Source organism: Astyanax mexicanus, chromosome 16 (genome assembly GCF_023375975.1).
Source record: "Astyanax mexicanus isolate ESR-SI-001 chromosome 16, AstMex3_surface, whole genome shotgun sequence".
NCBI classification, from domain to species: domain Eukaryota; kingdom Metazoa; phylum Chordata; class Actinopteri; order Characiformes; family Acestrorhamphidae; genus Astyanax; species Astyanax mexicanus.
The window spans coordinates 9,703,712-10,114,941 of record NC_064423.1 but is presented as its reverse complement, the minus strand read 5'-3'; the positions used below and the strand labels follow the sequence as shown (position 1 = coordinate 10,114,941).

The 411,230-nt window shown below is 38.7% G+C and overlaps 6 protein-coding genes across 13 annotated transcripts; 4 read left to right on the top strand and 2 right to left on the bottom strand.

Annotated features, from left to right (window-relative positions):
* Positions 1-5,737: 5,737 nt before the first annotated feature.
* On the bottom strand, positions 5,738-13,620 carry lins1 (lines homolog 1). Of its 3 annotated transcripts, none has more exons than XM_049465465.1 (7): positions 13,335-13,620; positions 11,463-11,828; positions 10,752-10,841; positions 10,470-10,611; positions 9,204-9,788; positions 7,951-8,137; positions 5,738-6,613 (listed from the first exon to the last, which is right to left on the bottom strand). In XM_049465465.1, the coding sequence occupies exons 2-7, from the start codon at positions 11,772-11,774 to the stop codon at positions 5,968-5,970; spliced, it is 1,962 nt and encodes a 653-aa protein (XP_049321422.1). In that variant the 5' UTR covers positions 11,775-11,828; positions 13,335-13,620; the 3' UTR covers positions 5,738-5,967. The 3 variants fall into 3 exon arrangements, with proteins under 3 accessions (XP_049321422.1, XP_022525247.2, XP_049321423.1); XM_022669526.2 differs by having other exon boundaries at positions 13,357-13,620; XM_049465466.1 differs by lacking the exon at positions 10,752-10,841 and having other exon boundaries at positions 11,463-13,620.
* Positions 13,621-14,835: 1,215 nt separating this feature from the next.
* Positions 14,836-32,300, top strand: asb7 (ankyrin repeat and SOCS box containing 7). Its single transcript, XM_007237234.3, has 5 exons — positions 14,836-15,167; positions 15,935-16,030; positions 17,303-17,550; positions 22,263-22,868; positions 28,127-32,300. Exons 3-5 carry the CDS (start codon positions 17,340-17,342, stop codon positions 28,264-28,266), a joined length of 957 nt encoding a protein of 318 aa, XP_007237296.2. The 5' UTR covers positions 14,836-15,167; positions 15,935-16,030; positions 17,303-17,339; the 3' UTR covers positions 28,267-32,300.
* A 3,824-nt stretch (positions 32,301-36,124) lies between these two features.
* On the top strand, positions 36,125-45,926 carry LOC111194734 (SH2 domain-containing protein 4A-like). Of its 5 annotated transcripts, none has more exons than XM_049465474.1 (5): positions 36,125-36,444; positions 36,682-36,743; positions 42,636-42,726; positions 43,507-43,640; positions 43,765-45,926. In XM_049465474.1, the coding sequence occupies exons 1-4, from the start codon at positions 36,306-36,308 to the stop codon at positions 43,527-43,529; spliced, it is 315 nt and encodes a 104-aa protein (XP_049321431.1). In that variant the 5' UTR covers positions 36,125-36,305; the 3' UTR covers positions 43,530-43,640; positions 43,765-45,926. The 5 variants fall into 5 exon arrangements, 1 of the variants encoding a protein (XP_049321431.1); XR_007424792.1 differs by lacking the exons at positions 36,125-36,444; positions 36,682-36,743 and adding exons at positions 39,789-40,076; positions 41,565-41,634; XR_007424793.1 differs by lacking the exons at positions 36,125-36,444; positions 36,682-36,743 and adding exons at positions 40,122-40,179; positions 41,565-41,634.
* A 38,696-nt stretch (positions 45,927-84,622) lies between these two features.
* aldh1a3 (aldehyde dehydrogenase 1 family, member A3) lies at positions 84,623-121,328 on the top strand. The gene is made up of 13 exons (XM_022669525.2): positions 84,623-84,814; positions 85,091-85,195; positions 87,612-87,752; positions 94,401-94,530; positions 98,633-98,694; positions 104,399-104,527; positions 107,770-107,883; positions 109,810-109,912; positions 112,851-113,035; positions 114,994-115,158; positions 116,326-116,483; positions 118,817-118,891; positions 120,855-121,328. The coding sequence occupies exons 1-13, from the start codon at positions 84,716-84,718 to the stop codon at positions 120,928-120,930; spliced, it is 1,542 nt and encodes a 513-aa protein (XP_022525246.1). The 5' UTR covers positions 84,623-84,715; the 3' UTR covers positions 120,931-121,328.
* Positions 121,329-129,611: 8,283 nt separating this feature from the next.
* lrrk1 (leucine-rich repeat kinase 1) lies at positions 129,612-279,677 on the top strand. Of its 2 annotated transcripts, XM_049465458.1 has the most exons (34): positions 129,612-129,761; positions 136,137-136,314; positions 159,914-160,083; positions 172,995-173,166; positions 179,294-179,473; positions 180,947-181,095; positions 182,246-182,472; positions 183,927-184,054; positions 185,283-185,446; positions 186,808-186,945; positions 193,809-193,921; positions 194,008-194,078; positions 195,926-196,055; positions 197,792-197,904; positions 200,553-200,767; positions 206,464-206,628; positions 207,818-207,990; positions 208,080-208,200; positions 209,263-209,422; positions 210,664-210,940; positions 212,061-212,232; positions 213,195-213,364; positions 216,241-216,380; positions 217,741-217,999; positions 223,793-223,962; positions 233,791-233,988; positions 235,815-236,092; positions 243,677-243,871; positions 246,786-246,937; positions 253,315-253,432; positions 253,973-254,089; positions 258,205-259,127; positions 261,460-261,561; positions 275,789-279,677. In XM_049465458.1, the coding sequence occupies exons 2-34, from the start codon at positions 136,233-136,235 to the stop codon at positions 275,964-275,966; spliced, it is 6,120 nt and encodes a 2,039-aa protein (XP_049321415.1). In that variant the 5' UTR covers positions 129,612-129,761; positions 136,137-136,232; the 3' UTR covers positions 275,967-279,677. The 2 variants fall into 2 exon arrangements, with proteins under 2 accessions (XP_049321415.1, XP_049321416.1); XM_049465459.1 differs by lacking the exons at positions 129,612-129,761; positions 136,137-136,314 and adding an exon at positions 149,920-150,176.
* A 21,017-nt stretch (positions 279,678-300,694) lies between these two features.
* chsy1 (chondroitin sulfate synthase 1) lies at positions 300,695-408,743 on the bottom strand. The gene is made up of 3 exons (XM_007260216.3): positions 407,959-408,743; positions 398,897-399,392; positions 300,695-303,318 (listed from the first exon to the last, which is right to left on the bottom strand). The coding sequence occupies exons 1-3, from the start codon at positions 408,315-408,317 to the stop codon at positions 301,723-301,725; spliced, it is 2,451 nt and encodes an 816-aa protein (XP_007260278.3). The 5' UTR covers positions 408,318-408,743; the 3' UTR covers positions 300,695-301,722.
* Positions 408,744-411,230: the final 2,487 nt, after the last annotated feature.

The window sequence follows — 411,230 nt, the reverse complement described above, 5'->3', positions numbered from 1 at the left end:
AGAATCACCAAGAGATTCTTTTGTGAATCTGAAGATTTGTAACAATAGATACATTTGTTACACTTACAACCACTTACATTTCTTTACAATGGTGTTGAACAGAATCAGGCCAGTACAATGGTCAACATCACCCTACTTTTGGCAGAGTGGGCAGTGTGCCAAGTCCTGCTGGAAAATGAAATTCACATCTCCATAAAAGTTGTCAGCAGAGGGAAGCATGAAGTGCTGTAAGATTTTGTGGGAAAACAAAACTGCACTGACTTTAGACTTGATAGAACACAGTGGATCAACACCAGCAGATGACATGTCTCTCCAAACCATCACTGATTGGTGGAAACTTCACACTAGACCTCAAACAGCTTGGACTGTGTGTCTCTCCACTCTTCCTCCAGACTCTGCTCCCTTGATTTACAAATGAAATGTAAAATTTACTCATGATCAGTGATGGTTTGGAGAGACATGATGCCACTCTTCAGAGGAGATTCAAATAGAAGAACAACTTGCAATTGGCCACCTTAAATATCTTTTCTCATGGTTGGATACACCTGGCTATGAAGTTCAAAGCTCAATGAGGTTACCAAACCAATTTTGTGCTTCAGTAAGTCAGTAAAAAGCAGTTAGGAGTATTCAAATCAATAAAATGATAAGGTGCCCATATTTTGCACGGTCAAATTTTGGTTTAATGCATATTGCACATTTTCTGTTAGTACAATAAACCCACACCCAAATATTTAGAACTACAAATGTTTAAGATTAATAGGGGTGCCCAAACTTTTTCATATGACTGTATATAATATATAAGTTTCACATTTTGAACTGAATTACTAAAATAAAGTCCCCTTTTTTCCAGTGTAATCTCCTGTGTTCATCAAAAGAGCTGGGGAGTGTTTTCCTAAGAGAAGGGCCATGCCATCCCGACTAGATCACTCAGGATTACTGATTAACCCAACACGACCTGAGGCTGTTTACAGTACAAAACACAGCCGTCTGGGCCCCCTAATGCTTTTACAGTAAACACTATGATGTATTGTGTAGGCTAAGCTCTGAAATGCACTCATTTGTATTTATTAGTGTGTTGCCGAGGCCTTAGTAAGGTAAACATGTCTTAAACCACTTCTTAGTCTTATTTACACATGAATTAACCTCTTCCTTAGAGGTGGCATTTAAATGCTGATTAGGTGATATATGAGCTGAGTCTTGCGTGGATAAGCTAACAGAATTTAACGGCTAACTGCAACCCACCATGAGAAATAGTATTTCATATGCTGATACTTATAGTCACTGTAGGTAATGTACAGTGGTGTGAAAAAGTATTTGCCGCCCCTACAGATTTCTTTTGTTTTTGCTTTTTTAATGATAAAATTTATCTGTCCCCTAAATCTAATAACTTGGTTTTGCCTCCCTTGGCGGCAACAACTGCAATCAAGCATTACTGATAACTGACAAAGAGTCTTTCACATCTCTGTGGAGGAATTGTGGTTCACTCTTCTTTACAGAATTGTTTTAATTCATACACATTGGAGGGTTTTTTGAGCATGAACTTCCTGTTTAAGATCATCCACAGCATCTCAATCAGACTTTGACTAGGCCACTCCAAAACCTTCATTGTCCTGCTGCAGAACCCAAGTATTCCTGAGCTTGAGGTCACAAACAGATGGCTAGTCATTCTCCTTCAGGATTTTCTGGTATTACAGCAAGTTGTCCAGACCCTGAAGCAGCAAAGCAGCCCCAGATCATCACACTACCACCACCATGTTTTACATTCAGTATGATGCTCTTTTTCTGAAATTATGTGTTACTTTTAATATCAGATGTAACGGGACACACGCCTTCCAACAAGTTCCACTTTTGTCACATCAGTCCAAAAAATATTTACCCAAAGCTCTGGGGATCGTTAAGATGTTTTTTGTATATTTCCAATTAATTTTTTCATCTGTTTTAAAAAGTAATTAATGCAGTATGCACAGAAACATTACACTATTCCATGCCACACTGTTCATGTTCTTCCTTCTGTAAATTACCCTTGTGTCATCAAATCACAGGTACAGCCTTGAGCCACTTTCTTAAACTTGGTCTGGTGTTCCATCCTCTGTCTCTGGCAAACTTGAAAGCGTTTCCAAAAAGGTCAGGAAACAAGGTCATAGTGTTTATTTTTTCTGCATCTTCGGGGCTGAACAGACCAAGAAAAATCAGTGGAATATTGTCTGAAACATAGAATCATATTAAGATTGTATTTTTTTATAAAACTTACTAGTGCTCATGTAGATTCCGTATAAATCTCAGCAGACCAAGTGTGTCCTCTGTGTAGGCATTTTTCTTCCCATCCAGTTTCTGTACAACCTCAGCAGGAAACTATAAATAAATAAAAACTATAAATAAAACTCGTCATAAACTGTGAACTTTAAGAACTTTATGCACTCATTCACTTTACCAGCCTTAAGCTATTATACCATATTTGCACTACTGTTTTATACGGGTTCTGTTTATACTTGTACTGTCATCCCATCTTAATCATCCCCCATCACAATTGCACTATTGTCTTCAGTCTACCTATGTCTATGTCTATTTGTGTCCTTGTTGTATTGTACATATAGTGTCTCCCATTCTTTTATATTATATATCTATTTCCTGTACTTGCTGTAATTTTTGGGAAAGAGGGTAACATATTTTCAATTCTCTGTATGTCCTGTACATATGCAGTACTGACAACAAAACTACTTGATTTTACTTGACTTGACTAAATGAACACCGGTACAATTATGGCATTTAGCAGATGCTCTTATGAAGTGTGAGTCATTCACTGACTATGTACAAAGTTAGTATCTGTTGACACCACCAGAAATTAGCCACAAAATAAAGGTATGTGAACAAGCATGCAAAAAAAAAAAGAAAAAAAAAAAAAAAAGATGTTTTTTGGCAAATGTTCTTTTTCGATGAGCAGTGTTTTTTGCCTTAAAATTCTCACATGAAGACCATTTTTATCCAGTCTCCTCATTACTATTGAATCATTAACACTGACCTTAACTGAGGCAAGTGAGACCTGAAGTACTTTAAATGTTGTTCTGGCTTCTTTTGTGACCTCCTGGATGAGTTGTCCATGCCCTTTTGGAGTAATTTCGGTCAGCCGGCCACTCCTGGGAAGGATCACCAGTATTTCATGTTTTCTCCATTTGTGAATAATAGCTCTCACTTTGGTCTGCTGGAGTCCCAAATTACTTCTTAATTTCTTTTTCAGACAGGTTCTATTTAAGTGATTTTCTGATTCTACAGGTATGGCATTAATCAGGCCTGGTTGTGGTTAGTAGTGAAATTGAACTCAGCTTTCCAAAAATGTGATTTTTAACTCTGGTTATATTTGATTTTTATTAATGTTTGTTTGATAAACTGAAACTTTTAAATAAAATAAAAGTATGACAAACATGCAAAAACTAGAAAGAGAGCTGTAAATGGGCAAATACTGTTTCACTCCACTGTAGTTTGTAGATCTGTAAACAATTAGAAATCAGTCATTCCAATAAGCAAAAAGTAATTTAAAATTTTTATTACAAACCTGAGAAATGAAAGCATTCTCTAAAGAAAAGGTGTGTTACAGCATTACCTCACACTCAAACGCCAAGACAACATTAACTGACTGAAAGCATAAGCAGGAGCTCCGAATAAATAATGCAAATGAAGCTGTAGAAACTTTGGGGAAGGTTAATGATTAGGCCTACGGCTGAATTCCATCCAGCCACAACGTTTTACTTAGGATGTTTTTCTTCATTGTTCTGTATATTATTGCCACATAGTCCTGGAAGTCCCTGAATACATAAAAGTCTGCCATAGCTGTTGATAGCACACGTACACCATTTAGAGTGTTTCAATTCTCGCTAAACTCCACGCACACACCATTAAAATACACACTAAAACTAAGCAGTAAAGTAAATCAGCTGGTATAAATCCAAGCAGAAAAACATCACAGTCTCTAGTGCAGGGGTGTCCGAACTACGGCCCGCTGGCCATTTGCGGCCCGATTCCTTTTTTGGAGGGGCCCGCGAGGTAGTTTAGAAATAGAATGAAAGTTGGCCCGCTGTTAAGCAGGTTTTTATAATGTGAGATTCAAACTTTGAACGCTAGGTGTCAGAAACGGGCCAAAGAGTCTAAAAGCGGAGGGGGTGCGCAGTTTTAACGCAGAAAAACGGGCCAAAAAGTCTAAAAGCTGAGAGGGTGAAGTTGTAGCGCAGAAAAACAGGCCAAAGAGTCTAAAAGTTGCTGTAATTAAGGAGTTTAATATTAAGAGACATCATGAAATGAAACATCAATTTGAAAAATCTTAGTTTACACAACACTGTCAAAGATAGATAAAGATAGTAAGTCAAGTAAAATGATGTGTAAATAAAAGTAATCAGTAAAAAGTATTATTTAAAGTGGTATATTTCATTATTTGTTTAATTACAGAGTGTGACCCGTTACTTCAAATATATTTCTCCTTCTGGCCCCCAACAAAAAGAGTTTGGACACCCCTGCTCTAGTGCATAGAGACTATTCTATTTCAGATGCCATCGGTCAAGATCATCATCACCCACTGCGCTGTGCACTGGGTGTGGTAATTAGTAATGGCCTAGTTACTTTAAAAAGGAAATCTGATTTAATGATTACAGTATTTTTACACTTAATATTTGCACTTAAAATTCTTTAATTTTCCCAAAAATTATCAGTGCACCTTATGTATGAATTTTAGCAGTCAGGTTGTAAGAAGTAGTAAAGCCACTCCACTCAAGTACAGCGTTATACAGGAGTTTCAGTTTAGTTCTCCAGCAGTACCCGGGCTAGTATTGTTGAAGCTGCATTAGCCGCTAACTACAGCGCTAGATATTTTGCTGTGCATTAAAAAGTCGGACTGTAGCCTGCACGTTTACCATGTTTAAACAAGCTATCTGGGACAAACCACTAGCTAATATCAGAGTTTCTCAGTGTTCCTCTGTTGAGTGTTATTAGCTGCTAACCGCTAGCGGTTAGTCACTAATGCTAAAGCTTTAGCTTTAGTGGAAATCTGGAAATTTAAGCTTACTGTAAATAAACAGAATCACTTTACTCACCCAAATAAACAGTTTTCAGGAGAGAAATCTGTGTAGATTTGTTTGACTTGGCTGAAATATTTTTATTTAGAATTACAGTTTTGTTTACTTCGCTTAACTTTACAGGTCTTGCCATTGCCTGCTGAATTAGAAGGAAAACATGGAAATGTTATTTTGGCGTGGTTGCGGGGACAGTTCCAGCAATAAAGCGGCGACTGTAAATGTCTTTCTCATCTATTCTTTCAACTCGTCCAGCCGAACACTAAAATATCTTTTTACTAAGGAAAAAGACAAAAAATGAACACACAATGACATGGACAAATAACTTTAGTTTGATTACTGGATTGCAAATATTAACACGCTAGATTACTCATTACTGAAAACAATGGTCAATTAGAGTAACGCGTTACTAAGTAATGTCTTCTGTGTCCATGTGACTCTGTGACTGAGGCATGATAAATGTCGGGACAACTTAAAACACTGAATGTCCTGTCAATCTGCCACCAGCTATCAGACCTCACTCCAACTCTGATAACTCATGTTGCCTTGCCATGAGCACACAGACCAATGTTCCTCAACCTCAATCACAAGATAACACCCATTCCCTGAGGTAATAATTAGAAAAATGGTAATGTTAATAATGGTAATGTGATAAAAAAACACAATACAAATGATACAAATCTTTTTTGGCCTTTATAAATTATTGCTTTTAAACAATGTACAGTACCAGTCAAAGGTCCCCCCCCCCCAATATTATAAATGAATATTGAAGTCATCCAGACTTTATCCTTTATAAAACCATAGCTTTCTCAATGCAAAACATTCTGGAGTTTGGAGACCTTTTTTTACTGTTTTTTTTTTTACAGTAATAGTAGTAGTTTTACTGCAGATAAATTGTCTTACTGTTAAATTAGGAGGCTGCTTTAGCCTCAACAGCCTTTATCAGCTTGAGAAGTGAAGTAGGGTTGTATGGGAAAAGGCCTCTGCTGTGAAGTCTGCAGAGAACTGTCTTTAACTCAGTGAGGCACGACATAACGTTACTGACCAGAGAGTCAGAGGAGTCTTTTCTTAATTTCTCCACCAAATAATCTCCTTCTGTTCGGCTCTCTCCATCTTCTAGAGCCAACTTAGGGTTCTCACTCCCTTCTTCCTCCTCAGACTCCTCCGAGCTACCATAATCCACCAATCGGGGAAAAGAACAGAATGTGGCGTCTCCTTTAGATGCATTTTGGTGTTTAGATGTTCTTGATGTTCCTGATGTCCCTTCAAATGAAGCTTCAGAAGCTGAAGTACCAGCCTGAGTGTTTGTCACTTTCTGGAAGCTTTTAAAATTCCCCCCAGAGTTTTTAATACAGCAACAAGAATCACTGAAGTCCCGCCAGTTGTCCCGTAAAAGCTTCAGATAGAGAACGCAGTACTCCAGGAAACAGGTTTCAGTAGAAATTAGGAAATCCAGGAGAACAGTGTGATCAAAGCAGAGACTTTGGAGCAGCAGGATAAAGTGACAGTGTGGGTTACAGCCCCAGCTACACGCATCACAGCCTGAGGAACTCGTGCTGAAGAGAAAAAAAAAAAGGAAAAATTGCATTAAGTGCATTAATATCCAAATTACTGTATACATTCTTATAAAACGTATGTATTTATTTTATTTACTTTCATTTGATAAAGAGTGACTGAATAAAAAATACAGTGGTGTAAGAAAGTATTTGCTTCCTTACAGATTACATTTTTCAGATTATCAAACAAACTTTAATATCAGACAAACATAACCTGAGTACATATAAAAAGCTCTTTTTAAACGAACCAATCTAGCCCTTTGTGAAAATGTGTTGGCCCCCAATAAAGTCAAATTTCACTACTAACCACAACCTGGCCTTATTGCTGCAAGACCAGTAGAATCAAGAAATCACTTAATTATAACCTGTTTGACAACATGAAGCTCTCAAGATCTCAAAAACCAACACATCATGTTGAGAAAACAAAGTCATTTATCATCTATCAGCCTGAAAAAGGTTACAAAGGCATTTCTTTAGCTTTAGGCTTTAGGACTCCAGAGAATCACAGTGAGATCTATTATTCACAAATGGAGAAAACATGGACCACTGGTGAACCTTCCCAGGAGTGACCGGCCAACCAAAATGACTCCAAAAGGGCATGGGCAACTCATCCAAGAGGCCCGAAAAGAACCCAGAACAACATTTAAAGAACTGCAGGTCACACTTGCTTTAGTTAAAGTCAATGTTAATGATTCAATAATAAGAAAGAGACTGGCAGAAAATAGTCTAAAAAAATGCTGACCAAAAAGAACACAATAGGGGTTCTGCAGCAGGACAATGACCCAAAGCACACAAACAAATCCATCTCTGAATGGCTTGAAAAAAAAAATGAAGCTTTTGGAGTGGAAGAGTCAAAGTCTGATTGAGATGCTGTGGTTGATCTTAAACAGGATGATTATGCTGGAAAATCCTCCAATATGGCTGAATTAAAATAATTCTGTAAAGAAGAGTGGAACAAAATTCCTCCTCAGAGATGTAAGAGAGTCATCGTCAGTTATCAGTAAAGCTTGATTGCAGTTGTTGCTGCCAAGAATGGCAGAACCAAGTTATCAGGTTTAGGGGCAAACCCCCTTTTTCACACAAGGATAGATTGGTTTGGATAGTATTAAAGTTTGTTTGATAATCTGAAAAATTTATGTACGACAATAACGCAACAAAAAATGATTCATATGTTGCTTTCTCCATATTTATCTTAAAACACTGAAAGGCTACATACCATACAAAACCAATATTCAGATAACACCTCACAACTTATACAGGTGTTGGCATTCCCAGGCCATCTCCAGGCATAACACTTCAATGTCTATTTCCCTGCTATCAGTGTTTTAATAATGTACCTTCTCTGAAACAAATATAAGGAGGTCAGTGTCTTCAGTGCCTCCATCATGTCATCATCTTGTTCAGCAAACACCATCAGGATCCAGGAGCAGCTGTGAGGTTCTCCTTTAAACTGAGCCACACGCTGCTGAAGAAAAGCCAGAAGCTCCAGCAGATACTCCTGAACATGAAGAGCACGCTCAGATTCTGCAGCAACAGAACAGGAGGAAAGAGAAGATGGTAAGGTAAGTTGAGGTGCTGCCATCTTGTGGTGTAAACAAGACATTGCAAATATAATCAGGTTTAAAATGCATAGTGGAGACTTTTAGTTCCACACAGTCAGAGCGTTTATTTTGGCAAATTCAGATAGTCTTAAAACTATTAATACTTTATTTCAGTAATTCAGTTCAAAATGTGAAACTCATATATTATATAGGTGTATTACACACAGAGTGATCTATTTTAGGAGTTTATTTCTTTTATTGTTGATGATTATGGATTACAGCCAATGGAAACCCAAAAATCAGTGTCTCAGAAAATTAGAATATTATATAAGACCAATTGGTACTTGTGGCAGTGTGCCAAGTCCTGCTGGAAAATGAAATCTGCATCTCCATAAAAGTGGTCAGCAGAGGGAAGCATGAAGTGCTGTAAGATTTTGTGGGAAAACTTTGGGATAAATAAAGTGTCTGTCTGTCTGTCTGTCTGTCTGTGAGTGACTTTAGACTTGATAAAACACAGTGAATCAACACCAGCAGATGACATGTCTCTCCAAACAATCACTGATCATCAGTAAATTTTGCATTTTATTTGGAAAACAAGGGATCAGTGGAGGATGAGTGGAGAGACACAGTTCAAACTGCTTGAGGTCTAGTGTAAAGTGAAGAGACATGTCATCTGCTGGTGTTGGAAAATCTTACATCTGACAACTTTTATGGAGATGCAGATTTCATTTTTCAGCAGGACTTGGCACACTGCCCACACTGCTGCCAAAAATACCAATTGGTCTTATATAATATTCTTATTTTCTGAGACACTGATTTTTGGGTTTTCATTGGCTGTAAGCCATAATCATCATCAACAATAAAATAAATAAGTGCTTAAAATAGATCACTCTGTGTTTAATACATCTATATAATATATGAGTTTCACATTTTGAACTGAATTACTGAAATAAAGTAACTTTTTAATGATTAATGATTAATTACAGTGCTGAGAAATACTAAACTGCAGTAATATTAAGTATATATAAAAATAAACAGATTATGATTACCTTCAGTGCCAGCATGTTGTGTTCTAATCTGCAGACTCTTGATCAGGATGAGGCTAGTAGCTCTCAGCATCACTACATCTTTCCCCTCACCCTCCGGAAACTTCTGCCTGTTCCCACCCAAGAAACTGGGCTGGGGTTTGACCCACATCCGCCTAAACCAACCAGCCGCCACCTCCTGCAGAACAGCATCCGCCAACACAAGCATGTCACCAGCCAGGAACTCGTCCTCCTGCAGCGCAGAGTGACGATCACCTAAAGCCCAGTCTTCTCCAGGCCTCTGAACCACTGTCCTCTTCAGTAACAGCAGCACTCGCTTCTTCACAAAGTACCCCAGGCAGGAGTCCATCAGACGGAGCAGCACTGAGCTGTGGAGGAACATCAGTCTCTGAACTGTGGAGCAAACGCCGTACCTCGGCCTCGCAGCACAGAGAGCTTCCAGGAGGTCCATGAAAGTAGATACAGTGACATCCAGATCAGTGATGTTCTCTGCCACCTGAGAATTTTCAAAGGCGTCATGAAGGAGCATCTTGAAAAACAAGGAAGTGAGAACTTCTTCAAAACCAGCGAGAAGTTTCCTCAAAATCTCTGAGGAGAAAATGATCAAAATTTTGATTGTATTATGTAACAAAGCAGCACAAATTTCTGCCAGATTACCATATTTTTCAGACTACGGCGCACTTAAAATCCTTTAATCTTTCCAAAAATTGAGTGTGCCTTAAAAAAATTAACCAGGTGTGCCTTATGTAAGAATTTTACCAGTCAGGTTGTAAGTACAGCGATATAAGAGTGAGTTTTCAGTCAAGTTTCTCCAGCACTAAGGCTGGGTGCAGCAGCTTTAGCATTAGCCGCTAACCGCAGTGCTAGCTCTTTTATCATTCAAAGGTGAGTATATTAGATTGTAGTCTGCGTGTTAGCTTTGTTAAAACAAGCTATACAATAAATTCAAGTAATTAACCCTTAACATATTCGGCGCAGCTGTTAACTGAAAGCCATTCCAAGTGCTTCTATCTTATAAAGCTGTGCAAATTGCTGTCTAAGCAAGAAATGCCTGCTTTGAAGAAACTAAAATATAAAACATATTCTAGATACAGATAAAGCCTTCAGCCGCTCTTCTGCATCCCTGATCTAATCTTTGTTTTATCTGCAATCATGCCAAATGAGTCTTTAACAGTCAGAGCGAACTTCACACTCACTATTGTAGCTATCTTTAATATAAACTTTTGGGAAGCTGGGTCTGATTGTGTTTCTGTGAGAGCTCTATAGTACCTGGTTTGTTGGCACACTCTCCTCTTAGGATTCCTTTGATCACCTCTGTTAGTGACCACAGGCTTGTGTCCAGTGTGCATCCAGGAGGTGAAGAACCAAATGTTTCAGCACAGGCTGCTGTCCAAACAGCATCCACATCACCCTGCAAAGAACAAGAACACACTTTTATATGTCAAACCAGTGAAGACCTGTTCTGCCTTAACTGTCACAGGAAGTCATTGTAGGAAGATTTGCTTCTGGTTAAAGCTACTGCCAGGTTTTAAGTCGCAACTGACTACTTACATAGGCACAGGTGTCATCGATGACAAAGGATGAGACACACTTTGCGGTCAAATGGGATAAAAGTCTGTCCCCACAATTATAGAGAGACATCTGCAACAAACAGTCAACGGAAAATATTGGATCATAGTCATAACCCAAAACCTGCTTGATCTCACTGTTAAACTTGATGGAGGGGAGCAGTGTGGTCCAGCAGGCTATGCGCTGCCATTATGATTGGTGGTTCGAATCCCGGTCATGCAGCTTGCCATCATCAGTCCTGCTGGAAAATAAAATCCATATCTTCATACAAGTTTTCAGCAGAAGGAAGCATAAAATGCTCTCCACTCTTTCTTCAGACTCTGATCACTTGATTTCTAAATGAAATGCAAAATTTACTAATGATCAGTGATGGTTTGGAGAGACATGTCATCTGCTGGTGTTGGTCCACAGTGTTAAATCAAGTCCAAAGTCAGCGCAATAATTTCCTGGAAAAACTTACAGCACTTTATGCTTACTTCTGCTGAAAACTTGTATGGAGATATGGATTTCATTTGCCAACAGGACTTTGCCCACGCTGCCAAAAGTACCAATAATATTCTCATTTTCTGAGACACTGATTTTTGGGTTTTCATTGGCTATAAGCCATAGTCAAACAATATAAGAAATAAATGCCTAGTAAAGTCACTTTTTAATTATATTCTTTTTTTTCGTAAAACACATAGAATAACTTACAAGCTCCGACATCAGATCTGCAGATGTGAACACTTTCTTCAGGACATCTCTGTAGAAGGTTCTGGCATTCTGTGGCAAACTGTTTCCTGACAGTCCAGCAATCATTTTCCCAATGAGGGTCAGACACAGGCATGCCGAGTCCACGTCTGGACCTTCAGCGCTGAGTGGAGATTGGCTTAAAGGTTGTAAAGTGCGCTTTAGGGCTGAGAAAACTCTGCCTGCCAGCTCTTCACTAGATGTTCCAGGAATGACCCCGGCCTGGAAGATCTGGAACACAGCCTGCAGGTCTGAATAAGGATCATCCATGTCCATGTGGTACCGGTTTCAGATGCAGGCTAGGCTTACTGATCCCATGCTAGTAGTGATCTGTTAACAATAAATGTTCAATGTTTTCCATTGTTCTTTTCTGAACTATGAAATGGGTTGGATACTGTTATATATAATTGTCTGCTTGAACTATTATTGATGACATACTTAAAATCCTTTAATTTTCCCAAAAATTGCCTGTGCACCTTATAATCAAGTGCGCCTTATGTATAAATTATATCACTGAGGTATTAAGGAGCAGTAAAGCCACTCCGCTAAAGTACAGTATTATACAGGAGCCTTAGTTTAGTGCTCAAGCAGTTTTAGCATTAGCCGCTAACTGTGCTAAACGCTAGCCCTTTCGCCATTCAGAGGTGAGTATTATTATCAGCATGTAGCCTGCTGTTAACCCCAGCTAGCACTGCTGGAGCAGCATTAGCATTGGCCACTAACCGCGCTAGCTCTTTTGCCATTCAGAGGCAAATATACAGGCCTGTAGCCTGCTCCTAACCCCGGCTAGCACTGCTGGACAGCATTAGCACAAAATATTCTATTAAATAATTCTAATTAATATGCTTCCACTTGTTAAAAATAAAGTGGTCTGGTGGTTTTTTTTATGACAACATTTTCTGTTTAGCTTAGCAACAGCAGGATAACAACTGCTCATTTACACAACGTTACTTTAAAAAAAAACTGAAAGCTAACGAGAGCTCAACATTCATAACTTTTCTCTGGGATCAATAAAGTTCCTGTCTAACAGATATTTTTGTTGAAAATTCACTCGGAAAAGAAATCTCAGTACAGTATAAGTACTTTTCAACATGCTCAATGGAATTATACACTCACCAAAAACGTACACACTGTTAACATATACACAGTTATATTATGCAGTGTTTTTATACCCTACACTTTAGGGCTGCGAAGATTAGTCAACATAATCAACAATGCTGGTTCTAAAAATTCCAAATTTCAGGGTCAATTAATTGTTAATTTTTAACATCTTCGTACTACACAAAGTGCTTGGGACAGAAACACAATTAGAGAGGGTATATGACTTCCCACATACTCAATTTACACTCAGCTTGGTCCACAAAAGTGACCAAACACGACAGATTACATATTTTATCACTAAATATCAAAACATGTCACGTTTAAAGACAACTAAATCCAACATTTAGCTGTTTCTATTGTGTTAAAGGGATGAGAGAAAGCTAGCAACAGGAGCCATAGGAAGCAGGATGCAAACAAATGAACTAATCTGACTAATCGAAAAAATATGTATATATCAACATATTAATCGAAAAGCAAAACAATCATTAGTTGCAGGCCTACTGCCCTTAGAAAGCTAGATTTGCTTCTCACAGACTTTTGATGTTAAATATAAACTTCAGAAGGGCTTGGTTGGCTCAGTAAGATGTTAGGTAGATAACTATTGTATTGAGAGTTAAATCCTGCAGAAAGAATGCTACCTAATCTAGCTAGATCTCCAGAGAATGATGGTTGGAGACCAAACATCCAGGAGATCCAGGGCTTTCTAAAATGTCAACATTCCCAGTTAAACACTACCAGAATATGATGTGTGGTGAACCTCATCATCCAAGATCTTCAAGATAACCAATGCTAGCTAGAAGAAGCTTCTTCAAGCCATCTGGGCACATCTCAACAAACACACATCCAGCAGCACAGAGTCTATGAAACAGACTGAACTGAAAACACAAAGCAACAACTTTCGGCCGAATCACTTCAGTAATCCTCTGTTTAATTCGGATCTAAACCCCCAAGAGTTATACTCCACTAATCAACACTGCACTGCTCTCCTCTGATACACACGCTGAGTCTTCGAGCAGTGAAATCTGTCGCAAACCAACCATTGGTTTACGGCAGCGGGTCTGTTCCAATTGGTGAACTCGGTCCCTGTACACTCGCTCACTACTGAGTGTCCTATTTGAGGTCTGCTTTTGTTATGGGTTAAGTTTTTTTTTTCAATTAGTACTATTTGTCATGATTTGGAAAATTATTGAATTGCTAGATTATCATGATTGACTCAGTATTTTATAATAATAATAATAATAATAATAATAATAATAATAATAATTTCCATCCTGATCTGTGGAAGAGACTCAAAAAATCTCCAACTAAGCTTCTTTAATATTTACTATTTTTGCATTGTACTAAAATGGCTGAAACAGCACCCAAATGTTTCAACATTAAAATTTTTATATAATGTAATAGTCATTATGGCTTTTAGAAAAATTTGTTTTGGGGAGGTGGAGTAGGGCAATATCGGCTCTTGTAGTGTGGACTAATCTTTTGTCCTTACTGGCATTTCCAGTTGATACTTCAATTTATATAGAAGTATTTTAAACCCTAGAATCTATACTTCTACCTACAGAGTAATTAATGTGAATACGTTTTACACCTTTGGACTTAGTATTTTAAAATAATACCATAGCACCAAGTGCAAAACGAATTTACATTTCAGAAAAACAAAATTACAAAAAATAAATACATTCAAGACCTCTCAAAATAATAACTTAGTCTCTTAACATAACAACTTAGTATCTCAAAATAACAACTTAGTATCTCAACATAACTTAGTGTCTCAAAAAGGACTCAACATCTCAAAATAATGACTTAGACTCTCAACATAACACCTTAGTATCTCAAAATAGCGACTTAGTATCTCAACACAACAACTCGGTATCTCAAAAACGACTCCGCATCTCAAAATAATGACTCAGTCTCTTAACATAACAATTCACTATCTTAAAAAGGACTCAGTATCTCAAAAAATGACTTAGAAATACAGTTTAGTATCTCACAATGTATGTAATATTAAGAAAACTAATTTGTGATGGACTTTTTTAAAGTGTATTCCATATGACACAATAATGTGTCCAAACATTTGACTGGTTCTGTAAAACAGTCCTACTGCATATGACTGACAACTGCCACAGCAGATCTTTCATAGCGCTTTAGTGTCTAGTGCTCTAGTTAGGGCACAAGTGCGCTTATTGGAGCGCACGCGCTGATTTGACAGCTCAAATTCGTCTGTCCTGCGCTGTGATTGGTTAAGGGCGCCAGAGCCGGAGTCTGGAAGTGGGCAGCTACTTAGTTAGCCTGTTAGCTGCGTTTAGTGAACAGTTGCGGCTGTTTAAATGTTTTCCCGGAGCTTGTTTCTTAGGTCTGGAGGTGAGGACCTGCCCGGCAGCGTCCAGTGAGTGCCGGGGCTGCAGTTCGGGGAGTTTCGGCGAGTTGGGACAGAGTGTGACTGCGGGGTTTGGCTACAGGCTAGTGGACAGCCTGCGGCTAAAGGCTAGTTAGCTAAGTTAGCTTAGCTGGCTAACCTGCTAGCCCTGTATAGGAGTAGCAGCTTGAACCGCTGCAGCTGCTGCTGGGGTAAGTTAACGCTAGCTTGCTAGCTTTAGCTAGCATAGCCTATTTGCTTTCTGCTTGGAAATAACTGCGCTTTTTAACACTCAGAGCTTCTGTGCGCCTTTTTAACACACGTGAGAGGTTTAGTATGAAAGTAGTTATGATATTAAAGTGTAAACAAACTAATTTATAAGTTAATATGCTTGTATTTAGCTAGCTTAGCATAAGCTAGATAACAGAGCTGTGCTAACAAAGCTAGCTAGCGTTAACAGTTCATTGTTTGCTCCTGCCAGTGCCAGTTTCGTCCTGTCCAGTTATGTTAGCTAGGTTAGCTATTCAGTCAGTGAGTAAAGCTGACGCTACAGCTTTTAATGCTATTACTGTCTTTATATCTGTATTATAAAGTGTTGTAAAGATTGCTCTTTATATGGGTTAGCTGGCTGGTTTGGTGTTATATCTAAGAGTTAATAGTTTAGCACAGTTAACAGTAATGACTGTAAAAGCTAGCTAGCTAACCCAGATAACAGTAGCTAACAGCAGGCTTGTCGAATGACAAGAACAACAATAACACAGCTCTGTCTGCACCAGACTGTTTTAGCCTTTTCTCCATTTTCCTAAATACACTTCCAGCCCAACAGTCTTAAGAAAATACAGTTTAAATAACGTTGCAGTTACTAGCTAGTTATATTGGCTGTATGTAGAGGTGAAGTGAACTGTGTTGTTATTTCTGTGCTTCTTGTATTGATTAATGTGTTATTGTTCTTCTGGTCTTGGTGCTTCTTTCTCCATAGGTTTCTCTTTCTCTCCAGCTCTCAAGTTCAATGCTGGACTCAATAATGGCCACAAAATACAAAGAGGCTTCCAGGACTGCTAGACTTTAAGCAAGGGTAATCATGTCTTAATCTGGGATTTGTTTCTGTTTTTTTTTTATCTGAAAGTATATATAGCTAACGTTACTTCATATACAACAACTCAATGTACAGTACCATACCTCTTCTCATTCAGTGTGTATTATTTCTTTCTTTTTATGATGTCTTACATTGTAAATTTTATATTGAAAACTATATTAAAGCTGTAGAGTAACACAAACCAGAATATGTTTTATACTTTAGATTTTTCTAAGCAGTGCATTTATCTTTGATTTGCACACTCTTGGTATTTTAATCTCACTGTCTTCATGAGGGAAAGTCACCTATAATAGTTTTCTCGGCATCTTGAAGGAGTTCCTAGAGGTGCTCAATAATATAGTTAATTTAATGCTTTTCATTCCTAATCACCCATCTCAGTTGGGTTTAGGTCAGGGGATTGTATTTACTATGTAATTTCATATGTGCCCTTTAATTGTTTTCATGTCTGTAGTATTAATCTACAACATAGAAAACAATTAAAGAAAGAAAAACAATAAATGGGAAGGTGTGTCCAAACTTTTAACTGGTACTGTATGCACTAAGCTTTAGGTGATGTTTTAAGCATAAATTAGGATCATTTTAAAGCATGATTAAGTTAATATCAACACACATTTATTCGGCATTATTAACACTAGAGCTGGGTGATACAGAAAAAAAAATATATATTATTTATTCTTTTTATATGTCCTTTAGTATTTTGGGGTACTATTTTAATTATAATGTTTAATAGTTTTATTTAATAGTTATTAAATTATTAAATTATCAGCAGCATATTGTGCATAATAGACATTTGTTTTTGTTTAAATTAGGGATAATATACAGTAAGTATACACCAAGCAGTTTTGGGGTTTGGCTAAATAAATAAAGAGAACAAATTATAAGGAAAAGCTCGTAGTCACTGCAATATATATATATATATATATATATATATATATATATATATATATATATATATATATATATATATATATATATATATATATTTATTATTATTATTATTATTTTTTTTTTTTTTCTCTTTTCTCCCCAGTTTTGGTTTTGTCTAAAAATTGTCATGTTGGTGTATCCTTATTTTAAATACAGTTAATGTGTTTACATCATGCAACATGCCCTTTTCATTAATGTTCCTCACTCTAAATCACAGAGCTTGCATACTAGTGTTTCAATGATTATAAAATAATAAATAATGGGTAAAAAAAAATTATTTAAATTTAAAACCTTGACCATTCCATATCATCTCTCTGTTAACAGGCACATGAGAGGCTGAAGATCTGCGAGATGTGACAGGATGCTGAACCATCACTGCAGAAGGAACCCGGAGCTACAGGAGGAGCTGCAGATCCAGGCAGCGGTGGCAGCTGGCGATGTCTACACCGTACGCAAGATGCTGGAGCAGGGCTACTCGCCCAAGATCAGAGACGCCAACGGCTGGACCCTGCTCCACTTCTCCGCCGCTAAGGGCAAGGAACGCTGCGTCCGTGTTTTTCTCGAGCATGGAGGTACGAGGCTTGATATTTCCTTTACAGAAACATTTACCTTAATGATTCATATTGTCACTGTCCAATGAAAAACGTGTGTTTTCAAAACAGCAACTATACAGGAGAGAGAAAAACTATTTCATTTTATTTTAGGTCATTAAAAAAAAAAATATGATCTGTTCATCAGGAAATGTTGGCACAGTGTAAGTTTGTTCAAATTATGCAGTAAACTAAAAATCATCAAAAAATAGAGATGCATGTTATTCATTGGAACAGCAACAACAAATAATTGGACATATTACACATGGCCAACTTGACAGCTTGAATTATGTAGGTCCTACAGTTTCAGTGTTGTACAGATGAGCTCTCAAAATTATCACAGCAATGGTCTCAAATTATCACAGCAAATCTTACAAATTTCACCATTTTATCCAGACCTACTATACATAATATCATGTAATAATGGAATAATTGTCATTTTCAGCTAATAATGATTATAATTAGAACTGTGTCAAGCTAATATCTTATGATGTTTTTGCATCAGTCTGTTAAAACTGACATTAAGGAAGCGTGATGACAGTGAATAAAGCCATCAGGAGTGGTAGCAGAAGGGAGGACAGATTTGTTTTCTGGTAGAAGACTGAGCATCCAAAATAGAACTGCTTGCTTCAGTCACACTGCACAGTCACTTTTCTCTGCTGGAGGCTCTAACAAAAAGAGAGTCGGCAAGTCTGACAGTTGGTCTCTGGGACTTTCAGCCAGGTGGAACCTGTTCCTGTGAACACTTTGCATGGTGCTCATGGACCAGGTCACATTAGAACAGATGCAGCGAAAAACATATATAGTTAAAAGGAACACAAATTTCTCCTTCTGAAGAAACTGGTTGAGATCATATGAGCTAGTCTATACAAGCTATGGATGTGATGATATAACTACTGAATAATTAATACTACATGTATCAATACTGCCACTACTTTCTGTATGAATGTTGCTTGTATTTATTTTAATATTAGTGTTTTAATAGTAAGTAAACAGTCACTGGCCAGAGCTGTAGGGAGCAGGAAGCTTGTTCTTTGTCATTTCAAAGGTGCCTGATGTTTATGCACAGCATCACAAAGACACAAAAAAAGATGTGAAAGGATAAAAATCATGTTTTGACAAATATTGAAACCAACAATGAAAAATAATAAAGCATAGAAGCAAATCTACCACAAGAAAAACACAAAAAGAAACACAACTGTAAAGGAAACTGTGAACTTAACAACTAAATATGCCAGATCAGGTGCTCTTCTTCTATAATTACTTTGGTTCAGGTCATACTTCACGAAAAACCCCCTTAACTAATAAAACAGGAGGAGATGTTTCATTGTGGGTGAACAATGTTGACCCTGTTTGCACCGGGTCACATCATGGATCTGACTATTAGCTGGATCTTATCCATGAAGATTGTATCTTCATGCATTTGCACTTTGTAGTCAAATTTGTTTCCACATTAGTCATACTGAAATCTGGTTGCTGTATGGTACAGAATATGCAAATTCAGTTCCTGTGTGGCAGTTAGTACTGTTAGTTCAGTTAGTACTTTTTAGTTGTTCTTGCAGGGGTTTTGGTTGTTGAACGGTCTTTTCCAGTCAGATGTGTTACTCTGATGGCTCTTGCTCCTCTGATGGCATAGTGTTGTAATTCTGCAGGTAGTCTGGAATTTTTGTTTTTCTTTAATACATGCCTCATATCACACAGTGAATTTAGTGTTTAATGTTTATTTTGATTTTTTCTCTCCACTGTTTTTGCTGTATTATTTACCTAAATTAGAATGGAATTGAAAAGTTACTTTATTTTAGTAATTCGGTTCAAAATGTGAAACTCATACTATATAGATGTATTAAACACAGAGTAATCTATTTAAAACATTTATTTATTTTATTGTTGATGATTATGGCTTACAGCCAATGAAAACCAAAAATCAGTGTCTCAGAAAATTAAAATATTATATAAGACCAACTGGTACTTTTGGCAGTGTGCCAATTACTACTGGAAAATGAAATCCGCATTTCCATAAAAGTTGTCAGCAGAGGGAAGCATGAAGTGCTGTAAGAACGCTTAAAATAGATTACCGGGTACTCTTTTTCTGCGACACTGATTTTCAGTTTTCATTGGCTGTAATCCACAACAATAAAATAAGCACTTAAAATAGATCACTCACATTTTGAATTATGAACAACTGAATTACTGAAATAAAGTAACTTTTCTTTTATATTCATTTTTTGAGAGGCACCTATATGTTCTTACATATCATTTTATATAATATTATAAAATTTCATATATATAATTTTATATACTTATAATTTAATTATAAGTAAATATTATTATTGAATGTATTATTTTATTTTTTGTCAATTATTTATAATTAAACAATTATTTATTGCAACTAATGTCTCTAAATAGTTTATTATATCCACAGCTATTTTACATCTAAATTATTTATTTTTCCTTCGACTCTAGAACCGACTACTATGTGGCAAGTCATCAAATAACCACCAGAAACATAATTTGCCATGTGATTTACTGTATCAATTATTATGTAAACCTAATTTTAACCTACAGTTCATTATTCCACTATAGGTCTTTGCAGTTTTAAAATCACTGTTTGTTTTATAAATACAAAATCAGGGTAAACTCTATATTGCTGGGGCAGAAATGTATGTAAGCAGCTAGATGGCGCTGTCATTCTAGATTACACACAATGAGCTGTAACATCATGCAGTTGATGCAGCTTTATATCATGGGTCACCTGAAAATGTGCTAACTGCTCACAATCCAAACCAGCAGTGCATTAATTAAAAGGTTTTTTATTCATATTAACTTTAAATATGTAATGGCTTTTGGTGTGTGCAGACAAGTCACTGTTTGTGTTCTAAAACTCCTGGGTGTTTTATTAAGAACTCTATAGGGCTGGGCGATATTATATATAATATTATATTTTGTTATTTAAAAAATCTCTATTCTTCAACTATAGGAGCAATCCTGGATTTTTAGTTCTTATATAACAACTTCAGTTTTTTATTTGTAAACAGAGAGCACAATTTTATATATATATATATATATATATATATATATATATATATATATATATATATATATATATATATATATAACCAAAGCTTACTGTAAATAAACAGAAGCGCATTACTCACACAACAATCTGTGTAGGTTAACATCCAGGGCTCGTTTAACTTTGAAAGAAAATGTTTTTTTTTTTTTTTAAGAGTTACAGTTTTGTTTGTCTAGGCGCTTACCCCAGCTTCCGCATAAGAAGGGAAACATGGCAACACTCTTGCTTACTTCGATGTAGGCATCCTTACTCGTGTCACTTAATGCACCTTATGAATGACTGCATCCGCTCCTGCCAGGAAACTGGTCTATGAGCTGCACTGGCTCTAATCTCCCATTACCTAATCTTATATCACAACAAGCTACAGAAGCAGTATTTAGAGTATTTCCACAAGGGGGCGCTAAAGCAACAGACAAGTTGCTTTGAATCTCCCGCAGGCATTTTTCAGTAAGCTGTCAAGGCGAAACCTCTGTGATTTGTCCTCTATCACCCCTCCCTTTATTTTTTTAACAGAACAATAATGTAAAAATGCATATTGAATTTCTACAGCTGGACTGTAGCCAGGCATTGGCTTTTGCATTTGTGTACTTTTGTTGAAAAAACAGAAAAATACAGATATATGAAAAATACAGATATCTAAAATACAGAAAAAAAAGATTTTCCTATGCTGTTAAACATTGGTTCATCTTTAGAACAGTTTGTTCAGTAAAGATACCCGTTACAGCACCTCACATTCATTTTCTGGTTAAAGCAATTCCCCCTTTCAGATCTTTATGAAAAATAATGTTTGGAAGTTAGAAAAGTGTAAAAGTAATGTAAGGAAGCCACTACACTGTTGTTTTCAGGAGCATATGTCCACTGGAAATTAATGCATTTTATTACAATGGAATTATATATAAAAAAAAGCCTAGAGTCTCTGCACAGGTCATCTTCATACTAGACTACATACAACTGCTATGTTTTTGCTGAAGTGTGGGCGTGACATGTGCAGGTGTGATGTATCGTATAAACCAGTAGGTAACCAATGTTATATATTGATATTTCTCATTCAACCACAATCAAATTCACTCTATTCTGGATGGAGAGATTTATATATATATATATATATATATATATATATATATATATATATATATATATATATATATATATATATATAAAATATATAATTTTTTTTTTTTTTTTTTTTTTTTTTTAACTTTGTGAAAATGTAAGGAGTACAATTAAAACATCGGCTGCAAATAATTACTCCAGTAACGAATAGATAACCAAAATTTCTACTTACAGAAGCAAACAAAGTATTTTTAGTTTTTTCTTCGACACTTCTGACATCATTAAGCACTGATTTACCAAACTAGGGGTTAGTTTTCCGGACATGGTTTTAGCCTAGTTGTAAATTATATATTATATTCCTTTTAATGGAAATTCATCATTTGAAATGCTGCGTTGTCCAAGACTAGGCTTTTTAGAGTAATGATCTATTATAGTAAAGGAACCCAATTAGGCAGCACCTCAAATTTCTGATTTAAATCCCCTCTTTTAGAGCATTAAATCTCCCCTTTTAGAGGACACTTTTCACCCCAAAGCTAACGGTCTTTTTGTGTGTGTGTGTATTATGCAGCTGACCCCACGGTAAAAGACTTCATCGGTGGCTTCACAGCGCTGCACTACGCCGCAATGCATGGCCGCGCCCGCATCGCCCGCCTCATGCTGGAGTCTGAGCACCGTGGAGACATCATCAACGCCAAGAGCAACGATGGCTGGACTCCGCTGCACGTGGCCGCCCACTACGGACGGGACTCATTCGTGCGTCTGCTCCTGGAGTTCAAGGCCGAGGTGGACCCTCTGAGCGACAAGGGCACGACCCCCCTGCAGCTCGCCATCATCCGCGAGCGCTCCAGCTGCGTGCGCATCCTACTGGACCACAACGCCAACATCGACATCCAGAACGGCTTCTTACTGCGCTACGCCGTCATTAAAGGCAACCACTCGTACTGCCGCATGTTCCTGCAGCGCGGCGCAGACACCAACCTGGGCAGACTGGAGGACGGCCAGACGCCGCTGCACCTCTCGGCTCTTAGGGACGATGTGATGTGTGCTCAGATGCTGTACACATACGGTGCCGACACAAACACCCGCAACTATGAGGGTCAGACTCCTGTGGCCGTGTCGGTCAGCATGTCCGGCATCAGCCGACCCTGCTTGGACTTTCTACAGGAAGTGACACGTAGGTTAACTTTGGCTTCTTTCCAGTTTTTGTTTGTTTTGTCTTTTTGTATATATCAGCACTATATCAGCATGATTAGCCAACAAGTTCTGATACAAAGAATCAGGTATTTGGAAAAGACCTGTTTTGTTAAACCATAAGTAAAGTGATTTTATAATGTTTATAGCACAGAAAGAAACACCGTCACAGAACCATGCGAGTTGAAACAGCAAAAGAAATTGTGGTTCAACTAGTCAACTGATCAAGTAATGAAACTATAAGATTGTATATGTGACCTTTTGCTTTTGTACCCCTACCGCCTGTTTTCTTGAAACACAGTAACAAAAGGAAGGGGTGAAATCCTCCCCCTAAGAACTGGGACAACCCTTCAAGCACCCGATACAGATGAAGCTATAGCAGTGGAGTTCAGCAACCTAGCTGTTGTTAACTACTAAACTTTAGGGCATTGTATATCTACAGAAAGGGGGCAGGAAGTGCTGCAAATAATTATTATTCTCCATTCCTTAATTCCTCTGTGATAAGGATGAAGATTTTTTTTAATTGATTTTTTACAATACACCTTAAATGCTGCAGTCTTGTCTGTTGCACCATTTATGGGGGAATGGGAAAGTTAGCTAGCTACTGAGACTAACTACTAGAGATTTTTTTGTAATTTTTTTTTATGGTTGCTATAAAGACAATGGCCATAAAACATTAAAACTACACATTAATCTATGGTAATATAGCAGTAAAAACGATTGTGAATTTCTTTGCTCACCTGTGCCACTGCCATCTTGTCAGTGATTTTCAACCCTTCGAAGGGCCTTAACACAAGTCCTAACACTTTCCGCTCCCTTTCCAGCCTAAGAAGAATCGGGACACCCTGCACCTAGGCATGCACACAGTGAAATGGCTGGCATTGGGCCTAAGTCATAAATCATATGTGTGATTTAAAATATTCTGGTTTAACTTGTTGATTCATCAATTGGATACACAATTTTAGATGGTGGTTCAACTGGTCAATTGATCACATGAATTGATTATATAATGTGATTCTAGTAAATTAATCAACTAGACGTGATTATATGTGATGTATGGTGAGCGGTTGGTCCAGCTAGTAGTTTGACTAAGTATAAAAGTGATAGCAACAGTTTTAGGGTTTTAGAGATCTTTCTTTCAAGATTGTGTAATTGGACAGAGCATGAGATTGAGTACTTTTAAAAAGTGCATTGTGGTGTGGTCTCGTTTTAGAGCGGATACATCTGGAGATCATAACAGTAAAATCTATGCTCTTTTAGTTTTTTTTTTTAGCTCTCTTCATTTATAATTTTGTTTTTATAAGGTTTTTTTTTGTGTATTAATGCTTGAATGAACAAACTGAGTTTGCTTTTTGAATATTTCAGTGTTTGCAGTATCTCTTGCTTCAGCATTTTTAACAGTGCTGCATTTGCATAGGTAACAAGTAAAAGCTATCATCTTTATCTTTTACAGTTAATATATTAAGATTTGCAGGGATGGTCACAGAAACATTGATGCCATTAGTTTACTCTCTCTCCACAGTTTACAAGAAAAATAATATTTAAGACTGCAGCTTTAAAATGATTAATAAAATATATACATGCTTGTGTATATTTAGTAGTTTAATGCACAACCTACTGTTTCCTTGACTTGTACTTGTCTAATGTCTATCTACTGAGATTGCCTCTGGCAGCTTCTATATGTAAATATGTACAATTTTTATTTCCAGTTTTATTTCCAGTTAGATTAATCAGTTAATTATTCAGTCAAATTAATTAGATTAACCTCCAAGCCCTTTATTGACTATATTTACAGACATCCTATATCATGGCTCAACTACTTAATTAGTCAAATATTAATGAATTAGACGATTAATCTATTATATGCATGATTTTAAATTGTAGCTCATCTGTTTTATTAATAAAATGATCATTAATTTGATCATTTACAAAGGCAGTTGTTCATTGATTATATACGCCATTTTATAGATTGTAGCTCAACTAGTTAATTCCTCAAATAAAAACATGATTATTCAGTTTAAGATTACAAATTGTGGTTGAACTAGTCAGTAAATTGAATAATAATGATTGTTTGAATACAGGAAAAAATATTAGGGCCTACTTGTCATCAGATGCTGCAAATCTCTGAAATATTAGTCTTTCAGGTCATGAACTTCTGATTTACTGTCATATTTAATTCTATCCATACATTATATCCATAACAATTGTTGTTGAATATTCCTAACCAGCTGCTAGTGCAGTTTAATTTACCCTATGTTATGTTTTTTTTTCCATACGACCATACCACTAGAAGCACTGCATAATGCAGTTTAGAACACCACTGCTAAAGAAGCATGCTGGTAAAGCTCACTAACTAATGCTATCCAGTTAGCGTAACGAGCTAACACACTGGATTGACTGTAGTTTAGATCTGTGGTGTCAAATGCTCGTCTTGCTCTGACCTGTACCTGTAGAAACATTTATGTGATATGAGAACAGAATTTTATCAGAGGAGCTTCTGCTGCTGCTCCTCACTATGTGAATGTTTTTATTTTTAGGTAAAAAGACCAAAGTTTTCACAATTATTCACTCAGAGTAAAAGAGAGGAATGGAATCACACAATCAATTAACAGCTCAGAAAACTTTCTCTCGTCCCCCAGACAAGCCCAGAATCGGCCATGGCACATGTGATAAAACTCCTAAAACTCTGGATTCAAGGTTTAAAAACAAACAAACAAAAAAAAAACTGCAAGAGCAGTAACTATAGCCTTTTATATATATATATATATTAATGTTGTAGTTTTAAAGGATGCTTTTAATGCTTCTTTTATGCTCTAAAGCCTTAATGTTTTATATTAAATAGATACACATGACAGTACAGTAAGTCACAATCCTATATTAAATCCCAGTCTTGCATAAAAACTATAAATAAATAAATTAATAATAATAAAAATACCGTAATATACCCTGAAGCCATCAGAATCTTAAAAAATACAGTGATATACATTTTCGGTCATATCGCCCAGCACTACAAACTGCATTAATCTCTCCAAACACTTAAAAGAGTGTTCCAGTGTTCCAGCAGCCGTTCTTCAGCTGTGTGTAAGCTGAGCAGAGGCACAGCAGTCTTCGCCTGCACCGTCACCTCCCGAGCACACAGCTATAATCAGCTTCGTTCCCTCCGCGAACAATCCAGCGTCTGAGAAAAGCGAGCCGTGTTACCTGAAGCACTAATGATCTAGTAGACAACAATGGCCACATTCCTGCGCTCCGGTTCAACTTTGATATCACCATATCAAAGCGGCCAGCCTCAGCCCCACACGCACTGTAGAGTCTGTTTTCCACCTATTCAGCCCGGACCAGCGGCGCGATCGGGTTTCAGTCCAGTTATCGATTATAAAAAGCATTTCAGCACTTTTTAAAAACATCTCCAAGCCATGTAAAGTCTCAAAGATCATGACTGACACGCGAGATTCTTTCTCCCCGGCCGTATACGGCACAGGGGATGACAGTAGACAGGGTCCGCAGATGGCCCCAGCTAAGCCTTTGTAGTGGTTTTCCCAGCTGGCTTCGTTTGTGCCTGTGCCACATTGTGCGGGGGCAGGACGAGCTCAGCCACAAGAACTGATAAAACTGCGCTCAGCGGATTCCTGGAACTCGTTTTCCAACTTCCTTAACATCTTTAAGACAGCAGATAAAGGAGGGCACCAGGCCAGTGGCCTTGAAGAGCTTCGCTGGATGCGTCAAAGCTTTCTGGCCACGGACCAGAGGCTAAACGAGGCATCTTTTCTTCCTGACATCTTAAACGTCTTCCTAAATTTCCTTCTATCTCTGATTGATCTGCTCTAAAATGTAAACATTTTTTACTGAGTGCTGTAAGCAGAACGATTGCAGAAGGATTTTAGCTAGGGCTGAGCCATATGGTGAATGCCTGCATATCATTAAACTGCCTATTTATAAAGATCTTACATTTATTAAGCTAAAAATTATTCAGAATAGTCTTAAATGGTCTTAAATTCATTTAGATAAAAATGACTAATTAGTATTAAGAAAGTTCATAATTTCATTTGACTAAAAAAGGTCTTAAAGTCATTCAGCAAAAAATGGCCAATTTCGTCTTCAAAAAAATGGTCTTAAATTCATTTGGCTAAACATTAATCTAAATAAATAGTCTTAAAAAGGTCTTAAATTCATTTATTTAAAATTAATCAAAAAAGTTATTTTAGCTAAAAAAAAAAGGTCTTATTTATTCGGGTAAAATTTACTATTTTTTTTTTTTTTAAAAAAAAGGTCTTAAATTCATTTGACTAAAAAAGGTCTTACATTTATTTGGCTATAAATGAGTATAATTAGTCTTAAAGGTGACTTAAATTCATTTGGCTAAAAATGACCAACTCGTAAAAAAAAAAGGTCTTAAATAATTCCTTGTACACCGAGCGTATTGTCAGTGTACAGACAGTTAAATTTTTGTATAACGTCGATAAAAAAAAAAATGAAGAATCACAAGCTTACTGTAAAAAAAAAAAATAATAATAATAATAATAATTTGTGTGCGTTTAACCATGTTGTTATTATTGCGAAATTGGTCATAATATCTGGGTGAAATAAAAAAAAAAGTTCAATAGAATTTCCCCATACCTCCAGAAATTACGATAAATATGACATGATTTCGTGACACATTTTTTTTTATTAAGCAACATACTTGTCCTAGATGTTGCAAATGCTTAACTAACACTGACCAACTGCAACTAGCACTGCATAAAAGAGAGGATATTCTGAAGAGAAATCGCTGTACTCTGTATGGGACAGTATTTAAACAGGGTTGTTATTTTATTATTATTTTTTTTTTCTCAATGAATTTCTTCTGCATGTAAATAAAACAACCTAATTAGGCCTTTTATTACAGTATTTACGTTATTGAGTTATCATAATAATATTTGGACATAACCTCAATCATTTATATAATATTATAAATAATATTACAATTTATAATAATAATTTATATTTCCATTTCTCATATCTGTTTGACCTTAATAATTGAAAAAAGCTTATTGCACTTTATTTTTGACAGAAGGCATTGTCCAAACAATAAATAGCTATCATAAATATTATGTTTGTTATATTTGTAGTATATTGTCCAAAGCTAATTTTAGCAGTACTTTAATTAATTAACAATTTGACATTTTAGGTGGGTCCAACCACAGGAAACATTACCGATTTCATCAAATTAATGCTTTTAATGCTCTCTTTTCCTTTCTTCAGGACAACCCAGGACGTTGCAGGACCTGTGTCGAATAAAGATTCGTCAGTGCATAGGACTTCAAAGCTTAAAGTTTCTGGAGGACTTGCCCATAGCCAAGGTCATGAAGGACTACTTAAAACACAAGTTTGACAACGTCTGACTGAGGCCTTCACACCTCTGGACCGAAGCAGAGGATCTGTCTCTGTGACTCTGGAAAAGACTATGCAAACTCTTAGACCTATTTTCCATTCTGTTCTCGACCTCTGGCTGCAGATTGTTTTATACAACCATGTAGACATGTGTTTCTATGATGAATAATGACTCGTGGCGAATCAGAAATTTAGACAAGTTCTTGATTCAAGTCCTTTTCATATTGATGACCTCCAATTTATTTTAATGATTGACTGATCCTTCAAACTCAGAAGAAAAAAAAATCTGACGTCAATTATATGCATAAATTTGAATGGTTCTTTGATGCTTTTGCAGTGTTTTCATATTAAAACTTTGTGACAAGATTTTTTTGTCATCAGTAAAGGTGCAGAAAGTTTAGAAAGTTCTTCAGAGCTTTAAAACAAGAGTTTGAGAAAGCACCAATGTGAGCTAATGCTATATTGTACTGTACGTTTTACCCAAGAAAAAAAAAAGGCTGTGCTGAATTATTAAAAGTATTGATTTTATAATTGTCTATTAAAAAAATTATAGTCAAACCATAGAAACATTCAGCAGCAGTTTTACCAAGTGGTAGTTTATTTCCCCAGCAGTCATTTTAAAATTGATTACAGACTGCTAGAAATGATTTAATAAAGAATTAAATACGTAGTTTGGGCACCCCTGTTCAAATGACATGTTTTTCATTTTCTAAATAAGATAAATTCAGGTCCTCTACAGAAACACACATAATAAATGTGTATCTGCCTAATTTAACCTATTAAAATTTTTTTCCAGTGTATTAACATTCATTTAATAAATAAAAATTGTGCTTTAAATATGCTTTTTTTTTTTTTCGTTTTCTGTAGAGGATATATATATATATATATATATATATATATATATATATATATATATATATATATATATAAACATAAACAAAAAAATGTGATTTGAACAAGCGTTCTCAAACACATATAAATGTATGTTGCTGCTGTCATGCAAAAACCTTGTTTCTTCAAATTTAAATTTACATTGCAGATTTGCAGGGGAAATGAAAAACCCTAACTAACAATTATATTTTAAGTGTTATATTCCAATTCTAGTGTCTGAGAATTCTTAATAATACTTAATAATAAAAAGGTTGTAATTGCATATGCTATTATGCTATTATATCATTATTATATTAGCATTATGAATGGAATAGTGTTAAATTGACAATTATATCATGTATTGCAATTACATTTTATTTTTGTGCAATACAGTCATCCAAACAAAAATCATTATTGTGACCAGACTTAACTTTAGTGGAAATCTGAGTGATTTTGGAGCATTTCTATTAGTGTATTCTATGTGGTTGAATAAAATCTAAAAATAAATCTAATATCTTAAAGCAAAATTGGAGATTCAAGGTTTTAGCCTGACTTCAACAATACATTATGTAACATATTGCAATGTTAAACAACTTATAGAAATGTCCCCCTTTTTCTTCTTAATCTAATTGCATTTTGCTGTTAATTCAAGGAATCTCAAATCATAATTTGGCGAGTAACAGTGTAATGGTGCTAGTATTGTTCACAGAAAAAAAAAGCAGAAGAAGAGCTTTGCTATTGGAAGTCAGCTTGTGTAAAGAAAGATACATGCATCGATTCAACAAGGACTACACTATGTATATAATTGTGTCATATGTACAGCAAATATTTTTCTAGAATTATTTAAGCAATGAACTGTTGTATTATCAAAGTGTTTAGGGTTTTTTTTTTTTCTTTTGTTCATTTTTGATGGTATTGTGGCTTTTTGTTCTTTTTTGGAATTTTTTTTTTTTTTTTTTTTATCTGTTACTGGAGCCAAGTTAAAACCAGTTAAAATCAGCAAATATTTGAAGGTCATTTTTCCCTCTTTAGATAGATTTAGATGTTCAGTTCAGTTTTCTCAGAGCTTTTGGAGTTCAGTACAGTACAGAACACTTACTTCTGCTTCAGGCCCACAGCATTAAGTTGTGCCTTCATGTCACGTGGTTGGGAGGTTATATATGTAGTATCTGCTCAAAAATGTGCACTTTTTTTGTTTGGTGTGTCACTTTTTTTTATTGCATGTTTTTTTTATTTAACTATAATTCACCATGTTCTCAAAGCTGGATAGGTGTAGTTCTCAGCTGTTAAGCCACAGTGATCTCATGCCTGCAACTTTTTGGGTGTTTTTATTTTTTATTATTATTATTTAATTAGGCCTGTCATGAGAACTATTTTGTACGGGACGATAGCTAAGACTGGAACGTTTATGTGATTATTATTATTATTAGAAGATAGTTGACTAATTCTAAATGAGGAACTTTCTGAAGTTTAGTGAGTAAATATGTAATATATGTATATCTATTGTGTTTGTCCACTTTTGGAGAAACATACCAAGTTTACTGTAAACTACTGGGAGTGAGTCAACACAATTTTATAATCAACATTGTCAGTTATTTAGTCAGGACGATATTTTTTTGTCCTATAAATAATTGCAATAAACTGTATAATGATCATTTTAAGACAGAAAGCATTTCATGCACTGATAAAGATAATGATACAATAATAGCATAATAAATAGATCACCTCTTTTAAAGTTTATATGTATATTTTCTCCTCACCTAAATCTACTGCAAATTCCTCTGTGTGTGTGTGTTTAGAAATGCCATAATTAATGCATTAGTCATTAATGTGACTGGCTACAGTATTAGTGACATTTATTTCTGTTATACAGCTCTCGAAAAAAATAAGAGACCACTTAAAAATGATGAGTTTCTTTGATTTTACCAAATTGAAAACCTCTGGAATATAATCAAGAGGAAGATGGATGATCACAAGCCATCAAACCAAACTGAACTGCTTGAATTTTTGCACCAGGAGTAAAGCAGAACAAAGTTATCCAAAAGCAGTGTGTAAGACTGGTGGAGGAGAGCATGCCAAGACACATGAAAACTGTGATTAAAATCCAGGGTTATTCCACCAAATATTGATTTCTGAACTCTTAAACTTTCTGAATATGAACTCTGAGTCTGAAAGCTCTGCGTCTTTTTTTGTTATTTCAGCCATTTCTCATTTTCTACAAATTAGTGCTCTAAATGACAATATTTTTTATGTGGAATTTAGGAGAAAAGTTGTCCGTAGTTTATAGAATAAAACAGGAAATACAATAAATAAAATATCAAGTTAGCAAATTAGATTAGGGTCATATCAATACTGTACAATAAGCTGATAGCGTAATTATCATGACAGGCCTAATCCAAGTGTTTCAGCAGACCGAGGGATGCTGCTTATTTGTTTTCGTATTATTATAATTTTTATTTACTTTTTGTCCCCCCACCTCGCTATGGAATTCTGACAGATCGATGGACTTCTGATATTAACGACCTCTTGTTTTGTTGAATGTCAGGTGGCATCCACTTTTCCTCTCAGATTTACCCTATTAAAAAAAAAGCGAAATTTCCTCCAACCAGTTTTAAACCCACAACACAACACTAGCTGCCTTTCACTGCCACTGCTGACGCTGAGGCATTAGCGATTCAGCACAGCATGAAAACAATCTGAAGAGTCTCTTCATGGAATTGTATATCCGAGCGTGCATTCAGGGCTTTTATAAACAGGGAGGTCGGCCTCTTTTTTTCTACAGCGTTTCGTCTGCGATTTTGTTTACAGAGTGTGTGTACAGTGTGCGTGCGGGAGCGTGATTGGTAGTACAAATGAACGTGCACATTCTTACCAAAATGTATTTGATTTTATGACTGAGTACCATAGAGAAAGTGTGTGTGTGTGTGTGTTTTTGTTTTCAGAAAACGCTTAAGCTGGATTCCAATCCTCTTAATCTCAAGTCTTCCGCATCGTTGGCCACAACTACTGAATGTACATAAACTGCTGTTTGCCTAGTTGAACAATGTAAACTTGTGTGAATAAATGAACGTCATAATGTATGTGTCTATGTTCAGAGCATTAGTTACTGTGTTCTGTTTGCGTCTCATTTTTTTCTAGAGATTGATGATTTTTTAATAAAATCTGCTCAGACTGATGACGTTTTTTTGGTTATGGTTTATGAATGTCTTAAACAGTGGGCCCTATTTTAGTGATTTATAGCGCACTGGACAATTGCACATCACACAGCTCGATGTAGTGCATGTCGGTGTGTTTTTAGTACCATAGGGCTGCAAAAAAGTGTGCAAAAGGTATGAACTAATTATTTTAATTAATAATGGGTGTGTTTTGGGCATAACGAGAAATAACTCAATCAGTGTCACTTGCCATTCTCTTTAAGCAGCAGGTGAGCTCTGACTTTGGCACGTTTATATCTTAACAGCGTAACATTTTACATGTCTCAGCAGAGGATACTGACCTGAGTGTTCACGCATGCACCTCATTTAAGGCAACAGCATGTTATTTTATTCTGTATTCTGTTTATTGTTAATGTAAAATTTGTTCTTGTTTAGCATGGCTAAAATAGGCTTAGACAGCTGACTGTTGACTGTTGTGAGGGTTTAATAGATCAGTGGAGCACCTGTATTTCCTTCTCCAAGATAGAAACACACCAGATATTTACCTGAACACAGTTGGAAGGGTGCACACAGTTGGAAGTGCGTAGCGTTTCCTGCCGATGAACTTGTTTTGTTATCTGCAATTTTTTGAATTTCTAATATTGTTGCAGATGTGAGCAACCCAGGTAATTTTGTTTTAGGCATTTCCTTTCTGAAAGTCAATTAGTAATGATCTATTTTTCATTAATACATAATGATAAAGTTTTTTCAGTTACTCCAACACATCAGCTGATTGTTCACTTGCTGCTTAATATATCTCTTCTTTGACATTTGTAGTGTTATTAAACTTTATAACACTCCTCTAGATCCCTATTTTCCTGATAATCAAATTCACCCTTTTTCAATCAAGGATCAAAAATGATCTTACAGATTTTGTCCCTGTTTTTCAGCACATTTTCAGACTGTATAAAGTTTAGTATCTAGATATCACATGATGAGGATTTTGATTTCTATTTCTATTCACATCATTGAACTGTGGAGCAGTGGAACTTTGTGTTCTGTCCAGTATGTTTGGGATGAGTTGGACTAAGAGTTGGGAATAAGTGGGGTAATGAGTGATAATCATCCAACTTTACTAACACTTGTTGATGAATGGTATCAAATCCTTACAGTAAAGCTCTGGCAAATTTAGAAAAAAGTCTTCCCTGAAAAGTAGAGACATAGGGTTACTTTTAGTATACTCTTGATGTTAGATAAAATAATGAATAAGCAGGTGTCCCAATATTAGTTTTCCATATAGTGTAAAATTGATAGTGGCCATATGTATCACAGATGTATCACACACAGAGTGATCTATTTTAAGTTTTTATTTCTTTTATTGTTGATGATTATGGTTTACAACCAATGAAAACCCAAACATCAGTTTCTCAGAAATTTCGACTATTATCAGCAGAGTCTGGAGGAAGAGAGGAGAGACACACAGTACAAACTGCTTGAGGTCTAGTGTGAAGTTTCCACCAATCAGTGATGGTTTGGAGAGACATGTCATCTGCTGGTGTTGATCCACTGTGTTTTAGTATCGAGTCCAAAAGCAGTGCAGTGAAGTTTTCCCACAAAATCTTACAGCACTTCATGCTTCCCTCTGCTAACAACTTAGCAGAGGGGAGATGTGGATTTCATTTTCCAGCAGGACTTGGCACACTGCCCACACTGCTGCCAAAAGTAGCAATTGGCCTTATAAAATAGTTTAATTATCTGTATAATTTTTTTTTATTGGCTGTAAGCCATAATCATCAACAATAAAAGAAATAAATCTTTAAAATAGATCACGCTGTGTGTTATATGTGTATATAATATATATGAGTATTACATTTTGAACTGAATTACTGAATTGTTTGAGATGCAATAGTATAGCACATCCACACTAGACGAGATGACCCAAATTCTACGTTGATGACCTGTTGCTGTCTCGGCCTCTTGGGTTTCACATAAGCTCACTGCTTTACTGTCCTCCTCTCTTTCACAGGTAGCCCTCCCCAAAGTCCTGGCACATCTTTAGAAAGACCATCCCCCTCCCTCTCACCCCACCGACACCCCCCCTCCCCCCGCCATACTGATCCCAGTGGCATCATACGTGCTTCTATGTATGGGAAACCTTAAATGACACGACTTGGCACGGCATCAGTGCTTTCCTCCAGGAGGCCGTGTATCACTTTAACATGGGCTGAGTTTCATGCATCTCCTCTCTTTTTTCTCTTTTCTCTCTCTACTTTTCTGTAGTTCCCAGGAATGCTACTCCTAAATGAATGCTACTCCCCCCCCACTTCTCTCTTTTTAAGCCCGTGCGAGCGGGTCGGTTGGCAGGCCCGGGGAAGCCGAGGTGACCTAAGAAGAGGCGCTGATATATTTGTGGATTCCTTTTACAGAAACACGGCGTGCTATCGTTTATCGAATCACAGGTAACGTTACCTGATAAAACAATGGCATCTCTCTGTGGCCCATGTGTTCCTGCAGACACTCTGCACAATGCGCCTATTGTTGCACGGCCCGCACGGCCCCGCCGGAGAGATGTGTCCTCAGCCGCGTTCAAAAACACAGATACAGGTATTCCGTGGGCAGGGAAACCCCCCCCCCCCCCCCCCCACCCCGTCTGCGGCTCGGTATCTGCGCGGAACAGGAAAGATCCCATCAGGCCCGACTCCGCCGAGCTGCAGCGGAAAGAGAGCATGCAAAGCAGGCCGGGCACAGATCTGAATGTTGTGGGCTGGTTTATCGCTCAGGAGGGAAAGTGCAGTGCTGAGCTTGAAGGTCACTAATCACAGCTGTGGGAAAAATGTGTGCCGGGATCCGAAAGTAGCCCTGTCACTGTAATTACGGTATCTGACATTACTGACTTATTGTACAGTACAGAGTATAGACATAACCTTCATCATTTTAGCTGACCTCAATATTGTCCGTTGGGGGGCCCAATAAGATGAATAAGCCAGTTTGTTGATGTACAGCTCTGGGAAAAAAAGAGAAAATGAGAAAATGGTAAGTTTCATTGATTTTACCAAATTGAAAACCTCTGGAATATAATCAAGAGGAAGATGGATGATCACAAGCCATCAAACCAAACTGAACTGCTTGAATTTTTGCACCAGGAGTAAAGGCATAAAGTTAACCAAAAGCAGTGTGCAAGACTGGCGGAGGAGAACATACCAAGATGCATGAAAAAAGACTGTGATTACAAAACCAGGGTTATTCCACCAAATATCGATTTCTGAACTCTTAAAAGCTCTGCATGTTTTTTGTCATTTCAGCGGTTTCATACTCAAAGCAAAAGCATTCTGTCACAGTGCCTAAACTAACAGTTTATTAAGTAAAGGGCTAAACCAATAGGAATGGTCAGGGACAGGCAAGGTCAGTAACAATAGGGCAGCAGAGACAAGTAGGCAAGGCGGTCATACACAAAATATCCAACAAAGAAGAGAAGGGCAAGGCAAAGGTTAAAAATAAACAAAATAGGTCGACAACTAGAAATCGAACAAAACAACAAATGGCAAACGGAAAAAAAAGGAAGGATAAAAGAGCTATGAAAAAAAGGATTTAATACCGGGCAGCTTGGAACTGAAACAGCAGGCTATTCATACTAGGAGGACCAGTGATGTCAGTAACGCGTTACTTAGTAATCTGACTCTTTTTTTCAGTAACGAGTAATCTAACGCGTTACTATTTCCAATGCAGTAATCAGATTAAAGTTACTTATCCAAGTCACTGTGCGTTACTCTCTCTCTCTCTCTCTCTCCACCTCACACACACACACACACATCGCGCAATCCATAAAGTAACTAAGTTTTTTTTAAGGAGTAATCAGTAATCGGATTACTTTTTCAAAGTAACTATACCATCACTGCTCTAGGCTGTGTCATATATGCTTATCAGTTTAACCCTCTATTGTTTCCTGGGCTTGTAGAGCTGATGTCATGTAGGATTTTCTGGTATGAGAGAGGCAGTCAGACAGCTTGTCTTTCTTAAAGCTTTTCTGAATTCGTTTTTTTTCCGTTATGATCAACAGGAAGCCAGGTATGCGCCGGTCGCTGTCGACGTCCAGCAGGGATGAAATTATTCGCTGGTTTAAAGAGGAGCAGACCCTCAGAGTTTGTTTACAGCAAGGCGAGAGTCGAGTTGCCCCCTGGTTTCATGGTGAGTTCAAAGTGTGGGCCATCTGTGAGCTTTAATCCAAGAAAAACCTCTCTCTCTCTGTCTAAGTCTTCTGCTTCTAATTACTGGGTTTGTTATTATTATTATTTCAAAGGATTAATGCTATTTCTTTATATTTGTTTGCAATATTACTAACATAATAAATAATTATCTTACAGTCAATAAATTGAAATACGTGATTAAACGTTTTTGATTTGAGCTCTTTCTCTTTGTACACAGGTATTATTACTCGTGAGGAGGCGGAGGATTTGCTGAAGTCAGGCAGCGCTGGAAGCTTCCTGGTCCGTGTTAGCGAGAGGATCTTTGGATATGTTCTTTCTTACAGAACATAGTCTATGACTCCTGCAAGTTTGGGCAAATTTCACTGTATTGTTTATTTTATATTAATTGTTTTTTTTTTATTCATGTTTAAAATGAAATTTCTCATGATTTTCCCATAATGCCAAAACAGGTCCACTACCATTTGAAAGAATCTGTCCTAGACTATCACCTCTGCAAGTTTGGGCAAATTTCATGCTTAAAATTAAATTTCTCATGATTTTCCTATAATGCCAAAACAGGTCCATGACCATTTGAAAGAGTCTGTCCTAGACTATGACTCCTGTAAGTTTGGGCAAATTTCACTGTATTGTTTATTTTATAATAATTTTTTATTTTTTTTTACTCATGCTTAAAATTAAATTTCTCATGATTTTCCCATAATGCCAAAACAGGTCGATGACCATTTGAAAGAGTACAACATAGGCTATCACCTCTGCAAGTTTGGGCAAATTTTACTGTATTGATTATTTTATAATAATTTAATTTTTTTTTTTATTTATGCTTAAAATATTTTTTTTTCATGATTTTCCCATAATGCCAAAACAGATCCATGACCGTTTGAAAGAGTCTGTCCTAGGCTATGACAAGTTGTACTGTTTTGTTTATTTTATCTTATCTTCATTTTGTTATATTCTATTTTTATTGTATTATTTTATTTTGTTGTCTTACTTTATTTATATATCTATTTTAACAACAGCTCTTGGGTGTAAACTGAATCGTGAGATCACAATTTCGTTCCACCTCATGAACCACATGTGATACGAATGACAGTAAAATCTCCTTGAATCCTTGAAAACAGGTCCAGTACCTGTAAAATAAACAATACAGTGAAATTTGCCCAAACGTGCAGGAGTCATAGCCTTGGACAGACTCTTTCAAATGGTAGTGGAACTGTTTTGGCATTATGGGAAAATCATGAGAAATTTAATTTTAAGCCTGAATAAAAAATTATAAAATTAATATAAAATAAACAATACAGTGAAATTTGCCCAAACTTGCAGGAGTCATAGCCTATGTTTTACTCTTTCAAATTGTAGTGGAACTGTTTTGGCATTATAAGAAAATCATGAGAAATTTAATTTTAAACATGAATAAAAAAAAAATAATAATAATATAAAATAAACAATACAGTGAAATATGCCCAAACTTGCAGGAGTCATAGGCTAGAACATACTCTTTCAAATGGTAGTGAAGCTGTTTTGGCATTATGGGAAAATCATGAGAAAATTTATTTTAAGCATGAATAAAAATGAATATAAAATAAACAATACAGTGACATTTGCCAAAACTTGCAGGAGTCATAGCCTAGGTTGGACTCTTTCAAATGGTCATTGATCTGTTTTGGCATTATAGAAAAATCATGAGAAATTTAATTTTAAACATGCATACATTTTTTTTTATTAATATAAAATAAACAATACAGTGCAATTTACCCAAATTTGCAGAGGTAATAGTCTAGGATGGACTCTTTTAAGAGGTACTGGATCTGTTTTGGCCTTTTGGGAAACTCATGAGAAATTTAATTTGAAGCATGGATTGAAAAAGTAATATTAATATAAAACTCTCTCTCTCTCTCTTAAAAACCGATGGGATTGTTATGGTATTATATCAAATAGATAATGTACTGCACTAAATCTACATTTAGGTGAGTTATTTTAATCCGTTTTCTTCTCGTTTCTGGGCTTAATGTATGTCTGAATTAATATAACCGACTGAAACGTGTCTGTCTCTCTCTGTGTTTTTTAGCGTGCTCTCCTCCTGCGCGTCTGTTTACCGTAAAATCGCGCGTATACGCGCGGATAGCTTGACTCCGGTAAAACACCAGCATAGATATACTCCTTAATAACTGCCCACATCTTCCCCAAGGTACACAATAAGACACTTCAGCAGACACAGCCGGCCCATCGGGAATCCTCACGAATCTCCCGATTAGCCACTCCGGGCCTGGACACACTGACAAAGTTGTAATTAACTGATTTCCAATTTCCAGTATTCATTATTCATCTTTTAATAATGCTTTTTCCGCCCAATTCCTTTGGAGGGGAGTGCAGACATATGTTCTCAGTCTTCAAACTGATTGAGCATAAAAAAGGCCACTGCAAATTTCATATTTCTGTATTTGTGGATTTCATGCATCTGTTTGACAGTATTCATGCCCTTGGCTTGTAGTGTAAAGACAGCCACTGACACTGGTGATTTTTTTTTTTTAGATTTTATATAACATTTTATTATTTTATTGTTTATTCTATTATAATTCTGGTCTAATTGATTCCTAAATGGCCAGTGAGTTTATTTAACTGCGACTGAGTGAATACAGCCCAAACCCAAGGTGTGTTAAAAACAATTTTTTTAGTCCGGTGTTCTGTCGAATTTTGCTACCCATCGATACATGCTTCCCAAAGGTACTGCGCATGCGCCGACCTACACAATTTAATTCTTTCTCGTGTTTTATGTATAATTAATCTGGTTTAGGGGGGGTTATGTGCATTAAACAACCTGGACGCACTATCATTGCACAGAAGTGTAAATGGAAACAAAAAATTACACTTATTATCATAAATAAATACAAAAGCAGTTTGTAAAGAGCTATATTTACTATAACTTTGCCATTGTACAATGAATTATGCACTCCAAATCTAATAACGTACATCTACTGGAATATCACTGGGTACATGCCCTAAAATAGTGCTTCTTTTGTATTTTTACAGTTAAATATACATTGGGGCAGCACGGTTCGACAAGGTAGCAGAATTCGACAGAAGAAACCAAAGTCACTGGAAAAGAGGGGGAGATCTGAGATTTTGAGGCATGATATTTAATATAATTAAAATAATATATTTCACCGTTCCTATTAAATTATGATTATTTGCGTTTATATCTCACGTTTTAATACAATATAACATATAATGAATATATTAAAACACACAAATTAAAAACCTTTCGGGCAACAAAAAACCCCCGAACCTAGTTTTGAATGGTCGTGGCTCCACTCCACTGAATCAGTAGCCACAACAAAGACGTCCTTTTCTCCGGGAGCTGCATGGGGACTGCAGGGGTCCAAAGCCTCGCTGTGTTTTATGGGGAACAGTTATTAATATTGGGTCAAATAATCCAGTATTTCTTCACTCTGGTGCCGAAGGTCCGCTGCGCTGCTCTTTACTGTGTTTTCATTTAAAGCCCCTCAGTCTTAAAACAGCGGCACTAGCGGGCCTCCAGCGGGCCTTCAGCACCGATAGTGATTATTACCCTGCCGGATTAGATTAGAGCAGCGCGGCGGAGCTCTGTAAGTCCCGGTGAGTAATTTAGTTAGCTGACTGTTTCAGCTCTCGGTGAAGCGCGGTCTTATTATGATACCCTAAACGGCGCTGGGTGTTTGTTTTGTTTCTGAACAAGCAGGTGCTGCTGCAGGTAATCGAGCTAACTGTAGCTAATTAGCTTAGCCAGCCATCCTCCACTCGCTAGCTCGCTAACGTTAGCTATCTTACAGCGTTATTCGCCGTTAACACGCTTTAAATAGTCTTACCACTATTTAAAGACTATTTAAAGCGTGTTAATGGCGAATAACGCTGTAAGATAGCTAACGTTAGCGAGCTAGCGAGTGGAGCATGGCTGGCTAAGCTAATTAGCTACAGTTAGCTCAACCGGCTAAGCTACAGTTAGCTCGATTACTTGCAGCAGCACCTGCTTGTTCAGAAACAAAACAAACACCCAGCGCCGTTTAAGAGCTGATTCATGACCTTCTCTCCCAGCACAGGGTGTGTTTTTCTCAATCAGCAGCAGCTTTTAAACCACGCTGTAGTTCAGTAATAAGATCGCGTTTCACCGAGAGCTGAAACAGCCAGTTGGCTAACGGTAGTTAAAATACCTAACAGGCCTGAGAGCTCCTCTCGGTACTCCGGTCTAATTCGGCAGGGTTTTTGTAGATATTTAATTTCTGAATCTTATTAATACTGAATTAAAGTATGGTAATCTGGCTAATGTTAAAAAGTCAACTAGCTTTTTACCAAAACACTTTTAGTTAATTTATACCTAATTTTAGCTGTGTTCCCACAAGACGAATAAAAAAAAAATTAAAAAAAGAAGAGGGCTGTCTGCGCGTGCGCGAAATTTAGCGGCCGTCTGCGCATGCGCCAATATTGGCGGCCGTCTGCGCATGCGCGAAATTTAGCGGCCGTCTGCGCATGCGCCAATATTTCGCGCATGCGCAGACGGCCGCCAATATTGGCGCATGCGCAGACGGCCGCTATATTTCGCGCATGCGCAGACGGCCGCCAATATTGGCGCATGCGCAGACGGCCGCTAAATTTCGCGCATGCGCAGACGGCCGCTATATTTCGCGCATGCGCAGACGGCCGCTATATTTCGCGCATGCGCAGACTGCCGCCTCCTCTTTTTTTTATTTTTTATTCGTCTTGTGGGAACACAGCTAAAATTAGGTATAAATTAACTAAAAGTGTTTTGGTAAAAAGCTAGTTGACTTTTTAACATTAGCCAGATTACCATACTTTAATTCAGTATTGATAAGATTCAGAAATTAAATATCTACAAAAACCCTGCCGAATTAGACCGGAGTACCGAGAGGAGCTCTCAGGCCTGTTAGGTATTTTAACTACCGTTAGCCAACTGGCTGTTTCAGCTCTCGGTGAAACGCCATCTTATTACTGAACTACAGCGTGGTTTAAAAGCTGCTGCTGATTGAGAAAAATACACCCTGTGCTGGGAGAGAAGGTCGTGAATCAGCTCTTAAACAGCGCTGGGTGTTTTTGTTTCTGAACGAGCAGGTGACGCTGCAACTGGATTTTATAAAGATGTGAGAAAAGAATGCTTTCGTCGTGGATTTAACATGAAAAGGTAAGCTGCTGTTATGTTCTTGATCTGTGCAGGCAGTTTATGCACTTAACGTAACTCCGTTAGACAACTAACTTACAGAGCTAGCGTTTGTTGTGTCTCCGGCTTAGTTTTCTGCAGTCCATGATTTATTAGCTAAGGTGTTTAGTTTATTTTGACCCCAAACAGCAGCATTCACTGCATTTTGCATACTATTAACTAACCGCGTGAATCCGTTGCAAGTTAGCGTTAACTTCATCACGAACGAGTAACGGATTAGTAAACACACTCTTGTCTTTTTTTTGAATCCTCAAAGTTTCTGTCAGAAAACACTGAAAGAAAACTTCTCCTCTGTCTCTGTTTATACAGCGATGGTTGGGGTTTAAAGCTGGGTTTGTTGTGCTGGATATTTGGTTAGGAGCAGGAGATTTTATAAGATGTGTGGCTGCATAATTGAGAACTGAGATCGCGGTCTGTGAAGTTACACCCGCAGCTAACCAGTGACTTTAAAAAACAAATAAACACAGCTGTTACTGGACTTTATGGGTTTAAAAAAATGAGTTAATTAATTTTAAAAGACTAGGCTACTAATGTTGGCCCTGCTGAGTCCAGCTGATCATCCTGAAATAAACATTACCTATGCTGGTCAAAAGCTATTTAAAGAGCTAACCTCCCAGGGTGTGTTTGTTTTTTTCTGGTTTTGAGCATTTTTTAAGGAGGGAGTGTACGTCTGTGCTGCAGTAGAAGAGTGTAATTTTAAAAAAGTTGCTGTATTTGTCTCACTGTCTTAGATAGTATAGACTTTAAACATGTTACTAAAAATTAACACTGGACCGTGTTTTTAAATACTTGCCATTCTGGATGCAGGCCTGTGTGAACATTTTCATGCAGGCCTGTGTGTTTTAAAAAATATATTTTTTATGTCGGTTAGTTTTATTTATATAAAGTAAGACCTGTAGATCTACTTTATTGGATAAATTGATACAGCTACCATGAACTGTTTTGTTTCTGTTCTGTAAAATCAGGCCCAGTTCCAAAAGACACAACATCCTCAGTGTCCTGGAGCTCCAGCTGAAGCACTGGCCACTCCACCTTCTCCATCCCCACCCAAAAGAGGTTGATGAATATATGTTAATACATTAATAGCTTAATATTATTACTCTATTTGTTCTTATTACTGACTTACCGGGGGAACTAATTAAGGGACGGAAACACACACAGAGAAATGTGTTGGCAGTGCTGTTGCTAATTGTACTGAGTGTCTGCAGTGTACTGGGAGGATTGTGCTGGGTGCTTATTGTTTCTCAGGTGGTAAATCATGTTTGTTGTTGAATGTGCATTTTTTTTCCTTCCCATCTTGTAAAATCCTGCCTTTGCAGTCCACTTTAAAATATTTCCGAACAGAGAGGTGTAATACGCTCTTTCGATCTTACAGCTGCTGCTCACACTGCTAATAAATAATAAACAAACACAGTTGATTTTATCGGAGCGCCAGTACCCAAACCCGACTGACTAAAACTTTCAATCGTAACCACCTTACACTTAACGATTGAGATGACACGACCGCAACTCAACTGCAGCTCGACTCTAGCCAGACTCTCGTGATTTTATCCTGACTCTGGAAATTTGTCTGCAACTGTGAAATCATTGGAAAATCGTTAGGTACCTGAACACTCTTCTCTCTTCACTCTTAATGTAGCAGCTACCCACTGGATAACTGTTTGCCTGTTCTATAGCGACTGTAATTTCCTTCTGTCTGTTTCTTACACTCTGTAGGTACTTATATATATTTTTTTATTGAACGTGGCAGCGTGCCGACAATCACAGGTATTGCAAATGTTGGGATAAATTTCAGCCAATTTAACTTTACTAGAATGTGCTCTGTGTACTCTGCAGGTACTTCTAAGGCAGCTAGTTGAAGGCGTGATTGAGGTCCATGCCAGAGGGGTTCTGCACTGTGACCTCAAGCCATAGAACATCCTGGTTCAGATGTACAGTTAGGAACCACGCCTTCATCTTCTGTTCTTCTGGTATGGGTTTTCAGTGAACACTACAGGCAGAGAACTGTCTTCGTAGAAGCTACCATTACTGAATAGAGATTCAGGCCAAAAACATTCCTTAACGCTCAGTCACTGTCTCTAATTTACTTTTCAGGACCTTCCTCATGAGTGGTTTACCCATGAGGCCAAATCCTCCACAGTGTTGCAGATAGGAATCATCCTGCTGTGTGTGAGAGGTGACCCTTCAACACCAGCACGGAGATCACCTCAAAGAAGTCTCAGATCATCTCTCCACCATCTGCTCTATGACCCCTGGCTAAGTATACACCACGACACAGCCACCACATCAGGCACACCTCAGTCAAGTACCATATAAAACAATAATAATAATAATTTTAAAAAATCTATATTTTCAATCTCTAGTTTAGAGAGTTCTCTAGTAGAGCTGGGCGATTAATCGATTTTATCGATAAATTCGAATTTATAGTTAAGGACAATGTGTTTTTATGAAAATCGATTTTCTCTGAGTTTTCTTTTTCACCACAGACGCTCCTCTGTGGGCACAGAGTGAGCTTAGCTAGCTCCCTCCATACCTCCCTCCCTCCCGCGCGCACACCCCCCGCCCCTCCCTCACTCCCTCCCTCCCTCCCTCCCTTGCACGCACAAACACACACACACACACACATACACAAAACACATGAAGGCGGAGCTTAAGAGCTACTAGCTCCGTGATCTGGAGTTGGTTCGGTTTTGCGGCGTCGGACGTAGACCAAACAGGTCCTCGCTGTAAGGTGAACCAATTTATCACTATACCTTAAACAGAAGCATGTAGCGGAGTGGGAGAAGTGCTACTACCATAGGAATGAACGCAGCAGCAGCACCAGTTCACCATTCAACGTTAAACAAGGAACTGTCCCTGGCACATCTTCCAACCGTGTACCAGGTTTTGTATGCACTACAAGTTAAGATGTTTTGCATATTCATGAGAAAAGATCTCATTTTATAGAACACTGGCACTTATTTAAAAGCTTTGTTTTGCAATTCTAGCCCAATAGGGAAAAGTATTTACTTAAGAGCATATAAATTGTACTTGTTTTCTATTGTCTACTTTGTAAGTTTGATCAAAAAAGGGCACCATTTCATTTATTTCTATTTGTTTTTAAGGGTGTGTTTATTTATTTTTTAAGTTTGAGGGTGCATTGTGTCAGTACCTAAACTATGTTGGAGAAAGCTTTCTAAAAGTCACTAGATGTTCTCACTGTTTACAATAGTTTTTTTTTGCTTGTTTCTGGTTGCACTTTAACCACAAATGGAACATTTTAAGTGAAAACAAATTAAATAAGAACTAGTTTTTAACCATTTCTTTATCATCTTTAGTTTGATTTTTAGTAGGGGGAAAAATCGATTTAAATCGAAAATTGGATAAAAAAAAAAAATCTAAGATTTTTTTTTTTTTCGGCCATATCGCCCAGCTCTATACTCTAGTTTAGAGGGTTTTTTTATAAAACACACCTAAGGAAAATGGCAGGTATTAATAAAGCTATTGATTCCATACTTTTAAAAAGGTAATGATTTTCTTTAACTATATAAATGTTTTAATTGTTTTGTGTATTGTATGCTTTTAATTGCTTCCTGTTTTGTATTTGTGTTCATGTACTTAAGGCTTTAATCCTTTTATCTTGATATTGTTTATCTTTTGATGTTTATTAATTACTTAACTGTATTTATCTTTATGTAGTATACTGTTAGTGTTTTAATCCATACACTTTTTGTATATATTTCTTTTATTGCTTAGTTACTTGCTTTATTAATGGTTATTGTATTGGTGTTTTAGTCTTATTTTGGGCTTATATTCATTAAAAACATTTTAACGTTTGTCTTTTAGTGCTTTAATCAATTAATATTGTACTTACCTTTTACTATTTTACTATTAATCTTTCTGTACTTAATTCTGATATTTATACATTGTTTTTTATTTAATTTTCTTTCAGCTTTGTATTACATTGTTTATTAATTGTATGTCTTTTATACGGGATTTTATATTTGCATTGTATATATTTTTGTTTCATTTAATGTTTATGCTCTTTGTCTTTTTCAGATTTTTACATTTTTCAATTTGTGTATTGACCCAAGGAGTATGGGTTCCTCTCAAGGTTTCTATCTCTCTTTCTGAGAGAATTTTCTTTGCCGCTGTCTCCTTTGTGCTTACTCAAAAGAGGTTTGGACACTTTTTTTTTTTTTTTTTTTTTTTTTTTAACTGTTCTTAATTTTGTTTGTTTCTTAACTTTGTCAATAAATGTTTTTTTATTGCTATCACTTTTGTCTGTTTATTTGATCACACTATCGCTAAGTTTCTTGAAATGTGTTTATGGAAAAAAAATAATTTAAATATTTTATTAAATGTGGATTTGATGCCCACATTCAACCACTTTTTAACACTTCAACTAAACAATGAAAGAATAAATCAGAAATGATTGATTTATTATTAATGTAATGAACAGAGATGTTCTGAAGTTAAAAGCTGATTATCCCATGTGTCTCATATTCCCAAATATGATAAGGTGGATAAGGTCGTGTCAGCTCCAAGGACAATTTCAGTTTTGTATTTCAGTGAAAGTTATTCCATTAATTGAATTTATATAAATAATGTATCTGGTAATATACAAAGGCTCTCAGTGTTGTTACACCTTTTTGTTATACTTAAAACCAAAGTGTAATTTTCAACAACTCGCCTCTATGTGATGTTTGACCACTTAGGAATTACACTGACATTACTTCTACAAGTCATGGGATAGTAGGTTTGAGGCTGATCATGAAGTGTTACCTCAATGTATTGGCCAGTAATTTATTATTGAAGGTTATTCATTCAAATTTATTGTGACTGGTGGTCTGCCTACAATTGTCTGTGCAACTCTGAGAAATATCTATATACAACTTTTAAAACGATTAAAGCTTTGGGATTTACATGTGCAAAATTAAGCCCTGCATACAGAAATATACTGATAACTTTCTGATGCTTTAAAAAATAAGAATCAAAGGAATCAAATTCCAAAAGATAAGCATTAGCATTTCAGAAGTGCTGTCCGAGGTCAGCATACACACTAGAAAAACAGAGAAAAAAAATCACAGTTCTTACAGTCTGCTTGTCTTACCAGGTTCCATGAGACACTGCAGTATCCCTTTATTCATCCAATAACATAAATCATACATTAATAAAACATCTGTTTTATTAGAAATACTTGTTCAAATTACAAATTAGCACCCACAACTCCACAGAGGTTGGAGGACCATAATTTAATATAATTATATATTTAAATTACATGATTTTGAGCATATTGAGCTTTTTTTTTGTTCCCCCTCTGCATGTGATACATAGAGATCAGTAACATCTTTCAGTAAAAATGGTCTGTAAAAACAATATGAAATTTGAAAAGGAAAAAAATACAAGCTACAAAAAATGTAAGTTTCAAAATAAATTCATGGTGATCACTTGATTATGACAGAAATGGACACCTGCTAAAACCACATACCTATCCTTTTGGTTTGAGGTAAATCTGTCTACCACAAACCAAAATATACAATTACAGTAGAGGAATCCTGCTTTAAGATATTTGGCCTCAGATGCATCAGTAGCACTTTACAATTAATTTACATTGTTTAACCATACTTATGTTAGAATGCCTCAACTAATTATTATTATGACACTAGTTAAGATATTAATTCCTACAAAATGTTAAAACTGATATCGCAATTCATCTTTATTTACAACATTCTTAAGCATTACAATTTAGAAATGTTAAATAATATTTACCACTTAATTACCACTTAATGTTTATTACAGTCGTAAGTACTGTTATTTTTTACCCTGATTGTAAAGAGTCACAGATGCATCAGTAGCTGGGTAGAACAATATGAATATGACTGCTGTCTAAATAAATTAAAAAGGCATTTTTTTTTTACGGCAGCCTCACGCTGACACAGGGTCCCAAGCAGTGATGTTAGTAACGCGTTACTCTAATCTGACTCTTTTTTCAGTAACGAGTAATCTAACGCGTTACTATTTCCAATGCAGTAATCAGATTAAAGTTACTTATCCAAGTCACTGTGCGTTACTCTCTCTCTCTCTCTCTCTCTCTCTCTCTCTCTCCACCTCACACACACACACACACACACACACCGCGTTCCCTTCCCCATCCCCCTCCGCTCTCCCCCAATCACACGCGTCTCGCTTTCTCCCCTGTCTCTCTCTCTCGCGCTCGGCGTGTTTTTAGTTTCCGCCCATTCTCGTTTTTCCGCCAGTTCTCGGGCTCCCTATCTCTTTATAAAGGCGGGTTTTCCCGGCCACGTCCCAATTCACTAGCCAGGGCAGCGGTCTGCACAGATCTGATTGGCAGAGGAGAGCGTTTGAAGATTTTACACCACACGTGATTGGTCTGTGAGTTTCCCATGCCGCAGAGTGCGTATACCGTAAAGACAAGAAAAGTTCTGACGCTTTAAATGAACACTGTCAAAATTAAATCCTTCTCAGTAGTTTATCGGTTTGGGTCCGCACTGGACAACGTCTGGGTCCGGACCCGGACCGCAGTCTGCATATATGTGATCCCTGGCCTCGACCATATACACGGTTCTGTTTTATAATACCACTCCTTGCTGCCCTGCAGAGAACAACAGGTTCAATGTTCAGTTTTACAGTGTTAAATATGTCAGGTCAAGAAAGACTTTCAATATTTAATTTTTTTATAAAAACAAGTATTTATGTTAAGTGAAATCAAGAAAGACCATATTTTATTTTTTATAAAAAAAATTATTTATGTTAAGTTAATTCAAGAGAAATGGTCTTTTAATTTTATAAAAATAAATAGTTCAACTTTAAATGTCTAGAGATACATTGATGCTGTTAAAAATGCTTTTTCCAATAAAGGGAGTATTGGCAAAACTGGTTATAATTTAAGTTAAGGCGGCGGGACGTGGTGTGTGCAGCTGCTTAAAGTAACTAATAAAGTAACTTGTAAAGTAACTTAGTTACTTTTAAAATCAAGTAATCCATAAAGTAACTAAGTTACTTTTTAAAGGAGTAATCAGTAATCGGATTACTTTTTCAAAGTAACTATACCATCACTGAGGAGGACCAAGTGAAAATGATTAGAAGGCCAGTGAGTTAGAATGCCGAAGCATGACAGAGATAATGGGAAGATGGATGAAGCTGAATACAGAGCAATCCTGGAAGAAAACCTGTTGCAAGCTGCAAAAGACTCGATCGAAACTGGGAAGGAGATTCACCTTCCAGCAAGACAATGACCCTAAACATACAGCCAGAGCTACAGTAGAATGGTTTAGATAAGATAATATTCATGTGTTAGACTGGACCACAGTCAAAGTCCTAAAATACCTTAATTTCATTGAGCTTCTGTGGCAAGATGTGAAAATTGCTGTTCACATACGCTCTCCATTTAACTTGGATGAGCTTGAGCTGTTTTATAAAGAAGAATGGGCAAAAGTCTCAGCACAATGCTGGTAGAGGCACACTCTGAAAGACATGCAGATATAATTGCAAAGAAATGTGGCTAAGTATTGATATTGACTTTTGCAACTCGCACTTTTCATATTTTTATTTGATTCAAATTTTGAAAACCGTGTATCATTGTCATTCCACTTTCCACATTCCACAATAATGCCTTACTTGTGTTGGTCTGTTACTTAAAATCTCAATAAAATACATTTAAGTTTGTGGTTGTATAGAGACAAAAATGTGAAAAAGTTCAAGGAGTATGAATAATTTTGCAAGCCATTGTAAATGTAGATTATTTTCCTTAGTAATATTTGCGTGACTGTGCTGCGCCATTGGTTCTAGTAACCAGCTGTATTAATCCAATAAGTGTGTGTGTGTGTGTGTGTGTGTGTGTGTGTGTGTGTGTGTGTGTGATCATGAACAGATTTACCTTTAATTCTCTTATGCATGCAGTTCTGTTTCATCTGGTGCAGGACTGGGCAATGCTAATTGGCTGTACCTGGTTATTAATGAACTTTATTTTGTCTGTAGGTTAATGCAGTTAGGGACCATAATAGACTGGGCTTTATTGGACAAAAATTCCAGAACATTTTTAATATAGAAATTCCGAAATTCTGAATCCTGCTGGCTTTAATGGTTTCATAGTTATTATAGACAGGCCTGTACCTCATCCCAGGAGATGACCTGCTGCAGGTTCTGCTTTAATGTGACTTTCAGTCACTCAGTGCTTCAGAGGATTTTAAAACATTGCTTATTATAATATATATATACAGTATATTGTACTGTGATTAATTAGGCATGTGGTAACTGATGATAGTTATCATCTACTTTAATGCACTCTCGCTCATGAGCAGTTATTAATGACAGAAATATTCCTCTCTGATGAAAAACATGCCAGGGCACCAAAGGCCAGCCTCCCATCATAGACCATCACCAGCCAATGCACAGCGCTACACACACACATATACAGTGGCATGGAAAAGTATTTCCCCCTTACAGATTTCTTTTTTGTTTTGTCATTTTTGTCATACTTACATTTTTCCGATTATCAAACAAACTTTAATATCAGACAAAGACAATCTGAGTAAATATAAAAAGTATTTATTAAGGGAAAAAAACTATCCAAACCAATCTGGCCCTTGATTGATTTCAGAAAAAGAACATCATACTGAATGTAAAGCATGGTGGTGGTAGTGTGATGGTCTGGGGCTGTTTTGCTTCTTCAGGGTCTGGACAACTTGCTGTAACAGATGGAAGCAGGAATTCTGCTTTTTACCAAACAATCCTGAAGGAGAATGTCCAACCATCTGTTCATGACCTCAAGCTCAGGTGTACTTGGGTTCTGCAGCAGGACAATGATCCAAAGCACACAAACAAGTTCAGAGGGACCCATCCTGTGTTGCAGGAACAGTCATGTCTGATGGAGATAGTGGTATAATATAACGGTGTGAGTTTTCTTGGCACATGTTGGGTCCATTAATTCCAATAAATCACAGCTTAAATTACATGAAAAGCCTCTGACCATGTGCATCCCTTCATGAGCACACTTTATACAACTTCTATTGAATGACCTTCTAACAGCATGATGATGCACCATGTCACAAAGTAAAGGTCACAAATGTCAGTTTTCTTCAGATTTGCTTCATCCCAGTCACTTGATCCCCAGATTTCCAGGAAAACACCTTTACAAAGCTTGAAATGAGCTTAATCATGGACCAGAATCTTGGAAATGGAATGGAAAATTAGGCCGTTTTGAGGGCAAACAGACTTTGGTTGATTTGGTTGATTGGTTGAACCTGTTCTTGGATATTTGACCAAATGTCCCTTTCTTTCTCTCTCTCTCTTTTGCTCTCTTGATACTTTTTCCCAGAGCCTAACCCTTTATTTCCTGACCACTCCTCAGGTCAGTATGTGAGCTACCTGCTCAGCCTTGTGGAACGGTCTAGAGGAGGAATAAAGAAAAAAGAAATACAAAAGCGGCCATTCTGACGGCCCCTCGCCTTCCACTGGTGTGCTGGATCAGCCGCTCCGGTACCGTTTTTTAACAGCTCTTCATTTGCTTGGTGAAAGCCGTGGCTGGGGCCGGCCCTCTCTGCCAGATGGAGGTGCGTGCTGGAGCAGAACGGAGTGAAAGGCCAGGGCAGGAATTCCCTCCTGCTGGGCCAGAGAGCCACCACACTGCCCTGGTCCTGGACACTGTCTGCCTTTGTGCTCCCGCTTTGCTGCAATCTATAGACCCCTAATAGCAGCGGGGCTGGACAGGTGCACTGAGAGACACAGCACATGCTTTGACCATTAACTGCAGAGAGAGAGAGAAAGAGTGAAAGAGGAAGAGAGAGAGAAGGCAGATAGGCTAATAATCCTCAAGTGGAGGCGATAATAACGTTAACAATGGTGTGCACCAGCAGGCGCTGTGCATGGAAATTGACTGTGAACAGATTAAATTGATTAGCGGAATGTCTGGGCGGCCCCAGACTAGCCTGGTCATTTCACTTGTCTTCTGCAGACATGTGGTTGTGATATGTTTGCCGCTCGGTCCCACAGGGCCACAGACTAGACTGGCCTTTTAGGACTCGAGCCATTAGCTGAGGTCTTTTGGAATTCAAGAAGATTACAGTAGCAGTGGTAGCCTAAAAGTGCTTACACACTGAAGGCGCTTTTTGGTGCCAAGTTCCCGAACGGTTCTTTGCATTTCCACCGCAAAATCACAGGTTCTGGGCCAGAACAACCCCCCCCCCCCCCACCTTCTGTTTATGCCTACATTGACATACGTAGCGAGTGACTCCCTAAAGCAGTGGCGAGCCGGTTCTTAAAAGGTTTGCAGATTCGCAGGAACCGGCACCAGCACCGGCACTTGGTTGGTGGAAAAGGGTTATGAAAGCTGTAGACGCGCCGCAGTACGCTGACCACCATTCGATTCAGTTATTTCTCCAGTGATAGAGCAGTGTGCCTGTGCGGAAAGCGGTGTGTCTCTCCACCCATAACTACGCCTCCACAGCTCTACCGTATACCGCGGCCAAGCGGTACCGCAGCCGAAAATGCATGACGTGAACCCATGCAACCAGGGAAAAGCTGTAGTCCAACCAACAATGAACACGTCGAGAGAACAATCGCTATTAACGATTAGTCAATCCCCACAGCTGTACATCACTTCCCTACTCTCATACAGAGATAACAGGAGGAAGAGCTTTATTCTGACGGTGAGAGAAAGATACTGATCTACAGGTAGAGTAACAAATCAAAACTACAAAACACGAGTTTTAGAAAACTCCACCAATTATCAACGGGCGATGCTTGGCGTCAGCAGCACCACAACCCAACCACAACTGACCAGCGTCTAGCAGAGCGGCAGCACTGCTTTCTCGGCATTAAATTTTAATTTATATTCTACATGATCTTTCCCACAGAAATCATTCAATCAATGTAACTGAAAATCCCTGTAGATAAGGCTTTAGTCCCATCTCATTCACATATTTTAACACTGGTACTACAATATTAAATGTTAAGGGAGGATGTAGTAATGCATTTAAATAACTTGGCTAATGCCTTTTAAAAAGCTTGGCTATTGTTCATTTTCAAAGTAGTCTAATGAAAAGATAGAAAATAAGTCTAACCTTAAAAAATGTAATACACTACTACTCATCTGAGTAACTAATTCCTCACTAGGTCTACTTACTGCAGCGTATGAAGCTTTCAGTTTCTTGTTCACATTTCCCTTCCGCCTTAAAACACATTTCCATTCCACCTTAAAAGTTTCCCTGCATTAAAACAAGTCTCATTTCTCTACATTAAAACATTTCCTTTTAGACTTTAGTAGATGATAAAGTGTTTTAAGAGTTTTACACATTTCTGCTTACGTTGTGCAGAAATCACACACAGTCCATACAAAACAGAACGTGGATTCCCATTTGAATATTCTGTTCCACCTTAAAAGCGCCAAAAAGAGTATCTACAGCTTGAAGCCTGTGTGCCACCACAGCTACATTTAAGGCGGAATGGTAAATTAGCAGCATTTATTTACAGATACTGCATTGTTTTTGTAGTATTTAACATTATATTTAAGAAGTATATTTAAACGTTTTAACCCCCAAGACTATTGTTTTTTGCCCTTTAGGGGGAAGTTAAAGTCTTAATTGGGGTCTGACTCCCCCAATACCATCGTAATTCGCACCCTGATAGACGTTTATTGATAGTGTGCCTTATAATATGGTGCTCCTTGGCCAAAAACAAAACAAAAAAAAAAGATAAAATAATATAATATATAATGCTCCTTGTAATGCGGAAAAAATATCCGGTACTTAATAAATCTTATTTTATACTGGACAGCTGTACTGGTAATAAAACTTTTTTTATTGCTAACTATAGCTACAGCCTGCAGAGTTTAGCACCTCTTCCATTTAACACATCTAGATCAGATTATCAGACTGGAAAAAGATTAAATGCCTAATCTGCTTCTACAGACACAACTTTCCTAACTCTATACATAGAAGATTATGGAAGACTGAAGACTGAAATATTACATTATCTCTAAAGGGGAAATCCCATGTCATCCTGTCCACTGATCTTCCAGATTGATAGCCGCATTGGGCTAGCGTAGATTAGCTAGCAGATACTTGCAGTTGCTCTTTATTTAGTCTTTTGGGAAACAGTCTGGAGAAACAATCTGAAACACACACACACATCTTCATTCATCATATCTGCTTCACGCTGCAGTGATGATAAGGACGATTTTTGGCTGAACATCATTTGGATAACGCACGTTTTAATGTTTCCAGCACTGCATGACTCATCTTCATCTTTCAGTTGGAGAGGATTATCATTGGGGATAGTTTTTTGGAACACTGAACTGTAGCTTCTAGAATATAACGGTATAATATTTGCCTGCCTGTGCGCAGTTCTTTCTTAGTAGATAAATAGGAATTCCAATGATTTTCTTATCTGATGAGACAAGGCTGGAATTGGGCAGTTTGGTATTTGCAAATTACACGTGAATTAAGATGCATACAAGGTTATCATGGAAGAAAACTTGCTTCCTTCTGCTCTGGCAGTGTTCCCAAACTCTGAAGTTTTTCCAGCAGGAAAATGCTCAATTCCACACAGCTAGATCAATTAAGAAGTGGATTAAGGACCACCAGATCAAGACAGTGACATAACCCTGAACATTAAGGCCCTTCTAACCCTTCAGAGAAGGGGTGACAATAGGTGCATGTAAATCATGACATAATATTTAATCAGGAAATATATTTTATGGTTATTGGAAATTGTAAGCATATAAATTTACTAAAATAAAAAAAAACTCAAAGCATTAGTCTGCATCTTTCAGTTTTTATATGACTGACAGCGGTATTAACCAATCAAAACCGCTTTTTAAAATGCCTTTTAATCAAGACAAAGATGGTCACAAGCCATCAAACAAAGCTGAACTGCTCGAATGTTTGTGCCAGGAGTGGCATAAGGTTATCCAAAAGCAGTGTGAAAGACTGGTGGAGAGACATGCAGAGACACATGAAAGCTGTGATTAGATATCTGGGTTATTCTACCAATTATTGATTCTGAACTCTTCCTTAGATAAAACTTTAGCATTGTTGTTGTTTCTAAATGAATATACAAATATATATGTTTTGCATTATTTGAGCACTGCAACTTTTTGTTAATTTGACCATTTCTTATTTTTTGCTAATAAGTGCTTTAAATAATTATATTAAAACAATAAAACAATATTTATATTTGAAATTTGGGAGAAATTTCAGCAGTAGCTTATAGAATAAAACATAATGTTTATTTTTCTCAAACACATATCTATAAATAGTGAAATCAGAAAAACTGATTATTTTGAAGTTGTCTCTTAATTTTTATCCAGAGCTGTAGGAGTTGGACAGTAGTGTGAGTACAATTGATTGAATGATACACAAATATATACATTATAAATGGTAATAAAATGTATAATACAACTGTTTTTACTGCTGCTGATGTTTTCTACTTAGAACTTGGGATTTTCTAATGTATGAACTCAGTGAAATCAGTGAAATTCCTCTTTCAGATAGCCCAAAGATGCTGCGTTTTGCATAATCTGTGTCACAGATTTCCATATCTGTTAAATTCCCTTTGCATGTAAATAGGTTCACTGTGAACATGGGTGGGAGGGGCTGATGTTAGGTAAGGTGAGGCAGATCATGTTTGAATTGCAAAATGTTCACTTCCGAAGCAGCCGGTGCAATAAGCAGCGCGCTACGTAGCATAATAACCGCGCGATAGTGTTTCAGGTTATTGGAGAATGATCAACATCTCATGGCCCAAGAAACTGAAGCCCCTTATTTTCCTCCAGGCAGCTTTTGACATGCAAACCATTTTGTCTGGCCATTTGCACAACACAGTGTTTGCTTGTCAGAGGAAGTAAACAGAGACATAACCGTGTAACGGTATATGCTGGTACTTGCCCAGACTTCGAAACGAGGCTAGCCAGCTCTGTGGTACAACACACTGGGCCCGATGCCACCTCTCTCCCTCTCTCTCTCTCTCTCTCTCTCTCTAAACCCACCCTGCTTTACGGTAAATGTGTTCGCTTTGCAAATGATCACGATTTCCCATTGGAAAGAGTCCTGTTTTTTTATCCCTCCACCACTTTCCCATGAGCTAGCTTTCCTAAAGCAGCCAAATGATCTCCTGATCTCCATCCAGGCACTTCCAGGCCTTCCTCAACAAGTTTCCCCTACAAGCTGTTGTTGTCTGGCTAGTATATGTAGTCTGGATAGTAGTTATAGGAGTTACAGTGGTGTGAAGAAGTGTTTGCCCCTACAGATTTCTTCAGACATTCTCCTTTATGGTTCCATCAATAACAGCAAGTTGTTGAGGCCATGATGCAGCAAAGGAGCCCCAGACCACCACCATGTTTGACTTAAACTGTTCTTTTTCTGAAATTATCAGTCCACAGAATATTTTCCCAAAGTCCTAGGGATCATCAAGATGTTTTTTTTTTTTTTTGCCAAATGTAAGACTTTTTTTAGCCAAATGTTGTGTTTTTTGGTCAGCAGTGTTTTTTGCCTTGGAACTCAACCAGTGTCTTTCTTATAATTGAATCATTAACACTGACCATAAATGAGGCAAGTGAGACCTTCAGTTCTTTAAATGTTGTTCTGGGTTCTTTTGTGACCTCCTGGATGAGTTGTTCATGCCCTTTTGGAGTATTTTTGGGAGGATGGTCACTCTTGGGAAAGTTCACCAGTGTTCCATGTTTTCTCCATTTGTGAATAAAAGCTCTCACTGTGTTACAGTGAAGTCCTAAAGCCTGAGAAATTACTGTGAAACTTTTTCCAGATGGATAGATGTCTATGACTTTTCTCTTCTTAAATTTCTTTTAAGTGTATTTTAGTTATACATTAAGTTAACTTTGAGCACAAAAGTAGTTTTATTGTAAGTTTAATTTTGTAGTTCAGGTATGCTTTAAACTATAGTAAAAGTGAATTTATAAGTGTACTGTTAGTTTAATACTTATAAACTTCTATTCCACTATTAGCATTACCTGCTAACCATGCTAGGCGCTAGCTCTTTTGCTATTCATAGGTGAGTATTATCGGCAGAATTACAGTGGTAAAACAAGCTACGTGGAACAAACTGCTAGCTAATATCGCCCTGAACTCAGTGTAGCACAGTCGAGTGGCATTAGCCACTAACTGCACCCAGCCTTAGTGGAAATCTGGAAATGTAAGCTTACTGCAAATAAACGGAAGCTCTTTATTCACATAAATAAACATGTTTTCAGGAGAGAAATCTGTGTAGATTAAAAAAAAAATCTACTTAGCTTATCTTTACAGCTCTCGCCATCCAGTGAGACCCGCAAATAGACCAGAAAATAAATAATATAAAGTTTATTGATAGTGCGGCTTAAAATCCAGTGTGCCTTATAGTGCAAAAAATACAGTACAATAATAGTACACTTGAATAAACTTTTGTTTTGTAAGGGAAGTGCTTCTATATGCTCAGTTGGATTAAGGTTTTTTTACTTTTTCCTAAAGTTGAAAAGTTGAAAGTTGAAAAATATGCCACAAATATTTTAACATGTGACAAATATCTGCTGTATTCAAGGGATTCTGCCAGAGTCACTTGTCCGTTCACATGGGCAATTCTAGCCAGATGACACCGGTCACGTTCATCACAGAAGGTAATGCCTTCTACAATGTATTCCTGGTACACACTTCCTGAACAAGCTCCCCCGACTTCTGAAGACCTTCCTTGTCGTCATAGTCGTGTGGTTGGAAGTGCTGACGATATATCAAGTGATATAACAAGTGAAACTATAATTCAGCGACTAATAATAATACAAGCCAAAGGTCAGCAGGGTCATTTGAAAACATGCTCCCTCGGGATGGCAGGCAGCACAGTTCTAATGTTGTGTTGTTACTGAGAGAGAAAGAGTGAGAGACAGAGAGAGAGAGAGATAGAGAGAGGGAGCAAGACCTAAGCCAGGGCAAAAGAAGGGTTGGATGGGTTTCAGAGCTAAGCTTGGGACTGAGAGAAGGACAGAAAGAGAGAAACAGAGAAAGAGAGAAAGAGAGAGAGAGAGGGGGCAGTGTTAGCTTAGCCGGGATAGGCACTCATGCAGAGAGCAGGCAGAACGGTGGAGGGGAACGGACTGGCCATTCTGAATGGAGGTCCAGAGAGCAGGTTCGAGTTTCCGCACACAAGAGTGTAGTGATTCAGAAAAAAAGGCCATCCAAAACGGGTCCAGTGGACTCTGACTTGGACCGCAGCCGCTTTTTCTTTCTGAGGAAAAAGGCTGATTTCATTACGGACTGAGTGGTCAAGAGAGATATAATGTCCTTTGGGTTGCTACTCTTAATAAAGAGCCATGGTAAACTGGACCTGACGATTTCTTATGTAAGATATTTACTGTATGGACCAAAGTATTGAAACACCTGCTCATTCATTGTTTCTTCTGAAATCATGGCTTTTATTGGAGTAACTGTCTCCACTGACCAAGGAAGGCTTTCTTCTAGATTTTGGAGCGATACTGATTTCAGGATGTTGAATGATTACCATCCCACCTCATCGCCAGCTTCTCTCAAATGTACCGGATGGTGCACCATTATTGCAGAGAACACCGTTTCAGTGCTCCACAGCCCAATGCTGGGGGAGCTTTACATCCCTCCACCCTATTCCCGGCATTTTCTACCCTATTCCTGGCATTTTCTCCCCAATTTACAAGGCCAATCACCCAACCCACTCATTAGGACTTTCCCTATTATTAGTGATGCCACAACACCAGGAGGGTAAAGACTAGCACATGCCTCCTCCGATACATGTGAATTTAGCCACGCCTGTTTTCAAATTGCTGCTTATGCAACATTAATGAACAGGATTCGAACCGGCGATCTCTAGATCATAGTGGCAGTGCTTAGCCCGCTGGTCAACTTGAGAGAGCAAGGCCAATTGTGCTCCCTCAGGGCTTCAGCAGCTGATGGCAAGCTATATGAACAGGATTTGAATCGGCGATCTCTAGATCATAGTGGCAGTGCTTAGCCCGCTGGTCAACTTGGAGCCACATTTAACATTGTTAAATGACATTGTTTGACTGTTGGTGTTGGTGTTGGTGTCTGGCAGTAATGACTCTAGTGGAAACCCCAACCACATCACATCAATGCAGGAAACCCCACAAACATATGCCTATGGTCAGTTTAGCCATTATATTGCCATTTATCATATAACCATATACTATATGCCATAACAGGCATCAGTGCTAGCTTTGCAGTTGCAGTGCTAATGCTTAGCCAGTGGCACTCAACAGCTACACTCCCTGAGAATAATAATATCAAATCAAATTCAAAACTCTACTGAAAACACCTCCCTTTATTACTTATTAAGTCATAAATTTAAAACCCTGTCATCCTGTTTGAGCAAGATACATTAGCTAAACCACTAGCAGTCTCCCTTCTCATGTCAGCCTGCCCATCTGCTTTATTAAAAACCCCAAATCTACCAAAGGGAGGCTTGGGTTTCATCAGACATAAAGACGGGCCTCTCTGTTTATTTTCTGCTCTTTAATAACAAGTTTCATCTGTCAGTTACCTTTTCATTATGCTCAGGGGAATAATAAAAGTCAGGCCGATTACAGCAACTATCCTTGTCGTGCTGCTGTAATCATGCAGATGGCGTTTTTTTTTTTTTTTTTGTGCACAGTAAGCAGTTTCGGCAAAGAACAATAGCTAACATTGACGTTGCGGCTAAGGAACACTCACGCTCTCCCGGTGCCCCCCACTTACAAGCTTCTCAGGGCCAAAAGCGAGATGTAAACAGTGTTCAGTCATTCAATCCGCTACATTAGAGCAGTGCTTTTGACAAGGAGCCTTAGCGTCCAGTCACAATAAGGCCTGCTCCCTTAGCTCTCTCAATGGAGCGCCGGTGTACGCTACATCCCCAGCGACACATAATCTCCCGGACCACGTTTCACCCCAACAGTCACCCACTGTGGACGCATGGAGAAGGTAATGGCTTTGGGGTTCGAGGGGGCGACCATGCTGCTTAATGATGGTTCATCACAATGCTGACTCGTGTTCATCAATATTTACCAATACTCATAAGCACAGTTTCTACCAGAGCCAGGGAGGAGCCTGTTTTCCAAATCCCCTTTTGCTAGTATCTTGCTAGTACCTGGTTGGACCCCCTTTTGCCTTCAGAATAGCCTTAATCCTTCGTGGCATACAGGGGTTGGACAATGAAACTGAAACACCTGGTTTTAGACAACAATAATTTATTGTCTTGACGGACAGTTCTGGTGGAAACAGGAGAGTTGAGGTGCACATTGAATTCTGCCATGATTTGAGCAGCCGTGGTTTTATGTTTTTTGGATACAATCCAGGTTAGCACCCAAACATCCCTTTCAGACAGCTTCCTCTTACAGCGTCCACAGTTAATCCTGTTGGATGTGGTTCGTCCTTCTCGGTGGTATGCTGGCATTACCCTGGATACCGAGGCTCTTGATGCATCACAAAGACTTGCTGTCTTGGTCACAGATGCTCCAGCAAGACGTGCACCAACAGTTTGTCCTCTTTTGAACTCTGGTATGTCACCCATAATGTTGTTTGCAGTGCAGTATTTTGAGCAAAACTGTGCTCTTACCCTGCTAATTGAACTTTCACACTCTGCTCTTACTGGTGCAATGTGCAATTAATGAAGATTGGCCACCAGGCTGCTCCAATTTCGCCATGAAACCTCCCACACTAAAATGACAGGTGTTTCAATTTCATTGTCCGACCCCTGTAGATCCAACATGGTACTGGAAACATTCCTCAGAGAGTCTGATCAATATTGACATGATAGCATCACGCAGTTTCTGCAGATTGTGTCAGCTGCACATGCATGATGCGAATCTCCCATTCTATTACATCCCAAAGCTGCTCTATTGGATTGAGATCTGGTGACAGTGGAGGCAATTTCAGTACAGTACAGAAATCATTGTCGTGTTCAAGAAACCAAGAAACAAGGTCATATTCATAAAGTTTTAAGAGTTCAGAAATCAATATTTGGTGGAATAATCCTGGTTTTAATCACATTTTTAAACATTGGCATCATGTTCTCCTCCACCAGTCTTACACACTGCTTTTAGATAACTCTTCTGGTGCAAAAATTCAAGCAGTTCAGTTTGGTTTGATGGTTTGTGATCATCCATCTTCCTCAAATTTGGTAAAATCAAGGAAAAACATCATTATTAAGTGGCCTCGTATTTTTTCCCAGAGATTTATATTTATAATAAATCATGTTTGGAAATGAATGTATGAATGTGTGAATCTTACATTATCATGTTAAAAGGGTTTTCATGCTCACACAAATTTATGTAAATGTTTTTTTCAGTGGAAAGTTTTGTAAAACATGAAAGCTTTAAGCTTTCACAAAGAACTGTTTCCGGCATCTTTGTTTTTAGAAGAGCCGTGTGACTATAGAGGAGGTTTCCACTCTTTACAAACATTCCCTCCCATCACCCACTACATCACTTAGCCCTACGCTGCCTTTTCATTTGGCAAGAGGTAAATCATCCCTGCATATTTCTCAAATTGCTTTTTTAATGATTCATTTTCGTGGAACCTCCACTTTTACCGCATGTGTTACCTCCTCCACTGACAGCGTGCGGAGTTGTTACATCCCATACTGTCCCATATTGTGTAATTTATGAAACACGCAGTGCGTTTCAGGTCTGGACGAGGGCGACGGTTTTGTTTGACTGGACTTTCCTCCTCCTTCAGGGATCATATAGGTCATATTGTTCTCAAACCCCAGGCCTGCAGAGCTGAGGGTGAGTAATAGGAGTGATGTCCACGTGGCTTTGATGCATGTTTATTTTGGAGGAAAGGACAGGTACATATTGTACAGTATGAAGGATGACCACAGAGTCCATTTAAAACATTTTCTGTGAACATTTGGTTTTTATTTGTACATCTTGAAAGGTCTCCATATGTGAGGGGAGAGTGTGAGATTGTACACTCCAGCAATATTTAAAAAATGATGGGTATACAGTGGCGTGAAAAAGATTTCTTTTGTCTTTGCTTTTTTGTCATACTGATATTTTTCCGATTATCAAACAACCTTTAATATCAGAAAAATCTAATCTAATCTGAGTAAACATAAAAAGCACTTTTTAAATGATATGTTTTTTCTTATTAAAGGACCAATCTAGCCCTGTGTGAAAAAATGTTTGCCCCTAAACCTAATACCTTGTTTATGCCACTCTTAGCAGCAACAACTGCAATCAAGCTTTACTGATAACTGACAATGAGTCTTTTACATCTATGTGGAGGAATTTTGTTCCACTTTTCTTTACAGGATTGTTGGTTTAATTCAGACACATTGGAGGTTTTTCCAGCATAAACATCCTGTTTAAGATCATCCACAGCATCTCAATCAGACTTTGACAAGGCCACTACTCCAAAACCTTCATTTTTTGTTTTGGTTTTTAATCCATTCAGAGGTGGATTTGTTTCTGTTTTTGGGTCATTGTCCTGCTGCAGAACCCAAGTACACCTGAGCTTAAGGTCACAAACAGATGGTTGGATATTCTCCTTCAGGATTGTCTGGTAAACAGCAGAATTCCTGGTTCCATCTATTACAGCAAGTTATCCAGCAGCCCCAGACAATCACACACTCTACCACCACCATGTTTTACGTTCAGTATGACGATGTTCTTTTTCTGAAATGATGTACTTATTTTACACCAGATGTAACGGCACACACACCGTCCAAAATAATTCCACTTTTGTCACGCCAGTTCAAACTATATTTATCCAAAGTTCTGGAGATCATCAAGATTGTTTGTTGGTAAATGTGAGATGGGCTGTTGTTCTTTTTGTTCAGCAGTGTTTTTTGCGCTAAAATGTTCTCCCATTGAGACCATTTTTCACCAGTCTCTTTCTTATTATTGAATCATTAACACTGACCTTAACTGAGACGAGTATTATATGTAAATAGGCAAGTATTATATTTAAATATATTTTTTCACAAGGACGACAGTTTTCATACCTGCAGCTCATTAACATGCGCAGTGTCTCGTCTCTTGTGTCTGAGCATAATTCAACCCTGGAGATGAGAGGATAATGAAGAGTTTGATATAGCTCTCCCATTCGAACCTTCAGCAACGCACACAAATCACAAACCCTATTAAAGTCACAGACTTCTTCAAAGTGATTTAGCTCTGCTGGTGTCTTTTTTGGAGTCTGCTTTAACCTCTCAGACTCACAATCTGATGTGAAGCAAATGTGTTGTGTTTAGAGCCCATGCTCAGTGTTCCAACACTCCGTATGATTTATCTGATCATCCCTCTTATACTTATAAAACATGTATGTCCTCATTTGATTCATGAGGTCAAGCTGTAATAAGTCACGATTGTTTTTCCGTGTCACTGTGGAGTGAGACGGGAAGGAAGAGGATAGTTGTTGAAGAAATATTTTATTTATATTGTATTGTAAGGTCACGAAAAATGCAATTATTGAGTTATTAAATAAAGCTGTTTTTGATGTATAAGGTTGATCATATTTTTGAGACAAATAATGCTTTAGAATGTTGTGTTTTGAATCATTTCATCTGATATTTGATTAGTTATGCCTTTGAGAAAAATATTTTCTTACCTAAGGTTTGAAATCCCAATCATTATCAGGCATTTCTTTCTCACTGAAAACTGTTTTGAGTTCAATCCTATCACAGACAAATCTGCCCTTGTCTAATTATGATTTCGAACAATATTCAAGTAAATTCTTGTACAACCTGAATTTGCAAGGAACTTTCCCAGTTTTCGTCTTTATGGTTTTTCGGTGCATGAATGTTAAGATTTTTGTTAGTATTTATTAATATTATTCTGGCTGTCCTGTAAATTTTTACATACAGTTCAAAAACATGTAGCTCATATTTCTGCTTATAATCAAAATCTAAAATAAAAACTGGGTTAAAAGAACGTCAGGGGGCTCTGAATGCTCCAGCGGGCTAAGCACTGCTACTAAGACCAGGAGATCGCTGGTTCGAATCCCGGTCATGCAGCTTGCCGTCAGCTGCCAGAGCCCTGAGAGAGCATAATTGGCCTTGCTCTCTCTGGGTGGGTAGATGGCGCTCTTTTTTTTTCCTTATCACTACAAAGGATGATGTTGAGAAGTGGAGTCTTCACATGTATCGGAGGAGGCATGTGTGTCTTTAATCTCCTTGTGTTGCAGTATCACTAGTGATGGAGGATATACAGCTGACTAGCAGTTAAATTGTGGAGAAACTTAAAAAATATATGAATACAATTTTAAGAATTATATTAGGGTTGAAGGGAAAATCCAGACAATCTTTTATATTTTATACAAAATTATGCAATAATGTTTAGATTTCATTAGTCTTTTATATTATACTTACAGTTCAAAACATATAACTTCATATTTCTTACATCAAAATATGACAAAAAAAAAATATCAAATAATAAAGTGTTAAACTCGTTCAAAATAATAACAGAGTTGACGGGAATATCCAGTGAATTTTTTTTTTCTTATCCCAAATTATGCATTAACATTTTAATCAGCTTTTATTGCAGATTTTTCAATAGTGCCACTTATATTTCCAGACTTTTTTGAGCTTTGGGCCAAGTTTTAAATGAGCTTAAATGAGTTAAATTAATGTCAGACCTGACGCTGTCCGTCTTCCCTGACTCTGCTGATCATGTGATGCTGTAGCGTTTCTGCTCCCCTAGTTACTGATTGTTTTTACCTGGCCATTCTGTTATAAATAAGCCTCTGTTCCCTGCCAAGTTTTGAATCTAGTTAGCTAGCTCTTCTTCACTGTGTTTCCTTTATTTATTGCCTCTGCTGAATTAAATATGTATGACCCTGTTTTACTTGACTACGCTGCGGCATGTTGTTTATATTTGCACAATAGTCACACTGCAGCATTGTTTAATATCGCAATATATATTTCCGAAAAAAGAACTATTTTTATATTTTTAATCGTGCAGCCCTATTTGCTGCCATATTGTTACTGGTAAATGCGAGTATCGGTCTTATGTTCTGCCTGTGTGACAGTTAATCATCTTTCAGCATTTGAAAAGTGGAAATATTATATAAGTCTATGAGATTTGCAAATTATTGCATTCTGTTTTTATTTACTCTTTTTTGTATTATATTCTACAGAATATAAGAGTGAAAACAAGTGCAAGTGTGTATTCATGTCAGTACACTTTAGGTTTAGCTCAATCTCTAGCTCATGTGAATTCAGGCAATACATGAGACAATCGTTTGGATAAACTGTCCACAAGCGACGGGTTTCATCGAGTGGGGAAGGCGATACGCAGCCGGGGAAAGCAGCGCTGACAGATTCTATATCTAAGCTTCTTTTGTTCAACAGTTTTTCTCAATACGCTTGCAAATTGCTCAGATCTTACACACAAAGCGCTCTCTCACTCCGACGAACGAAGCAGCTAAACTGTGTGGAGGTGGGAGCGATCATGATGATGATGATGACGATGATGATGATGGGAACTGGGGTGAAAGGACTGCGCTGAGAGTGGAATCTACTTCAAAGAGAAAGCAAAGAGAAAGCACAGTGAAGAAAGAGAGAGAAAGAAAAAGAGAGATGGAGAGGATCAGACACACGGATACAAAGGAAAACAACACCTTCTATAGCCCACTGGAATGAAGGACCCTTCACAATGACAGCAATACAGATATAAAGCACTGAAGAAAAATATACACCATAAATATTAGCACCTCTAAACCCATACATCACCTAGTGCCCCACTACACCTCCCATTTGTCTGTCTTTTTCAAATTTGAGCTGAGGTTGGAGTCATTGCCGGTTCGAATCCTGTTTATGTAGCTTGCCACCGGCTACCGGAGCCCTCAGAGAGCACAATTGGCTTTGCTCTCTCTAGATGGGTAGATGGTGCTCTTTCTCCTCATCACTCCAAAGGGTGATGTCGATCAGCACAAGGCGTCTGTGAGCTGATGTATCAGAGCCAAGTCGCTGCGCTTTCCTCCGAGTGCGCTGTGATGCTACTCGCCAATGCTGCAAAGTCAAAAAAGAGGCGGAGACTGACTAAACATGTGTCGGAGGAGGTGTGTGCTAGTCTTCACCCTCCTGTTGTGTTGGGGCATCACTCGAGATTGGGGGAGTCCTAATGAGTGGGTTGGGACGAAGAAGAATCAAGACAACTGCAGATTTCTGCTCTATGTCCCTTAACCCTCCTGTTCCAGATCCAATTAACTCGTTTTAATGTTTGAAGATCTAGGAAAAATAGTTAAAAGTACTTTTTTCTGTATGAAACTTTTTCTGTTTGCCTTAATTATTGTAATCAATATATATTTTGAAAATGGTTCATCTTACATATTTGCAACCACCCCCTTCAAAAACTAAAACTAAAACAAAATTGCAATGTTGTTTCAATGTTATGTAAAACTAATGTGTTTTATATGTTGATCTTTCAAAAGTAATAAAGTAATTAATCATTGAAAAAAGGTTGAGCATGTATTTTTTTATTAAAAACGAGTGAATTGTCCTAATTTAACCTTTACCTGTATTGATAGAACAATTAGTCATGGAGTTAGTAATGAAATATTCACACTGCTTGTTAGGGTCTTTTTGGTTTCAGACATTTTTTGGATAATTAAACATTCACCAGGTCAAAATAGCCTGGGAAAACCATTGTTGTTCCTGACAAATGAACAGGAGGGTTAACCAGCACCACTAGTGGAAGATCACCTAATTAAAAGGAGCACTGAATCCCCCTGATTTTTGCTGAATTCACCCTCAGTTCAAATAAAAAAAAAGACAAAACAAATCTGGGAGGAGTAGTTGGGCAAGGCTCTGGGTGATGTATGGGTTTAGAGGCAGGGCAGGAGGGAGCGCTGATTGGCTGAGCTGCAGCAGCAGGAGCAGTGTGCCTCAGATAGCGGTGAGACGTGGATGGCAGGGGGGCGGTATTATTGATTGACTGATCTGCCATATTGTGATGTGTTTGCATACTAAAGTACACAACCTTTTCCCAGTGTTATACGTACACTATAGCCATCATACACAATAATAGCCAGCTCTGAGCCCACTGCCCACAGAACAAAGGCGTTCATTGTGAGCTCAAACATTCATGAACAAGGTCCCTGATTACAGGAGTTTTAAATGGCGTTTTAAAAAGATGCGTCTAGTTTTCTGCTGTGGGCTGTGTTCTCTTAACGCTGGCTGAGCTTTATCACTGAGACCTTGAGCTCGGCCAGCTGCATCCCCATCACTGACCTTCAGCAACAAGGACAGCATACATAAACAGAGGCGTGAAGACCGGCCTCAGCCCACACTCCATCAAACGCACAGTTCAGTAGGAGAATGAAAGCACCAGCTCAAAATACATCAGCTTAGGATCTTCTGAAGCTGCAATGAAAACTGTAAACCCACCGTTTTTTTTTTACTGAATAGAGTGGTATGAAAAAAATGAAATTTATCAGGGCACCCCTAAATCATTGGCTGTTCAGGTCATCAATTTGAGTTAAATATATCATATAGCAGAAGAACACAGTGATATTTGAGAAATAAAATGAACTTCATAGGATTTACAGAAAGTGTCCAATAATTATTTAAACAAAATTAGCAGAAGAAGAGGCAGTATGGGAGAAAAATGCAGAAGAAGTCTTTTCTGCGCCACAAAGGCACTTAAGGTATGCTAAAGCACATTTAGGAATAAGGTGCTGTGGACTAATGAAGCTAAAATTATTAGAGTTATTTGGAGGGCGGTTATTTATGCATGGAGGAAAAAGAACACAGCATTCCAACACAAACACTTTACTGCTCCCCACAGTAAAATTTGACCAAGAAAAATCTCAGATAAGCAGAGAAGAAGGACGGTGAGAATAGTCATAGTCAACCCACAGACCACCTCCAAAGATAGTGACACTGTGCATCGTTCAGCTATTCACTATTCAGCGCATTTTACGCAAGGAGAGGCTGTATGGGAGAGTAATGCAGAAGAAGCCTTTTCTGAGCACACGCCACAAACAGAGTCGTTTGAGGTATGCTAAAGCTAAAGCACATTTAAACAAGTTCAGCTTCATTTTGGAATAAGGTGCTGTGGACTGATGAAACTAAAATTAATTGAGTTATTTGGAGGGCGGTTATTTATGCATGGAGGAAAAAGAAAAACACAGCATTCCAAGACAAACACTTTACTGCTCCCCACAGTAAAATGTGGTGGTGGTTCATCATACAGTGGGGCTGTGTGATCAGTGCAGGTACTGGGAATCTTGTTAAAGTTGAGGGTCTCATGGATTTCAGTCAATATCAGCAGATTCTTGAGAACAATGTTAAAGAATCAGTTAGAAAGTTGAAGTTAAATTTGAAGCACCGGGGCTGGATACTTCAACAAGACAACGACCCTAAACACTAAACACTGCTCAAAATCTACTAAAGCATTCATGCAGAGGAACAAGTACAACATTCTGGAATGATCATCTCAGACCCCAGACCTGAATATTATTAAAAATCTGTGGTGTGATTTAAAGCGGGCTGTTCATGATCAGAAACCTGAATCAAACCTGACTGAACTGGAGATGTTTTATAAAGAATAATAATCCAAAATACCTTCAACCAGAAGCCAGACTCTCATTGGACGCTGTAGGAAGAGTTTAGAGGCTGTTGTTTCTGTAAAAGAAGGATCTATTAAATATTAATGTAATTTTTACAAAATAATTATTGCACACTTTCTGTAAATTCTATAAACTTCATTTCACTTTTCAAATATCACTGTGTTCATCTGCTATATGATATACAGTATTTAACTGAATTTAACTGATTTATAAAGGAAAATCATGAAAATCATCAGGAGTGATCTCTTTGTCAGAGATCTTTGAGATTAATTAACTTATAATAACTGAGTTTAGTCTGTTTTCAAATACAGCTTCTTTTCTATTGGCCTCTGGCATAATCTATTTGAGTATAGGGTGTGTCCCCCCAGTTTCTGACACTCAGTAGACCATCAGTGTGTAGCCATTCCCCCCAGGCTACCTTAAGTACATTTGTAGATTGTATATTAGTAGTTCACTCTGTATAGTAACTGTTCACTCTGTAACATTTGCTTTCTACGTATATTCAATTTATTTGTCTTAGAAATCTACATTTTATGTAAATGCACTCACAAAAAATTGCTAAAGACAAATCTGTTTAAATTACCTGAACAAAAAGTTTAGTCAAAAAAGTTTAAATTAGAATTAGTGTTCAAAAGAATTTATATACAACAAAAAAAAAACATCAATTAATTCAACTTAGAATCAAGAATATTTTAATTACAACAAACATTTCTGTACGGAACAAAAATTAAGCAAACGAATTACAGTACCAGTTAGAGGACTGGACACGCCTTCTCCTTCTATGTTTTTTATTTTTTTTATTTTATGTTTTTTCCTACATTGTAAATTAATACTGAAGTCACTCTATGATGGACTATGATGGAACACATAAGGAATCATGTAGTAATTAAAAGTGTTAAACAAACCAAAATACTCTGTGAAGAAGCATTTAGGTGCTCTTATCTGTGGAGCTCTTATCTGTTAACTTGTAGTTTCTAAGGCTGGTAACTCTGAGGAGCTTATCCTGTGCAACAGAGGCAATCTTGGGGTGGTCCTGATGAGAGCCAGTTTCATCATAAAGTTTCTGACCTTCATTTCTTAAAAATATTTTTTTCTTTTCTTAGTTGAGTAGTTCTTTCCATAATACAGATTAGAATATAACTCAAATAGAGTTATTCACTGTATACCTGTAACTCTAGCTATTCACAACTTTACAACTGATGCTCTCAAACACATTAAAATACTGAAAAAGCACTGAATTTAAGTTGTATCCAACTTTTGACTGGTACTGTAGCTCAAATTATTCAACTTGTACAGGTTTACTGGGATCCTTCAAGCTCAACACAAGTACAGTACATCCTTTAGTTGGTTTACATAGGTTGGAAAGCAAATCACTGAATATATTGAACCAGTGTGAAAATAATAAAAAGCAATAGTTTTTTTTAATAATAGTTAATTAAATATGAGGGCACTAAAAGATCAATAGTTTACATAGTTCTGGACAAAAATATATTTTACTAAAATATATATTTACATTTTGAGAAAAATGCAACTCTATGAAAACATTGTTGAATATTAGTGAATATTGGTGAATATTAGTGAATATTGGTGAACGATACCCAGGAATTTACTGCTGTGTTGTAAGTGTAAACCACATTCAAAAACACATACAAATGATTAAAGTATATTTGTTTATGCCAAAACTTACTCTAAAAAGCTGTAATACTCTGTAATTCATTTTCTGTAAATCACTGTTGTTTTGCAATCCCTTTTAACGTGGCAATTTTTTTTAACGTAAATTTATATTTTAAAATTTACAATAAAAATTTTAGAGTGTAGACAATAAATACATGTTAAAGTAAAAAAAATTGTTTAATCAACAATAAGAGTATTTACTTTAGAAAACTACAGGTTTGTTTTTTATTTTATTATTAAGATTCACCTATCAAAATAAGTGTTTACAAGTAAAAAAACAACAACATTAAAATACACACAATGTACTAAAGCCAAAACATAGATATTAGGATAATACAAGATCAAAATTTCAAAGTGATTAAAGATTGTAATTATAAAAACTCAATTAAAATGCAAAATTAATTAGCAAAATGTCGAAATTAAATAGACTGTAATAATGAATAAAAATAACGTATTACCTATTAATATAATACAGTTATAAAACACTACATAAACGTAAGAATAAATAATTGAAAATATCACAGAGAATTGAAATGTAGATCATCCTTTCTGCAGTTTTAGAATTTTAACATAATTTCATACATCATTCAAGCAGATGCCTTTTACATAGAAACCACAGTTCATTAAGAATGGACCAATAGAAACTCGCAAAAAGGAATTTATAAAAAAAAAAATCCTTTTTTGTTAATTAATGAATATTGTTGTTTTCTTTTCTTTTTCATGATTCTAAATGTAATTGAAATATATGTCTTTTCCAAACACTGTCCTAGATACAGTTTTCACAAACACTCTGTATATAGAACACAGCTCTTCCTAATTCAATGTGTTTTTTTCTTTTTATGATTTTTTTACATTATAAATTTTATATTGAAGACTATTAAAGCTAAACAGGAACACATGCAGAATAATTATTTTGTAAAACAATCCAGAATATGTTTTATACTTTAGATTATTATCACATTTATCTTTAAGAACAGATCTGCACACTCTTGGTGAGATTTTAATATCAGTGTCTTCATGAGGGAGAGTCACCTGGAATAGTTTTCTCAGCGTCTTGAAGGAAGGAGTTCCTGGAGGTGCTGAACAATAGTTGCTGCTTTTCCTTCACACTGTGAAGCTCCAGCTCATCCCAATTAAATCACCTTAAATCACCATCTCAGATCATCAGGTTTAGATCAGGGGATTAATGTGAAGGACAAACACCTTTTTACTGTTTACTGCGTAATTCCATATGTGTCCTTTAATCATTTTTATGTCTTTAATATTAATCTACAATGTAGAAAATACATTAAATACATAAACAAAGAAAAGCACTGAATAAGAAAGTTGTGTCCAAACTTTTGACTGGTACTTTATTTTCAAATAATTAAGCACTTAACTCTAATAATGTATAAATGTTAAAGACCCTGTTGGACCTAATTAGGCATTATAAAGATTTTGATTGAGTTAAATACTTGTATAAAAATCCTGAATTATTATATTATTAGAATTTTATGAAATATCAGCCAGTATCAACTGTTTTATATAAGAGATCAGAAGGGACTAAGAGTGTGAGAGAGAGACAAGGGTGTGTGTGTGTGTGTGTGTGTGTGTGCGCGCGAGTTTAAGGGTCGGTAAAACAGCCATAAATATAAGAGCATGACACCCGAAGGCCTTCCCCTGTTATCTGCCTCTGAAACTCTGGAATTATTATTGTTATTTTATATATTAATTTTAGAACATGACGCAGTCTGCTGCAGATTATCCAGAGACTGAATCAAATCCTGATGCTGAGAAAAATTTAACACACCTCAGTTATGTTACAGAATTAATTATGTGAATAAATTGTATGTTGGTACGACTGAGCTTTGGAAAAAAATAAGAGAGCACCTAAAAATGATGAGTTTCTTTGATTTTACCAAACTGAAAAACTCTGGAACTAATCAAGAGGAAGATGGATGATCACAAACTGCTTAAATTTTTCACCAGGAGTGGTATAAAGTTATTCAAAAGCAGTGTGTAAGACTGGTGGAGGAGAACATGCCAAGATGCATGAAAGCTGCGATTAAAAACCAGGAATATTCCACCAAATATTGATTGATAAATATTGGACTCTTAAAACTTTATGAATATGAACTTGTTTTCTTTGCATTATTTGAGATCTGAAAGCTCTGCATCTTTTTTGATATTTCATCCATTTCTCATTTTCTGCAAATAAATGCTCTAAATGAGAATATTTTTATTTGGAATTTGGGAGAAATATTGTCTGTAGTTTATAGAATAAAACAACAATGTTTATTTTACTCAAACATAAACCTATAAATAGCAAAATCAGAGAAACTCGTTCAGAAATTGAAGTGCTCTCTTATTTTTTTTCTAGAGCTGTATTTAGTCAGGTTATCTTTGTCTGATATTAAAGTTTGTTAGATAAATGATAATAATATCAGTAGGCCTATGACAAAAAATAAAAAACAATAGAAATCTGTAGGGGCCAAATACTTTTTAATCTACACATCAGCTTTCGCAACCGCGGAGCCGCCGTGCCGTAACCCCCATGTTTACGAGGTGGTGACACATTTTCAGGGCCCCGGCACCCCGTGATCTCCGGCGCCCCCATTTTTGTGTGTGTGTGGCTCCTTTAATTAACAGGATTGTTTTTGCCCGCGAGAACGAGGGCCGACTTAATTGAGGCTCGCAGGCCGCTGCACCACTGTAACAGAATATTGCCATCTGCTCCAGTTTTGTTCCCTTTTATCCGGAATATTTTGCACTAAACCCAAGAGTCCTCTTCATTCTCATGCAGCCATTGAAAAGGCTCTTTGTTTGCAGGCCCATGCACACCTGGAGGGGGTTATCTCAGGCTGACTGCTCCTCCGTGCTAACTCGGGCAGAGCGGACAGCGAGCCAGCGCCCGCTCTACACAGGGCAGCCAGCCGCTCGGGCCTGCCAGCCAGGGCACTTCTGCCACTGAGCGCCGCGCTGAGTGCTCAGATTGTGCAAGCGGTCACCCAATAACCCAGACAGTGCAGCGAATATGTCACTTCACTGCTGGCGCTCATGCCTGGCTGGTAGTAAAGCCGCGTCCAAAGAGTCCAAATACTGCACTGCCTCCTAGCTAAGGTTAGGTTACGTTCATACTTTATATAATTTTGTATTGTTTGTATTTATTTACAGCTCAGAAAAAATAAGAGACCACTTAAAAATGATGAGTTTCTTTGATTTTACCAAATTAAAAAACATCTGGAATATAATTAAGAGGAAGATGGATGGTCACAAGCCATCAAACCAAACTGAACTGCTTGAATTTTTGCACCAGGAGTAAAGGCATAGGTAAAGTTATCCAAAAGCAGTGTGTAAGACTGGTGGAGGAGAACATGCCAAGATGAATGGAAACCAGGGTTATTCCAAACAATTGCATTATTTGAGGTCTGAAAGCTCTGCATCTTTTTTTGTTATTTCAGCCATTTCTCATTTTCTGTAAATAAATACTTTAAATTACTGTTTTTGTTTGGATTTGAGAAACTTTATTCTTTATTCTTGTAAATATTCTTTAATCACTGTAATAGGTGAGATATCTATCTATCTATCTATCTATCTATCTATCTATCTATAAAAATGCTATAAAAATGTGTCATAATTTGCACTTGGATAAAATGACATTAAAATTACTTTAACACACTTTTGTTGTTAATTGTTCTTATTTTCCACAATAAATATGTATAAACTAGTGGTGTCAATCAATTAACAATAATTATTGCATTTATCACACTTTCTTTTCTCCTAAGGACTAAGCCATATGTAATGGGAATGTATTTATTTTAGTGGTTAATTTGCTTTAAAAAATAATTGCATTAACCACAACAATATTCTCTGATTCATCATAATTAAAATTATGATTCGCATTTTTAAATGCAAATATTGTATAATTTCTTTTTTTTTTTAATATCTCAAAGGTATTTTAATGTGCTCAGTTTAACAAAGAGCTTTAATGAAGAAAACTTGCATGTTTGTATGTGTGTGTGTGTGTGTGTGTATGTACACATGAGTATTGAAAGAAAGAGCATAAATTTAATCACAAATAGAAACTAATCTACCTCATGAACTCAATGATGTGTTCAAATTCCCAAAATAATAATGATTAAAAATGTCCTGCATTACTGTGTTAACATTGACAGCCATTAAATAAATATATTTAAAAAATATTTATTATCTCTCAAGAACTACTACTGTACACTCTTACGCTATCTGTCCAAACGTTTGTGGACATCCCTTCTAAAAAAGCTACTTTAACCTGCATACATCTTGACCAGTAGAGAAGTATTGCCAGTAGAATAGGACTCTCTCAAGCAGATAAACTTGAATTGACACCATGTCTAATGCCACGCATGTGTTAGAGGTTTATATAGTATATAACACTGAGCTGTGGAACAGAGGAACCATGTTCTCTGAAATGATGGAGCTCCATCCAACATTTTTGGGTTGAGTTGGGTAGTTACCTGTTGAGGAGTTGAATGAATTAAATTCATGCAATTCAATTCTCACAGCAATGCTCCAAAATCTACTATAAATCCTTTCCTGCACTTAATTTTAGAAGAAACAATAAATACTTTTCTACTTATATGGTGTTACTGAACTGATTTACATTATAAACCAGGAAAGAATGCCATTATATTAACCAGGATATATAGTATATTCTGTTATTATTATTTAAAATCACACAGGTTTTGTATGGTAGTGATAATATTTGTATATATTTCCACTAAAAGCCCCTTGAAATGACTGGTGCATTACCTTTCTGCACAAATAAAAGTATCAAATTATTTTTTTTTAAACTGCATACAGAAGATTTAAAGATTCTGAGATTATACTGGAAAAATGAATTCACTTTAAATTAATTTCATATGCAAGTCATTTAAATCAATGGTACCCTGATTAATATATATTTAGGGTTAATGTTTTTAATTGTTTGCATTTTGATGAACGATATACACTTTGGTTTATTACTTTATTACTTTGGTTTATTGATATTTATTTGTTACTTAGTTTATTAATTAATTAAAACAAAGCCTTTTGGTTTCTGTTTAGTTGTTGTTTTATTTTTTTATAAATGTATTTATTTATTTATTCATTATGTGTACATTTATTCTTCCTTTTTCTTTTAAATTAATTCTTGTTATTTTACATTTACTATTATGTCTATAATAAATTAATTAATACATTTTTAATTAGATTTGATATGCAATTATTGTTATTTTATTTATCCCCAATCTCTGTACGGGTTAAGATTAACTGCAAAAATATTCTATAAATTTAAATAAAGATTTGGATGGTTAAAAACAGTAAATAAATAATTAAAAAACTTCACACATCAACAAGCTAAAGCAAGTTTTATATAACAGTACTACTTAAAATAAGTTTATATAGTAATAACAAAATATTTTTTACAGGTTCTCCAACAATGCAAATGAACCATTTAAACTTCGAAACTGAATCATTACCAATCATTACAACTATTATTTTTTACAATGTATTGGAAAATCTAATTTATTTTCAGTAATTTAACATTAATGATTAGGACACCTTCTGATTTATACTATTTTACCATCATAAATATCACATATAAAGGCCAGAAGACATGTACAGATTCAGTGGTGTGTTTGAAAATTCTTAAATAAAGTAGTAAATAAAATATTCTATTTCTCAAACCAAACACTTCACTTTGCATGACTTGTGTCCAAAACATTTGTACAACAGTTGTATGTAATAAACAATTTTCTTTAATTTTACCAAATTGAAAACCTCTTAAATATAATCAAGAGGAAGATGAATGATCACAAGCCATCAAACATTTTGCACCAGGAGTAAAGGCATAAAGTTATCCAAAAGCAGTGTGTAAGACTGGTGGAGGTGAACATGCCAAGATGCATGAAAACTGTGATTAAAGACCAGAATATGAACTTGTTTTCTTTGCATTATTTGAGGTCTGAAAGCTCTGCACATAAATGCTCTAAATTACAGTATTTTTATTTGGAATTTGGGAGAAATGTTGTCTGTAGTTCGAATAAAACAACAATGTTCATTTTACTCAAAAAAATAAGATAAGATAAGATAGCACTCTAAGTTTCCGAAGGAAATTACCTATAAATAGTAAAATCAGAGAAACTTAATTTAACTTAAACTTTTATTTTTTTTCAGAGCTGTATAACAACGTTTTTATATTAGTGACATCTGAATGACTCGATTTGAACTGCTGACCTCTTGTTGGTAAACTCGTCTTTCTCAGTGCTCTGAGTGCTTCAGCGTTGTTAAACATTCTCTATTCACTCTCTACTCTTTGTTGGGATGCTTCAGGACTTTCAGGGCATTTGCTTTAAGGGTGTAGTCATTACAATTAGCTGGCTAATGCTCCTAAGTGGCTCTGAAGCATGGAAAGGGGAAAAAACTTGACCTTCGTTAAAAAGGTGTGGAATGCCAATTACCCGGAGCAGCCAAGCTTAGAGGCCGAGGGCACCTGCCTCCCTTTTCACACGACCAGTTAAATATTCTTTATTTAATCCACTGATCCAATTTAACCGACGTGCTCGTACAGCGGCTTAACACTCTGTTAATGAAAAATAAATAGTGGATGGATATGGTTAGATTTGTGCAGACGCTGTACTGTGAGGAGGTGAGGTTGCCGGAACACGGGTGTGAAAAAAACAACAGCTCTTCCCTTCCTCACCCCTGCCTTCCTGTCTTCCTCCCACTTGATCCCTCCTCACCTCGGCCTCATTAGGAAGTATTAGCAAAGCCAGTGAAGTGAGAAATGGGCTCTGCCAGAGGCCCTAAAAGACCAATCAGTGACCTGGTTGGTAGCGCAGGTGGTGGAATACTACTGGCCATTTATAGAACACGAGTCGGGAAAGTGCTGGCTATGTCCAGCATAGCAGGGGATACACTACAGGCCAATGCTAGACAGTAAAAAACTCATTTATTTAGTTTAGCTTTAGATAAAAGTTACCTCCAGGGTTTTACGGACATTGGGAATTATGGTTATCTGAGAGCTGGAAAACTGTAGCTGTCATCTCAGGTTTGTGGACAGTGGAGTGGACAGATGCCAGTTTTTCAGTGTGCATCCATGTCTACAGCTCTGTAAAAATTAAGAAACAACTTCAGTTTCAGAATCAGTTTCTCTGATTTTGCTATTTATAGGTATATATATATGAGTAAAAAGAACATTGTTGTTTTATTCTATTTTATTCTATTCTATACACTACAGACAACATTCCTTCCAATTGCCAATTTAAAATATTGTCATTCAGAGCATTTATTTGCAGAAAATAAGAAATGGCTGAAATAAAAGGAAAGATGCAAGATCAGATCTCAAATAATGCAAAGAAAACAAGTTCATATTCATAAAGTTTTAAGAGTTCAGAAATCAATATTTGGTGGAATAACCCTGGTTTTTAATCATAGCTTTCATGCATCTTGGCATGTTCTCCTCCACCAGTCTTACACACTGCTTTTGGATAACTTTATGTCACTCCTGGTACAAACATTCAAGCAGTTCAGCTTGGTTTGATGGCTTGTGTTGGTTGAAACTTTGTCTTATCTCCAAACTTCTGTAAAGCTGTGTTGTGACAACATGAATTATAAAAAATACTATATAAATGATTCGATTTTCTTTTGATTTGAACTCAAGAGGGCAGAAAATTATACCACAGAAGATAGGATAGTTTTAATGAAACAAAGATATTGGAATGGTTTGCTTATTTATAGTACACGCATACATTGCAGAAGGTGTAATGGTGCTTGCTAGCTAATTCTGTCAGAGGAGGAAGGATATTACATGAGATTTAAATGCCAATCCCAGTGCAGAAAGCAAAGAATAAACTAACCATATGGTCACAAATTTACTGACCAATCCCAAAGCAGGTATTAAGACACAAATAGCTATTGTTAGCATTGGACTCGGGATACAATTACAATTTAAAATACACAGTGAATGATAATGGGTGGTCACACCCATTATGCAAATACATGATGCCAGGAACCAATAGGAAAAAATACTTTTTGTGTTGTGTACTTTACCTAAATAAAGTGAGTGTATTTTACTTGTGTTTTTCAGAACACAAGGTGTACAATGATTAGTAATATTTAATGGCTTTTCTGAAGTATGTTTTACTGCTAAAAAAAATGGAAACATTTTAACTTGTGTTATATTTACTAACCCCAAACAATTACAATTACGATCGGTTTCAACACTAGCAAAGCCCATAGCTAATGCTAGTGCAGTAGGAGGGAGATTACTAGCCAATCCCAGTGCTGGAGGTAAAAAATAATAATCCCAGAACAAGATGTGGGTTATAATTAGTCAGTTCCAGTACAGGATGGGGGGAACTATTATATAATAGCCAATGCTAGTGCAGTAAGAGGAATACTACTGGTCAATCCCAATGCATGAGATAAGGAATTACCTAACAGTCCAGTCAGGAATAAACTGTACAAGTCAATCCCAGAGAAGGAGAAGGGCAAGAATATCTAGTGTTAGCATAAGAGGCAGGATACAATCACTATGTTTGAATATAAGAAATGCTGAAAGACCACTTTCAGCTGTTTCACTGTGCTAAAATGCTAACAACAACACTCATATCTAGTAGTGAGTTGTCGATACTTCTGCAATGTCTAGAAGCATGGTTCCCTCTGTATCCAGATACATTCAGATACAGTAGCACTACGTGAGGGCAGCAAGGCATCAAGTCAGCATTTATTGCGTTTTAGACACAGCCAGCACTATTAGCTAATAGTTAACGCTAGAACAAAATGGAAGAACTAAAAGCATAGAATTAACAAATCACAGTAGAGGCAAGAAATTACTTTTTTACAATTCAGTCAGGAATATACTTTCTATCTCAGAGCATGTTGAGTAAAAAAACAAGTGTCTAGTACAGAGGTGGGCAAGTAATTGTCCTAGTTTTGGAGGGCCAGACAAACAGACAGATCTCAATCTGGCTTTATGTTAGAATATTTAAGTTAAAAATTATAAGGTTTTAAAAAAGCTTAGTAAGAGCAGATGTTCAAATTAGAAAATGAAAATGTAAAGCAGGCATCATTATTTTATCAACCAGCATGAAATTTACTTAAAGGACTCTTTCCATCTTTTTTAAATTCATTTTAATATGTCTAGTTGTGGTATATCTACGTAGTATGAATAAATGCCATGTGAGCTGTTTCTTGTAAAAAAAAAGTGCTCAGGTGATCCAGTATAACAGTGCTTTAGTCCCTTGAAGGAGTGAAGGGAGGGAGACACGATAGGATTTTGGCTCTTGCTCATGAATATTCATACATGCAAACATATCACCTCTGATTGGCTAACAGCACTGCGACACCAGCGAGACGGACAACAGTTAGAAATGTTTTAAAATAAAGACATTTTTACATTAATAACAGACTTTGCAATGTCATATGTTACTTTACAGCACTTGGAATGCCATGCTAAGTACAGTTCAGCCACTGACCGAATCTTAGAGTCTCTTTAAAATGCAAAATCCACCGGAGATCCTATGTAAACCTATAGTTACACACAGAGGTACTTATCTCATTTTTTACTTCACTGGTGGTGTTCCAAAGACAAATTCTAACTGTTTGTTCGTTAGCTCTGAATTACTGGGCAAAGCATAAAGAACTGATGTGATATTTGCACAAATAACACGGGAACAAACTGCCATGCTGTTCCTAGCGCTGCTAGCTCCTGTCTGACGAGACATACTTGGCTGCCTGGCTTCAGCCAAGGTGGGCGAGGTCATGAATACTAATTCACAGTTTGATTTAGACACGGTGCTTTTCCTGATCGACTCGTTTTTCTGAACATTTATTTTTATTAGCTACTGCAGACAATGGAGGTTGAGGAACAGTTTCATGTGCAGCATCATATACAACTCAGAGAGACCTACTGTATTTTACAAAGAACAAGAAAAAATGGATTTTAGCAGAAGGAGACCTTTAATGCAATGTTCTGTTTCTATTTGGTTTGTAGTCTAATTTTCTGTTTTATTGTACAGTGAGAGAAATCTTGTGTGGTTTGCAAAGGATCGGTTATCAAAAGCTAAAGGGATGTGGAGGATTATGGTCCAATATTAGTATAGAAGGCTGGATAGTCCACTATTATTTAATCCCAGTGTATGAACTGGAAATTGTGAGAATAGGATAAGAAGATTCCAATCTAATTACCATCTAATATCAGTGTGCTAACTTCTTAGCGTTAGCTGACCAACAGCCAACAAGCTACCTTGCAAGACTTGCAAGTATTATCCATCGCACATGCATTCATTAAAAGGGTTGTCCACAAATGTGTGGATATACAGTGTATCCATGCTAACACAGAAGTGCACCCAGAAACTCATACTCATATTACCGTCATGCTAATAAATTACAGATTAGCTTCAGTATTCTAGTTCAGACTAGACTAGATAGAACAAGCGTAATAACTGGTGTACCAGAATAGAAACCACCAGCACACCAATCAAAACACAGCCGAAGTGTCGGCACGGGCCTGAGAGTGACGATGAGCCCTGATAGTCGCGTCTGCAGCCGTGCCGTACTCCCTCGGCCTCATTAGGAAGTGTTAGCAAAGCCGCTGAAGTGAGAAATGGGCCCTGCGAGAGCTTTGCTGTCCCTCATTAAACTTCGACAAGAAGAGTGACAAGAAGCAACGGAGGGGAAACAATGGTGACAGTGTCTGAGAAACGAACCCGGAGCTGGGAAAGGGGCTTTTTGTCCCGCCGAACAAAAGCATTTGTTTGCATGCGTTCAACTCCATTCAGCCTCACCAGGCCCAGGTGCAAAAAACCAACTCGACGATGAACATCAGAAGTGATCCCACCTTTGGCCCACAAGTCGCCTCCAATCCGGCCCTCCGCGTCCAGATCAAAGGAGCTCTGGTACAGTGTAAATATTGGGCTGGAGAATTAATTCACACTTGTTATTTCCATGGCTTGACACCGGGACACGGCCAATAATTTCAGATTGGGGACGAGGGGGATGCTCACTGCCGTTAAATTGCAGCACTTTCTTGGAAGTTTATTGGAAGGAATTCAAGATGCTCAGTCCATGATCTTGATCTGCACTCTGCCTAATTTACAGTAAAATGCCAAGCTGACTGATATCTGATAAATGACAAAATTGGAGATACAAACTTTTTTATGTGTGTTTATATATTTTTTTAAGTTTGGTGACCTCTGATTATTTTCATGATTTTCCATTATAAATCATTTGTTGTTCAGATCAGCAATTTCAGTGAAATATATCATATAGCAGATGAACACTATGATATTTGAGAAGTGAAATGAAGTTTATAGGATTTACAGAAAGTGTGCAATAATTATTTAAACCAAATTAGGCAGGTGCATAAATTTAGGCACCCTTGTCTTTTATTTATTTAAATAAACCATCAAACCTGACTGAACTGGAGATGTTTTATAAAGAAGAATGATCCAAAATACCTCCAACCAGAAGCCAGACTCTCATTGGAAGCATTAGTAAGAGTTTAGAGGCTGTTATTTCTGCATAAGGAGGATCTACAAAATATTGATGTCATTTTTTGTTGGAGTGCACAAATTTATGCGCCTGTCTAATTTTGTTTAAATAATTATTGCACACTTTCTGTAAATCCTATATACTTCATTTCACTTCTCAAATATCACTGTGTTCTTCCGTCACTTCTCAAATACCACTTTTTGTTTCTGATTTCCCCTCATCACTCATATGGTGATGTCGATCAGCACAAGGCATCTGTGAGCTGATGTATCAGAACCAAGTCGCTGCGCTATCCTCCGAGCACACTGTGATGCTACTGGGCAATGTAAAGCAGTAAAAAAAGGGGGTTGCTGACTTCACATGTATCAGAGGAGGCATGTGCTAGTTTTCACCCTACTTGTGTTGTGGCATCACCAGTAATGGGGGATATGCAGCTGATCAGGTGAGACAATTAGCCTAACTAAAAGGACAAGATAAAATGGGAGAAAATGAAAAATAAATCTTAACAAAATAATAAAAATACTGGTCTGCATGTTTGGGCCACAAGCGGATCTTAACATTTAGAGCACATATGAATATGTAGGGGGAAAAAATTAGTGATGACTTAACATCCAAGTCACGCAGTAAAAAAAATAAAAATAAATATATATATAAAAAAATATAGAGCAAAAATATAAAAAGAAATTAATAAAGCTATAAAGCCTACTTTTTTGGTATTAGACATAAACAAACATTATATATACACAACATTAGTTGTTTAAAAAGGTATGTTTTATTTAGTAATTATTTTTACTTACAATCATATATAAATGAATCAAATAGTTCTGTTCACAGTGCATATAATATTATTATTAAAGTACCAGTTTTGTTGGAAAGATAAACTGAGAAAAGAAAAAAAAAATCACCAAAAAGCATTAAAAAGGAGCAGCTGTTGTCCAGGTAAGCTGTATTTATATATGTATATATATATGTGTATATATATATACACATATATATATAGAGAGAGAGAGCATGTTAAATTTGTTAAAGAAACAACACATATGTAGCTAGCTGCACATCTTTTTTTTCACTGGGAAATTGTTAGCTAACTAGTTAGCATAGTTAGCTACATTTCTGAGCTAACACTGAGCAGTTAGTGATAATGCTAACAAACTAGCTAGCCATAGCACAACAACAGCAGTGAAGAGAAAAGAGCACAGAAGAGACACACAGACACATATTTAGAGGAAAACTGTTTGTAATTTACTGTTAAAACAGTTTATTAATCCTCTGTGGCATAGTGTTTACCTCAGGCAGCATATCAAATATTTGGTTATTATACCATGCCATACTGTACCTTATTCATACATAAAATATGCATATATGTGGCAGATATTCTATCATTGTTCTTGTTAACTTATTAAACAGTGTTTTTATGCACTCAAATATATTATTTTAAAGTCGTGATAGGTGCTTTTCCTGATGAAGTCATGTGCTGTTTGTTAAAACTTAAATCTTCTGACAAGCTACAAAATAAAACTTAAATGGATTTGAAGTCTTGTATTTTTGTGTTTATTTTCATGTGTCTAATCAAAATATATACTGTATGTGAAGTGTATTCTGGGTGGTTGTTTGAAGGTTAAAAATAAACAATACAAGGTAAAATGTAATGACATTTAATGTAGAGCGGTGCCACTTCTGGCCCAAATTCAAATCAGATATGCAAAACATATCTGTGCCAGTTTGGACTCATTGTGCAAAAATAAACCAGGCCAAATTTATCTGCCAGATTTGTTACAGATTTTTTTTACAAGTCTGGGCTAGATTAAGACCGGAGTACATCTGATATCAGGGTAGTTTTAGAAGAATTAATAGAATAATATTGTTATATTATAATATTAATGTATTTGGTGTTTATTTTCGGATTAAAAAAAAACACTAATACATGAACAATTAAAATTATATTTTCAGTAGTAAATGACAAGATGACCAGGATGTATCATCACATATTAATTTAATATGCAAAGTTCAAGCACTGTCATCTCTTGTCAGCTCCACTCAAAGTTTGCCAGGTTTAAAAACACAACAGCGGTCACTGATTGTAGAAACTTCACACTAGACCTCAAGCAGCTTGGACTGTGTGTCTCTCCACTCTTCCTCCAGACTCTGCTCCCTTGATTTTCAAATGAAATGTAAAATTTACTGATGATCAGTGATGGTTTGGAGAGACATGTGATCTGCTGGTGTTGAGCCACGGTGTTTTATTATCAAGTCTAAAGTCAGTGCAGTGTTTTTCTGGAAAATCTTACAGCACTTTATGCTTCCCTCTGCTGAAAACTTTCATCAGATTTCATTTTTCAGCAGGACTTGGCACTATGCCAAAAGTACCAATTGGTCTTATATAATATTCCATTTTTTTGAGACGCTGATTTTTGGGATTTCATTGGCTGTAAATAAACACTTAAAATAGATCACTCTGTGTGCAGTACATATAATACTATATAATATATGATTTTCACATTTGAAATAAATTACTGAAATAAACATTTTACATATACAGCTTTGGAAAACAGTAAGAGAGCACTTCATGAATCAGTTTCTGAATCATTTTCTCAGATTTTGCTATTTATAGGTATATGTTTGAGTAAAATGAACATTGTTGTTTTATTTTATAAACTACGCAAAACATTTTTTTCAAATTCCATATAGAAATATGGTCATTTAGAACATTTATTTGTAGAAAATGAGAAATGGCTGAAATAAAAAAAAGATTCAGAGCTTTTTAAACCTCAGATAATGAAAAAAGCAACAACAAAAAAAAACAAGTACATATTCTTAAAATTTAAGAGTTCAAAAATCGATATTTGGTGGAATAATCTTGTTTTTTAATCCCAGTTTTCATGCATCTTGGCATGTTCTCCTCCACCAGTCTTACACACTGCTTTTGGATAACTTTATGCCTTTACTCCTGGTGCAACAATTTAAGCATTCATCTTCCTCTTGATTATATTCCAGAGGTTTTCAATTTGGTAAAATCAAGCTGTATGTTGAGACACGTGCTCACCAGGGGCATTAGCTACATCCTCCTGCTTCTCCTCCTCCTTCCTCGACAAAATGCAAATTCTCGATGGTGGCCACTGCCCGTCTCCTGTTTTGAATGTTTATCGTGCTCACGTGTTTTTGGAGGTGAAGTGGGCGGTTATGGAGGCAGAGGCAGGGCGCGCAGAGGCAGGGGGCGGGTCCTGCGCGTGGCCCTGTGGGGGGAGAGCTTTAAAAGCTGTTATAAACAGCAGCAGCATGCTGACTGAACGCAGCTCTGCACTTTACCTTCTTCCACTAACCCAGAGAGAGAGAGAGAGTAGACCGGCTGCGCTGTGATAATGGCACAGAACGGGACCCCAGAGAACGGAGTGCCCGCAGACCCCGCTGCCCTGCCTTTACCTCAGCCCTGCAGGATCACAGACATCAAGCACACCAAGGTAAGAGCTGAACACACAGCTTCAGAGCTCTGGATTTACCGCACTGTGCGGCTGAGAACCGCGCCGTGCGTAATGGCACCTTTACGCACGGCGAGCTCTGGGTTATGGAGCAGCCTGGGCGGTATGAGCAGGTTACAGCAGGTGTGAGGACTTAAAGAACGCTGGAGTATGTTGTGTTCAGCCGTTGTAGAGTAGATTAGATGCTAATTGAAAGATCTGCAGCTTCTGTTTGTGTTTGTAAGCTTGTTAAATATGACTTTTCTCTCTAATATACAGCTTTTTATCAACAACGAATGGCACAGCTCAGCCAAAGGCAAGACCATCCCCATCTTTAACCCTGCAACAGGAGACAAAATCTGTGAAGTGGAAGAAGCAGATAAAGTAAGCTTTCTATTTTAAACTGTAATAAACTCTACAGCTCTGGAAAAAACAGACCACTTAATAATGATGAGTTTCTTTGATTTTACGTAGTTGAAAACCTCTGGAATATAATCAAGAGGAAGATGGATGATCACAAGCCATTAAACCAAGCTGAACTGCTTGAATTTTTTGCACCAGGAGAGGTGTAAATTTATCCAAAAGCAGTGTGTGAGACTGGTGGAGGAGAACATGCCAAGATGCATGGAAACTGAAAATTGTGATTAAAACCAGGATTATTCCTCCAAATATTGATTTTTGAACTTTTAAAACTTTATCAATATGAACTTGTTTTCTTTTCCTTGTTTGAGGTCTGAAAGCTCTGAATTTTTTGTTAATTCAGCCATTTCTCATTTTCTGCAAATAAATGCTCTAAATGACAATATTTGCAATATATGATATTTGGGAGAAATGTTGTACGTAGTTTTTAGAATAAAACAACAATGTTCATTTTACTAAAAAATATACCTATAAATAGTAAAATCAGAAAAGCTTCAGAAACTGAAGTGGTCTCTTAATTTTTTCCAGAGCTGTATATCATATTAGAATAAACCAAAAGAAATTTGTGTTGTGAAAGTAAAGTAAATTAAAATGTTTATAAGAAGGTCTGTATGGATTAGTTCAGTTTCACTAGAAGCTCATGTAACATATTTTATTGAAGGACTGGTTAGAAAAACTACAGTAGACGTACAGTACATGGTTAACTGGGAATACTTGCTTTTCTCCAGGAGAGCAATAGGAATTTTAATCATATTTTTCAAATCATTCTAGTCATTCTGAGACCATGTAGGTAATCATCATCCTCCATATGCTCAAATATTTCTAAAGCTTTTCATTTATAAAGCTGGTTATTGGCTGGGTAAATATGATCCCAGCGATTTAAATCTCCAGAAAATTATTAGAATTACTGATCATTAAACATGTTATTGTAAGTGTTTTATTAGTAGTATATAAGTATTATAAGTATTGTGTCATTAAGTCAGGGCTTAAAGGGAAAGAATGTAGAGAAAGATTATAAAACTTAATGTCATAGCAACCTCAACATTATTACCACGCAAATGTGTGTAAAATGTTGATATTTCTTATGTTTTATGCCAATAAAATAGCCTTAATAAAACAGGTTTAAACATTTAAACCATTTTATTTTTTGCTTATGGTCTTCAACAAATTTAGAAAAGACAATAAATATGAATCACAAAACAACTAATGTCAACCATTTTTTTAGAGACTTTAAACACTGAATGGAGTCATATTTACCCCAAACATAATAGAAGGGTGCATGCACTCCAATGTACTTCTATGTCCTGTTTACTTCAGTTCTTCATGTTATGTTCCATAACCTACTGTAAGAAGCTGAGATCCATCATATTATGATGCTTTACAGGTAATGCTGAAAAAAAAAGTGATCAAGATTTAAACATGAATTTAATGTTGAATCTCTAAATTGGTAGCTTTACAGGGGATAGAGTGTTTATAAGTGTTTTAATTACTGATTATTTAAACTGTGGCGCATTTCTATTGGTCCAGCTATTGTTATTGGTATCGTGAAATGTTTGCATTGTTTGTGCAGAAAACCAATCTATGTCACGGTTTACACACAAAACCTTGTATCTTTAAAATGGTAACTTTAAAGATAAAATATTCATATAATTTTTGAGCATTTGTATTGGTCTGTACAATGTTAAGAACTTTATAATGTGCGCTCTGCTTAATATACAGCTTTAAGAACTGAGATATATTTAGTCTTATGTGCTTTTATGTACAGAACTTTAAATCACGTACAAAAGAAAAAGTGTAAGAAAACATATTAATTATAAATATACAGTATAAACCGTATCTTAAACAATTCAATTCAGCGTTACAGGAGAAAAGAAGAACTTACTTTGCATTTTGTTGGTTTAGACAGTTTAAAAAGATTAAACTCCAAGGCATTTTTTAGGTGGCCAATTATCTTGAAATTGGTATTGGTACATAATATTAAAACTTAAATTGTGTTGAAATGTTTTTGCTTGAGTGTCACAATAAGATTTACATTTTTAATGAATTGATTTGGAATAAATTGCACTGATATATTGTATATGGTTGAAAATGACATACGCTCACATTTCTATTAAGTTTATTAGTTTGGCTTGTTATAAAATACACTTATTTCATTAGTTTGTATCCGTTAACAGTTTACAAACACATTTATTTAACATTGATTTAAATACAATATTTCTATTTATTTAGTAGTTTTTTTAAAACATGGTATCAGAGGGAGAATTGGAAGTTGTGTATGATTTCTCTGCATGTTGGAGCTGATGTTGCACTCTCTCTCTGAGTGGAGAGTTATAATTTGATGAATGTAAAAGTTTGGAATAAAGTTTGGGCTCTCTCTCAGGCTGATGTGGACGTGGCGGTGGAGGCGGCGAGGGCAGCGATGAAGAGGGGCTCTGCGTGGAGGAGGATGGACGTGTCCGGCCGCGGGCGGCTGCTGCATAAGCTGGCGGAGCTGCTGGAGAGGGACCGGACGCTGCTGGCTGTAAGTGGAAACAGTAGGCTAATCTCCCGGCCCTCTTTACGCCTGTCTGAGTGTGTCCGTCAGACGCTGCTGCAGGTGTTAGTGTTGGCACTGAGCGAGGCTTCTGTCTGAAGCTGAGTCCACAACAACCCGGGGGGAAAGGACAGTCAAGTTTTTTAGTTTTACTGTGATCTCAAAAAGTTCTGAACCCTTTAAACTCTGGGAGTTTTATCATATCCTACAAATTGTTGTTCAGTAATTACATAGAAAACAAAGCAGCCAAGGTTTCGATAACAGTATAATTACTGTATATAATAATGAGGTGTTTTATAACTTTATTTAAGGGGTTAGGAACCCCACACACTTGTTTAACTAGAATACATAAAATACAAAAACTTTAAGTAAAACTATTAGTGTTCTTTAAAGGATTATTTAGGAAAAACTGTGATTTTATGTAGAACCACAATGGAAAATAATTTTAAGTAACATTTTTTGTGTAGAACCAAACCCTTATGGACTTCTGTAGTAAAGGCAACCATTTTTATTAAACCCAAAACCTTACAAATAAAATTCTTTAAAGATTATTTGAGGAAACGCACCCTAAGATAGGAACAGGATTCTTCATTCTTCATTTCTTAGGTACAACAATAAATCTGCGATTAACTGCTCCCTTAAAAAAGGGTTCTTCAACAGTTCTTACAACATTTTTATAAAAGCCAAAAGCTTTTTTATTTTTACTGTGATCTCAAAGGCTATGGGAGTTTTATCATATCCTAAACATAGTTGTTTTACATAGTAATTACATAGAAAACAAAGAAGCCAAGGTTTTATAATATAATGGGGTGTTTTATAGCTTTATTGTAGAGTTTAGGAACCCCACACACTTGTTTAACTAGAATACGTAAAATACAAAAACATATTCTTCAAGGATTATTTAGGAAAAACTGTGATTTAATGTAGAATCACAATAGAAAAAGAGCTTTTTAAAAAGTTTTTTTGCTTCTTAAGTAACGTTTTTTAAGATTTTTTATGTCGTTTTGGAGCATTTATATTGGTCGGTTCATCATAAAATTCTAAAACAATGTAAAGAACTTCATTTAACTTTATTTATTGGAAGTATTTTAAGTCATCCTTCACATCCATGATCTTGATGTGCGCTCTGCTTAACATACAGGTTTTAGAACTGAGATATATTTAGTCTTTATGCTTTTATACACAGACCTTCTACTTGGCCTATTAACTTGATTGTGGATGTAATTTACATACTTAAATTCTGTTATCTAAATGTAAAAAACAGACCTTTTTTTGTTTTATTGTGATCCCAAAGGCTCTGGGAGTTTTATCATATCCTAAACATAGTTGTTTTACAAAGTAATTACATAGAAAACAAAGCAGCTAAAGGTTTAATCCCACTATAATTACTGTATATAATAACGAAGTGTTTTATAGCTTTATTTTAGGGGTCAGGAACCCCAAACACTTGTTAAACTAGAATACGTAAAATACAAAAACGTATTTTTAAGGATTATTTGAGAAAAACTGTGATTTTATGTAGAATCACAATAGAAAAAGGGGTTCTTTAAATGTTTTAGGTTTCTTAAGTAACATTTCTGTGCAGAAACAAACCCTTATGGACTTCTGTAGTAAAGGCAACACTTGTGTAAAACCCAGACCCTTACAAATAAAGTTCTTTAGAAATTATTTGGGGAAACGCACCCTAGGATAAGAATAGGATTCTTCATTGATTTCTTAGGTGCAACAACAAATCTGTGACAAAAGGCTCCCTTAAAATGGGTTCTTTAAGAGTTCTTTAATGACTGGAACTTATAAAAGCCACAACCTTACAAAATAATGTTCTTTTCTTTTAGGATTATTTAGGTAACACCATGTTTTTTTTGTAGGACCCAAACCTGTTAAAGGAATTTTCAAGCCTCTTTTAAGTAAAATTGTACATTATATAAAATCCACATCCATAAAAATATGGCACTTTTAGGATTCTTTAGGTACAACGATAATTCTGTGGAGAAAAACGCATTTAAAGAAGGATTCTTTTCTTTTTTTTTTCAGTAAGCCATAACATTTTATATCGTCGCTGTCCAATGAAAAACAAGTATCTCCAAAACGGTAACTGTACAGGAGAGAGATAAAACCTTCTTATCTTAACTTTAATGGAAGTCAATGTAAAAAGACTTTATTTCAGGTCATTTTGGAGAATTCTATTGGTGCGTTCATTAAGAAATTTTGAAACAATATATAGGACAGTTTGTGTGTTCAAATTATGTAGTAAACTAAAAATACACAAAAACAAATTTACTTGTTTTTAATTGGACAGCGACAATATAAAAATGAAACCTGGTAAATAAGGATTTCTTTTAAGATTCTTTAAGTAGGAAAGTGGGTCTTTAGATAAGCACAACCTAAAATAAACTAAAAGTATTTTTCAAGAGTTCTTTTGTCAAGGCAATAATTAATTCTTAAAATCAACTTAAAATCAAACTGAATTCTTAAAATCAACATTCTTCAAAGTTTCTTTGAGACATATGATCACTGAATGGAGAAACACACCCTTCAAAAGAGCTTTTTTATGAAAGCAAACAATTCACAATACAGTAAAACAGTAAAAAAAAAAAAAGTATTTTTGGGGGTAAGACAATGTTCCTATGGAGAACGACACATTTTTAAAATAATTTTCTTCAATTATTCTTTAGAGAGGACATTGATATCATAGGAAACCACTCCCTTGACAATGATTCTGATGTTTTTTCAAGAGTTATTAGGTAAATGCAACACATAATCTAGATAAGATAATGATTATGTGGAGAGCCACTTCCTTAAAAAGGGATCTTCAAAAGAAATAGTAGTAAAGAAATTAATACAGTGTAGAATTCTTTATAGGATCACTTACTGTACAATGTAGTATTGTAGATGAGCTTTTTCATTTAAAACAATATTTTTCACTCTATAGTTTTGAAACACTTTCTACAATATTGTTATTACAGTGATGACAAGATTTTTTTTGTTTTCTCAAATACTGCACATGTACTACTAATAATAATACCTTTATATTCATTAGTGCGTGTTTCTTAAAATGCTTTAACTATAGTAAAGTATTTGGCAGCTATTGTTTGAGCTGTTGTGCAATTGTTGCTGTAGAAAGCAGCCAACGTTTTTTTTCTTCCTAGCAGTTTTGAAATGGCACTGGCAGGAAAACAAGATGAAATCATGGACCAAATTCCAGAACAAACACACACACACACACACACACTTATACTCACCCGTACAGGCAGTCTCCTATCTGCATGCACTTCTTATAGAGCTATTTATACTGTAACCTATGTGGCATTAGTTATTACCCAATCATTCTGTCAGATTGGATCAGCGCTCGCACTCGTGAATGAAATTTTACAGATGTCGGAGTCGTGCTTCGGCTCTGCTAATTGCAAACATGCCCCATAATTCTGCGGCGGAGTCGAGCTAATCACAATAACTCCAATTATTGTTCAGAAAAAGCAAAATGCAACAAAAACCCCACAGAAAGGTAGAGTAATGTGGATCAGATGTTTCCCGGCTGCGTTCTCCTTATCAACACATCAGCAGTCTGCGTGCAGTCGATCAGGGACTGATGTAGCTGGGATCGGCTCTGTGTTAAGGCGAGGGGGTGGTACGGTGGTCGGGTCTGGTTGGAGGGGAGCTGATTGGCTCTCGCAGGGTTTTGTGAGCTGGTTGAACAGAAATGCTTGCTGCACCGTGCCCAGCCGTCCACTTTGGTTCGGGCAAATTCGGTAGACGCCTTGTTACTGGAGATAATGAGCAGATGGCAGATTGATCGCGTGATGCTGCGGCTCCGTAACCGGGACTGGGCCGTTCTGAAACTCGCTGCAGCTCATAATCAGCATCTTCTCTCTCGGTGTGATGGCTCTCCTGAGGACGAGCTCTGCCAGACATCACAGTGTGCACACCATTCACTTACCTCTCTGACTTGGAGAGACCTCAGTTTATTCTAATTTGTTTCTAATTTATTTCTAGTTTATTTCAAATCTGAGCTCATGTTAATTGTGTGGCATCACTGGATGCACATGAACTAAGCATTGTTTCATAGTGACTCATATTTATTTAAGGTCAACTGATATATCTGTAAATGTCTAAAACTAAGGATTGATTCAAACTGTATTTTTAATAAGTCAGTCGTTGTGATATAAAAAAGCCAATAAGAACCAGGTTTGCAGTGAAATTGAGGTTTATTGTAGAGAAATTGACCAACACAGGTTTATTTACAGTGTTGGTAAATGGCACCAATTTCATTGTAACTACAAATTATTACGTCCAGAGTATTAAAATCTTAGTTTATTTGTGTTGTTTAGGGTTATTATGGGGTTCTGTATTGTTTGTGGGGGTTGTGAGTGGGTGTTTATGTGTTTATATGATTGTTTAAATAAGTGAGGTTTAGTTCCAGTAGTTCCAGTTTGAGGTTTATTGTAGAGAAATTGACCAACACAGGTTTATTTACAGTGTTGGTAAATGGCACCAATTTCATTGTAACTACAAATTATTACGTCCAGAGTATTAAAATCTTAGTTTATTTGTGTTGTTTAGGGTTATTATGGGGTTCTGTATTGTTTGTGGGGGTTGTGAGTGGGTGTTTATGTGTTTATATGATTGTTTAAATAAGTGAGGTTTAGTTCCAGTAGTTCCAGTTTGCTAATCCTCTTTGCTATCTAACACCCCGTCAACAGTACATTTTCACGCCTTGTGCCTGTGCCATTAAAATAGCGTTGGAGTTAAGGAATAAATCTACACTGATGGGCGTGGTGGTCTGTTTCTATTTTTGCGGTGGAAAACACAGGTGCGCCACTGACTGAAATGAACCGAGACAACATTTAATCGTCATTCAAGTCTATTCCTTTTGGTGCACCATTAAGCGCAAACCCGACTTAACAATAAACTTAACAATAAACAGAAAAAAAAAGAATAAAATAACATTACTGTTCCCTTAAATGAGCTGCTGGTGTATCTTCACAGTGTGAACAAGCAGGTCAATATCTTCTGCTGAGACACACAAAAGCGCTGCACTGTTAAGATATGAATGTGCCAAAGTCAGAGCTCATCTGGCTCTTGAAGGGAATGACAGGTGGCACACTGATTGGTTTATTTAATGTTACGCCCAAAACACACCCATGAGTAATTAAGATAATTAGTTTATGCCTTTTTTCAGTGTTAACCATTCTCATTCGGGGTTATTATGCAAAATGACTTACATGTTTCTCTTTTCCTATAAAGCTGCAATTTTGGAGATAAAATGTTTTGTGTGGGTGCAACAATAAGGCTAAATTTTATTTAAAATATAATCATAATAAAGTGCTTTAGATTGTGTTTTCGTAACTTCGTGACCTCACAACCTCTCTCTCTTTAAGAAACGCTATCTTTAAGTAACACTTCCTATGAACCCTGTATTCATAAAGCATTATAAATGCATTCATAATGCATTATATGGCATGCATAATACCTTATAATGACTGCAAAAAGCCTGTATAATTACATAAGTACTTACAGCGACATTAATAACACATTATAAACTACAAGTATAAGGGTTTATAAAGAAACTGCGTATAATGCCTTATAATATCTGTTCATATGAAAATTGTTGTAATTCAATATAACACATATTTGGTGTATTTTGGTATAATACATTATAATATGCAGCTATGATTTCTCAAATTAGACTTTTATAAAAGTCTGTCACACATTATAAAGCCTTATATACAGTCATTACTGACTTTAAGTGAAGTAAAGTTTAAGTTTTCATATGCTTTTTAAACGTGAAGTAAATTTTATTATGCCTCAGTGTAATGTCTTATAGAGCATTATGAGTGCTCTTTACTGGCTTTAAGTGAATTGTGTTTTCAAATGCCTTTTTTTTAAATGCCTACAGTGCAGCATTATATCATTTACTTGCTTAAAAACACGTTTAAAAAAACAATTCACTTAAAGCCAGTAAAGAGCACTCATAATGCTCTATAAGACATTCAAAAATTTACTTCACGTTTAAAAAGCATATAAAAAACAATAATGCATCATACCAAAATTACAAATCTGTGTTATAGTGCATTACAGCACTACATTGTACAATGTTCTTATGAACAGATATTATAAGGCATTATACACCATTTCTTTATAAACCCTTCTTATACTTGTAGTTTATAATATAGTGTTATGAATGTCGCTGTAAGCACTTATGCGCAATTACACAGGCTTATTACAGTCATTATAAGGTATTATGCATGTCGAATAGTGCATTATACGTAAATGCATTCATAAGGCATTATGAATACAGGCTTCATAGGAAGTGTTACCAAAACTCCTAAAGACAGAGCTCTTCAAAGAGCACTTACTCTCCTAACACCTCTAACATACTAACAACTTCTTCCCCTCCTTCCCTCCTCTATCCCACTATTTTCTTTTAACCTCTTTTAGGCCCTGCTTTAAATGTTGTTTACATTGAACTTCTATTCTATTCTAAATGTACATCATTATTGTAAGTTGCTTTGGACAAAAATGTCTGCCAAACGCAATGTAAAGTAATAAACCTACTGTGGATTTGCTAGTTGTTTGATTCCAGTCACCACCACTGTGAACAATTGGGACTCAGTTTTTAAGTGTCTTCATTTCCAGACTATGGAGTCGATGGACAGTGGAAAGCCCTTCCTGCAGTCCTTCTTCATCGATCTGGAGGGCAGTATCAAAACGCTGAGGTACTACGCAGGCTGGGCTGACAAGATCCACGGAAAAACCATGCCAGTGGGTGAGTGAGCAGATCATCATAATATACATACACAGTGGTGCATGTACCATTATTATACGTTATTACATCATAAGCATGTCCTTTTATATCAGATATTCCGGGCATTATGTTGCCTTCAGACATTAGGCTTAATAACTAAAGGGTTCATTTAAACACTGTGAAAACTCAAACTGGGTCAATACGCGGAATTTAAACCGTGTGCTGTTTTATAATCTAAACACGGTAAAAACAAAACAAAACAAAAAAACAGCGAGACCCCAGAGACGAGACGGCGAGCTGCTTGGGGTGGATGAGTGGTTTCCCTTTAGTCCTGGGTGGTATCTCATCCCCCTTCCCTAATTCTTCCTCTCTGCCAGTGTTCCTGTCACTCCAGGAGATCCAATAGACAAAACAAGCTTCCCTCTTTCCTCCTGATTAGATTCAAATAAAGCGTTAAAAGACGAAAGGCCCCGGAGCACAAAGGGAAAAGGAAGAGGCTCTGATCCTAATCACTGAGGTGCAACCGCGAGGGCCACGGCCGGGCAGGAGGAGCGGCCCATCAGCACCTGGCTAAAGCCGCTCGCTTCCGACTCAGACAGAGACGTCTACTGTCAGCTCTGACACAAATAAATGTATCAACTTCATTTACTTACTAAAGTCTGAATTCACAATGGATATATAGTGCATATACAGACTTAATTACCTTAAAATTAAATACAGTTTCAGTTAATGTTGGTGTTTGTTACTGAACGCCAAATTACTCCCTTGGTAATTAATCCTTTGGTCCATTTCTCAGTTCTTTACAATCAAGTATAATTAAGTACTGGTAAGTTATTTTATACTAAGTGCCTTCAAAACTAAAAAATAATAAATACAAATAAAGCACATTTTTATTTACATAAAAGGGTTAACCAGATTTTCCCAAAGCGGCAGATGGTCGATAAATGGTTATTCACTGGAAAGGCTAATTCTGTTATTACAAGAGCTAGTTTAACATGGTTAAAGTCCAATCAGCTTGAAGTATTTATACATTTTTATTGGCCACACCAATTTTGGAGAAATTATTTAACTAATATTTAACTAATATATATAATATATATAATATATATGTATACAGCTCTGTAAAACATAAAGGGACTACTTTAGTTTCTGAATCAGTTTCTCAGATTTTGCTATTTTTAGGTTTATGTTTGAGTAAAATGAACATTGTTGTTTTATTCCATAAACTACGGATAACATTTATCCCAAATTCCAAATAAAAATATTGTCATTTAGATCATTTATTTGCAGAAATTGAGAAATGGCTGAAATAACTAAAAAGATGCAGAGCTTTCAGACCTCAAATAATGCAAAGAAAACAAGTTTATATTCATAAAGTTTTAAGAGTTCAGAAATCAATATCTGGCAGAATAACCCTGGATTTTAATCACAGTTTTCATGCATCTTGGCATGTTCTCCTCCACCGGTCTTACACACTGCTTTTGAATAACTTTATGCCACTCCTGGTGCAAAAATTCAAGCAGTTCAGTTTGGTTTGATGGCTTGTGGTTATCCATCTTTCTCTTGATTATATTCCAGAGGTTTTCAATTTGGTAAAATCAAAGAAAATAATATTTTTTTCCAGAGCTGTATTTGAATTTTTTTATTTAATTTTAATCACTAATTTGTCCAGTATGATTTGGGTATCCAGTGGAATAAGTATTTCTTACACAAATGTTTGTAAGTAAAGTTAGTAAAGGTTTTTCTCTTCAAAACAATCTGAAAAAAAAAGTTTGAAGCTTAAACTTGAACCTGTTAATGTGGATGATGTAGCACTTTAAAAGTACAGTAAATCACTATTTAATGATGTCATTATATTTGTAATGTGCAGTGAATCAGCAGTACTAGCGATAAAATAAGTAAGTAATAAAAACTTGTGAGGGCTAATGAAAAATAAGAACCCGAGAAGCCGTGATCTTTAAACTGGCTCAGCGTTTAAACGCTGCCGCCCCCTCACCCCACCCATCCCCACAGAACCACTCATCCGCCATGTAAATGTAACCTTTGATAAGCAGATCGGGGAGATCAGTAGGAAAGGGCCGGCGGCCGATGCCAGGCAGAGATGAGCATTGTGGGAAGGGAGTCGCCGTGTCTGTAATCCCGCCGACACACTGCCGTGTGCAGAAACTGGAGAAGGTCACGCCGCTGAGAGGGCCGCTCATGTAGATTAAACAGGCGTGGCTGCTTCATATCCGCGCGGGGTGACACCTGAAATGTCATGCATGTGCGCGTGGGATGATCTTGCAGAAGAGAAGACGGTGCAGGTGGACAGTAATGAGGGGGTGAGGGTACAGTTACACTCATCTGAAGAGAACTGCGCTGGCTCTGACTGTAATTCAGTTTATACTCTGGTTAAATTTGATAGCTTTGATTTTACAGTTGAGAGAGAGAAAAAAGAGGTAAAGAAAAGAAAAGAAAAATAATTTTTTATCATGAGCTTTATTTAAGTTTTATTCAATTAAATTAAAGAACAGATTTTTTTAGATCTACCAGCCTACTTACCTATTTATGTGCATTCCAACCATCTATCTACCTGCTAACTCACCTTTATACCAACCTACTTGTCCATCTACCTATCTATCTCTCTGATTACCTACTTTTGTATTTATATACCCTCCTACCATTCTACCCATCAGCCAGCAAACCTATCTAGCTTCACACCTATATAACTATTTATATGTATTCATACACCTACATTCCTTTTTTATAATTTTATTTCAAAATTTTATTCCATTTTCTCCCAATTTACACGGCCAAATACCCAACCCACTCATTAGGACTTCCCCTATTACTATTGGATGCCCTATCATCAGGAGGGTGAAGACTAGCACATGCCTCCTCCGACCTCACCCTTTGGAGTGATGAGGGGAGAGAGCGCCTAAGATCTACCCACGCAGAAAGAGCGAGACCAATTGTGCTCTCTCGGGGCTTCGATAGTCAATGGCAAGCTACATGAACAGGATTCGAATCAGTGATCTCCTGATCATACTACACCTACATTCGTATCTACCAACATATCCATCTATCTACCGGTACTTACCATTGTAAATGATAGTAGTCATACATAACTACCTACCTACGTTCCTATATGCTTACTTGCTTACTATATCTACTTATCAGTGTACCTATCTATCTGTCTGTCTGTGGGTATGTATGTGTATGTACGTGTGCCTACCAACATACCAACAACCTCTCTACCTACCTACCCACCTATCTATCTGCATGCTACCTACCTACCCACCTATCCACCTTGACTCACCTATCTCCCTAGTTGTCTATCTACTAACCTACCATCTGAATGCCTACCTAACTATCTACATACCTACCTACATATATATATATACCTACCTATCAATCTACCCATCAGCCTGCCTACTTACCTACCTACCGTACTGTATAATATTTAAAATTCTGACCTACAGAAAGGGTTCCAAAACTTCTTGGACTAAAATCATGTTACATTAACTCACATTGAAACTTAAGACGTTTTTTCCTTCCCCTGAAAAACTATCTTTCTTGAGATACAAGCTTTTGTTTTCCAACAGCGCCAATATCCTGAGGAGTTTGGCTTCCAAAGTCAGACCTGGGGGCTGGTGTGAGGGTGGGGAGGTGGTGGTGGTAAATCACCCAATCTAGGTGGCATTCAGCGAAGCCTGCAGCAGAACAGAGTTTCTGAGGCTCGGAGGCGATGTGATAAAGCATTACCGCCGGCAGATCAGATACCTGAGAATAAGGGAAAGGGGAGACTGTGGACAGCAAACAAAGATGTGCATGCAAACCAAGAGCTTGAACCCCTGCCCAAAGCTCTCCCACTCCTCGTCATGCTTTGCTTTGACAGCACCTCCGCTACGGGGAGAAAAGTGAAAGCGCTAGAACGTATACCTGCTTCCTGGGCTGAGCTTTGTGTGGCCCATTGAAGAGAAGAACACTGTGAGGGTTTTTCTTTTCATGCTTTTGTCCTTGATCTTCGGTTCTGGTGACCACATCCAAAAGCTGCCCAGAGTAACAATGGCTGCGTATGAAAGGAATGCTCAGTGTGGTTTGCTGTGCTTACTCACTCCTCTTTTTTTTTATTTCCCATCAGATGATAACTTCATGTGCTTTACCAAACACGAGCCTGTCGGAGTGTGTGGAGCAATCATTCCTGTAAGTATAAGTGACTCCCCATGTATTACCATTACACTGCACACACTAGCCTCTCAGATAGAGAACAGACAGTTATAATCGTATCTGTAAACAGTGGACAGGAAATCGGGAAGGGATGTTCAGGACGTGTTTCCAAAGATTATCACAAAAACTTTCACTCAAAATAAACCTTAACAAAAAAAGATAGAATAGCCAACAACAGAACTCAAGTAAAAGTAATGTTATTTCAATCAATCAATCAATCAATTAATTAATCAGTCAGCCTTTATTTAAACTCTGAGTATCATATTTTGTCGCACTATAAGGCTATCATTATTAAACGTCTATTTTCTGCTCTGTTTTCATACATAAGGCTCACTGGATTATAAGGCGCATTATACAACACTAGTAAGGAACAGGGGTGTCGCCATGTTTTCCTTCTAAATCAGCAGGTCTCACTGCTGGGTGGCAAAAACTTTAAAGCTATGCTAAGTTAAGTAAACAAAACTGTAATTCTTAAAATCACATTTTCTTTAAAAGTCAAACAAGCACTGGATGTTAATCTACACAGATTTCTCTCCTGAAAACTGTTGATTTGGGTGAGTAAAGTGCTTCCATTTATTTACAGTAAGCTTAGATTTCCAGATTTGGGTGCAGTAGTGGTTAGCAGCTAATGCTAATGCTGCTCTAGCAGAGCTAGCCAGAATTAGCTGCAGGCTACAGGCCGATAATACTCACCCCTGAATGGCAAAAGAACTAGTGCTTAGTTCGGTTAGTGGCTAATGCTAATACTCCTCCAGCAGTGCTATCCGGAATGAGCAGCAGGCTACAGACCAATATTACTCACCTCTGAACGGTGAAAAAGCTAGGGCTTAGCACGGTTAGCAGCTAAATGCTAATACTGCTCCAGCCTCTGTGCTAGAGAACTAAACTGAAACTCCTGTATAACGCTGTACTTCATTGAAGTGGCTTTACTGCTCCTTAATACCTGACTGGTAGAATTTATACATAAGGCACAGAGGATTAAAAGGTGCACTGACTATTTTTTTTTTTTTAAATTTAAGGATTTTAAGTGCACCTTATAGTGTGAAAAACATTGTTCAATAAGGGGTTGCCCTCATTTACTGTATAGCCAAGCAAACACACAGGGATGGGATTGTCAAAGAAGAATAGAACAACAAAGTTCCTTTTACTCAATTTTATACCTATAAGTAGCAAAATCAGAGAAACTGATTCAGAAACCGAAGTGGTCTCTTAATTTTTTCCAGAGCTGTAGTTAGCGGATACTGATTAATTGATAATATTCAGCAGTCATATGAGTAATATGTTTTATAATGATTGACTAATAACCCTGTGGCTTATTGGGGTCCATAACAGTGTAAAGTGATATCATCCATACATCCATACTTTTGTTTTTCATGTCTATACAGACAGTGAAGTCCATGTGTGTGTGTGTGTGTGTGTGTGTGTGTGATGGTGATGAGGGATGGTGGGTGTATGTGCATGTGTGTGTCTGGGCGTTTCCTAGACTGATCTGTAACTGAATCTAGACAGGCGTTGGCTAAAAAAAGACAATAGCACCGTAGAGACACGCCATCAAAACTAGTTCACTATATTACATAAATTCTTTACATATTATAGACAGTAAATTCAGTTTAACACGTTTACGTACAAACGTGGTAGGATTTTATTAAAAAAAACCCTTTCAGAGGGTAAAAAAATGTAAGAATGCTGTTTTCTGTCTGTAATGCACAGAAAAGAATACTCTAATATAAACTCTAAAATCTATACAGCAAATCAATCAAATCAACTTAAATATTCAATAGTTTTTTTTCTTTATTTTCATTGCATTGGATTTCACAGGAGCCAAACACTGGACTGACAAGCGTGGAAACACAGATAATTTATCAAATAAGGGACAAGGGAAATAAGAATGGTCAGGGAGTGTAAGTAATAAGGTAGCCGCCTAAACAAACAACATACCAGAGTGCACAGGAAATTAGGTCATACACAGAATATCCAAACAAGGTAGAAAAAGGCCAAGGCAAAAAGGGATGGTCCAAATACAAAAATAAGTACAAACCGAAAAAGCTAACAAACAATGGGGCTAAGCAAGGGAGTAGTATGAAGGGCAAAAAAGTCCAGGTGTATGCAATCAGTAGTACGGCGAGCCGGAACGCCGATGCATCACATGATCCGGCATGTCCGGAGGGATGAGCACAGGTGTATCATGGGAAATGGAGTCCGTTAGTGCGTGGCAGGCAGACAGACAGTGATAGGACTGACATTGGAAGCCTGTTTGTAATATTTAATATTTTTATTGACCTTTTCATTTCATAAACCATCCCTAAACAGTACAAAACATAATTAAAAAGTGTTCTAAATCACTAAATGAGTCAAATTTAGCTGTTACATTGCCTCAATGGTTCTAGTACTACTTTTCCCAGTGTTTCATTAGTTTATAAACTTATTTAATGGCTGGTTTATGGTCTATTCTGAAGGACACCAGCTCTCAAATAAAGTTTTGTGCAACAAAACATTTAAAAATAAAGAAAATACATGATGTCCTTTGAAATGGATGAATGGTATGAAAGGGTTAATAAGGTCACATTCATTGTTGAAGCCTGAATTAGACCTTTCTAATAAATCTATTTACTATGCATTAACTGTATTCATTAGGATCTCTACTGACTAACTAAAACTCTGTAATAATCGCATTATTCTAATTAATAATGCGATTATTACAGAGTTTTAGTTAGTCAGTAGAGATCCTAATGAATACAGTTAATGCATAGTAAATAGATTTATTAGAAAGGTCTAATTCAGGCTTCAACAAGAGAGCGTGATCCAGCTATTAAATATAGTCCTTTTAGTTGAGGTAAACTGCTGATAAGGCACAGTTTAATCTGATATATAAAGTGCAACGGAACATCTTTAGTGTTCAGTGGTAAAGCAGCTTCCCACTGCACAGATATACGCGCTGAAACACAGAATCTTCTCACTATATTTACTTTCTTTCAGAGGAGACTCATGTGTGCCCGAGTTTATTGGTGCGCATTTTGGTATGTTTAGGTTTATGCCTGTGTGAAACCAAACCAAACAGATAGAGAAACCACTCCAGGTAAACAAGCTCATCGACTGATTCAGAACCAACTAAAGGTGTGAAAACATATGTAGAAACTGAAAAAAACAAAGACTCAAAATAAGAGATACAAGAACCGACAAGGGACAAGAAAACAGGAAACGCCTGGGAACAGGTAACGAGGGGGCGGAGCTACAGATGAACACGTGACAGAAGAGACACAGAACAGGACAAGAAGGTGACAGAACTGTTGTTTTTTTAATGTCTAATTCAGGCTTTATTGAACACAAAAAATACCTTAATAAACTTATATATTTTTATGTATAAATGTAAAGTTTAATGAACTCATTTAAAAGCCCTTTTTAGGGAAAAATAAGTGTTTTTGTTTTGAGTTAAACAAACAAAGTTGTGCCTGGCTGGATTTTCTGTGAGGATGGAATGAAATGTCGCACATTCACAAGTAATTCAATCTTAATCTCGACCTGTTTTTATTCTTACCTCACCAAAGCTTAATCCTAGCACACATTTCTCTCGTAACAAGGCATTTCTACGGAATGTTTTTGATGAAAGCTGCAGATTTACCACAGCGCTGATCTTTGCTTTTGATAAGAATTAACGAATGCATTGAGGGCAGTGAAGGTTTTTGTTTGGGGATTTTCTCGCGTGGCTCAGATGCTGATCTGCAGGGTATCAGGTTACTGATGTTGATGATGGTGGAGGCAGAAGAAAACCCTTCATATTTGCTTACATTTGGAGCTCTGGAAAGTAAGGTCTGAACAGATGGCATCTCCAGCTGTTGTCTGGCAACAAACACAGCAAAACTGCTGTCAGAAATGGGAGATTATATCATAAAACTGTATTTCATACTGTAGGATTGTGGGTAATTACTGAAAGCTCTGCTGGCGCAGAAAGAGCATGACTCACCGAGAAAGAAAAACAGGAAGCTCACTCGCTCTCGCTCTCTCCCGGCGCAGCAACACTCCAGAAAAGTCACTGAGACTCAATCATTTCACTGATTGCATCCCGAGAGCTGTAAAACTTAACGATACTTTAGCAGTAAACATGTAATTTACATGCATATTTTATGGTCAGTTTTATGGAGCCCAGCAGTTAGATTTGTCCGTTTGCCCTCACACTTTTTTCACCTCCAGGGATCACTGAGTCTGACGTCTTTTCCACAATTTTAAAATTACCTGCATTCAGAATTCCTGCTTTAATTTACTGGTGCACACATTCCTCATTCCTAAAGCTCAATTTAAAAAAAACAACTGCTTTATTATTAATTCATTCACTATTATAGGCTATTATTCTGTCATCTCTGTTTTATGTGTAACATTGGTGAGGATGTAATAAAGCATTTAGATAGTTGTGGGTGTGACATATGGAAAACTGGGGCTTGATTTCCTGGTTAGAAAAGAAAATCACATTACATCAGTAATGAACAAAAACATCAAATGCTACATTCTTGTATCTGTGAAGTATGATTTAATATGATTCAGTCACTCTGCATGAGAGCATCAGCTAAATGTTTAGAATTTAAATGCTGTCATTTTGAATTGTATCATTGAATTAGACTAGAATTTTATATTCAAATATTATATTAAATAATTTCTCATATGAAATTTAATTTGGAGTGAAATTAATTTGCTTAACTAATTAACTAAACCTAAAGTTTATTCAAACTTTTAAACTATTATAATGTTTACATAAACGTTGAAAATAAATCGATTTTTGAACAAAAAGTGAATTAAAAAAAGTTTATTTTTAAATAAAATATACTTTTAAACCAAAGTGACATTTTAAAGTGACATTTTAAACTGTAGTTGAAGTTGAAATGGAAAGGAATTTTTTTATCTGAAATAAATTATAAATATTTTAAATTTTTAATTGAAATGACATTAACCTGAGTTGAATTTGAAAGATTTTTGTACTAATATGGAATTTAGGACTGAAGATACATTTTGCATTGACATTGAAGTTTAATTGTACCTAGAATTGAATTTTGAACTGAAGTTAAATTCAGATCTAGAATTGAATTTTAACCAAAGTTGAAATCAGATGCAGAACTGAATTTAGAACTGGAGTTAATTTTAGATCTGAAGTTGAAATTAGATCTAGAATTGAATTTAGAACTGAAGTTGTAATCAGATCTAGACTTAGGACTGGAGTTGAATTCAGATCTAGAATTTATTTTTACAGCTCTAGAATTAAATTTTGAACTGAGGTTGAATTCAGATCTTCAGCTGAAATGAAATGCCTTGTTTGTTTAAGAAGCATGTAAAATGTAAAATCAGAAATGTAGTCAGGAAAGAGATCAGTGGTTGCAGTGATCACACTTCATCACACTGATTCCAGTTGCAACACTGTAGTTCTATAACTAATTTATTGGAGTATCCTGTTATATATTGCTTACCCTGATATTACCTCAGGGAGACTGGAAATTAAGTGTTATGTTAGTTTAGCTTGAGTTCTCTTTCCTGCACATATACAGAAACTGCAGTTTGGAAAATTTCCTGGTACATTTATACAAATGTGTAATAATGTTCATGTAAGACTGAACTAATTAATGAAAAAGAGAGGAAAGTGAAGCTGCAGTCATACTTAAGGTTGTATGTAATAACACTGTCTTTCTCCTATTTGCAGTGGAATTTTCCCCTGCTGATGTTTACGTGGAAGATAGCACCAGCCCTGTGCTGTGGAAACACAGTGGTCATCAAACCGTCTGAACTGACGCCCCTGACAGCGCTGCATGTTGGAGCACTCATCAAGGAGGTGATCATTTAAAGATTCACTCAAATAACTTAGCAGCATATTTCAGTAGTCAAATGTAGTCAATCTCCCAAGACATAAAGTCAATATGAAGCTAGTTATTCTAAGCTTTAGAATTAAGACTCTCATCAACCTTTATAAAATACAGAAAAAAAAAGAATTAGTGTTGTGCCAAAATCTGAGCTTACATTTGTGACTCCTTTATTAACTGTAACAAGAAAATAATATTTTTTTATCTAAAAGAACTAACAGAACAAAAGGAATCTGAGGGGAAACTGTTATGCTGCATAACAGGCCTTGCTTGACCTGCGATACTTCATGTTGCCTTGCCATGAGCATGCAGGTCAGCATTTAGCCTCACTCGCAAGATAACACCTCACAACTTGTACAGGTGGCCATTCCCAAGCATTTATATATTGATATTCGATGACTGTTGGCATGTCAATGTTAAACTAATACACAGCTTTGGAAAAAATAAGAGACCACTTCAAAATTATGAGTTTCTTTGATTTTACCAAATTGAAAACTTCTGGAATATAATCAAGAGGAAGATAGATGATCACAAGCCATCAAAACAAGCTGGACTGAATGGATTTTTTGCACCAGGAGTAAAGGCATAAAGTTATCCAAAAGCAGTGTGTAAGACTGGTGGAGGAGAACATGATGCCAAGATGCATGAAAACTGTAATTAAAAACCAGGGTTATTCCACCAAATATTGATTTCTGAACTGAATTATTTGAGGTCTGAAAGCTCTGCATCCTTTTTTTGATACAGCCAATTCTTATTTTCTGCAAATAAATGCTCTAAATTACAATATTTTAATTTGGAATTTGGGAGAAATTTTGTATGTAGTTAGTAGTTATAGAATAAAACAATAATGATCATTTTACCTAAACATATACCTATAAACAGCAAAATCAGAGAAAGTGATTCAGAAACTGAAGTGGTCTCTTCATTGTTTCCAAAGCTATACATTAACAATATGTCCAAGGTTTCAACCTTTGCTCAGACAAAATATAATAGAATAAAAAAAATAACTTTGGTAGGCCGGTCACTTCTGGGAACCAGTGTTCCATGTTTTCTCCATCAGTGAATAGTAGCTCTCACTGTGGTCCGCTGGAGTCCCAAACACCTTTTTTACAAAGGGCTAGATTGGCTTGGATATTTTTTCCCTTAATAAAGAGAATCATCATTTAAAAATCATAATTTTTATCTTTGTCTAAGTTTGTTTGATCATCACGTAAAAATGTAAGTATGGCAAAAATGCAAAAACAATAGAAATCGGTAAGGGGCAAATACTTTTTCATGCCATGGTATATGAGCAAGTACAATATCAAAAGGCAGAAATAATTATGCTCCTTTAAATTGAGCAACACAGTTCACACAAGGCCACTTAAGAGTAATTTGATCCACGCAGCTTTTGGTTTGAACTCACAAACAGGAAAAAAATAAAAAAAACAGGTGTCAGACTGATGACTAAGAAATGTTTCAGAAACGGTTTCAGTGTTCTTAATCTTTAGAGGCATGAATAATACATTAATACAGCAGCTGCAGGGAGGCACAATAACAGAGATTGTACATAATTGAAGCTACAAGATTTCTGTGAAGGCCAGGCCTTGTAAACACGCCGTGAGTACAACGTGCTCAGGGAAATATCACACAACTAAAGGTTGGGGAGCTGCCATCGAAGTGTTGTCCTCATTATACTTGGAGGATAGCTGATTTGTTTTCTGGTGAAAAAAAAACATCAGTGGCTGGAGATCCCAGAGTAGACTTTTGACCTCACTAGAGTGATCCAGTCCTGAATTTTAGGCCTGCAATATGTTCCAGAAATGGGATGGGGCCATATATGGCTAGTAATGGGCTAAAAAATTGCTAAAATTAATTTTAATCATGATTTGGAAAAAAGCAATATCATCAAAAATTGTCAATGAGCAAAGATGGACAGAGGATCCCCAGTTTGTCAAAAACAATGTTCATTGTTATCAATCAATAGTTCTATTAAAAAATGCAACGTAAAACTTTATTGTGCAAAACAGAAGCCTTATGCCATATGTTCAGAAGTAATGTCAACTTCTTCTGGCTCAAAGTATTGTGGCCAGATGAATCAAAATTTCAGTTCTATATTGGAAGAATTGGATGCCATAAGCTTCAGACTAAAAGAGAAAAGGGACCATGCAGACAAAAGCCAGGGTCTCTTATGGTATAGGGGTGTATCAGTACAGAAGGAGTAGGAGCGGGTTTGACATTAATTTTTGCTAAAATTAATTAAAGCCCACTCTATAGTGACTTAGAACAACATTTGCGGAATTACAGTTATTCACAAAAAAACAAATTTATTTCTGTAATTCTGTTTATTATTAGTTAAATCCAACTAAAGGTAACTTAACAATCTAAACATGTTACTACACATTACATTTACTGTGGTTAGAAAAAAAACATGCATGAATGACAAATACACATATGACAAAAACAGGAAGTTTGTCAAGACATTAAATGTCAAAGACAAGACATTATCCAAAAGTCGTTCAGCACCCCCGCCAGAAAAAGCACCCTCTCTCGGGAGTGCACAACCACATCTTCTTGGTTTTAACTTTACTTACAAAATGGAAATAACCAAGATACTGTTCTAAGCTATGCTGACTCAAAAGAAATAAAGAAAAAGAAACATTACCTGCAGCCTCTTCTAAGAGGGAGTGATTTTCATTACGGGGTGCAGATTTTGGCGTTTAGTTTATTAAAAAAAAAAAGTCTGCTTTTTCTGCTGTATCATTTTTTTGGGGGGGGACAAATTCACCTATTTTTGATATTGGGTGGGACACATTCCACCCACATCCCCTACCAACGGCCTGTCCTATGGCAGTGGTCAATACATTTCTGTGATGGAAGCATTACTGCAGAATAGTACACTGAGCTCTTAATAGGCTTAATCTTAATAAGTTTTGTTGTATTATTTAGCATGACTGGACTCTCCTATTTTGACATCACCAGTTGAATTTATCAGCTATTTGAATCAGAACTAAACCTGAGGCTCGGAAAGGAAACTGCTCCTCAGTGGGCATTACCTTTTACACTTGTAGGCTATGGCTCATCCTGCGGGCCAGTTTGTTTTGATATATTTACACCGCTTGTAGCCCATTAATCAGTTTACTATTGGACTCCACAGTAAAGCTCTGCTCTTCATTGATTAGTTTTTTCCTAATGTTAACTGTCTTGGTCTCTGGTGTTGTTTTTTGTTTTGCAGGCTGGTTTTCCTCCTGGAGTTGTGAACATTGTGCCTGGATTTGGACCAACCTCAGGAGCAGCCATTGCCAGCCATATGGGCATAGACAAAGTGGCCTTCACCGGCTCTGTAGAAGTAAGGACTGTATAAAAACACATACCTTTTCAAATAAATTAATTCCTTAAAAATCTGCCACCAACATCACATTTGTTCACCCATCTGTCTGTGTGGCTGTTTTTGTAAATGTTGACTAATTTGCCAATAATTTTTCCGATTAGTCACGAATATTTTTTGCCATGCCCTCTATTTGCACTTTCTAGTGGTGAGGCTCCTCATTCAATGCATATTTTACTACTCATTCATTGTTAAATGTTTATGGCCCAAGACCATTTGTGCAGTACATTTGGGATAATTTAAGCCACTCGTGGTGCAAAAATTTGAACAGTTCAGTTTGGTTTGATGGCTTGTGATTATCCATCTTCTTCTTGATTATATTCCAGAGATATTCAAAGAACAAATCAAAAGAAGCTAATCATGTTCTCTTATTTTTTTTCCAGAGCTGTATATTATATAGTTACTATAACAATTTTAATATAGTGTACGGAATACAGTATTTCCCTAACACTTAGCCAGCTACTCTATCTAATGTTAGTAATGTTAATGAAGGAGTTATTCCTGTTTAAACCTACCTTATCAAGCTTTCTGCAGTAGTTTAACCCACCACAAGTAATATAGAAGTCAGTGTTCAAACTGTGCAGCGAGCAGAAATGTCGTTATTTCACCAAATCCAGACTAGAGTATTGCAAAGTCAAATGTAATTTGTTTGTGTTCACTGAATCGCCGTTTTGCACCTTGACAGCAGAAAATAGGTATGGATAATTGACTGTTGTTAGGGTTTAAATCTGTCAGTGGTGCACCTGAATTTTCCACCGCATAAATTTACCTGAACACACCTCATTTCGAGCCCACTACGCCCATCAGTGTAGATTTATTCTTAAACTCCGATGCTGTAAAATAGACTGTTGACAGGGTGTAAGATAGCAATAAGCATCATGACACACCTTGCACAGGGTGTACAATAGGGCCCTAAGTGTCCTATCATCGCCATTGGCTTATATACTGTTACTTTGCCATCGATTAAAACTGTCCTATCGTTACTGTTGAGCTAAATTCCACTAAGATTGCTATTGAAACTGTTATTATTATTTATTTACATTTCCGAACACTGCCTTTGACTTAAAGCGCCCTATTATTGCTATTGATTTAAATTGTCCTATCTTTGCTTCTATCTGTGCTATTAACTTTCAAAATATCCAAACATTGCCATTGATTTAAATGTGTTTTGAACACTACTGACATTACTAACATAACATTCGAACATTACTATTTATCTAACTGTACCATCATTAACACTGGCTTAACCCATTAACAGGCCAACATTTTTGTCAGTTTTCTGCCTGACATTACACACCTAAATCTTGAGGATTTCTATTCAAGCGTTACATAAAACACATTCACGTTTGATAATAAACGTTACTACAGATTCTAATTGTAATAAAAAGTTTAAAAATATATAATGAATAACAATCATAAAATTGCACCTTTCCTAAACTTCATTTTAAAATCTGTATTTCCCTGAATACAAATCAAACATTTCATGTCCTCCAAACCTTGTCTAGTTTTTTTTTGGGCTATTTTCAAACCTGCAGATTTTGGGTTGGATTCCTGTTACTGATCTGGAATTATTAAGTGGAGTAGAGAGAGAACAGGCTGCTTCTCCGACTGTCCTGTAGGAGATTTTAAACCCTCAAATTTTCAGAATGTAAATAAGTTACTTTACTGCAGAGAAAAAAGCATTTGTATCATCTACACTTGTAGCCTGTATATGTTCCAAGGCCTGTAAACGGGTTGGACTGTCCCGTCATTGGTATTAGCATAAAGTTTCTTATTATTGCTACTGACTTAAAACATTGCCATGGATTTTAATGATCGTAACATATACATTGACGTAAAGCACATTCAGCTTCTCTCTCAATTGTCCACCGTTCTTTTTGTGTTCAGGTGGGTCAGCTAATCAAAGAGGCGGCGGCTAAGAGCAATCTGAAAAGAGTGACGCTGGAGCTGGGAGGGAAGAACCCCTGCATTGTGTTTGGTGACTCAGACTGTGAGTGATGTGGGTTTTTTTACATTCCTGCTCTGAAACAAAAAAAAAAACAGCAAATCTATCTGTAGTGTGTGCTTCATGAGTTTCTCATTCAAAAAGATTAATGATTTGTAAGTGATACAATTACAAAATGATACAATTACAGGGGGATAGCCTTCATTACATACTGTAACTTTTTTCCGTGGTATTCTGGAGAGTCTATAAGGTCAAAGTTAGAGGAGCTAAAAAAAACACTATTAGGGTTTTAACCAAGATAGTAATCTGATCTGTTAGACAACAGTAATGAAAAAACAGCATCAAGAAGATCAAGGAACTCACCAGACAGGTTAGGGAAACATTTGTAGAGACGTTTAAAGCAAAATTAGGTTATAAAAAACATACCCCAAGCTTTGAGCATCTCAAGGAGCACTGGTCAACCTATCATGCAAAAATGGAAAAAGTATTCTACTGCAACTACTAACTGTAAACCTAGCAAGACATGACCGTCCACCCAAATAGACAGATCGAGCAAGGAGAGCACTGGTCTGAGAAGCAGGCAAGAGGCCCATGGTCACTCTGGAGGAGCTGCAGAAATCTAAAGCTCAGATAAGAAAATCTGACAAATCTTAACCATTGTTAAAAGAAAGACATGAGTGCCAAGTGCCATTTGCAGTTTTCCATGTAGGAGAAACAGCAAACATGTGGATAAAGGTGCTGTGGTCAGATGAGACCAAAATGTAACATTTTGGCCTGAACACACCATCCACACTGTGAAACATGGTGGTGGCAGCATCATGCTGTGGGGATGGTTTTCTTCTACAAGGACAGGGAAGCTGGTCAGAGTTGATGGGAAGATGGATGAAGCTAAATACAGAAAAATCCTGGAAGAAAACCTTTTGGAAGCTGCAAAAGACTTGAGACTGGGAAGGAGATTTACCTTCCAGCAAGACAATGACCCAGAGCTACAGTAGAATGGTTTAAATCAAAGAATGTTCATGTATTAGAACATGGCTCAGTCAAAATCCTGACCTAAATCCCATTGAGCTTCTGTGGCACGACATTAAAATTGTTGTTCACAGACGCTCTCCATCCAACCTGGCCGAGCTTGAGCTGTTTTATAAAGAAGAGCCCAGTCTCAGATGCAGAATGCTGGTAGAGACAAACCCTAAAAGTCATGCAGCTGTAATTGCAATAAAAGGTGGATCTACTAATATATATCTCAATATAGGGGGGTTAAATACTTTTGCACGTCACACTTTTCAGTTTTTTATTTGATTAAAAATTTGAAAACCATGAGGAATTTTCATTCAACTTGTCAATTATGTGCTTATTTGTGTTGGTCTATCACTTAAAATTTGAATGCAATACATTTAAGTTTGTGGTTGTAAGGTGACAAAATGTGAAACAATTCACAGGGTATGAATACTTTTGCAAGCCACTGTACATGATATAAGTATTAAGACAGTAAGAAGTTACAGATCAATTAAAAAATGTTACACAATCACAGAATCACACTTCTTGCCAAAACTGGTCAATTTATTTATGATTAAAGGGGCTACTATGCTATAAAAACAAAAGTTTTTTTTTTTATTCTTTAGAGCTGTGTTGCAACACATGGTGCTGTCTGTGACAGTCATAGCAAATATTTGTTTATGAAAACATTCTGGTATAAATCAACTGTTTGAATCATAGTGTTCAGCCAACAGCAAACACAGATTTCTTTCAGATGAGTCAGTTTGTTTTTATCTCCGCAAAAAAACATTACACCATCACCGTCTGCTGCTTCACTCAAAGCTGATGGTTTAGTGCTCTATTTAAATGTGTTAAATATATCTAAAATTAAATTAAAAAAGATTAAGAGCCCTGTTTTAGCAATCTGTAGATGAGCTGTCAAGCAGCAGTAAGCTACAGGCCAATAATACTCATCTCACCTGTGAACAGCAAAAGAGTTAGCGCTTAGCACAGTTAGTGGCTAATACTGCTTCAGTTTTGTTGCTGGAGAACTAAACTGAAACACTTGTATAACACTGTACTTCAGCGGAGTGGCTTTACTGCTCGTTACAACCGTAATGGTAAAATTCATATAAAAGGGGCACTGGATTATAAGGCATACTGACATTTTTGGAAAAATTAAAGGATTTTAATTGCGCCTTATGTGCGCAATAAGGTAATTCTCTTAATTAATCATGGGTGTTTTCTGCATGCAACACACTATTCCCTTTAAAAGCCAGGTGCGTTCTGACTTTGCATTGCTATATCTGTGGCGCACACACCTGGACCTGGATAGGGCTTTTACATTTTAAATACACTGACATTTGAAAATCATGGGACAGCAGTATGTAAGCTGATCATGAAGTGTTACCTCAGCTTTGGAATGCCAGCACCTGTAAAAGTTGCAAGGTGTTACATATCTTGCGAGTAATGCTGAACTATGTGCATGAAAGTGTAAACATTGATTAATTACACTAAATACGTAATTTAGTGTAACCATTATACATTTCTTTGTGTGGAGGGATGCTTTAAAATGTATTACTTTGATTCCTTTATATTCACTAGTTTATATAGGCTTATTTGAAGAAGGATTATTACGCAATTAAAATAACTCACTTAAAATAATGTTGGTGCTCCACTGAGACGAAAAAAAAAAAGACCATCATTATGTATTTTGTCATTGTCACTCCAGGCTCAGCATGACAGAAACTGCACAGTGTAACTTTGTAGGCAGGACAGTGCTAACCAAACCAATTTTTTTTACTTCAATTTTTTTTTTTACTTCAGCTTGTCCAGAAATGTGTGTGTGCACAGAGAAAGCTTTTTTAGGGAAAGCTTAAAATTTGAATTACAAATTGTAATTTCAAATAGTTGCTTTCATGTGTAAATGGCTTGTAATTCAAACAGTTGTAGGAACTAAACATAAAAAAACGTATTAACACAATAGAAACTGTGTGTGTGTGTGTAGTGCAGTTAGCAGTGCAGGAGGCTCAGAAGGGAGCGTTCTACAATCAGGGTCAGTGCTGCACGGCTGCGTCCCGTGTATTCGTGGAGGAGCGGGTGTATGACGAGTTTGTGAGACTCAGTGTTGAAAGTGCCAAGAAGATTGTAGCTGGAGACCCCATGGACCCCCGAACTTCACACGGACCTCAGGTAGTAAAACCCACACCAGTTATCGCTGAATCACAGTATCACACACCTACTTTATTTTCATGTATCAATGTCATTCACAATATTCAGATACCCCTCTAATAAGAAATTGTTCAGCTATTGCCATTGCACACTTGTTTAACAGCTTTTTACCAATAGAAAGAGACGCTGCAGCTGCTTTATGTCAAGTTTAAACATCATGCAGCTGGATTTAGGGCTTGTCAGTGTGTCTCTGGTATTATCATGCCAAAAAGCATGCCCTGCACAGCTCGAAACACACAAAAGACATGAACTAATTCTCTTAATTAATCACGGGTGTGTTTTTTCCGTAACATGAAATAAACCAATCAGTGAGCCAGTTGTCATTCCCTTTAAGAGGCATGTGTGCTCTGATGCGCATTTTCGCATCTTAACAGCACACTGCTTTTGCGTGTCTCAGCAGAGTAAACTAACCTGAGTGCTCACGCTGTGAAGATACACCAGCAGGTAATTTAAGGGAACAGCATTATTATTTTATTCTTTTTTCTGTTTATTGTTGATGTAACAGCTGAATTTGCGCACTGCATGGCGCTCCTGCATGGTTAAGATAAGATTGGATAGCTGATTGTTGACTGTTGTCAGGGTTTAAATCAGTCAGTGGCACACCTTTGTTTCCCACCACCAAGATAGAAACACGGCAAGTATTTACCTGAACACACCTCACTTCCAGATCACCACACACATCAGTGTAGATTATTTACTAAACTCCAACGCTATTTTAATGTCGCAAGGCATGAAAAAAGATTGTTGACTGGGTAATTTTGGGGTAATTTTAGTCGGTTGGTCACTCCTGGGAAGGTTCACCACTGTTCCACGTTTTTGCCATTTGTGGACAACGGCTCTCACTGTGGTTTGCTGTAGTAAAAAAAAAACTATAGAAATTGCTTTATAACCTTTTCCAGACTGATAGATCTCAATTACGTTCTTTCTCATTTTTTTCTTAATTTCTTTGTGGATTGGCATGATGTGTAGCTTTTAAATATCTTTTGGTCTATTTTGCTTTTTCAGGCAGGTCCTGTTTAAGTGATTTATTGATTAAGAACAGGTGTGACAATAATCAGGCCTGGGTGTGACAGGAAAAATTGAACTGAATTGAATTGAAATCTTTAGCGTGTTACAAATTTCCTTTACATTTTTTATTTGACATTTAAATGTTATTTAGCACTGTATCCTATAATTTACTTATATTCATATTTCCCTCATTATAATCACAGAGCATTGAAATACATTTTAACTGATATTAATGTTATACTTAAATATATATTTTTTATAAATTATATTTTTTAAATGTTTTTTTAAGTAAATTACCAATGTAGTAAATTATTTTACTTATTAAAAAGTGTACAAAAATGCACAAAAGTATATTTGGAAATAAGTATTTTAGGACTATATAGAATTACATTAAACTAAAATTGTACTTCTACTATTTTTTTTATTCACTATATTGTACTTTTTAAAAAGTATGATCAAAGTTTACTTTTAAACATTTGATGAAAGCATAATATTAATGTACTTTTAATATATTTTAGGTAAGTACATTAATCTGTTAGTATATTTACAGGATATTTAGACATTTCTCAGTATTTTTTAAGTACAATTAAGTATATTTTTATATTTTTCACCAGGGAGGGTCGTGTAGGTTTGGACTTTTTCCCTCAATAATAAAAACCTTCATTTAAAAATATCATTTTATGTTAACTTGTGTTGTCTTTGACTAACATTGAAATATGTTTGATGATATGAAACATCTAAGAGTGACAAATGCAAATTCAGAGATCTAGAACAGTCATCCCAGAAAGGCAACAGACTTCCTATTACTACTCTTGATTTTTCCTGTAATCATCTGCAGATGTGAGATATGAGATACAGGTATTTACATCTGTCCTTACACTTTACTTTTCTTTATCATATCCCTTGTTCAGATTAACCAGCAGCAGTTTGAGAAGATCCTGGATCTGGTGGAGAGTGGAAAGAGAGAGGGAGCTAAGCTGGAGTGTGGGGGTCACGCTCTGCAGGATAAAGGCTTGTTCATTCAGCCCACCATCTTCTCCGATGTCAAAGACCACATGCGGCTTGCTAAAGAGGAGGTAAAATTATCCACACTAGTTTTATAAGCTAATATAGGTGAGAGTGGTGGAGATACAGTACATCTATAGACTTACTGTATTTATACAGTACAGCCACCCTGTTTTTTGTACTGTTCTGCCCTCTAGTGGCAGGAATATGTATGCATGTGAAAAAATTCCCAATTTTTTCCCGCCAGTTTTTAAGGGCAAGGTACAGCAGTTTAACAATTATTTATATAAAAGCCCTCATGTCATTTCAGTCATAGCATATACAGCTCTGGAAAAAAATAAGAGGCCACTTTAGTTTCTGAATCAGCTCATCTGATTTTGCTATTAATAGGTTTATGTTTAAGTAAAATGAACATTGTTGTTTTATTCTATAAACTACAGACAACGTTTCTCCCAAATTCCAAATAAAAATATTGTCATTTAGAGCATTTATTTGCAGAAAATGGGAAATAACTGAATTTTTTGGGAAATAACAATACCTTTCAGACCTCAAACAATGCAAAGAAAACAAGTTCATATTTATAAAGTTTTAAGAGTTCAGAAATCAATATTTGGTGGAATAACACTGGTTTTTAATCACAGTTTTCATGCATCTTGGCATGTTCTCCTCCACCAGTCTTACACACTGCTTTTGGATAACGTTATACCTTTACTCCTGTTGCAAAATTCAAGCAGTTCAGTTTGGTTTGATGGCTTGTGATCATCCATCTTTCTCTTCATTATATTCCAGAGGTTTTTAATTGGTAAAATCAAAGAAACTCCTCAATTTAAGTGGTCTCTTTTTTCAGCGCTGTACAGTCCAATCATATCAATCATTGTAGATTTATTACTAAACTCTGACGCTATATTAATGGCGCGGCCGCAAGGCGTAAGGAAAAATGTTGACAGGGTGCAAGATAGCAAAGAGCATTGCAACGTGCCTTGTGCAGAATGTATGCTAGGAACCCTAGAGTACCAAAGATAAGGTTGAACAGGTTCAGGAACTCTTATCTTAATCCACAGTCAGTTATAATTCTTAATCAAGGGTGTACGTTGATGGATAGAACACATATTGTTGATGTTTAATGTGGGTGTTACTATTCTGATTTTTGGCTTGTTTGTTTGTATAAATGTGATGTGTGGACGCAAGATTGTATTATACATGCTGATTAATACTGTATAACCTGATTACTATTGCAGATCTTTGGGCCGGTTCAGTGCATTATGAAGTTTAAAAGTCAGGAGGAGGTGATAGAGAGGGCCAACAGCACCCACTACGGCCTGGCAGCTGCTGTGTTCACCCGCAGTGTGGACCGGGCGATGAGCGTGTCGTCGGCGCTGGAGGCCGGGACTGTGTGGTGAGGCACTAAATCACTAAACTATTCACACTTAGATGATGATTTACATTGTTAGTGCATCTTAATTTTTTTTTATATAATTGAAAGCATACTTTATTTCAGTAATTCAAGCGTAACAGATTATTTCTTTTATTGTTTATGATTACGGCCAATGAAAACCCCAAAAACACCCTGGTGAATAAAATATATACTTAATTGTACTTAAAACTTACTTAAAAGTACATTAATATTATGCTTTCCTCAAATGTTTGAAAGTAAACTTTGATCATACTTTTAGTATGATATAATATAGTGTATTAAAAAATAGACTGCTATGATGTACACTTTTAGTTTAAAGTAATTCAGTATACTTCTAAAATACTTTTTTTCCAAATATACTTTTGTATATTTTTAACAAAGTGTGTTTAAAACGACTGTTCACTTAAAGTACAATGTATCATGTAACTTTTTAGAAAGAAAATAAATTACTACATTAACACAATTTGCTAAAATTGTAGTACAATATATTAAAATATAATCTTATACTCTAATGTAAATATATTTAGCATCATTCCTAATACACCTGGTGTATAATAGTGACAGTTGTAATACTCATTAAAAGTATTATCATTTTACTGTAAGCATATTTAAAGTAAGGGGTTACATACATGAAGTAGTATGTTTAAATGTTAGTTCCATTTAAGTACAGTTGAGTACACATAGCACAATTTTAAGTAAGACTTTTGTACTACTTTTATACAATTAAAGTATAATATGTGCAAAAAAAGTGGTTTTATTTTGTCACTCTTTAAATATAGTGATTAATAATGTGGCTACAAGAACACTTTAGTGCACTATAACATAATAATGCTTAGTACACTTTAATCTACTTTTTTTCACTAGGGCAGTGTCTCAGAAACTTTTAATATTGTATAAGTACTTTTGGCAGTGTGCAGACTTTGGACTTGATAGAACACAGTGGACCAAAACGAGCAGATGACATGGCTCTCCAAACCATCACTGACCATCAGTATAACCACTTTTATGGAGATACGGATTTCATTTTCCAGCAGGATTTGGCACACTGCCCATACTGCCAAAAGTACCAATTGGTCTTATGTAATATTTTTCTGAGATACTATTTTTTGGCTTTTCATTGGCTGTAAGCCTTAATCATCAACAATAAAAGTAATAAACGCTTAAAATAGATCACTCTGTGTGTAATACATCTATATAATATAGGAGTTTAATATTTCGAACTGAATTACTGAAATAAAGTAACCTTTTTGAATGATGTTCTATTTTTTGTTTAAGTTGCACTAGTATTGTGAGATTAAACATTAAAAAGGAGAGTAAATACTTTACTGTTGCAATTTCTATTAAATATGAAATGCAGGAACTCATATTTATTTAATTGGAATTAAGTCAAATAGACAAAACATGAAATAGCTTGGGTCCCTTTTATCTGCAATCAGATATAATTAAATGTAGGAAACTCTGTGTTTGTGTGAATTTTTTATTTGTATAATTTGTTTTTTTGTTATTGTATGTATTGTAGTATTGCATGAATTATACAGTATGCAGACTATGAAGGAACACATAAGGAATCGTGTAGTAACTTAAAAGTGTTAAAAACCAAAATACTCTACTGTGAAGCAGTTTCTGAGACTGGTTACTCTGATGAACTTTGTGCATTCTGTCCTCTTTTGCTGGGACGGTTCTGATGAGGGCCAGTTTCATCATAAGCAAGAGGAGCCTACTTTGAAGAATCTAAAAAATAAAACATATTCTGATTTTCTTCATAGTTTGGACGACTTTAGTATTAACCTATAATACAATACAATACATTTTAAATTATAAAAAAAAATCACTGATTTTATTGTATATATTATGTTTTATGCTGTCCATGCTTCAGTGGGGTTGTAGTTTAGCTGTGTGTTAACATAAATAATTGGCTTTCCAAAGCTTTCAATTCCAAAAAAAGACAATATGGCCTTTTTTATTTAAGTGAATAAAATGCCCATTAGAGGGAGCCACTCACAGCTGTTTATTTATGATTGATTGGCTTTGATGCTGGATCCACTGTAACAGTAGCACTGTAATCTCTGAGATAAAGTCATCATCATCATAATCCTGAAATAGTTACAGTTTAATCAATACAACACTCACCTCTTTGCTGTTGTGGTTTTATGTGTTATTATGCTTCACAAGTCAGCTGAAATCATCTTGTGACTGTTATATATTGCTTTATACAATTACAGCACTATCGGTTTATCATAGGCTGTAAAACAGAGTAATCATAACTCACTTTCACTTTTTTTAACCCTGTCTTTTTTTATGTCTCCTGTGGTCAGGGTGAACTGCTACAACGCCCTTCATGCCCAAGCTCCTTTTGGGGGATATAAGATGTCAGGAAATGGGCGGGAACTGTGAGTATAGCTTCTTTATCATCTTAATATGTCATAACAACCATTGGATATGTTCAGCTTAATTGATCGTATAGAAGCACATTAAAGTTAAATACAGTGCCGTGAAAAAAGTATTTTCCCGCTAAAGATTTCTTTTGATTTTGCCTTTTTGTCATAGTGATATTTTTTTTCCGATTAAGAAACAAACTTTAATATCAGACAAAACCTGTGTAAAAACATTTAAATGATCATTTTTATTTATTAACAGAAAAAAAAAACGATCCAAACCAATCTAGCCTGTGTAAAAAAGTGTTTGCACCCAAACCTAATAACTTGGTTGTGTCACACTTGGCGGCAACAACTGAAATCTTTTTGTGTGCTTTGGGTCATTGTCCTGCTGCAGAACCCAAGTACACCTGAGCTTGAGGTCACAAACAGATGGCCGGACATTCTCCTTCAGTATGATGTTCTTTTTCTAAAATTATGTGATTGTTTAATGCCAGATGTAACAGGACACACACCTTCCAAAAAGTTCTGCTTTTGTTACATCAGTACAAAGAATATTTACCCAAATTTCTGGGGATCATCAGGATGTTTTTTGGTAAAAGTGAGATGGGCATTTGTGTTCTTTTTGGTCAGCAGTGTTTTTTGTCTTGGAACTCTCTCATATGGAGACCATTTTTACTTAGTCTTTTTATTATTGAATCATTAACACTGATCTTAACTGAAGCAAGTGAGACCTGCAGTTCTTTAAATGGTGTTCTGGATTCTTTTTCTGTGACCTCCTGGATAAGTTGTTCATGCCCTTTTGAAGTAATTTTGGTCGGCTGGACACTCCTGGGAAGGTTCACCAGTGTTCCATGTTTTCTTCATTTGTGAATAATAGCTCTCACTGTGGTTCACTGGAGTCCCAAATACTTATGTGATATAAAGTGTTGCTTTTTGAGATCTTTTATCTGCTTCATGTTGTGAGACAGGTTCTATTTAAGTGATTTCTTGATTCTACGGGTCTGGTAGTAATCAGGCCTGGTTGTGGTTAGTTAAATTAAACTCCAGAAAGTGTGATTAATCACAGTTAATTTATGGGGGGACAAACACGTTCTCACAAAGGGCTAGATTGGTTTGGATATTTATTTCCCTTTACTAAAAATGAAATCATTTTATCATTTAACTGTACTTAAAACATATTGAGAAATGTCTAAGTATGCTGTAATATAAATATATTAACAGATTAATATACTTACTTAAAAATGTTAAAAGTACAATAATATTATGCTGTCATCAAATGTTTGAAAGTAAACTTTGATCATACTTTTAGTATGATACAATATAGTGTTTTAAAAAAATAGACTACTTTGAAGTACACTTTTAGTTTAAAGTAATTCAGTATACTTCTAAAATACTTTTTTTTTACAAATATAATATAATCATTTTAAAAGTGCTTGTTATATTTCTTTAGGTTATATTTAGTTAGTTGTTAGATAATCTGCAAAAATGTATTCTGTATCTATAATTACAGACTGTAGTGCTGTATCTGTTTCTCTGCATACTTCATGATTGCTGTTTCACCCTGTTCTTCAATGGTCAGGACCCCAAAGGATCAGTGAATCTGACATGGTGGTGGTGTATGAGGTATTAGTGTGTGTTGAGCTGCTATATACGAGTGGATCAGATACAGTAGTGCTGCTGGAGTTTTTAAAACACTGTTCACTCACTGTTCTCCACTCTACTGGACACTCCTACACCTTGCTCCTCCACATTGTTGATAAACACTGAGTTGTTTAAAAACTCCAGCAGCGCTGCTGTATCTGACAAACTCATACCATCGCAACATACATTACTAACACACCGCCACCATGTCGGTGTCACTGCAGTGCTGAGAATAATGAACCACCACCCAAGTAATACCTGCTCTGAAGTGGTCCTGTGAATCAGCTCTTAAGACAAAAGAGTTAACACTTGTGATCTTCTGCTCTCTATGCAGGGGGGAGTACGCATTGGCGGAGTACACTGAGGTCAAAGCTGTCACCATCAAACTCAGCGAGCAGCTGACCCTGTGAGGCACATCCCTGATCTTAGTTCAGCCACATCCAACAAGGTCCTCCCCACCCAATCACCAAGTGCTTCAGAATCACAGTGCCTTTGACTCTCAAAAACCCATCAGAGGCCTCTCCACTGAAACGACAATGCCTTCTATTTCCGAGCTCTTTTTCTTATGGTGTGTTTTTTTATTTGATTTAGATTATATGTACAGGTAAAAACTGATTGTATAATTTTTGATTTTGTATTTAATATGGATGTCTTTATATGCAAAAAAGCTGGTCCAGCATGATAAAGTTGATTAGTCTGGTAAAGCAGGTTACATAAGTAAGGTCACCACAGTCAGATTGTTCTTACCTATAAAAGACTGTTAGGTTATACTTATCCTTCCTAAACAGGGGTGCGTTTCCCAAAACGTTCTTAACGCTAAGTACTTCGTAACTTCGTACTTACGAACAATCTTAAAATTACGAGCGTTTCCCGAAAGCCTTCGTAACTAACGTAGTACTTAAACTCGTTCGTAACTTTACGAGTGGTCTGACCCACTCGTAAATAACTAAGTTCTTCTTAACGTGGAATCCACGTGCAGTTCTGACTCAAAAACGAAAGAGGCCGCTTTTGATCCTTAAAAAAATGCATTTAAAGATGCATTCAGCATACGTATTTATAAAAAAATAAACAATAAAAAAAAGACTAAATTCCAGACTATTTAAATTAATTTATTAACCTGCGCATATTTATTCATAGTATTTGGGTTTATTATATGGTTGAAATAATCGTATTCACGTGAAGAAAAAGTTACAATTACCTACAAATATAATTTTTATTCACACATATCACACACATATGGATTAAATTAACGGTTTTCCCCAGTCTGACAGTCGTAGTAGTAAACAAATAAGTAAATATATTTTATTTGGCTTTTTATATCATACAAAATTATACCTTTGTGGCTTAATAATGAAGAACTGTATATAAATCGGTGGTCTAGTTTTCATCTGGCTTTGCCTTAAACCTCACAGACACGGGGGCGGAGCCACCAAAGTGCTACTTAAAGGTCCTTCGTAAGTATGGAGACTTAAGAGTGGCTTCTGGAAACAGTCGGAAAAATGGCGTTCTTAAAGTTAAGTCGTTCTTAAAGTTGTTCTTAAATCCCTAAGAACAATCGCTATTGGGAAACGCACCCCAGATTCATTCTCAGCACTCTGGTGGTTTGCTAAAAACGATGGTAAAAGTGCTGCTTAATTGCATTTAATTACAGTTTTTATACATTTCCAACTGTTTTTTTTTTTTGTGAGAACCCTTTTGCTGCTCAACAACCTGCACATGTCCCTCCACAATGTGCATCTTAAAAAATATTACAATAAATTGAAATCATCTCAAAACTGGTCTGCAAAATAGTACTTTGCTGAGTCATGAAGTGACTGTATGTGTTGCTGTTCACTGCCAGCCCTGGTGTGTTTGCTTCCATTATAATCATTGGCTTCAAATTTTGAAAAGTGCAGCTTAGTGTAGCCGGTGTGCGTTAAGATTTACTCTACATTACGAATGTTGCCATTAGCTAGTTTAATCTGCCGTATTTTACGGACTATAAGGCACACAATATTACAAGGCGCACTAACAATAAATGTCTATTTTCTAGCATATTTTCATACATAAGGCACACCGGATTTTAAGGCACACTTTATGTGACACTAGTAAAGAACGAGGGTGTCGCCATGTTTCCGTTCTAATGGGGAAGCTGGGGAAGGTGCCTAAGTAAATAAAACTGTAATTCTTAAAAAAAGAAACATTTCCTTTCGAAGTCAAATGATCGCTGTTTGTTAATCTACACAGATTTCTCTCCTGGGTGAGTAAAGTGCTTCTGTGTATTTACAGTAAGCTTAGATTTTTTAAATATTTTAAGCAGCATGTGGCGCTAGTAAATGCTGCCCGACAGTGCTACGCTGAGGAACCAGGGCACTATCAGCTAGCGATTTGTCCCAATATACTCGCCTCTGAGTGTCGAAAGAGCTAGTGCTGTGGTTAGCGGCTAATGCTAATACTGCTCCAGTCTCAGTGCTGGAGAAACTTCACTAAAACTCCTGTATAACTCTGTACTTCAGAGGAGTGGCTTTACTGCTCTTTACAACCTGACTGGTAGAATTCATACATCACCGGATATTAAGGTGCACTGTAGATTTTTGGGAAAATTAAAGGATTTTAAATGCGTTTTATAGTGTGAAAAATAAGGTACCTGTTTTCTGCTCTGGTCAAGTTCACAGAGACCAGAAACTAGGTTGGGCATCATTACACATCTCCATTTCCTGTATTCGTCGTTTCAAATTAAAAGCCCTCGGCAGAGTTTTGTTATTGCAATAAAAAAATAGCATGAATATTGTGTCCCATGACTTTTGGCATGTCTTACAAAAACCATATACATATAATTCTGCTCTGACCTGCAGGCTGTGTAAATGGCGCCTTTTGCATTGAATGTGGATGTGATTTCTGCCAGACGGTACCGGTCACAATCATTACCACCCACTGTGCTGTCCACTATGGGTGGTAATGCCTCCTGTGATGTATAACCAGTGCAAGCGATTACATTGTGGATGTAAGTGCCCACACAACATCTTATTCAACTAGCATTCACTATCAGGCCTCAATCGGACTATTCATGACAATTCATGCTGCCTTGCCCTGAGCACGCTGGCTAGTGTTCATCCTCCCTCACAAGAGAGCACCTCACAACTTATACAGGCGTGTGTGTTCCCAAGCCATCTCCTGTGATAAAAACACTTCATGTTCAATTTACACTGCATTACGATCCCATGAACTGTGGCCTACATAGATATACTACAGTATATTAGTGGAACTTCCCTTCCACTTCTGCTTCTCTCCCCAGTTATAAAATAAAAGAGAGAAAAGAGACATATTTATTTCTCAGATTTTAGAATGTACTGTACATGCAGATGCTACAGGAGGTTGTTTGAAAATGTTGAAAATATATATCATGTCTATTTGTCTCTTTAAATGGCTTTTAACTTCTTAAAGGCTATTTATATACATAAACACTTAAATAAAGCCTTTGTTTTGAATTGACTTTTTGTCTTCTACTGTTCTTGTTCTGATTTATATTCATTGAAAATTAAATCAGGGAAAACACTGCACTGACTTTAGACTTGATATATAACACAGTGGATCAACACCAGCAGATGACATGTCTCCAAGATATCCAAACCATCACTGACTGTAGAAACTTCACACTAGACCTCAAGCAGCTATTTTTTTAACTCTTAGAATTTGTCACAAGAGTCAGAAGGGTTTTTAACCTTTTTTCACTCATTTTTAGACGAAAAAAAAAAAGCAGCAAACTAGACAATGTGGTGATGACCACAAACTATTAATTTAAGTCACAATAGAATGTAATTTTAGATCATTAAATTCTGCTTGGTGTGCATTTTTAATTTGTATTAGCTGTTAGGGATTAGTAGGACTTAACACATATAAAAACTAACTTTTTTTTTTTTTTTTTACTTTTTTGCAAAAAGGAATGTCATCATATGGAGACAGAGCTTTTTTAAAAGCATTTAATTTATTAATTACAATTAGCCTTGCCATTTGGGATCAGAAGGACCCAATTAGTCAACAAATACAATTTTAGGCCCATATTTCTCAACTGGCTGTAGAAACTTTTTTTTCCCATTTTCTCCCCAATTTACATCCAATTACCCAACCTACCAATCACTAGTGATGCCCCAACACCAGGAGGGCGAAGACTAGCACATGCCCCTCCGATACATGTGAAGTCTGTGTTAGAGCTTTTAAAGGCAGATAATAAGAGAAAATGAGCTTTGGCTGTTCAGTGATTCAGTTTAGGAGCAGCACTTCCCTGCTGGGTTTAGTATTTAATTACGGTCAGTGGTTAATACTAATTACAACACACCTGATCCAAATAACCAACTAATTAACTAACTAACTAATCAACTAACTATCTGCCCTCACTGAGACCAGGGATGTTTCTTAATACACAAGTACACAAGTCTGTACTCCCGTACTTGGAAAGTACGGAAAGTGCGGACTCCCGAGGACGGGAGGAAGTGGGACGGTTGTTGTGTATTTGGAACAGCTGTGTACTTGATGACGTCACCCTCTTAGAGGAGCGGAAAGCGTTGTTCCGAAAACATGAGCACATTTTCACCTAGCCGCTTTCTTAACAAATAAACCACATATCTGAAGTTTAAACCCCTACATTCTCGCATTCTAAAAATAACTTAAAACATTGTTTTTGCACACAGCAGTACTGTCTTTAAAACGTACAGGTGCTTACAGTTATGTACCTTCTCCTCCTGCATTACGCTGATACTGCTGCGAGGTGCATTCTGGGTTATCAGGCTGTAAGAACACAAGTCCACACAAGTCACCTTCCATGCATCCTCGATAAAGTGGGAGGAGCAAGAACACATCCGGGTATTAGTTGTGTACTTGGCAAACTGCGATCTTCTGAATTGGAACAGTACTTGGGCTGCGACTGATGACGTTTCCCGAGTCCACAAGAACACAAGTACAGACAAAAACGCAGATTGAGAAACGGCCCAGCTGTGTGTTACAGCAGGAAACTAGAAACTCCAGAACCACAAAGCTAATCTAGCTCATCTAAGAACCATAGAGTCTAAAATACTTAACGTAAAAAGGCTTAATGTGGGTTTTAAAGGCGTCACATCAATGTCAAAAGTCGAGGGCCTAAAAATACAAGTCGGGGGCGCAAAAATACCAGGTGAAAAAAAATAACCAACGTTTTTTAACATTTTGCGTGTGTAAATTAACTTCTCGTGAGCACAAATGTGAAACTAGCAAAAAAAAGGGAACCGTGTGCGCGCTGAAGAAAATATTGCTCTCAAGCTTAATTTTTCTCTTCTCGGGTGCTTTTTTTTTCCTTGCGCAATGTGTGAATTACCTGCAGCAGCTCCTGAACTAAATCACTGAACAGCTAAAGCTCACTTTTTCTTATTATCTGCCTTTTAAATCTCTAACACAGAGGCTACACTGCTCAACATCACCATACTGAAAGTGTTTCACCTGTTTAAATGCTTTAATGTTCCTCTCTAAAGAATAATAATCCAAAATGCGATCCGGGCGGAGTTCGCTGGTGTAGTGCAGAATCGAGTCTTCTGCCACTCCCTGCAGCTGTGCTGTGACCTTAGTTAAGCATTAGCTTAAAGTTAGCATTTTTCTAATTACTACCCTTAAACGATCTCGAAATTTAGAGGATCCAGTGATGTTCAGGAGGTAAATGTAAAACATAATAAAATGTACAGGGTTCTGAACATATTTATTTACCACAGAATGTGGTAGAGGCAAGTTTTTACAAAAAAAAAGGATTGGACTTCAGTGGTCTATGAGCTGATTGGTTGAATCAGGTGTGTTTGTAAGAGGTAAAGCAATAAAATGATTAGGGCAGGGTGTGTCTGAACCAGGATTGAAAAACACTGATTTAGCTGGTCTATCAATACGATCAACCTGATTAAACCCCACAAACAAGTATGACCAAGCTTAAACATGCTAGTTAACCAACATGACCCTCCTCCCCACACTGGTAAACCAGCATGTGAAGCAAAGCCACGTTGGTCGTCCAAAATGACCAAGAAACTCAATGGTTAACCAACATAAGGCAGAGTTTTTTTTCAGGTCATTTTTTATTTTATTAGATTTCCTTCTTTAACACACGGACCTTAATAACGAGCTTTTAATTACCTGATCAGTTGGATCTAGTGTGTTGGGAACAGGTAAATCTCTAAAATTGGACCTCCCGGACCAAGAAATACAGGCAGAGGAGGACTCTCATGTCTTTTCTACAAGTTCACACTCCACACATGGCCTTATGCGCTACAGCGAGCTTGAATTAGTGAACAATCGACAAATCAGAAAACAGGATTTTTTGTTACCTGGTAAGATCAGAAACAGGTTTCGGCTGCAGGCACACAGGGACGAGCTGGAGATGGAAAAGAACCTCCAGGATCATCAATTAATATCCTATCATTGTTTTCATTTGTTTTATTTAGGCTCAACCACCGACGACAGATACCAACCCACTCATTAGCTAACGATTTATTAGCTAATAGATATAGGAATAAAAAGACTTAAAATGAATAAAAAATAAGATAGAATAAAAATATTTAAAACATTCTACTGCAGATTTAAAAAAAAATCTAACCACTGTATAATGTGTTGAGGTCTTTTTTATATAAAATAAATACACACTATAAATAAATAATTAAATAATAAAATATAAAATAAATATTTTATATTTTTTATCAGCACTGGACACTTTAAAATAGTCACTTTTGCTATTTTACAAAATTTATTTATTCATTAATTTATTATTAAAGTATGTACGTCTAAACATTAGATGAATTTAGGACTAGTGTTTTAGGACTTTTTAAATGAATAAATGCATATTTATTATTCTTTCATCTGCACTGGGCATTTTTTAAATAGTCATATTTGCTATTTTATTAACTAAATAAACCTATTAATATTTATTTATTCATTTTAAAAAGTCTAAACACCACATTAATATGTTTACACATTTACATACTTTTTAAATAAATGAATACATTAATAAATATTTATTTATTTAATTTTAATATTTAATTTAAATTGTGGACACTTAAAATAATCATGTTTACTATTTTTACTAACTAATATACTACATTAATTTATTTATTATAAAAAGTCTAAAAAAATTTTTAAAGACCTAAATGTAGTGTTTACATCTATTAAACATGGTGTGTGTTGGAGCACTTGCTCTCTGTAAATAGCTCCGTGATTCTGCTCGCTGCTTTTCCAGGTCATAAAGCTCTAAACTGAGCGCAGTCTGAGAGCTGAAGCAGTATAATATGAGTGTGAGTGTGAAGTGAGCTAGTAAAGAGGTGGATTGAATTGCTGAGATTTTAAAAAGAATTAAAAAATAAAATAGAATAAAATATAAAAAAAATGTTCGCTGCAGTTTTTTAAAAATATAACCACAATGTAAATGTGTTTAAGTCTCTTGAAAAATAGTTACAGTAATATATTCTAAAAATAAATAAATCCTTTTTTTTTTATCTGCACTGGACACTTAAAATATACACTTTTTAGACGCTATTTTACTAAATAAATATGCGTATTAATATTTATTTATTTGTTTAAATGTGTTTAGGTCTTTAAAAAAGTAAATATATATATATATATATATATATATATATATATATATATATATATATATATATAATAGATACATATATATATATATATATATATAATAGATACTTTAGCTATTTTACTAAATAAATGTATGTATTAATATATTTTATTTGTTTAAAAATGTTTAGGTCTTTAAAAACGTAAATATATATATTTTAAAAAAATTTAAATAGATAATTTAGCTATTTTACTAAATAAATATACGATAAATATAACATATTTTATTTGTTTAAATATGTTTAGGTCTTTAAAAAAGTATATATATATATATATATATATATATATATATATATATATATATATATATTTTTTTTTTTTTTTATAGAAACTTTTGCTATTTTACTAAATAAATATACGTATTCATATTTTTTATTTGTTTAAATGTGTTTAGATCTTTAAAAAAATATTTTTTAAATATTTTTCAAATAGACACTTTTGCTATTTTATTAATTAATGATTTTATTTATTTTTTAAAGTCTAAACAGTACATAAATGTGTTTTTTTAAGGATTTTTTAATGACTAAATAAATATTTAATATTTTTTCAGGAGGAGTGAGGAGTATGATGGGAGAAGAATCCGTGTATCATTCGTTCATTTGATATTCAATTGAGAATCAAAATCGGAAAATTAAAAAACCAATTCGTTTTTTCGTTTTTTCGTTTTTGAATATAATACCAAAAAACGAATAACGGCTTGTATTTTGTATTCTTATTTGGTTATCCAAACAAAAATTGGAAATTTAAAAAACGGACCAGGAGCCGAATTTGATTTTGATTTTGAACTTGACCCATTTGTGTGCCCTGGAAGTTACTGATTTGTTTATTCTTGGTGGGTTTCTGTTGCGCGGGAGTTCACTGCAGTGTTATCTACACAGTCTGTATTGCTGTAGGCAGCATGGCCGGACTGGAACCACATTCTGGCCTAATTAAAGATCTTTTTGAAGGTATTAACTAAATATGACATTTAGCTACGGAACGTTAGACAAACACCTGAAAGATCCTGCCGATTTTTTCTGTTGTCATATCGTCTTCTTTCACTGCAACGCGTTTAGTTCCTCTGAACAAGATAAAACTCTCCATCCTCAACTCCATCCAAAGCCTACAGCAATACAGACTGTGTAGATAACACTGCAGTGAACTCCCGCGCAACAGAAACCCACCAAGAATAAACAAATCAGTAACTTCCGGGGCACACAAATGGGTCAAGTTCAAAATCAAAATCAAATTCGGCTCCTGGTCCGTTTTTTAAATTTCCAATTTTTGTTTGGATAACCAAATAAAAATACAAAATACAAGCCGTTATTCGTTTTTTGGTATTATATTCAAAAACGAAAAAACGAAAAAACGAATTGGTTTTTTAATTTTCCGATTTTGATTCTCAATTGAATATCAAATGAACGAATGATACACGGATTGAGAAGGGTGGATTATATGGCTGAGATCTGAGTGTAATCCCTCCCTCTGTCTGAGCTCTGCGCTCCTGCTGAACTGCACCAGGAAGTCCTTCAGGCGGCTGGAGGATCAGAGAGCAGCACGCTGGATGTCTCAGACTGGAGCTCAGCGCTTATACACGCTGTTTACTTTCTCCACACCAGCTCAGACTGCGCTTTATGGAGCCGGAATATCGGTGAGTAGCTCTGCTGCTGCTGGACTTTATTAAAGCTGGGAGTTATTTACAGCGTGGCTGAAGCTGACTGAGTGTAATACACGACTTTAAAGCAGGGTTTACGACTAACTACGACTGCTGGACAGAGTGTACTGCTCTATCCAGTTGCTGTATCTTATTGTTTGTCTTGTTTCACTATTTTGTACGGAGCCCGGGAGGGGCCGTGGATAAAAAAAATAATAAAATCGAGTGAACGATGTAGCAGTTCGTGCTCACGTTTTCTTTAATTCGAGTGAACGATTTGCAATTCGTGCTCACGATTTCTTTAATTCGTGCTCACGATTTCTGTAATTCGTGCGCACGATTTCTGTAATTCGAGTGAACGATTTCTGTAATTCGTGCTCACGTTTTTATGCGCAATAAGACAAGAAGCTCGGAGGGAAAGGAGCATTTTCTCTCTTGATCTGTTACAGGGGTGCAGTAATGATAATCAGTTATCTACCTTTATAACCTGCTGTTATTAATGCACTAGTGTTACAGTTAGATGTACAGTACAGTGAGCAGATTTTGCCTGGTGGTGGAATCTCTACAGCGCGTGGGGGAGAGCCGTCCGCGGCATCGGTTCCCCCGCCGCCAGACACCTGCCCTGCGCGCAGGTCTTCACGGAGCTTATTTACCAACAATGTAGACAAATACAGTCAATTCCAGTCATGAATAAAGGAAACAAACATTTTACTGATGCAGGACAACTGTGTGTTATTAAAACCAGATCAAAACAAAGTTATAATGCAATGTGCAAATGTGTTTATTAATTTCTAAATAACATTCAGCCAGCCTCCAAGGAAATGCACACCTTCTTAAATCTGGTTACATCATTATTACTTTTATGATAGATTTAATCTATATTTTAATAATTTGTATAATAAATAAACACATAATTCAGAAAATATACATTTAAGAAGTTTATAATTATTATATTTTTTTTATTTGAAGCTTGTGGCATGTTTCTGGGCAGGACACTGTGATTTGAGAATAAGCAGATATTCAGGACATTTCATCAGATATAGAAACTTAATTATTTTAGGAAACATATTGGAATAAATTATCAAATTGATCCAAATTATTATATGAAATGCCTATTTACTAAATATCTTAATACATTGTATTAATAGTATTTTAGACCAGCTATTTTGATTTTATATAGTGTTACATATTTAAAGCAGCTCTTATATGAGCCATTCATAGACAACTGTCACACCTTGCATTAATTTTGTATTATCTTTATTAACTTTTACAGTGTACATTTGGACCTAAGTCTTATAGCTGTATATTTATATAATTATACTTCTTTACGTTATACTATTGTTGAAAATAAGAAATTATAAACAGTTCCACATTGCATTATAACTTTGTTTTGATCTGGTTTTAATAACACACAGTTATCCTGCATTAGTAATGTTTGTTTCCTTTAATCATGACTGGAATTGACTGTATTTGTCTACATTGTTGGTAAATAAGCTCCGTGAAGACCTGCGCGCGCGGCAGGTGTCTGGCGGCGGGGGAACCGATGCCGCGGACGGCTCTCCCCCACGCGCTGTAGAGATTCCACCACCAGGCAAAATCTGCTCACTGTACTGTACATCTAACTGTAACACTAGTGCATTAATAACAGCAGGTTATAAAGGTAGATAACTGATTATCATTACTGCACCCCTGTAACAGATCAAGAGAGAAAATGCTCCTTTCCCTCCGAGCTTCTTGTCTTATTGCGCATAAAAACGTGAGCACGAATTACAGAAATCGTTCACTCGAATTACAGAAATCGTGCGCACGAATTACAGAAATCGTGAGCACGAATTAAAGAAATCGTGAGCACGAATTGCAAATCGTTCACTCTAATTAAAGAAAACGTGAGCACGAACTGCTACATCGTTCACTCGATTTAATTGTTTTTTTTATCCACGGCCCCTCCCGGGCTCCGTAATTTTGCTGTTGTTTGTGTCTTTTTTCACACCTTTAGATATACACACACTTCACACCTAGCTCTATAGCTATTAAAGCAGAGATTGGTGGCTGCAGTATTTGAAGTACACCAGCCACAACCACACTGGGTTACAGTGAAGCTGTACTGTACTGTAGTACTAGCTAAACCAGTAGGACTGAAAGTGGCCTACGAAAACAACTGGAGGGTAAAAAAAAAAACCCAAAACAAATACTGTTTTTCCACCAAGCTTAATGTTGAACAAACAATTAATGCAGCTACATAGAACGTCCAGCATATACAGTTGTATGAAAAGGTTTGGGCACCCCTGATAATTTTTATGATTTTCCTTTATAAATCATTGGTTGTTCGAATCAGCAATTGCAGTTAAATATATCATATAGCGGGTGAACACAGTGATATTTAAGAAATGAAATGAAGTTTATAGGATTTACAGAAAGTGTGCAACAATCTTGGGCACCCCAACAGAAAAAAATACATCAATATTTAGTAGATTCTCCTTATGCAGAAAATGCAGCCTCTAAACTCTTCCTATAGCTTTTTTCAGTGAGAGTCTGGCTTCTGGTTGAAGGTATTTTGGATTATTCTTCTTTACAAAACATCTCCAGTTCAGTCAGGTTTGATCGTTTCTGATCATAAACAGCCCTCTTAAAAAATAAATCACACCACAGATTTTAATAATATTCAGGTCTGGGGACTGAGATGATTATTCCAGAACGTTGTACTTGTTCCTCTGCATGAATGCTTTAGTCGATTTTAAGCAGTGTTTAGTGTTTAGGGTCGTTGTCTTGTTGAAGTATCCAGCCCCGGCCCAACTTCAACTTTCTCACTGATGCCTGAACATTGAATGTCCTTGAAAAGCTACTTTATTTCAGTTAAAAATGAACTTGTATTATATAGATGTATTACACACAGAGTGATCTATCTAGTGTTTATTTATTTTGTTGTTTCTGATTATGGTTTACAGCCAATGAGAAGCTAAAAATCAGTGTCTCAGAAAATTAGAATATTATGTAAGAACAATCAGTACTTTTGGCAGTGTGGGCAGTGTGCCAAGTCCTGCTGGAAAATGAAATCTGCATCTCCAAAAAAAAAGTCAACAGAGGGAAGCATGAAGTGCTGTAAGATTTTGACTTTAGACTTGATATAACACAGTGGTTCAACACCAGCAGATGACATGGCTCTCAAAACCATCACTGATTGTCGAAACTTCACACTAGACCTCAAGCAGCTTGGACTGTCTCTCTCCACTCTTCCTCCAGAGTTTGATCCCTTGATTTACAAATAAAATGTAAAATTTACTGATGATCAGTGATGGTTTGGAGAGACATGTCATCTGCTGGTGTTGGTCCATTGTGTTTTATTATCAAGTCTAAAGTCAGTGCAGGGTTTTCCCAGAAAATCTTACAGCACTTAATGCTTCACTCTGCTGACAACTTTTATGGAGATGCAGATTTTATTTTTTCATCTTCAGTTTTCAGTTCTTGGCACACTGCCAAAAGTACCAATTGATCTCATATAATATTCTAATTTTTACATTTTGAACTGAACTACTAAAATAAAGTAACATTTCAATGATATCCTATTTTTTTTTAGATGCACTAGTAGTGTTTAGGGAGAATTCCTACAAATCTGGGTGACCTTAATTGTGCCATCATCTCTTTGTGTCCTGTTTAGCATTGCGGCTATCCCACTCCAATCCTGCTGAGCCTCGCTTTTAGCACTGCGGTTATCCAACTCCAACTCTGATATGCCCCCAGTTGTTAGCATTGCAGCTATCCTACTCAATTCCTGCTATGAGCAACTGTTCTCTCATTGGCTTTCCCACTCCTATCCTGCTGAGTCTTGCTTTTAGCATTGCGGCTATCCCACTCCAACCCTGTTATGCCCCTATCTATTAACATTGCATCTATCCCACTCCATCCCTGCTACACCTGGGTGTTAGCTTTGTGGTTATCCCACTCCAACCTTGGTATGTCCCAGGTTTCCTGAAGCGCTTTTAAAATTAGGGCAGTTGCCTGGACAACAAATGTCCCCTACCCCATTGTTGCATAGAATCAAGCTTAATTGGCCAGCATTGTTAACACATACAAGGCATGATTTCTGTAACACAGCAAACAGCAGAGCATGATTTCCCGAAACTGAATAGTTCCGACGTGGTTTAAGAAACAGGGCTGACCTGCAGTAAAGGAAGCTCTTCATCTGTGTTGGCGAAGACCAAATGGCACAAACAGTGTGTGGTAGTGCCACTGGGACAGCCACTGTCACCTCATTCATATTCAGAGTAAATAGCCTACTGTAGAACACAAAATAAGGCCTGGCCTGTTTGTAACAGTGACCAATGACTTCAGTGTTCCAGGCCAAGGGAAAAAAATGAGTCATGTCTGTAAGACAGCATGGTTGCTCCAGCACTGGGAAGGCCTTTGTTGGGGGTGCAGATCGGTGTTGTTTATGGGTGGATGTTGGTTACTGTAGGTTTAAAATAGTCTTATTGGTCTCACGTTGAAACGCACAACTATTAGGCATCTATTCACATTCACATAAAATAATTTCTCTCAGCAATAAAAGTTTTTTACTGTAAAGAACAGAAGCAGATTAACATAAATGTGGTCTGCTAGTCTGAAGACTAAAACTAAAAAAGGTTATTTTAATTTTTACTGGTGCTTAAAACCTTAGAATAGAACTGTATTAATTCACCCAAAATCACACAAAGTTGGGACAGTATGGAAAGTAAATAAAATAAATAAATAAATTAATAAATACAGTGTTCTTTATATTTACTTTTGATTTTATTTGATTGCAGGCAGTATAAACCTAAAATAATTCAGGTTTTGATCCCACTTTTCTCCACAAATTAGCTATGCCAATAATCCCACCCACACTAGGGTGAAGCCTAGCACATGCTTCCTCCGATACATGTGAAGTCAATCACCGCCTCTTTTTAAACTTCTGCTGAGAAGCATCACAGTGCACTCGGAGGAAAATGCAGCGACTCTGTTCTGATACGTCAGCTCACAGACGCCATGTGCTGATCAACATCACCTTAGGAGTAATGTGGGGAGAGAGCACCAACTACCCACCCAAAGAGAGCAAGGCCAATTGTGCTCTCTCAGGGCTCCAGTAGCTGATAGCAAACTGCATGACCAGGATTTAAACTGGTGAACTCCTGATTTTAGTGGCAGCACCTTAGTCTGCTTTACGACCCAGAGCCCCTGACTGTACAACTTTAATTTAATTTATTAATGTACTAATCTGTATTAATCTGTTCCTGCATTTAAGTCCTGCAACATAGTCCTTTTGGTACCAAGGACACCAATCAAATGTCCCATTCTTTCTGCAAACACATCATTCTTGGGGATCATCAAGATGTTTTCTGGAGAATTTAAATGAGTTTTAATGTCCATTTTGCTCAGAAGTGTTTTTTACTCCTGGCACTCTGCCATGTAGGCCATTTTTACCCAGTCTCTTTGCTGTGGTGGAGTCATAAATACTGACCTTAACTGAGGAAAGAGGGCCTGCAGTTGTTTGAATGTTGTTGTGGGGTCTTTTGTGATCTTTTGGAGGAGTCATCGCTGCCCTCTTGGGGTAATTTTGTTCCCCATTTGTGGATTTGTGAGACCCAAAACTTTAGAAGTGGCTATAAATATATATCATTTACTTTCTTTCTCATTTGTTCCTGAATTTCTTTGGATATTGGTATGATATCTAGCTTTTGAGTATCTTTTGGTCTACTTCACTTTGTCAGGCAGGTCCTACCAAGTGATTTCTTGATTGAGAACAGGTGTGGCAGTAATCAGGCCTGGGTGGAGCTAGAGAAATTGAGCACCGGTGTGAACTCTGGTGTGAACTCATGTAGGTTTGGATTTTTCTTCCTTAATTATGAAAACCTTCATTAGAAATTGCATTTTGTGTTTACTTGTGTTGTCTTTGACTAATATTTAAGTTAGTTTGATGATCTGAAAGATTTAAGAGTGACAAACATGCACAAAATTAGAAATCACACACTGTATATTGCATGATTATAGTGTTTTGTGTAGCAGTCTGTTCACAATACTAGTCTTTTGCTTATAATATGCTGTGAGGTACCAAAATCATATAAAAAAGATACAATTAATTGATTATGTTGTATTGATCTGACCAGTGCAGTACAGTAAGTGTTTGTGTTCGTTAGTCAGGCATGGCCGCTGTTAGGCTGACATTTTATTTTCTTGTCTTAAAAGTGAGCAGAACCTTTGGCACTATCTGAAGTGCTGTAGAGATAATGAGATCATGAGGCTTGAGATAAGACTGCCGGCTCTACTGGCTCTGGGTGCTATTTGCTTTACTTTCACATAACCAGCCAATCAGCTTCTATCTTTCCTTACTGTTGTTTTCTTTTCTTTTTTTATATACAGATGAATGAGTAACGTAACGTTAGCAGCGTGGTTGATGTTCCTGGACGACTCTAGGATGATGCAGTCAGTCTGAGATGAGTTCTGGAGTGCAGCAACATGTCGTACTGGAATGTTGGAGACGCTGAAGACTCTGAGGATTCTGAAGCACAGCCAGTCTGCAGCCCTACTGAGCAAGATGGTGAGTCTGCTTTTTTGAATAAATAATTGTTGTTAATGTCTTTTTATTGTTTGGCTTGTATGTATGTGCTTTGGTGCTATATGTGTGAGTCAGTGTGTTCTATATGTTGTCAAACATCACTTCACATCATTTCTATTTTAGTTTGGGTGATTTTTTGTTACATGAAGAACAATAAAAAAAAAAAAAAAAAAAAAAAGTAAATATTATTGTCATTATAAGACATTTTTTTATTTCGCTGATTTAAGGATAAGACTAGAGCTTGACAATGCTGAGGTTATGCTTTTTAAGCATAACGATAATGTATTCAGTGGAAACTTCATTTTTTTAACGCATTAATCATACTACTATTTTTGGAACGAACATCCAGCCCTCTTTTAGCGATTTTACAGAACCTGGTGGCATTTTAGCGTCTTTTAGCATCTTTTAGAGTCTTTTAGCGATGTAAACAGGCATTGCTTCAGCAGGTAGTTCTCTCTCTTGCTCACAGACACACACTCAAATGCCATTTCTTTTGGTACTCAGCACACCAGGCACAGAAGTGTTGTCCCATTCTTTCTGCAAACACATCAGACTTGATATGCATAATCAAGATGTTTTCTGAAAAATTGAAATGAGCTTTAATGTTCTTTTTGCTCTTCTTTGGCACTTGGCATTTTTGCCCAGTCTCTTTCTTATAGTAAAGTCGTGAACACTGACCTTAACTGAGACAAGCGAGGCCTGCAGTTCTTTAGATGTTGTGGAGTTGTTTGTGACCTCTTGTATGAGTTGTTGCTGCCCTCTTGGGGTAAATTTGGTTGGCTGGACACTCCTGGGTAGAGTCACCACTATTACATACTTTTGCTATTTGTGAATAGTGGTTCTCACTGTGGTTCGCCGGAGTCCCAAAACTGAAAAAATGGATTCCAGGCTGATAGAGCTTGATAACATTCTTTCTAATTTGTTTCTGAATTTATTTGGATCTTGGCATGATGTCTAACTTTCAAGTATCTTTTGGTCTACTTTGCTTTATCAGGCTGGTCCTAAATATGTGATTTCTTGATTGAGAATAGATGTGGCACTAAAGAAGCCTGGCTGTGGTCACTACACAAATGACGCAGCACGCTACGCAAATGGCGCAGCACGCTGTAGCCGACTTTCTCCAGAGAATGTGGACATTCTCATCTTCTTAAAGAAAAACTTGAAAATATAAGAATAACAGTTTTTTTGTTTAGCCTCAAATATGTTAATAGTTTTGGTACCTTAAGGAGCATCTTCTATCTCAGATAAAGTTAATATTATATCTTTATTAAAGAAAAAAAATTGTCATACTCAGGGACTGAAAAAGTCTTAGTCTTATTTTTCATGTTTAACTGTTATAGTAGGATAGAGTTCAGTTTGTTAAGGCTCTAAATGTTCTATTATTTTGTACATGACTGTTCCTGTATTTTTTATTATTTTGTTATGTTGCACATTGCTGTTTTAATAGTGCACATTGCTGCTACCAAAAAAAGCCACTAGATGGCATTACATATATATCTTAATTAAATTATTTCAATTTGACAATTAGTGCCTAATGTGGTGTATTACAGATCACTTGTATCACTTTGCATCACTTATATCAAACCCACCTTTTGAAATAAGATATTGTAAATTTGATGAATCAAACCAATGACTGACCATAGACTAATCTAAAACTGGCATAGGCCTCTGCTGTAAAAAATCGAATTTTTTACAGCAGAAAAATTGAATCGAATTGAATCGAATCATGATCCTAAAATCGGAAATAAAATCAAATCGAGGATTTAGAGAATCGTGACACCCCTAATAAACAGTCATTGCTTCAGCAGGTAGTTCTCTCTCTTGCTCACACCCACACCCACACCCACATACACACAAATCACATAAACAGCAAAAAGTGTGTACGTGTGTAACAGTAGAAGTAGTATTTGACAGCCTGTACCCATAACTGTCAAGTAACTGGCTGAGTGTAAAGCTTCTACTAGTAGAATAAACAGAATAGAATAAACTGATATGTGTCAGTGATTATAAGGCACACCGATAATATTTGGGAAAATTGAAGGGGTTCAGGTGCACCTTATAGTCTGAAAAATACGGTACTAAAATAAATTAACATTCACATTTCTCACATTTGCACATTCAATGCAGGAAACCCAGATGCATATCCCACATGTCAGTGTAGCATTCTTTATCTTTCATCTGAGAAGGAAACTAAGAACGGTTGAGTACTGTTTGGTAGTCCTTCACTAAACACATTAAACAAATTGTTCTAAATTCTGCTTTGTTAAGCACCTGCCTGCGCATTTATTGAGCTCATTTAAATTTAGATGTGAATCATCCAGGGTGTGTTATCACCAAAGTTTTGAGTTCAAAAGTTCATGCAATCCCAAAATGAAAATGAAACCATGTGGAAATTCCAGGATCACAACACTAGAAATTAATTCATAAATCAGCAGCAAGTGAACAGTGTGAATGATCACCACGAACATGCTCAGCGTGTTTCTGCGTACTCTCTCCGCTTGTGTGTGCCAGGGCGATGTGCGCACTCTCCACGTTTGGAGTGTTTATGCATGCTTCATGCACAAAGTATCAAAAACAGGCACAAATTTTTTGTCGATTTCCTTGTTACTCGGTAGTACCGAGACGTTTCAGTTGGTGCCTTTTTAGGATCCAATTTCAATACCCAGCACTAGTCCTGACAGTATAATAGGTCATAACCCTATATAAAACCCAGTCATGCAAAAAAAAAAAAAACACACGCACAAAAAAACACTTTGATGTGCTGTGGATCTTTTTAAATTTGGTCATACTGCCCAGCACCACATCATACAAGACATAACCACCTGCAGTGGACATATCAGCAGGTAGCGATGATCGTGACCAGTGGTGTCTGTCCATGAAGAACTGTCCATGAAAATGAGCAAAAAAATTGGCAGAAATCACATCCTCATTCCATGTATGACTGTGTGTCTAGATATGGATTGGCACTCTCTCCTGGGTAAAATGCTGTTGTGTATCCTCCAGTCCTCCAGGTGGACGGTTGTTTTCGGTTAATTTAACTTCACAGTTTACTGTCTGCAGCAGGTCCGCATTGCTGGCCCAGACACTGTAAATCAGGGGTGTCCAAACTTTTTTTGTTGGGGGCCAGAAGGAGAAATATACTTGAAGTCACGGGCCACACTCTATAATAAAACAAATAATGAAATATACCACTTTAAATAATACTTTTTTTTCCTGATTATTTCATGTACACACCATTTTACTTGACTTACTATCTTTATATTTGACAGTGTTGTGTAAACTAAGATTTTTCAAATTGATGTTTCATTTCATGATGTCTCTTAATATTAAACTCCTTAATTACGGCAACTTTTAGAAATGCGCACTCTCTCCGCTTTTAGACTCTTTGGCCCGTTTTTCTGCGCTAGAAATGCACACTCTCTCCGCTTTTAGACTCTCTTGTTAGTTTCGCTTTAGCACGGGCCGCGCTGCTCACACAATGTGTTTTTAATGAAGGGTGTTAAAGGTGCGATATATAATATGTGTGAAATACACGGCTGTGTACTTTATCATGTGTGAGAATCAGCTGTGTACACTGTAGCTGAGGAATGACTGGCTGGTTTTCAAGTAAAATGCTGTTCTGAAAGCAGAGCAAACCATCTGCTGGTGTTTACGGTTTGAGGAACCTCAACGTCTGCAGATTAAATATAGAAAAAAAGAAGTGAAAGGACTCATGCTCTAAATACGTCTTGACAACGGACACAGTCTATTTCTGCTGGGGCTTAAGCTGCATGTAGTATCAGCCCCCTTTACTGTAAGTTACAGTGCTTCCCAAACTTGAACCTGGAGAACCACCTGTCCTCTAACTCTATATTTATCTCAGAATAGAAATTTGATTATTCATTGGTAATTAGTGATTAGTGATTATTAGATGATTAGCTGGATTAGGTGGCTTGGAATCAGTGAGAACACCAAAATGTGCAGAGCATAGGTCACCCAGAACTAGGACCCTAAGGGCCCTGTCTTACACCCTGCGCAAGATACGTCGTGATGCCCCTTCCTGTCTTACACCCAGTCAAAGGTCTATTTTCACGCCTTGTGCCCGCGCCTTTAAAATAGCGGCAGAGTTCGAAACTCGACCTGAAACTTAACAATAATCAGAATAAAGAATAAAATAACACTACTGTTCTCTTAATTGAGCTGCTGGTGTACCTTCACAGTGTGAATGCGCAGGTCACTATCCTCTGCTGAGATGCACAAAGCGTCACACTGTTAAGATACAAACATGCGAAAGTCAGAGCTCACCTGCCTCTTAAAGGGAATAGCAAGTGACACACTGATTGGTTTATTTTAAATTATGCTCAAAACACACCCATGATTACTTAAGAGAATAAGTACATGCCTTTTGCACGTTTTGAGCCGTGAAAGGTGTATTTTTTATTTATTTATTTATTTTTCCTTCTCACGATACCAAAGACTTTTGCAATTGACCAAGGCGCTATAGATCTTAAACTTGAACATCAAAAAGCTTTGATTGAGACCTGATAGATGGTGCAGTTGGGTGAGGGATTTTATTTAACATTCCTTGATCAACAGTGTTGTGTGTGTGTGTGTGTGTATGTGTGTTTGTGTGTGTGTGTATTTGTGTGTGTGTGTGTGTGTGTGTGTGTGTGTGTGTGTGTGTGTGTGTGTGTGTGTGTGTGTGTGTGTGTGTGTACCAGCCAGAATTATATCAGAGAAGGCTTTACCACCCACAGTAGACAGTGCAGTGTATGGGGGTGATTGTGACCGGTGGTGTCTGGCTAGAATTGTCCATGTGCACAAATGAGTGATTCTGGCACAAATCACATCCTCATTCAGTGTGGGAGGCCCTACACTTATATCCTGCAGATCAGTGCAGCATTCTTTAGCTTTCATTGGACATGCCAAAAGTCATGGGACTCTGTATTCATTTTTGCCCCATGGTATGTGGCATGTCATTGTGCATGTTATTTAGGTAATTAGCTAAATCAGGTGTAGGGATGCACCAGTGTGGGAATCTAATATTACACATGTATAAATCTGCGGATGCTGACATACACATTTACTGACAGAGAGACTACACACCCCGTATAACTTGTAATGTATAAAAAATGAATGCAAAACAAGTGTTTGCAATATTGAACATATCGAACGATTCTGATTATTCTAATAAAAATAATTATAATTCGATACAAATATACAGTACCAGTCACACCTTCTTATTTTATGTTTTTATTTATTTTTTATAAAGTACATTTGTAAATGAATACTGAAGTCATCATGGAATCATGTAGTAACTCAAAAGTATTAAACAAACCAAAGTACTCTGTGAAGCATTTAGATGCTTGTGTCTGGAATGCTGTAAACTTGCGTTTTTTTAAGGCTGGTAACTCTGATGAACTCTGTACAACAGAGAAAACTCTTGCTCTTCTTTTCTTGGAGCGGTCCTGATAAGAGCCAGTTTCATCATAACGTTTTAGATGGTCTTCACAACGCACTTGACGATAATTTTAAAGTTCTTGAAATGTTTCGGATTTCTTTACTAAATTGAGTAATTCTTGCCATAATATGGATTAGAATTTTACTCAAATACCAGCTCTACCTCTTCACAATTTTACAACTGATGCTCTCAAACACATTAAGAGACAAGAAAATCAAGTAATTAACTCTTGACGAGTTCAGCACAGCTGTTAACTAAAAGCCTGAATTCCAGGTGACTCTACATCATAAAGCTGACTGAGAAAATCCAGCCAAGGCATGCAAAGCTGTCATCTAAACATCTAAAATATAAAACATATTCTGGTTTGTCCTTTTTTGGTTTACTAAATAATTCCATGTTTTTCTTAAGTTTTAAATGACAACAAAAAGCTCTGAATTTAAGGTGTGTTTAACCTTTGACCTGTACTGTAATTCTGATATCATCATGCATCCCCTAATTAGTAATTAGCAAATGAGTTGGGAGTAGAGGTGTGTCATATTGTATCATACGCAATACATTGTCACTGAGATATGTTGTGAAAAATCTATATGGTCATTGAAGCAGTATTCTGTCTTAAAAGCAGTCTGTTTTGTTTTTTGCTTTGCTAATTACTATTAAGCTTTAAGGAGATTTTCAAATATTTTCTATTATTCTGCATTTGAGTATTTTGGTATTTTTTTGTGGTATATGGTATTATTTTATTGTTTCATTATTTAATTTGCTACTCTATTATTATTTTATGCAATATCTTGTTAAAGACTTTTCTTGTTAAATTAATGCTATTTAATCGCGCTAAGCGCTGGCTCTGTAGCCTGCTGCTAACCCCGGCTAGCTCTGCTCGAGCAGAATTATCAGTAGCGTCTAACCGCAATAATTGTTCATTTTTTCATTGCTCAGAGGCAAGTACTATTAGCCTGTAGCCTGCTGCTAACCCCGGCTAGTACTGCTGGAGCAGCGTTAGCATTAACCGCTAACCACGCTAAGCACTAGCTCTTTCACCATTCAGATGCGAGTATATCGGAGTGTAGCCTACTTCTAACCCCGGCTAGCACTGCTGGAGCAGCGTTAGTATTAACTGCTAACCATGCTAAGCACTAGCTCTTTCACCATACAGATGTGAGTATATCAGAGTGTAGCCTACTTCTAACCCGGGCTAGCACTGCTGGAGCAGCATTAGCATTACCCGCTAAGCGCTAGCTCTTTTGCTCTTCAAAGATGAGTATTATTGGCCTGTAGTCTGCTGCTAAGCCTGGCTAGCACTGCTGGAGCAGCAGAAAGTCTGAAAGTCTAAGATTACTGTAAATAAACGGAATAAACTTAATCACCCAAATAAACAGTTTTTAGGATAGAAATCTGTGTAGATTAACATCCAGTGCTCATTTGACTTTAAAATTTTTTTAAGAATTACAGTTTTGTTTGCTAAGCTTAGCTATGAAAATAGACCAGAAAATAGACGTGTTCAGTGATATTGATTAGAAATAATACAAAAATGGGCATCTGCTACATTCACATCATGCACAGAAAGTCGGTTTTCTGTGGATAAACCTGATGTGAAAAGATTTGAACAAAACAGACAGCATCATTCAATGACACTGTAAAGGTGAAATTTGTGCAATAGCTGTTTTTTTTCCTGCACTCTCAGCATCATTAGTGATGGATTCACTCTCAGCAGGGGTTGGGTAACCTTTCACAGGCCGGAATGTGATAGCACTGCTTGAGTGTTGGTTCAGATTCAAAGCATTTATTTACTGGTATGGGTAAACTGATAAAAACAGAGATTTATACAGAACATTTATAATGTATTTTAAAATAAAAAGCCAAAATAATTAGGTTATACTTCATTTGAAGACTACACACATTGAGGTTTCCTAACGCAACATTCATAGGCATAGAATAATGAATTTATAAAGCAGCATTTGGGTATACAGTGGCGTGAAAAAGTATTTGCCTCCTTACAGATTTCTTTTGTTTTTGCATTTTTGTCATACTTAGATTTTTCAGATTATCAAACAAACAGATTTTAACCTGAGTAAATATAAAAAGCACCTTTTTAATTCTGATGCTTCCACCCCCATGTTTCACAGTTGGGATGGTATTCTCAGGCTTGCAAGCTTTTTCCTTTTTCTTCCAAACGTAACAATGGTCATAATGGCCAAACGGTTCAATTTTAGCTTTGTCAGACCACAGGACATGTCTCCCAAATTAAGGTCTTTGGTCCTGTGTGCATTTACAAACATAAATCTGGCTTTATGTTTTTTTTTTGAGTATTGGCTTCTTCTTGGCCGAGTGCCCTTTCAACCCATGTTGATACAGAACTCATTTTACTGTGGATAATGACACACACTCTTACCAGCTTTAGCAGCATCTTTACAGGGTCTTTGTCTTTTGTTCTTGGGTTGATCCACACATTTCAGATGAAAGTACGTTTATCTCTGGGACACAGAACCCATCTCCTTCCTTATGTGGCATGATGGCAAGGATGAACCAGATTGTGCATATGCACAAATCTCTTCCTGATATCTTGGCTGATTTCTTTAGACTTTTCCATGATGTTACACAAAGAAGCATTATGTTTAAGGTGTTATGTATAAGGTGTTCCTTAAGATATGTCCACAGGTGTGTCTCTAATTAACTCAGATGTTGCCAAATTGTTTAAAGGCATAGTAATGTTAGATAAAAAAAAAAGTGAGCAGCTTCTGTTTACTTGGTGTCCACATCTCTAAGGATCTCAGCTGGTCACTGAACACATCTCACATCATCAGAAAAGCCCAGCAATGCCTCCCATTTTTTATCAGCCTGCCATCTCCTCCAATCCTACCCACCCCAGCCACTTCCTGTTCCAACCCTTGCCTTCCAGGAAAAGGTTCAGGAACATTAGAGGCTGAACAGTACACAGACTGACCAATGACCGCTCCCAGATTTCTGCATGGCCCCTGATTGCTCCAGAACAGAGACTGTATGCACTTTGCACTTTAATCATTTCACTTGTATGCACTCTGCACTTTAATCAACCTGGTCTACCTCTACTTATTATACAAATATGGACTTTAGGGATGGGAAGTGCTGGACGATATGGCCAAAATTTATATCACGATACATTCCTTAATTCCAGTCGATACGATATAATTTATGATACGATGAAACTGCTTGAGGTGGAGGAACAGATTAGATGCATTACCGTTGCGGAGCGCAGCCGAGCTTCATCGCGGGGGATTTTAGGTGCGGACTGGAGCGCACCCGAGATCCGCTCGGTTAAGGTCGGTTTCGGTTGGTTTCGCTTCTTCGCGGGAGATTTTAGGTGCGGAGCGGAGCGCGGCCGAGATCTGCTTGGTCAGGGTCGGTTTCGCTTCATCGCAGGAGATTTTATATGCGGACCGGAGCGCAGCCGAGCTTCATCGCGGGACATTTTAGATGCGATGCAATGCGGAGCAGAGCCGACCCAGGCCTAGCCAGGCCTATCCTAGCCTAGCCTAGCCTAGCCTAGCTGGCTACATGCCTGTATGATTATGTCATTACGCACTGACGTAGCCCGGCTACGGAGGCTGATTGTGTTCAGCTCTGCAGTGAACTGACGCCGCTAAAACGCCTGTCTGTAATGATTCTGTAAATTATACATATCGATATGCCTCAAAAATTATATCACCGTTATTGAAACATTTCTTATCGCAATAAATACCGATATCGAAATATTGTCCAGGCCTAGGGGTGGGGAATATTATATTGTATACAATATATCGTGACACAGAAATATCATGATATTAAAAATCCATATCGTGATAATAGGGATGGTTTGTCTTAAAAGAAGTCCATTATTTACTGTGAAGGTTTAAGTGTATTTATTGTATAATTGTTTTAGTTTATAGTTTTTGTTTGCAGTTTATATGCATGAAAATATTCTGCAATATTATTTGCTGCATTATATTATTTTATGCTATATTATTTATTTTGCCACATTATGATTATACTGTTATACTACTATACTATATTCCTGAAATTAATGAATTATTTTTCTGTTTTCTTATATTGCCCAGTATATCGTTATTGCAAAATATATAATATATAAAATATATATATAATGTTCCGCTGTCACTACTGCACTTTAACCTTACCTTAACAGTACCTCATCACACATAAACACAAACATACTAATATTAATTTTATCCATAATTGTGTCCATACACTGTGTGTTTTGCTTGCACTTGTCCTCTGTACTTATTGTCTGTGCGCTGTATTAGTCTGCACTGGAGATCTAGCCTAATAGTGTTTTGTTTTACTGTACAACCCTGTATCAGTAAAATGACAATACATTGAATTGAATTAAATGTAATAATGTTAATTAAAGTGATACCATTCATACTTGTATATACTGTAAATGAAACACTGACGGCACAGCATTCCAGTTTCCGTTTCTGACCATGTTATTATCAGCACTACCTTTCAAGCCTGAAATTGCAGTTTGTGGATTTGGAAAAAACACATTGCACAGTGCTTCCCATCCTCCTACTGTATGCATTCAAAACAGAACCACTGCCAAGCGTGGGAGTGCTGTGTGAACAGCTTCCAGAGAAAGCTTCTGTGTGATTGTCTGTTTAAACATGCATCATGTTCTGGTTTATACTTTGATGTAGAGAAATAAAGAACTGAAAGTGTCCAATTTCTGCAATAATCTGCATATTCCATTGTCCTGAGGAAATATATTTTAGAAAAATATACTAATAAACTAAACAGCAGATGTAGGCTTGAATTCTAATGCTGTGTTCAGTTCAGTTGTAAAACCTCATTCTCTTCTATTCTGGTTATTTGGTTTCCATGAAATTTAGTGCAAGATGCCGTTGGGGCTTCCATTGCAGTGTGATTATTGATTGATTCTGAGCTCATTATTGTCACCCGCATTAACCCACTGTGCACTATTAGATGATTATGTAGCATTGAGGATATTCTCAGCATACTCCATTTGGCAAACATTTGATTTGTCAGCAAGGCAAGTAGACCAAACTCTGGAATACAGATTTATTTGACCAAAATACATGCTTTCATCCCAGATTCCTTCAAGCTCAGAAAAGTCAACGCTATTTCTGGACATGATTAAAATTAGGCTTCTGTTTTTTTCCAAAGTTAAAGGAGAACTTCAAAGTAGGGGTGTGCCATAATATATCGCCAAAAAAAATTTATATCGTGAACGATATTATACCCTGAAATATCGTGCCATAACACTCACCCCTAATTATCACATCAGGGTACTACTTTTTTGCTGTTTTAGCAAAAAGAAAAATTCACACATTTCTCATTTCCTATTAAATATCTACCAGAGACAGATTATATCTGTCCAGTATCATTTATTTTACTTTAATTCTGAATATATGGAGATATTTGGAGTGCATTATTAGTATCATGACATTCTGGATCATTGATTCTGTTACAAATCTGCAAAAATTCGTGTATAATTTTTAAAAAAATCTTAGTTAGGGGTGTGCTGTATCATATCGTATACAATAATAAAATGTAAGTTTTGTTTTGTTGCAGTAGTGTATTTTTTTATTTCGCGTTATCACGATAATACCATGAAATATCGTGATATTATTTTAGGCCCATATCGCCCACCCTTACTTTAACGTGAAATTGACTTTTGGTGTAGTAAAACATGATATAGAATACTAACCTTTCTTGAATAGCACACCTCCATGACAATGCAACTTCTGTATATGATCAGTACAGTGTATACAGTTGTTTTTAAAAAGCTTCTTGTGCGTTTTTTAAGTTATTAATGCCTTGTTTTAAATATCAGAGCTCTCCAGATTCTACTTATGAGACTTTGGAGCTACTTTGGGCCTGAGTAAAGGTGTAAAAAGCTATTTATCAGGGGAAAATATTCCCTAAAGTGGCCTTTGTAAAGAGTGCTGGTTAAAAAGCACATAATTTCTGGATCTCGGAAAGCTCTGGGAGAGCGGAGGTGTGCTCTTCAACAAAGGTTAGTACTCTTTATTATGTTTTACTACACCAAAAGTCAATTTCACACTGGAGTTCTCCTTTAACATTACGTTTTTGAATGGAATGAATGTATTTCAGAGCTGGTTGCCAAAGGTTTGCCAAAGTAATCCCTTGTTCTTGTGGTTCAGTTAGCTATTGCTAAATAGGGCCGAAACTAATGATTATTTTGGTAGCCAACTAATCTGACAATTTTTTTTTTCGATTAGTCAATGATTATTTCTGCCATGTCCTCCATGTGGGATTTAAATGCTGTTCAAATATTCAGAACTTTGCCCTTTAAATGTAGAAAGTGCTGCTAATTAATGAGGAAATATGTAATCTGCTGTGTTTGGGCACTTTTGACAACACAGGCCAAGGTGAGTGTAAACTGTGTAAGTAAACCCATTACCTTTCACCCCTCTACCCTTATTTTTCTGTCCCCCGTACTTTCTGTAGTGCTATTAATTAACGATTAGTCGGCAATTAACATTTGGAGCGACAAACTTGTATAATTGACATTGCCGATTATATCGACTAATCGTTGCAGCCCTATTGCTAAATTACCTTTTTTGATGAAGTGCCTTCTGAGGGATTGGAGATCAAGTGTTCAGGTAGACACATGCATTTTTGGACAAGCTGAGTGATACAGAAGTTGTATCTGAAGTGAAAGAATGAATTGATTTTTGGACTGAGGCGGTAGAATAATTTTACAGGACTCGAGTTGAGGTAAAGATCTATTTGCTGTTAACTACGCATACATATTTTAAGATTATATTACACTACCTGGTCAAAAAAAAAATTGCCACCAAAAAAAAGGTCTCACACACTAATATTTCATTGCACCGCCTTTATCTTTGATTGCAGCACACATTCATTCTGGCATTGTTTCGTTAAGCTTCTGCAATGTCACAAGATTTATTTCAATCCAGTGTTGCATTAATTTTTCACCAAGATCTTGCAGCAGCATTGATGATGATAGAATCTGCACAAAGCAGCGCTTCTCCAGCACATCCCAAAGCTTCTCAATGAGGTTAAGGTCTGGACTCTGTGGTGAACTCTCAATCCGTGTGTGAAAATGATGATCTCATGCTCCCTGATCCACTCTTTCACAATTCCTGTCAGCTGACATCATTTTTTCAGCACATACTGTTGCTGAACCTAAACCTGCAGACCAACTGCAGCATCAACCCCACATCATTTACATTAAGTTAAATCCAGGTGCCAACTTCAGCGATCTCCTGATCATAGTGGCAGCACCTTAGTCGCTGGACCACTCGGAGCCTCTTCCATTGTATCTATTTCCAGTAGTTTTGGGTTGGTTTGTGGAGTTGGAGATGAGGTGGGGTGGTGATCATTGTCACTGAATGCAATCAGATACGGTCCTCACATCTCCAAAATCCAGTACTAATCACTCTTTCCTGGATAGTAGGAATACCCAATTACTCCCTTGGTTTCCTTGATGAAGTAAAAATAAATATTTGGTGTCCCAAGACTTATGTCCATAAGGCTCAGTTTTCTAGATGCATTATTTAGAGGGTGACTGGGGGGAGAATGGGGGGTTGTCATATTGGCTGGAAAACAAGCAACCTAAGCAAGTCGGTGACACTGTAAAGGGGAGATTTGTGCAAAGGCTATAGTTTCATCATGCTGTCTCAGCATCACTAACAGTGGTGGGTTAGAGAGAGAGTGTGTGTGTGTGTGTTTGTGTGTTAGAGAGAGTGTGTGTATGTACTCTTCTAGGCAGCAATGGCTGGTGATGACTTGTGAGGCAAACATCCTTTCCTATATTCTCAGTCCCGTCACGTCTACACCGTGTCGATTGTGTGTGTGTACGAGTGTGCGTACATCTCTCTCTCTCTCTCTCTCTCTCTCTCTCTCTCTCTCTCTCTCTGTTTGTGTGAGCAGCAGCTGGGTTAACGCGTTCCAGCGCGCTAATCTGGTTGAGCTGCGCTAATCTGGTAGAGCCGGGCTTCAGTAGCGGAGCAGAATGAGGGAATATGCCTGAAGTCGTCCGGGGAGGGACAGGGGCTTGATTTCTGCCGAGCAGCCCACTGGGAGCCGGCCAGGGAGGGTTGGATTTCAGAGCTCTCTGGGTGGGGGTGGAGGCTGGAGGGTGGGAGGATAGCAGTGCTGGTCAGGGAGGAGGAGGAGGAGGCGGCGGCAGCAGAGTCTGGAAACGGAGTGCACTAGCACTGGAAGTGCACTAGCATCCTTCCAACACTAACAGACCTGGATGTGAGGTAGTGTTGAAGCTTGGAACTGGGTTACTGGGAACACCTCAGACAGACTGTGGGAACTGAGCAGTAGGCACGCAATAGGAGGAGAAGGAGGACGACGCTGTCTGGTGGACGTTAAGGATATTAAACAATGATTGGAGGTTCTCCTGAAGCATGAAAAGGTATATCCGATCTGCTGCCTCTACAAGTACAGACAAAAGAGAGGGGTAGACAAAGGAGATCAGCGGGTCAGTTTACATGCGGCACTGGTTGGATATGATCTGGTTATTGGTGGAATTTAGCTTGTGTCGAACTGTAAAGGCAAGTAATCTTCAATGTAATCTCCTATGTAATAGTCTGTTATGAGGATGCTCTTGGAGAATTATGCAGTTAATTAACCTGTTTATTATAGACATGTTCTACTCTTTAATGTCAGTTTTATCAGGAGAATTTGAGACACTTAGAAGTGACTTTGGCTTGTTCTGAGGAATTACATATTTAATACTTATTTTTTACTTCTGAAAACGTTCAAGTTAAAAGGCATTTAGCATGTGTTGCTTTCCACATTGACTTATGAAAGTGCTTAGCTTAACTGTAGATTGCATAGGCTAGAAGCCATAACATACCTCTGAAATACAAAAGTAAGTATGGATTATAAATGCAGTCGTAAGTCGTATTTATGTACTTGAAATATGGCATAGTCTTCAGTCAGCGAATGAGTTTGCCATTGGAACATCAAGAACTTGTTTGAACTTACCTTGTTTAGTTCAGACCTTCAGTCTTTTCAGTTCCAACCAACATTTTTAAGTGGATTTTTCTTTACTGTGGTAATTCTACCATCATAGAAGTGATGGTTATTGGAAAAAACCCCATACTATGCCAAACTTCTGAATGGTACTTTTAATTTGAGTACTGGATATACAGAGTACATTACGTCCATTTATTGCCAAAAAAAAAAAAAAATCAGAAATTTTGACATGTCTAACCATAATACGTCTTTCTACTGTGTGACTGTCAATCCCAGAGGCCTCTGAGCCCAGATATTTTCCAGGTAATGGTAAGAATCGGTTTGTTTGGAACTGTATTGACAAGTGTAATAGTTCATGTTATGAGGATGTTTTTAGATTATATTACAGTTAATCAACCTGTTTATAGACAAGTTAGGGAGAATTTAAGACACCTAAATCCCTATCTGGACGGGATTAGTTTCTCAGGGGGTCCCGGGGTAATTTTCTCTTTTATGGCGGGGTCCTCTGAGAAAATTACAGGCTGAATTACTTACTGTTTTTCGCTGAACTCCGTGGTCCTTTGGTCATTTTATTCCAGTTCGGACTCACATCTCTGAGTTTCGTCACTTTGCGTTTAATAAAATAGCTATTTGTACACTTTGGGCTCACATTTCCACAGGGATCCACGTAAACACAACAGCAAGTGGAACTGGAGGAGCTACTGAACGTGATGTCATGTGACCGAGAAAGCTAAAAAAAAAAAAAAAAGGTTCTCTTGTTTTTTTTAATTGCAGTCCGGATGTAAGAATTTTATCACTGAGTAGAAGTGTGAAATATTTTTCACAGACGTCCCCCTGAGAAACTATTCCCGTCCGTACAGGGCTTAAGATAAAGTTTATCACTAGGGGCCCTATCATACACTTTGCGTAAGGCGCGTTGCAATGCTAGTTGCTATTTTGCGCCATGTCAACAGTTTATTTTTATGCCTTGTGCCCAAAAAAAATCTACACTAATGAGTGTGGTGGTCTGACAGTGAGGAGTGTTTAGCTCAATTTCTGGCATGTTGCTTTTTTGGCGGTGGGAAATACAGGTGCACCACTGACTAATTTAAACCCTGACAACATTCAACAGTCAGCTGGCGTGTTTTTTGTGCCCTCATGATTAGCAGCTAATCTGTGGTGGGTGATGGAGAAGAGCTGACTTCAGAAACTTCCATCAGTCTGGCTGGACAGGGTTCATGCCTGAGTTAGCAACTTAACAATTTAGCAAAGTAGCTAATTGCATTCAAGATATTCAAAATATTAAATATTTAGGCACATAGTTTGTGTCTACCCTACCACCACTGGCTTGAGTGGAGGACGTCTTTTACTGGCAAATACTCATCAGGATCTAAATAAAGAGGGACTTTCTTAGGACTCAAAGTGAAAGTGACTCTAGAGCCAAGACATGCTGAAAATAGAATGATTCCTCATACTGGCACCCCAAGGAAAAGTCAGGGTATCTTTGTAAATCCTTTAATCATTTAATAAAGAGGAGCAAGCAGCTGCCTACATTTTGTCTGTGCCCATTTTATAGAAGGATCAATATAAAAGCTTTAAAAGAAGATTATAAAGCACCACAAATGGTTCTACTATGGAAGTGCCTCTTTTGTATAGTGTTGTGTTAATATTCCAGGAGTAATATCATAGTGTTTGACCCAAGAGGCATATACACTTTAGCTGCTAAAGGAGAAGTCCGGTGTGAAATGGATTTGGGTTGCAGTGAAATAATGTATTATAACAAATACAAATTTTTGTCAAATTGCTCACCTCCTTTCACATCCAGCTTTTCTGACATACAACGCTTTTATCTGATGCTCCAAACAGGCTTACAGTGCTAGATTTCCCAATCCAAATAAAAATATTGTCATTTAGAGCATTTATTTACATAAAATGAGAAATGGCTGAAATGACAAAAAAGATGCAGAGCTTTCAGACCTCAAATAATGCAAAGAAAACAAGTACATTTTTATAAAGTTTTAAGAGTTCAGAAATCAATATTTGGTGGAATAACCCTGGTTTTTAATCACACTTTTCATGCATGTTGGCATGTTCTCCTCCACCAGTTTTACACACTGCTTTTGGATAACTTTATGCCTTTACTCCTGGTGCAAAAATTCAAGCAGTTCAGTTTGGTTTTCAATTTGGTAAAATCAAAGAAACTCATAAATTTTAAGTGGTCTCAGTTTTTTTTTTTCCTGAGCTGAATTATATTATTTTAGACTGATTAGTAGTAGTTGTCCAGATCAGGGTATAAAACAAAAAAAACACCTCTAATTGTGTAAATATGTAAAACCTCACATAGTGACACACAGATATATAAAGTTTTAAATTTTACAAAATGTTTAAAAACAGACAGTCAGCTGTACATAAGTCGACCATGGAGTTCTTTCTCACTTGGGATGGCTCAGGAATGCCTACACCAGAATATGTTGTGAGGTGTTATCTTGTGAGTGAGGTTAAACACCAGCCGTTGTGCTTATGGCAAGATGACACAAATTATTGTTGAAGTTTGAGCGAGTGCTGACAGATAACAATTCTTGAACCACAGTGTCACGTGTGCAATGGGAATACAACATAGAGGGCATAACCACCCACAGTGGACAGTGCTGTGTGTGATAATGATGGTGACCGGCGGTGTCTGGCTAGAATTGTCCGTGTGAACACAATACACCAATTTCAGCGGTCATGGGACACAATACCAGTTCCTGTCCCATGACTTACTGGTCAGTGTAGATTTGTATTGTTTTTTTTTTTGTTTGTTTTTGTTTTGCTGTATCTATTTACACAGTTCACTGTAGTGAAATGTGAACATCCACAGTTTAATAACACCAATTTACTGTACATTTCACTGCACACTTTCTGAGGGACTGGCAACCGAATCCCCTTCATAAATGCGGCTCATACAAGACACTGATCTTTCAGAGACAGACACAAGGAGGTTTAATGAGATTTCAGCTGCTTTAATGTATGACAGGGAACCTGATATTGATGCTAAAAGGTGCAGTGGTTGTAGTGTACACCGGGGCTCCTCTGTATTCAGAAGGACTAAATTACAGAGTTATAAATACTGTATTTAAATAAGTTAATGTCATAAATATACTACACAAACATGCACACAGACATCCAAACAAATAGAAGAAAAGTAATAGAAGTCAGATTTCATTCCAGATCATTCAGGATGTTGAAAGAATTTTGACATAATGTCAAGAACTGTCAGATTCATATTCATATATATGTGTAAAAAGTAAAAATGACAACAATACGAGATACACAGATCAGGCATAACCTATTATATACCGACTGTAGTCCTGTATCTGTTTCTCTGCATATTTTTTTTTATTATTATCTGTCTTTTACCCTGTTCTTCAGTGTTTGGGTCATTATTCTAAGCACTGCAGTGATTCTGACATGGTGGCGGTGTGCAAAGCCCTATCTGGAGCCTAAAAAGAGGATTAGTTTGTCAGGGGGACATCTGTGAAAAATATATCACACTTCTACTCAGTGATAAAACTATTGCATCCAGACTGCAATTGAAAAAACAGGAGGATCAGTGAGTTTTTTTGGCTTTCTCGGTCACATGACATCGCGCTCAGTAACTCCTCCAGTTCCACTCTCTGTTGTGTTTACTTAGTTCTCCATGGAAACCTGTGCCTAAAGTGTAATTATGGTGTGTAGCAGTGGACGAATTGCTATTGTATTAAAAGCGAAGAGACGAACTTACCGGAGGACCACAGAGTTCAGCGAAAACAGTAGTTTGGACGAGAATAAAATCACAGAGGACCCCCATAAAAAAAAAAAAAATACCTCAGAACCCCCTGAGAAAAGAGCGTGTTGTATTGGTATAAGAATATATTAGACACAGCAGTGCTGCTGGAATTTTTTAACATCTCAGTGTCTCTGCTGCACTAAGAATAATCTTATAATTGTGTTTTTATACTATAACAATTTGAAACAATTGCAATATATCATGTTGTTTACAGTGCTGCAATACTGTACTGTACAGTACTGGGATGCATATCATTTTGCTAAGTTTTTGCCAATACACATGCCCTAATGCAGGTGTCAGAAATAAGGCGATGAACATAATGTTATTCTTGGTCAGTGTACAAAGACATACTGTATTTTATGGACTATAAGGTGCACCATATTATAAGACGCACTATCAATGAGCATCTATTTTCTGATGTATTTTTCAGATTATAAGGCCCAATTTAAGCCAATTTTTAGTAAGGATGCTGGTGAAAGTGTTTAAGTAAACAAATATACTAGCCGCAATTAGCAGCACTTAGCGCTAGTAAATGAGCTACACTGAGGAACCCTTAGTGTTTCAGGGAGCTAGTGGTTTGTCCCACGTAGCTTGTTTTAACACAGAAACAAGCAAACTACAGTCCAATATACCCACATCTAAACAGCGAAAGAGCTAGCGCTGCGGTTAGCGGCTAATGCTATAACTGCTCCAGCCTTTGAGCTGGAGAAACTTCACTAAAAATTAACCTTATAATGCTGTACTTCAGCGGAGTGGCTTCTCTACTTTCTTACAACCTAACTGGTCAAATTCATAGATAAGGCGCACTGACGATTTTTGGAAGAAAAAAAGGATTTTAATTTTGTCTTATAGTGTGAAAAATATGTCAATTTTTGTATATAATATTTTTTTTTATTTGTAAGACCATATAAAGGTTTTTTTTAAAGGATAGCACTTAATTCTTTATATGGTACCATTATATGATTATGTGACAGTGACTGTATATGTTGTGCAATACAATTGAGAAAGAATTGCTTCATTGTTTATGGATACACACTAAATATTCTGATAAGTAAACAGACAGTAACAGCAGTCAGTCAGTACTGTGTAGGTTTTCCTAACCTGATCTAAGTGCTTCCTACATCTTCTCGTTTTCCCATGTTCTTCACACCTTCTTTCACAACACGGTCTCACACCCTCTCAGTGGGGTTTAAATATGATGGTTATGTGGATATGACATCACCCAAACTTCCTCACTCCTCGTCCCACTCCATCACTGCGTGAGTGGTGTGTAGTGTCCGTCATCTTGTTTACAGATTGTGTCATCCTCCTCTACTGCAAGAGTTATTCTTTAAGTAAACTTTACCAGTATTTACTGATCTGAAACTTAAAGTTTGGACACTCTCATTCAATGTTTTTATAAAAAAAAAGAAATCCTACATTGTAAATGAATACTGAAGTCATTCAGATTATGAAGGAACACATAAGGAATCATGTAGTAACTTAAATTTGTTAAACAAACCAAAATACCTTGTGAAGCATTTAGGTGCTCTTATCTGGGGTGCTATAATCTTGTAAGTCTGATGAATTCATTCTGTGCAACAGAAGAAACTCCTGCTCTTACTTTCTGGGGCAGTCCTGATGAGTGCCAGTTTCATCATAACGTTTTTTATGGTCTTTGCAACTGCACACTTGAGGATGCTTTTAAAGTTCTCAAAATGTTTTGAGTTGACTGACCTTCATTTTTTAAGTCATTTTTTCTTTACTTATTTGAGTAGTACTTGTCATAATATGAATTAGAACATTAATCAAATAAAGCTTTTCACTGTATACCTGTAACTATACCTCTTTACAACTTTTCAACTGATGCTCTCAAACACATTAAGAGACAAGAAATTCAAGTAATTAACTCTTGACAAGTTCAGCACAGCTGTTAACTGAAAGCTGATCATTCCAGGTGACTCTACCTCATAAAGCTAACTCAGACAATCTAGCCAAGATGTGCAAAGAATCTAAAGTATGAAACATATTCTGGTTTGCTTAACACGTATTAATTACAAAATTTTATATGTTTTTGTTCATAGCTTGGACGACTTTAGTATTAATCTACAATGCAGAATATTTGAAAATAATGAAAAAACATTATATTTAAAGTGTTTCCAATCTGTTGACTGGTATACATCACTTTTCAAGTAATAATTTTGCAAACCAGAACTAGTAGCAAGACAAATAATCGAGCAACAAACAAAACATAAAACCCCCAGTGATCAGACTGAAACAAACAGCAGCAAAGGGAAAACTCTCTAAAAGCTGGAGGAAGAAAGCTTGGGAAGAACCAGGGCTCACAGTGGGGACCCATCCTGGTCCATATCCTGGTCAGAACTGCTTATAAATTGTTGATTAAAAGGCCACTATACAACCATATAGATGTAATAAGGCCTTACGCATTAAAAATGCTTAATACTTAAAATAATCACAGTGGGGAAAAACGCTGTTACTCAAAGCATTCGCATAGTGTTCATTTTTTGTGATTGACATCACTTATATAAAAATAAATGGATTTTGCCAATCTTACACGGATTCTTTTATTTACATTTAATTACCCATTATTAAATACTTAAGAAAACTCTTGACTTACACATACATTCACTGTTTGGTACTTGCATTGGTGATTTTAATGGATTTGTTTGTTCCAAGTAAATAAATAAATTTTCTAAAACATATTGTTTTAGGAACATACGGTAGCTACGGTAGCGTGAAAAAGTTTTTGCCCGCTCAAAGATTTCTTTTGTTCGTGCTTTTTTACATTTTCTTACATTTTTTTTAGATTATCAAATAAACTTTAATATCAGACAGATATTATCTGAGTATAATATAATATAAATATAAAAAGCACATTTTAAAAAATCTATTTAATGATTCAATAAAAAGAAAGAGACTGGGTGAAAAAAAACACTTCTAAACAAAAAGAACACAACGGCCCATCTTACATTCACTTACAGACATCTTGATGATCCCCAGTACTTTGAGTAAATATTCTTTGGACTGATGTGACAAAGGTGGAACATTTTGGAAGTTTTTTGTCCCGTTAAATCTGGCATAAAATGAACACATAATTTCAGAGAAAGAACATCATACTGAATGTAAAACATGGTGGTGGTAGAACGTGGTGATGGTCTGGGGCTGCTTTGCTGCTTCAGGATCTGGACAACTTGCTTTAACAGATGGAAGCAGGAATTCTGCTGTTTAACAAACGATCTTGAAGGAGAATATCCGACCATCTGTTCATGACCTCAAGCTCAGGTGTACTTGGGTTCTGCAGCAGGACAATGATCCAAAGCACACAAACAAGTTCACCTCTGAATAGTTTAAAAATTATCTTAAACATGATGTTTATGCTGGAAATCCTCAAATGTGTAAAAAAAAAAAAAAACTTTTTCACACAGAGATAGATTTGTTTGGATAGTTTTTTTCTCCTTTAATAAATAAAATTATACTTTTTATACTAAAAAGTTATTTTTTATATTTACCCAAGTTATATTTGTCTGATATTAAAGTTTGTTTGATTATCTGAAAAATATCAGTATGACAAAAAGCAAAAACAGAAGAAATCTGTTTTGGGGGGGAAATATATGTCTTTAATTGTATTGTACAATTACTTTTTGTGGAGAACCTAATTGACCTATTTGTGGCTTTACACACATTCTTCTAGCACAAATACATTTAATAAAAATGTGAAGATCACTACTCAATTTGAAATCTTGATCAAATTTTTCTAGCTTAAAAGATCACACTTTAAAAACATTAGTCATGATGACGATTTGACTTCTTATCTAAAGCGTTCATGGTTTATTTATATACCGTCTCATTTGACTTTTTCCTCATTTGACATAATGTTGAGCTTTGAGTCTTTTGAGTGCTTCCAGTTTGTCCCAGCACTGAGGCCTGAAGGCAGCAGACAGTATTGACTCGGGCCTCGCCTGGTCTAATGGTTACTCTCCCTCAGGCTTTCTCCTATCCCTCCTGTTAGAGTGTTCAATTATTCATAGCACCCCCTCTTATATTAAAAGCAGCCAGGAGTCGAGGCTCTCGCCCACAGGCCTCTTGCTCGCTGCACTTTAAGATGCTCTGCTGTTGGAGGAGTGCTGTCAGCCTGTGGGGTTATTCACTGCTGAGATGTTAAAGGCTGAAGACTTTTGGTTATCAGTTTTGCTTTTATTCTTGTTACATTTTCGTTTTGTTACAGATAATAGTCTTGGTTAGCTATTGTTTAACAGATAGACAAACATTTATATATATTTTTTTGTTTCTGCTAAACTGAATTTAATTTGTTGCAGTAGTATACTCTTAAAATGTTTTTATAGCAAGTCGGTGTTCTGTCGTATCGCAATATTGCTCAGTCCTACACTGCACTACTCTGACACAAGCCTTCTAATATTATTGATAATTTCCTCTGCCTTGCCATGAGCACAATTGCAAGTGTTCCTCACAAGAGCCTCGCTTAAAAGATAGCACCTCACAACTTATATGGGCATGAGGCATTGGCATTCCCAAACCATCCCCTGAGGTAACACTTCCTGATCAATTTAAATTTACATACTGCTATCTCATGACTTTTGTCAAGTCAATGTGTAGTTCATTAGGTCTTTATAATGGAAGCCTGTATGGAACAGACTCTGTATAGAAAAGATTTGCTAAGGGTCACAGAGTGGTCCAACAGTCAACAGCACTGCTACTATGATTGGAAGATTGCTGGTTCGAATCAGAGTTATGCAGCTTGCCATCAGCTGCCGGAGCCCCGAGAGAGCACAACTCTTTCCCCTCAGTCAGCACATTTGGATTTGCCACCAATCCAAAGATCTGGAGTTCTTTTATTTCTTACGGTTCTACACAGAAATCTTGACCTTTTCTCTAGAACAGTTGAAAACCTTTTTTTAATGTTAAAGGAATGTAGAATGTGTAGAAATAACTACAATCTTTCATTCGCGAATATCAATCAGGAAACCTTATCAGTGCTTTAAAGAACCATATACATGAGGTGGTACATACTGTAAGTAATAATATGTCTTATACTGTCTTATACTGTTCATTCAAGTAATTTTATGTTATATATATATATTATAGTATGAGTAACATGGTTGCTGTAATTTTCTATGTTTTTTTTTTTTTTTTTTTTTTTTTTACAGAAAAATCTAAACACAAACACACACACACACACACACACCAGTCCAGGGGGAGAGGCGTGTGAATCCTTTATGAGGCTGACCTGATTTTCTTCGCCTCACCCTCTTTGCTGTAACTGGGACTTGTTTCCCCACTGCCGTGTGCTAGCTTTAGCATTAGCATGCAGCACCCACCTCCGTCTGACTGAACCCTGCTGTTTGTTTGCTATGCCCCGATTACAGGCGACGTGGAGATGGGAGCCAAGCAGTCGGCGGTTGGCGGCGCCTCCTTGGGCCAATCGCCCACCCTGGAGAACATCCGGGCTGCCTACGGGGAGGACGAGGGCTGCAGGGCGCAGGAGCTGATCCGCATCGCCTGCTGCCAGGAGAACGGTGCAGGACGGCCAGATGGGGTAGGTCAAGAAACTGAAGTCTTTTTGACTCTTTTACAAAACTTGCTTATGTACTGTTCTATACATGCATTGCCTTATGTTCCAGTGTGGATTGCTGGAACTTAGAACTTCCAGAAATCTGATCTTGATTTATTGATAATGAATAACGAGCTCAGAAGCATGGTAGAGGTTCTGAACTTCAGGTTATCATCCAAGAATCAGCAGGGCAACAAAAACGGGAAGCCCAGGGTTATTCATAGCAAACATGAAACCTCAGCAGAATCTGGAAGTTGGTACCAACAGTGCTATTAATGGCATTTTTACACCTTAAACAGCCTGGACCAGAATCTAGACCATGGTTCCAGTTTGTGTTATATTGTATACATATAATCTAATTCATTTTGGTTTCACACTGCAGTTCACGAAGCGCATTAAAGAACATTTGCATAACAAGTCCTGTCATTATCGTTTACATCAACTACATCGGCTTCATCTTCGTATACTAGACGCTGATTGGTTTCTAAAACAGGGTTCCTGCAGGTCCTTAAAAAAAGTCTAATCCGGGGAGAGAAGGTTAGCGACGAGCTAGATAACATTACCAGGGACAGAACTAAGGTTAGCGGATTGCTACCTAACATTAACGGTGAGTTACATACTAACGTTACCCGAGAGAGAACTAAAGAAATTAAGACAACATTAAACATTAAATTTGACTTTTAAAATGGTACAAGAACCATTTGATGAAAGCATCAGCAAGATGCTTTTCTGGCAGTTCTGTCAAATTCTGCCCAATCTGCAAGATTTGGACTCCCTTTCTCAGGTACACGTGTCATGCAGCAGAATACAGATTGCACCTTCAGATTTCTTTATTTCTGTATAAATAAGGGTCAGGCTACAGTAACAGTAGAAATAGGAATCACTAGCACAATCCTTTGAACTCAACAGCATAAAGTGCAACACAACAGCATGAAGTGCTGTAAGATTTTGTGGAAAAACACTGCACTGACTTTGGACTTGATGATATAACACAGTGGATCAACACCAGCAGGTGACATGTCTCTCCTAACCATCACTGATCATCAGTAGATTTTAGTCTGGAGGAGGAGTGGAGAGACACACAGTCCAAGCTGCTTGAGGTCTAGTGTGAAGTTTCCACCAATCAGTGATGGTTTGGAGAGACATGTCATCTTGCTGGTGTTGATCCACTGTGTTTTATATCAAGTCTAGAACTGCTAGGCTACTCTAATATGCAGGATGCGGCACTGAATTATAAAAGTACCAATATACAATGTAGAACATGTAGCTTTGTCTCAAAATTATCTTTTTGATATTACCTTATGGGATGAAAAAATATCGAGATATATATCGTATATCGCAATTCAGAAAAAAATATCGATCCATATCGCCCAGCCCTAACTGAACTAGACTTTAAGTTCAGACTCATTCAAGCAACAATTTCTCTGAATGGAACCATTCAGGAAGTGTCCAGATTTTTTCTACAGTCATGTGTTCCTACTTGGTTACTAACACATCTGTTCAAACCTTAAAAAGGTAAACAGTAACTACAGCTGTTTTTTTAAAGCCAAGCATGCAGTCGCGGAAGGCTTTTTTTCCTGCTTTATACATCACCGACTGCTCTCCTGTTTGTTTGTTTTTTTTCTTTTTAATATTCCAAAGGCATCCAAAATATGCTTCCTTTGTTTCTGATAAGTCAAAAGATTCAACTGGTTTAACCTTTGAGATCTCCAGTAAGTCACTCACAGTGCTTAATGCACAATGTTGGGAAAAATCCAGAAATTTAATTTATATTTTTTTGTAATGTATCTATTCGGTTCATCTGCCCCAACTGGCGAACTGATCCTCTTACCTTCAGGCCTCAGCTGCCCCAAGCCAATGATCACAAAACAGATCTATAGAGACCACGCAATGGTGCCTGAAGCAAGTGTGTTTTCAGCTTCCTGATCAATCGCTGAAGTTCCTGGGGAAGGATTGTGTGGCGTGTAGATGCATTAAGACTGAACGCACACTGCAAAATCTCTCTGATGCCAGAACACTAGGCGACAAGTTGCTGGCAGGCAGGATGATAAACTGGTACATGTTCTTTTACTCAGAATCTGCTGATGTTTAAAAAAAAAAAAAAAACTAACTTTCCCTTTTTTTTGTCTGGAGGGAAATCATCCTCATAAATTAGGAGCTGAATAATAAAAGTATTTCTGCACTTAGAAGAGATAAAAGAGAGATTGTGTTCTGATTGTTTGTTTGCTTTGCCAGTGGCAAAAAAACTGTTAATGAAAGATACAAAACTTTAATAGTATCCCTATCCCTCATAGCTCTTTTCCGCCAACGTAGAATCAGCACTGTTCTGGTTCACAAACCTAATTTTGAACTGTTCGCCATGTTTTCACCAACTAAAGTAGGTTCCAGAATCAGGAACATTTATTTGCATCAGGAACTGAAGAATACTAGGTTCTTTAGCACGGACCATGATTGCTTATGTTCACCGCTGCCATGCAACACCCTCTGTTCATGATGTATAATGTGACTAGGGGTGGGTATTGTCACTGATTTCCCAGTTCGATTCGATTTCCCCGTTTCGATTCAAAATCGATTATTAAATATAGCTGTTAAATATACTTCCAGTATTTGAGCTAAACTGCTGTTTAGGCACAGTTTAATCTGCTATATTAGCCAGATAATACAAACCACCACAGCTAAGAACAAACACTGTGTCTGCTCCATGCTGTTTACATTCACCGTCTGTGCTGCATTCACTGCTTTCAGTCACGTGACTATGCTTACTTTGTGGTTTTGTGTTTTGTGTTAAGGCAGCTTTACAAAGCACAGATATATGCGCTGGAGCACAGAATCTTCTTGCTGTATTTATTACTTTCTTGCCCCCTCCCCAGACAGCTCTGACCAATCAGAGGAGACGATGTGCTTGCATGGTTTATTGTAGAGCATTTTGGTGAGTTTAGTTTTATGCCTGTGTGAAACCAAACCAAACAGAGGGAGAAATGCTCCAAGTAAACGATCTAATCAACTGATTCAGACCATAGAAAAAAACTACAGATGTGAAAATGCTCTAAGACATCCTGACTAGATGTCTAAGTTAAGGCATCTCTAAAACTTCAGGCAAGCCTTATGGTGTGTTAATGATATGCAGTGGTCCCACCTTACAACTTCCTGGATGTAAAGTATTATTTATGCCTGGTGCCAGATTTTTTTTCCTTGAATATTAAGAACTAGGCAACTTGCACATATTATTAAGGAGGTGTTTTTATTGTAAAGGCTAATGGGTATACTGTGTGCAGTGCTGTATTTACACACACCCTGATAGCTCTTTATTGCTTTCTAATAAAGCGAGACCACAGGGGACTCCAAGGCTAGAGTCCAGCACTTTGGGTTGTGTATAAGGCGATTAGTTACGATCCACGCTGGGAAGAATGCTGTTAGGGGGCGTGTCTACTGCATTAGAACAGTGCTCAGAGAGCCAATCAGCACAGACCGTGAAATTCCACTCGCAGACGGAGAAGTGAAAGGCGAAGCGTAAGACGTGTGTGTTCAGCCACCCACTTCAGATCTGTGGAATGAGGAAGTGTTTATTCTGCTGTTGGAGGAGCACTTCAAACACAGGAGCCACACACACACACACAGACACACACCCTTCAGACTGTGTAGAAACACACACACACATTCACAGCTTGGAAGAGGTTCACTCTATGGACAAAGGTGTTGAGGCACATGTACATTCATTAGTTGTTTCTTCTGAAATCAAATCGATTCAGAGTTTATCCTTTTAGCTTAGTTTAGCTTTTGTTGGAGTAACTGTTTTCTGTTCTTCTCGATTTTGGAGCATTTCTGTGAAGATTCGATTGCATTCAGCAAACACATTCAACCGTAGTGCTAAGGATCTCTGCATGCTGTCTGATGATGATGATGATGATGATGATGATTCTTTATTCAGCCAGTTCGTCATCACATAATACAAAAACAATACACACATTAACAGCAAAATAATGACTGAAAACGCACAGGCAGATACATTATGCTTATAATTATGCCTGTCCAACATAATTAAATTAATAAAAAATAAGCTAACCTTCAGAATTCTTACATTCTAAAATAAAATAGAATGAAAATGGAATAATAAAATAGAATAAAAAAAACATTTAACACTTATAACCATTTTTTGAAAAATCAAAATTGAACTACCGTATTTTTCGGACTATAAGGCGCACCGTATTATAAGACGCACCATCAAAGAACGCCTATTTTCTGGTATTTTTCCATTCATAGGGCGCATCGCATTATAAGGCGCATTAAGTGACACTAGAAAGGGTGCCTATATCAAAGTGAACAGTACACAGATTCCTCTCCTGAAAACTGTTTATTTGGGTGAGTAAAGTGCTTCAGTTTATTTACAGTAAGCTTAGATTTCCAGATTTCCACTAAGGCTTGCTGCACCAGCGTTAGCATAGCTATCCGCTAGCACGCTAGCTAGTCCCCTAAACTAGTAAAGTTAACCCAAACTTAAACGACAGCGTTACACTGAGTAATCCTGCGTGTTCTGGTAAGACAGTGAGATATTAGCTAGCGATTCGTCCCCCGTAGCTTGTTTTAACACGGTAAACAAGCAGATTACAGGCTGATAAAACTCACCTCTGAGAGAGTTAGTGCTTAGCATCTAGCTAATGCTAGCCAGGCAAAGCAGCACAGACTTACAGGCCGATAACTCACCTCTGAACAGGGAACGCTTAGCGATTAGCATCTAACTCTAATAATACTGCTCCAGCAGTATTAAAAGTGCTAAATTTAGATAATACTGATCTCTGAACAGTGAAAAAGTTAGCTAGCTTAGCGATTAGCATCTAGCTAATGCTATTGCTGCTCCAGCCACGGAGCTGCACGGCTCTGCACGGAGTGTGTGTTTACTTTAGATAATTTAGATAATACTGATCTCTGAACAGTGAATAAGCTAGCTAGCTTAGCGGTTAGCATCTAGCTAATGCTATTGCTGCTCCAGCCTCGGAGCTGCACGGCTCTGGACTCTGTATAGCACTGAAACTCTCTATAACGCTGCACGGAGTGTGTGTTTACTGCTCCTTACAACCTGACGAGTAAAATCCATACAAAAGGCGCACCGTATTATAAGACGCACTGTCAATTTTTGTGAAAATTAAAAGTTTTTAAGTGCGCCTTATAGTCCGAAAAATACGGTACACATTCGTAAATCCATGTTAACATTATTCCAAAATTTAACTCCAACAACAGATATACTGTACATCTTCTTTTAATCTCTTTTCTAGATTTTTGGACAACAAATTAACAAACATCTCGCAGTTTATATTTAGACTTAGTGTATTGAGAAAAACCTAATTAACTTTGTACTTTTTACATTATTTGTATTATTTTTAATAGTAAACCAAATCATACAATTTCGTAAAATAGGATTTTTTTATTGGTACGTTCATAGTAACCAGCTTTACATCCCCAGCTCCTTCTTCAAATCATATTAAAAGTATTAGATGAATACTTTGAGTACATACTATAGAGTTCCATTGCTCCATGGCTCAGTGTCGGCACAATACTTCTCTACTTGAGTTAGTCTTCTTGAAGAGTGTTTTCACACCTGTAGTTGGTTTCTATGATGAGGTTGTGTAGTTGGAGCATTTCTCCCTCTGTTTGGTTTGTTTTCACACAGGCATTAAGCTAAATGCACCAAAATGCGTTTACTGGTCTTGATCTGACCCAGATATCAAATATTCTTCTTCTTTTTAATTGAGCTAAACTGCTGGTAAGGCACAGTTCATTCTGATATGTTAGCCAGATAATATACTTCTATAAACAAACCATGTCTCTGCTGCTGATGCTGTTTACACACTAAGAGCGCAGTATGTGCAGTGTTTACTGCTCATAGCTGCGAAACTGCACAGATATATACAACATTTTCTCGCTATATTTACTTTATTTTCTTGCTCCCTCACCAGACAGCTGTGACCAATCAGAGGCAATGATGTGCTTGCGTGGTTTATTGGTGCACATCTTTGTGCGTTTAGGTTTATGCCTGTGTGAAAACAAACCAAACAGAGGGAGAAAACACTACAAGTAAATGAACTCAACAACTGATCCGGACCATAGAAACCAACTACAGGTGTAAAAATGCTCTTCTGTACTCAGTAATCTGTACAACCAAGTATTTGAATTGAAACCACTAATAAAAATAGAATAGTATTTTATATTTCTTACATCCATTTTTTATTTACATTTAAATATCCACTATAAACAGAATATTGTTGTGATCAATTAAATTAAATCTGTCTCTTTGTTCAGGTCTTCTACATTCTGCAGTATGTTGGTAATCTTGCAGCTTCTGCAGTTCCTCACTGGGCCTTTGATCACATGATCACATGCTTTAAAATCTTGGTACCTGTAAAACACCTTACTCATTGTTATGAAATAAGTAAACAGTGGAGCACAAAAAACAAACTGCATACCAGGATGTAAAGCCATAATCAAATTTAGCATTAGATAAGCAGCAGGTTTGCAGCTGAGTTTGTGGTAAAGCGCTTTTATTTTTATTTTTTTTTGTGTATGATGTAGGTTCTGTCATGCGAAACGTAATGGGACAGAAACTACTATTGTGTCCCGTGACTTTTGCCATGCCCCATGAAAGCTACAAAATGCTAAACTGATATGGAAAATATGTGTGTGCTCGTCTGTTGCATGGACGGTTCTAGACAGATTCCACCGGTCACGCTCATAAGAGCTCACTGCACTCGTCTGTCCACTGATTTGATCTTCTATGATTTAAGTGCTGCCACTATGATCGGGAGATCGCTGGTTCAAATCACGGTTATGCGACTTGCCATCAGCTGCCAGAGCCCTGAGAGCACACAATTTTCCTTGCTCTCTCAATGGGCGAGTAGATGGCACTCTTTCCCTTCATCACTCCTAGGGTGATGTTGATCACCCTGATCAGCATCTGTGAGCTGATGTATCAGAACTGAGTCGCTGCACTTTCCTCCGAGCGCACTGTGATGCTCCTCGGCAATGCGGCAGATTGAAAAGTGGCGGTGGCTGACTTCACATGTTAAGTCTTCTCTTTCTTGTGTTGGGATATCATCAGTGATGAAGGATATGCAGCTGAGAAGCAGCTGAGTGGGTGGTACAATGGGCCTAGCTAAAATTGTGTAGAAAAAAAATAAAAAAAATAAGAAAGAATAGAAAGAAAAAAAACTATATGCTTTGAGATCCCATGGATTTTGGCATGTCATTGTAAATTGAGAAATAACTTTTACATTCTTTAATTCTGAATTCTGTTAAGTTTCTGAGCACACAAAACTATTTTAGACATGGTTGTTCTATTGTTCTGGCTGACAGGGAAATTTTATTTTATTGTGCGGGGAGAAGTTATGACCTCAAAATGTATCCGGTGCAGATGATAAGAACATGGTTAGGGAGGTTTTTGGAGGAGCCTGTCTTATTTAAGGTCTACAGTTCTGTGTGTCACTAAACCAGCTGACTATGAAACAAGGTCACTGTGTAATATAATCATTTGTGAGCCATATCAGGTTTATTCCAGTATAACGGGTTTTCACTTTCTAAATCCAGCTCATAAAACCCAAACTGTCCCACTTTCTTCACACATATTGTTCTTCTAGTTACATATTGATTTCTATAAACAGTCATTACACTACCTTCTATTGTGCTCCCGTAAGGATTTGTTTCACTTTAAGGTGATTATAGAGCCGACTGAGTGCTATAACTGTTCTGTAACATTCAGCCTTAATTATATCATGAATTTTTATCATGAACTTTTAAAGCTGTTCGGTAAGAACTTCTTATCAGGCCGTGGAAAATTCCGCACTCTTCTTGAGTATCTGTATCATGGGTCAGATTCCTTATTGTTTTTATAATGAGGGATTATTTCAGTTTTGAATAGTCTAAATAATGTAGTCAGATTTTGTTAGGCAAGAAATGTTTTACTTTGCTTGAAGGTAGATATAAATATAGTGTACAGTGCCTTGCAAAAGTAATAACCCCTTAACGTTGCAGAGTAGCATCACAGTGCACTAGGAGGAAAAGCGCAGCGACTCGGTTCTGATACATCAGCACACAGACGCCTTGTGCTGATTGACATCACCCTAGGAGTGATGAGAAGAGAGAGCGCCATCTACCCACCCAGAGAGAGTTTGCGAGTATTGTGCTCTCTCAGTGCTCCAGCAGCTGATGACAAGCTGCATGACAGGGATTCGAACCAGTGATCTTCTGATAATAGTGGTAGCACTTTAGGCCGCTGGACCACTAGCTGCCCTAAGTTAAAATATATTTATTTAGCCTTCTGGAGTCTCACAAGCTCACAAGCTATCTCAATGGTTCTATTATAGGGTTTCAGTCATGTGAAATTTTTATTGATTTATTTATTTATTTTTTGTGCCTGCCATATTTGGTGCTCAGCAAAACACACTGATGATTAAACTCAAAGAGCATTTGGCTTTAGAAGCTGTAATCTTGCTAAAAGTTTAAGTTACAATACAAATTAAAGTTCTTTACTGGTGAAACTGGCACTAATTTGTTAGTTGGGTAGCTGAGCTACACGACTCTAACTGTCTAGAATGGATTCTAGCCAACCAAGAAGAGCACCCTGCAAATCACACAGCCCCCAAAACACAAGGGCATTTAGGATTAGAAGCTGTAACCTTACTGAAAACTGAAATTGTATGCACATTTAAGTTTAATACTGGTTGAACTCGCACTAATGTTTTAGCTGGGTAGATAAGCTACGCTAAGCTAACCATCTAAAAAGGGTTCTAGCTAACTAAGGAGAGCACCCTGGAAAACCCACAGCCCCTAAAACACAGGGGCATTTTAGATTAGAAGCTGTAGTCTTGCTGAAAACAGAAATTTAATATGTATTTAAGTTTTATACTGGTAGTAATGGCACTAATGTGTTAGCTGGGAAGCTAAACTGTGCTAAGCTAAATAAAAAAGGTATTCTAGCCAACCAGAGAGAATCTTATCATAAGATCATGCGTCACTAATATTTTGATTTACCAATTGAACCCATAAACTAGTAGCCAACCAATCACTCCACCAATTACAAAGTTTTATTGAGTCATTGTGTGCAAGTGGCGAAAGGGTGGCAGGTGGTTTAGTAGTCTGAAGCCCTGCAACTATGAACAGGAGATCGCTGGTTTGAATCCCAGTCATGCAGCTTGCCATCAGCTGCGGCATCCCTGAGAGAATTGCTGAATTAAAAATGCTTAAAATTTTAAGTAGGCTAAATAGTTCAAATTGATTTAGAAATTATATGATGAAAATGATCATGTGTCATGTGACTAAAATTTCATTTAATCTTCAAAAATTCTCAAATCAGTCGGTCTGATAAAGTTCTGATAACAATAAGAACAGTGTAAAAGACACTTAAAAACAGCCATGGATGTCTGAGCCAGACATGTGGACACAGTAACTGTAAAAAAAAAAAAAAAAAAAAAAAAAAAAAAACTTTTAATTGTAGATTTTTAGTTTTATCTCAACATCGTTTTTCAGTTTATTCAATAGAGTATCAAAGGCCACAGTATGTTCCACTTGAAGGGCTACTGCCTTTCTATGTTGGACTATGTAGGGCTGTCAGTGTTAAAGCATAAATGCATGCGAGTAATTTAGAACCAGTAACACGTTATTATTTTTTTCATGCAAATTATTTACGCCACCAAGTTTGACCCTTAACTTCCGCCATAATCTGGCCCACCCCAGTGCAGTTTAAACTGATATATTAGCCAGATAATGTACTGCTATGAACAAATGCTGTTTCTGCTGCTCCATGCTGTTTACATATGCAGTATGTGCAGCGTTCACTGCTCACTTCTGCACTGGATGTCCCATTGAAACACTGTTTAAAAGCACAGCGGCAAATTTGTAGCATTCTGTGTTAAAGCAGCTTCGCACTACACAGCTATACGTGCTGGAACATAGTCTTCTCACTATATTTACATTCTTGCTTCATACCAGACAGCTCTGACCAATCAGAAGAGACAATTTGCTTGAGTGGTTTATTGGTGCACATTTTAGTGCATTTAGCTTTGTGCCTGTTTGAACCCAAACCCAATAGGGGGAGAAAATGCTCCAAGTAATAGAACTCAATCAGAAATCCTTCCAACCAAGATGTTTAAAATAAAGAAAAAAGTTTTATTTATCAAATTTATCATGCATTCTTTATTCCAGCGCCTCATGTAGGCTTTATTTCACCTCAAACATAAAATTATATACTAGTATTTTAATTGACACCACTAATATATAAATATAATTGCATTTTACATTTCTGACATTCATTCTTTTATTTGCATTTAAATATCCACTATAGAAACTTGCATCCTAAGAAGAAAAAGTGCAATTAATTGCAGTTAAATCACAAAATTTTGTTGTGATTAATCTAATTACTTTGTTTAATCAATTGACACCACTAATGTTTTACTCTCACCATTTCTAAACAAACACTATCCCAAAAGTGAAGCATGGTGGTGGTAGCATTGTGGTGTAAGTATGTTTTCCCTCTGCTGAGATCAGCACTGAAACTAGACCCATCTTTTCACCCACAGATTTCAAATTTCACACAAGTGGGAAGTTTCATATCTCTGTAAAATCTTTGCCCTTCACATATATGCCCTGTTTTACATTGATTGTACTGTAAGAATAATTTATGCAAATGTTAAGGGTCTGAAACTCTTTACCTTTAAGGCTGTATCACTGTAGCACAGTACAGAAAGCCTTAAATATGAAGGGAACTGTAAGCAGAGCTTCAGGGTTGGAAACTGTCAGCCTATGTGAGCCAGATTTAAAAAAGAGGGAAGTGGTCACTTCCATTTATGCTCATTGAGACGAACTGACTGTAGCCATGAGAGGCAGAAGAGCTGATTCATCTGAAGGCACAGAGCAGCTGGATGCTGTAGTAGAGCAATATATCCTCAACCTGTACCTGAGTGATTTTCTTAAAAAAAGAACCAATCATAATGAAATAAATATAGTTAACATGCCGCACATTAACAGTTAAGTTTGTCTTTATCTTTCTCCTAGAAACGTTTACTATTAGCCTCAGTGTTTTATTACTGAGAAACGGATACTGCAGTCATAATTAGCCTTGTTACCATATATTACATTATCCACTTATTATTCAGTATATGGATTTGACCCTTAATCATTTTTATTGACCTCAGTATAACCCACTGTATTTTTCATATCAGAAGGAGCCCATTAATGTAAATGAGCTGTTATTTCAGCTTAATTTAAAATCAGTGGTTTTATTTTAGTTCTATTTTATTATTTAGAATATTAAACCTGTTAATATTACAATTTCAATGTCTGTATATCCCTATTAATTAAAAGGTTGTTGTAGTTTTTTTAAAGTTTTAATGCATTATGTAGCTTATACTCATGTTATCAGTGGCATAAAAATCTTTTAATGAAGTGCTGAATAATATCATTTATCACAGTTGTTTTTGGGACATTATATAGCACTACAAATATACAGTAGTTGGGGTGCCGAGTGTCTAAAGCACTGCCACTATGATCAGGAGATTGCTGGTTCGAATCCCAGTCATGCAGCTTGCCATCAGCTGCTGGAGCCCTGAAAGAGCACAATTGGCCTAGGGTGATTTCAGTCAGCACAAGGCGTCTGTGAGCTGATGTATCGGAACCGAGTCGCCGCATTGTCCTCTGAGCATGCTGGCTTCTCGGCAATGCTACACGGTTTTCATGCATCTTGACATGTTTTCCTCCACCAGTCTTACGCACTGCTTTTGGATAACTGAAGCACTTCAGAGTAAAACGCTGGTTCTCTAAAAATAGCAATGACCAATGACATGTGAAAGCTGATATTAAGCTCTTTAGCCTATAAAGTTGTTTCAGTGGCCCATATTAGGCCTACTTACAGCTTAATTTGGATTTTAGGTGAATATTAATTGTTATAACAATATCTTAATATTCCCAAGCTTAATCTTTTTACAGAAAATCTGTACAACAATCTTGTGGCCTAATTACTCATTAAATGTTGAATTAAATAGAGCAGTACCTTTTGTTTATGTTTAGAATGATCCTAAATGAAAAGTGCATGTGTCGCCACCTAGTGGCCGTGTGTGCTCCTAATAATGCAGTTAACCTCAGAATTAGGATCAGGATTTATTATTAGTGGGAACTTTCATCCCAAAGCACTATTCCTACAGTGAAGCATGGTGGTGGTAGCATGTTAATGTTTTTAGGGCTGCTTTTCTTCGTTTTTTTCCTCATATTTACTAAAAACCTTTTTATTTATTTATTTATTTATTTATTTTTAGAAATTAAAAATATACAGCTGTAGAAGGAAGTGGTTATACACATATATTTGATTTTTTTTACACAGAGAGAAGTGTATGCAATAAATATAATAATCCTTTGCTTTGGACGTATCTGTTTTTCTGCATTGATTACCAATTAAATGTGGTCTAATCTTTATTGTAGTCAGAATTATAACACATTTAACTGAACACAAAACACACAAACAGTTGTACTGTACATGTCTTATATTTACTTTTTCTAGTGTGCACTGTAGATGTATAATCACTACAAAAAAAACAATCTGTACAATTAATTGTTTTGTCGTATTTTTGTCGGTAGATTGTCTGGTTGTACTAGTGTAGTGGTAACAAAAATTGCCTTTTAGTGCAAGTTTAGGGGTTTTTAATATAGTCTAGTACACTCTTTAACTATGTCATAACACTGATTTAACTTCGATTTTAATTAGTAACTGCAAGGCAAACATCAATTAAAGCACTGTATGCAGCAAAACAATCATCATACTCGTCACTTGTGGTGTATGATCTCCAGTTATAATTGTTGCTAATGTTATACTGATGTACTGTACATTTAATCTTGTGTATATGTGTGTGTGTTTTCTGTAGTTGGATCTGCTGTGTTTGGCCAGTCAGCACGGAGATATAGAGAGTGTACAGTTTCTGCTGAAGGACGCAAGGGTTCAGTTTCCTCAGGAGCCCGGCGAAGGGAATCCAGCCATCTTGGCTGCGCATTACGGCCGGCACAACGTGGTCCAAGAGCTACTGGACTCCATTCCACGTAAGTTCGGCCATATTGTTTTAGAATTTGTGTTTATTAGCATTTAGACGGTAGGTATGTAAACCAAGTTACCAGCTTCCCTTACTACATAGCACATTGCACTTTGGCACCTTCTGCTCCATTCATTATTTACAGTATTTCTCGGACTAGGCTCACATAAAATCCTGTAATTTTCTCAAAAATCAACAGTGACCCTTTTGTGTGAATTCTAGTTGTGCTTACTGACCTCAAACCAATTTTGTGTGGTACACAGTGATCAAAATTTTCTCTAAATGTTTTAGTACGACAAAACCGCACCTCTTGATTGATTGTCGGAGCATTACGGCTATCATAGTCAGGAGCATCGCAGAGTTATACTTAGTGTGGTGTCCTCTGTCATCGGCCATTGCAGTGAAAACATTTAAAAAGACTTGTTTGACTTTCAAAGAATTTGAAATATATTTTTTTTATTACAGTTTTGGTTACCTAGGCACCCCCAGCAGCAATAGCTGCAGAATTAGTAGCATCCTCTATTTACAGCCACCTTACTTTCTGCTTAAAATACCCATATTAACTCTTTAGATATATAAATTAACTTTTTTTAATAATACCAACTCTTAACATGATATTATGTGATGATATTATATAATGTGTGTAGTAATGCACATATTTGGGCTTATTTGTGTGGATTATAAGGTGCATTATGCAACACTAAGAAGTAAAACATGGCGACACCCTGTTCCTTAGTATTCAGCAGGTCTCTTCACTGGGTGGTGGTGGTGGGGTAACTAAAGTAAAGCTATGCTAAGTAAACAAAACTATTTTTTTTTTAAATGAGCGCTGGTTCTTAATCTACACAGATTTCTCTCCTGAAAACTGTTTATTTGGGTAAGTAAAGTGCTTCTGATTAGATTTCCACTAAGGCTGGGTGCAGAATTAGCATTAGCGGCTAACCGCCAGTGCTAGCCGTGGTTAGCGCTACTAAATGCTGCCTGACAGCACACACTGAGGAACCCCGAGTGTTCCGGTAAGCCAGGGCAATATTAGCTAGCGGTTTGTTCCAGGTAGTTCGTTTTAACACAGTAAACACGCAGACTACAGTCTGATATACTCGCCTCTGAATGTAGAAAGAGCTAGCTCTTAGTGCCGTTAGTGGCTAATGCTAACAGTGCTGCAGCAGTGCTAGCCGGGGTTAGCAGAAGGCTAGAGGCCGATAATACTCACCTCTGAACTGCTAAACAGATAGCGCTTAGTAGGGTTAGCAGCTAATGCTAATACTGCTCCACTCTCGGGGCTGGAGAACTAAACTGAAACTCCTTCACTTTAGTGGAGTGTCTTTACTGCTCCTTAAAACCTGACTGGTAAAATTCATACATAAGATGCACCAGATTATAGGACGCACTGTCAATTTGGGAAAATTAAGGACCTTTAAATGCACCTTAAAAAATACGGTACATTCTCTGTGCCAGCAATGGGGGCAACTTAAACTAGCTGAAGGTTTTCATTTAAAAGGGTGCCCACAGCCATATAGAATTCCCACAAAGAAAACAGTTTTCACTGCTGTGCTAAGAAACTTTCACCAACCAAGTCATATCTGGTCAGCTGAAGTTTTGCTGTGGTGTGTTTTTATTGATGTATGGGGAACTACAGTATTGTGCAACAACAGTTGGCATGTTTACAGTGGTGCTGGAAAGTTTATGAACCCTCTAGAATTTTCTATACAGTGTTTCTGCATACATTTGGCCTAAACCTTCATCAGATTTTCTCACAGTTTAAAGTAGATAAGGGGAACCAAATCAAACCAATGAGACAGTTATATAATATTATAAAATATTAGACTTTATTTATTTAAAAAAAATAATCAAATATTACATGGCCTCCTTTTTTGTTCATAGCACATTGTCTAAAGCATATTAACGTAATTTATTGTCAATTTTTTTATTAGAAGGAGAATTTGCTTGTATAATTCAGAATTAATTGTTCCATCAATGATTGCAAGCTGTCCTGGTCCAGCCGCAGACAAACTGTCCCAAACCTTGATACTACCAGCACTGTGTTTCATAGTTGGGGAAAAAATTTGAATACTTGAATGAAGTGTTTTTCTTTCACCAAGATTCTTTCTGCTTCACGTTAAAAAAAAATAAATATATATTTTTTAATAGCTGTCTGGCTTGTCCTTGTGTGCTTTACAATTTGCAGGTGGATAGCAGTATTATTTTTGTAAAGCAGCATGAACATTAACATTAGCTGATATAAGGCCTTTAGTTGCTTAGAAGTTACTTCGGGTTCCTTTGTGGCCTCGAAGAGGTCACGTCAAATCAAATCAAATCAAAATTTATTTGTGTAGCGCTCTTTTGTACTGAGGAGCATAAACAGCTCTTCATCTGAGCAGATCAAAAATGTCCTTTGTTCGTGTCATGAAAATTAGACTTTGCAAATCTTTAAATAAAACAGACTGATTATCATGCCATTGATTGAAATAGAAGAAAGAGAAAATTCTAACGGGTTTTCAAACTTTTAAGTGCTGCAGTAATGTCCACTGGTGTATAAGAAAGTCTAGGTGAAGGCTTCTCTTTTTAGAAGGCTGTGAAGACATCTGAGGTTTGCTCAGTGTGAAACTTGTGGTTATGCAATGATTGCTGTCTGATTGAACTCTGAGTGTTTCAGAAGAATTCTTGATTTGAGTCAGGCTAGTTTGAGTGAGTTATTAGCTATAATGTACTGTATGTGGACAGATGTTCTCTTCCTTATTGATAATCTTTAGATGTAAGGGTGGGTGATGCCTAAAGGCAGTATTGTGATACTACTGTATGCTACACAGAAATGCTTTAAATTTAGCAAAACTCCACCCGCCTTCCATTTCAGATAAAGCAGCTGTGTTTGTTAGCACTGTGGCTAACCCCCTTCAACCCTGCCAAGCCCAGCTGATGCATATGTTAGCATTGTAAATCCTACAATGTCCGACTGTTAGCATTACGGCTAACCGCTCCAATACTACCATGTCCGACTGTTAACATTGGAGCTAACCCACTCCAACACTGCTGAGCCTTAATGTTAGCATTGCAGCTAACCGCTTCAACCCTGCCATGTCTGACTGTTAGCATTTCAGCTAACCCACTCCAACCCTACTAGGTCCAACTGTCAGCATTACTGCTAACTGCTCCAACCCTGCCATGTCTGACTGTTAGCATTACAGCTAACCCACTCCAACACCGTTGAGCCTCAATGTTAGCATTGTAGCTAACCACTCCAACCCTGCCATGTCTGACTGTTAGCATTGCAGCTAACCCACTCCAACACTGCTAGCACTGAGTTAGCATTAGAATGTTAGCATCATGGTTAAAGAGTCCAAAACTGCTGGGCCTGGCTTTGACTAATGTGGCTGGGATGCTTCTGACCTTGTTGAGACCTTGTTAGGTGATTTATGTCTCCTCCCCTGCTGAGTCCAACTGTTAGCATTGCAGCTAACCTGTCCAACCCTGCCTAACCCAGCTTTTAGCATTGTGGCTAAGCTACTCAAACTCTGCAATGTCAATATCAGTGTTAGCATCCCAAGTAACCCCCTCCTACCCTGACACTGTTAGCATCAAAGCTAACTTTTTCTGCACTAGTATTTGTATATCGTACTGCCCCCTGCCACCTTGCATGCACAGTGCATTGTGGGCGGTGCACAGCTGGAACAGCTATAAACACAATGAGCAGACACACAGACATGTATTTCTCTGTTTAGGACTGCTTTTATTACATTAAATGTGTAGATAGAAATACTAAATCAGATTTAGCACCATTTGATTTATCTCAAAAAACCTGAATATCACTGAAAAAATAGATTATTTCAGTAATTCAGTTAAAATGTGAAACTCATATATTACATAGATTTATTACACACAGAGTGATCCATTTTGATGGTTTATTTCTGGTTTATTGTTGAACATTAGAATATTATAAAAAAAACTGTGGTCCCTTGATTTCCAAATACAATTTAAAATTTACTGATGATCAGTGATGGTTTGGAGAGACATGTCATCTGCTGGTGTTGATCCATGGTGTTTTATTATCAAGTCTAAAGTCAGTGCAGTTTTGTTTTCCAGGAAAATATTACAGCACTTCATGCTTCCCTCTGCTGACTACTTTTATGGAGATGTGGATTTCATTTTCCAGCATGATTTGGCACACTGCCCACACTGCCAAAAGTACCAATTGGTCTTATATAATATTCAGATTTTCTGAGACACGGATTAATTGGTTTTTCATTGGCTGTAAACCATAATCATCAAAAGAAATATATATATATATATATATATATATATATATATATATATATATATATATATATATATATATATATATATAGATTAATATATGAGTTTCACATTTTGAACTGAATTACTGAAATAAAGTAACTTTTCAGTTATGTTCTAATTTAATCACAATAATAATACCATATTTTGCTGTCATCTGTATATAAATATACTGCATTATTGTTCATATTTTACAGTGACTTTTTAAACAATACACTAAGTGTTTATTGTGTTTCTATCCCCTCTCTGCTCCTAAGATTTTTACATCACATCTCATAAAAAAATTATATTGCAGATGTTAAGAGAGCATGTGGACCAGAGTAGCTTACACTGATAAAAGCCAAAGAAGACTGAAGGCAGAAGATCCTGTTGGCGATCATGAAGTGTGTACTTACAGGTCCCTCAAGCCCTGTCTGAGCACAAAACCAGTCACTGGTTACAGAAATGCTGACCAAAGACCTCAACACAAAAGACTGGGAAGTGAAAGCCCAGTTTGATGATGTGTTCCAACAAAGCATCACTACTACTTCCCTTTCCCTCAGCAGCCTGTAATGTTGCACACCTCAAACAGGCCAGAGTGCCTTCAGCACCAGGATTGAGAAACACTGCCTTACACTTAGAAGACTTTCAGAGAGTAAAAGGGTCCTGGAAGCCTGATCTAAGTGAGTTAGAAGTCCAGTAATAATCTCATTACTGTTGCTGGGAAGCCCTGTTCAGCTTGTATGAAATATTGATTATGCCTTTTGTATTAGGAGATGCACCCTAACACATGACGCAGACTCTGAATGTGGTTGTAGACGATTGCAGAGCTGTAGTGAAGTTTCATGATGTTGACAACAACATCAACTTTATTTCACGGAGGTACCCTCCAGTACTTTTACCAGACATGGATATACTTTAAAGTAGTCAGAGGTGGAATGAGTTTTGATGGGAGCCATGATGCTCCTGAACGCATCCCACCTACAATAAAAACTGATTGGCTGACTCACAGACTGTTTGCAGAGAACAGGCCAATCAGAACCCTCTCTGCTTTGCATGCGCTTCCATTCTCTCCCTCCCCTCTCTATCACACATGCAACTGGGGGGGAATAAGTCTGTGTCCCCTTCGTGCGTGTGCTAGATTTCGGGAGATTTTATTTGACTTGCGGGTGTCAGGGAGCCGTTATTGATATGCGGTAAACTCCCGCGACTTCCGGGAGACTTGTGAAGTCTGATTATAGATGCAACGAAATGTACATTTTTAACCGAAACTGAATACCAAATATGATTTTCATAAATGTTGTCACTTTTTTCACCATTTAATGTATTGCATAACCTATCATTTTTGACCGTCAAAGCACAATATGTTTACCTCAGCAGTGTGACTGTGAAAGTGTTTTTTTTAGTCACACATTTAGCTAGACATCTACCGTATTAGTGCAACTTATAAGCTATACATGTACCTCAGCAGGGCGTTTTAGTCATACATTTACCTCAGTATTGCCATTCGAATCGTGCATTTAATCTGTGTGAGTGCAGACTAAATGCAGCCAGAGAAAGCCAGTCAGTCTTTTGGTAAATAAATAAAATCTAAAGAAAAATTACAGCTTAAATGGCTATACTAGCCCTGTGCAGCACATATCTTTCAGATGAAAAACAGCTGTTTTGTTGAAGAGCTTGCTAGTAAAAACAAGCTTGATAAGTAGGGCTGGGTATTGTTTTAACATTTTTGATACCGATAGGATACTTTGAAGGGAGGGACAGTGTGAGAAAGGGAGAGACTTGAAGAGACTGAGCGAGTGAGCGAGAGACGCTATGACTGTGTTTAAGTGTTGTTTGTCTATTTGCTCTCTGTTGCTTTCTTTCAGGTCCTTGTATCCGTAAAGATCTGCTGAACTGGATGCTGGCTACAGCGTGTCAGCAGGGTCATTTGGAGGTGGTGAAGCTGCTGGTCCTCAGTTACCAGGCTGATGCAGAAGACTGTGCCATGCACAGCGACGAGTTCGCAGTGATCACTGGCCTGCCGCTGTACGCTGCTGCCAGAGCAGGTACACACTCCACCAAACTCCACCACACCAGTGCTGTTTTCTTCATTATTTTTCTTCTGAAATAAAGGCTAATAAGAGTTTGTCCTGTTTGAAGTAACTGTCTCTGAGGGTGAAGTAATTGTGCATTATATTTAAAAGCAATCTAAAATACTATAGCTGAATGCATTCACTGGGAGGTGTGTCCAAATATTTGTTTATATATGTTTTACTGCTTGTAGTGCAAAAATGATGGGCCACGCTTTTAACTTATTTATTATAGATGTGGGCCTTCCATTTATATATTTTAACCATTTAAATTGTTGCAGGCTGGGGAAGATTAGTATGAGCAGAATGCTGTGTATGATTGTATGGCTCCTCACCAGTTACTGTCAGGAGATGTCTGTTGTCCTTGATTGGACTGTAGGATCCTAAATCAGATTATATAACTTATATTAACATTTCACTCAAGAGATAAAAAAAAATAATAATAATATTTTTGTATGTAAGCATCATTTCTTAATACTACATGTATTGCTTGTTTATATAATATGATTCTCATAATAAGCCACATTGCTCAAATCCGTTTTTTTGCTTAGATTGGATTTGGCTATCCTAACGGTTCACATTCACAAATGTAAGTGACCTGTATCTGTGTGAACACTTCGCCTTCTTCACCAACAACAAAAAACAGCGTATTTGAGATACGACTCATAGCTTTATAAAGTGAAATGGATGAGTTAGCAGCTCATATGTGGAGCATCATTTGCTGGAGTGGAGTTCATGCTCAGGTCGAGGAGGTGAAAAAAGGCCAGGCGGTTTGCTTTTGCTGTTTTTGCAGTTTTAGCTGCACCGAGAGATGTTTTTGGGTACGAGAGAGAAGCACGTAGCGCTTGAGTAAAAGCAAAAACAAGACTCTGAAAATGATAACTGAAATCAGTCGCTTCCTATAACCATCACACACCTCTCAACTGGACAGGAGCATTACATGCTTTAAACCCATAGTCATTTACCCACAGTTTGGTTTGTAATATTTTTGGAGGTTTACATGAAACTATATACATTTTTTTATATCTTTTTTTTCTGGCTTTTTTGTTGTTCCTGTATAGAGCGAATAAACGTGTATATAAAAAAACATGCATAATTGCAATACTTTTCTGGGACAGAATTTCGGGGGTGCCAAAACTTTTGGCCCTGACTGTGTGCAGATAAACATGGATATAAATAATGGATCAAGTTTGGTTTGCTGATTGAGTGCAGCGTTTGCGGCTTCATTTAAAGTCTCGTCAGCCAGCGAATACTGAAAACAGGGGATTTTCTCACACTACCTACTTTCCCTGTTTAATCCTGACAGAACATGAATTAGTTCCTCTTTAGAGCGAGACAGAGAGAGAGAGCGCGAGTGAGCAGGCGAGAGCGAGAGAGCGCGAGAGAGAATATGGAACATGTAAAACTTCCTGCAGTGAAATGCTCAGCCTCGCTTTTTCTTTTGCTCAGGAAATAAAGAAATAGCCAACTTTCTGCTGGAGAATGGAGCCGGCTTCTCTTCCTACACCTTAATGGACCACAGGGAGTTCAGCCAACAGCTGCTGAGACAGCGCCTCCTGGAGGAACAGGACACGCAGTGCGACGGGAGCACGCAACCAGTGAGTTTTACTTCACTTCACTGCCTTGCTCTGTGGAGGTTCTGCAGTTTTGAGACGCTGTAGGAACCTCTTTTCAGCTAAAACTGAGAGAATATATTCAGTGCTTGTGTAGATATGTTTTTTATGTTTCTAAACGGTCAGAGATGTAAGCAGAGTGTAAGGTTCAGATTACAAGTGTGATATTTAACCTATGAGGAGCACTTCCTTTATGTAAGAGGTGTGTGTGTGTGTGTGTGTGTGTGTTGGAATTCTGTGCAGCCATATTTGTCTCTATGGAACTATATTATTGGGTAGAGATGGGAGACACTAGATTTAGTATATTTAAAAAATATACTAGTGCATTTCAGAAATAAGAATATAATTAAATGTGACTTTATTTCAGTAAGTTCAAAATGTGAAACTCATATATAGTAGGGCTGCAACGATTAGTCGATATATTAGACAATGCCGGTTATTTAAATTTGTCGACTACAAATTTCATTGACGACTAATCGTTAATTTGTAACAGTACCGCATTACACAAAGTGCTGGGTACAGAAGCAAGCAAAAAATAATGATCAGATTAGTTGACTACCAAAATAATGATTAGTTGCAGCCCTATTATATAGATTTATTACACAGAGTGATCTATTTTAAGCGTTTATTTCTTTAATTGTTGATGATTATGGCTTACAGCCAATGAAAACTCAAAAACCACTGTGTCTCTAAAAACCAATTGGTACTTTTGGCAGTGTGGGTAGTGTGCCAAGTCCTGCTGGAAAATGAAATCTGCATCTCCATAAAAGTTGTCAGCAGAGGGAAGTGCAGTAAGATTTTGTGGGAAAACAAAACTGCACTGACTTTAGACTTGATAATAAAACACAGTGGATCAACACCAGCAGGTGACATGTCTCTCCAAAACATCACTGATTGGTGGAAACTTTGGACTGTGTGTCTCTCCACTCTTCCTCCAGACTCTGCTCCCTTGATTTCCAAATGGAATGCAAAATCTACTGATGATCAGTGATGGTTTGGAGAGACATGTCATCTGCTGGTGTTGATCCACTTTGTGACATCAGAGCAATCATATTTAAACTGGTTATATTTGCATCTTAGTATATGCTACACAAGTGAATTGTAGCTGTGTGTGTCTCTGTGTCTCTTTCTCCAGCCTCTGAAAGTGCAGTGGTCAGGACTAAAGCTGCAGTGGTTGGAGCTGGACTGGCTACTAGACGTGTCCTCCAGGATCACAGTGCTGGATCTATCCCATAATAATCTAAACTCTCTGCCCTCTGTGGTGCCGTGGGGCCTTATCCACCTCAACACACTCAACCTGTCCTACAACCAGCTCAAGGAGCTACCAACCCCCCAGTCTTCTCAGGAGATCATCTGCAGCAGGTACAGGAGTGAAGTTCAGTAAAGAAAAGCAGGTTAACTTAACAATTTAACTACTGTTCACATCCAGAGACTCGATGCCTTAATATTTATTTTTCAAATCTTTTTTACAATCAGATCATATAAGGACTTAGTTACATACAACATTATTACTTAGTACAACTCCCCAAAAGTGAAACATAGCTTGAAACAAGTTTCTTGCAGTGATTAACAGGTATCTTCGCCCATTCCTCATGGTCAAAGACCTTTAGTTCTTTGAGATTCTTGCCTTTCTCAAGTCCCACCAGAGATTTTCTATTGGATTTAAGTCAGGCGATTGTGATGGCCACTCCAGAATCTTCCAGCCTTTCTTCTGCAACCAGCCATGCTAGAATTGGAGGTATGCTTGGGGTCATTGTCCTGTTGGAAGTTCCAACATCTCCCAAGCTTCAGCTTTGTCACTGACTGCGTGCTATTTCCACCCAAGATCTCCTGATAGTTAATTGAATTCTTTGTACCTTCCACACGGTGGAGATTCCCTGTAAATATAAAGTTTAATTTCTACTCATTATGGTTCTGTTTAAAAAAAAAAAAACACCTAAAACACCTGATTGAAACTTCTGTTCTTGAGAGTGGTAATCTTTTAGGATTATTTTTTTGTGGTATATTAGAAAATTATTTTGTCTATTTTACAAATCCTTTTTTACAAATCCTTCTTCATGCAGCTCTGGAATTGTTTTATTTATTTATTTGTTTAAAAAAATAGTTTCTTTGAATTCACCAAATTGAAAACCTCTGGTATATAATCAAGAGGAAGATGGATGATCACAAGCCATCCAACCAAGCTGAACTGCTTGGATTTTTGCACCAGGAGTAAAGGCATGAAGTTATCCAAAAGCAGTGTGTAAGACTGGTGGAGGAGAACATGATGCCAAGATGCATGAAAGCTGTGAAGTAAAAACCAGGGTTATTCCACCAAATATTGATTTCTGAACTCTTAAAACTTTATGAATATGAACTTGTTTTCTTTGCATTGTTTAAGGTCTGAAGGTTCTGCATATTTTTTGTTATTTCATCAAATATTTCTCATTTTCTGCAAATAAATGCTCTAAATGACAACATTTGCAATATATGGAATTTGGGAGAAATGTTTTCTGTAGCAAAATCAGATAAACTGATTTAGAAACTACAGTGGTCTCTTATTTTTTTCCAGAGCTGGATATAGAGTGTCTTGTGAGAATCTCAAATCGCATATAGTATACTCTAGTATCACCTATGTTTCGAACACTACAGAATGTTCTTCATCCTAGACGACCGACCGCCTTTGGTTTATTTGTGGCCTTAAGCTTTCTATAAAGTAATGTAATCTCTCTCTTTTTCTCTCTTTGTGTGCCCTGTCTGTCTCTCTCTCTTTCTCTATCTCTCTCCCTCTCCCTTTTCTCCTGCTCTTCTTTGGCTGTCTTTTGTGTCCTCTGAAGACTAAGCCAGGTCAATCTGAGCGAGAATGAGCTGGAGTGTCTCCCGACAGGTCTGCTGCACCTCAGCCAGATCCAGCATCTCTCCGCAGCCAAGAACAAGCTCACCGCCCTCTTCAATATCCCCAACGGTACCCCTGCGCAAACACACACACACACACACACACACACGTATGCATGTGTTTCCACTGAAGCGAGCCGATCCACACAGTCACGGCTAATTGTTGGTAGCAGATTATTTACAGGAACAGATTGAGTGAAGGGTAATTAGATGATTGTTTAAACTCAAGTCGAGAGCCCCTGATGATTAATACGAGTCAGAGCCAGTCTATCTGGATCTGATTTCCATCATAATGCTTTTTAGCTCATGATTATGTAACAGTGTACTCGCCATGGGCTGTAGGTGCCTCATTTACTGTTGATGAACAGCTTGGAAGGCTTGTATTTTCTGTTAAATGTTGGAAATTAGATGTTATTATGATACTGTTTTAATATAATAAATCAGTACACTGGCATGGCCATGGATGATCTTCAGTGCACATGGTAGAAGGAATGCTCACTAATCTTACCTGAATATAATTTAATTGGAAAGTTACTTTATTTCAGTAATTCAGTTAAAAATGTGAAACTCATATATTATACAGATGTATTACACACAGAGAGTGATCTATTTTAAGTGTGTATTTCTTTTATTGTTGATAATTATTAAAACACAATTGAAACCCAACATAATTAAAACCCAAAAATCAGTGTCTCAGAAAATTAGAAGTTTTGTAACTATTCGAATCCACCTACTGCAGACTTTATTCCCAATTTTTGTCCCCAATTTACAAGGCTAATCACCCAACCCACTCATTAGGACTCCCCCTATCTCTATCTCTCTTCCGATACATGGGAAGTCAGCCACTGCTGAGTAGCATCACAGCGCATTTGGAGGAAAGCGCAGCGACTCGGTTCTGATACTTTAGCTCACAGATGCCTTGTGCTGATCAACATCACCCTTCGGGGTGATGAGGGGGGGAGCGCCATCTACCCACCCAGAGAGAGCAAGACCAATTGTGCTCTCTCAGGGCTCTGGTAGCCGATGCATGACCAAGCTGCATGACCAGGATTCGAATCTGCGATCTCCCGAAATAGTGGCATAGTGGCAGCACTTAGCCTGCTGGACCACTCGGAGCCCCCTCCCTACTCCTCTTCTATTGTCGGTATCTTTCTAGGTGAATGCATTTATTAAAGGGGGTGTCTACAAACATTTGGACATGTATACAGTGCATGAAATTTTTGTTTGTTATACTGTTGTAAAAATATGAAGTCTCTCTCTCTCTCTCTCTCTCTCTCTCTCTCTCTCTCTCTGTTTAGGTACTAACTGGATTGGACTGCGCCGGCTGCAGGAGCTGGACGTGTCTGATAACCACCTGGCTGATCTGTCCTCGCCTGTGCTGCACTGCTTTAAAGCCCTGAGCAGCCTCAACATCAGCAAGAACAGACTCAGCCGCTTCCCCGACCCCTGGGCCTGCCCTCTGGTATGCTGCCATCTCCCCTTTCTTCCCACTGTGTGTGTGTGTGTCTGCATCTGTGTGTCATTTCATATTTGAAGGATTTGAGGCTAAAAACAAATAGTTGAAATGCTTCCTCTCCATGCTGTTTCGTTTTCAATTATGTAGGGGAGAAAAACAGCTTAAATATCAGGGGTTAGCACAGTCGTCTCTTTAATTTTGCCACTGTATTTTTGAACTGAAAGAATAATGTACAATGGTCAGCCAAACATTAAAACCAATGGACCAATTAACGCTCGCTTCCACTATGATCGGGAGATCGCTGGTTTGAATCCCGGTCATGCAGCTTGCCCTCAGCTGCCGGAGCCCAGAGAGTGCACAATTGGCCTTGCACTCTCTGGGTGGGTACAGTAGATGGCGCTCTTTCCCCTCATCACTCCTAGGGTGATGTCGATCAGTACAAGGCATCTGTGAGCTGATGTGTCAGAACCGATTCGCTGTGTTTTGCTCCGAGTGCGCTGTGATGCTACTCGGCAGTGATGCATCAGCAGCAGTTTGAAAAGAGGCAGCGGCTGACTTCACATGTATCAGAGGAGGCGTGTGCTAGTCTTCACCCTCCTTATGTTGTGGCATCACCAGTGATAAGGGGATATACAGCTGAGTAGCAGCAGAACCGGTGGACAGCCAAGCTTAATTGGGGAGAAAAAATAAATCTACATAATGTACAATAGGAAGTGCTATAATGTGTAATATTGGCACTGCTGTGCTGCGGTCGTAGGCACAAGGATGCAGGCCAAGTATAGAGTAGATCAGCACAGCAGTGCAAATACTTTGAGTCTATCATTGTAGTTATACCACAGTTCTATTATCACTATTTATTGAAAGATTTTAAGTTAAAGAGGAGGAGAAAATAGGATCTGTTTGGTTATAAAAACTCTGCGAGTTAAAATAGTTCCATTGCTGCTCTGTTTGTAGCTGCACTGTTTGGCTTGTAAGCGCTGCATCGTTGCTAGGTTACCTGTATATGGAGGAGTAATACATGGAGAGATTCGGTTACAGTGCGTTACCGGCTGATAACGGCACACATAAAATATCTCTCAGCCAATCACATTGCTGACGCATATTACTGTATTTCAAGACTATATCTTAGCTTAGCAAGTGGCCTACTGGCCAACCCAGCACTAGAAAAAAGTTACATTTCAGCTTACTTTTTTATGTGGCATTTCAGTCTGTAAGGCTGTTTAGTGTTTTGTGGTAAACAGAATGTTAGCTAGCTAGCTATTATACTGCTAACTGAGCTTATGCTGACAATCTTCTTTGTCCATCTTAGCAACAATATAATCATTAATATAAATTTAAAATAATGCGTTTGCTTTTTTTTTCCACAGAAAATCTGTAAAGCTGCATGCAACCAGATCGAGAGCCTCCCCGACACCATCTCCATCTTCTGGAGAACCCACCTGAAAGAGGTGGACTTCTCTGAAAATGCCCTGAAGGAGCTGCCTTCCTACATATTTGAGCTTGAGGTGAGGAAAGATGTATGCCTTTTTATCTGAAGCTGCTTTGAGTCCAGAACAGCTACAGCTGCAGCACATCTGGATATTAATAACAGTACTGTCCAGTTTTAGGATTAAAAAGCACCGTATCTTTATTTACTGGGAAAAACACTAATATTAAAAATGAATAATATATAATAAATCATGATAGCCTTTATTGGTGGGGGTGGGTAATTGTGAGAAATGATACAGTTTAATAATAAAATGTGATTCTACGCACCAATAATTGAGATTTTCAACAGGTTGCAACAGAAGTCAATAATCCAACGTTTCATGATACTAATAATACACGTTATATATCCAGAATTAAAGTAAAATAAATAATACTGGACAGATGTTATCTGTCTCTAGTAGATATTTTTAGGAAATGAGAACAGTGTGACTTTTTCTTTCCTGCTACCAAAAGCAAAAACTTGTAACCTGATGGCCCATAAAATAATATCTCAATATTTCAGGTTTTTTTTTTTGTGATCATGCTACAATGCTTCAAAATTGTTGGCAATATTATTGTGCACGATACAATATGGCACACCATTGATATACAGTGGCGTGAAAAATATTTGCCCCTACAGATTTTTTTTTTTGTTTTTGCTTTTTTTTGTCATAATGATACTTTAATATTAGATAAGAGATAAGAGTAAATATAAAAAAAGCTATATATATTTTATTTATTAAAGGGAAAAAAAATATCCAAACCAGTCTGACCCTGTGTGAAAAAGTGCTGCCCCCTGTGGTGGAAAATAATGACAGGAAGAAAGAAATTTTCAGAGTCTCTGAGTCTTGATCAGAATGAGTAACAAGATTTATTGAGAAGCCACACGTAATGAATACAGAGTGAACTCCTCCCTTGCAAGAGTGCCATGCTCTCTTTATACCTTTTAGATCCTCCCATCCCTTACTTCCCAATTATGGGCACAGTGCCACCATTGTGACACGTCAACTTCTTCTGACAGGTGGTATGACATAATCCCTTAGTGAGCATATCAGACTGGTTCTCAAAACACCGCAAGCAGAAGGAAAAATGACCCTGGCGCCAGAATTGTAGACAGAACAATCCGTGACGTGCACACATACATAGACACACACTGCTTTCCCCAGATAGAAAAACTCTCACTCAGCATCTTAGATATGCTCCTGAGTACACATTATCATCGCATGGAACAAAAAGTAATATCATTAATAGTCGTCATTGTTTATGAATCATCACACGTCATTGATTATGAATCATTTCAATAAACACCTTCCATCACACCCCTAAATCTAATAGCTTGGTTGTGTCACTCTTGGCAGCAACAACTGCAATCAAGCTTTACTGATAAGTGAAAGTGTGACTTTCACATCTCTGTGGAGGAATTTTGGTTCACTCTTCTTTACAGAATTGTTTTAATTCAGACACATTAAAGAGTTTTTGAGCATGAACGTCATCAATCAGATTTTGACTAGGCGACTCCAAAACGTTCTTTTTTTTCCTTCAGAGGTGAACTTGTTTATCTGCTTTGGATCATTGTACTGCTGCAGAACCCAAGTACGAGCTTGAGGTCATGAACAGATGGTCTGATATTCTCCTTCAGGATTGTCTGATAAACAGCAGAATTCCTGCTTCCATCTATTACAGCAAGTTGTCCAGACCCTGAAGCAGCAAAGCAGCTTTAAAAAATATTTTTTAAATATCCTAAATGAAAATAAAACCTCCAACATACTAGCACATTTATATTGTTGGGCTCTTCTTGCTATGTAAACACAATGGGTGGTAATAGGTCTGAAATACATTTTGAGCTTATGTCCATATATTGTAGAATAAATCAATTAAACTAATTATTGTACAGGACTAGATAAATAAATATAGAAAGCATTTATAGAAAGAATAATAAAAGAGGTTTTACATCACTGTGCTCACCATCTCCAAATGTCTTCTCATGGGAGGCTAGCATAATTTGTAGTCATTATAATATGAACACCTTGTTTTGTAAATCAGAGCTTAATGAAATCAAGTGAGCTGGAGATAGAATTAAATTTAATTGAATAGAATTGGATGAGTGTGTTTAGGAGAAATCTGGAGGCAAATTTTATTTTTTTGAATATTTCTAAGAGAAAATATTTTAAATAATGTAATTACATTCCTAAAACATCTGCACATTTGTATTTCTTCATATTAAAGATGCCTGTATATTAAAAATGTACCTGTAGTTCTCCTTTTGGCCTCATGATGGCATTGCTCTCAAAATTTGTGACCTTCTTTCTGCATGTAATATCTGTAGTTTCTTCGATTTCCATTATGATATATAGTCTATGGATGACTTTTCCACCTTCAGACTCTCTGTATCATCCCGCGCTTGCAGAGTTAAGGCTTAAGTGCTCATTTTTCACTGAAACGAGTTTTAGAATCTCAGTGAGATTAGCCATGATGCATAAATTCATGGAAAAAGTCTGTATAGTTATTTATGACCATCATTTATCACAGTATTAGTTAAAGCTAAAGTGTTTTCACTGCCAGGCATTTTTTCCAAAGCATGTCTGACAAACAATAGTCCAGTTGTCAGCTTCATTATATGGACAAAAGTATTGGGACACCTGCTCATTAATTGTTTATACTTAAATAAAGTAATTCATTAGTTGTTTATAAATCATTGGTTGTTGGGATCAGCAATTTCAGTTAAATATATCATATAGCAGATGAACACAGTGATACTTGAGAAGTAAAATGTAGTTTATAGGATTTACAGAAAGTGTAAAGAAAATTTGGGCACCCTTGTCATTTTATAGATTTGACCTACATACACTGGGGAATCCAATTATGAGAAAGGGTTAAGGCACCAATTGAAGTTTTTCTCCTCTCTGCATCTTCTCTGAGGAGTGGCAACAACATGGGAGCCTCAAAACAAAACTCCCTCAAATGACCTTAAAACAAAGATTGTTCAACATCATGGTTTAGGAGAGGGAAACAAAAAGCTCATAATCTCAGAGATTTCAGATGCAGTTTCCACTGTGAGGAAACATAGTGAGGAAATGAAAGATCACAGACACAGTTCTAGTTAAGACCTGAAGTGTCAGAACAAGAAAAATCTCAGATAATCAGAGGAGAAGAATGGTGAGAACAGTCATAGTACAACCTACAGATCAGCTCCAAAGACCTACATCATCATCTTGCTGCAGATTGAGTCACTGTGCTTCGTTCACACAGAAACCTGAATTAAACCTGACCGAACTGGAGATGTTTCGTAAAGAAGAATAATCCAAAATACCTTCAACCAGAAGCCAGACTCTCATTGGAAGAAGCAACAGGAAAGGTTTAGAGGCTGTTATTTCTGCAAAAGGAGGATCTAATAAATATTGATTGCACCTGCCTAATTTTGTTAGGCAGAATTATTGCACACTTTCTGTAAATCATATAAACTTAATTTCTCGGCTCAATTATCACTGTTCGTCTGCTATATAATATATTTAACTGAAATTGCTAATCCGAACAACCAATGATTTATTAAGAAATCTCAACTAAGGCTTCTTCAGACAATGCTCAGAAGATGCTCAACACCCACATGCTACACAGGACTGGGCCTGAATTCTGAATACTCTTCATGTCCCCAAAGGAAATTAAAAGACAGTCTGTCCCCACTTTAATGCAGTAACAGCTCCTTCTCTTCTGGGAAGGCTTTGTACTTGATTGCATTTAGCTTCAAGAGCATTGGCTGGAAGATTAGTTCGGGATCACAAACACCACTTTAGCTCATTACCCAGAAGGATTGGATGGAGAAACATCATGCCAGAGGACACAGTTCCACAGATCTATAGCTCAAAGTTGGATGCTTTATAGCCCTCTAGCCCTTATCTGACATTAGGCAGGGCAATATGTTGATCTACTCCAGAGAGTCCTAATCTATTGGCAGTGTTTTTTTTTTTTTTTACAGTGAGATGTGGGTGGAGTAATTGATTAAGGAGGTGTGAGATGAGTGATTCAGGAGATTGAGTGGAGCAATTCAGGGTTGAGGAGATGGGTGTGGAATAATGGAGCATTGGTTTAGGACTTGAGCGTGGAGTATTGGGCATTGATTGAGGAGATGGGGTGGGTTAATGGGGCATTGATCACAACTTTTAATGGAAAAAGACATGGTTAAGGTGATTTGGGTGGAGAAATGGGACATTGATTGTGGAGATGTGGGTGGAGTATTGGGGCATTGATTGGGGAAATGGCGGTGGAGTAATGGGACGTTGATCTCAATTATGAATGAAAAAGACATGGTTGAGGTGATTTAGGTGGAGAAATGGAGCATTGATCTTAACTATGATGAAAAATGACATGGTTGAGGTGATGTGGGTGGAGTACGGGGCATTGGTTGAGGAGATGTGGTGGGGTATTGGGCCATTGATCACAACTATGATGGAAAAATAACATGGTTAAGTTGATAAGGGTGGAGAAATGGGGCATTGGTTGAGGAAATGGGGTGGAGTATTGCCGGATTGATCTCAATTATGAGGGAAAATTATATGGTTGAAGTGATGTGGGTGGAGAGATGGGGCTTTTATTGAGGAGATGGGATGGGGAAATGGGGCATTGATCTCAACTATGATGGAAAAAGACATGGTTGACGAAATAGGGTGGAGTATTGGGGCATTGATTGAGGAGATGTGGGTGGAGTATTGCCACATTGATCTAAACTATGATGGAAAAGGACATGGTTGAGGTGATGTGGGTGGAGAAATGGGGCGTTGATTGAGAAGATGAGGGTGGAGTATTGGGGCATTGATCACAACTATGATGGAAAATAACATGGTTAAGTTGATGTAGGTGAAGAAATGGGGCATTGCTTGCGGAGATGTGGGTGGAGAAATGGGGCATTTATTGAGGAGATGGGGTGGAGTTTTGGGGCATTAACCTCAACTGTGATGGAAAAGGACATGGTTGAGTAAATGTGGGTAGAGTATTGGGACATTGGTTTGAAGAGATGGGGTTGAATATTGAGGCATTGATTGTGAAGATGGGGTGGAGTAATAGGGCATTGATTGAGGAGATGTGGGTGAAGAAGTGGGGCATTTATTGAGGAGATGGTGTGGAGTATTGCCGCTTTGATCTACCTATGATGGAAACAGACATGGTTGAGGTGATGTGGGTGGAGAAATGGGGCATTGATTGAGAAGATGTGGGTGGAGTATTGGGACATTGGTTTAGGGAAGTGGAGTTGAATATTGAGACATTGATTGAGAAGATGTGGGTGGAGTATTGAGGGATTGATCTTAACTATGATTAAAAAGGACATAGTTGAGGTAATGTGGGTGGAGTATTGGGGCATTGGTTGTGAAGACAGGGTGTCAGAATTGGTAGATTGAGTTGGCATAGTGAGATGGAAAAGGACATCATTGATATGGTGTGGGTGGAGAAATATGGCTTTGGTAGAGAAAGTGGAGGTAGGGAGCAATATATGTTGGTTGATGAGATGGGTGGAGTAATTGGGAGCTGAGAAGTGTTGAAAATATTTGGCAAATAAGCAACCTAGCTGAAAAAAAAAGGCGAAAACTAAACTTACATAGGGAGTTTGTTCTGTCATCAACCTGCAAGTAATCCAGCTCAGAAAAAAACAGCATCACAGCTAAAGTGCTTCAGTCAAGGTTGCAACCAGCTGCTGTGTCTGTTATCTGTTAGCATCTCAGTTTTAACCTGGCTGTTAGCAACCTGCTAAATATCTATAAACTGTAGCAGAAACAATGTATTGAGCATGTTTGTGTGTGTGCTGGGATCTTAAAAAAGTTCAGGTTTTTATAGTAGTTTAGTAGTTTTTTTTTTTTGGGTTGGACAATGAAACTGAAACACCTGTCATTTTAGTGTGGGAGGTTTCATGGCTAAATTGGAGCAGCCTGGTGGCAAATCTTCATTAATTGCACATTGCACCAGTAAGAGCAGAGTGTGAAGGTTCAGTTAGCAGGGTAAGAGCAAAGTTCTGCTCTAAATATTGCAATGTACACAACATTATGGGTGAAATACCAGAGTTAAAAAGAGGACAAATTGTTGGTGCACGTCTTGCTGGCGCATCTGTGACCAAGACAGCAAGTCTTTGTGATGTATCAAGAGCCACGGTATACAGGGTGAAGTCAGCATACCACCAAGAAGAATCAACCACATCCAACAGGATTAACTGTGGACACTGTAAGAGGAAGCTGTCTGAAAGGGATGTTCGGGTGCTAACCCGGATTGTATCCAAAGAAACATAAAACCACGGCTGCCCAAATTATGGCACAATTCAATGTTTCAGTTTCATTGTACAACCCTGTATATAAAACTCATGTAAAAATGTTTAGTTTTGTTCAGTTTCGATGCGTCCCCACTAGAAGAGTGGAGGTGAATGTTTGCGTATGAGAGAGAGGGAAAGTGGCTGTCGGAGGAAAGCAAAAGATCGAACATCCCAAACACAATTAAACGCTTGAGCAGTTTGAAATGAAGAGGTAAGAACTCTGCTGCTCTGAACGCCAAACATTTACACACTCAGGTTGTGTTTGTTGGGTTTGTTGCTCTCAGCGGAGGCCTGCGTGCACTACTCAATACGTTTGCTCTGCATGTGAAAGGAAGGGTATAATCTGCAGCTGAATATTTGTGCTGCATGCAGTTGTGTGTGTGTGTGTGTGTGTGTGTGGGCCTGTGCTGCAGGCTTCTTCATCTGTGTGGGTGTGTATAGAATAATCTTTACATACCAACACTATAAATGACTCTTATTGGTCTATAACGAGAGACACATCTTTACATCCAGATTTAAGCAGTCCCAGTTCGACTCATTAGAGTGTGTGTCTGTGTGTGTATATTTGTGTGTGTGTGTGTGTGTGTGTGTGTGGGTTTGTCATTCCTCCAGGCCATCGTCTCCCTGAAGCTGTGTGGCAATCAAATCTCAGCTCTCCCTGCTTCCAACAAATGGAAATGCTCTCAACTCCGAACACTAGACCTGTCCAGAAACCAGCTTGGGAAGTAGGTCGCTCATACACACACACACACACACACAGTTTCTAATGATCTGATGCTGCAGTTCTGCTTTTTAACGCTGTTGGTTTCAGGACAGTGGAAAACACCAAGACCAGAAGACTTCCCTTCTTAACCACGTGGACCCGCAGAGACCCAGAGCCAGGTACAGTACAGCCTTCATTCAGAATCAGTACATTTACTACATAGTTACACTCTGAATATATTGGAGACTGTATAATATCTCTGTGGCAAAGCTTGCTAAAAACATTTGGGTTTGATATTAAAAGATTATTATGAGACAAAAGATCAAAGATTTCAGCTTTTATTTCAGGTATTTACATCTGGATCTGACACACAGTTCAGAAGATTAAGCACCTTCTGTCTGAACCCACACATTTTTCGAATGAGCAAAAGTATTGGAACAGATAAAATTAAAGTAAATTAAAGTCAGTCAGAATTAATATTTGGCTTTTGGGTAATTATTATTTTGCTGAATGATTAAGAATTTCAGCGCTAGCTCTTTGGCTGTTCAGAGAGGATTTTATTGGTCTATAGTCTGCCTGTTTGCCGTGTTAAAACAAGCTACGTGGGACGAACCCCTAGCTAAAAGCACCCTGGGTTACTGGAACACTCAAACACTCCCTAGTCTAGTGCTATCTAGTGTTCTCGATAATGTTATTGCTGCTGCACCCAACCTTAGTGCTGGAGAAACTTTACTAAAAACTCACCCTTGGACCAATAGATAGGAAATAGACCAGAAAATAGACATTCATTGATGGTGTGTCTTAGGGGTGGGCAATATGGCTCTAAAATAATATCACGATATTTCAGGGTATTTTTGCGATAACGATATACTTGGCGATATAGGAAAACTAAAATAATTTATTCATTTCAGGAATATAGTATAATAGTATAACAGTATAATTATAATGTGGCAAAATAAATAATATAGCATAAAATAATATAATGCAGCAAATAATGCAGCAGAATATTTAGTGCATGCATATAAACTGCAAACTAAAACAATTATACAATAAATACACCTAAAGCTTCACAGTAAATAATAGACTACTTTTAAGACAGAACAGCCCTATTATCACGATATGGATTTTTAATATCATGATATTTCTGTGTCACAATATATTGTATACGATATAATATTGCCCACCCCTAGTGTGTCTTATAGTCCGGTGCGCCTTTTAGTAAAAAATAAAAATAAAAAATAAATAAATAAAATACAGTAATAAATATATTATTTAATATCACATATGGGCCATCAGAGGACAGCTTTTTTTTGTATGACAAATTTTACTTTAATTCTCTAATTAATATATGGAGTGTGTTATTACTATCATGATATGTTGGATGATTGACTTCTGTTACAGTCTAGTGAAAATCTCAATTAGGGTTGTGCCATATAGTATAATATGCAATACTATCACCAAATAAACTTTATTTTTTATTTTTTTGCAGTAGTTTATTGCTGAATTTTTTTAAAGAATATTGTTGACACAAAAATACCTTGATATGTAATTATATTATTTTAGGGCCATATCACCCACCCCTATTGCATATGATGCAATATGCCACACCCGTGTTCCTAAGGGCCTTTTCTCCACTGGTTGATGGTTGGAATATAGTGCCTTCAGGCTCGCTCTGGTGTTTCTGGTGTACTGTTTTGGCTAAAAGTATGTAATTTTAGAGTCTCTGGTAATCACACATGTTGTTTGATCTCCTAGTTTAGACTGCTGCTATCTCTAATTAAACAAAGCCACGTTTGCCTTGTAAGGTGGCATTAGTGAAAGTCTTCAACACCAATTTAAAATTCCCATCATCTTCACTTCACTTCGCTGCACAGCCGTTAACTTTAGCCAGTTCAGTCACGGGAGAAATATTCCCCTTTTTTCATTCAATACCGCAGCCGCTCTCCATGCCCTTCTATGGCCGGTGATCAGTGTGCTGCTGCAGAGCGTGTGGTTGCACTAACTCTCTCCTGCTCTCTTCTGGCAGCCTGTCCGGTCCAGTTTCCCGAAATCCTGCGGGATTCGCTGGAAGTTCTCTTCCTGAACGACAACCAGCTGGAGTGTGTGCCTCCGTCCGTGTGCTTCCTCAAAAACCTCTCCGAGCTCTATCTGTCCAAGTGAGTCACTGTTGGAGAATGGGATTGTGGGAGGTGTAGTTTTTGGGTGTAGATTGGAGTGGTCAAGAGCTGATTTTATTTGCAATTCATCCCAAAAGTATTGGATGGAGCACCATCATTCCAGAGAACACAGTTTTACTGCTCCACAACTCAACACTGAGGTATTGGGGTACTGGGGTAAGTGTTTTTTTTGTCAGTACTGCATCTGTACAGGGCATACAGAGGATTGAAATTGCGTTACTCTCCTTCCCAAAGTTACAGCAGAAAAAAAAAAAACAAAGACATAGTTGACTAAAGTCCAACACGTATTTTTTGCACTGTAAGGCGCACTTAAAATTCTTTAATTTTGCCAAACATTGTCAGTGCGTCTTATAATCAGGTAAGCCTTATGTTTGAATTTTAGCAGTCAGGTTGTAAGGAGCAGTAAAGCCACTCCACTGAAGTACAGCGTTATACAAGAGTTTCAGTTTAGCCTGAGGAACCGAGACTGGAACGCATTAGCATTAGCCGCTAACCGTGCTAAACTGTAGTCTGCGTGTTTACCGTGTTAAAACACTCTATGTAGGATAAAACACTTGCTAATATCGCCCTGGGAACACTCATTGTTCCTCAGTGTAGCTCTGTTGGACTGCGTTAGCTGCCAACCCTTGTTAGCGCTATCGGTTAGCCGCTAATAATAATACTACTGCTGCACTCATCCTTAGTGGAAATCTGGAAATAGACTGAATTTTTTTTTTTTTTTTTTTTTTTTAAGAGTTACAGTTTCCTTTGCTTAGCTTTACAGGTCTCTCCACTGCTTAATTAGAATAAACCATGGCAGCATCCCTGTTCCTTACAAGTGTTGCTTAATGTGCCTTATAATCCAGTGCACTTTATGTATGAAAATAGACCAGAAAATAGATGTTTATTGACAGTGTGCCTTATTATCCGGTATAATTGTATGAAATTAAAGTGCGAAAAATAAAATAAAAAACTAATAGAAAAAATAATAGACGCTAAACAAGGTCACAGATATAGAGATATGTGAGACAAAAGGAAGTGAGACAATAATGCAATTTTAGAGTGAGTGTGCACCAGTTAGGTATGAGTTAGTTAGGGTTAAAGAGGGAATGGCAGTACTAGTATAAACAGAACCCATATAAATAGTAGTGCAAATATAGTGGTATTAATGTTTAAGACTGGAAAAAGTGAATGAGTGCTAAAGTTATTTTAAGGTTATAGTTGTAGACTCTACAATGTAGAGGGAATTAAAATGGGCATGATTGTACAAGTAAAGGCAGTAGTGCAGGTATGTGTTGTGTAAGTGCATATCAGGCATTTACACAAGTAGCATCCACAAACATTTGGACATATGTGTAATGTAAATTGAGCTGTGTAATATAGGGAACTGTGTTCTGTGGAATAATAATGGTGCTCCTTCCATGTCAATGAGGATGTTGGTAATGGTCATCATTTAGCATCCTGACCTCACTAGCTCTTACTCATCACTGAATGCAATCAAATCCTCACAGCAATACTTTAGCAGAACTAGTAGAAATCCTTTTTAGAACAGTAGAGACAGTTACTTCAACAAAAGCAGGATAAACTGTTGTAATTGCCTTGTTTTTCAAAAGAAATGCAGTTGCACCATTACCTTTGTTCATATAGTGTATTTATCTATATACGTTTAACGTTTAAATACAACTTAAATATGCTTAAAAAAAATCGAATATCTCTGTTTGGTTCACTTTCTCCAGTAATCCTGGCATCCAGGAGCTTCCTTCTGAGCTTGGCCAGCTCTCCAACCTCTGGCAGCTGGATATCGAGGAGCTGAACATCTCCAACGTCCCTGCAGACGTCCGCAAAGATGGTACAGTGTAGACACTAATATTTGTGATTATACACTCATCGTCAACAGTGCAACAGTGTGTTGCTTCAAGAAGTAATCAACTGACAGGAGTGAAATGTGGTGGGTAGTTAGTTGTGCCAGACTGTCATCAATAATGTCAGGTGTAGGCACTGAGCGGTCCAGCGGTCTAAAGCTAAAACTACCACTATGATTGGGAGATTGCTGGTTCAAATCCAGGTTATGCAGCTTGCCAGTTTTCCCCTCATCACTCCTAGGGAGATGTCGATCAGCACAAGGCTTATCAAAACCAAGTCGCTGCTCTTTTCTCAGAGTGCACTGTGATGCTACTCGGCAATGATGCATTGTTTGAAAAGAGGCGGTGGCTGACTTCACATGTGTAGGAAGAGGCATGTGCTAGTCTTCACCCTCCTTGCATCACCAGTGATGGGAGATATCCAAATTGAAAACTTCTGGAATATAATCAAGAGAAAGATAGATGATCACAAGCCATCAAACCAAGCTGAACTGCTTGAATTTTTGTGCCAGGAGTAAAGGCATAGAGTTATAAAAAAGCAGTGTGTAAGACTGGTGGAGGAGAACATGCCAAGATGCATGAAAACTGTGATTAAAAACTAGAGTTATTCCATCAAATATTGATTTCTGAACAATTAAAACTTTATGAATATGAACTTGTTTTCTTTGCATTATTTGAGGTCTGAAAGCTCTGCATCTTTTTTGTTAATTTGAGCGTTTCTCATTTTCTGCAAAGAAATGCTCTTAATGACGATCTTTTTTTGGGGGGGGGGATTTAGGAGAAATGTTGTCTGTAGTTTATAGAATAAAACAACAATGTTCATTTTACTCAAACATAAACCTATAAATAGTGAAATCAGAAAAAACTGATTCAGAAACTGAAGTGCTCTCTTATTTTTTTCCCAGAGCTGTACAGCTGAGTAGAAATTGAATGAGTGGGACAATTAAAAAATAAATGATATAAAAAAAACATATGTATATAATCCAATGTTATTATATTGATGTCCTGCAACCTTTTCCAAAGCAGACAATCCAGTGCACTATTCCAACAGGACAATTCTGGATAATAGATAACTGCAAGACTATTCAAGACAATTAAGATGGATTGTTGCAGCGCACCATTAGGAACCTCTACAACTCCATGCTGAGACATGTTTGGCATATAATGCAAAACACACAACTTTTATATGTGTATCTCAATAAATATGACCAATTGTTGCCCATATCCATCTAGATATTTAATAATTTATTTAATCATTTATTTACTCTTCCTTTTGAATAGCACTGCAGTCCAACACTTCCTTCTGGGTGCAACTGTTGTAGCAAAGCAACCTTTTTGAAGGATGAGTGTACCTCCCTCACGCTGAGTGCAGATATTACATTTTCTTATGTTTCCACTTCGCCCAGAACTTTCATGAGTCAGTCCTCGAGTGGCCGTCCAGCTGGAGCCGGACACCGAATCGAATTGCTCAAATTGAATATCTGTAGTGTTCTACAAACACCTCACAGCAGGCACATACGGTTTCATTCACATTTGTTTCATACACATGCACGCATCTACCACACACATACACACACACACACACACACACAGCATCACACACTCCCAAACACACTCTGACCTACATCTGCTGGATCAGCTTAATCGCAGCACACTCCACAGAGCCGGCAGGGCCGTCAGAGGCAGCGTGTCTGTGGAGATGACACTGATGGGTTCAGTGATGTTCCTGCCACAGTACAGATCAGTGTCAGATCTCTATAATCTGCCTGTGTTCAAATGGTAAGATGAGACGGTGCAAGAAAGTCCAGATTTACTTTAATGTCACATGATGGAGAGGAGAAGATGAGTCCAGGAGATAACAGCACTGTGCCTCTTTTTTTTTTTACTGCATTTATGGTGGTGCTTGAGAATTTGTGAACCCCTTAGAATTTTCTATATTTCTGCACAAATATGACCTAAAACATCATCAGATTTTCCTAAAAGTAGATAAAGAGAATTCTATTAAACAAATGAGACACAGATATTATACCTTATAATTTATTTATTGAGGAAAATTATTCAACATTACATGTTTGTGAGTGGCAAAAGTATGTAAACCTTTTCTTTCAGTATCTGGCATGACCTCTGAACTGTTGATCAGTCCTGCACATCGGCTTGAAGGAATTGTAGCCCATTCCTCTGTATTAAAAAGCTTTAATTCTGGGATGCTGGTGGGTTTTCTCACATTAACTACATGCTTCAGGTCCTTCCACAACATTTCCATTGGATTCCAAAACTCTAACTTTTTCTTCTTTACCATTCTTTGGTAGAGCAACTTGTTTGTTAGGGTCATTGTCTTGCTGCATAACCCTCCTTTTCTTTTTCCTTTAGAATGCTCTGATATAATTCAGAATTCATTGTTCCATCAATGAAGGCAAGCCATCCTAGAACACATGCACCAAAACAGGCCCAAACCATGATACTACCACCACCATGTTTCACTGATGGGATATGGTTCTTAGGCTGTAATGCAGTGTTTTATTTTCTGTACATAACACTTTTCACCTAAACCAAACGTCCACATTCTTCCAATACCCTTCTCTCTTGTTCATTTTTAAGTTTGCTCTTACTGTCTTTTCTACGTTTTTGTTTACAGGACCAGCAGCTGTGTTGGCGTTTCTGCGGGCGGAGCTGCGGCGGGCAGAGCCGTGCAAGCTGCTGAAGCTGATGGTGGTGGGGCCGCCGCGGCAGGGTAAGAGCGCTCTGCTGGAGGGGCTTCAGACCGGAAAATCCACCTCATTCATGTCCTCCGATCGCAGCGTCCGCACGTCCACCTGGGAGCTGGAGCGACCAACCGGAGTCAAAACCGGCGTAAGAAAACACTCACACACACATTTACATAAAAAGTTTGGGTATTTATTCAGACTGACTTACAAGGGTACTTTGTTGTTTACTTTAAAAATATCCAATGCTAGTTTGTAGAAAATAGAATCAGAAAGATTCTTCAAGCTTTGATAAGGTTTGGACACCATAAGAGAAAGATGTTTAGGAAAAGATGAGTCTTCACTCTGTGTTTGAAGACCGTGAGTTACTCTGCTGTTCTGACATCCAGTAGAAGTTCGTTCCACCACCTCGGTGCAGAACAAAAATCATTGCTTGTGCTTCAAATATTTTTCCTACGCATATTGCTTTATGCATTATAGTTCTTTTTAAAGAATATCAGCATTACAATGACAAAATTCAATCAAATTATATTAGTGGTGTCAATCATTTAAACATTAATTATAATAAGGATTCTTTTTTAATGCTGCTGGTTCCCAGTGTATTTGAGAGGGGGCAGTCACAATAGTGTAGTGTGTTTTAGGTCAGGCAGACTAGAGCTTTTTTTACTGTATTATAATATCTCAGGAGAGAGGGGGAGAGAGAGAAAGAGAGAGAGCAAGTGAGAGAAAGACAGCGCGAGTTAGCAACAGAAGGCACGAGTTAGCGAGAAAGAGAGAGAAGGAGAGAGAAAGAGAGAGTGAGAGAGAGAAAGACGGCGCGACTAAGCAAAAGGCAGCGTGAAAAAAAAAAGTGAGAGAGAGCGAGTGAGTGAGAGAGAGACAGCGTGGGTTAGCGAGAGACAGTGCAAGTTAGCAAATGAGTAAGAGAGATAGAAAGACAGCGCGAGTTAGCGAAAGACAGAGCAAGAGAGAGAAAGACAGCAAGAGATAGCAAAAGGCAGTGTGAGAGAGAGACCGAGCGGGTGAGAAAGACACACGAGTTAGCGAGAGAGAAAGAGAGAAAGAAGGCGCAAGTTAGCGAAAAACAGCATTAGACAGATAGAGAGAAAGACACACGAGTTAGCGAGAGAGAAAGAGAGAAAGACGGCGCAAGTTAGTGAGAGAGAAAGAGAGAAAGAAGGCGCAAGTTAGTGAGAGAGAAAGAAGGCGCAAGTTAGCGAAAAACAGCATTAGACAGATAGAGAGAAAGACACACGAGTTAGCGAGAGAGAAAGAGAGAAAGACGGCGCAAGTTAGTGAGAGAGAAAGAGAGAAAGACAGCACGAGTTGGCGAGAGACAGAGAGCGAGTTAGTGAGAGGGAGAGACAGCAGCAGTTAGCAAGAGGCAACGTAAGTGAGCGAGAGACAGCGCAAGTTAGTGAGAGACAGAGCAAGAGAGCGAGAAAGAGCGCAAGTTAGCAAGAGACAGCATAAAAAAGCGAGAGACAGCGCGAGTTAACGAGAGACAATGAAAGAGAGAAAGAAAGACAGTGCGAGTTAGCAAGAGGCAGCATGAGAGAGAGGGAAAGACAGCGCAAGTTGGCGAGAGACAACGCGAGAGAGCGTTTGTTGTGTATTGCTGTGCATTGGGCGCGATTGTGCGCTTTTCACCAAAAACAGTTAGAACTGTTAGAAAAACTTCAGATTTGGTGTTGTAACTACATAGTTAATTATGTAACAATTTACACTAAGTTTGCGCTGTGAAGAGACAGGGCAGTGTAAATCGGTGTTCTCAGCTGGTGCTGTACTCTTACAGCTGAGCTGATCTTCTCCAAAAAATCATTAAAAAGTCTAGAGTTTATGTATGGTTCTGTTTGGAAACTGTTTTCAGTACGAGTCCAGACTGCTTATTCACTCTGTCTGTATTTATAGTGCTTTTTAAAAGCAACACTATTAAAATATATTTCCCCCATAATCCTGTCACTTGTTTGCAAAAGTAAAGCAGTTCAGTCTGCTTTTGAAGACAAGTTGTGTACAGTAAATGAACAGCAGCAGTATGTGCAAATGTTCCAGCTGACCTCTGACCCCGGCACCAGCGGTGGTCTCGTATAGTTTCCCGATATGAGTCTACTCAGCTTCCTCTCTGTCTCCAAAGGCCCTGAGTCACAGACTGACTGGCTTATCCAAATAGTATGAAACAGAACACTTCAGCCTGAGTACAGACCCCTCTTCACTGAGTCCTAACTACACACACACACACACACACACTTATATAAGTACTAATTTGGGATAGTAATATGCCCAATATCTATTATACCATCATCCAGACTATAAAGGAACAGATAAGCATGTAGTAACTTAAAAGTGTTAAACAAACCAAAAAACTCTGTGAAGCATTTAGGTGCTCTTATCTGGAGTGCTGTTAACTTGTGGATTCTGAGGCTGGTAACTCAGAGCAAACTCTTGGTCTTCCTTTCCTGGGGCGGTCCTGATGAGTGCCAGTTTCATCATAACGTTTTAGATGTTCTTTGCGACTACACTCCCATGTTTCAAATTGACTGACCTTCATTGCTTAAAGTATTTTTTTCTGTATTTAGTTGAGTAGTTCTTGCCAACTCTACCTCTTCACAACTGATGCTCTCAAACACACTAACACCTTAAGAGACAAGAAATTGAAGTAACATTTTTTTTTCCACTATAAAGCACACCCGATTATAAGGCGCATTTCACATGACTCTAGTAAACCTGTAAAGCTAAGTTAAGTAAACAAAAAAGTAACAAAAAGTCATAAAAAAAAAAACATTTCAGACGAGTCAGATGAGTCAAACAAGCGCTGGATGTTAATCTACACAGATTTCTCTCCTGAAAACTGTTTATTTGGGTGATTAAAGCACTTCTGTTTATTTACTGTAAGCTTAGATGCTAAAGCTGAAGCATTTGCATTAGCGGCTAAGCACTAGCGTGAATGCTAATGCTGCTTCAGCACTGCTAGCCAGGCTTAGCAGCAGGCTACAGGCCGATAATATTCACCTCTGAGCGGCCAAAGAGCTAGCTAGTGCTTAACCCTGTTAGTGGCTAATGCTAATGCTGCTCCAGCAGTGCTAGCCGGGTATAGCAGCAGGCTACAGGCTGATTATATATTATTTATTTTATTTAAATATATATTTAATATATTAATTTATATTTAACACCCTAATTTTTGGGTTTGTTTCATTATTTTTAAATGTTCCGAATTGTAGCTCAATAGTAAAGTCCTTCAAACTATGAAGAAAAACACATATGGAATTATTTACTTAACAAAAAAAGTGTATTTGTATTTTAGATTTTTGCACATCTTGGCTGGATTTTTTTTAGCAGCAGGTTACAGCCCGATAATACTAACCTCTGAACAACAAAGGAATTAGCGCTTAGCGTGGTTATCGGGTAATGCTAATTACTGCTCCAGCAGTGCTAGCCGGGGTTAGCAGTAGGCTACAGGCTGATTATATTCGCCTCTAGACAGCCAAAGAGCTAGCACGGTTGGCGGCTAATGCTAATACTGCTGGAGAACTAGTAAAACTGGTAAAATTCATACATAAGGTGCTACGGATTATAAGGCGCACTGGCAATTTTAGGGAAAATTTTAAGGATTTTAAGTGTGCCTTATAGTGCGAAAAATTTGCTAATTAACTCTTGTCAAGTTCAGTTCAATGCAAGGTAATTTTTTCGGCTTTGTAGGTTTTTTCCCCAGTTTTTACTACAAATTCTGTCTTGAAAAGCTTCAAATACACACACGCGCACACACACACAAACAGCTCATAAACCCCCAGAGACTACCCTGGTCTCACCGCTCCAGTTGGTCCAGCTGCGATAACTAATCCTGCCCTGCCTATTTGTACCATTAACTCATGGTGTTGGCTTTAATAGTGTCACTTACGTTTAAATAGATTTGGAGATCTTTAACAAGGCCGTCTGCCACTTTCCCACCAAATTGTGGCCATGTGTTCTTCACAGTGACTCGAGTGTTGGGTGAGGGATCACGTCCCCAGCTTTCTCCCCTGGCTTCTAAATTACGTAACATGATGAGCTTTAAAGATAAAATGAGGCTTTGAGCTCAGACTGGCAGCAGTGGCTGAACTCTCTGTTTGCTGTAATACAGAACACTCCTCTTGTAAACGGTCCTAAATATGAGCTCATCTCACTCACGTCTAACCATAAACAAATCTGTTTCATTACCAAAATAAATATATATCTTCATATAGCCTCCAATTTTATTAGTGTGATTCATAAATGTATTAGGTATATCTGTCTAGTATCAAGTAGCTGATTAGATCTTGGTCCATTACGTCTTGCTTATATGGATTCCAAAATGTGATTTAAATATATTTCTTTTATTTAATGTATATTTATAAACATAGAGTCCCAAATCAAAAGTTTTTTTTTTTCATTTATTTTTAAATGTTTTGATTTGTAGATCAATGGTAAAGTCATCCAAACTATGAAGAAAAACATATATGGAATTATTTAGTAAACACATTTTTTTTTTAATAAACCAGAAAATGTTTTGTATTTTAGATTCTTTGCACATCTTGGCTGGATTTTCTCAGTCAGCTTTATGAGGTAGAGTCACTTGGAATGATCAGCTTTCAGTTAACAGCTGTGCTGAACTCATTAAAGTTAGTTACTTGAATTTCTTGTCTCTTAATGTGTTTGAGAGCATCAGTTGTAAAGTTGTGAAGAGGCAGAGTTGGTATACTGTGAATATCTCTTTTTTAAGTATTGTTTTAACTAAGTAAAGAAAGTAGCCTCTTTGATTAACTCATCAACTAAGTAAAGAAAACATGACTTTAAGAAATGAAGGTCATTCAATCTGAAACAACTTCAAGAACTTTAAAAGGATCCTCACGTGCAGTTTCAAATACCATCAAAAACGTATTGATGGAACTGGCACTCATCAGGGCCACCCCAGAAAAGGAAGTCCAAGAGTTACCTCTAGCACCCAGATAAGAGCACCTAAATGCTTCACAGAGTATTTATTTGGTTTGTTTAACCGTTTAACATTTTTTAAGTTACTACATGATTCCTTATGTGTTCCTTCATTGTCTGGATGACTATGAAAAGTCTGGTAATGTAATTACAATTTTAAAATATAATTGTTTTATGAGCATTTTAAATTGCTGTATTCCTACTTTGCTGGTGTAATTTTCCATATGTATTTGTATGTATTTACAAATAAATCTGAATTTGTTAATACGTCTGAATCATGTTATTCATATTGTGTATAATGTCTCATATCTGTATTTCTGATTAAATTTTCTTATTTTAAATAATAGAATATAATTGTTTGTCAAAGTTTTATAAAATGCTTTATTTTCATGAATGTGTATTTTTTTTATTGTAATTTTTGCGGATATATATATAGCTCTGGGAAAAAAATACGAAACCACTTAAAAATACCTTTCTTTGATTTTACCAAATTAAGTTAAATTATCCAAAAGTAGTGTGTAAGACTGGTGGAGGAGAACATGCCAAGACGCATTAAAACTGATTAAAAACCAGTGTTATTCCACCAAATATTGATTTCTGAACTCTTCATAAAACTTTATGAATATGAACTAGTTTTCTTTGCATTTTGTAGTTCATAGAATAAAACAACAATGTTCATTTTACTCAAACGTATACCTATAAATAGCAAAATCAGAGAAACTGATTCATTAACTGAAGTGGTATCTTAATTTTTCCCAGAGCTGTATGTTTTTTTTTGTATAAAGTTAGAATCAAATGATGCATGATGCTTATTGTGTTTAAGAGATTTTGTCTGTATTGTTGATCTTTAAGATGTTTTTCAGCTAATAACCGCACTGTCTCTCTCTGTGGTGTGAACAGGTTGATTCAGTGTGTTTTAATGTGTGGGATATTGGTGGTCCGGCCAGCATGTCGACTGTAAACCAGTGTTTCTTCACGGATAAAGCTCTGTATGTGGTGATCTGGAATCTGGCCCTGGGAGAGGAGGCTGTAGCCAACCTGCAGTCCTGGCTGCTCAACATAGAGGTCAGAAAAGACTAAGCTTGTGTTCTTACTGGCATTTTTCCCCTTTCATTACTTCTACTTTAATACTCTAAGTAGTTTTGGAAGCAGTATTTTTACACTTTTAATTGGGTAAAAAGCTTAAGTTGGTACTTCAACTTCTACCGCAGAATCTATACTTCTACCTTTGTTATGAATGCCAATAATTTTCAAATCTTTATTAGTAATTGTCTTGAAAATATCTTTTTAAATCTAATTAGAATTATTTGATTATTAAAGTGCACTTGCTTTTAACTTGAAGTTTAATGTCACATATAGAGGTTGACAAATAATTATATAAAATGTGTTTTTGGTGCAAAAAGTCAAACAAACATAATTTTTTACTGTAATTGTACTATATAAATTACAGGTTATGAATACAGGTTTCTAAAATGTGCACAATGTCTATTTAAAAATTAGTTTAAAACAGTATCAAGTAAAATCATTTGTTGGTGCTGAGTGGTCCAGCAGTCTAAAGGGCTGCCACTACGATCAGGAGATTGCTGGTTTGAATCCCTGTCATGCAGCTTGCCATCAGCTGCCAGAGCCCTGAGAGAGCACAATAAGCCTTGCTCTCTCTGGGTGGGTAGATGGTGCTTTTTCTCCTTACCCCTCCTAGGGTGATGTCGATTAGCACAAGGCACCTGTGAGCTGATGTATAGATTTTCACCCTCCAGGTGGTGGGGCATCACTAATAATAGCTGAGTGGGTGGGATAATCGGCATAGCTAATTCGGGGGGACAAAACTTGCTTACTAATTTCAGTTTTTAAAAAATTGTGAAGAATGTCAAGAATGAATAATTAGTACAATGTAATAATTATGTAGAAAATCTAGAAAGTGGGTGCATTATCATAATCTGTATCATGATAAATATTTTTAAAAAAATATTAAAGGAAAGTTTCCTGAAACTTGCATACTAATATCAATATATATTTTAGTTTTTTTTTTTTTTTTTTAATGGTTGTGTAAACTAAAATTGTGTTTTTGGTTCCATCCTGTCTCTGCCCCTGAAGCTCAGTCTTTGAAGGGAAAATATTTATTTGAAAAATAGTTTTGAAGACCCGACTCTTCTTTTGGGGAATTTTTCCAGAGTTATGCTAATGTCTATTTGCATAGGATTTATTTATTTATTAATATATTTTATTTATTTTTATTTATTCATGTGCCCGGCAGGCCCGTGCGCCAAACTCGGCCGTGGTGGTGGTTGGAACCCATCTGGACCTCATCGACACAAAGTTCCGAACCGAGCGGATCGCAACGCTCCGGGCCTACATCCTGGCACTCTGCAGGACGCCCTCAGGAGCCAGAGCCAGCGGCTACCCTGACATCACCTGGAAGCACCTGCAGTGAGTATGAGGGTCTCACGGCCGTGACAGACCACAGGCATGTGTTTTGAAGCGAGCTGAAAGCTTTACTGTGCGTTTGCGTCTGACAGTGAGGTGTCGTGTAAGTCGCTGGAAGGAATGGACGGGCTGAAGAGGCTGCTGTATCAGGTCTCCTGCTCCATGAAGGACATCACTAATCCAGCCAGCTGCCACAAACTGGTGGGAAGACTGGTATGTTCTACTCCAAACACTATAAACCTTTAAATAGGAATTTATAATAACAGACTGTGCATTTAAATTAGTGTCCAAATAGCTTTAAAGAAGGTACCTGGACACTAAAATTTAAAATTTTAAATTAGGTATATCTATTCTATAGATAAATGTATAAAATTGTTATAATATATGCGGCTTGTGTGAATTTACATGTTTTAAATCATTTGTAGAAACATAAAAATTGAAAAAATTTCATAACAATCACTAGTCCAAAATAATTCAGCTGCTACTCAGCTGTATATCCCCCATCTCTAGTGATGCCACAACACAAGGAGGTTGAAGACCAGCACATGCCTCCTCCGATACATGTAGAGTCAGCCACCTCCTCTTTTTTAAACTGCTGCTTATGCAGCATTGCTGAGTAGCATCACAGCACATTTGGAGAAAAGCGCAGCTACTCAGTTCTGATACATCAGCTCACAGATGCAGCCTTGTGCTGATCTACATCGCCCTAGGAGTGATAAGGGGAGAGAGTGCCATCTACCCACCCAGAAAGAGCAAGGCCTAATGTGCTCTTTCAGGGCTTCGGCAGTTGATGGCAAGCTGCATGACCGGGATTCGAACCAGCAATCTCCCGATCATAGAGCCAGCGCTTTGCTTTGGTTTTAATTTTAATTTAATCTCTTCCAGTCCAGTCAATAACAGGAAATGGTACAAAATCTAGTGTACAATCTTTTGCAGTAAACTGCCAGGACCTGCCAGAAAAACAAATGAACTAAAGCTAAAAACTGAACTTTATTATAGTAATATAAATAAGTATGTATTGTACTACTAGTATTAATGTAAAAAAAAAAAAAATATATATATATATATATATATATATATATATATATATATATATATATATATATATATATATATATATATATATTTATTTGGGGGAAAATTGGTTAGCAGCTCACAACTGTTTTTTTTTAATGTTCTTTACGCTCCCATATATTATTAATTATCCTGTTACACATCATATAATAAGCCTCTTTATGTTTGTATACTCTGTGTCTGTGGGTGTTCATGTTCCAGATCCCCAAGAGCTATCTGATGCTGCAGGAGACAGTGCTGGCGGAGCGTCTGAGGAGAGACTCAATGGATGAGGTTCAGTATCTGACGGATTTGGAGCTGGACCAGATCATTGAGCAGAGTCCTAGCAGTGATATCAAAGACTATGAGGACCTACAGACTGGTAATGAGTGTTTATTAAAGATGTATTATAGTAGGCGTGCATGATATATGATTTATTATTGGCATTGCATTACTGGGCCTTGCAGTCACACTGCTTTTTACTGGATTAATGTGTCCAATCCCCTGGTTACAGATGAGTTTCCGTCAGTGTGTAGATGTATTAGCTATTTAGAGTTTATGTAATCTAACAAAAGTTGTCCAAATTGTCTTGATCAAATGAACACTCCAGTGATATGTAAGTGTTGTTGATTCACCAGATAATTTTTAAAAAGCCACTAAACCTGACACAATATATTTTATAAAACACTTTTATTGTTGTAATTTGTGCCTCTGCAGCGCCCTCTTATGTTCAGCTGTGCTATAGGGGTGAATGATGTTCCAAAGTACATGGACACTTACAATAGGCAAATGAGTCAATCAATAATACCACCCCCACCCCCAGTGATGTCCAATCATCTGTATCTCACTGTTATCAGAGGCACACTGCTACTGCTGCAGCTCAGCCTAATCAGCTCTCCCTCCTGCCCTGCCCCTAAACCCATACATCACCCAATGTCCCTCCCAATCTACTCCTCCCATGTCCAATCATCTGCATCTCATCACTATTATATGCATACTGCTGCTGCTGCAGCTGCTCTGCGTCTAAACCCATACATCACTCAATGCCCCTCCCAAACTACCCCTCCCAGGTCCAATCATCTGCATCTTACCACTATTATATGCTCACTGCTGCTGCTGCAGCTCAGCCCAATTAGCTCTTCCTCCTGCCCTGCCCCTAAACCCATACATCACCCAATGCCCCTCCCAGTCTACCCCTCCCATGTCAAATCATCTGCATCTCACCACTATTATATGCATACTGCTGCTGCTGCTGAAGCTGCCCCCTCCCAAACTACTCCCCCCATTCTTTTTTCTTTTAACATTTTTTAGTATTTTATTACATTTGAGGTGACAGTAAAAAAAATCAAGGGGTTAGTTACCTTTTAATACAACAATTTTTGCTTTTATTGGATTAATAATCAAACAAAAAAATTGATTGATAGAATAATCAATTATCAAAAGAATCATTATTTGCAGCCTGAGTTTCATGGTTGACTGTGTCTCTCTCTCTTTCTGCTTCTTTCTCTCTCTCTCTCTCTCTCTCTCTCTCTCTCTCTCTCTCTCTCTCTCTCTGTCTGTCTGTCTGTCTCTCTCTGTCTGTCTCTCTGTCACTCTCTCTGTCTCTCTCTCTCTCTCTGACAGCTATCAGTTTTCTGATTGAGACTGGCAGCATGCTGCACTTTCCTGACACCAGTCACGGCCTCTGTAAGCTGTACTTCCTGGACGCTGTGTGGCTGTCTGAGTGCCTGGAGCGCATAATCCACCTGAAGAGCTCTCGCTCCGTGGCGAGGAACGGCGTGATCCGGGCGGAGGACCTGCGCATGCTGCTGGTGGGCACTGGCTTCACCCAGCAGACGGAGGAGCAGTACTTCCAGTTCCTCGCCAAGTTCGAGATCGCTCTTCCTGTGGCCAGCAACAGGTGGATATCTGGCGTGCAGCTGATGTAGACATGCTGTCATCCCCAGCTTACATCTCATAGCCCACAGCACAGCTCATTACTTTAACATTTATTTAGTCTGTGATTAAAGTATTTGGTTCAGTTTGAGCTTGTGGACTGATATTTCACATTTACTTTGACTTTTATATAATTGCAGACAGTATAAATCCAAGATATTTTATGTTTTGTCTGATCAACTTTATTTTATTTGTTAATAAACATCCATTTCTGCATTTCAAATCTTTAGCACAAAAAATGTGCCATGCATTTGTAATGTGTGCAACATGTGCATTTGCGTTGTCCTCTTCAAAAATGCAACATATGTTGCTTTAAGATCTTTATGTTCATTTCTGCATTAATGCTGCACTCACAGAAGTGTACTGAAGCAATCCCATACCAAGACAGACCCTGGCTTTTGTAATCTTTGGGCAAAAAAAAAAAAAAGATCTGGAATATTGACCCTTCAGACCACAGTACACTATTCCACTAAACTTTAATCAGCTCTTTCACAATAAACTCACATTATTCAGTTGTAAGACATAAAATACAAAACAATACTCACATTATTCAGTTTCTAATTTCAGTCATGGGCTCCGACTGCTTCAGCTGACTAAGCAGAATGCAAGCGGCTGGTGGAGCAATGGAGACTTCAGAAGGGGAAACTCAGAGATTAGTAGTTCTAACTATTCACTCATAGTAAAATCAAAGTGTGAACATAAGCTGGAATTAGATTCATACGCTCTGAAAGAAGACCACATCACACCCGCCCAGTTTAAAATGATTCTTTTGCATGCTCTGTGCAATTACCCATTCTCACCAGAGAGGGCCCTAAATCCCAAAACTTACGGATATCAGCTTTAAGACTTTTGTTTTGCACAGTGACATTTTAAGCGGTATTTGTAAATGTAACTCTTGTGTTCATTTGGGAGTCAAAACCAGATAAAAGTAAATGTGGGAAACACTGTAGACTGTAGATTGTGTAATCTGTTTAATTACTCGTAACATTTGCAGAACGTTTAAATAATGAAAAAATGACCTTCTTGTGACCTTTGATTCCTTTGGGTACTTTCTTCATCTCCTGTTTGTCATTTTTTCATTTCAGTTATCTCCTTCCGCACCTGTTGCCTCCCAAACCCGCCATGGATATCCACGGCTTCCGCCAGCAGAGCAGCAACAGCATCCAGCGCCATTTTAAGATGAGTTTCGTGCCGGCAGGTTTCTGGGAGCGCTTCATCGCACGCATGCTGATCAGCCTCAACCAGATGGACCTGCAGGTACACACGCTCCTGCCTTCCAACCTGTTTAAATAGCTGCCAATAAATGTTTACCATATTAATAAACACAGAAATACAGAGTAATAGCTGTAAGAGAAGATTAAACCTTCAAGTTTCAGGTTTCAGAATGTCTCTGTCAGGCAAAAGAATATGTCCAAAACAGTTTACGGTATTTTCCACACTATAGGGCACACCGTATTATACATTCTAAATAAACGTCTATTTTCTGGTCTATTTTAATATATAAGGCGCACTGGATTATAAGGCACATTATGTGACACTGGTAAGGAACAGGGGTGTCGCAGGTCTCACCACTGGGTGGTGGTGAGGTGGTAAGTTAAGTAGAGGTAAGCTAAGTAAAAAAAAAACTGTAATTCTTAAAAAAAAAAATATATATATAGCAAAAAAAGCTAGCGCTTAGCACATTTAGCGGCTAATGCTACTCCAACAGTGCTAGCCAGGTTAACAACAGGCTACAGGCTGATAATACTCACCTCTGAACAGCGAAAGTGCGGATAGCGCGGTTAGCGGCTAATGCTAATAGTGCTCCAGTCTTGAGTCTCAGTGCTTACGAACTAAACTGAAACTCCTATATAAAGCTGTCCTTCAGTGGAGTGGCTTTACTGCTACTTACAACCTTACTTTACTTTACAACCTTAAATTCATACATATGATTTACTGAATTATAAATTGCACTAACGATTTTTGGGTAAGTTGAAGGATTTAAGGTGCGCCCTATAGTATGAAAAATACGGTATATGTTTATAGGAGAATGAAAGAACCTTCAGTATAACAAAAGTATTTAAGATTTCAATAGAATAACATTTTGTTCTAGGCCTTTCTGCAACATTTTTATTTGTCAATTCACAATAAAATGTTCATTCGTTGTAAAGAAACAAGGTTTTTGTGTAACTATATTGGATAAGAGACCAAAATCTTTTTTGATTTCATTGTTGGTTTAGGCTTTTGAGACTAAGCGAGGCTCTCGAAGTCCACGGAGCAGAAACACGGTGATCTACAGCTTTGCAGGAAACCAGCAGAGGAACCGCTGCAGTACGTTCAGAGTGCGCCGGAGTCAGACCATCTACTGGAAAGAGGGGTTACTGGTCACCTTCGATGGGGGATATTTAAGGTAAGAAATGCCTCTCAAAAGACTTGTTTGGCACTGATTTGCAGATCTGGCAACATGTACGCATTTTGATCTCCTAGTACGCTTGTGTGATTCTATGTTTTGAAGTATGCATATCAATTGATCTCTTATTTTGCCATGTCATTCCAAGTTGGTCTGTTCTGAGTGTGTTTGTCGACGCTAATCCAGTAAGCTACCTATTGAGCCATCCACTACTTTCACCCACGCTTCATTTCCCTCCAAATTTTCGACACACAAAAATCAAGGTCATCACTTAGCCCCACCCTGTTAGCCCCATCCTGTTTTGCATCTTCACGCCTAGGAGTAGGGTTTTCTGATTCTTGCTATAGCCTACTGCTAACCCCAGGTAGCACTGCTGGAGAAACATTAGCATTGGCTGCTAACCGCACTAAGCCCTTGCTTTTTCACTGTTCAGAGGTGAGTGTTATCGGCCTGTAGCCTGCTGCTAACCCCGGCTAGCACAGCTGGAGCAGCTTTAGCATTAGCTGGCAACCATGCTAAGCGCTAGCTCTTTCGCCGTTTAGAGGCAAATTCGGCCTGTATCCAGTATGTTTACCGTGTTGAAACAAGCTACATGGGACAAACCACTAGCTAATATTACCCTGGCTTACCGGAACACTCAGGGTTCCTCAGTGTAGAGCTGTCGGGTGGCATTAGCTGCTAATTAGCTGTTCATGCTAACTAGATAATGCATCCAGCCTTTGTGGAAATCTGTAAATCTAAGCTTACTGTAAATAAATGGAAGAGCTTTACTCACTCAAATACAGTTTTCAGGAGAGAAATCTGTTTAGATTGATATCCAGAAAAGTTTTTTTTGTTTAGAATTATAGTTTGGTATACTTAACTTAGCTTTACTTTACTTAGTTACCCCTCACCACCCAGTGGCGAAACCTGCTAAGAAAACATGGCGACACCCCTGTTCCTTACCAGTGTCGCATTATATGCTTTATAATCCGGTGCGCTTTATAAAATAGTATTTTTTTTCCTTTAGATACCTTTATTTAAATTTCTCCATGGAAAATAAATCAAACAAAATTACAGCTTGCTTCTGTTACTATCTGTAATAATGTTCATGTAATAATGTTTCTAAAAAATGTTATTTGGTAATTTTCATCATTGTTTAGTGTTTGTTAGAAACCCAGCGTGGTGTTTGTTTAGGAGCTGTTCCAAATATCTCTCCTGATGGTATATTAACATTAAGCTAGTGAGTGCGGTTAGGCTATTTCTCTGAATAAACAATGATTCCTCTGTTAAATGCTAGATGGTGAGGAACAGATTGAAGGAGAGGGGGGGTCCAGTGCTTTGGTGCCACATGTGAAAGTGATTGGGACGAGTGAAAACAAGCTGGCATGTAAATGCAGCTCCTCGGAGTCGTGCCTGAACATCACATACTGTAGCGCGTACGAGGCAGCGAGCCAAGACCACAAACCCTCACCCAGAATCTACTCTAACTCACTGAAGCTCCATCATCGATCTGTATCTCCTAATAACACCCCCGTTCCTGCGTACGGCCCAGTGCGATGCTTACTGGGAAGTTGTAGTTTGGAAGGGGGGCTTAATTACGCTTGACGTACAGCAAGGTTTAGGCATGATGTCATGCTGTAAGTGGCATTTCTGGTTAGCCACAGAGCTTTAAACCATGGGTGGATTCTCCAGCGTGTGTGTAATCTTCTGATCGAGTGTGTCGACAGTAACACCCCGCCTGTATCAAACTGGTGTTCAATTCCCACGTTCTAAACTTACTATTAAGTTCTTATACAAGACTAGGGCTAAGTATCGATTCAATTCCAAAAAGGTACCGAACGAAATGTCTCTGTACTGCCGATTAGCAAAAGGTCTAAACAAATGTGCTGCCTGTTTTCAATACTTTGCATGAACACACACAAACTTTCTCCCTTACTCACCCTCATTCGCTTTCTCTTGCTCTCTTATGCTGTCTCTCGCTCTCTTACACTGTTTTCCGCTCTCTCACACTCTCTCTTGCTCACTCTCTTACGCTGTCTCTCACACTGTCTTCCTCTCTCGCGCTCTGTCTCTCCCTCTCTTGCTCACTTGCTATGTCTCTCGCTCTCTCATGCTGTCTCTTGTTCTCTCGCTTTGTCTCTCGCTCTCTTATACTGTCTCTCACTCTTGCGCTGTCTCTCACTCTCTGACACTGTCTCGCATGCTCTTGCGCTCTCTCTTGCACTGTCTTTCACTCTCTGACGCTGTCTCTCATGCTCTTTAGCACTGTCTGTCGTTCACTCGCTCTCTCTTCCTCTCTTGCTCACTCGCACTGTCACTCACACAGTCACTCACACTATCTCTCATTCTTGTGCTCTCTCGTTCTGTCTCTCACTCTCTCACCCTGTCTCACTTTCTCACCCTGTCTCTCACTCTCTTGCCCTGTCGCTCATGCTGTCTCTCCCTCTCTCGCCCCGGCCTAGCACTCTCTCACCCTGTCTCTTGGCCTGTCTCTCACTCTCTCGTCCTGTCTCCCACCCTGTCTTTCGCACTGTCTCTTCCACTTTTGCCCTTTCTCTCACTCTCTCACCCTGTCTCTTGGCCTGTCTCTCACTCTCTCGCCCTGTCTCTCACCCTGTCTTTCGCACTGTCTCTTCCTCTTTCGCACTGTCTCTCACTCTCTCGCGGTTTATAACTGAAGTTTAAAAGCTTGTTTGCAGTATTGAATGAGTAGAAAGGGGTTCAACTGACAAATAATAGCAGTTTAGGGAAAAAAAAATAATGAACATAAACTAGTTAATTTTTGGAACTGTGAACTGACAGTGGATAAAAAAAATGGCTAGAATTGTCTACGTAAAAAGACAAGCGACATACTGTAAACACGCTCATATATTTGTACCTGTTGTGTCCTGCAGTGTGGAATCATCAGACCTGAACTGGAAGAAGAAGAAGAGTGGTGGCATTAAGATAATCTGTCAGTCAGTGATGAGAGACTTCTCAGCCATGGCCTTCATCACTGACCATGTCAATGCCCTTATAGAGCAGTGGTTTCCTGGTAAGTCTCTTCTAACATCATTCTATAAATATATACTTCCAGTGTAAAGTGGCACACAGCAGCTATATGTAAAACACTGTGTTCAAGTAGAAATCCTTTTCTTTTCTCCAACAAAAGCAAGATAAACTCATTTTTTAATTAGCAGGGCCAAATACAGTGTATTTGTGTACAACGTCAGTGTTTTAAACAGTAACTTCAGGGGAATATGGTGTGGTGGTTGTGTTGTTGTTGATACTGGAGAGCAGCTCATCATCTCCAGACTTAGAGTTATGGGAATACAGGTTGTTGTAAAAGGAATATAATATAACAGGTGCGTTATTTTAAGATACATACATTCTCTGGCCCATTTAAGGCACTCAAGTCTATAAAAAGAAATGTACAGTAGATGCAACATTCGTTTTAATGCATCTAATGGAGATCGGATGCATCCTGGTCAATATTGCTACACACACCAGTCCAATAGATCACGTCAGTTCACAATGGATTCTACCATTAAGTTCCATAAAGTGCAGTAGCTGCATGTTTTCAGCAGTTGTGGGACCCAGTCTCTCTCTCTCTCTCTCTCTCTCTCTCTCGTTCTCTCGCTCACTTCTCATGCAAAGTGGCTCTCTGCTCAAAAGCAATGCACTTTTCTCCACCTGCAGTTTCTATAGGCCTTTCAGAGCAGCGCAGTGATGTACAATACACTTCCCTGCCAGCAGCGTTCTCCATCAGCCCGAGCCGTGCGACGATGAGTCACAGTCAGCGTATTCAGCTCCAGCGCCTGTTCATTAGACTACAAAAATCCACTGTCTCAGTCTGCATGCCTCAGCACACCTGCTCGGCCTGGGACTGCTTAAGAACCAGTGATTCATTCTGCTCCACTTTCCTTTTAGTGCCATCCTAATATCTCTCAAGTGTGTAAAAACAAATAAACAAACACGCGCACCTGTAAACAGGCTTTCCGCCGTGTTGGACAACTCGCAGGTGTGTGTGTTTGTGTGTGTGTGTGCTGGCATATCCATATCAGTGTTTATTTTTAATATACTACAGTATTTCATACCTGGTAATATTTCATGAGCAATTGATTTGCATGGACCAGCATTCCCACAGTTTCCATCCAACACCTAGTTTATCTAATCATTTATGTATTAATATAAATCAGTAAATCAGTTAAGCTGCTGGTAGAATTAAACAAATCCATACAGTGACAAGAGTTTATTCTAATGTTATATAGAGTTTATTACACTTAGAAAAACTGACTGACCACTGACTTTTTTCTTGTTTATTTGGTTTTAGTATTCTAATTTTATGTAGAGTTTATTACAGGTAGACACTCTCTCTGATCACTGACTGTATGTTTGTGTGTGTATCTCTGCAGCTCTGACGGCGAGTGAAAGTGATGGATCTCTGCTGATTGAGCAGTACGCACCCTGTCCTCACTGCAGTGCTGTCCTCAGGCACTCAGACCCTCTGCCCACCACCCACGCCAACCAGAACACCGTGCACTACTTCAACATGGAGGACTGTGTGCTGGCCGCCATTGAAAAGGAGCACATCACCTGCCCCAATCACCCCAAAGAGCCTGTGGCCCTGCAGGAGCTGGTGCCTGAGCTGTTTATGACGGATTTCCCCTCACGGTAAGCCTGGTCCTCAGCATCCTGTCCTCTCTGCAGTGCAGTGATAAGGCAGGAGAAAAGTGCAAGAGTGGATAAAAGCACCAGATTTATGCTCAGGTCCAGGAACAGCTGGGAGCAGAGGTGGGATTTCTCTGCTGCAGATTTAATTTAAAGTCTATATCACATTTTTATTGGGACACAATATAGTGATTTGTTGGTTCCTCTACTAATCAGATTTGCACAATTTCTACCCTAAATCAAAATGCTGTAGATAAACTAATATTAAAAAGCAGTAGTTTCTCTAAAGCGCAGTCTAAAAAAAGCACTGCCACCATGACCGGGAAATTGCTGATTTGGTTCGAATCCCGGTCGTGCTGCTTGCCAGGAGGAGCCAGCTGCCAGAGCCCTGAGAGAGCACAATTGGCTTTGCTCTCTCTCGGTGGGTAGATCTTAGGTGCTCTCTCTCCTCATCACTCCTAGGGGGATGTGGATCAGCACAAGGCGTCTGTGAGCTGATGTATTGGAACCGAGACGCTGCGCTTTCCTTCGAGCACTCTTTGATGCCGCATCAGCAGCAGTTCGAAAAGAGGTGGAGTCTGACTTCACATGTATCAGAGGAGGCATGTGCTAGTCTTCTCCCTCTTTGTGTTGTGGCATCACCAGGCCTAGCTAAGTTGGGAGAAAATGTTAAAAAAGAAAAAAATCATGAGGTTAATATAAACCATATTGTTTGCACTATAAGGAGCACCTGATTAAAAAGTGCACTGTCAATAAACTTTATTTGTATGAATTTATTTTCATACACTGTGACACTAGTAAGGAACGCGGTGTTGCCATGTTTTCCTTCTAATTCAGCAGCAGCGAGACCTGTAAAGCTAAGCTAAGTAAAAAAAAAAAAACAATAATTCTTAAAAAATATATATTTTTTTAAGTCAAACAAATGCTGAATGTTAATCTACACAGATTTCTCTTCTGAAAACTGTTTATTTGGGTGAGAAAAGGCTTCTGTTTATTTACAGTAAGTTTAGATTTCCAGATTTCCACAAAGGTTAGGTGCAGCAGCTTTAGCATTAGCAGCTAACCGCTAGCGCTAGCCCCTACTAACTGCTAGTTAATTTTCGGCAGTAAAACATCTGAACTTCTTAACATTGTGCTTTATGTTCTAAAAAGAAAGAAGTAAAATATTCTTCATACAGAAGATTCCCAAACTTTCCACTGCAAAAATATTAAATAAGAATTCCTTAAAAAAAAAAAAAAATGTAAAGGGATTCACATAAAAACTGCCAGTAAATTAGACACTGGTGATGGAAAGACGATTTAAAGGAGAAAGATGAGGCGCTAGGCCCGTGGTAGCTTACATTTTAAGATAAATCTGGAAAAATGCCTTCATTCATTTATTTGAAATGGTTTTTCATATTTAATATTTAACATATGTAAAAATTGTGCACAATCTGTAAGTATTTTTTCTCCAAAAAGTAACAAACTTCAAAATACAGTACACCTAATATTTGGCACCTTGTCCATTTTCTTTTGGCTGAGTTGTGGTTGATACTTGGACATTCCTTTCAGACCATGATACTCCCACCACTATGCTTAACAGTCGGTGCATTTTTCTTGTAAAGCAGTGCCTACAATATGGCTTCTTTTTCAGATATTGTATTTTTGAGTGTCGAATGCTCTACTTAAGAATGTAGATCTGATTACTAAATTTTAGAAGTTAATTTAACCCTGTTTTGTCTGGTAACTTCTGAAGTTCAAATCCAGTTGTGAGTTTGAGTGAAAGCTTATGTACTGCAGCTGTTCCTCGAGCATCTGCTGCTGATGCAGGAAGTTGTGTATGTAGGAAAAGCACATTCTCAGGAGGCTTACAGCTGTAACAGGGAAATGGGGTGTGATATAAGAAAACATAAATCAAATTTAAATCCACCGCACACACACACACACACCCTGCACATTCTGCTAGCTGCTAGCAAAGTTTCAATATGAGAACCCAGTCATAGATGCATGAAGCCTGTCTGCGCTGCTGAACTCATCAGCACATATCCACACAACTGTGCCAGTGATACATGCGTTCTGTCTCTTACTGGCGAACGCATCATTTATCCCAATTTGCCCAAAAAATCTTCATATCAACCAACGAAACAGTTCCAGTCTGATGGATTCCCAAACAGTATAGCTCTGCTTTACATGGACCACCAATCAGAATAGGGCTTGATGGTCTTTTAGTTTAGTTTTAGTCTCTTTGACAGTGATGTATCTTATATGTAATTGTGTTTAATTTTTAAAAGTGATTTTGTGCTGGAAACACTGAATAAAATACATTACATTAAATACATTAAACCGCAATAGTATTATTAAGAACATTAATTATTATAAAAAATGATAAATTTTGGACAAAACAGGATGAAAATTAGGTTCAATTCTAATTATGTTGGTAATTAACCTGAAACTTTAGACCTTTAGTTCTACCAGTAAAGTCCAGACTAAACTCTGTAAAAAAAAAAATAATAATAATCAAAGAGCACTTTAAAATGATGAGTGTCTTTGATTTGACCAAATTGGATGATCAGTCATCAAACCAAGCTGAACTGCTTGAATTTTTGTACCAGGAGTGGCAAAAAGGTAACCAAAAGCAGTGTGTGAGACCGGTGGAGGAGAACATGTCAAGATGCATGAAAACTGTTATTAAAACCAGGTTTATTTCACCAAATATTGATTTTTGAACCCTTAAAACTTTATGAATGTGAACTTGTATTGCACTGTCAGTTTTTTTTATTCCAATATCCTGCAGGCCTAATTCCAGTTATACTATACTGTAAAGCACTGTAAACCGCACTCATTATTTCACTCACTGTGAACCAAAAGTTACAGCATTATGTCACACCCTTGTTAAATTCTGTATGTCACATTCCTATGAGATCCACACAGCTGTGGACTTGAACAGATACAGCCCTGGGTTCCTCCTCTGCAGTATTACTCATCCCGTCTGTCAGTGTTTCTCCTCCCTGTGCGAGGAACATTTCCGTAAGTCATATTTACCTTAAAGCAGGGGGTCCAAAACAGCCCCTCGCTCCAAATATTTGTGCAATGCACTCTTTATGCCTGCAGGCTGGTTAAAGACAGCGGTGATTATGTCCTGTTATAACAATCCGCATGCCGGGAGAGGGGATGCTTCTCCTGATAGCTGGTGTCTGATTAAAGGGGCTCTGAATGACATTTCCTCAGCTCTGCTCTCATTCACAGCGCTAATGGAAATGGTGTGTGTAGCAGCTGGTAAAGTGGATACAGTTTGAGTTGGCTGGACGCCAGACTCGAGTTGAAAGCTAATGCAGGGGTGAGAGATTTCCCTTTCTGTGTGAAAGCGTTTGACCCCGGCTCAGTGCTGCATCACTGGACAAGACATGAGGTCAGATTAATGACTGCAGCATGCATGTAGAACACAGTAGTGAAAGGGGATATAGGCCTTAGTGCATGGGAAACGTGTGTGAGAGTGTGTGAGAGTGTGTGAGAGTGTGTGAGAGTGTGTGAGAGTGTGTGAGAGTGTGTGTGAGAGAGCTAGCTAACATACTGATGTTACTGCGGAGAGAATTAAGATTAGCACAGAGGTAACTAACATTAGCGGCAGGCTAGCTAACATACTAATGTTAGCAGCAACTTAGCTAACGTTACTGGGGAGAGAACTAAGATTAGCTAGCTAACATAAGCAGTAAGCTAGCTAACATGCTAACGTTAGCAGGAAGAAAACTAAGATTAGCAGAGAGCTAGCTGACATTAGCTGCGAGCTAACTAACATACTAACATAAAGTGTGTGTGTGTGTGTGTGTGTGTGCGATAGCTAACATACTGACGTTACTGCAGAGAGAATTAAGATTAGCACGGAGCTAACTAACATTAGCGGCAGGCTAGCTAACATACTAATGTTAGCAGCAAGTTAGCTAAAGTTACTGGGGAGAGAACTAAGATTAGCATAGAGCTAGCTAACATTAGCGGTGAGCAAGCTAAGATGCTAATGTTAGCGCTAAGAAAACTAAGATAAGCGGAGAGCTAGCTAACATTAGCTGCGAGCTAACTAACATACTAACATTAGCGGCAAGTTAGATAACGTTACCAGGGAGAACATTAAGATTAGCGGAGAGCTGCATCACTGGAAAAGACATGAGGTCAGATTAATGACTGCAGCATGCATGTAGAACACAGTAGTGAAAGGGCATATAAGCCTTAGTGCGTGGAAAACGTGTGTGCGGGAACTTAGGTTAGCGGCGAGCTAGCTAACATTAGCAGCGGGCTAGCTAACATACTAATGTTACCAGGGAGAGAACTAAAGTTAGCGGCAAGCTCACTAAAATACTGACGTTAGCCTTGAGTTATCTATCGATACCGGGGAAAGAACTAAGATTAACGCGAGCTACCTAACATAGTAACATTAGCGGTGATAAGGATAGGCTTATGTTACCGGGGATAGGACTAAGGTTAGCGGCAAGCTGGCTAACATACTAACGTTAGCAGCAACTTAACTAACATTATCAGAGAGAGAGAACTAAGATTAGCGGAGAACTAGCAAACATTAGTGGTGAGCTATCGAACATACTAACGCTACTGGGGAGAGAACTAAGATTAGCAAAGAACTAGCTTATCTTAGTGGCAGGCTAACTAACATACTAACAATAGTGGCAGGTTCGCTATCTACATTACTGGGGAAAGAACTAAGGTTAGCAGATAGCTAGCTTACATTAGCGGTGAGCTAGCTAACATACTAACGTTCTTTATCATTACCGGGGAGAGAACTAAGATTAGCGGAGAGATAACTAACATTAGCAGTGAGCTAGCAAACATACTAACTGTAGTATTAGGTTAGCTAGGACTAATGTTAGTGCAGAGCTGGCTAAAATGTCTGGGGAGAGAACTAATGGTGGTCATTTTAAATCCAGTGTGAATCAGTTTTTTCATTATAACAGTAATAACTTGTCTAAGAGAAAAAAATGAGTGATTTTAATCCAGTATGAAACTGCTGTGCAGTATAATTTTCATTGTCTAAGAGAAATAATAGAGTGATTGTATTCCAGTAGGAATTTGCAGGGTGTGTAGTCTTTACAATTAAATAGTTCTCACAAGTAATTGTGAAGGGATTTTATTCAATTCCCTTTAGTATTAATCTTTTTTTAAAGTTTTACAAATAAATCTAGATAAATTCTAATCCAGTGTGAATCTACATCTTTTTTCATTTTAATCCATTTTCAATCCACGGCTTTTGTAGTCGGTCCAATTTTTATATCCAGTACGAATTTGCAGTTTATGCTGTTTTTACAGTCTGAGGGTAATAATTGTGGCATGTTTATAATCCAGTATGAATCTGCACTGTAAATATTTTTTACAGTCTGATTGTAATAATTGCGGGGAATTTAAAATCCAGTAAAATCCAATTTTAATGAATCTGCAGTACATGCAGATGTTTCTACCGTCTGACATTAAAACTTGTTAAGTGATTTTGAACCAGTATGAATCTCCAGTGTTCTGCTCTGTACTGTAATCCTAAAATAAACATTGGCTATGATCATCCAATCCAGGTTGCATGGTTTTGGTGACCAAAACTGACCAGTCAATGCCAGGCAAAAGACACATTACTCACACTCATTGTTGAAATACTATTAACCTTCTCAAACAAACCTTTTCTGATAGCAAATCTGAAAGAGAAGAGGCCACAATATGAGATTGTGGGAAGAAGTGTGTGTGGAGAGCAATCTGATAGATCCACCATATCCATAAGTTCACTTGTCTGTAATTGCATGTGGAGTGTTTCACCTCTCTCTCTCTCAGGTTGTTTCTGGAGAAGAGTGATCTGGAGTGCAGTGAGGAGGAGAGGGATATCCTGGGTCAGGGTGGAAGCGGCACCATCATTTACAGAGCCAAGTACAGAGGGCAGTCCGTGGCCATCAAACGCTTCCAATTTAAAAAATGCAGACAGCAGTCCCTCAACAGCAGCACAGGTACGACTGCAGAAACTCCGTCATCCATCATTCTGATGTGATAAGAGTCCTTCACTTACTCATCCCTCACTTCACTAAGACCAGGCCTGTATATCACTGAGGCCCAGTTTAAGGAGTTCAACTCAGGAAGCTTCCTGTTTGGTTAGAGAATATAATCTCAGCTCTTCTTCAAATCAGAGCTTTGTTGATCTCCAGATATCTGTCCTGAGCTCCTAAGTTACTTTTATTGTCTGTGTCAAAAAATGGCAATAACAGTAACAGCTGTGGGCTGTTTGTAATCCAGTATGAATCAGCAGTGTGACAGTAATAATTGTGCAGGTTTTAATTCCAGTATGAATCTCTAGTGTCTGAAGTTTAATACTTAAGAAGTGATTTAAAACCAGCATGAATTTGCAGTGGATACAATTTTTACTGTCTGATAGTAATATTCATGCAGCGTTTAAACTATGAATCTGTAGTTGATGCAGTTGTTTTAGTCTGACAGTAATAATTGTGGATATTTTGAATCCAGTATGAATATGCAGCATGTATAGCTTTACAGTCTTACAGTAATAATTGAGCAGTATTTGTAATGAATCTGCAGTGGATGTAGATTTCACAGTTAGGATTGTAAATCATGCAGTATGTGTAAATTTTATAGTCTGGCAGTAATATCTGTGCAGTGTTTATAATCCAGTGTGAATTTGCAGTGAATGTAGTTTTTTTTTTTTTTGCAGTGGAGGAATTTGTAGTCTGACCGTATGAATTGAGCAGAGTTAATAGTCCAGTATGAATCTGCACTGGATGCAGTTTTCACAATCTTACCAGTAAGAATTGTAAATCTGCAGCATGTGTAGCTTTTACAGTCTGACTGTAATAACTGTGGAGATTTTCAGTCCAGTATGAATCTCAAGTGGATTGGTTTTTTTTTTCCCAATCATTAGTATGTGTTCTGAAATGATTTTATACCGGTATGAATTTGCAGCATGTGTTGTTGTTATGAGTCTGACAGTTATAAATGGGGAGTATTTATAATCCATTATGAATTTGCAATGTGTACAGTTGTTCTACTCTGACAGTATTTATTATTGAGTGGTTTTAATCCAGTATGAATCTGCAGTGTTTGTGATTATTACAGTCTGATGTTAGACCCAGTTTAAGGTGTGCACTCAGGAAGCTCTGTGATTGGTCAGTGAATCTAAGCTCAGCTCTTCTAGTCTAAAGCGTGTCTCCAGCGGCTTTAGTGAAGATCAGAGGTCAGAGCTTTGGTGATCTGCTGAAGTCCTGGTTGAGCTCCTCACAGCGTGACTCCGGATTCAGGAGCTCTGAGGGCAGGAGCAGAGAACGGGGCGCAATCTTAAATATCTCACTCAGACACTGTCTATCACTATCTTTTCTCACTATCTATCGCTCAACTTTTCTTTTTTTCCCCAGCTCCGTTTTCTCTCTCTCTTCTTTTTTTCTCCTTATTTTTCTCTTCAGCTGCTGAATTACAGTAGCCGTGCAGTACAGCAGAAAAGCATGAAAGCCGGTAATTTGGCATGCAGGAAATTAACTTGGCCGTAACCTAAATGTTTCCGACTTCCCACGAGGCGTCACAAGTTCTACACATGTGGAAAACACACTCTCGGCTGTTTTTGTTATGGGTGTGAAAAACTAACCGTGCACATGTGAAGGTGTGACTCTATGGACTAAAGAAGCTTACAGTTCCATTAAAAACCCATTCAATTCATCTCGTCCCCCAGACAAGCCCAAAATCGGTCCTGAGTGTGAAATTGGTTCGTTCGTTCAACACAAGAGATAAAACTCCCTAAAACTCTAGATACGAGGTGCAAAAAAACTTCAAGAGCAGTAACTATAGCCCTTTTAAATATATTCATACTGTAGCTTGAAGGGTCATTTTAATGCACACTGAACTTTTGAAAAGGAAGCAAAAAGTGTTAAAATTGTTGGCGTATCTCTTTTTACAGTCTATTTCAACACAAATTAATAATTTCACAGAGTTTGGCACTGGGTTCCTGCAGTCAGAGCCTGGTGACGTATTAGTAGTTGTATTTAGCGATGTAGTTCTGAAGGTAGTTCTTCAGATGTTGTGCTGGGTTCTTTTGTGACCTCCTGGATGAGTTGTCCATGCCCTTTTGGAATAATTTCGGTCAAGGCTTATCAGTGTCCCATGTTTTCTCCATTTGTAAATAATAGCTCTCACTGTGGTTCTAAAAGCTTTAGAAATGACTAGAATGTATCCTTTCCAGAAAAGCTAGCAATAAATCATATCCATGAATTTAGTTAAGTTTTCCAAATGTAATGTATCCTTTCCAGACTGATGATGATCAATGATTTTGTTTTGTCATCTGTTGTTGAATTTCTTCAGATTATTGCATAATGTATTGCTCTTTGAGATCTTTTATCTGCTTCATGTTGTCAGACAGGTTCTATTTAAGTGATTTCTTGATTCTACAGGTCTCTTAGTAATCAGGCCTGGTTGTGGTTAGTAGTGAAATTCAACTCAGCTTTCCAAGAATTGTGATTAAATTTTATTTTAATAATTTTTTAATAATTTAAATGCTTGTCTGTCAGTTTTACAGCTTTACAGCTTTAAGAGTTGGCCACTCAGCAGCCTCTGTTATTATATCACGTTAGATTTATTAAAGTTTGGACACACCTTCTCTTTTTCAATGCGTTTTCTTTATTTTCATGACTATTTACACTGTAGATTCTCACTGAAGGCATCAAAACTATGAATGAACACGTGGAGTTAAATACTTAACAAAAAAAGGTGACATAACTGAAAACATATTTTATATTCTAGTTTCTTCAGAATAGCCACCCTTTGCTCTGATTACTGCTTTGCACATTCTTGGCATCATTCTCTCAATGAGCTTCAAGAGGTGGCCACCTGAAATGGTTTTCCAGCAGTCTTGAAGGAAGGAGTTGCCAGAGGTGTTTATTAGCACTTGTTGCTCCTTTGCCTTCTTCACTCTGTGCTCCAGCTAGCAACTAGTACTTTAAATGACATGTGATTCCAAATTTCTGAACGTGTGTGTGTGTGTGTGTGTATTCACTAGCCAGCTGGCAATAACCTCCCATGTTACAACACTTATTGGTGACTCATACTCCACTAATTTTTTTGTGCTTGTCTTTTTTCTTGGCTTCCATTTCTCTCCACCTGTTCAAAATTCATATCCACCCATCCTCTTCACCATATCCACTCTGCTCCAGACTGTTTATCAGTAAAGCTTACGCTGGGAGTAAATAAAAAATAATAATTGTATGCGGGACGCAGTGTGGCAGATCCCGAGTAAAAAAAAAAAAAAAAAAAAAAAAAAAAAAAAAAGATACCACAGCCAAAAACACTTGAACTGCTCCAGATGTTGTTCCTCTCCCACAACCCCCCCCCCCCCCCCCACCCACCCACCCCCCTCTGCTCACAATGGGACGGAAAGATTTTTATTTTTGTAATAATTTAAATGCTTGTCGGTCAGCTTTACAGCTTTATGAATTGGCCACTCAGCAGCCTCTGCTATTATATCACGTTAGATTTATTGGTGTTCAATTGCTGTGCCTTTGTTTATCTTAATAGCTAGCAATAAATCATATTCCATGAATTTAGTTTCGTTTTCCATATGACATTTCTGTACAATTCTTTCCTGTATGGCTACATGGAATGGAAGCACTTTCATATCTCATGCGCACAAATCTGTAATAACCGCACAAATCCTCAATTATGTCAGCAGAGCTTTATTAATAATAATAAAAAAAACATCCCTGGTGATTTAATATGATAAGCTTCCCAAACATCATAGTAACGAAACCGAACCCTAAATCAACTCCTGTGAATACCAGCACTGGACTTTATATTAAAAAGCTCCACAAAGCTATTTTAGGATATATGTGTGTGAGAGAGAGAGAGAGAGAGAGAGAGAAAGAGAGAGAGAGAGAGAAAGAGAGAGAAAGAGAGAGAGAGAGAGAGAGAGAGAGAGAGAGAAAGAGAAAGAGAAAGAGAAAGAGAAAGAGAGAGCGCTAAGCCATCTAATCCTAACTGTTGTTCTGTGTTTTTTATGAACATTGGAAACAAAGATCTGCACTTTCATTATAGGCCTCTTTAAATTACTCTTAAAATATTGTGTTTCTTCAGACAGATAAGATTTTAGACAGCAGATGAGTCACAGAAATCCTGGCCTGTGTTCTGCTGGGAAATAGACGGCTTTATCCATATCTGTGTGCAGTAACAGCTGTGGGTGACTGCAGTTAGGGTGACAGAAAGGCTGTATCAGAGGACACGATATGGCGGGAAAAGCCACATCCGATAATGCTGTTTAATATCCCATTCCCACAATTCTAAATATATTATATATATATTATATATTTTTTTCTAGACTTAGAAGTAGTTTGGCATGTAAGTGCACTGTAGACCTCTACCTCAGTCTACCTGATTCTTGCTTGCTCTGGTTTACTCTTTCTTACTGTACTTCACTTTTCTTATTCTACTGGCAGGCACCAGACGACTATTCATTATGCAGTAAACCATTTTTCTAAATTGATTTGAAGAACAATTAGAGAATTATAATTATGGCTCCTATCGCTTAAAACAATTCAGTACTGATACCAATACGATACTTTAATTTCTTACCGATACCCAAGCAATACGTTTTTCAATACATTTTTTTAAACTGTTACCAAAAAATACAGAAAGCAATAATTATTCTCACACTCTCACACAATGTATTTATTTACCAGCCAACACAAGTAATCTCATTCTCATACTTTCACTAGAGAAAGTTCCATGTTTCTGGATCTTGTTGAAATGAAATGATCGATGCATTTTTTTTTTTTTTTTGAGGAGTTCTTTTTAAGTAATAACATTTAGATTGGCAAAATATATAATATAAATCATATTTATATAAGTGGTGTCAACCCCTAAAAATGAATTATAATAACTTTTTTAAATGCTGATATTTTCCCTTATGTTTGAGAGGGGACTGTAATAATAGTGTAGTCTCTCGCGAATGAGCGAGAGACAGTGCAAGTGAGCAAGAGAGAGCACAAGTGAGTTAGAGCCAACAAGAGACGGCACAAGTGAGTTAGAGACAGCAAGAGACGGCACAAGTGAGTTAGAGACAGCAAGAGATTGTGCGAGTCTGCGAGATACAGCATGCGTGAGCCAAAGACAGCGCGAGAGACAGTACGAGACAGCACAAATGAGTTACTGACATCAAGAGATTGCGTGAGTGTGCGAGATACAGCGTGCGTGAGCCAAAAACAGCGCGAGAGACAGTAAGAGACAGCACAAATGAGTTAGAGACAGCAAGAGATTGCGCGAGTGTGCGAGATACAGCATGCGTGAGCCAAAAACAGCGCGAGAGACAGCACAAATGAGTTAGAGACAGCAAGAGCTGCTAGCATGCTAACCGGCCACACCGATGCACACCCATTCACAACAGCGCAAACATTCTCAAACACACCCACAGGACAAACGTGGGGCGACACAAGTGACTTGTCAACAGATCTGGCCTCAAATGTTGCAGCTGGGCCTGTAGATTCTGCGTACTTTAGGTTGCTCAAGCTGACATCCTAGCTGCTCCCTTGACCCGGCAGACCAATAAAGAAGTTCACCCTGGTTGAGATATTCACATATTCACACATGTCGCTGCAGAATGTCTTGAACATATAACTAAACTGTACATAGAGCCTTTATATCACTACTAGGAGTAACTATGAACTGTCGAATGCGATGCCTCCCCTGATCCTCACAGCAGCAGTTGGCGTAATGTGTTTAATCAGTTAAAGGTCTTGTTCCATTGTTTTTTATTCATTTTAAAATGTCTAGTTGTGGTCTCTAGTATGAATGAATGCCATGTGAGCCGTTAAAAAAAAAAAAAAAAAAGTGCTCAGGTGTTTATATTAAGCCCTGCTTTAGATCACTGGATTAGTGGGCTCTGAGGAAAGACAGGAGTTGTGCTGCCTTTCCAAACCGTGCTTCCCTACTGTATATGGACTGTATATGTACATGGGGATCGCAGACAATGTGCTGTCATGGTTCAGATCGTACCTCACTGGGCGCTCGTTCAAGGTGTCGTGGCAAGGACAGCTGTCCTCAGCCCGCTCCTTATCCACTGGGGTTCCCCAAGGTTCGGTACTGGGACCCCTTCTCTTCTCCATATACACCACCTCTCTTGGTCAGGTTATCCGCTCACACGGATTTTCCTACCATTGCTTTGCTGATGACACCCAGCTATACCTGTCGTTCTCACCTGAAGATCACTCAATCTCTGCACGGATATCGCAGTGTCTCTCTGACATATCCTCATGGATGAAGGAGCATCACCTTCAATTAAATCTCTCAAAGACTGAACTTCTGGTTATACCAGCAAAACCATCTTTTCAACACAACTTCTCTATAAGTATCGACTCTCTCTCTCTCAAAGGTTGCTAGGAACCTGGGTGTTCTGGTTGATGACCAACTCTCCTTCATGCACCATGTGGCCTCAGTTGCTCGGTCCTGCCGCTTTGCGCTCTACAACATCCGAAAAATTAGACCGTTCTTGACGCAACAGGCCACCCAACTCCTGGTGCAAGCGGTCGTCATCTCACGCCTCGACTACTGCAATGCCCTGCTAACTGGCCTCCCGGCCTGTGTAGTAAAACCACTCCAGATGATCCAGAACGCAGCAGCACGTCTGGTCTTCAACCAGCCAAAACGGGCACATGTCACCCCGCTGCTCATTGAGCTCCATTGGCTACCAGTTGATGCTCGCATCAAATTCAAAGCTCTTACAATCGCCTACAAGGTGATGACAGAACAGGCTCCTTCCTACCTGCACTCGCTCCTGAAGGCTTACGCTACCTCCCGGCCGCTGCGCTCCTCCAATGAACGTCGCCTCGCTTTGCCAAACATTCACACAAAGCAATCCAGACTGTTCTCATACAGAGTTCCCCAATGGTGGAACAAACTACCCTCCACTACCAGATCAGGAGAATCTCTCGCTATCTTTAAGAGACTCCTGAAGACAGAGCTCTTCAAAGAGCACTTACTCTCTTAACACCTCTAACACACTAACTACTTCTAACCTCATTTCCTTCTTCCCTCCTTCACTCCTCTATCCTATTATTCCCCTTTGACCTCCTTTTATCCCTATCCAAAGTTGTTTTTACCTTTAAACTTATTTTACATTGTACTTGACTATTGTAAGTCGCTTTGGACAAAAGCGTCTGCCAAATGTAATGTAATGTAATGTAATGTAATGTATATTTAAGGTCTCGGTAAAATGTGGAATCAACCGGAGATCCAATTTAAACCTATAGTTACTACTTACACAAGCTTCTTCTTAGCTAACGAGACAGTGTCTACTCTGCTGCAGCCCGGCTTTAGCTCTGCCTGTGGGTGGTCCCGACTCAAGAAAGGTGTGGCCATGAACTCACTGGTTGACATAGACACCTAACGTCTCTCTGATCAACTCGTATTTCTGAGGATTTTCTTTTACTATCTACTGCAGACAGTGGATGTTTGAGGAACAGTTTCATGTGCAGCATCCATATACAATTCAGAGAAACCTATAGTATTTCACAAAAAACAAGAAGAAGTGGATTTTAGCCGAAGGAGACCTTTAAAGGAGGTAACATTGAGGGGAAATGGCACTAAAGGAAACTGCTTTGGGTCACTGAGAGAGCAGACTCCACTCGACACTAGCCGGTCCAGTTCAAAGCCTCGTAACCGCAGGTCAGCTTTAGGAAAATTACTTACTGCTCCTTTTTTCTGCAGCGGACCTTTCTGCAGGCCCTCCTCCGTAATGCTTTTAGTGCAGTTTGGAGCCAATAGGAGGATTTGAGCACAGCTGGAGAGTAACTGTATACCTGCTCATTAAGAGCAGGATACAAAAGCTGACCCCATCAGAGCTACAGTGCAGCACCTGGCTGTAACCAGGTCATTAAGAGCACTTCAGCTACTGTGGGAGTTAGGAGTCCCTCGAGTCACGTCAGGAAACCAGCTGCTGCTGATTTGCTCTTTTGGGGTCACAGGCTGTATATACAAAAAATTAGCAGCTTTGTGGATATACATATATACTATAATACTTTCAAAAAGCTTTAGACCCTTTTAAATTTATTTACATTTTATGTTGTGGCCTTGTGCTAAAATAAAGTTTTTTTGCCCCATCAATCTGTACTCAGTTGCCACATAAAAAAAGTAAAAAGAATATTTTAGTTTTTTTAGTATTTTATTTTGATTTATTTGTTGCAAAATGGCTTTCACTGTCTCTTCCTGTCCTACTGTATTTTTATTTTTATTTCTTTGCAAAATGGCACTGTCTCTTACTGTCTTTAACATTTTTTGTAAAAAGCTTTTGTTGTAAAAAATCTTTCACAGAGAAATCATGTTTTTAAATATGAAAAGTTTGGGCACCCCTATTAATCTTAATCATTTTTAGTTCTAAATATTTGGGTGTTTGCAACAGCCATTTCAGTTTTATATATCTAATAACTGATGGACACAGTAATATTTCAGGATTGAAATGAAATATGGGCACCCTGATCATTTTATTGATTTGAATACTCCTAACTACTTTTTACTAACTTACTGAAGCACAAAATTGGTTTGGTAACCTCATTGAGCTTTGAACTTCATTGCCAGGTGTATCCAATCATGAGAAATGGTATTTCAGGTAGTTAATATTTCAATCCTGAAATATTACTGTGTCCATCAGTTATTAGATATATCAAACTGAAATGGCTGTTGCAAACACCCAAATATTTAGAACAAAAAATGATTAAGATTAATAGGGGTGCCCAAACTTTTTCATATGACTGTATTTATACGTTTCACAAATGTTGAATTCAATTCAAATAAATGCTGCCATGGCAAAAGTATGGAATGTATGTAAGTGTTACTTCAGGACATGTTTAATTGGAAATTATCTGGCGAAGTGGCAGGCCAATGAAGAGGTGCATTCTGGCAGAAATATTTGTGGGGGATTGGCTTTTACAGAAATAAATTATTTTTTAAAAAAAGCTAATATTGAATTATTCTGCCATTATCATGAAGTCAGTGGCATCAAATTATCTTAAAATGTTAAGAATATTGTTTATCGCAATTATTTCTGGGACAAAAATAGTTACCGTTGAACTGAAGTGCTTGAGGCTTTAGCAGTTGGCTGCTGTAATGGCTTTTAGCTGTGAAAATGTGAAAATTAAAAAGCGATTAGGACCCATCAGTGACATGCCAAAATCTTGCATGTTCATTTTTGTTGACATAATATGATAATGTGATGTGAATCTGCATGTGCTCTATGTGATTATTACTGTATTTTAGGAAGATTTGACTAATATACAATATATGCTCCAAAATGACATGAATTTTTTTTTTTTCGTATTGACTGTATTTAAAACTTTAAAAAGAAGGTATTTTTCTACTTGTTTAAAGTTGCTGGGGTTTTTTTTAAGACACAAGATTTTATAGTGATTTTATAGTATTTTTTTTTTTTGTTCTGAGATATGATTTGCTTTGATTTTATTTGTGTCGTAAACAACAAGGGATGTTTAGAGTGTGTTTCAGTAACGGATTGAGTTAAAGAAACAATATTTCTGCAGTTAAACTGGATTTTCTCGTCATGTTGCCCCCAAAGGAACCCAGACTCCCACCTGAACACCTGCAGTTTTATTTTATATTTATGCTTTATTTTGTTTGATGTGGCATTGTGCTCACAAACCAAATTCAATTTGCAATTTGGATGGTTTTGGGAAGCAAGAGTGCTTTAGGCAGGCCAGGTGTGTGTGTGTTTGTGTGTATGTGTGTGATTGAGTGTGTGTGTGTGTGTAATTGTTTGTTTGTGTCCTTATCCCCTCTCATTCTTACAGACACAATGCTGAAGCACCTGCAGTCCATGGACGCTTCCAGAAGCTTCTCGGAGTTCCGGCAGGAGGCCAGCATGCTGCACACACTGCAGCACCCGTGTATCGTGGCCCTGGTGGGCATCAGCATCCACCCCCTCTGCTTCGCCCTGGAGCTGGCACCGCTCGGCAGCCTCAACACTGTTCTGGAGGAGCGCAGCAAAGGTGAGACAAATACATCAAAGAACCTGGGTTACAAACTGTACTGTTCCTATTGGAATGAATAAGCTAGAAATGTTAACATATATATAAAATGCAGTATTAATACACATGAGACAACATGGGGTTTTATAGCACCTGCCTAGCAACCAACTGAGATACCTTTAAACAAAATTAGGCAGAGGCATACATTTGGGCACCCCAACAGAAAAATGACATCAATATTTAATAGATCCTCCTTTTACAGAAATAACAGCCTCTAAACGCTTCCTATAGCTTCCAATGAGAATCTGGCTTCTGGTTGAAGTTATTTTAGATCATTATTCTTTACAAAACATCTCCAGCCCAGTCAGGTTTGATTTAGGTTTCTGATCATAAACAGCCTGCTTTTAATCACACCACAGATTTTCAATAATATTCAGGTCTGGGGTCTGAGATGATCATTCCAGAATGTTGTACTTGTTCCTCTGCATGAATGATTTAGTAGATTTTGAGCAGAGTTTAGTGTTTAGGGTCGTTGTCTTGTTGAAGTATCCAGCCCCGGCGCAACTTTAACTTCAACTTTTTTCACTGATTCTTGAACATTATTCTCAATTTTAATCAATGTTTAATATTGATTAGAATCCATAAGACTCTCAACTTTAATAAGATTCCCAGTACCTGCACTGATCACACAGCCCCACAGCATGATGAACCACCACCAGATTTTACTGTGGGGAGCAGTAAAGTGTTTGTCTTGGAATCCTGTGTTCTTTTTCCTCCATGCATAAATAACTGCCTCCAAATAACTTAATTTTAGTTTCATCAGTCCACAGAACCTTATTTCAAAATGAAGCTGGCTTGTTCAAATGTGCTTTAGCTTTAGCATATCTCAAGCGACTCTGTTTGTGGCGTGCGCTCAGAAAAGGCTTCTTCTGCATTTCTCTCCCATACAGCCTCTCCTTGTGTAAAGTGCACTGAATAGTGAAAAGTTGAACGATGCACAGTGACTCCATCTGCAGCAAGATGATGTTGTAGCTGGTCTTTGGAGCTGATCTGTGGGTTGACTATGACTGTTCTCACCATCCTTCTCCTCTGCTTATCTGTGATTTTTCTTGTTCTGCCACTTCGGGTCTTAACTAGAACTGTGCCTGTGGTACTTCCATTTCCTCACTATGTTCCTCCCAGTGGAAACTGCAGCGGAAATCTCTGAGATCTCTTCAGTTTTTTTATTCTTCCTCTAAACCATGATGTTGAACAGTCTTTGTGTTCAGGTCATTTAAGAGTTCAGAGAATATGCAAAGTGGAGAAAAACAAGCAATTGGTCACCTTAACCCTTTCTCATAATTGGATTCACCTGTGTAAGTGTAGGTCAAGGGTCAATGAGCTTAACAAACTAATTTTTGTTACAATAATTAGTGCTAAAGGTACTCAAATCAATAGAACGACAAGGGTGCCCACATTTATTCATCCAATGATTTGTAAAGTTAAAATCATGAAAATGATCAGGGCTTCCCAAACTTTTTCATATCACTGTATTGTTGAGAATTTCAGGTTAGGTTTGCTTTATAGGGAATTTGAGTTGATGCTCTTGTTGCGTTATTTACTCCATCACTGTATTGAAACAGTAGCTCAGTGTGAACAGAAAAAGACACGCTTTTTACAGTTTTCTCACTGTGTTTTTTTACTCAGTAGAGAGAAACGAGACAATTACTGCAGTCCAAAGACTAGTGTTGACAGTTTCTAAGAAAGGCTGTCGGACAGTGTTTTTAATGGTCATTTTGTGACCATTATCTGTTATTACTGTCATTCACTGAACATTCTGTGCTGTCTGTCTGTCCGTCCGTCCACAGGCTCTCAGTTCCTGCCGCTGGGCCACATGCTGACCTTTAAAGCGGCCTATCAGATAGCGGCCGGACTGGCCTATCTGCACAGGAAGAACATTATCTTCTGTGACCTGAAGTCCGACAACATCCTGGTGTGGTCGCTGGAGGTGGAGGACTCGCTGAACATCAAGCTGTCTGACTACGGCATCTCGCGCCAGTCCTTCCACGAGGGAGCTCTGGGAGTGGAGGGAACGCCGGGATACCAGGCCCCTGAGATCCGCCCAGGCATCGTCTACGATGAGAAGGTACATGTGTCTCATTAAGGCCAGTTCAGATTGGATGATTTTTGTTATGATAATGTTGAAGAGAACTACACAAAATCTTACCATACAGTTCTGCAAAAAAATAAGAGACCTCTGGAATATAATCAAGAAGAAGATGGATGATCACAAGCCATCAAAGCAAGCTGAACTACTTGAAATTGTGCACTAGGAGCGGCATAAAGTTATCCAAAAGCTGTGTGTAAGAATGGTGGAGGAGAACATGCCAAGATGCATGAAAACTATAATTAAAAAACAGGGTTATTCCACCAAATATTGTTTTCTGAACTCTTAAAACTTGTTTTCTTTGCATTATTTGACGTCTGAAAGCTCTGAATATTTTTTGTTATTTTAGCCATTTCTCATTTTCTGCTAATAAATGCTGTAAATGACAATATTTTCACAATATACCACATAACATATATCTATAAATATGAAAATCTGAGAATAGGGCTGATGCTATAACATTCACAGAAGCCGGCACAAGTCTATGAGCCAGCCTCAGCTGACCTGAAGCGGATAAGCTGTGCTGCTAACTGTTTTTCTGAGCTTGATTACTCACTGAGTTGATGACAGAAATAAGTCCATTAATAGGCTCAGTCTTTACACTGCCTTCTTTTGTGTGTTTAGTCTAGTAATTGCAGTCACCGCTGGAAAGAGGTCTAGAGGAAATACTGCAATATGATATATCTATATAAAATATTATTTCTAATAAATTATTTGTTTTTTTACCATTTAAATTAAATATGTTCAGTTCTCTAAGAGCACTGATACACAGTTCTTACAATTCCAAATCTGTTCTATTAGCAGTTCTTTCCCTCTGTACTATACTGAAACAGCTGGGCAGCTGAGGGCTGATCCAGACTCCTAGAGGCTTGACTCATCTGGGCCAAGATTGCACTTCACTATGAAACAGTAGCTGACCTAATTATCTTCATTGCCACGACTCCGCCCACTCAGAATGGGATGATGTTTTTTTTTATATAGGCTCACGTTAGTGTCTGTAATTGAAAACGACGTGGTGGAGAAAGTTACAAGCCTGCAGTGAGTTCTGTAGGGCCTAGTCATTTTTGCCATTTGGGAAGTCTATTTTTTCCTCCCCTCGAGGTTCTTTTAAGGATCCTTTAATACCAGACTGTGGTTCTGTTTATAGTATCATTGCTCATGCTCTAGATTACCAGCTTACATGTCTCACACTCCCTCAAATGTGCCAGTTTAACATCAGATTACTCGGTAATGGCTTCTTTTTAATGATGTTCTAGTTATATTATATCGTGCTATCACAACGTGTTCCCGTTTTCCACTCCTGACAGACTGTTCCGGTAACTGAGACATAGTCTGGGGTTCCTCAGATTTATATGAGTGACCATAAGGAGCAGACTTCATGTCTGCATGCTCCGTTTCCTCTGGCCCACATGCTAAGTGTATACACTTAGAGGACTATTCCTGTTATAAAGTGGGTGTATTTTTCTATACTGTGTGTGTATGTGTGTGTAGGGCTGTGCCTGTGTGTATGAGTAACAAAGTGACAAAGACTACCCCATCAAAATAAATGACGTGTGTACATACTAGGGGCGCCACGATTCTCTAAATACGATTTTATTTCCGATTTTAGGGTCACGATTCGATTCAATTCTCGATTTTCTTTTTCTTTTTCTTTTTTTTTACAGCAAAGAGGTCTATGCCAGTTTTAGATTAGTCTATGGCCATTCATTGGTTTGATTCATCAAATTTACAATATCTTATTTCAAAAGGTGGGCTTGATATAAGTAAAGCAAAGTGATACAAATGATCTGTAATACACCACATTAGGCACTATGGTCAAATTGAAATAATTTAATTAAGATGTAATGCCATCTAGTGGATTTTTTTTTTGGTAGCAGCAGTGTGCACTATTAAAACAGCAATGTGCAACATAACAAAATAAATAATAAAAAAATACAGGAACAGTCATGTACAAAATAATAGAACAGTTAGAGCCTTAACAAACTGAACTCTATCCTACTATAACAGTTAAACATGAAAAATAAGACTTAAAGACTTTTTCGGTCCCTGAGAATGACACGTTTTTTTCTTTAATAAAGATATATTATTAACTTTATCTGAGAGAAAGATGCTCCTTAAGGTACCAAAACTATTAACATATTTGAGACTAAACAAAACAACTGTTATTTTTATTAAAAAAAAAAGACTATTTTTCATGAATTAGTTTTTGTTTACTTAGCTTAGCTTTAGAGCTTAACACTTCTAAATTAGAAGGACATCTTGTCAAAATCCCTGTTTCTTACTAAAATAGACCAAAGAATAGGCATTCTTAGAAAGTGCGCCTTATAATCTGGTGCACCTTATAGTGCAAAAGATATAGTTTTTTAATTCTTCTTTGGAAATGAATACCAAAGTCCTCCAAACTATGAAGTAAAACGTGTGGAATTATTATTATTATTATCACAAAAAAGTGTTAAATAAACCAGAATGTGTTTAATATTTTAGATTTTTCAAAGTCGCACCTCTTGTTTAGATGACGGTTTTGTACAATTTGGCTGGATTTTTTCAGTCAGCTTTATGAGTTCGAGTCACCTGGAATGATCAGCTTTCAGTTAACAGCTGTGCTGAACTCGTCAAGAGTTAATTACTTGAATTTCTTGTCTCTTAATGTGTTTGAGAGCATCAGTTATAAAGTTGTGAAGAGGTAGAGTTACAGGTATACAGTGAATAGTGAATATTTGAGTAACGCTCTAATCCATACTATGACGAGAACTACTTAAGTAAAGAATTAAAGAAAAAAATACTTTAAGTAATGAGTCAGTCAAAAAAAATTCAAGAACTTTAAAAGTGCAGTCGCAAAGATCATCAAAAATGTTATGATGAAACTGGCTCTCATTAGGAGCTCAGAGATGGCAGCCTCAGAAACGGCAAGTTAACAGCACTTCAGATAAGAGCACCTAAATGCTTCTTTACAGAGTATTTTGGTTTGTTTAACACGATTAATTTACTACATGATTCCTTATGTGTTCCTTCATAGTCTGGATCATTTCAGTATTCATTCACAACATAGAAAAATAAAGTGTATTTCTTATTATTTCTTTCTTAATATGGGCTTTTACTAAATTTACAAAAAAAAATTGCATACTTCCTTAAATACCTTTATGAATTTCAAGTTATTATAAAGTTTATTCTCTTTGTTTATCAATTAATCAATCAACCTTTATTTTGACTCTGAATTACATTGAGGGCAACCCTCATTTTCAGGGATTGACATGACAATGAAAATAATAACAAAATTTTATCATTTTAAAATAACAGTAAATAAAAGATGAAATTGAATTAGAAGAAAAAATAAAACTTGGTTTAATTTATTAGAAATTAAGATCAAAAGAAGAAAAGATTAACACAACAGAAAACAGTTACAATTATGCTAAGATTAACATTTACATAATACAGTTAAAAATACAAATAAATAAATTAATAAAAAATACTAAAAAACAATAATAGTAATAATATATAAAAAAATCAAAATAGATTAAAAAGCTATAGTAGTAAACTATTAAAAAAGAAAGAAAGAAAAAAAGAAAATAAAGAACTAAGAGAAGAACTAAAATATAAAATAAAAGTAAAGAATAAATAAGATTTAGTAAAACAGGTACAGGCTGTATTAGCACTGTATTAAAATGCTTTATTCCAGCATGCATGTGTTCTACTGCTGGGTCACTTCAGTGCTGTGCTGTGGCTGCACTGCTCTAATGAATGCAGCTGACAGGGAATCTGATCCCGCCGTTTCCCGAGGGAGCTTTCACAGCCAGCAGCCTTTTTACCCAGGCTTTAAATTTCCCTCAGCCTGTCAGTTCTCTGCTATAGCCCTCAAAGAAAAGTTATAGATCCAGTTAAGCTGCGGTGTCAATAAAGCCAGCTCACCTCTTTTAACTCTGCTCCAGATCACACGCTAGAAAAGCTCTGCTCCGGGGTCAGATGATCCAAATATTTCCACATCAATACAATATCAGTATAATTATATTTTAAATTATTAAATAAATTGAAATTGCATAAAATGTATTTAAGGATATTTAATACAGGTACACATGATGTAGACAATGAAAAAAAGCTATTAATGCATCAGTTCATTGGTTATGAAGTTTATATAAATTATATGAATTTTATTTACAGTTTCACTTTTTTTTTTTCACACAGTTTTACATTGATTTTTTTCACATTTTGTCACCATACAACCACAAACTTGAATGTATTGTGTAAAGATTTTAAGTGATAGACTACCACAAAATAGCACATAATTATAAAATAGAACAAAAATGATGCAATGTTTTCAAAAATGTAATTAATTAAATATCTGAAAAGTGTGACATGCATATGTATTCAGCCCCTTCATATTGATAAGAAGAGTCACCATTTGCTTTATTTACCGCTGCAATTACAGCTTAATTAGGGCTAATAAAGTGTGATATCTTGTCATGCAGTTATGTCTCAGGTGGTAAATGGTATGGTTCAACACTGGCTCTTGCCAACATCTTGCATTCAGCTACTTGTAATTGCACTCCGTGCTGACACAGACTGCATGTCTAGATCCTGTAGAGAAGTGCTGTAAAAATAAGGATTCTCTGGAGCAGATAAACATCAATATATTGGCAACATGATTAATGCAATCCATGGGCTAGAGGGGTATAAAGCCCCCAGCATTGATCTCTGAAGCAGTGGAGAACTGTGTTCTCTGGAATGATATAGTGTATATGTACAGTACAGGGAGGGAGTGTATTTTATGCCTTATATGAGAGTGAACTGGAGGCCCATAGAAGCCTGTGAATCTTCTTCAGCTCTTCCTGAATATTTCACATACTTCCCAAGTGAAGTCACGCTACTGTACCTCTAACAGTGTTCGGAAATGACGGCTCGTTTTTCCCTGTTCCAGAAACAGCTGTTATGTTTAAAAAATAAATGACGCTCGTCTGCAGTCAAAACACTCAGCCTTTAACATCCATTCACACACCTGACCTCACTGTGAGAGCGCTGAGCTGCTCCTCTTCTCTTACACAACACACACCAGCAGTAAAGCTGAGGAATGTGATGCAGAAGAGGCTCCATATCAGCTCTCTCTCTCTCTCTCTCTCTCTCTCTCTCTCCCTTTCTTACTCTTTCTCTCTCCCTCTATCCCTTGCTCTCTCTTGCTCTCCCCTCCCTCTCTCCCCATTTCTTCCCATCACTCTTTCCCTCTCTCGCTCTCTCTCTTTCTCTCTACCGCTATCCCTCACTCTCTCTATTGCCCTCTCTCTCCCTTTTTTCCCCATCTGTCTCCCTCTCTCTCCTTTTCTTTCCATCTCTCTCTCTCCCTCTCTCTCTTTCTCTCTTCCTCTCTACCTCTATCCCTCACTCACTCTATTGCCCTCTCACTCCCTCTCTCCCCCTTTCTTCCCATCACTCTTTCCCTCTCTCTTTTTCTCTCTTTCTCTCTACCGCTATCCCTCACTCTCTTGTCCTCTCTCTCCCTTTCTTCCCATCACTCTTTCCCTCTCTCTCTCTTTCTCTTTTCCTCTCTACCTCTATCCCTCACTCACTCTCTTGTCCTCTCTCTCCCTCTCTCTCCCTTTTCCCCCCTCTCTGTCTCCCTCTCTCTCCCTTTCTTTCCATCTCTCTCTCCCTCTCTCTCTTTCTCTCTACCTCTATCCTTCACTCACTCTCTTGCCCTCTCTCTCCCTCCCTCTCTCACTCTCTTTCTTCCCATCAGTTTCTCCCTCTCTCTCTCTTTCTCTCTTCCTTTCTACCGCTATCCCTCACTCACTCTATTGCTCTCTCTCTCTCTCTCTCTCTCTCTCTCTTTCCCTTTCTTCCATCACTCTTTCCCTCTCTCTCTCTTTCTCTCTTCCTCTCTACCTCTATCCCTCACTCACTCTCTTGCCCTCTCTCTCCTTTTCTTCCCATCTCTGTCTCCCTCTCTCTCTTTATTTCTCTCTTACTCTCTACCTATATCCTTCACTCACTCTCTTGCCCTCTCTCTCCCTTTCTTCCCATCACTCTTTCCCTCTCTCTCTTTTTCTCTTCCTCTCTACCTCTATCCCTCACTCACTCTCTTGCCCTCTCCCTCCCTCTATCTCCCTTTCTTCCCATCTGTCTCTCCCTCTCTCTCTTTCTCTCTGACTCTCTACCGCTATCCCTCACTTACTCTCTTGCCCTGTCTCCCCCTTTCTTCCCATCTCTCTTTCCCTCTCTCTTTCTCTAATCCTCTCTTCCTCTCTACCTCTATCCCTCACTCTTCTCTCTTGCCCTCTCACTCCCTATCTCCTTTTGTTCCCATCTCTCTCTTCCTCTCTACCTCTATCCCTCACTCTCTCTCTTGCCCTCTCCCTCCCTCTCTCCCCGTTTCTTCCCATCACTCTTTCTCCCTCTCTCTCTTTCTCTCTTCCTCTCTACCTCTATCCATCATTCACTCTTTTGCCCTCTCCCTCCCTCTCTCCCCCTTTCTTCTCATCTCTCTTTCCCTCTCTCTTTCTCTAATCCCCTCTTTCTCTCTTCCTCTATCCCTCACTCACTCTTTTGCCCTCTCTCTCCCTTTCTTCCCATCCCTCTTTCCCTCTCTCTCTCTGTATGTCTTCTCTCTTCCCCCTCTCTTATTTGCTCTTGCTCTCTCTCTCACTATCCCTTTTTACTAACTGTCTCTCACTCTCTCCTTCTTTCACCCTTTTAATCTTTTGCCTTCCCTCTCTCTGTCTCTCACTGTCAGTCTGTCTCTTATCTCCCTCTCTCTTTCTCTTCCTTTTTTGTCTCTCTCTCTTACTGTCTCTCTCACCCTTCCTTTTTTACACACTCTCTCTCCCCCTCTATCCCTTGCTCTCTCTTGCCCTGTCCCTCCCTCGCTCCCCTTTTCTTCACTCTTTCTTTCTCTGTCTGATTGTCTGTCTCTCTCTCATTCTCTTCCTTTCTTTCTCTCTTTCTCCCTCTATCCCTCTCTCACTCTTGCCCTGTCCCTCCCTCTCTTCCCCTTTTCTACCCATCACACTCTCTCTCTCTCTCTCTCTCTCTCTCTCTCTCTCTCTCTTCCATTCTTCCCATCACTCTTTCTCTCTTCATCTCTCTTCTCTTTTCCCCCTTTCTCTCTCTCCCTCCCAGTTTTTTCTTACTGTCTCTCTCCCTTTCTCACTCACTTTCCCTCTATCCTTCGCTCTATCTTGCTGACCTCTCTGCCCTTTTCTTCCCCTCTCTCGCTCTCTCTCTCTCTCTCTTTATTGAAACATATGAGCTGCCTAGAAACCACTAAGCAACATCGTGACAGCTGTCAGAAATACCATAACAACCACCTGGGATACCATAGCAGCAAAGACCTATGAACAACATAGCAACCACTTCCCATATTACACCAAGCAACACCATAGCGTTGAGCTGGCAGCAACATAGAAACCACCTGGAATACCGTGGCAACCACCAAGCAATCACTTACGAATACTACAGCAATCACTTATAAATACCCTAGTGACATTATAGTAAACCACCTGCAATATCATAAAACCATTTTACCTGCTGAACCTTTCTGAATTTCTCTCTCTCTCTCTCTCTCTCTCTCTCTCTCAGGTGGACATGTTCTCGTACGGGATGGTCCTGTACGAGCTGTTATCTGGTCGCAGGCCGGTGTTGGGTCATCACCAGCTGCAGATTGCTAAGAAGCTCTCTAAAGGAGTGCGGCCGGTGCTGGGGAGCCCGGAGGACGTGCAGTTCCACTGCCTGCAGGCTCTGATGCAGGAGTGCTGGGACACCAAACCAGAGAAGGTACAGTATATGACTGAGATGGGAGTAGCAATTCGATTTACACACTGACATCTCCTTCACAAGATTGAAAAAACTCAATCATATTTGCTTGTATAAATTGTGAAATTTTAGAAGCTACATGTTCACAGCGTGTAAATTCACTATAAGGTTTGCTACAAATTGACTCAACTAAAGTTCTTCAATTCGTCTTTTGGATTTGATTGTTGTATGTCATACAAAATCTCAGTTTTGCCACAGACTTTAACTAAACTAAAGGCTTCCTCAAACGCTTCTATACCACTGAAAAGCCACAAAAAAATCTTTTTTCATAGAATTGCCTGAATATTCACTAGAGATGAACATTTTATACTCGAACCTTTTTGCAGGTTTATTTTCAAAGAAAGTCATTCGATGTTACATCCTTATCAATGTCCCAACAAACATACTAACCAATCACAATACATTTACCACAGCACTGCAGTTCTAATCATATATTTACTTCAGCAGTGCTATGTTATTCACCTGTTAGCTAGCTAGCTATCTCGGTAGTTAAATTCTTGTCAGAAATTTACCTCAGTAGTGCTAATCATGTTACATGTGAGTGTAGGGCTGAACGATTAATTGCATTTGCGATAATCTCGCGATATTTTAAAACGCGATTCTCTAACCGCACTGGCTGCGATTTGACTGGTCACGTGACTTGGGAGCGAGCCAAGCCGAGGACAAGCGGAGCATACCCGAGCAGAAGGCAGGGAGGTGGAGAAGTGAAGCCAACACAGCGCACTTTAGGGCGTTTTCACACTAGCACTATTTGGTCCGGTTAAAATGAACTCTGGTCCGTTTGTAACTTTTGTGCGGTTCGATTGAGCAGGTGTAAAACAGTAATCGCACTGGGGTGCGGATCAAAAGAACCGGACCGAGACCAGCTAGAGGAGGTGGTCTCGGTCCAGTACCAAACGAACTCTGGAGCGGTTCGCTTTGGTGAGAACGTAATCCGGTCTCGATCGGATCCAGCTATTAAATATAAGCCATTTATTTGAGCTAAACTGCTAAAAAAGCAAGCATAGTTTAAACTAATATATTAGCTAGATAACGCTAATTACCACAGCTGTGAACATCAACACTGTGTCCATGCACGCGCTGCATTCACTGCTCTGTTTATTATGTATAAATCTGCGCTGCATTCTCTGCTCACAGCCGCGTGACTCTGTTTATTATGTATAAATCTGCGCTGTGTTTGAAAGTGCAGCGTTTCAGCGTTCAGTGTTAAAGCACAGATATTTGCGCTGGAACACAAAATCTTCTCGCTGTATTTACTTTTTTCGTATATTTATATTTAATGTACTCCCGTGTCAGACAGCTCTGACCAATCAGAGGACACAGGCTGCACGCGTGGTTTATTGATGCGCATTTTGGTGCGTTTACATTTATGCCTGTGGGAAACCAGACCGAACAGAGCGAGAAAACGCTCCAAGTAAACGAACTCATTAGAAACGAACTACAGGTGTGAACACGCCCTTGTTGCACAATGGCTTCAGGCTCGAAGGAACACATCAGTTGTGTAGAATTACTTTGGCTTTAAAAAAGAAGATGCTGCTCAACGTCAGGTACTGTGCTAAACGTGCCTTGCTACTGTTGCTACGACGCGAGGTAACACTACAAACCTTTTTCAGCATTTAAAAAAACACCACAAAGCCTCGTGTGGTATTTGCAAGGCTAAAATGCCAACGACCAGTGCTGCATCTTCAAATACAGAAAATAACGAGTTGGTTAAAGCAGATTCTCTTTATGTTTTTTGCACTTTAATTTTTCATGATGTTACTAGCTGGAGAGCAGTAAGTTAAATTTTGTTTATCTATTGTTTTTCCTAATAAAAAAAAAATGGTGAAAAGGAAAAGCTATTTATCTATTTATTTTTCTATAAAAAACAAATTATGAAAAGGAAAAGCATAGATTTGTTTGCTTTATTGTTATCTGTGCTTTAAATAAATCTGACATTGTTTATTATTAAACAGATTGATTTATTGCTTCTGTTGTTGAAAAATACTTGAGAAGACAAAAAAAAATCGCATTTTAAATCGCAATTTATAGATAAAAAATTGCAATTAGATTATTTTCCAAAATCGTTCAGCCCTATGTGAGTGAAATATACTCAGAGAAAAGCATTTCGTCTATACATAAACAATCAAATGCTAAGGCCAGGTAAGTTAGGTAACTCTATTTACTATCCAAGCTCTGTACAGCTCGTATTGTTCAGCTGCTAACCAGTATGCCAGACAGTATGCCCTTTTGTTTATGGTAACTTGAGTGAGTATCTGTTGGTAGGACAGCAAACAATGCAATATAAGGCGAATATTCCAGCGGTGTTTCCAGAATGTTTAGAAAGAGTGTCAAAAATGGATTACCAAAACCAATATCGCTTTGGACATGTCCAGAACATGTGTAATCTGTCACATGTAGGGTCCACATTTGGTTTAATTTTAAACAATCTCACTTTACAATATTGAAGACGGTGTACTACCTTAAATTGCACCATAGAGTTTTGTTGACAGATAGAGGACCGATGCGCACTCTGAAGGATTTTCTACCACATTTCTTCCACAAGTCTTCTTCCCAACTTCTTTTCAGAGTATTCAGAGTAGTCCGATTATTTATAGTGAGAAGTTCATTATAGCCCACGAGTATTTTGCTTGGAATCTGTCCCAAATTTGAGAACAGCATCTGGGGTGTGTATAAATGTAGTTCATAAAGGATGAAGCTTGGAGAAACATCTCTACAGCGCAGAGCAGATAAAAGAAGCTGTAGAGGCAGAATTACATGAATTAATGCAGAAATCTGGTGTAGCATTCATGTATTTTAACTGACTATAACTTTTGCACATAAATGCTGTAAGTGACAGTATTTTGGCCGTGTGTGTGTGTGTGTGTGTGCGCAGCGTCCCCTGGCCATGCTGCTCCTGAGGCAGATGCAGAATCCCTCATTCCCGTGTCTGAGATACCTGCTTCCCTGCCAGCAGCAGAGCCAGCTCTTCCTCTCGGCCCTGCAGGGCCACAGCGCCGTCTTCTGGGATGGAGATAAGGATGACAGGTGTGTGAGGGGGAGTGTAAACACAGAGCGGCTCTATGTTCTTTCCTTTTCTTACTCACTTCTTCAGCTGTTTATTTCATCTGCAGGTTTGTGTTTATCTTCCTGTGCGTTTACACAAGCAGCCATTTACTGACTTCTCCTACAGGAGTGCAGGTGCTTCACCTTAACAGCAGTTAATTACTCTCAAACATGCTGACATTTACCAGTCTGCTGTTTACTGTTCTAATCTAAAACTCTCTGAAGCATTTTACTCCCACACAGTCCCTCTCAGCATAACAAAAATTTCATTTACTGAAACTTCTGAGTGTTCTGAGAGTTTTAGTTTAGTAGATTTTTGATTTAGTGCAGTTTCCATTGAGGAAAGTGTGGTTTATTGTAGGTTTAGTTTGGTGGGTTTTGGTTAGAGTTTTATTGGTTTATTGGAGTTTTGGGTAAATTGAGGTTTGGTTATATTGAGTTTTGGTTTAGTTTAGTGGGGTTTTGTTTAATTGAATTTTGGATTAGTGGCGTTTTGGTTGAGAAGTTTTGGTTTAGTGGAGTTTTGGTTTAGTGGAGTTTTGGTTTAGTGGAGTTTTGGTTTAGTGGAGTTTTGGTTTAGTGGAGTTTTGGTTTAGTGGAGTTTTGTTTTATTGATGTTTTGGTTTAGTCTATTTGTGATTTATTGGAGCTTTGGTGTAGTCTAGTTTTGATTTATTGGAGATTTGGTTTAGTAGAGTTTTGATTTATTGGAGTTTTAGTTTAGTCTAGTTTTGATTTATTGGAGATTTGGTTTAGTAGAGTTTTGATTTATTGGAGTTTTGGTTTAGTCTAGTTTTGATTTATTGGAGTTTTGGTTTAGTAGAGTTTTGGTTTAGTCTAGTTTTGATTTATTTAATTTTGGGTTTAGTAGAGTTTTGGTTTAGTCTAGTTTTGATTTATTGGAGTTTTGGTTTAGTAGAGTTTTGGTTTATTGGAGTTTTGGTTTAGTCTAGTTTTGATTTATTTAATTTTGGGTTTAGTAGAGTTTTAGTTTAGTCTAGTTTTGGTTTAGTCTAGTTTTGATTTATTGAATTTTGGGTTTAGTAGAGTTTTGGTTTAGTAGAGTTTTGATTTATTGGAGTTTTGGTTTAGTCTAGTTTTGATTTATTGGAGTTTTGGTTTAGTAGAGTTTTGGTTTAGTCTAGTTTTGATTTATTTAATTTTGGGTTTAGTAGAGTTTTAGTTTAGTCTAGTTTTGGTTTAGTCTAGTTTTGATTTATTGAATTTTGGGTTTAGTAGAGTTTTGGTTTAGTGTAGTTTTGATTTATTGGAGTTTTGGTTTAGTCTAGTTTTGATTTATTGAATTTTGGGTTTAGTAGAGTTTTAGTTTAGTCTAGTTGTGATTTATTGGAGTTATGGTTTAGTGGAGTTATGGTTTAGTGGAGTTATGGTTTAGTGGAGTTATGGTTTAGTGGAGTTATGGTTTAGTGGAGTTATGGTTTAGTGGAGTTATGGTTTAGTCTAGTTTTGGTTTAGTCTAGTTTTGGTTTAGTAGAGTTTTGGTTTAGTAGAGTTTTGGTTTAGTCTAGTTTTGATTTATTGAATTTTGGGTTTAGTAGAGTTTTAGTTTAGTCTAGTTTTGATTTATTGGAGTTTTGGTTTAGTAGAGTTTTGATTTATTGGAGTTTTGGTTTAGTCTAGTTTTGATTTATTGGAGTTTTGGTTTAGTAGAGTTTTAGTTTAGCCTAGTTGTGATTTATTGGAGTTATGGTTTAGTGGAGTTTTGGTTTAGTCTAGTTTTGGTTTAGTCTAGTTTTGGTTTAGTAGAGTTTTGGTTTAGTAGAGTTTTGGTTTAGTAGAGTTTTGGTTTAGTAGAGTTTTGATTTATTGGAGTTTTGTTTTAGTCTAGTTTTGATTTATTGGAGTTTTGGTTTAGTAGAGTTTTAGTTTAGTCTAGTTGTGATTTATATTGGAGTTATGGTTTAGTAGAGTTTTGGTTTAGTCTAGTTTTGATTTATTAGAGTTTTGGTTTAGTAGAGTTTTGGTTTAGTCTAGTTTTGATTTATTGGAGTTTTGGTTTAGTAAAGTTTTGGTTTATTGGAGTTTTAGTTTAGTAGTGTTTCGGTTTGATGGAGCTTTAAGAATTTGGGTTTTGTTTTTTGTTGGGTAGATTTTTGATTAAGAGTTTTTGTGTAAATAGCTGGCTGAATTTAGACTAGAAGTCTGAATCAAAAGATTAATAAATGAATATTAGAGCACTGCTACACTGCTGTCTAGTAGGTTTACAGTGAATGGAAATGTTAGTGTCAACATTTCAGCCTGTAGTAAAATTATATTAATTTTCCCTTTTTCTTTTTTTCTTTTTTTTTTTTTACCTCGTTTTTTCCGGATTGCCTTCCGTCATGTTAACCAACATCCGCCTTTGCACCGTTTCCTCCTCCGCCCTCACAGTAAACACCCTTCAGTTAGAATATTGTGCAGATTTGCTCTCTCTCTCTCTCTCTCTCTCTCTCTCTCTCTCTCTCTCTCTCTCTCTCTCTCTCTCTCTGTGTCTCTCTCTCTCTCGTTATCTCCTCGAGCCGGGTTTACAGAGCACACTCTCCCAAACAAGCCCCCTCATTAACCCGCTTCAGCGTGAATAAATTAGAACATGCACCACACTTGCCCTTGGAAGACTGTTTAATGACACTTTACAAGACCAAAAAAGCAATTGCGACTTTTTAATATTCATGAGCATATACATGAAGTGATTAATATGCATGAGCCGCTTCCTGTAAGATAAATGGCGGTGGCCTGAGGCCCGTCTCCAAAGATGGCTTCCAGGTGAAACGGGGAGCGTGTGCTTTGTTTGCGTTCCCGAGACGCCTACTTCAGGGCTTCTCCCAGAACATTTCAACATAATCCCAGCAGCCGGCTTTTATCTGGCGACCCAGGTGTTGGCAATTACGGCTAATGCCATGTCACCCTGGCAGTCAGAGCTGCCTCCGCCGCGGTGCAGGGTGCTGTAATTCTCAGTCAGAGCCTGGGAACTCAAGCAGCAGAATGAGGGCTTTGTCTTGCTTTAACAGCGAGATGGAGAGAGTGTTTCAGTTTATATCGTGTTCTGTAACTTGTTTCCTACATAGTCCTCTAGTTTCCAACATCTCGGCACATCTGCTCTACAGCAGAGTGTATAATGTATAGAAGAAAAATAGTGGGGCATAAGACTTGTGTGTTTATATAACATATGGTTTAATATTTTTCAGTAATACAGAGTGTGTACCCCTGATAATTTTTTATGGTTTTCCTTTATAAATCTCTGGTTGTTTGCAGTCGCAAACCCCCCACCGTAGCATTAGGTAAACCCAAAAAGAAAGGAAAAAATTTATGCATCTAATCTGAAGAGTGGGATCTTCAAAACAAATATATTAGGAGCAACCTAGTGTCTATAGCAATGCTGCACAATGTGCATACACATTATTATCTGATTTATGCAAATACTTTAATTAGCAACCACCTTGCAACACCTTAGCAACCGCCTAGCATCTGCTTAGCGACATCATAGCAACCACCTTATCTCATCTGATCTCGTTCTTGTGAACCCAATATCGTGACTCATCTCATCTCGTTCTTGCAAACCCAGTATCATGTCTCTTCTCGTTCTCGTGAACTTAATGTTGTTTCTCGTCTCGTTCTCATGAACCCAATTTCATTTCTCCCCTCATTTTCATGAACCTAATATCATGTCTCTTCTTGTGAACTCAATATTGTTTCTCATATCGTTCTTGTGAGCTCAATATCGTGTCTTGTCTCATCTCATTCTCGTGAACCTAATATAGTGTCTTGTCTCGATCTTGTGTCTCATCTCCTGATCTCTCCTCATCTCTCGTCCTTTCATATTTCCTTTTCCCACCCTCTAATGTACAATCTTTAATCACATTTTTTAAATGCATCTTGGCATGTTCTCCTCCACCAGTCTTACACACTGCTTTTGGATAACTTTATGCCACTTCTGGTGCAAAATTTCAAAAGTTCAGCTTGGTTTGATGGCTTGTGATCATCCACCTTCCTGATTATATTTCAGAGGTTTTTAATTTGGTAAAATCAAAGAAATGATTTTTCCAGAGCTGTATATGAGATACAAGAAATGCAAATTTAAGTCCAGCCTGAAAGAAAATAAAATAACAGCCCTTTTCACAGAGCTGACAGAACCTGTGGCCGTTTGAGAGCTGTTAATAAAGAGTTTTACGTTTGTTTTGACGTGCTAATTAGATTAAACAGAATTGATGCATCGTTGCTGAGATAATGCACATTTCATAAAGTAATTAAATTCAGAATTTCACCCGCACAGTAATGAACATTCAAGGTTAGGTTCATAATGGAGCGAATCAGTCAGAGAATGGCCTCATACAGAGAGATCTGCGCACAGCAGGCCGATTAATGACTTCTCAGCTAAAGTCATGAATCAAAATTTCATAAATGAATTAATGAATTGCATAAATCAACAAAATGTATTTGCCTTTCATCACTGTAGAAACAAATAACCTCGCTCACTCATAACAGTATAATCTAAGATAAACGTTCAGGCAGGAAACACATCATTAATCAGCCGCTGGCACTTTCTCCCTGCACTCAGGCTTATTAACACTTTTTACACTAAAACACTGAATGCATTGTTTCCTATCACTTACAGTGGCAGAGACATTGCAGATAAAATCTGATTATTAAATTGTCTTGGTATTTAATTATTTTTCTATTAAAAAGCACCAGCAGCTTTTTGTTAATTGAAAAAAGAAACAATAATAGAAATTAAACAAATAATAATATTAATAATGTTGCAGTTTAATCATTAGTTTTATTTATTTCATTTATCACAAGACAAACAAACTTGAAATAAAGAATACAAAGATAAGCAGTAATGGTTTGGCATTTACCTGCCAAAAGTTATGTAATAGGAACTAGTATTGTATCCCATGACTTTTGCCATTTCCCATGAAGTCTAAAGAATGCTGCATTGACCTGTGGGATATGTATGTGGGGTCTCCTGCATTGTATGTAAATGCAATTCATGTATTTCCAGAGTCGCTTGTCAGTTCACATGGACAATTCTAGCCAGACACCACCAGTCACAATAAATATCACACATTGTACTGTCCACTGTGTGTGGTAATGGATGGAGGAATGTTAAATTCCAGCACAACACCGGCAAAGGAACTCCAAGTCTGATAATTTACATTACCTTGCCATACTTCCACATGAGTATGCTGGCCAGTGTTCAGCCTTAATCAGACGATAACACCTCACAACTTATACAGGTGTGAACATATTCTGTAACCATGATATAATAACAATAGAACACGTAAGGAAGGATGTAGTAAATGTAAAAGTGTTACACAAACCAAGATACTGTGTTTCTGAGGCTGGTAACCCTTTTTGAAATTTAAACTTTTTCAAATTTATTTTCTGGGGTGGGCCTGATGAGAGCCAGTTTCATCCTAACATTTATTTTTTGTTCTTTGCAACTGCACATGAGGATTATTATAACAAAAAATGAGTAAGTAATTACCTCTTGACAAGTTCAGCACAGCTGTTAACTAAAAGTCATTCCAGGTGACTGATCCATTGTAAAATATTGTATTTTTCGCACTATAAAAAAAGAAAACTTTTTTAACAATTTTTCAAAAAATCGTCAGTGCACCTTATGTATGAATTTTACCAGTCAGGTTATTAAGAAGCAGTGAAGCCACTCCTCTGAAGTACAGCATTATACAAAAGTTTCAGTTCAGTCCTTCAGCACAAAGGCTGAAACAACATTAGCAATAGCCGCTAACTGCACCATTAACTCTTTCACCACACAAACACCGTTGTTTACTGTGTTTAAACAACCTACGCTGATAGCACCCTGGCTTACCGGAACACTCAGGGACCTCAGTCTAGCGCTATCGGGTGGCGTTTACTAGCGCTGATGCTAACCGCTGCTAGGGCTGATGCTAATCACGGCTAGCGCGTATGCTAACCGCACTAAAATATTGGAAATCTAAGCTTACTGTACAAAAAAAACGGAAGCACTTTACTCACCCAAATAAACAGTTTTCATGAAAGAAATCTGTGTAGATTAACATCCAGTGCTTGTTAAAAAAAAAAAAAAAAAAATTGTTTTGTTTTTAAGAATTACAGTTTGTTTACTTAGGCACTTCCCCCAGCTTCCCCATTAGAAGGAAACATAGCGACACCCTTGTTGCTTACTATTGTCGCTTAAAATGTGCCTTTTAATCCGGAGAACCTTATAGGCTGATTTTATGGTATTTTAAGCACATGGCACATTTTATTTATTAATTTATTTTTGCATTATGTTAAATGAAAATACTACAATAGTATACTTTACACTGCCTTACGGTCAATTGAACCATGATTGTTTACGTGTGTGTGTTGTGATGTAGAAACTACTCGGTGGTGAATATAGCCAAAGGGCAGATGGAGGTGAAGCGAATGCCGTGTCCGGGATCGAGACTCACCTGCCAGCTGAAGATGGACAACACCTTGTGGACCGCCACTGAGGTGGGTGCTTCTGGGAAATGTAGTCCATATTTCACCATACCTTTTTTTGCTAGTATGCTACATCATGTTGCCATAGATACGCCACTGAGGAGTGTAGGCTGGGATGTGAATTGAAAATTCTGTTACATGGTAGATATTCATATTCATATTTCTATTTGTTTTAATTTCCTGTGATAAAACAACAACGGATTTTCTGCTCTTAGACACAGAATGCCATTGTTTGGATTAAGGAAGGCCTCTGGTTTAGCTGTGGAAACAAACACTGTTAATAGGTTTTTTGTTGTCGCGGTTGTTGTTGTTGTTGTTGAACGTTGAATTGATTTTTTGGCCCTTGCCGCATCACGCAAGCTGCTTACAGCGCGATTAGATTTCCAGGCCGCGTGGGTTTGTATTGTCTCACCGCCAGTTCTTTTCTTTTCTTTAGACAACTTGGCCACGTGTCCGGCCCAGCGCTCCGCAGGGGAGCCGGCCGAGTGAATGGAGATAACTATCTTGATCTTGATACCCCAGTCAATCCTGATTTCATGTGCTTGTTCTCAGGAGCAGGAGGTCTTTATCTACAGCCTGAAAGAGATGTGTCCCCTGAGCCACCCGCAGAAACTGCTCTCCTGTCCGTCGGTGGTCACTTGCCTCACGCTGCTGCCGGCCAGGACGGAGGTCAGTATCAAAGTCTGCTGACATGATCACTGCTCTTCAGCCTGGTGTTTATCCTGGAGCTATGTTATAGTAGTTACAGTGTATCACAAAATTGAGTACACCTCTCACATTTCTGCAGATATATAAATATAAATAAATATATTTTCAGGAGACAACACTGAGAAAATGAAACTTTTTTAACACCATAAAAAAAGTAGTCTGTGTTAGGGCTGCAGCTATCAATTATTTTAGTAATCGAGTACTCCACTGAAAAAAATCGATTCGATTAATCGAATAATTGGATAAAAAAAAAACGTATTCGCTTGCTTAAAGAGCAATTAAAAATACACAAGAGAAAACAAAACATTTCGCTATAATAAATAATAAATAACCAATTGGTTTCCTTTTTTAAATAAGTAATTTTTTTAACTAAATTAAACTGCAAACACAAATAGAAATAAATAAAGGAATATTAATAATTTAATAATTTGTACTTTAATAAATTAAGATAAATTATTTTGAACAAGGATTTCTTGTAAGTATCAAAAATATAGGGCAGTAACCAATAAAAAAAGGCATTAACATTTGCTTTGTGTTGTGAATCTTAGTTTCTGAACAGCAGAGATGTTGCCAATTTGAACCACCAGGTCAGTGGATTCAGGTGTGCATCTGAATTTTGTAGTACATCTCTCTCACACTCTCTCATACTGGTCACTGAAAGTTCCAACATGGCACCTCATGGCAAAGAACTCTCAAGTTCTCAAAGGATCTTAAAAGACGAATTCTTGCGCTACATGAAGATGGCCAAAACCCTAAAACTGAGCTGCAGCACAGTGACCAAGATCATCCAGCGTTTTAAAATGAGAGCTGGATGATCATTTTGTCAGTGTTTTTCCCATGAAAAAATATACTTACATATGCAGAAATGGAGGGAAGTGCTCACTTTTTTTGTGATGCACTGTATAGGAGGACTTAAACAGTCAAGTCACCCTGTTTCTGCACTTAGTCTTTAACATATCATTTCTATTTAGTATATAGGAGCAGTTTGTAGTTGTATTGTCCTTCTTTTTTTTCTTTCTTTTTTTTTTTTTCCCGTACTTTATTATCTTCCTTTCACCGTGTTGACCAGGCAGTCACAGGGCATATGATGATATGTTGCCCATGATAAAGATGATATAACAATATTCTGATTTTGTGATACTCGATATATCGTGAAACAATTCTCTATGATACTTAATGACATCTGTGTTACTGAAGAGGATAAAATACTGCTAAATAAGCAAATACCAGAAATTTAAATGGATATTTTATCTTTTATCTTTTATCGTTTTTGTCATGCTTATATTTCAAATGATCAAACAAACTTTCATATCAAACAAAGATATATAAAAATATAACCTGGGTAAATATAAAAATATAAAAATCACTTTTTAATTTCATTTGTTAAGGGAAAAAAAAAAAAAAAATCAAAACCAATCTAGCCCTATGTGAAAACGTGCTAATCACACTTTTTGAAAAGCTAACTTAAATTTTACTACTAATCACAACCAGGCCTGATTACTGCCAGACCTGTAGAATCAAGAAATTTCTTAAATCGAACCTGTCTGACAACATGAAGCAGATAAAAGATCTCAAAAAAACCAACACATCATGCCACAATCTCAAGAAATAAAAAAAATAAATAAAAAAAAACTGAGAAAACAATGTCATTTATCACCTATCAGATTAGAAAAGGTTAAATTCTAGGTCATTTCTAAAGCTTCGGGACCCCAGTGAACCACAGTGAGAGCTATTATTCACAAATGGAGAAAACATGGAACACTGGTGAACCTTCCCAGGAGTGACCAGCCAACAGAAATTATCCCAAAAGGGTATGGACAAGGGTGACACAACCAAGTTAAACGATTTAGGGAGTAAAACTCTTTTTGCACTACATATTGATAGAATAATTAGCTATGATGGATGGATGGATGGATGGATGGATGGATGGATGCTTTATTTATCCCGAAGGAAATTTAGAAGTTACTAAAAAAAATTATTTATACTGCTTGTAAGGATTTTTTGGGTTTCAGATATCTTTTGGATAATTAAACATGCACCGGCTCAAAATGATGCCAGAAAACCATTGCTGTTTCTGACAAATGAACATAATAGGTGGGTTAAGCTGTCGCATTGATATGTTTCCAAAATTCAGATTCACATTTTTTTTTTCTGCTGGCCCTTCTGGATTATAATGGCAGTATCTCTAATGCAGGGGCTTCAAGGTGCTGCAGGTGACTCATCATTCACATACTAATTGACCTGTTTACCTGAACATCACTCACGCTGCAGTTAGCTTTATTACAGACACTAAAACTGCTTGTCTTCTGTGTGAATTAGCCACCAGCTAGTTCTCGCTCAGGCACTGTGTGTAGGAAGGCCTTGGTTTTTTTTACGATGCCCACCATTTTCCCACCTTTCTCCCCTCCTCTCCCTCCTCCTGTTTGATGTGCGCTGAGTCCAGGTGTTAGCACTCCAGCTCGTGGAGGCAGATGGCCCTCACTTCCGACAACAATGACAGAGCGCTCCTCATCCCTCTCCAAACACACACTTAGACTGCCCATACACACTTTGATGTGGCCTCCTCCCGCGGCTTTGATGCGTTCTCAGTCAAAAGCAAACGCTTTCAGAGCCATTTTAAGGAGGAGAGAAGAATGAATACTTCTTACAGAATAACTCCTACGCTGGAGATGATTGATAACATACTTGTGTGGAGAGGGTTTCTGTGCTGTACTGTTGCATTAAGATCATTTAAAAGCTTACTGATTTTCTAATATGATGTATTGCGGTGACCCCAAATTTCCATTTGGCCATTACAATCAAATCATTGAAAATCTGTGCTTAATGTAAATAAACTAAAGCATAGGGCTGGGCGATAAGAAAAAAAAAATCTTTTCACGATATAGCTTTTCAAATCAGCCGATATCGATATATATCACAATATAAATCAAATCACTTTCTGTTACACTTAAAGTTTTCTTTTTACTCATAAGTGACAGAATAAGGGAGTTATGGCCAAAATCACTAGCAGCTCAGAGCCTTGTGGACAGACACTAGTATGTTCACAACTTGCCAGGTGGGCCCAAGGTGCTCAGACAGCTTTTAAATTAATTTTAAAAAGCCATTATACATCCACACAGGTCCGGAACCCATCCACACAGCCCCCCTAAAACAAGTACAAGGGGACAAATATAAAAACTCTAAATAAAATTCAGACCCTTTACATTATTTGTCTGTTTAATTTAAATTGCAATAGCACTTTTTAATATAATTATATTTAATCAAGGGATTATTTCCCTCCCTGAATGCAGGCAACTACATAAAACAAAATACAAGAGTATATCACAGTGTTCATTTTGAAATGTGGTTTTGATACAGTTTAGTCTTAGTCTTTTGACTAAAATGTAAAACAGACCCAAGAGATGACACTACCACCACCATGCTTAATAGATTTCTACGGTGTTACAGTGCATGCCCACTGACACTTCTTCAACGCATGTCGCCGTGCCGAATCTCTCAGCTCGCCGCGTGTGGGCGTGTCCGTGATGTTTTTGAATTTAAATGAAGCAACAGATGTAGTCAATCATAAGATTTTACATTTTTAGTAAACCTCACTGTGATCTATAGTTGTATAAATCCATATTCCGCCATTTTTAGTCTTTCTTCTGTGTTTGAAAGGCAGCTGTTCTGTGTGTATGAGGCTCCTATGTGTGATTCATTGGAATAAAGTTGAGATCTGCTGAACTTTTGTGCCGGATGGCGGGACTGCGCTCAACGCAACGCAACCCAGCATGCACTGCGGCATGCGGCGGCTCTTTCCGTTGAAATGAATGGGATGCATCGGGGCTTAAGTGCCAGTGGACACGCACCGTTATTGTTTGGATGTGTACTAAATTATTCAAATACTAATAGCGCCCCCTTGTGGAGCAGCTAAAATCTGCTAAATGTGAGTGACTGAGTTACTGACTGAGTTACTGATAAATTTACTTACATAGGACTTATTTACTTACTAACTTGTTTAAAATTCAGAACATTATGAGTGCTTGCTATTAAAACGGCCATGAATTGTCTCTTAAATTGTGTTTTTATCTTCACAGTCGCTTCCCCGTGTTTTTGCCGGCATGTCTGATGGACTGGTGGCGGTGTACACTCTGGTAGACGACATGCCGCTGGAGGGAGAGACCTACGTGTGCTCTCACACTCTGAACAAGACTCTTTTTGGGATAGAGGATTTGGACCCCCGACAGAGGCCTTACCCCGTACGGACGATAATTCCGGTCCGGACCGACTCTGAGATGTGGTATACTAATGGTCCGGGAGTGCTCGTGATCGACAGCCATACCTTACAGCCAGTCCGTCGCCTGGACCCGTACCTCCCACCCTCCTGCGTGGTCTCTATGGTCTCTTCTTCAAGTCTCCGTGGTGATGAAGCCGTGTGGTGTCTGGACGATCACACCAACACCTTGCTGATGTATCACGCTGCTACCTACCAGCTTTGCGCCAGCTACAACTGCAGCGACCTGCACCCGCTACGAGACGTCTTCCCCATCCAGGTTCCGTCGCAGGCCATCACAGACGTGAGCTTGGATGCTGATGTTCCTCCGCAGGAGGAGAAGGAGGAGGAGAAGCAGGAAGAGGAGGAGCCCTTCTCACCTGATCCAGAAAAGGATGTAACAGTGACTATCATCCACAGCAAAGAAGCTGGCACTCAGATCCTCAGGCAGCAGGACTCTTTAGACTACTGCTCCATTAGCTCCTCAGGATTCAGCTCGGAGCAGCTGGACCAGCTGGCCCTCAGCCACTTCGATGCTTCCAGTTCAGGAGCCCTGAGCTCCCTGGCCAGCTCCAGCAGCATGCCCTTCTCCACAGACTGTGAGGACGGAGATAGAGCTCAAGACGAGCAGGTCTCAGCAGAGCCGTCCCCTCCAGCCAGCGTGGAGTCAGCTCCACAAACCCACACTCTGCCCTTCCTCAAGGCCCTCAACGTGGTGCCAGTCAACAGCACAATATGGGTCCCCAGGTACTATCACCATATCATACTAGCGCATTCCTAATGTACAGTGCTGCCGTATCTGATAGTGAAAGCAGTCGACAGTTACGCAAGTCATAAAGCAAGGGTCTGCAATTAGTATTGGCCACGGGCCAGATATTTTCCAAGCCGTTAGGTGGCGGTCCACGAAAAAAAAACAAAAAAAAAAACAGTTTTTGGAAAATTAAGTGTAATGGGGTTGTTGAACCCAATTGCAGAACCATTGATTTTTAAAGCAGGTAAACCCAAGAAGAAAGAAAAAGTAAATAAATAAACACACCGCTCCTCACGCGGGATTAAACTTGTGTCGTCAGGGTCGCGGTCCAGTACACTACCGCTGTCCCAGCTAGTAAATTGGGACACGGCCGGTAAAAAAAAAAAAAAAAAAAACGCTGTTATAAAGAAATGGGGAGTGGAAAACAATGGTCACGACGAGCGCAACAGAGAGACAGAGAAGTGATGTAAACAAAAGCTCACCAGAGAAGCATTTTTTTTTTTTTTTTTTTTTTTTCCCCCCATTATCATTCATTATAGTTCAAACAACCTCACGGATATTTCTTGCATGCAGGCCACATCTGGCCCAGGATCCGCCTATTGCCGACCCCTGTCATAAAGTGTACATTACTTATTGATATGAGAGTACTTCATGCTAATAATTTGATTATTCAGCCTATTTAATAATTAAATAATAATAATAGTATGAAATAAAATGTACTTCCCGAGTCAAATTAGCAGTTTATTAAGATCATTTATCTGGATATTAAAGCTTAAAGTAAAAACATCAAGAATAGAAATTACCTTAAAAAGGCTTATTTCAAATCTGCTGCTTCATAAAGGCTGATTTTGTCAACATTTTTGGGCATTTCACAAATATTATAGCTGAGGATACACAATGATATTAAATTTATATTGTATTAAAGACTAAAATTCCTCCCAATTCTTTAAATCACTCAATGATTTGCCCTTTCAAGGGAGAAATTGGAAAATCTCCAGATCCGCTGCTCCATTTTATACTAAATCATTATTAAAGTCAACGATTTTAAACAGACATCACCTGTTTAGAATTACATCAATATTTAGTTTTATACCTCATTAATAGTTCTAATTTACCTACTTTTTTTGCAGGAATTGCATTGCAGGGATAAATATGCATTAACAAATAAAATGAAGTTGAGCAGATCGAACATGATGTATTGCGTTTATTCAGTTTATGTTCTGTGCAATTTAGTAAGTCTGAAGAAATGTAAGAAAATTGCACATATTTAATTGCATTTTCCATGCTATCCCAACAGTGTATGGACACTGAATACACTGACATCAAGTACATCTAAATGTGTTTAACCTGTTTTTGTTGGAGTTACTGTCTCTGCTGCATAGAGAAGACTGTTTAAATACAATAATTGCATTAGGCATGGTGCTAATTAATTGTGTTTATCTGCTTCAGTCATATTCTATTCTCTTCAACAAGGAATAGACAAGCTGTGTGGATATGTGTATTTGCACATCTGTGTCAGTGGACAATGGGTTCTGCTTAAAGTAGATTAATACAATTATTAGAAGGGGTGATAATTTATATATTTATTACAATAAAGCCATGTAATAATTATTCTATTATCACTATTTAATTTATGTTAAATAATATCAATAACATGCTATTCTTCTTTATGGTTATAACTGAAACTTGTATGTTCCCCTTCTGCTGTAATCATAGGGAGTTTTTACAGTAATCAGGTTAAACAGGTGTTTCTCTAGCACTCAGCGCAATTCAGCTGCCTAAAAAAAGAACTGTGATAAAAAATAAAAAAAAAAACACTTTTTACGCTCCGAAATGGGTTATGCTCAGTACTGAGAGAGTCACCTGGTTGTGTGGATGAGGAAATGTACTGTGCATTGTTAGGAGTGTTTGAGAATCCCCGTACAGAACAATGCATCCCATTCTTCTAAATAACTGTTTGCAGTGATTAACAGAAAGTACTGTTTTGGAACTGATTTCAAAAGCAGTCCAGCGCTGAGGGCTTTTCACTGGTTCTGTGGAATGTTTAAGGGTGTTTAGGGAAATGGTTTTGGGTTACTGGAGAAGTAATGTGATGCTTCCTTCAATAAAAAACAATAAAACAGATTAAAATGATAATAATCACCAGGCTAATATTCTCTATGGAAATAAAACACGAGCATGGGAATATAATTTAATATATTCTCAGTATATTACTTTTCTGTATAGGACGTCTCTGAGGAATGCTGGATGGCTGTATATGTGATTACTCTGTGATTAAAAAATGAATAATTCATGCTTAAAAGCTGCAGTTGTGCTTGTTTATTGCAGGCGTGGGGGGGATGTTATGGTGATTGAGGTGCAGGAGCAGGCAGGGCAGCTAAAAGGCCGGGTGATTGCGGTGCTGACCGTTCCAGGAGTTCAGGAGTATGGGTGAGTTAAACCCAACACACACACACACACACACACACACACACACAAACCCCAATACTTCCTCTGCCAACATTCTCATGTAGGCTTACATGTGTGAGATGGGAGATAGGTGGGTTCCAGGTGGGTTTGTACAGGTATATGTACACATTTTTACTGGGACCCAGTTCGGCTTCCTGTTTCCTGTCATTACAGCCCACCTTAATCTCCCAACGGTCCCATCTAGACCCTATAATGTGTATTTTTACTAACCCAGATGGGGTCCGTGTTTAACCCTTTCTGGTCTCTTTACTGAACACTGACTGTGGGACCAACATGTAGCCCATCAACAACATTAGTGATGCACCAACATGATTTTTTTTTTTTTTTTGCCTGAAACCAAAGGCCAAATACTTAAACTTTTTTGAAAATTAAAATCCTTTAATTTTCCCAAAAATCTTCAGTGCACCTTATAATCCAGTGCTCTTCATGCATGAATTCTACCAGTCAGGTTTTATAGAGCAGTTAAGCCACTTTGCAGACGTACAGCGATATAAGGGTGACTTTTTAGTAAAGTTTCTCCAGCACTAAGGCTGGGTGCAGCAGCATTAGCATTAGCATTAGCCACTAACCGTGCTAAGTGCTAGCTCTTTCCCCGTTCAGAGGTGAGTATATTGAACTGTAGTGTACATGTTAGCTGTGTTAAAACAAGCTATATGGGTTTACCCGCTAGCTGATAGCGCCCTGGGTTGCCAGAACACTCAGGGTGCCACTAGCGCTGCGGATAGCAGCTAATGCTAATGCTGCTACACCCAGCCTTAGTGCTGAAGAAACTTTACAGAAAACTCACCCTTAGACAAAATACTGGAAATCTAAGCTTACTGTAAATAAACAGAATCCCTTTACTCACCCAACTAAGCAGTTTTCAGGAGAGAAATCTGTGCAGTATTGCAGTTTATTACAGTTTATTACAGTTTATTTAGGTGCTTCCCCCCCCTCTTTCCCATTAGAAGAGAAACATGGTGACACCCTTGTTAACTTCAATGTAGGCATCCTTACTGTTGTCCCTTAATGTGCCTTTTAATCTTCCTTATATATGAAAGTAGTACGGACAGTAAACGTTCATTGATAGTGTGCCTTATAATCCGGTGTGCCTTGTAGTCCATAAAATATGGTATATTAATCTTTCTCAGTGGTAATCTCCTGGTACTCAAACTATTATAGTGATTTCACTGCTTCAACATTACTGAAATCCAGTGTGTTGAGAGCAGGGAAAGCCCTAAAATGTGGAAGGTTGAGAAACCCTGCACTGTATCCTCTGTTAATCGTTACTGCAGTATTGATCTCCACAGGGTTTATATAGTCAAGACCTGCAGTATGTAAATAAGCGATCAAATAAATCACTGGTTTACTGTGGGTTTTATTAAACACCCTGATCAATTCTCATGAATCCTAGATGAGTTCTTGGATGTTTTATTGAATCTGGGGTATTCACATCCTTAAACGAGGATACACTGACACTGGAGTCGTGGGAAAGCAGTATCCCAATTAATAAAGAAGTGTTTCCTCAAGGCACGGCCTGGGAATGCGCACACCTGTACATGTTGTGAGGGGTTATCTTGTGAGTGAGGTTGAATACTGGGCAGCATGTTTGTAGCCCGATGGTGTAAATTAGTAGAGTTAGAGCGAGGCCTGATAGTGGGTGAAGATGGATGGTATCGTCTATTTCTGAAGAAGTGTTAGCAGTTAGAACAGAGAAGTGACTCTAGCATAAATCACTTTCACAAACTCAGATTTCATTAATATGTTGTAAATGGAAGCAAGCATTTGCGTAGGAACAGGGGGGGAATATCAAAAATAGGTGGATTTGTCCTCCCCAAAAATGATACTGAAAAAAAAGCAGAAATTGTTTTAAAACAAACTTTTATTTGAATATGCACTGCCGCCATATAAAGAACCCACTTTTGGAAGCATGTTTCTAATTAAAGGTAGCTAAAGCAACTTTCTCCGCTTTTATCAAGAAGAAAAAAAGGAGGTGGTACTTTTCATGACGTGGGTGCAGATTTAGGCTCTACTATGGTGCTGAATTCAGCATCCCCGCCAGGAAAAGCACCTTCTCTCGGAAGAGGCTGCAGGTGATGTTTCTTTTTCCTTATTTCTTACGAGTCATCATATCTTAGAACAGTATCTTGGGTATTTCCATTTTGTAAGTTTAAAGCCAAGAATACGTGAAAAAGCTCCTGAGAAAGTGGGCTTTTCCTGGCGGGGGTGCTGAATTCGGCACAACACCGGCTTTACGCGCGACGTCAGTAATGACAGTAATAAATCGCAACAATTACAATACACTGTAATCAAAGCAACTTTTGGGTAATGTTTTGTTCTGCTAACAGACTAGGAGCATTTATCTAACGTTTATATTAACTGTCAAACCCGCTTTTACACCTTTGGGACCAAGTGTAGGTACCCATGACTACAACACAGATATATGCATTATATATTTTTTAATGCAAATCCACCAATTAACCTTCACATGTGTCCTTCATTTTACATGTAGTGGTGGTGATGTCAGGGCCGTTTCACATATTATGTAAATTTGTACATTTTAATCCCATTTGCTTCCCAGTTCCTGGGAAGTATGTTCATGAATCCCATGTGACTCATTTTTTTCTGTGTTATTCTTCTTCTTTCACATATGAAGCTTTAACCTGAGCTACAGGACTGAATGTTAGTAGTCCCTGCTGTTGGTCAGGAGTCCATATAAAGATTAAAGTGGATTTTGTATCTTTAATTATAAAGCCGCAGAGCAGCCTATAAAGCTGCTGCATATGAGAGGAGGGCAGTTGGGCTTGAACACAGAGCACAGTATCATTTCAGAAAATGGAAACGGTCCAAAAAGAGCAGAGAGCCAAGTGTGAGGCGTTTGACCAGTTGTACCAAAGGCTGTGACCTCAGTGTGTGTGTGTGTGTGTGTGTGTGTGGAATGGCCTTCCCTCATCAGGCTTTAATATGGCAGATCTGTGAGACCTCTTTATGTGTGTGCGAGAGGGAGAGCGCGAGAGACCGAGAGCCAGAGATAGAAAGAGAGAGCACGAGAGAGAGAGCACGAGAGAAAGAGAGAGCACGAGAGAAAGAGAGAGCACGAGAGAGAGAGCACGAGAGAAAGAGAGAGCACGAGAGAAAGAGAGAGCACGAGAGAAAGAGAGAGAGCACGAGAGAGAGAGCACGAGAGAAAGAGAGAGCTAGAGTGAGAGAGAGAGAATCTAGATATTAATTTGCCGATTCAGCTTCAATAAAGCACATACAGATCATTCATCATGTGCTTAAGGGCTCACAGCACTCCTGTAATTATATTTCTAAAATACCCAGCAGCTGCTCAGAGAGAGAGAGACAGAGAGAAAGACAGAAAGACAGAAAAAGAGACAGCGAGAAAGAAAGAAAGAAAGAGATAGACAGACAGACAGACAGACAGGCAGACAGAGAGAGAGAGACAGGCAGGCAGAGAGACAGAGAGAGAGAAACAGGTGCACAGAGATATATATATATATCTCGCCTCCGTTCAATGAAAAACCCTTATCTCCATTTTTGTCGATTTTTAGTTTACTACATAATTTGATCAAACTTAAGCTGTCCCTTACACTGTGCCAAAATTTCTTGATAAACGGACCAATAGAAACTCTTCAAAATGACCTGGATTAAACTCTTTTTACATTGACTTCCCCTAAAATTGTACAAGGTTTTTTCTCTCATCTGTAAAATTGCTGTTTTGGAGATGAGTGTTTTTCATTGGACTATATATATATATATATATATATAGAAAGAGAGACAGACAAAAAGAGAATGTGAGAGAGGGGAAGGGATAGAAAGAAATGAAAAAAAGGGGGAAGGAAGAATGAGAGTTGGAGAAAGAGAGAAAGAGGTGGAGAGAGATAGAAAGCGATGGAGGTAGAGAAAAAGTTGGAAAGAGGAGTGAAAAAGAGAGATAGATGGAGGTGGAGGGAGAGATAAAAGAGTAAGAGACAAAGAGATGGAGGTGGAGAGAGTTAGAAAGAAAAGAAAGAGTGACAGAGAGAGCATGCAAGAGCATGGAAAGAGAGAGAGACAGATAGATAGAATGAGTAGGAGGAAGAGTAAGTGAGATGAACAGAAAGATAAAGAGTTAAAACAGGATGAGGGTGAAAGAGCGAGAGAGATGGAGAGAGCATAAGAGAAAGAGAGCATGAAAGTGGGAATGAGAATGATGGAGAGAGAGAGAGAGAGAGAGAGTGCAAGAGCGCTCAAGGGTTAGACTGAAATAGAAATCGACAAATATTAAAATGGAATTTCTAGAACATCCAGGTGGACAGATTGTGGTCATCTTCATAGCCTTTGGCTCATATGCACACACACAAACACACACACTCTCTCTCTCACACACACACACACACACACACACACAAACACACACACACACACAGAGATCCAGCAGCAGATCATGAGCTGTGTGTGGTGAAATTGGTCTAAACGAGCAACGCCCGAACAAAACTGCTGAGACCACTCATATAAAGTCTTTATAGACCTGCGTCTCTCTCTCTCTCTCTCTCTCTCACACACACTCTCTCACACACACACACACGCACGCTGGTTCTTTAAGACGTTTAACAGGCTCTTAGCAGCGTTAGCGTCTTTAAATAGCTTACACATTTTTACAAAAGCAAATTCTTTCCTAAGCCCATCATATCATCCCTTCAGCCTCTGTTTAACACAGCAGCACAGCAGCTGCTTCAGACAGCCAGAGCCCAGCAGTGGGAACCCCATTAAGTCCCAGTAAATGCCAGCATTAACAAAACACATGACGACATTTTGTATGAATTATTTATCTCCTCATTGTCTGCAGCTGATTGAAATATCTGGAGAAAATGTGGAGACCACATTCTTTGGTCTCATTTTTTATAATAAATACTGTAAAAATTTCAGGATTAAAGCGGCATTATGTAAGTTGTGCAGTGTAATTCACTTATACTCCACTGCAGTAAATACAAATCACACCTTCAGTGCCCCTTTATAGACTGCTGTACACACGCATTTCTGGACAAGCTACAAAAAATAAATACAGAAGCAGATTCTGAAGGAAGGAAAAGAAGCATGTGGGCTGAGGCAGTAGAGTATTATTACAGGATTTTACATAAATATTACTTACACAGTTCCATAAAAAGCTCTTGCGCATCTCCACCAATGCTATTCTCCCTGTTACAGTCAGTGGAGTATCAATATGATTCTAAATCGGATGTTTTTAGGTAAAAAAAAATAATATAGTTTTATGTCATAATGTAATATAATTTAATCCAAATAAATACTGTGTGCATCATAAAGGGCACTCATTGCTATGTTATAGTGGGGAAATTATATATATATATATATATATATATATATATATATATATATATATATATTTTTTTTTTTTTTTTTTTTTTTTTTTTAATCACTACTCACAGTGGACTGAACTGCTTGATTTTTTTGCACTAGGAGTGGCATAAAGTTATCCAAAAGCAGTGTGTAAGACTGGTGGAGGAGAACATGCCAAGATGCATGAAAACTGTGATTAAAAACCAGGGTTATTCCACCAAATATAGATTTTTGAACTCTTAAAACTTTATGAATATGAACTTTTTTTTTTTTTTGCATTATTTGAGATCTGAAATCTCTGCATCTTTTATTTTAGCCATTTCTCATTTTCTGCAAATAAATTCTCTAAATGACAATATTCTTATTTGGAATTTGAGAGAAATGTTGTCAGTAGTTTATAGATTAAAATAATAATGTTCATTGTACTCAAACATATAGCTATAAATATATTGAAATATAGTGGCTATTGTTGCACAACATGCTTAATTTAATTTATTTTAAAATTTAATTGATTTTAATTTAGGCCTGTATCATGTGGAATTATTTCATAATTAAATACATTAATACTGAATAAACTAGGTATTTAAAGGAAAATCTGCTTTTTGCTTCTGGTGCTTAAGGCTGTATTGCAAACTCAATGAAGGCAGTCTGAGACTCTTGTTCTGGGAGTGTTCTCAGTGGCAGGTCTGCCATTGACTAGACATGTCTGGCTCTGCCTCTGGTCTCTGGTGCACAGATAATTATTGCAAATTTGGCAACTTTGTCAAAAAAAAACCTCTGGCTTCATTTCTTTAGAGTGGAAAGGAATGGGACCAGAGTCCATATTTTATACAGCCGTTGAACACTAGGCTTTATTCTACCCTGAAACCGGACATTGTTGAGCTCATGACAGCTGGGGCTCATCGGGACTCCTCTCACCCTTGCCCTATCTAATGGAGCTGCTCTGATGTGGGCTGCAGACAGCCTTCTCCCACAGTTTTTGGCCTTTGACCGAGTTTTCCAGCTAGGCTAATCTCAGATTGTCAAATTCACAGAATGTTGTATGGAGTGTGACTCATGGAGCAGAAACGAAGGCATCCAAAGGCTGTTTTTTTAGAACAATGTTCTAAATACTGATGTGAATTTCTCTGGCTCTGAAGGAATCACCCTCATTCTGTATGCTACTTGGCATGCTAGCTCCTGATTGGCTTATTGTTTAGGTTGCTGTTGTAGCTTGGATTTAGTTTCACCCCACTGAAATCTGTTGTTTTGGTGCCAGATTCACTAGGGTTCCCTCTGCCCTGACCACAACCTTTTAACCATGGTGGAAGGCCTTATGCCCCAAGTGTTTTATTTTATGAAAATCAAAATAAACTGACATGAACAATGCCATAACACATGGTTCTAGTATTGTGTCCCTTTTGTAATGTCTAATGGAAGCTAATGCTTCACATTAAATTATTTTAATTGCAGAGAAATTCTCTACTCGGAGGCCAATCGGGGATCTCTCTGTGCTTAGTCATGTGTGAACTACTGAAGATACTTGCTGAGTCGCAGATGCCCAGCAAATATTTGGCATGCTAGATATCTGATCCAGTCGGAGACTGGGAGTCAGGAGCAGCGGCTACCACCAACCAATGGAATTACAGAGAAAGCACTGGTGTGTTCAGTTCTGGCGTGTTCTCGTGAGGAAAAATAATGCAAGTGTGACCCAGTGTCACCAATCAGTCATGTACTGTGAAAGTCTTAAAATTTTAGGGGCTCGAAACTTCAGCACAAGCAGTCGTGAAGTGTGAACAGCACAACAAGTAACGATTTAAAAATTGATGTAGTGTGAACCTGGCATAAAGGGCTCTGACAATGACTTGAGTCATTTGTCTGTTTGCACAGGCAATTCCAGACTGTATACACAGTATTCAATTGACACTCTGAATTGAGAATTGTTAAATTCACTCACAACTTCAAAAATGGAAATTGATCCATCTGACACCCAACTATTAGGCCTCACTCCATTTTAGATAAGTGATCAGTGTTCAGCCACACTCACAAGATAACACCTCACAACTTATATCTGCCACAAAGTGTCTGACCTCACAAATTTACAAATCTTCCGACTGTCTGAGTGCTGAATAGCATACAGTTGCAAGAAAAAGTATGTGAACTATTTGGGAATACTTAAAATTCTGCATAAATTGGTCATCAGCACCTGGATGTTCCACAGCAGTACTGGCTAAATATACTGTGGAGAGATTTAACCAAAATTGAGTTGTTTAGAAGGAACACACAGCGCTATGTGTGGAGAAAAAAGGCACAGCACACCCTCATCAAAACCTCATCTCAACTGTGAAACACGGTGGAGGGGGCATCATGGTTTGGAGCTGCTTTGCTGCTTCAGGGCCTAAACAGATTGCCGTCATCAACAGAAAAATTAAGTCCCAAAGTAACCAAGACATTTTGCAGGAAAACTTAAGACCATCTGTCCGTCAACTGAAGCTCAACAGAGGATGGATGATGCAACAGAACAACGACCCAAAACATAGAAGTAAATCAACAACCAAACGGCTTTAACACAAAAAAAAAACACATCTTCTGGAGAGTCCTGACCGCAACCCAATTGAGATGCTGTGGCCTCATGACCTCAAGAGAGCGATTCACACCAGATATCCCAAGAATATTACTGAACTGAAACAGTTTTGTGAAGAGGAATGATCCAAAATTCCTCCTGACTGTTGTGCAGGTCTGATCTGCAGCTCACATACATTTTCCACCCCTCGCTGTGGATGTTAACATGTTGTGTTCAATAAAACCATGCAGACATATAATTTTTTGTGTGGTATTAGTTAAAGCAGACTGTGTTTGTCTATTGTTGTGACGTAGATGAAGATCAGAGCACATTATTGACCCTTTTATGCAGAAATTCAAAGTAATCCCAAAGGGTTCACATAGTGAAAAAAATTCTCCAGTGCTTCACTTCTGTTAAAGCAGCAAAGGGGAACTGACTCCACACTAATGTTGATGAAATTCAAACTCCTGTCACTTTTTTAGGGGTCCCAGCTCTCTACTTTTGTCCTAATAGTGTATAAATTCAGGAGGCATGCACAATTAAGGACTTTGTGACTTTCAAAGACCCTCAAGGCGTTCATTTGTATCTTGGATGCAAGGTAAGTCGCCTGTGTTAGATTGTCAATATTGCCGCTGCTGTGGCATAAAACTTCCATGTAATGGAAGCCAATCGGGGCCCAATTTACTTCTCACAGATGGGCATGCATTGATTGTCCATGACTGCCCTTGCTCAGCCGATGGGTAGTTTTTTTGGTTTTCTGTGTTGTGAATGAGAATGGCAGCTGGATAACCTTATATATGAATCTTGCTGATTCAAGAACCTCCAGTCAACCTTTTCCTGAGCTGAAGGAACAGCTTAAACGTGATGTTTTATTAATGAGCACAGGGGCCTCTGTGTTCGGAAAAAGGTCAACCCTGCAAGCCTGTCTAACGTAGATGCTGAAATTCCTGACTAATATCTTGATCATGAACGTTGACAGCGTTTTAGCTAAGACCAGGGCTGGGGAGACTCATCAATATAATCGACAGAAGATGTGGATTTTCATAATGTGCATCAATACAGACACTAAATAGTGTATTAAAAACACTGTAGCACAATTACAAGTGTATTAATTAATGTAATAATTATAGAATTATGTGTCTTGGGACAGAGGCAAGTATCACAGAGAAGATACAGTGTGGACCCCATGCTCAATATAGAGTGGCTTGCAAAAGTATTCATAAACCTTGAACTTTTCCACATTTTGTCACCCTATATCCACAAACCTAAATGTATTTTATTGAGATTTTAAGTGATAGACAAACACAAACCATTGCATAAGTGTGAAGTGGAATGAAAATGATGCATGGTTTTCAATATTTAAATCAAATAAAAATCTGAAAATTGTGATGTGCAAAAGTACTCAGCCCCCCCCCCCCCCCCCCCTATATCAATACTTGGGTGAGCCAGCATTTGCTGCAATTACAACTGTAATTGCTTTGGGGTTTGTCTCTACCAGCTTTGTGCGTCTAGAGAATGAGATTTTTGCAGATTCTTCTTCTGTTGGATGGAGAGCGTCTGTGAACAGCAATTTCCACCACTTGCCACTAAAGCTCAATAAGATTTAAGACTGGATCATTATAATATTCTAACACATGCATGTTCTCTGATCTAAATCATTCCACTGTAGCTCTGGCTTTATGTTTAGGGTCATTGTCTTGCTGGAAGGTGAATCTCCGTCCCAGTCTCTTGTTGAGTCTTTAAGTCTTTTGTTGCCTTTAACAGGTTTTCTTCCAGGATTGCTCATGTATTTATCTCCATTCATCTTCCCATATAAAGGGGGCTAAATACCTTTGCACGTCACACTTTTCAGATTTTTTATTTGATAAAAGTATTGAAAACCATGTATCATTTCCGTTCCACTTCACACTTATGCAGTACTTTGTGTTTGTCTGTCACTTGACATTTCAATAAAGTTTGTGGTTGTAAGATGACAAAATGTGAAAAAATGGATGTACTTTTGCAAGCCCCTGTATTTGCAGTACTGGTGTTACAAGTGCTTAGAAGCCGTTTACCCTTAGCAGTGCTAGAATCAAGTTATGTGAGTTCATCGTTCCATGATAAAATAAAATAAAAATATTAGGGCAAAACAAGATGGCTTTGCGGTTAGCAAAAATGTTTGCCCCCCCCCCTAGGGTGATGTCGATCAGCACATGGTATCTGTGAGCTGATGTATCTGAACCGAGTCGCTGCGCTTTCCTCCAAGCGCACAGTGATGCTACTCTGCAATGATGCATCAGTAACAGTTGGAAAAGAGGTGGTGGCTGACTTCACATGTATCGGAGGAGGCGTGTGCTGATCTTCAGTCTCCAAATGAGAAAAAAAGACAAATTATAAAAAGAAAACGCATACACACAAATACACTTTAGAATAATTGATACATTTGTTGTTAGATTAATTACCTAATTGAGGTAAAGAATCATTAGGTTCAGCCCTAGATATTTCTGAGATTCTGAGATTTCAGTTCATTTTGGCAGTAGTTGATGGCTCTATTTAATTCTGCAACAGGGTCACACCCAGGCACACTCTGGGTGGCACGATTGTGATCCCTGTCAGGAACCTGAGCTACCACTGCAGATCCTCCACAGGAGCCAGACCAAAATAAAATTGTTTTGTGTTCTCTCTCTTCCAAGCTCATAAGCCTTGCCCTACATGTGAACCGAGGCACAGTGGCAGTAGCTGCACGGTGAGCAAGCAGAGACTCGGTCTGGATGCTGCAGAATGATTTATGGAGGTTACAGTTGACTATTTCTCACAAGATTAAATGCTGAAAGGGTACTCTGAGGTCATCTCGGTGGGCTGTATCATCTCAGTGAAGCACAGCCCGAGAAACACTTTAAATTTATCACCCAGGAGCAGTAATAAGAGAGAGTGCATGATGAGTTCTTGCTTTTTGCTTTTCACCTTTAGCTGGGATTGATTCTCGGTTGTGTTATTAGCCCTGTTCGTATGAGAATAATGGTCATGGGGTCTGGGGTAATTTTGTCTTTTACATGTTGCTGCTACTCCTTATCGAGACAATTACAGGCTATATCATCTACTGTCTTTCACTAAACTCAGCACTGCACTTAGTCCCAAATGAATGCACATCTTTTGATTTTCTTCAGGCAAGCAGTGAGGAAAATAAGTATTTGATACCCTGCCAATTCTGCAAGTTTTACTACCTTTAAAGAATGAAGAGGTTTGTATTTTTCAGCTGTGAGACAGAATCTTAGCCCAAAATCTAGAAAATTACATTCATTGCCATGACTTTTAAATAATTAATTTGCATTATGATACAGTAGAAAAACAGAACTTAATATTTGGTAGAGAAACCTTTTTAATGCAATTACAGAGGTGATGTTTCCTGTAGTTCCTTCCCAAGCTTGCACAGACTGCAGCAAAAAAATTGGCCCACTCCTCCATATAGATCTTCTCCAGATCTTTCAGGTTTTAAGGCAACATTGAGTTTTAGCTCCCTTGAAAGATTTTAATAGGGTTCCAGTCTGGAGATTGGCTGTCTAGGCCACTCCAAAACCTTGATATGCTTCTTACTGAGCCACTCCTTAGTTGCCCTGGCTGTTTGTTTTGGGTCATTGTCATGCTGGAAGACCCAGCCATGACCTATCTTCAGTGCTCTGACTGAGGGAAGGAGGTTGTTGGCCAAAATCTCATCATATATGACCCCATTAGTCCTCTTTGGAGAAAAGCATCCCTAAAGTATGATGTTTCCACCCCCATGCTTCACAGTCGGGACAGTGTTCTTGGGCTTGTACTCATCCTTCTTCTCCGTTTTGCTCTAGATTGGTCTTATTTGACCACATGACCTTCTGCTTTGCTTTTTCACATTCAGGCATCTTGTGATAGGGGGATTTCTTACTTGTGGGTGGGAAATGGAAATAATAAAATAAATTGGGGTAAATTTGGAGGTGCGGGCATGGGGATGAATCCAGTCAGAATAGAACTAAATGCCAAACCAGTAAATGAGTGAATCACACAGATAGACTTTTTTCTTTCTCAATGGGCCATTCAAACTTTTGAGAGTATTAAACGGTCTGTGTATCTTCTGCTTTGAGTTTTATGTAGATTTTTATCTTCAGTGCCTGGAGCTCCCCCAGTGTTACTTCCACATTACGGTCCACTGAATAGCCCACATCAACCAAACTCTGCTGACAGAAGCTTTGATTGATGAGTCTCAGCAGATGTCTTGGAGCACATCATCTCCAAAAAAAAAAGACCCGTCAGAGCACCAAGTTTTCATACACAAGTGCCCATTTTAGAGCGATCAACTGACATGTGCCAAACAGGGGCTGAATCAAATATCATTCAGCAAGGGCACGCGTTGTATTACCATCAATCCATCTCTCCCGGAACAAGGTTACCACAAGAAAAGCAATCTCACAGAAGTGTGACTTGATTTTTGGAGCCTTCTTTATTAGACTGCTTCTAAATAATGCATGGGTTTAGAGAGAACTAGATGATGTGTGAGAGAGAGTAAGTTCACCTACTTACTCATGCATTCATCTGATCATCCAATCATGTTGCAGGAGTGCAGTGCATAAAATAAAGCAGATATGAGCCAGTAGGTTCAGGTAATGTTCACATTGTGTGAGTTTGAGCATGTCATGATTGGTCATGTCAGAAGGGCTGGTTTGAGTGTTTCTAGAACTGCTTGTGTTCTGGGATTTGTAGCACAACAGTCTCTGGTGTTTACCAAGAATGAGAGAGGTTAATGGAGGTGAACCAGACTGGATGGAGCTGACAGTACGGCTACAGTAACTCAAATAACCTTTCCGTACAATTGTGTTAAATTGAAACGCATTGCAAAATGCACAACAAGCACATGAAAGGGAAAGCTCCACACATCTCTATAGGTTTCAAATGCCCTATCGTACAGTAATATGAAAAAGTATGGGCACCCCTGGTCATTTTCCTGATTTTCCTTTATAAATCATTGGTTGTTCGGATCAATAATTTTAGTTTAATTTATCATAAAGCAGATGAACACAGTGAAATTTGAGAAGTGAAGTTTTTAGGATTTAGAGAAAGTGTATAATAATTATTTAAACTAAATTTGGCAGGTGCATAAATTTAGGTGGATGGATGGATGGATGGATGGGATAGATAGATAGAGTTGATGGTACCATCTATAGTTAATGATTGTGCTGTGCCTGTACTCGCTTTACTACTGTACCACCTTTATTACTGTTTTGTACTGTTTTGTATAAGACACACTTAAAATACTTCAATTTTCCAAAAAATCGCCAGTGCGCTTTATGTATGAATTTTACCAGTCAGGTTGAAAGGAGCAGAAAGCCACTCTGCTGAAGTACAGTGTTATACAGGAGTTTCAGTTTAGTTCTCCAGCAGTATTAGCATTATCTGCTAACCGTGCTAGCCATTTAGCCTTTCATAGGCCGATTATATCGGACTGTAGCTTGTGCGTTTACTGTATCACCCTAATATCACACTGGTTTACTGGAACAATCAGGGTTCCTTAGTGTTGCGCTGTTGGGCGGCATTAGCAGTTAGCTAATCTGTGTAGATTAATATCCTGCGCTGGTTTGATTTGTCTGACTCGTCTGAAAAATGTTTCCCCCTATTAAATTAGAGGGGAAACATAAAAACATCCCTGTTTCTTACTAGTATCGCATAATGTATGAACATAGACCACAAGTGCCCTTACAGTGAGAAAAAGACAATACGTTCAATCAAGTAATCGCAACAGCCCTGGCTTCTTTCTCCTTAAGTTTACTTCAGGAAATGTTCTGAATTGATGGGTAAGAGTCTTGTCCAGTGTCTTGCGACTGATTCCAGGGGTCAAGTGACCAAACGGTCCATCCTGATACGCCTCCGCTCGGCCTGCCTCCCTGTCAGAGCCGAATATAAACAGTCATTAATCAAACGAGCAGCACTTTTCAGCGGGCTGCCCCCTCTGTCCTTTGTACGAGGGGCACCCAGGCTGGAAACGTTGCTCTCCTGCAGAGCTGGGTCCTAATCGAACACACCTGGATCTGATTCTGAGGCGCTTCTGAGGCCTTTGATTAGCCTGATCAGGTGTGTCCAATTAGAGTTTAGCGCTGGCTCTGCAGGAGGGGACGTCTCTTAGCTCGGGGCGTCTGTGCTTTTCAACAAGTTCCCAGAAGAGAGCTGCTTGTGTTTCTAGAAAGAGTCCACACGGTTTATTTCAAGCGTTTTCAAGAGAAACGCTCATTTACGCACATCTCCCCCGTCCGTCTCTCTCTCTCTCTCCCTCCGTCGCTCACTTGCTCTTTCTCTCTCCCTCTCTTTCCCCTCCCCTGTTCGCAGAGACCTGGTGGAAGCTGCGCTGGTTGCAAAGGACACTGTTGTGTGCGGCTTTCGTAATGAAAACATGGCCTGGTGCCTGGCTGTCTGGAGGGGCTGGGGAGGCCGCGAGCTGGAGCTGTTCTACCGGAGCTACGAGGACCTGGGCCGCTTGGAGACCAGCATGAGGAAAAGAAGGTAGCTGTGTGCCGGTGTGGGTGTGTGTCCGTGTGTGCGCACCCACCGGAGCAGAATCGCAGCACTGTGTGGCTAAGGATGGCTTGAGGGAATACACACACATGCACATATACACACACACAAATACATGCATACACACATACAGGTATGTATGTATAGGTAAGGGCTCAAATCTAGGGAATGTATATATGAGTAGACCTTAGTTTCCAGGTCCAGGTTTCTCTAGATCTCTCTCACTCACTCACTGACGTACGTACACACACTAATACACTCTAACACACACACAAACACACACTCATACACCTAAGCCATGGAATGAAGGGAATATACTCACTGACATGAGGTCGGAGGCCTCAGAATGCAAACAGAAATACACACACACACAGAATGTCACCACATACGTACACTCTCTAGACATTATACACAAACACACACCCCATTATATCAAGCAAACTTGACATCACTGCTGCATTCATGAAGCTTAACTGGAGCTGCCACCTTATCTCCTCCGAGCCCTCCACCTGGAGCTTTGTCAAGTGCATGTGTCTACACTGCGGTTCCACTACACCCCCTACAACTGTACTTACAATATATGTCCGTTTTATCAGAAACGCCTATCCTTCAGGTTTACTTTGTGGGCGTAGGAACAGTTATACATAATAACTGATAATTCTACAGTTTCTGTCCCTGGGTATTTATTAATATTAAAGAACTAATTCTTATTAACCAATAAAAGCCCAGACCCGTTTCTGAATACTGATACCAAATTTAAAATTGAATCAGATCAATTCAGTAAGCAGCTCATTCATGTTGGAGCTCATTTATGTAAGAACAACTTTAATTTCATTTAAACATTAATTTAAAGCAATTGCAAAATTGTAAAACTGGTTGAAACAGGGCAATAGAAGCAGGAAATGCTCTTTTAAAATGACAATGTTTTATCTCAAGCATTAACCCAGTACATGTAGAGGTTATAAGTAGACTTCATAACTTAAAATGACAGACAAAATGCTGTAAGGAAGTTAACAAAGTCACAAACAACTATAGCACATCGTCGCTGTCCAATGAAAAACTGGTATCTCCAAAACAGCAACTTTACAGGAGAAAGATTTTTTTAGTTTTCCTAAATCGACAGTGCACCTTTTAATCCAGTGCAAATTTTGTATGAAATTTACCAGTCAGGTTATAAAGAGCAGTTATACAGGAGTTTCAGTTTAGTTCTCGAGCACCGGGGCTGGAGTAGCATTAGCAATACCCGTTTAATCTCTATTTCCGCTATTATACTGTGAGTATGACCAGCCTAAGGCCTGCTGCTAACCCTGGCTAGCACTGCTGGAGTAGCATTAGCTGCTAACCACGCTCGCTTTTGTCCTGTTCAGAGGTGAGCATTATCGGCATGTAGCCTGCTCCTAACCTTAGATTTGGGAATCTAAGCTTACTGTAAATAAACAGAAGCGCTTTACTCACCCAAATAAACAGTTTTTAGGAGAGAGATCTGTGTAGATTAACATCCAGCCCTCGTTTGGGCTTTATTGCAGTTTTGTTTACTTAGCTTAGCTCATTAATAGCCCCCATCCAAACTTTTTTTAGATTGTTCTGCAGGCTTGAAATGTAGAAATATGTGTTTATTAACAAATGAAAGGAAGATGATCAGAGAAAAGATGACATCCTGGCTTCAATCTCTCTGAAATGAAACAAAAGTCAAAATAACTGTAAAAACACTTATTTAAACTTATTTGTTGCATAACCATGGGTTCAGAAACTGAAAGGGGAGCACATCAGCCGTGAGAGTAGAGAGACATTTTTTTCTGTATGGGAAAATGAGTAAGTAAGCCCAGTTAAACGTACACTACAGTTTATATTTGTGATGATTGGCTCGAACTCTTGTTCAGAGCTCTTAAATGTGGATCATGTTTTTAAAAAAAGTAGGAATAATCTGTGATTTGAGAATAAGAACTTGTTGATGTAGTATCTGACCATAGGGAATTAAACCCTAATCTGGCACAGGGAAGGTGGTGGTGTTATCAACTACACTAACCAACAATATATAGAATAACCTCAAATTTAAGATAGTACCTTGAAATTCGGGGTGAGGAATGCCTGTCGTTTCCTTTTTAAGTGCACTGAAAAGAACAGATAATATGATTTGTAAGCCAACCAGTGCAAGTGCAGCCCTGGTAGAGAGTTACTAATTCATAATTCATGCAGTACAAATGAGGAGCCTTGGTAGAACAGTGATACCAAACTTTGCTAGGCTCTCTAGAGCAGCCTATATCTGCACATGCCCAGTTCCATCAGAATTCCCCTAGCCCTTTATTAATGGCCAGTTTTTGACCAATGAGACACTTTTGGCTGGATATTTTTTGGATTGTGACACTTATTCTCAACCCAGCATGTATTAAAACCCTGGCAACACAGCCGGGTGGTCCATTTGCATTGATGAATGGATTGTGGAGAGGGGGTGAGGTGAGGGAGAGAAGTAAACTGTGCAGCAGCTGTTACAGTCAGCCTATAGTACAGTTAGGAACTGCATATACATATACAGCGCTGGGAAAAAATAAGTGACCACATAAAAAAATTGATGAGTTTCTTTAATTTTACCAAATTGAAAACCTCTGGAATATAATTAAGAGGAAAATAGATGATCATAAGAAATCAAACCAAGCTGAACTGCTTGATTTTTTGCAGCAGGAGTGGCATAAAGTTTATCCAAAAGCAGTGTGTAAGACTGGTGGAGGAGAACATGCCAAGATGCATAAAAACTAGGGTTATTCCACCATTTCTGAACTCTTAAAACTTTATGAATATGAATTTGATTTCTTTGCATTATTTGAGGTCTGAAAGTGCTGCATCTTTTTTTTAAATTCTTTTTATTTTAGCCATTTCTTATTTTCTGCAAATAAATGCTCTAAATAACAAAATATGTTCATTTTGCTCAAACATAAACCTATAAATAGCAAAATCAGAGAAATTCAGAAACTGAAGTGCTCTCTTAATTGTTTCCAGAGCTGTATATACACACATATATGCTAGGTGTTTCTGATAAAACGGCCACTGAATGGGAGAACAATGTAAGTGCGGCTAATAACCTGGCAACTTTCTGTGTGTGTAAGTGTGAGTTACACCAATTTAAGCAGCGAACCAAGAAAAAGAGCCTTACAGACGATTATACTGTGTATCAGCTTTCTCCTGTTCCTGGCTCAGCTATACTGAATAATTGGATATGTCTTTGGATTACAGCCAATACAGTATATGTGGGTGTATGTATGTGTTTGTGTATGTGTGTGCGCATGTGTGTTCCTAAGCCTGAATGTAACCAGCAATAACAGCGAAAAGTAAGCTTCAGAATTAACCTTTAAAAAAGTCTCTTTTATAGGGAGGCCGCAGTGGTAGCAAGGCCAGGCGTTCAGCATTACTAATGGATTATGGGAGTAAAATAACAGTCCACTGTAACAATAACAGAAAGTCATTTGCAGCAGAAAAGGGAAGAGTTAGTTCACAGCCGAATGACCTGAAGACCCACACACTGTCTTGTTTGGATTGTGGCAGATATATACACACACATATATACCAGCCTGTTATCTATTACTGTAAATATGTACCAGATCTCGGTTGTAAAAATGGATTGTACTGTATTTATTATGAGCTATATGACTGCATGTGTAAATAGATTGTCATCACATTGTAAATATAATAAAAATCTTCTGGAACGCTCTGGTGGTGTTCTTGTGTTTTTTAATCAAATGCTTTTCTGCTCATAATTTTTTAAATCTTAAAAGAAAAGAGTGCTAAAGTTCACAGTGAAGATCTGAAGTGTGGGCTGATATACAGGGTGTAACAGGTTAATAAATCCAGTATGAACAGAGATGCACACAAATACACACCCTCATTACTGTCACACATTTACAGCCTCTGTAAAATCTGAGTTTCTGAAGGCACCCACACTCTAGCCCTGTGGTCCTGCCCGCAAATATAGTATGATTGATGAGTTTGGAGAGCTGTTGATATGGTTTATACACACACCTGACAGGAATGCTTCAACACTACACTCCCACACACACACCCACACACACACCTACCCACTTACTAATATTATCACAGTCTTCTTGCACTGACCAAGTGTTCTAATTCTAGAAGATTCTGATGCTCACTGGAAAGGGGGACAACACCTGTAGGTGATAGCTAACATTCAGCAGAATATATGATACATAATACTATCAACAAAAATAACCATATACTTATGATTTTTTTTCTACATTGTAAATGAATAGTGAAGTCGTCCAGACTACAAAGAAACACATGAGCAATCATGTAGTAAATCGTAAAATATATATATATTATTCTGTGAAGCATTTAGGTGATCTTATCTAGGTGCTGTTAACCTGCAGTTTCTGAGGTTGGTAACTCAAGGCAACAAAGGTAACTCTTTGGTCTTCCTTTTTTGGAGCGATCCTGATGAGTGCCAGTTTCATCATAGCGGTCATACAGTCGTTTATGATTGTCTATTTTGTGATTGCACTTGAGGTTCCTTTAAAGTTCTTGAAATGTTTTGGATTCCTTTAACCTTCATTTTTACTTAGTTGAGTATTTTTTGTCATAATATGGAATAAAACATTACTTAAATACAGCTATTCACTGTATACCAACTCTGCCTCTTCACAACTTCACAACTGATGCTCTGAAACACAATACTTAATATGGCAAGAAATTCAAGTAAAAATGTAATTCTTGACGAGTTCAGCACAGCTGTTAACTGAAAGCCTGAATTCCAGGTGACTCTACCCCATAAAGCTGACTGAAAAAATCAAGCCAAAATGTGCACAAACACAAATGCGTGTGACCAAAGCATAACAGCCAAAACAGACCTAAAAATTGTGCAAAGCATGCTGGATTCATGTGGACGGGAGGCTAGAATGCAGACAAAAATCTATATATACAGAAAAATATCCCAGATACCCTCTTTAATAAATAATGTCATGGAAAATAAACCATCCAGCAACTCCACAAATTTGTATATGCACTAATATACCAAAATATATGCTCAATGCAAGGTATGTTTAAAGAATATCACCTCTGTTTTCGTGAATTCATATTGTTATTCCAAGTTCTGTTCTAGCATTTCTATTGGATCATTAATTGTGAGACTATATGCCATATTTTTTTAACTATAAGGTGCACTTAAAATGATTTAATTTTCCCAAAAATCGACAGTATGTATGAATTCTATCAGTCAGGTTATAAGGAGCAGTAAAGTCACTCCACTAAAGTACAGTGTTATACAGGAGTTTCAGTGAAGTTTCTCCAGCACTAAGCATATAATATATAATATTCAAATTTTCTGAGACACTGATGTTTGTTTTTTTACTGGCTATAAAGTAACTTTTAAATGATTTGAATGATCAATATCAATATCACCATCTTGAATATCAGTAAAATTTAACTGTACTCATGAAAACAAACATACCCAGATAAGTGTAACATGACGCAGGTTATCATAAAGTTATACGATTACTCATCATGCATCATCGGATTATCTGTCCCTGTTCTGGCCGTCTCTCTCTCTCTCTCTCTCTCTCTCTCTCTCTCTCTCTCTCTCTCTCTCTCTCTCTCTCTCTCTCTCTGTTTCTAAAAGCAGCTCAGCAGATAATCAGGTTAAAGGACAGTGTACCTGTTGTGAAAAAGCCGTGAGAGTGAAATCACTGAGATTATATTTGACTAATTCATATCATGCAAAAACAAACAGCGGTCGCAGTGCGGTACAGAGGAGCATTCATGAAGCTGCGCTCGCGGGCCACCGTGTCCACTGTAGAGTAAACCTCTGGCATCCGTTCCATCAGCTTGTTTACAGCAAATCGGAGGCCGTGTCCGAGGAAACCGGCCAGCGTTCACAGAAACAGCCTCGCTGGTGGGACATGTGTTCAGTCATTTGTAACACTTTCTCTCTCTCCCTCTCTCTCTTTCTCTCTCTCTCTCTCTTACATTCTCTCTCTCTCTCTCTCTCTCTCTCTCTCGTGTGTGTGATTTGCATGCTCCTGTGGTATTTAGCCTTGTAATTGAGATTTATTCACAGACTGCTGGCAAAATCCATTTCAATACTCTTTAAATGAGACAGAGAGATACAGTGGCTTGTAAAAATATGCATACATCTTGATCTTTTCCATATTTCGTCCCATTACAACCACAAACATAAATATATTTCATTTTGAATTTAATGTGAAATACCAAAAACAAAGTGGAATAAATTTGTGAAGTGTAAAAAAAAAAAATTATGCATGATTCAAAACAACTGTCTTCAGCTTTGGCTCCACCGCCACGAGTTGTGCCAAATTCAGCACCCCGCCATAAAAAGCGCCCTCTCTCTTGGGAGTGCATCTTCTTTCTAAAAGTGAAGAAACTTAGAAATACACACCAAAAATCACGGTTATTTCACTCACGGTTACATACATAGCCCATGCTCCCGAGAGGGGGTGCTTTTCCTGGTGGGGTGCTGAATTTGGCACAACATTGCCATGTCTGTTTACAGAAACGTCACATCACTGACATCTTGTTCTGTGCTCGGGCTCAGATAGTGCTCAAACTACTACATGCAGTCCAAGCAAACCACCTCTTCAAACTTTTTTTGTGGTAGGTAAGTGGGTTGCAAAAGATTTAGATCCCCTGTTCCTTCTATTGCTGCATTGCTTTATTTTTTTATTTTTTTTCTTGAGGTAAGCAAATGTGTTCTTGCTTGTGACATCATTATCATGATTATTTCAATGCTGACTTTTTAAATCCTGGTTTAGGTACACCTAAAACGTATTAAATACAATAAAAATGTCCTTTTCCACTACTCCGGCCTTTAAAAGACACAGGAGGTCAAATAAACTCTCCTCCCTCGAGGATGTAAAAGGTAATCAGGTGAAAGTTCTCCCGTATTCTCCGGCACTGTGATGGATTTGCATCATCATGGCAGGAGCGGCAATGGGAAAACCATTTCTCGGCCTGGTTTGCTCAGCACGTTTCTGGCGAGTGCTTCCTTCTGGGGTATAATTGCAACACGCAGCGCTTTCTCAGCGGCCCAGGCTGTGTTAAGCATTAAAGCAGGAGAGGCCGCTGGAGGGAATGAAGGGAGGGGAGGATGGGCAGGAGAAGGAGGTGGAGGGCATTAATGGGCTCCATGTGGCATGGGGCCTGGAGCTGCCGCAGCAGCAGTGTCCTTGGGGCAAGAGCCAGTCAGCATGTGGGCAAAGCAGGGGAGAGAGAGAAGGAGAGGGAGGGAAATAGAGGAGGAGAGAAAGAGAGAGAGAGAGAGAGCAATAGAGGGCCCTGAGCAGAGAGAGAGCAGGGGGCTGGCAGGGGAGAGGGGGATGCCAGGCATATCTAACACACTTACACATTTATATCCACATACATGTACTACTGTTTAAAAATCTCAAGGGATATCTGAGGGATGTCTCTAAAAACAAGCTGTGTTGCAGATGGAGAGGCTGTACTGTATAAAATACAGATCCATCACAGCTTTCAGTTAGTATATAGTATTAATAATATTTAAATCTTTGTTTAAGTTTATGTTTAATATTTGCAAAAATATTAATTATTAGTGTGGAATAGTATGGGCTACAAAGACGTTCTCAAGAGTAACACAGAGTTCTTGCACCATTTTAAAAGTCGAATTTAATGCTTTTTAAGACCTAAATAAATATAATTGAAGACCCAAAAACGTAGTTATAATTTCTTTGTTAGAAAATAATTTATTGGATCGGAAATCAAAACTTAATGGTTCCCATTTAATGATTGTTTTCTCAAATGTGTTCCATTGTGATGCAGAACAGAGGCAACATAACATATGTAAGTTGCATTACGTTAAATAACACACTGAATTGCAGGTAGGAATCATGAAGAATAATGAAAGAACACTTAAAAGAACAGATTGAGCTCTTTTTTTTAGCTTCCTACACGAAAAAAAGAGGAAATTATCAATTAAATTGTAGTGATACTGTTTATTAGTTTGTTAGCTCACCGCTAATGTTAGCTAGCTCTCTGCTAATGTTAGTTCTCAACCGGGTTACGTCAGCTAACTCTCCACTTCCATTAATATTTTAGCGAGCTCACCGCTAATGTTAGCTAGCTCTCCTCTTACCTTAGCCCTCTCCACAGTAATGTAGCTAACTTGCTGCTAACGTTAGTATGTAAACTAGCTTGTCGCTAACGTTAGTATGTTAGCTAGATCTTCGCTAACATTCATTATCTTACCAGGTAACATTAGCTAACTCGTCACTAACATTAGTATGTTAGCTAGCTTACCGCTAAAGTAAGGATGTTAGCTAGCTCTCTGCTAACCTGTAACAGTTGTGCAGCTCTCTTTGATACTCTGTAGAACCATTCTGATATGTTATTTAAATAAAAGTCCACATAAAAAGGCAAACAATTAAATTGGCTCTTTATACACTCAGATTGCAGCAAATCTGAGATAGGTAAACGACTACAATCGTGATCTGATTAGACAAAATGTTTAAATTACAATGGTTACTGTCGGCCGCAAACACGCCAAAATAACAAAAGGCTAGCAAACTAACCAGCTAACAGGCTAAAACTAGACCTTGGACTGAACACACACACTCACACAGCAAACCCCCCTCTCTCTCTCCACCTCACCTCACACACACAGACATCTGCACTCTCTTGTCTGCCCCCCTACACCCTCCACCAACTGCTGCTGATGCTGTGCTTCCGAGTAGCCGTCGTGCTCAGAGGAAATCGCAGCAACTCGGTTTCGACACATCAGCTCACAGACGCCTTGTGCCTTAGGAGTGATTAGGAGAAAGAGTGCCATCTACCCACCCAGAGAGATCAAGACCAAATGTGCTCTCTCAGGGCTCCGGCAGCTGATGGCAAGCTGCATGACTGGGATTCAAATCAGCGATCTCCTGATCATAGTGGCAGCGATTTAGACCACTGGACCATTCCAGTGCGCCCCTAGCTACATAAATTGCTCTCCCATTACGCCACCCGGTGGTGTTGCCTCTAATGGCACGACTTGGAAATGCCAGTTTTCAGGAGGATAATGCTCGCTCGCAATTAAACAAATGCATTCAATTGTGCCTGGAGTTCACAGAGAAGATCAGAAGATCAGAAACATAACTGTGCTCTTCTAACCCCCACCTAATGTCTTTGCTAAACATGTCTTTGCATTCTAACAACTGATATTTGGGTTTCTTCTTATGTTTTTAGAGTTTATGGCAGGTAAATACACTCTCTTACCACTGATTTTATGTTTACTTGAGTTTATACTGATGTTACATAAAGTTTTATAGCAGTGGGATTTCCCTGTGGGCCAATGAAGATGTGCTTCTCCACAGTAAGTCCAGAGAAATCTCTCTGTTCTGCTTTATACCTGCTGGCCTTTGAGACGCACAGTCATGCTTCACTCAGCTCACTGATTCAGGATCATTCCCACCAAGACCTATTCTGTTCTACTGCCATTCTCACACTCCCATACATTCACACTATACTCACACACACACGTGCAATTTCCCCCTCATCATCTACTGTGTGCACTGCCCCTGTGTGCACATGCTAATGCTTTTTAGCTCTGCTTCTTCTCTCTCTCTCTCACAGTCCTTATCAGGATCTCCCCCACTCTCTCTCTCTCTCTTTCAATTTCACTTCCTCTCTCTTTTTCTGTGACTCTCTCTTTCTCTCTCTTTTTCTCGCTCGCCTTCTCTCACACAAAGACACCATTAACGACCGAAACTGGTAATGCACAACTAAGCACAAACGTGTTTCTTATTATTTCTGCCTTTTTTTCAGTACAAAACTAATGTAAAACTACTCGCCTTTGGGGCTTTTGGGAGCATTTTACATCAATATCATGAAACTAGAGATTATAGAGTTATTTGAGCAGTTGTTCATCTGAATGTTCGCTATTCCCAGCTCATCTCAGAGAACAAAATGATTCTGGCTCAGATCTGGCCCACATCCTCCATTTTTATCCCGTTTTTATCTGCCGTACTTGCTGTAAGGATCAGTGACAACATCACACCAGATTACAGACATGTCAAGTCAAGTTAAGAAGCTTTTATTGTAATTACCTTTGAGCACAGGTGCACAGTGTATTGAAATTATGTTCCTTTGGAACCAACATAATTCATTGTAAAAGAAACAGTACATTAAAGACAGCTTAAAGAGAAAAACGTGCAACAAATTGTGCAAAACAGAACTAAATACACTGGAATAAATACAATAAATACAGCAGACATAAGACAATTTAACAAACAAGTGCAGTACTAATACAGAGAGATGTAACATATAGAACATACAGATCACAGCAGCTACTGAGGTAGAAAATATACAGTACTTAGTAAAATAAAGAATTGGTAGGAATAGAAACGGTCAGCTCCGTCTCTGTGAGTTGAGGAGTCTGACTGTCTGGTAGAAAAAGCTGTTGCAGAGTCTGATAGTGGAGTCTCTGTGTGTCGAGGAGTCTGACTGCCTGGTGGACGAAGCTGTTGCAGAGTCTGGTAGTGGAGACTCTTTGTGTTGAGGAGTCTGACTGCCTGGTGGATGAAGCTGTTACAGAGTCTGGTAGAGGAGGCTCTGTGAGTTGAGGAGTCTGACTGCCTGGTGGAGGAAGCTGTTGGAAAGTCTGGTAGTGGAGGTTCTGTGTATTGAGGAATCAGCTGGTCTGGTGGAAATGAAGAGATCCACAGATCAGGTGTTTTATGGTGGAACTCTTTGGAACTCTTTATGGAAGAGTGGTGAGAAGAAAGCCTTTGTTAAAAGAAAACCATAAAAAGTCTCGTTTGCAGTTTGCCAGAAGCCATGTTGGGGACACAGCAAGGTGCTTTGGTCAGATGAGACCAAAATTGAACTTTATGGCCAAAATGCAACACTGCACATCACTCTGAACACATCATCCCCACTGTCAAATACAGTATGTTTTGGAACATGTAGGTCACATGTATTTTCTCAATATGTAGGCTACTTTTGCCTCACATGCACTTTTCCAGAGGCATTACAGCCATATCCATGACAAAAGTAAACAAGGTATGTTTTGGAACCTGTGGGCCAAATGTACATTTTAATATGCATAGCCAATTTTGTCTCGCATGCTGTTTTTTAGAGGCATCACTGCCATATTTGTACCCGAAATGGACCAGCTATATCTTGGAACATGTGGGTCAAATATGCATTTTGCCAGCACCAATAGTGGGTCAGCAGTGCCATATCTTTGCCAGAAATGGTCCAATTCTGCATGCTTATTTAGAATCCCAGCATATCAGAGACAGCAGACAGCAAGGGCTAAAAAAAAATGGGCATGTAAAGAGCAGTGCAATACGCAGGCCTGTCTGCGCTCATGAAGAAGCCTTCTCTGTCTCATTGCGTCTCTCTGGTGGTATTGAGCACAGGGGAGAGCGCTGTATAGAAGATCAATAAGCAGTAGATAAATGTATCCTTTTACGAGCAAGTGGATGACAGTAGCACGCAATAAAAAGCGACTAAGGCCTGTCTTTAAACGCTCTGGCAAGGACACACATCTCTTGTATAAATTCTTTGTTTTTTTCCCTCCCCTCTGCACATCTGGATCCAGGCAATCCTGCTGCGATTCAGCTTCTTTTTGAACTGGACCGCAGGCTGCCAGATTCAGAGAATTGCTTATCAATACAATACACACTACTAACAGCCTAAAGGTACGCGGGAGAAGAAAACGGAAGGAATATAAACACACAAGCACGGTTATTACATATTACACATATTATATAATACAAGCGGGGGAAAAAAAGGTTTGCCAGCTGTAAACTCTCGAAACCTCGCTAGGCTTTAATTAAATTTTTAGGATACTCAAGGCAGGTCAAGCACTGTCATTAGAAATTGTCCGCAGAGCACAATAAGCTTTCAAACCTTGTGCAATAAGCTTTCAAACACTCAACAACCACAAGCTTCCCACGGTCATAATCTGAAAAATAAAGCTAAACAAAGCTTGTGCCCAAAATATTGTTAAGGGGAATTGTGGAAGTCAAGACCATAGACTGTGTATAGCTGGACAGAGCATCGTCTCTTAAAAGTGAAGCCACCACAGGTCGGGCGCCCCCTGCTGTTCGGCTGCAGAAAGCTGTGTAACTCCACCCATCCCCATAGGTTTCAATGGCAAAACAGAACAACTTTCAATCACGTTTTTTTCCCCCAATATACTGTAATTCTACCTCCATTATTTAAATGCAACAGCTAGTGTAACCTCTGCTTATATTGTCAAATTTTTATATCCTTACAGAATTCAGTTTTTAAAACTTTATTCGGCTCTATTCAAAAAAGGTGTGGTTATGGTAAAAGGGCTTCTTATGGGCGGGACCAATAACAGACCGTCAGCTCCGCTCCGCCCTGCTCTGCAGTCTGTGACCGCGAGGCAGCCCTCAGGGGCGGGGTTATTTAAATGAGTAGGCTGTCTCTCCACAGCCTTTCTCCCTCCTCTGGTCTCTACTGCGCAGACTCTGGTCTCTGAATTGCCAAAATGGCGGAAGATTTTGGCTTCATTTTCATTGAATGAATGGGAACGGCGACACGGCGTCCATCTTTATATACAGTCTATGGTCAAGACAAAGCCTGGAATTCAAAAAAACTTTCAACACTGATCATATGGTGACCAGAAAATGCTGGTTTTAATTTCCCCTCCGCTATACCGAATATGAACGGGTATAACGGGTATACCCAACGCTAAGTCCATAGCAGTCTATATATATATATATATATATATATATATATATATATAAACTTCGTGGTCCTCTGGTAATTTTAGTCCCGTGCAGATTCACATCTTAGTTTTTTCACCTTGCTTTTAATAAAATAGCTATTTGTTCACTGACGCGCACCTCAATTACACTTTGGGCGCACTTTGGAGATCCACATAAACACTACAGCAAGTGAAAATGTAGGAGCTACTGATTGCAATGTCATGTGTCCGAGAAAGGCAAAAACCTCACTGCTCACTAAGTACAAGTGTGAAATATTTTTCACAAACGTTCCCCTGAAAAACTAAGCCTGCCTGGATAGGGCTAAAAGAGTCTTTTGATTTCTCTCTAAGAGGTATACTACCTAAAAGATCCTACCTTGAGAGCCTTTTTATAGGACAGTGGAGGAAAATTTTTACAGCTTTATACTTTATGCCTTTTGATTTTAACAAACTGACAATCTGTGAGTAGATACTGAACATGCTGTTCAGCAAGATGGCCAAAAAAAATACAAAATATATAAATATAATAGAACTAAAAGAGTTTTTCAAACAAAAGTGAGAGAAAATCCCTAGAGCAAGAACAGAGAGACTCCTAGCAGGGTACAAAAGGATTTTGCAAGCTGTGATATTTGCCTAGGGAGGTGCTGCTAAGTACTGGCTAAGCAATCTTTCTAAGAATGGAATACTAATTCAGTTCCTAACTATTTTACAGGCTTTTTAGTTTCTTCTTTATGTATAAATGCGGTATTATGTAAGGCATTACGTAACTTATATATTTGTGCTAGCAGTTTCAGAATAATTATCAACCGAATAATTAGCATTAAACCACTTTTGATTAACCACTGAATAATAAGCCTGCAGTTTAAGTGCACTTAATATTTACGCATTATAAAAGCACGTCCAAGGACAGCACGGAAAAACCAGCTGAGCTTAGTAGTCTGATTCCCAAGAGCTCTGAAAATTATATAAATAACAACGCAGCATTTCCTTGGGGCCAGAACAATGGCGGTGTTGTTCTGGGGTGTATAGTGCTGGGAAAGCTCTTGGCCAGGGTGCAGACGCAGCTTCTTTTGGTCATTAAATGAGCCAGCTCTCCCCAAAGCATAGCTTCTGGCATTCAGCATCACGTCTAATGTCACCAGGGTGTGTGTGTGTGTGTGTGTGTGTGTGTGTGTGTGTGTGTGTGTGAGACAGTGTGTGTGTGTGTGTGTGTGTGTGTGTGTGTATGTATGAGGGAACACCGAGGGAGATGTGTCCTTGGACAGATTTGATTTGATTATCTGTTTTCTTCCAAAACACAAACACGTGTCTTGTTAGTTAATCCTCTTTTTTTTTTTCCTCAGTCAGAAGAGCCATATGCTAAACCTGTTAGCTTGAGGGAAGTTGTTTAGACTGAGGCATTAGCAAACTGTATATATAAATATATATAGAAATATATAATTATATATATATATATATATATATATATATATATATATATATATATATATATATATATATATATATATATATTTACATAGGTTTCATAGCTAAATTGGAGCAGCCTGGTGGCCAATCTTCATTAATTACACATTGCACCAGTAAGAGCAGAGTGTGAAGGTTCAATTAGCAGGGTAAGAGCACAGTTCTGCTCAAAATATTGCAATGCACACAACATTATGGGTGACATACCAGAATTCAAAAGAGTGTTTTTTTTTTTGTGATGTATCAAGAGCCACTGTATCCAGGGTAATGTCAGGATACCACCAAGAAGGACCAACCACATCCAACAGGATTAACTGTGGACGCTGTAAGAGGAAGCTGTCTAAAAGGGATGTTCGGGTGCCAATATGAAATCATCCTTATGATCTGGAAAACAAAAAATAGCATTAACATCAATCACTGGAAAAATCTATTAACATTAGTATTAATAGATTAAATCTAGACACACATTTAGAATCATTCATTTACAAATAAATGTAAACAATAAAGTGTTTATAGTCAGATGAAGAGGGGGGGGTGGTGGAGGGCAAAAAAAAAAAAAAAAAAGAAATATATATATTTTTTTTATCTGGAAGTGAAGTGTGTGTCATTGCAGTTCCCAGACCTTTCTCACGACAGACAATGATGGACAACCATGACTCACTGATACTGCAGGTAGTTTCAGTGTGTTTCATAAGTCGTGGCTCTGAGGCATGAACAGATTTAAAGGATGTGAAATGTGGTGTGAAAGGGACTTGGGATGTAGTGAAACATGATAACGAGTACAAACTTTTGTCAAATATAGCTCCACCATCTTAAAAAATGACCAGACATTTCTATTAAAAGCTGGATTTCTTGCATTTCCATTGCTATTTTTTTTGGAATCTGTTCCCATATCCTACCTATCCTACTGTTAGTGACTTAATATCAAGATGGCCGTGCCAGAGAACTACCTTTTTATTCAAATCAATTAATCAATAATTCCGGCCCCCTTGTGAAGTCCAACCATCTAAATTTCACCACTTTCAGAGGCACACTGCTGCTACTGCAGCTAAGCCAATCAGCTCTCCCTTCTGTCCTGCTGCCTCTAAACCCATACATCACCCAGTTCCTCTGCCAAACTACTCCTCTCTTTTTTTTTTTTAAAGCATATTTCAAATTTGAGCTGAGGGTGGAGTCAGCTAAAAGCAAGGGGTTTATTGCCCTTTTAATAAACTACCTGTGCAGTTTTAAAGTTCCTCATGCCTCATTTTAATGTCATTTCAATGAAGTGTGGAGCTATTTCGAGCTTGCTAATGGTGTAAAAATAGTGAATTCTTTGCATGGGCAACACTATGCCCCTAGCACTAGCATTGTAAATCTGTATTTCAGAATGCTGGATGAGCTATTCAACAAAAGTTTGTACACATTATCATGATTCACTAAAACCTCAAATCCAGGCCCAAGTCGACTGACTCACATTTTAAAGTGGAAGTCATTAATACTGTAATAACAATAATATTCCTGAGAAAGGAGGAGATGTGCTGACGTGCACAGACACATCCTTTCTTTAATGCAGGAGTCGGAGAATAAAGCGAAAAAAAAGCTACATTTATAAAACATAGTAACAATAATAATAAACTGCTGATATTCTGGCCGTATTCAGCAAACTTTTCTCCATATAGTGTACAATTTGTCATTTATGTAATTATCATGACAGGCAATCTAATATAATCTAATATAAAAAAAATCTAATAGAAAAAATATAGCATTTTAAAATAAAAGTTGACATACAGATTCACATTAATAGACTCGATTATTGTAATTTATTTTGTCTTTTAGGTGTTAATGACATAAAACACTGACAGAACTACTAGGCTTCTTCAGTAAACAGGATATAGCACTGAATCACAACACAATAAAATCATAAAAATGACAACGGTCCGGACCTTGGCCTGACAAAAATTTCTTTAACTGAACTAAACTGTTTTCTTATTAAATATCCCTTCTCTAGAGAATTCTGCAGGAATGCTTTGTGCTTATAGGCTCTATTTAAGCTCCACAATCTAACAGTCTGTCACTCACAGATGGGCTAATATGTCTGTCTCCTCGGACACAATGTGTTGAGTAATTTCTAGAGCAGTGCGTCCAGTAGGGAAGAGCAGTACCAGGCCTGGAGAGAAAGAGACAGAGACGCTCCATGTGTTTCCCAGATGACGTGTGTGAACCGAATGCTAACCAAAGCTGACAGTAGTCTAAAAGCAAAGAGGGTTTTTTTTTTGTGAAACCTAGTGTCTGTAATGATGACCAAGCAGTACTGGGGAAAGTGTCTTCAACAGTGGGATAAGGTGCATTTCGTTCCACCCTACCCTGGAAATACACTCCCCTCGTCCCGACAGGAACCCACCACGCCCGTTTCCAGTTTGCCTCCAGGGTCTAGCAGCCATGGCACTTAACAAAAGCAATATGGTGCAAACAAAAAAATAAGCTAGAATGTGGCTCCGCTAAGTGGCCCATGTCCAGTAAGCGTCCCTAAAGCCCAAACGGAATTATCTGTCCTCTTTTTGACAAGTTTTTATTTGAGGCTTTTCTTTTTTATGAAACTGAAAAATGGGCAACGCAGCAACTAAACAGGGACTCCAGCTCTCCAGCTCTCGCATCTGATGGAAACTGGCAGGGCTTCAGCCAGGCATGGCAGGTTTGGCCGTCGTTATGTATTCATCCCCATATAACAGCTGGATATCCTCTGATGGCGGCTGCTGTAGTTTTGCTTTCTGTCCAACGCCGATTTACGAAACTTGCAGCAGTTAGTCGCAGATGTTCAGTGGTTCAAGAAACGTCATGACAGAGTGGATTAATGACAGTTTGACAAGTGACAATGTTATGAAACATAGGGACCAATGAGAAGGAGATTTTTATTCTGGACAAACTTGTAGATCCATTACCCAAAAAGCATAACCTGCTCTTCAGGCGCTTTGCTACCTGAAATAAAATTAAGCTTGAGGTCAGATTTTGCTGGTATCTGATTTAAAAGGGTCTTAGTCAGTCTTTAAGGGTCGAGGTGGTTAAAAAAACTGGTCATCCAGGTAAAAACGAACCCTACACAGGAAAATCTGGAGAGGTGAAATTTAAAGTTAAAAAGTTGAAAAGAGTTTTATATTTTTACAGCAGCTAGCAGCTAGCGTGCTCGGAGGAAAGCACAGTGGCTAGGTTCCGATACATCCGCTCCCAGACACTTTGTGCCGCCCAGCGCCACCTTTGAGCATGATGGTGAGAGAGAGCGCCATCTACCCACCTGGAGGGAGCAAAATTGGCCAATTTGCTCCCTCTGGGCGCTGGCAGCTGATGGCAGAGCTACATGAACGGGATTCGAACCTGCGACCTCCTACTCATAGTGGCAGTGCATTAAACCCCTGGACCACTTGGCGCCCCCGAAAAGTGTCATTTTACCCTGGTGGGCGCAAGGTAAAAAAATAATTCATCAGCATGTTTTTACATTTTGCGTGGGTAAATTAACTAGCAAGCTTAATTTTCCTCCTCTCGAGTGTTTATTTCCCTCTCAAATTATTATAGGAATTACCTGTGGCTGCTGTTTTTGCTTGAGCGAGACTTTTGCGCTCGAGTGTAGAAAGCGGTGGTTTTGACTGTTTGGGGGCGGGGTCAAATGCTATTGGTTGATATCTCCAGGGTTTGTGACGGACCGCCTACCTCCAAGAGCCAGAGGAGGGTGGAGGAGGGTGCTGTTGGCCCGGGTTCAGTGCCCGGAGCGACCGGCTCTTGGAGATAAGAGGTCCAACACAAACTTTGGAGATATCAACCAATAGCAATTGCTGCGGGAGGCGACCCTGACCCCGCCCCCAAACTGTCAAAACCAACCCATTTAACACTCGAGTGCAAAAAACTCACTCAAGCACAAACAGCAGCTGCAGGTAATTTGCATAGCCCGCAAGGAGAACTGTGAATTGAAGAGAAAAAAAAAAAAACGAGAGGAGGAAAATGAAGCTCAAGAGCGATGTTTTGTTCGGTGAGCACACGGTAACTTTTTTTTTTCTCGCAAGCTTCACATTTGCGCTCATGAGAAGTTGACTTGGCAAAATGTAAAAACGCTAGTTTTTTTCGCCTGGTATTTTTGTGGAACGCCATATTAAATGGTGTTCAGTTTTGGAGATACAATATATATAGGCTCCAATAGCTATAGGCTCCATGCAGAGTCCCATATTCATCTGTCATATGCATTAATGTGTGCAATCTTGTGCAATCTTGTGACTGTGGACACGACCCAGGAGAGCATTGGCTGTAGTACTGGGATGCGGAATTACAGGGCCGTGTCGAACCTCAGGCCGCGTTCAGACGGACGGTTCAGTGGATCATTTCCACAAAAAATTACAAAAGGAAGTGCCCTGAGAATTCATTCTCATTTGCAAGCACTCCCTAGGGAGAGAGAAATAGATGGAATTGGATGAGTGAGGTGGGCAGGATCTTGGGTATAATTGCTTAGCTCAAGGGCACAGTGACAATGTTCTCTGGGCAGAACACGGATTCAACCTCCACTAACAAAAAGTCCATTTCTTGCAACACCCACCTGGGATCCATCCTGGAACCCTGGTCGATTGTTAGTCAGCGGTTCTTGGCCACTGAGGAGCCTAAGTAGAGTTTATTAATAGAGGACGTTGGTCAGGAGGGCCTGTTTGTTTAATAGTGGTCACAGAAGGGAAATTTAGTTAGGACAATACAAAATCAATAAAGAAATGTTCTGGTTTCTAAGTGGTGCAGTGGTCAATACAATACCCAGTGTTATTTATTTATTGGTTGTTGACAAATGTCGAAACCCTGAAGGGTTTCCCAACTCCAATTAAATTCCAATTTGAAGGGTTACACTTAAAAACAAGGGTTCAAGGTTCAAAAGAGAAATAGAATTGGGTCTATCTCTACCTTTAGGTCAACATTTGATGCAAAAAGAACGCAAAATACAACTAGTGACAATAAACATCAAAATATCTCAGAATGGGTTTAGAATATTTGAAGCCTGATCCTTAAATTAACCACAGCCCCGCTCAACTACGCAGAGCACAGTGTATAATTTTAGCTCATAGACTGACTTTTTTTTTTTTTTATACTGCACTACAGGAGACACCAAAACAAATCACAGACATAAGATTGCTTCTATTGCAAAGGGGCTGGAAGATCAATCCTGATCTATCCTGCTGTTCCAAAACAAGGAGAAACCAACGTCTCCGGCCTATGGAGCGGTGTCACATTCTGTTTCCTTCCAGTCTCTGGGGATTGCATTAGGACTGAGAGGAAATTGCGCACAGAAAAGTGTGTACTGACTCACGTCAGATCCAGCAACCACAGACATTTCATGTGTTGACAGGCCGCCACCTCAGCATCTGCTCTGATCCAGCCCAGCGCTACCCGCTCTCCCATAGCCAACCTAAAGCTTTGATTTCCATTGTGTTTACATTCTGGATTGGATGAATGAATCTCAAAATGCCAAGTAAAGCAGGAGCTTCCAGTGCTTCCAGTGCTGGCTGTTATGGGACTGAGTCCCTGCTCCTGCATCTGCATTCAAATTAATCAGAAAATAACCAGCAAACCGTGCCAAACAGCTGCCAAATCAGAGCGCTAAGTTGTGTATTGCACAATCACACAGGGCTATTGTGAAACCCACATGCTGTGACCAAAGAAAAACAACACAAAATGCTACAGTGACTAAGGAGAGAATCCAAAGCTAGGAAAAGTTAGCGTCAATAACCCCTGCTCATTTTCAGAATTTTTCTTTATAAATCATTAAATGTTTGGATCAGCGATTTCAGTTAAATATATCATATAACAGATGAACACAGTGATATTTGAGAAGTGAAATGAAGTTTATAAGATTTACAGAAAGTGTGCAATAGTACAATGAGAGTCTGGCTTCTGGTTGAAGGTATTTTGGATCATTCTTCTTTACAAAACATCTCCAGTTCAGTCAGGTTTGATTCAGGTTTCTGATCGTGAACAGCTCGCTTTAAATCACACCACAGATTTTAATAATATTCAGGTCTGGGGACTGAGATGATCATTCCAGAATGTTGTACTTGTTCCTCTGCATGAATGCTTTAGTAGATTTTGAGCAGAGTTTAGTGTTTAGGGTCGTTGTCTTGTTGAAGTATCCAGCCCCGGCGCAACTTGAACTTCAACTTTCTCACTGATTCTTGAACAATGTGTCAAGAATCTGCTGATATTGACTGAAATCCATGTGACCCTCAAGTTTAATAAGATTCCTAGTACCTGCACTGATCACACAGCCTCATAGCATTATGAACCACCACCAAATTTTGCTGTGGGGAGCAGTAAAGTGTTTGTCTTGGAATGCTGTGTTTTTCTATTTTCTCCATGCATAAACAACTGCCCCCAAATAACTCAATTTTAGCTTCATCAGTCCACAGTCCACCTTATTCCAAAATGAAGCTGGCTTATCTAAATGTGCTTTAGCTTTAGCATACCTCATGCGACTCTGTTTGTGGCGTGTGCTCAGAAAAGACTTCTTCTGCATTACTCTCCCATACAGCCTCTCCTTGTGTAAAGTGCACTGGATAGTGAATAGTGAACAATGCACAGTGACTCCATCTGCAGCAAGATGATTATGTAGCTGGTCTTTGGAGCTGATCTGTGATTATGGTGGTTGACTATGACTGTTCTCACCATCCTTCTCCTCTGCTTATCTGAGATTTTTCTTGATGTGCTATTTCGAGTCTTAACTAAAACTGTGCCTGCGATCTTCCATTTCCTTACTCTGTTCCTCACAGTGGAAACTGACATCCGGAATTTTTGAGATTATTGAGCTTTTTGTATCCTTCCTCTAAATCATGATGTTGAACAATCTGTTTTTTTTTTTCAGGTCATTTGATAGTTTTGTTTTGAGGCTCCCATGTTGCCACTTTTTAGAGAAGAAGCTAAACCCTTTCTCATAATTGGATTCACCTGTGTATGTAGGTCAAGGGTCAATGAGCTTACTAAACAAATTTTGTGTTCCAGTAATTAGTGATAGGTGTTCAAATCGATAAAATGACAAAATGCCAATTTTATGCACCTGCCTAATTTTGATTTGTTTAAGTAATTATTTTACACTTTCTGTAAATACAATAAACTTCATTTGCAGATCCAAACCTGCCTCGGTGAGGCAGCAATTTATGCAAAAAGAGCCCCAACTAAGTACTGAGTGCATTTTTTACAATGAATTAATGAAATAAATTAAGTTTTCAATTATATATATATATATATATTTTTTTTTTGATTTGCGCTTGTCCTCAAGGGACCATTTGAAGCACTTTTTTTTTTAAGTGTGACTGCTGACCCAAGAGAACAGAGAGTTTGAGTTCTCCACCAAACATGCTAAGAGAAGCTATTGGTGTTAGCATTAGCATTATGCAGTGTTTTTTTGTGCCTTAACCTCCAAGCCTTAACTTGTTAGCAATGCCCCTTGCAGCTTTGCCTTAGCGAATTAATAGGACATCCACAACTAAACAAATGAAAAAGGACTAATTACTATTATTAAAAAAAAATGGAACTCAGTGAACCCATGATGGCATAATGCTTAAAACAGCCTTGCTTCTTAAGCAGGTTTCCCTTGGTTTCTCCAATCCAGGACTTTGTTGTGCTTCTTAAAACAGTTGCCGTGTACTTGTGACCCTCTTCAGCATTTTTTTTTTTTTTTAACTGTTCTGGGTGAAACCGTGGTCCGTGTGAAAGGTTTAGTGAAGCCGAGGCTCGACACCCTGCTAAATAGCCTCTCTCATTAATTGCTGGCTGGAATCTGAGCCGGGTTCTGCTGCCCACTGAGCGTCTATTGGCAAACACCCCCTTATTGGCCATCCCTTTAAAAAGTTAAGTCTAGTGAAACAATTTAATTAGGCCCCTAATTGTTGTTTAACCTATTGAGAGCCACTCTGTCTCCTTCACTCTGTCTATTTAACAGCCTGCTTACTTGAGCTCTCTTGTTGAGTCCAGGCTTGTAGTGAATTGAGAACCTTGACAGAGTAAAAAAAAAAAAAAAGTGTGATTTTAAAAGTAATTTATTCAGTCCGCCATGTTTTTTTGGGTTTTTTTTGCCATTAAGAATTTATGCTGCATTCACATGTTTGTTGGGCAGTATGTTTCTCCAAGATAAAAGTCATACACCTAACTTAGTTGCGTTCATTTGATTTTTAGAAAACTATATCTTTAAAATATATATATTTTTTATTTTATGCTTAACAACAAACAGCACAAAAATATATATTTTTGTGGTAGATTTTTATTTTGTTGTTGCTACAATGCTTCTTGGCAATAAATCTTATACCCTTTTAAATGGAGCCACATTTGTAAAGAGAAGTAGTGTTCAGTATGTGGGTTGTGCCTATAAAAGAATTGGCCAAATCCTCTCAAGCCAGTGTGCTAAACAGCGTATTTTGCTGTTGCTTCTGACACTTGTTTGTGAGCTTCTGGTAACTCCACCTGTGAGCATGGCCCTTGCTATAGCGCTACAGTGGTCCAGCCTGACCACGCTTGGCTGATCTGGATAGGGACGTGATAGGGCAACTTTAAGCTGGTGAAGCACAAAAAAAAAAAAAACCAAAAAAACAAGTTGCTGCATTATATGGAGTAAGCCCTAATACCAGTGTATCCAAATTGAAAGCCAAGTTCTATATAATGGGGGATGTCAGTAAAAGGCCACAAAGTGGGCGCCCCAAGAAGATCGTCCAACACCAAACAAGTCAATGGTAGATTAAGCTGTTTGACACTGGCAGAGAAGATTTGGAAATTTTTTAATAAGCACAACTCACATACTCAGCTCTGCTGCTGTTCTAAACGTGACAACATTTAAAAGGTAAATTAGCAGGCGTTCCAAGATATATTGCCAAAAAGCATTGTTAAGAAATTTCCTTTCTTTTTGTGCTGTATGTTAATGTTGTTTGTAGACAGCTACAATTTGTGTTACATTCAAAAAGCACATGAAAGTTTTAATTTTTAATTGGTGTTTACATGCTTAGTGATGTTGGAAGGAGTTTACATTACAACAATTTTGATTAAAATAATAATAATAATAAAAACAAGACAGCACAAGAAAGCAGCAATAGAGACACCATAGCTCTTATATGTTTCAACTTTCTGTTTCTCTGCTCATTGTCTACTCTCTTTAATTTCCCTCTTCTACACTAGTGCTTTTGTGCAGGGGAAGTTAGTTTTTTTTTTTTTTTTTTTTGTATATACAGGGGTTGGACAATGAAACTGAAACACCTGTCATTTTAGTGTGGGAGGTTTCATAGCTAAATTGGAGCAGCCTGGTGTTCAATCTTCATTAATTGCACATTGCACCAGTAAGAGCAGAGTGTGAAGGTTCAATTAGCAGGGTAAGAGCACAGTTTTGCGCAAAATATTGCAAAGCACACAACATTATGGGTGACATACCAGAGTACAAAAGAGGACAAATTGTCGGTGCACGTCTTGCTGGAGCATCTGTGACCAAGACAGCAAGTTTCTGTGATATATCAAGAGCCACGGTATCCATGGTAATGTCAGCATACCACCAAGAAGGACCAACAACATCCAACAGGATTAACTGTGGACGCTGTAAGAGGAAGCTGTCTGAAAGGGATGTTCGGGTGCTAACCCGGATTGTATCCAAAAAACATAAAACCACATAATTCAATGTGCACCTCAACTCTCCTGTTTCCACCAGAACTGTCCGTCACCACAATAAATTATTGTGGTCTAAAACCAGATTTCAGTTTCATTGTCCAACCCCTGTATATTTTTTAGTAATCGCAGTATTTTTTAAAACCAGAGAATCGTTAGTTGTCTAATTAGAAAACTTACATCTATGTGAAAATGTTGATTTTAATGATTATATAAGCTTTTGTCTTGTGATCTGAACAAGATGAGCTGTTGATGAGCTGTTCTGCTGCCTCTTGATGCCCATTTGTTTGGTCCACCTCCTTGACAACAGAGCTCTGCTGCTTAACAGAGCTCGACTCTGATTGGTTAGCCCGATTTTAATACACAAAACAATGCAAAAAATCAGTTTTTACAAAACCTTGTGAAAGGGCATCTTAGACTTTGTGTGGGTAAAGATTCTCAATGCAACGCATTCAATCACATGATAAGCAGAACACAATGACGACACTCACAACATTTAACTAATGTTTTTTTTTTTTTTCTATTTATTAATTAAATATATAACCCTTACCCGGTTGGATAAGAGCTAACAGATAACAGAAGTACAAAAAGAGCTCCAGACAGAAATGAGTGTGTGTATATAACACTGTGGGAGAGCGGTCCTAAAGTCCGAAAGGCAAGGCGGCTGGGCATCATTCACCCCGTGACCTATCCAGATCTGTTCTATCCAGATCCTGCATCTCATTCTACAACACCAAAGGACTCAAATCAGGATAGTGATAAATGTTGTGCAGATTTCAGAAGAGGGATAACTGTGTGATTCATTCTACGTGTGTCCAGGTAAAAAGTGTTTCATTTTCCAAAATTTGACTAAAACGTGACACTCAGTACCGCCATCCTAGAGTTCATTTCATGTTCATGACAGCTCTACCGCCTGCATACACACACACAAACACACACATACGTACACGCACACACAGGCACGCACACATTCACACACAAACAATACCTACAGCAACTGTGCAAAAAGTCTTTGGTAACCAAATTAATTTGCGAAAGAGAAAAACGAACCAAAAACAAAAAACAGAACAAAAAAAAGAAATCTCTGACTGAGATTGTTGTATAATCTCTAATATACATAACCTCAGCCTGATATTGTACATATGAGACTGCATTCAATAAATTAAACAGTGGGAATGAGTTGGAAAGATCAAAACCAAGATCCAGCAGTTCTGTTCACATGTCAAAATCATTAAAAGAAAAAAAAAACACAACAAATTAAAATAAAATAAAAAATATATCAAATAAACAAACAAACAACAACAACAACGCAACAGTGTCATAACAGATCAAAAAAAAGAAATAAATCAATAAATCAGAAATGAAGATGTGATCTATGGCCCATAAAACTGCAAAATTAATTAGGTTTGTTGGTTTGTCGGTTTCTCGGTTTGTCGAAAGACGTATCGCTTGTACATGTGGCTTCCTGTAAACATTCACAAGTAAAAATACATTAACCATTTCCCCACCAACACCACATTTGCACATCTGAGACCTGACCCTCATAGAGTATAAAGTCCCTCCTCCTCCACAAACACACTGTGACTGGTGTGCACATCACTGAGGTACACAGTATATACTGTACTTACTTAAAGTACTTAGAGAGTCCTCACACGAGGCGCCATAAACACAACACTCATCATCGTCATTTTTATTACTGGATTTGAGGGGGGAAAAAAATCGGTGTTCCAGCACTTTGGATGCCTTTTTAATCCATTCTCTTAGCATTGGTAGAAAAACGTTCTGAAGATGTTCGTTCTCTGGTGTTTTTATTCTCATACTTTATAAAAGGAGTTCTTCGAAAATATATCCACAGAGTTCTTTTCTATGAAAAAATAAATTAGGTAGTTGAAAACACCATAAAGAGGAAGACAGGTCCAATGCAGGTCCAAGCTCGCAGGTTCTACGCTCGAGCCTATGCTGTCCTCATTGATCCGTTATTAGAGCTAGAGATCCTCCGAAAGCCCTGGTCGTATTTCTCCAGCCACAGCTCGGCGAGCTGCTGCGTGGAACCGTGGGACGAGGCTTTGGAACCCAGGCACATCTTGTACTGTTTGGGATCTAGGTTGGGGTCACATATGACGGGGTGGTGAACGTGCACTATGCCAGTGTCTGTGCTCCTGAACAGCTCCATCCCTGACTGGACAAATTTGTTAAAAAGATCCACGTCTTCCAGCCCCCAACCCTGGATGGAGACGTCAAAGCCGCCAGCTTTGACCAGGTCCCCTTTGTAGACGCAGACGATGCCGAAGCCGTAGTGTCTCCACAAGCCCGTTTTGGACGTGAACACGTAGTGGTTGTTGCTCGGTACCTTTCCGGCGTAGACAACCTTCGGGTCGTACTGGCTAAAGATGATTGGGAAGTACGTCTGTTCCCCCAGTATGGTGTTTCCGCGACATCGCTTGAGGAAATCAGCTGTAAACAATAGGTCCACGTCACAGTAGAAGAGTAAGGAATCATTGGTGAAGTGAGCCGAGCCGACCTCCAGGGCCAGGGCACGGGAGAAGGGGCCGGAAACGGGCTTGATCTCCATGTCAGCTTTGGGATACTTCAAACGATACTCCCTCATCAGCTCGATCTGCTTCACGCGCTCCGTGTTGTTGTCCGTGCTGAAGAGAAGAACCAGCAGCTTAACGTTCTGGCTGGGGATAAGGCAGATCTTCTCAAAGTTGACCATGAAGCGCACGAAGATCTCGTACCGCCCCGCCAACGGCACAAGGATGTTGATCTTCTTCTCTTTGGGTTCGTGCTGCTCTGAGCCGGAGCTGCTGAGCTTGAACGGCACAAACATCTTAAGGGAGCTGGAGAGGAAAGACAGGGAGTCCGAGTCCTGGTTGATCCTAGCTGCCAGCGCCCGTGCGTCCATTTCTTCTTCCTCCAGGAACTGGATCTTGCTGAAGGTCTGTTGAAGGTAGGCATGCCTTCTCACCGGTACAGTCATGGTCTTCCCTTTGTGCTTCTTGTAAAGCAGCAGCAGGTCGAGCACATATTCTGCTCCATACATAGGGTTGACCCTGCGGTAGCCATATTGAATCTCTTTGAAATCAATAACCCTGCCTCGGGTCTTGGCGTTGGCGTTAATCATCTCCATTACCTGCATGATGATGTCGTCCAGCGCCATCTTCTGCGAGGAGTCGATGCCACGGCGCGGAGGCTGCCCGTCCAGGGCGGAGAAAATGTACTTCCCCGTGAGGAACTCCCACTCCAGCACCTCCTCCCGCTGGTGAGGATGGAACCGCATAAAGGAAGGAGGCATTCCAAGCTGCAAGTCCTCTTTGTGCACCTCCGTGTTGCCGTAGCGACTCATCTGCACGATCTCCCGGTGAAGCTGAATGGTGCGGTGCCGGAGCTCAGCGATTTTGCGGCTCAGCATGTAGCTGTGCAGTCTGTACTGGTAGGGCGGGTTCTTGTTGGGATGGAGCGTGATGGCCCGGTGGATCTTGCTGTTGTGAAGGTCTCGGATGTAGCCCTTCTTGTTCGGCTCGTAGTTCTCGTAAAACAGCTGCTGCATCTGAGAGAGAGAGAGAAAAAAAAGAAAAATATAAGTTTAATTGAGCAATACCCACTTAAAACAAGTCAGGCAACCCCCTTTTTTATTGCTCTTAATTTTTACTGTACACGGACTATGGACAATTTGTCTTTAGTTGGATAAACTGCCTTTACTTGTACATTTGATTGCATTAACATTAATGAAGTCAGGATGTTAAATGACAAATCATGCAAAAGAACCCAGTTTCTCAGTTCCATACTGGGGGATTTATACACCTGTAGTCCACACCTGGCACTAGTCATGATGCCTATAGGCTTAAATTCATTATTGTCAATACACAATACATTTCTGCAAGTCCTATATAAGCAGTATATCAGCAATAGGTGCAACTTAAACTAATCCATAAAGATTTGAACAGATAGGGCACATTCCCAACAATTAAAATAATCATAGTGGGATGCATCGTGTCAATGTTGACTAAATTAACCACATGATGTTCCAGATAATACAAAATATAATGATGCAACAATGCAAGAGGCATTTCAAATCCAATAACTAGATATTACACATTACAGGGGGCACATTTATCATCTCCAGACTGATTTAAATGTGATGATGATGATGTGATGGTTTGGAACATGGTCATGAGATCAATTATGGAGGAAAATTAATATTCCACCCATTACAGCTGAAGACCATAACACGCTGTAGGAACGGAGTCTGGAATGAACATAAATCTTTAAGAGCAAAAGGTCAGCAGAACCACATGCATGAACTGCCAATTTCCTTGTTAAAAATGAGCTGAGAGCTAATGAATTTAAATCACTACAACAAATTAAACACCAACCTCAAGATTTTCTCACAGTATACTAGTCACAATTAATTTTTGTTCTTGAAATAATTCAGATAAATATTACTACTCCCATATTAGGACCACCTTTATATCCCTGATATTATGATACACTGGCATGATAATGGACACTCGACTTAAAGCAGCTGTCATTACGATTTTTTCGTTCTGAAAGACTGTGTACTTGTTATATGTATTAAATAAAACTTTATATTACTGCAACAAAATAAATGTTAATAGAATGCTAATAGAATGTTTTTTAAGATTTTATATATTGCCAGTAATCATTATCGCAAAAATCCCTTGAAATATCATATTTTGTTTGGCCCATAACCCTCAAATTGAGGTCAACAAAAAATAATTGAGGTCATGTTCATATATTGTTTGATACATAAGCCGAATAACGCGATTATCGTGACGGGCCCATCTCAAACTGAACACTCATTTCCAGTTGCCTTTTTTCCATTAAAGAAAGTAACCCAGCTCAATCAGCTAAAGAAGGTGAAAATAGGACTCCAGCAGCGTTCCTAAATCCATCGCCTCGGTCAAGAGGGATAAAGCAGATAGAGGAACGGGGAGCCAGAACGCAAGGTCATAGTGACCTGAGAAAAGCTCTCCACACCAGCTGGAGGCTGCAGAAGTCTGGATGCTCCTACCTCCACCTACTGTTCCTCTCATCATTAGCAAAGCCTCTAATTAGCCAACTGCTGGTTCCTTTCCTTAATCAGTACTTCATGATTCATTATACCAATTCCCTTACGGACAATGACCTGGTCAGTTTGTTCATTACAGCTCTGAGGTAATGAATGCTGAGTGGCAGGTCTGGAAATGAACACCTGATTTAAAGGTGTTGGCAGATGTGCAGGTAAAACAGCAGGCCGGTCACCTGAAGGCTAATCCAAGGTTTGGATCAACATACAGCACAAACGCACACATGATAACAGGGTTTTTGCACCAATTTTAAAAGTTAAATTCAATGCTTTTTAAGACCTCAATAAATATCATTTAAGACTCAAAAATATTAGTTGTACTTTTTTTAATTCTCTCCCCGGTAACGTTAGCTAACTTGCCGCTAATGTTAGCTAGCTCTCTGTTAACCTTAGTTCTATCACTGGTTATATAAGCTAGCTAGTTTAAGCTAGCTAGCTTAAATAACCAGTGATAGAACTAATGTTAACAGAGAGCTAGCTAACATTAGCGGCAAGTTAGCTAACGTTACCGCTTGTTTAAGCTAGCTAAAGTTAGTATATTACCTAGATTGCTGCTACTGTTAGTTAGCTAGCTGCTAACATTAGTATGTTAGCTAAATGTTAATCTTAGTTCTATCCCTGGTAATGTTAGCTAGCTCATTTAGCTAGCTAAAGTTAGTATGTTAGGTAGCTCGCCACTAAATTAAATATGTTAGCTAACTCGCCGCTAATGTTAGAAAGCTTTCCACTAACATTAGTTCTACCCCTGGTAATGTTAGCTAGCTCACTTTAGCTAGCTAAAGTTAGTATGTTAGCTAGTTTGCTGATAACATTAGTACCTTGCTGCTAACGTTAGTATGTTAGCTAACTCGCCACTATGTTGGATTGCTTTCCGCTATCCTTAGTTCTATCCTTGGTAATGTTAGCTTGCTCAGTTTAGCTAGCTAAAGTGAATATGTTAGCAAGCTCGCTGCTAAGTTAGTATGTTAGCTAGCTTGCCACTCAATTTTATGATAGCTAGCTCACCGCTAATGTTACATAGCTTTTCGCTACCCTTAGTTCTATCCCTGGTAATGTTGGCTAGCTTACTTTAGCTAGCTAAAGTTAGTATGTTAGCTAGCTTGCCACGAAAATGAATGTTAGCTAACTCGCCACTAATGTTAGCTAGCTCTCTGTTAATCTTTATTGTCTCCATGGATTAGATGTTTACGACTGGCCACTGTGTAAAAAAGTAATACCTACAGCAAATTTACAGTAAATTTAAGACAATTTCAGACCTTAATTAGCCAGATTTTAATTTAAGACATTTAAAGACCCGCAGGAACCCTGGAAAACCTCAGACAACTCGACAGAAGCCATTTCTAGAAAGTTCTTTATTTCACATATAAAAGCTAATATACATACATAAAAAGACTCAGTCACTCTCAGATGTTTACCTCTCCCCTCTCCAGTTCTTAAGCACCGTTCTCACTCTCAAACGCAACATCCAGAAGTCGACACGCAACCGTTATGCTATGAAAACATTTACACTGTGACCTCCGCATAGCAGACGCGTGTCCTTGTAACGGAAAATGCCAGAAGAATGAACTAAAGGTGCCCATGAATAAAAGGCTGAAGCAAATTCACAGTCAGTCACTGTGATAATAGCGTCCTCCCAGCGTCCCCGAGACCGAACAAATACATTAGCACAGGACAAAAGCACTTAATGCCTACAGATAAGACACTGAAATCCACTTGAGGCAAAGAACAGCTTTACAGTGTTTTTTTTGTGTCGTCAGGCGACTTTGCATTTCTATTACAGGCCTTTTTTAATCCGGCGAGACAAAAGCCAAAAACACAGCAGCCAAAATAATCACAGAAAAGTAAAAAAAAAAAAAAAATTCTATGTTTTCTTAAAACCTTAAAATATTCTCAGAAAACAGTCTCAAACCAGATTTTGTCGTTTTTGTAATTTTCTAAAAATAAACCTTACTTTCCAAGACAACAAGCAGAAGGCCATAGTGTTAGAACTTTCAGTGTGATAGGAGATCCACTTATTACACACACTACAGAACCACAAAATAAGAGAAGCTGCGTCTATGGTTGAAGGAGCTGAATTTAAAACATCCACCCAAACATACCATTTTGTGGGGGGTAAATCAACAACAGAACTGATAGAAATGTTTTGGTTATAAAGTTCCATTAAAGCAAAGGTGTCAGGTTTTTTTTTTTTTAACTTCTAGGTTTGGGTGGATGTTTTAAATTCTGCCCTTTATTCACAGCTGCAGCTTCTCTTCTTTAAAAGGGGGTTGATTTATTTTATTTTATTTTCTGGTGGAATGTTGGGTTAGCATACCTACCTACTTCCTGTGTGTATCTTTACTGTCAATACATACAACCATAAATCATTTGATATGAACTATCACAAGACAAAAGCTTAATAAACTAACCAATCTAAGTGAGTGTAGCAGAATAAGGTACACGTCAACACTGTTAATGGACACAGATTAATATTAAAGACCAGGACATTTCACAGGCCTGTGTACTAGCTGGAAACCTTGCTTGGCATTGTGGGAATTGTAGTGAATTTAGATGCATGGTAACTAGGGGTGGGCGATATGGCCCTAAACTTATATTGCATAAAATTATATATATTCAGATATTGCAAATACAGTAGATATATAATGGATAATGAGAACAGTGTGAATTTTTCTTTTGCTAAAAACAGTAAAAAAGTAGTACCCTGATGTGATAATTATGGGTGGGTGATAAAGCATGATATTTTAGAGTATAATATCATTCACGATATTCAAAAATGTTGAATTGCACACCCCTAATGTAACTAGTTTTGCTGACGATTAATGCCTTAGTAAAGAATATACACCCTCATCCCATCCTCCTGAATGAAGCTGAAAGTGGTAAAAAGTAGATATTAACAGAATCAAAGCACTATGCACAGGCTATGCTTATTTGCTTTTTCCTCTGTTACTGAAAAATTTCAAAACGAGCCCCAACTTCCCAAATCATTAGCTACAATTCTTTATTTCTGAGTATTAATTTCAACTGTTTTAATATGTAGCTCATAACTTTCTATGCCTTTTTTATGTGCTGTATTTTTAATGTGTGTGTGTGTGTGTTTGTGTGTGATAAATGCTGCGTTTAGGACACGCGTGTACAAATTCACACAGTGAATAACCGCCCTGTGGCAGGCTGTGCCACTGAGTCAACGACGGACTGCAGTGCCCCTGCACTGCTGTACATCAGCCTAAAGGCAGAGCTCAGAGGAAGAGTCAGACCCCGGGACAAGCGACACTTATCTACTACACAGAACTCCCCGCCACTGACCTGCCAGTCATGCAAATCTAATTTAAAAATGCTATTAGAGTCTTTTAATTGGCTCCACTGCAGCGTAATGGGCCTCATGTCGAGTGTGCCCCTTTATGCTGCTCTAAGACCAGCTTTGCCTGCTAAGATGCTGACCGCAAACATAATGAGAGAGAAAAAAGACTCGCTCCTCTGATGGAAGCAGCCAGAGGCAAGTTTTATGAAACAAAAACACTGAAGTGTCACCACAGGAGGCCTGCAGCTCTGAGCATGCTTGGCTAACTTTACAAAAAGAACGGTTGATGAGTAATCTGAGGCCAATCAAAAAGGAGAGGGAAACTTTTACCAAGTTTTTAAATAAAATGATTGATTTAATAGTGAGTGCCAAGGTTTCCATCTGTACATATAAAAAAAATCTCTATTTAAATTTACTGTAGCTTCAATACAGCAACTTTACAGGAGAAGGAAAAGAATAAACTTTCACTGGAAGTATAAAGGGTTGCACAATATCCTGGTTAAGTATCGTTATTGTAGCGTGCATATGCGTAATAGTCCCGTCACAGGACAAGCATCGTCTTGTGCAGTGGCTTTTTTTGCTGCCTAATAAAAAGAGAAAATTCACACTGTTCTCATTTTGCCACAGCATATTTATCATTAATATATACATATACATATATATATAATTAATATATTTTTACAAAAAAAATGATGAGTTTCTTTGATTTTATCAAATTGAAAACCTCTGGAATATAATCAAACCAAGCCATCAAACCAAGCTCAACTGCTTGAATTTTTGCACCAGGAGTAAAGGCATAAAGTTATCCAAAAGCAGTGTGTAAGACTGGTGGAGGAGAACATGACAAGATGCATGAAAACTGAATAAAAAACAGGGTTATTCCACCAAATATTAATTTCTGAACAATTAAAACTTTATGAATATGAACTTGTTTTCTTTGCATTATTTGAGGTCTGAAAGCTCTGCATCTTTTTTTGTTATTTCAGTCATTTCTCATTTTCTGCAAATAAATGCTCTAAATGACAATATTTTTATTTGGAATTTGGAGGAAATGTTGTCTGTAGTTTAAAGAATAAAACAACAATGTTCATTTTACTCAAACTTATACCTATAAATAGCAAAATCAGAGAAACTGATTTAGAAACTGAAGTGGTCTTTTTTTTCCCCCACAGCTGTGTATATATATTGAAAAGAGTGAAAACTGCATGATATCTATCTTTACTGACTTTGTCCAAAAGCTTAAATAAGAAATCATGATCCGTCATGTTGCTTTCAAAAACTGGACCACCTGTGATGCGACGTATCCTCAAACTGAAAAATATAAAAAATATTCATGTCATCTATTGCACAGTGCTTTCCAGTGGCTACACAATTACTACTGTACAACACACCTGGAAATGGAAGCTGATTTGGCAGTGCTGTGTCTATTTGTGGAATTATTCTCCCTCCCAATTTCTCCAAATTACACATTTATCAGATTCTGCCAAAAAAAAAGTGTTACCAAGTGTGTAATCTCGCAGCTGATAGTCCTGCAGCATTGCCAAGCAATTTATCACATCCTGAAAACGCAACCCCCCACAGTGAGAGAGCTGTAAGTGTGGGAAAATGGGACATAAATATAATTTAAGATTTTTCACAATATTTCTTTCTATTGTTCTATCCAAAATAACGTATATAAAAGTCCTAAAGGTTCAATTTTTCTTTTCTGTCTGTTTAACTTTTTATTGATCTAGCTCTTTTTGCACAAAACAGGGGTTCTTCACTGGCATCAAGCACCAAATTTGTGGAAGAACTAAGTATGTATTTAGATAGATTTTGGTGGTCTGAACAGCCAGAAACCACATGAAATCCCAAATCTCATATGGAGGTGGTTTAAAATATAATTTCAATCAATCATCACTTCAACAATTCCAGAGATTCAGAGGTGAGGGGGTCTAAGAAAAGGGCAATAAGTTAGAGTGAGTTAGTTAGTTCACTGATGTCAAATGCTATCACACTAACCCATGCAGATACGATTGTGATGTCCAGACATGCAAATCCGATCTGATCACTTACAATCAAACAGTGCAAACAATCACACTATTGGATTTAGGAAACCCATTCAATTTGCCTGCAATCTGAACATAGTCTTAGTTTTAAAAGCCACAAACAATGAAACAGCAATTCAGTAGAATCAATAAAGCTACTGAGTGAAAAGTCTGGCCTGAGAAATGACAACCTCCCTCATCTAAATCAAATTCACATGAAGAGTGACTGAAGTCTTAGTCAGGATATTACACAGGCAAAGTGCAGGATATTAAAACAGTGCAGACTTCACAGACCCAGCGCTTCACGGTCAGCACTCTAATCTCTGCTTAGAGAAAAAAAAATAAGAGTAAAAAATAAACCCATTACAAGAAATTTAGCCTAAATATTAGAAACAATCACAACTGGGGCTGCACGATATATTGTTTAAACATAGTCATCGGGATGTACGCAAGAGCAGTAGAAACATTGAGGCGTGCAATGTAACCTAGGTTAATAAAAGCAAACACGTCATGTTGCAATATTTTGATTCTTGATGCAAGAAGTAGATACACAGCGCTGTCTCTGTGTCTGTGTAAGTGACCGGCTGCTGCTGCCTGAGAAATGCAAGAGCAGTTACAGCTGAATTCATGTTTTTAATCCCAGAAAAAATGCTCTTATTTACCTTTTAAAAGGCCATTTAAATGCCTAATTATTATTGTTTTGCTGTTTTCCTCGGGTTTTGAGTGCTTGGCTGACTCTAAGGGCGTTTTCACACCAGCACTGTTTGGTTCGGTTAAAACGGACCCTGGTTCGTTTGTACCTTTATTGTGGTTCGATTGAGCAGGTGTGAAAACAGTAATTGCACTCGGGTTTAGATCAAAAGAACTGTTCCAAACGAACTCTGGAGCGGTTCGCTTGTGGTGAGAACGTAACTCGGTCTTGATCAGACCCAGCTATTTAATATACTGCTTTTATTTGAGCTAAACTGCTGATAAGGCGCAGTTTAAACTGATATATTAGCCATGTAACACTAATTACCACAGCAATGAACAAATGCTGTGTTCATGCATGCGCATTCTGTGCTGCGTTCAGTGTTAAAGCACACAGATATACGCACTGGAACTCAGAACCTTTTAGCTATTTGTACTTTTTCCGTATATTTATATTTATTCTTACGCCAGACAGCTCTGACCAACCAGAGGACACAGCCTGCTCATGTGGTTTTATTTGTATGCATTTTGGTGCATTTAGGTTTATGCCTGTGTGAAACCAAACCAAACCAAACAGAGGGAGAAAACGCTTCAAGTAAATGAACTCATCAACTGATCTGAACCACAGAAACCAACTACAGGTGTGAAAACGCCCTAAAGCGCTGACTCAGTGGTCCAGATGTGGTCGCTGGTGACGGTGCGGGTCATGTATTGTTTAATATCGCGATATATATTGCAACAAAAAAAACAATTCAATGTCAAATTGTTCCAATATCGTGCAGCCCTAGTCACAGCCACAGGTGACAAGCCTGCTCAGGTTTTTAACCAACACCTTTTAGTTCCTCCATTTCCTCCTCACCAAACTGCACACCAGAAGCTGTTTCTGCTTCAGAAGAACTGCTGCAGTTTGCGTTTGAATAGCTGTGAGGCATTATGACTATCCTCCGTTTCTGACAGACAGGTCTGGAAGATCTCTTTCCTGTTCCAAATCAATTAAAGGGGATTTTCCAATAACAAGGAAAAGTCGTTAGCAGCAGTGCTCTGACAGATCCCGTCACTGCTGCACCACACCGGCTGAAGGATGCCTTAGCGTGTGCGGACACGCATCAGTCAGTTCCTTCTCGAAACCCAACGTGAAAATGCACCAGCCTGCCACGTTCCAACTAACCCTGCGCAGCGCCGCCAGCAGCTGAGCGCCCCCGCCATGACGCAGACATGATGAATCAAGCCATCTTTATGATGTGAAAGCGGATGTTGACACAAGACGTGAAATTAATCTGCTAAAGAGGCACCGCAGCTTCTATCGTGAGCGCCATTAGTCATGTCAGGATTTGCATGACCGAGAGCGTGTGTTCACAGATGCACTGGCGGGTGTGTGCGTGTGTGTGTGTGTGTGAGAAAGAGATGTTTGTGTTTGCTGAAAGTAAAAAGATGCCTGAAGAGCTGGACATGAAGAGATTGTGAACAAGTGTCTCAGTATTGTGTAACTGAGCTACAGTACCTTCTGCCTGATGCTGGGATGCTTATAAGCAACATTTGAGCGGCCTATTCAACCAGAGCGAACCAGAGAATACTTAACACTCAACAGTAAATTACAATAAGTAATAGGAGTTACAGCTTAGATTCTCTGCCCGAATCAAACCCGACCCGAGATTTCCCACAAGAAAATAGTCTGATAATAATTAGTTTTATTATATGTGTTAATGTTAATTCTGACTGATTAACAAAAAAAAAACAAATCAGGATCAGACTTCTGTTGTAACTACTTATTAGTGATCTATAAATTAATTACAACCTATTTAATAACCATTAATAACCCTCATGTCGTAGACTATTTATAAACCCTTTTAAAGTGGTACCTCTTTTATTCGTTAACACAGCTCACACTGTGAATGAATTTTGATTCAGACGCATTAAAGATGAAGATAAATATAACAAAAAGCACGTCCTTGACCTTTATCTGTACTTGTATTGTTCTGTAGTACAACTATTGTACAGCTCACAAAGAGCCAATGAACAATCAGAACATAAGCATCGCTCTCCAGCAGGGCAAGGACGTTCAGTCACCCAGCAGAGCTAGCGAAAGCAGACAATGATGACACTGAGGGGAAATGAGTGACTGATGAAATTGGTGGCACATAATGCAGTAAAACTAATTAGTAACTTTTTTTTTTGTTACTGTCAGACGAATGTGAAGAAGTAAAACTTCCATAATTGGGCTCTGCTGTGGAGCGTGTGTTAAGATACTGTGGACTATTTGAGTTTCTACACTGACAGAATTACCATTATTATTGACTATATACCAACTTTTTTCAATGGCTGGTATTACAATCGTACATGAAGGGTCATTTTATATGGACGATTGTCTTCTTTTGTCACCATAATGCAAAAACATTGCTTAACATTATCATGTATTATCATGTCCTTTTTACTTTTTGATGTAAAATTCAGTATCTCAGAAAATTTTATACTATATGAAAATGAAATCCACATCTCCATAAACGTTGTGAGCAGAGGGAAGCATGAAGTGCTGTAAGATTTTCTGGGAAAACATTTCACTGCACTGACTTTAGACTTGATATAACACACAGTGGATCAACACCAGCAGATGACATGTCTCAAACCATCAATGATCATCAGTAAATGTTGCATTTCTTTTGTAAATCAACTCACCAGAGTCTGGAGGAAGAGTGGAGAGAAACACAGTCCAAGCTGCTTGAGGTCTAGTGTGAAGTTTCTACAATCAGTGATGGTTTGGAGAGACAGGTCATCTGCTGGTGTTGATCCACTGTAAAATCCACAGTATCTTAACACACACTCCATAGCAGAGCCCAATTATGGAAGTTTTACTGCAATGTGTGCCGCAAATGTAATCAGTCACACATTTTGGTTCAACAAAGATTTTTTATTTCAGTGCCTCCCTACAGTTAAGTCATACAGAGCTTCAACCTTTAAACATACAGGGGTTAGAAAATGAAACTGAAACACCGGTCTTATAATGTGTGGGAGGTTTCATGGCTAAATTGGAGCAGCCTGGTGACCAATCTTCATCAAATGCACATTCCACCAGTAAGAGCAGAGTGTGAAGGTTTAATTAGCAGGGTAAGAGCGCAGTTTTGCTTAAAATATTGCAATGTAAACAACATTATGGGTGACATAGCAGAGTTCAAAAGAGGACCAATTGTTGGTGCCCGTCTTGCTGGCACATCTGTAACCAAAACAGCAAGTTTCTGTGATATATCAAGAGCCACGGTATCCAGGGTAATGTCAGCATACCACCAAGAAGGACGAACCACATCCAACAGGATTAACTGTGGACTCTGTAAGAGGAAGCTGTCTGAAAGGGATGTTCGGGTGCTCACCCGGATTGTATTCAAAAAACATAAAACCATGGCTGCTCAAATCATGGCAGAATTCAATGTGCACATAAACTCTCCTGTTTCCACCAGAACTGTCAGTTGGGACAATTAATTATTGCGGTCTAAAACCAGGTGTTTCAGTTTCATTGTCCAACCCAAAAGTGGGCGTTTTTGAAGCCTTGGTCCAAGACCTATGGATACCCCTCATTGTTTCTGTAAAGAACTCCTTAATCTTTTCCTGCCCCAGAGGTTCAGCTAATCAAACCTCGTGGACAGAGACGGCCTTTTAATGAAAACCCAGTGATTTAGCCATCAGCACTTGTACACCGGATCATTCCGGCAAATAATCAGACCTCGAGGTCACTCTGCGGAGGACATTCTGCCTAAGAGCAAGGGCAAGACCCTCGCAAAGAGACCATCTCTCTCATCGCAGCACTTATTGAAAAATTTCATAGCCAATGACATCCGAGGCTAGAGCGCCGGAGGGGCTGGAAATTGATGGCTTCATCCAGCAGCACCTGATTACCCAAGGCCCTCACTTACACCAGGGATAAGGAACGCTCCAGAGTAGCATATCAACACTCACAGATTGGCAGTGAGGCACATTCGCACTAGCAGCCTGGTCAACGCTGGCTGTGGTACAAGAATAAAGAAAAAAAAAGTAAAGAAATGCAATCAGGCAGTGATTGTGGGTCAGGTTCTTATTATAGACGTGTGGGTAAAGCACAGTACAGCAGGCTGTATAAGCAGGCTGGACTGTGTGGTCAGATAAAATTAACAGCCACACAAGAATACGTTCAGCATAGAGACACAAACGCAGAGCCTGAGATCATTCTCGAGCCAGAGACTCTGGACACTGTCCGCCCTGATGACTAATAAGGTTCCCTTAAGTGCTCTGTGAACAGAGGAGGAGATGTTTGGTGTAGTCCTTAACTTTAAATGATGTATTAGTTGATGTCACAGCAGATATAGTCATAGATAATATTCCTCTGCTTCAGTGAATGGATGGATTTGGTCTAAAAAAAAATGAAACTGGAGGAAGATGGAACCAATCCAATAAAAGTTTGTAATTAATTCAAGTAAGCCACCATTAGCATCCACTAGCATTCAATGCAGGAGGATCTCTCAATGCAGCATTTCTAAGATTTCATGAGACATGATACTAGTTATTATTTTTTTATTTTAAATAAATAAAAATTATAAAAAGTTTGTGTCTGCCACAAAGAGTTTTTCAATTTGCCGTTTCACTGAATTCTTCCATTTCAATGCACCCAATGGGAATTCAGCTCAACCGTTTTTACTTATTCTGTCTCTCTTTTTTATATCATTCTCACTCCTCCTTAGTTTGTAGCAGAGTTAAAGAGAACTGGAACTGGTTTACAAATTGAGCAGTACCCGTTAGACCTGACCGGATCATATCTCAGATTCTGGTCTGGTCAGGTCAGGGTTTTCACAGCTTTCATGCCTGTGCAAACATCTACCCTCAAGCCATCAAGCACTAAAGTACAACCAAGCGCTCTAATCGCCTGCTGCTTTTACCAAATTCTTCCATGTCGATTCACTCAGTGGTTCAGGGGAATCCAGCCCCTCCGTTTGGATGGAGAGAGCTCGTCAGTCAACGCTCATCAAATGAAAGTGGCTCGAATTATGCTGGTGTGATGAGCGCAGTGATGAGAAGCATCCGAGAGATTGCTTTTTGCTTCTAAATACTGCAGCCACGCTTAGACAGGGCTACACAAGCATGCCCGCCTGAGCCCCCCAGCTGCTTCTTATAATGGGATTTGCAACATAGTGGCAGCAAGAAAAAAAAGGAACACCGTGAAAATGAGAGTAACGCTTTTCATCAGTGCCATCCTGTTCCCGCCAGTGTAGCGCTGGAGTCCTGACGGGGTAATTTTCCTGCTGTCGGGAGTGAAATCCGCAATCCGCTTGAGAGAAGTGAAGGAGAGAAGCTTCTCGTTTGTCAGAATTGCAGGCCAAAGGGCAGGAATCAAGGTTTGCCGTTTCACTGAAGCCTTCGCCTCGAACCGCCCAATGACTAGGAAAGGTTAAGAAAAGGGCAGGTTAGGAAAAGGGAAAGAGCAGGTTGGAGGAGGTGGGAGTGGTGACTAATTGGCCGTGTGGCCGGTGCAGACCACAAACTCATAGGGAGGAGAAGGAAAAAAGAAGAAGAAGAAAAAAAAAAAGGCTGCAGCAATGACCTCAATGGCCTCAGTAGCATGAGGTGAGTCTGTAGGCCCGACCACACCCTACTGGACACAGGATGCAATCGTGCAGAAAGGAAGGAAAGTAGGGAAAAAAAAACAAAAAAAAAACAGCGTCTGGAGATGCTGAGTGAACCCGGGGCAGTCTGACCTACTTCTGCCACTGGTGAAGATCTGGTGAAGGAGCAGACACCAGACTTTCTGGCAAATACCAGACTGTAGCTTCATACAATATTTAAATAATGTCATAAATAAAGAATCCTGAGATGAATAGTTACACTTGGACCATGCTGAATATACATCACAATAAATGTGTTACAATGCAATATATTGTCATAGCTTATATAATAATGCTGTTAGCATGATGATCAACTGTTGTTACTACATATTGTCCTTTTTTTTTTTTTTTTTAGCTCGAATGCACATATAGGAGCACTCTGTAGTTCTATAATAATTACAGATTGTAGTCCTTTATCGGTTTCTCTGCATATTTTATTATTATCGGCCAATTGTCCCACCCATTCAGCTGCTAGTCAGCTGTATATATCCCCCATCACTAGTAATGACACAACACCAGGAGTATGAAGACTAGCACATGCCTCCTCCAACACGTGAAGTCAGCTTCCACCTCTTTCTTAACTGCAGCTCGGAGTGACTCAGATCCAATACATCAGCTCACAGACGCCTTGTGCTGATCGACATCACCCTTGGAGTGATGAGGGGAAAGAGTGCCTAAGATCTACCCACACAGATTCAGAGCTCCTGCCTCTGTCTTTACATCTACAAGGTAGAGCAGCTGTAGGTAGAAGTGTTTAATATAAAGGACAATAAGTTGACAGGTTTGAATCCTGTTCATGTAGCTTGCCATCAGCTACCGGAGCCCTGAGAGAGCACAACTGGCCTTGTTCTCTCTGGGAGGGTAGATAGCGCTCTTTCCCCACATCACTCCAAAGGATGATGCTGATCAGCACAAGGCATCTGTGAGCTGATGTATCAGAACCGAGTCGCTGCACTTTCCTCCGAGTGCGATGTGATGCTACTCGGCAATGATGCATCAGCAGTAGTTCGAAAAGAGAGAGGTTGTAGTTGACTTCACATGTGTTGGAAGAGGGATGTGCTAGTCTTCACCCTCCTGGTGTTGGGGCATCACTAGTGATAGGGTAGGGGGAGTGCTAATGAGTGGGTTGTGGGTAATTGGCCGTGTAAACTGAGGAGAAAATAGGGAAACATTTTAAAATAAAATAATTTCTACAGTATCGCAAAACACAATATTACAATACTTAGATATATCAATGTATTCTTATAGCCTTAATACCAGAGTACCATACCAGAGAATTCTAAGACTTAAGACTTTTATACTTCATTCAGACACAACACAGGTTTCTACAACACAGACTACTGCCCAAAGAACCCTCTCCAGCACCTCACCTCCCTTTTTCAATAGGTAGTCAAGAGCAAACTGGGTCAGTGCCGTCTGGATGATGCAATAAGCGAAAAATAAATGAATACAGCCTTCAACATGTTTTATGGCCTTTATCTCTACAAGTGTATGAGGTAAACAAACAGAATGAGCCAGTTATCTGTGGAGATAAGATGGCACCTAGAAGAGCCTCCTGGTTCTGCTCAAGAGCTTTGGCATTTGCACACAAATCAATGACACAACCCACAATAACAGACACACAAAAAAAAGAAAAAGTCAGGAGGCTCCGCGCTCTCCGCTGCGGAGTCAGGCCGGCCCATTCCTGAGGGCAGACCAGTGTGATAACTCTGGGTGACACGCACCGTCCAGATAACGATGCCAAACAGGGTGGCATAATGCCCAAACACACAGCGCAGTCAAAATAAGCTTGCTATCTCAATCCACACTCTAGCGAACGGAAAGTCTGCTATATTCAGCTACATATCTGCTATTGCTCTCTAGGGTGTAGCAAGACAACTTTACTGGCTTAGGCTGACAAGCAGTGATGGGATGATTTTTTTTTTACTTTTTTCAGCTCCGATCCGATTCCGATATGAAACTGCTGATACCGATACAAATACAGATACAATGGCTCTTTCAGTTTATTATTAGTACTATTATTAAGGTTAAATAATGAGGCTGAAACAGACCACACAGCTCTTTGAAGATTATAGACAAATGCAAGTCATTTATTTCAACACATTTTATATACAAACACATAATAGTTTTCTTTGAAAGTTTTTAATTTTTATTAATTATTAAAAAAAGAAGTTTATATTGGCTCTAGACTATTTTTTTTGCACTGGTTGCACAGGAGACTTTTATTTTGACATGTAGCTTAGTGGATTAGCTGCAATGGCTAACGGCTAACCGGCAACGCTAACTGTATTTCAGAGCTGAATTAATCAATCACTGTTTTTTTTAAATAACAGATTGATTTCTAAGTGCTTAAGTGCTTGTTTGATATTTAATGTGGATTATGGCTGTAGTTCTCTTGATATCGAGTTAATCGAATTATTACATTCACAATACCGGAATGCAGGCGGCTGCCCGATGCTAGCTAGGCTAACAGCCTGCAGATGTTAATGGAGACGGCTAACGGCTAACTGGCGATGCTAACTGTATTTCCGAACTAAAGTAATCGCTGTTTTTAACAGCAGATGGTGTGTTTTGCTGGTTAGTGTTCATAGATCCTGTGGGTTTATAGGATGTGTGGATTTTGACTATAGTTTACTCCAGTCTGTAATTAAATACAGTTGTGGTCAAAAGTTTACATACACTTGTAAAAAAACATAATGTTATGGCTGTCTTGAGTTTTCAATAAGTTCTACAACTCTTATTTTTCTGTGATAGAGTGATCGGAACACATACATGTTTGTCACAAAAAACAGTCATAAAATTTGGTTCTTTCATAAATTTATTATGGGTCTGCTGAAAATGTCACCAAATCTGCTGGGTCAAAAATATACATACAGCAACATTAGTATTTGGTTACATGTCCCTTGGCCATTTTCACGGCAACTAGGCGCTTTTGGTAGCCATCCACAAGCTCCTGGCAAGCTTCAGGTCGAATGTTTGACCACTCTTCTTGACAGAATTGGTGCAGTTCAGCTAAATGTGATGGTTTTCTTGCATGAACCCGTTTCTTTAGCACTGTCCACATGTTCTCAATGGGGTTTAAGTCAGGACTTTGGGAAGGCCATTCTAAAACCTTAATTCTAGCCTGGTTTAGCCATTCCTTTACCACTTTTGATGTGTGTTTTGGGTCATTGTCTTGTTGGAACACCCAACTGCGCCCAAGACCCAACCTTCGGGCTGATGGTTTTAAGTTTTCCTGCAGAATTTGGAGGTAATCCTCCTTCTTCATTATCCCATTTACTTTCTGCAAAGAACCAGTTCCACTGGCAGCAAAACATCCCCAGAGCATAATACTACCACCACCATGCTTGACAGTAGGCATGGTGTTCCTGGGATTAAAGGCCTCACATTTTCTCCTCCAAACATATTGCTGGGTGTTGTGGCCAAACAGCTCAATTTTTGTTTCGTCTGACCAGAGAACTTTCCTCCAGAAGGTTTTATCTTTGTCCATGTGATCAGCAGCAAACTTCAGCCGAGTCTTAAGGTGCCTTTTCTGGAGCAAGGGCTTCTTTCTTGCACGGCAGCCTCTCAGTCCATGGCGATGTAAAACACGCTTGACTGTGGAGACTGACACCTGTGTTCCATCAGCTTCCAAATCCTTGCAGACCTGCTTCTTGGTGATTCTTGGTTGACTCTTGACCATCCTGACCAATCTCCTCTCGGCAGCATGTGATAGCTTGCGTTTTCTTCCTGATCGTGGCAGTGACACAACTGTTCCATGCACTTTATACTTGCGTATAATTGTCTGCACAGTTGCTCTTGGGACCTGTAGCTGCTTTGAAATGGCTCCAAGTGACTTCCCTGACTTGTTCAAGTCAATAATTCGCTTTTTCAGATCCACACTGAGTTCCTTTGACTTTCCCATTGTAGCTTTTGTAGCTGAGTCTAATCACTGGGTCAAATGAGCCCTATTTAAATGGGCTCATGAGAAGTCAACAGCTGTAGTCAATCAGAATCACTTACAAGAAGTGAAGAGGCCATGACATGAAGCTAATTTGATTGACACAACTCGCTACATCACCAAAATTGACAAATTTTGTTGCTGTATGTATATTTTTGACCCAGCAGATTTGGTGACATTTTCAGCAGACCCATAATAAATTTATGAAAGAACCAAATTTTATGACTGTTTTTTGTGACAAACATGTATGTGTTCCGATCACTCTATCACAGAAAAATAAGAGTTGTAGAACTTATTGAAAACTCAAGACAGCCATAACATTATGTTTTTTTACAAGTGTATGTAAACTTTTGACCACAACTGTACCTTTAATGCAACACCAGAATGCAGCTGCTGGGGGTTCAGTGCTAGCTAGGCTAACAGACTGCTGGTGTTGATCTGTTCACCCCTCAGACGCTGACTTTACTAATATTACATGTAGCCGTTCTGTTGTTCGGCGTTTCCAAAGTGAAAAAAACTCTCCAGATTATTGACTTTTTTTGTAGACAAACAGCTAAAGTTACTCAGTCAGCCGCAGACTGAAGCTGCTGGAGGTTCAGGGTAAAGTGTGGAACTGGAATCCGGATCAGTGATGAGTTTTGTATTAATGTTACAGCAGGTTTACTGTCCAGCTCATCGGCCGTGCTTGTCTGATATCCGATTCTCTAAATTATGTCAATATCGGCCCCGATACAGATATTGTATTGGATCGGTTCCATCTCTGCTGACAAGCCATCAAAAAATAAAGAGTATTTTTAAGTGTTGAATTTTTAGATTTGCCTAATTCTGGCCATTTATAGGCCCCGGCCACAGTCCGGCCCTTTCAGACGTTTCTATTTGCACTGAGTGGACTGACGGAAGCTCATCATCCTTTGCTGCAGTGTACACAGATCCTCTTGGCCTCCAGAACATCTCTGAGACAAAGAAAACACTGTCAGTCAATAGTCTAATACACTGCAGCCAGCGCTGCTTTGGTCTTCGGGAAATCGAGATACAAAGCTCTTCAATATAAATACCAGAAAAGTCTGTCTTGGTTGGATGGTGCTGAAAGCTTCCCCCTGCTAAAAGCTTAGAGTTAGATTTCGAGCCCTGGCAAACACCACCGTTACACTGGGAACAGTAAATCTAGTAGGGTTTGTGGAGGGGGGGCGGTCAGAGAAAAGCTCCGACCTAAGAAAGAAAAAGAGAAGGAAATTCCAGATTGAAGTGGGGCTGGAGCGAGGCCGGGAGCTTAACAGGAAGTTGGGAGAACAGGAGCTGCTCGCTGTGTGGTGGGCAGACACAGGTCAGGGGATTCCAGACTGAGCAGCCAAGGTCCAGAACAGGAGGAAACCTCAGTCTCCACCGGCCCTACGCTGTTCCAGGGCGCTGGTTGACATCTGATGAAAATTAGCATTTCAACTTCTACTAAAACCTACAGCTGCAGCGTTCAAAAGGTGTCGATCCACAGCTACTGCTGACAGGCTTACCGTCGGCCCAGAACACATTGGACTGGTTAGAGGAGCGAGGAATAAACCAGAAGCACCTGTAGTCACGGAGGCTTCAAAGCACAGGTTATAGAGGAGGTTCTACATGAGGTTCTCTGGTGGCGAGAAAAGAGCATAATGTGATTGAGAGCAAACCCAAATAACAAGGTACTGAATCAAAGGGAAGCAATGGTAAACAAAAATTTATTGAGAAAGCTTGGAACCGGAGTATTTGGACTAAGAGCATCTGCAAAGCATCTGTAATCCTTCATGTCCAGATCTGCAGCATGTGCAAACACAGCAACACTGTCCAGCAGACATCACTGATCAGCCTTTTAGGAAATGACTGTACAAGATATTCAAACAATACAATCTGTCCAACTGCGGCCCAATTACACAAATCAAGAAGCAAGAAGTTTACGATCTTAAGAGGAAATGGGTTATGGATAACTATAATAACTGATCCAGAATAAGAGATAATAGGTACCACAAAGGTTCCTTTGATGGATACCACCCAAGTAGCAGTTTATTGCAATAACCAACAACAAAACTTCAACTCGAAATCAGAAAAAGTAGCTGATAGTGTCCTGAGATTACCGGAACACCCAGGATTCCTCAGTGTAGCACTAGGGGGCCCTTGCGTCCCGCAAACACAGCAGCTAGCGGCTAATGCTAATGCTGCTGCACCCAGCCTTAGTGCTGGAGAAACTTTATTTTACTAAAAACTCACCCTTAGACAAAATATTGAAAATCCAAGCTTACTGTAAATACACAGAAGCGCTTTACTCATTCAAATAAAGAGTTTTCAGGAGATAAATCTTTGTAGATTAACATTCAGCATTTGTTTCGCTTAAAAAAAAATCAATAATTACAGTTTTGTTAACTTCCCCCAGCTTCCCCATTAGAAGGGAAACATGGCGACACTCTTGCTCACTTCTAAGGACGTAGGCATCCTTACTAGTGCCACTTAATGCACCTTATAATCCAGTGCACCTTATAATTTTTTTTGCGATAATAATATTCTTTTTATTAATGTTTTTTTTTAACCTTGATGGGTTTTTTTACCTTGAGTTAAATACACTCAGTAGAAACACACATTTAGAACATTTGTCTATTTTTTTTAACAGTAACTTAACCAAGACTCGAACTCTGTAAAAAAAAAAAGATGGTATAAGAAAATAAAAAATGTTACAAAAATACAGTAATGTAACAACAAAAAGCTACCACAAATCTAATGAGCAGCATATTTAGCGCAGGCATATAAACAACTGTAAAGATAAACTAATTAAAAAGTAAATACATTAAATAGCTAAATAAATACTTAGTAGACTGTTTTTAAGAAAATCACAATATACCAATATGGATTTTTTTTTTATTGCGTCAGAATTGTTGGTGATTATATTGCACACCCCTAGATCTATTTAAACAAAGCAAAACAAGGTAACCAGATGAAACTTAAAATATATCTATTTTTAGCTGCATTTTTCATATTAATCCTATTTTTTTTCTAATTTAGAGCTGTAGAATCACTCTTTCCATTTAAGAAAACAAAATGGTTGGTTTCCATCAGTCAACATACCTAAAAATATCAAAATGATGACTTTAGATACAATCTAATTCAATGGGCCATCACAAGCCTCACTCCACACACTGCTCAACAGCCAAGGAAATATAATCTATTTAACGCTGAGGCTTAAAATAAAACAAATAAATAACTACAGAACAGATTGCGGCTGAATTCAGTAGAGTGGAACAGTCTATTCAACATCCCTCCTACTGTTTCCTGCCACTGAGGGAGCTTTTCGCAGAAGGATAAACTTAAACGCAGTCGTATGCAACCTGGCCCCCCGCCAGAGACGCATGTCACGACTCAGCAGAGACGGAGATGAAGGATGTTTTGCGGGATCAAAGCCAGCGTGTGTATATGCATTAGCCACAGTCATGGGAAGGATGAAATATGACCAGAGAAAGCTGGAAGCAACGTCAGATATGAAAGAGATATGGAGGAAGCTGAATGGATAGAACGACAGAAAATCCAGCATTCTTTTCCCTCCTTCATCCTGAAAAGCTGCTGCTCTGTTCAGATGGATGTGAATATAAAATCTCCCCACCACACACAGACACCGTGTCTGCAGCGGGCCGCGTTTCCACCCCAATTTCAGCGCCGTGCTCTCCACCTTCTGTCTTCCACACAGCTGAGCTCCCCATTAACTGCCACCATAAATTACAGCCCGCCCTTCAGCCTGACACATCCAGCCATGTCCTTTCAGAGGGAGCGGAGAGAGAGGTGCGGACACTGAGTCAGTACTTTCATCTGTCTTACCCTCTACCTCCTGCCTTCAGAGCCAGAGATACTCATTAATCACAGGTACCAGATAATCAGGAGAACAGGAACATAAGTGTAGGGCAATATCTGAACCTTATTGGCAAAGGTTAGTTTCAGTTCATTTCCATTCATTCAATAAAAATAAGGCCAAAATCTTCCTGAAACCCAAGTCTGAGCAGTAGAGACCAGAGGAGGAAGAGAAAGATTGTGGAGAGACAGCCTACTCATTTAAATAACCCCACCCCTGAAGATTACCTCCACAGAGCTCACACAGTCTATGATCCCACCAATACTGTCATTAGTCCCACCCCGGCTAGGTGTATTAAGGGGTGTCCACAAACATTTGGACATATAGTATAGTTAATAAACAATCGTTTTTTTTCTACGGTTGCACGATACCGGTACCGTATCCGGCACTTACACACAGTAACGATATTGGCAATGGGTATCGGCCGATACCATGTCCGGGTTTATAATGCGTAAAAAAGTAAAAAATAGCAGGGTAAACAGCACGGGTAGAACATACAGACAAAATAGCTCTTAAAGGAACACTGCACATATATCTTGTAATAAAAAATAAAAATAGAAAATCTAAAAAGCGCCTAAAGATTTTCCTGGTTTAATATTCATATTTTGATCATTACATGTTCAATTGAATAATTTTAAGCAGACAACAGGAGCTCCTTGCCAATTATTATCTACTGCAACCAATCATCTGAACAGATATTTAAAAAAAAAAAAATGGGAAAACTGTGGAGCAGCCAATCATGTTATTATATCTTATTCAGGATAAGACAGTTGGTATCAGTATCGGTACTCTGTATCGGCCAATACCAGAAAAGCTGGTATCGGTATTGGTATCGGTAATGAAAGGGTGGTATCGGTGCATCCCTAGTTTTTTTCTTATCTAAGAACAATTTATTGTACAATATATTGTAAGAGCAATATACTGTACTCGTTGACTGAAATGTTGTTAAAGAAGTATCATGAAATCTGTATGAAATATAGCTCCTGGTATGAATACTGACAATCTGGTCCTTGATTACAAACCACATCCCTCAATAAAGCACAAGATTGGTTCAGATGATGCAAGCGAGTTGTTAATTTAAGTGGCAACCCTAGATTCATAAATAATAACAAAAAAAACATGCTTCCTACAAGTTGTTATCCTCCATCCTGACTGAAGCTAAAGGGTAAACTAACAGTACAGGCCGTCTCTCCTCCCTCTCTGTAGCTCTATAAATACCCAACCGGACACAGGGACACGTCTGGAAGGAGATGGAAGGGTGGGACAGTTCGACTTCAAGAAGGTCCAGTCATGAAGGCTGAACTGCCGTCTCCCTGAGCCACGGTCAGCTCTACACTTGACCACAGCAAAGCCGCAAGAAGCAAAATAGGTCTGACCTTGTTTAAAGCCCAGGGAAAAGCTAGACATGACTCCTACGTCTGACATTCAGTCTATTAACAAACACTGCTTGTTATTGGTTTTATTCATTTATTATTCATTCCTATTTTTCTATTTATCAATGGCCAGACAAAGTACCAGAAAAGACACACGGCCAACCACTGTGCAACACCTGTACACATACATAACCAAATAAGAAATAAAGTTGGGTCAACCAGCAAAGCGCCAGGTCAACTTTTATGTTTTTCTCACTGCAGACAGTATTAACCCATAATATTTTATATTGCTGATAAAAAAATATATATATTTTTTTTCCAGACCACTCAACACCCATTTCTCCCAATAAAAGATCTGGATTACTGATTCCTATGACAACAACCTGGCAACAAAGGTCCAACACAGATGCTTCTGAGCCCAAAGAAATGACCACCATGTCTGGACATAGTTCACATAAATTGTCTGTTTTCCACGGTAAAGCTTTAAATTGTATTTGTGAATTTAGGCTATGTCTAAAAAAACATGGCTAATTACACTAATTTTCTTACGCATTTGTTACAAACTAGAGAGCTTGTCTTACACTCGAGCAAGGAATGTTGTTGTGATGCTCATTGCTACCTTAAACCCGCAAGCAGCCTAAGTGGTGGTATACTGAAAGTGAGGAGTGTTCAGGAACATTTCTGTATTACTATGTTGGCAACGGAAAACACAGGTGCACCGCTGACTGATTAGAACCTAGACTACAGTCACATGTTCATTGCTATGTTGGCAATAATAATAATAATAATCTAATATAATATATAATAATTAAAATCTTTATTTAAACAGCACTTTTCATACACAAATGCAATTCAAAGTGCTTTACACAAAAAAAAACCTTTGGTCCATAATGGCTAAACCAATGAAGGCGCACGCTCAATGCACATACACACACAAACCCCACTTTTACATAAACAATGAATAAACACAATAAAATAACATTACTTTTCCTGATAAACAACTTTAAGCATGTTGGTTTAAGAGTTAAGCTGTTAAAATAGCAATCTGCCAAAGTCAGAGAACACCTGCCTCTGTTAATAAAAAAGAAATAGCAAGTATTTTGCATATTTCGAGCAATGCAAAGTGTACTTTTCTCAACGTTACAATTGCAAAGACACACTGATGTCCTAAATTATGCTGTGATGTGGGTTAGATGGTTCGCCTATAAATCAAAATAGGACAAAATAGGGCACCCTGTGATCCTCAAAAAGACTTTTGTGGATAACAAGAATACGTTTTTTTATTTTTTTTGAACAGTCAAAACAATAAATACCTTTGCTTCATACTTTATAATTTACCATACTATCCCAGCTTTTGCTCATTTGAGGGCATAATGACTTTTCTTTAAAAATAAGATTCCCTAACTGATGTTGATTGTTTGGGAGGGTTTATCCTTGTACAGCGGTAACATGGTAACAGTTGTGTGAAGCACTATAATCCACTTGAGGAGCGTTGGTGGTCTGCTGGTCTAGCATTAAGAGGTGCCGCCCTTAGAAAGGGAGAGCAAGACACTGGGACTGGAAAGTGGGTGTATCTAAGAAAGGAAGGCAACTAACTGGGAGAGTTTATATACGAATGAAGTGATTAAAAGTGAAACAAAGGAAGAAATTACGTTTTAAAAAGAGCCCTCGTAACATATAATCTGCCCGTGTACGACTCTGCCCTAAACAAGCCTCGAGCACTACCAATCAGAGTCAGTTAAATGTGCTAAGTTTACAGACTCCAAACATAACCCAAAACAGGACCGCCACAAATGGATGTTTAAACACAGTACGGGATGGGTCCAGAAGAGATTACAGCCATCTGTTTCCCACATTCAAGTACAGTGTGGTGATGTAGACGGAGTGGTTAAGCCCAACTCAATCAGTCAGAAGCAAGTCAGAACCCAATTTCTCATCATGATGGGTTTTCCTTTGACAAACCCAAAGCTGTTCTCGTTTTAAAGGAGAACTACGCGATTTCTGCCAGTAGGTGCCGCACTAGAGCATCAGCTTCTCAAAACAAAACAAAAACGTTTGATGCCGCAGTCCATATTTACTGACTCTGTGCTGTTTGTTTGTTTGGGTTTTGTGCCATATCAGCAACATGTTGGCTATTTAATGGCGTCGACAACGTTCATAACTTGAGCATCACAGACTTAAATCAGTGTCTTCATATGAAAAACTTCCAGAAAAGTGAGAGGGGTCTGGTCTCTCTCTGTAGCTGTTGCTTTTTCTCATGTCCTGCCTGATGACTGTTAGCATTGCAGTTAATCTGCTTGAGCCCTGGAAAGTGCAGCTGCTGTTCCTGGTAGCATTGCAGCTCCATCCTTGCCGAGCCTGGCTATAAGCGTAGTGGCTAGCCTGCTTCAACCCTGCAGATCTTGGATCCTTTGAGTGGGAGATCACTAGTTCAAATCCCGGTTATGCAGCTTGCCATCAGCTGCCAGAGCGCTGAGAGAAAACAAATGGCTTTGCATTCTCTGGGTGGGTAAAATTGAGCTCTTTCCCCTCATCACTCCAAAAGGGTGATGTTGATCAGCATAAGACGTCTGTAAGCTGATGTATCGGAACCGAGTCGCTGCGCTTTCTTCCGAGCGCGCTGTGATTCAACTCGGCAGTTCACAAGAAGGCGGTGGCTGACTTCACATGCATTGTGGCATCACAAGTGATGTGGGATATACAGCTGAGTAGCAGCTGAATGGGTGGGATAATTGGCCTAGCTAAATTGGAAGAAAGCAATTAAAAATAAACTAAAATAAAAGATTAGAGGATGAGGAATATTTGGACGGCTGCTACTCTGCCATCTTGCATGCAAAGTGCATGGAGAACAGAGTGCTGTCTCATTGTTTTTCCATTCTTTACCTCTTTACTTAACCTTCACATAAAGACAGTAAAAGCATTTGCTGCTATATTAATATGTTGGACTGTGCACCTTAAAGGGATTCCCTCAAATACATCTTCACCCGCAGTCACCTAAAAAAATATTACCATTAACAGTCTAGGTAAATCAAAGAAGAAACTGCCTTTGGGCCACCTAACTTCCAGCTTTACTCATTATCACCTCCATGTTTTAACGATGCATATGTTTACTGTTGAGCTAGTAGAACAAGTTGGAACATATGTAACTGTGAGCCTAAAGCAGGCTTTCTGCCCACTGATCAAGTTTTGTAGGCACGCTGAAGAGAAAAGCCTTCATGACAACTTAGGAACACGAAGCAGCTGTAGACTTTAGGCAAGGAGACTGAGTAATAAAAGCAACGAATGCACTGAAGTGTCTTGAGAAATGCTGCACACGTCCCTGAAGACTTTTGCTTCTAATTAAAGCCATGTGCTTGGGTCGCATCCCACCCTAAAACCACATGTCCGCAGATGTCAACTAGTTCTTTACAACTTATGATGTTCCTCTTGGTTTTGGAGGAGGAGCCGAGGACAGACGATCCTTCATGGATCCTTTTAATCCTGTTTGGTGCTGAGATGCCATTACTCTGCTGGAGGGTAATTCAGGAAGAGAAGCTTGTATGTTTGCAGAGGTGAAAGACAACAGGCAGCTTGTGGGATCTTCAGAGGTGCTGATCTTTCGAACCCAGGTGCAGTGTGTTGACAGGGCTCAGGAGGACACGATGGTTGGCTTTGATCCAAGGTAGTGGAAGGTGATAAAGGCAGAGGAACAGCTGCAAAACAATTAGGGTTCTTTCACACCTCCAGACTTTCTGACTTTACAGTTTAGTCCGAACTAAAAACAGAGATGAAAATGGGGCAAATGAACCAGTCTGGACCAAAGGATATTGGTCCAGATCTGAACCATAGTCTAGTAAGACTGTATAGTAAAACCATGTTTCTGGATGGTTCAGACTTTCGGACCAGCTTTTGGATGTTGTAGCAGGCTATTGTCCTTCATTCAACAATGAAAGAAGAAAAGAAAAAAAACTAGTGTTGCGCCAAAATCCAACACTCCTTCACATGCACATTTACTACATAGAAATTTGGGCACAAATGCCCTGTGACCCCTGTATCTACTGTAACTGTAGATCAACCCTGATTATAAAAAGAAATAAAAGTAATCTATCTACAACACCTATGAAGGTAAAGTGCTGACCTGACAACATTCTGCAAACCAGTGTCAGTTCTTTAATGTGTTCACTTATAAGTTCAGTGCGAAACCTGAACTAACCGGACCAAATTAATGTAATGTATACAGTGTAACAAACACATGAACCATGGTTCTGACTCTGCATAGTGATCTTAACACGATATACAGGGTTCATACAGTTTTTAACAAAGAAGATTTTCCATGACTTATCCATGACTCATCCATGCCTTCAAGGCAAATTTTTAATGACCATTCGATTGTTAAAACATCAGTGCAGACATGGACAGTAAAACCAAAAATCAACCAGAACTATAATCAAAATTGATCACAGCACGCGTGAAATTAATATGCTAAAACTTTTCTTTAAGCAATGTTAACACAATAAGATTATAATAATAATCTCCAATAATAAAATGTGCATCATATCTTGAGAGCTCCATTAAGAAGGGCTAAATTACTGAACTAACTCTGAGCTGATGTGTTTGCTAGCTCAAAATTAGCTTTTCTTCGTTGATAAATAAAAAAAACCCAAAGATTTATAGATTGCAAATTTCCATTACTTTTAGTATTTTTATGTTTCCAAAACGTATCCAGCCATTCCATGGCTTTTTCAGGTTTTTCATGACCGTACGAACAATAGTTATATGCAACAGTTCATGTGTTTATATAGAGCAGGCTTGTCTCAATAATTACTATAAGATATCTATCTTACAACATATAGACATCTTATGAAAGATTCACTATATAGAGGTTTAATACAGACAGAATCTTGCCACTGACTAGGATGCAGTTGATACTAGAATCTGAGGAAAAATCCAATAAGATAAAAAATAAGAGAGACCTTGATCCAAGTCCTAAAAATAGTGCACAGAGATGAGAAAGAGATTGGAGAAAGCCCAATATAATAAGAAAAGACTAGACAGCAGAAAGAGATTGTATGGGCGGGGAAGGGGGGGAAAAAAAGCAGAGCAGAACAATGAAAGACAGATAGGCTAGTCTTCTTCACTAAATAACTTTTGGGAGTGGTCACTAAATTCTGTGGCAGCTGTTAGGGCCATTACGGTGATGGGTTCGTGTAGAAGGGACACATTGCCAAGGCCAAGATTTACACAGTTTTCCTTGCACACAGACACTGTCCGTGGCCACAAACCCATTCTTCCTCAGCCAAAGCCAAAACATATGGCCTTTAACTCTCGGGCTGTACCCAGACAACTTGCCAGCTGCTGCACGGAGCCGTTACCATCCCTGGACGGGTCCGGTGGCCGAACAATACAATCAACTACATGCCAAGACGGGCAGAGGAACAGTTTACTGGTCCAATTTCTTTCCTTGTGTTCTTGTCCTTGTGAAAGCTGCAGTCATTTTTTTTTCTCCCCCCGGATGGCCACACAGGAACACCTGATCGAGCGTCGCTCCACATGACCCACGTGGTGCGCAGGCAAAGTCTAATTAATTGTGTTTATCACTCTTTGGTGGAGCCAGCGTCCAGCTGAGAAGCACAATAGGCTTCAAGCTGTGCCTGATGAAGGAAGTAGAATGGGATCGGTATGTGCTGAGATAATCTCCTTTCCTTGCTGCCTGCCCTCATTTCACCGCTTTAAAAGGTTAATTGCAAATTTAATTCATGGTAACAAAGGCTCGTAGGTTTTTGCAGGTATACAGATCGAGAATCTGCACCGAACGGAAAATGGCAGGGGGGTGGAGGAGAAGCAGTGTTTAGAATCATAGCCAGCTGCTTATTATCATCAGCTGCCACGGCGTAAAAGCTCCATTCTGACAGCTCCAAATTTCTTTCCAAACCATTACTGAAGCACTTCGACTAACGTAAACTCTGCTCTCTTGGCTACAAAAAAGGGAAACCAGTGTCTGTAAAAATCGGGCGCACTCAAGGAGAATCGACGTCATGCGGGAAGCCTTCCTGGAATGACAGCGCATGCACAGCTTCTGATAGAGAGAGGCAAGAAGTGTGTGTAAACACTGCAAAGCTCAAACACCTCATTAGCCAGCGCTGAGAGGAAACAAGGAGCCGATATTTTGACAGCAGAATCTTCGGCAAATCTAATTAGGTGGACTAAAGAAGCAGGATTCTTTAGATCCTTAGAAAATTGAACTGTTAGTTTTATCTACAGAGCCATAACTCCATTCGTATATTCAGAAACAGAGTAAGTATTTGGAGATTTGGTTGGCTTCCAAATAAAATCTGCTCTCCAGACGTAGGCGGAAAGTGGTTCATGCCAGAAAGAGCATTAGCCTTTCTACGCAATTAGGCACCGGGCAACAAACATTGTAAAACGTCCTCTTGTCTCGGCTAGAGAGGAACAGCAATGAATTAGCCTGCTGTGAAAATATTCAAAGCATGCCGTCCTAACGTCAGGCCGAGATTCATTTCCAATGATCTCAGTCACCGTTTGCTGATGTGCAAAACCGCTGCAGAGAGAGAGATAGGGGCGCAGCTCTGCAGTGCTTGATATCCGAGCTAAAGGCTACCACACTACCATCAGTCCATTTGGCCTGCCTGCCTCTATCTGAGCAGAAACACATTTGGATGCAGCCCAAGAAGAGAGGAAGAGCGGCCAACATCTATCTTTCTGTCAGGACACAGACACTGCAGTCTGTGTGTGTGTGTGTGTGCGCTAAAGTACCCTGAGTGAAATCCACTCTTACTATCTGAGAGAACAGATCAAGACATGGCAGAAAGCGATACCAGCTCGGCTCAGCATCCTTCCATTCATTACTCCAGAAGCACTGCTGACATCAAGCTAATTGCACCAATCTTCTCATATCTAGAGCCACCGATGAAATGAAGCTGTGCGACACTATCCACGGTGCTAATCTGCACTAGCGATAAGAATGCCATTCATCTCCAGTCTCATTTACTACTCCGGTACCTACTGGGCGTGCCTGCAGAGAATCAGTCCAGTTATGCTAGAGCTGGCTTACGTATGCCTGCATTTGTTTTGGTGCATTGGTTGTGCGCATCTTTAGAAATAAACGCAATACACAATGAAGTGCCATTTTGATGCTAGCCTTTTTGTGTGCAGACACTTTTTGAAGATGTGCTTCTTGCATCTTTGTGGGGTTTGCTTGCTGACGTGACAAGTGGAAGCTCATAGTGGAAGCCTCCAGTAACATGTGTAGGACAGGCAAGTATGTGCCAATTACATTACAATACATTACATTACATGCACACTGTAGCTTGTAGTCTATCAGAGTTGCACATGGCCAAACAGCAAGTATATCTCTATCATATTTACAGCCATACACTTAACAGTGATTTCCCTTTTGAAAGCTTCTTAATTTTTATATTATTTTATTATACAAACTGCGAATTTCTACCTCCTGAGCTCTATTACAATCTCTCTAACTCTTTCTGTGTTAACAGACTAGGCCCACCAGTATTATCTTGATGTTTGACTGAAAGCAAAAGAAGACAGTAAGTGTGCATCGTCTGACCTTGGCTCTTATCCAACAGGAGAATCACTCCTCGCTCATCACGTTACTGCAATTAGAGTCCCTGGAGCCAGGAAGGCCGGAGCGCTCAGGAGCATTCCTCTCGATTGTAGAATGCCATTCATCGGGAGAGAGGTGGAGATTAAGCACTTCAATCTGCACTGGGTCCTCATGGTCCACCGATTTACCTAGGCCACTGAAAATCTGAACCAAAGCAAAGCAACCCTAAGCTCTGCCTCAAATTGATATTTGTCACAAAGCGAAAAAAAAAATATATATAAAAAAATAAAAGGGGTTTCAATCAAGAAAGGCTTGTAGTTGGTGGAATACATCAAAAACGAAAGCATACAATCAAGAATGTCTGCAACACTTACTTAAAATTACCTTCCTCTGAGCTCCAAGTACCCATGCACTCAAAACCTCCCCAAATCTCTGACAGATGGTCCAGCAGTGGGAACAAACCAATCAGTCTTCCATTCAGCCACATTAAGAGCTCAAATTCCCAACAGCAAAAAAGAGCGGCTGCCGCACGTCTGTGAAAGGTTTTATTCCTTCATGGCTACTCTTTTTTTAATATGAGAACATGGAACTTTTCCATGCCACCAGAGCTCAATCAGCCAGAGAGGAAAGCTCCAGCCAGGCTTCTGGCACAGTAGATCTCCCCGAATCCTAATGGCAAAAGGATATTACGGAAATTATGCTATGGGATGCCCTAAATTCTTAGACGGTTTCAAAAGCTGAGGGCTGCCTCGTCACATTCAGCTGGATTTGGTGAGACAGCACTTTCCACGGAGTGGAGAGAAGGATGAGAAGCTGGAAAAAGTGAGGAGGACTACAGGCCTGCTAGGCTTTCCCCACTGGAAAGAGAACAGGTCCAACTGGTACCTTGTTATTACTTCAGACCCAGAGGTAGTTTCTTAAGAGTCTATTCTTTCTCCTCCAAGTCAGAAAGGTCTGCAGTCCAGCTCCAGTAGCCATGCCTGAAGGTCTCTTCAATAATTAACGTGGCGGGCCATTCGAGGTTAATATTTCAGCACGTTTGAAGTGACTAGACAAAAGATATATCGACCGTGATGAAGAGTAAGAGATAGCAACTCGTAGAAAGCACAGCCGTGGGTGATTGTGTGGGCAATTTACAATCCTGAGCAAATTGCTTTAATTACCACCCTTAGATATGAAGCCTTTCTTGTCAGCTTTTCATGACAACCATGAGCACAAAGGCAATCACAACGAGTTGTCCCCCTGTCACAGGGGGACGTAGGGCCCTCGCACAACAGCGCAAATCGTACCGGGCCAAACCGAGAAACCGGTAAAAGTAATTTTAAGGTCTTATTGAGTGTGCCAATTTTCAAGAGTTTTCTATCCTGTTAAACATGTGAAATATCCATTTAAAATACAGGTAGCGCTATGGCGCTGTTAAAATACATGTATTTGAAATTCTAATACTACATCAAACAACAGCCTCAGATAAGCAGGCCGGTCAAATTTTGTGAGTTTTTCTCCGTTATAACCTCCTCAAAACACCTGGCATTACCTAGGTTTTGACCTCCTGTTTTGATGTGGCATCTCACAAATTCAACCATCTGCCATTTCGTCCTCGTTTGAGATATCGACTATTCCTTCACAATTTATCATCAGATATGTTTAATGTTTATTTTTACCAAATACCAAGAGAATTCAAGAAAATTTCTAGGAGTAGTTTGACAATATACGCAACAAATGTATGTAAAATGCAGATGTTTCAAAATGGCCGACTTCCTGTTGGGCGGAGTCAGTCCTACCAATACTGAAAACGTGTCTAATGATGTCTCTTGTGTTTTTGCCAAGTTTCATGAATTTTATTCATCTGCGTTCTGACTGTGTCATGGTTTCACTTTGGTTTAGTGTTGCGTCTCTAGTCAATCAATTGCCCGCCATTACGTCACCATTTGAGCGATCAATTATTCCTTTGGCAATTTTCATCAAATGTGTCTGATGTTCATTCTCAGCTAATTTAGAGGTAATCTGACAAAGACTTTAGGAGCAGTTTAAATTAGTTTGTTAAAAATTTGTAAAAATTACACAAATTTCAAAATGGCCGACTTCCTGTTGGGCGGAGCTAATACAAATCAATTGCAAATATGTGCAAAGTCATAGTATCTACGCTCCTACCAAAATTTGAGAAGATTAGACAAATTTTGACACATCCAAAGCTAATTTATTAACCGTACGAATTAGGGGGCGCTGTAGAGTCCGCTAGCTACACATGAAAAAATTATCACAATATTTGTAAAGTGTTTTTTAGATTTTATGGAATCTGACAATTTTCAAGAGTTTTTGAGCATTTCCGTAATGTCAAATATGCATTGAAACCTAGGTGGCACAATAGAGCCAATGAAATATGTATATATGAAATTTAAATTTTTAATCAAAGTACTGCTTAAATCAAGCAGGCCTGAAAAGTTTTGTGAGTGTTCAACCTGTTTAACCTCCTCAAACACCTACTAACACCAGTATGTATTTACTTCCTATTTTAATTGGGTATCTCAAGCAATTCAACTGTCCGCCATTTCGTCCTCGTTTAAGATATCGACTATTCCTTCGCAATTTATCATCAAGGATGGTAGTAGTTTATTGTTGACAAATATCAAGAGTATTCAACAAACTCCCTAGGAGGAGTTCGACAAAGTATGCAAAAAATGTGTGTAAAATGCACGTTTTTCAAAATGGCCGACTTCCTGTTGGGCGGAGTCAATCATATCAACACTGAAAACGTGTGTAATGATGTCTTTTATATTTTTGCCAAGTTTCATGAATTTCCAAGCAGCTGTATTCTGACCATGCTAATGTTTCTATTTGGTTTAGTGTTGTGTCTCCATTAAATTAATTGCCCGCCATTACGTCATCGTTTCAGCTATCAACTATTCCTTCGCAATTTAGCACCATGTATGTCTGGAGACTATCCACAGACAATTTAGTTGTAATCTGACAAAGACTCTAGGAGGAGTTCGAATGAGTTCGTGAAAAATGTGTAAAAATTTAACATTTTTCAAAATGGCCGACTTCCTGTTGGGCGGAGCTAATACATGCCAATGGGTATTATGTGTGGCATCGTAATATCTATTTTTCTACCAAAAATCTTGAACATTGGGGAAAATTTGAGACAGCTACCGCTAATTTATTAGCCTAAACCAAATAGGGGGCGCTGTAGAGTCATTTAGCTCCACATTAGAAAAACGATTACATTTCTCGAAATCATTTAAAGGCATTATTGGGTCTGCTTATTTAGAAGAGGCTAAGAGCTTTCTATAAATGTCATATAAAATAGGTGGCGCTAGAGAGCTGATAAATTATGAATATGAAAAATTCCAATTTTACATCAAAGTACAGCCTATGCCCAATATGCCTGTGAAATTTTATGAGTTTTCAAACATCGTAACCCACCCAAAACACCACGGGAAACTTTTTATTTTGCGACTTCCTGCCAAAATGGCCGACTTCCTGTTAGGCGGAGTCAAATAAATCCAAGTGATTCTTGATCGGTATAATGAGGTCAATGAGCGTACCAAAGTTGGTGCACATTGGACAAACTTTATCCCGGCCACTAGCAACGTTTGGGGGCGCTATAGAGCTCCTGATCAACGCCCAAGCCCAGGAACTGTGAAATTTCAAATTTTTCACCGGCTTTGATGTCTGTGCCAAAATTCAAGAGTTTTCGAGTATCAGAAAGGCCTCAAAAATGGGCGCGAAGTTTAAAAATAAAAATAATAATAATAATAATAACGAGTTGTCCCCCTGTCACAGGGGGACGTAGGGCCCTCGCACACCAGTGCAAATCGTACCGGGCCAAACCGAGAAACCGGTGAAAGTAATTTAGAGGGCTTATTGAGTGTGACAATTTTTAAGAGTTTTCTATCCTGCCAAACATGTAAAATATTCATTTAAAATATAGGTGGCGCTATAGAGTTGTGAAAACACATGTGTTCGGAATTTTAATTCTAGATCAAACAACAGCCTCAGATAAGCAGGACGGTCAAATTTTCTTAGCTTTTCTCTGTTATAACCTCCTCAAAACGACTAGCATTACCTAGGTGTCAACTTCCTGTTTCGAGGTGGCATCTCAAAAATTCAACCATCTGCCATTTCGTCCTGGTTTGAGATATCGACTATTCCTTTACAATTTATCATCAGATATGTTAAATGTTTATTTTTACCAAATACCAAGAGAATTCATCAAATTTGCTAGGAGTAGTTTGACAATGTACACAAAAAATGTGTGTAAAATGCAGATATTTCAAAATGGCCGACTTCCTGTTGGGCGGAGTCAGTCCTACCAATGCTGAAAATGTGTGTAATGATGTCTTTTGTGTTTTTGCCAAGTTTCATGAATTTTCAATAATCTGTTTTCTGACCATGTCATGGTTTCACTTTGGTTTAGTGTTGCGTCTCTAGTGACTCAATTGCTCGCCATTGGGTCACCGTTTTACCGATCAACTAATCCTTTGGCAATTATCATCAAATATGTCTGTTGTTCATTTACAGCGAAATAAGAGGTAATCTGACAAAGACTTTAGGAGCAGTTTAAATTAGTTTGTGAAAAATTTGTAAAAATATTACAAATTCCAATATGGCCGACTTCCTGTTGGGCGGAGCTAATACAAGCCAATTGCAAATATGTGCAGGGTCATACTATCTACGATCCTACCAAAATTTGAGAAGATTAGACAAATTTTGACACATCCACAGCTAATTTATTAAACAAACGAATTAGGGGGCGCTGTAGAGTCTGCTAGCTACACATGAAAAAATTATCACAATATTTGTAAATTGTTTTAAGGTCTTATAGAATCTGACAATTTTCAAGAGTTTTTGAGCATTCCCGTAATGTCAAATATGCATTGAATCCTAGGTGGCGCTATAGAGCCAATGAAATACGTATATATGAAATTTGAATTTTTGATCCAAGTACCACTTAAATCAAGCAGGCCTGTAAAGTTTCGAGAGTTTTCAACCTTTTTAACCTCCTCAAACACCTACCAACACCAGAATGTATTCACTTCCTGTTTTAATGAGGTATCTCCAGCAACTCAACTGTCCGCCATTTCGTCGCCGTTTAAGATATCGACTATTCCTTCGCAATTTATCATCAGGTGTGTTAGTAGTTTATTACTGACAAATATCAAGAGTATTCAACAAATTCCCTAGGAGGAGTTCGACAAAGTATGCAAAAAATGTGTGTAAAATGCACTTATTTCAAAATGGCCGACTTCCTGTTGGGCGGATTCAGTCTTACGAATACTAAAAACGTGTCTTATGATGTCTCTTGTGTTTTTGCCAAGTTTCATGAATTTTCAATCATCTGTGTTATGACCGTGTCATGGTTTCACTTTTGTTTAGTGTTGCGTCTCCATTAAATTAATTGCCTGCCATTACATCATCGTTTCAGCTATCGACTATTCCTTCGCAATTTATCACCATGTATGTCTGGAGCCTACCCACGCCCAATTTAGAGATAATCTGACAAAGACTCTAGGAGGAGTTTGAATGAGTTCGTGAAAAATGTGTAAAAATTCCACAAATTTCAAAATGGCCGACTTCCTGTTGGGCGGAGCTAATACCAGCCAATTGGTAATATGTGCGGGATGATACTCTCTATGTTGTTGCCAAAAATCGAGAATATTGGAGAAATTTTGAGACAGCTACAGCTAATTTAATGGCCTAAATAAAATAGGGGGCGCTGTAGAGTCATTTAGCTACACATGAGAAAAACGACAAAATATTTCTAAATCATTTCAAAGACTTATTGAATCTGCCAATTATCAAGAGGCTGAGAGCTTTTTATAAATGTGATATAAAATAGGTGGCGCTAGAGAGCTGATGAAACACGAATTTACGAAATTCCAACTGAAGGTCAAAGTTTGGCCTAAGCTAAATAGCTCTGTAAAATTTTAGGAGTTTTCAAACATCTTAACCCCTCCGAAACCCAGCGGGAAACTTTTTATTTTGCAACTTCCTGTCAAAATGGCCGACTTCCTGTTGGGCGGAGTCAAATAAATCAAATTGATCCTTGTTCTTTATGAGGAGGTCAATGAGCGTACCAAAGTTGGTGTACATTGGACAAACTTCATCCCAGCCACTGCCTACGTTTGGGGGCGCTATAGAGCTCCTGAACCACGCCTAAGTCCAGCCTCTATGGAACTTTAAAATTTTCGCCGAGCTTGAGGCCTGTGCCAAAATGCGTGAGTTTTCGCGTATCGGAAATGCCTCAAAAATGGACGCAAAGAGGCAGAATAATAATAATAATAATAATAACGAGTTGTCCCCCTGTCACAGGGGGACGTAGGGCCCTCGCACAACAGCGCAAATCGTACCGGGCCAAACCGAGGAACCAGTAAAAGTAATTTTGAGGTCTTATTGAGTGTGCCAATTTTCAAGAGTTTTCTATCCTGTTAAACATGTGAAATATCCATTTAAAATACAGGTGGCGCTACATCAAACAACAGCCTTAGATAAGCAGGCTGGTCAAATTTTGTGAGTTTTTCGCCGTTATAACCTCCTCAAAACACCTGGCATTACCTAGGTTTTCACCTCCTGTTTTGATGTGGGATCTCAAAAATTCAACCATCTGCCATTTCATCCTCGTTTGAGATATCGACTATTCCTTCACAATTTATCATCAGATATGTTCAATGTTTATTTTTACCAAATACCAAGAGAATTCATCAAATTTGCTAGGAGTAGTTTAACAATGTACACAAAAAATGTGTGTAAAATGCAGATATTTCAAAATGGCCGACTTCCTGTTGGGCGGAGTCAGTCCTACCAATGCTGAAAATGTGTGTAATGATGTCTTTTGTGTTTTTGCCAAGTTTCATGAATTTTCAATCATCTGTTTTATGACCGTGTCATGGTTTCACTTTGGTTTAGTGTTGCGTCTCTAGTGACTCAATTGCTCGCCATTGGGTCACCGTTTTACCGATCAACTAATCCTTTGGCAATTATCATCAAATATGTCTGTTGTTCATTTACAGCGAAATAAGAGGTAATCTGACAAAGACTTTAGGAGCAGTTTAAATTAGTTTGTGAAAAATTTGTAAAAATATTACAAATTCCAATATGGCCGACTTCCTGTTGGGCGGAGCTAATACAAGCCAATTGCAAATATGTGCAGGGTCATACTATCTACGATCCTACCAAAATTTGAGAAGATTAGACAAATTTTGACACATCCACAGCTAATTTATTAAACAAACGAATTAGGGGGCGCTGTAGAGTCTGCTAGCTATACATGAAAAAATTGTCAAAATATTTGTAAAGTGTTTTTAGGTCTTATGCAATCTGTCAATTTTCAAGAGGTTTTGAGCATTCCCGTAATGTCAAATATGCATTGAAACCTAGGTGGCGCTATAGAGCCAATGAAATACGTATACAAGAAATTTTAATTTCAGATGAAAGTACTGCTTAATTCAAGCAGGCCTGTAAATTTTCGAGAGTTTTCAACCTTTTTAACCTCCTCAAACACCTACTAACACCAGAATGTATTCACTTCCTGTTTTAATGGGGCATCTCAAGCAGTTCAACTGTCCGCCATTTCGTCCTCGTTTAAGATATCGACTATTCCTTCGCAATTTATCATCACGGATGGTAGTAGTTTTTTGCTGACAAATATCAAGAGTATTCAACAAATTCCCTAGGAGGAGTTCGACAAAGTATGCAAAAAATGTGTGTAAAATGCACATATTTCAAAATGGCCGACTTCCTGTTGGGCGGAGTCAATCATTCCAATACTAAAAACGTGTCTTATGATGTCTCTTGTGTTTTTACCAAGTTTCATGATTTTTCAATCATCTGTTTTATGACCGTGTCATGGTTTCACTTTGGTCTAGTGTTGCGTCTCCATTAAATTAATTGTCCGCCATTACGTCATCGTTTCAGCTATCGACTATTCCTTCGCAATTTATCACCATGTATGTCTGGAGCCTATCCACACCAAATTTAGAGGTAATATGACAAAGACTCTAGGAGGAGTTTGAATGAGTTCGTGAAAAATGTGTAAAAATTCCACAAATTTCAAAATGGCCGACTTCCTGTTGGGCGGAGCTAGTACAAGCCAATGGGTAATATGTGCGGGATGATAGTTTCTATGTTGTTGCCAAAAATCGAGAATATTGGAGAAATTTTGAGACAGCTACAGCTAATTTAATGGCCTAAACAAAATAGGGGGCGCTGTAGAGTCCTCTAGCTACACATGAGAAAAACGACAAAATATTCCTAAATCATTTCAAAGACTTATTGAATCTGCCAATTATCAAGAGGCTGAGAGCTTTTCATAAATATGATATAAAATAGGTGGCGCTAGAGAGCTGATGAAAGACGAATTTACGAAATTCCAACTTACGGTCAAAGTATGGCCTAAGCCAAATAGCTCTGTAAAATTTTAGGAGTTTTCAAACATCCTAACCCCATCGAAACCCAGCGGGAAACTTTTTATTTTGCAACTTCCTGTCAAAATGGCCGACTTCCTGTTGGGCGGAGTCAAATAAAACCTAGTGATTCTTGTTGTTTATGAGGAGGTCAATGAGCGTACCAAAGTTGGTGCACGTTGGACAAACTTCATCCCGGCCACTGCCGACGTTTGGGGGCGCTATAGAGCTCCTGAACAACGCCAAAGTCCAGCCTCTATGGAACTTTAAAATTTTCGCTGAGCTTGAGGACTGTGCCAAAATGCGTGAGTTTTCGAGTATCGGAAATGCCTCAAAAATGGACGCAAAGAGGCAGAATAATAATAATAATAACGAGTTGTCCCCCTGTCACAGGGGGACGTAGGGCCCTCGCACACCAGTGCAAATCGTACCGGGCCAAACCGAGAAACCGGTGAAAATAATTTAGAGGGCTTATTGAGTGTGACAATTTTTAAGAGTTTTCTATCCTGCCAAATATGTAAAATATTCATTTAAAATATAGGTGGCGCTATAGAGTTGTGAAAACACATGTGTTCGGAATTTTAATGCTAGATCAAACAACAGCCTCAGATAAGCAGGACGGTCAAATTTTCTTAGCTTTTCTCTGTTATAACCTCCTCAAAACGACTAGCATTACCTAGGTGTCAACTTCCTGTTTCGAGGTGGCATCTCAAAAATTCAACCATCTGCCATTTCGTCCTGGTTTGAGATATCGACTATTCCTTTACAATTTATCATCAGATATGTTAAATGTTTATTTTTACCAAATACCAAGAGAATTCATCAAATTTGCTAGGAGTAGTTTGACAATGTACACAAAAAATGTGTGTAAAATGCAGATATTTCAAAATGGCCGACTTCCTGTTGGGCGGAGTCAGTCCTACCAATGCTGAAAATGTGTGTAATGATGTCTTTTGTGTTTTTGCCAAGTTTCATGAATTTTCAATAATCTGTTTTCTGACCATGTCATGGTTTCACTTTGGTTTAGTGTTGCGTCTCTAGTGACTCAATTGCTCGCCATTGGGTCACCGTTTTAACGATCAACTAATCCTTTGGCAATTATCATCAAATATGTCTGTTGTTCATTTACAGCGAAATAAGAGGTAATCTGACAAAGACTTTAGGAGCAGTTTAAATTAGTTTGTGAAAAATTTGTAAAAATATTACAAATTCCAATATGGCCGACTTCCTGTTGGGCGGAGCTAATACAAGCCTATTGCAAATATGTGCAGGGTCATACTATCTACGATCCTACCAAAATTTGAGAAGATTAGACAAATTTTGACACATCCACAGCTAATTTATTAAACAAACGAATTAGGGGGCGCTGTAGAGTCTGCTAGCTACACATGAAAAAATTATCACAATATTTGTAAATTGTTTTAAGGTCTTATAGAATCTGACAATTTTCAAGAGTTTTTGAGCATTCCCGTAATGTCAAATATGCATTGAAACCTAGGTGGCGCTATAGAGCCAATGAAATACGTATATATGAAATTTGAATTTTTGATCCAAGTACCACTTAAATCAAGCAGGCCTGTAAAGTTTCGAGAGTTTTCAACCTTTTTAACCTCCTCAAACACCTACCAACACCAGAATGTATTCACTTCCTGTTTTAATGAGGTATCTCCAGCAACTCAACTGTCCGCCATTTCGTCGCCGTTTAAGATATCGACTATTCCTTCGCAATTTATCATCAGGTGTGTTAGTAGTTTATTACTGAAAAATATCAAGAGTATTCAACAAATTCCCTAGGAGGAGTTCGACAAAGTATGCAAAAAATGTGTGTAAAATGCACTTATTTCAAAATGGCCGACTTCCTGTTGGGCGGATTCAGTCTTACGAATACTAAAAACGTGTCTTATGATGTCTCTTGTGTTTTTGCCAAGTTTCATGAATTTTCAATCATCTGTGTTATGACCGTGTCATGGTTTCACTTTTGTTTAGTGTTGCGTCTCCATTAAATTAATTGCCTGCCATTACATCATCGTTTCAGCTATCGACTATTCCTTCGCAATTTATCACCATGTATGTCTGGAGCCTACCCACGCCCAATTTAGAGATAATCTGACAAAGACTCTAGGAGGAGTTTGAATGAGTTCGTGAAAAATGTGTAAAAATTCCACAAATTTCAAAATGGCCGACTTCCTGTTGGGCGGAGCTAATACCAGTCAATGGGTAATATGTGCGGGATGATACTTTCTATGTTGTTGCCAAAAATCTAGAATATTGGAGAAATTTTGAGACAGCTACAGCTAATTTAATGGCCTAAATAAAATAGGGGGCGCTGTAGAGTCATCTAGCTACACATGAGAAAAACGACAAAATATTTCTAAATCATTTCAAAGACTTATTGAATCTGCCAATTATCAAGAGGCTGAGAGCTTTTTATAAATGTGATATAAAATAGGTGGCGCTAGAGAGCTGATGAAACACGAATTTACGAAATTCCAACTTAAGGTCAAAGTTTGGCCTAAGCCAAATAGCTCTGTAAAATTTTAGGAGATTTCAAACATCTTAACCCCTCCGAAACTCAGCGGGAAACTTTTTATTTCGCAACTTCCTGTCAAAATGGCCGACTTCCTGTTGGGCGGAGTCAAATAAAACCAAGTGATTCTTGTTGTTTATGAGGAGGTCAATGAGCGTACCAAAGTTGGTGCACGTTGGACAAACTTCATCTCGGCCAATGCCGATGTTTGGTGGCGCTATAGAGCTCCTGAACCACGCCAAAGTCCAGCCTCTATGGAACTTTACAATTTTCGCCGAGTTTGAGGCCTGTGCCAAAATGCGTGAGTTTTCGAGTATCGGAAATGCCTCAAAAATGGACGCAAAGAGGCAGAATAATAATAATAATAATAATAATAATAATAAACGGACCAAAAACAATAGGGCTTTGCACCTCCGGTGCAGGCTTCGCCTGCGCCTTCGGTGCTCGGGCCCTAATAACGAGTTGTCCCCCTGTCACAGGGGGACGTAGGGCCCTCGCACAACAGCGCAAATCGTACCGGGCCAAACCGAGAAACCGGTAAAAGTAATTTTGAGGTCTTATTGAGTGTGCCAATTTTCAAGAGTTTTCTATCCTGTTAAACATGTGAAATATCCATTTAAAATACAGGTGGCGCTATGGCGCTGTTAAAATACATGTATTTGAAATTCTAATTCTACATCAAACAACAGCCTTAGATAAGCAGGCTGGTCAAATTTTGTGAGTTTTTCTCCGTTATAACCTCCTCAAAACACCTGGCATTACCTAGGTTTTCACCTCCTGTTTTGATGTGGGATCTCAAAAATTCAACCATCTGCCATTTCGTCCTCGTTTGAGATATCGACTATTCCTTCACAATTTATCATCAGATATGTTCACTGTTTATTTTTACCAAATACCAAGAGAATTCATCAAATTTGCTAGGAGTAGTTTGACAATGTACACAAAAAATGTGTGTAAAATGCAGATATTTCAAAATGGCAGACTTCCTGTTGGGCGGAGTCAGTCCTACCAATGCTGAAAATGTGTGTAATGATGTCTTTTGTGTTTTTGCCAAGTTTCATGAATTTTCAATAATCTGTTTTCTGACCATGTCATGGTTTCACTTTGGTTTAGTGTTGCGTCTCTAGTGACTCAATTGCTCGCCATTGGGTCACCGTTTTACCGATCAACTAATCCTTTGGCAATTATCATCAAATATGTCTGTTGTTCATTTACAGCGAAATAAGAGGTAATCTGACAAAGACTTTAGGAGCAGTTTAAATTAGTTTGTGAAAAATTTGTAAAAATATTACAAATTCCAATATGGCCGACTTCCTGTTGGGCGGAGCTAATACAAGCCAATTGCAAATATGTGCAGGGTCATACTATCTACGATCCTACCAAAATTTGAGAAGATTAGACAAATTTTGACACATCCACAGCTAATTTATTAAACAAACGAATTAGGGGGCGCTGTAGAGTCTGCTAGCTATACATGAAAAAATTTTCAAAATATTTGTAAAGTGTTTTTAGGCCTTATGCAATCTGTCAATTTTCAAGAGGTTTTGAGCATTCCCGTAATGTCAAATATGCATTGAAACCTAGGTGGCGCTATAGAGCCAATGAAATACGTATACAAGAAATTTTAATTTCAGATGAAAGTACTGCTTAATTCAAGCAGGCCTGTAAATTTTCGAGAGTTTTCAACCTTTTTAACCTCCTCAAACACCTACTAACACCAGAATGTATTCACTTCCTGTTTTAATGGGGCATCTCAAGCAGTTCAACTGTCCGCCATTTCGTCCTCGTTTAAGATATCGACTATTCCTTCGCAATTTATCATCACGGATGGTAGTAGTTTTTTGCTGACAAATATCAAGAGTATTCAACAAATTCCCTAGGAGGAGTTCGACAAAGTATGCAAAAAATGTGTGTAAAATGCACATATGTCAAAATGGCCGACTTCCTGTTGGGCGGAGTCAATCATTCCAATACTAAAAACGTGTCTTATGATGTCTCTTGTGTTTTTACCAAGTTTCATGATTTTTCAATCATCTGTTTTATGACCGTGTCATGGTTTCACTTTGGTCTAGTGTTGCGTCTCCATTAAATTAATTGTCCGCCATTACGTCATCGTTTCAGCTATCGACTATTCCTTCGCAATTTATCACCATGTATGTCTGGAGCCTATCCACACCAAATTTAGAGGTAATATGACAAAGACTCTAGGAGGAGTTTGAATGAGTTCGTGAAAAATGTGTAAAAATTCCACAAATTTCAAAATGGCCGACTTCCTGTTGGGCAGAGCTAGTACAAGCCAATGGGTAATATGTGCGGGATGATAGTTTCTATGTTGTTGCCAAAAATCGAGAATATTGGAGAAATTTTGAGACAGCTACAGCTAATTTAATGGCCTAAACAAAATAGGGGGCGCTGTAGAGTCCTCTAGCTACACATGAGAAAAACGACAAAATATTCCTAAATCATTTCAAAGACTTATTGAATCTGCCAATTATCAAGAGGCTGAGAGCTTTTCATAAATATGATATAAAATAGGTGGCGCTAGAGAGCTGATGAAAGACGAATTTACGAAATTCCAATTTACGGTCAAAGTATGGCCTAAGCCAAATAGCTCTGTAAAATTTTAGGAGTTTTCAAACATCCTAACCCCTCCGAAACCCAGCGGGAAACTTTTTATTTTGCAACTTCCTGTCAAAATGGCCGACTTCCTGTTAGGCGGAGTCAAATAAAACCTAGTGATTCTTGTTGTTTATGAGGAGGTCAATGAGCGTACCAAAGTTGGTGCACGTTGGACAAACTTCATCCCGGCCACTGCCGACGTTTGGGGGCGCTATAGAGCTCCTGAACAACGCCAAAGTCCAGCCTCTATGGAACTTTAAAATTTTCGCCGAGCTTGAGGTCTGTGCCAAAATGCATGAGTTTTCGAGTATCGGAAATGCCTCAAAAATGGACGCAAAGAGGCAGAATAATAATAATAATAATAATAATAAACGGACCAAAAACAATAGGGCTTTGCACCTCCGGTGCAGGCTTCGCCTGCGCCTTCGGTGCTCGGGCCCTAATAATAATAATAATAATAAACGGACCAAAAACAATAGGGCTTTGCACCTCCGGTGCAGGCTTCGCCTGCGCCTTCGGTGCTCGGGCCCTAATAATAATAAACGGACCAAAAACAATAGGGCTTTGCACCTCCGGTGCAGGCTTCGCCTGCGCCTTCGGTGCTCGGGCCCTAAAAACGGCAGCGCCATACAAAAGCTTTTGTGCGTCTCGTGGCCCGTCACAAAGCGCAGATTCTTTCCCCTCTCGATCGTGATGGAGAAGGAGGATGAAGAATTGGCCCTCTGTTTGTGACGAGAGCGGGACTGGCGCTATAATGAACATCTCCTGTCGATCGATACAGAACGTGCAGTAACTGACAGAACAAACAGCTCTCAGACGTCCCTCTACTTGGCAGCTGTGGGACTGTGGCAGGTTGTCACTCACAGCACCCAATCAAACTGGAGTCTCCATCTTTGATGTTGATCTACAGAGCTGCAGTGGCGGTGGAGCCATAAAGACACCACTGTACCGGCAATGGAAAGAGAAAAAAATGTCTTAAAGCACATCAACTGGACTGTGTCTGAAACACTTGCTCTAGGGATTACATCTGGTGGCCAAAAATTGGTGCTGTCGACAGCACTATTTGGAGGGGTGAACTGACATGGGGTCCTGGGTCCTTATTTCTTTATTTACTGGGGCTTCTCCACAGTTTTTCCACTTATCTAGACTAGTCATGTCTTCATCTTTCCTGCCTCCTTCTCTGAGAAAATTACTGGCTTTATTACCTCAGGTTTCCATAGGTGATACATAGCTCTCATTTTACAGATTAACTTTAATGTACTTTTACTAATACAGGGTTGTATTAGCAAAACACTGTTAGACTAGAACCCCTGTATAGTACAGTAATAAATAAAGGACATGGAAGAGTACTGCAAAGACAATAGACAGAACACAAGACATTACTATGCATCTTGTTGAGTTTCCATGTCTTTTCTGTGCTTCGCTTCACCCTAGGCATGTGTAAAGTGCAATTCATTAACAGGATGGCACATGTGTCTTGACATTAACTGGGTCTGATCTTTTACTGATTTTGATGCCTACCCTGTGCAGGAAGCCACATGCAGGCATTCTAGGATTTTTAACTCAGGATCAGATCAACCTACAGACATATTTTTATTATTACTATTATTACTATTATTATTACTATTATTATTAATAATAATGGGGTAATGAGGGTTTTTTTGCTTGAAGAATGTTAAATACTTAAAAATTTCTACTTGTCCACTTAATTTTTAGAATTTAGCAATCATCTCATATAACGTAAAGGATTTTAAGTAACTGAACAGACCTTGAATGAACTTTGTGGTGTAGCATTAGGGATTAATTACCCAAACTACAAATTAAACATGCTATCAGAGTCAGTTCAGTGGCTCTCTGAGAGCAGCCCATAGCCTACGTTCAGCGATGCATGTCAGTTCTGTTATTTTAAAAAAATGTAAGGCATTCCAGGCCTCTTCTCATAGACAACCTTCTCCAAACCAACCCCACCCCCCCAACCACACACACACATGTAAACAGAGTCTCTGGTTGTAAAGGGGAAATTGTAAGTTGAAGAAATGAGCAACCTGAGCTGGCTTTAGGTTTTCACCTGCTTCAGCAGCAAACAAAGACATCATTCTCCAACGTGTCCTGTAGGGAGCAACCTCGCCCCTCATAGCCCCAAACGAAAAAAAAAAAGTCTGCAGGCACCCCCTCCCTCCTCCTCTACATCACCTTCTCTCTCCTTCCCTCCCTCCATCCCCTTCTTCTCCCCTCTTTTTCCCTTTAAGCTGCTTCAGGGGTCCGTTCCAACTTGGGGAAAGAGAATCTGTCCTCTATAGGAAAGGGTCCATTAGCACCAACCAAAATTACCCCCAAAAGGTTTATCAGAGCGTAGGGACAGAGGGCAGCGAACAGCTGTCAGCAACTGAGCCATGATTCTTGCTACCATTATCTCTATCTCTTACACACACATCCCTTCCCAGACAAGTTTATCCCCGGCTCTGCTAAGGCTGGGGGTAATCTACAAAAGGAACTTGGGGGATAAACAAGGACTTTGGAAAGCTGATTCTCAGCAGGGAAGGCCCGGACCCCTCTGCAGTCTGTGCAGCCGACAAAGGCCCCATGCTAATGGAGCAGTTCTTTGAGACCCGTTGGTGTAATTCAAACCAAATGCTTAGCAGGCTGGGCACTGAAGCAATGATAAAACATTCGTGACCAGTCAGGTGACCCTTCTGTCTCTTGTTCGGAAACAGATGTACATGAAATCTGTTGGTTCGGCCCTCCCTTGAGCAATGTCAACTATGGTCTAGTACTTACGTCATCTTTTTGGTAGGTTCTTCAGTTCACTTCTTCTGGGTTGCACAATAGGGCTCCAAAGATTAGTCGATATTATCGACAATGTCGATTATAAAAAAATTGTATACTCCAAATGTTCGCTGTCGACTAATCTTTCATTTGCAGCACCACACAAAGTACTGGGGACACTCAACTCGTTGTGTGTCTTCAAAAAGTGCCCAAAGATACCAGAATACATATTTCCTCACTAAATATTAGCACTTTCCACATTTAAAGGGCAATGTTCTGGACATTTGAAAAGCATTTAAATCCCTTGTTTAGCTTTTTCATTTGATTTAAAATGAGTACAGAGAAAGCTGGAAACAGGAGCTGTACCCACAGCAAGCAGAGATGGAGGGCATGGCAAATATAATTGTTGACCTATCTGAAAAATAATCATTAGTTGCAGCACTCTTGCACAATCAGAGCATCGTTCTAGAAAGCTAGAGAGAACAAATGCTGAAACAGGACAATAATTTCTTTCATTATGTTTTTTTTTTTTTTTTTTTGAAGCACACATTAAAACCTAACCAACCTGAAGCTGCTCACAGCTGTTCATTATCTTTTGGAGAGAAACTGAGCAGAGATGTCAAGCCGCTGTTCAAGGCTGCGAAGAGGATTCATTGTACAAACTAAGGCAACCATTTTCCCGCTCTACATGACTGAAAACATAGGGTTACAGATGGTGCCAAGGGGTCAAAAGCTAGGAAAACAAAGAAATCCCTGGGAAGGTACACAGCTTGCAGCAGCCTTTTCACTGTATCCAGCGCCGCAAACCACCCACACGGAGAGTGAGCTACTTCAGAAGATCTCCACAGATCAAGTTCGTACAGATTCGTAGCTTCAATTGCTGAGCTTGCTTTCCTCTTAAAAGCTTTTCACATTTCTTTTAACATAAAAAACCCTATACTAACAATTCATTGCTTGTGCGCGGTACGAGTGAATGAGCATTTGCGTCTGAAGCCAGTGTGTGACTGTGCTACTCTAAAGAGGATTTGTTTTAGCCTGTTCAAATGTCTCTTTGCATCGGAGGAAATCCCAGTGAACGGCTGAAGAAGCCATGTTTGCTTTTCCACACTTGACTGCACATGGGAAAACACTAAGGCTTCAGTCTTAGGCTTCAGCTTCTCCGGATCTGCAGTTAACGCTTGTGCAGACACTTGAAAAAGGCTTTGTGAACACATACGGTAAAAATCAAATCAAATCAACGGGATGCAAATTGGGTCAGGAATGACGGAGAAAAGGCCAAACTCTGGGGCTAATAAGCTGAAATTATTTCCAGTGGATCCTGCGCAGTGGATTGGGTGCGCAGTAGCCTGGAGACACCTGGTCAACACCTCTCGCTCTAAGGCTCTTAAGAGGTAATCGGGTTAAATGGGAAGGAGGCTTAGGTAGGTCCTCCTGTGGGATTTCCAATGAAGAATATTGTGGTAGAAACAATGTTTACTCTGGGTTCTTTAAATAAATGATTCAGACCGGCTAAAATATCAACCTGCAGAAGTGTGGACCTGGACCACCTGAAAAGTTAGCCTACTTGGCATAAACAAACAAATGGTTCAAACACATGGCAAGCAGAAGTGGCTAATCAGGGTGGTCCAGGGGTCACACACTGACATTCTTTTCCTGGAAAGTGCATTATGTCAACGGACTCTACTGCCAGCCAGAAGGGGGTCAACTGCTGAATGACGCATACTAAACAGAAAGAACTGGTTGATTGAAGTCGTCTTTCCCAGAAACCTGAGACCAAAATGTGACTGACTAAAAGTAAAAGTAACAGTCATACACTATCATTTTTGAAACCATAAAAACAAAAATTGTAGTGATAATAGCAGTATTCTGTCTCAAAGGAAGTTCATTTGTTTTCTTATTTACTGTAAAGTTTTTTTTAAGTACATTTGTTTAATTTGTTTAATTGTTAACTATCATCTAACAACCATAATTTTGGGCAGGTGATTCCCTGATTCTTACTCACGATACACTCTCCCATCTCATCCACTGCACCCATTTCTCTTGTGAGACTTCAGTTGCACACCTTACCTCACCTTACCTTACCTTTTCAGGCTCCCAAATTTGCCTTGTTTGATTATTATACTTTTAAAACAAATAAAATATTTTTCAGTGTTGTGTCGTATCAATCATAGCAAGAATATTTTATATTGTGATATTATTTTAAGGCCATTTTGGCCACCTCTAACAGAGATACAGCTGAAAGAAATGTCAAGAAAAGGTAAAGCATTCTTCTGAGCCACTACACTTTCTTGTCCTGCAACAAGAAAGACCCCACCCCCTTCCCCTAAACAAACGCTGGAGGAAAACAAACGCTGGGACATTCAGCAGAAAGGTGGAACAATGCAGTGACCAGCCTGTCTACCCTCATTAGTCCTGCCACTGGAGCCACTACAGAGATTCACGAGGCAGTGACGGAGAGCAGAAGACCAGCCCAGACGCTCTGATCTCTGCAATGCAGCGATTAAGATGCAGGGCCACCTGACGCTGGCAGGGGAGCACCACAAATGAGCTTTATCCACCGGCCAGTCAACAAACAAACTGCTCAACCTTTACTGCACCCAGCCCAGAGCTTCACACTGATTAGATCACAGAGAAACAATGAACAGACTGAAAGCTAAAAGATTCAAGAGGCCAAAAACAGCCAGATTTAAGACTACGAATGAGCTGGAAAGAAACAGATTGATATACCCTTGGTAAATCTATTAATCACAGTTCATTAACACACCAACCCTGAACAAGATGGCTTGATTAATCTGATTTAAAGTAGGTCGGAATATAAGGTGTCATGCCTGAAATGTTTCTACGCCCTCTTAAATCGTGAAAAGGCAACAAGCACAGAATACCTTGTTAGCACAGAATTCCCACAAGATCCCTTTTAGGAGCAATGACAGATGTCAGCATAATTAATCTGATTAGCGATCAGTAGGGGAGTCTACTTTGACAGCCAGACCACTCAACAAGACTCGACCCAACCCTCCCACCTCTCATACCAGAGACAACAGCCAAAGAGTGTGCCCTGCAGATATCGCATGATTCCACACACTCTCCTTCACACCCCAAAAACCTGAAATAGCACAAGGCTAAAAACAGGCCAGCTTTTGCCTTCTGCCTTCTGTCTAAAACCCTAAGAGGGAGCCTGATTTTAGGCAGGAAACTATGCAAGGCTCTCAATTGCAATGAATTCTACAGTTACAGTAGAGAGTAGAGTAGAGACTGAACTTGAGAGACCTGGTCACTTCATGTATGCTGAGGATTAAGGCCAATTTGTACTTCTGCGTCGAACACACACCATAGCTTACGCGTTAGGGCTGCATGATGTATCATTTAAGCATCTTCATCGCGATGTGTGCATGGTTGTGCAATGTCACTTAAGACAATTTAATCAAAAACGTCATGTTGCAATGTTTGGATTCTTGATACAAGAATAGATACACAGTGCTGTCTCTGTGTCTGTGTAAGTGACAGGCTGCTGCTGCCTGAAAAGCTCAAAGCGGTGGCAGGAGAAAACACGAGGTAACCGCATGGACTCCATCCACATGGTTGGGCACGTGCTTGTAAATGCACAGTTTTGCACAGTCCAGCACAGCTTTGATCAGATATTTTCAGTTTAATCCCAGAAAAACACTTTTTTCCCTTTTAAAAAGCCATTTAAATGCCTGATTAAAGGGCAGATTTCTGTTTTTTTCGGGTTTTAAGTGCTCGGCTCTGACTCCGCTCTTGATCGGTCTGGACGCAAAACAGCGTGCTGGTGGGGGGGCAGGGCCAGTGACATCATGGGCCCTGCATTTTTAATATTGCGATATGTATCGTTTAAAAAAAATCATTTTTTTTTTCTTTCAATATCGTGCAGCTCTGTGTTGCTCTGCAGTTAAAACCACAAAGAAGGGAATGTGTGGGCATGAAAGAGAGGCCTGGCGGTACAATCACAGCTGCGCCTGTCCACAGCGCGCGATGCATAGTTACAATTTTAGGGAGGTGTGTGTCAAGCTACAGCATGACGTCGGCGTAGGGTACACAGCGTTGGATGGCCTACGGCACAGGTTTGATGCAGAAGTATAAATTGGCCAAACCCCATGAGTCATTTTTTTTAGCATGGAACTGCTGAAACTGTTGCCTTCCCCTAAGTTTGAAGAACTGCAAGACAACATGTAAAATAATGAAGAATTTCGAAACAGCAGCCATCTTTCAGTTCAACCTAACAGAGTGAAATTTACACAGAGAGAGGCAGTCAAACCTTTGGTAAACAAACAAAAATGCTAAGGCTAAAGGCTAAGTTAGCTTAGCTAACATTATTATCCTAGCCCTGTACAGCTTATATCATTCAGATGGAAAATTATAGTATACAGATACAGACAGCGAAAACTGATACTGAACACTTTATTTGACTGAATTACTGCAAGTAGAGTGAACTTAACCCCAAGTGAACTTGCTTGCTCTTCCTGATGGCTCTCTCGCTCACCTAGGCCTGCCACAATAACAATGTATGTATTGTGGGAGACATGTTGTCCTAGAAACTATTGCAATAAGCAATATTATTGTCAGTTTAAGACCATTTAAATGCCACTGATATAATGAAAGTAGCATTCATGGATAACACTTCTTGCAAGGGAGCTACACATCATGTGGGAGACTGGGGTTCAATTCCCAATCTGGGTGACTATGCTGTGCTACACCAATAAAAGTCCTTGGGCAAGAATCCTGTCAGCTAAATGCTGTGTGTCAGCTGTGTGCACTTCTTGGGTCTAGCAGTTCATTTTTTTTTCTCATGAAAAAAGGAAAAAGGAACGTATGGCCTTCAAAGACACGTTTGATCAAAGACACAGAATTTATACAGAAGAGTAGTGTTTCATGCTCTTCCTTTATGCATGTGAAACTCTCCCCACGCTTTTCCAGAGGATACGCTGGCCTTTTTAACTCTCTATCTCTATCTGTATCCGTATCAGTGTGAGGAGTCATGTTAAAAAAAAATAGCTCTTCTCTAAGCAAAAGAAGTAAAACCAAAGCAAAGAATTCTACTTAAGAGGATCTGCCAGTGGCTTAATTCCACACTCAGGAAAAATAACCACCTATTTGTAACATGAACAGGACTGTTGGCGTGCTCGTACCCAGAGGTTTGGTTTTTGCTAATAAGATTAGATGGAAAAATAAAGTTCTTTCAGGCTTGCTAAACCCTACCCCCTCAGTGAGCAGAGCTGTTCCTGTAGGGATCCGTGGAGACGTTTAAATTAGCTACATTTCAAAGAATTCACATTTACATTCACATCTGATGCTTCAAACCTTGCTTTTTTGGACTTAACCAGCCCAAGTGGTGCCTACATGGAGCTCTAGTAAGACTGAGGTAGGTTTTAACAATGGAGTCCAATTAGGGGGGGCATAGGTCATATTGTTTGACTAGACTGGCTAAACTATCAATCAATTACCAATTGCATAAAGCTAAAAAACTAAGCCATCCATTTACTGTAATTGCGGTAAAAAAAATCCAAAAGGCAGTTTTATTTAAGAAGACTGTGAAGACTGATGTTTGATCAATACCTTAACTATGATTCCGCATGTTTAGACGTTGACTAGGTCACTAGATTGCTAGTTCGAATCCTGGTCATGCAGATTGCCTTCCGCTGCTGAAGCCCTGAGAGCACAATTGGCCTTACTCTCTCTGGGTGGGTAGATGGGGCTCTTTCCCTTCAACACTCCTAGGTTGATTGTGATCAGCCAAGGCGTCTGTGAGCTGATGTATCAGAACAGAGTCGGCAGCAGTTGGAAAAGAGGCGGTGTCTGACGTTACATGTATCGGAGGAGACATGTGTTAGTCTTCACCATCCTGGTGTGTTGGGGCATCACTAGTGATGTGGGAGTCTTAATGAGTGGGTTGGGTAATTGGCCTTGTAAATTGGGGATGAAATTGGATTTAAATAATACCAAAAATGTCATTTTCTCCATAATTCTTGTTTATGATCATGATTTGAGAAAAAAAAAAATCAATCTTGTAATCAAACCTTGTTGTGTGTGTTTTTTTTTTTTTGTCTTTTTTGGCTCCTGGAGGTTTAGATTCAGGATCAAGATAGAAGAGCAATCTGCTCCTGTGCTGAAGCGCCTCAGATCTGGGCTTCAAGGGACATTCAGTAACTTTCAGAGCCTAGGACACTGAAAACAGCATCATTTGTACAGAAAAGGGTGACAGTTTTACCGTCTCCTCCCAGGGTTACACTTAAGCCCACAGATCAAGGTACGGGTACATTATTCTCTGCAGAAGAGACACATTTTAAGCCACAGAAAATAGTTGCCAGTTTTCATGTCTTCACAGTGCGCATAGATACTCGTTCTATTGTTGGATCCTGGAAGAACTAGCCAGTGTTTATAACAGGACTGCAAATCAAAGGCAAGAATGACTGGAGGACAACACAGCGAGTCCCCTCGGTTTTATTCTAATGAGCACCCCACATCTCCCACCACATCATCGCTCCCTTTGTTGCTAGTCCAACAGTAACTCACAGGAGAAATGGAGAAGAGGAAGAGAGGAAGAGAGTGAGCCACAGAGCGAGCGAGAGGGACCGCATCAGAGAGAGAGAGAGAGAAGGAAGGATGATAAAGTATAGAGGGTGAAAAACCAAATTAATAAAAGAAGAGGAAAAGGAAAGGAAAGAGATTGTGAGTTTGGGATAAGAAAGAATACAGAGAAAAAAGAGATAGGTAAAAAAAATAATAATAAAGAGGAGAAAGAGAAATAAAAGTGCAAAAAAATGTAGAAAACACCACAGTAAGAAAGTAAGAAAAAAACATTAAGCGAGAGTAAAAAAAAAAAAACTAGAGAGTAAGAGACAAAGTGTCAAAGTGTGAAAGCAGATAGAAAAGGAGAGAGAAAAGAGAGAAAAAAAAAAGTGTGCGAGTAAATGAGTGGGTAGATCAAATTTTTTTAACAAGTAAAGGAGAGAGAGAGGGGGAAAAAGTGAAAAGAAAAAGTATGAGTGAGAAAGTGCAGGATAAGACAATGAGAAAAATGAGAGAAATCCCAATTGCAAAAAAAATGTAAGAAAAAAAATGGGAGGGAAAAAAAAGAGTGAAAAACAAAATATAAATGCAGACAGAAAAGGAACAAGAAAGAAAAACAAAGAAATAACAAATAAAACTAAAAAAAAGTTAAAAAGTGTGTGTGAATGTGAGAGAGAGAGAAAAAGAGAAATAACAAAAGTTGAATGAGTAAAGAAAAGGAACCAGAAAAAGAAAAAGAAAAAAAATAGCACACAAAAGAGGGAAAAAAATAGGAGGGAGAGAGAGAAAGTATAAACTTGGGAGAGACTAAGAGAAAACCAGCAAACCAAAAGGGAAAAGGTAAGAAAAGCAAGTAAAGGAGAGAAGAAATGAGAAAGATAAGGAAACAAGCAAAAAGAACAAGACAAAAGAAGGAGGATGAAAAGCAAAAATTAAGAGTAAAAGAAAACGAGCAAAACAAAGAAAAAGGTGTAAAAAGGGGACAGAGACCTAAAATAAAAGGAAAAAGCACAAGAAAATAAAAAGAGCTACAGAGAATAATGAGTAAGACAGAACAAATTGAGATAACTACATAAAGATTATTAGGATATTAGGATTTTCTGACTTTGCATAAACATCCCCCCCCCCACCACCTACTGAGTGACAGAGCATCTGCAGCAGCACAGCAGTCACACGTCACTGTACAGCCATTTGTGACCCAACACTTCCATCCTCTCCACACCACAAGAGGACCTGATTGACAGCACATAAGAATTAAACATGCCTGCCATCGCCTGCTCTCACATACTAAATGCAGATGGAGCTACCCCACACCATGACTGACACATTCTATCATCGGCAGGTTCGTTTGCCACCAGCGCCGGGTGCCAGATGTGGCAGCAACAGAAGACACACACACACACACACACACACACACACACACATACACACACACACACACACTTCTCCATCAATATCTCCTCCACTAAGACCGCTTTAACCACGGCCAACAGGCTTCCACAGCCCAGGATGGAGTTGGATTTCAGCACTGACACCACTGACATCTTTATTAACAAGCTTTATTTATAGGATACATTTACATTACAAGCACTGCTGCTATTCTGAAAGCCAGTAATGGGACCAGTATCATGTCACATGACTGTATTGAATGTGGATATTGCCAGTATGCAGTGGTGTGAAAAAGTATTTGCCCCCTTACAAATTTATTTTGTTTTTGCGTTTGTGTCATACTTACATTTTTATTAAAATTGACAGATTATAAAACAAACTTTAATATCAGACAAATATATCCTGAGTAAATATAAAAAGCACTTTTTAAATGATTGACAATTTACTTTATTAAAAGAAACCAATCTAACACTTTGTGAGAAATGTTTGACCCCTCATAAATTAACTGTGAATAATCACACTTTTTTTTTTTTTTGAAGCTGATTCAATTTCACTACTAACCACAACCAGGCCTGATTACTACCAGACCTGTAGAATCAAGAAATCACTGAAACAGAACCTGTCTGACAACGTGAAGCACATGAAAGATCTCAGAAAGATTACAAAGTCATTTCTAAAGCTTTGGGACTTAAGCAGATCACAGTGAGAGCTATTATTTACAAGTAGAAAACAAAAAGAAAACGTGGTGAACCTTCCCAGGAGTGACCAGCCGGATTCCCAAAATTACTCCAAAAGGGCATGAACTACTCATCCAGGAGGCCACTAAAGAACCCAGAACAACATTTAAAGAACTGCAGGTCTCACTTGCTTCAGTTAAGGACAGTGTTATGTACTTTTTTCCCAATATCGTGCAGCCCTAGTATTAATGCTACAAATCATTATGTCACTTCATAGTTCAGGCCTCAGCAATTTAAAACACGTAATGTGAGACATTATGTCAATGTCACTCTCAGAGCTTACGTCAATTTTCCATGCAGACCAGCGTGATAAAAGAGAAACCAGCCCATTTCCCAATCCTATATGAGCTCTAATGCGGAATAAATAAAGCGCAGCAGTCCTGTAATCTGCGACAGACCCTGAGCTGTGACTGGTCTGCTGCAGTAGGGAACCGATGTTACAGGCTTGGTCAGCAGATGGTGTGTGGAGCGTCGCACTGCCACAAAGGGAATCCTGCCAAAGACTTAACGGCCCTGTTTAACAAGGGCCCATCCCGGGACCCGATGCCTTGCATAACGGAGCCCACGAAAAGCCCCTCGCCGGCAGGCAGGAGTCCTCTATGACCGGCATAATTGTGCAGCATAGTGTGTGTCCTTGACAGAGTGCTGATGTGAGTAGCTGTAGTGGACCAGAGCCAAGTTTCCCCAACAGCATTTTTAGGAAGATTTAAGATCACTTGTGCTGAGTGCGCCTTTTAGTAATTTAGTAATTTAGTAATAATTTAGTAAAATGTGAAATTTATAATATAATGAAAACCCAAGAATCAGTATCTCAGAATTTGTTTATTATATAAGACCAATTGGTACTTTTGGCAGTGTGCCAAGTCCTGCTGGAAAATGAAATCCACATCTCTATAAAAGTTGTCAGTAGCAGAGGGAAGCATGAAGTGCTGTAAGATTTTGTGGGAAAACAAAACTGCACTGACTTTAGACTTGATAAAATAGAACACAGTGGATCAACACCAGCAGATGACATGTCTCTCCAAACCATCACTGATCATCAGTAAATTGTACATTTTATTTGTAAATCAAGGCACCAGAGTCTGGAGGAAGAGTGGAGAGACACACAGTCCAAACTGCTTGAGGTCTAGTGTGAAGTTTTACAAGTTTTCACAATCAGTAATGGTTTGGAGAGACATGTCCCTCTACTGGTATTTCTATTTCTCCAGGACTAAGGCTGGGTGCAGCAGCATTAGCATTAGCTGCTAACCGCAGCGCTAACTCGTTTAGTCTTTTTACAAGCTACTTGGGACAAACTGTTCCTCAGGGTTCCTCAGTCTAGTGGTATCGGGTGGCATTTATGTCCTGCTAGCGCTGTGGTTAGCAGCTAATGCTGATGCACTCAGCCTTAATGCTGAAGAATTTTCACTGAAAACTCAACCTTATACAAAATATTAGAAATCTAAGCTTAATGTAAATAAACGGAAGCACTTTACTAACACATATAAACAGTTTTTGAGAAGAGAAATCTGTGTAGACTAACTTCCTGCACTCGTTTGATTTAACTTGACAGTTTTGTTTATTTAGGCGCTTCCCCATTAGAAGGGAAACATGGCGACACCCTTGTTCAATTTTGATGTAGGCATCCTTACTAGTGTCACTTTATGCCCCTAATAATCTGGTGTGCCTTATAGTCCAAAAATATAGTAGTAAGATTAAAAAAAAAAAAACACTCTGAACACTGTGAAAAACTGTAATAATTTTAATATTGACGATTGTTTAAACGTAAAACCTTAAAAGTTCAATCGTAATCCAATCAAACTATTGTGATGTCAATGAGTTCTAATCCGTTTCTCATGTAAATAGATTCTCTCTCGGTAATCCCGCTGTTTTGTAAGAGCATCTCCGTGGGCACATGGGCCCTGAGTCAGCACCTTGGCAGAGCAGCTCGGAGAAAGGAGAAAGGAGAGGCTGTAACACCAATGTGCCAGTGCTCGTCTCACCAACACCGAAGAGCCGGTGCCAGGAGCGCCAGTCCTGCCAGCCAGACAGGCTGAGGCCTGCTGTCATGTGGCAGTGTGGCTTAGGGTAGTGGCTCGCTTTATTATTTTTTTTTAAACAGTTTTTTTGGCTAAATGGCTTCTGGCAGGGTGGATCAGGGAGGAAAGGAGATGTTAAAAAAAGCAAAAACGAGGGAAGGCCATTTAAAAAATGAGAATGGAAAGAATACACACACAAAAAAAGTCCCGAGACAAATGACTTGGCGAAGATCGCCCGCACTGTCCTAGCAGACGACTCGCAGGACTGAGGCTGAGATACTATGTGAAAGGACGTCTTTGTGCCAGGAACAGTGGGTGCCTGAGGAGAGAGCGTGCGCGAGAAAAAGAGAGAGAGAGAGAGAGAGAGAGAGAGAAAGAAAGAGAAAAAAAGAGAAAGAGAGAAAAAGATTTAGGACGGTATGTACCACAACAGCCATGGCTGTCGAGCCCAGCTTCCCCACAATGAGGCAACATCTGATCCCCTTAATCTAAAGACAAATCGATGTGTAAACCCAAGGAAAACACTTAATACATTCATCTCAGTGTTAGAAAACACAGAGGAAAACTGAAGCAGTTTACACACTCGCTCTGCCAGCACCGGGAAGAACCGGTCCAACACATAATATTTAAACTAACAAATAGAGCTGTTCTCCACCTTCACCAAATTCATTTCAAATGCACGGCGTATTTGGTCTCCCAAAGCTGAGGGAAACAGAGCAGCATGGCAGCTTAAGCATCAGCTATTTAGGAAGAGAGAACGAAAAAGAGGGAGGAAAGAAAGGAAGAAAAAAAAACTAAAGTTCAGGATAATTTTGAATGCTGAAGCCACAGTGAAGAAGGCAAGCTCAGATCCTGCTCAGAACTGCACTAAAAACTAAGAACTAAAAACTGAGGACTGAGGGCTTGGAAGGTGCTGAGTATCGATTTCAGCAAGCACGTTCCAGGCTATCCTAATACCGCATTCTGCACTGGTTTTCAACGTCCGTGTCCTTGCTGATATATGAATAAGAACACAACGGTATGGTCAGACAAAACCTTTGGAATATTGGAAACATTTTACATTGTAAACGTTCTTTTTGCTGTAATACATACCACAATACTAAACAATGCAGGGCCCATGACGTCACCAGCCCCGCCCCTGCATTGACGTCACCAGCCCCGCCCCCACCCTTGCGCTGTCTCGCATCCGGACCGATCAAAATCTGAGTCAGCGTAGAGCACTCAATACCCGAGGAAACCAGCAAAACAACAGTACTCTGCCCTTTAATCAGATATTTAAGGCAGCACTAGGTAGGATATCCTTGATTTTTGATCTTTTTAAAGAAGTAAAATTACAGTTTTAAACTCACTGCAGCGCTGCATTGAGGTGTAATAGGAGGAAGGGCGGTGCTCTCGTGTCTGTACCGGAGCTCCTCTGAGCTCAAACCAGACTCAAACCAGACAAGACCAACGCTCGCGAGAACTGCGACCTGCTTTCTGATCTTTAGTTCTGACAGTTCTACAAGGACTACTGGATCATTCTTTACAAACTAACATACAGACTCTCTGGCAGAAGCTGGAAAGAGACTGAGTATGTCTGTGAAAGCCAGAAAACGAGAAAGAGAAACTAATCCGCCTGAAACATTTATTACACTAAATAAAAGCATATTTCTCTGGGATTTAAAATATGATTCTCAGGCAGCAGCAGCCTGTCACTCACACAGACACAGAGACAGCACTGTGTATCTTCATCTCGCGTCAAGCATCAAAACATTGCAACATGACGTGTTTGATTTAATTGCCTTAAGTGACATCACACGTCCTGCGATGTGACTATTATGCATGTGCACATCGCGATGACTATGCTTAAACAATATATATCGTGCAGCCCTACCATACACCATGCATGCACCATTTGAACACGAAGTATTTTGACACCTGCTGCTTTTTTTGCATCTTCTAAAATAAAGGATTTTAAAAATAGGTTTTTTTCTGCTTTTATAGTAGAACACAGTTCCACTGCCCCACATCTCAGTGCTGGGTTCCAACAGGTTGATGTTTATCTACTGCAGAGTGTCCTATTCTACTGGCTATCCTCCTCTTTACACAGACTAGACGAGCTGTGTGTGCCCATCCGCACATCTGTATCAGCAAAAGGTGCAATCTAAAACCACTGTAAGATGTAAGAACTGGTTCCACACACAATATTTAAACTTCACCAAACGGAGCTAAAACCCACCTTCCTAAAATTAATCTAAAACACATCAGGCATGTGGTCTCCCAGCTGCAAAAGCATCTGATTGGTGGAAACAGTCCTGCATGGCAACTCAAAGACACAGCTTTCAGTGGGGAAGAACAGAAGCGGGCAGAACTAAGATCAAACAGCTTAATTCTGGTTTCTTGTGAATGCTGGAGTCCAACTGCAGGACACAAGCCCGGGAAGATCTATTAAAAAAAGGTGATCAGCATATCGATCTCACCAAGGAATGCCAAGCCAACCTAATTCTGAAGCAGCTCTTCATGCAGTGTTGATCTCTGAGCATCTCCAGTTACATTAGGCGTTCAGTGTAGTAAAACAGATCCAGCGCCAGGATGCCTTCCACATGCCATCTGATTAACAGTAACATATAATACCCCCCTACCAGACTCCAGAAGTCTTCTTATTTCTACTCCTTAAATTTTCAGAGTTATCTTTAATTTCTTACAATTTCACAAAACTACCCTATTTTCTGCACTTTAAGGCGCACCGGATTTTAAGGCGCACTATCGATGAATGCTCATTTTCTGGTCCTTTTTCTTATACATAAAGCTCACCGCATTATAATGCGCATTATGGGACTTTAATGTTGCCATGTTTTCCTTCTAATTCAGCAGTTCTCCCGCTGGATAATGGTGTGGGGGTAACTAAAAGCTAAGCTAAGTAAACAAAACTGTAATTCTTAAGAAACAGTCAAACGAATGCTGGATGTTTATCTACACAGATTTCTCTCCTGAAAACTGTTTATATTGGGTGAGTAATACAACAAGCTTAAATTTACAGATTTCCACTAAGGCTGGGTGCAGCAGCATTAGCATTAGCAGCTACCTGCTAGCAGGCTGTAAACTTCACCCCACAGCGCAAAACTGAGAAACCCTGAGTGTTCCAGTAAGCCAAGGCGAAAACAGGCCAATATACTCGCTTCTGATAAGTGAAAGAGCTAGCGCTTAGCGTGTTTAGAGGCTAATGATAATACTACTTCAGCAGTGCTAACTGGGGTCAGAAGCAGGTACAGGCCAATAATACTCACCTCTGAACAGCAAAAGAGCTAGCGCTTAGCACAGTTAGCAGCTAATGTAGATACTAAACTGAAACTCCTGTTTAAGGCTGTACTTTAGCAGAGTGGCTTTACGGCTTCTTAATACCCGACTAGTAAATTAATACATAAGGCACACTGATGATTTTTGGGAAAACTCAAGGATTTTAAGTGCGCCTTAATACGGTATATGAACTTTCTATTCCTTACATAAAAAAAAAGCCTATTTCACATTTCAGCTTGTTTTCATTCCAGCTTCTCCTCATTAAAAAATAAAATAATAAAACCCCTATTCAGAAAAATCTCTCCATCCAGATACAGTGAATCTGATTGTGTTTGGCTGTAAAGAAGCATAAACAGATACCATTCCGACACCCTATTGGTTTAGAAGATCCATCACACCTGCACACCCAGTACTTTTTTACTTGAGTAAAAAGCTTGAGTTGATACTTCAACTTCTACAAAAGTATTTTCAACTCTAGTATCTATACTTCTACCTACAGAGTTATGAATGTGAATACTTTTGACGCCTTGCCTGGACTCAGATCAGACCTAAGCAGAAAACTCTATTAAGAAAAAAAAAGGAAATTTGACACCTCCACATGGGTTTACCAAGAAGAGGAAAGATAATACTGGCAAACAAAGGAAACTCGAGGCAAAACTGGTTATTAGTCTGGTTATCAGTTTATCAAGAGTCTGCTTGGTTTTCTTTCCCACACATTGAGGTTGAGCATATTCTAATTTTACAGGAAGGATTCATCATTCCAGAGGTGCGGAACCAAGGTCCAGGGTTTAGCACAGTTTGCAGACAACCCTACAGGCATTTCAGTAGGAAAAGACTGAAACTGTGCTGGACTAATGCTGTGTTCTATTTACCTCAGAACTCAGATTAGAGAATCAGTTGAAGGCATCCCTGCACCATATTTAATGCAGTATGCAGTCTTTGCAAATACACCTGATTTAATGAGGCAAACATGGATAGAAGTGCTGATAAACTATAATATTCGTGGCTCACGGTTTTGCAAGTAGAAAATTTAAAAAACGTATGGAGGAGATCCAGGCAGAAAGCTCCCTCAACTTCCTCTCTCTTGTTCATCTTTTTTGTGCTCTCACATGCAGAGATACTTACCATATTTTCTGGACTATAAGGCACACTTAAAATTCTTTAATTTTCTCAATAATTTACAATGCATTTTATAAGCCGGTGCACCAAATGTATGAAATGTATGAATTCTGGTTGTGCTTACTGACCTCAAAGCGATTTTATGTGGTACACAGTGCTCTGTTGTGCCGAATTCCTCACCCCTGCCAGGAAAAGCACCCCTTCTCGGGAGCGCGTCATGACATGATTGAATTGAAAGAGATAATCCGCTGATTTTAGTTTGACATTACTTTATTTTGACCACATAAACTGAAAAGAAGCATCACCTGGGTCCCCTACTGAGAGAGGGTGCTTTGCGTGGCAGGGGTGCTGATTTCGGCACAGTTGTTATGCCGATACAGCACTGTGCACTTTATAATCCGGTGCGCCTTAAAATCTGGAGTAAAAATATGGTATCTTTAATTATTCTTTACCTTTTACTATTCTCATCTTTCTGTCTACAGTGAGTAAGAGAGTAAGAATTCTCAAACATTCAGGCTTTAAAATGATCTATGTCGATGACACGTTGGTTTTAAACCTTACTGCCTAAATTACACTATAAGGCACTAAATAGAACAAACTACAACTTGCACAACTGTCAGTCCAAACTGACACCTACTGAACTGAGAGTTCTCAATCGTGGTGTGAATGGAACTGTGACTTTCGTGTACTGTTACACCACTAATTGCTATTGAGTATTTGGTGTTCCACTACTAGGTGTAGACAGTACTACACTGGAATTAATTTACAAAAAGCAAATACCTGAAGATATTTACTCTGAGACAATATTTAAACTACCAAAAGAAAATGTTCTCCACCTTAACCAAATTCATTTAAATGCACAGTGCACATTGTACAGTGTATTTGGCGTACCTAACTGACAATGCATCTGATTAGTGGGAATATTTAGGACCACACACATTTTCCTCCATTCAGAGCAGAATCTTAACATGACCCAAGCAAGAACATCCCAGGTGGTGATCTGTGCTGGTTTCCAATTACTTTAAGCTCTCCGCCTGTTAAAGCTGATCAAGTGTCAGGCTTTCTTCCCCACGACCTCCGATCAACAGCGAGGGCGATACCACCCAGCGGGTCTCGAATGAGGAGTTCAGGGTCTTTCGGACTGAAATACAGTCAGACCTACATGGTTTAGCTCAGTTCACTCTCTGTCCTTTTAAACTGACTTAAGCTGCATCTAATTCCCAGACCAACTAGAACCATTTCAGGCAAGGTGACACCCGTGCGCTAGTAACCCAAGTCAACAGACGCCATCATGGGAATTGGTCAAGGGTCAACATGAAAGTTCACACCTGTGTAGTCATTTATTTTGTGGATAGCCAAGGAGGGGATGTGGCTTAATTTTCACACTTTCCTTAATTTTCTGATTCAGAAAATGATTCAGCTGAGCAGGTGTGAAAACAGTAATCACAATCGGGTGCGAATCAAAGGGTGGTCTCCTCCTCTAGGTGGTCTCGGTCCGGTCCCAAACGAACTCTGGAGCGGTTCACTTTTGGTGAGAACGTAATCCAGTCTCGAGCCGACCCAGCTATTAAATAGTTCATTTATTTTAGCTAAACTGCTGAAAAGGTGCTGTTTAATCTGATATATTAGTCAGATAACACTAATTAACACAGCAATGAACAAACACTGTGTCCATGCACACGCGGTCTGTGCTGCGTTCAGTGCTCACAGCAGCGTGACTCGGTTTACTATGGAACTTATACATCTGCGCTGCACGTCCAAACACTGTGTTTGGGAGCATAGCGTTTCAGTGTTCAGTGTTCAGTGTTAAAACACAGATATCCGCGCTGGAACACAGAATCTTCTCGCTATATAAACTTTTTCCATATATTTATATTTACGCCCACGCTAGACAGCTCTGGTGAGCATTTTGGTGCATTTAGGTTTATGCCTGTGTGAAACCAAACCAAACAGAGGAAGAAAACGCTCCAAGTAAACAAACTCAACTGATCTGGACCAGAGAAACCAACTACAGGTGTGAAAAAATAAAAATAAGAAACAACATTCGCTTCCTTGATTTGCAGTTAGATCTGAGGCAGATACGTAGATGTTTACAGGTGAACATGAACTGCTTTACACTGCCCCCAAAAAGCTGGTGCGATTAATGTCCCCCAATTAATGATACAAGGGACACTAAGAGGGACAATATCAGGAATATGAACAGGATGTCCTGTGGCTCTCTTATTGCAGGGCTTCCAGACAGTGAAGGGAATAACAGCGTTGAAATAAACAGCGTAAAAGTAAAAGGTAAACAGGTAAAAAGTGCACAGTCCCAGAATGATAAATTCGTCATGGACAAACCTCTATGCAGGTACTTGTCTTTGCTGTCGTGCACTCTATTCATCTGGCTTATGAAACACGCTCTGAGAAGGTGGAGGGTGGGGGGGGGTTACGGGGGCTAGTAAAACACAAGTAACGCAATAGTTACTTTTACTGGTAACTAGTTACTTTTATAGTGGAGTAATTCAGTTAGTAACTCAGTTACTTTTTTGGAGAAGTAACTAGTAACTATAACTAATTACTTTTTCAAAGTAACATGCCCAACACTGCTTCCAGCAAGGGTTTCCAAGGAATGGTTCTCTTAGAAATCTTGTTCAAGGAACCCTCTAATCCTATAAACACTAGTATATGTATATACCATTACATTTACACAGATTAAAATTGTGTTACTTCAACAACGAAATGAGCACCTCCCCTATTCCCACGCTTCAAAACAAAGCCAGTTTAAACACGAGTTCTGCTGGAACTGCTTAAACTTCTTTTGTTTCCTGGAACAGTACTCTAATACTGTGTCAATGATAATCACGTCCTTGCTCATATATCGCAAATAGTATCTTGTCTGTCTGTGTCGAACTGGAATGCCTACGAGATATCACCTTTCCATCTAATGAAGCCCCACCAAACCTTGAGAATCGCTCTCTTGTAACATTACGCAAGATCCTTCAAAATGCACTTAAAGCCCTTCACTTCATATCCCGAGTCACGAATCTGAATTATTGCAGGGTGGTCAACCACCAGAGTGATGCATAAATCCTGTGACCTTCAAGAAGGAAATGAGCTCAGCTTGATTGAGGACCTTTACTCCCTTCCTATTTACATTACGCTTACTAGCAATTCTCTTCCCTTCTGCAATCTGTGCAGGAAAGCCCCCCCCCTCCCCACCCACACGCCTTCCGCAGATATGAGGACAAGCCTGAGTGCCTGATCTTTATCAGAAGTTTATCAGACAGAAAATTAACCCGGCCTTCTGTTGTGAGATGGATCATCTATCACACCTTCGAGCAAAGCAATTAACCCCAAGCTACTGCAGCGGAACAGTGCCTGCATCTGGCAATATTACCAGTTCTAATGTTAATTCTTCTACAGCTATTGACCATCTTGATCTTTATCAATTACTAAACGGATACACAAGACTGAAAAAAACATGGTATAATAAGAGAAACCATATCCAAATGTCCTTATATGTTCTATTTTTTGCAGTTTTTCAGACCATCGAGGTTTGCTTATACTTGTGCACTTTTCCTCTTAGAGAGCTACCTTCATGCCCCAATCTCATGGTTCATACTGAGCTACGATTATCTGATATGTATATAATCTGATTTTAATATCACATGTGTCACGTATAAGGCTGCAACTAATGATTATTTTGGTTGTCAACTAATCTGGCGATTATTTTTCCGATTAGTCGATTAGTCAGTGATTATTTCTGCAATGCCTTCCATCTCTGTTTGATCTGGGTTTGAAAGTGTTTCTAGCTTTCTCTGTCTTCACTGAACAAGGGTTTTTAAATACCCTTCAAATGTCCAGATCATTGCCCTTTAAGTGTGGAAAGTGCTGATATTTAGTGAGGAAATGTGTAATATGTTGCCAAGTTGAGTGTAAACTGTGTGAGTGTTGCGAATTAACGATTAGTCGACAAATTTTTATAATCGACATTGTCGATTTTAAAAACTAATCACTGCAGCCCTAGTCACGTATGACGAAAAAAGATCAGATTTGGTTCAATTTTACCTGCTGTGTAAATGTAAATGTAGATTTGAAAAATCGGATTTGACGTTAACAGTCCTGAAAAAAAAGCTTAGGCTCTGAGTGGTCCAGTGGACTAAAGCACTGCTACTATGATACAAGGATCGCTGGTTTGAATCCCGGGTGATGCTGCTCCATCAGCAGCCGAAGTCTGAGCGAGCACAATAGGTCTTGCTGTCATCAGGATACAATTCAGATAGACACACTCAAAACAGAGGCAAGATGGTGGCAAAAGAAACCAAAGAAACCCACAAATTAAGAGCATTTTCCTTGTTAATCATTATATTACCATACATTAATGTGTAGTTTCAATGTTTTAAGGCCAATTTCCTGATAACAAATGTATTTTAAGTAGTTTGTTCCAGTAGCTTAGTAACTTAAAAGGTGCAACAGATGGCAGAGGCAGCAGCATTTAAGGTGGAACGGAAAAATAAAAGCTAATAAAAGCTCATTTCAGCTCCCCGTCACAGAGGAATTACGGAATGGACTACAATAATGAACTGCTGCACCATCTGCTCTGCTTATACATCTGTACCGGGTGCTTGAAGGGTTGTCCGAATTATTAAAGAGAGAAATTCACCCTGTTCCTCCTCTGTAACTCTATTCCAAAGGGGAAGGGTTACACTCGAAAACAAGGGATCGAGCCTTAGTGTCCAAGTGTAAACAGGGTCTAAATCCCGATCTGGATGGGATTAGTTATTCAGGGGGTCCTGGGGTAATGTTCTCTTCTATAAGAGGGGGGGGTTCTCAGTGATTTTTTTTCTCGTCTGGAACGACCATGTATGTGTCCTCTGAGAAAACTCTGTGGTCCTCCGGTAATTTTAGTTCTGTCTGTCTGGACTCATATCTCCGAGTTTTGTCTCCTCGCGTTTAATAAAATAGCTATTTGTCCACTGCCACACACCCTAATCACACTTTGGAAACACGTTTCTACGGAGATCCACGTAAAAACAACAACAGCGAGTGGAAATGGAGGAGCTACTGAACGCGATGTCACGTGACCGTGAAAGCCCAAAAAACTCTCTGGTGCTCTTGCTTTTTTTTTTTTCAATTGCAGTTCGGATGGAGAAGTTTTATCACTGAGTAGAAGTGTGAAATATTATGTTCACAGACTTCCCCCTGAGAAACTAATCCCGTCCAGATAGGACTTAACACAGTCAACTTTCATTCAATCAAGTAATTCGAACAGCAGTAATTTCCTGGATTAGATGGGATGGATTTGGGTTGCATCCAAATGTTGCTCAGCAGTTACAGAGGTTTGGAGACCACTGACTGCCTGTACTGATCTGTTCACACGTTTGTCCAGATTCCCTGTCTGGGTTCCAAGTGCAATTGGTTAGCCCTGTGACGCAGCTATGATGCAATTGAGTTAGTCAGCTAAACACTCAGCATCTGTAGAACAAATCAGCAATTGTGCTTAAAATTAGAAACAGAAGCCAAAAAAAACCTTCAAAAAGGAAAAGACTGTTTTCCCTCAGAGTTTAAATTAGTTTAAAAAAAACTCATGCATCAGCAATAACATGCCTTACTAAGAAAAGAGCAATTCAGTTGTTCTCCACTTAAAACGCCCTTTACTTTCAAGTTCTGCAAACAAGTTAAACAGTTAAAAACAGTCCAAAAGGACCAACCTGAACATCAGCAATAAAATCTTTATTAAATCTTAACAAGTTGCGCCGCAGTTAAACCCAGGCTTTCCCTGCCGCCATCCGCTCCAGGCTTCTGCTGAACTCAGCCCACCATGAGCGCCAGCCAAAGCGCAGAAATCTCCCTCGCAATTAAAAGACACGGAGGATGAAAAGAGGGCTGTGTATTGGCATGCTGGTGGAGCGGTGGAGAGCGGAGGGGAAGAGGGCGTGCCTGGGAACAGCCGGCTGCTGCCACGCTGCTCCAGCCCGAGCGGTGCGGAGAGACATGCTGACATCAGCACAGGCCCTTCGCCAGCTCACCCTCAGCTCTTAGTCCCTTTTCTTTTTCTTCCTCTCCCCCTCCCCCTGCCCACTTTCTCCAAAATCACTCCATATTTAGCTGCTTTCTAGTCTGCTCAGCTTTCCTGTTCTTTCTCTAGTCCGGTCCTTTCTTCCAACGTCCCCTCTGCTGCTTGGTACTGTCACGATACTTTCTTCTTGGACGATATATAGGCGCAGAAATTATTGCGATAAAGGATATGATTGTCCTTTTGAGTCAATTTAAAGATGAATAAATGATAAAAAAAATGAATTTGGACACCTTAAATGCAGTGTTTTTTCATTATTTCATTATAATTATTTTTATCATTATTTTCAGCATTGTATATGTTAATATTAGAGTAGTCTAAACTATGAAGAAAAGCATGGAATTATTAAGTAACCTTTTTTTTTTTTTTTTTTACAAAAAAGTGATAAATCAAAATATGTTTTATATTTTAGATGCTTGGATGACAGCTTTTTTGCCCATCTTGGCTGGATTTTCTCAGTCAGCTTCATAAGGCAGAGTCACATGGAAAGGCTTTCAGTTACTTGAATTTGTTGTAACACAGTAGTATGAACTTGATAAATAAATATCCCTATTTGAGTAATGTTCTAATCCATATCATGGCAAGAATGACTCAAATAAGTAAAGAAAAAAATATTTTTAAGTGGCAGCTCATATTATTTAGTTTTCTAAACTAAAAGCAGAAGCATTTCTGAGTGGAGAAGAATACGTATAAAATATTGTGTTTTTTAATGGTACCAGTGTGCTGGAACGACCATCCCTGCTAAGCCTAATATATTAATTCAAAAATCTGGGGTATCGTGTCCCTTTCGCAGGAGTTCCTCTGGTCACGTCACGCATCTTTATGTTCTTACGTTAAACGTACAGCTTATAAAAGAAGATCCGGCTCAGTTTTACTAAAAGCGACTTGATGGTGGAGCAATGGAGACTTCAGAAGGGGAAACTCAGAGCTCAGTAGCTCATAAAAACAAAGAAATGAAGGAGTAAAGTTTCTGACTGACTGTGCTCTGTTTCTCTCTCTCTCTCTGACTGAACATAACCTCTGAAAGAAGACTGCATAACACCCGCCCAGTTTAAAATGATACTTCTGCATGCTCAGTGCAAATACCCATTCTCACAGAAACTTACGGACATCAGCTTTAAGAAATAAAGGTCAGTCATTTCGACCATCAAAAATGCTATGATGAAACTGGCACTCATCAGGACCACCACAAAAAAGGAAGACCAAGTTTTTTTTTTCTGTTGTACAGGATAAGCTCATCAGAGTTACCAGCCTCAGAAACCACAAGTTAATACATCACAGAGTATTACGGTTTGTTAAACACTTTTAGGTACTACATGATTCTTTATGTGTTCCTTAATAATCTGGATGACTTATTTTACAATTTACAAGTTGATAATGCAATTATGGTGATGGGCATATTCATAACGTCCCCCCTCCACCTTTATCTCTCTGGTCTCTTTAGGTCTCGTCCTCATCCTCTCAGCTACCTTTCTTGTCCGTCTCTCATTTGCTCAGACACTCTTGTCTTGAGGACTTCTTAATGGATCACCTCAGATCAAAGCAAATGTTAAAAAAAAAAAAAAAAAAAAAAAAAAAAAGAGGAAAAGAATCAACCCTGCAGAGCCACACAATGAAAGATCCTGGAACAATGCCAAGCACTTCAATACGAGCTAAATTTCATCCTCTTAGCATCAAACGATAGAAGCTAAAATTAGATCAGAGTGATAGTCTGACAGTTGGGTTTCCCCCCCTTTATCTTAACCTTGCTGTAAAGTGGCATGAGGACAGTTCTTACTGCAAACTTTATTTATAGAGACTAGGGCTGCACAATACATTGATTTAGTATTGCTATTGCCATGTGAGCATGTGTAATAGACTCATCATTGGATGTACACTATCAGTGCAAACTAGGGCTGAACGATTTAACGTTTTTCAACTGAAATCGCGATTTGAATGGACGCATTTTTTTTTATCGCAAGAGCTGCGATTTAAATCAGCCAATAGCCTGCAAGTGTGTGAAGAAGCAGCCTGCTCTTCCAGAGATGCATCATGACGTTGTGGCAATGTAGTTTGTAGTCTGTAGAGTGCTGGGGATTGTAGTCTTTGGGGTCATAGTCACTCCCATGTTCAGCAGTGCGAGACCATTTTAATGTGGAACGGGAAAGTTAGCTAGCAAGTTTTTTTTTAAGTTTGTTATGAAGACAATGGCCATAAAACATTGAAACTACACATTAAACTTTCTTTGGACGTTTATGCCACCGTTTTGGGTGTGCCTCTGACAAAATCTCAGTTTGAAGAGTCATGTAGCCATAACCCTTCCCTCTACCACTCCAGCCTAACAAGAATCTGCACACCTTACCCGTAGACGTGCATGTGTAAAACAGAGGGGTAGGGTCAAAGGGGTGAATTGGCAAAACGGGATTGGGCCAATCAGTTATGGATAATGAGTATGCACTAGGGCTGCACAATTTAGGGGCAAAATATCTCATTGCATTTTTTCCACAAAACATTTTCAGACTGTTTGAGGGAGGGATCTGTACTTACATTCTTTTAAACCCACCCTTAGTGAAAAGGTCCTATATTATTGGTGTTAGACTGTGAAGGAGACTTTCATGGTTGTAAAATGTTTGGAAGCTTTTAAAATGCGGCGAAAAGCACTACAATAACATTACTGGTGTAACATCCAGTAATACTACTGTACCATATCAGTCTACATGCACAGAAATAACATATTTTGCAGTATTGTGTAGCCCTAATCTATACTACCCATCTAATAACGAACAATCAGTGATTTGGAAAGAACACACTGAGACCTCAGGCACATGATGGCTAATACTAATTTCATACAATCAAATCAGATGTCAGCTTTTAAACATCCTGCGGAGAACCGGCAGCCAGTGAGTTTAAAAAAAACAAGCATGCCTGGAGACAACTGATGGACCAAACTCTTCATTCGTCCTAATGATCCGTCCTGAAAATACTACCTACTGTTCTCAATTAAATATTTATCAAGCCTTCAGACCTCCACTCCAAGCTGTGAGCTCTAATGATCTGGAATTCTTCAAACAGCATGAAAACACGGATTAAAACGGGACACAGACTTCATTACTTCCACTGAAAGCTGACCTCTGTGGCCCATCTTCAGGCGAACGAGGTCAACGCAATCAGAAAACACAACTACACCATCCGCATTTAGCTCAGGTTGCAGGTGCAGACAAGACAAGATAAAGAAAAAAAAATAACAATAGAAGAGAAAGAAACAGCATAAAATAGAGAGTAGAAAAAAGTTAGGGGAAAAAAAGGAAAGGTAAAAGCAGAAAAAGTGAGCTCCTCGATTAGCTTTGGAAAGTGCACTGAGTCACTTAATAAGCTTGGCGCTGGAAATGAGCGGTTCAAAAGGCACGCTAATGGACTTCCTCAGAGAAAAACGTGTCAAACTGTAACAAACTGCTGCGTACGTGGCCAACAAACCACCAGCCTAAACACAGGAAGAGCAGATGAAGCAGACGAAGCAGATGAGGCGCGAGATCACAGAAGCTACGACCTCGTATCGACGGGGCCCTTCTGGCTATTGCGTTATCTTTCAACAAGGCAGCATCATTAAACAGGTATTGATCTAAAAAGAAGGAAGAAATTAGTCACCTATACGAAAGCACAACTCCTTCCACAGAGAACGATAGAGTAAAACGCAAAGCCATTAAACGATGGTGCTTAGTTCTAGTACCTAAATGGTTCAAAAGATAACAGAACACTTAGAGTGAGAAAAAAAAAAAAACTTTGATCCCTTGCTGATTTTGTAAGTAATGAACAGTCTATTATTTTAAGAGTAGGTTCATTTTAGCAGTGAGAGAATATGAAACAAATCCAAAAATTCACATTATATTATATAAATTATATACATTTTTTGAAGTTTGCAAAGAGAGAAAGAAAAAATAAAGAGTTTCTTGTAGTTGATGATGAGATTTGTGCACATGTCTGGGGGAATTTTGGTCCATTCAACTGTGCAGATCTTCTCTAAATCATTAAGATTTTAAAGCTGTCACAGCTTCAGCTCCCTTTATATTATAAGTTTTCTATGAGATTGAGCCACTCCTTTGTTGCCTTGGCTACATGTTTTGGGTCATTGTCATGATGGAAGACCCAGCTTTGACCCATTTTTAATGTCCTGGCTGAGAAAAGAAGGTCAGTCACTCAAGATTTTATGGTACATGGCTCCATCCTTTCTCCCATTGATGCAGTTAAGTAATCCTATTTCCTTAGCAGTGAAATACCCCCAAAGCAGAATGTTCCCACCTCCATGCTCGGCAGGGGGACGGTGTTCTTTTGGTCATAGTCAGCATTTCTCTTCCTTCAAACATGGTGAGTTGAGTTAGTGCCAAAGGGCTTAATTTTTGTCTCATGTGACCATAGCAACCTTCTTCCAATCACTCTCAGAATCATCCAGGTGTTCATTGGAAAACTTCACATGGGCCTGCACATGTGCCTTCTTAAGCAGGGGGGACCTTGCTGGCACTGCAGGATTTTAATCCATTGCAAACTAGTAAAGTGATTGTAAAAGCCAATTGTTTTCTTGGTGACTGTGGTCCCAGCTACCTTGAGATCATTAACTAGTTCCCCAATGTAGATTTAGGCTGATCTCTCAACTTCCTCATATTCAATGATACCCTACAAGGTGAGATTTTGCAAAGTGAGTAATTTTGTATTTCATCATTTTCTTACTATTGCACCAACAGTTGTCTCCTTCTCACCCAGTGTCTTACTTATGGTTTTGTTGCCCATTCCAGCCTTGTGTAGGTCTATGATCTTGTCCCTGACATCCTTAGAAAGCTATTTGGTCTTGCCCATGTTATAGAGGTTAGAGTCTGACTGATTAATCGAGTCTATGGACAGGAGACTTTTATACGTGTGACAATTTATGGTAGATGTCGTTACTGCAGGTAAAGTGTTGATTAGGAGCGTCTTACTGGTCTGTAGGAGACAGAACTCTTAATGGTTGGTAGGGGATCAAATACTCATTTCTCTCTCAGAAATGCACATATATATTTATGTATGTATATAAGGGGGCATAATTTACACAATGTGATTTTCTAGATTTTGTTTTTTAAATTCTCTTACTGTTAAAATGAATCTACCCATTTTAGACTGTCTTTGGCAGCGGGCAAACTTAAAATATCAACAACATTGTACAATATCAACAATATTATTTCCTTCACTGAAGCTAGCATTCACAGAGGAGAAACAACCACCACCATGGATGCTTCTCATCAAGAACGGAAGCTGTAGTACATGTAGGCATGCTCAGCCGACAGCAGCTTATTTTCACTTCGCTTCGTCTCCAGCAACCATCAACTTTAGCACATTAGCCTACGCTCTCGAAGTTGCACAGATAAGCAGTTAAGCCCGGCGCTTTGTCTCTTCAATGACAATGTCTTATTAGCCGGGGTCGTCTGGGGCACGGGGGGAAACGTAACCCTGGAATTAGTGTGCTGTGATCTGCCAGATGGGTTAGGAACAGGAGATGTTGTTCTGTTCTGCAAGAAACTTGCCTAGCAAATCATGGGTTAGGTCCAGGGTCTGCTGGACAGTGTGATGGTTTGTGTTCGGGATCTTGTAAACAATTAATAAAAAAAATAAATAAAAAAGACAAAATTAAGGTATTTTCACACCTTACTTGCAATTACACTTATATAGTTCTTTCTGCCACTCAGGAAAGAGGCAGCCAATAGAGCACAGCATACTCTCAACCGCAACTACCGTCCACCTGGAGGACTGCATATAGCGTGCCAATTCATATCTGGGCATACAGCCATTACACAAAAACACAAGGCTATCTGGGCAATTTCCATTACAAAATTCACCTGATCTCCAAGTTTTTTGGACTGTGAGAGGAAACTCAGATAGGGACTTGAACCCAGGACCCCAGTGCTGGAGGGTAAACATGCTAAGGGGCAAATAATGGCCAAGCTGCTGGGTTGATTCCTTTTTGCAGCCATTTTCAGATCTCCTGTGTCCTGGTATCTCCTCCAGTCGCGAGTGTAATTGGACATACCACAGGGTTTCTGCAAGCTTAAACAAGCTAGCTAACGTTACCAGGGATAGAACTAAGGTTAGCGGAGAGCTAGCTAACATTAGAGGTGCGTTAGGTAACACACTAACATTAGTAGCAAGCTAACTAATGTAAGCAGCAAACTAGCTAACATACTAACTTTAGCTAGCTTAAACAAGCCAGCTAACGTTACCAGGGATAGAACTAAGGTTAGCGTAAAGCTAGCTAACATTAGCGGCAAGTTAGCTAACACACTACCATTAGCAGCAAACTAACTAATATTAGCAGAAAACTAGCTAACATACTAACTTTAGCAAGCTTAAACAAGCTAGCTAACGTTACCTGGGATAGAACTAAGGTTAGCGGAGAGCTAGCTAACATTAGCGGTGAGTAAGCTAACATACTAACACTAGCAGCAAGCTAACTAATATTAGCAGAAAACTAGTTAACATACTAACTTTAGCAAGCTTAAACAAGCTAGCTAAAGTTACCTGGGATAGAACTAAGGTTAGCATAAAGCTAGCTAACATTAGCAGCATGTTAGCTAACATACTAACTTAAGCAAGCTTAAATAAACTAGCTAACTTTACCAGGGATAGAACGAAGATTAGCATAAAGCTAGCTAACATTAGCAGAGAGAGAACTAATGAAATGACTACATTTTTTAGTCTTAAATTACATTCATTAAGGTCTTAAAATGCATTAAATATGACCTTTAAAATGGTGCAAGAACCCTGATACAGTAAACCATCTGGACTTCCACCACCTGAAAGCACTGAAGATACAACCCCATGCTACCAGTAGTGAAAAGGACACTAGCAAAATATGAAACTAGAGACCAATCATTCAGAAAGTATGAGGAGAGTGCATTTGTCTGAAAACGGGCAGAAAAAAAAAAATCTACATAAAAAGACATTATTTCCTACTCTGACCTCAAGAGTCATCCTAATCCTGAACATCTCACCTCAGTGTTAATGTTCATCCCAAAGCAAAGCTAGTTAAATACATAATTATCTGTGTGTGCATGTGATTCCTCATCAGCAAATATCCATTCAGGATTGTGTAACTAGTGCGTGAGCCATCAACCCCTCTTTTTGCCTTTATGACATTTATGACACTGGTGCTTAAAATGTTGTAATAATAGCCTCTTTTATCCTATTAGAACTGTTGTGGTCACAGCAAACAAATGGTTTTGTTGATATAGCGACAGTATGAGATACACTACATCCTATAATACTTAACAACTAGCATTCAGTCAACCAGAAGTACATCATTTAGAACCACAGATCTTTTGTGATAGGAAATATTGTGCAAAACTTTGCAAATTTATTTCTGATTTTCTCCCAATTTAGTGAAGTCAGCCAATGACTCTTTTTAAACTGCTGCTGAACTGCACTCGGAGGAAAACGCAGAGTTTACGCAGAGATACATCAGCTCACAGACGCCTTGTGATGCTGATCGACATCACCCTTTGGAGTAATGAGGGAAAAGACTGCTATCTATCCACCCAGTGAGAGAGCAAGGCCAATTGTGCTGTCTCAGGGCTCCGGCAGCTGATGGCAAGCAGAATTACCGAATTTGAATCATCTCCTAATCATAGTGGCAGTGCTTTAGACCTTTAGACTTTTTTATCCTGATTTCTACTTTCGAATTTGAAAGAGTTTGGTTTGAATAATATGTTTCTATTAGCCGTTTGGATAGCTCCCTTATTGTCATGGCACAATAAGCAAACCCCACAAGAGCCCCACTCACTAAATCACTTGAAGATCTGCTATTTCAGTCTGTTGGTTAAGCATTGTTCTTCGTCTGTGGGAGGAATCTGTACCCGTCTCTTTCAAATAATGTATTTTGTGCTTTTAGGTTAAACTAGAAGTAGCCATTTAGCACAAGCTAACACTAACTAACATGTGGTAAACGCTTAGTGTAAACATGGAGAGTTCGGCAACAGCTTATTTGCATAAAAGTGACAGAGCCTTTAAATGGCTTTTTCTGAAAGGGACTGAAAAAGGTGTGTGAGTGATTTTAAGCAAATAACGTCCCATACACCTATTCTAATGTGTAAAAAGAGGTACGATATGACCCTTTTAAGTTTAATGATGAACTAGAGCCAAGAGCTTCATTATTCTAAATGAAAAAACTCAAGCCTGAGGGCTTTAAATTATAGGGAAACCAAATGGATCTAGTGCAGGTCACAAAAAGCCAAAAGGAAACCTGTCAGCTGTCTGAGAATCTTCAAGTCGATCAGTAGAAGCCTTTTTGACAAAACCCAGGCAAAAAACACACAAAGATGACATTTTGATGATATTCAATGACATTTTTCACTGTTTTCCTTAAATCACAGAGAGAAAAAGGCAAAGACTGAAGTTCATTGCTGTGGTATTGTTTGTTTGTTTAATTTTGGTGCAAACACTGTCTGTGTATGTGTTTCTGACCATCTCTCCCATCCAGTCACGTGACTCATCACATGCTGCTAACTGGCACATGCTACAAAAAATAAATAAAATAAGTCACAACATGCACTGGTTAAACTTTAATTTTAATCTATACGTCTGTGGATTTTAATGTTTAAAGTATATTCTAACATAAAATAGGCTATACAAGCTTAATTTAAACAAACACCTGCATGCTGTCCATCTCATTATTCCACAAATAAGGAGCAGTAAAGCCAATCCACTGAAATAGAGCTATCGAGTGGCATTTACTAGCGGTAACCACAGCTGGCTAGCACTGCTAACCGCGGCTGGCTAGTGCCGCTAACCGCGGCTGGCTAGCATTGCTAATTGTAGTTAGCGCCTTCACTACTGGAATTCTAATTTTATTCTAAATAAACGGAAGCACTCCACTCACCCAAATAAACTGTTTTTCAAGAGAGAAATCTGTGTAGAGTAACAGCAAACACTCGCTTAACTTTTTTTTATTTACTTATTATTTTATTTTTAGTTTTGTTTACTTAGGTGTTTCCCCCAGCTTCCTTATTGTAAGGGAAACATGGCAACACTCTTGCTCAATTAGATGTAGGCATCCTTACTAGTGTCACTTAATGCACCATATGATCAGAAGCATCTTATGTATGAAAATAGACCAGAAAATAGATGTTTATTGATAGTCTGCCTTATAATTCTGAAAAATACTGTAATCTAGACTATAATTTAGATCATTAAATCTTTGTGTCCCTCTTTTACTACTTATTAAATTATCAAAAACACATACACTTAACTCTTGACTTTTTTAATGTGGAGGAAATAAGCACTGGGTTTCAGTTACAGAAGAGTCCCTGATTTCTAGATAATTCATTAAAATACGGAGAATAGACAAAAACAAATAGTTAAATATTCATATTCAAACATTTATGAGTCTGACACAGCCCTGTAACACATGCTGCTCTGTGCTCGATTCTATTTGCGAGCAGAGGCCAGGTCTGCAAGGTCACCGTGGTCAGCCATAGGGTTATCCTCTTAATCCGGCTAGCGAGGCGAGGAACGCGATCCCAAGTGCTACTGAAATAGAATCCGTCAGTGCTTCCAGCCAAAACACAGAAGCCTTGCTGAGTCCTACAAGGTGTCCCTTCTGATCACACGGACCCTACAGCCAGGACCAGGTGCAAAAACAATCATTGATAATAAAGGGCCATTTTCTAGTGGCCTTGGGTCTCTCTAGTGAGCGCTGCTGACACCTGCAAGCATCAGCGTAGGAAGGAAAGGGAGGAAGAGGTAGAGGGAGGAGGTGGTGTTTAGGGTGGAGGGTGGAGGACGGAAAAACTACCTTCCATTAACTTCCACTAACTTCAACATTACCTCCACACCTTTTCCCCTCGTCCTTAAAAAAAAAAAAAATGCAAAAATTAACGTGTTAACCACAACACGTAGCAGACCAAACACTCAACACTGAACACTGGACACTGAACACTGGACGTGCTGTGGAAACACAAAAATGGAGTCAAGAAAAGATTAATGGGGCAAATTGAATGGAGGCAGCAGGTTAGAGGTAGAGTGTTGGAGTACAGTGGCTGCAATAAAAGGGGTACTATGGTGGAGTCACAAAGGGCCTCTTGTTGGGAAGGTTTCTAAACTGTGCGAGAGTGTGAGAGCGAGCGAGAGAGTGTGTGTAAGAGAGCGCGAGTGCTATTGGTAGCCTGCATTTGGCAGCGGGCGCAGAGTGATGGGTCCGGCCCTAAGCTGCCGAGGCTCAGACGTGGAGGAAGCAAAAGCCGCCGATATTCATTAGATGTGCTCTGGCACGGCGTCTCTCGGCCCGTTGGCACGGCGATGGAGACGGCCCCGTCCCTACGCTACAAATCCGGCGAGCAAATCCCAGGCCCACCCCGGCCGACACGCTGTAATCCTGCTGCACCGCTTAGCATCCTAGCAAACAGGGACACCTGACCCATATACTGATATTAGTGATATTACACGAGCAGCTGTGCCACGCAGAGCATTCCTTTTCTTTTTTTTAAACAACCCAGCATGCAGCCTGTGCCCACACACATGCACACACTCATATCACACCACACTTTTTTTTTAAAGGGGGATGGGGAACTTAGTTAGCCATAGAAAAAGTAAAGGTACCAGTTTATTACAGAGATTGTAGTCTGTAGGGTGTTAAAATTGTTTGAAAAGCACCAAATCTTTTAGACAAATTTGTTACCACCTAAAATATCCAGTGCACCAATATTTGCTTTTATATTAGCTGCAAGGTTAATAAACAAGCCAACAAGCAAGCACAAATAGCTCACAGATATCAGTTAGGTCATCTAGTTTTTGTCAGTTCAAGTGAACGTGCCACAGATTAGATTGGATTACATCCAAGTTTATATGAGCTTCCATTATATTATATATGAGACCTACAGGGATTGGACAATGAAACTGAAACATCTGGTTTTAGACCACAATAATTTATTGTGGCGACGCACAGTTCTGGTGGAAACAGGAGAGTTGAGGTGCACATTGAATTCTGCCATGATTTGAGCAGCCGTGGTTTTATGTTTTTGGATACAATCCGGGTTATCACCGAACATCCCTTTCAGACAGCTTCCTCTTACAGCGTTCACAGTTAATCCTGTTGGATGTGGTTGGTCCTTCTTGGTGGTATGCTGACATTACCCTGGATACCGTGGTTCTCGATGTATCACAAAGACTTGCTGTCTTGGTCACAGATGCGCCAGCATGTGGATGTAGAATTTTTTTTTTTTTTTACATTTATTTAAACACTATCTGACCAGTAGTAGGTTGAGAGTTTTGGTTCTCCCAAGGTTTCTTCCTCCTCCAGCTCTGAGGGAAAACTCCTTGCTTCTGCTTCTTGGTTCTGTATTCTGTGAATAATGTTTTGTCTGATTCTCTGTTCTGCGATCACATTTCTGTAAAGCTGCTTTGTGAAAACATCAGTTTTAAAACTTGCAATACAAATACATTTGATTAGATTTCAGTTAGTGCAGGGCTAACAGCAACCCTAATAAATAAATATTTACACACTTGCTTTAAACAGTCTTTTAGTTTAACTTTCTCTTTAACTAATCTCTAATAGAGGTTATGGCAGTGTTCACACAGCAGGCAAAAGTGGCCCAAATCTGAATTGTGTATTGTTGTTTTCACACTGTACACATTAAAGGAGAAATCGGGTGTGAAATGGACTTGGGTTGTAGTGAAACATTGATTGTAAGAGTACAAACTTTTGTTGAATAGCCCACCTCTGTTGATCCCCAGCTTTTTAAAATACTATTTTTCTATTTTACTCAGATAAAAACATTCATACTGTGAGGAACAGCAGCAGGAGCTCCTCAGATAAAGTGCTGTTCTAGGCAGGAAGGAGCATTTGACTCCACAGAGCTGAGCTACCATTACTCTAGTGTATTAGTTTGATATGCTAAAAGCTGTATCTGCTTCTTTTGCAGCAGTGTGGCGGTATTCATTTTCCCTTCAGTATACTGGATAAACTGGTATAGCATCCAGCACTACTGAATATTATAGATATATTTTCAGCAACAGCTGGAACTCATGCATTTCTACGACCTTAAAGGTACAGTGTGTATAAACAGTGTTCTCAAGTTCTCAGTGCCTCATTTTAAATGTCAATGATGTGGAAAGCTACTTTGAGATTGTTCATGTAAAAATGTAAAAATAGTGATTTTATTTTCCCAGGCAGGGTTTAAGTGTAGTCTTCCATTTTTATGTGGATTTGCCTTATTTAGATATACTAATCCTGATGAAGAGGCGCTCAGTATGTAGCCCTTTACATTATCAGAAATGTAACAAATTTGATATATATGAAGTGAAGGATCAAATTTGGAACAATTTCAACTGCTGTGTGAACATGTCCTATGTGGCTTTAACACTGTATGATATTCATTTATACAAACTGAATAAAACTGCTTGGGGAAAAAAATATGCTTCTATGATGTCAAAATCAAATTTTGACTTTTTTTTCTTTTTTTTCTTTTTTTTTTTTAACTCCACAGGACTCAAAGCTTCAGTGTGAAACGAAACATGTCACACTCCCGAGCGACCTTTTTGATCCCGTATTTACAGATACTCATGATGTGACAGAGCCACTCCAGTTCTGACTCCTCACTGGATGTTGCTTCTCACAGCCTGGTGGAAACAGTCCTGCCGGCTTTCCCCAGGTTTTTCTTTTTTTTCTTTTCTGTATCGGAACATCCTCGCAGCCAGCTGCGTCCTTAGGTACGCCTGAGTTACTACGGACATTATATGGCACAGCTGGAATTTACGCTTGGCAGTATAAACTGCTGCTTCTTTTCCAGCCTCAGTACTCAGTACTGAGTTTGACAGGTTGCACCTTCTATAAAAAAAAAAAAAAAGAAAACCTGGCCTAGCTCCCTAAATGCCTCCAAAGTTGCTGTCCACATGTGCTGACAGACGTTTAGCAATCCTCATCCCCCTCAAACGTCCGTTAAGTCTGTTAAAGGTTGTCTTACAGCAGAAACGATTTAAAACGTGGCACTGGTAATGGACCGGGGGAACTCTGCCAGGTCTATGTCACCAGACCTACTTTGATCACTTGGAGAGCATGTTTAAAACTTGTTTTAACATGTATTTCACACCCAGATCATATCTGGATGTACCTGTTGGCCGGATGCCTGCTACACTTTTCGCTAAAAAAGTTATTCCTAGTGTAATCAGAAGAGATCTGATGTTATTCTGTGCTTACTCTTTCTATTAAAGATCAAATACTTTGGAAAATCAATCAGAAGTCTTAAGGAAAACTGGACATATGTGGTTAAAACTGTAGAACCACAAATATTATGCTGAGTTTTCATGTTTCACTGCAAAATAGTTCCACACTGCAGACTCTAAACTGTTCTGTTACCATCTGAAAACCCTTGGAATAATGTTTATTAAAACCTCTTAAAGGACACCAGAACAAAGCTGCAAAAACAAAGGATTGTAATGCTAATGCTGCTGCACCGAGCCTTATTAAAAAAATGTGGAAATCTAATCTTACTGTAAATAAAAGAAACATTAAAAGACATTAAAAGAAAATGTTTTTTTTTTTTAAGAATTACAGTTTTGTTTACTTAGCTTAGCTTTACTTAACTTAGTTACCCCCCACCACCCCCCAGTGCTACCCCCCTGCTGAATTAGAAGATAAACATGGCGACACTCCTGTTCCTTACTAGTGTTGCATAACGGCATAATGAGTCTTATAATCCGGTGTGCCTTGTGTATGAAAATAGACCAGAAAATAGATGTTCATTGATAGTGCGCCTCATAAATCAGTTTATAATATTTATATCCCTATCAGAATTATATATTTAGTTATATCAACCGAAATTAAGAAGCATATCACGATATAAATTTGGACCATATCGTCCAGATCTTACGTCAACACATAAAGGGATAAAGAATCAGATATACAGATCAAAATACTATAATAATACGGTTTAATAAATACGATATGATACGATGAGTGGTGCACAAAGATAAGAGCCCCGTCCAAAAGGTTCCACCCAAAATAAGGGAGGAAAATTGCAAGAAAAGAAAAGAAAAGAGAAGAGAAGAGAAGAGAACGTTAAACGCGAACACCCAAACAAACGAGGACAGTGTAATGGTAAGCATCATGATGGACGGCCGTAGTCGAAGAGTAAGAACGTCTGAGGGAAGGACACAGCCCAAATCACTCAAGAGCTTTCACACAGGGTTCAGCCCACCCAGCAGCTGCAGGGCCATTCCTGGAGGACTGCACTGCGAGAAGAAAACAGGGAGCGCACTGTCAAGTTCCCACAGTCTACATGCAGGCTTTTCACCTTAAAGGCTCGTTTATGGTCGATGCTAAATCCAGACTGAACATTCCATCTGTATTTTGCTTTCATTTAATGTGTACTAGCTCTCTATGAAAGCTTACTAATATGGATGGAACAAAGCAGTACTGCTGGAAATTGTGGAAGCAGTGCAGCCAATACATCAGATGAAAGATGGCACAATTTAGGTGTATTTTTTTATATATACATTATATAAAAAAGTATTTATTGGCCTTAATGACCTCTTCAACTCCTTGATCAATATGTAACTACTATGAACACAAAGTTACATATCTGATAAGAAGCGCTAGAGCTGAACAATATAAAAATAGGCATATTGAAGATATTACTAGTGCTTAAAGTACACTGACCCAACTGTAGTAGTCATCTAATTTAATAATAATTTCCCAGATTAGTTAACGTATATATGGCCAGATATATGGACAATATGGCTAAAATCTATACCCAGATACATTTCTTACTTTCAGGTGATACAACGATAAGTCCAATATTGATATAAATGGTAAAAAAAGCCACTGCTGAGTGGTCCAGTGGTCTAAAGCGCTGCCACTATGAGCAGGAGGTTGCAGGTTTGAACCCCAGCTCATGCAGCTTTGCCATCAAGCTGCCGGAGCTCAGAGGGAGCAAAATTGGCCCTGCTCCCTCCGGGTGGGTAGATGGCGCTCTCTCCCCACATCACTCCTACGGTGATGTCTGATGTATCAGAACCGAGTCGCTGCGCTTTCCTCAGAGCGCTCTGGCTGCTCGGCAATGCTGCATCAGCAGCAGCTTGGAAAGAGGCGTTGGCTGACTTTGCATGTATCGGAGGAAGCATGCGTTAGTCTTCACCCTCCTGGTGTGTTGGGGCATATATGTATACATCAGAGAGCTACAAATGATCACAATAGCAGTTTTTTTTTTTACAATTTTGTGCAGCCCTACTGTGTTAGTATTTGAAGAAGAATCTACCACTGCTGATGCATTTCTGTCTAGAGTTTTTTTTTTTTCAGATTTGTAACAGAAGTCAATGATTCAGAATATCATGATACTAATAATAATGCACTCCAAATATCCCCATATATCCAGGAAAACATAAAGTAAAATAAATGATACTGGACAGATATAATCTCTCTCTAGTAGATACATAATAGGAAATGAGAAAGAAATGTGAGTAAATTTTTCTTTTTTAAAAATAGCAAAAACGTAGTACCCTGATGTGATAAATAGGGGTGGTTGATATTCCAGGGTATAATACTGGCGATAATAATGCGTGAGGTATGAAATGGCACACCCCTACTTCACACTGATGGTGAGAGTCAGAAACTGTGTGACACACCCAGCATGCAAATAGATTGTGCCAAAAGCCAATAGAAAAGAAGCTGCCAATGACCACAAACTAAACTCAGTTATTATAAGTTGATTCAACTCAAATATCTCAGTTTGAATGTATGTGAGCCCACAAATGTTTGGAAATGTCCAATTTTACAATTTAGAGTTCAAATTAATTGTAAGTTTAGTGTGTATGTTTTAGACATAAGGCTACAGACATTTGACACTTGAAGTTGAGCAGAAGTGTGAGCGTATCCAATGCATTTCAGGGCAACAAGTTAAATGCAATCCCTCTAGGAGTCTCAGAAAGTGAAGAAGAGTATTTTTAAATCATTTAAAAAGATGAATCTCCAAATTGAAAAGTCATCCAACTTATAGCTAATGAACCTGTTGACCTGTGAGATGCCTCAGAGCCAACACAGAGGCAGCACTTCACGCCTCCTGCTGAACTCGGTGGCACAGACCAGGCTGTTTAACCCCTGTTTGTGTTTACTTTAGAAATAAAACCAGTAAACATTTATTTGCTTGTTGTGGCTCTAATTTTAGCCTGGTGCCCGGGATCAACAAAACACACGGGCAGAGTCTAGCGGCCGCAGAATGTCTGAAAATACACAGAACTTGCCACATGCATGAGAGAGAGAGAGAGAGCCAGGGGCAGACAGGGGGACAGCTCGGACAGCTCACTCTAAACACAGACAGGAGACGAGGTGTGTCACTTTTAGCAGCATCTCTCAGGATGGGCAGAGAGAAGAGCTTCAGGGCATAGAGAAGATTCCACGACAGGCATTCAGAAAAGCAGAGGAGCTGAAACGGACAGACCACACCACGATTTTTAAATCATAATCGCAGAATATTGTTTAATAACTGTTTTGGCCTCAAACATAAATCTAATTTCATTTAATGTATTAGTATTTCACACTATAAGGCGCACTTAAAATCCTTTAATTTTCCCAAAAATCATCCGTGCACCTTATGTATGAATTCTACCAGTCAGGTTGTAAGGAACAGTAAAGCCACACTAGGGGTGGGCGATATGGCCCTATAATGATATCATGATATTTCATGGTATTTTTGCGATAATGATACTCTTGGCGATATGACGGAAAACTGAATAAAAGAAAATATTCCAAGAATACACTACTGCAACAAAATTAAAATTTTATTTTATTATTGCACATATGGCACAGCCCTAACTGAGATATTAAAAAATACAAGAATTTTAACAGATTTGTTACAGTTGATCCAGTCAATGATCCAGAATGTCATGAAACTTAAAAAGTACTCCATATATCTCCATATATCCAGGATTAAAGTAAAATGAATGTTAGTTGACAGATATATCTAATTTTTCTTTGGCTTAAAACAGCCAAAAAAGCAGCACTGAGGCTGGAGCAGTATTAGCATTAGCCACTAACAGCGCTAAGTGCTAGCTCTTTCGCCGTTTAGAGGTGAGATTTATTGGACAGTAGCCTGCTGCTAACCCCGGTTAGCACTGCAGGAGCAGTACTAGCATTGCCCGCTAACCGCGCTAAGTGCTAACCTCTTTTGCCGTTCAGAGGCAAGTATATTGGACTCTAACCTGGCATTGTTAAAACGTGCTATGTGGGACAAACCGCTAGCTGAGATCACCCTGGCTTACCGGAACACTCAGGGTACCTCAGTGCAGTGCTGTCAGGTGGCATTCACTAGCGCTAACTAGAAAGGCCACAGTAGAAATCTGGAAATCTAAGCTTACTTTACTCACCCAAACAAATCGTTTTCAGGAGAGAAATCCGTGCTGATTAATATCCAGCACTTGTTTGATTTTATTATTATTATTTTTTTTAAGAATTGCAGTTTTGTTTGCTTAGCTTTACTTAACTTAGTTGCCCCACCACCCAGCGGTGAACCCTGCTGAATTAGAAGGAAAACATGGTGCCTTACTAGTGTCACTTAATGTGCCTTACACTTCAAAAAATGTGGTTTAAAAAAAAAAAACCTTAATACTTTATTTTTTACAATTTCGCCCAGCCTTACGTTGAGCACTATGAAGTATGTTCCACACCTCAAAATAAAGATGTTGACAGAGAAGAAGCACCACTACTTTTTTTTTTTTTACGGAAAGTGAAGTTGTTTGACGCATTCTTCTTTCTCATCTTCATTTCCCATTCATATGAGCTGTCTGGCTTCATGCTCAAGCTAATTTTATGTGTGCTCGGTCTGACCGCTGCTCAAAGTGTACCGGCCAACAAAGCCGCTCTAAGGCGAGCTAAGCTGTGGTGTGGAAGTAAGAAGAACAAAAGATCCAATCGTCAGGTCAACAGGAGGATTCTTCCAGCGACTTCCCCTCATGAAGCGTCCAAATATAGAGAATCCGAGCATTCCTCCTGCGTATAAACACTATGGGATAGAGGTTAAAATGCGTCTGGAAGCCACTGCAGCGCGGCCTGGTTTCCTGAGTTGGTAGAGGAGGTTCATATTTGTGCCTGACGCCCCAAGCTCCCAAAACACTGCAGAGTGCAATAATGACCCATCTCGGATGAATCTCCAAAAAAAAGCCCATGAAAAGACCCACAAAGTACAGGATTGCTGTGGCAGTATAATTCCTGGTTTTGCCATGGAGCAAGAAATACACTTTTTTTTCTGGACTAAGTGAGTGAGTGAATGTAGAGGCATTGTAGAGCAGAGTACACATGTGGGAGGATCACTTCCTGTGGACTGGCCTGACAAAAAAAAAAAAAAATTAAAAAGAAAAACAAAGGGGGGGGGGGGGGGGGGTGGGGAGTAAAGAAAAGAGGCAACTCGTCTACAAACCTTAAAAAAAAGAAATGCAATAGGGCACAGTGCTTCTGCTGCAAGCACATGCTCCCTCACACACTGAGAAAAAAAATAAAGCTTTGTGGTTTCATTTCTGTTCTGCTGCATCAGCACTCTGATCTGAATCATATTCAGCCGTTTCCGCTACAAAGCGCTTATCTGAGATCAGTGCAATCATAACACGAGTCTTTACAGCCTTCACAGGTTTCAGTGGAGAACCAGCAACAGCTCGATTCAGTTTTAGACCTTAAAAGTAAACACAGTAATGATTTTATATATATATATATATATAAATATATTTATATATATAAATATATAAATAAAGCAATGCTATATACAGTGGAATAAAAAAAAGTATTTGCCCCTTTACAGATTTCTTTTATTATGCATACATTGCTCAGATAAAGGTAGTCTTATTTTAAAGTGGCACCCAATTTCCTTTATTAAGGAAAAAAAACAAATCAAACCAATCTATCCCTTTGTAAAAAATAATAAATAAATAATAATAATAATAATAATAATAATTGTGATAAATAACTGTGATTAATTACACTTTTTAGAAAAGCTCAGTTTCACTACTAACCACAACCAGGCCTGATTACTGCCAGACCTGTATAATCAGGAAGAAATCACTTAAATAGAAGCTGTCTAACAAATGCCTGAGGTCAGTGTTAATGATTCAATAATTAATGAGTTCCAAGGCGCGCAAAAAAAAAACAAACAAAAAAAACACTTCTGACCAAAAAGAACACAATGGCCCGGCTCACATTTACCAAAAAACATCTTGATTATCTTCAGGACTATTCTTTGGACTGATGTGACAGAAGAGGAACTTGAAGAAAAAAAAAAGTGTGTGTCCCGTTACATCTGGCGTAAAACTAAAGCTTGGGAAATCTATTTATATACAAATCCGGCTTTAAACTTCTCCACAACTGTATCTCGGGTTCCTTGGTCTTCATGATGCTCTCTCTCTGCACTTTAAACAGAACTCTGAGACTCTGACCACAGATCAGCAGGTGCATTTATACAGAGACTTGATCACACACAGGTGGATTCTATTTATCATTATCAGTCATTTAGATCATTCAGAGATCCTCACTGAACTTCTGGAGTGAGTTTGCTGCACTGAAAGTAAAGGGGATGGTTAATACTGCACGCCTGACTTTTTATTTTTTTATTTAATAAATTTCATTCCACTTCTTGTTGATTCTTCACAAAAAAAACAAATAAATAAAATTATTCATATCTATGTTTAAAGCCTAAAATGTGGCAAAAAGGTTGAAAAGTTCAACAGGGCCGAACACTTTTGGACAGATTCTGCAGTACAGATCGATTGGCGCTTGAATAAGAATGAAATGAAACACTGGCCATCTCAATATGACCGGACCAATGAGCCGTTCCTCAGAAACCTGACAGCGCTCTTCACTCCAGTCACGAGTCATTAAACCCTCTCCTTTACATCGGGACGAGTGTCCATGAGATGAATAATGAATCGCGCCACTTCAAACAAATAAATAAATAATCCTCGCACGAGCCTTTAGAAACCATATATCAGGTGCCATGACAACGAGGCCCATGGCACGAGGCGCAGCATGAGGAAGTAAATTAAGAGAAGCTGGAGGGTACCTCTGCATCTTTACACCATTCATCATCGCAACAGGGCCTAACTGACACCCATTACTTCACTCCACCACCAACACCACAACATAACGGCACAAGACTGTATGCTGCTCAGGCCTGAACCTGTCTGAAGCAGATCTGTGACACTCCACCATATACTGAACTGGGCTGATCATGATAATTATGTTATCCACTTATCAGTTTCTATTAATATAATAAATGGACATGCACTAAATTTTTGCAGGCTGCAAAATCACCCAGTTAGAGTTGAGCGATATGGAAAAAAAAAAAATACTACATCGCAATTTTATTTATAAAAAAAAAATAAAAAAATTTAAAAATCACCGTACACAATTTTTATCACAATGTTTAGACATGCAATCTAAACGCATTAGTAGAGACAGAAAACACAACTTAAACTTCAAATAAAAATCAATAAAAATTAAAACACTCTCATACTGAGAAGTAGAGGTGGTATACAATATCACGATACAATGCTTGTGATTACAATTATATATGGATTAGGGCTGCGACTAAAGATTATATTATATAAGACCAATTGGTACTTTTGGCAGTGTCCCAAGTCCTGCTGGAAAATGAAGTCTGCATCTCCATAAAAGTTGTCAGCAGAGGGAAGCATGAAGTGCTGTAAGATTTTGTGGGAAAACAAAACCGCACTGACTTTGGACTTGATAAAATAGAACACAGTGGATCAACACCAGCAGATGACATGTCTCTCCAAACCATCACTGATTGTAGAAACTTCACACTAGACCTCGAGCAGTTTGGACTGTGTGTCTCTCCACTCTTCCTCCAGACTCTGCTCCCTTGATTTACAAATGAAATGCAACATTTACTCATGATCAGTGATGGTTTGGAGAGACATCAGTTTAACAATCAGTTTAATTGACAATAATATTGTTCCCCACAATCATTTTTGAGACAGTGCATCATCCAAAACAATATAGTAATGGAAACAGACCTATACTAAAAACTAATCTCAAAATAACTGTTTTAGCTATGCAACACTTCTGCTGAGCTCTATTACAGATGACAGTCATATGGTCAGAAACCATATTAGCCACCCAGACATTACTTAACGACAGTTGAGTGTGCAGCTCACATGATGAACCGGTGGAGTAAGAGCATAGACAAGTGTCTTAATAAGCAAGTCTGTTAACTCTGCAGCTACTGTATATCTTTGCAACACCATCTAACAGATAAAGTCAGCCATACAAGGCCAACATACTAGACACTAAAGGTCAAATTATGGTTTTAAAACTATATTTTACATCTCTGATTGATAAAACCTGTTAAAATAGTTTAATGAAAAGCTAGTAGAACTGTGCATTTGAAAGAAGTAACAAAAGATATGAAACTGCACAAACACAAAATGCACGACTGCAATCTTCGCATGAAATCTAATAAATAAAATCCACACTGACAATCGATACAGTAATACAAAATAAAATACTGCATTTTTTTCCTATTTTCTCCCAACTGAGCTAGGCTAATTGTTCCACCCATTCAGCTGCTGCTGCATATCCCCAATTACTGATGATGCCACAACACCAGGGTAAAGGGTAAAGACTAGCACATGCCTCCTCCGATACATGAAGATACATGAAGTCAGCCAGCGACTCTTTTTGAACTGCTGCTGATGCAGTTTTCCCCAAGTAGCATCACATCTTACGAGCGCAGAGACTCGGTTTAATACATCAGCTCACAGACACAGTCTTGTGTTGATCAACATCACCCTTGGAAGGTGGAGGGGAAGGGAGTGTCATCTACCCACCCAGAGAGAGCCAGGTCAATATACAGTAGCTCTGCAGCTACTGTATATCTTTGTAACACTATCTAACAGTTATATTCAGCCATACAAGGCCAACATACTAGACACTAAAGGTCAAATTATGGTTTCAAAACTATATTTTACATCTGTGATAAAACTGTGCTAAGAGTTTCAAGTAGAACTAAGCGTTGGAAAGAACTTACAAATGATATGAAACCGTACAAATCAGGTATGGTCAGGTTTTAACAAAACACAAAACGCACGACTGCAATCTTTGTTGATTTTTAATTTTTTTAAATTAGATTTCATGCACTGTGACAATCAGTACAGTAATACACAATAAAATATTGCAGTACTTCCACAATACTACCATTTTTTCCCCATTTTCTAGGCTAATTGTTCCACCATTCAGCTGCTACTCAGCTATACATCTGTCATCACTGGTGATGCCTCAAAACAAGGAGGGTGAAGACTAGTACGTGCCTCCTCTGATACATGAAGATACATAAAGTCAGCCACCGCATCTTTTTTAACTGTTACTGATGCAGCATTGCCAAGTAGCATCACATCTTACTCGGAGGAAAGCACAGCGACTCTGTTCCCATACATCAGCTCACAGACGCAGTCTTGTGCTGATCAACATCACCCTTTCGAGTGATGTGGAATGGGAGTGTCATCTACCCACCAAGTTGTGCTCTCTCAGGGCTCCGGGAGCTGATGGCAAGCTGCATGACTGGGATTCGAACCACTGATCTCCTGATCGTGATAGTAGCAGTGGTTTAGACCAAAAAGAGATCAGAGGAAAAAGAGATTAGAATCAAAATTAGAAGGTAGTAGCATTGGATGGAAAGCAATATGTTCTTACATTCTTAGTTACAAGAATCCCCATGCATCTTTCAATCAGTTGCTGGTCTTCTCATTAACTTTTCATCATCTATGCTTAAAGCTTTTATCACTTGTGAGCATATCTTGGTTATTTGTCTACATCTGCAGTAGAGGGCACAGTTTTAGCATAACTACTGCTTATAAAATGTTGATGCTCATGCTGAGAAATTGTGTGTAAACGTGAAAAGCAGCGTGTTCTCGCAGTGACCTGGAAAAGGACAAGGTTAGAGAGCAGATTGAAAGGGTTGAGGCCTGCATGTAAGCAGTCTCTGGACAGCTGTACGGGGGATTGAGGGTTGCGAGGCTTAAGGCAGGGCCAGGTGATGCGCGGTTAGCCTGCGCCGATGACAGCGGCTCAGCATCCCTCCCTCAGGCCATAGCCGCTCACTGTGAGCTCTGAAACCAGTCATTTACATCACGCTACAGCCGCAGCGCTGCTGCTCTGGACTGGGTAATGCAGCTAGCGTATTCCTGCTGGAGGTTCAAGGACTGGCCCCAACTGCTTAGGGATCTCATCAAACGTCATGCATGCAATCGCTTTTACAAAACTTTGCAGTTTCAAGGCATTTCTTTTAAACCAGGGATGCAAGAAGAGGAACACGAGGGAAATGAGGAAGATGGGAAGAGCAGAGAGAAAGATAGATTAAACTAGCTAAGTTTTGCAGTTTGCCACGCCCATTGTAACAAGGCAAGCAAACCAAACAATTGCCTAAGGGCCCAATCTGGCCCTCAAATAACGACAGGTGATTAATTAAATGCAGTGACAATACAGTGACGAATAATGTTGCTTTTCGCATGGGGCCACCAAATGCCTTGAAATGGTCGTGCAGTTTACAAAAATAAATATATATATTATAAATAAAACAGAATGTTGACAGTGTCTTTATGTACTTTATGTACTTATGACAAATAATATTGTCATTATACTGAAACAAAGATTAGTATTAATAGCATAACAAATGACTCATATCTTTTTAAAGACTTTAGGTTCAATTAAATCATAGCTTGAGAAATACATAATTTTTTCTTCGCCTACAGCAGTCCACACTGTAGGTCGAGTTGATCTGGTATGGCATGACTGGCTAAAATACTGTTTACTGTTATGTATGTGAACAAACATACAAATTACTACAATAGATGATATCACCATTGCTGAATGTTATTAGAGTTCATGTCGACTTCCTGTACATTTATTGTACAAGTTGATAATGTAATTGTGTTAACGTATTGTGACAGACATGAGACATAAGATATGAATCTCAGTAAAGTTTTCTTTTCTAATGACAAATGCACAGACAGCCCAATGGACCATCGATCCTCATTCTACCAATGAGAAGAATCTCAGCTGAACAGGAAATCAGTCCACTGTTTAACAGAGCAAGCTAGTTGGCCTATTGAGCTCCTGAGGTCACTTTATAAAGCAGCAATGCCTCTCTGAGGACTTGTTGGGACTTGCGACGCAGTAGGTCCTCGGCGTGACTATAAAGCACCGAAGGCAGAATGCTCTGACGCTAATAGCAGGTTGCCCAGCTGTGCTGTCTCTAACCAGTCCTACACGGCTGTAATTAAAGCACACATCAAATGCGCATTAAAGCCCCCACTGGTCCCAGGCACGGGGGAGACGCTTTGAGAAGCACAGCCCGATTCTTTGGGGACGTTCCACCTGCCAAAAACTGCCAGTGATTTATCAGAGGGCCTCTAATGGCTTTCCAACCTACTAATTTTCCCATTTTGCCAATTTATGAGCAAAGTGCAGTCATATTTGCCGTGAAGGATTATGTACATGTCTGCTCGAGCTGCAGAAGATGGAAAAGAGGTAATCGAGCCTTGACGGATAGGTTAAGCAGACTAAACGATACAGGAAGACTTAGTGGAGACGTGAAGAAAGTATGCAATCGTGGCTGAAGAGAGAGAGAGAAAGAGAGAGAGAGAGGGGAAAGTACCACTTCTTATTTTTCACCCAAACAACTCAAAACACCACGAGAAGACGAGGAGATCCAGCCCATCCAGCCGATCTAGCCAAAGCACAAAATGCTTAACGGCATGACAGGCACATATCAATACACTTCAACAGCTTCCTCTCTGAGCGCTCAACTGAGACACCTGGAGAGGTAAGAGCAAAATGGCGTTTCCACGAAACAAGCGCTAAGCTATTTAGCCCTGGGCATTTTTCTCAACAACCCTCAGAAACAAAGCAGCAGAAAGCCGGGCAATCTGCTGCAGAGGACCCAGACGAGCTCGGCCTCTCTTCCGATGACTCACGCAGTCCTCAGTTCAGTTCAGAGGTCATCCTTTCAAAAGGTCAATGAGAGATCAACACAGACGAGTTTCCCATGAGTCACCGGTCTGTGCGTTTCAGTCTGATGTTAAACAGAGGTCACTCTATAGCTGAGAACATCTCCACACTGCCCTGAAGTCCAGGACAGTCCACTTAACTTACAGAGACTCTAAGATCTACACTACAAGATCCACAGATAGAACTAAAGCTAGAAGATGAAAAGAATGGAAAGGATTGGAACACAGTGATCTAGAGGAGGCACTTTGGGATTCCTAAAGCAAAGACACACAGCAAAGTTCTCACACTAGTCCTCAGGGACCTTCCAGAAAGTCCAGATCTGTCTGGTGGGCAACGGCAGCTGGAGACCAGCACAGATTACTGATTTCCCTGCTTTAACAGACCCACTAAACACATGAAAATTAAAAGGGGAAGTAGGTGGGGTTTAGGAGGACGACCAAAAAAAAAATTTAATAACATAGACGTGTAGGGATTCAGAACCCTCACTCCTCCGTCACATTAGAGTGCACACGTGTTATTGCTGAACATGTAGCCAGGATACCATATAATCCTTTAACAGTGGTTATGAATGAGGGTGTGTACATTATATATATATATATATTACCTTATCCAAACCAACCCCTACCAAATCTGTGCAGATGTAAATAAAAAAAAGTTGTATGTTTGATTAAATTTCTTCCCACACCCAAATATTTTATTTTAATATGTTAGATTCTTTGATTTTACCAAATTGAAAAGTTAAAGTCAAAGAGGAAGATGGATGATCACAACCATCAAACCAAGCTGAACTATTTTAATTTTTGCACCAGGACTGGCATAAAGTTATCCAAAAGCAGTGTGTAAGACTGGTGGAGGAGAACATGACAAGAAATGCATGAAAACTGTGATTAAAAACCAGGGTTATTCCACCAAATATTGATTTCTGAGCTCTGAAAACTTTATGAATGGAAACTTGTTTTCTTTGCATTATTTGAGGTCTGAAAGCTCTGCATCTTTAGTAAAGCTATGTCATGGAGCGGTCAAAGAACTGCATCCATAAGCTCTAAAACACAGGGAGGAAAAAATAAAATAAAATCTGGCAAAGACTGATCCTATTTGCTGGCAGTATTTGCCAATATGCCTCAACGTATGTTAGGGGTGAGAGGGGATAATATTTTTGTTTTTTAATAAATCTCAATTTGGAGGTGGATGATTCTGAATCGATTCAGAAATGGCAAAAATTTATTCAGACCTGCCAACATGTAGCTACACATTTCACATAACGAAACGCATTATGACCTCCTAAAACACTTGTACAATTCCATTTTATACAGTATGCTTATCATTTTATCTCGCATCCCCCTATGTTCTCCCAAATCAGACTATGCAGACTATGCAGAGTAGCATCACAGACTGCTCGGAGGAAAGCGCAGCGACTCAGTTCCGATACATCAGCTCACAGGTTCCTCGTGCTGAGCGACATTTGGAGTGATGAGGAGAAACAGCGGGATCCACCCACCCAGAGAGAGCAAGACCAATTGTGCTCTTCCAGGGCTCCGGCAGCTGATGGCAAGCTGCATGATCTGGATTCGAACCAGCGATCTCCCAATTACAGTGGCAATGCTTTATACTGCTGGACCACTCAGCCTCCCCTAGCTGGTTTTAAAATTGTGGCTGAAGCTTGATTAACTGAAATAACCAAACTCTTTATAAAGTAAATAAATTATGGATCATTACAGATACTTTACAAAAAAAAATACTAAGTAGTGATGCCACAAGAAAAATGAAATCTTGTATAGAAACAGACTTGACGTCTGGATGCATCAATAATCGATAAATTTAACAATCGCATCAAAGACCTCTAAAACGCAATCGACTCATAAGGTGTTTAGAGATTCCCACCCTTAATGTATGAGGACAGACACATGTGCATTTCTGTCTTCATAATAAAATTCAGTTTTATGACTCAATTCCACCATTCCATCTGTGTTCTCCGCATCACAGAACACACAGGGCCCTATATATATATATATATATATATATATATATATATATATATATATATATATATATATATATATATATATATATATATACACACACATACACACATACACACATACACACATACACACATACACACACACTTCAAAACACAAACGCACCTATATACAGCCTGGTGCAGACGAGAGCTGCCAGGGAGGAAAGATGGTGAAGGAAAGGAAAAAAGCTTTTCGTAAACCTTTAATTTTCAATCCCCCAAATTGCAGCTTTGAGAGGCTGTAAAAAGAGCTGATTTTAGAACAATGTGCACTAGAAAGCAACAGCCTGCTGATTGGAAGTGGGATCACGGATCACAGAAACACTATTTATTCTAATATTTTGATATTATAGAGAAAATAAAAGGTGCCACTGTAAAGATCAAAAGCTAAAAGAGAGATTTTAAAAACAAAACCTAGTTTAGAAGTGGTTGTTTTTGCACCAGGATTCACTCTTATTTCCCCAGATCAGGCTTGTCTCATATTACATTTAATTCAACAAGACAACGCTCAATCATGTCTTCTTTGGATCTGTTGCATTTCATTCAACGTTCTCTGTGTTATCGAGAATTAGGGGGAAAAAAATGAATAAATCAGCAAAAACCCTATCTGGGCAGGATTAGTTTCTCAGGGGGACGTCTGTGAAAAATATTTCACACTTCTACTCAGTGATAAAACTCTTGCATCTGGACTGCAAAAACAAAAAAACAGGAGGACCAGTGAGATTTTTGGCATTCTCGTTTGTCACTTGACATCGCGTTCAGTAGCTCCTCCATTTCCACTCGCTGTTATGTTTTATATGGATCTCTGTGGAAACACGCGCCCAAAGTGTAATTACGGTGCGTTGCAGTGGACAAATAGCTATTTTATTAAACGAGAGGTGACAAAACTTAGAGATGTGGATCCGGACAGGACTAAAATAACTGGAGGACCACAGAGTTCAGCGAAAAACATTAGATAATTCAACCTGTAATTTTCTTAGAGAACGTCTGAGAAACACACGTACATGGTTGTTCCAGACGGGAATAAAATCATTCAAGAGAAAATTACCCCAGGACCCCCTGAGAAACTACTCCCATCCAGATAGGGCTCATTTCTGCTTTTGTCTTCCATATATGTAGCAAAAATAAGACTAACCAACTATAATAACGATATTGTAGTACAATGGCAAAGTCTTACGGGAACCCAACTCCAGTCATTCAGCCCTTCCATCACTCACCTCATAAGACCAGACGCACTGGACCCCCGCGAACCGCCGCACACAGCGGCCCACCTCCACATCCTCGTGCGTGGTGTACATCTCCTGCAGGCACTGGCGGATATGGGGCACCACCCTGCGCAGCACCTCGCGGCTCATGATCACGCCCGGTCCCCCCATGCAGAAGTTCTCGCCAGGCTCCAGCGCCAGCTTGCCCAGCTCGTCCCGGGCCCCCATCCCCGTCTGTCCCAGAAAAATGGCCTCGCTGCTGTTCAGGCTCCTCAGGAAGCTCTCCAGCCGGTCGCTCTTGATGTAAACGTCGTCGTCGGCGCGCATGAACCACTCGTACTGGTCCAGGTAGTGATCGTGCATGTACTTGAGCATCATGAAGGACTTCTTCTGAGGAGGGTAGGAATCGTCCACGTTCTTCAGGGCCACGATGGGAATAGGAATGGACGTGTCGGAGCCTTCGCTGGAGAAGAACTCCACTTTGCCTGGAATGGTTTGAGCCCAGGTCCTACAAAACATGAAAGAGAGATGGATGAGGTTGAGGTCAAACAAAGCTCCTCAAGTATTAATATTTAATCTAAAGAAGGGGTCTGATGCACTTTGCTTAATTTATCAGGGCAAAATACGCCCCGAAGCACCCGTTGTAGAGTGCTGGGCAAAATGCACAAAATTACTGAGTCTAAGAAAGCTGCGGAAGAGTGGAGGAAGACTATTCAACAAAGGTAAGTACTTTTTATCATGTTTTACTACACCCAAAGTGCATTTTACACCAGAGTTCTCCTTTAATGCTGAGTGTACAATATATAATATATAAATATAATTTAATTTCAAATTTTTCCAATTTTCTCCCCAATTTGCACGGCCAATTGCCCACCCAACTCAGTATAACTCCCCCTATCACTAGTAATGCCCCAACACACCAGGAGGGTGAAGACTAACACATGCCTCCTCCGATACATGTGAAGTCAGACTCCACCTCTTTTCGAGCTGCTGCTGATGCAGCATTTCCGAGTAGCATCACAGGGCGCTCAGAGGAAAGCACAGCAACTCGGTTCTGATACATCAGCTCACAGACGCCCTGTGCTGTGGACATCACCATAGGAGTAATGTGGGGAGAGAGCGCCATCTACCCACCCGGAGGAAGCAGGGCCAATTGTGCTCCCTCTGAGCGCCGGCAGCTTGATGGCAAAGCTGCATTAGTGGGGGTTCAAACCTGCGACCTCCCGCTCATAGTGGCAGCGCTTTAGACCGCTGGACCACTCGTGGGTTTCCACGAGTTTTGAGTGCTCAGTGACTCAGCTCTTGATCGGTCCGGACGCGAGACGGGTGGGGACGGGGCTGGGGTCGTAATGGGCCCTGCATTGTTTAATACTGCGATATATATCGTCAAAAATATATATATATATTTTTTTTAGTTTTGCAAAGCGGGCTGGAGGAAAAATCCAGGAGAAATCTGGAGAAAACCAAGCTTTTTCTTCAAAACAAGCTCACAAGACATCATTTCATAATTTTTTCACTATCCCTCCAAAATCATCTCCTTATTTATGTTCCTTTTTACTGTTTTAGTACAGAATAAACTCTTATTGCTGAGATAAATGCTTTGAAACTGTGATTTTGAGCCTAAAACCTCAGTCTGCACAGTACTGTGGATATATTATTTACAGTGTTCTTCGGCTAGCTACTGAAAATCAATAAAGAGCATTACCTGTCTATCTACCCATCTCCCTGCCTGTCTGCCCTTCTCCCTGCCTGCCTAAAAAAATGCTCTAGATATCTGTGCAGCACAGCTTACCACAAGACACAATACCTGCAATCCACTTTAGTGCTGTGTGATGAAGATAAAACCTGACAAAATATGAAAAAGGAAGGATGAAGAGGAGCAAATATCGTTCTGTTAGTAATTCAGCCATGTGAACATAACCGCAGTCCTCTCTCTAGCTCTTTGTCTTTGTTGTTGTCGTAGTCAAAGAAGGCCAAAAGCTGGAGATGACCTTGGGCACACCCAGAGGAGACTACTGTACTGTAGAGCGCTTTGTCTGCTGTGTGGAACTTCAGCAGCATGAGAAGCTCTGCTTTTTTCTCCCCCCCTTCTTCTTATTTTTTTTCTACACGTGGAACTCACGTCACATTCAAATAAGGAAGTAAGAATATAAGGATTACAGTTATCCCTTTCATGCCGGATTACATGCATGCCAGCACCGCGCAAACAGACGCAGGTAAACACAGATATGAAAATGACTTGTTATCTATGGCCTCTATGTAAACTGTGCCCAGTTTAGCAGAAAGCAATCAAACAAGTACAGTATCAGTCAAGGGTTATCTGCCATTCAGCGCAACATTACGGTGAAATAGGTTAATCATATCAAATCTATTTCGGGTCGATGCCTGAGAAATCCAGGCCTATTTAACACAATATCCTGGCTTTACCCAGGGCAGGAATGTTTTCTTCAAAACGCATTAGCGTGGCCCACATGACTGCATGTGAAAAGACAGTACTGTTCAAGCTGCACACTTTCTTCACAAGCCAATATCTAATTTTGTCCTTAAAGAAAAAGGGAAAAAAGGAAGAAGAAGAAAAAAAAGCTCCACTCCAGAGCAGAGCTGCTTCTCCGTTATTTAAAGACGTATTCTAATCAAGGAGCAGCAATGACACATAAAGGTCACATTAAAGTATGGGATGTAAGAAAATATTGAAATCAGTATAATCAAATAAATCACTATATTTTAATTTGCAATGTCGTATTGATTTTCAAAAACACAATACTGATTTTTACACATTTTTTTCCTAAAATTCGATTTAAAAAAAAGTTAAAATTTTAAAATTGCAACATATCTATATACTGTTATATACAGCTCTGGAAAAAAAAAAAAAAAAAAAAAACAAGATGCCACTTAAATGATGAGTTTCTTTGATTTCATCAAATTGAAAACCTCTGAAATATAATCAAGAGGAAGGTGGATGATCACAAGCCATCAAACCAAACTGAACTGCTTAAAGTTATCCAATAGCAGTGTGTAAGACTGGTGGAGGAGAACATGCCAAGATGCATGAAAACTGTGGTTTATTTCACCAAATACTGATTTCTGAAACCTTAAACTTCATGAATATCATCTTGTTTTCTTTGCATTATTTGAAGTCTGAAAGCTCTGCATCTTTTTTTTTTTTCAAACATTTCTCATTTTCTGTAAAAAATGCTCTAATTGACAATATTTTTATTTGGAATTTGGGAGAAATGTTTTCCGTAGTTTATAGAATAAAACAACAATGTTCATTTTACTGAAACATATACCTATAAATAGCAAAATCAGAGAAACTGAAATGGTCTCTTAATTTTTTCCATAGCTGTATACAAAACCATAACCTCCTGTATCGTGATATATATTGAATTGTATGCCAATGCACAGCCCTTGTCTGCAATATTGTGTTGTAAAGAATAATATTGTCAGAATTATTTTTATATACTTGTGATAATAGCAGTATTTGCTATAATCTTGAAAGCAGTCAATCGTTGCTGTCCAGTGAAAAACAAGTACCTACAATTTTTTTTTCTTAGTTTAAAACACAATTTGAACACACCAACTCTTTATTACACAGTGTTAAAATTTCTTAATAATGGGACCAATATAAATTCTTCAAAATGACCTGAAAACTTGTTTAAATTGCCTTCCATTGAAAAATAAAATTGTATCGCTCTACTGTAAAGTTGCTGTTTTGGAGATACGTTTTTTAATTCAACAGTGACGTTATAACGTATCTTGTTTTTTTTTTTTTTATGTTTGCAGTTTATATTCATGCTGTTAATAATCTGGGTGTTAGAACTGTGGTAAATTTTATTTATTTATTTTTTGCATTATTATTACTTTATACAAAAAAAAAAGAATATCACAACCAAAAAACATCCTGAAATATTATATTGTCATATTACACTTTTTTATGTATAATTTTATGGGCAATAAACCTTCAAATCACAAATGATTCCGACCTCTCGGAATAAAAAAATATATGCATCATTTTTGGTTTCTATGGAATGCAGTAGTATATTCTTTAATATTAATTAATTAACTATTTTCAGTGTTTTGTCATATCGGCAGGAATATTGCTATAACTTTTTATAAAATTTGACTTTTTTTATATAAATAAGTATGCGAGCTGAGTCATGTGGTGGTCAGAGTGCAGATTCAGAGATATCTGTTGTGTGCTGAGGCTATGGAAGGACCTTGAAAGAATATGTTTTATGGAAGCTTCCATATAAAAAAAAAAAGCATTTGAGACTTTTAAAGGCCTGAATAACCTTCACTTAATATAAAAAGCCTCTTTACTGTCTTCCTTTCTCCAGGCCTCTACATTCTTTATGAAACCAAATTTGGTTTTACTATGGAATCCCTCAAAGCACTATTTAAAGCCCTTTTATTTTTATCAGTGCAGAGGTGAAGTTGGACAGGTCAGAAGTGGACAGAGGGAAAGCGAGATCAGATTGCAGGTCATCTGAGGAGGTAATGAGGTTACTTAATGAAGCGTCGAGCGTGGAGGAAGCATGAGAAAAGGGCTACATTCAGAAAAGCTGAAGCAGCTTTTAGCAAGGAAAGCACTGAAAAAAATAGTCAAGCAAAATTATTTAGCTGAAAATGGCATAATAATAAGTGAATAAGCAAGGAAATAACTTTTTATTTAAGACCACATTGTGTTTATTGGTACATCTGATGGAATGTTAAAAATGTATTATGCTTGATATTAAATATATTAGGGCTGGGCGATATGGCCCTTAAATAATAATATCACAATATTTCATGGTGTTTTTGCAATACTGATACTCTTGGCGATATGACAAAAAACTAAATTATTAGTTATTGAATTTTTATTATTGTATACAATATGATATGGCATACCCCTACAAAATATACTTTTAAACTCTGGTTTTATAAATGTTTTTTCTTTACAAATCCCTAACTGAGATATTAAAAAATACAAAAATGTTACTTATATACATATATATATATAAACGATACTGGACAGATATAATTTTTAGTAAGTCTTTAGTAGATATATAATAGGAAATGAGAACAGTGTGATTTTTTTTTTGCTAAAAACAGCTAAAAAAGTAGTACACTGATATAATAATTAGTGGTGGGTGATATGGCACCATATTTCAGGGTGTAATATTGTTCATGATACTCAAAAATGTTGACAATATTATTGTGTACGATATGATATGGCACACCCTTACAAAATATATTCTTTTAAACTCTGGTTTTATAAATGCTTTTTCTTTAAAAAAAAAAAAAAAGCAAGACAAAAATACATGTACCATATTTAAGTGGGAATATAAACGATAACCTGAAAAACAGTGTGTTCTGTATTATTTCGGATAAAAGTGCTCTTTGCAATGCATTTTTAAAAAATTTAATTCTTTAACCATAGTAAAGAAATGATTGTGGATGTGAAAAATGATGTTACATCAGTAAATACCACATTGCCTGCACTATGACGAGTCTCTGCATCCATAGGTCTCTATTGCTTTGTTCAGCACAGGCCTCAATAGGCCTTGTATGCTTAAGTAAACCTATAAAACCTCACTGACAGACACTCAGCTACTGCTAATCTAAAATACCAGAAAACACAAAACAACCTTCACAGAGAAGCCTGTGCAGTTTGATGTGGTGGTTAAATGTCACTCAAACCTCAAACATCAAATTTAGAGCTGGTTCACCTGTTCACTGTGTGTAGAGTCTGCTTCTTTAGTTCTAAACTAGAGTTTAGTTCTAAAATCGTAACAGAGTAGATGCTGTGGTGTAGTGGATAACACCACACCACCAACTTTTCTTACTGGCATTTGATGCTCTAGCTGAACAAGCAAGCAGTCATTGGGCAAGACTCTTAAAGCTAGATTCTCTTATCCATGAAACACAATTCAAACACAAGTCAGTTCATCTAACACCAAACATGACCTGCTCGACCAATCACATATAGGGTATATGACTTGTTCAAATCCAAACTTTTTTTCAGGAGCCCCATCTAAGCTCAGCTTCAACTAAGAGACCGGAGGAAAGTAAACAAAAACATATTCTGTCACATATAAGTCTCAAAGCAACACTAAGAAATCTCATTTCAGACATCATTTCATCCAAGGAAGCCCTATTTAACCCCAGCTTCTAAGCAAGACACTGGAAAAAAAGTACCTTCTACAAAAGCATTTTTTGCCTTAGGGGCCAATGACAAGGCAGGCATGTAGAAGGCACCCTGCCACATTCACACAGCAGATCTCCCAAGATAAAAGACAACCATTCAAGGACTATAAATGTACTGTGGTAGGCCAAGACATGTTTGGTGTGTAACAGTTGGTTCTTTAGCTGATTCTCCTTTCCATCTAAGGTCTAGGGGAGCTGCATCTAGACCCAGCTTCTACCAGGAGACTGAAAAACGTGACTTCTAAAGAAGTAGCTCGAATTGGATGCCTTAAATTTCATAACTTAAAAATCAAACTAAAAGACAGCACACAGGTTCAATCAACTTGATTAGTCAACTACACGTGGGGTGAGGAGGCACACTGTCTGGTCAGAACTGCTTTAGCTAAATGTCTGTAAATATTCCAAGGAGCTCTGTTTTGGCCCAGGTTCTACCAAGAGAATAAAGAAGAAAGAAAAAAAAGATATTTCCACAAAATCATCTCCTGCCTAAGACATCTCCTTACTTGCAACTTTTAGAGCAAAACCAAACATGTTCAATCAACATGATCACTCAACTACATCTGGGCTAAGGAGGCAAACTGTTTGGTCATGACTCCTTAAATGTAAGTCTCCAAGCAAAACTAAGAATCCAAGGATTCCAATGAGCGCCATTTAGGCCCAGCTTCTAGCAGCAGACTTGGGGGAAAAAGTCCCTTCTACAAAAAGCATCTCTTGCCTTAGGGACCCCTGCCACATTCACACAGAAGATATTCTAAGATAAAGACCACCATTAAGGAACCATAAATGAACCATCAAGACATGTTTGGTGTGCAACACTTTGTTCTTTAGCTGATTGTCCCTTCCAGCTAAGGTCTAAGGTAGCTCCAACTAGACCCAGCTTCTACCAGGAAACTGAAAAATGTAACTTCTAAAGAAGTATCTTGACTTGAATCCCTTGAATGTTATCAAAAGTCTTGGAGCAAAACTAAGGAATTAAACTAAAAGACCCCACACATGTTCAATCAACATATCGTCGCTGTCCAATGAAAAACACTTTTCTCCAAAACAGCAACTTTAAAGGAAAGAGAAACATTTAAAAAAGATAAACTTATAAACTTTCAATGGAAGTCAATGTAAAAAAAGTTTATTCCAGGTCATTTTGAAGAGTTTCTATTGGTCCATTCAACAAGAAACTTTTGCACAGTGTAAGGGACAGTTTGTCTGTTCAAATTATGTAGTAAACTAAAAATAAAGCCAAAATGGAGATAAGTGTTTTTCATTGGACAGCGACGATATTCAATAAAATTGAGGAGCTCTGTTTGGACCCAGGTTTTACTAGGAGATCCTCCTCCTTGCTTGCAAATTTCAGAGCAAAACCAAGAAGGCAAACTGTCTGGTCATGACCATTTTAGCTAAATATGTGAAAATATATATTAGGCCCAGGTTCTGGCAGGAGACTGAGGGGGGAAGTAATTACCACAAAAGCATCTCAACTTGGATGCCTTAAATATAAGCGACTGAGTAAAACTGAAATCAAACATGATTTGGTCCATCAACTTCATATGGTGTAAGGAAGCAAACTGTCTGGTCATGCTTTTAATTAGCTTAATGTGAAATGTTCTAAGGAGCTTATTCTTGACCCAGGTTCTAGCAGGAGACTGGGGAAAAAAATACTTCCAAAACCTTCCCATCTCTTCTCTTGGATGCCTTACATGTAAGACTTGTAGCAAAACTAAGGAACCAAACTAAAAAGACACCACACATTGAATCTACTTGATCAGTGAAACATGATTTGATTTGGTCAAACAATTTAATCTGAGTTAAGGAGGCACACTGTCTGGTCATGACCCCTTTAGCTTAATGTTCTGAGATTTTCTGAGAAGCCCAATCTTGGTCCAGGTTTTAGCAGAATACTGGAAAAACTAACTACCACAAACTTATCTCTTGACTTGGAACTTGAATGCCTTTAAAATCTTGTAGCAAAACTACTGAAACAAACTAAAAGACCCCACACACTGAATCTACTTGATCAGTCAACTTTATATCAGGAGGGAGGCACACTGCCTGGCCATGAGTAAATGTAAATGGGAAATATTGAGATTTTATGGGGGAGCTCAAGCTTGTTCCAGGTTCTAGCAGGATACTGGAAAAAGTAACTACCACAAAAGGATCTCGACCTGGATGTCTTAAATCACAGAATCAAACATAATTTGGTCCTTCTACTTCATCTGGGGTAAGAAACCAAACTGTGTGGTCGTTATATATTTAGCTAAATTAGAAAATTTCTAAGGTGCTTAATTTTGACCCAGGTTCTAGCAGGAGACAATAACTTATAAGGGAAAATAACTTCCAAAAACTTTCCATCTCTTGACTTGTATGCTTTAAATGTGAGTCTTAAACATGATTTTATCTGGTCAAACAACTTAATCTGGAGTAAGGAGGCATCTTGTCATATCTTGGTAAAGACTCATTTAGCTACAAGTCTATGGACTTTCTGAACAGCTCCATTCAGGCCCAGCTTCTACCAGGAGACTGAAAAACTAGCTAACTTTCACAAAAGCATATCTTGCCTTAGGGGCCAAAGACTATGCAGGCACGTAGAAGGAGAAGGGCTCCCTGCTACATTCCCATTGAAGGCAGATCTTTGAGATAAGCAGGCCTGTGTGAGTGAAGCTAAATACTGCATTTTCAGTGATTCCCCTGATTTTTTTTAGCAATTATTTAAATGAAACAAAAACAAAACATGTTAAATGTATCTTTCTTTCAGTCAGAGCTTTACTTTTTCTGTATCATAAGGCTTTAACCCCCTTCCTCCACACTGCAATCAGCCGGTTCCCCAGCTGCCTTGCTTTGCTTTTGTTCCCCCTCTTTTCTTTCCCTTTTCTCCCACCCAGCAGCTCCATTCTCACCTATAAGCCGCCACGGCGCGGTTATTCAGATACTTCTGCGCCGTCATAACGCCGACGAAGAGGAAATGTCCAGCTTTCTGAGCGGATCTATCCGTCGGCTGAGCTCCGCGCTCCGGCGGCGGAGGTGGCCACATCAGCAGCCCCCCGTGCTCCCTCCTGAGCCCGGCGCCTCCTCCTCCTCCCCCACCGCCGCCGCAGCCCCCCGCCACTCCGCCACCGCCGACTCCGCTCGCCTTGCGCTTGTGTCCCGCTTTCTTTAGCTCGTTGGCCCGCGGAAGAATGAGCCTGGAAGCCAGAGTGAAGCCGACCACCAGCCCCAGGAGAACGCTGAACCAGGCTCTGCGGCTTCTCCCGGCCATCCCCCCGAGCTTTTCTGCTTAATCCACCCCCTCTTTTTGTCTCTAGAGTCCGGAGTTTTAAGAACCGTGTGCCGGTCAACTCAAAGCCGTAGCAGCGGCAGCAGCAGCAGCGGCGGCCACAGTGTGTGGGTGTCGTTGCCCCGCTCCAGCGCTCCGCACTCGGTCTCTCTCATGGCAGGAGCCGCCGCTGTAAGGCGCTCCGGCTCCGGCTACTTGTCGACGTTGCTGCGCGGCGCTAGCGCTCTCCACATGCCCAGCTAAGCTCCAACACCTCAATGAGTCACAAACTCGGACTGAACGGTGCCTGGTTGGTGGCTGGTGTCGGCCTGAGAGCGGCGCTCCGTCCCTCCAGCGCTCCGAGCTCACTTCACCATCAGAGCACCGACCCGCACAGCAGCCAAGTGCCGCTTCTTCTGCTGCTGCCGCTGCTGTAGTACCGGAGGCGCACGCGGAGCACACAGCGCCCCACACAGGCCATCAGGCTAATATCACCAATAAATATCACACAGACACGAGGTGGAGAATTCATTCATTCATTAACCCGTTAACGCCTAATATCTGATTGGCCAACTAATTCTACCTAATGTTTATACATAAATATAGATAAAACTGTATGTAACATTTCTAGCTGGTTAGAGAGAAAAAAAAAGCTTAAAGTAGTATCTGATACTAAATATCTTCATTTTAGATTTAAACATGTCATTTAAAAAGCAAGCTAAAAAAAGTGGTAAATACTATCAAATTGAACTTTTTTCAGGCACATAAGACCGCATTTAACGACAGAGGCAGCCAAACTTTTGTATGCATGGCATGATTGTTTCTCAAATAACATACGACTTTACAAGCTGGTCACAAACAAGCTTGTCAATTTTGAAACCTATTGAATCTCTCTATAAAAAACCCCACTAAAGACACTAGACAGGAAGCCTAATAGCCATCATCATTTTCATATTTTCATAGTACAAAAGTATAATTTACTCAGTTTTCATAGTTTTAAACATCTTCTAGATGCCTGTATTATGTTTAAGATTTTATATGGGTTTGCTCCTCCTCCACTGAGACCAAAAACCAAAAAACTAAAACCAAAAGGCTTCAGGTGTAGTGTGGTAACAAGAGCATCTGTTAGAAGAGATTGTATTGTACAGTACAGACGGACAAACGGTCTTTCCCATTAAAGCCAGCCAATACTGAATTAGTCTACCAACTGAGCTATGAACATCCAAAAATTACCTGACTTTTAAATTTAAATTGAAGACATGGCTGAAAGCAAACCAAACCTGTAATCACTGATATCCTTGTATGTTTTATGGAATGTTTGTGGTACTGTGTTTATATGTATGCTGTGTTTGTACAGAAGTTGAACAATGAAACTGAAACACCTGTAATTTTAGTGTGAAGGTTCAATTATCAGGGTAAAAGCACAGTTTTGCTCAAAATATTGCAATGCACACAACATTATGGGTGACATACCAGAGTTCAAAAGAGGACAAATTGTTGGTGCACGTCTTGCTGGCGAATTTGTGACCAAGACAGCAAGTCTTTGTGATGTATCAAGAGCTACAGTATCCAGGGTAATGTCAGCATACCACCAAGAAGGACCAACCACATCCAACAGGATTAACTGTGGACGCTGTAAGAGGAAGCTGTCTGAAAGGGATGTTCGGGTGCTAACCCGGATTGTATCCAAAAAGCATAAAATCACGGCTGATCAAATCACGGCAGAATTCAATGTGCACCTAAATCTCCTGTTTCCACCAGAACTGTCTGTCGAGACAATAAATTATTGTGGTCTAAAACCAGCTGTTTCAGTTTCATTGTCCAACCCCTGTATATATGTGTTGTTATTGTGTGTGGTTGGTAAGGTTTTGTCATTTTCATTGAGCTGTTGGCACTCATTTTTTACAACAACCTGCCTAGGGACTACAGATGAAAACTAGATTGCAGTTCCTACAGAAACTGCGAGTGTGATTGCAGTGCTGGCTGGTATCTGCTATGGTGTTGCTAGGTGGTTGCTAAGGTGTTGCTAGGTGGTTGCTAAGGTGTTGCTATGGTATCCGGGGTGGTTGCTAAGGTGTTGCTAGGTGGTTGCTAGGTGGTTGCTAGGCGGTTGCTAAGGTGTTGCTATGGTATCCGGGGTGGTTGCTAAGGTGTTGCTAGGTGGTTGCTAGGTGGTTGCTAAGGTGTTGCTAGGCGGTTGCTAAGGTGTTGCTAGGCGGTTGCTAAGGTGTTGCTATGGTATTTGGGGTGGTTGCTAAGGTGTTGTTAGGTGGTTGCTAGGTGGTTGCTAAGGTGTTGCTAGGCGGTTGCTAAGGTGTTGCTATGGTATCCGGGGTGGTTGCTAAGGTGTTGCTATGGTATCCGGGGTGGTTGCTAAGGTGTTGCTAGGTGGTTGCTAGGTGGTTGCTAGGGTGTTGCTAGGTGGTTGCTAAGGTGTTGCTATGGTATCCGGGGTGGTTGCTAAGGTGTTGCTAGGTGGTTGCTAAGGTGTTGCTAGGCGGTTGCTAAGGTGTTGCTATGGTATCCGGGGTGGTTGCTAAGGTGTTGCTAGGTGGTTGCTAAGGTGTTGCTAGGCGGTTGCTAAGGTGTTGCTATGGTATCCGGGGTGGTTGCTAAGGTGTTGCTAGGTGGTTGCTAGGGTGTTGCTAGGCGGTTGCTAAGGTGTTGCTATGGTATCCGGGGTGGTTGCTAAGGTGTTGCTAGGTGGTTGCTAGGGTGTTGCTAGGCGGTTGCTAAGGTGTTGCTATGGTATCCGGGGTGGTTGCTAAGGTGTTGCTAGGTGGTTGCTAGGTGGTTGCTAAGTTGTTGCTAGGCGGTTGCTAAGGTGTTGCTATGGTATCCGGGGTGGTTGCTAAGGTGTTGCTAGGTGGTTGCTAGGTGGTTGCTAAGGTGTTGCTAGGCGGTTGCTAAGGTGTT

Excerpts from the sequence above, each read along its gene's own strand:
- lins1 (XM_049465465.1), bottom strand. The coding sequence starts at position 11,774 with ATGGACATGGATGATCCTTATTCAGACCTGCAGGCTGTGTTCCAGATC. Across the intron at positions 9,789-10,469 it reads AGAGTGTGCCAACAAACCAG|AGATTTTGAGGAAACTTCTC; the intron begins GTACTATAGAGC and ends TTTTCTCCTCAG. Across the intron at positions 6,614-7,950 it reads TTATATTTGTTTCAGAGAAG|CACGAGTTCCTCAGGCTGTG; the intron begins GTACATTATTAA and ends TTTTCTCTTCAG.
- asb7 (XM_007237234.3), top strand. The coding sequence starts at position 17,340 with ATGCTGAACCATCACTGCAGAAGGAACCCGGAGCTACAGGAGGAGCTG. Across the intron at positions 17,551-22,262 it reads TGTTTTTCTCGAGCATGGAG|CTGACCCCACGGTAAAAGAC; the intron begins GTACGAGGCTTG and ends TGTATTATGCAG. Across the intron at positions 22,869-28,126 it reads CTTTCTACAGGAAGTGACAC|GACAACCCAGGACGTTGCAG; the intron begins GTAGGTTAACTT and ends TCCTTTCTTCAG.
- LOC111194734 (XM_049465474.1), top strand. The coding sequence starts at position 36,306 with ATGATCAACAGGAAGCCAGGTATGCGCCGGTCGCTGTCGACGTCCAGC. Across the intron at positions 36,445-36,681 it reads AGTTGCCCCCTGGTTTCATG|GTATTATTACTCGTGAGGAG; the intron begins GTGAGTTCAAAG and ends CTTTGTACACAG. Across the intron at positions 42,727-43,506 it reads TCCATCCCCACCCAAAAGAG|GTACTTCTAAGGCAGCTAGT; the intron begins GTTGATGAATAT and ends TGTACTCTGCAG.
- aldh1a3 (XM_022669525.2), top strand. The coding sequence starts at position 84,716 with ATGGCACAGAACGGGACCCCAGAGAACGGAGTGCCCGCAGACCCCGCT. Across the intron at positions 94,531-98,632 it reads CGGAAAAACCATGCCAGTGG|ATGATAACTTCATGTGCTTT; the intron begins GTGAGTGAGCAG and ends ATTTCCCATCAG. Across the intron at positions 109,913-112,850 it reads TGTGTTTGGTGACTCAGACT|TGCAGTTAGCAGTGCAGGAG; the intron begins GTGAGTGATGTG and ends GTGTGTGTGTAG.
- lrrk1 (XM_049465458.1), top strand. The coding sequence starts at position 136,233 with ATGTCGTACTGGAATGTTGGAGACGCTGAAGACTCTGAGGATTCTGAA. Across the intron at positions 173,167-179,293 it reads GCTACTGGACTCCATTCCAC|GTCCTTGTATCCGTAAAGAT; the intron begins GTAAGTTCGGCC and ends GCTTTCTTTCAG. Across the intron at positions 253,433-253,972 it reads CCTTGTGGACCGCCACTGAG|GAGCAGGAGGTCTTTATCTA; the intron begins GTGGGTGCTTCT and ends GCTTGTTCTCAG.
- chsy1 (XM_007260216.3), bottom strand. The coding sequence starts at position 408,317 with ATGGCCGGGAGAAGCCGCAGAGCCTGGTTCAGCGTTCTCCTGGGGCTG. Across the intron at positions 399,393-407,958 it reads CGCGCCGTGGCGGCTTATAG|GACCTGGGCTCAAACCATTC; the intron begins GTGAGAATGGAG and ends CATGTTTTGTAG. Across the intron at positions 303,319-398,896 it reads AGTGCGTCTGGTCTTATGAG|ATGCAGCAGCTGTTTTACGA; the intron begins GTGAGTGATGGA and ends TCTCTCTCTCAG.